The following is a 576716-nucleotide window of genomic DNA, read 5'->3' as shown; positions in this document are numbered from 1 at the left end:
TCAACAACTTTGCGGACTTTAATACAATTTTGATTGGTTCGTTAATCAAGTTGAGTGTCAACCACCAATTGTCATCATTGTGTTTCACAATGGTGATGTACCATATATTTCAGCCATTGTCTTATCCCTTTAGATCCCTGAGTAACATAGTGGTATAACTAATAATTGTCCTACTGTCATTTTTATGATCACACCCACTTAATTATTTTCCCCAAGGGTTCCTTTAATACAGCATAGAAAATTAATAAATTAGCACTGCACTTTAAGCCTTTAATTCTTAATAAAGCAGATTTAAGTGCCAATAAAAAATAACGTCATGCAATACAAATGACCAATCATATACATTTATATTGACCAATGGTAAAATGTATACTGGCCTATCTTTGGTAATTTGTATTGTAAGTCGTCATTTTTTTGGTGGCCCTTTGCGCTGTCTCAGGCTTGTGATTTTCTGTGTTTTAATTTTTTAATAAATATTTGTACTTCGTTACTTCTTATAAATATTGTAATCATTTTTTAATTAATAAATTCAAATTAGCACAGGCCCTAACTCCTAGCTTTTAAAATTAATTAAGTTGAAAGAAGCTCATAAAAAAAGGGAACAAATTTAAAATTTTTAATCTACTATGACGTCATTCAGTAATTTCGGACCAAAGTTTATGTATAAAGAGCTTCCAGTTGAAAAATACACTTTTTGGCTACATTTTATTATTTCAATTGTAGAATATAAATCAATTTTCCCCTACCCCATTTAAAAAGACAAAACACAGGCGTCTATTAACTCTAAGAAAAAGTGTGTATTTATTGTGTAAACTTTTCTTTCTTAAGAAATATAGCACAAATCGTTTTGTAAATTGACTAAAACATAGAAGACGTCGTAAATTTGTTGGTATACTTTAATTGTCAAAACTGTCTACGAATTTTGTCTGCTCGTCTGTCTGTTTCAACGTCCGTTAGTACTTTTAAGTTGAACAAAGTGGATTGTGCCTTTCAAGGAATATAATAAAACTACATAATATACTAAAAATTATGCTGTGTAACTGTAAAGTAGTTTTAAAAACAGTGTGGTTATCAAAAAGTGTATAATTCTTCCAGTGTTTAGAATTTTCGTTATTTTGTATGAACATACACTGTGCTAAAAAAAACTTCTATTGTTCACGGCATGAGCGAAGTCAACAAGTTAGGTTTGAAAAAGTTGTTTTTATAAAACCGCCAGAAAAAATTATAAGTTGAGACTCATCCTTGAAATGAAGTAATAGGATCTCTGTCTGTGTGTACCTAAAGATCTCGCTAACTACTGAACATATAGGGTTCTCCTTTACAGGGTAGCTTCTCATAGGGCCTGTAATTGTTTATAAGTATTTAGGGGGAGGGTGCAACCACCCTCCCCAGAGAAATCGCCCCAAGAAAAAAAATTACCCCCCACAAAATGTTTCTTTTTCTTTTTAGAAATAAATTTTAAAAAGGTGGACTTCTAGAGGCCTCTTGGGGCATAGCCGCTAGTTTTAAATACAATCAACAAACAAACGGACATAGTGATCAATAGAGTAGGTAATTAATTCTAATAGGGCTAATTACAAAAAAGTTTTAGTTAAACATCTCTAATGGCGGTTTCTAATAAAATAATAGTAATTAAATCTTACTATTTGAAATATCATACATAAAAGAAAGATCGAAAAATATTTGCTAAAAGTTAATTTTGGAATTTAGAAAATATATAGAAAACACCTTTTTGAGAAACTAATGTTACCTTTTCTTTACTGCTAATTATTTTTCTCTAGCGCCCTTTCTTTTCCAAACACCTTTGAGAACAACTTTATTTGAAAAGGTTTTAGAGTCATTCTATTTTATTCTATTACAGCACTATTTTAGCTTTGGATAGGCTGATCTTTTTAGGTGATTATAGTCAAGCAAATGACCTTTAAAACATCTTTAATCAATTGCTTTATTTGTGTGTTGGAGTTTGAGAAATGGTTAAATTAATTGAACTGTTTTTTCTAATTCAATTGTTAGATTAAAAACTAGAATAATAGCATTCCAAGAAGGGTAAATTTAAAAAAAATTCTTTAAGTAAAATCGCTAAGGGCCCTAGGCTCCAAGGGGCAGAAAAAAAGCCTAAAACCATCTGACTGAAGGACTAAAGTTGAAATGTGATGTAGATTAGAAACATCCCATGATCTATTTGAAGCTCTCCTGAAATGGAAAAGTTAATCTGTTCTAAATAACCTTACTATTTTATAAAGTATGATTTCTGCAGGTTTGATCATATTGCTTGACGGATAGTTCGTACCAAATAAATATGGTATGAAGCGCAGCAGCTCTATAATCGAATATATAAAGTCTGCAATTCAATGTTTAACCAATTTGATGCCAAAAACATAGAATTCTGACCATGTAGAAATATCCATATGAAATTATGTGTAATGATTCTTTGAAAGATTAGTCACAAGAGTACAAATATATGTTAATTTCAACCAACTATTTTTGGTGTCAACCTTAAAATACATCTATTCTATAGGTGATAATAATGTTCGTTTGTCCCTTTGTCGGGCTTTGTATGTTGTCATTCTTTTTATCGATACATCCATAGGTCAAATCCACATGTTTTTATTTATCTAAATATATATTATAGACATTGTATATATCTTTAGCAATAAGCATGTGTCAATTATATAAAAAATAATTTTTACACAATGATATGTATTATTAAAATAGCTCAATCCTCCATTTTATTAAGTCCCATTCTTTATTTGTAGTAACTGTTGCATTATAAAGGGCACGGTATCTTTGAGTTTTTTTTACAGGATTACGGGATAAGTAAATGAGAAAGAATAAAAAATGATCTCTTTTACTACTAGGCAAATTTGGTTTTGCTTTACAGGGTTTATCTTTATTGACGGTTTTAGGCTATTTTACATTAGGGACACCCATTCTTGGAAAAGAGGATTCTAGAAATGCTTTGTAAGGATAACGGACAGGTTTTAATCTATTTTTATCTAGAAAAATATTTTCTTATTCCAAAACTATAATCGAAATCAGAGTCAAAAATATTTAATGCTTTTTTCAACTGTCTACAAATCATTTTGTCTTTGTGCATGTTTCCTCTACGCCTGAAGCTTTTTAATAAAGTTTTTAAAAAGTCAATTTATCACTGGCCCATTTACAGAGTGCCACCTCATATCCGCTACAAGTCATTCTACTCAGGGAGGGAGGGGACATTGGGCTGTGTACACGATTCCCCAAAGTTTAAAAGGCCGTTTTCGTATTTGTTGGCTTAACAACTTTGGGGACTTTTGTTAAATTTTGATTGGTTAGTTCATTAAGCTGAGTGTCCAAACGTTTCAGCCACTGATTGTAATCTACAGAAGGAGTAATTTTGTGTATCATTATTGGGAGATATACATTAATTTATCTGCCATTGTCTTATCCCTTAAATCCCTGCATTCTCCTGCCTGTTCTGCTGGGAGCGTAGCTGCTCAGTTTTCTTGGTCTGTCGGTATGTAAGTCCGTAGCTAGTAAGTTTTCTTGGTCTGTCTGTCTGTTCAGGTACAAAAATTTACAGACAACATCTCTCATATCCGCTACAAGTCTTTTTGCTGTATTTCTTGTAGCGTAGCTACTCAGTTTTGTTGGTCTGTCTTTCTGCAAGTCCGTAGCATGGATACTCAGTTTTATTGGTCTGTCAGTCTGTAAGTATGTTCATGGAAAGACATATACAGAGTGCCACCTTATATTCGCTACAAGTCATTCTACAGTTCTGCTGGGAGCGTAGCTACTTAGTTTTGTGGGGATGTCAGTGTGTAAGTTCAGGGACAGAAATTTACAGAGTTGCCACCTCATATTCGCTACAAGTAATTCCGTTGTTGTGCTAGTAGAGTAGCTACTCAGTTTTGTTGGTCTGTCCGTCTGTAAGTTTTCTTGGTCTATCTGTCTGTAAGTCTGTTTAAGGACTGATATTTACAGAGCGCCAACTCATATCTGGTACAAATCATTCACCTGTCCTGTTGGTTGTCTGTCCGTAAGTATGTTCAGGGACAAAAATGTACAGAGTTGCCACCTTATGTTCGCTACAAGTCATTCCATTGTTGTGCTAGTAGAGTAGCTACTCAGTTTTGTTGGTCTGTCCGTCTGTCAGTCTGTTCAGGAACAGAAATTTATATGGTTGTCAACTCATATCCGCTACAAGTCATTCTCCTGTTCTGGTGTTAGCGTAGCTACTTAGTTTTGTCCGTCAGTAAGTCTGATTGGTACAGCGAATGGAGTCTTACAGGGATAAGACAATGAATAAATTGATGTACATCCACAATGAATTTACACAAAATTACCCCTTTTGTAGATTACAAAGAGTGATTGAAACATTTGGACACTCAAATTAATGAACTAAACAATCAAAATTCGATAAAAGTTAAAAGATAAAAGTAAGAAATAGTTATAATAAAACTTTGGGGACTAGTGCAATAAAATGCCCAATGTACCCTCCCTCCCTGGTAATTTTCAAATATATGTGTGTTGGGTATAAGATATCATAATAATAAAGCCCAATCAGCAAAACTCCCGTCAAAGTTCTCAAACTAAAGTTATATATTTTTGGTAGCTTTTAAAATAAAATGTAAAGGTTTTAGTCTATTTTTTAAAAGTGAATCTTCTCTCCAATTTCATTTGTTGGTCTGCAATGAATTTGTAATAAATATATTTGTTACATAATTTGACTCTGAATTCTTTAAAAAAACTAAATCTGTTGACATTATTGTGATATGTATTTTCAAAGGTTTATGTCGCCAATATATGCTTTCATGAAAAGTGGTCATAGCTGACCTAATATCGACACATCAATAGCTTAATTATAATATGACTTTATACCTACATTAATATAAAAACACATTATGTATGACGAGAAAGATTTTTTCTTTTTATGAATTGCTAGAATATAATCCTTATATGAAAGAAACAGGATCCTGTCTGTCCCTCTGTACCGAAGGATCTTGCTAACCACTAAACCGTTATAGTTCTCCTTTACAGGGTAGCCCCTCATAGGTCCTGGGAAGGTTTATAACTATTTTTGGGGAGGATACCCAAGAAAAATCGTCCCTAGATAAAATCACACCCCTCCAAAAAAAAATATTGTGTAGTTGAAATCAATCTCCCCCCCCCCCCTCAAGTGCCCCTAGAGAATGCTAATACTTTTACCCAAAATCTTTGATATTTTTATCACCACAGCATAAAATATAATTTAGTTAAAAAATCAGCAGGTACCCGCCATAAATATTTCAAAATTACAAAATTTAATTAAGGTTCACTGGAGGGGTGTTTTCAGTGCAAAAAAATTGGGGTGCATTCTCTTTTTACGTCAGTGGTTTATTTAACCCCCCCCCCCAAAAAAAAAAAAAAAAACTCTAAATTTGTACATTTTTGCTTTATATATAATGATTTGTTTTCTTTAACCCTTTAAATCAACGTGTTTTTACAGAGAATAAAACCAAAAAGTACCCATTTTTATTTATTTTGTTGTAATAAAATTGCTTACAGAGTTATTTTTCAAGAAGGTTTGACTAATCTTTTTTGTCGCATGTTTCAAAACAATAATGGTATAGAGGGGGTATTATTTTAATGCCCTAATCGTAAAATATAGGACTAAGATATAAAATGAGTTATGAGGTACGAAAAAAAGGGTAATAAAATTATTGTGTACTTTGATATCAACAGTTTTAACGGATGGTAAAATATTATGAAAAAAATGTGTTTTTACCCATAAGGTTTTGGATGTCTTAGTAGTTATTTATCGCATCGTATCTTCGACAACTTACCGCGGATATTAAAATAAAAAAAATATAATATTAAAACCAGTACTGATTTTTATTTAATATTCGTGGAAAAATATCTGTATACGATGCTATACATGATTTTTCAGTATGACTGAGAACCGATTCTAATCCAGTGGATATAAATCGGTTCTAAAGCAATACTGAAATAGTTTTAAATAGATTTATCGTAAAAAGGAAGAAGTACCAATTCTTCAATGTTTTAACAAAACATCCCTGCAACATGATTCCATTTGCTTGCAGTGAGGGAGGGGACAGTATTATTACACTAGTCCCCAAACTTTTATGTTAACCTTGTTTTATAGATTGGCTTAACAACTTTGGGGACTTTTGATTGGTTTATCAGTAAGTTGAGTTTACAAACGTTTCAACCACTAATTGTAATCTATAGAATGATTGATTTTCTGTATCCTCAATTTATAGGCAATTGTCTTATCCCTTTAGATCCCTGATTTGGTTGTTTCCTTTGGGCAAATAACATTAAACATATCTTGGGGATTTCTTCAAAACAGCTCATTCTACAAAATAAAGGTTTTAGCAGATGATTTTTATAACTTAGTCTTATTACCTAGTTTTTTAAAACATAGTATTTTAGACAGCTTTACCCGGATAGTAATATGGAAAAGCAAAAAGAATTTCAATATTACGATGCAATACATGATTTTTCAATATGCCTCTATGTTCTAAGGCTTAAAGTAACTCTAAATTTCTGTTGTTTTATGTAAACTTTTAATAAGATAAGTTTAATGAAATTATGTATCAACAAATTCATCTACAATATTCTACATGGATTAATTTCAATAACAATAGACAATTTGGCAATTTGATGTTGATATTTATTTACTTTATAAAGCACTAGCATCTACGCCCATAGAGGAATCTAGAGTGCCCTTGAGGGTGGAGAAGGGAGATTTTGACCCCCCATTGTCAATTGTAGATTTTAAAAGAACAAGGATGACAACATCCATAAAAGCTAAGCACTAAAACGGTAGGACAAACGGACATTAACACTTGTATAGTGTCTGAACTGAATAATCAGAATATAAAAGTATAAGAGTCGACGCAAAATTTTAAGTAAATTTGTTGAAAAACTGCTTGATGCAGGATAATATTTATGGACATACTTTGGGACAACAAAGAACATTATTATAAGCAAAGCAACTCTATAAATAAGTCCTAAAAATATGAGTTGCTTCGCTTATAATATTGTTCTTTGTTGTCCCAGGAATCAATATACCAAAAATCAGATCAAACGGATAATTAGATCACATAAAAATTTGTTGTTATAAAAGTAAAAAATCCACATGCTTAAAATGAACGTACGGACATTCTGGTAATGATTATATAGTTGCTACGCTTTTTAAATCGTACCTAACTACTACAGGAATCATCATGCAAAGTTTGAAATCGATAGGACAATTCTAACATGTCTAAATTAACGAATAAAAGCTATCTATCTCGGACGGACGTACGGACGGATAGACGGACGTACAGACCGACCCTAATTATAGAAAAGCTTCGCTTTTAAAAAGTAAAAATAAACACACAGACAGATAGGCACACATAGATCTTTTTACTTTATTATAAGTATTATTGGATCACGGCATAAGAAACCATTCTTATCTAAATGACTGTATGTCTTGAAGGTATCAAATTCTATCAAAATTTGACCAATCCTCTTTGTGGGGATTCCTAATTCTCTACTGATTTAATAATAATTACATTATTAATACACTTCATAATTAAACAAGCACAACAACATTAAAGAAAGCGCAGCAATAACAAGTTTGCAACATATTAGGTAAATTATGTAAACAGTAAATTTCGTGCAGTAAATGTAAAATTAGAGAAATTAGAGAATTCGCACATTCAAATAAAGATTTTTAGCAATTTTTGTTTTCTAATGTTTTAATTAATTGACAAACAAGGTATTTTTAGCCTGTTTCATTCACATTTTATCAATTATTTCCTTATATTTTAAGGAGCCCAGAAAAGGGGGAATTAAGTTTTTTAATTTTATATTTCTTAAGGGGTGGGGATGAAGACTCCAAACCTACCATATAGCCTTAAACCTATACTAAACATATCTGAAAACTGTTTAAAACCATTAAAAAAACGACGAATCGTCACTAAATAGCAAATGAATAACTAAGATTAAAATAAAATTAAAACTTAAAAACAAAATAAGAAAGTTTAGCTAATCCAGCGATATTAAGTAATGAACAATATACGCAGTACACATATTGGCAATACAGATTTAACAAAAATGAACAAAAAATATTTAGAAAATCAATGAAATGACATGAAAAAATGCTTTGATATTAAATAAAATTCCTAAAGTCGAGTAGTAACATTCAAATCAAATATGTATGATGTATAAGGTATGAATTTAATTGTTAAAATAATAAAATATACAATTACTTAAACTCAGAAACAGTTTAGAGGCTTAAACAAAATCTATAAAAATTACCTTTTTAACGCTTATACCAACAACACATTGTAGAATTGACGACCTCTACATCTGCCCCCCAAATATTATTTTAGATTTATTTCGATTGTTGGTTATACCTAATTCCTGCCTTTTTAAAGTGTACAAAACTGGCATCTTGGTTTCATGTTTACAGATATAATGTTTAAAAAGAAACTGGCATTTGTGTAATATTCTAGAGGATACGCCCCTAGCAACTAAGGGTTATGTATTCAAGGGAGTAAAAATTAGGGAGGCATAAAAAAGTCTAAACCATCCTGTGACCTATGTGAAGCTTCTTAATAATGAAACTCAAACAGTTCAATAGTAAATCTTCAGCTTTAGAAAAATCTTTCTAGAAAAAGATTACATTTCTACTTTGACAAAGATTGTTTCAACCCCCTAACTATTAAAGGCAAAGAGCATTGAAATATAAAGAAAATTTGTAAAACAATTACTCGGAGGGTTGAACAAAGTATTCTTACAAAATAGAGGGCTAAAATTTTTTGTGCAAGTCCCCTGTTTGATAATGAATTTTCGACCTTAAGTAAGTCAAAGTCAATTTTCGCTTTCTTCACCCTTTTATTTAACAACCTTTGTTTTTAGGTCCTTTTTTACTTAAAAATTTCAAACGGCTGTAATTTTTTTTTTTGAAGCTAGAAGAAAATATTTTTTACAGAAAATGTTTATCTTTATGTAAATTTTATATTAGAAATATCAAAATATAAATTTCAGCGGCCGCAGCTGTACTTAGCAGCTGCCAGCCGCCGCAGTCGGCGGGAAAACGGCGGCGGATCTTTATAAAATTTTAATACGTTATGTAGACATGCAAGAAAAGCTTAAGTTTAAAATTTGAAGTCTCTAAGTCAAAAATTGCGGCCACAGTAGCTTTTTAAAGATTTCTGGAGACCTGGAGGATTAGGACCTGCAGGATCATACCTGAAACCTGATATTGACTTGAACTTCTGTATTTAATATGAGGATGTACTACTAGAGGATATTTTAGTATTTTGGTAGATAAAATGCTTTGTTTAAGTCAAAAAAATATTTTTGCTCTTTACCTTGATGACCCTGCTAGGTTTGCTGGCATCCTGTGCCCGTTAAGATGGATATATTCAAAAAATTCCAACTCTCAGTTATGTGTCATACCCTTACTTAAAAAGTCACGCAGTTTGGGCTCTTTATCTTTCACACACAAAAATGAGATATAAAAAACCGGAGGGGGAGGGCTTTTAACAACCGTTAAGGGTTAATGTAACAACTATTATTAATTTTATGATTTTTATTTTAATATTTGTGATAAAATGTCTGTAATACGATTGTATCCATGATTTTTCAGTATGGCTTAGAACCGGTTCATATACACCGGATAGCAATCGGTTTTGAAGCCATACTGAAAAAAAATCATTTTACTGTTATCAAGAAACATAAATATTAGAAAATTGATACAATTGCATATTTAAGTGTATTTATTATTTCATTTTGCAACGATGGCTTCGCCACTATACTCTAGATGTTTTGTCCCATGCATGTGGGTCGCTTGTGTTGAGATTTACATATCTATAAAACAAAGTAGAACGATGTCTGTCTGTTTGTTTGTAGCGAAGGATCTCGCTAACCGCTGAACCGATCGGGTTCTTCTTTACAGGGTAGCTTGTCATAGGTCCCGGGAAGGTTTATAACTATTTTCTTGGGGGGTGGGACACCCCTAACCCCCCCAAAAAATGAAAAATACCCCCCCAAAAAATTTAATTTTCTTTCAAATCTAAAACACGAAAAATTAGTTTGATAAAACCTCTTGGGGCCTCTAGAAACTAGGGGCGAAGCCGCAAGTTCATGATAATTTGAAATCAATTTAATCAAAAAGTCATATGCTATACGACAATGGATATATAATATACGTGGATATTATGACAGGGAAAACTTGTGTCAATTAAGGTTGTTAACATGGACTAAACTTATTGGTTAGTTCTTTCATCCACTAGGAGGGGAGAGGATGGTTTAAATGGGGTCGGGGGTGGTTATTTTATTAATAAATAAATTTATTCAACAATAATTTATTAGACGCTTGCCGTTTTCCGTCTCTTTGTTCATTTCTAAAATTAGGGATGTAAATAAAGCAGTATCCAAGATGCAACTAAGATTCATGCAACAATGAGGCATAATATTAATAATAATTTCAATTCTTTGTCAATTATTTAAGCCATTTTAAAATTGTAAGTAAATTTGTTGAAAAACTGCTTAAATACAGGATAATGTTTAAGGACATTTTTACGTTTTTAGGACTTGGTTATAGAGATGCTTCGCTTATAACATTGTACTTTGTTTTCCTAGGAATCAGAATTCCGAAAATCAGATCAATCGGATTACTTTATCACATAAAAATTTGTTGGTAAAAAAGTCTAAAATCAATATGATTAAAATGGACGTATGGACATTCTGGCAACGATTATATACATAGTTGCTAGTTTCTAAATAGTACCTAACTACTACAGTAATCACCATGAACAGTTTGAAATCGTTAGGATAATTTTAACGAACGGACGGACGTACGAACCGAACCTAATCAAGGAAAAGCTTCGCTTTTAAAAGTATGTTGTATATAGAGAATAAGCTAATATTTAAGAGCCGGCAAGCCTCACAAAACAAGAAAAAAAATAGATTGATTGATAATATGTTCAAGCTTTTAACAGAAAAAAATAACATTGCATTTGTAATTATGATTTGAAATCGTAATTATCATAACAAAAATTAACAAAAATTAACAAAATTGAGACAATATATCCAACTTTTTCTTGCTATTTTATCAAAACAAGGATGACAACATGCAGGAGAACAATAATGATATTATTAAGCAATAACAAAGGCATAGTGCCTAATCTTTATAGGATTCCTTATCAATTAATTCATTAACAACAGTTTTACGTGAAACAGACTTTTCTAGATTGTATCTTATATTTTGTAAAACTTTTATTCCTGGTTTCAAATAGGTAGAACGAGTTTAACATTCCTAAATTTAAATAACATCTAATCGTTATAGACAGACAGACGTACTAACGAATTTCTCTTATGTAGAAAAGTTTGGTTCTTAATAATTGCCTTGAAAATGGCATTAACAAACAAGCTTTCAAATAATGCATTTAATATCTCTGCAAAAACTAATATAATCTATAAAAACGTGTAATTACTAGGCTTGAGTAAATACTTTGGACACAAAAAAAATATTCTTTCCCCCCCCCCCTTTCTTTTTTCAAAAGTAGCAAAGATACTCTACAGTTCACTGTCTGTGCGTCTGTTAGAAATAGCTTTAAACCAGACACCAACCATAGGTTTATGCATGTTGATGAAAACGTTATATCGATTTTAAACTTGCTTAAGGATTAATTGAACAATAGGAATAATTAATAGTTTTTTCTCGCATCGTATTATAAACGGCTTTCCGCGGATATATAAAGTACAATTATAAGATTAAAACTAGTTTTTTTAGCCCTGAGTTGCCGAAGGCACAGGCTAAAAAAACTTATTTTAATCTTTTGATTGTAAATTTTTATATTCGTAGAAAGCTGGATATAATACGATGCTAGACATGGTTTTTTCGTATGGATGAGAACCGGTTCCTATCCACCGGATTCGAATGAATACGAGAAAACTAATTAAAAATAATTGAAATTAAAGTCCATTTAATTTGATTGTGTTTTAAAAAAATGATTCTTTTTACTGTTAGGCAAACTTTATTGATCAATAAAGGTTTTGCTGGATTCCCCATCTTTAAATGTTGAGACGCTGACAATCTACATTGTTATTGTTCGTTTGTCCAACTGTCTGAAGATTATAAATGTTGTCATCCTTGTGTTTAAAAAAACACTAGACACTTTCCCTTCAATTGCAACAGTTGATATGATAACAAGTGGATACAGATTTTTAATTAAACAAAAGATTTGTAAAAAAAAATAAGAGATAAAACAACAAAAAGACTGATAGGAAAAGCAATACAGATGATGCTCATTAGCCAACGAAACCTTGCCAAAATATAGCCATATCTTTATAACTCTTATATCCTATATAACTAACAAAAAATCCCATTACCCATTTAGAACTTTGGGAGCATAACTTCAACTGTTTGTCTTAGATAGCACCAGAGTAATTAATGTTTTCTGCATAGCGTTATAGAGTAGTTTTGAAATATTTATAGTATGTCTGAAGCAAATACCTAATTTCATTTAACTGGTATTTTTAGAAAAGCTTCATGGGCTGATATCGTTATCATCAGTATTTGAGCAAAACACAATGTCCCCATCCAAAGAACCTTGTGCTGACTCTCAATTGGGTCTTTAGAAATCAACCAATTGTGTTAGGAATATTAACACAACCAAGTAGCAGAAAACAATTTGCTAGCAGACGAAAAAAGTCCTTAACAGAGGGATCCTGGTTATGCATCTAAACTATAAATTTATTTCATCAGTAATAAATCCTTCAATGTCCCGGACAAAGCCCCTAGATGCTGGTTGCGCACCCGCATGTAATGTATATAAAGTGAATTAACTGAACAGTTAAATTACCAAGTTCAGTACAATTAATAACAACATTTAAATTCACTAAGCATGGCAAGAAAATCAGGAAAATTTACCAGGGAGGGAGGGGACATTGGGCTGTTTATTACACTAGTCCCCAAAGTTTATAATGTATTTTTTATTAGTTAACTTAACAGCAACTTTGGGGACTTTTATTAAATTTTGATTTATTGGTTCATTAAGTTATGTGTTTCAACTTTTAACAACTAATTGTAATCTACAGAAGGGGTAATTTTGTGTATCATCATTGGGGATGTACATCAATTTATTGACTATTGGCTTATCCATTTAGATCCCTGAAGATTTACCGTCACAAAGCAAGGATGATAATATCAACGAAAACTCAGCTTACACACATTTAATTTAATCTCTAAGGGAAAGAAATCTACACTTTATTGAAATACTAGCGGCTTCGCCTCTAGCCTCTAGGGGCTTTGGCCCAAGAGGTGATAAAAAAAAATTAAGGTGAAATTCGTAAAAGTACCAAGGAAATCTCCTGCAAAAAAAATAAATAAAGGACCAAGGAAATCTTCTGCAATAATAAAAAAAAAAAAAAAATTGGGGGGATTTTTTTGTTTTTGAGGGGGTTTAGGGTATCCCACCCCCCAAGAAAATAGCCTAAAACCATCACAGGACCAGTAGGTATAATCCCTGAAAAGTAGAGCCCAATCGGTTCAGCAGTTACTGAGATCTTAAGCTTCAGACGGACAGACAGACAGACGGACAGACATCGTTCTACTTTGTATTATAGATTACAAAATAGCAGAAACAAAATACAAAAGACAATAGATATGATTTTTTACAACAACAAAAAAGCCATCATATAGGTTATAATTCAGTCTTCGTTCGGTTAATCTAGGTTAAACATTTAGTTTAAGTCCTACTTGGTTAGTGATGGTTACTTAAAATTTGTTTTTATTTAACTGTGGAAAAGTTTTGCTATTGCAAAAAAAAACCTGGCAAAATTGTGACAAAAATGCGCGGCAAAGATCGTTTAAAAGCAATTAATGTCATTGCAAGCAAATTGAAAAGCTGACTTTTTGCCGTTGTATGTAGTAATAATAGACATAGTAAATAATATTAGAGAAATTATTGGCGAATTTTATGTTAAAAGACTGATTTCAAAAGTTATCAGGGGGTTTCGGGTTCGAATCTCATCCAAACCGAAAACTTCTTCTGCTATGTCAGATGCTTGAATTTAAATAATGTGAGAAAAATGCAGGGCTTACCGAAAAGGGATGTGCAATTAATTGGTCTTAATCCATGACAAGGTCATACAAATGCCATTATTAGAATAGCATTCTCTTGAGTATTGTTACGTAAATCATAATGTCGAAAATATTGCTTATAATCAGGGAGGGAGGAGAAATTGGGCTGTTAATGACTCTAGTCCCTAAATTTTCATAATAACGTTTTCATATTCGTTGGCTTATCAACTTCGAGGACTTTTATTGAATTTTAATTGGTTGGTTCATTAAGTTAAAAGTCCAAACGTTTCTGTCGCTATTTGTAATCTACCTGAACGGTAATTTTGTGTGTAATCATTGGGGTTGTACTTCTATTTATCGGCCATTGTCTTATACCTGTAGATCCCTGGCTTTTAATGATTCAGTATTCTTCTATCATAAACTACTATATCTCTATTTATAGTAAAGTAAATTTTACTTGGTTATATAGGGGAGAAAGAGAGAGAGAGAAAGAGAGGGTAGGAAACTAGAGAAAAGAAGGAAATATAGAGAGAAACTAGGATAAAATTATAGCTTACAAGCTGATTGATTAAGCATAATTGAAACTTACCACTAGTCTATCATAATTTACACGCTAGGGCTAACATTTGTTAACAACAGCCTTTCTAAGCTGTTGGGGTAAAACAAAATATTTTTCCCCAAATAAAAATTTATCTAAATATAAGTCTATTTTTTTTATAACACTATTTGTTGATTTTTAATTATTTTTGTCAGATTAAGCAGTAAAAGATTAAACGTTGTAAAAAGTATGCTTTATGAAATTTAAAATCTATTTATCAATCACTTTTAGTGAAAATTTGATATAAATTATTCTAATATTACGCAGGGATCTAAAGGGATAAGACAATCACAACGGTCGATAAATTGATGTACATCCCCAATGATGATACACATAATTACCCCTTTTGAAGATTAAAATTAGTGATTGAAACGTTTGAACACTCAACTTAATAAACCAACTAATCATAATTTCGTAAAAGTCCCCAACGAATAAGAAAACATTATTATAAAGCTTTGGGGACTAGTGTAATAAACAGCCCATTGTCCCCTCTCTCTCTGAATATTATAAGGGTGAGGAGCCACTACTGCCTTAAGTAATTTACAACCCTTCTTTCCCCAAAATTTATCAGCAATTAAAGACAGAATTTCTTGTTTATTAAAGATTAATTTTCCGTCTATTGTCCACACCCTGAGTTTACTGATGGTATAGACTTGTTTATCAAAATCCTAATTTTAAAGTGGGATCAACCCCACCCCCATTCTCCCATGACACAAAATAAAAAATTGCTTTCATTGGCCTAGACAGAAGCTGCTTATAGTGCATAATAAAAAATGACGTCACAAAAAACAATGACTAATGATAGGCCAGTATACATTGGTGAAATGGTAAAATGTATACTGGCCTATCATTGGTCGTTTGAAGTATTTTTTTTAGGATGCTGTGAGTATTGGTGCAAAAAATATGACGTAACAAAAAAAATTAGCCAATGAGAGGCCGTTATTGACCAATGGTAAAATTTATAGTGGCCTCTCATTGGCTAATTTTTTTTGTTACGTCATATTTTTTGCACCAATACTCACAGCATCTTTTTTAGGCAATATAAGCTGCTTCCCTATATAAATTTTTCTAAAAAGTTTTTAGTTTACTTTAAAAGAAACACTCAGTATTGATGATATCTTTTGTTGAATGACGGCATGGCAAGGCAAGGGGGGGGGGGAGCCCATAGTGGTCCAATCTAATAAAAAAGGGATAATTCCTGTATACATTTTAACTTTTGAAGGAGGTATTCATAAAATTTTGTGGTAAAATATTAATTAATCATGCTACTATGCAAGATTTTTACATGAATATTAATTTTCTTTATATTCAATATTACATATTTTCTAATTTTCCTATATTTAGGAAATAAAGAATAATTCTTTTTCATAAAAGCAAGAATTAACCGATTGGTTAAATTTTAATTTCTTGCTGTTGGGTTCGAGGCGCATCATACTAAAGAAAAGAAAAATGGGTACCTACTGCTGCTAATGATAGTGAGAGTAAGATCATGCCTTGGCCAATAAAAAGGAACAAATCATAACAATGCACTACCGGATGAATAAACTGACCAATAAATGAAGTCCATGTTTGCTAAATTGACGACAAATTGGTCACTGTTGTCAATATATCCACGTAGATCCTATATTCATTGTAATAGGTAATGATTTAAACCAGGATTTATAGTAAAAGGTAATTTTTCTACTTTTTTTATTAAAAATCAACTAAGAAACTACTTTATGAATATTTATTTAAAATTTTATAAAAAGCTTTGCTTTTATGTTATTGTCGTTTTTCTAATAATTCTGACAAAAAAAAGAAATAGAATTTTGCATACATAAACATTTATGCATTCAAGTATCCAATATAAAATACTTATCTTTGGAAAAGAGAAATTTTATGTTTGTTTTCATGTAAAATCTCATAAATACATACAACAGTGTTCATTTAAAACTAGAAATTAACAGAGTAAGAAGGGACAATGAGCTGGTTATTACACAATCCCCAAAGTTTTATAAAAAAACGTTTTCTTATTCGTTGGCTTAACAACTTTAGTGACTTTAGTATATTTTGATAGGTTGGTTAATTAAGTTGAGTTTTCAAACGTTTCAACCACTAATTTTAATATACAGAAGGAGTAATTTTGTGTATCATCATTTGGGATGTACAGTACATCAATTTATCAGCCTGTGTTTATCCCTTTAGATCCCTGAGATATTAACCAAGAAAAGTTAACACTTTTTTAAAATCAAACCCTCTTCTCTTATTTCAAATATTTGAGGGAAAAAAACAACACATTTATTTTTCAAAGCAGTTCTTTATTGTAGTCATCACTTTTTTTGGGTGATTTGACTGCAGCCAGGTAGGTTTAACTAAGCATTTCAATTTTTGCAGATTAATTTTATAAAGCAGCTTACAGTGCCTTGTTTAAAATGGCGTCATACAATATAAACGACCAATGATAGGTCAGTATCATTTAACCATTGGTCAATTAAAATGTATACTAGCCTATCATTGGTCATTTGTTTTGTATGACATCATTTTTATATGGCACTATAAGCTGTTTCTGATGTAATGCAAAAAAATAGCCAAATTATAGTTGTATTGAGAAACATATTTAATATGGTTACATATAACTGCAGTATAAAATAAATATATTGTTAAAATTCAATTCTCGATCTGACCGCCTTTGATAAACAGTTTTGGAACATTTTATATAACACACTTTTTTAATTTTGATTTATTAGGAGGTTTTTTTGATCATCTAAAACTTATAAATTCATGTTACAAATAGAGAAAAGATGCATATTTTTTTTAAATGCTTTCAGAAGAAGCAAGTTAAACGTACTCTATTGTTACTTTTTTCTTGATAAAATTCAATGTTTTTTTTATTAAACAGTTTTCTTTTTAATTTTTAACTGCCTAAAATATCATTAACATGACTAGATCGATCAGATTATGATTTTCAAGGAAACTTTGTAATGTTCCTAGCGTTATAACTTTGATGAATTTATAATGTACATCCTCTATAATGATGAACAAATTACCATTTCTGTAGATTAAAATTAGTGTGGTTGAAACGTTCTGACGCTTAACTGAATAAACCAACCAATCCAAATTTGATAAATTAACCAAGTATGTTGAGCCAATGGATAAGAAAAAGACGTATTAAACTCCCTGGTTACAACTACCATTCTTAATAATATGCGCTTACCTGACCAAATAATAGCATTCGATAATTCCAAAAATATTTCAGAACAAAAAGTTGTAGGTAGAAAAATTTAGCATCATTGAAATATGATATATAGAATCATACACATATGGAGTATGTGTGTGTGTGTGTGTGTGTGTGTGTGTGTGTGTGTGTGTGTGTAAGTGTGTGTGTATGTGTGTTGTGGTTATGTGTTTGATTCCCCAAATCAAATTAAAATCAGAAAATGAAATACAAGAAATGTATCAAGGGACTTGCCAAAAGAATATTTTTCATATATATAATAATATTTTTTAGGGAATAAATAATCTTTATGTAATTTTTACAAAAGTTATTATGTAACAGAAAAGTTCTTTTGTTACTTATCCAAAACAAAAGATTTCCAAAAGTTGGTAAGATTGGGTGTTTAACAAGACTTCTTAATGGTCAATTGTTTGTATCGAGTAATTCTTAGGGGGTTGAACTCATTTCCAGAAAGAAAGCAGATCCTAAAGCTAAATAACACCCCATAGTAGAAAATATTACTTAAACAAATAGATACATTATTAGGGCTAGTTTACCTAAATCAAAAAGATTCCTAAAACCAAAAAACAAATTTGAAAAATCTACCCTCTTTGAAAAATTGAGTTTCTTACATATACTAGGGGAGACTATTTTCTCTCTCTACTTTTCATAGTGATGTTTTGTGTGTTAGTACAGCGTGGACAATTTTGTATGGTTGTTACATTTTAGACAATTTTTTGTGTACCTGGCCCTTACAATTTAACAACCTGCGAAGAACAACAAAGATCCGAAGCAGTTCACAGTGCGTATAAAAAATGACGTCATACAATACAAATGACCAATGATAGACCAGTATACATTGAAATTGACAAATGGTAAAATGTATTAATTTCGTTGTCGGTATAAGCTGACATTGACCTTAAGTCTAACCAATAACTAATTTCAAAAAGTGTCAAAATTGTAACAATTAACCTAACAGAGGTTGATAATTTGTCCACCGTCATTTTCCTAACTTTTATTTGATTTTAATTACAGTCATCAATATTGATATGCCAGAAAGCGAAGCTTTTTATCAACACGGGATTTTTGTGTCTCTTTTTGCCATTGAAAACTACTAAGCTTTTTAAATTAAGTACTTTGATTAAAATCAATGATAATTAAAGTCTACAAAACAAATTTGTTAGACAAAATATATAAATAAAGAAAAATTAACAAATTGTACTAAAGTTTTGCTGAACTAAATTATGTAAAGAAATCAGAGTTTGTCAGCTGCAGCCGCTTACCAAATTTGTTTACCCGAAGTACAGTCAATTATAGGATTAAAACCAGTTTTGTTAGCCCCCATGGGTGAAAGCCCGGACTAACAAAATTAGTAATAAATTTATTGTTTTTTTACTTCAATATTTGTAGGAAATTCTTTGTAATACGATGCTATACATGTTTTTTTTTTCAGTATGGCTGAGAACTACTTCTAATCCAGCGGATATTGATTGGTTTCAAAGCCATATTGGGGAAAAAATCTTTTCTTTTTGTCATAAAAGTGGAATATGAAAAAAAAAACCGTTATTATTATGTGATAATGATACTACTAAAGGAAAAGTTGTCGACACAGGCAAGATAATTATTTCTCCAATTGCTCTATCCCTGTATTTCAGCTTTGTAGAGTAGACTATAATTTTATAAAATGATATAAATTGCACATGAATTTTTTTGCATTATGATTTTCGAGGGGAAGGAATGATTGATTAAATATTTAAAAGTGTCTATTTTTACCACTAATAGATATTGTAGTGCATTCATTTAAAATGTTTTTGTTTAAATGATATTTTTTCTTTGTCTATCTATATTAGTAGATCTCGCTAATCGCCTGACCTATTTAGTTAAACTTTTTCGCAGGGATCGGAAGCCGCGCGTAAGCCGCGTGTAAGCCTCAGTGAAATCGTCATTTTATCAATATAAAATTTAGCTGGATGTATAAAACTGTCTCTTTAGTAGACAATCCTTCTTTAAAAAATTTCTTTTTCTGCTCACAAGCAGGTTTAAAACTGAGGCTTATGCGCGGCTGAGGCGCGGCTTCCGAACCCTGCTTTTTCAGAAATATGTTTATATAGGCCTGGGCCAATTTCCCAAAATAAACCTTCATAGGACCTATGGGAAGCTACCTTGTAAAGAAGAATTATATTGGTATAGACAGACAAACAGACAAGATAGAAAATGAAAGATCACTTTATTGGCTGCGCTACCTACACTGTAATAAAATATAGACCGACAAACGAACATTTTAAGTTTTAGAGAAATATACTTTGGTAATGTTATAAATTTTTGACAAAATATCGTAACCATACCAAAATTAACTGACAAAAAGACAGTATGAACTAAATTTTAGACTTCGAACTATTTAAACAGCATTTGAAAATAGCCTTTTCAAAAAGAACATTTGAAATATAGAGCAGTTTTATTACCAAAAATATGTTTTTAAAGTTTTGTAAATATATTTTTTTACAGTGCGTATATATAGACATTTTTTGGCCTAACTAGGTGCTCACTTAATAATTCTAAAAAACTAAACAGTTTAAACTTACTAGATAATAAGAAGTTAAAGATTTAATCCTTATAATAAAGTAACAGGGTGTCTATCTGTTTGTCTGTCTGTTTGATCTCGCTAACCGCTGAACCGACATGGTTCTTCTTTAAAGGTTAGCTTCTCATAGGTCCTGGGAAGGTTGTAACTATTTTAGGGAATGTACAAAAAATATTTGTTATCGAATTTAACCCTCCCCTCTAGGGGCGTAGCCGCTAGATATACATATATATATATATAGATAGATAGATTTTTCACGTTTTATTGAAATGTAATAGTAGCTTCGCTACTGAAAATATTACTCTAGGTCAAAAATAATCCTTCTAATTGCAATTATTTATGTATATTAAGAATAGAATGCTTGAAGAAAAAAAGAGCAAAACATTAAATAAAATTTAGCCATATCTTTTGTAGGTTTTTTATTTGTATTTAAAAAAAATTCTGATTTTCATTTTTGAACCACGTCACACTGAAGATGTTAAAAAATTTTATTGCTTGGACAAGTAAAAAGATGCTTCTCGGTCATTTTCATGCTTCCTGAAAAGGTCGTGTTATCAAGGAAAGTGTTGATTTTTTTGTGGCTACCGTCTTTGATTTTTGTTGTCTGAAATACTTTTGCCTATTAAAAACAGGCCAAACCATAAACTGACCAATACTTACGAGTTGTAGATTAGCTCTGCATCTCTAAATGTCGCATTATGCAGCTATGCAATGTCAGAGATCAAAGGGATAAGACATTGACAATCGCCGATAAATTGATGTAAATCCCCAATGTTGAAACAAAAAGTAATCCCTTCTGTAGATAACAATTAGTGGTTGAAACTTTGGACACTGAACTTAATGAACCAACCAATCAAAATTCAGTTAAAGTTCCCAAATTTGGCCAACGAGTAAGCAAACGTTATAATGACACTTTGGGGACTAATATAATAAATAGTTCCAATGTCCCCCCCTCCCTGATGCAATGTCAACAATAGAAATGAGAAATTATATAATTATTATGTTTTATCCAACAAAACTCAATGCAAACCCGGGATCTGAAGGGATTAGACAAATTAATTAATTATAAGTTATGTAGATCAAAAGTAATTAAAGTTTGGACATAGTTAAAAATAAAGTTTAAGTTTATTCCTGAAATAGGTTTTATGAAAAAATAACACAGAAATTAGTTAGGCCGATGTGTTCAAGTAAAATCACTAATTTAATCTGTCTTCAAGTATCAATTTATACAGATTTTTAAAAGCGAAGCTTTTCTTAGATTAGGGTATGTCCGTCCGTCCGTCGGACCATACGATCATCTGTCTGAAACGGTTAGCTCTTTTCGTTAATTTTGTCATGTTAGAGTTGTCCTATCGGTTTTAAACTTTGCATGATCATTACTGTGGTAGTTAGGTTCGATTTAGAAAGCTTTCTTAAGTTTTCAAAGTTTAAAAATACAATATGCTTTGATTTCAAGAATTTATCCTAAATCTGTTTTAATTTGATATTATATATTTGTTCAATTTTTTTTGATGTTACCGTCCTTGTTTTATGATTCTAAATTATCTTAAATAGTAGCTCCGCAAAAAGAGCATTTTTATCCAAAAAAAAGTAATTTGTAAGAATTATTTAGATTGATGGTAACAGATTATAATTTATATTTTCTTTAGAATAAATATTTTTAAATGTTTACTTAAACAATGACTACATCATCATTGAACTAAATATTTAGGAGCGAAGCTACTATTTAATTAGTTTTTCTTTTATCTATCTGCATATTAATTTATAGTGCTATGCATAAAAGAAAACTAGGGTATAATTCCTTTCGTGGCAACGCCCCTTAAGGGCCGTTTCTTTGTATTTTCACAGTAGCTTTTCTCCTATTTCTAGACCCTGCAGGTGGCTCTAACCCTGCGAGCCAATTGCCTAACCCTGCGGGGCAATCACCTAACCCAATATAACCTAACTTAACCTAAAATAAATCAAAAGCCTTTTTAAAAATACGACGAATCGCCCCTTAAGTGGCGTTGCCACGAAAGGTACTATACCTGAAAACTATCTTAGAATATCTTGCAAACCAATGGACTTTTTAATGACAAATCTGTTATAGGTATATCATGGTTTTTAGCTTTTTTCTCGAAAAAATAGCCCACACCTATCCTTTCAAATTTAATAAGATTTAATTATTGAAAACATTTTAAAACTACAATGTTTTTAACTGGCATATTTATTTATAAAATATGGCTATAGAGTTATACAGTTCCTTTAAACAATAGATAAGTTTTCAATGAATTGGATTGTTATATTTTTATTTACAAACTGACATATCCTACATGTAGAATAGATCCAAGAATAAATATTTAACTCTAACATTTTTATATAAAAGTAACAAGAGCTGTGTCTGTCTGTTTGTCTATCTGTCTGTGAGTCAAAGGATCTCGCAAACCACAAAACTGATATGGATCTCTTTTACAGTGCAGTGTAGCTCCTCATAGGAAAGATTTCTAACATTTTTGGGGAATGTACTAATACCCTCCCAAGAGAAATCGCCCATAGAATAAAATGACTTCCCCCCCCCAAAAAAAAATTTACATCTAAAAAAGTTAAATGAAAAAATGAGCAATGGCTCCCTCCCCCCTAAAGTGCCTCTAGGGGCGCAGCCTTTAGCCTAAAATGAAGTAATTTTCTTATCAATATTTGACCTCTTATTAAGATTAGACCATCAAAAGTGTAAAATAATTGTAAATTATCAAAAATTTTAGGTATAAAATTAGTTCTAATATATAATCTTACATAATAGACTTAACTTAGACTAGACAGCACTTTATCATGTTGCATTATATTGAATGCAAGTTATTATGCTTATCAAGTTCTTTAAAAGTGCAGGACAATATTAATTTTAGCTGCGTGAGGTACAGAGGTTTAAGAGGGTGTCAACATCCCCCTTAAAATTGAAATAAAAAAGGCATTTTTTAAGGTTTTGAATTGGACTAAAAAAAATTAATACTTTATTTTACACTTTAGCGATTTCTCTTGGGAGAGCACTGGTAACCTCCCCCAAAATAGTTATTAACCTTTCCATGATCTAAGAGAAGCTACCCTGTAAAGAAGAACCATATCGAGATCCTTCGGTACAGACAGAAACATACACACAGAGAGAGGCCCTTACTTTCTAAAAGGATTTTTTTTATACATGGTCTTTTAGATTAATGTAGGGGATATAAAACTGAAAGAAAAGAGGGTGGTTCTAGCAAGGTATTGATATAATTTATAAATTATTTGAAATTACGGTGCTAGGGCGTTCCACGGATAATTTATAGATTCCATTTATTGAAATATTTCTCAATTAATTAATATAGCTTTATTTATGGTCAGTGATTTAGATATATTTTCTAATAAATAAATGAATATAGAGTTAACAACCAATTTGGGGATTATATAAGAAGGAAAGAAGTAGTGTTATTTGCAGGGAGAGGGGGGGGGGGGCATTGGACCGATTATTACACAAGTCCCCAAAGTTTTATGATAATGTTTTCTTATTCGTTGGCTTAACAATTTTAGGGACTTAAATTTTGATTGATTCATTCCTTAAAATGAGTGTCCAAACGTTTCAACCATAGATTGTAATATTCATAAGAGGTAATCCTTATTGGGTATGTACATCCATTGTCTTATCCCTTTAGATACATGAAATGTATACTAAAAGTCTCCACAGAGAAGGCGTAAGTTTGTGTATCATCATTTGGGATGTACATCAATTTATCGGTCATTGTCTTATCCCTTTAGATCCCTGGGTTCTTTGACATTGTACTTTTAAAGTCTGGTTACATGATCGGTCTTCAAGGTGTCTGCCTTTGTTTGGTCACCAGGTACCTCGGAAGTTAACATAAAAATGTCTTTCTTCATATTTACAGCATGGTCCAAAACAGGACTTGTAAATTATTTGTTTACTTCGTTCTAAGATATTCTTAGAATGTTCAAACTTAATTTTTTTTTGATTTAAGAGGAGGTGTATAGAAAATTGTTTCATAGAGAGATATATAACTATAATACAAAGTAGAACGATGTTTGTTTGTCTGTCTGTCTGTTTGTTTGTAGCGAAGGATCTCGCTTTACAGGGTAGCTTCTCGTAGGTCCTGGGAAGGTTTATAACTATTTTCTTGGAGATGCGATCCTCAATTTTCAAATTCTTTGAACGTACATATGAGACTTTTACAGAAATGCTTCGCATCCACAACTATCTATCTATGCTTGATATAAAGTCAACACTTTATAGATCATATTATGAACCTTTGATTGACACGTGCCCTGCAATTAACTAGTAGCACTCAGGGGCAAGACACAATTACTTTAGCTAGGCCCAAGGCATTATTTGTATCAATTTATGCATTCATAGGCCTATCTTTACCTATATGACACCATATATGGGTAACGCTAGCCTATTCATGGTAATCTGTATGTGATTTGCTAATAGTATATGTTTATTAAAGATATTATGTTTATAGTTAATGTAATCATATAAACAACCAGTTCAAATATGTATGCCTACAACCATGCCTGATTTACGTCACATATTAACACACAGATATTTAATTGCACAGACAAACACTAAAATCCTGGTCCAGAGCTAATGTTATAGCATGTACCTCTTGAATTTATTCAGTTATTTATTAACTCTCCTACCATCAACTTCTCTTTCTGGCTTTAAAAGGTAATGACTTAGTTGTTTGGCATGCATTGTAGTTTAAATTTAGGCCCCTTAGTACTTAGCATGAATTGAGCTCAGGCCTTATGTTAGAACTCTAACACTTAGCACAATTCACTGCTTGGGACTTAGGGCACATTTCTGTCCTACTCTACTTATAATTTTAACACTTATCCTGTAAATATTTTCATACTTAACTTATGCACTTGTAATATAAATACACTTTATAAAAACATTTTCCTTCCTTAATATTTAATATGCTTATATAATTCTGATCGAATATCAAAACCAACCATTTATTCTTAGGTTAAAGCAACATAATACCTTGCGTGGGACTTTTGTTGAGCTTCCACCAGCTCAACCAAATTCGTATTATACTTGTGGGAATAGAGGGTTAAGCATTCTAAACGAACGAACCGACGATGAGAATGTCTATGTGTATTGCATTAAAATTAGGTTTTAGTAGTACTCATAGAAGAGCGGTCTCCATACCTAACTATGGACAAACGCCCCATTCGCACACACAATGGTGCAACTTACCGGTTGTATCTTAGAAAATTTTACTTCATAAATTTTTTTTTCTTTTTTTTCCTTACCGTACCCGAACCGCCTAAGGCAGGTATTTTTACCAAAATCGAATAATTGTAGTTATGGCAAAATCGGATTTACCAAAACCTGTGAAACTATTTGAGAGCAAGGTTAGGACTATGAGGCGTTTGAAGAGATAGGGACTGAAAGGCACGACACAAATGCAATTGAGAGCCTCGTGTACGAGCAGTTGCACTAGCTGACACTCTAGAGGCCCTAGAGAATGCTAGCATATTTGTGGCCATTGGTCGCCGCCCTATAAGGACACTCGCACTGGTTGACACTCTAGAGGCCCTAGAGAATACCAGCACACCGGCACCTCCATGTCCGCCTCTCTTTGGTAAAACACTTGATTTGGAATAATCTATGATTGAGCTATGTGCAAAATTTTGATTTCTGGACTTAGTCAGAATTTTGAAATTTAGGAGTTGTGCTAGGTGGCGGAGTATATATAAATCTTCAGACTTAGTATGATTTTTACTTATTCGAAAATTCTCTAAGTGTTGAAATACTTGAATCTTTGATACTTAAACCAGAACTTATTAAGAATCAAGCATGGAGTAACTTTTCATTTATAAGCTATCAAAATACTATTTGTAAAGGACCATTTTGAACTGTCTTATTAAATGAAAACTTAGGAGCAAATCCTATAGAACACGGGAAACGCTGTTAGTTGGGATACATATTGTCTTTGGAGCCATGTTTCTGAAACAATATGCCGAAAGCAGTTAGTACTCTTGAGTCGTAGTAAAGGGCCAAAAGATTATTACAAACTTGTAGCATTTATACTCAAGTTAAACTGTACTAATACTTTGGTGCCGTTAGAACCGATTTTCTGAGATTTGCACTTACTTATACATGCCTAGGACTTATATTCTTAATGCAATTCTGATTTATACGCGGATGTATCAAAATAACTATTGCCTCCAAAAATTTTGAGTTAAACAAAATATTTCAAAGTCTCAAAGATATTCTCAACATCGATCGGTTGGAATGATATAAGTGTAGACAAATTGCTGTATGCAATCAGAGAAATAACTCCAGAGACTTCCTGAGACTCTGAGCAAAATATTCCACTTTTGGACTTAGCACCGTTTCTATTTCTTTTGTTACACAGAGAATCTCGAATTTCTGGACTTATAGTAATTTTTATGAAATTGTGAACTTGGTTGGAAATTTACCAAAATTCGGACTTGTAATAATTACGATTTTTCCAACTAGATTAACAAATTTCATTTTCCACACTTAAAAGAAAATTTTGTCTTAGAGTATTTTTGTCTTAGCCAAAATATTCCAATTATGGACTTAGAGAGATTCTATTTCTTTTGGTGAAGGATAATTCTAACACTCTAATACTTTATAATTTTAACATCCTTAACTTAGCGAGATTTGCATTTAGTCAAAATATTCCAATAGTGGACTTAGAGTGATTCTATTTCTTTTGACTTATAGGCAATCTCTAAAGTAGCTTTGTGAATGAACTGTTAGGAAACTTCATCTCGGACAAAATATTCCACGTCTGGACTTAGAGTAATTCTATTTCTTTTGTCTCAAGAAAAATTCACTAATTTTTGTACTTAGCATAATTTCATTGAAAGGTTTTGGACTTAGTCAAAATTCACTAATTTTGTACTTAGCAAAATTTCATTGAAAGATTTTGGACTTAGTCAAAATTCACTAATTTTGTACTTAGTATAATTTCAATAAGAAAATTTTTTTTGACTTAGTCAAAATTTGCTAATTTTTGTACTTAAGATATTTTTAGATTTTTTTTTCCTAAGCCAAAATTTATTGATTTTGTACTTAGAATAATTTCATTAGAAACTTTTTGGACTTAGTCAAAATTTTCCAACTTTGGACTTAGAGTGATTCTATTTTATTTTGACTTAGAAAGTTTTTAATTCAATCTTAACTTAGAAAATCTTTTTTGTTTGTATGTTCCTTACAAACACATACATAAATACAATAAACAGTTCACTCAACAATAAGTAGGACATGAAAACTAAATTTTTACTTGCTTTGCTAATGCTAAAATTTCTATTTCATGTGCCGCCAGAATTCAACAGACAACTTGAGAAGAGTTATAAACCATCAATCATTAGTGATAGTGAATATTAGTGATTTAAAAGTATAGTCAACAACCTAAGCCCTATATGTAATTTAAAAGCACACTTATAAGAGACAAAGTTCTAGTAACCAAACGCAGCAAAAGGTTGCAGCAGCCTATCTTGGGAGTCTTGGGACGTCTCTAAAAGAAGTAGCAAGTAATATTGGAAGTACTCTACTGTCTTTATAAACATCCGGATTAAAACAAAGAAAGAACATTTTCTTTTTATACCATTGAGAAAATTTAATTTTACTTAGGATTATTAGCATAAAGTCTATAACCAAGTAAAATAAAGTGTGTACATATAGTTCATAATCTTTATAATCTAAAATTGTTACTTTTTTTAGAAAAAAAAGTGCACTAATTCAGCTAATTTGATTTTCAATAATATTTGACCAAGCAATAACACCAACCTTGTAGTCTACTTTAAAGAGTTTGATTGACAACTTCCAGCGTATAGATTGATCACCTTGCGTAGGATATCACACTTCAGTAAGACACATAGAATATTGTGTTCTCACTAATTAAGTGGAGCACATCCGGTCTATAATAACCTTGAAAACAAACTGATTATATTCATATATATAGGACAATCTAAATTGAGTCTCAATAATATAGTTATAAGGATTGAAATCACAAGTGAAGCCCCATAATAATTCGCGAATAATACTTAGTAGGATTGGTAGGCATACCCTAATACAACTATAAGTATTGGGTGCGAGATCTTTGATATTCAGGCAAAACCGTTGCAATACTATTAGAATATAGACGATCCTTTGGGAGTGAACCTTAGTAAGTTATATTCATAAAGCCTTACAGGAATAAGCAGATTGTAAGCTACATATCCTTAGAGTGAAGTAAGAATTCAACAAGGATTATAAATTGCTGTTTTTTTTTCTCAACAATAACATTTGCTAGGAAAAGTCGACGCCTAAGCAAATAACAGTTAATTTGTGATAGTATATTAGCATACCCAAATTAACTTCGCTGCAAACCTTAACATTCTATTTAACTTTATAGCTAATTTGTATAGCTAACCAACCCACATTAGCTTTATAAGCAAATATAGAATAAATCTAAGTAGAAGTGTTTCTACAGTTGAGCTTAATTAAGGATAAGAGTGCATTAGCGCACACTCCAGAATAAGATTCCAAGCTCACACGCAAGCATTCACGACGTAGAAACAACTGTAGGTGAAGTAGACAATACACACTCATCTATATTTAACAACTTTAAACGAAAAATTTGTTATTGTAAACAACTTTTGATTGTTTTAACGTTAGGCGCATTAGTCAGTTTCTTCTTGTACCTTTGCTATTTAAATCCTAAAATAGTACAACACCTCATAAGCTTCTTTAAAGAACTCATAGAAAGTTTAAAAGCTTTAAGCTAGCTGTAATGCCATTATTTAATAAAAGTAAGAAAGATGACAACGCTGAAAAGGCGAACACTCCACGTCGAGGACGCTCGACGACGCCTGGAAGAAGAACTCCATCAGCTGATGCATCTTCTGCAGGAGATGATACACGAAGAGAGGAACCAATGCCCAACCAGGAGGAACCAGAACAGAATGGTGAGAGAACCAAGACGCCAGAACCAGACACGGAATCTGTAAGATCCATACCCATGCGCGAGGACTCACCAGATGCACTGATCAGAGATCGATATGTTAGAGCAACACTATCAGATCCTCTGGGAAATTTCCTGTTCCCACAATTCCTGGATACAATAAGACTTTGTAACCCCAACCTACGTGTGGACTCAGAAATGATGAGGAACTTCTGTACCAACTACACACAGAGTATGAGGGAATACAAAGAGGAACAAAGACGTGAAGTTGAGTTAGAAGCCCAGCGTATTGTACAGGAGGAGAATGACAAACGCACTCAACGACACTTCAGTAACTTCACCAACCAAACTGGAATTAAACCACCAAGCAGCTATGCAAGCAAGAGCACCCTAAGCAACGATCAAAAGCTTAAGTTAGCCAATGGAACTTTCCCTCTCAAGCATTGCTTCAAAGGAGACAGCAAACCACCCTACATTACTGATTACCTATCAGAGATGAACACTGCTCAGGAGTTATGTAACCTCTCAAGATCAGAATTTGAGACCTTTATGCTTAGGACCACCACTGGCGAAGCATATACTACCATCCAGCAGAGTTTCAATCTTGGACTATCTATTGAAAGTGTCTACAATAGCTTACTGCTACAGTATGATATACTCATCAGCCCACAGGAAGCTCAAGCTAAGCTGATAGCCTTTAAGGGAACCAAAGCCATGTCATTCCCTAAGCTTGTCAGTACAATTCAGAATCTTGCCAGCAGAGCCGCTGTTCATTATACAGACAAGAAGGAAAGACAGAATGTATTCAACATAACTGCAGTGGAGGCACTCAAACGTAGCTTACCAACAAATAGCCGCAATATAGCATCTGAAAACCATCACAATCTCACACATGATCTTGGAAGATCCCCTACATATCATGAGTTGACCGCTTCCATGTATCCTAGAACTGAAGACCTAGATCTGGACCTACAGCAGAATGGTGTATCAGCCAGTTACAATGGAGATTTATCGCTTCATAAAAAGACAAACAACACCAACTACTCACATGACAGGGATACAAGACTGAATAGAGACAAACAGCCTGCTAAAGTTGCCGCTACGTCGAGCTATTATAAAAGGCCAACAGTTAGAGAAGTTACTGCTAAACCAGCCTATCCTAAAACCTACAACAGAGAAAACAGGGATAATAGAGATAGACAACCACAAAAGAACACCAAACAAGATTATCATATCTCCTATGGAACATCCAATAAGCGCTACTGCGGTGCATGTGGTCAAAATTCACACAAAATATCAGATGGATGCAGACTACTGTGCGATGACCAAGGACGACAATATCAAACAGCACTAACATCCGGATACTGCCCAAACTGTCACAAGAAGTATGGCAAAGACCTATACCACGCTCAACACCTATGCCCTGGACGACCAGCAATGATGGAACTGTACCATAGTGGTAAAGTAAGACCTGGTGGTGTGTTTAAACAGGCATATGAAGAATGGGTTGAGGCCAAAGCCAATGGACAATCCAAAGAGCGTGGCAGAACAAGTAGGGTTAACGCTATCACCGTTCGAATGGATCCAAATGACCCCAAGATTTTAGCGGTAGATAGTTCTGCAGCTATCATGGATGAAAATAGGAAAATGTACCTGAACTGTTCCGGCTGTATGTCAAATGGAAACTACGATGTATACATGACAGCTTTATTTGACTCAGCAGCAGACAGAAACATCATGTCAACCAGCTATTTTGGTATGTTATTTGGAGTACAACAAAATGAGGTTAAGAACCATCTGGAAAAGAGTGACATGGTTCTTGTCAGCTATTCTGGACACAAAATCCCAGTAGCTGGAGAAATAACTCTCATGATTCGTCTCACACAATTCTCAGGCATCTATAGACCAGTACCATTTATGATTGTACCTGAGGAACACAAGAATGTCACACCTATGATTATCGGAATGAATGGCATTAGAGATCTCCAATTAGGGTTGACTTTCGTTGCGGACAATCACCCGCCAGCACCATATCTATACTCTATGTTCCATCCTGGGAGAGTACTAGATAGCCTGTTCTGTTCTGATTATGAGTTACAACTCTGCACAGGGACAATAGACAAAATTGACCCTAATGAAACTCAGACTATAGAAATGAACATCAACCATTTCTTCAACTTAGCTCCTGGAACAAAAGTCATTCTCAGCGATGACCACATTGCCAATGATAGAAATGGAGGAATCAAAATTCAACCTGGACAAACGCAACTGACTGTCAACAACCGCGGACAACTTAGTGGAAGAGCAATGATAACAAATGTCACTGAACATGCAATCACTAACACTGTTATCACCGGATACTTGGAACCAAGCAACCAATTTGTAGTCAAGGAGATCACCACAGACTTTGATTTTACGCAATCATTCCTACACAATGTATCTGTGACTACTGAGCTAGATGAGATTGTACAAGCCCTGGAGCGACACGCAGAAAAAGCTACGGCTCCAGCCATCAATCAGATCTCACTAGACACCAGAAACCACTCAGTTCAACTCTTATAGCTACCAAAATACAGCGCCATCAATCTGGTAGAACGATCTTTTCCTTTAGCTGATGGATATATACCGAATCCTACAGCTATAAACAATGACACTCCAGTACCAGGAGTAGCCTTATCTGACTACCGTTCTAATATTGATGAAATCCTAACTACACCAGATCCTGAAAAGAATAAACTCTTTGAGAATAGTGATGACGTTATGGAACTTGGCTTAAAACATATAGCTGAATCTGATAACCTCATGGACTATGTAACAGAACCCACTGGCTATAGTGTGCCAAAGGACCAGTTTGTTAAACCAGAGGATCTTGTGGTGCTGTCAGACTATCCACCAGAGGTAAGACATTATATAGAAGACATATTCCTAAAATCTTACCCTGATATCATATCTACACATTCTACTGATAGAGGTAACATGAGTAAATATCTGGGCAATTATACAATTAGACTAAAACCTGGTCAAACTTTACCCCAGCATAAGAAATTATATTATTTATCACCCGTAGAGAAAATGCAAATGCAATCTATCTTAGAGTTTTTGTTAAAGAACGGCACCATTGAAAGAGCTAACTTGGATGGGGATTCCTATAACAACTATGCAAGCCCAGCTTATCTGATTCCAAAGTCGGATCAGGGGAGCTGTCCTCGTTTAATTGTAAATTTTCAACAATTGAATCCTTGTCTGCAGTCTGAACCTGCACTGCTACCCACAGCAGAAAATTTGATTCAGTCACTAAGGGATAAATTTGTGCATAGTAGTAGTGACATGGCTAACGCTTTTCATAGTATAACGCTAGAACCTTCTTGCAGAGACCTAACATTGTTTGCAACCCCATTAGGAGCTTTTAGACACGCATCCTTACCCACTGGCATTAAGACTTCACCTGAAAGTCTATCACGCTTTATGGAAAAGATATTACACTGGGAATTGGTTTATGATGATAATGGTAATGTTGTAATGGACGGTGATTTAGCCAAAATGGTATACTCACCTATCCCAGAAGTCCAACACATTTACGATGATTTCATTGTCTCAACTGAACTAGCTAAAACTAGATCAGAATCATTGAATATACATTTTAAGATTTTGAAGAAAGTTATGGGGAGAATACACACGCATAAAGGAAAGATTAGTTTAAAGAAATCACAACTTTTTAAAAGTAGGGTAAATTTCTTTGGGTTCTTCATTTCACATAATTATTGCTGTGTAGATCAAAGGCGAGTACAAAAACTTCTAAATATTCCCATGCCTACTGATATTACTATAATGAGATCTTTTATGGGAGTACTACAAAGTATGCATAAACATTTAAGATTTGATATTATGGCTCCTACACATACTCTAACTTCACTTACATCTACTAGAATAGGTAAAACTTTTGTCCCAACTCCAGAACAAAGACAAGCATTCGAGGACATTAAGAAAGCTTTAGCTTCAGGACCAATTTTTAGCAAATTAGTTAACTTATCGGCACCTAAGATTATCTTATCAGACGCAGCCGGCACCTCAACTGGCTCATATTCGGCAGTCTTAGCGCAAATAGTGACACCAGAATTACAGGCTAAAACCCTACCCCCTGGGCTAAACTTCGATGATCCTGTACACCATGTTATTTATGATAATAGGTTACCAATTTTACCCCTACCTTTGCAGAATGAAGGTGAAAACATTAAGGATTATGCTAAGCGTATGTCTGAAGATGGACCACCCGAGTTTGAATATTTGGCTAGTAAAACTTTGGGCTATCCTGAAGACACTGTACACAATAGTCTTGGGATATCTTTACAATTGCTTTTAGAACTAAATAAAGTTCAAACACCTTTGACCACCATCCTGCAAAGAGCATCAAAAATTATACGTTCTACGATGTTGAGACAAAAGTATATTCAATTTGTATTTAATAATGATAGGGATAAATTCTTAGAATTTATTCGCAAACTAGAGCATGGATATGTATATCTAGATCCGCAACAACTCATATTTGAAGCTCTTAGTGTAGCTATGTACCGTCCTGTGATAGTTATCACAAATATAGAGGGTGCCAAACCTGTCACTCAACACTGTTCAGACAAAACAAAACCCCCTTTTGTATTTTTACTATATGGACATAAAGAGCAACACATAGTAAGACCCGCAATGGTTTCATCAACCAATAGTTTTAATTTAAAATCTTTAGCATCTATGTTTGAAATTATCGCATATACCTCAAAGAAAATTACCGTTGCTGAGTCAAGATTACATATCATAGACATTGAAATCCTAGGAATTATTTATGCAGCAAACTCGTTTAGAACTCTAATAGGTCCAAGCTGTGAATGTACTTTGTTAACAGACGCAAAGTGTGCTTATTATCTCTTCAATCCTAAAGCATTAACAGCCATTAATAAGTTGAAAAGGTGGAATACCACTCTGTTAACTCTAATACCGAAGCTAACAATGTCTTTCTTGAGAGGAGAAGACAATTTGGCAGATTTCTTAACAAGGGCATATAACGATATAAAAGTTTTGCATATGATAAAACCTCTTGTACATATGTGTATTGATGTAAAATACTTATATTCTCATATATCTCTATGTAATTATTGAAAACGATAGGAAAATTAATCGCATAAATCATAGTTGAGATATCAAAAAGAACATAGCAAGAAATTTTGTTATTTATAAAAGTTATCATAAACCAAGTGAATGTAAGCTAGACTAAGCACCTTGTAACAATAAACTTTAATTATGTATCTAACTAAATTAAGGAACAGACTATAATACTTATAGAGTAGCTACGTAAACGGGAGTTGTACACAACAAATACTAAATCAGTAAATAACAGTGTATATGCTACTTAAAATTGCTATATTTATTTTAACAAAAGTAAATAATCTTTAGAAAGGTATAACATTTTTTTTGACAAATATTTTTTTTGGTGAAAACTTAAAATTAAATCAATTTTGAAAACAGAACATAAACTTTTATTTTTACAGTAATTGAAAAACATTATGATAGTAAGAAGTTTTCTGACAATTTAACATCTTAGTTAATATAATTTGGACATAAGCTGTATAATGGCACATAATAAAACTTCGAGATTGCTAATACGATTAATTGAACGCTAAATGTTGAATTTGTACATATAAAAAGCACATAGCCTAATGACAAGCCAACGGGAGCCAAAAATTTAACTCTACTTGTTGGAAATAAGACTTAGTTTTAAATCTAAAGGGACATAAGAACATTTTACCTTAAGACTTTAAACTTTATGACTATTGTATTGAAATTTAAAAGGGAAACGCTATTTATTCTAAGCCTTACTAATTAAATAAAGCTTCCTTAATGAGATCATCCAATCAATGATATTACTTTAATTACTTGAATCACAAACAGTCTTTACATGAGTTTTCTTAAAAATACTTGAATAAGCGTATGTAAATAACTTTGTCTAACGTCAGTCTTTCGGTCTACTTAGATATTGGTTACAAAAAAAAAATATATATGCTATTTACAAGTCCTCTCTATATCACAGCACAATTAAAATTCACGATTAATGCACAGGGATGGATATAAATGAAATTTAGAGAAAAGGTACTGAGGTGCGAGTTCGATTAAATATCTATATATACATGACCCTTACAAGCTAACAAGAATGAATAAACTGCGACATAAGGCTGTAATTACAGTTGTTAATATACTATTGAGAAAAGAAAAGGATTAGTTCGCTTACGAAAAAAGTAATTAAGAATTGAATGAAGTTTAAATTATGGGCATAAAGAAAATACAACCTTATAATCATTTCCTTACATACTAAATATCCTTACAGACTAAACAAGTATATACATAACATAATGGCAGAAGTGTAAATTAATGTTTGGCTTTGTACAGTATAAAAAGTCATAATGTCTAATAACAAAAGTCTACTTCATAGTGATTACTATTTTGACTAGTTACATAAAAAATTAGAAAATCTGTAAATTTAGTCACGTGTTGTCTAAAACTGGTCATTGTCTTAAAATTTGTATGTCATATTTCAACCAAGCTAACAGCGCCACTTTACGGCGTACGTTTAGGGAACGTGGGACCCCGACGTCGAGGGACTCCCTCAACGCCGGAATCCTCTGTTCTATTATTATCTGAGGAACGCGTAGCTGAATTGAAGCTACTCTCCGCCGATGTTATCTCTTCCAAGATGGCAGGAGTTGGAGTACGCATGGAACGGCGCAGACGTTCTAAACTGAGAACCCGCAGTGGTGTGGGGTACTCGATCTCATCAGTCACCGCATTAAATCTAATGGGCGGGAGATCGGCGTCCTCGATATCGTCAACCAGTGGGACTAAACTGGCCGCATCCTAAAATTAAGAAAAGGGACATTATTAGACAATCATTTTAATAAATGTTCACAAGAGAATGTATCAACGCTTATCCATATATGTTTGTGAGTCATTTTTTTTTATATACATCACTAATACTTTATCCAGAATCTTAATATTAACTATTAGGAAGGAGTTACACCATAGTTAAAGTAAAGTTATTGTCTAAACGCATAGCTATCTGAGCTAAACAGCCTAGTCTAAGTTACGTAATTTTTGCAACGGAGAAATATTATAAGAGCTTATCAAACTTACCACAGACAAATCAGCTGCAGATGGAGATTCAATGCGACTAAGGCACATAATAGAGCTCAAGGAAGAGCTGTCGCTGGATCCCTCAGCTGTCCTCTCAGAACTGACCCGATTACACCTCCCCATATTGGTGTAAAACTGCGTCAGGGGGATGGAGTTGGTCGCCTAAAATATAATAGATCTTATTAGTTTAATCGCAACGCCAACAAAGAATCTAGGAAAATCAGGAAATGAGAATGCCTAAAATCCTGTAAAGCTATATGATTAGGTAGCAATTCAACCCACTTTATACCAGAATTAAAATCTTAGATCGGTTCAAAAAAAAAAAATGCTTATGCAACCATACATTTTAAGATTAATATTCTACCAATAAAAGAATTTTAGTTGCAAATACCTCTAGATACGTGTACAAATGTACGGCCTCTTTCTGAAAATTAATAGAAAACTAAAGCATGGATACTTACATGTAGACGCTCTGTTTGATCAAAGATCAACGGACGGAAGCCAGGACTTCCCGTCGAGGTGTCCAATCCCGCAGGCACATTACTTCCAGTAACTCGATCCTCAGTAGCAGACAGACGGTGTACGGCAAACAGCCCAACTCTGGACCTTACTTCTGCTGGAGTCGATGGACTAGCAGAGGGAGCCTAAAACAAAAAGAAAACATTAAAGTTTTGATCTAACATTTAAACCCCCAATGAGAAACGTGCGGCACGAGCAAACTCTTAACCTTCCCAGAGGGAAATAATATTAGGTTGCTAATTAAGATTTTAGTAAAGGTTAACTGGTATCTCAATTTAATTGCGGTAACCGAGCGGATTTCTCTGGCGACATAAAACGACGATAAACGGTGAGCGATATATATGGAAGAGCCGAAAGTCAACGTTGAGGAAGTGAGAATAGGACAGAACAACCCTGCAACAACATGATGCTTTATTAGACAAAACGGGTGGCTAGAAAAAAAAAATTATACAAAACAGAAAAAAAATATACAACAGAAGAAAACTCACCTGTGTATCTGACAGAATATCATCCATCACAGAGGATGTGGCTTCATACATGGTACCCGACGGCTCCACAGTTGGCGACGTAACCTCAGATCTAGTCCTGTTGGTCCTGTTACCGCAGTGAATAAGCTCAATGGTCCTGACGCCTATGTTTCGGAGGCGCGTACATACATCTCTTATCCAGCGAGCCAGCGACCTGTCTGAGGTGTTGTCTAATCTTGTTAGAGTCTCAAGCCCTACAGCACCGAAGAAGACCACTATGAGAGCACATGAAAACAAGCCTAAACCCAACAACATGTTAATTAAGCCATCCATGTTGAATGTGTCCAGACTCGTCTTCTGGTCTCTCCTCGACTCGGCAGACCCAGAATCACCTCCGGCAACATCGTCGCCAATGTCACCGCAGGAGTTCTGCATCACCGAATTGAGGAGAGACCAGATGATTTGTATCGTTCTACTAAGCATCAGTGAGAGATGCTCGTTGCCAAACATCTCCCCTTGATCCCTTTCGGACTCTACAGTATCAAAAGTACTTGTACTCCCATAGTCATCGACATCAGCAAGGCTTGGCATCCCAGACTGGTCGCTGTACACTGAACTCGAGTCGTCTAAGGAGTTTTCAAGAAACGAGGAATTGGCAAGAGTGGCCGCAGCCGCTCTCATTGATTCCTCGAATCTTTCCTTAATATTCTGATGCGCGTCCAGGCTGTCAGGTATATACATTATGAGCAAATGTAAATTTAAAATAGAGGACTAGTGATTCTGAAAGGCAATATAGTAAAGTTAATTTTATGAAAAAGACTGTACACACGAATATTTTTTTTAGTATTCTAAGCAACTATGGTTGAACCTCCTAACCATTAAAACTTTGATTTATCATCTAAAAATAAAATTCTTTAAGTTAAAGAATATGTAATTAATCTTACATGATTCAACGCTTAAAAACAGCTATCGTTAAGCTATTCAAACATTAAAACTTTGTTTTATTAGATTCAATTAAGTTAAAGAATATGTAATTAATTTTACATGATTCAACGCTTAAGAATAGCTATCGCTGAGCTATCAAAAACATATTCATTATGATGTATCAAGCAATTAAAAACTTATGTACTAGCTAAATCTGAATATCTTCAATGATGTTTTAAAAACACTTTCGATAAAGCTAGCTAAATATAATTTTTGTAAGCGACCATTTTTAAATATGGTTGAGTTACTCGTAACGTAAATAACCTATCAATTAGCGTCATTATAATTGAATTAAGTAAAAAGAAAATCTTATTTTAAAACCTATAGTAAAATTGTTTTAGAAGATTTGAATCAGGACTCAATAAATTTTGATTATAAAAAGGGAACGCTGTAATCAAAAGTTAAAACGAATAGAATGATGGAACATATCTGTGTCAATATAAGTTTTGTTTACGATGAACGAATTTAACTTTTGCAGACGGAAAACGTAAACAAAACAAGGTACGTCAATTTACCTGATGACTCAGATATGTCCTATCAAAACTACAAATATTATATAAAACAAAATTGTCATATATTGAAGATGTACCCGTATTGCTTCTAACCCACTTTCGTTTAAAAATACAGTGATAAAGGCCTTATCGACGAAGAAAATAAGATTCTTGAGTCTTAAATAGCGGCTAACGAATGCAATAATGGGCATATCAACAATCTATAACATAAAAACATTCATATAAAACAAACGGGTTACTATATTTTATCACTTTTATATAAATTCTCTTGGAATTTAGCGGTAAAATTAAAACACTCGAACGCAAGCTCCGCTCGCAAAGACAATTATTATATAAATGAGCATAATTACTGGGCCGCCAGCTTTTTATAACCTCGCTCAAATCCAACCCCTATCACTTTTGACCGCCCAAACATAAACAAAGGGTTGACAACTTATTGTTACGTAAAATTTAATTACGGACGTCGAACGATATATTTTGTAGATATTAAGTCTAAAAGGTACACTTGACAGCGACGTAATGTAAGATATTAGTCTTTAAAATGATTAAAATTTATTCATGTTAAAAATAACATAAATACAGCTAATGCCAACAATGGTATAAACCATATGTACATATACAAAATATACAAACAAGGGTTACCAACTATTGTTAGTAAAATCTTATATTTTTACATACATACGAGTAATGTAACCAAAGAAAATAATACGATATGTAAATACTAATTGTACTTATACATTTTTATATAAAATATTGTTTATATTCAGGAAACAGTTATATTTAACAGAAATAGAGATAACTAACCAATCCATTATAGGTCTATCTGTAACGAAAGAATTTCTAGAATATCCCAGGGATAAAAGGATTAATAAAAGATTATTAAAACTTCTTTTGTTTAGATTACCATAGCCAGGATACCCCAAGGAACCGGTTGGAGCACGCGCACTAACTCTTTTTAGGATCTACCATGGACCAGCCTGGAGATAACCTAGATGATCATGGAGTATTGGAGCCCTACCACCACCCTACCTTGGACGGATTGCGGTTGTGTTCCTGTCAACACCTTGACACTATAGACGAGAACAACAACATTATCACCACACCAGAGTACGATGGATTCTCAGAGAACCTGTCCATCACCATCAGGAATTTCTTGTTAAATACAGCCCTGAATACCACAGAAGATAGTAGAGTGGAGACCGATAGTGACATTAGCTCCAGCAGCACACTATCCCTCTCTACAAATGACCTCAACCAACTCTACTATGACCTGGAAAATCACTCAATCACCTTGGACGAGAATGGAAACGAGGTAGCACAAGTGGACGCCCTTGGCTACATATCTACCTCACCCCCAACCTCAACCTACACTTCGAACGAGAGCACTTCACCACCTAGTTCATCATCAGAAGAAGCTGAACTATCCAGAACAACCAATGCGAAAACATTTATTGATGTGACAATGTTAGATAAAACTAAACCCCTCAAGAAAAGAATGTATTCTATTTGGGAGGTTTATCATCTTGTATACCCAGCTATGAAAATACGCAAAGCTTACTTTCTTAATGGAAAGCGTATTTAACTTAGCTTGGAATACATTTATAGTTTATTATATATGCCTATATACTGGGACTACTAAACTTTTTCTTTTTCTCTTTTTTCTTTGTTAACAACTTACCCCCATTGGAGATGCGATCCTCAATTTTCAAATTCTTTGAACGTACATATGAGACTTTTACAGAAATGCTTCGCATCCACAACTATCTATCTATGCTTGATATAAAGTCAACACTTTATAGATCATATTATGAACCTTTGATTGACACGTGCCCTGCAATTAACTAGTAGCACTCAGGGGCAAGACACAATTACTTTAGCTAGGCCCAAGGCATTATTTGTATCAATTTATGCATTCATAGGCCTATCTTTACCTATATGACACCATATATGGGTAACGCTAGCCTATTCATGGTAATCTGTATGTGATTTGCTAATAGTATATGTTTATTAAAGATATTATGTTTATAGTTAATGTAATCATATAAACAACCAGTTCAAATATGTATGCCTACAACCATGCCTGATTTACGTCACATATTAACACACAGATATTTAATTGCACAGACAAACACTAAAATCCTGGTCCAGAGCTAATGTTATAGCATGTACCTCTTGAATTTATTCAGTTATTTATTAACTCTCCTACCATCAACTTCTCTTTCTGGCTTTAAAAGGTAATGACTTAGTTGTTTGGCATGCATTGTAGTTTAAATTTAGGCCCCTTAGTACTTAGCATGAATTGAGCTCAGGCCTTATGTTAGAACTCTAACACTTAGCACAATTCACTGCTTGGGACTTAGGGCACATTTCTGTCCTACTCTACTTATAATTTTAACACTTATCCTGTAAATATTTTCATACTTAACTTATGCACTTGTAATATAAATACACTTTATAAAAACATTTTCCTTCCTTAATATTTAATATGCTTATATAATTCTGATCGAATATCAAAACCAACCATTTATTCTTAGGTTAAAGCAACATAATACCTCGCGTGGGACTTTTGTTGAGCTTCCACCAGCTCAACCAAATTCGTATTATACTTGTGGGAATAGAGGGTTAAGCATTCTAAACGAACGAACCGACGATGAGAATGTCTATGTGTATTGCATTAAAATTAGGTTTTAGTAGTACTCATAGAAGAGCGGTCTCCATACCTAACTATGGACAAACGCCCCATTCGCACACACATTCTTGTGGGGTCGGACACCCCCCCCCAAAAAAAAAAATTTAAATTTTTCGTTTAAATCTAAAATACGAAAAATTGGTTTGATCAAACCTCTTGGGGCAAAGCTCCTAGATGCTAGGGGCGAAGCCGCTAGTTAAATATAAAAGAAAAAGTAATTAAAGTTATTTATAGGAGAAAAAATGTATAGAAGACAAAAAAAACGTTATATTTAAAAATAAACGAACATGAACTTATAAAGTTTACTGTCCATAGAAAGCGAAGCAATAAAAACAAAACAAATGTTTATTTATGATAACATGGAGATCTATAAAAGCCATTTTCTAAGCGGAACCCTTAGAAGCTAAGGGCAAAGTAAACAAACAAGAATATGTCTCATGTTTGTTGTAATCCAAAAAGAATCTTAAAGTCTTTTTTGTCAACATACAAATAGAGACGGATTATATTATTATACATACATATCAATAAAAGTTGGAATATTAAAATTAAAAAAATTAAAACTGAAAGCTGTAAAAGTTTAAATATTTTTATTTCATTGGGGATTTTGTTATTTGAAAACATCCCTAATTGTGTTTAACACTTTTGTTAACCATTTTAAATGTTTCTTATTGACGTGTTATGACCCAAGGGATTCGAACTCGCGCTAGTAGCAGATGGTTATCCTATCATTACACAATCAGAGATGCTCAAATAATTTGTACAAGATGCACACAAAAATACAAGAATGAATTGTATACATTTATTCAATAGAAAAAAATTGAGCTCTTTTTAATGCCTATAAAAAAAGTAGATAAATAAAAAAAAAATTTGGCCAATGCATCCCGAATGAAGTCATATTAGAATGATGGACTATTCGAATATGACGTCATTCAGGAGACTTCGAAAAACAGTTTTAAAATTTATCCTTTTTTAGGCACTATACAGAGCTTTAAAAAAAAGCCCCAGATATTATGAGAAACGCATGAAGGGAGGAGACAATTGACTTTAAATAATGTCGTCCCCTAAGTGTTTAAAGCTCGTGACAGTGATCAAACTTTTACAACAATAATATAAATCCTCATTGGCGGTAATTTGTTAATTAAACCATCATACCTAACGAATTCCTATGATCCATAGGTAATCTTAAAAACGGCCGATATGTACTTTTTACATAATCGAATAAAGAAAGGAATCATCTTTTTTTCTGAAGAAATCCTAGAGTAGTTGCGCTACTCTAAAAATGTCCAAGTGAAAAGTGAATCAATTTCACGGCCTGTTCTTCCAAATTCCCTTATCAACCTTATACTACAACATAGACTAACTATAGTTTACAGATAGGATACAAATTCCCTTATCAACCTTATACTACAACATAGACTAACTATAGGTTACAGATAGGATACAAATTCCCTTGTCAACCTTATAATACAACATAGACTAACTATAGGTTACATATAGGATACAAATTCCCTTGTCAACCTTATACTACAACATAGACTAACTATAGGTTACAGATAGGATACAAATTCCCTTGTCAACCTTATACTACAACATAGACTAACTATAGGTTACAGATAGGATACAAATTCCCTTGTCAACCTTATACTACAACATAGACTAACTATAGGTTACAGATAGGATACAAATTCCCTTATCAACCTTATACTACAACATAGACTAACTATAGGTTACAGATAGGATACAAATATAATACAAAAGACAATATAAATTAAACACACCATTTACCACTGGTCAATTACAATGTATACGGCCTATTATTGGTCATTTTATTGCATGGCGTCATTTTTATTAGGCACTATAAGCTGCTTCTATTTCAACAAACCCATAACGTCACATCACAGGTAAAAATGAGGAGCTTAAATGCAACACATACTGTCCCATGATTAAAGTAAAACACTAGAGGGGGAAGGAATTAAATAACCATATTTCCCCATACCGAGGACACTGTGCCGACTCTCAATTGTGTCTTTGAAAATCAACCAATAGCATCGGGAATATTAACACAGCAAAGTTGCTACAAAAGTTCAGAAAGCAATTTTCTAGCAGACGAAAAAGGTCCTCAACAGGGGAATCCAGATAGTTGTCTGGTTATACATCAATACTATAAATCTATTGTCCTATGTATGGGATTTCTCGTCTATGACTATGATCTTGAGTTATGTTATCACAGCGAAGTGTGGGCATATTTTTTTACTAGGAACAGCCACTGTATTCGCATTTTCTTTTTCAGAAGGTCATCTAGTTTTGATTATAACTAGCAGTGTGTCATCAAGAATATTTAGACCAGGTTTTGTGTAGCATAATACAAACTGCCACTGCCATTGGTTTTAAGTTTAAGATGGGTATAAAATACCTTTTAGAGCCTGACATAGCATCACAGACGGGGGCTAGTTTTTATCACTTATTTTTTTTGTGGGGGGGGGGGGAACAAAACCCAACCCCCACTTCCTTATTTTCTTTTTAAAAACTACGGAAGGAAGGTTCAAAGCTCTACAAGTCACTATTTTTTGTGGGGAAGGGGGTATTGGTGAAATTTATACTTCCCCCCTTGCAAAGCCTTTCAAAATGGTCATGACGTTTTCTTTGAATGTATGTCCCTGTCTGATCTTCAGTCTTCAGCCCATCTGCTTTCTATTAAAGTTTACCCACCGGAATATTAAAACTCCATAGATTAATTTTCTTAGATTATTGGGAACTTCATAGATTATTTTAGGTACTTCATAGTAGAGATTGGATAGATTTTAAATATCTACATGTGGTAATTTAAATATTTTATTTAAAAACTACAAAGAATGGTCTAAATTGATTAATAAATATTAATTTAGTTTATTAAAGAACTGCATGGAATAGTAAAGAAACTCCATAGAATAATTCGGATACGTTATTAAAGAACTAGGTACATTGATTAATTTAAATATATAATTAAAAACTACACAGATTAATTTATATACTTTATTTAAGAATTATTATTAGAATAGTCTAGATACATAAATTATCAAAGAACTACATAGAATAATTTGAAAAAATCTATTAATCTATCAATTAACCTATCTATCAATCTGACATCTGTCAACAGAACGTATAGTATATTATGATACCCTTAAGATAAACAATATTACCCCTTCTGTCGATTAAAATCATTGGTGGAAAAGTTTAAACACTGCCAGTTTACACCAACCAACCAAGATGTAATATAATTCTCCAAAATTTTAAACCAATGAATATAATTTAAAGTCTTATGTCTTCTTCATTCCTACTTAATTCACAGGGAGGGAGAGGACATTGTGCTGTTTATTACACAAATCCCCAAAGTTTATAATAACGTTTCTTTTTCATTAACAACTTTGGAGACTTTTGAATTTTGATTGGTTGGTTCATTTAGTGCATACTTTTGTGCATCATCATTGGGGATGCTCATCAGTTCATCGGCCATTGTCTTATCCCTTTAGATCCCTGTATTGTTCCCCTTTAGTTTTATAAACAATTGTTATATGGTGGTATTTTATGATAGCTCTCTGATTGAAAGAAATTACATTCTTCATTGATTTTTTGAAGCTACTCTTGGATTTTATCTATTTTTTTATGGAAGTTTTTACTTTATTATATAACAGCAAAAGTTTCTAAGGGTACTTAAGAGGTAGTGGAAAAGTCGACCTCTTCCCCATTTTCAATTTGAGTTTTATAAGAAGAAGTAAAAAAAATTGGGGGGGTGGGGGGTTGGAGATAACCTCCCCCAAAATATTCAAAAACCTTCCCTGGACCTATAAAAAGCTTTACTGTAAAGGAGAACCATATCGGTTCAGCAGTCATCGAGATCCTTCGCTACAAATACTTTATACAATACTTCTACCTTTTTGAAATAGTATAATGTAAGGTGCAGCAGTTGTATCTTGGAGCACTGTAATCGAAGAGAAATAGCCTAAAACCATGCAAATCTTAATACTGACAATAAAATAGCCTAAAACCATCTCAGGACCTATGTTAAGCGTTCATGGAACGGAGAATCAAATCGGCACATTACTTTTCGTAATATAAAGCTAAAGACAAAAAAAACCTTATTACTTTATACAATAGGATATACAAATTATTAAAAGTAGTATGAGATATTATGTTGACTTAAATATTGGGTAAGTTTTTTTTACTTTGCCTACAATGTGTAAGTCTAATAATTTACTAATGTAACTAATATGCTTGTCTCTAGAAGATAGGGTTGTTGAGTTACTGTCCACTTTTTAAACATAGATTGCATTTTTTCTTTTTTGGATCATTTTCCTCCAATTTTTTGAGTGTGGAAGATTGATTTTTTTTGTATGACAGTCACATTCCCCAGGAAAATAGCCTAATAAAACCTCAGTATAATGAAAAAAAGAAACTCTAAAAAGTAGAAACCTATTTGTAAAATAGTATGCAATGTATTATGCTATATCAAGACAGACGGACACACAATTTAATGGGTTTTTTTTCAAGTAATTTAACTGTAAAAATTTAATAACATTTTTTTTCTAAATGAAATTTAAGGATGTGTATGATTGTACTTTTGTAATGAATATGATTGTTAGTATTGCAATAATATTGATTCTGAATCTATAGAGTTAACATCATAAATATTTGTTTCAAGATATCATTACATCAAATATTATCTTGTATAGTACATTTTTCGAACACGTCTTTGAATTCGCTTAATTTCCTTTCGATATAAAGGCTAAATCGTAATGAAAACACAAGCATCGTAAAACCTTATTCTTTAAAAATAGCCCAAAACCAGCTTGTTACAAATGAGAAGATTTCCTGAAAAGAACAAACTAATTGAAAATAATTTTTAGAAATCTTTTTATTATTTATATTATATTAGTGGTTGCGCTCCTAACATCTAGTGGCTCTGTGGTATTTGGCAGCTCTGGACCATGCAGAAACCAAGACATTATAGTGATGCTACGCACCTAGTTAAATCCTGTTATTCTACAATTATGAAGCCACCTGAAAAGATGTCAGATAACGGTACTGGTTTTATCCCTCAGTTGTCCTGCAAATGGAGGGAGGGGTGTTAACCCTCCCTCTCCCATCTTAAGCACCGGAACCTTCCCCTTCAACCACCAAGTTATCAGCACCACCTCAACCCTGAGGATAAGGGATCTAAACCTGCCCCCACACAGACTGTTGTTGTCACAAGTAATCATCAAACCTTCCCTCTTTAGTACCCAGACCTACCACTCAACCCCTCTATGCTTATCTACCTATTGTGCTGCTCCATGGGCTATCCTGCCTGCCCCAGACAGGGATAGCCATCTACCTAACCATTGCAATTATCTATGTTTTACTGTATGATTTATCTTTAACCATCTTTATTCCTAATCCATATGTATTTATATTATGGTTAACTGTATTCTTAATCCCCCCCACCCTTTCCAGGGATGGGGAATCATGATTGCCCAAACTGACTATTGTATATGTATTATAATGCTTTTATGTTATGATCATTTATTCCTATCCATGTAGTTATTGTTTGTTGTATATAACTTCAGTATCTTACAACCCTTCAATAAAGTGACAACTGAAATAGATGTTGATCATTATCTAGTGAAAGCTAGAGAAGCGTAGCTTCTCTATAGTAAGGTGTCCACGTCTGTCACACTGCCGTAGTCTTTATTTGAACTCTGGTGTCTGCCCTTTACCCTAGGCGGATACCACAATTTTGGTGACAGCTGTGTGAGATTACGGCGAACCACAAGTGTAGAGCAGACGCGCATCTGAGGCGAAGGTACTCCCAGCAGTGAATCTGGCAAAACTGACGCAAGCAACCTGAATTACCCACCCTGGATAGCAAAGTTTAACTCTGCATCCGGCAGTTGTGGAAGCAAGACAGCGAAATTTGATGAATAACCGCGAGCAGCGCTGATATCTAACGGAGAATTGAGCGCCAAAAGGGCTGAAACAGGCCTGCGGACCGGCTGAAACAAGCCAAAGAAGTGTAAACGGCTGAAAATAGGCCAATTTTACTGCAAGAAATAGCAGGATCCGAACCAGTGGCGCTAGTAGGACGGGACATTCCCTGCCGCCATCAGCTGGATTTGGATAAGCGGCGCTAGCAGGACGGGACATTCCCTGCCGCCGATAGGCTGAAACATGCCACATAGCTGCAAGCTGCGAGCCAACATACGAGTGTAGTGCACCAGAACAGAGAAAAACTACGTCAACTCTAAGTGTCCTGAGAGGCTACAACGCAGCCACCCATCTAGAAAAAACAGATATTATATTACAGTGCAAGGATTACCACCCTGGTGTTATGGCCAAACAATAGATTTATGAGCAAAGCTTGGCAAACAAATTGTTGTGTTGTGATAAATCTAAGAATAGAACAGGCTTGGATTATTGGGTATTGTGATAACAACTAAAAATAGGACAGAGTTGGTAAACAAATTTGTTATGCAATTGTGATAAGGACAATAATAAAAGCTAGATGCAATATAAACAAGGACCCTGATACACAATCAAAATATCTCAAGCCCACAGCACAATAACAATACACCCCTTATTCCAAGGGAAGGGGAGAAGCCCCTCTCCATTGAAGGCAAATACAATCAGGGTGATATAATAGATAAACCTAGGATTAAGAAGAAAAGGCAATATTACACCAGCCCACAGTTACCCCCCTCTCTCACAGGGGGAACGGACGGAGTTACCCCCGTCCCCTTACGCGCTTCCCCCTTCCTACCCACACTAGATTAAGTCCGTCTGTAGTGTGGGGCTAGCGATCGGACACACAGAGCGCCATTCACGGGTAGCGCAACAGAGTGCGGAAAATATCATAAATCCACCGGACGAAGCTGACCAATGAGAGAGCGAGTTGAGGGGTGAGAGCGCGTTTTCCCCGTGTGCGCGGATTTGACGGTGCGGACGCGCGTTGCAAGGACAGGAGATTTCACGCACACACACACACACACACACCCACACAGGAGAGGGGCCATTCTATAGCATACATCAGAGATATTTTTTTTAGGAGAAAAACTTGCAAGCTCCTCCCTCCCTGTCTACAGTGTGATAAGGAAAACTAAACCAGTTCCTTGAACCCGCTCAGACCCTCAACATCTCCTAGCTCTGCCAACCCTACTTCAAAGCTGAGTGGTTAGTGAAACAAATATATGTATATATAAATACCCAGGTGATAAATAATGTTGTTTTTTGTAGCATGGGTACAATCAAGTGAATACTAACCTCACCAAACAACACTGGAAACTGATATGGTAACTGAACGAAAGTACGCCCACCCTGTGGACATAGCCTGACTTGCTGCCCCACACTGGGCAGTGGTGGTGTGTACTTGGACCATCGACCTTCATAGTTGTGAACTATATACAGAGGAAGCGTGATTTTTTTGAAGCAAGGAGGAAAAGCTAGCTAGCTCTGGGGATATTCCTATACACGTATATATATATATATGGGCGTGTAGCCATGTATATATATAGGTAACCTACCTATCCATATATCCACTAGCGGATACGCTCCTAGAGACATCTGTGATACCTAACATATTCCCTGTTACCTTTAAGCTAAGATCCGCTGGTTACCACAGAAATCAAGAGCTATACTGGAAAGGAGAACAACTCAGGCTCAACAGTTAAACAAGAAGCTGGCACCAACAAACCAACCCCCTACTACTTGTCATGGGGGCGCGCCAGCCACAGCAACTCTTGAGCCAGGAGGACCGAGCCTACGGCTACATGGACTACCACCCTAATTACACAGCTATAGTATTTATACTAGGGGTGAGCCGGCTCGAACCTCCTTGCGGTGCGGCTACTCTACTCTGCTCCTATATCTACAAGATACTGCTTCTGTTATTACTTTGGCCTACTGTGTTGAGTACAGTGAACATCAAACACATGCCAGGTCACAGACCCCTGGTCCCTGAGATGCCCTTGTCTGGAAGGGCGACTGAATGTCCGCTGCACAGCTCCTGTTCAGTTGGTGCTCAACGTACGAGAAATAGCAATACTGGACTGGGGGTTGCTGAACCTGTAGGTGTCCTCCTGGGGGTGTTGAACGATGCAACTGAGCCTAATGAGAAGGTGACAAGCTTCAGAGACTTAGTGGCCAGCCCCAAGATGGACACTACTCCCAGAACTGAGATTTCAAAGGGGCCCAGCCCTAGGGCCAGTACCACCTGTTTCTGGGGTGGAAAGGTCCTCCCTGGCACTGGCCTCACCAATCTGGAGGATGGGGAGCTGTCCCAGGGGAATAGGCTCTTCACCCAGATGCCCGATGCGTACCTGGGGGTGGGGGAGCCGCCACCCAAGCCTCCCTGGGAGCCCCCAGGCATGGAACGACTGGGGACCGGCCTAAGGATGGGGACTGGTGACCTGCTGCAGTGGAAGACTTTATCCAGCACGGAGGGAGCAGGGTTGACCAGCAGCAGTGAGGCTGTTCCCCCACACTCCAAGACCAGATGCCGCTACTCTGTTGAACCACTGCACATGTCCCAGCCAAGTTCCCCCATGCTGCTGAAGATGGAGGCCCACCAGGATGCAGAGCTCCAACTAGGAAAGTCAATAAGAAGGCCACCCCTTGCCAAGACCAGAACCACCGCAGGGGCTCCCCACCAGCAGCTGACGGAGCCTGGCAGGGACGCAATACTAGCTGGCAACTCTGGCCAAACTCAGGTGGCTACCAACAGTCTGCTGACAGTCCGGAATACAGTTCAGGCTACCATCAGTATGGCATCTTCTGGGCCTTACTGGTCCACCTGTGGGTACCTGTCCACACACTGGTCACAGGTACCCCCCAGAGATCATAGCCCCCTTTCCGACTGGCACCATCAACAGCCTTTGCTACCAACCACCTGGCATACCCAGAGGCAGGATCCCTCATGTGGAGAAGCACCTGCAGAAGCTAAGGCCGAGGCTGGCCTCGCCACCCAGGGGAGGAGAGCCGCTGTTGGATGGAAGGAACCTGTGTGTATGGGGAGGAGGCTGAATGTAACCAAGGAGCCACCACAAGCAGCCCAGCACCGCCTGACCCCTAGTAGGGGAGACCCTGTTTGTCAGCTGGTGCCCCAACTGGAGGAGGAGAGACCTGGCAGGTTGATACACCCTGGGGAAGCCGGCCTGATGGGACCCAGCTGGACGAAGGGGCGCTGCCGCTTCAACGGCCACACAGCCGCCAAGTGTAGAACCGGTTGGGACCGGGCAATGAAGAAACACCAGGCCGCCCAACAACCTGCAGGCAACCAGTCTGCCACCCAGGTCCACCTGGAGGGAGATGCCCAGCCGTCACCCCAACTAGCTGCCGCCGCTGGGGCCGCGGCTACCCAGGAGTCTGTGTCTCAGATTGGGACCATGGTGGCCAGGATCAACGTGCTGGGAGGAGCGGCTGAACCCAACCGGGTTGGCCTGGACCTCAGCCGCAACCACAGGGGACCGGTGTCCGTAACCCCTGTCACCCCCAGCAAGAGCCGAGGGGCGCTACCCAGCGCCACCGGGACGGTGTACGGGGAGGCCCTGGCGGCCGCCGAGTGGGAGAGGCAAGAGGCGCTAGCCAGCGAGTCTGAGTCGATGTATGGGACGCCAACCGGCGTCGCCACCTGGAAGGAACGAGAGGTGCTTCCCTGCACCACCAAGCTGATGTCTGGGGCGACAACCGTCGCCGCCACCTGTGAAGACTGGGGGGTGCTATCCAGCGCCCCACGCTGGTGCCTGGGGCGACAACCGTCGCCGCCACCGAGAGACCTGGACCCCTGTGAAGACTGGGGGGTGCTATCCAGCGCCCCCACACTGGTGCCTGGGGCGACAACCGTCGCCGCCACCGAGATACCTGGACCCCGGAATGAACCCGCAGCCCCAGAGGAAGGGGTGACACCCGTCACCCCCAGCCAGCCAGAGCCCCCAGCCAGCAGGGAGAGTCCAGCTGTCCCTCACCCCCAACTGCATCCAGCTGTCTACCTCCCTCAACCAAGCCAGGGTAATTGTATTGCACTGGTGTACCAGGACGTTTGGGCTGGGCCAAACTTGCCTGCGCCCCCTGCATCTGCCCCAGGAGCCAGGGTATCACCCATTACCAGCCAACCTGAAGAAGCTTTGACCGCTGCCTGGGGAGTAACACAACTAGAGGCGCCAAGTGCCGAGCCTAACCATAGAAGTAGAGGATCCCCAACAATTATGTCTACCCAAGATGGAGACAATGTGCCTGGACCCCTTCAGGCTAGGGGAGGAAATCCGGAGCCTTGTGCCTCCAGTCCACTAGCAGTAGTGTCCGTGGATGGGCCTGTCTCCCAGCCAACTAGAGCGGAGCCACCCTTGCAGATCCAAGACAGCCTCTGGCATCAAGGGTGGACTGTTACCTTTCCCTACCCCGCAGGTCGGATTGCCATGCACCACCCTGCCAATGTCCAGAATGAGCCTGAAGGAGGCAACGCTCCTACAGTATGGCAACCACCACCTGCCCGCATTGACAGAGACCCTGGAAGCCAAATGAACCTGACCAGCCCCGAGGGCGAAGAAACTGCGCCTGCATCCAGTAGCCAGCCTGCCAGCAGCAAGGTGACCAACACGATGGAGACCACCAGCCCAGTGGAGAAACCTGCAGAGGTGTCTACCAGGCGGCTGTTGGTCCAAGCCCCCTCAGGTGCTGTGCCACCCCTGGAGGTTGCCAGGGTGGCCTCAGAGGTACACATCCAACGGCCAGAAGATCCAACAGGACCAGCTACTCCAGCAGATATAGCCGATTCCGTTAGACCTGGGGAGGGCTGGAGTCCACCACCGTCCAGCAACTGGTATCCTGGCGGACCCATTCCACAAGGACAACAAACTGAAGGCCGCAACCTCTGTCGGAAGTCTGGCGGTGCCGACAACCCCTCCAGCCTTCCGAGGGGAGAGTTGTGGTATTTGGCAGCTCTGGACCATGCAGAAACCAAGACATTATAGTGATGCTACGCACCTAGTTAAATCCTGTTATTCTACAATTATGAAGCCACCTGAAAAGATGTCAGATAACGGTACTGGTTTTATCCCTCAGTTGTCCTGCAAATGGAGGGAGGGGTGTTAACCCTCCCTCTCCCATCTTAAGCACCGGAACCTTCCCCTTCAACCACCAAGTTATCAGCACCACCTCAACCCTGAGGATAAGGGATCTAAACCTGCCCCCACACAGACTGTTGTTGTCACAAGTAATCATCAAACCTTCCCTCTTTAGTACCCAGACCTACCACTCAACCCCTCTATGCTTATCTACCTATTGTGCTGCTCCATGGGCTATCCTGCCTGCCCCAGACAGGGATAGCCATCTACCTAACCATTGCAATTATCTATGTTTTACTGTATGATTTATCTTTAACCATCTTTATTCCTAATCCATATGTATTTATATTATGGTTAACTGTATTCTTAATCCCCCCCACCCTTTCCAGGGATGGGGAATCATGATTGCCCAAACTGACTATTGTATATGTATTATAATGCTTTTATGTTATGATCATTTATTCCTATCCATGTAGTTATTGTTTGTTGTATATAACTTCAGTATCTTACAACCCTTCAATAAAGTGACAACTGAAATAGATGTTGATCATTATCTAGTGAAAGCTAGAGAAGCGTAGCTTCTCTATAGTAAGGTGTCCACGTCTGTCACACTGCCGTAGTCTTTATTCGAACTCTGGTGTCTGCCCTTTACCCTAGGCGGATACCACAGCTCTATATTCGAAAGAAATATGTATGAACAGAAAAATAGTCCTAAACCATACCAACACTTCATCATAAATTAAAAAGGACCTATAAAAAGCTTTACTGTAAAGGAGAATTATATCGGTTCAACGGTTAGCGAGATCTTTCAGTAAAAACAGATAGGCAGACAAGAGATTCTGTTACTTCTATTTAAGGAACTAGCGGCTTTGCCCCTAGCCTCTAGGGGCTTTGCCCCAAGAGGTTTGATCAAACCAATTTTTCGTATTTTAGATTTAAAAGAAAATTTTTTTAAAAAATTCTTTGGGGGGGAAGGAATTTTTTTTTGGGGGGGGGAAGTCGACCCCACTATCTTAATTTTAGTTTTAAAAAGAAAGATTTTTTTTTTTTGGGGGGGGTATTTTTCATTTTTTGGGGGGGTTGGGGGTGTCCCACCCCCTAAGAAAATCGTTATAAACCTTATGAGAAGCTACCCTGTAATCGCTACAAACAGACAGACAGACAGCATTCTACTTTGTATTATAGATAAAATCACCCACTAAATTTTATAAGGTAAGATTTCGTGATTTTTTAATCAAATCTTCTATCAATGTTACCTTATTCTATCTTAATGTTTGTTTTTATAAGTTGTTATTCTATTTTCTAATGAAGCTTTAATTTAGGTGTGTTTTTTTAAATGAAATAACAGAACGAAAAACCATCAGGTCTACAAGTTAAAGAAAGGAAAATATTGATGCTGGTTAAACCATAAGATGTTTTATGAATTGCTGTTCATATGGGGGAAACAAAAGAAAAAGCTAAAGTAAAACAGATACCCATGCCCCACTCCTTCATATGACCAGGCATCTAGAGGCTCAAAGCTGCCTTCAGTAAAACAATAATATAGTAAAGTTTAATTCTAATCATTTATCATTTTAAACTAAACCCTAAATCATTTAAAGTTCCCTACTAAAACCTAAAACAAGATACTAGACGAGAATCATTTTATAATAATCATTGAGCTAAACTTCTCTTAATAATATTAGCAAGATATAAGTAAAAACCGAATGGTTTTTACACCAAAAGTTAGCCCATAACAAGGGGTATAAACAAGTTAAAATTCCCTCTGTCTACAAATAAGTGTTTTCATAAAACAGTGAAAATGAAACAAAGAGTTTAGATAAAGATAGACAGGAAGGTGCCGAAAAGGGTTCTTATCAATATTCTTCGAGGCAATATGGGTTTTCTAAAACTTCTAATTTTGACCGCTTTTGTGAAGCAGCTTAGAGTGTCTAATAAAAATGACTTTATACAATACAAATGACCAACGACCAATGAAAGGCTTCGCTTTAAATCCTAGAATAAAGATTTGAAATATACTCTAAATATTGAGCAAATTCGAACCTTTAACACAGTTAGTGATAATAAGCAGCAAGTATTTTTACTTTTTTTTTAATGTGAAAAATAAAAGATTAGAATTCTTATATGAGCTACTTTGAGATGTAACTCATATATTACTAATCATTTTACCAACACTATAAACATAATATATTATTCAGTATATATTTTGGTAGCCGAATACTTTAAAAAAATATTGTTTAGTATGTATCTTAGTAGCCTAATACTTAAAGATATATCATTTAGTATATATCTTGGTAGCCTAATACTTAAAAATATATAATTCAGTATATATCTTGGTAGCCTAATACTTAAAGATATATTATTCAGTATATATCTTGGTAGCCTAATACTTAAAAATATATTATAAAGTATATATCTTGGTTGCCTCATTCTTAAAAATATATCATTCAGTAAATATCTTGTTAGCCTAATACTTAAAAATTCATTTTAGCATTTATCTTGGAAGCCTAATACTAAAAACATTTTATTCAGTACATATCTTGGTAATACTTGAAAATCTATTATTCAGTATATATCTTGATAGCCTAATACTTTTATTATATTATTTAGTGAAAAACTCTTTAACCAAATCTTCAAACTTTCAAAAACATGAAGTTTCGTGTTGACATTTTTTTTGTGAATCGAACTATATAGGTGTACAACATAGTAGGTCTGATCCTCAGAAAATCTGGTGTAGTGAATACCCAAGGGACAACTTCATAATGTTTGTGGTAGTTTATGCCACAGCTAATATACACCATCTGCTCAACCTTTGCCCGGTGTGAATAGCAATAAGCAAAAAATCCTTGATGAAATTGTCCTCTTTAATTAAAACGTTGTATTAAATAAAAAAGCTTTTCTTCCCTTAGATTGTATTTCCGTTGCGTTATGTATAGTTTTAAAAGTTAATCAAACTGCAGGGTATTCCCTTGACAATTAGACATGTTGATACCTGCGACTTTAAACAACTGTTATGAACTTTTAATTTTGCTAATGTAATTATTTGCTGAAACACAAAAACCTATATTTGACATTATACAATGTGATGATCGCAAAAACTTTTTTATTTGGTAATAAATGATTTATGTTAATTATTTTATAGGAAAAATATCTGGAAAAAAAATAATTGAACAGGATAGGCAATGTTTTAAAATATAAAGAATTAAAGATATTTACAGGGATATAGGGGAAAAATCAGAGAGAGAGGGGACAATGGGCTGTTAATTACACTAGTCCCCAAAGTTTTATAATAAAGTTTTCTGATTCATTGGCTTTATAATTTTGGGGACTTCAGTGAATTTTAATTGGTTGTTTCATTAAGTTGAGTGTTCAAACGTTTCAAACACTAATTTTGATCACTTGAAGGGATAATTTTTTGTATCATCATTTATCGCCCATGGTCTTATCCCTATAGATTCATGGGGAAAAAATTGCTTCTTTAGGGAAGGCAATTTATGACTTAGATATAAATACATAGCTAGGTTTTAAAATTAACTACTTTGCGTGATACCAAAAAAAGAGCTATAAAGTAGCTTCGCTCCAAGTCAATAAACTAATGAGAGTAAGGTATTGGCAGGATTCATAATGGAAAATATTTACATGCCCAATAAGGATAATCAAAATATTCTTCCTGTACATTAATCAATGATTGAAAAGTTTGACCAACCAATCAAGATTCCATAAAAGCACCCATAGTTTGCCTTCCAATGAATAAGATAATTTAAACTTTGGGAACCACTGTAATTTACAGTCAAATGTCCCTAACTCCCTAGATATGCAGATAGAGACAGGGGACAATGAGCTGTTCATTACACTAGTCCCCAAAGTATTTAAATGACGTTTTCTTATTGGTTTGAACTTAGAGAACTTCAGTGAATTTTGATTGGTTGGTCCATTAAGTTGAGTGTCCAAACTTTCAACTACTAATTGTAATCTACAGAAAGGGTAATTTTGTGTATCATCTATTTGAATGTATAAAAATTTATCAGCCATTGTCTTACCTTTAGATCCCTGGATTTAATGTCTTAATAACAATAACCTGACATATTGGTGTAATGGGTAGCTACTACCCATTAATTCATTTACATACAGTCAAGTGTAGAAATTGTTATATTTCCATTCCTATACAGGGATCTTAAGGGATAACACAATGGACGAATAATTTGTTACATCCCAACGATGATAAACAAAATTATACCTTATGTAGATTTTGATTATTAGTTAAAAGTTTAGACACATATAGAAATTCAACAAAAGTACCAAAATTTTTTGAGCTAACTAATTCTGATGCGGTTGTCATACCAAAACCCAAGAAAACAGCTAAATTGGCGTCTTAAAAAAGATTGATCATTATTTAGCATCTTTAAACGCTTAAACTTAAGCGGCTGTGGCTAAGGTTAGTTTAAATTTGTGGGGTATTGTGCAGGGGTCTGAAGGGATAAGACAATGACCGATAAATTGTTGTACATCCCCATAGGTGATATTAGAAAATAACCCCTTCTATAGATCACAATTGGTGGTTGAAACGTTTAGACACTTAACGTAATGAATCAACCAACCAAAAAACATTCCTCAAAGTTGTTAAGCTAACGAATTGGAAAATGTTATTTAAAACTTTGGGGACTAGTATAATAAACAGGCCATTGTCCCATCTCTCTCTGTTTTTTTTACTTTGTATATAGATCCACAAAATTTTTTTAATTTTTCCCTTTCAAAATTACAAGAAAAGAAAATTAATTTATTTTTACAGTTGCTTTAAAATTTCTAAGGATTTCTTGAATATCATTAAATCAATCAAGCCATTTATTATATTTCACGTTGGTATAGAATTGTACAAAAAGTATGAAATGAAAAGTGGACTATTTCTACAATATAAGTCTACAGAAGGGGTAATTTTATGTACTATTATTGGGGATGTACTGTACATCAATTTAATGGGCCATTATATTTTTCCTTTAGATCCCTAATTCTCGACCCATCTTTGAGGTAAATCTGTCATAATTTGATTAACATACATAACAATAATATTCATTATTACCTGGGGTCTTCAGGGATAGGGCAATGACATCAATGATGGTACACACAATTAACCCTTTTGTATATTACAATTAGTTGTTGAAACGTTTCGACACTCAACTTAATAAACCAACCAATTAAAATTCACTTCAAGTCAACAAAGTTGTTTAGCCAACGAATAAGAAAACGTTATTAAGAAACTTTGGGGACTAGTGAAATAAACAGCTAAATATCCCCTTCATATCTAATTATTACAGCTAGCACTACACTTTTATCTCTTTGCCTTTTATATGCAAAACTTATCTACTTAAGATCGAGGTATATATGTCCGTCATCAAGATTATCCTTGCATGGTGTTTTGTTGATGCTGCGAAAATGGCACAAAAAAAATGACGTCGTACAATGAAGTTGTCCAATGAGAGGCCAGTATACATTGTAATTGACCAATGGTAAAATATATACTCGCCTCTCATTGGTTATTTTATCATATGACGTCATTTTTTTTGTACCATTTTGCGCAGCATCTGTTTTGTTTCCTATAACAATGGGTCAAAATTGAAAAAAATACTCTAAGCTAAGGCGTCTTTGATTATAAGTACCAAATTAAAAACAAGAATGACAACATCCATTAGTAGCGAAGCACAAAAAAAAACATGGATAATAATACGGACAAGGTGATTTAAAAAGCATACTGGAAGCTTAGATAAAACAGAAATTAAATTTTGATACTGCAAAAAGCTATAGCTATGGGGGCAAATGTGAAAAATATAAAAATAGCCAAAAACCTACTACAAGGCTGTCCGACCGTCATGATACCAATGTTGACACGAAGTTTTAACCATCTATCATGAATAGGTACTGACATACATTTCGAATTACAGAGTAGCTTCGCTACTAATAATATGTACATACATTTAACTAAGTGTCAAATAGGAATTTTCATTCATTTTAATCATCAGAGTTAATTTAATTCAAAATGGTTGAACATTTAGAGTTGAATGAATTGCTACTGTGTTGTTTGTCAAAATACGCAGGTAGGGAGGAGACATTGGACTGTAAATAACCCAACGATTAATATCCACGTTACCTTATTCGTTGGCTTAAACATCTTGGGTATTTTCCCATATCATCCCACTCTACCCTTATTGACAATATCCAAACGTAACAAACAAGAAAAAACACACTGACAGTCAAAGTGAATTATAGAGCAGTGGTCTGCAAATCTGCAAATAGCTGTAAAAAAAAAAATTACGTTTTGTCCAATTTTATATGTAATTTTAATCAATTTCGTATGAGCAGTCGTGGCCGAGTGGTTAAGGCGTCTGACTCGAAATCAGATGGGGTCTCCCCGCGCAGGTTCGAATCCTGCCGGCTGCGAAAATATTTTTTTTTCTGAAATAGCCTATTTTTACTTTCTTGGAAAAATCTATAAACCATCTATTATATTTTCATCACGGTCATGAACCGTTTTTTTTCAACAAATACTAATCAGATTAGAATATAAAACTTACTAAGGTTTCGTGATTATTTCCAGTATTGGTACTTTTTATTCGTATCTAAGCAGGGATCTAAAGGGATAAGAAAAAGACCGATAAATTGATGTAAATCATCAATGATGTTACAAAAATTATCCCATCTGTAGATTAAAATTAGTGGTTGTCCCCAAAGTTGTTAAGCCAACATATAAGAAAACGTTGTATAAAACTTTGGGGACCAGTGTAATAAACAAACAGCCCATTGACCCCTCTCTCTCTGGTATGTAAGATGTATGGGGTGTGTAGATCCATACTCTGGATTTGGGGGAATGTCCCATTTGAGTAAGTTCTCAGAAGAAATTGGGACAATTGGTTAAAATTTCTTCAGGAACGTCTAATGTCCATGGCAAGTTTTGAGCTATTTTATAGCCTCTAGTTCAAATCAATAAAAAGTGTTAATCAATATATTAAAATCTTGCCGTTAATGAAAAGAGCATTGCCAATAAAAGCTTTATCAGATGAAATTAACCCATAATCATTTTGATAGCGAAACAAGGTTGAAAAAATTCGACAGCTAGACAAAACACCATAAAAAATTATTTAGTAATAAGCTTTATAATATGTGAAAAAAGGAAAGTATTTGAAGTCTGAAAAATTTTGTCCTTTAACTGTTAAAAACTGAAGTACTTCCTAAAAAAAATTATATATAAGATATAATTTTACCGTTTCAGGAATCACTATTTTTTTAACCTTCTTTACGATTATATGTATCCCATTAAACCAAAATATAGAAAAGCTTTGCTCCTAAAGTAACCATATCTAATCCAACCCTCTATCTCACATAACCAGAGAGAGAGGGGATAATGGGCTGTTTATTTCACTAAGTCCCCAAAGTTTTATCTTAACGTTTTCTCATTCTTTGGGTTAACAACATTGGGGGACTTTTAATCAGTTTTGAATGGTTTAGATTATTAAGTTTAGAGTCTAAATGTTTCAACCTATAATTGTAATATACTCAAGGGGTAATCTTGTGTATCATCATTGGGGATATAATCAATTTATTGGTCATTGTCTTATCCCTCTATATCCCTGCATATAACCCTTTTATCATCCCTCCTTTTTTTCTGTATGATAAAATTCCTAAAATATAATGTTTTAATTAAAGTTGATGTAATAGAATTGGTGTTGGGTGTAATTAGAGTTACGAGATATAAGTTACAGGTGTTCAAGCAAAAAATCACAAAATTTATTTTTACCAAAGTATTCAAAACCTCGAAACGACTAAGCCGAGCACAGAACCCCTACATCCTCCATATTTTTAAACAATTTTTTTTAAATGGGTGTATGTTATTTTTTTACAGTAATGTTATAATTTATACAGTGTAGCCAGTGTTGCAGGGTTTGTACTTGGTAAAAAAGGGTTTCGGACTCCCAAAGGGGTTTAGCATGGTAAAAATGCCCCCCCTCCTCTCTCTTATTTTTCATTTTAGCTCTACGTTATCAACCATACCCAGAAAAAAATCATTCAAAAATATCAGTAGTACTATAGTTTACTGTCTTTTATCTAAACTTGCTTAATTTTTATCTCCTCATCTCAAGCCAACATCGTTTTTATGTGTTCTTTGAGTTTATTGTTATAGTTCTGTATAGTTTATAGGAATATTTGTAGGAATATTAACAGTTTTATAAGACAACCTTTTTCTAAGTCAGATGGGAGGAAAGGAAGGGGAAATTAAGGTGTTAGTCCTCATAGAAAACATACATTTAGAATAGAACATAGGTTCTAATTCTATCAGAAATTAGCATAGCAATGATAAACTAATAATATTTTAGATAGAAAAAAGAAATAATTTTATTAATTTATTTAATGGGCGTTTTACTATAGTTAAACAAGTTTAAAGACTAGGTCTCTAATACTATCAGGAAATAGAATTAAATCAATAAGTTTGATTCTTATCGATATATAAACACTTATATTTTTGTGAGAACTCTATATTGGTAAAATACAGTATTTGTATTTACTAGTTTGTTTGATAAATTAAAAGAACGTGGGTCCAAAGTTCCAACTAACAAACAACTCTTTAATTGCACATCTTTGTCTTGAAGTCCTGTTTTCTCCTTATAATGAAAAACACCATGCGTAGGAGAAGGAGCCATTATAATTTTTGAGATTTGACATGGTTTTGGTTATACCGAGATTGACCCGCTTTGGTCAAAATAATGCTTATCTATAATAAAAAGTTGCTTGATGTCTGTCCGTCCGTCCGTCCGTCCGTCCCTTAAGATCTTGGTAACCACTGAACTGATTGGATTTTATTCTTCAGGGAATATACCTACTGGTCCTTTGGTGGTTTTAGGCTATTTTCTTGGGGGGTGAGACATCCCCAACCCCCTCCCCCCTAAACAAAAAAAAAAAATTCTCCACCATTTTATTAGATATTCAATTATTTAAAAGTAGTGGTTGCAGCTCCAGAAGTACTTATTTTTTTTTTATTTTAATTAAATTAATTAATTTAGAGGCAAGGGGCGAATCCGCTAGTATAAACTTACAGTAGTAAGATTTTTTTGTCTAAAGCTAAAGATCTCATTAACTACAGATCGGTTGAAGCTCTCCATTTTAATTGTAGTTTTATAATATTTTGTTACAACCGGTACCTAGTCCTATTGTATAAAGTAAAAATGCTTTTTTTGTCTCAATCTAAAGTTTTAAATAACCAGTGAACAGAATTGGTTCTCTTTTTTATCTAATCTGCACCCGCTGATAAAATAAAAAGAAATTATATTTTCATCAATAACTGATTCTACTTTAGTTATTCTATGGAAAAAGCCCTTTGAATCTATTTTGTCCAAACTAATCTCCCTCCTAATTTCAAATGTTTGACAGCCCTCCCCCTTTAAAAGCCCCCCCCCCCCTTCTAAAATAACATCGCGCGAAAATAACCACCTTGGTTTAATCAGGGCGGAGAGGGGGGGATACTGCACATAAAGATTTTTTGTATTCAATAAAAATGATTAAGTTTGCATGCAATAATTTTTATCAACACAGAAGCTTATTTTAGGCAAAACAGTTTTTGTTTAAATGCAATATCTCTATTCCTGGATTTTACATTAATTTTTTAATAAAGAGGTCATTTCCAAAAAAAATAATTTTGATATTTTATTTAACGTAAATTTTTGAGCAAATATAACTTAATTTACGGGTTGAATTATTTGGAGTGCGAAGCTGTTCTGTAATTATAGAAACATATTTAGTTTTACATTTTATAGTTGTACACAGATAGACAATCATGTTTTTAAGTAGAGCAGCTAATGCAATTTTTTTATTAAACAAAGTTGAATTAAAGTTATAGTGGGTATTTTCAAATAATCAAGTTTCATGAATCGGAATTCAACAGTTAGGGTGATTGATAAGGGAAAGTTGGAGGACCCCAAAGCGTTACTATAAAACTTTGGGGACTAGTATAATAAACAGTCCATTGTCCCCTCCCCCTCTGCCTACTTCCTCTTATTTTATGGACTAAATGAAAGGTTTACAAAATATAATTTTGATAATAAAGTCATAAACTTAATTTTGACAGTTTAAGCGGTTGTAAATTTAATTGAAAGGTAGGGCGACAAAAATTAATTGACAATAAGCTAATTAAAAGTAATAATTTAATAAGAATAATTAATTATTAACTATAAAGGAAATTAAAGAGAGGGGAGGGAGGATTAGACATTAGACTGAAGAGTCTTAGTTTTAGATTGATCACAATTAGGTTTGATATCAAAGCTACTCTACAAGTCAAATTATTGTTTTACCAGTATGTTAATTATAAGTAAAGAATCATTAAATAGTTATGAATACTTATTATATAACCAATAGGAGAATACGGAAATTATTTCATGATTAAAACAGTTCTATGTGTTATGTATTTTTGTAAATTGTAAGATTCTTTAAGAAAAGCCTAATTTTGACTTTAATATCTGAAAATTAACTCTTTAAGCTTTGGCCTCAATGTTGACATGTATATACTATGAATAATTTGAATGTTACCCCAATGATTTCAAACTCAATTTGGGGGTTATTGTATACATCATATTCCCCCACACTCTATTTAACACTCTATTGGTGGGTATTAGTTAGGTTATGTTTTTGTGGGCAGTCCACTTAATGAAATAATTAACTTTAAACAAGGTTGTTCAGTAAGGTATAACAACTCCATACTATAAAATATTAGTAGATAGAATCGTAATAGATTCTATTTATTTTTTGGAAATATAAATACCATTTTTGTACTATTTGTAGTTCAGGAAATATTTGTATGTTGGACTAATTTATGGATTTATAGTATATCTGTTATAAGTATACCTTAATATATATTCTTGATAGGAAATATTTGTATGTTGGACTGATTTATGGATGCATAGTTTGTCTGTAATAAGTATAATTTAATATATATCCTTGATAGGAAATATTTGTATGTTGGACTGATTTATGGATGCATAGTTAGTCTGTAATAAGTATAACTTAATATATATCCTTGATAGGAAATATTTGTATGTTGGACTGATTTATGGATTCATAGTTTGTCTGTAATAAGTATAACTTAATATATATTCTTGATAGGAAATATTTGTATGTTGGACTGATTTATGGATTCATAGTTTGTCTGTAATAAGTATAACTTAATATATATCCTTGATAGGAAATATTTGTATGTTGGACTGATTTATGGATTCATAGTTTGTCTGTAATAAGTATAACTTAATATATATCCTTGATAGAAAATATTTGTATGTTGGACTGATTTATGGATTCATGGTTTGTCGGTCTCACCTATAAAACACAGGAATGAAGAGGATTTGTAAATGAAGCAGCTAATGGTCAATATAAATGTAAACTGGCCTTTTATTGGTCATTTGTACTATATGACGTCATTTTTCATAAGGCACTAGAAGCTACTTCATAGAAAATTCAATAGCGCTGATAAGAAGCGCAGCAGTATCGAGTTAATAGCTTTTGCAATAAATAGTCATTATGTCTGGTATTGTACATAAATAAAAGTGACCTATGCTATTTATTTTTTTAAATTTTTGAAATGAACTATTTATAAAAACTGTAATAAAAGGTTTTGTACCCACAATCTAAAGAAAAAATTGGATTCTTTCTAACCTAGATGGTATTTTTTCAACGCTTTGTAAGTGAGTGTATGTGTGAGTGTGTATGTGTGTGTGTGTGTGTGAGTTTGTGAGTGTGTGTGTATACTTGAAGTTGATGGCTTCATTATCTCTGTGAAAATTAATTTCAAGTCGGCCGCAATTTTACTGAAACAATATATGGAAACGGCTAGAAGAGCAACTGAAATTATGCAGTTGTTGCAATTTTGACCATAGGCGTTCACACAGTAGAGAGAGTGCGCGAAGTGTGCATCAAGCTTTTACACCCCTCTCAAATATCAGATCAAAACGACGCAGAGAATATTATTACAAAGGGGTGCAAACACCTCCTTCTTCATACTTTGGCTTCTAGTTTTCCTAGTCATCAAATATTTAATTAGATTCATTAACAGCCATTTCGATGAATGTTTAACATTTGTATAATTGACAAAAGTACAACAACAAAAAATTCAACGGTTGTTGATATGATTAGCGGAACTAATTTGATTTACACCATCGTTACAATAGGGTTTTAGTTTAGACACTTCTGACCGTAGGCGCACATACACACACACACACACACACTTACACATTCAGATGTATTTTCTTGGTGTGCTTTGAAAATCGAATATTTTTAATTCTTAGGACAATTTGCTTCTTTCTAAAAGACTTTACCAATGCGGTTCCTATTACTGATATGTCAGGTGCGCGACATAAATAGTCTGAGTAGAGGGAGCGCCTTGGCAGGCAAATAAACAGGCGCAACTCATTACCATGCACAGTTAGGATTTCACAGACAAAGGTCGTGCAATCAAAGCGTTGGTTGTTTGTTGGATGTTACTTAACCTAATATCCTAATCCCGCCCTTACGAGGTAATAGGTAATGTAATTCTTTTTCTGTGAGTGTATTTGTACTGTTCTCTACAGGCACAAAGCGGGATTATCTGGGAATTTATCCTATTTATTCTTTTAAATGACGTAGTCATTTTTTTGTCTGAAGCTTATATATACAGAACTGATTGAGTTCTCCCGTTTAGGGAAGCTTTGCATAGTTACCAGGTAGGTTATTGTCTATTTATTTTTATATTTAAGCCTTGGGTTGGTTCTTGGCTATTTATCTCTTCCTCATTCTTACCCTTTTGAATACAGAGCCTCTAAATGCCAGGGGCTTAACCGCTAGTATTGTAAAAAGGACTGTTTGGTTGAAATAATTCAGATTGACTGACGAAGATGAAAAGACAAACCATATAACTATCAGACCGACATTGGCTTGGGGTATGGGCGGACCTCCACGTGGTCCAAGCCGGGAACATCCATCCGGATGGCTAAAGACTTCTTTGCCATATTTGCCATTTAAATGCAATTTGAACTATTTTTGGTTGGAATGCTGCCATTATTCTATAATTTTATTATTCTGTGATCAAAAAATATTAGAATGCAAAAAATGCCAGGTTTTAAACATACTACAACGCCGTACATTTCCTTTCTTTCTTTTTTTTGAACTACATGCTCCATTTACTTTTTTTATTTTTTTAAAAGAAATACAATTTTTTTCCCTTATGATATTTAACTTTCATCTCATTTTTATTTTATTGTATTATATTCTTAATAAGGCTTGATCTCTTTTTACCGCATGATCACAGTGTTATTGTTTAATAATCCACTTTATACTAAAAAAATTACACATTGTGTTTTGCGTTAGGTCCTGCCACTAGGCAACATATTTGATATTTCTTGTGTATTAAAATAAATAAAATAAAATAAAAATATATAAACAATATACCTATGTAAATATTCGTGTCATATAATTGTGTTTTAATATGTTGACTGAAATAAATATTTTGATTTTGATTTTGGATGCCAGAGGAGACAAAACTGTAATGTACAGGGTAACCTGGAACCTGCAGCCGTCTTTTTTGGCAACGGAGGGGGAGATCAGTAGCCGAGTTCTCTCTCTCCTTAAAAACATGTAGGCCAGACACTGTTAGTGCAAACGCACGAGCAGTAGACAGTGTACTATCGGTACAGAACGCCCTAGAAGAAGAAGAAGAAGAAGAAGAACAGACCGACATTTTGCCTGTTTTGGGTACTTTTTTGCTCTGTTAGCTGTTGTGTAGAAAGCCCATACAAGCCCATATATCTGACTAGCCATTGTAACAAATTGAAAATTATCCAAAAATTAAATTGCTTCATTAGTTATGAAAGAAATGTGAAATGAAAATCTGGAATATAGGCGCAGCTAGTGGTGGGGGGTGAGGCCATTGAAAAATAAAATGACAAAATAACAAGAAATTTTTTAAACAAACAAGCAGACGAATAGATATAGATATTTTAGGAGTAGATGCAGCTAAGTAAATCAAATTTTCTACATATGTAGATGGTAAATATTTATCATGGCATAACAGGAAAAAAATGACAGACAGGCAATTTAAGAGATAGAGTAGATGATCATTGATCGAGAGAATAATCACAAGAAAAGATAAAATCTACTTATTTGGTCTTGATTACAAAAGATCCGATAGAGTTCTCCATTTTAGTGAAGCTGAAATTGCTTCTTGGATGACTTTTTATGTGCTGGCCTTACAACTTTGGTGACTTTTATTGAATTTTGATTTGTTGGTCCAGTAAGTTGAATTTCAAACCGTTTCAACCGCAAATTAGAATCTACAGAAAAAGTAATTTTGTGCATCCTCATTGAGTATGTACATCAATTATCAGCCATTGTTATTCATATTGTAGCTTGTACATTGAGAGCTATCTTTCCTGATGCGTAGAATGACAGACGTACATACCAACTCTCTTTTGTAAGGAAAAGCTTCGCTTTGAAATGTAGGAAAGTAGGTTATGGAAAGAATAGAAAAAAGAAAGGGTAGATATTAATAAAAGTAATTACCAGAGGAGGGTTGTTTTATATAATAAGTTGCGTAGCTACTATTAAATTAAACTATTTTTTTTGAGATTTTTGTTACATGAAAGTTTTGATTACCCAAGGCTAGGGTTGGGCCGGATACTTTTTTGGCCGGATACAGGATACCGGATATCCTGTAGATTTCTAATGCCTGATATCCGGTTCCGACCGGATATCTGGTCAACGTTCGATATCCGGTAATTTACTGGATATCCGGCCGGATAACCGGATATCCGGCAACAAAAATCAGCCGGATATCATGTAACCGGATAGTTTTAATATCCGGTATCCGGCCGGATATCCGGCCCAACCCTACCCAAGGCATTCTCTTGTGATATTAAGTGGATGAAAAAACAGTTGTAGGTTATATGTTTACCATCTTTAATGTGTAGGAGATAGGAGGAAAATAATAGTAATTTATCGCATAGTATTATAAAAAGCTGTCTGTCTATGTATATTAAAAAGAAAAAAAAATTAAATCCAGATTTGTTAACTCCCCCCACCCCCCTGATGGGGCGTTGGAAAACTGATATTAATTTTATTATGTTTATTTAAATATTTGTGGAAAATTGTCTGTTATACGATGCTATACATGATTTTTCAGTATAGGTCAGAACCGATTCTAATCCAGCGGATATTAATCGGTTTCGAAGTCACACTAGAAAATTTATTCCAAACTTAGAAAAAATCATATTTTAAAATTATAACTCCTTGGAAAATAAGGCAAAATGTTGCAAGCAAGGTATCTCTTTTTCATGTTTCCTGTTAATTCTTATAAACAATATCTAGTACTAAAAGCACTGTCATATTTTGTTTTTATGATTTTTTATCTGACTTTCATTATTTGATTCTTTATTTGTCTTAACTATATACATAAAAAGTTAACATATGAATTATAAGAGTTATTATAACAATATTAAATAAGGACTAATCTAAGATATTCTCTTATAAAAAGTGTAAGTTCATTGTAAAGCAGAAGTAAGCAATACAAAGAAAGAAATTTTGCCGTTTAACATAAAAAGTGTACATTTAAATTAGGTCAATACTAATTCAACATAATATCTTCTCAAAATATGTCCAATTTATACAAAAAAAATAAAACTTCAGTAAGTTCCAGAAAGAAAAATAATCGTCATCGAGAAGTAAAATATAATATTCATGATAAAAATATTAGGTCAATAGGTACTAATCCTTAATATAAAAATGTGTATAATGGATATGTGGTAAGCCGAACGTTTCAGCTCACAGGGTTGCGAGTTCGAGTCCAACGAGCCTTAGCCTTGAATTATTCTACCAAAACAAACTAGCAGGATTTAGTCATACAGAAATTATATATTTAACTGAATAATATTTACAATGAATGTTTACTATATATATACAACAGATTATAACAATGGTTAGGTTTGAAGGGGGTGTGGGACGCAAGGGCTTAGCTCCCGGCGGTAGACAGGCTGTGGGGGCAGCTGTGGTAAAAGGGGAGGCAGCGCCTCTCGGTTGTATAATCGCGTGAGGGGCGCGTGATAGCTGCGTGTTTGAGCCCCTCCCCACATTTAGGCAGGCCAGTTTGACCGCTGGATAGCGGGGTCAACATCGGTCATGAGATGAATGGTGATATAATAAGATTAGTGCAGAGGGTTTGTTATGATAAGTCACAGCGTAGCAATTCTGTAAACTGCCTGTCCGTCTGGTTGCCGTATTACCACAGATACACAGCTGAACTTAAAATTGTTAAGGAGGGATAAATAAGTGTGGCCTGTTAAATGAAAACTGCAGAATGCTTTAATGGGCAGATCACCAAAAGCTCCACCTCAAGATTATTGTTAAGGTTGTATACTGACCCTGTATTGGATGAGGTAATTTTTCTTGAAGGTCTAAACGTCACCATATGAAAAACAGGCTTAAATTCATATGGTTAAAGTTAAGAATCACAAGAAATAATTATCCTCGGGATCATTCTTTTTTTACTACACTTTATTTATCAATACCCACCTGTAGATTTTACAGGTGAGATAAAGTTGAGGTGAAATACTTAAGTGTGTCTAAAGATTTTGTGTGTTTGTTGTAAGTGTAGAGTATAGTATATATATATTACATACGAATTTAAATAAACAAACACTTTTTTAAAAATGCCCTCATTTGCAGGTAGTTTTCTTTCTATACTCGAAACATGACATTTATCCCGGGTCAAATTGAAATGTTGTTAATTTTTCATATCCTAATTTATAATTTTTGTTTTTAAACAAAAATTTTCTTTGAAAGGAAATAAATTCAAGTAGATTTGAATTTTATGGAAGCTTTTTTTCAGTCTTGACTGAAAGATAAAAAATAACACAAGTGTAATTTCAATATTAACTACATTAATAATATTACTGGTGAGCGTTTTTGGGACTCCTACTAACAGCCAGCTTGAGTCGAAATTAAATTCCATATTCTGTAGAAATTCTGTGAAGTAGTTTATTGTAAAGTTTGTGGTGACGGGACAGTCCAGAAAAAAGTGTTGTGTTGTTTCTCTCGGTGCGGGTAGATTCCGGTCCAGCTTACAAAGTGTACATTCTGGAGATTCTAGCCTAAAATTTGAGATATTAGCGTTAAAATAGTTATAATTGTTTATGGACCTAAATGCGAATTCTCGGATATTTATTGGTAAGAAGGAAAAAGTCCATACTTTTTGCCATTTACGCTCTCTCTCTATGTCAAATTCTCTTATTTTCGCCCAGTTATACCTATTTAAGTAAGACTTACAATTTTCTATCCTCTGATCATCATTTGATAAGAAGTAACGAAAATGTTTTGACTTTACTTTTGGCTTTAAAAAAAGTGAACTGATTTTAGTTTGGGGTTTTGAAAGTTTACACCTATATAAAGCAATATTGTGCTGAACAAATCCTCGAAGTCTCAAAAATTCCATGTAATTGAAGTTGACCTTTGATTTGATGTTAAAGTTTCTATAATCTAGACATATATTATCAATATTTAACAGGTCTCCAAAACAAATTGACTTAATATCATTTTCATATCGTACCCATGTTGTTTCTGTAAAAATTGCCCTGCTTACAATTTGTTTTTCACTATTACAAAAGAAATTATTTTTAAAAATTCTCATATCTTTTATGTTATCATGGTTTAGCCAAAATGAATTTGAAAATATTATATATGATTCAATAATTCTAGATAAAATAGGATTAATATTCTTATCTAATTTTTCATTGAAATAAAATGGATCATCTGACTTTCTGTTTTTTGTTAAGCTTCACTTTTGTGGATGTTTTCATCCTTGTTTTTTAATTTAAATTATTATGGTTTAAAGTTAATTAGATAAAGTTATTACGACGGTAATTAATAATTTTACAAAGATTAAGCTTTAATCTAATTAAAGGGTATTAAATACTTTTAGAAATTTATATTTTTATACATGCTTTTTAATAAGCGAAGCTACTCTATAAGTTACTATATTGTCAGAATTTTTGTAAAATTCTCTTTTGAAATATTTTTCAAACCTAAATGAAATAGAACAAAACTTACTCACGGCCTAAGTGAACCTACCATAAAATGAAAAACTCTATAGGTTCTGTCGAATGATATAGAAATTTTAAGCTACAGATAAAAAACATATACTACTAGCAGCTGTGTCCCAGGGTTCCAGAATTTGAAGAAGTGATGTGCACAAAAAAAATCCATCCCAAGACTTAAATTAAATCTAAAAACTAAATAGCCTAATACTTTATATCATGGTATATTTGTATGAAATAAATGTATTAGTAGCTACGCAACTAAAGAGAATTCCATTTTCAGCAATATCGCGATAAAAATCAGAGGATAGAAAAGAAGGGACATGGTAGTCGAATTCTAAAAGTACTAAAACAATACCACAAAAATTCAAAAGAGCTACATATATATCTTTAAATTAATATTGATCAATATTTGTTTGTTGAAAATGTTTTGGCATAATTTCGAGCACGATTTAGAGTATTCAACAATATCAAAAGTAGATGTGCTAAACATGGATTGCCTATTTCTTCCCTAATTTCCAAAGTTGTACAGCAGATAACCCAATTATTGCAAACGCTATTTTCAGCTACCCCGGTCAAAGGGAAAAGCGATATAATGTATAAACGTTATATACATTATACATTCAAAATTTTAATTTTTTTTTAAGTTTGAAGCTTTTTTAGCTAGTAGCAAATATTGAGATAGGACGCGGAAGCTATGTACACTTTCGGAAACTAAAATTCAGTACATCCAAAAGTAGGTACAACCTGTAAACAGTAACCAGTTTGCTTTGAGTTGCTGAACTTATATCTTATGCATAAGTAGAGCTTTGCTTTTAAGTAGCTAATGATATACTCTATCTATCCTATTATATTTAGTACGTTTTTTTTGTCTGAATCTTAACCCTTGCAGATCGGGCCCCAATTCCCACCTTATAAGATCGGGAGGGGGGGGGGGGGGGCTTGAAGATCCCCCCCTCCCTCTATCTCGGCTCCTGTTACAGATAAAGGCGTAAGTTTTTTTCTGGTGGTTCATGTGTATTTTTAGAGAAAATTACTTTTTCTAGACATAGCGGTGAGACCGCTCCTTAGCCGTTTTTTAGCGGCCAGTAGCTAAATTTTAAAACAGCTTTAAAGCGACCAATTTTGTAGCTAGAATGACCAAATTTAAAGACGAACTTTTATTTTACATAAAAAAAATTTCTTTTTCTGAACATTGCCGAAAAACGGCAAATAATGGAAACCGCAATTTTCGGCGGCTACGGCGGTAAAACAGCGATTGTCAGCGCTAATTAATATTTTTATCTGTTTATTGTTGCTCAAGGATTTACCAAAAAAGTATAGGTCTCTAGCTGTAATAGAAGCCACGATATTCATAATAAATAGTAAAAGCCGGACAAAAATCAGTCATAAAGTCGGTCAGGGACCGGTCAAACTGTCATAACACCACTTTTTTCAGAAGGTCATTGATATCTAAGTATTTACCAAAAAATTTAAGTTTCTACCTACCTTATACACAAAAGTCATAGTGTAGAAATTAAGATTTATTTAGAATTTTTTCTAATTTTGGTGCTACCCAACCGACTTTGACCGGACACCACGACCGACACAGACCAGATATCCTTATAAAATCAACTCTTGCCAACATATAATTACTAAACTTAAAAAGTCATGAAGTCACAGCTCTCCATCTTACCTACAAAAAATGAGATTGAAAAAACTACAGAAAAAAATCTGTAAGGGTTAATATCTCAATGATTACTGGACCGATTAGGTTATCTAAATTTGGTCCCGTGATGATTTCATTTTCAGATTTTATTTTGGGATAGTTTCTGCTATTTTTAGTGCTATGAGTACAAGTTTCTAAATGCTTGTGGCAACATTTCACAAATTGTTCTTTTTGTGTGGATACTATTTTGGTTGGATGTCACACATATTCCTAAAATTAGCAAAAGATAGATAAAATCCCCTCTTTGTGAAATTTAAGAGCAACACACACGCCCCCTACACACACACACACTAACACACACAGCCACACACAAACACACTCCTCTTTCTGTCATCAATCTTGTCACCATTCACAATGGTCAAATTCCAGATTAGAATGGATAAAAGTACATAAGATTTGTTAGCAAATCAGTTAAGTACGCAACGTGTTTTTCAATAAATTGTCAAATCTTTTAAGTTTAATCTAATGGGTTAGGCAAAGAGGAAAACATCTAACCCCCTACCTTGTTTCCAATGTTTCTATTTTTATTGGGTCTTTGATTCAGCTCATAGCGTCGGAAATATAAAATTGCCAAGTGTCTGCAAATAAAAAGGGTCTCCACTACTAAGCCTGGTAGTTTTCTGGAATATACTTCTATATTTATTATTAGTTTATTTTTGCTGGTGTATTTATTATGATATTTGATTTTATATCAATATGCCAATTTTGTCCATTTAATGACAATTTTGCCTCATGGTGTGTATATTTAATTCAGAGCTCGCGCTAATATAACTTTTTAAATGTATATTACTCCGGGTTCTGCAGCCGCATTCATCAAGGCAGACCTCGTCATTTTTTAGATATGAAGCTTTTTTTATAATTAGGTCGGTCCGTCCGTCCGTTTGAAAAGTTTGTTTAGACTTTTGCATTAATATTCTGCCACTCTATAAGTGATAATGTTCCTTTGTCCTTCGTTTTAGAGTTTCGCTTTTACAGATGTTGTCATCCTTGTTTTACTTTTATAGCAGCCGCTGGTCTTGGTATGCAATTTGGAATATTCTCTCAAACACTCTCCCATATGTTTACAAAATTGGGGGAGGGGTGTTAATTTTTCTATTTGTTTCTTTAAAGCAGGTTAGGTTAGGTTATTGGAATTACTGTGTAGCATCGCATGTGTAAAAATACTTCTCCACCCATTTATTTTTAGTTTTTTATAAGATACTTGAGATATAAGAAGAATTTGCAAAATATTTTGGCCAAACAAAATATCAAACATTGAACTGTATGCAAAGACCAAGTGCAATAGTATTGAAGCAGAAGTGAAATATAAAAGACTAAGATGGCTAGGACATGTGCTCAGAATGGAACATAGCAGGATTCCAAAAAAGTGCTTAAAATGGAACCCTACCACTGGTAAACGTAAACAGGGATGACCAAAAATGACCTGGAGGCAGAGCACTGAAAAAGACCTCTTTAACTTAGAATTAACATGGGGAGAAGCTGAAAATCATGCCAAGGACAGGACATCATGGAGGAACAGGGTGGCCGTATTCTCTGGACTACAGAGTCCAAAAGAGAGACGCGCCTGATGATTTTGATAAGATAAGAGTGATTCAGTGCTCGATAGGCACTTTAAGGGAAAGCACCTGTAACTGGGCCGCAATATCAGAACTACAGGGAAAATCGGCCATCAATTATATCTGTAACTAGAGGCTACACCCCTAGAGGCCTCTAGTGGCATTTAAATGTTTTTTTTTTATTTTAAATATCTAATTTGAGAAATAATTTGTTTATGTTATCAGCTGTTAAATTCAGGTCTCTACGCAGCGCGACTACGCTAGCGACAATATGCGGCGGAAATATATTATTTTTTTTCGATTTTATTGTGATTTCTTTTGGGAGGGTGGTGGTACCCTCCCCCAAAATAGTTATAAACCTTCCCGGGACCTATGAGAAGCTACCCTGTTAAGGAGAAACCGATCGGTTCAGCGGTTAGCGAGATCCTTCGGTACAGACACACAGACAAACATCTTGTTACTTTAGTATAAGGATTAAGCAATTGGCCATTTTCTTTAAACAATCCGTAATCGCCAGCTGGATGACTATAAATTGTCCGGCTGCCGAGCCCTAATGCATTATAGTTACATTAGGGAATATAAAAGCGAATATTTATCGGGGGGGGGGGGGGGAGAAGGTGGCTTTTTCATTCATAGCCGGAAAATTCATTTAAATTCTGGTCCACCCATTTAATGTTTAATTTACAAAACTGTTGTTGAACATTAATTTATTATTTGAACAAGGATGACAACTTACATATATTAAACAGGATCGCCAAATACAATAATTTCAAAAACGCGTCATGACCCAGTCGTCAGTATGGTATGATATAGTCATTCTTAGGACGATAAAGCATATAATTTTGCATGTAATTTAAGAATTATAAATTCTAACATACAAACCAAATTTTGAATAAAATAGATAAAATAGAAAGATTTATTTTGTTTTTGATAAATTCTAGTCAAGTAAAACTAAAAAACATTATAGAGCTTGTCGGATAAGATATTAAGTTTGAAAGAAATTTGATTATATAAAAAAAAAACAATGTTCAATTCAGAGGCGTTCAAACGTGGGATATAGGGTGGTGTATTCACCCTCCTGGCAAAATTAAGTGGGGTGAATACATCCCATTAGGGTTTACACCCCCTAAATAAGCTAAGAAGAGAGGGGGTGTCGCAAGAGTGTGTCAAAAGATGACAAAACCAAGTACACGCTACAGTATATATAATTTTTAAGTTTAAAATCACGCAACCTTTTAGATTAAAAATCACTAAACCTTTCACATTAAATTTTTGTTAAAAATGGTTATGTTTGAAATCAAGACACAAAAAACTCATGAAAGTTTGATTTAATAATTATAAGTAAACCCGGGTTTTTAATAGATTCACTTTAGGCTTAGAATCTATTTTAAGAAAAATATTTTCTGGCAAATATTCATAATATTTTGACGTCACTTTTTTTTGCAATTTTTACAAAGTATTCAATGCACCTTGTTAAGTTAAATTAGGTAGCCGTCTGTCTATTTTTTAGTACATTGAACATAACAACTAAATACCTGCATACTTTTGACTGCGATAGGTTCGAATCTCGAATTAAAACCGCCTCATAACTAAATAAGTTTAAAAATGGGTGTTGTCTTAATACCCCGGGTGGGTGTGTGGGTAGAAAGGGAGAGCTAAGTTATCCTGGGTTGTTAGACCTGACGTTATAGTGTCATGGACAACAGTCTCACCCGTTTGAGGTAATTTATATGTAGGTAGGTCAGCAAGCAGCAGGTCAAGAAAAGGCGTGACACAATATAGGAATTCAAAGCACTGTTGATAAGTACACATCAACTTGACTTTGTCAAAGCATTTGATACATTATAATTATTAGTCGCATATTGCCTTAAACGATAAGACAATGTACGATTAATTATACTTCCTAAATTATGATAAACAAATTCTCCCTTCAGTTGCTAATAAGGTTAGATTATTGCTAGCTTAGAACCACCCAATCAGAATTCAATTTAAGTATCCAAAGTTTTATAGCCAAATAATAAGATAAAGATTTTAATAAACTTTTGATACCAGTGTAACTTACAGCCTCCAAATATCTCCCTCCCTGTATACTCCTTCCTCATAATTTTTTCAGATTTTATAATATGAATAATAAACACAACATAAATACATATATATCTTTATTAGAATAAAAATAAAAACAATGGCAACGGGATAATTTTAATAAACACATAAAAAATGTATACTTTTTTACACAATCAGATGAAAAGAAAAATGATATAATTCGTTATATTTGGTGCTCTAAATTTTTTTCTGGATGAAATAAGATTTTTACACATCAAAGCATCTAATAATTTTATACCGCAGAAAGCAAAAAATATCCTTAAATTTTAATTTCGTTTTGATTAACAATCAAACAGTGAATTTACGACTAAAATCCAATTAACGCTCGTCTTATAATAACAAACTATAGTAAGTTATACTCTAACTTAACAATAAAACTGCTAAATTGCGTATTTTTTGAAAACGATAGTGAAAAGCGTCTTTAAAGAATATGACATTTTTATTCGTACGCGACTTTTATTGAAATTAATTTTAAATTTATTTTCTTTTTGAAGGTGTGAGGGTTTGATCCAAATCAGCCATTTTATAAAGAATCATCTTTTTTAATTTCTAATGTATCGATTATACTTATTTTTCATAAACGCGCTAAAAAAAGAGAAATATACTTAATTTTTCATGGAATTCAAGTAACACATTTATAAGCACCAAAGTTAGTACGGCCATAAATATTATTAGACATCATTTTTAAAATATTATTTTTTTTAAATCTTCCTAAATTCTTAAAGTTTAGCCTTTATATTGAATCCATGAGGAAACATGCTTTATTTATGAAGCAAAATAATAAAAAAAATGTAAATTTGAATGACTTAGGTTTATTAAACTATTGACAAAAATAACAAGGAGCATTTATATAAATATTTTTTAAAAATTATTTCAGCTAACAAACCTTATAAATCAAAATATTAATGCATTGTATTTTTTTATTTATTTTGACAATAAAAATATACATAGAAAACGCTTTTTCTATGCTTTTAAATTTACATTAAGGAAAGGGATAATTTTAAACACCATATCCAGATATTAAGAAGTAGCTACTAAAATATATCTACTTATCACTTTATAATCTATCTATAGCCAAAAAGAACAAGACACATAAATTGACATGCAGTAAGATAAAAGGTATAAATTATATTTAACAAGAAATATTTTTTTTTTATTATTATCACAGTAAAGCTTGCTTAAAACACAAGAGGAATTAATTAAGGGTGCAGATAAAAATATACAGAATTAGGTCATCTTTAATGGTGGTACAAGTCACATATTTTATTTGGCCTAAAAGCCATTATGTGCCTTTTTTTTAAAGTTTATTTGAAGGTCATTTTTGACATTTTGTCATTTCGTCATGGATCAAAATTGGGGCTTTTGTGTGTGTAAATGTTGCAGTTCCTCCATCCCGCGCGCGCGCGCCCACACACGTTCGCATGCACATAGCATTCTCAAACATCAGATTTTAAGTCCTGTAAAAGATAAGAAAGGTTTAATGTTGCCCCCGCCCCCCTGGGCTTTGTCCCCAATGTTAAAAATATAAATAACAATTAATGGTTTAGTATCTGAAGATTTATAAGATATTTATTATTATCTTCAAATGCTTTTTACTAAAAAAACAAATATATCAAATCATGATTATATCATATAGATCTTTTGGTATGATTTAATTAGTTATTATTAAAGTACTTTTGTCCTCAATAACTTTATAGATCATATCATGAAGTCTTAAACCAGCTTATCAAACATATCTTCTTTCTTAATTACAATAGCTAAAATTTGAAAACCAAAAAGGTTTTCAATATAGAACATTTTTTAAACCCTATTCTTTAATTGAAATTTGAAAGTCGACTTGTTTGCCTTATTGGTTTTTCATCATTTTTCATTATTTTTTACTCTACCTTGTAAACGAAGCAAAAATTACTATTTCTCCTACTATAAAGGGAAATATCGCAAAAAGCTCAAACCCACAAAACACTGAAAAAAGAGAAAAATTGTTGAATTATTGAACCTGAAAATAACACTTATAAAGAAGAAAAAAATATTTAGTTAATTTAAATTTACAGGGGTGTAGAGTCTACTATATGCAATAACCTAAACTCATATTGTGTCCAAAGTAATTTCTAAATTTGAAATCTATACTTTACCCCCCCCCCCCCCAAAAAATGTTTTTTTTTATATGTAAACTTTACACTCCGTATATTTTTTTATCATTGCTATATTTAGGTATATCATATGCTTCAAGAATAATTTTTTTAATGCAAAACTTTTTATTTACGTAATGTTGCTTACTTTTAATAATGCAAAAGTTTTTGTGTATAAAAAAGTTTTTATTATCAAGGCATGAAAGATAAAAATACAATTTTAGTAACTTTTAGTATGACGCAATCTTAGCAGAGATTCGAACCTGATTCCTGCAATATTACAAAGCAGGAAAAATTAAGCAAAATTCTTAAATTCAAGTAAGGTTAAAGAGTTAAGCCAATTCCTTAATAATTAAAAATAACATGATTTTAAGCCAAGGTATAAATTTTTAGCCCTATCTTTATAATCAAACTGCTGTTAAAACTTCTCTATAACCTTTCAATGAAAATATATTTTGTAAATCTTAAAATTAAGATCTTTTCTACTATTTATACATACCGGGTAAAAATAAATCCGTTGAAGAGATATTAAGGAACCCAATGTTGAAAATGCTGATGTTAATTTTGTGTGTCATTAAGTTATTGCAACCTTTTTTAAACTCTTGCCCCCAGTTACAGCTTTAGTACCCCTTTTTGTTATTTAGTAAAAATACATTTGAAATATATATTGCCATGTATTGAAATAAAAGAGGATAACAAAAACTACCCTACCTAATTGAAACAAACATTCAGTAATGTATACCTTTTTAGAGAAAGACAAACAAGCAAAAAAATGCTTTGCAAGACTAGACTAGATTTTTTACAATTTCACCAGTAAGGTTAAAAAGTATACATTACTTGCAGATACAACACAACTAATCTATTCTAGAAAAATAATTTTTACATTTTTTATTTCCCCCATCTTTTTCCCAGGTTGCAAGGGTTTGCCTCACTTATTTTACCTATGTTATTAAACAAGGACAAATAAGTTATCAGCAGTTTAGGTGCTTTGTAATAAGGCCTAGATAACACACAAAAATTTTGATTTTGACTGGATCCAACGCTCACACCTTCAAATAAAAATAGAAAAAGGTATTTGCTCTTTTTTTAATAAAGCAATGTTAATCAGTTATAATAGATAGATAGCTTATATTTTAGATAGATATTCTGAATTTATTTTAATCTTTAGATTAAAAATCTTAAAGGTAGAAAAATAATATTGCTAGGAAAAATATATAAATCGAATAAAATTCTAATTTGCAAACAAAAAGTAATGATAAGAAAGCATGAATGTTGTTTTTAAAGAATAAAAATGATATTTTGATACTTATCGTAATAAATTTAATGATGGTGAAAAGCAGAGGAATGTTGCCTTAGCTTTGTGAGAGCACAAAGTCTGTGGCTAGGTATGCTAGAGACAAATTAGAAGTTGAAGAAATCCACAAGAAATTGTACTGAGGCCACGCGCGCGTACACACACACACAAACACGCGCGCTAGCCAATGCCTCGGATAAATCTTTTAGTTTTAAATCACTGTTGTCTCAATTTTTACTTGAAAGAACTTTGTATTAAAAAGTGTGTGTGTCTATATACTTATGTATATATATATGATATATATTAAAATGTATGTATATATTATTAGTGCTATAAAATTGCTGCGCGCGCATGACAGAGCAGAGACTAAATAAGCATGCAACCAACACAGGAAGAGTGAGATAAAACACACAAAGGGCTGAATCTCTAAATCTCTCATGAAAGAGATAAAATGACCAGCTATGTATATATCTCTGTATGAAAAGAGATATTTTTACAAACTGATCTCTCCATGCAAACTAAAGTTCTGACTCTACAGAAATACAAAATTGTGTGTGTGTGTCATGACTGAGGGTGGTGAGTAATGCGCGCGCGCTTTATACACAATAACAAGTTTTATAGCAGGTTCTTTAAACATAGCAAATAAACTTCAGCCGTCGGGGGACAACGGCCATCCAGCTTTCAGAATCATCAAGATGGCACTTCTACTGGTAATTTGTAGTCGCCAGGCGTCGTAGTTAAATGGCTTTCCAGCCCGATAAAAACAGCTTAAATATTTCAGAATATATTTAAAGTTGAGGATTTGTTGAGACAACCATGTTGTCCTCTGCTGTGTCCATGCTTGTGGATGTATTTGTTGTTGTCACAGTGGACTGTGTTTCTCCAGTGGATGTGGCAGGTGTCACACTTGAACTGCTGCTGCTTGATGAAGTTGGAACTGACTCTGAGGAATTTGAAGTGGAAGAAGAAGTTGATGGCGAAGAAGATGGTTCTTCTGTAGCTGCTGCTGAAGTTGACAGATTAACTGGAATATTATTTGAACTAGATGAAGAGTTAGCAGCAACTGCTGATGACTGAACCCCACTTGGTCCTGCCACTGGCCCTGAAGCGCTGCTAGTGCTTGCAGCAGCCGCCGTGGGAGCAGCAGCAGGGGTGCTGTTCGAGCCAGCAGCTACTACTGGGATAGCAGCACCGCTAGGTCCAGCCTGGGCTGGGTTGGCAGCTCCAGCTGCTGGCACTGGGGTAATGTTGGTTGGTGGAGGTCTAGTAGTGTTGGGCCGGTGTCTCGGCCGGCTACTGCTGGAATCTCTCTTCTTATGCTCTTTCTCCTGAAAATATTTAATCATAAGAATACATTTAAATAATAAATAAAGTAAAAAAAATGGGATGATTGTAGGTTTTTATAGTTAAATAATATCTCATATTATAATATGTGAACAATATATTATACAGTCAACATTACAACAACAATTTTTACCTTTAAAGACCTCATTGTAATAATGAAATTAAGTTGACCAAATTGATCTGTGTATTCTCTGGCTGTGTAGGTGGTGGCTACAAATACTTCGTCTTTGGATACCTGGAAAAAATATATTATTAGGTATTCCGCCAATTTTTTGCACATTCGAAATTTTAAAAAGGGATCTTAACATACAAAATCCAGGTACGGGGTTATTCCAAGCTCTTTCATTGAAGGGAGGGGGGGGGGATCTTAATAACAAATACCTATAAAAAAACGTCATCAAATGTATACTGAATTGCCATTGGTAATTTAGTCTGTGTATTAGCCTATCATTGGTCATTTTTTGTATGACGTCATCTTTTTTATTCACGATGAACATTCATCTATAGCTTTCCATCTTTTTACCTGACTTTCTAATGGTTTCATTGTTGAGCTGACAATTCCCTCAAACTTGGGACCATTTGTTCGTCTCTCAGCATCAAATAAGGAGATCTAAAACAAAAATTTGGTATCAAAAATATAAATTCTTAAGTTTTAAGTTCATCCTGTAAAATCTGGTAGACGTGAACTGCTTAATCCACATAGGTTCTTAGCAGGTTTGGGGCTATTTTTGCAAGTTAGGCTGCAGGTAATTTTTTTTTATAAAGTACCCCCCCCCCCCCACTCTTGGTTATAAACATAACACTTTAGCATATCACCTTTAATTAATAACAAATATCTTCAACAATAACCCATTAAATAGCGACACCCTCCTAACGACGACTAGCGGACAATCAAAGAACTAAAATGTGGACCTGGTAAGCATACTGAGCAGCCATACTGTCAGGACCAATGTATTGTACATGTGCAACAACCAGGTTACAATTGTCTGTGCGCCCCACGCTGCTCGCGTGGATGTGCTTTACTAGAAATCTAAAATTCAAAATAATGATAAAACAAAAAAATGTTATCTTTATGATTATTATACATCAGGGTTCTAAAGAAATAAGACAATAGCCGATAGATTAATGTACATCCACAATGTTAACGCAAAATCACCCCTTATGCAGATTAAACTTAGTAGTAAAAACGTTTGAACACTCAACTTATTTAATAAACCAACCAATAATAATTCAATAAAAGTCTCTTAAGTTGTTAAACCAACGAATAAGAAAACGTTATTGTAAAACTTTGGGAACTAGTGTAATAAACAGCCCATTGTCCCCTCTCTCTCTCTGATTATATAATATACTTTGAAAATATTTTTTTTATTCTACATAAAATAAAAACCTGAACATATTTTTATCCCATTGGTAGATGAATGCCCACAGGTTTCTCTTGGCGAACTGTTTAGCTCTGTAGAACAATGTCCCATTGGGTTGGACTGGGACAGGGGTGACTGCATGCTCAGATTTCAGGTGGGGGGTCACCATGTTCAGGGAGCCTACAAAGAAAATTATCAGTATTCATGGGAGTAGTGTAATGTAGATGACGCGGACAGATATATGTTTAGGGATAATTATAAATTTAAATACAAAAGGATGATGTCTTTTTAAATACCATGTAAAAAAACTCTAGCAATTAAAAAGACACTTTTAATAGAGATCAAGAAAACATAGTAAAAAAGATAGATATAAAGATAGCAATAAGATATCTATGTATCTGTCTATCTATGGAAAAAAACGATGGATAGAAAAATAGCAAGAAGACATCTAGGTACCTGAGAGAAAAAGCACTGCCCATAAAAAAAAGGTAGAAAGAATTCAAGAAGATAGAAAGATAGCTAGAAGGCATCTAGGTACCTGAGAAAAAGCACTTACCATGGAAAATAGATAGATAAATAGAAGGCATCTAGCTAGGTACCTGAGAAAGAGCACTGTCCATAGAAAGAAAGATAGATAGAAAGATAGCAAGAAGTCATCTAGGTACCTGAGAAAGAGCACTGTCCATGGAAAGGGCACTTGAGTTGAAGGTAGTCACAGTTACGTTCATGTTCAGCCTTCAAACTCAGGGGCGCAGAAATTTTACATCCCATCGGGTGGTATCTAAAAAATAAATAATTTGTTAAATACATAAACCTTGCATTAAAAAATCGTTTTTCTTTGGATTCAATATCTTAATTGTATAATGTAAATTACTTCATCCTATTTTTACTATTACAAAAAAAAGATAAGCTTTTAGCATTGAGAAATGGATTGTGCAATAATTTGATAGTGTCTGTTTTTAGTGTTTTTTTTTGCAAGAAAAACATCCATTTTTTCTCATTCCTAATTATAAGGAAAAAGACTATAAAAATACAGATGACAACATCCATAATAGCTAAGTTTACTAAAATAAATGGCCAGACAAAAAAAAATAGATTGACAGAGCTTATTACATTGAATAAACCAAATTTGATGCAAATCACGCAAAAACTGCTTAGAATTCTTTCCAATTCTATGCCTGATTGTTACAGAAATCTTTATACAAAGTTTTAAATTGATAGGACCATTCTAGAATTCCTAATATTTGCTACAATTATGACAAGGAGGCTTGTTATTTTACCTGCATGGAAATTGTAGTAGTCTAGAAACCTGCTCCATAGCAAGATTTCTTTCTGTGGACATGGTGGATCTAAATCATAACAAAGTTAAACATAAATATTTGTTGGATTACTATAAATTTGTTTACAATTTACTTTCAAACATTATTTTTTCTGAAATAAAATTCTTTTTATATTGCCTATTAAAAATGACGTCATACTGGCCTACAACTGGTCAATTAAAATGTGTACTGGCCTGTCATTGATAATTCAGTCTATTTATTGGCCTAACATTGGTTATGTGTATTGTATGACGTCGTTTTCTATAAGCACTATAAAGAACTTCCCTAAAATGGGTCATTAATGCCAAATCCAAGATGGCGTCTTAAAAATGTGTGTTACCTGCAAGTAGGACAGTGGGGAAGACGGGGGAAACAGTCTGTGCATACCAAGTGACCCTAAATAGATAGATAGATTGTATAAATTGACAGATACTATAAAAAGAAACTAAAAAGACAGATAGAAAGATTAATAAACAGATTGACTCCTAGTTACAACTTACTGAAAGATCAATAAATAGATGATTTCATTTTACAGATACAAAATTATCTCAACAGTTTCTTAACAGACTAACAGCAAAACACAGCAAGGTCAGTTTCCCTAGCATAAAACCCACTCCCCAGTCCATATTTTGATAAACATTGAAAATAAAAAGTAAAGTGGGGGGATTTCTTTGTTTGTTTACTATTACTTTAGGTCAGGTTAGGTTATATTGGGTGCATGTATGACTTTGTTGAACTGATTCTCTGAAGTTAGGATTCAACCCCCTTCCCTTATTTGAAAGATGGAAAGGGTAGCTTCAGTACATGATGGGCACTCTGCGGGAAAGCACCCAAAAATTGATATAAAAAAAAGATGTCAATACCTTGATGCATTGTTTGACAGGAGGTGTGATGTGATCTAGACAGACAGGGCACTCCAGAAGTTGCAGGAGTTCATTTGTATCCACGGCTCCCAGCTCTAACATGGCCTGCTCTTGCAGGACGCCCGCCGCCATTCTGAAATTAAACAGTATTGTCAATAAAGCGCTTTTTAAAAGTCTGTTGATCATAGTTATCTTTCGCATCATATTATAGACTGCTTTCCGCGGATATTGAAATGAAAATTAAAAGATTAAATCCTGTACTATTAGCCCGGAGGGCCCGAAGGCCAGGCTAATTAAACTAGCATTAATTTTATGATTTTTTTTATATTCGTGGAAAATTGTCTATAAAACGATGCTCTACATGATTCAGTATGGTTGAGAACCGGTTCTAATCCAGCGGATTATAATCGATTTCAAAGCCAAACTAAAAAAACATTATAAAAGATTCAGCGATCAGTTTATAAACTTCAAAAAGTTTATTTAACAATTTTCTTCAATATAATTTTTTTCAAAACTAGTAAGTTATTAGCTACCTATCTTAAATTATATAACATAAATAATCATAAAATTATTAAAATCAATACAATTATCAAATAAAGAAAGCTCTTTGTTTATTACAAAACAGAAAGAAAATCTACATTTTCTTCATAATTCTTCAAATTAATGCAAAATGTTATGGTTCATGGCATTTAAGAAAACACAACTAGCTTTATATCAGAAACTTTTTTGCTTGAATTATTTTGATTACTATTTTTATCCTAAATTATAGGGTAAGGGGGGGGAAATTTCGTTTTTTTTTCGGTTTTTTTGAAAAAAAAATGGGGTAAATATTAATATTTTCAAATTAAACCAAGACCAGTAGAAAGCTTACGGAAAGGACTATCAGGTCCTAAAAGGACAGTATCCTAGGACTTTTAGAAGTTGGCCGAAATTGACCGCAAAAAAGTTACCGATATTTCCCCACCACCGGGGGAAATATAGGTAATTTTTTTCAACCTAAAAAAAATCGATGAAAAACGGCCAAACGGCCAGTTGAACATAAATAATCATAATTAGTATAGGTTATAGGGATTATCCACAAAAAGTTTCATAATGATCGGACTATTCCTTCTATGTTAAAAATGAATTTTTTTGAAAGACGCGAATTTTCGATTTTTTTTTTGAAATTTTTTTTAAAAAAAACTTAAAATTAATATAAGAAAAAAACGTATTTTATTACTTTTTAGGCCTGATCCTAAAAAAGCTCACATTGAACTATAGATTTAGCCCAAAAAACATGAAAATTGATTAAAAATTGACCTCAAAAATTGAATTTGAAGCAAAAGTGTCATCTTTGCAAAAAATCTTGACTACATTTTAACCTTAAAAAAATCGATGAAAAAAGGCCAAACGACCAAACAAGCGTAAAAAATCATAATTAGTATAGGTGATTGGGATTAACCACAAAAAAATTCTTAAAGATCGGACTATTCCTCCTATGTCAAAAATATTTTTTTTTCAAAGGACCAGAAATTTTGATTTTTTCCTCGCAAAATTTTGATTCAAAAAATAAAATTAATTTTTTTTTGTTATTTATCTGTTCTATTCATTTTTAGGCCTAATTCTTAAAAAGTCCATATGGAATAATAGATTTGACAAAAGAAAACATGAAAACATGACCTTAAAAGTTGAATTTTAATTTCTTTTGAAATTACCGATTTTTCCCCCGGCGCCAACTTTGGTAATTTTTTAAAAAAATATTAACCCGATTTTAAAGCTCTCAACGGATTTGGAAAAAGCGGGCAATTTCTAGTTCAAAAAGTTTTTCAGATCAGCTCTAGGTCTTACCAATTTTTGTGTAGGTCGATCTTTACACACCTACTAAGAAATTTTTGGAAAAAAAAAATTTTTCGTCCGACTTTGAGACCCAATAAGTACCCTTAATATTCATCTCACAAAAAATTCATTTTATACTTTTTTGTAGGCAATTTAATAAGTAACAAATTTGCTTTTATGTTTTTTTCTGTCATTTGAAAGGAACATGGAGAAAAAGGTCATTTAATGAAGGTAGGTCGAAATTACCGAGAATAGCCCCTTACCAAAACTTCCCCCCCCCTTACCCTAAAGTTATAAGGTTTTTTTGCCTGTAGCTTGAGATTTATATGAAACTAATGAACCGATTGGGTTTTTACTTTTTAATTTTAGGGAAGCTTCACAAAGGTCCTGGGATGGTTTTAGACTATTTTGTATTTCAGATTCAAGTCTTGAATTGGTTTATAGCTATTTTTCTACACTTCCCTTCTATATGCTATATAGGCGAAACAGCTATGTTTACATAAAACGTATAATATGAAATGAGTTTAGTGAAAAAAAATATTTTGTTAGAATAAAACTAAAAGTGGTTTAACAGCTGTAAAAAAAAAACGATGACAAAAGAAAGTTTTACTACGAGAGGTAGACACAGAAGTAAACAAGCACAAAAGAAAAAGAAAGGGAGAAGGAGAGAGCTAAAGAGACAGCAGTTTTGTCTATCTATCAACGTTAATTTTTTCTGTCATAAATAAATAGTCAGCTTTAAAAATCTTACCAGAAAAAAACGTAGCATTTTTTCTAATAAAAGTTCAACTCTTTATGTATTCTTAATTTGTTTTGAATTTAGAAAGCTAGCTTTTGACTTTTTTATGTAAGAAAAAATTGCGCAGTAGGCCTATCCAAGCATATTACTTCTATAACTTGAGGCAACACTAAAATCTTATAGTTCCAAGGTCATTGCTAAACTCACTAGGCTTCGTCAGCTATCTGTCTATCATCATCTAGTTAAACAAGGAGTGGTTCACTTTTCAATTTTTACATTTTTTTTGTCTTCTTTTATGTAACAATTTATGTAATCATTTAAAAAAAAAAATTTAGGAAAACTACACAAAAAGTTGAGTTTGGCAAAATTTTAGCTATCTTATTTAATAGTAATATAAATTTCCTTCAATTGTTTCTGTCAATATTAAAAAATATATATTTTTGGATATTTTTTGTTGTTAATTAAGGGCAAACAATAAAAGTAAAGATTTAAATCTTTAGCATTTTTCTCACTTTATGTATATTCACGTTTGACAATTTTCTTTTGAGAGCATGGCATATGAAAAGTGTATGTATGGACAAAATAACGGGACACTTGGTTAATGCCCTCTTCTTTTATATACACACAAATATGTATATAGCTACCAATATGAACTTATAACAAAGATAAAAATACGTAGCCCGCGAACGTAAAATTCGCGCCAATTTTACGACAATAAAGTAACTTTATGGATAAATTTTTTTTAAAAATAGGCTAAAATCAAATAAAATATACCCTAAAAACTAATAATTTCTTCTTAATTTAGTTAGAAACTAAAGATTTAGATCTTGCAATAATTTCAAAGATTTTTCAGCACAGATTTCGAAGATTTTTAAGCAAGAAATTAAAACAATTTTTATTATTAAAAATATTATGTATTAAAAACTAAATCTTAAAACATCTGTTATGCTACTTGGTTTATATCATATTATATTGATTTTTATTAAATACATATTTTCTAAAGAAGTTATTTATCGCATTGTATCATTGACAGCTTTCCGCGGACTTAAAAATGAAAATTATAAGATTAAAACCCTTTTTTTAGCTCTTTGAAGCCGAAGGCCCTGGCTAGCAAAACATGTTATAATTTTATGATATTTAAATTAATACTCGTGGAAAACTGTCTGTAATACGATGCTATACATGATTTTTAAGTATGGCCAAGAACCGGTACTTATCCTGCAGATATTAATCGGTTTTTCATATTTTGAAATTAATCATTGTAATTGATCAATTTTAGTTTGAAAATAAATGAAGAAATAATTTCTATATTAGTGAAATTTCAGAAAGGTAGATTGATTAAAATTAAAAATATTTGCTTAAATGTAAATTTATTGATTTAATGATGTTGCAGATGGTATGCATAATATTGCTTTTAAGTTTTATAAACAAGTACAGGGTGTTTCAGAATAATCAGCTTTATTTTTTTATTAGCACAAAGAAAGTAGCTTTAAACCTTCCAATAACCCACCAAAATGTTCTGCTATTCAAAATCTTTTTGTAGTTACCAAATAAAATATTAGTTTACTGGATAAATCAAAAAATCAACATTTTATTGTACAAATTGCTATTTGATTTGTTACACCTGCATATATATTATGCATATGCTATTTCCGTTTGAGAATTCCTTATCAAGGCTTAATATATACACAGGTGAATAATACAACTACATATAGATATTGTTTCAAAGTTTTAATTGCATTAATATTTATTTATTGCCTTATATTTAATTTTTTTATTCGTTGGTTTAACAACTTTGGAGACTTTTAATTAATTTTGATTGGTTGGTTTATTAAATTGTACATAACGTTTCAACCACTAATTGTAATCTACAGAAGGGGTAATTTTATTTATTAGCAATGGGGATGTACATTTATTAGTCCGCCATTGTCTTATCCCTTTAGATCCCTTATATATTGTGAGATTCTTCAAGAATGTTTTAAATATATTTACATTGCAAATTTTTTCTCGCAGGCCACGCAAAAACATTTGCAAGACTTCCTTAGAAACAGAACATTTTATTTTTAGTTTCTTTGAATTTGAAATAACAAAATAGCTATCCACCGCATCGTATTATAAACAGTTTTTCGTGGATATAAAAATATACAATGATTGCCTGAGATGCCAAAGGTACGGGCTAACAAAACTTGTTTTAATCTTATAATTGTTCATTTTTATATTAGTAGGCAAGCGGATATTATACGATACGATACATGATTTTTCAGTGTGGCTGAGAACTAGTTCTACCGGATATTAATCATTTTCGCAGCCATACTAGAAAAAAATGTTTTTGAATAAATTTGAATCTATAAATCAACATTTTTCGTGTGTGTTATGTATATAAACATCAGATGTTTTTACTACAGATGTACAATGGATGTAGATTATATGTGGATATTATGACAGGAGACAAATTGATGTCAATTTAGGTTGCAATATCCACTTGCTTTTATGGGTCAGGTCGTTTGCCCAGTAAGAGGAGAGGGGATGGTAAACAATGCGGGTGAGGAGATCAATATATAAGCCAGCCTCAGAGTTCACTTTATTATAGAACATGAAAATCTGAAGTAATATCCAAGTACTAATAAATCCAATTTACAACTACACAATTCATATAGTAGAAAACATGAAAGTGCAACAAGTATAATAACATTCTTAGAAGCGGATCACAAATTCTCTAAAATAAGTATGGGGGGAAATATTTCACCTCATTATCCCCTATTCAGTATGTATGTGCGTGTGTGTGATAGTATGTCCTTTGATATCTCGTAAACGACTTGACCGAAATATAAATAAAATCTCATATAAAATAATATTGACCAACCGACGCACGAAGTTAGTTAAAGAGTCGAAACTTATTGGTCAGAGAAATATTAACAAAATATAAGCCATCTATTTTCAATAGCAATCTTCTACATTGCAATAAATAAATAGAAAGATTTAGAAACATGTGAGTTATAGAGTATATTTACTGCTATAATATAACTGATATAACAAATGACCTCTATAATCCTTTAACCCATACATAATATGCTCTTATTAGACAAATTATTGATATTGCTGCATTGTTATTGGCTGAACTAAACCCAGGTGTGCTCCTATTTGTCTGTCTGGCCTCGGAGCAAATATTACAAAAGAGGATGACTAAATGTTCCCTTCAATTATTTATATAGACTTTCTTTTTGTAAATATAAACTAAAAATTAAAATTACAAAACCCCTGACAAAAATACTTAAATAAATTTGAAGCTTGCTTATTATATTCAATGAAAAGAATTAATTTTCCTTCGCCTCTGTATGTTATGTGCATTTTTACCCTTGTTTTTTTACATCTGTAATTTATTGAAGTGGATACAATATCAGATTACCTACATCCTATATGAAATTGGAAAGTCGTTTCCTTTCCGTTTATAAATTATCTATAATAGCTTTATTTATATTATAAGAGCCAAATTTGTAATATTCTTTTTACAAAACTATTTTAAGATGCTATCTTGGACTTTTATGAACAATGAACAGTGGCTATCTTTCTGACAAATATGTAATAGTTCCTTAGAAAAAATGGGATTTTATTTTTTGTTAGATATTTTAGTTTTTTTTAGGTTTAGTTTTTTTAATTTTAATATCCACGGAAAGCTGTCTATAATACGATGCGATAAATGACTATTAAGCTATAAAAATTGGAAAGAATTTTAATGAATATAATAGATTTGAAATCTGCATCAAATCTTAAGGATTTTTTTTATAAAATTCGTTTTTTATATAATTCATTATTTAAAAGCGCAAATCCAATTTAAGTTAATAAATTTTGACCAATAGGATAAGTGGATTGGAAACTACCTGCGCTCTAATTGGTTGAATGATGTACGTCACTTAAGCTTCTCCAATCAGGGCACCGATAGTTTTCAATCCACCAATCACAGATGTCAAAATTATTTAACTTAATTTGTATTTGCGCTTATAGATAAAGAATAATACAAAAAACGAATTTTACAAAAATTCCTTAAAATTTTATGCAGATTTCAAATCTATTATATTCATTAAAATTCTTTCCAATTGTTATAGCTTAATGACTATTACAATTTACTCAATTAATTCGTCTGTGTAAAATATTTCTTTAGCTGTCTGTAAAAATAGAGTGTAATATGGTCCCTGGCAGAATAATTTAGCAATCATATCCCTTTGCCAGGGAGGGAGGGGATATTGGGCTATTTATTACAAAAGTCCTCAATCTCTGATTTGTTGGTTACACTTTTTCTTTTTTCTTTTGGGATGGTTCACTAAGTTCAGTGTCGAAACGTTTCAACCACTAATTGTTCTCTACAGAAGGATATTTTTGTAATTATCATTGGGGATCTACATAAACCTATCAGCCATTGTCTTATCCTTTTAGAAGCCCTGTCCCTTTACTCTCTGCAATCTGACCCCCTCTCCTTCCCTCTTCCCTACTATACCAACTAAGTGCACTCTGCGCATGCAAGGAAGAATAATTGCACAATGTGTTGATGTGCAAAAAAGAAAGTACAAATTCTAAAACAAGGCACATTTTATACTTTAAATGGATTAAAATACGTGAGCACTCTTCGAATTTATTGTACTGAAAAATTAAATTGAAGTTGTAAAAATAAAACACTTTTCAAAACTGTTGTAAAATTAATCTACAGATTGACTTTTTGAAAATATTTTTATATAAAACATTTTTGGATAATTAAGAAAAGTAAAAAAAAGATGGTGTCTTAAATACAAAGAATATAAGATTAGAGAAAAAATTGTTGAAAATTCTTTGTTTGACAGAATTCTTTGTTTTATACTATACCCACCTCCCCCCTGTAGTCACACCCCCACCTAGTCAGTCTCTCTGTTACATGATAATCAGCTGATCATAAAAACTACGCAATAACAAGCTGGATTTTTTTCTCACCAAAGCTAGCTTTCAAAAAATTGTATTTAATTTGAAACAAAATTTACATAGCATTGTGATACAATACTTGTTTCAAAACACATTTTTCATTTTCTTCAAAAATCACAAGCTAACTCCAAAACTTGAAAAAAAATTCAAGTGGATAAGAACTGCCAAGTGGACAAAGATAGTGCATGAAAATCATGCATTTATTTTCACTTAAAACAGTCCTTAAACTCAATAACTTGCCTACCTGAATCTTTAATTGAATTCTCTTGATTATAAACTTTCTTTTTAATGTTCATTTATGTCACAAAAGTTGATAAAACAGCAGATTTTTATGTTTTGCTGATGTATACTTATTCTTGCAATGGTGGTCTGGCGAAAACTGAAGTCTATGCGACAGCTTGAAACTATAAGGCCGCAGCTGCGTTTCTCTGTTTAAGCTGCTCTAAGATTCCCCCTCCCCCTGTTCTCTGCTTACTGAGCAGTGTATATCCTCCCTTTCACTGCCTTTTCAATTAATCCCCCGCAAAGACCTTTTATGGAGTCTCTCAGCCAAATTTCAGATTACTGTGTGTCTTGTGTGCGTGCGCCTTATAGAGTGTGTGTGTATGTGTGTGTGCGTCTTTTTGTGTGTTCGTGTGTGTGTGTGTGGGATATTAAAGTATTTAGTATACGGACTCATGGAGGGCTGGGATATAAAGAACAGGGCCTGGGTTTTAGTAAGAGCAGCTTATAAATTGAAACTAATAGAGTTAAAAAAAAGATCAATCAATGACAGAATTGAATCAAAATCGAATTTGTACCTTCAATAAATTATTCAAATTGCCAAAAATAAAAATTAATGTTTGAGCATTCTAAAATTATTAGGTCTATTTTGAGACAGCTTTTCTAAATAAAGTTGATAACAAATAAGAGAAAGAGTGTATATGTATAAAAATAACTGCGAAGATCACAGACTAAAAGTTCTTTTCCTAGCTTTTCCCACCACGTAAACAGTCTAGCTTGGGCAAAATATCTATGTAATTCTCTAATTTTTACGACTCTAGAATTCACGCTAAAAAGACGACGGAAAAAGGAGCGTATATAGCTTTTACTGCGACTTACTTAACCAACGCACAAAAAACTGAAGCACACAAAAAGTAAGAGTGGTATTGCCTATGGTTTTTGTATTGATACACAGGCTTGCCTGTAGCTTATATAGACAATAGACATAGAAGAAAAAAAAGAGTAAATTAAATTATTAGGACTAATGTTGTATTATAATATTGTTATAGCAAAAATTCGGACACAATTCAATTACTGGCTATACTACTAGCAGCTACGTCCCCAGAAGCCTCAAGGGGGGTGGAAAAGTTTTTTCTTAATTATAAAATGTTTACTTTTTGAGGTTTCATCTTTTATTTGGAGGGTGGAGATACCCTCCCCCCAAAATAGTTAAAAACCTTCCCTGAACCTATTTGAAGCTTCACTTCAAAGGAGAACCTTTGTTATAGAAAAAAAAACCTACTACTGCAATGTACATACATTATAGGATTGTATTCTTTTCGGATATCTTGAGATTGTTTTACAAACTCTTTATCAAAAACAGTGGTAGAATTTGTATTTGAATGAACGGGTTACGTCATCAAAACAATTGAAAAATTAGTTTTGGTTACCATATTATGGTTACAATTGCAAAATGTATCATTTCTTTCAACCCAATTTAAATAATACTTAAAAGCTTAAAACGTAAAGTATTGGAGTATAAACAATCTTAAAAGTGATTAATCAACAATGAAGACAACATTCATAAAAACAAGGCTCTAAAATAAGTAGAAAACACTTGAAGCGTGCCAGAAACTAATTAACAGAATATTAATGCATAAGTCTGATCAAAATTGTATATAAACTTGTTGAAAAATTGCTTAAATATTATTGTCCTAGAAATTGATAGTCAAAAATCAGAAAAATAGAATAACTATATCATACAATAAATTGTTGCCAAAACAGATAAAAATCAGCATGTTTTAAATCAAAGTAGGAAAATACTGATAAAGCATAACGACGATAGAGTTGCTACGTCTTCTAAATCGTACCTAACTGTGTTAGAAAACATATAAGGAAGTTTTAAATCGATAAGACAATTATAATTAGGGTTGGGCCGGATATCCAGCGATTTTCAATATCCGGTCGAATACCGGATACTGAAACTATACCTCCCTAGCTCTGAATATAATCAATTAGGAAATTAGGATTAAAAGTGATATAATGATTTGGGCTTAAACAACAATAAATATTAAAATTGTGATATATTTAACAATATTTAGTTAAATGGGTATATATAATATAGAAATATTAAGAAGGGAATAAATTTGGACCTAGTAATAGTGTCTAACTTTTTATCTTTGTGACGTAACAAAAATCCATCTCTTTTTTAGGGATTTCCTTTCCCACCTCCCCTCTCATCCTTCGATTTTTGTTACGTCACAAAGATAAAAAAGTTAGACACTATTACTAGGTTCAATAAATTTAAATCACAATATAATTCATAGAAACAATACATTACACTCAATAAAATTTAAAAATTATAACCCTAAATAGTTAGGTAAATCAAAATTTTTAATATCTTGCATATTGAAATCTCTCATAGTAATATTTAAGCTTTTCAAAGTTTTTGATTGAATTTCCAGAAATCTTTTAAGATCTTGGTTATCATGGAAAGTTCCTTCACTAAAAAGTTTAAAACTCTCCAACTTAGAATCTTCAAAAGCTTCAAAAATATCAAATCTATTACATCTAATAGTTAAATGCTTTAGTTTATGAAACTTTATATTGTCTAAAGGTCCAATGATCATTTGAGCAGTTTGATTGACTTCAAGACTAACAAGACTTGCGGAACATTTACTTAACAAAAGACAAAGATTTGAATTGCTTGTTGGATAGGTTCTTCTGTTTGTATGGTGCCAGGTTAAACTTTGAATACTTGTAGGCAGTAACAAATTTGATTCAATTTGTTGAGTTGTCATATAATCAGCATTAACTTGTAAATCTTTAAGGTTATTAGAACATAAAGACAAAAGTTTGGTAAAAAAAGCAACATCATTTACAGCAAGCTTCAGAGTTTGAACTTTGGACAGGTCAAAATTCAAGTTTTGAAGAGAGTCTACTCCAGTATTCTGTGAAATTTCCAGGTATTCCAGATTTCTGGAGGCGACTTGTAAGAGAGAACTCCAGTCAATCTCATTTCTGTTCATTTCCAGGTGGATTAGTTTTGGTAGAGGTTTTGACAACTCTTTGAAATTGTAATTAATTGTTTCTCCTTTAAATTTCAAAGTTTTCAGTGTTCCATGGCATGTTTCTAAAAAATAAATATTAGTTATTTTTATGATCTATTGTACTTTTGAAACAGCAATTGAAAATTTTTATAATATATATATAAAAAAAAAATCTCGCTAACTGCTCCAGTCAAAAAAAAATTTTTTTTTTTTTCATTTTAGAACAGGAATTAAAAAGGTGGAATATAGATTATAATCGACTATTGAAGTGTTTTAAAAAGATACAAAGACACTTTAAAAGCTTGGCAAATTTAATCCAATCACTTTAGAATGTAAGATTTTTTAATAAAGAATCTCGCTAACTATTATATAATTGAGTTTTCCATTTTAGGGAAGCTTCACATATGTAGTTCCTCGGATTTTTAGGCGTTTTCCTCTTAGAAATATTTTTTTCGATTTTTAAATTTTTTATAAACCCAACCCCCAAAACGGAACAACTATTTTAGGTTAGGTTAGTTTTTTGGCTAGGGAGCCGAGCGCTGCGGCTATGCAGGCAAGGGTGCCGAGCGCCGCGGCCAGAGTTCATAATTCTGTCGGGACGGGGAGGTGGGGGTTTAGTATAAAAATTTTCAAAATTGAAAAAAATATTTCTAAAAGGATATTACCGATGGTTTTAGACATTGAAAATCAACCAATGGTGTCGCTTATATTAACACAGCCAAGTAACAGAAAATATTTAGAAGCAGACAAAAGAGGTCTTTGAAAAAGGAAGGGAGGTAGTTGTCTGTTTATACATCTATACTATAGATCTGTTTTTTATAGTCTTGTGGTGGTTTTGAATATATTACCAACATTTCCCTCCCTAGATGCTAGGGCCGTGAAACCACTACTTATAATAAATTATCTAACAGAAGAATCAAACATTTCTCACTCATCTGACAAGCGTTAATCTCAATAACTTCAAGTTTGCTAAATTTATATTCATTATTTGATACAACAGTTTCTTCTAATGGGAAATTGTTTAAAATTATTTTGTTTATTGGTTGATTGATGCTGTTTAGGAGATTTGTTATGCCAGTTGCTACATCCCTAAAGCACATTAAATTTATGATATATAAAAAACACAAATTTTAATGCAAAGAGAATTTTTAAGGAGGCAATAATTCGAGGAACTGATTTCCAGAAAAACAGAACCTAATCAATCAGAAGGTTGCTATGAAATATTTAAAAGAGACATTTTGTTCTACTTTAAATATTTGGAACCAGCGTCTACGTTCTAGTGGAGGGGTATATTGTCCTCAAATTTTCATATTAGAAAAACAGAATTACCCCAAACGGGGGGATGAGGGAATGGTTCTCATTCGATTTAGCTGTTGTTTACTAAAAAAGGACAAAATGTTCAGGGTAGTTTTTCCTTCCCTATCGCAAAATAGCTCAAAACCATACCTTGACAACTATTTCTCTGACACCGAGAATAAAGTATCTGACGTGATAGTATACAAACAGACGGACAGACAGACACTATTTATACATTTTTAAAAGTAAGATTTAGATATTATCGTCCAACTAAGAAGCTGTTTATAGTGCCTATAAAAAATGACGTCGTACAATATAAATGACCAATGGCAGGCCAATACAGAGATTAAATTACAAATCGCAGGCTAGTTTAAATTTGAATTGACTAATGGTAGGCCAGTATCACTTTTATAGGCACTATAGAAAACTTCTCAAACTAAATGACAATTAAATTTGGTGTGCTTTTCCTGTATTTATAAGTTTGTAACTCCAACTCTTCTAGACAAGATAATTGTAATCCAGAATCTTTAAACTTTGAAACATCAAGAACACACAGACTGTAGACTTGTGGTGCTGTCATAATGAGAAGCTCCATTAAATCCTAAATAAAAATAATTATTATAGAAAATTTAGTGCTTTCCCTCAAAGTGCATGGGTATACAATACTAAACTCTCCCTAATATTTAAGTATATTAAAATTTAGGACAAGGGAGTTTTTTCCTATGCAATTGTCTAATCAATGAGGGCTATCCATGGCCTCCATGGGCAATTTAAAAAGGGTGAATCGACCAATGGCCTTATTTTTTTATTTTTCCCACGGAAGGGTGAATGTAACCTAAACCAAAATCAAAGAAAATTGTCCTGGGATTACAAGGAGTTCTACAGTAAGGGTTAGAAAGAAGATTATTCTATCATCCATTGTCCTATCTCATTATCCATACAATTACCTGATCATCAAAATAAGATTCTGGTAAAACAAACTTAAACTTGACCCAATCTTTGATCCTGTTAGTGAAGCAGCTTATAGAGCCTATTAAAAATGACGTCTTCAACACAAATGACCAATGATAAGCCAATACACAGACTAAATTACCAATAACAGGCCAGTATACATTTTAACTGACCAATGGTAGGTTAGTATGACGTCATTTTTTATAGGAACTGTAAAAAGCTTCCCTGTTTGTATTAATTAACTGAAGTAGATACTTGATGCATCCTTTAAAAATTGACATTAACAAAAGCCCAATTTACCAATTTAGAGGTATTTTAGGGAGGGAGGGGTCATTGGATTATTTATTGCAATAATCCCCAAAGATATTTAATTACGTTTTCTTATTCGTTGGCATAACAACTTTGGGGATTGGTTGGTTAAATAAGCTTAGTGTTCAATCGTTTCAAACACTAATTCTAATAAACAGAGAAGGGGTAATTTTGTGTATCATCATTGAGGATGTACACCAATTTGTCGGCCATTGTCTTATCCCTTTCGATCCTTGAGTATTTCAAACAAGAAAAGTATATGCAATGCTAATGTCAATGCCTATAGGTTTTCCGCTGTTTAAATCTATACATGATAATTCAGTTGACAGAAGATCTATGGATAAATAACGGAATCTCTTGTCCAATTTGGTCACTGATTCATTCAACCTTAAAAAAGACATAATCTTTTAAAATAGACAATTTAAGTTATAGCTAAATAGAAGACATAATTTTTATGATAGACGGCTGAAAAGTTTTTAAGATCCACTATATATATCAATGACTATTTAATGATTGCATATAATCTACTAGATCCGTTGGTCCGTTAGTCATGCTTCAGAATACAAAAATATTCTTTCATGCACAAAGATTTGTGATTTGATTTTTTTCTACCTTTCTTTTTTATGACCACTGAACATCTAATCTAAAACTCACTTTGTCCTTCCTTAACAAATTAATCTACAAATTATACTTAATATAATTAAAAATAAATACCTTTTACTTACAAATCTCAATTTCTTTCTTTCATTGATTGTGAGAAGTTGTAAAATAAGACCAAGACAATCTATTGGTATGTTTAATAACATTTTTCTGAAACAATTTATTTCAAAAGATCAAATTTCAACAATAGGAGGGGGGGAGGGGGGGGGGGTGCAGAGCTTCAAGCACCAATTATAGTTAACATATTAGATACCATATTTTACACCCCACATAACAACTGACTTCCAACCCCCTGACACATCATTACACCTCTCCTGTCGTCTGTATTATACCTCTCTTTACCACTCTCGATTTTAATTTGAAAGGGGTGTTTCAATTGCAAAAATCTGCTTGTGACATTGTTCCCGTTTACATTAGTGTAATTCTATCTATTGCATATAATCAAGTGTTACGTAGTAGATGGTTTCTAGTTAATAAGACAGTTAATAATTAAATATTTAAAATTGCATAGTTATTGATGTAAATATATACAATTTTATTTCAATGACAACAAATGATTTACAACAACAAAAACACTTGATAACTGCCTTAACTTCACATTATTGGCAAATAACAAATAATAATTGTCTGCTTGTGTGTGCTTTAAGAGATAAGAGAAAGCAATAACTGTGTATATGAAAGAAAGTTACTTGGAAAAGAGGAAGTTATCACACACACACACATACATTATAACATTAACACACACACACACACATCCAAACCAATTTAATCATTGAATGGTTTTCAGAAAAAGACGACTTTTGAATTACTCTATTTGTAATTTAGAATGTAAAGGGTCAAAATAAAAACAAGGATGAGAAAGGCCACATCATGTAAAGATGAATCACAAGTATAAATAGTAAACAATAGTATATTCTTTTAAAACCAATTTAATGCATTCGATGATTCGATTTTATGTTTACATATTTAAAGAGTTTAGTATGTTAAAATCGAAAAGATATAAATTAAAAAAAAAACAAGGAAAATTATGTTTATAAGCAGACAGCTTTGAAAAAATTGATAATTAAAAGACCATACATTTCATTGACAATATATATTCTTTTTCAATCTTTTTTTTTAAACATGAATAAAGGTTGATGATTTTTAAGTTACAAAATTCCAGAGTGAGAGTGAGACAATGGGCTGTTTATTTCAATAGTCCCGAAAGTTTTATAATTTCGTTTTCTTATTCTTTGAATTAAATTTTTTTTTTGGATTTTAGTGATTTTTTGTTGGATGGTTCATTAAGTTCAGTGTTCAAACGTTTCAACCACTAATCTTAATGTGCAAAAGTTATAATTTTGTATATTATCATTGAGGATGTCAGAAATTTATCGGCCATTGTCTTTTCCCTTTAGATCCCTGCAAAATTCCTTAATTTCCCTGTTTCCTGATTAGTGGTTGAAACGTTTGAACACTCAACTTAATGAATCAACCAATCAAAATTCAATTTTAGGGACTAGTGTAATAAACAGCTTAATGTCCCCTTCCTCCCTAGCCGGGTTTATAAAGATTGACCGCCCTGTGCTCTGCACTTCTCTTCATGAATTTAGGGATAGGTCAACAAGGAATAATCAAGTCTTTTCTCTAATTTAACAAATTTGATATAACACATGCATTTTTTATTCTGTATTTTACGAAAAATGTTTTTTATTATCCAAAGCAACTCAATAAGTTATCTTGTATGTCTTCCCTCCATTCTGTCTTTATGTCTGCCTGTTTACTTGCTCTCTATTCGGTCCTCTCTCCTGTAAAAAACAATCGGTGCTTTACCCACAAGTGATTTTTTTACCTATGCCTAACCCTTGTGGGGCTACCCTTTTATCAACATGACTTAACCTAAGATGATATTACGTAATAAACAAACAAACTAAAAACTACTCTACCCTTTATTTTAAATTTATTTCAAAATAAGGGATTCAGTGCCCAATAAGGTATTTTGTTGAAGTCTAATAATTCTTACCCTCATCTCATATCAAAATGTCTATTTCGCCCTCTATCTATCTATCAATCTTATTCTCACATTTGTACAGAATGAACGATTAGAATAACAAATTTAATCTACCTACCATTACCATATCCCTGCGTCCTCGAGACTGCTGATGAACTTGAAAAAGCTATTTAGTCTTATTAAAGCATTGAGGCGCGCAGTTAGGCCCAGGAACTATCAACACACACAGTGACCGGCGCGCTATGTCATTTCGCGCGCGATTTTGTATGTGAGTGTGTGTGTGTCAGTCAGGTTAAGTGAATGAGTGTCCTCACAACCAAACAAAAAATAAATAAAATTATATATAAAAATTATTATGTACAAAAAATCTTCCAAAATAATTGCAAAAATCCTTTAAATCTAAATTAATTCTCAACTTCAGTTTTATATTTACATCTGAAGAGTACAAACATGCAAGAAACAATTTGAAATGTCTAAACAGATAAATAAAATACATATTCTATTTGTGAATTAACAACTAATAAGACTGTTTTATTTATTTTAATATCAATTTATTAACCTATAATCTTTATATAAGAATAATAGGATATCTGTCTGCCTATTCGTAGCGAAAGATTTAATCAAGCACTAATCCGAGATGTTTCTCATTTACAGTGAAGCTTTCTACATGTCCATGAAATAAATGATTATAAAATTTAGCTGTTTTGAATGACTTTAAATGAGTGTTATGGCTGAGAAAGAAGTTACTGCGTTCTTTCTCATTTTACTATACAATATTAATGTGTACAGTGCTAAAAAACATTATATTTTGATTGCTGTGGACTTGTGATATTCTTGTTAGAAAATGTTTATTTAAGTAATGTTAGTTATTATACACTAGAAAAAGTTATAAAATATTCGCCTTTTATAAAAGTAACAGAATGTCAGTTTGTCTATCTGTCTGTAGCTAAGGACCGATTTGATTTTCCTTAACAGTGAAGCTTCTCATAGGTCTAGAGAAGTTCATATCTTTTTGGGAGGATACTTCAACCAACCTAAAAGATTGGCGTGGAAACTTTCCCCCCCAACCAAAAAAATTTTTACCTTTTTTCTTAAAGGAAAGATTTTTTCCCCTCCTGAGATTGTCCTGATTATAATGATTATCCTTTCAGAACTTCCTGGCTTTAGTTAGCTAAAATTGTAACTATTAATCTAAATTAAAGAAAAAACTACGTGCAAACGGAAATATCAGGAAAATCTTCATGGAAATCTGATATAAGACTAATTGTGTAAATATTTCAAATTATTTTAAGGTAGAATTTCTATCTTTTTACACATTTAAAATGTAGACATATGTGCGTTTTACAAGAAATTAAAGCAAAGACTGTTGAAGTAGCAAGGCTACGCATTTCGTGTGAATAAGGTTTACATCAAAATTTTACCTTCCTAATTTTTTTAGATTATTTTCTTGACAATTGAGATTCACTTACTTTGTCTTCCGTCTGTATATAATACTATATAGCAATTTACTTGGCTGATATCAAAGATAGATAGCCTAATATTTCCTCCAACAATTAACTTGACTTTTCTTTCAATGAACTATAGTTTTGTGTATTTTGACTTTATCAAAGTGTTTGATGTATGTATTACATTATCAAACATTTACAAGGTTTAACAGCAAAGATCTTTGTGATTGGATGGTATTTTTTAATACAAATGTCTTCTACCTTTCAAAAATTTTCATAAAGATACAGGGTTTTGCCTCATAATTTATTTTTCTTCTGAAAAGGTTTTATTTTACTAGGACAATTCTATAACCAAGTCAAATTTTCAATCAGAACTACAAGAGACAAACCTCAACTATTAATTTTAGGATGATTTTTTTGGGGGGGCGGGGGGGGGCGTCCAGGGATGATTTCCCTTGGGACTCCTAAAAAATATTTATAAATCTTCCCTCAACCTATAAGTTGCTTCAGTGATCCAGATCATAGATGTTAGCGAGATCTTAATTTACAGACAGGTGTACATGCTCATAGACATCCTTTTACTTTTATACATATAAGCTTTTAATTAAATGATGAATTTTAATCAATTTAACAAGAGCAATTATTTTCAGAGAGGCGGAGAAGAAATCTCCAAAAATGGGAAGTGGAGGAGGAGGGGGAGAGAGAGCCTTTGAAACAAGGTAAAACATTTTAAGTTTGTTTGTATAATATTGGTAAAATGCAAGAAAAATGGCAACCAATGAAGTAAATTTATGCCTATTGACTCAATTATTATTTTCCTCTCTAGATATTATTTCTAACTACGATTCAGTTTGCTTTACCCAGAGAAAAAAGACAAACAAGTAAAAATTTTCCCACAACACACTTCCTTCTTTGGGAGCTTTTTACCCACTCCCTTAAGTTACAGCACTAAACAAGTTTTTGGCCAATAAAATATCCAAATTTTCAGCAATTTCAAATAAAATTAATTTGCGAAATCACGGCCCCTGGCTTTGCCTTTTAAGAAAATTGCAGAATCACTGAATCAATGTTTGTTATTATGTTGATACAATTTAATATGTTTGCCTGTTTGCCATAAACATAAAATCCTATAATAAATTAATGATATAGATAAATAATAATCAAATTATTTAGACATCAATGCAAACATTAGTTTTACATAAAAATTCTATTTGACAAAAATATATTTCTTTAAACATAAAGCTAAAAATATTTTAGTTTAGTTGTGTAAAATTTGTTTTTATTTAAGTCTGTGTCTGTCTCGCCTGATTAATGATAAAAATGTTGAAACATTTTCTAAATGTAAAATTTTCTTTGACGTGTTTTTGATAAAAATTGACAGTTTGAAGTTTACTAAGCTTTGAATAGACTTTTAAGTTACATCATAGTGTTACTCATATAATTTTGTACCCTTATGTCAGCTTATGTCAATCTGTCTATCTTAGTATCCTATATCATCTATTATCAATTATCTATTTATTAGCGGCTACGACTCTCTAGGGGCAATTGAGGAGGGGGGAGGTGAATTTGATAACCCAATTTTTTATTGTAGATTTTAAAAGAAAAACTAAAAAAAACTGCTACTCTCTCCCAAATAATTATAAATCTTTCCAGGACCTTTGAGAAGCTACCCTGTTATGGAGAACCATATCGGTTCTGCGGTTAGCGAAATTCTTCGGTACAGAAAGACATACATACATACAGACCAAGATCCTTTTACTTCATTATTATAAGGATTGTTTAATCAATATACCTTATGATTTATATTTTTTCAACTGAACTAACAATTTCAGAGGTGGGTTTATGAAAACTTTTTTCTATCATTAAATCGTCTTCATTATAATTAATCAATAGAAACTATGACAAATTGCGCAATAATGCCGAGTAAACTTATATAGGTTTGTCTGGGATCATGGAGGCGAGGAAGTGTTCCTATGTATATTTAGAGATAAACAAAATCTTACACTTCCTATGCTTAAAAACTCAACAGGTAAAAATTTGTCTCTTATGATTATGTAAAGGAGAACCATAGTGGTTCAGCGGTTAGTGAGATCCTTCGGTACAGACAGATAGACAAACGAACATCCTCTTACTTTATTATAAGTATTGATATTGATTTACAGTTTACATTTATTTTAAATGATTAAATGATTCAAATTGTTAGACTATACCATGTTCTCTTTTATTCTTTCTTTGTGTTTTCTTTTTCTTTATTCTCTTACCTCTTCATTTTGGCCGTAAGTTAGCTTATTAACCATAGCTTTGTTAATATCAGACGTAAACGACCTTGTATTTGTTTAGGTTATTTTGAAGTGACAACTTTACTCGGCCAAGGGAGATTTGAGTATTGCTTTTCTGTAGATGGAAAGGTAAATATTAATCAAATATTACCAGAGAGGGAGGGGACATTGGGGACATTTATTAAATATAGATTAAGTTGAGTGTTCAAACGCTTCAACCAATAATTTTAATCAATAGATGGGGTAGTTTTGTGTATCATCATTGGGGATGTATTGTACATTAATTTATCGGTCATTATCGTATCCCTTTTATATCCCTGAATATTACCTTATTCTAAAAAGTTCTCATTTCTATGTAATTCTCCTTTTCCAGTATACTAGCCGACTTTAGGTCTTCACATATTACCTCCCCCACCCCCCTCACACACTTATTTTGTTTTATAAAATCTGCTAAAAACCTTTAAAAAAATGATTGAGAAAAAGTAATGAACATAGGGAAGTTGTTTGTCATAATTGGGTTAAAAAGTGAAAACATTAACAGTTGCACCTAATTTTTTAGTAAAGGGGTTGACACTCCCACACGCCCCTGTTGATATACTAAATTTTTGGTACCGACAGAAAGACATACATACGTTCTATTACTTTTATAAATGTTCATCTTTTTTATGTTTTTTTAATATCTTCTTTTAGTGGACCCATGATCCTGATTTACCCGCCCTTAAAAATGAATTTGGACATTACAGGTTAACAGATTTTTGTATATTCAAATATAAATATAAATTGTGTAATCACAAGAAAGATTTCAAAATTATGAGAAATTTGTTTATAGAAGGAAAAAAGAATCATATTTTCGACCGATATGTATGTATAGTAGTGTAGTAAGGTTTTGTTTGTACAAAAAGATCTCGCTAACTATTGAACTGATTAAGTTCTCCATTTTAGGAAAGCTTCACATAGTACCAAGAATTGTTTTATACTTTTAGATTTAGATAACTACCTGCCCCCCTTTTTCAAGGACCTTTTTCGTCTGCTAGCAAATTGTTTTCTGGTACTTGTCTGTGTTAAGATTCTTGACACTATTGGTTGATTTTCAAAGACCCAATTGAGAGTTGGCACAAGGTCCTTGGGATGGGGACATACAGTTATATAACCCATTCCCCCTTTAGTGTTTAATGGTTTTTTTTCGCACCTCTCTTCCACTTTGAATACAAATCCCCCCCCCCATGCTAGGAACATTCCCTAGTGAAAAAAAGATGTTGTTAATTAATTATTTTTTATTTTAGTAACATGATAAAAATCGTTGACCCGCAGAAGGTTATTGACAGTAAGGTGGCCAAAGCAACAAATCTTGCTAGAACAGCTTCATCTACTTACAGGAATTCATGCAATCTAATACAAATCAAGGCTCTGAATATTTTGGCAGTCTGACGGCTGAAATGATCGAAAAAACGGCAGCCGTATAATGGAGAAAAGTAAATATAGGGCTTGATTTATCGGTGGCGGCATCTAAATTTTTATCCACTAAATTTGATCAATTGTAATTTTTAAGCTTCCGATAACTGGAAGTTGAGTCATTCATGATTTTGGGGAAAAGGTTTGTTTGGGTATTTTCGGTTTCTTGACATCGCCTCTTGAGTGGCATTTCGTCATATTTTCACAGTAGATTATGATAGGTTAGGTTAGGTAAATGTTAATGACTGCCCCGCAGGGATATAGCCCTACGCAGAGGCTTGAAAGTGGAGAAAATCTACTGTCAAATTACGATGAAACGCCCCTTAAGATCTGATGTCACGAAATTGACAATACCCAAAGGTTTTAGCTAACATTATTGGCCTTTAAACTTAACTTAAGAATTGAATTTTTTATGAAATTAACAATAAAACCAAATATTACTAGGCACATGTTAAGAAAGCACAAACAAATTCTTGTTGCTATCCTATAGGTATAAACCTTTGCATAACACAATCAGAACAAAACTATAAATTCTTTATCACATAATAAACATTTTTAAACAAATAAAAAGCATATTTGAAAATTCTGATTGGGCAACTTTTACAATTCAATAACATAGATTAACAAATTACATTTAAGTTTTGCTTTTTAAATTTTATTTTCCTTAGTTTTTGTGTACAGTTTATATTCTTCTGAAATTTTTATTTGTTAATATGAACCTAAAATATCTTAATTAAAGCAATATTCTACACTACAGCCTTATCTAAAAGTTATTTGAATGAAAGCCACATTTAAAAATGTGGACTATTAAGATTTGTAAATATTTCAATCTTATTTTGCCATTGTTGTTTGGCCATTCACATTGCAGGAATTAAACAGATGACAAATTACAGCCTTTGCACTTCAAATTAAATTCAAATATTTAGTTTTTGTTTTTTTAATATTGAACTTTTTAGAATATATCTTTAATCAGCTTAGAATAGGTTGAAAAGGGCTGTTACAACGCTTTCTAAATAAGCTTTTTTTCTAATGAGAAACAGAAACACGGCTACTTTAGTTAGGCTAAAAATATTATTTTAATAAAATTGTAACTTTTTGCTTTGCCTCATACCTTACTCTTTGTAAAACATCGTCCTTGACGTAAAATATGTCTGAATATGTCTCATCTTTTAAATAAGAAAAATTTTACAGACATTCTTTCATTTAACTTAGAAAAATTCTTTTAAAAATATTTGCATTTTTCTTATATGAGGAAATAGGTATGCAAAAATGTTCTAATATTTTTTCTCATTAAAATTTTCATTTTTGAGATCATTGAAAAATTTGATGATTAATTGATAAACTCTGAAATATGCAAAGAATGCATGAATAAAATTATAGTTTGCCCTTGGAGAAATGTTTTTCTGGAGCAGATATGACAAGCAGCATGTTGTGCACAACTTTGAGTTTTACAGGTATTCAAATATTTATCAATTCAAGGTTTAATAGTTATTGTTTGTCAATCTTATTACATTATGTAAAAAAGGAAAGAATAATATTTTTAATTAAACTTCTAAGTTCTAAGACAAATTTTGGTTATTTATATTAAAAGGGGTAGTTTCAAGAAATGCATTCGAACTTAATTTAGTGAATTAATTGAATATATCAAGACTTGAAATCGTCTTTTTGTGACATATGCAATTTAAAAAGACGATTTTCAAGTCTTGATATTTTAAAAACTACGTGGTAGAAAATTGAAATTCTTTAAAATATATGCCATATAAATGTAGTTTAACCAATTAACCAGGAAAAAAATATGCTGTTCCTTAAATGCATTTCGTGAAACTACCCCTTTAGATAAAAAATACAATTAATTTTTATAGGTGAATTAAAATTTATATAAAAAAAAATTGCTTGTTTTAGAGAGCCTCGGCGAGTTAGGTGAATCAGGTAAATCAGTTTTTAAAATCTTATGTTCAAATTGTTCATCTTGGCTGATAAATTATCAAAATAATTATAAACTTTATACCCATCATTTAAACAAAATTAATCTAATAGGCAAAGAAATTATAAATCATACATTTTACTACTTCTCAGTTTGAACTTTTTGACACAAGGTTACTTATTGCTATTATTTGATGTTACAAACCCTTAAAGATGTTTTAAATGATAAAAGTAGAATTATTATTTATCTTATTGAAAAGCAATAAATTAACTACTTTTTTGGTAATTAATGATTAAATTATGATTTCTTCAAAATCATACTTGTATACATTCTAGATGAGGAAAGTGATGATACAGATGATGACAATGTTCCTGATCTTGATGAAGCTCTGGAAACTTCAACCCGATCAACATCTGCCTATGGATCTTCATATACTATCACACCTCTATCACCTATCTTGCCAGTTTCTTCACATCAAACCAATTCAAATTTTATAACACCTCCTGAAATAATCCACAGTTCTAAAATATCCATAAGGAAAGATGAAGTAAAAAGTATTGTTATTGATGATGGACTTGGAAAGAAGAAATCAATGTCTATTGTTGATAACATTCTAAAAGAACAAGCATTTTCTTCATTGGAAAGAAATAAAAAGCTTTCTGATAATTATGTTAAAGTTGATCAAGATAAAGATGAAGGTATTGTTAATGGCTCACTCACCTTAACTATGCCTAAAAGCAGTGAAAAGCAAAGTAATGGTTCAATTTCTGACAAAAAATCTGAAGTGAAAAAAACAAAAGAGGCTATTACAGCAGAAAAAGTAGAATCTAAAATTGTCACTGAAATAAAAGTTACAAATAAGGAAGCAAGTGCAAAATCTTCAGATATTCCTGATGGTCCAATCATGAAATCAATTTATCTAACTGAGCTGGAAGACAGTCCTGTCCCTGAAGATCCTGAGTATTATGAAAATATTGAAGTCAAGGATGTGCAAATAAAAATTGATACAAGTAATTTAGAGAAAAGAAAGTCTAAAGAGGTTGTAGAAGCAATTGAAAGCATTAGCAAGTCAACAGTTTCAGCAACTGAGACAAAGAAAATTAGTGATTTAAATACCAAGCAAATTGTTTCTTCTAAATCAAGTACAAAAGTGAATCTTGAAGAAGTTTATGATGAAGCAATTGTTGCTTTAAAATCTGTCGCTGAAGTTAAAGACGTTACAAAACCTATAACAGAAACAGTTCTACCAATTATCAAGGAGAACTCAGAAAGAAAGTTATCACATGATTCCAAAAATACCAATATTAGTAGTGAGGCAAATATCATTACAAAAAATGAAACTACTAATGCTGAAAAAGATACAGTTAAGCCAAAAATTGTTAATGATAATCAAATTTCTAAAGAAAAAGTAAAAACTACTGATGTAAAGAACAAAGCAGATACTAATAAATTTGATTTGAATGGAGAAATGGTGAGAGTTGTGATGGTAAATAAGGAAATTAAGCCTGCTGTGGAATCAAAGGCAAACTCTCCTGAGGATGTTAGCCAAAAAGCAGAAAAATCATCAAATATTAAACCTTTAAACAAGGATGATCTTACTTATTCTACAATTGACTTTAATGAGAAAACAGCAGCTGAGAGCAGAACAGTTACACATTTACAAGAAATGAAAAATCTAAAGAATGACAAGGAAATTCATAGTTTTAAAGCAGTTAAAGTCAGTCAAGTAACAGTAAATAATCCAGTAACACCAGATAATTTTTCAAGCCTGACAGAAACTTCAGTAAAGATAAGTAGTAAAGATGATAAAAATGTAAACAATAATAATGACCAATCAGAAGTAACCTACAAAGAAATCAGAAAGTCCCATCATATGTTAAATAGGGAAGTTAAAACTACGATTCAATCCACTGCTTTACCAAAGTCATTAAATGATGATATAAATCCAAAGCAAATTACTGACAAGGAAACTTTACTAAAGTTTCTTGAAACAGACAAATCACAAGATGTTATTAAAATTGATCATACTCAAAACAAAGATGAATACGCTGAAACCATTTCTGAAGTAGCTAAAACTGAATCTGTCAAAGATCTAGATGATAGTTTCTCTGATGGAAGTGATACTTTGAAGAGAAAAAAAGAATCTAAGGGTAAAACTTTCTTTAACATCTTATCAAAGAGCTTATCTAAAAGTAGTATATCAGCAAAGGAAAACAATACAATTCAGTCATCCATTCAAGACACTAAAGAAAATAATACAAGTAAGTCATCCATTAAGGCAAACATTGAAATTCCTGAAGTAAAATCCTCCACTAGTGCAAATATGGACATTCCTCAAAAAATACCTGGAGAAAAAATTCCAGAAAGTGAGCAACAATTAGTAATTCAGAAAAATGTGGACAAAAATAAAACTCTATGCCAAAAAGAAAATATTTTAATTGGTGAAAAAGATAAAACTGAAACTTCTAATGTTCAACCGATAAAAGTAATTGACCAGAAAAATGAAAATCAATTAGAAACAAGTTCAAGTTTGAAACATAATGATAAATCAAAAGTTGAAGAAGCTACTCCTGTAAATAATAGTGGTAAAAAAAATATTACAAATCCTATCAATGTTAGTGAAATAAAACCACTAGAAAATTTTGTCATAATGTGGTAATCTACACCCAAGTTTATGTATCCTTATCCCTGTTCACATTCTTATACTCTCTGGCTGAGTCAGACCTCCACTTGTAACCGCCACCATACTCCATCCTGCTGTGTTGAGGGCTAGTTGATTGTTGCAGGCCAAAGAGTGAATACGCTTCCTCCCGTCTGCACTTGGTTAGATACAAGCCTATAAGTCTAGGCTGGCGGTATCTATATTTCCCACGTGTTCAAGTACGTCGTTTCTTACCTAACTAAGAAACAGGACGTCTGAGCCTTTAATATATATATCATAATAAATATATCCTATAATAATAATAATCCCATTAATCTGCCTATTTCTAACCAGTTTTATATGTTTAATAAATGTGTATTTTTTAGAAATACTTTGTTAGATTATTGATTATTAAATTGTATCGGAGCTACTCTATACTCGTATTCGCAGTCTGTCTGTACGTCCCCTCATACGTCATTTTGGCGCAGTCTTGTCTACCACTCATTTTTTGAGGGGGGAAGGTTTGGATAATTAGCGTACAGACAAAATTAAATTGTAAAGTAGCTTCGATTGCAAAGTGAAATTAATATTTTCCTGATAACTAAGTTTATTCACGGAAACGGTTTACAGTAACAATTTGTTACAGAATATTCATAATAATTATTTCGTGGCAAACTGCCAAATAAAGATAAAAAGGAACCCGCCTTTTATTTTCACACTAGTATTTAATTTCACACATTTCCATATTTTCTCCTTAAAACAGGAAGAAAGGGATATTCCCAAGTTCTTAAAAAGTTTCGTGGTAGACAAATCAGTGTTAACGAACACTACACTCCAGCACCATGACCGATAAGAAAAATGATGATAAACAAAAACCGCCGCCTCCGCCGGCTCCGGCCGTCCAAGGTACCTCGCAGCAGCAGCAGCAGCAGCAGCAGGCTGACCCGCTTTCCCCTGAAAAAATCAAAGATCTCATATCGGAAGCGTTAAATGATAAGTTAAACGAATATTCGGCACATTATAGAGATTTAATAAAACAAGAATCCGAGATTATGCAGCTCGAATTAGAAACAAAATGGGCAGGGTTTAAAGACACAGAATCACATCGCAGATTATTAGCCGATACCGACATTTTAGATCTAAAACGCAGAGTATCAAAACTCCCAGCGGACGGAAATCTTGGCCCATTGTTTGCGGAAAAAACGCTAAACGAAAGTCTTAATATGACTCATTTTAACACCATAGGTGATGATTCAATTAATGCCACTTTTTATGACCGTATATCGGTCCAGCAAAAGATAAACGTGGTTGAATGGGTCGCCAAGGATAGGATGACAGCCCCAGGTTGTATGGCCTATTCAATTGTAGGCTTTATAGGTCCGGCGGATAATGATAATTGGATGAATGTAAGAGAAACTTCTCTAACCGAATATGAAAAAACCTTGCTAGAAAGGATTCCCTTTATCCCTGATAGGATTAAGTCGTTAGAACCCCTCCGTAAAACTACAAGGTCTGCACCCAGTGTAGCAAATAGACCCTCTACAAGAAATACGCCAAACACAGGCGCAGCCGCAACGGCAACAACTAGCGCCGCCGACGATGACTTTATTAAAGAATGCTTTATTAAGGGACAAAAATGGGATTCCGATTTTGCGAGGGATGCCCCTAGGTGGGACGGTAGGGCTGACTTTGATAACTTCTTTTCTAATATGTGGAGGGTTGCAAAGACATATAGAATCTGTGACCCAATCCTTTTTAAGGATATTTTATACCAGCGAATTTATGACTCTAGAGGTGAACGATTAGGAGACTTAATTACGCCTGAAAGAAATCAGGCCTTATCTGCTTTAAGTTATTACCTGATGATTAGGAGGCTGGTCACTCCTTTCTCGGATCCAGAAGTAGCCTCTCAGTACTTCTACAACCTAAAACAGGAGACTAATCAACCCCTTGACACCTATTTTGAAAACAAACTTAGGGTGTTCAAACTCATGAATCCTGGTCTCATACCTAAAAAGAAGTGGAAAGAATTCTATCTTAACGTTAGCAAAAATCTGCTGTATACCAACCTTGCCATAAACATGGCCGATTATGTTGAGAGCATGCAATTTTTGGACGATTACAACGCTTACTTAAATAAACTTATTAATCTCGGACAGAGATACGTTAACTGGGATGGGTCTGGACATATTAGCAAGGAAAACCTTTCTGCTTGCTATTCTCAAGCCATGGAAACGTTCCTACCTAAAAATTCTGCGGAAACGAAAAAACAACCCATAATAAGTATTATCGAAGATAATATCCCCACTAACACGGCAATGTATAAGGAAAACTTAACCGAAGAACCTGACGAGGTTCCTTCTTGGGTAGACCATGAGGATGATCCTATTGCTTGGGATCAAATCGAGGGCGTTATAGGAGCCTTTAATGCGAGGAGTAAAAATATTAAATGCTGGCATTGTAATATCCCTGGCCATGTAGTGCAAAATTGCAACAAAAAGAAAGCTGGGGAGCCCCCAAATCCTGAGTCCCGCTTTGGTAAAACACGAAGTAAATTCACGCCCAGAAAAGCTCCAAGTAATAGTAATAAAATACCTGAGCAGTATGCGCGTAAAACTATCAACCAAATGGATCAGGAAGCCAGCGAAGAATCTGAAATAGATAAATATGTTCAAGCGATTGTTAAAAATCACGTCCTCTAAATATAAAAATGGATTTATGCGATATTAATTGTCCCTATCCCAGAAAATAAAAATTTGCTGAATGAGTTTCATATTTTGATATGAAAGATAAACAAAATATCCCATGCCAAGCTAAGCTTGCAAATTCCTTAATATCAAATATCCCTTGCCAAGCAATGCTTTGGCGCGAAAAAATAAAACAAATTATTGTTATTAAGTCTGACTAAGCAACACAAAATAAACTCCTCCCCCACCTTTCCCTATCCAAATGTAGCTGATACAGGAAATTGGGGGAAATAGGGAAGTAACCTGAGGAGCATTTCACATGCACTTAATATTTCCATTTTTTAAATCTAATAGTCTTTATCAAGAAGCTAATAAGTGAATACCTATTTTCTATTTAGTAGTATTTATTTTTAATATCGCATGACTTATCTAATATGTAAATATCGTATATTTTGAATGTATATATAGTAGAATCTAAAACATTCTAGTTCAGTTTTAACCGCTAGGGGAACTTAAGCGAATTATCTGTATATAAACAATGATTTTTGAGTTGAACCCTCAGTATCAATTTTATCTGAGAGTTGCTCACTCTTAGCCTCTGATTTTTGTAGCTGAAATATCTCAGCAATTATGTATATTAACTTATCCATATGGATACATATTATTGCATTTTGTACAGTGACAATAATAGAACTATATTTAATTTATTATGTATCCGAAAGATGTCGCCTAGAATGCTACCGCGGTCCGTATAAGTAAATGATAAAGTTAAGTAGGGGGGGGGTCTATGGAAAATCTGTATAAATACAAGCAAATTTTCAAATCTAATTCAGTAGTCCTTCAGTTCTTTGTTGTTATCATTTACTCATTTTTGAGCTGCAATCAAGCAGCATTTAAAAATTAAAATCTTTAATCACTTGAGATGTGTTAAAACATTTTGATTAAATTATTTTCCGCTAGGATTACTAGCAGAATGAAATAAAGTTAGTTCTATTAGCTTCCGCTAGGATTACCAGTGGAATAAAAAGTCTATATAAAAGTGAATGCACATTATTAATCGAGGCCAGTTACTACTAAAGCAGTTACTACAAACCACATCCTATTTTTTTAAGCTGATTTCAGCATTAATTATACTCTAGTAATTATATAAGCTTGTTCTACCCCATAGGTGGAAAAATTAAGTATAAATACTAACAATATCAGAATAATAAACCAGTCATCATTGACCCTCTTTATTATATTAACCATATCTAATAATTTTTGAGCTATAATTTAGCGCTAACTTTAAATTATTTGTATCGTGAATCAGATACTGACTAATGACACTATATTTTGTATAAATACAGATGTAAGTCAAAAAATAAGTCAGTCTGTTTTTAATGTCTTGTTAGTTGCAAGCTGAACACTTATTTTTAAGCTACTTTGTAGCCCTTCAATCCTTTAAAACTTTTTAGTTCAGTTATATTCCGATAGGATTCTATCCTATATCCAAGTATATAAATAAGGACCCGTATAAAAATTAAGTAGTTTCTTTAGAACTATTAACATTCTCATGCTTATTGAGACATTTCTGGAGCTGAAAAGCGCTTGATAAAAAACTTAATGAAACCCAGAAAGCTATACAAAATTATTTTAACAATTAACCATATTGTTAAAACATTTTATTATTTAAAAAATTTCGACAGACAACTATACCTGGAACACAGGAAGTCTCTGTGTGAGGATTACCATCGCCTAACCGCTGAGGTGGGGATCTTGGAAAATATGCATCTTAGGCTTCGACTAAAAATATAATTTATTTTATAATGCCTATCTGTGCAAAACTAAAAGTTCTTAATCCCGTGGGGGGGGAATTCCTGCAAACCGCTTTAGTGGATACAGGAAATAACTTTAGGTCCCTTATTTCAAGAGAAATTTTAGATGATAATAAAATCACATTCACCCCCGCCAATCTTAGCGCTCTGTCTGTAGATTTAAAACCAGTAAATATCATAGGACATGTAAGTTTAAAATTCAGCTTTGATGGGTCAGATAAAATATTCGAAGAAACGTTTTACATCCCTGAAACGACGTCTAAAATTATAAATCTAGGATATGAATTTCTCAAAGTTAATCGAATTAATTTATTATTAGATAAGTTCTCCTTTGAGCTCCCCAATGGCGAGCAAATCCCCATAGAAAATTCAACAATTAATATAGTTGAAGAAAGTAAAAACATACCCCTAATTCCTACAAGTAATGTTCATACGGAACAAAACTCCCTTATCCCGGGAATAAATTGGAGTAACAAGGGGGGTACTGGGACATTAAAACAAAATAAAACATGCGTAAAATTAGCAAAGAAAACAACATTCTTGCCGGGGGGGAATACAACAATGATAACAATTCCTATTCATCAGAAAAATAGGAAGCTGTATATATCCCCAAATAATTCTAAAATGACAAGCCATAACGGCTTAATGCTTATGGAGGGTATTTATAATGTAAATGAGAAAGGAGAATGTTGGGTAAATTTTGTTAATTTAGCAGGAAAAAATATTACCTTATTGGATAACGTTAAAGTTGGATATTGCTTTGAATTCGAATCAGATCCCCCAAATTCCTGCAATAAAAGTATTAATCAAATAAATGAATTATCAGGAACTACACTTCTTAAAAGAATTAAATTCATTAAAGAAAAATTAGATTTAGAAAATAGTGATCTTATCAAAAACAACCCAGGGATGAAGGAAAAGGTAGTAAAATTATGCCTTGATCATTTTGATATATTTTCGGCTGATGATGCTGATATCGGTAACTGTGACCTCTTACAGTATAAAATAGACTTGATCCCCGGGGCTAAACCTATTAAGGCTAGAAACATTCAGTTAAACCCATTATACGAAGCCAAATTAAAAGAACAAATTGAAAATTGGCTAAGGGGGGGCGTCATTGAGGAGGGCTACAGCGAGTGGTCCTCCCCAATCTTTGCGGTAAAGAAAAAACCGACGGCTGGGGGGGAAGGCAAGCTTAGGTTCGTTATCGACTTTCGTGCGCTTAATAGTGTAACACGAAAAATTAATTGGCCCCTTCCCCTGATTTCTAGTAATTTAGAAAAATTAGGCACTGGTAATGTATTTACCACCCTCGATCTGACTAGCGCATTCCATGCGCTAGCCATTTCGAAGGAAAGTAAACACTTGACCGCGTTCACAGCCCTTAACAGGCAGTATCTTTTTAAGAAACTGCCGTTTGGACTGTGTAACGCGCCAAGTGTTTTCTGCCACTTGATGGACAAAGTCCTAACCCTTATCCCTGGCTTATATGAATTTATAATATCTTACCTTGATGATCTTATTATATTCTCAAAGAATGTTGAGGAACATCTGAAACATCTCAGAAAACTCTTCGGAGTCCTAAAAATAGCAAAACTTAAGTTAAATCTAGCCAAATGTAAATTTTTTACATCCGAATGTACATATTTAGGTCATATAGTCAGTTCCCAAGGACTTAAAATGAACCCCGAATATTTAGAACAAATTAAAAATTGGAGCAGGCCCAGGACAGGCAAGGAACTCCAGCGTTTCCTGGGCTTCTCCAATTATTATAGGGCCTATTTCCCATCCTATGCGAAAAATTCTTGTACCCTAGATGAACACAGAAATGATAAAATTATCGAATGGACCAATTCCCTATCAAAAGATTGGGAAAATTTCATAAATATGTTCTCAAATTCTATAAGTAAAGGCTACCCCCAGTGGGATAATCCTAACCCCTTTATAGTAGACGTAGATTTTTCTACGAGTTATTTCGCTGGAATTCTCAGCCAAAATCAGGGGGGGGTAGAAAGAATTATTGGAATATGTTCCAAAAAATGTAACGGGGCAGAGAAAAATTATCCAAGTTATAAAGGTGAATTAGCATGTCTAGTATTTGTTCTTAAAACCTTTCTTCATTATTTAAGATTCAGAAACTTTATTGTGCGTACAGATTCGATTTCCTTAGTTCATTACAAAAAATGGCAAAAAGGAACAATAAATGGTGTAACTGTAAGATGGATTTACTTCATCCAAAGTTTTGACTTTACAGTAATTCATCGAAAGGGTAGGGACCATTGTAATGCCGATAATTTATCTAGAGGGCAATTTTTATGCAAAGAACATAAGGAAACCGATTGTGAAAAATGTACTAGCTCGTTTACCTTGGATCCTTATGAACAGGATTGCCCATACCAAGACCAGATTTTTGAGTTACATTCGGCTTCTGAAGTCGGTGTGAACAATGTTTGGCAATCTGAAACACAAAAAGATCAAGTATTATCTGAAATTCGTAGGTGGATATTCGAAAAAAAGAAGTTGTCAAGCTTTGAAAAAGCTGAACTAACCGGCCGGAAAGAGGTCCTTTTTAAATTAATAGAACATTTATACGTTATGGAAGGACTTATAATATTTAGACAACCTCTTAGCAATGGAACATTCATTGAAAGACCCGTCGTACCCATTGGATTATATAATAAAGTTTTTGAATTGGCACATAATAATAGTATAGGTCACAAGGGGGTTAACGAAACAACACGCAAGATAAATGAAAGATTCTTCCTTGTGGGAATTAATAAATTTGTCGAATCACGCATTAAAAATTGTATTACCTGCCTAAGAAAAATAGGACAGGTACCTAAACACAAGCAACCTATCACCCATTCAGCCATTAGTCACGAGATTTTTGGCCAGGTGTCAGTAGACCTTATCGGTCCTTTAACCCCTAACTATTTTCAAGGACAACATGTCCGTTACATATTTATACTGGTTGATCTATTCTCTAGGTATATTATCGCCCACCCAATCAAGGACGCCACCGTGGAAAGCACGGTGAAGGTCATCCTTGAACAGGTGGTACCCATCTACGGCTTATTTCGGTCATTGAGAAGTGATAGGGGAACAAATTTTACTGGGGAAGTTTTCAAAAAGGTTATGGATGAACTAGGTATCGAAACTAAACTTATTCCCCCAAGAAACCCTAATAGTAACCCATGTGAAAGGCATAATCAAAGCATTTATGCAGGTCTAAGATCCGATGACCGATTTGAAAGTAAAGACTGGGCAAGAAAATTAGCCTTGACCACTTTTGTAATTAACTCTAGTACGTCTAGAAGAACGGGGTATACGCCTTATTACCTCATGTTCGGCAGGCAACCAACTCTCAATCTCGATTTCTTTTCTCCAATCTTGCAGAAGAGGCAGGACATTGACTGCAGATCTTACTTGAACTACCTAAAAAATTTGGAAGAAATTATTGCACAGGTTTCCAAAAAATCTAAGATTTATTTAGAGTTTCAAAATAAATCTAGGAAGGCTTCATCTCCCCTTTTCGTTAACGACGTGGTTTTTGCATTTTTTAACCTAGTCAAAATAGGGGTCAGTAAAAAATTGCAATCTTTCTATGGGGGTCCTTTTATTGTAACAAAAAAATTCTCAGAGGCCCTTTTTGAGCTCAGTCCCTTTGGATCAAATCCAATAAAAACGAACCAAGTTGTTAGTAGAGATAAAATACGGAAAATTGATTCTAAAGTAGAATTATTGGGGGAAACACTTTCCTTTAACGTCTTTCCTATTGAGGAAATCGTCCCGTCTGAGGAAATAACCTTAGGAATAGATAATACCGGGCAAACCGAATTAAACGATAATAAAGGTATGGAAAATGACGATTTTACCTACCTAGATAACGATGGTGACGATTTTATAGAAAGAAACCCTGAAACTAGTCAGGATTTACCCCAGGGGGAGGTGGATTGTGATGGGGGAGGGGATATAATGGAAAAAAACTCACCATTTGAGTCACAGCCCATAGACCAAGAACCCCCTGTCGCAGATCGGTCATCCGGTCCTCAAATTCACGTCGAAAATAGTTTCTTGGAAGAAACCGTCCCGTCCGAGGCTTCTTTCTTCGCACAAAGACCCAAACAATCCAGCCCTGAAAAGGTTATTAACGTTAACAAACAAAGCATAGTACCAAAGTATATATTAGAAGAAGAAAGAAAAACTAGGTCACAAGGGGGGGATAACCGCATACATGTCCAAATCGGACTGCATAACCCAATTAAAAGGAAAAAATAAAATGTATATAAATGTATTATATAAAACCAAGGTGGCAAATGTATATAGCTTAATTTACGTATGTATAATAACGAAAATAAACAAAAAAAAAAAAAAATATATGTTAAAACTAACTAATTAACATATTTCAGAGAAAAACAAGAAGCATAAAAATAAAATGCAGCATCATTTGGCAAAGGCACCAGGAGCTCGAGGTAAATTTATTTTGGGATTCTTGGGGCTTTTTATTATTTTGGCAAAATCAAATGCGTCCGAAATAATACAAATAGATGCGACTCAATGTGTAGCAAACGAAAATCCGCGTTTGAAAATCTCTGAATGCGCTGCGTTTCTTAATATTACTAATATTGAACAAAAACAATTTCACCTGCTGCAAAAGGTTGAAAGAAAAATTATACCTGGAATTCGTTGCCACCTCCGAACCAGTACTCATTACTGGTATTGTGGCAGATATAGCCACATACACCTCGCTGCTCCTGCACTCGTTGAGATACCGAACCTCGTAACTTATGAAGACTGTTACACCATGTCCAAAACTAAAATATTTAACTTTGAAGGAAAATCAGTCTCAGTGTATGAACACCAGATGTCATACACGCGTTTCCTGGTAAACGGGACACTTACTTACCCCAACAACATCCTTAACGGCATCGACCCCGCCTGCGAGGGGAACGGCGTAAACATTAACGGCATTTTTATCCCTGGGACATTTGAGGAAAAACAAATAGGGGTCCAGGCTGAGCCTGTTGAATTATTACAAACAAACGCGGGCTGTTACCTGGGCAGTCACTGGGTGGGAAACAATTGTTTAGATCACAATCTGAGATTAGGCTACGATAGAATCATCTCAGATGATAAAACTGATAGCGCACAAAAATTCACTTCTCCTTGGCGAACGGTAGACATTTTTAATATTTCATTGTTTACATTTGAAGGAGAACAGGGTACCCAAAAATATCTAGTGATCGATCCCCAAATTACTCTAGCACTAGAACTTAAAGATAAAAAACATTTTGAAAGTCTAATTCCCGAATTATTTTATTACAAAACTAATATTGATAACTTAATGGTATGGTTCACAAATGCTATAAAACCATATTTCCCACTCTTAAACTCTAAAGAAAAAGATGATATGCTACCACTAGAGATTTTCTATTCCTACCAACAATATAACAAATTAATTGTCCCCGAAACTCGCTGTTTACAGAACCATTTTCTGTCTAAAAGCAGTATTCAGACTCATCGTAAAAAACTAGTTAGGGCGCTCGGTGAGCTGGATTTAGTAATACAGTGCGACAGTCTTAAAATCAATGTTTCTTTGGGAGAAAATTTACCCTGTTTTGTGGATCATTTTTCGGTTTCATTCAATAATAAGACTATGGGAATATCCCCATTTTCACGCAGATTGGTTAATACCACCCATTTAACCCCGACTAAATGTGCCGAAAATCCAATTTTCTTACATTTGTACCAAGGAAAATTCCTTGGTAATCAAGGGCAGGGTATGCAAATACTAAATGTAAATCAATATCTTATGGATAAACCGATTAGCTTATTTCTATATCATTCTTGGCAAAGCCTAGAAAAAACTAATTTCTCAGAAAGTACCGAGGAATTATACCTCAGCCAACTTGCCGCAGACTCCAATAATTTTGAAGTAAAAATAACCGACTCCTGGTTTATTCAAACGTATCATAAGGTGGTTGATTTTCTATCCAGTACTTGGTATCATATAGTGCTTGTAGTAGCAGCCATCCTTACAGGAATAGGGTCGTTATTATGCGTCGCTTTTATTATCTACATATTAGCCTGCACCAAAATTCACGCGTACAAAGAAGGAGGTACGAGTGAAACGCACGAATTGCGGGATTTTACAAATAATGGGGAAAACTAATCCCCTCAAAAACGGACGACCTGTATCAAGCATATATACCTATAAAATTGTCGTCCCTAAAGGTCGTCTTTGTAAAAATATTTCCTTATTCGGTATAAGGAATTAATGACCCTTAATTTTAAGTTTATTATTTTTGTTTTAGGATATCCCAGGCGGAATTTTTCAAGGGGTTTTCACCACTCCCATGGGGCCGGTCACTCTTCATACCGTCGAGAATATGAAGAGGCACCCTTTTACAATGAAGAGGACTATTACTATGACAGCAATCATGGCTATCCCCAGGGCGGCCCTGAGGAAGCCTACTATGAACCTGATGAAAACAGGTACCAGCCGCGGGTAAAACCGCCGCGCAACCCTGAAAACCTCAGTGAATTGCAATGCGTCTCAAAGTCAATCCACGTTTACCGCCAAGCGAGAAAAGAGGTTCCAAAGGAACTCCTAGACCTGCAAGAAAAATTGCGGCAGGCTAAAAACTTAGAAGCCAACGAATATTCTGATAAAGCCAGGTCTAGAACCAGGCCTCTAATGGAACAAAATAGGGGAGGGGAACCGCAAAAAAATCGGGTGGAATCGCCGCCAAAACGTAATGCCTCACCTGAATTGGAGGTAGTCGCCGTAAAATCTGCCCCAAAAGCGGTAGAAAAACGTCCGCCAACACCAACAGGCAGCGGCGGGCCAGTAGCCAAAAAGGCTAAGGTGGAAATTCAACCGCCTCCGCTACCCCCTAAAAAGAAAGAAACATTAGCAGAAAACAAAAGTGAGCCTAAGGCTTTTTGGGTGACCGCTGAGGAATGGAAAAAAGTCCTATCCTCCACTGTAAAAGAAGCAATGGAGGAAGCTCTTCTCCCCTTCCAGAGAAGTCTGGAAACTAAAATTGCTAGCAATGCTTCATTTGTTGAGAAAGCATATATACAACATGGCAAGCGCCTTATTGAAATTTCCGCAGAATTACTGCGGAACCGCAGAACTTTGCGCGACAAAATTCGCACCGTCTCTGAGGACTCGACCGTTGAGTTAAAATCACGAATGACCACGGTTATTGAGGCCACTAGTCGACTGTTGGACCAAAACTCCGACAGGGTAATTAAATATATTAATACTCGTTGTAATGTAATGAATGTACCTGGGCAGAATGTGGCACCAATAGAGGCGTCTCTTCCCGCTGGGGACGTACCCCGGCCAGATGATGATGGAGTTGAGTTGATCTCCCATTATGGCGGTTCTGAGTGCTCTGACGAGTACAGGCCCACCGATAGAGAGGGCAATCCAGAGATCCTGGATCCTGCAGAGGAAAACAGCGACACAGAGCTCGATAATCAAATCAATGAGCTCTTTCCTTCTGGAATTGATCTGCCTGTTAATCCGCAGGCTGGCGCTGCCTCTGAAGATCCAGTAGCCACGGCTCCCTGCGAGGGCATGTTAGCCCTCCAAAATGCTGTTGTTCCAGAGCCTCCAGCAGCTCCAGAAAATCCTACTCCCGCTGAACCTAATCCTGTGGATATCGTAGAGAGGGCTATGGCTGCCATCGAAGAACCTGCGAGTACCACATCAACCCGCAGAAGCCGGCGTGCTGGTCAACTGTGAGGGAATATTTCATATTCCCTCAGAGGGGGCAAGTGTGGTAATCTACACCCAAGTTTATGTATCCTTATCCCTGTTCACATTCTTATACTCTCTGGCTGAGTCAGACCTCCACTTGTAACCGCCACCATACTCCATCCTGCTGTGTTGAGGGCTAGTTGATTGTTGCAGGCCAAAGAGTGAATACGCTTCCTCCCGTCTGCACTTGGTTAGATACAAGCCTATAAGTCTAGGCTGGCGGTATCTATATTTCCCACGTGTTCAAGTACGTCGTTTCTTACCTAACTAAGAAACAGGACGTCTGAGCCTTTAATATATATATCATAATAAATATATCCTATAATAATAATAATCCCATTAATCTGCCTATTTCTAACCAGTTTTATATGTTTAATAAATGTGTATTTTTTAGAAATACTTTGTTAGATTATTGATTATTAAATTGTATCGGAGCTACTCTATACTCGTATTCGCAGTCTGTCTGTACGTCCCCTCATACGTCAATAAAGAGAAATAGTACAGTTAGTGATATCAAACAAGCAATCAATAGAAATAGTTTGATCATGGATGACATTAATATAGACATAAATAAAGTAATTACAGTTGAAACAAATGACAAAATTAAAAATGTTGATAAAGGAAAAAGTTTAATTATTGAGGACAAAAATAAAATAAAAGATCCTTTCCCTATAGTTGTTGATAATATTCAAAAAACACAAGATATTGAAAACAGAAAGAGTAAAGACATTGATGAAACAATTATCCTAAGTGAAACTAAACCAAATGTATCACAAGTAAAGAAAAGTAGAAGTAGTGCTCTTATTGACAAACTCTTTAGAAGTGACAAACAAGATAAACATGAGGAGAAAAGAAACAGCATTGTCAGTGATGATGGAAATAATGCTGACAATTCAACCTTTAACACTGAAAATAATGCACACACAGAGAAAAGAAACAGTACAATCGAAAGGCCTAAAAGGGATGCTGAAGTCATTTCTGAAAGACTTCATTGAACTTTTCTTTTTACTTTTTCTTGGCTTTTTAATTATTAAATCTCAGGATTGGAGGGGACTTTGAACTATACTTACTAGTACTGGGGGACCTACATGCTTTTTTTTTATTGAGATGGGGGGAAGGTGGGTTAATTCAACTTTGTGGGAGAGTTAAAATGATGCTCGAAGCACGACAACATTTCTTTTTAATCCCCTTTAAATTCCCTAAATTGTAAATCAATTTATTGTTTAAGGTCTTATATATCAAGATCCCTGTTAATTACTTCACACTATTTAAAATATAATATATTTTAATTTTAATTGAAAAACAAAAATATGCAGCATCCTTAATTGACAGGATAAAAACAAACAGCATGAGTGACCCAGTCTCAGGAGCAGAGGTCAAAGAAAGCACAAGGAAATACATTTCAATGTTACTAAACAGAGTTCCCAAAATTTTCTTTGACATTTCCTAGAAATGAGTAACATTGCAAACTGCACATTTTTTTATAAATCTTTTAAAATTTTCAGTACAAAGCAGCAAGCTTTCACAAAAAAACTAAATTAACAATAAAATGTAATCATAAATTTGCTTTCCTGGGAGCTTTGTTAAAAGTTTTTTTTAATTCAAGGTCAATTTGTAAGCAGGAATGTAGTTTTATGAATGACATTTAAGAAAGGAATTTAAAAATTGAGCATTTTTACACATAAACAAAAGTAATTATTTCTGAAGAAAATACTAATTGTATATAATATACAGAATTTAAAAAGAAAATTTTAATGAAATAATTGTTTGAAATGTAAATAGAAGCAAGCTATCTAAGCCAGTTGAGACAGATTTAGACCAATTATCACATGATGCAATGAGCATAACAAGTGACAGTAGTCATGATGAAAGCAGTGCTGCTGCCAAGCATGGGGAAAAGAATGTTATCAAGAAACTAATGGGATATGGCAAGAAGATGTTTACACCTAAATTGTCCAAAAAGAGAAAATCTGACTCATTTGATGAAAGAATGTCAATAGATTCCGATATTGATGAAATTACATTCAGCAATAGAAATAGTAAAGATTTTGATTTGTTATTTAAATCTATTGATAAAGATGACCATCCCACTGAGCATATTTATGAAGATGTTTATGAAAAGATTTATGCAGAAGAATATATGACTAAGAAAGAACCAACTAAAGACAAATCTGATAGCAAAAGTGTTAAAACAACTATTAATGACATAAATGATGTCAAAGAAGAAAAAACTGTCAAGGCTAAAAGTTCTGAACCAGACACAGAGATTCTAGAATCAAAACCTTTAATGGAACAACACAAACCTCAAACTATAAACAATCCGGCAGCTGCAATTAAAAATATTCCAAAGGCAGACAAAGTACAGGAAAATAAATCTGAAAAAGAAAATATTGTTGAAGTAGAGAAAGAACTTCCTAAAGAATTTGAAACTCCTTCAGAATCAGGAACAAAACCTGATACTTTTAAGAAAGGTTTTATGAATGCTTTTAAATCATTGACAAAGAAAGCAGAAACTGAGAAAGAACCAAAGCCTGATAACAACAAAAGTAATGAAAAGGAAATAAAAGAAGAGGCCAAAGATGATTTTAAAAACACAATAACCTTAAAAGATGAGAAGAAAATTGATAATGAGAGTAAAGAAAAAGTGACAATGGATAAATCAGCCACCAAAACAAATATTCTAAATGATGTTCCAAAGGATGTTAAGATTAGTCAGGTAAAAGTTGAACCTCCACCTTCAATGACAACCAACACATCTGCAGATTCACCTGATAAAAACAAACCTACAGTAAAAAAGTCTCCATTGAATCCAAATACTACATCACAACAATCATCAACATTAAACACACTGAGTTTAGCACCTACAAAATCACTAGTAAAAGACTCAACACCTCCACCAAGTTTATCTGCAAAATCAGCTCATCCTTCAGTTAATGAGAAGCCTCCTTTACCTAAGACTGTATCAAATGCTTCATCAACCAAAGCAAATTCCTCAACACTAGTACCTCCTCAATCAAAATTAGCTGCACAAATGCGACCAGCTGAACAATCTGTTGCAGCAAATAAATTATCAATAAATTCTCCCACAGAAAAATCATTATCAGCCAACAATGCATCATTAAAATCACCTATAGAAAATCCATCCGTTGCAAGCAAGCCACCACTAAGTCCATCAGTTGAGAAATCATCATCAATGACCCGAGTAAGAGGTTCGTTTGTACTCTCAAGAGATATGTCAATGCCAGAGGTGACAGTAGCTGGTGAAAATGAGGATGAGGTCACTATTTTCAAGGTAGATACTAAACAATTCTATCTTGTTGTGGGGCTACTCTACAAGTCTTTAAACAAAGTCAGTAAGTCAGTCATGATTTACTATCTATAGTTATATGAGAAGTAATAAACAGAATAGATTAAATCATATTTATAATATTTATAACTTTTCTTGTTAGCCTTTTACATTTATAAAAGTTTAACGTCTATTATTTGTAAACAAAAGTTTAAGAGAAAGAGAAAATTGACAATATTTTCTACAAATTTGAAGCTCTTTTTAGCGCCTATAAAAAATGTTGGCCAATACACAGACTAAATTACCAATGGCAGGCCAGTATACATTTCAACTAACCAATGGTAGGCCAGAGGTGAATTCTTAAAAAAAAAAATTTTGCCTCACTAAAATTTTAGTGAGGCAAAATTATCCCCTCAAATTTTTAGCGAGCCTCACTGATTCCAGTGAGGCAAACTGATTTTAGTGAGGCAAATTTGTTTTAATGATTCACCTCAGTATGACGTCATAAAAAAAAGCTTTACAAATTTAGGCGGAAGAGGCCAATTTCAACAAAGGCGACCTGTTTTCTCAAGTAAAAACTTCTGTGGGATTCATTCAGAAATCTAAATCAAGAAGTGACATGCTGTAAGTAAAATTTTAGAATAGTGAATCCAGTCTTTAACTAAAGAATGTCAGTAAGTATATTCAACTGTCCGTCAGTTAATATTAAATTGTATGCCTTCTTTATTAACCAACTAACTGAAATAAAAAAATTTGATGCTGTGAGTATTGGTGCAAAAAATGGGGACATGATTCCAGTGACGTCATATTTTTCTTTCCCGAAAAAGGGAAGGGGGGAAGAAAATCTCTTTAAAAGAGATGGGGAAAACCCCCTTTTCTCCCATCTCTTTTTTTCTTCCCCCCTTCCCTTTTTCGGGAAAGAAAAATATGACGTCACTGGAATCATGTCCCCATTTTTTGACACACAGAAAACTGTCCCGAATTTGTATTAATTTTGAGGAACAAGACTCCAGTTACGTCATATTTTTCCTTCCCGAAAAAGGGAAAGGGGAAAGAAAAAAAAGGGAAGGGGGGAAGAAAAAAGAGATGGGAGAAAAGGGGGTTTTCCCCATCTCTTTTGAAGAGACTTTCTTCCCCCCTTCCCTTTTTCGGGAAAGAAAAATATGACGTCACTGGAATCATGTCCCCATTTTTTGCACCAATACTCACAGCATCAAATTTTTTTATTTCAGTTAGTTGGTTAATAAAGAAGTCAGAAACACTTGAAAGGTCTGGTTCAAAAGCAAAGCTTGATGACATTATAATGTTATTTGTTCAGGTTACTGAAGTCAGAAACACTTGAAAGGTCTGGTTCAAAAGCAAAGCTTGATGACATCAGCAAACAAGAGGTACAAGATATATAACAATTAAAGTTTTTTTTTCAATGCGTACATTGTTCTTGAAATAGGCCTACATCTATGTTTTTATGTAATTTTCCATTTAATCTTTATTTTGTGATACTATAATTTCTAGTTTTTACTATATTGTAAAAGCCTTAAAGAATTACACCTTAAAATAATTGATATCATATCTGTAGTCGACAAATAATCTATTTTTAGTTGTATTATACACAAATTGCAATAAAACTTATGAAATTAAATTTAATTCAGAGTAAGCCAAAAGAACAGAAAAGTGGTTATCCTCGGAGGACTTCACAAATTATACCAGGTACAATTAGTTTTGTTTAAAATACTGGAATCCTATAAATGTTCAACACTATACTGACGATTCTACTTTTGATAAAATAAATTTTTGGGGGATAATTTTTCTATCTGAAGGATTTATCTTTATCAAAAAAAAAAGAACCGAAACCGTTTAATGGTTAGCTCAGACACACACACAGACAACTTGTTACTTTTACATAAACTTGTAGCTGTGCCACCAGCATCTAGTAGTTCTGTATAAAAAATGAATAATGAAAAGTAGCCAAAATCATCTACATATAGCCTATGTTCCGCTAAAATGGAAAACTCAATTGTTTCAGAAGTTATCAAAATCTGAAGATACATAAAAATACTATTCATAAGATGATCAATAATATTACTTCAGAGAAAGAGGATGATTCGACACCCCCGGTATTGATCCAGAGCCCAGTGATGCAGAGAAAGAAGATGGAGGAGATGAGAGAGAAGCGGGGAATGATGAAGCTGGATGCCATATTTGCACCCATCAGGTAGACTATTGTAGCGGACAGAACTGAAGTGAAGGCTAGCTTCGCCCCGATTAATAATTATTTCCTTGTTAAAATTAGATTTAATTTAATGTTGTATAAAATTTGACTTCATATTCGCCCCCCTAAATGCAAAAGCGGAGGTATCTGCTATTATTATGTTTAACCTGCCCTAACAATGTAATTTACAATTGTAAGACAAGACATTCTCGTCCAACCGTTTAGTTTATACATTTTTGGAGATAATCGTAACCAGGAACATTCTACCGTTTTTTTAAGGTCTGATTCCGTGGACGATATGAAGACAGAGATAAAAATTCGTGGGATGGGAGATGTCAAATTGAAACCACAGGAAATAATTCTTTATTAAATTTACTATTACATGAGGCTGGGTACTTGAGAGAAGGAGCGGAAAAGTTTAATTTTCATCTCCTAAGGAGATTCTTATTCTTATATTTTATACAAGTTGTTTTAAAGTTTTATGTCCATTTTATCAATTGATTTGCTAAGGTCAGGTGATTTGTGCTTTTAATTAATCAATATTCAATATTAATCAATTTCAAACTTAAATTTTTCAATGATAAGATTTCTTATGATTTTCCGGTTGTCAGAAATGAAATCTACGCATCTTGTTTAACTAAATGACATTGGTCCAGTTAAGATTGGGAATTTAAGCTAAATTATTACAGTAAAAAACTATGCCTCTATTGTGTAGTGATTTATTGAAAAGAAATATTTGAATTCAGACTCAAAGAAAAACAGTCGTAGAAAGAAATAAGTTGGATGAAGAACATGAATTAAGAAGAGCAAATTTGAAAGCTATAAGGTAGATATAGTTATTGTTTACTAATAAACATTTGGTTTGTTTCTTAAATAAGTTCACAAAGTGTTAAGTTGTCCCTTTGTAAAAGAAGTAGTATGTCTAATATTGTTTTTCGTTTGAATAGTTTATATTGTTTAATATTAGTTTTAAAATTATGGTTTTCTTAGCCGTCTCACTTTTCATGAAAATTTGAAAGCTGTTTATAGTGCCTAAGGCGCCATACAATTGACCAATGATAGGCCAATACACAGACTAAATTACCATTGGCAGACCATTATACACTTTGATCGACCAATGGTAGGCCAGTAAGACGTCATTTTTATAGACACTAAAATAAGCTTCCAAAACCCTTAAAAAGTAATAATTGTTTACCTTTTTTTAACCTTAATAGTAAATTAGAACCATATCAGTTTAGTGGCTATCAAATTAGACAGACACACAAAGAGTAATCCTGTTTTTTTTATGTGAAAATGATAAATTTTACTTGTAGTATGCCAGATAAACCTGCAAAATTCAAGAAGCCAAAAAAGAAATCTCCTACACCCCCTCCCAAGGAGCCCACTCCGCCCCCTCCCAAGGAATCAACACCACCTCCGCCTAAAAAGCCGACACCTCCGCCAAAAACGCCGACCCCAGAACCGGATCTTATACAGTTTGAAGACCCAGAACCATTATTACCTCTAAGGTTAAACAACTTAAACTTTTCTCATATCAGTTGAAATATTTAGATAAAAATTAAAGCAACGACTGAAAAAGAGACGTCTATATATGCGTAGCATCTCCAAAAATATCCGATTCCGTCACTGACAGACTGACTGACTGCCTTCTTCCATCAGAAATGTTGTATACCGCTAAACCCTTAGAAGGCAATTAGAGTATTATAGTGTGTATTAACCCCTTTTATTTTCAATAATATCCTTTTTGAATTCTTTGAATCTTTAAGGAGGTTGAGGGCAATGTAAATTAAATCAATTTATAACCTTTTTTCTCTCCTTCTTTCTCTCTTCTTTTATAAATATGATATTTATGTTTTACATTCTGTGATAAGTCATAAAACCAACTACGACTCTATGACCGTTTTCGATTCGACTATAAGAAATTATAATTGCAGATATTCGCCTGTACCTGTTCACAAGCCGCGCATTGGCATTAACGGTATGGACAGATTGGGCAGACTGGTCCTTAGGGCAGCTGTAGAGGCTGGGCTTCAGGTCGTGGCAGGTATGTAAGATACTAGCGGCTACGCCTTTTGGGGCACTTGAGGAGGGGGGGGGGTTGAATCCCGAAACCCGTTTTTTCTATTTTTTTTTTTTTTTAATTTTGGGGGGAAGAATTTTTGGGGCTATTTCTCTAGGGAGGGTGGCGGTAGACACCCCCAAAATAGTTATAAGCCTTCCTGGGTCCTATGAGAATCTAGCCTGTTAAGGAGAACCCGATCGGTTTACTAGTTAGCGAGATCCATCGATACAAATAAACAAACAGACAGACATCGTTATTCTGAAACAACAACTGAAAAAAATCTAAAATAATATTTGAGGGGCAGATGTAAAGGTCGTCAATTCTACTATCCCCCCCCCCCCCTCCATGAAAGCTTAAAATCACGTATAGGTTGCGTGATTTTTTCTCGAGTTAATTTCGTTGTTGGTATAGGCTGGGTATATATAGATAAGTAGATAGTTAGGTTGGTACTGGCACAGTTAGAAAGATTCATTAGTCTTTGGGAGATGAATTTATAATTTTGAATAAGACAAATATCGATAAATAGAGTGTTAGTTTAGACACAACTAGTTCTGAGTCACCCAATAAAGATTTTATGAAAGTACCCAATGTTTTTTGACCAATAAATAATACATAATAATAAACTTTGGGTACAGTATAATTAACATTTCACTGTCTCCTCCCTCCCTGATATTTTCACACACTAATGAAAAATGGAAAAATTAAATTTTCTAAAAATATATACAATATGTCTTCGAAACCTATTAATATCCCTGGATTAAAACTGGTTCTCCGTCATACTGAAAAATCATGTATAGTATCGTATTACAGACAATTTTTCACGAATAGGAAAATAAAATGAATAAATCAATACCAGTTTTGTTAGTCTTAGCCTCCGGCCGCATGGGGCTAAAAAAACTTGTTTTAATCTTTTAATTTTTCATTTTAATATCCGCGGAAAACTGTCTATAATACGATGCGATGTATAACTATTAACAAATTTTTAGTAAATGATCCATTCGTGGCAGTGCATCAGATGGCCGCCTTGGCAAAATTTGAGGCCATAAAATCTCCCTGGCAACCCAAGAGGATTGACCTGAGGGTCACTGAAGGACCACAAGGACAGTTCTATGTAGATGGAAAGGTAAATTTTTCTTGAAGCTTTTTATAGGGCCTATAAAATATGACGTCATACTGGCCTACCATGGTAATTTAGTCTGTTTATTGGCTTATCTTGGTCTTCTGCATTGTATAATGTCATTTAATAGACATTATAAAGAGCTTTATGTTTGTTTTCAAGTGTTAATGAATCTTTTATCAATGATTTTACGGATTTGCCACTCTATATATATCATTATATCCAATGGTGTTGTTTAACTGCAACTTTTCCTATGATATATTTCTGGGAACCATCATTTTCTAGGCTATTAGGAAAGATAGAAGGCTGAAACTTCTTGTCAATATTACAAGTAATATGAAGCATAATTAAGAATTGAACAACCATGTCTAGGGGATTTGACCAAAAAGTAATTTTAGATTATAATAAGATTTTTTCCAAAAAGTATTCAAGTTACAAAAGAAGATATCTTCCTGTTGGTCTAATTATTTCGGTGATTTAAACACATACATATATACGTCTTATTTTTCTTATATATTTCCTAGGAAGTAATAGTGCTACAAAATCTGAATGCTGGTGAGATACCCTGGGAACTATATGGTGTCAACTACGTCGTAGAAACTAATGACAGCCTTAATACTTTTAATGACGGCAGAAACCATTTGAGAACCGTTGAAAAGGTAAAACACAGAGATCTAAATGTTAAGATAATGGCCAATAAATTGATGTACATACCCAATGATAATACACAAAATTACACCTTCTGTAGATTGCAGAAAGTGGTTGAAACGTTTGGATATTCAAGTTTTAAACCAACCAATCAAAATTCTGTAAAAGTTCCCAAAGTTCCTAAGTGAATATGAATAAGAAAACCATATTATAAAAAATTTCGCACTTCAATTTTCTGCTTCTGGGCTGAGTTAATATTCCCGACACCATTGGTTGATTTTCAAAGGCCCAAATGAGAGTCGGTACAAGGTCATTGGAATATGGAAATACGGTTATTTAACCCCTTCCCACTACAGTGTTGTACTTTAATTTATTTTAGAGAGAAGACGAAGATTCTTATGCTGGCGTCCAGGAAAATTCTTTTATATAAATTTTTCTCATGAATTCCAAGGACCTAGAGGGAATAGACATTGTCAGTTTATTCATCCCGTATGATGATTCACAAAATTAACCCTTCTGTAGATTACAATTAGTAGTTAAAACGTTTGGACACTCAACTAAATAAACCAATCAAAATCCAATAAAAAGTTTCCATAGTTTTTAGGCCAACGAATAAGAAAATGTTATCATAACATTGGCCCTTTTTCTTCCTGGATAAATTCACTGGAGTCCTTTTCTTCATAATTCATTTAGAAATATATTTGGGTGAACATGGCCCCTCTTAGGTCTTTTGTAGTTTAACTGAGTTGTATTTGGATCACTGTAAGAAATCTTTATAAAATACTTTTAAAAGATGACATTAAACTTTTAATAGTCATTTAAGCTAAATATTATGCAACTAAATGTAAACTATATAAAAATGTTTGTTGTTTTTTGCATGATGAAGATCAGGTTATGGTAATAATAAGATGATCCCCTCCCATGGGGCTAGAGGGACATGTAGATAAAAAAACAAGTGGTGTGAAGGGGATGGGGGCAGCCATTGGTCCACTCTTCGGTTCTAGGATTGATTTATATTTTGTTACTATACACTTAATGCTCATTTGATGTATCTCCAAATTGTGGCATATTGAATCACATTTGTATTTCATGTTTTTTTTTCAGTAATGCTTTAATGTTTACTTGTAGGGAAGTTTCTATCCTATCAAAGCCTAGTAAAATAAGCAGTAGTCATTTTTGTTGTCTTTATTATGACATAGTTATAAAAAAAAGTATTTCAAACAGAGAGTTATAGTGGCTGGACCTTCACCAGATATTAGATGTACCACTGTAGGTAAAAAAAAACTTTTAAGTAGCGCAGCCACTCTATAACTGTGGCAGACCTTAACAACCCTAAATTTCAGGATTTTAAGGGATAAGATAGTGGTAGATAAATTGATATATATCCCAAAAGATAAGAAAAAAACTGACCTTTCCTGAAGATTGAAATTTTTGGTCGAAAATTTTAGAAACTGCCATTTTGTACCAACCAATCAATATTTTATATAATTACCCTTTATTTTTAAATCCAATTAAAAAAGGAACGAGCATAAAAAATTTGGTTACCTTGTAAATATACTAGAATACTAACTATAAAAGTATTTTGTACACAGTATATATTTAATAGCTTATTTATAAACGCCAGTTTAAATGAAAGTTTGGAATGTTTTATCACAATTATAGAGATGCAACGCCTTTCCCTAATAATGTTTTTTTCTGTTTAGGTGTAGACACAGACAGATTTAGCAGAAAAATTTTCACACATTCTCCAGGTTTTTACACTCTTTTAATACGAGACTCGACAAAGTGGCTGAAAAAATTAGCCGTGTGACGTCAATAGATCCATCTCTTTTTAAAGGGTTTTCTTTCCCACTTCTCCTCTCATCTCTCCCTTTTATGACGTCACACGGCTAATTTTTTCTGCCACTTTGTCAAGTATCTTTTACTACATCCTTAAAATGAAATCTTTATAATAAAGTAACATGATGCCTATGTGTCTGGTACCGATGAACGTTAAGGTTCTCCTTTTTATGTAACTTCTTGTAGGTCCTTGTAGGTTTATAACTATTTTGGGAAAAGGTACCGCCACCCTTGAAATAAGTATGGTCTCAAGAAAAAATTCCCGCCTCCATAAAAATCTGGGAGGGTTGACTTCAACCAACCCACCTTAGGTCATCATAGAGGCCTCTTGGGGCATAGTCGTTTGTGTTTATTAATCTATAGCTTTTTGGTCTAAAAAACTAAAAAAAATTAAGAAAATTTCATGTAAAAGTATGAGTGTACAAATATTGCAACTTTGTTACTACTTATTTTAAGTTTTCTTTTGCAATTCAGTCACATTTTAGACATATTTCCTATGAACAATTAATCCAAAAGTGTAAACTCAACAAATTTACAGGTCATGTGTCTGCTCTTCTTGTAGTTTTAAAGGTAAATATTTTTTAGATCTTTGAAGCGAAGCTGCTCTACAAGTTATTGATATGAGTTTAAAGGTTTGCTCTTGTGTGGTTAAGAAAAGGACGTTCTTGGTTGTTTTTTGGTGGGATGGGGCCCGGGATGTGGAAGGAGTGAAATAAATCTATAAGTGTAGATGTATAATCCAAACAACTACCTGCCCCAATTTGCAGTGACCCTTTTTGTCTGTGGCACATTGCTTTTTGTTCTTTTGGTAATGTTTGTTTTTCCTTTGCTATAAGCTGATTTCAAAGAACCAATAAAAAATCGGGACAGAAGTCCTGCATTGAGGGAAAGTTATAAATAGATGATGCCCTCTTTATTCTTTTACTTTAATAAGAGAGGTGGTAGTTTTAAGGGAGGGGGAGGGGGTTACATTTATATGACACTCCAAAGACATACAATCATAAAACAGACTTTAAAACTTTCTTGATTTTCCCATTACTTTTCTTTGAAAGCTGCCTATGGATGATGTCATCCTTGGATAATACAATATTTTTTTAGTTGTTAGATGCAAAATTCGGAGTTCAAATGTGTTCCTATACGCTTCTTAAGGTGAGACTTTTCACATATTTACATTCTTTTGATTTTTAATTATAAAATAGCTAACAATTTTCCAGGGCTCGGCAGCCGCCTGTAAGTCTCAGGGTAGTCAACCTTGTGCTTTAATTTCAAATATCAAAGCCTGACCCAAATATGGCAAAAATTATAATAATAAAGCATCTTAAAGGGTTCAAATTTGAGGCTTAGTAACGGCTGACGCGGGGCTGCCAAGCCTTGCAAATTTAGTTAGTTATAGTAGATTTTATACAAAGTATGGCGTGGATAGGACTTTTCCCCAAAGGTTCACTTAGACCTTCGGCTTCTATAGGTCATTATATAAAGTAGGAAAACTTTTGTTTGTCTGTAGCGTAATATTTTGATAAATGCTGAACTAAGTGAATTCTTCATTTTATGGATGCTTTGCATTGTTCCTGGGGTTGTTTTAGGCTTTTTAAAAAATTGTAAGCAACAGTCTCAAAGTAATTTAATCAATTGTAATTGTTCTTTTTAGGCTGTGATGAATTCCTCTGGGGAAATAAAATGTCAAAGTTTGGGTCCTAAAACACACACAAGGTGAAATAATATAAATTTTGTTAGACACGAAAAATTTGATCGAATTTTTTACCCTTTATAATGGAATAGAATTATGTTTAAGATGTACATATATTTTGCAACAAATTTTAAAAATTCATGTAACTTTGACTTTAAGCAGGCGTTTAACAGAATGGATATTATATTTAAAAAAGGGGGGGGGGGCAGAGAGGAATTGTATTTAAACGTTAGTTATATTAAAATAAACTTAAAAAAAATAGTGAGTTGGTTTTAGGGCAATTCATTTCGATATGGAGGAGGTTTAGTGTAAAGTGTAGCTAAACCTGTCAGCTGTTAACGAGATCTTTTAGTTCAAAAAGACAGGCATACCAACAAACAGCCATGACATTCTAGTACAATGTTTATTTGCATTATTAATAGTTTGTATTTTAAAGTTATATTCTTTTACATAAAATTTATATTTAGAGTTGTGAAATGGGACTTTAAAGAGACATTAGTACCCGTAGACATGCCGGATTTAGAAGATGGCGTTTTTAGAGTCATGCCTGAAATGTAAGTTTACTAGAGGAAAGAGTCATCTAAAAAATTGTATCTTGTTTGACGCTTTTAATGGTGCCTATAAAAAAAATACGTCTTACTAGCCTACCACCACTGGACAATTAAAATGTATACTGGCCCGCTATTGGTAATTTCGTCTGTGTATTAACCTATGATTGGTCATTTGTATTGTATGACATAATTTTTGTACAGGCACTATAAACTGCTTCTCTTGCTTTGATTACTGCAGTTACTCCATAACTAGTTTATTCATCTAAATACATTCTTCCTATTTAGTTACAAATTAGGTATTATTTGGAAAATATTAACCATTAAAAATTGTTTATTTTATTATCCAGTTAAAAGTTTTTTTCCTATAGGGCTTTCTTTTGGAGTTTTTTTGCTTTTGCTTTCTAAAGTATAATAAATTCCAAAATGTAGATTAAAGTTAAACTTTTCTGTGTTATGGACTGTCTGTTAAAATTGTTCTAGCGATTTCAAACAATGTTATAAGCAAAGTTTAACTATAATCAAGCCTAAAAAAGTAGGTACATCCAAATTAGGCATCTTGCATTAAGACGATTTTGTTATAGACTTTTGAATATTGATAATAAGCAGGACCTTTTAGTATTTACTTCGCTTTTATTGATGATCCTTGTTTAGAGTAAAACACTAACAGGGGAAGGGATTAAATGACTGTACAAGGACCTTTTGCGGACTCTCAATGGGGTTTTTGAAAATAAATCAATAGCTTCGGAAATATAAACACAGCCAAGTAGCAGAAAACAATTTGCTAGCAGACGAAAAGGGACTTGGAAAAAGGGGGCAGGTAGTTATCTATATATACATCTGTATTATAGATCTGTTGTTTTTAGGAAGGGCAAACTGTCAGGCATAAGCATCTATGCTCCAGTACCTGAAGTATCTATGTTGGATCTTACCATCAGACTAAATCAAGATTCTCCAGATATCTATGAGTGAGTTCATAAATATATAATTCAAAGTAGAACGATGTCTGTCTGTCTGTTTGTTTGTCTGTCTGTTTGTTTGTCTGTCTGTTTGTCTGTCTGTTTGTCTGTCTGTATGTCTGTCTGTTTGTCTGTCTGTTTGTTTGTCTGTCTGTCTGTCTGTTTGTTTGTCTGTCTGTTTGTCTGTCTGTTTGTCTGTCTGTTTGTCTGTCTGTTTGTCTGTCTGTTTGTCTGTCTGTTTGTCTGTCTGTTTGTCTGTCTGTTTGTCTGTCTGTTTGTCTGTCTGTATGTCTGTCTGTTTGTCTGTCTGTTTGTTTGTCTGTCTGTCTGTCTGTCTGTTTGTTTGTCTGTCTGTTTGTCTGTCTGTTTGTCTGTCTGTTTGTCTGTCTGTTTGTCTGTCTGTATGTCTGTCTGTCTGTTTGTTTGTCTGTCTGTTTGTTTGTAGCAAAGGATCTGCTTTACAGGGTAGCTTCTCATAGGTTCCGGGAAGGTTTATAACTATTTTCTTGGGAGGGTGGAACACCCCCAACCCCCCCCCCTCAAAACAAATTTTTTCTTAATAAAATTAAAATTAAAATAGTCGACAATCCCCCCCCAAAAAAAAAAAAATATTTTTCTTTTAAATCTAAAATACGAAAAATTGGTTTGATTAAACCTCTTGGGGCAAAGCTCCTAGAGGCTGGGGGCGAAGCCGCTAGTTATATAAAAATAGCAGGATATCTGTGTATGTATCTTAGGATGGGTCGATTTTGGACATTTTTATCTAAGATCTAAGCGGAAATTGCACTTGATTTATATAAGTATAATACACATTTGGATGATTTAAAGTCTAAACACACGTACAATTGTATAGCTATTTGTGATTGGGAGTTAAAAATTTATTGAATCAGAACTATGGCTTTATGGTGCTCCCTGAAAAGGCCTTGAGGAGTAGAATTAGGAACATTTGTAATTTTAAAAATCTCGTTCCTAGCTTTAGAAATGACTAAAAAAACATTAGGGTTTATTAAGAATTGTCCAATTTGTAGAGGTTTTTTGAGATTTTGTCAGGCTAGGAACGAGATATTCTTAAAAATGACTTCTCTCTATCACCACACCAGAAGGGCCTCTAGAGACCTTAGGGACAGATAAATCATCTAATGGTTAGATATCCATTACCAAATTATAAAAAAAAGTTACAGCAATCCTTTTTACAACAACATGCTGAAATGATGCATTTAGATGTTTGACACATAGTGCCGGTTGAGAACTAACAACCCCACCCCAGTATTTCTTCAATTTTTTTTTCCTGACGTGTAACCCTTATGAGGGGCCCTACCAAGTACCCAACATAACCTAACCTAACCTGACCTTAAGTAATAGAAAAGTAAAAATTATTTCCCTTTTTTCAATTAGTTATGGTAAGGGTAAGGGGGATTAGTTATAAATTCTCAGTATTTTGTGTGATAGCACCAAACATTATTTTTAAATATTAATATATTTTGTAGGGAAGTATGTAGAGAGATGAGATATAGATCTGAGGGTTCACATAGAAATTATATCAAGTATATTCAAAAGCAGAAATGCGAAGCTAGGTAAATTACAATTTAATCCATATTGTTTGCAAAGATGTTTTATTTAATCATGTAAGTTCATTAGAAACAGTTGTTAACATTGATAAATAGTTGAAAATGTTATTCACATCAAAAACATTGCTAAAAATTCACATTGACAAAAAATCACGTATACTATCATATTAAAAAAATTTCAACAAACAACATAAAAAATATTTGAATTGATCACTGTTTTATTGGCTCTGGCTTTCGGCCCCTCAGGGCCAATTAAACACCACTTGATTTAGTATTTTTTAAGCCTTTGTAAATAAAAAAAAACTACGAAGTTTATTTTATTGGACCTAATAATAATTGTTTAGAAGCAAAGCTTACCTGCATTTATCTATATTATTAGTGCGAGTAGTATGTATGCCGGCAGCAACGAAATATTTGTATTTGATGCCAAATCTGGGAAACAGGTAACAATTTAACCAAAGAGGCAAAAGCTGATTTACTAGACAAAACAAGGAAGACATTTACTACATCCAATAGTAGCAAAGCACCTGCATGTAAAACTAAGACCGGTAAAGCAAATAAAGCAAAAACTCAGCATTGAAACTCTTTATAATGTCCAAAAAAAGTAAATCATTTTTTAATGGCCGAATTATCATGAATGACGTCATATTATAATAGCCCTTTATTCTAATATGACGTCATATGGGATACTCCAGCTATTTTTTTAAATTCACTCCTTCCTGAACTATTCGGAGATTTGTTATAATACAGATGCTCTATAATCATACGATTCTTCACACTAAATTCACAGGAGTTCATCTTTAATAAAAGCTGTAAAAGTCAAATATTACTTTTATGCATTTCAGATCAGTACCATTAGACTTTTGAACAAAAAGATTTTTAGAGTAGATGTGTAATAATCATATTTTTTTATAATAAATAGTAGAAAAGAAAGACAAATTATTCCCTCAGAAATTTGATTTCCCCTACAGGTTTACAAACAGACAGACAGACCAAGTAGTTTAAAGAGAAGGTGTGAGTTTTTCAATGGACACTTAACAAAACATCAGCCGTCTATCTATATAGTAACTAAGTATATAAAATTTTTCCTTAGAAATCGAAAAAGAATATCAGAGCTTTACCGACAGACAGACGGATTAAGTAAATTATAAAACTGGATGCTTATTGGAATATGAATTTTTACAAGAATAATCAGCCGTCTATCTTCAATAGCAGCAGAGATAATCACATTTCTTTTAAACGCAGCTAAAAGAATTATTGAATCATCATTTTTTCCTTCAAACTGTTTAATTGGTTTTAAAAATAATATTATTATAATTTTTATAAAATTTTCTTAAAAGTATGATGATTAAGATATATATAAGTTTTCCGGAATTTTAATGTTAGGGGGAGATTTGAAATCTGCATCAAATTTTAAGGATTTTTTATAAAATTCGTTTTTTGTATAATTTTTTATCTAAAAGCGGAAATCCATTTTAAGTTAATTAAATTTGACCAAAAGGATAGGAAGATTTTAAACTACCTGCGCTCTAATTGGTTGAATGATGTACGCCATCCAATCAGAGCGCAGATTTTTTAAATCCACCAATCACAGATGCCAGAATTAATTAACTTAAATTGCATTTCCGCTTTTAGATAAAGAATTATAGAAAAAACGAATTTTATAAAAAATCCTCTAAATTTGATGCAGATTTCAAATCTCCCCCTAACTTTAAAATTCCGGAAAACTTATATATCTTAATGATGATGAGTTGCTAACGTAAAACATTTAATTATTTTTGAATATTTTTAGCAAAATAATGGAATATTTTTTTTAAATCAATTGAAAACAATTACAGCAAAACTTTTATGAGAGTTAAAGGTTCGAGTCCACGCAAAAATAATTATAAATTCTTATTTGTGAGGCAAACTCGTTATTCGTGCGCTGAATTTTAACTTCAATTCACATTTCAAAGATAAATTTTTTTAAAATGGTAAAATTAATAGGAAAACTACTGAAAGGGAAATCTATTTTGTTTAAAAGATTTGATCATAGAATGAAAATTAGTTAGTAGGTTACGTCGTTATTTCACAGTATCTTTTCACCTATTCTAGCCCCTGCGGGACAATCATTAACATTTATCTAACCTAGAATAACCTATCAAAAGTTACCTTGAAAATACGACGAAACCCGCTATTTCATTTTCTTTAAAAAAAATAATGATTTAATTGTTATTAGGTGAACAAGAATACAGTAAAACTTATTATCTGGTTCGATCAAGTAAGTTTAAACAATTTTTTCACTTACTCATGGATAATTAATCATATCATAGTTTCATCCAAGGCTTATGGGTCCAGGGAAGGTTTATAACTATTTGGGAGGGGGGGGGGGGCTTCATCCTCTCTAGAGAAATCTCCTATAAAAAAAACCTCCCAAAGTTTTTTTTTACTTTAAAAGTAAAATAAAATTGAAAGTTGAGGGTTCACTAACCTACTCCCCTTACCTCAATTGCCCCGAGAGGCCTCTAGGAGCTTATCAGCTTGTAATAATATACTGGAAGCATTAAAAAATACCTATGCAAAGTTAATAATTAAAATTATTTCTTTTTCAGGAAGCAAGTTTTGCACGACGACAAGTTGACATTATCAAGGAATGCTATAAATATGATTTAAATGCTAATAAATAAATAACAAAATGAAATGTTAGGAACTTTTGCGACATTGCCTCATTTTTATGTTAAATACATGAATCTTAAAAAGTATTTTTAAACAAATTCTTAAAAATTTTCATTTTCAAAACCTCTTTTTCAAGTGTGGAAATTTACTGTATTTTAATTCGTGGAATTGTAATTTTTTAATTCTTGTGATTTTTTAATAGTTTAGATTTTATGTGAACGTTATAAATTTTAATAAATTGATGTAAATTTAGTTATTTTTTGGTAGTGCATCTACTCTTTAATTAGGAGCTAGCTACTACGCCCCCTAGAGGCCTCTAGGTGCACTTGAGGAGGGGGGAGTTTAATTCGATAACCCAATTTTTAGCCATAACGGTTTAGCGAGATCCTTTGTTACAACCACACAAAAACAAACATCATATTACTTTATTATGGCAAACTCAATGTATAACCTACAAATTAATATCATACAAGATTAGATCAAACAGCCATTAGGCTGTTTATTTCACTAGTCCCCAAAGTCAAAATAATGAAGTTTTCTTGTTTGTTGGCTCAAAAACTTTGTGCACTTTTATAGAATATTGATTGGTTGGTTCATTAAGTTAATTATCCAAACGTTTCAACCACAAATTGTGATATACAGAATGGGTAATTTTGTGTATTATCATTGGGTATGTAGTATGTACATCAATTTACCAGCCATTGTCTTATCCTTTTAGTTCCCCGATTAATAGAAAAAGAAAATTTTTTGAAATAGCATTTATTTAATTAATTTAATTTCTAATAATATTTGTAAGTTTTCTTTTCATATAAGCAATCATATCTTCATTGTTAATCATCCAATGAATTCCAGTGACAAGATAGGCTATCCTTATTACTATTTCCATTAGATATTCAGCAACATCACCTTTAATAAAAAAAGAAATGATGCATTATTCAAAATACGCCAAACATTATTTAGACTTATCACATCTAATGAACAATGCATATCTTATGCAGTGTCTGTAGCGACCTATGATATGATAATTATTTAACATCGAACTTGGAAGCTTTTTACAGTGCCTGTAAAAAATACAAATGAATTGAACAATGGCCAATAGATAGACTAAATTACCACTGGCAGGCCAGTAAACATTTAAATTGACCAATGGTAGGCCAGTATGACGTCATTTTTGTAGGCACTAAAAAAACTTCTTGGACTTTTAAGTAAGGAACACAGTAAAAGGGTCGGACTGATTATGACGTAAAAAAAATAGCCAATGAGAGGCCATTATTGACCAATGGTAAAATTTATAGTGGTCTCTCATTGGCTAATTTTGTTTTTTACGTCATAATCAGTCCGACACTTTTACTGTGTTCGTAAGTAATTTAAAAACGTAATAATCTTGATCTTAATGATCTAACGAATAGCAGTACGAGCTGATAAAGTTCTGAGAGCAGAATCATTTAAAGTCCAGTATCCCCCTTCTATCTATAACGTGGCATTTGTGCATTACTGAAAGACCAACATATCCAATGCCTAAAGTAACTTTGCTACTCAACATTATCAGAGAGAGAGAGGGGACAACAGATATATGTATAGTTTCTCCCTCTAGTGTATTACTCTATTGAGGGGACAATGGTCTGTTTACACTTGTTCCTAAAGTTTTATTGTAACGTTTTCTTATTCGTTTGTCTGACATATTTTGGGACTTTAAGTAAATTTTTATTGTTAGGTCATAGTTCAAACGTTTCATCTACTAATTTTAATCTGCAGAAGGGGTAATTCGTGTATCCTTATTGGGGATGTACATCAATTTATTGGCCATTGTCTTATCCCTTGAGATCCCTGTAATAATATAATAACCTGAAGAAGAAATTATAAGAGTGGAACAAACAATTACAAGAGAAATCACAACAATAAACAAAGTCATATTTAGGCTTACACCGATTTTGAAATCTTTAAACTTTTTGGATTTGGATTTGGATTTGATAGTAGGGTTTCTTGTAGTAGTTTCACTTGATTTCGTAATTGGAGATATTGTGTTAGATAAAAGTTGTTTTCTTGACTAAAATTTTACCCTAAGATTTATTGTCCAAATAATTTTAATATGCCTTAAACTTAAGTTAAAATATCAGTCAATATCAGTGCATTGTAATTTTTTGAGCCTGTTCATGGGCCAATGCATTCACCCTTTTCTAATTATTTATGTCGCACATCTGACAAAGCGGAAGTAGAACTATTATTAACATTTCTAGCAACACACAAAAATAAACTCTAATACAAAGAGAGCAAAAAACATTTTTAAAATTAGCTATAACTACCTATTTAATATAATTTTATTTAAAACTCAAATAAGGAGTAAAATTTTCCTGTACTAAAAATATATTTTGATTCTCAGCTTCAAAACCTCTTTTACTATTTTGTTCCTTTCCAATAACTTGATTCTTTGGCTGAATTTGGTTAAAATCAAGATAAACATTTGATTCAAAATCTTTTTCACTTGATCGTTCATCATCAGACACAGTTTCTATTTCATCATTAAAATCTGTGTTTAATGGTTTAACTTTCAATATAGTTCCTTTTTGTATATTTGTTTCATTTTCATTAATTAAATCAGAAGAATTTAGTAAATTTTTATTGTTGATTTCTTTATTTGTTTGTAGCTCAGAGTTTAGGATGATTTCAGGATCTATTTTGTTGTTCATTTTGAATTTTTTCACTTTTTTATCATTTAGATTATTTTGGTTATTGGTATAATTTTCATCTAGATGGCTAAAATAAGAACCACCCATCAAAACCTTTTTTTTTTTAATCCATTGTAATGATAAGAAATATTTAAATAAGTGAACACAAACAGACATACTGACAGAAAATTAAACATCATTATAAAACAAACAGCCTAAAACATACACAGAAAAAAAACAGATTATCTTACAGACAAACACTCTTGAAATCAGACTGACGAATTTCCTGGTAATCAGATGGATAGATTTACTGAAAATCAGACAGACAAATTGGCAATCAGCCAGACAGACTTGATTGCAATCATACAGACAGACTTACTGAAAATCAGACTGACAGACTAATTGGCAATCAGACAAACAAACTTACTGGGTAGTTAGAGAGATAGACTTCCTGGTAATTAAGTTACTAAAAACAGACAGACTTACAGACAAACTGGCAATCAGACAGACAGGTGGACTAACAATCAGACAAACATGTGGAATAACAATCATACAGACAAATTTCCTAGTAATCAGACAGACAGACAAACTGGCAATCAAACAGACAGACAAATAGGAAATCAGACAAACAGACTTGATTACAACCAGACAACTATACATACTGGCAATTAGAAAGACATACTTATTGGTTATCAGACAGACAGACAAACTGGCAATCAGACAGACAGACAGTACAACTGGCAATCAGACTAACAGACAAACTGGCAATCAGACAGACAGACTTACTGGTAATCAAACAGACAGAAGGACAAATTGGCAACCTGACCGACAGGTTTACTTTTTACTTTCAATCAGACTTACTGACAATCAGACAGGCAGACAAACATGGCAATCAGACAGACAGATTAACTGGTAAACAGATGGACAAACTAACTGGCAATCAGACAGACAAACTGACTGGCCTTCAGTTGGAAATGCTGACTGGCAATCAAACTGACAGACTGATTGACAATCGTACAGACAGATTTCCTGATAATCAGACAGACAGACTTACTGACACTCTTACAGACAGGCTTACTGGTAATCAGACGGACAGATTAACTGGCAATCAGACAGATAGACAGACTTAATCAAAATCAGACAGATAGACAGACTTACTCAAAATCAGACAGACAGACTTAAAAGCACTCAGACAGAGAGATTATCTAGTAAAAAGAAAGACATACTTACTTTCAATCAGACAGACAGACTTACTGGCATTCAGTGAGACTGACTGACTGACAATCAGTCAGGAACAAACAAACCTACTTCTTGCAATCAGACTAAGAGTCCAACTAGAAACCAGAAAGACAGACTTACTAGTAATCAGACAGACAGACTTACTCAAATTAACTAGTAAAAAGAGAGACACACTTACTTGCAATCAAACAGACAGATTTACTTGCAACCAGACAAATTTAAAAACAGGCAGTCAGGCATTTAGTTAGAAAGACAAACACATAGACCAAAATACAAAGGAAATGAATAGGTGATGAAAAATGAACTTTTGATTAGAATGAAAGAAGCCAAGGTTTACAGAACATGTGTAGCGTGTTAGAATCATTTTGGATTTTAAAAACCTTTTTGTTATGATCAGTTGGGGCGTAGATTTCATTATAAGGTTTCTTTTTTAAACATTTATAGAGGATAGATGCTATAAAAGGTACTATAAGTAAAATAGTATTGACAAATATACGTAATTTGGCATGGGTTTGAACCATTTTCTATATCAATGTCAACTCCATTGATTATTACAATTCTCTTTAACTTTAGAATTTTACAAAAAGTTCCATCATAACATAATGGTATAATAACTTCAATACCAGCCACCAATGACAATATTATATTAATTATTATAAATAGTTTTTCATGATTCAAGTTATGATAGTGAATCGGAAAAACCTTTAAAATTAAATTAAGACTAAATATTGGTATTAGGTATAATTCTAAAATTTGATTTAAGATTTCTGGCTGTAGTAGGGAACACATGATACTAGGGTGCTTCTGAAACCATGGCTGGACAAGTTCTAGAAATTATTTGTTCCTCCTTTATTTGAAGTTATTTTATAAATTATAATTATATGAAAAAGACTAGTTTCTTTTTGATTAAATTAAATATCTTTCAAATAATATCTCAAGATTATTCTTCATCCCAAGAAAGGATGATAAGAATGTCTGCAATACAAATTTGAACAATGATTATTAGTCCTACTGTCGTACGTCCCGTCGTTTTGCTGACCCGATTATTTTTTCTCTCTAGTCCTGGGATAAAAACATATTCTATTGAGAAGAAAAACTGCCCCAACCCTGGGTCCTGGAAAGGTTCATAACTCTTTTTGGAAAATGATCACTACCCTCCCCAGATAAACCACCCCAAAAAAACAAAAATGTGTTACTTTTTCTAATTAAAACTAAAATTGAAGGTTGGGATTGGTTGAGGGGGGTGGACGAACTAACCCCTACCTCCCACCTAAACTGCTAGTACAAAATAAAGGAGGAAGAAACCTGGAAACTGTAGAATTACTGATGATACAACATACCAAACTTGAACAAAAATACCAACAACTAAAAACTGCCTCATACAGAAGGTTAATATTGTTTGTTTGGCAGGTGGTAGGGACCTATTGTATTGTGGTGTCACATCAAATCCGCATAAAACCCATAAATCAAAATTTAAAATGCCGTCCAAATAACGTTAAATATTATCAGGACTGTCAAATTCCAAAATATAAATTATTACATAAACTAATTAACATAATATACCCACCGTTTTAATAATGCACTTTTTAAATTTAAAATGTTCTTTTATGTCCCTCAAAGCTCCTTAAATTAAATAGCACATAATCCGTCCTGTCGCCTCTTTATTTTCAAATAAATTGAATTCAGCATAGGCATTGTGTTATCTTCTTTCGTCGGTTTTATCATAGAGAGACGGGACAATTGAATGATTAATACACTAGTCCTCAAGGTTTTGTAATGACGTTTTCATATTCGTTAGCAAATAACTTAGCAAATAATAATTCGTTAGTAAATTTTGATTGATTGGTTAATTATGTTAAGTGTTTGAACATTTGTACTACTAATTTTAATCTACAAAAGAGGTAAATTTTGTGTATCACCATTGGGGGTGTACATCAATTTATCAACTATTGTCTTTTCTCTTTAAATACCAGCAGTTTTTATAAATGTACATTGTTGATTACGGTTGGGCCGGATACTTTTTTGGCCGGATATCCGGCCGGACAACCGGATAATGAAATAGCAAAAAAAATCTTTATAAAAATCGACTACCGTTTAGCCACCGACTGCCGGCTGTGGCGGCTGGCCGCCGCCAAAAATCATGTTTTTAGTTTTCTTATAAAAAAAAAATTCAAAGTAATAAAACATTTTCTAAAAAAATTTTCTTCTACCTTCAAAAATAAGAAAATTACAGCCTTTTATAATTTGATAAGTAGGGATTTCTGAAGTATAATATAAAAGATTGTATTGTCGAATATCATGCTGAATAGTTTCAATGTCCGTTATCCTTCCGAATATTTAAAATGGCCGGATATCCGGACAAATCGGATATCCAGCCCAACCCTAGTGTTGATGATTATGCAGAAATGTTGACACACCCGTAATATTTGTAGATACCAAAATTAGAGACCATAGACACGGCGGATATCAATACAAATATCAATAACCTGGAAATAATGTTTGTTATTTTTAGAGGAGATTCCCTATACAAATAAGCATCTAGTATGTGAATACATATGAAAGGCTTTGTGATTTTTCCAAGAAATTTATTCCTGATTACTGATAAATATGATAAAGATATCATACAAAAAAATGTTGTCAAAGGAGTTAAAAATCCGATGTTTGAAAAAGACATTTTGTAACGATTTTAGCTTTCTAAATCGTATTTAACAGCAATCATCATTTAGTGTTTGAAGTCGATAGGAAAATTCTAACATGCATACAGTAACAATGAGTCCTAACCGTTATGTTCGGACACATAGACGTCCAAGGGGGGGGGGGTAAAGTGGCAATTACCCCCCCCCCCAAACGAATCTGGGGGTGCATCATTTTACCTCCCCCCCCCCCATTTAAAATTTACCCCTACCCTGGGGGTGCCTTAGGCCCCCCCCCCCAAACCATTTAGGAGGGGGTAATTACCCCCCCTAAACAATTTGGGGGGGTAAATACTAGGGTTGGGCCGGATATCCGGTGAGGCCGGATATCCGGCCGGATACCGGATATTGAAACTATCCGGCCGGATATCCGGCAATATAATATTTTATATTTTACAACAAATATTTCTGCTTTTTTTCTTATAAATGGCTGTAATTTTATTGAAGCTATAAGAACAATTTTTTTGAATATGTTTATCTTTATGTAAATTATATATTAGAAATCTCAAAACATAAATTTTGGCGGGGGCAGCAGTTCTTGGCAGCTGCCAGCCTCAAACTGGAACAGCAACGGATTTTATGAAATTGTAATATGTCATGAAGACATATAAAAAGCCTAAATTTAAAATCTGAAGTGTCTAAGTCAAAAATTGCTGTCTCAGGAACCGTTCAAAGATTTCTTGAGACCTGGAGGTTCAGGACTTGCAGGACTATACCTGGAACCTGAAATCGACTTGAACACCTATATTTCTTATGAGGATGTACGACTTTAGAATATTTAAGTATTTGATAACATGAAATGCTTTGTTTAAGTAAAAAAATATGTTTTTACTTTTTACCTGAATGACCTTGCCAGGTTTGCTGGCATCCTGTGCTCGCCAGGAAGGAGGTATTCAAAAAATTCCAACTCTCAGTTATGTGTCATACCCATATTTCGAAAGTCATTTAGTTATAGCCCTCTACCTTTTATACAGAGAAAATGCACAGGGGGGGGGGCATGCGTTCAATGACACCTCCCCGCCCATCCCCCAACAGGGGTTAATATTACAGATTGAGGGTAGTAATAGTTTTTTAGATTAATTGCTTAGAAGAAAGATCATTTATTAGTTACATAAATTTTAATTTTTAACCTGAATCGTTATAATAAAGTAACAGGATGTCTATAAGTTTGTCTGTCTGTCTGTACTGAAGGATCTCGCTAACCGCTGAACCGATCACGTTCTCCTTTACAGGGTAACTTCTCATAGGCCCTGGGAAGGTTTATAACTATTTTGGGTGAGGGTACCACCACTCTCCCAAGAGAAATTGCCCCTAGAAAAAAATACTCCCCCCCAAAAAAAAAAAATATTTTTATTTAATTTTTCAACTAAATATAAAAATAAGTCAGCCCCCCCAAAATTCAACTCCCCTCCGCCCTCAAGTGCCCCTAGAGGCCTCTAAGGGCGTAGCCGCCAGTTTTATATAATAAGACGCCAGTAATTTGGCCGGTTATCCGGCCGGATACCGGATATCCGGCATTTGAAATCGGCCGGATATCCGGTATCCGGTATCTGGCCAAAAAACTATCCGGCCCAACCCTAGTAAATACCCCCCCGAAATAAAATATCTCTAACAAAATTTACCCCTGCCAACAGATTTCAGGGGGGGTAATTACCCCCCCCAAGCAAATTTTACCCCCAGGGTAAAAATTTTGGAGGGGTTAAAAACTTTTACCCCCCCCCCCCCCAAAAGCGAATTACCCCCCCTCCAAAAAAAAGCTTGGACGTCTATGTTCGGACAGTCAGACCTTAATTGTAGAAAAGCTTTGTTAATAAAAGTAATTTTACTTTGTTACAACAAACAAAAAACTATTTTTATGCTAATTTGATATTGACTAGAGTAATTACTAATTTCACTATAAAAGTTCACCATCAAAATAACAAATCTTTTCCTGATAGGTCTTGGAATGATATTTATACAGGTACAAATAATTAAACAAACTAATGTTATCAATATTGTATATTTCACTTTTCTTTCCATTGTTATACTGAAATATAACATATATAATACGCCCCCCTAGAAGCCTCTAGAGGCACTTAAAATGAGTGGGTGAAAAGTTGACCCCAAATTTTAGTTTAAAAGAAAAAGTTGAAAGAAATATTTTTTCAGGGGGGGGAGGGAGGGGTCGGGGAAGAGAGGAATTTTTTTAGAGTGGTGATACTCTTCCCCAAAATAGTTGAAACCTTCCCTTGACCCATAAGGAGCTTCACTGTAAAGGAAAACCATATCGGTTCAGTGGTTAGTGATATCCTTAGTCACAGACAAAAAAGGCTCGCTACATTATATAAAAAGATTATAACATAATATTTCTTTTATGAATAACTGGCAATAACTGACTTATATATGCTCTTAGAATTTAATTATCTTACACACCCCTCCTTAACCAAACTTTAGATTAAAAAAATTTTCCAAACATTTGGACAATTCGTTCAAATAGGACCTAGTGGTAGTTAGAATCAGTTGAGAACAAAATCCTAGCCGTTCCTTCTTGCCAGATATCGCCATTTTAAGATTTTAAGTAAAATTGCATTAAATATCCAAATAAAAACTTAAATCTTCTTTCAATTTTAGTAAAAATTTAGTGAGACAGCCCCAAAACAGAGTATTTTTGCTCCTGTGGCCAAACTGACTGCCTGGAGTCCCTAACAGAGAGTACCTTTATGTGTTAACACAAGTAGGGATTCGAACCCATTCCCAAAACTAACCAAGGTGGAATAGCTGTGTATTACAGCATGAGGTCAGAATTTTCACCACTGACAGATGGAAGGTAAGGCCTATCCTAATAAGAAACAGGATCATTTACCCACATGTACCAATGGAGCACCTTGGAGGTCTGCACCACATGTTTTCTGGGGTGTTGTTTACCTGCACCCATGGATTGGGCAGGTTGAGACCTAATGGTGCCCTCAGACTTCCATTAACCCTGCCATTTATGCCAAGCTTAGAATAATGTCACACACCTGGCCCCTGAAATGGGCTGTGAGATGTCCCTTGCCAATCACAGATCAGCACAGCTGCCATGAAAGGATAGCTGTAGGTGGTGGGCCGCATACCTTAACTCAAGATGCAAGTTAGCCCTATTCTGATCTTGATCCTCCAGGAGATCATGGTAGTGTGCATCTTGAACTATGTCCTGAGCCTGGGAGGGTTCTTTCTGAGGAAGTTGGGGACACCATAACTGTTTGACAAACTGTTTGTCATGGTCGCCCCCACTCACATTAAGCAAGTGGTCCCAGCAATGCCAACCCTTGGGAAGGCCCATGGCCCCTCCCACAACCAGCGGCTGAAGAAAAGAAGCCCTCTAGCTATAAAATCAACTGTCTGGCCTGGGCAGCTTTCATGGGGCCACAGCCCTTGTCCCCATTGACTTTCATGATGTCAAGGAGCACCTGTTTAGAGCTCACCATTGACCAGGATATGGGTAGCATGAAGTTCTTGGCCATTCCCATTAAGATAGGGGCCAGGGCCCCCCAGATGGTGAAACTGGACAGGGGCTATTCTTAGTTGTACACCCCCATGGTGTTCAATGTGCCTCAAGGAGGTGCAATTGCATCAAACGGCCCCCCCAGTAGAGAGATGGTGGTCAAGACCAGGCCTAACTTCCAGTGCAGGGGCCTGACTATGGGGACCCCAGGTAGAATTTTAACAAGGAGTAGAACCTGCTGATCACCAACAACAGCTAGAGGGTATCCAGAGGGGCATGCATTGCCTGAGCCCAATAATGTAATATACAGCTATTCCACCGGGTTCAGGGCATAGTTCAAAATGCACACCACCATGTCTCCTGGAGGATCAAGATCAGGGTAGTGCTAACTTGCATCTTAATCGAAGGTATGCGGCCTACCACCTACAGCTATCCTTCCATGGCAGCTGTGCTGATCTGTAATTGGCAGTGGAGCATCTTGGTCAGCTCTAAAATGACCTCATGAAATTTGATGGGGACTAGGGCCATGGCTTCATGAAAGCTGCCCTGGCCAAACAGTTAATTGTACGATTAGAGTGCTTCTTGTCTTCAGCCGCTGGTTGTAAGAGGGGCCCTGGGCCTTCCCCAGGGTTGGCAGGGCTAGGGCCACTTGCTTAATGTGAGTGGGGGCGACCATGGCTACTCTCCCTATTTATCCATACCATCAGCTCAGGTTTGTCAAACAGTTATGGTGTCCCCAACTCCCTCAGAAAGAACCCTCCCAGGCTCAGGGCATAGTTCAAGATGCACACTACCATGATCTCCTGTCCAGTTTCACCATCTGGGGGGCCCTGGCCCCTATCTTAATGGGAATGGCCAAGAACTTCATGCTACCCATATCCTGGTCAATGGTGAGCTCTAAACAGGTGCTCCTTGACATCATGAAAGTCAATGGGGACAAGGGCTGTGGCCCCATGAAAGCTGCCCAGGCCAGACAGTTGATTTTATAGCTAGAGGGCTTCTTTTCTTCAGCCGCTGGTTGTGGGAGGGGCCATGGGCCTTCCCAAGGGTTGGCATTGCTGGGACCACTTGCTTAATGTGAGTGGGGGCGACCATGACAAACAGTTTGTCAAACAGTTATGGTGTCCCCAACTTCCTCAGAAAGAACCCTCCCAGGCTCAGGACATAGTTCAAGATGCACACTACCATGATCTCCTGGAGGATCAAGATCAGAATAGGGCTAACTTGCATCTTGAGTTAAGGTATGCGGCCCACCACCTACAGCTATCCTTCTATGGTGGCTGTGCTGATCTGTGATTAGCAGGGGAGCATCTCATGGACAGGGCACATGCCAGGGCCCAAATGGCAGGGTTAATGGGAGCCTGAGGGCACCATTAGGTCTCAACCTGCCCAATCTTTGGGTGCAGGTGAACAACATCCCAGAAAACATGTAGTGCAGACCTCCAAGGTGCTCCACTGGGGCCTTTGGGTGAATGATGGGGTTTCTGGTTAGGATTGGCCTTGCCTTCCATCTGTCAGTGGTGAAAATTCTGACCTCATGCTGTAATACACAGCTATTCCACCTTGGTTAGTTTTGGGAATGGGTTCGAATCCCTACTTGTGTTAACACATAAAGGTACTCTCTGTTAGGGACTCCAGGCAGTCAATTTGGCCACATGAGCAAAGATACTCTGTTTTGGGGCTGTCTCACTAAAATTATACTAAAAGTTATAAGAAGATTTAAGTTTTTATTTGGATATTTAGTGTAATTTTACTTAAAATCTTAAAATGGCGATATCTGGCAAGAAGGAACGGCTAGGATTTTGTTCTCAACTGATTCTAACTACCACTAGGTCCTAATTGAACGCCCAATTGTCCAAATGTTTGGAAAATTTTTTTAATCTAAAGTTCGGTTAAGGAGGGGTGTGCTTATATTAACTCATAATTGTTTTATTGAACAAGGATGAAAACATGAATAAAAGCAAAGCCTAACAAATCAGAGAAAAGAACATTAACGTATATGCATAGTAACAACAACAAATTGAACCATAAGAGATCAATCCTTCGGTCAGACTTTTACAAATAAATGTAAATACAAGCCGACACAACCTACACCCCCCCCCCCCTAACTTGACTTTTAATAGAGAGAGGTCTAAAATTCTTCTTTTCTTTTGAAAGATTTTTTGATTTTAGGTCCTTGAAATGCGTCTAAGTTAAAAGTTGAAGTCTCCGGATCAAAAAACTGGATCACAGGGCCCGTTTAAAGTTTCTTAGAGGATCAGGATTTGTGGGATGGGATCTTACCTGAAACCAGCTAGCTGGAAAGCTGTTATTATTATATGATATTTTAGTAATTTTAACAAGTCCCCAAAAATTATTTCATCTGCACTGCATCTGGATAACCAAGCAATACCTTGGTTGTTGACGTAGTGTGCCTTCCAGGATGGTAATAATAAAATGAAGCTGTGCCTATTAAAATTGACGTCATACTGGCCTACCATTGGTCAATTAAAATGTATACGGCCTAAAATTGGTAATTTAGTCTGTGTATTGGCCTATCTTTGGTCATTTGTATTGTATGACGTCATTTTTAAAACATACTACTATTAAAATTTTCAATTTAAAAATTTATACGTTCATATTTCAACCATACCTCAAACTTTTAAGTACCTTAGGCGGGCACATGTTCGGATGAACAGACAATAAATTGGAAAACTTGTATTCAAAGTATGAACTATTAAGACAAGTATGACAACATCCATAAAAGCAAATCTCTATGATTAGAACTATATACAAACGATCATGGACACTTGTAAAGTGTCAGAACTTAGATATACATACTTTTTGGTGACGATTATAGAGTTTCTATGCTTCTTTAAATGTGTGTGTGTGTTGGTAGAACGGAATTTTTCAAAATCAATAATTTTTCATTTCTATTGATGATGCACAATAAAGTTATGAAAATTATTTTGTTAGAATAATAAAAAAAACATTATTTAACTTTAATTTACTAGCTCAACCAACTTATGATGAGTTGGGGGCCTTGCACTTATGGCTAATTAGTATGGTTTTTGATTCCCTGAGAGTGCTCTAGTTCAGCCTAATACCTGACCGGAGGAGCATTTATAAAGGTAGGTTAAAAGATAAAAATCTAGAAAATTACTTGTCAGAAAGAAATTGTACTTTTGTGGAAAGCTTTATACATATTTTAGGATGGTTTTAGGCTATTCTCTCGAAGCTAAGTGTTAAGCAACTAGTAAACGAAATAATATGCATTACTAATAATTCGATTTTTTATCCTTTTTTGAAATAATAAAGTGAATAAAGTTTTTTTTTAAATATTTATATTTTTTGTGGCTTGGCTACAATTCTTTTACATCTTTGCAGCCGCAAGCAGATAGATAATTTTCTATTGTTTGGCTGCCTAGATATGATTCTGATTGGATATGAAGAATGATGTGGTTAGGCAACTAGCTGGGTCCAGGGGGGGAGCAAACATTGGGCTGTTTATTATGATAGTCCCCAAAGTTGAATAATGTCATTGGCTTAACAACATTGGGGACTTTTATAGAATTTTTATTAGTTGGTTAATGAAGTTGAGTGTCTAAACGTTTTAATTACTAATTGTAATCTACTAAAGAGGTAACTTTATGTATCATCATTGTGGATGTACATCAATTTATCGGCCATTGTCTTATTTCTTTAGATCCATGTAAGTAAAGATTTCATGTTGGTTTGTCTGCTGCTACCGAGCCCTGCTTTTTTTTCTCCCACTATTTTGGTTGATTGATTCCTAATTAGATTGAAACATAACACAGGATGCTTTCCTTTATTTTCAAGAAAAGCATAGCTACTCTATAAATAACTGAATACTTTATAACAAGCTTTATTAAACAGTTTTTCTTACAAACACAATATAAAAAGAATTTTTTTATTATTTTTTTATAGAGATTCATGAATGAACCTGTTATAAAAACAGTATTAAAACAAGCGATTTGTTAATAATAAAAAAAATAAGGATCATTGAAAGAAAACTAAAGTAGCGGGTTTCGTAGTATTTTTAAAGTAGCTCCTGCTGGGGGAGGGGGGCGCTAACCCTCTGGTTCTATGTCTTGAATGACAGGCAAATTTTGTGACAGATTTTGTACAAATATTTTTTTTGTGAAATACTAAGAGAATGTTAAACTGAATAACATTACAATTATAAGCAATACCAGTACAATTTGATCTTACGTACATTTTAGGACTCATTATAGACAGTTTTAAAAGCGAAACTTTTCTATAATTAGGGTCGGTCCGTCTGTTCATACGTCCGAGATAGCTTTTACTCCTCCGAGATAGCTTTTTTTAGGGATGTTAGAATTGTCCTATCGATTTCAAACTTTGCATGATGATTTCTGTAGTAGTTAGGTACGATTTAGAAAGCGTAGCAACTCTATAATCATTACCAGAATGTCCGTACGTCCATTTTAAACATATTGATTTTTCTACTTTTTTAACAACAAATTTTTATGTGATCTAATTATCTGTTTGATCTGTTTTTTGGTATATTGATTCCTGGGACAGCAAAGAACAATATTAAAAGCAAAGCAACTCTATAATCAAGTCCTGAAAATGTAAGTATGTCCATAAACATTGTCCTGTATCAAGCAGTTTTTCAACAAATTTACTTACAATTTTGCTTTGACTCTTATACTTTTATATTCTGATTATTCAGTTCAGACACTATACAAGTGTTAATGTCCGTTTGTCCTACCGTTTCAGTGCTTCGCTTTTATGGATGTTGTCATCCTTGTTTTTTATATGGTTACTAATATTCTTGTTTTATAGAAATTTGAAGAGGGCCAAGTGAAGCAGAAAGAAAAAGTAATTATTATAGAGATATAAATTTTGAGATGATTCACGTAAATAAATGGATCAGTATCATTTAGTTTCATATTTGTATTTATAACAGATAATGATACACCTGCTGCCAAAAAATGTGCAATAGAAACTATAAATTTTCAGAAGAAAAAAATATTTCCCTTTCAAGATGAACGAATGTAAAATCCAAATACTTCTTCAAATGCCCCTAGAGGCCTATAGGGGGCGTAGACGCTAGATTAAGACAAACTTTTGATACTTTTTGTGAGGATACCCTGTAGCAAATAACGTCCAACAATTTACTTGGTCTGTTGGTCCATTTGTTATGCAACAATAGACATATCTAAATATATATATACAATACAGGGTGCGCCACATAAAACCGGACTTTTTTAAACGGCCATAGCGACAAAACTACTTGAGCGATTAGGATGTTTGACCCCACTATAAAAAGCTTAGGTAATAACCCTCTTAGCACATAAAAATCTTTGGACGATGGAGGACGTGTACTCTGAGCTGGCCGCGCATATGTTCAACAAGGCAGATTCAATATGCGCCCGTAGTTTACACTGGATTCTCGACTTGGGCCCACTAAATCTGACATCAGCCCATTTAAAAGGTGATATAAATTTATAAAAACGCTAAATATACTGTTGGATATATAATGAAGACACTAGAAAAGACTAGAGATCTTTATCCCAGCTGGCTTTGCCGTAATACTCCAGCAAAGTGAAACAAGGCAGATGTTAAGATGTCAAAAACGTCTAAAATCTTGAAAATTTCTCGGTCTTCGACTGCAGGGGCGCATATGGAACCTTGAAATTCGTTTTAGACTATGGATTGTGCTATTAACCAATGCTGAATCGTCATGCCATTTCCAAAAAAGTATAGAACATCGTTCTAGCTCAACTGTGGCCCAAATGAGAGCCGCCGTGTTGAAGGGCAGATTGACAGATGGGTGAATTTGGATCCTGCTGTTACTCACGACCCTAAGAAAATGTGGCCTCCCAGCAGCCCCGATCTTAATCCGATGGACTTTTGGGCCTTGACATGATGGCCAGGGCCTGCAGGTGGTTCAGCGGTCATGTAGAGGCGGTAAATGATCCTGGCGGCGATTTTATTAAATGATCTAATAGTCATATACCTAGTTTGCTTCCCAGTTTTTAAAATTTAATAAAATCTTTAAAATTAACGATTTTATATTTATTTGTTCACAAATTAGAAAAAGTCCGGTTTTATGTGGCGCACCCTGTATATCTTTTTATACCACTTTCAACAGTTGTAAATCTATCTCAACCCTAACTTGTAAATTAGTAACTGCTGTTGCTTCATAGCAAAACAACATAAATAAATGAAAAAAAAACATTAAGAATTCTACAAAAATAGTCAAATTTTTAAAAAATAAAATCAAAAAATAAAATCACAGCTATATAGGTACTGTATATATCCTTACTCTATGAAAACCAAATAAAAAAAAATGAGGAGAGAATGTCAAACTAGCTGTGTGACAAGGTTGAGAAAGGGACCACTGAAAATCTACTCTTACTTTGTCAATGTCCATCCAAGATTGCTTTTTTTGCTTCAATACGTTTCCTTTTTTTCTGAAAATCAAGTAATTATATTTCTCATATATCTTTCACAGCATGCAGTTAAACGACAATTTTAATCAAAAACAGAAAAAAAATATTATTGGATGCATTCTTTTTAATGGCGAAGCTTTTCTATAATTAGGGTCGGTCCGTCCGTAACGATTAGCTTATTAGCTCTTTTCATTAATTTAAAAAGGTTATAATTTTCCTATCGATTTCAAACTTTGTATGGTGATTCCTATAACAATTTTGTACAACTCAGAAAGCGCAACAACTCTATAATCGTTACAAGAAAGTCCCTACGTCCATTTAAAACATGCTGTTTTTTTACTTTTTTTTACAAAAAAAAATGTTTGTCTCTTAGAATTATTCGATCGATCGGATTTTTAGAATAATGATTCCTAGGACAACAAAGTAACAAATGGTATATTCAAGTACTAAAAATGTAAGTATGTCCTTAAATATTATCCTGTAATGTTAATGTTCGTTTGTCCTTCTATTTCAGAGCTTCGCTTTTATGGATGTTGTCATCCTTGTTGTAAAAAAGTTTGTTTTTCTAGAAAACAAGGATGATTATATCCAATAAAAGCGTTTTGAAATTACGGAAAAGTGGAAAATTTTAGAACATGAATAATAAATATACAGGAATAATGAAACTTTAGGTTAAACTTGAGGTTTTTATACTACAAACCATTTAAGTGCTGTGTACAGGGTTTTACTAGGGAAGTGGCGAAGTAAAGAATTTTTACACACCCCTTAAACCAAAAACAAGGAATTTTTTTAGGGACGTAATACAGTCAACAAGAAGAAAGATATTTTATTGTAATGGGGATGGAGACCATCTCATTTCATAATCAGTATACTCAAAAGTTGTATATACTAAATTGCCAATGGCAGGCCAGTATACATTTATTTGACCAATGGTAGGCCAGTATGGCTTTATTTTTATATGCACTATAAAAAGGTTCAGTGGATGTAATTTTAATTACCCTTGCTTCAAACAAAGATTTAGATAATTAGTTTGATTAATTAATTAATGTAAATTTTATTGGATTTAGAAATAACCAGAGCATAACTAAGGGAGGGATATGTTACAAGCAAACCCAACAAAGCGACTCTAAAAGTGCTATATATTTTTAGCGGGAGATGATCAATATCAAAATAGAGCCTTCAAGTAATTTGAAAATTAAATTTGGTTTTTCTGATGCTTTAAAGTTCAGACACTACTGAACAGATTGGGTCCTCATTTTAGAGAAGCTCCACATAAGTGATCTAAAGGGATAAGACAATGGCCGATAAATTGATGTACATCTCCATTGATAATTGAGAAATCCATGACTTTTGTAGAATATAATTAGTGGTTGAAAAGTTTGGACACTCATCTTTATAAAGCAACCAATCAAAATTTAATAAAAGTCTCTTAAGTTATTGAGCTAACGAATAAGAAAACTTAATGTAAAACTTTTGGGGATTTAGTGTAATAAATAGCCTAATGTCCCTTCCTCCCCACATGTAGAGAAGATGCGCTACATAAACTTTAAATTGTTCTTGTGTTAATATAATAAATTCATATTGTTAGAAATAAATTGTGCATAAGAAAGAGATTATATTATTAAAATATTAAATAAATCTGAAGAATCCATACAAGTTTGGATTTATTTGAAATCAAATAAGCATTAGCATCGTAAACATCAAGTTAATCCGATTATATAAATAATATTAATATTCATTATATTCAGGGATCTAAAGGGATAAGACAATTGATTTACATCCCAAATGATAAAACACATAATAATACCTTCAGTAGATTACACTTAGTGGTTGAAACGTTTGGACACTCAAGTTTATGACGTTGATCTAAAGGGATAAGACAACGACAGATAAATTGATGTACATCCCCAATGATGATACACAAAATTACTCCTTCAGTAATTAGTGGTTGAAACATATGACACTCAACTAAATAAACCAACCAATAAAAATTTAATAAAAGTTTCCAAGGTTGTTAAGCCAACAAATGAGAAAATGTTATTATAAAAGACTTTGCGGAATAGTGTAATAAACAGCCCAATGTCCCCTCTCTCCTTGGATTCTAGCGATCATACAAGAAGATAAACATACAATTGATTGCACTTTTGTTTCCTAATTTCCGAAGTTGTACGTCAGATAACCCAACTATTGCAAAAGCTATTTTTAGCTACTCCGGTCAAAGGGAAAGGCTGAAACTCCATTAATAAAACGTAAAAATATCTTATTTTGTGAAAAAAAAGCAATTTATACATTATACATAGTAAATATTGAGATAGGATGAGGGCGATACGTACAAAATCGGAAACTAAGATTCAGCTGATCTACAAGAAGGCATGAACAAACTTGTTCTTGTTTATAATCTTTAAAGTGAAGATAATTGCATAATTTTTATAACTGATTTAATTTAGTCAGATAAAGTTGTGTAAATTAGTTAAACGCACAAAATTGAACAGGCTCAATTTATGCCGTTTTTATTTTAAGTTATTTTCTAGGCCTTGTTTTGTCATTCAGTCGTTGGTTCTTATCAGCTCATACCAATAACGAAATTAATTCGGAAAGAAATCACGAAACCTATACGTGTTTTTCAGCTGTCGTTGGGGGGCAACACATCGTAAAATTGACGACCTCTCCATTTGCCCCCCAAATATTATTTTATGTTTATTTCCCTTGTTGGTTATACCTTATTCCTGGGTTCTTATTCTTTGAAAACCAAACTAATAGTTGTCATGTTTAATGCCTTTTGGTCAGAGAGGGAGGGGAAATTGGGCTGATTATTGCACTAGTCTACAACGTTTTATAAAAAAAACGTTTCTTAGTTGGATTAACAACTTTGGGAAGTTTTATTAAATTTTGATTGATTGGTTCATTAAGTTGAGTGTCCAAATGGTTCAACCACCAATATGAATCTACAAAATGGGTAATTTTGAGTATCATTGGGGATGTACTGTACATCAATTTATCAGCGATTGTCTTATCACTCTAGATCCCTGCTTTTGATACAAAATATATTCTCAATATTCTCAAAATGTGTTTATTTCATTACAAGAACTTTGTACCAGTTGTAAAATTAATGGGTTGTGTTAGAACTGTGCGCTACCCACAGAAAATTAACCCGTCGGGGATGAAATAAAATAAATCCTTTTGTATTTTTACCTACAGTGTTTTCAAATTTGAGTTTTATTATTTTCTAGCTTTCAATCCTATAAAACTATATTTTGCACAAAAATGTAAATTAATATAACAAATTCTAAAAGAATTATTTTTATGAATGTTTTTTTAGTCACGCCAGGCTGCAATTGAATCAAGACAAAAGTAAGTGCCGAGCTCTGGGACCTATGTATGGTTAAATTAGACATAAAACCATGATGATTCCAGGTAAAACCAAAATATTTTAGCGGGATCTTTTTGAGAAAATTAGATTTAAAAATTTCAGGTTCAATTTTTACCCCCTAGGAGTTGCCGTAAAATCATGATAAGAAAAGCAAAGATTATTTATTTAAAATTTTGAACAACTTTGCTTTTATGAAGTCTGTCATAAAACCTATCTACATATGATTTATTTAAGGCTGAATTTCCGTGACCTTAGCAAAGCAACTGATAAAAATGACCATTAATTAACTCCCTTCAGGAGTGGTTTTATGAAGAACTTTATAAAAGCAAACTTGTTCAAAATTTTAAATAAATAATCTTTGCTTTTCTTGTCATGATTATGCGCCAACTCCTAGGGGGTGAAAATTGAACTTGAAATTTTCAAATCTAATTTTCTCAAATAGATCTCGCTGAAATATTTTGGTTTTACCTGGAATCATCATGGTTTTATGTCTATTTTTACCATACATAGGTCCCAGAGCTCGGCACTTACTTCTATCTTGATTCAATTGTAGCTTGGCGTGTAGTAATTATATAAATATTTAAATGGCTAACAAACAAAAAACCACTTCATCCATCCTTAAGGGGTTTAATGAACCGGATGTTCGGTGCAAAAAAGGCGTCGCCCTTTTTTTGGAGAGCTAATAACTTCTAGAAAAAATGGTTCTTCTTTAGAGCAGGGATAAATAATAATATAAAAAAAGACAACAATTTTTGTACGATATAATTTTCCTTTTCATCTGAGTTTTAAAACAATAACTCCTAGGACAACAAGATACAATATTTTAAGTTAAGCTCGCTATAATTAAGTCCTAAAAATGTAAGTATATCACTAAACAGTATCCTGTATTAAGGCAATTTTGCAATAAATTTTTATACAATATTCTTTGGACTTAAATCAGTATTAAGTTTTGACACTCCGTCCCACCGTTCGATTTTAGAGCTTCGCTTTTATGGATACTGTCATAGATTATGTTTTATAATTTTCTGGAAAAATATTCCTCGTAATCATTCGAATCCGGTGGATAGGAACCGGTTCTCATCCATACGAAAAAACTATGTCTAGCATCGTATTATATCCAACTTTCTACGAATATAAGAATATACAATCATAAGATTAAAGCCAATTATTTTTAGCTCGTGCCTTTGGCACCTCGGGGCTAAAAAAACTGGTTTTAATCTTATAATTGTACATTCTATATCCGCGGAAAGCTGTTTATAATACGATGTGAGATATAACTATTCCTGTTTCTGTTTTGTTTTTATTGGTCTGCACTGCACCTCTCTTACAATCTTTTTTCTCTTGTGCGTCTTTTTAACTCTTGGTATATTTTTTAGGGCATGGCTATTCTTTAACTTAATACGTTTACTTTTGTAAGAACTTAACACATTGTTAAGCACCTTTTCCTTTGAATTTCATTTCCAGTATGGCCTCGAAACCGACCATTATCCGTTGGATTATAACCGGTTCTCAGCCATACTAAAATATTATGATTCGTAATCGTATCGTATTATAGATTCTACGAATATTAAAATGAAGAATCATAATATAAATATCATTTTTGTTAGCCCGGGCCTTCGGCGTCTCGGGTCTAACAAAACCGGAAATAATCTTATAATTTAGGGCAAGGCTGTTCTTTAATTCATTGGATTTACTATTGTAAACAGTGCACATTAAATTAGTAGGTTTTTATTGAAAAGAACAAAAGTATTGCTTTGTTTAACCCATTTACCATTGACAGAAGTTATTAATCAATATCTTATTTTCTAAATTGACGTGGGAAGTTTATAAGAAAAGAAAATATGATTATCAACTTTTGTCAATGGTAAGTGGGTTAAATAAAGCAAAACTTTTGTTCCTTTGGATAAAACACCCTTTATTTTGAAAATATTTATAAGAGCAGCTACTTCTATATGTTTTACTGCCTATACTACCAATTTGTCTATTTTAATTTAATATCATTGAATAAGGGTTGTCCTAGTACGAAAAGGTATAATTTTATAGCATAGCAATTGTACAATTACAAATCAGATAGTAAGTTCTTCCTTATAAAGCATCCTCAATTTTAAGCAAGTTTAACTTCTTTATTTAGTTTCAAAAAAAAGTTTTCTGTTCCATCCTAATATGTTTGAAGATTAATTACAAAACTGATTGAGTTCTCTCTTTAAGTGAAACTTCACATTTGTATCGGAATTGTTTTAGGCTATTTAATTTCTATATTCATATCTTGGGATGGTTTTAGGCAGTTTTCTGTCCTCATCTCACCCTTTGAAGACAGAATCCCTAAAATCTAGGAGCGCAGAGCCAATTGGGCTCAATAGTAGCTGAATATCCACGTGGATACTCAGATGCTATTGAGTCCAATTGCTTCTCTATAAATGGCAATCTTCGTTTGTCTGGTTTGTTTACTATTAATACTTTCATCCCTGTTTAATTTTAAATAAAAGCTAAGAAATGTGTAATTAGATATTTAAGATTCTTCTGGTAATGTCCATAGAAATTCAAAAGGTCAAGAAATGAAATTTACATCCTCATATTGTTAGCAGAACAGGACATTATGTAAAAGTATAGCCGCCAAATGATAAGATTAAATATTAAAGAACCATACCTAATCAGGGAGGGAGGGAACATCAGGCTATTTATTCCATAGTCCCCAAATAATAAATAACATTTTCAGCGTGAAATGGGTTAGACGTCACTTTCTGTAACTCCCCCGTTTTATTCTACTTTCTAGATATTCCAAACAATGAAAATTATATTCAAATGTTTTTTGTTCATACATTAAAGTGTTATAAACCCAAACGAAGTATTGGATAGGCAATGGGTTAAACTTTGCCCAATTTGGGGTATGCGATCTACGTGTGGCTGAATCTTTTCGGAGCTCTTGACTATAAAAATTGGTATTTTTATTGTACAAATGTCATTATTTAGAAGCATAATAACTGTATGCCCAAAATAACAGACGCCATTTAATATCGAAATTTCTATCATTAGTGCTGAAAAACTTTCAAAGTTTAAAATGCCTAATACTTTTTTTGTTATTAAAGCTGAATGGGTCAAATTTGGGGTATTAGGTCTACTAGTAGCAGTCTTTCAGCAGTTAGAGAGATGTATTTTTTGCAGGGTTCCTTTAAAGACAACCCTAACAATTATGTCAGCTATTATGGGGAGAGAATAATGGGTGCAGGGATAGAAATATAAATTCTGTGAATGTAAGCTGTAAAGGTGAAACCGAGATAATAACTTACAATGTAAGATACAAATCAAAAGGTCAAATTAAATGTTCTTTTGCCACAAAATGCTGCTACCTTAGAAAACTATTTAACAAGAAGGCAACATCCATAAATGTAAAGCTCAGTTGGACAAACAAACATTTACACTCAATTGAAGAAGCATAGTAATTTGCTAAATAGTATGTAAATATTTTGTTAAAAAAATCTCTTAAAATTCTTAAAATCAGAGGTCTTAAGATGCTTTTTAAAAAAATAGGAATCTAAGCTTTCTGTTTATGTTACATGTAACTATACAAGAATCAACAAATTTAAAATCGATAGGACATGCATTTATAAATTTTAATTAAAACATATTAGATTTTATGTTATTAAATAGGGTACCAATATCATTTTTTCACTTTTATAATTATAACAAAATCAATATTTGTTTAATTTTCTACGGATTTGTCCAATTTTATAGATTTTTTCAGGAAGTTACTATCAAATTATAGTAATAAGGGAAAAGACAATGAAAAAAAGAACAAAGTTGCCAAATTCAGGTATCTACGAGAATAAGACAATGACCGATAAACTAATGTACAATACATCCCCAATGATGATGCACTAAATACCCTTCTGTAGATTACAATTAGTAATTTGAAACGTTTGGACACTCAACTTAATGAAACAACCAATCACAATTCATCAAAGGCCTCAAGGTTGTTAGGCCAACCAATAAGAAAACATTATAAAAGACTTTCGGCACTAGCGTAATTAACAGCCCAGTGTCCCCTCCCCACCTGCTATAAATTACTATAAAATTGATTGTTTACAGTGATAATGTTTAACATCCTGTATCCAGAATTAATACAGATAGGGAACAAAACAACAAAATGTCATAAGAAATTAAATCCATAGAACAATAATAATTTTAAATAATATCATTTTATAATGATTTAGTGTATTTATTGGAATCTTTTTTTTGTGCCTATAAAAATGACGTCATACTGGCCTACCATAGGTCTATTAAAATATATACTGGCTTGCCATGGCTAATTAAATCTGTGTATTGGCCTATCATTGTTCATTTGTATTATATGACGTCATACTTTACAGCCACTACAAAGAGCTTCTATTTACTATAATTAATGTATGCTCTGTCATTAAAATTTTCTACAAATAAATAAACATTATACCTAATAATCCTAGAAATCTCTATTCCAAAATTAAGTGAACAGGATGATTGACAAGTTAATATAACAAATTGTTTCTTAAAAAGCCAAAAATCATCAAGCTTAGAATGGACTTTCAGTATAATGAATCAAGGTTGCCGCTATTTAAATTATACCTAAGTTATAGAAATTATAATGTAAGGTTTAAATCGATAGGACAATTCTATCATTACCAATAAGAGCTATCTGTTACGGACTGACGGACCGACAATGGATATATTATTACTTGGATCTTACACCAAGTTTTAATGTTCTCTAATAAATGAAACTCGCATCGGATTAAATAACCATACCACCCCGTTACACCATCCACTCCCCTCCTACTGAATGAACGAACTGTCCAAAAAAGAAATTCCATATTAGCAAACTAACAACAATTTTTACGTCATAATATCCACGTATATTCTGTATACATTTACCGATCTCAATAGTAGAAAAGCATAGATTTTACCATAAATTCGATATAATATTTTTCCAGTATGGCTTCGAAACCGATTGATGTCCGGTGAACCAGTTCTCAGCCATACTGAAAAATCATGTATAGCATCGTATTACAGATAATATTCTACGAATATTTTTAAAAATCTTAAAATTAAAACCAGTTTTGTTAGATTGGGCCATTGTCCCTTCCCCCCCCCCCACACGGCTAACAAAACTGGTTTTAATCTTATAATTTTACATTTTAATATCCGTGGAAAGCTGACTATTAAATGATGCAATAAATAACTAATGTTGCACATGACTCAATAGAAATAAATTATTTTGGTCCTTCTCATCTTGTCTGAGACAACGCCCACAATGGTAACTTTAACGTATGAGTAAAGAGAAAGCGGCTAAATTCTTATTACTAGCGGATGCGCCCTTATCATCTAGGGGCTTTGTATTGGATAAGAAGAAGAGAAATTAGCATAAAACCATCAAATAACCAATGTGAAGCTACCCTAAAAGGAGAAGTTAATCAGTTCAGTATTTATTGAAATCTTAAGTTACAGATAAAAAAAAAACTTACTACTTTATATTACAGGAAAACAGTGAACACCATTTGAAAGAAGAAAGTAGTTGCGATGCTTCTTTTGGTTCGTGATATGTTATTTTCAATTTCTCGGGATCCCTGTCATATTTAAGCGTCCTTTAAGGGCTAATAAAAAGTCTTAGTAAATAATTATATAATGAATAATAATTGTCAGGGATCTAAAGGGATAAGACAATGGACGATATATTGATGTAAATTCCCATTGATGATAAACAAGATTACGCCTTCAGTAGATTACAATTAGTGGTTGAACCGTTTGGACACTCAACTAAATGAACCAACCAACCAAAATTTATAAAAGAAAAACAAGGTTATTGTATTTGGAAAAGTTTGCAAAAAAAAACTAGGAAAGTAACTTGAACGAATAAATAGAGAGAAAGCTAAGTAGAATTATCCATGTCAAACAAACTAAAATATCTGAAAAATAACGATGATACACAAAATTACCCTTTCTGTAGATTACAATTAGTTATTTAAACGTTTGAACACTAAACTTAATGAAGCAAATTTGTTAAGCCAACGAATAGTAAATCGTTACTATAAAACTTTTGGGACTTTTGAAGATTTAAGGTTAGGTAAGGTAAGGTGAGATCACTAATAGGGCCCCACCTATATAGAGCACCCAGTAGAGGAGATTCAAATATTATAATATGAGGGAGGGGGGAGGGGGCGGGTGGATGGTCAAGAAATTGGTTTGAGTAAAAGCACCAATATTAGTAGACTTGGTAGCTTCCTTTTTATTTGTAACGTCATCCTTGTTGAAAGTTGATCGTCGATCCAATAAAATATGGACTTTAAAAAGATTTGTGGAAAAATTGGAGGGGGGAGGGGGGATATTATGAATCATAAAAAAAGTCATAATGATAAAGACACCAAAATTCCAATTTTTATTGATACTTTCATCATTGATAAATTACATAAAATTACTACAACAAACAAACGGATATAATTCAAACCAAAAACAAGAATGAGAATGTTTCACTGTAGCAAAGTTTTTAAAAAGATATTTGATTCTTAAATGTATCTTACAAGGATCGCAACATGCATAACAGAGAATCTCAGATGATAAGACAAACGAACAAATAAAAATTATAAATAGTAAATCATTTGATATTTAATATCGTTTTTAAATTCCGCAAATATCTATTCCAAAATAACTTGGGACAATGGACTGTTTACTACACTAGTCCCCCAAGTTTTATGATAACGTTTTCTTATTCGTTGACTTAAGAACTTTGGGGACTTCAGTGAGTTGTGATTGGTTCGGTCATACTGTTAAGGGTTCGATTTTTTAATCAACTACAATCAATCTACAGAAGGGGTAATTTTGTGTATCATAATTGGGGATGTTCATCAATTTATCTGTCTTTGCTTATCCCTGGTTGAAACAAATCATAATACTTGTAGAGCAGCTACGCTACTGAAAAAACAGACACACAAAGATTTAGTTTGATCTGAATTTTCTTTGTGCTTAGGCTGTGTAAGGCTTAGCAGGGATGAGACATTGGCCGATAAATTAATGTACATTCCCTATGATGATAAACAAAATCATCACTTCTGTAGATTACAACTAGTGGTTGAAACGTTTGGACACTCAACTTAATAATCCAACCAATTAAAATCAATAAAATTCTCCAAAGTTGTTAAGACAACGAATGAGAAAACGAATATGGGGACTTGTGTAATTATTATCCTATTGTCCCCTCCCTCCCTGGTGTGGCTGTGTGAATGATGCAATGGGTTACAATACAAAATAATACAAAGTTAGCATGTCAAACAGCGAATCCTTTCTTCAGCCGTTTATTTTGTGTAATTAAGATCAATTAGTACAAGCAAAATGAGTAATACTACAGCAGTTAAACCATTAGAATCTTGTTTCCATTATGGCATCGAAACCGATAAATATTTGTTAGATTAGAACCGGTTCTCAGCCATACTGAAATATAACATAGTATTACAGACAATTATCCATAACTAAAAGAATTAAATTCATAACAAAATCACCCATGGGACCAAGAAACTTGTTAATAAACATTTCATAATATATAAAAAAAATTACAATCTACGAAAATTAAATCGTTATGTAATTCAAAATTTATTAATTTTATCATTTTTGTATGGATACTATATTTAAGAATACAAGAGATAGCTGGAGCAGCGCATTATGAATATCCAATTATTGCGCGCAAAGCACCCCGCAGCTAAAATAGACCAAATTCCCCCATGCCCCCCTTTCATACAAGGGGGGGGTAAGAGGGGGCATAAGACACCCCCGCAAAAGACGACTGGCGCGCGCCTTTAAAGTAGCTCTAGTAAGTTAAGATCTGTCGGACAGAGAACAAGAAGTGGACAAATTTTTGTGTCAATTTTTTAGCGAGCTTTCTAATTAGGCAACCATTAGTTCATTTCATTTTAAGTGATATAATTTACAAATGTATCTAACTAAAATAATTATTGCTTGAATTTTTTTATGGTGTTGTGTTTTTCGCCGTAAATAACAGCCAATAACATGCCAAAATTATATCCTTTATTTGTCAAATTTCAATGGATTAAGCAATTAAGTTTGTTTACAATACTTAGCTTCCATTACCTCTATAAAAAAAAACAAGTAAAATAATATATATTCTTTAGAAAATCTTATTGGTTTTAGATTATATAGTCAGTCCCATTTCGTTAGTTTTTCAGATAATTTATTATTGAAAATAAGATTAGCTTCTTAAACAATCTTTTCTCTTTAATAAAGGATTTTATGTTTATCAATAATCTAGCCATTTCGGTAAACTTTACATGGGTCCAATGATAGTTTTAGACTATCATTATCTAATTTTGGATAGTTTTAGACTGTTTTCCTACCAATTCTTTCAAACTTCGAATACAGAGCTCTTAGATGCTTGGGGGCACAGTCACAAGTGGTAATCATCATTAGATAAAAACATTAAGAAATTGTAATTTTTTTATTCTTGTTAAATATGTTTTATGGGTATCTTATTGACTTTTAAAAATCTATTTTGTCTTAATTATTGTTAATATTCAATTATTAAAAATACATAGTCATAAAAATATCTATTTTTGTTTTAAAATTGATTTATATGTGTAAATATATTTCAATTAAATCTGTATTCATTAAATGTACTAAAATTTAATTAATATATTCAATTAACCTAATCCAAGGTTAAAGACCTAGATATTTCATGAAAAGCTTTTCTTTGTTGAGGCAATTCAATGATAAAATGAAATCATTTAAGAATTAATTCATCCATTTAGGGTGTGGTGATTTATTGATAACATTTTAAAAACATTTTTTCTTCTCATTAAATTGATTGATGGAAAGATAAAGAGATTTAAAAGGTCTTGAATGCGTACATCTTTTTTATATGTCTTTATAAAAAACTGTAATATTTAGCTTTTAGTTTTACAAAAAAAACATTGTTTCAAGCATTATATTTATATAGTCAATTATTCTTATATGACGTCATTCGGGATTTTTTGGCCAAAAGTTGAATTTACCTTTTTGTAGGTTCTCTAAAGAACTTGATTCATGTTTTTGTTTGTGAGGGTTAGAACTATTGTTATTACCACCAATACATAAACAGACGGAGAAAGGGAATCAGAGTTTCATGGAACGCACTTTGCGCGTTAAATTTTGACCACGTGCAAATATGGGATCAATGACATTTAAACCACAGGCAGGCATACATACACATTTTTATGTTCATATGTTTCAAATGCCATGCAGAATATTTTCCTTTTTAATTCATGTGTGTCTCTGAAAACCTTATGACATTTTCTTCATTTAGGGTGGGGCTTTACTTTGATTTCAAGGATCATATATAGAGCAACATCCACTATTAATGCTATGCAATCTCTAACGCTTCCTGTAGGATAATAGGCTGTTTAACATCCAACAGACAACAAACCCTTTGATTGCACAACATTTTGTGCATAGTAATTAGTTGCAACTGTTAACGGGTCAAAGAATCCCCCCTATTCTTACTATTTGTGCCAGTAGCGTCAAATAGCAGCAGCACTTTTAGGACACAAAATTTAAAAATAAAAAGGAGCTAATAATGATCATTTAATTTGATAGGATACTGTTCTAAAAGGTGTTTGACCTCTTTTTTAGAATTTCATGCTCGTGATTTGCTTATCTTAAAAACACAGGGATGTCAGGGTAGGTTGATAAGCTATTAATCTTTGTTTAGATTAAAAAGAAGCACAGAACAGAAAAATATCAATAAGATAAAACTGTAGAAGTATTCATAGCATATTCAATAAATTATTCTACAAATACTGAGAAACACAAAAGCTCTGTATGAGTCTATAAAATAATGACGTCATACAGTACAAATGATCAATGATAGGCCAATACACAGGCCGGTATACATTTTAATTAACCAATGGTAGGCCAGTATGATATCATTCTTTTCTATGCACTATTAAAAGCTTGAAAAACACATATTGTATAGTTCCAATAGAATGATTATTATTATTAGACTAATAACTTTTAGTTTTAGAGTAGATGTGCTTTAAAAGATTTCATGAGCTTTGTAAAAAAATGGATCATAGAAAGAAAACGAAGTAGTGGGTTTCCTCGTATTTTCACAGTAGCTTTCCTCCTTTTTCTGACCACTTAGGGGCCTATTTCCTAACACAGTGAGAAAATCAATAATATTTACCTGACCTAATCTAAAACTACCTATCAAAAGCCACTGTGAAATTACGACGAAACCTCCTACTTCGTTTTCTTTCCATGATACAAGACTTTCTATCTTATCCATTTGTACAATCCCTATATTCCTAATAAAAATAACATATTTATTCACACTTGACTTAACCAGTAGGCAATAGGCATAAATAATAGACATAGTATATCTAGATCATCCATCTTACCCCATTAAAAAGGATTTTAGCGGACAGAATATACAATGATTTTTATTGACGATATAATTTTTAGAAAGCTAACCTTTATTCAACTACCTATTTATAACTAACTTACTCTATGTTTTGTCATATACTTCACATTATACGAGGGAAGTAATTTTTACACAAATTAATTTCCCCAAGAAAATTTTTATGATAAGATTTATTTATAGTTTGTAGCTGACTCATAGGCGAACGAAATAAAAAAAAAGAGCCTTTACGTACCAAGATCTGAAAAATATTTCAACCAATGAGATACAGACGTTTCGATCGAAGACCAGATATTTAGTGGTAGATTATGCAAATATATTAATAGTAAACAATAAAACCTTCCTTTTACTTTTGTTAAATGTGTTTAGCTATAATATAGTCCCTATTGAATTTTTTTTAAATTACAGTATTTTTGCTAATCCAAACCCACACTTAAAATAGTGCGCATTTTAATACGGAGGGAGGTGACATTGAGTTTATTACACTAGTCCCCAAAGTTTTATAATGACGTTTTCTTGTTCGTTGACTTAACAACTTTGGTAACTTCAGTGAATTTTGATTGGTTGTTTCATTAAGATGAGTTTTCAAACGTTTAAATTGTAATCTACAGAAGAGGTAATTTTGTGTATCATCATTGGGGATGTACAACAATTAATTGGCCATTGTCTTATTCCTTTAGATCCCTGGCATGTTAAAGTGATTCAGATAATGGATGATACTAATCTTAAAACTTAATCAGTAATAAAGATATATAAAGTATCCAAGTTGTTAAAATTAAATTTATTTTATAATTTTTTTTAGAAAGAACATAAATGAGTGTAAATGTTAGTTTTATTTCTATTTTTAGGATTTTTCACCATGACTGTCCGTCTGTCCTATATAGTCACTTAAGTAAATTGTATGTCATAATTAATGACTTATTGTTCGTTATTGGCTTCTGGAATAATCACTAGGGGCCTTTGCCCAAAGTGGGAATAAAATTTAAAAAAAAACAAGATTTAATTTTAACGATAACCTAAAACCAGCAAAAGACAAATATGTATATACTATATTCTTTTAAAAGTACAACCTAAACTAATAACTTAATGAACAAACGAACAGACGGACTGACATACAACGCTCTACTTGGAGTTCTAAATGTTCTTTTTTTCTTATTACAGGCAGAATTATCTCTTTTGTTATTATTAAACCATCCTGTTTATCCCTCAATCCCTATTAAAAAAAATCTTACTTAAATAGTTAGACAAAAGAGGATCCGTGACTTAATAGGCTATTTATGATTAACTGGCTAGGAGGAGGTCTCACCACAAATGAAAGGCACAATTGCTTAACATTTTTATAGTACCTTTCTGAAATTTTTAAATTGTGTTCTAAAAATGTTCCTTATTATTTGTGTTTATTTTCACTAAACTAGATTGTTCCTAACTCGATGCTGTTGCGAAACTTGTATAAAATTGTACTTAAAATTATTAAAATTATTTTGCCTCCATATTTTCTGTCTGACAAAAATCACACTACTGTTTGATTATCTATAATACAAAGTAGAATGATGTGTGTCTGTCTGTCTGTCCGTCTGAAGCTTAAGATCTCAGTAACCGCTGAACCGAGGGGGGCTTCCCAAAACATCTTGGGACAAGTCTCTAGTTACATATAATTTAGACTTTACGGAGAGAAACAATATCTTTTCCTCAGATGACATATCTCTTTCTATTCAAGAGTTTTAAATGTGTCATTAATATGCAAGGCGTGGTTCTTAATCTTATCTTGGGCAATTAAAATTTAGATAATCAATAAATCAAACGCTCAAAAATGTTAGCATAAATAATATTAGCGAAAATAATACTTTCTTTTAAAATTGTTAATAAAAAACAAATAATACAGAAGAGTAAATCTATTGGTTTTTTTTCCTACGTAAGTATTGAATAGCTCTGGCAATTTAGAAATGTTAAAATAGTTCTAAAGATTTAAAACTATGCTTGAAGATTGCAGTAACAACATATGTTACTTGCAGATTTTTAAACATTCATATGTTTCGATACTTGTGACTGTTGTCTACCTTTATTTCATGGCTCGGCAGCCGCTCGTCTGCCGCCTGTAAGCTTTAGTGAAGTCAACACTTTACAAGTTTAAAAATCAGCTGAAGGTATAAACCTGACCCATATATGGCAATCCCTCATTGCCAAAAAAAATCAAAGCGTCCAAATGGGTTTAAATTTGAGTCTTATTCGCGGCTGCCGAGCCTTGCTTTATTTCTATTCAAGTTTCCTCCCTATGTCATCAAATTTAGAAAATATCATATTTCAAATATCTCAAATACAATTACATAAATGCACTGAAACTATTAAAAAATAATAAATTGAAAGTGATTTATTTTATGGTTTAAAATTGGTTAGAAATAGATTCAAATAGTTAAAACCACAAACCAAGAAAGTTTTATTACTTGCAACATTTTTTTTGCAAAACAGGATAAGGAAGAAATTTTTAAAGGAAAATGTTATATGATTTTTACGTATTTATTCAAACATAAAAATTAGTTTCAAGCATGTTTGCTCTCTTCAGACCTGGACCAAAAATACTGAGGTTTATTCTTAAAAAAAACTTTTTTGGCTCACTGCCTCACTAAAATCAGTGAGGCAAAATTATCCTCACCAAAATGTTCTCAGGTTCAGGAAAGGTTTATAACTTTTTGGGAGAAGTGTACTGTGATCCTCTCAAGAGAAATCACCCTTGAAAAATTAATCAACCCCCACCCCGACTATTTTTTTACTTTTTTGTAAAACTGAAATTAAGATGGGCAGGGGTCGACATTACCCCACCCCCCCATACACACATATCTTAAATTCCCCTAGTGTCCTCTAGATGGGGAAAAAAACCTTATACATCCGTTCAATTTATATCATTTTTTCGGAGAGTGAAGGGTTAGAGTGTATAACATCGAAAAGGACTGCCCACTGAGGCTGCAACCTCTGAGTAGGATTCTAAACTATTTTCTCGTATTCATTCGAATCCGGTGGATAGGAACCGGTTCTCATCCATACGAAAAAAAAACATGTCTAGCATCGTATTATATCCAGCTTTATACGAATATAAAAATGTACAATCATAAGATTAAAACCATTTTTTTTAGCCCGTGCCTTCGGCACCTCGGGGCTAAAAAACTGGTTTTAATCATATAATTGTACATTCTATATCCGCGGAAAGCCGTTTATAATACGATGAAAGAAATAACTATTACTAAATGATAATACAATAGGTCTTAATCCATTTCATGATTTAACAAGTACATTGGATCTATGCTTCTAGTAAGTAATTCATATAAATTTAATGTTTTTATTTACTCTATATTTTGATATTTTTTACTTATTGAAATTATAAATGAACTAATGGTGTGGGTATATTATATAGAAATGGCGCACACACACCTTCTTCTTGTTGCTGCTACAGGCCTGATACATAATTCACAAGCATTGACCACATGCCCAGGTAAATAATAGTTATTTATCGCATTGTATTCTAAACAGCTTTCCGCGGATATAAAAATGAACAGTTTTAAGATTAAAGATTAGGAATTGGGTCATCAAATACACCTCCTCAAGTGCCCCTAGAGGCCTCTAGTGGCGTACCTGCTACAAATTATTAAATTGTATAAAAGTACAATATAGAAAGTGCAAATTGTAAATTTAAAATTGCAAAAAAGTTAAGTGGGTGGTATTAAGTATTCAATTGCAGGGAGGGAGGAGACAATGGGCTGTTTATTACACTAGTCCCTAAAGTTTTATAATAATGTTTTTTCATTCATTGCTTAACAACTTTAGGGACTTTTCTTAAATTTTGATAGGTTGGTTCTTTAAGTTAAGTGTCCAAACGTTTCAACCACTAATTGCAATCTAAAGAAGGGGTAATTTTGTGTTCCATCATTGGGTATGTACATCAATTTATCGACAATTATCTTATCCCTTTGTTTCCCTGATACAATTGCATACCTAACTTTCCAATGATGCAATCTAAGATTTTTTCAAATGACAAAACTGATTTTTTTAGTCAATTGAGTTGTATAATTATACCTTTAGTACCAGGGATCCAAAGGGATAAGACAATGGCCGATAAATTAATGTATTTTACCAATAATGATACACAAAATCATCCCATCTCTAGATTATACGTTTAAGCACTAAACTTAATGAACAAACCAATCAAAATTCAAAAATCAAAACTCCTCAAAGTTGGTAAGCCAACAAATAAAAAAACATTATAATAAAACTTTTGTGACTAGTGTAATAAACAGCCCTATGTCCCCTCCAACCCTGCGTATTATATTTTTAGGATGCTATCATCCTTGTTTTTTGTGAAGCATAAAACTTTCATAATTTTTGAAAAATAGCAAGAGATTGCTTTTTTTATGTTTTTATGTATAATGATATAAAATTACAGTTATTTCTGAAGATTAAAAGTAAAAAATCTAACAAACAACAAAAGTAATAAGCACATTAAATCAAATTATAAAGAGTTAAACCCAGGAACAATGGAATTATAAATGATGTTAGAATAGTGGTCTTCATTTAATGGAATCTTCACATAGGTTCCCCACCTGGTTTTAGGCTATTATACTTAAGATTTAAGTCTTGGGAAGGTTTTAGGTCATTTTTTTCATTCTTCGAATGCAGAGACCCTAGATTTTAGGAGTGCAGCAATAAGTAAAATAAGCAGGAATACTTTTTTTGCTGGAGATCATAGATTTTAAGTTGTTTTTTCTTTATCCCTGTTTCAAAACTGGTGTATATCATTTCAGAACATTAATGCACATTTTCCCACCAATATACTTGGGATAATGATACAAGAAATTTACTAAAATATACTTTTTACAATTTAAACTTAGGAGATTTACGATTGTCCGTCCGTTTGTAAATCCTTATAAGTAAGTTTGCAATGATAAGTCATATGTTTAATTGTTATTTTTAGTGATTTGACAATAAATGAAAAAAATAACGATGCAGTTTTGCCCTATTTGTTTTGCGAACAGCTGAAATGTTTCATGTGTGATGTCATGAAAATACGTCTGAAAAGTAGGAATTAGAGGAGAAGTAAGAAGGGAAACCCCTTAAAAAGAGACGTATTTTTATGACGTCACACATAAAAGTTTCCAGCGCTTCGTGTTTTGTGTTACTATTATTTTTTTATTCCTAAATTTCCTCTAATTAATTTAAAATTCTTCCAAAATACAGTTCTTAAAAATTAAAAATGTTTTTAGATTGCTATTAGTGAACTATTAATAGTAGTATATTTCATTGTTAATAATATAAGTTTTGGTTAAGTCTAGATTTAGCAGCCATATTTTGTTAATGGATTTATTATTACTTGGATCTTACTCCAGATTTTCACGTTCTGTAATAAAGTAATCTCTGTAGCGGGCTAAAATAACGATCTCCCCCATCCCCCTTCTTTACCCCACCCCCTCTCCGCCACTGAAGAAACGGCCCGACCAATAAATGCGAGGGGATATTGCATCCTTAATTGACGACAATTTTTCTCCTGTCATAATATCCACGTATATTCTACATCTATTATTTTGTGTAAGCTCCAAAAGACCAGTCATGCAGTGAAAATTATATCTTTTAGCAAGTATCATAGCATCCATCACTTTTCCAACTACAACTTTTTTTTAAAAAAATCTATGAATATAGATGTATAACCTGACCCCTACCTGGATACCCTTTGGGGACCTTTTTGTCTGCTAGCATATTCATTTTTGCAGCGACTTGAATGTGTAAATATTCCCGACGCTATTGGTTGATTTTCAAGGACCCAATCGAATGTCGGCACAGGGTCCTCGGGAGAGGGAAATACAGATATTTAACCCATTCCCCCTCTATAGTTTTACTCTAATCTAACAAATGCAGTTGAATAATTAACATTTTAAAAAGCTTTAGCTGAAAAGCCATGTAGATTAGATGTGTTGGACTAATTTATTTTAGAAACACAATTATGCTAATTTAATCCCAAATTTCTATTATTTAATTATTTAGTTTCAGAGTAGCTTAATTAGATAAAATTGTGATATTTGACTCATGTAATCAAATAAAATAAAGAAGCTAACATGCAATATTTCTTTATATTTTTTATTGTAGAATTAAAAATTTTTTTAATTTAATAATAATGATTCTACAATTCCCCAATTTTCTTTTAAACTAATTGAAGCTGACATATTTTGGGAAAGGAAAGGGTGTATATTGTTTTAATTAACAATTGTCTTATCCCTATATCCCTGCTATTTCATTGCATTTTTTCATGTTGTGACCGTTTCGTTCTTGTTCATGTTGATGTTAACCAGAGAGAGAGGGGGCTTTTTATTACACTACACAAGTCCCCGAATTTTTATGATAACGTTTTTTTATTCGTTGCTCTATTAAGTTGAGTGTTCTAAGGTTTCAACCACTAATTTTATTCTACAGAAGAGTAATTTTGTACACATTAATTTATTGGTTATGTCTTATCCCTTCAGATCCCTTCGTTCTTGTTTATATTGATATTAACATATTTGTTGTTTAGGTTTTCCTGGTTATTGTTCCGAATCCTTTCCTGGACAGACCTGCAATGTTGTCTGCAGTTTTGGAAGAAATAATGTTCCTCTTTGTCAGGTAGGATCAACAATTAATCTATAAACATAGATATATAACAAGACAACTACCTTAATTCGCCTGTTGGGGACCTTTTTCGCTGGCTAACAAATTGCTTTCTGCTCTTTTGTAGCGACTCTTCTGTGTTAATATTCCCGACGCTATAACCTGATTTTCAAGGAGCCAATAGAAAGTCGGCACAGGGTCCTCGGGAAGGGGAAATAAAGTTATTTAACCCCTTCCCTCTCTATTGTATACTCTAATTAATCAACAAATAAAAGGCGATATCATTGGAGCAATTGCAACATTTCAATATATATAAATCTTGATATAGTAACAGGATACAAAGAGAGACGGTACAATGGGCTCTTAATTACACTAGTACCCAAAGTTTTATAATAACATTTACTTATTCTTTGGCTTAACAACTTTAGATATTGCAGTGCATCTCTGGGCTTACAAAACTGATTTTACTCTTATAATTGTACATTTTTATACCCGCGGAAAGCTGTCTATAATACAATGCTATAAATAACTATTGCTTGTAGGATGATGGAACTTGGACAGATATTCCCAGGTGTATAGAACATGAACCTGGAGTGGATGAACAAATTCCGGGCATGTGCCCAGGCATTTCAGGATACTGCTCAACGGTAAATAACATAATCCTGTAATAAAGTGACATGATGTCTGTCTGTGCCGTAGGATCTCGCTAACCCCCCAACCGATATGGTTCTTCTTTACAGTGTAGCTTCTCATAGGTACTGGGAAGAGAGGAGTCGTGCATAAGGTAGGGTGTGTATCAATCCATAGACAAATTTAAGGAGAATGGATACACCCCTCTAGGAGTCCTTTCCCCCACAAAACCCTGGACACCCCCCTGATACGCTTTTTAAAACAGCCAAGGGGCGTGTCAAGTAAAAAATCACACCTCTTAACATTTCCGAATTTCCGTTCACGCAAAGGATCTGAGGACTCTACGCTGATTTGCTTCTGCATTTACAAATAGTGTTATTGTTTATTATTTTATTTTTTGTTTTGTGTTCTAGGGATTTTTAAATCAGAGATGTACTTTTGACTGTGTCACAGGTAAAAATATATTATTTCAAAATGATTCGTTTTATAAACTTATGATAGATATAAATTTATTCTTCAATCAACTTTAATAGTTATTTATCGCATCGTATTATAAACAGCTTTCTGCAGAGATCAAAATGTGTAATTGTAAGATTAAAACCTAATAAAACATCGTTTAATATTATGTTTGTACCTTTTTTTATTCCTAGAAAACTGGACATAATACAATACGATACATAATTTTCCAGTATGGCATAGAACTGGTTCTAATCCAGTTGGGATTAATCGGTTTCGAGGCCATACTTATAATTTTATTCTTAGGAGCTGATATTGATTCTTTGTGTACAAGTGATGGTACCTGGGTCCCTTATCCTGTTTGTGATGGAGATCTTAGGTATACTTATAGATAGATAGATAGATGCATAGATATACCTTAAGATTATTCGATAGATAGATATACCTTAAGATTATTAGATAGATAGATATACCTTAAGATTATTAGATAGATAGATATACCTTAAGATTATTAGATAGATAGATATACCTTAAGATTATTGGATAGATAGATATACCTTAAGATTATTAGATAGGTAGATATACCTTAGGATTATTAGATAGATAGATATAACTTATCATTATTAGAAAGATAGATATACCTTAAGATTATTAGATAGATAGATATACCTTAAGATTATTAGATAGATAGATATACCTTAAGATTATTAGATAGATAGATATACCTCAAGATTATTAGATAGATAGATATACCTTAAGATTATTAGATAGATAGATATACCTCAAGATTATTAGATAGATAGATATACCTTAAGATTATTAGATAGATAGATATACCTCAAGATTATTAGATAGATAGATATACCTTAAGATTATTAGATGGATAGATATACCTTAAGATTATTAGATAGATAGATAGAACTTATCATTATTAGAAAGATAGATATACCTTAAGATTATTAGACAGATAGATATACCTTAAGATTATTAAATAGATAGATATACCTTAAGATTATTAGATAGGTAGATATACCTCAAGATTATTAGATAGATAGATATACCTTAAGATTATTAGATAGATAGATATACCTTAAGATTATTAGATAGATAGATATACCTCAAGATTATTAGATAGATACATATACCTTAAGATTATTAGATAGATAGATATACCTCAAGATTATTAGATAGATACATATACCTTAAGATTATTAGATAGATAGATATACCTCAAGATTATTAGATAGATAGATATACCTTAAGATTATTAGATAGATAGATATACCTCAAGATTATTAGATAGATAGATATACCTTAAGATTATTAGATAGATAGATATACCTCAAGATTATTAGATAGATAGATATACCTTAAGATTATTAGATAGATAGATATACCTCAAGATTATTAGATAGATAGATATACCTTATGATTATTAGATAGATAGATAAGCGAACTCATTACCATGCACAGTTAGGACAAAGGTCGTGCAATTAAACAAAGATATAGGACAGCTGGATAATTATTATATTGTAATTAGAGAGACTAGAGATGGTTGTGATGGTTGTCCTGGACCTGTGGGTAAACAAAGATATAGGACAGCTGGATAATTATTATATTGTAATTAGAGAGTCTAGAGATTGTTGTGATGGTTGTCCTGAACCTGTGGGTAAACAAAGATATAGGACAGCTGGATAATTATTATATTGTATATAGAGAGACCAGAGATGGTTGTGATGGTTGTCCTGGACCTGTGGGTAAACAAAGATATAGGACAGCTGGATAATTATTATATTGTATATAGAGAGACCAGAGATGGTTGTGATGGTTGTCCTGGACCTGTGGGTAAACAAAGAAACAGGACAGCTGAAGCTATTCTTGGAATTAATTCGCCAGACAGAGACAGGTAAACAAATTATCTGGGAGGGAGGGGACATTGGGCTGTTCATTATACTAGTCCCCCAAGTTTTATAATAACTTTTTTCTAATTCTTAGACTTAACAAATTTGGGCACTTTTTTTGAATTTTGATTGGTTGGTTCTTTAAGTTGGGTGTTCCAACGTTTCAACCACTACATATAATGTAAAGAAGAGTATTGTGTATCATGATTGGGTATAAATATAAATTTTTCGAGTTTTTTTTCCTTTACTAAATATTTTATCTGTCTATCTACAATAGCAGCCGAGAAAATCACACTTCGTGCATAGCTTTACTGACTGACGGACAGACAAAGATAATTACATAGTAGCTTCGCTACTAAATATCCTACTTTAGAGTTCCCCGTATTGGTTCCCAGGATGGTGGAAGAAAGAAAATCCCAACATTTGCCGGACAAACTAGCTTTGGAGTCAAGGTTAATATTTAATACTAGCGACAGCGCCCTTATCATCTAAGGTCTCTGTATTCTAAGGTAAAATGAGAGTAGAAAAGACTGAAGCTATCGTAGGGCTTAAAATCAAAAATAAAATAGACTAAAACCATCACAGACACTTTATAAAGTTTACTTTAAAAGGATAACTCAATTAGTTTAGTAGTAATTGAAATACCTTGAATTGAAAGACTATGTTTTATAGCTGAAAACATATTGGAACCTATTGAAAGCTTCCATATTATGGAGAAATGAATATACAGATCTTAACGGACAAACAAAATCTTGTCACTTTATATAAAGTAAATTTGTCCATGAATATTTACGTGTATGTAGCGCAACTGGCATAGTTGCAGTAGAAACCATTTTAAACTTCTTAAATAATGACGCGGTGTTGAGCCATGATTCGACACCATCACCTACCAGACAGTTAGGGGATCCAATTATGCTCAGTCGCGGGTTATAATCTTTCGGTATAGCAATTTCCTTTGGACAGTAGAACACTTGCCAGCATACCATAATTAGAAAGTTGCTGCGCTACTTATTGATATTTCGTTTAGGAATCCGCGGAAGAGCAATCCGGAGCAATCAACAACTTTATCCTTGGCTCTGACGGCAGGATTCAACAACGTCAGCCTGTCCAACAGCCTCAACAACCAGCCAGGAGGCCACCACAGGCTCAGTTCCCATTTGCCCAACCTAACCAGGTAAAAATCAAGTTAAAACTTACTTCATATTCTGTTTTAATTTACAAAAAAAAGTAATTTGAGGGTTAGATCACAGTAGAGTTTCTGTATTAGGTAGCCAAACCTATTACATAAAGAAGATTTTAATAACTACTGAACTATTAAGAGATACTTCACATAGATTCCGGAATGGGTTTAGGCTATATTATTCAAATTATTAAGTCTCAGATGGGTCTCCCTCTTCTTTCTAATGCAGGGCCTTTAGAAGCTCGGGGCGCAGCTGCTATTTATTACTAAAGTTGTTTATATTCAGGTGAGACCTGCTCAGCAGCAGCCAGCTGCCAGCAACTTCCAGACAGGATTTAGCAACCAGCAGCAGAACAACTTCAGACAACCTGCTGTCCCACCCCAACAACCTTCCAGAAGACCAGTCCAGGTATAAAATTAATAATTTAAGCTGGCAACGGATTTAAAATTAATAGTCACATGTACAGGTCTAGGTAAATAATTTTCTAGTATGGCTTCCAAACCGTGTGATATCCGTGGGATTAGAACCGGTTCTTAGCCATATTGAAAAAATCATGTATAGCATCGTACTACAGCGAATTTTCCTTTATTATTAAAATAAAAACTTTAAGATTAATACCAGTTTCGTTAGCACCGGCTTTCGTCCCCTAAGGTCTATCAAAACTAGTTTCAAATTTATAATTTTTCATTTTCATGTTCGCGAAATTGTGTCTATAATACGATGCGATAAATAACTATTATTGTGGGCTTCAAAAAATAATTAGCCAACCTCTATTCTCAACATTTTTATGTATAATTTACATGGGTTGTCTTGCTGTTTCATACAGTTAAAAATATTTTTATCATACTTTATGATGCACTTTATATTCCTCTTCTAAAATAATTGATGATTACACAAGTCTTGAACAATAAAAACCTGTTATCCTGTTTTCGTAAATTTAAAGAGGGGGGAGGTATTGAAAAGAAAAATACCATCTTCAAAGTTACGACTATCTTGAAAGCGTACAATTTATCATCTATATTCCATGGAAAATATAACATTCTCTTTATGTTTAACTTCTATTCTTTTGTTGTGTTATTGTTTAAGCACTTAAAAAGATACCGCCAAACTTTATTGATGTAATTATGATATAGATACAGCAAACCGCACAGCCCAGCGAGCCCTTGACCTCCACCCTATTCAACCAAATCAGAGACACAATCAACAGCGGCAACCAGCAACAGCCACAGCAGCCAACCTCTCTGCCGGTCCAGGGATTCTTCCCTGACAGCACAGGTTCAACTGCCGCCGGTCCATCCATCGGCAGTGATCAGACCTTCGGGCCATTTGAGGCTGTTAATTTTAATGGTCTGAATAGGGGTAGCTCTCAAAGGCAAAGACAGGCGCCTATACCCTCCCAGCAGCCCAGAATTACCAGGTACATATATCTTCCTTTTATAAAAGTAACAGGTTCCCTGTCTGTTTGTCTGTGTGCTTGTTTGTCTTTCTGTTTGTTCCGAAGTATCTGTATTGATATGGTTCTCCTTTATAGGGTAGCTTATCATAGGTCCTGGCTGATAACTATTTTTAGATAGGGTACCACTATATCTAATGCCTGTCTTTCAAAAACTTTTTAAAATATTTATCAAATTATAAAAACTTACATTATCATGGATAAGGAATATTTTTTATGTTAGTAGAGTTTACAAACATTGTTTATTAAATTTATTTATTTCAGACCAACCCAGAACTCCAATTTCTTTGGTGAATTCCTGGCAGTCAATCTTCAGGGACGCCAAAGACGTTAAACCAACAGTAATTAAATAGTAGCTACGCTACTAAAAATAAAAATTGAGATACAGGGATAAGTTACCTAATGATTTTCCAGTATGGCTTCAAAATCGATTAATATCCGGTGGATTAGAACCGGTTCTCAGCCATACTGAAAAATCATCAATAGCATCGAATTACAGACAATTTTTCACGAACAATGTAAAAAATCAAAAAATTGTTACCAGTTTTGTTACAAAACTGATTTTAATCTAATAATGCTTCATTTTAATATGCGCGGAAAGCTGTCTATATTACGATGCGATAAATAACTATTATCCCTTAATCTTGATGAAAGTATCCTTCTCTAAGCCATATAATTATGTATTTCAGAATTGTATAAATTTAGCTTAACAATGCATCTGAATTTTATAATCTAGAGATTTGTACAAATAAATACTAATTAATTTACTATGAAAAAGACTTTAAAATTTACTTTATTTATTTTTGTAGTCTAGTCAAAATAATGAACGAGAAAAAATAGTAAATTTTTAAAGAATTTATTTTTTATGAATCTTCTTTATAATGCTTTGTATTTGAATATATTACAAAATAAGTTGCTATGTTATATTAGTAGCTTTAATAAAAAATATAAAAATGATTTTGTTTATAGTTATTTTTTTCTGATTCATCGTTTTTATTTAATATAGAAGAAATGTTTAGGTATAAAATAGAAAAGAATGGCAGATCAAGTAAAAACAAGGAATACAACATCCATAAAAGCAAATCTCTGATATGAAAGGACAAACTAACATTAGCACTTGTAGAGTGTAAAAACTGATTAAGCAGAATATTAATGCATACAAACTTGTAAGTAAATTTGTTTCAATTCAAAACTGCTTAAATACATAATACTGTTTAAGGACATTCTTACATTTTTAGGACTTTTTTATAGAGATGCTGCGCTTATAAAATTGTACTTTGTTCTAATATAAATCATTATTCCAAAAGTCAGATGAATCGGATAATTTTAACATACAAAAACTTGTTGTCAGAAAAGTAAAAATCTGCTTGTTTTAAATAGTCCTACGGTATAGGGTTGCTTCGCTTTCTTAGTCGTACCAAACTATTATAGAAAAGCTTCGCTTTTATAATAACGCCCCAAAACGAACGGATTTAAACGTGTTCATCTTCTAAATGCGTATTACTTTTAAATGTATTTTTATTTCAAGTTTAAAAATATGGACTTTTGGCGTGGGTTGAAATAGAAATATATATTTTATCACTGACATCTTTATCTAATTCAGGGAAAAAGAGAATGTTTTATCTGATAGTTTTATTAGCGCATCTACTTGACAATTCGAAATGTCAAACTGTCCGTCTGTCTCACATAATCTGTTTAAGAGACACGATGACTACAAATTTAATGAAGAAATGGATGAAGAATATATATGGATATTATGACAGGGGAAAAATTATCGTCAATTTAGGTTGCTGTAGCTTATTGGTCAGTTCGTTCATCCAGTAGGATGGGAGGGGTTGGGGTAAAGGGGGGGACGACCGATTTTTAGCATGCTACAAGTTTCACTTTATTATAGTACATTATAATCGCTACTTATGAATTTTTTATCCTTGTTTTTATACTGTACATAAAGAGGTTTAATGTTTTTATTTGAAGCACATTCACTTTATAACTAAATAATTCTATGCATTGCATGCATTACTACTCTATAATTAGGTTTATTATTTGTTTGAGAATAAAATATTGCATAAATGTCAGATTTATCAAATTTACCGCCGTGGTACCGTTATTTAACGTTAAAATCGACGATAACTCGGACATAGACACGTCGAATTACTGTGATGTAAAGTACCTTTCTCCCTGCCTTGAGAGCATTGTATGTATTTTATATATTAACTTTTAGTTCTTGTGTCACCTTTCTCGGAGCAAGTCTTTGCTCTGCGATTCGGCACGAACCTAAAAGTGTTAACAGTGTAATATTATTAATATCTATTTGTATGTTTAATCTGTCTTTGAATTAATACACTTTATTAGAATATTTAGCTGTTTATTCCTATTATTACTACACGTCATTTTTGGCGCAGTAGTGTAGTACGAACCTACAGCTCAGATTTTCTTTTAATTGTATTATTTCTTTGCTTTATTTTTGTTCAGGAAATTTTTGGACGCGATGAAGGTGGACATTGCTCATCTCAGGAAGTTGTCCCCGGCGGAGAAGCTTGATTGTATATTCGAATTGCTGGTCTCGATGCAGGGTGATATTCATTCCAATGGGGATAAGCTGGATAACCTGATTAACCGAATGGCGCCGCTGGAGACGAAGGTTCAGGAGTTGACGGATAATGTTAATACTAACAGTTCTACGGTTACAGGATTAGTTAACAGTATGGACGATTTCGAAGCTCGAACTGCTAATGAAAAATTTTGTTTCCTTGAACAAGAAAGTTTGGTGGTGTTGCCAACACTTTCTATGGACGATTTCGAAGCTCAAATTGCTAGTGAAAAATTGTGTTCCCTTGAACAAGAAAGTTTGGTAGTGTTGCCAGCACTTTCAAAGTTAGGGGGGGGGAGAGTGTATAGGTGGAGAGGACCAGGTAACAGTCAAGGAGATGGTGAACCAGGTCGAACCTCTGGAGAAGGAGAGACATGTGAGGCTGGACCAGGTCGAATTCCTGGACCAGTTATGCTTGAAGAATGGAGAGATGGTGAACCAGGTCGAACCCCTGGAGGAGGAGAGATATGAGATGGTGAACCAGGTCGAACCCCTGGTGAAGGAGAGATATGTGATGGTTAAGAACACCATGTCACCATCCTGTCCATTGAAGGACACCACGACACTATCCTGTCTAGTGAAGGACAACATGTGGGTGGAGGACACCAACATAATGTTCAGGGAAAGATATGTGCCGCCCTGGACATGTACTATGTTGGTGGAGGACACCATGAAGGGGGAAAAGGTGCCGCCCTGGACATTGAAGGACACCACGACGTCATCCTGTCTAGTGAAGGACAACATGTGGGTGGAGGACACCAACATAATGTCCAGGGAAAGATATGTGCCGCCCTGGACATGTACTATGTTGGTGGAGGACACCATGAAAGGGGAAAAGGTGCCGCCCTGGACATGTATCAGCAGGGAGAGAAGGATAGACATGTGTAGTTAAAAATATATCCTTTTACAGTTTATTTCAGGGAGACGAGGACAGTCGAGTATTGTTAAATATGTATTCTCTCTACAGTTTATTTCAGGGAGACGAGGACAGTCGAGTATTGTTAAATATGTATTCTCTCTACAATTTATTTCAGGGAGACGAGGACAGTCGAGTATTGTTAAATATGTATTCTCTCTACAGTTTATTTCTTTCTACACTTTGCAGGGAAGCAAGGATTACATGTATCGTAAACAATGACAGACGTATATTGTTAGACATATATTTATTTCTATAGTTTATTCAGGACAGACGTGTATTGAGTAAACGAATATTTCTTTCTACAATTTGCAGGAAAGAAGGATTTTCTCTACAGATCTGGATTGTATCAGCAGGATATACATGTACTACGGCGATTTGACGGCGGTGTGGCGGTGATCGATTTTTGTAGTTTTGCAATTAAGATATCTATAATTGAATAAGTTTTGTATCTGATAGATTTAAAATGACGGCTTATAAAAATGTATAGAAGTTGTGCCTCTGTAAGTATTTTTATTCAGGATGAAAAACTCGGAGATGTTATGTTGACATACAAATCATATCAATTATTTGTGGAGCAACTTTTTCTAGAATGAAAGAAAATTTATCTACTATTGTTATATCCATGTATATTACTGATCTTACTCGATTTTTTGGGAATGAACGTCAATTTATTTGCCATTGTCGTATCCATTGCTAATCAATGTAGATCTCTGATATTATTCGAATTAGTGGGATAAATGTTAATTTATTTGCCATTGTTGTGTCCATGCATAAGGTTAGAAGTTATAACATGTATAATTTGAAAAGCGCTGACATTGTTTAAATAATAAGGAGAGAAACGAAGCAACTCTATAAAGTTTGTGATGGAAAATATTTTGATTTATGATAATTATTTGAATTCTCGAAATATAACATTTTGTTAACTGTTGAATACGAGTTTATGAGATTATGTTATTATGAAAATCAAAATATATGCATTTAGTTTTTGTTTTGTTACACTGGAATTGGATATTTGGATATATTTATTTTTGTTTCAGACTATTGTGGTGTCTAACAGAGATAAGAATATATAAAAAAAAAGTTAGAAGATGGTTCAATTTCAATGACAACAGGAATACGATTTTGTAAAATTGTTAGAAGATGGATTTATTAAATATTAATATTGCGATTTGATAAAGTAATTGGAGAATATTTGAAATTATATATTGAAAAAATGGAATTTTGATGAAAAGCTGTAAATTGTTTTAAGTTTGAGTCAGATATTATAGTTTTAAATATTTAGTTTTAAAAAAAACAATTATATTGCGGTTTATGTATAAATAAGAGTAGAGCTACTCTTAAGTTTATATGTATGGAAACAAAATATTTTGAATATGGAATACTATGAATAATAACGATAGTATTTGCGTAAATATAGATATGTGATTTTTGATCTGTGACATATTATTCATAGTACGAAATTTCTATTATAGATAGAACAGAAATTTTGTTTGTTTTATTTTTGAATTTACGTTGATTTGGATTGATACATACTTGTTATCATGATCAGTAGAATGTGATATTTGATTGGTGGGCGGAATTTTTGTGGATTTAACTAGATTTATTTTAAACAATTAAATGGCGATTTAAGATTGGAATGCATAACTCAGCAAAAATTTTTAATGAAGCAAATATTGTTATTCAGTATTTGATTATGATGTGAGAAAGAGAGAGAGAGAGAGAGAGAGAGAGGGAGAGAGAGAGAGAGAGAGAGAGAGAGAGAGGGAGAGATATGTGTGTAGAATTGGATTGTACAATGGACATATTATATGTGGATGAATTATGATATGTGTGCAGAATTGGATTGTATAATGGACATATTATATATATATGGATGAATTATGATATGTGTGCAGAATTGAAATGTATAATGGACATATTATATATATATGGATGAATTATGATATGTGTGCAGAATTGAAATGTATAATGGACATATTATATATATATGGATGAATTATTGGACATATATCTATGGTACGGAAATGAATGATTGGAAATACTTGTATGGAGAGAAGAGAACACTTGTTGATGTGTGTACAATGGATATATTATATATGGATGCTTGTTGAAAATAAAACTTTGTGCAAGTTTTGACAATAGATCTATTATATATAAACGATTGAGTAGGGAACTTGTTGATGTGTGTACAATGGATATATTATATATGGATGCTTGTTGAAAATAAAACTTTGTGCAAGTTTTGACAATAGATCTATTATGACTTCTATTGTATATGAAACGTTTTCGAATATGACGTATAAACCAAGGATGATAATATTCATAAAAATGGAGCATTAACACTCGTATAGTAAATGTTGATATATGATTTTTATTGTAATGAGAATATGATGTATAAAAACAAAGACAACATTAATAAAAGCGAAGTATTGAAATGGTAGGACAAACGAACATCAACACTTGTATAGTGTCAGAACTGAATAATCTTTGTAAAAAACAAGGAAGACAACATTAACAAAAGCGAAGCATTGAATGGTAGGACAAACGAACATCAACACTTGTATAGTGTCAAAACTGAATAATCAGAAAATAAGTGCATAAGAGTCGATGTAAAATTGTAAGTAAATTTGTTAAAAAAGAACTGATTGATACAGATTGATGTTTTACTTACATTTTATGAACTTGATTATAGAGTGGCTTCGCTTGTAAACCGCTTAACACGTAGCACATCTATTTGTCGTTGGGTAGGTGATAGGTTTGAATCTCGGTCTGACACTGAGTCATAACTAACAAAGTTAAAAATGGTTCCTACTGCTACTATGTGAAATGTGTGACGTAACAGTTAGAGTGGGGTAAATGTTTTGGACAAAACAGGTGAAACTCGTTACCATGCACAGACGTTGAAAATGGTTCTCACTGCTACTATGTCAGATACTCGAAGTAAATGAAGTAAATAGTTAGAAGTAAATAGTTAGAGTGGGGGAATGCCTTGGGCCAAAACAGGCGCAACTCAATACCATGCACAGTTAAGATTTCTCGAAAAAGGTTGTGCATCTCAGAGTGTTGGTTGTCTGAAGGGTGATTGGATGCTTGACACTGCAATCATAAAGTATTGTACTTTGTTGTCTCAGGAATCAATATACATCGAATCAATCGGATAATTAGATCATATAAAATTATTGGATAATTAGATATTTTAACTGTTTTGATTATAATGTTGAATTTTGTTGTTCCCGGAATTGGTATACAATCGGATAATTAGATCATATAGAAATTTGTGGTCAAAACAACATGTTTAAAAATGGAATACGGACGTCATAGAAATGATTATAGTGTTGCTACGTTTTCTAAATCGTACCTACCTGCTGCAGAAATCACCATGTAAAGTTCGAAATACAAAAAGTAGATAGATGTAAAGTGTGGAAGCGATAAGACAATGCTGACATGTATTAATTAACGAAAAAGCTAAAAGGATTGACGTATAGAGTGACGGAAGGACGAACGGTCGTATGGACGGGCGGACCGAACCTAAGTATAGAAAAAAACAAATATATCAATAACACAGGGTGGTAAATCAAAATTGCACGCAAACTTGAAATTGAAATATTATGTGTTGCGAAATTTTGGATGGATCAAAATAAAGTGAATAGATGTGGGCGGATTTCAATCTATTAAAAAACTTGGAATATAATGAATGTATTGCGAAAATTTTGGTGGATCGGAATAAAATGGAAGAATATTGAGGGGCGGATTGAAATCTACTAAAAATTGGAATTATAATGGATGTGTTAAGAAAAATGTTCAGAAACGTATTTTAAGTTTTTGTTTAAGCTTAAATTTTATTATTTTTATTAAGGACACTCGATATTGAATAGTATATATTGCGATTTAGTGATGTTGATTCAGCAAAATTATTTATGAAGCTTAGAATTTCATGAAGCAAAATTGTTATAATGCATTAGATATTTGTGTGGAGCTGTCTCTCTTCATTGAGAAGGGGGGTGGGCAAAAATTTGCAAGGAAAGTTGGCACTGTCTCTCGGAGTTGGTATGCGCAAGATGGGGTGGTGCAGAGAGGTAGCTGCAATGATGAGCAGGAGTTGAGCGTTGCATGCGCAAAAGTTGAGCTGCGCAAGAAGGTGCTCTCAGGTATAGAGAAGAATAGTTAGTTGTGCTTCAACTTTCAAGATTCTAATACATAAAAATAGTTGTGGATGATATAAGTTATTATTCTGATATTTCATAGAATAATTAGGTAAATTTTTTACTGTATTAGACTAATATATTGTATTAAGAATTATTTTTATGTTGCTCGATAACTGACAAACATTTGATTAATATTATATTTCTTAATACATTTTTAAGTAGACATGTTGAAATTTTATTTGTTAAGTGATAACATTTAAGTATGGCATCTAAAATAATTGTATTATGTTTTAGATTGGTCGAAAAGAGGAGTAGTTGTGGTGGTTGAGATACAGTATTACCTGTTGGTGAGTTTTAGTTTGTTAAGATTTTATTTTTATGATGTTCAATATTGATATACATTTGATTAATGTTATATATACTAATACATGTTAAAGAAATTATTTTATTTTGTTGAATAAAAATAAAATATGTATTAAATAAATTTTGGCATCTAAAATGTTTGTATTATGTTTTAGATCGGCCGCAAGAGAAGTAGTTGGTGGTGACTGTAATCTAGTTTTGAATTTGGCCATTGTTTTGTGTTGACATTGATATTATTTGTCGGTGAGTGATTTGTTTTGTTTTATGATATAGTTAAAGGAGCATTCTTTATGACTGGTTATTGGTGGAGAGAGAGTGGAGGCTGGTACATGATACACTTTGCTCTGACCGATTAAATGGTTGTTGGTGGAGGCTGGTACATGATACACTTTGCTCTGACCGATTACATGGTATATGGTATATTTATGATTGTTTAGTAATTGGATCTATTACTATTATTGCTATTGCTGTTGGTAAGAGAGAATCTGTTTATAGATTTAAATGTGAAGTCTGTTGAAGTTCGGAATGCTAAACAGGATGCTAAAACTGCTCTCAAGAATGCAGTCAAGAAGCTTGGAGTATCACCAGGAAGGCAGATATCAAGTTCAAGGTTCCTGTATTCTCTGGCAACTATAGGGAGATTGATTGTCAAGGAGATTTAGTGATTATGAAAAGTATCTGAAGCTAACAACTGAGTGCTTGCACAAAACTCCAAAGGAAGCCTGTGCTAGGTTGACAACATATTTGGAATGTATGGAGCTGCTGAAGTTTATGGATGTTTATGGAGTTACTGATATTCTGTCTATTGTGCAACAGAATATGTTTCCTCATGATGTACTAGAGCTGAAGAAGAGAGTTGAAAGTAAAAGGAGAGCTGATGATGTTACAGATTAAATATATATATAAATATATAAGAAGACTATTACTGATCTTGGCAAGAAGAGTCTTAAATCAACAAGTAGTGGCAAATCATATGCAGCTAATGATAGTACTGGTGATAGTGATGATCATAATCCTACTGAAGCAAGTCAATCTGTTGGTACTGTTGTTGCAACCCTTTCTCAACCTGTTACAAGTACTCCAATCAACAGTTGCCAAGGAGAAGAAAAGTAATTTAGATTGCTAGATTTATAATAACTGTTGAAAAGTTTTGAAGACTTGGAGGTGTTAAATTTAAGCAACAGTTGTGGATGTGTAAGACGTCGGAGAGTAGTTTTGAAGCTTAATTTGAAAATTGAGGATTCGTATGTCAAGGATAATGAAATAACATTGAGTTAAACGAAATATGTTGATATTGTAACATTTTGAACAGATGTGCACAGTGTGCCAGAATAACGTAAATAAATGCACAGTGAGTCAGGTAGATACAAAGAGCTAAACAAATTATGTTGATATTTATTTTGAACAGATGTGCACAGTGTGTCAGGATGATGCAAATAAATGCACAGTGAGTCAGGTAGCTACAAAGAGATGTATTTACAGTTGTCTAAATGAGAAGTATTTAGTTGATAGATAATGATATACAGAGATATACACCATGGGCTAGAAGCTATTGTGAAGTTGTGCAGAATTTTCAATAGCATGCATTGTATCTTAAATATATTTATGACTGATAAAACGGATATTTGTAAGTTGTTAATACAGTGGGCAGTTAAAGTAAAATGCTGGTTAGTGAAGTTTTAGCTGTTCTAAAGAAGGCGGGGCTTAAAGATGATGTGGCTGTTGTAGATTTGACTGCCAGGTTGGATATCTTACTTGTTAATAGTTGGTGTTTTTGTCGATAGTTAGTATTGAAAAAAGAAATGGATCAGATTTCGAATCAATCTATGGCGAAGGTTTTGGTTGCTTTTGTTCGGCTGCAGTTTTCTCTGTGTTGGTTGCTTCTGTTCATTGTTTTCAACGTTATCATTGGTTGGAGTGTCGACAGTAGCATCATTGATATCACGAAAATCATTGACAGTTTCTGTATTTTGAATGACATGTCGATTTTTGGATTCTAACAGAGATGTTATTAGTAGTTATTGTGGTTGTCATTATTAGGCTTAAGTCATGCCTGACTATGCAATAGATATAATCTCCTGGATGATAAATGTGAACAGCAGTTCTGATTTTGACCTGAGACCTCAAACATTTGGCAGGTGATTAACTTACTGGTTTGGCAGGGCTCTTTTTGCAGGATAAATGTTGGGGAGTTTACTAAGCTGTCGATGGTTGATAAGATGATTTTTATTTTTAATAGCAAGTAGATGAAATGAGAGCTGATGGTAACGCTAACATTGATTCTGTTGCAGGTTTGGCTACTAGAATGGTTGAGTTAAATGCTTGGTTGACTAACCTGCAGGATCAGCAACGTATTTTGAATCAGGAAAGGGTGAATTTTGGGAAGTAGCTAGAGTCGATGCTAGAAAGGATTCGATCCCAATTTTTTGAAGATGTTGGAGGCTTCTTGTGGTGGAGGTGAATGGCTGTTGTGTTGTTTGAGAAAATCACAGTTGCTAAGTGGAAATCAGTTTATAAATAAGTTTATAAATGGTGAATGGCTGTTGTGTTGTTTGAGAAAATCACAGTTGCTAAGTGGAAACCAGTTTATAACTAAGTTTATAACTAAGCTAAGGTCAACTGGCTGGTATGGTTATATCGTTTGTGGTGTTGTAGCATTGGTATGGTTATATCATTTGTGAGATGTTGATGGATTGATGGATAATGATGGATTGATGGATATGAATGATACTACTATGGTTGGTATGGTTATATCATTTGTGAGATGTTGATGGATTGATGGAAAATGATGGATTGATGGATATGAATGATACTACTATTATCAAGAAAAATCTGGCAAAAGAAAATGAATATTATGATCAAGAATAATTATAGTTTTAATGTGTGTTAATTCATAGTTTTATTTTTATGTATTAATGTTTTAAGTATTTGTCGAGGCAGTAGTAGTCTCTGAAGGTTATATGTTATCAATGTTTTCTTATATCAATGCATCTCTAATGATTATGTGTTAATCAATGCATTTCTGATGGTTATATGTTAACCAATGTTTTTTATATCAATGCATCTCTGATGATTATATGTTAATCAATGTTTTATAAAAAAATATATATAAAAGAGAAAAAAAACACATAAAGAGTAAAAAAAGGAACATAAAAAAAACATAAAAGAGTTTTAAAAAACCAAATAAAAAAAAAAAAATATATATGAAGTGTTAAAAGATCTGAAAAGAAAATTAAAAAAAAAAAAAAAAAAAATCTATGACAGGTGTCATAACAGATCAATCATTATTTAGTTGATAAGCATTTAATGCTACCTATACAATATTTGATAAAATAAAATGTAATAAACATATTGTTATATTCAACATGTAATGTTACAGTTTCGAAATTTATGTTCATATTAAAGCCGGGGAGAAATGTGATGTAAAGTACCTTTCTCCCTGCCTTGAGAGCATTGTATGTATTTTATATATTAACTTTTAGTTCTTGTGTCACCTTTCTCGGAGCAAGTCTTTGCTCTGCGATTCGGCACGAACCTAAAAGTGTTAACAGTGTAATATTATTAATATCTATTTGTATGTTTAATCTGTCTTTGAATTAATACACTTTATTAGAATATTTAGCTGTTTATTCCTATTATTACTACACGTCATTACTTTGACAAATAAGATAAATCATGTAAATATAAAAGTTATAAAATAGAAGGAGATTACAGAAATGAATAAAATTATGGTAACTTTATATTTCTATTGAATTATTATTCAATAATTATAGTTAAGCTAAGCTACTCTATAATCATATGTGTACTTATACAGAGTGATTCAGAATAAACTGAGTTTTCCGATTTTCTGATACAACCAATAGGAATATGGAAAAAAACAATTATAGGTTCTTGTTCTCTTTAAAAAATACATTAAACTTAGAAAAGGTGTTTTTAATATCTTTGAAAATAACGGTGCATTTTAGAGCATAAATATTTCAAAAGATGCATGTGATGCTTTTTCCTGTTAGAATTTTGTGCCTTAAGGTTGGTTTTAAAAAATTTATTCACTTGAAAACAATATCTTAACACGGCCAATAAAATTTTCTACCAATTACACTAGAAATTTTATCTAAAATTCCCTCATTGAAAACAAATATTCAGTTTTTTTTTTGTATACTTAATAAACATAACCTTAAAAAATGCTTATGTTCGTTCAACCCCACCCCTCATTTATTCCTATAATCCTTTAATTTGATTGACAGATTAAGATATAAACTCATAATTTATCCGTAATTTGTAATTAAATGCTTTTTTTTAAAGTTGAAACTTTAATAACTTTTTTGTCTTTAGAGATTTTTTTGTCAAATGAAAAGGATTTTTTTCTTTTAACTATTTAACCGACGTTATTAAAGAAGATTCTTTTACTGGAAATAAATCACAATCAAGAAATGTGAAAAAATGACAAATTGCATTTTCTTAAAAATGCTTTTGTGAGGAGCTAAAAAGCATTTCACCTTTAAAACTCATTAAGGTACTTTTCTTAGACCTTTTTTAAAACTAATATTGAAATTCTACAATTTTTTTATACATAATAGAAGAGTTTTTAATTTTTCTTGGACAACATATTTCACATAAAGCATTTTTGGAAACTATGTACCTATCATAGAGGCCGTATTTTTAGAGATAATGAAAAACACCTTTTATAAATTTGATGTACTTTTTTACAGAGAACAAGAACATATAATTGTTTTTTCTGTATTCCTTCTTGTTGTGTCAGAAAAACGAAAAACGCAGTTTTTTCTGAATCACCGTGTATATATTTTTTTGCATTTTTCATTCAATTAGTCATGTGAGAATCATTTTATCGATTTCAAACTTGGAATGGTGATTCCTGAAATAGTTAGGTACGCTTTTTATAGCGTAGTAACGCAATACCTGAATTTTTATAATATGCTGATTTTTATGTGATATAATTATCCTATAAGTCTCATTTTTGAAATACTGATTTCTTGGACAACAAAGTACAATGTTATAAGCGAGGCATCTCTATAATCAAGTCCAAACCTATATATATGCAGTTTTACAATAAATTTTTTTACAATTTATATAGACCTATACAGGTTATTCAGTTCTGACACTCTGCAATTGTTATTGTTCGTTTGTCTTTCTGTTCAGATTCGCTTTTAAGGATTTTGTTACCTTGTTTTAATGACGTTTATGAATAATTTTACTTCCGGGAGGAAGCCAAACATAAAAAAAAACAAGTATGAAATATCAAAATTATATATTAAAATGTACTTTTATATTCACTTACTTGGATGTTTTTTTCTTAAAACTTAAAAGTCGGGCCCCTTTAGCACCTTAATCGGTGAACGCCTCCCTCCTCTTCCCTCACCCCCCCCCCCCACCAGCTCCCATCAGAGCAAGGGGGCTAATAAACAATTTGCATGTCCCTTGTTTGATAATAAATTTCACTAGAACTAGAATTGAGTCAAAGTCAAATTTCGCTTCATTTACCCTTTTATTTAACAACCTTTGATTTTAGACCCTTTTTTACTTAAAATTTTTAAACGGCTTAAATTATTTCAGAAAATGTTTATCTTTATGTAAATTTTATATTAGAAATATCAAAACATAAATTTCGACGGCGGCAGCAGTACTTTGAAGCTTCCAACCACCGCAAACGTCGGTTGGCGTAAAAAACATTGCAGATTATTGGAAAAGCTTAAGTTTAAAATTTGAAGTCTTTAAGTCAAAATTTGCAGTCACAGAAGCCTTTTAAATTATTTGGAGACCTGGAGGATCAGGACCTACAGGAATATACCTGGAAACTAAAATTGACTAGAACATCTAAATTTCATAATTGGATGTACTAGTAAAGAATATTATTAGTACTTTGGTAACATTCAAACCACCCCACCCCACCTCCCCGACCGTTAAGGGTTAAAAGTTTGAAATTTGAGTATTGAAATCAACTACACGATAAATGTTCATATCCAAGGACATTCCAGCTTTTTATCTAGGAAATATCCATGTTGATAGCTCGCTTGAGGCAAACAGTTAAAGTTTAGAGGCAATTTCACTTTGGAAAATTAGGAAAACTCTTCCTGTGACCTTCCATGTCAAGAATAGTCATATATTCCAGCAGTGGGCGAGATCTTTCAAAGAAACATCCTGACACTTTGAAATAAGTATCATTTTTCCAACCTTTACCAAAATATCTTGATAAACTTGAAGCCTTATAATAGATTCTATGACAAAGACCAATTCTGATTTATTTGTTTATTAATTATTTTATCTTTAATAAGTAAAGCCTCTTTGCTTTTAGGGTGTGTATGTCCCTACCAAAAAAAGACATAAGATTCCTGTAAAAATAGGGTATTATAAATTATCAGATATAAGTGCGTACGTCCATTTTTAATGTATTTCATATGTGAGAAAGATATACATCCGATAAAACTTAAAGCATCCAAGAAAGCTGAAAAGTATACAAAAGATATATGTATCATATAAAAGAGGTTTCATGTATTTGTGTCATACAGACGAGTATGTCCTTGGTTCTAATGCAAAATTCAACAAGACACTAATTAATTAAAATTCTTGATTAAATTTACATTTGTCAAAATTATTTTATATATAAAGAAATGTCAAGTTCAATTTTGTCTATTCCAATACTGACTTTTGTAGCTTGGCCTTTACACAAATATTGATTAAAATTTCTTTTTAATAGTATTCTGCATATTTACACATTTTTAGGTCGAAGTGCCAAAAAAAATTTCAACTGAATTGTATTGAATTCAACTTATGTAAACAATTTATTTTTTTCATAGGTTTAGCGAACATTTTAATAATAGTAGTAAAAGACTATTTTTTTATGCATATTTCAACGTACTTTAATTATATCTTATGAGATAAAAAGAACACAAAAGATTTTTTGATAGGTTTTCATATCCTCCCCAAAGTAGATGCAAGAAAACTTCTCACGAAAAATATGGCGTTTTCCATTTTGTATATACAGATATAAAATGTGGCCGCCACCCCAAGGTCTATATCTGGATGAATGGTTCAACCTGTATTATCCTCCAGGTATAGATAAAAAAAATGACGTCATTCAATGATAGGCCAGTATACATTGTAATTGTTATAATTGATTTATTTATACTGGCCTCCTATTGGTTATTTTATTGTAGGAAGTCATTTTTTGGAGGCACTTTACGCTGTTTCGTTGTAAACCTTTCCAGGACCTTTAAGAAGCTACCCTGTAAAGTAGAACCAAATAGGTTCAGCGGTTCGCGAGATCCTTTGGTACTAACAAACTAATAGGCATCCTGTTACTTTATTATGAGGATATAAAAAATATGATTTCATCATTTTTAGTTATGAAAATTAAATTACATTTTATTTAAAGATCTTAAGAATTTAGAAAGTTAAATACCAGGAAACCTAAATACTTCTTTGTCATTCAAATAGATAGATAGATAGATATAGAGATTGTCACATAAAAACAAAAATACTTCTTTTCATAGGGGCGAAGCATGGTGATACTATGAAGGGAATGGATGATATAATTAATCCTCACTGGAAACAGTTTGAACCACAGGTATTGTTGTAAGGAGCGCAGCAATTCTATAGCTATTGAATTCCTAACATGCCTTAAACGCCAAAGAAATAGGGAAGGAAATAAGAATAAAATTCCATAGACAAATTGTTGGAAGAAATATAAAACATTGCTTAGAAGAATCCAGATTTCAAGTGATAAAGCACATCGCTCTCTGTAAATTACAATACAATATTATTTTGTACAAATATACACACATCTACAGACCAATGCATACACATACTCATATTTTTATGATATTTAAATTTTAAAATGAATTTAACTGACTAGCTAGCTTGTTTACTATTTTTTTACAGTTGGATTCTTTTTGCTGTGCTTCCAGTGGGCATGATTATCTTTGTCAATAATTAGTTGTCCTTTAACCTATTATAAAAAATTATAAATAATTTTCTCGTATTCATTCGAAACCGATTATTATCCTGTGGATAGGAACCGGTTCTCATCCATACGAAAAAACTGTATCTATCCTCGTATTATATCCAGTTTTCTACGAATATAAAAATATACAATCAAAAGATTAAAACCAGTTTTTTTTTGCCCGTGCCTTCGGCATCTCGGGGTTAAAATAACTGATTTTAATCTTATAATTGTACATTTCATATCCGCAGAAAGCTGTTTATAAATACGATGCGAGAAATAACTATTTAATCTTTTAGAATCCAACAATAAATTTATTGGTTGGGATAGCGTTCATATTTCTTCTAACTTTGAGTATCCTTGGCAATGGATGTGTTATCTATATTTTTAGTAAGGTAAACAAATTTTATCACAAATGCAGTAATCTTTATAATAATAAAGGTTTCGCCAGGTATCATTTTTTCAACATATTAGATGTAATTTCAACAACAACAAAAAACTTAATAAAAATATATTTAAAACGTCACTCTAGATTTTATGTTGGAATTATATAGCTTTATTTTCTGTCAAAGTCAAGACGGTCTGACAAAGTAAGTTATAAAGAAGCTTTTGTGACCAAAATGTTAATACATTTATCTATGCACCCCAAAACTTCGACAAGGATGAACAAATATAGATTGATTTATACCTCTTTCCCCCAGACAATATTTATATATGCAACCCGAAAAAATTTGAAAAATTAGGTAAATATCACAGGAAAATGTCAACAAAGACGGTAATTTTTTCGCTTATTTTTCAAAAAGTTGTGTAATAGCATTTAGTCAAATGCGCTTATTGAGTCAAACTGTTCTTAGTTTTGACCATTTCATATATATACATTTGGTAAAATCAACATCATTTTGACTTAATAAGCAATTTTGATAAACAGGAAATCACAACTTTACGTAAAATACGCGAAAAATGACCCCCTTTATCAATTATTGTCAAGTTTCAGAGAGATGATTGTAAATATATAATTTTTATTTAGACCCCAAAGCTGCAGACAAGCTCTAATGTATTTGTTATCAACTTGGCCTGTGCTGATTTATTCATGATGGTTACTCATGTAGGTCCTTTACTCATTAATTAAACTGTTTTTGAAACATTTTTGAAAAGGGTCTCAAAAATATATGTAGTATGACACCTGTATAATCACACTGCAGAGTATATCTTAATACCCCTTTAAATAAGGATAAAAAAAAACAATTTAAATTTACACCCCTTTATAAAAGTAACATTATCTGTGTCTGTATGTCTGTGTACAGAATGATCTCGCTACTTGCTGATTTGATATTGTTCTCCTTTACAGTGTTTTAAGAAAGGTTCATAAGTAATTAAGGGAGGGCACCGCCAACCTTCCAAGAGAAAGAACATCTAGAAAAAAATAAAGTGGGGGTATTCGACTTCCACACCCCTCTCTCCTCAAGAGCTCCTAGAGGATGTAATGTAATTAGTAGATGATAAAATAGTTACTATAACAAGTAATATATCCGCTATCGTGAATTTAAAACTTAACAGCAAACAGAAAAAATAAACAGACAAACTTATTTACCAGAGTGACTTTAATTGTTACTTGATGCAGAAATTACCTGGGAAGGAGGAGACATTGGACTGTAAAATACACTGATACCAAAGTTCTATGACCACGCTATCTTATTCGTTGGCCCAAAAACTTTGGGTACTTTTTTAAAATCTTGACTGGTAGGTTCCAAACTAGTAAATCTACAGAAGGGGTATTTTATTTGATTATGATTATATCGTAATTATGTCTCATACCTATATTTTTTTAGACAAAATGAATTGAAAATGATTGCTAAAATCGAAATATATCTTCATGTCTTAGAAAAGTGTATTTTTTTGAATAGGTTGAAAAACATACTAACTCTAAAATATATCGTAATTTGCAGTAAAAAAGGTATAGTCTTCGCTATTCTGTGTTTTAGGGCCTGCCAGTTGGAATTAACATTTTCCAGGATAGATTTTGGATGTGGGGACCCTTTGGTAAGTTTCATACTTGAATTAGAACCGGTTCTCAGCTAACTGAAAAATCATGTTTTGCTTCGTATTACCGCTAATTTTCCGCGAATATTAAAATTAAAATCATGAAATCCGTACCAGTTTTTTAGCTCCGATTTTCGGCCCCTTAGATCTGACAAAATTGGTTTTAATCTTATAATTTTTCATTTTAATATCCGCGGAGAGCTTTCTATAATATGACGCGATAAATATAAATTTAAATCTAATAAGCAAATTGATAAAAAGCACACAAACTTTTTTCAAATTCACCCCAAAAACATTTTATTACTTGTATGTCACTTTTATTTCAGCATGTAAAGTGTTTGCATTTTTTGGCGGGATTGCAGGAACCACTTGTATCATGACAATGGTTTTGATTGGGTATGACAGATGCAATGTTATCGTTGGGGGACTCGCGGCTAAAAGACTGTCCAAGAACAAGGTGATTTTTAACAAGACAAATTATACCCATAGAGAGCTTAGCATAACAAGATAACATCGTTTTTATGGGGTAGGATAGATGCATTGTAATAAAACATAAATTGACATTTGTTTAATTTAGTGATATTTATAGTAAGGTTTCAGTTTTTAAATTTTATGTCAGTGTTGGACTTCCATACGGTTGAACATACCCAATTTATAAAGTAGCTGCACTGCTTAAAATTCAATATCAAAACTAGAACTTGCGACTTCGCCCCCTAGAGGCATCTAGGGGCACTTAAGGTGGGGGGGAGGGTGAGTTATTTAATTAGTTTAAGTTTTAAAGAAAGAAAAAGTATAAAATAATGGTTGGGTGTTAACTTATTTCTAGGGGAGAATATCGGTTCACTGGTTAGCGAGATCCTTCGATACAGACAAAAAAAAGCCTACTATTTTATATAATAATAGGATAATAGGAAAGGAATCGCTGCGATACTTAATAGCCATACATAACTTTATAATACTTTAGGCTACACTGATGTGCTTAATACTATGGATCTATGCTACAGCCTCCAGTATTCCTCCATTTTTTGGCTGGGGTGCTTATGGACCTGAAGGACTTCTCATTACATGCAGTTATGATTATATTCTACCTGTAAGTCTATTTAATTTATCCTGATATATTATGTTAGTCTGTCTCTCAATTACCTTAAGTTTATTTTTACTTCAATCATGTGAAAAATCTGTAATGTAGTTTACTGTTCTTTTTTAGTCATACTCATTTAATCAGTTAATCTGGGCATGTTAGAATTGTCCTGTCGATTTTAATCTTTGGATGATCAATCCTGTAACATTTAGATGTGATTAAGATAGCATAGCATTTCCATAATCGTTACATTGTCCGTGCTGTCATTTGACTATTCTAATATTTACAACAATTTCAGTATGGTATAATTTTTTTATACAGCTGATTTTTGAAACAAGGGTTTATAGAACAACAAGGTACAATATTTGAAACAAAACATATAATTAAGTCCTGTAAATTTATGAATGTCCTTAAACAGAATCCTTTGGAATTTTGTAACAGGTTTATATACAATTGACCTTTGACTCTCTACAAGAGTAATATTTGTTCTATCGTTTTATTTCAGAGCTTCGCTTTCACTGATGTCGTTATTCTTGTTTGTATGTGTATAATTCAGGATTGGAATAGCAGAAGTTTTGTTCTCAGTACTTTGATTTCTCATTTCTGTTTTCCTCTGGTTCTCATCATTTGGTTCTATAGTAGGGTAGGTATAACCCAGCTCATCATACCAATAACGAAATTAATTCGGAAAAAATCACGAAACCTATACGCGTTTTTCAGCTGTCGTTGGGGGGCAACACATCGTAAAATTGACGACCTCTCCATTTGCCCCCCAAATATTATTTCGATTTATTTCGCTTGTTGTTTATACCTTATTCCTGGGTACAACCCGCGACCATGGCTCAACACGTAGCGCATCTTCTTGTTGTCGGGGATTTGACAGGTTCTAATCTCGGCCCAAACACCGAGTCAAGACTAAAGACTTTTGAAATAGTTTTTACTGTGGCTATGTCAGATGTCCGACATTAATAGTTAGAGTAGGGGGAATGCGTTGGCCCATAAACACTAAACAGGCACAAATTATTACCATGCAGAAGACGAAGTAGCTAAAACTAACTCAATCATTTAGAACCTGACCATCCTTTTGTGATATAAAGTAGATATTTATTAGATATATTCAAAGAAAAATCACATTTGGACGGACAGACAGACCAACAGACGTATATAAGAATTAAAACATAATTGGATTATGGGCATACAAAATAAATTATAAATGAGGATTACTTTAACAAAAGAAATACTGACGCACACATACACCTATAAAGTAGTTTCTCGTATTCATTCGAATCCGGTGGATAGGAACCGGTTCTCATCCATACGAAAAAAACTATGTCTAGCATCTTATTATATCCAGCTTTCTACGAATATAGAAATGTACAATCATAAGATTAAAACCAGTTTTTTTAGACGGTGCCTCCGGCACCCCGGGGCTAAAAAAACTAGTTTTAATCTTATAATTGTATATTCTATATCCGCGGAAAGCCGTTTATAATACGATACGAGAAATAACTATTCCAGTATGGCTACGAAACCGATTTCTATCTGCTAAAAAAGTCATGCTGAAAAATTATGTATAGCATTGAATTTCAGACAATTTTCCACGAATATTGAATAGAAACCATAAAAGTATTAAAAGTTTTGTTAGCCAGGGTCATCGGCTTCTTGATTCTATCAAAACAATCGTTTAAATCTTATAATTCTGCGGAATGCTGCCTATAAAATAAAATGCGATACATAACTGTTTAATAAGAAAATTTTGAATTGTTCTAGATTGTTCGAGCTGTAGTTAACCATGAGAAAGAGTTAAAATCTCAGGCGGCTAAAATGGGTGTAGAATCTCTTAAAACTTCCACTAATGATGAATCTACAGAAGTTAAAATAGCAAAGGTAATACATTTTTTAAGATATATAGGTTAATTTTTTATGACCATGTAATAAATCTATAAATAAAAATGTATAACCAGGCATCTACCTGAATCACCCTGATGTGAACTATTTTCGTCTGCTAGCAAATTGCTTTCTGCTTTTTGTGCCTACTTGGCTGTGTTAATTTTCCCGACGCTGTTGGTTGAATTTCAATGACCCAATTGAAAGGTGGCACAGTGTTCTCGGAGTAGAAACATTCAGATTATAAGCCCCCTTCCCCTCTATTTATTTTACTCTAACATCTAAGTAAAAACTATGAGGGGACGGTCAGTCATTTCAATCGCCCCCCTCCCCGCAAAAAAATAAGAATAAGCTTTGACCTGAAATCTATTAATTTCGTAAACTGTTTTTAACCACGTTAAGGACACTTGCAACCAGCCACAAAGAGTTCATTATTAAATTAGCGTTGTATAAACAAATCATAAGACCTAATTTTTAATGTTTAGGTTGCCATAACCCATGTATGCCTGTGGTTCTTTACCTGGGCACCTTATGCTTTTGTCGTATTTTTGGGACTTCTGAGAAAGTATCACCTATTGACTCCACTAGTCGCGGGACTTCCCTCTCTTTTGAGTAAGTACATATTCTTGGATGTGCTGAATTTTAATTCCCAAATGTGTACGCAGTTTCCGCGGTGTTTCCTCATACTATCTCAATATTTACTACTAGCTAAAAAAGCTTCAAACTTCAAAAAAAAAATATTTTGAAAATTAAAGTTTTAAATGTATATAAATCGTTTATACGTTAAAAATTTTGAAAGTTTGGAAGTTTGAAGCTTTTTTAGATAGTATTAAATATTGAGATAGGATGAGAAAACACCGCGGAAACTGCGTACATTTTGGAAATTAAAATTCAGCACATCTATTCTTGTTAGTTGTAAAGCTGCTCTATAATTCTATTAGCCAGTCTGTAATTTATGGTAATTAGGGATAATTTCTTCAGATTTCATTGAATATAGATATCTAATTATTCAGGCGAAGATTCCATTACTAATAGCTTTCTAAAGATATCTCTAACTAGATTATAAATAGCTTTTTCATTGGGTTTTAAATTTTTTATTTAAGTTAAGAATTTAAAATCAGGGTTCTAAAGGGATAAGACAATGGCTGATAAGTTAATGTACATAACCAATGATGATACACAAAGTCTGTAGATTACAATTAGTGTAATGACACTCAAATTAATAAACCAACCAATCAAAATTCAATTTAAGTCCCTAGAGTTTTAGAGCCAACGAATAAGAATGTTATATAAATTTGGGAACTAGTGTATTTAACAGCCCAATGTCACCTCCCTCCTTGATTAAAAATAGATTAATTACTACACAAAAAAAAGGTATTCAGCTTTATAATATTTTAGTTAAGACAACTAGCTCCATGAATCCTCTAGTGTTTGCAGCTTCACATCCCATGTACAGAGAGGCATTAGCTCAAACATTTCCTTGTCTAGGAATAGGTAAGCTAGAGGTCATGTTTTGGCAGGTACTAACAATAAAGTGTCATGTGAGACTTCATAAAAATACATCTAAATTCATCTCTTTTTTTAAAGGTTTCCTTTCACACTTCTCCTCTCATCCTTTCTTTTTAGATGTACTTTTTATGACGTCACACATGACAATGGATGTATCTCCACTTTTTTACTTAATTCATTCTAAAAAGTACTGTTATATTTACTAGTTTTATTGGTAAATGAGAGGAGACATAAGGATCTTTCCAGTATGGCTTCGAAACCGATTAATATCCGCTGGATTAGAACCGATTCTCTGCCATACTGAAAAATCATGTACATCATCATATTTCAGACAATTTTCCACAAATATTAAAATAAAAATCATAAAAATAATACAAGTTTTGTTAGCACGGGCATTCGGACACTCTGGTCTAACAAAACTGGTTCTAATCTTAAACTTTTTCATTTGACTATCCACGGAAAGTTGTCTACAATACGATTCGATAAATAACTATTCTAATCATAGAGTTAGTTGGCCAGAATTAACCAGATTAATCAGAAACGAGATAAAATAGTTTTAGTCAGCTTTGAGAATTTTTTATAGGTAAAAAAGAAGAAAAAAGTGCAGCAGATTCTAAAACAGAAGTTGCTCCTGCCTAATTAGTTACAATCACATGAATGTAAGGTATATCTATTTATAAAGATAGATATAGTTAAACGTTCTGAATATGTTCACCTGACCGCTAATGGATTTAAGATTTTGCTCTAATCAATTAAACATACAATTATAAGCACTTAAATAAATTGTACAATATAATATTTAAAAATGTACAAAATATTAAATGCTATTATTGACCATTGTATTGTAATTGTATTAAAAATTATAGTTTAAAAATATGTCTATGTTATGTATTATGTAGTACAAATAAATAATATGATTATATGAGCATTCAAATAATGTTTCTTGTATGAATTATCATCTCGCTAATTTTGAGTATGCCAGGTGCCCCTGATTAATTCTCCGTAAGAGGATCCTGGGATTAAGGGATGTATTGGTATTAAACACCTGATTATTAGACATCCAAACTATCTAACAATCTCCATTCTGCTGCAAATAGGAGGAGGTTGCGTGAATTGATAGGAGAATTAGAGACAACATGTTATTAAATCACACACTTTGGTTTGAACTCGAATTATCATATCCGTTACTTAGTGCATTACCACAGGGCTATAGTGCCCCCTACAGTTTTCTTTAATTTTATCTGTAATGCTATGGATTAAATGGGTTTTCTTTAGTGGACAATGGTTTTAACTAAAGGTTAGGCTTCTGTATTTCTTGTAGATAGAAAGATAAGTTAAAGGACCCCAACCTTATTTGGAAATAAATTTGTTATGTTATATTCCGTATTGCGTATCTACTGACGGTTAGGGCATCGTAGGTAAAGGCCTATTGAGAGTTAGACACAAGAAAAAGAATTACCCCATCCTCTTTTTAAATTTTTTTCGAAAATAAGGGGGAAGCGTTGAAACACAAAGTTAAAAATCCTGTACATAAAAAGAATCCCTTTCTCATCTATAGAAATTGCAAATGCGAATCTTACTTACGGACGCAAAGAGAATGTACAGTTATTCCTTTAATATGAGAAACCTTAGAAGAAGAAAAACTAAAACGAATACAGTGATATTGTTGTAGGCAATTTAATTATCATAAAATCAACCCATTTAATAAGGCTCATAAAGTGCTGGGAAAGTAAAGTTATCTCATAACCCGTGATCTTGGCTCAACACGTTGCGCATCCGCTCGTCGCCGGAGAGGTAATAGGTTCGAATCTCGGGCCGACAAAGCGTCATAACTAAAGACTTAATAGTGGATCCTACTGCTGCTATGTCAGGAGCAAGAAATAAATAGTAAGTATCGCATCCAATTATACGTGGATGATGCTCTGGATTCTCTAGATGATCACTTAAATCGAAGGAGAATCCCGCCCTTACGAGGTAATGGTAAAAAATATCTCATAGGGCGCGGCTGGGACATCCAAGGAGGGGTAAAAGTGTACCCCCCCCCCCCCCCTAATCAATTTGGTGTCGGCGTAGATTTAAAAAGCGTTTTTATAATCGTTACCAGAGTGCCCGTACGTCACTTTTTTAAACATGTTGAATTTTAACTGATTTTTTGAATACTGATTCCTATTACAATAAGGTACAATATTATAATCAAGTCCTAAAATTGTCAGTATGTCCTTAAACAGAGGTGAACTCGTAAAAAATTGCCTCACTAAAATCAGTGAGGCTCACTCAAAATTAGAGGGGATAATTTTGCCTCACTAAAATTTTAGTGAGGCAAATTGATTTTAGTGAGGCAAAAGTTTTTTTAAGAATTCACCTCGGTATTCTGTATTTAAGAATACTGTGGTTGAAACAAATTTTCTTATAATTTTGTCAAAACTTATATATCTATATTTTGTATATTCCGTTTGTCCTACTGTTTCAGAGCTTCGCTTTTATGGATGTTGTCATCCTTGTTTTGGAATATTTATTATCTAAACCTTGGAAGATCCTTTTAATGTACTGTATTTTATATAAAGATATTAATATTGCATTGGTAATTTATTATTCAGTTCCGGGAAATTCTAGGTCTTCTCTAAAAACATAAAAACAAGGATGACAACATCCATAGAAACGAAGATCTGAAATGGTAGGACAAACGTACATTAACACTTGTAGAGTGTCAAAGCTGAATTATCAGAATATAAATGTATAAGTAAAAACAATATTGTAAATAATTTTGTTTCTAAACTCCATACATAGATGATACTGTTTAAGGACATACTTACATTTTTAGGACTTGATTATAGTAATTTTTCGCTTATAACATTGTACCTTGTTGTATTAAGAATCAGTATTCAAAAAATCAGATAAATCGGATAAATTTAACATACAAAAATTTTTTATAAAAAAAAACTAAAAAATCAGCAAGTTTTAAATGGAAGTACGGACTTTTTGGTAACGATTATAGAGTTGCTAAATCGTACCTAACTGTTATATGAATCAACATGCTAAGTTTGAAATCGATAGGACAATTCTAACCTGTTTGAATTAACGAAAATAGCTAACCGTTATGGACGTATGGACCGAACCTAATTATAGGAAAGCTTCGCTTTTAAAAACATGTAGGTAAGTAATAATGCATTACATTTTAATAGATCAATAAAATCAAGTCATTTTGTAAATCGAACTATTATAAATAGATAGAAAGGTGGTTAAATAAACATTTAAAAGATATTTCATAAAATATAAAAATTTTAATTTTAATTAAGTGTAATCAAAAGGAAAAAAACACATCTCGTATTTATTTTGTAATGAGGAAGTTGAATGAAAAGAACATTGGACTGTAAATATTATTGGTACCCAAGATTTTATAATTACGATATCTTATTCACCAGTATTAACACTTCTAATACTTTTATTGAATTTTGTAGTAGGGCCCAAAGTTTCAATCGGTAAAGAAAATGGATAATTTTGTCCAGCATTATTGGGGATGTATATTAATTCATCATCCATTGAGATCCCTGAACAGTTGGATTAATCAATATTTTGCTAAAATTTTTACTTGATATTTGCTGGATTCTAAGGTAACCAGTTCAATTCATTGACTGGAAAAAGAGAAAGATCATCGAAAGAAAATTGAATCTTGTCCAACTTGACAAATTAAATTTTCTTGTAATATGTACTAAAGGTTGCACTCGAAGAGCTGGCAAGAGTCATGTGTGACGTCACAAAAATACGTCTAAAAAAGGAGGGATGAGAGGAGAAGTGGGAAAGGAAACCCCTAAAAAAGTTATGGAAAATAGATGTATTTTTATGACGTCACACTTTCTTTGCAAATATGTGCATATACAATTATATGGAAACTATTTTTCTGCATATGTAATTCATGATCATCATTGAGTTCAAATATATTACTTTTGCATTGAAAAATAAAATGCATAAGAACTACATTGCAGTTTAATCATGTGAGTTACTCAATCTACAAACCCGCGACCGTGGCTCAACACTTAGCATATTCGCTCGTCGTCAAGAGGTGATATGCTCGAATCTCGGCTTAAACCCGCGTCATAATTTAAGACGTTACAAATGGTTCCTACTGCTACTATGTCAGGTTCGTGACATAATAGTTAGAGTAGGGGGAATGCCTTGGCCCAAAACAGGCGCAACTCATGACCATGAACAGTTAAGACAACTCAGACAAAGATCGTGCAATCAAAGAGTTGGTTGTCTGGTTGGTGTTACTTAACCAAATACCTAGGGTGTTTGGACAGAAAAGAAGACATTTGGCTCCCCTTAGTTATCCTAGGTTGTTGGACCTTGCGTTTAAGTGCCGCGGACAGCATCACCGCCCGTTTGAGGTAATTCATGACGAACTCAATCTACAAAAATGTCTATGATATGTAAATTTGTTTAGGGTTAGAAATTATGTCTGTTTAACAGGTCTTGTTATGTTTTAAAGTTGTTTTATATTTCGTTAGCTTCGCTTCTTATTGATGTTGTCATCTTTGTTATATTTTATTTAAATGCCATTGTCCTATTCCTAAATCAATTTCAATATTAGATAATAATTATATAGCATCCCTAGTAAGTATATGTAATCCTATATCAAGATGAAACCTTTACATATAATTTAATGCATGTCTTTAGTATAAATTGATTGTATATTAGAATTATTGCTTTAGTTTATTCCGAGAGGCAGTACAAAATATTATCAGAAATAAGAATGACATCATCCATAAAAGCGAATGCTGAAAATGAATGACAAACGAACATTAACGCTTGTAGAATGTCAAAACTGAATAAGCAGAATATTAATGCATAAGTATGGACAAAATTGTAAGTAAATTTGTTGCAAAACTGCTTAAATACATGATACTGTTTAAGGACATACTTACATTTTTAGGGCTTTATTATAGAGACACTTAGCTTATAAAATTGTACCTTGTTGTAATAGAAATCAGTATACCAAAAATCAGATGATTCGAATAATTTTAACATACAAAAATTTGTTGTCAAAAATTTAAAAATCAACATATTTTAAATGGACGTACGGACTTTCTGGTAACGATTATAGATATGCTGCGCTTTCTAAGTTGTACCTAACTGTTATAGGAATCATCATGCAAAGTTTGAAATCGATAGGACAATTCTAACCTGTTTAATTTAACGAAAATCGCTAATTGTAACGGACGTACATCGGACGGACGGACCGACCCTAATTACAGTAAAGCTTCGCTTTAAAAACAAGAATGACAAATTCCATATGGGGTAAGAAAACAATAAAGCAGCAATTTTACAGTTAAAATTCTTTTGTTAGAAACCTAAACAACTTTCTGAAAAACATTAAAATGTTTGATTTTTTGTTGGTTTATTCAAATTTTCAAAAATGAATAACAAATTACGAATAAAATCTTATTTTTTGGGTTAAATGTGAAAATGACTGTACAATCATTCAATTAATGTTTTTTTTAACTTAACATAGCATTTGATACTTTTTTTAAAAACCAAGACAGAAATGATCCAATGATGATACACAAAATTACTCCTTTTATAGATTACAATTATTGGTTGAAAAAATTGGATACTCAACTAAATGAATTAAAATTCAACAAAAGTCCCCAAAGTTATTAAGCCAAGGAATAATAAACGTTACTATAAGACTTTGGGCACTAGTGTAATAAACAGCCCAATGTCCCCTCCCTCCCTGGTAAAATATTAAATGTAAAAAGTATTTGTTAATTAGAACTAAAATGTGGCCACCGCCGGCTGGAGCTTACCTGGACGAATATTTTAACCTTCACTATCCAGCAAGTAGGTTACAGTTAAACCAGCGACCGTGGCTCAACACGTAGCGCATCCGCTCTTCGTCCGGAAGGTGAAAGGTTCGAATCTCGGCCAGACACCGCGTCATAACTAAAGATAAAAATGATCTCTACTGCTGCTATATCAGGTGCGCGACATTAATTGTTATAGCAGGGGGAATGACTTGACATGGACAGCCAGGACTTCTCGCACATACGTCGTGCAATCAAAGGGTTGGATGTCTGTTGGATGTAACTTAACCTAATATCCTTGGGTGTCGCATCTCATTACAATGATGCTCTGGATTCTCTAAATGATCACTTAAAATTTGAATGAGAATCCCGCCCTCACAGGGAGGTAAGTTAAGAAAGCTATATTACATTTATTTCTTGTCCTTTACATTGGTACTAGTGGCTGCGCACCTAGAGGCTCTGTATTGGAAGATTGAGAAAATATCTTAAAACCATACCTAGACTTTAATCTTAAAAAAATGAAATAGCCTAAAACCACTCCTGGACCTATGCGAAGTTTTCCTGAACTGGAGAACTTAATCGATTCAGCAATTAATAAAACCTTAAGCTAGAGATAAAAAAACCTTACTACTTTATATAATAGGATGTAGGATGTTCAGGAATCTTTTTATAGAGCCTTTAAAAAATGACGTCATATAATACAAATTACCAATAGCATGCCAGTATATATTTTAATTGATCATTGGTAGGTTAGTTTGACGTACTTTTTTATAGGCATTTCAAAAAGCTTACAATTAGAAGGCTGGGGTGCTAAAAGTTTGGGATGAAGGAAAGAAACGAAGTAGCGGGGTTCCGTGGTATTTTCACAGTAGCTTTTCTCCTATTTTCAGCCCCTGTGGGTAGCTTTAACCCATCGGGGCAATTATTATCATTTACTTAACCTTAAATAAGCTACTTTGAAAATACGACAAAAGGCGCTTTATCGATCTTCCCATGATCCAAAGATTGTTTTATTAAGATGTAAGGCATGGCGACAGTCTAGAACCTGGATTGGATGAAATTTTAGATCCGCATTGGGTTCAATACCCACCCCAGGTTAGACATTTTTTATCTATCTATCAAGGAATCTGAAGGGATATGACAATAGAAAACAAAATTATTAGTTTTACCAATAATAATAAACAAAATACCCTGTCAGTAGATTAGAATTATTACTTGAAAAGTTGAAAAGTTAATACCCTGCTGCTTTGAAACATCCAATTAAAATTGTATTAAATTTAATCTTTTATTAATATTTTTCTATGGGAGATTTCTCTTGGGAGGGGGTTGGTATAATCCCCCAAAATAAAACTTTCCAAAACTTTGAGAAGCTACCCTATAAAGGAGAACCATATGGGTTTAGTGGTTAGCGATTCATAATACTTCCCAAGACCTTTGAGAAGCTACCCTGTAAAAGAGAACCATATGGGTAAAGTGGTTACCGGGATCCTTTTACTCGATTACAAAGATAATATACATATGTTTTTTTATTGATTAGAACCCGATTATAAATCTACTGGTTGGAGTTGCCATGATTTTACTGTTGTTTATGAGCATTCTTGGAAATGGATGTGTGTTGTACATTTTTCTTAAGGTAATCTTTTTATATTAAGTAGTAAGTTTTTTTTGTATGAAGCTTAAGATTTAATTAATTTTATTAATTACTTAACCAATTGTGATCTCCAGTCTAGGAAATCTTTATAAAAGTCCTGGGAAGGTTTTAGGCTATTTTATTATTAATTCTATTGAGAGTGATTTTATTCTATTTTTCTTTCCATCACTTTACCTTCGAATAAAGAGCACCTAGATGCTTTTTCTAGTTAAAATTGTTAAGATAATTTGCCATAATGCCTCCACGAATTTTATACAGACCAACATACCAAGAGAGTATTTAAATGAATTTTTCGGATACTAGTTGTAGTAAAGAACATTTTTTGCCTCCCCCTCAACTATAGTATTAGTTGATTTTCATTTTTTTAATATCAATTCTAGCTCATACATGAGACAAAATCTTAAAATGGTAATTTCTGCTCTTTTTTCGGAAAAACTTCGTCTTCTTTAAATGATTAAAATTTTCTCTAGCGAAATTCTCTACAAAGTGTTCGGAAAAAAAGCCGCTTGACATCATAAAACGGTAAAGATGAGAGGAGAGGTGGGAAAGGAAACCCCTTAAAAAGAGATGGATCTATTGACGTCACACGGCTCATTTTTTCGGACAATTTATGGATTTTCTTGTTGTTATGTTTAGACAGAAAAGTTGAGAACCTCATCCAATGTATTTGTAATCAATTTGGCTCTTTCTGATCTTATTATGATGTTAACTCATGTAAGTACATATTCTTTTATTTTCTAAGTGATCTCATAGTTATTTATCGCATCGTATCATAGACAGCTTTACGCAGATTTAAAATGAAAATTATAAGATTAAAACAAACTTTGTAAGACCTGAAGGTTGAAGGCCTGGGCTAACAAAACTAGTAATGATTTTCAAATTTTTATTTAGATATTCATGGGAAATTGTATGTTATTCGATGCTATACATGCTTTTTCAGTATGTCTGATAACAGGTTCTAATCCAGCAGATATAAAATGGTTTCAAAGTCATACTAGAAATGACAAGACTAAAAGATAAAAAAATATTAATTATGGTCTAGTATCGAATTTGATTTACTCTTTTAAAAATATAAATTACTTGCATTTTATACTAATATGCAATAATTTAGGGTCTGCCTGTTGGAATAAATATTTTCATCAAAAGATACTGGATGTGGGGTGTTCAAAGTAAGTTTTTTTTTATTTGGATACGATACTCCAACGCCTACTTTTTTATATTAGGTTAAGTAACATCTAACAGACAACCAACCATTTGATTTCATGACCTTTTTCTGAAAGACTGTGCCTGGTAATAAGTTGTACCTGTTTATGGTTCAAGCCATTCCCCCTAGCCTCACTGTTAGTGTCACGTGTCAAACATAGTGGCAGAAAAAAAAACATTGTTAATGTCTCTACTATGACGTGGTGTATATCAGACTCGAACCCGATTACTAAGTAAATGTTTGTTAAATGCAATCTTTTATTTTTAGATTGTAAGATCTTCGCCTTTCTTGGAGGTAAATATATTTGAATGCAATTATGATTTTTAAAAAATAAATTACACTTTTTAAGCTACTATCATTTTTAAAAGTACATGATTTAATCTTGCAAGAAAGTAAGGTTATACGAATATTTTTTGGGTTGTCCATCAATAATTTTTGAGCTTCGCTACTTATTAATGTAGACATCCTTGTTCTTGTTTAACTGTGTTTAAAATTTTCAGGAATAACCGGAACCGTATCAATAATGTCAATGGTATTAATTGGGTATGACCGCTGTAATGTTATTGTCGGTGGTTTGACCGCCAAGAGAATCAGCAAGAAGAAGGTGAGCAAGATTTAGTAGTTATACCCATGCTGTTTATTACGCTAGTCCCCAAAATTTTATGATTCCGTTTTCTTATTCGTTGGCTTAACAACTTTGGAGACCTCAGTGAATTTGATTTGTTGATTGATTAAGTTCAAATGTTTCAAGCAATAATCTTAATCTACAGAATGGGTAATTTTGTGTATCATCATTGGGGATGTACATTAATTTATCCGTAATTGTCTTGTCCATTTAGATCCCTGAAATATCCGGGATATAAAGGTAGCTTAAAACCATCCCTAGACATAAAAGTAAAGAATGAATTAGCCTAAAAACATCTCAGGACCTAATTAGGAGCCTCACTGTAAAGGAGAACCACATCGGTTCAGTGAATATCGAGATCCTTTGCTACAGACAAAAAAAAGATTACTACTTTAAAATTATAGGATATATTGAACTTTTATCTTATAAAACAGTGAAGACGTGAAGACAAAAAGATTGTGTTTAGGTGTATTAATCTATAGTTCTTTATGCCAGGCTGTCATGATGGTTCTGGCGTTATGGAGCTATGCCACCGTGTCTGCTATGGGACCTTTCTTTGGTTGGGGACATTATGGTCTCGAGGGTCTTCTCATTACATGCAGCTATGATTATATTAAAAAGGTCAGTTTATACTTAAAACAATAAAGTATCAATAAAAAATGTAAAAATTATTTTTAAATTAATTAACGTGTATTAATAGGTATTTTTATTTAAATTTGAAGATTTTAAGTCAAGGTATAAATAGAAAATGATATTCGAAATACATTTGATTACCCCCCTTCTCCCAACATCAAAAGGTTGGACGTCATCGAAAAAGAATATTAACACATGGATTTCTAAAAACATTTGCAAAAAGAAATTAGAAAATAACATTTTAATGCGGTAAATGTTTTCAATATTTACTTTAAATGTAATTACTAGCGGATGAGCCGTGTCCTACCAAATCCTTATGCTTTAGACAAAAATAAACCTTACTAATTAAAATCATAGGATAGCTTTATTGTGCATTTTTGAATTTAGGGTATAATTTTGTTTCAGGATTTTGTAAACCAGAGTTTTATCCTGTACACTCTGATAACACATTTCCTGATTCCAATGTGCTTTGTTATCTACTTCTATGCCAAGGTCAGGATATTCGTTTTTGCAACAGAGTTTGAAATCAATAGGACAATTCTAACATGTCTAAATATATAAAATGAGCTAATTGTTCTAGCAAACTGACGGATATACCCTTATTATGGAAAAGGTCAAATTCTTATAGTAAAGTATCAGAATGTCTATCTGTCTGTCTGTTTTTTGTTCCTACCGAATTATCACGCTAACCCCTGAACCGATGTGGTTCTCATTTACTGGGTAATTTCTTTTTAATAGGTCCTGAGAATGTTCATAACCACCTTATGAAGAGGAATCGCCCCCTTACCCCCCCCCCCCCCAAAAAAAAAATATTTTTAAACAAAAATTAGAAATGGGGGAGGGTTGATTGACCCCCCTACCCCCACCCTAAAAAGGTGTGTAGCTGCTAGGAAACCAATAATTGTTTATTTAGATAACCAGAGCTGTGGTAGTGCACGAAGCAGAGTTGCGGAGTCAGGCAAAGAAAATGGGAGTTGATTCTATTAAACAAGCAAATTCAAATGAAAATGCTGAATTTAAGATAGCTAAGGTAAAAATAAAATTATCTAGCGTTCATAGTCTAACAATTGTGATGGGTTATTTTCATTTTTTGGACTGCTGTGAATAGTTTTTTAGGCAAATAAGTTAGGGATGGTTTATTTAAGAATTGTTGCCTAAGTTAAAACGTCACCAATTTCTAATGAAATTGGCATATGCTGAAAAAGCTTGAGTGTTCTCTGTATATTTACTGTGCTACATTTAATTATTTTTTTACTAAAGTTGTTGTTAAGTTGTTTTCCATTGATGTCTTTTTTACAGGAAACAGCGTAAAGTGCTGCCAAAAAATGACGTCATACAATACAAGTGACCAATGAGAGGCCAGTATAAATCTTACCATTGGTCAATTACAATTCAAACTGGCCTATAATTGGTACTATGAATTGTATGACGTCATTTTTTGGAGGCACTTTGCTCTGTTTCTTTTTACAGCCATGAGTAATAATTCTTCTTTTTCATATAAACTACTAAAAAATATATTTTTTTAGGTTGCCATGACAAATGTTCTTCTCTGGATAGGAAAAATCATCATTTCAATAATTTGTTTTAAAAAGAAATCCTAATAATAAAGGAAAAGGATATTTGTGTGTCTGTCTGTTTGTACCGAAATATCTCGCTAACTACTGACCTGCTATGGTTCTCCATTATATACAGGCTAGCTTCTCATTTAATTTTATAGGAAAGGTTTATAAATATTTTGAGGAAGGGAACCTACACCCTCCCTAGGTAAATTGTAAAAGAAACCTAAACTTTATTAATTACCCCATATTTTTGGGTAAATAGCTGATCTCAACAATAAAGATTAAGAAGTAAACAAACATATTACGTGCCATTAAAGGCCTCTAGTGTCGTAACCGCTTAATGTTAAAATATAATATTAAACTATGTAGGATGCTCATTACTTAAGATCAACATACATAAGCCAACTCTCAATGTTGGATACTCCTTATTAGACAAAATAGGTCTTTTGTCAATACTTTAATTGGGTCAATATTTGAACACATGACCTTTCAAAAAACAAAAAGGTTGCTCTTATTTCCACAACAAATAGTAGATAAATAATAAGCAATCTAATTTAAAATAATGTCTCATTAAATTTACAAAGATATTTTACAAAATAATTTTTTTACATTAATAAATGGTATGCATAAAAATATTACATCAGAATATATAACTTTAAACCGTAGCATTAACATAAGTTTAGAATAAATTTAGTAAAATTTATCGCATAGTATTATAAACAGCTTTCAGCGGATATTAAAATTCTAACATAAAATGTATTAATTTTATGAGTCTTATTTTAATATCCGTGGAAAATTGTGTGTAATACGATGCTTTACATGATTTTTCAATATGGCTGAGAATCGGTTCTAATGCAGTGGATATTAATCGGTTTCGAAGCCATACTAGAAAATAAAAGTGGAAATCCTGCGGAAAGAAACCTCTTGTTATTCTATGCAACAAAAACTAAAAAAATTATGATTTCTGCTGCTTTGTCAGGCACTTGGTGTCCATACACCATAGTTGTGCTGATAGGACTTACTGGAAATTATGCAACTCTCACACCTTTAGTTGCTGGCATGCCGTCTTTACTAGGTAAGTTAAGATCTTGAATACCCATATCTTAATTATTCTGTATTCAATTTAATGAATATAATTTCAATAGTCAGAGAATATTATAATTTATTTATCAATGAAGCAGCTTATAGTGACTATGAAAAAATTACAACATAAAATACAAATGACCAATGATAGACCATTATACATTTTAACTGACCAATAGTAAAATGTATACTGGGCTGGCCTATCTTTGGTCATAAGAATTGTGTGACCTCATTTTTTATAAGCACTATCTATATGCTGCTCCTTTATTAATCACAATATTTATTTTAGAATATTTTGAATGTATAATTTTCTTTTTATTAGTGAAGACAACATCCTCTCTGAATCCTTTGGTATTCGCAGTGGCCCATCCAGGTTACAGGGAGGCAATGGCGGAGAATTTACCTTGTCTTGGAATTGGTAAATATTGAACCTAATAAATAATCCTTTAAAATCCTTGAGATAAAGTTAAAGGATCTCTGTCTGTGTGTGTGTGCACTGAAGGATCTCGCTAACCACTAAACCGATATAGTTCTCCTTTACAGGGTAGCTTCTCATGGGTCTTAGGAAGGTTTATAAGGGAAAAATAACCCATCCAATTTTTTTTCAATTACAATTGAAAGTAGGGGGGGGGGGGGTCTCCCCCTCTGAAGAAACATAAAAGAACAATTAAGTCCATAATATACATAGCTAACAATTCTGATAGCATTTATCTCTAAAATGTTTTTTTTTAAACACTAAAATTTGACATTGCAGACATATTTGATTTTAAAAATCTTTATTTACATCTATGTATAAAGATGGAATATATAATTATTACCATCTAATTTCACAACCCCCTGAATGTCAAAACGTAAAAATATTATAGAATTTTAATAGTTAATTAAAGTCACTGAAACATATTTTTAAAATCAAAGCTTTCCTATAATTAGGGTCCGTACGTCCGTCCGTAACGATTAACTCTTTTCGTTAATTTAGATATCTTAGAATTGTCCTATCAATTTCAAACTTTGCATGTTGATTCCTATAACAGTTAGATTTAATTTAGAAAGGTTAGCATATCTATAATCGTTACCAGTAAATCCAAACGTCCATTTAAAACATGTTGATTTTTAATTAATCTTTTTGACAACAATTTTTCATATAAAATATTTATCCTATTTATCTGATTTTGGAATACTAATTCCTATTACAACAAGATTCAATGTAATAAGAGAAGTATCTCTATAATAAAGTCTTAAAACTGTAAGTATGTCCTAAAACAGTATTCTGTATCTAAGCCATTTTTGAACAAATTTACTTACATTTTTGTTTCGACTCATTCATTTATATTCTGCTTTTTCAGTTCTGACACTTTACAAGTGTAAATATTCGTTTGTCTGCAAAATAAAAAAAAAACACTTCTAATATGATTTGAAATTTGGGGTATAGTCCTTTCCACGACATCCCTCCATAAGGAGCGATTCTTCGTATTTTTCACAGTAGCTTTTCTCCTATTTCTAGCCCCTGCAGGGGGCTCTAACCCTGCGGGGCCAATTACCTAACCCTGTGGGGCAATCATCTAACACAATATAACCTAACCTAAAATAACCTATAAAAAGCCATTTTAAAAATACGACTAATCGCTCCTTATGGATGGATGTCGTGGAAAAATACCCGAAATTTGTTTTGATATAGGTGTTAGAGATGTGAAGAAAGGACTAGCCAATGGAAGTCAAACAGTGGCTGCTTCCACTTAGAGAACAAGAAATCTGTCTTTCCTAGACATATTATTTCTGTTCTGAGCCATACTGAAAATATATATAAATCAGTATTATCGCATTTTAGACAGCTTTCCGTGGCCCCTCAAGGCTAACAAAACAGGTTAAAATTTTATGTATTTCAATCTAATATTCGTAGAAAATTGTGTGTAATGCGATGCTAAACATGATTTTTCAGTATGGCTGAGAACCAGTTCTTTTCCGCCATACTGGAAATATTTATATGATATTTTGTACTAGAATTAATTGAATAATTATCCAGTAAAAATTGTATATATCTTTTTCTACATATATGTGAAGTGATGTGAAGTGATGTGAATGTATTTTGATATGTAAATTGTATATGCTATGAATATTAAAATATCATTAATAAATATAAGCTCTTTAATATACAGATTTATGATTTATCTTTTTTATTAAAAAAATCAAAATGTAATTGTTTTATGACTTAAACAGAAAACAAGCTGAGCAAGACTTACTTTGCCTGAGCCAAAATTTTTTTTTAAAAACGTTATATACAAAAAAATAATATACTTTTTTTATGATCTGTTATACTCTGAGAGAGGAAGGATTGTAGAACAATTTAACCATAGTTGTCCTTCCCATAGAATAAGGAGGAATAGAAATGAAAACCCTAAATATTTCTGGGAAATTTGAAGGAATCTTTGACTTGCGCAGTAAAGACAATAATGATAAAGTACAAATCACAATGGATGGGAGACCAGTTACGTGCACGCCGTCCATCCTGCACCGTGCATCAATGATCCTAGGAGCTACACCAGAAGAGTCCTACTGTGCTGGAAAGGTCCTAGGGTAGATGCCAGACTGAATTCTGGTCACTTCCCCCAGTTCAGGGGGTTTGGGTGGGGCTAACAATCCCTCCCTAGAAAAAACCTGCTTATGTTCAACCCGCACAAAGTAATGACCAATTTAACTTTGGGCTCGGGAACGAAGTAGAGGTTGGAAACAACAATATGATGTTTGGCTGGGAAACCGCTAACGGACCAGTCAGGCGGATGATTCTGAATTCCCGCAGACCAGCAAAAATTTGCACCTGGAATGTTCGGACAATGTTTCAGTCAGGCCAGACAGAAAACATTTGCCGAGAAATGCTAAAAGCCAAGGTTGACATCCTGGCTATCACCGAATCAAGGTGGACAAACAATGGAGAGTTTAAACATCATTCTGGCTTGAAAATACTATACTCAGGTCATATGAATGAGGATCTAGGCCATAATCAAGGGGTGGCTCTTATGCTGACCAAGCAAGCAGAGCAGGCCATGACAAGTTGGCAACCCCATGGTCCTAGAATTATGGAGGCTTATTTCAAATCCTCAGTTAAAAACATCAAACTGAGAATTATAGTAGCATATGCTCCTACAGAACAAGCAAATACAGAGGTCAAAAACGAATTTTATGACCAGCTTGACTCTGTATTTAAAAATGGTCATAAAGAAAAGGATCTGACCATGCTCCTAGGAGATTTCAATGCTCAAGTGGGGAGTAATAATGAGAATTTAGAAGAAGTTATGGGCAGATATGGCCTAGGCTTAAGTAATGGCAAGGAAAATGACAATGGTGATAGACTTGTAAGTTTTTGTACTGAAAACAAACTTGTCATTGGTGGAACCATCTTTAAACACAAAAAGATTCATACTGCCACCTGGAGATCACCAGATCAAAGAACCTTTAACCAGATAGACCACATATGTATATCTAGACGCTTTAAAGGTTCTCTCCTTGATGTCAGGGTTGAAAGAGGACCTGATGTTAATTCAGACCATTATCTTCTATCTTCTAAAGTTCGGCTTAGATTTAAAAAGCAGGACACAAAGCCTAACCCCAGGAAGAAATATAATTTAACAACCCTCCAAAACTCTGAAAAGTTGCAAGAGTTTAAGCTCACTCTAAAGAATAGATTTGAGTTGCTGACTCTTCAAGAGGAAGATGGAGTGGAAGATATTTGGCAAGGTATCAAAAAAGTTTATAATGATACCAGCCAAGAAAAATTAGGTTTCAAAAAGGCTAACCAAAAGCCGTGGATCACTCAAAGATCCATTGATCTCATGGATCAAAGAAGAGAGGTAAGACAAAAGACACTCTCTAGAAACTCTCCAGAAGATAAAGACCTGTATAAGAGGCTCAGCAGGGAAATCCAAAAAAGTGTCAGAATTGACAAAAAAGAACACTTGGAAAACCTTGCCTTGCAAGCAGAAAATGCTGCTAATCAAAATAGAATGAAAGTTGTCTATGAGATTACTAAGAGCATTGCAGGCAAAGTACACAAATCAGGATCACACATCAGGGATAGGGATGGTTCACTCCTTAAAACTGATGAGGATATTCTAAATAGATGGGCAGAACATTTCACTGAACTGCTGAATCTTCCAGTTCCAGAGGAAGAAACTGAGATTCCACCCTCAGATGCACTTGACATTGACTGTCGAGCGCCAAATCTATTGGAAATCAAGGAGGCCATTAAAAGTTTGAAAAATAACAAGGCCGCAGGACCTGATAACATCCCAGCTGAGGTCATGAAAGCAGACCTAGACACATCTGCTGAGGCATTCCTACCTTTGATCACTAAGATATGGAATGATGAGTTATGCCCAGAGGACTGGAAAAATGGACATATCTCAATACTGGCCAAAAAAGGAGACTTGACCCAGTGTGGAAACTACAGAGGGATAATGCTTCTTTCAGTACCTGGCCGTATCCTTAGTAGGATTCTTCTTAATAGAATAAAGAAGAAGGTTAATGAAAAGCTAAGACCTAATCAGGCTGGATTTAGACCAAACCGTTCCACTATTGATCAGATAACCTCTCTAAGAATCATCATAGAGCAATCCAAGGAATGGAACTCTGAGCTTTTTATAAACTTTATTGACTACAAAAAAGCATTTGATTCTTTAGACAGGAAATCACTCTGGAAAATCTGCCGACACTATGGCATTCCAGAAAAGATAATCAATATCATTAAAGCTATCTATCATAAAGGAGGTGGAAATGTTATGTATAAAGGTAAACTATCAACCTTTTTTGAGATTGTAACAGGTGTCAGACAAGGATGCCTTCTCTCTCCCTTCCTTTTCCTCCTTGCCATTGACTGGATCATGAAGAACTGTGAAAGCAATGATGGCATTCGCTGGCAGTTATTTGGCAATCCCAAATATTTGGGAGATCTGGACTTTGCTGATGATATTGCTTTGTTAACAAGCAATAGAAGTCAAATGCAAAGAAGGACTAACATGATAGCTGAAACTTCCAAGAAAGTTGGACTTGAAATAAATGTTCCAAAAACTAAAATACTCAGATTAAATGCAAACTCCCAAGAACCAATAACTATTGGAAATCAAATTCTTGAGGATGTTAACTGCTTTGAGTATCTTGGAAGTAAAATTGATGAAGCTGGAGGCACTTTGACAGATGTTAAAGCTAGAATTAACAAATCTAGAACAGCCTTTGCCAGCTTGAATAAAATTTGGAATTCCAACAACATCTCCATAAAGACCAAGTTAAGACTTTTCAAGTCAAATGTTCTGTCTGTTTTGCTGTATGGGGCCGAAACTTGGTTCCTAAACACAGCAGTGGTCTCCAAGCTTCAGACATATGTCAACAAATGTCTTAGGAGAATCCACAAGATCTTTTGGCCAAACAAGATCACAAATGCTGAGCTTTTAGAGCGCAGTGATATGTCAGACATCAAACTGACAATAAAACAGAGAAAATGGAGATGGTTGGGGCACACTCTAAGGAAAGGGCATGATGATTTAACCTATCAAGCCTTGACTTGGGACCCCTTCACAGGAAAAAGGAAACCAGGTAGACCAAAAACAACCTGGAGGAGGGAATTCCTTGAAGAACTGAGTAAAAAGAATTTTTCATCTTTCAGTGAAGCCTCTACTGAGGCCCAATTCAAAGATAAATGGAGAACCATTGTGCGTGGCCTATGCTCTGGAAAGAAGAGATAAATGGCGATGATGAATGACAAATCACAATGACTAGTTGGACAAAACTAGAAAAGTTTAATTTGTATCAACATCTAATATAAGAAACATAAGAGCGCAACCTAGTTTTATAATATAAATTCTGAGACCAATATTTTTTGTAAATTTTCTTACATAATTATTTTTTTAAGGCTTAATATGCACATTAAATTCATTTTTAACCCATTGTGAATAGGGAAGAGGAAGCTGGATTCTTGGCTACATGGCTTTTAGTAAATCATTGGAAAAGAAATTTATTTTGAATATTTTTTCTGAATAATTACTGAAATCATGTTATTTACTAACAGCCTTGTAGCCGTTTTGGTCTTTCAAAAGTTCCAATTTTACTTCAGGCTAGCCAGGCAGAATCTTCTACCTGGATTCTATTCTATAATTTATCTTCTTTGGTCCTTCCCCACCCTGCTACAAAAAAAATATTCTATATTTAAGTGATTCTTAGATTAGTGAAAAAAATTCCTCCCTCCCCCACAGGTCTGTAGTAATTGATATAGAAAATACGTGGATATTATGACAGGGGGGAAATTGTCGTCAATTTAAGTTAAAATTTAATTTTTACAGTTCGTTTATACAGGAGAAGGGAAGGGGGCCGTTATTGTAGCCTGCTACAATTTTCATTTTATTAGAGAACATGATAATCTGGTGCAAGATCCAAATAAAACTAAATTTATTTTTTTAGTGAATACCTTTCTAAAAATAAAAGTCAAATAGTTATGAAATAACGAATATTAATTAATACATGTTATTGTTAGTTTGTTATTTTCCATTTTTACTCACATTGTTGTCCATTAAGAGATATAAGTTTTGTATAATTCTTTATCTAAAAGCGGAAATACAAATTAAGTTAATTAATTTTGGCATCCGTGATTGGTGGATTTAAAAAATCTGCGCTCTGATTGGATGTCGTACACCATTCAACCAATTAGAGCGCAAGTAGTTTAAAATCCACCTATCCTATTGGTCAAAATTAATTAACTTAAAATGTATTTCCGCTTTTAGATAAAGAATTGTACAAAAAACGAATTTTATAAAAAAAATCCTTAAAATTTGATGCAGATTTCAAATCTCCTCCCTACATTAAAATTCCGAAAAACTTATATCTCTTATTGTCCATGCGCCTTGTATTCTGTACAAGAATGGATAATTATTTTTTTTACCTATTTTTGTGCAATAGAAAATATATGGACAAGGGATATGGAAACAAAAAAACATCAAAAAAGTCAAAACCTCTATTCACAAGGAAGGGATGATTTTAAATCCAGCGTGGAAACTCTGCTCTGCCCATTGTTCCTTGAATTGTTCTCTTACAAAAAATTTTCAAATGTGAACAATTGTATACAATCAAACAAAGATGACAACATCCATTAGTAGCAAAACATAAAAAAAAAAAATATATCTTTGAAGCATTGCCGACAGACCAACAAACCAGGCAAATTAAAAGTCACACAGCCAGTTTGACCGCTTCTCCTTTATTTGTTGTTTGGTTGTGATCAAGTAAAGATCTAAACAGTAGCTGTGAATTTAAAATTTTATTTTTTATGATATATTTTAACATTTTGACTATTTTTGTATAATTCTTAATGCTTTTTTTCATTTATTTATGTTGTTGTTTTCTATTACAGATGCGATTGATAATGAAGATTTTTTTCTTTGAAATATATTTCGTTATGAAGCAGCAGTAGTTACTAATTTATAAATGTTATGGTTGAGATAGATTTATAACTGTTAAAAGTTTCTTAAATAGCACCCAAAAAATTTACATATTGTTACAAACAAATAAACCAAGGTTCTTTAACATAGTTTAAACTTAAGCTGTAGGTGGGAGTATGCAGCTGTAATCAACAACTGAATTAGTTTCAAAAAATATTTGGTAATTTTAGCAGATTTTAATTATAATTTTGGATACAAAAGCTTCTCCATAAAGACAATTTACATGTATTAAATATTATTTTGCTTGTTGGATATACCTTATTACTGAGGATTATGTACATAATGTAACAATTAATTAGTTCATTGTAATGTTTATGAATTGACTGTAATTTTCTGCTGTTATTTAAAAGGAAAACAAGGATGACAACATCCATAAAAGCGAAGCACTGAAACGGTAGGACAAACGGACAATAACACTTGTATAATGTCAGAACTGAATAATCAGAATATAAATGTATAAGAGTCAAAGCAAAAATGTAAGTAAATTTGTTGAAAAACTGCTTGAAACAGGATAATGTTTATGGACATACTTACATTTTTAGGACTTGATTATAGAGTTGCTTTGCTTATAATATTGTACTTTGTTGTTGCAGGAATCAGTAAACTAAAAATCAGATCTATCGGATTATTAGATCACATAAAAATTAGTTGTTAAAAAAGTAAAAAAAATCAACATGTTTAAAATTGACGTACGGACATTCTGGTAATGACTATAAAGTTGCTACGCTTTCTAAATCGTAACTAACTACTACAGGAATCACCATGCAAAGTTTGAAATCAATAGGAGAATTCTAACATGCCTAAATTAACGAAAAAAGCTATCCGTTACGGACGTACGGACGGTCCGACCCTAATTATAGAAAAGCTTCGCTTTTAATAACTTTCTCGACATTTTCTCAATGTTTCCAGCTGTAACACATTATTGTTATTACAGTTAGGGAGTTGAATCCATTATTATAAAAGCAGAAATATAATCTATGATTATGGTTTGGACCCTCTAAAACTGTAATCTACCTTTCCACTCTCCCCTCTCTTGGTGAAGATATCTTCAACGCCGATACGATTTTTGAAATTTAAGATTCCACTTTTGCCTCTCTTGGTGAAGATATCTTCAACGTCGATACGATTTTTGAAATGTAAGATTCCACTTTCCCCTCTCTTGGTGAAGATATCTTCAACGCCGATACAATTTTTGAAATTTAAGATTCCACTTTCGCCTCTCTTGGTGAAGATATCTTCAACAAGAGAGACAAAAGTGGAATCTTATATTTCAAAAATCGTATCGGCGTTGAAGATATCTTCACCAAGAGAGGGGAAAGTAGAAGGGTAGATTACAGTTTTAGAGGGTCCAAACCATAATCATAGATTATATTTCTGCTTCTATAAAAATGGATTCAACTCCCTAACTGTATTATGTTTTTACATTTAGTAAATATTTAACTTTGTGTTATTGTGTTTTAAATATTTAGAATATCCACTAAAATGAACATAAGTAGTTTTGTTAAAATTAGAATTATATTCAAAGTTTTAGCTTTTGGAATATTTGTATTCCAGATGCAAAATTCTATTTTTAAATACATTGAAAGGTGAGTAGATGAACATTTTTTTATCCAAACCCTTTTTATCTAATCCTGGAAAATATATCATAAACCACTTTCATTAGAATTGATAATTAAACGCATTTCTGTATTCTAAGTTTTTCATCTGTACTAAATAATCTTAAAAAACTATTTTAAAAATGTTGTCTAAAATGACTCCTATTTTATAGGCCTGTAGTTCAACAAACTTCTACTAAACACTATGATGATATAGTAAAGCCATACATTTATGTTTGCCAAGATGAACAGACCAACTATGATGCTGCTGTACAATTAGGTTATGAAACCTTTACAAAGTTTACATATGGTCTTATACCTGATAACAACACTATCACTTGGACTGGCAAGTATGGAAATCTTACTTATGAACAAGTCCAAAATTTGATGCTAGACGTTGATTATAGTGTCAATTCTTATTCAGCTAAAGATGATGATATTGCAAAAAATACTACGGTTCACACTGAAATGGTTTACATTGCTCCTTATGGATTTTGTGTAAAAGTAAAGTTTTTAACAAAAACAATAACTATAACAGTTAGGGAGTTGAATCCATTTTTATAGAAGCAGAAATATAATCTATGATTATGGTTTGGACCCTCTAAAACTGTAATCTACCTTTCCACTTTCCCCTCTCTTGGTGAAGATATCTTCAACGCCGATACGATTTTTGAAATGTAAGATTCTACTTTCCCCATTCTTGGTGAAGATATCTTCAACGCCGATACGATTTTTGAAATGTAAGATTCCACTTTCCCCTCTCTTGGTAAAGATATCTTCAACGCCGATACGATTTTTGAAATTTAAGATTCCACTTTTGCCTCTCTTGGTGAAGATATCTTTAACAAGAGAGATAAAAGTGGAATCATATATTTCAAAAATCGTATCGGCGTTGAAGATATCTTCACCAAGAGAGGGGAAAGTGGAAGGGTAGATTACAGTTTTAGAGGGTCCAAACTATAATCATAGATTATATTTCTGCTTCTATAAAAATGGATTCAACTCCCTAACTGTATAAAGTCAAAGAGAAAAACTTTCTATCTCTTTGTTGACCCAATGAGAGAAAACAGGCTAGTTCTAAATATTATGATAATTGGTGAAGGCGTATTTGGTCCCAACTGGAAAAACTTATATGAAGGACACAACTTTGAGGTTGAATATACTTTGTATGATCATAAGATTCACAAGGACATAACCTGCACTGATTATGAAGCTATTGGTTCCAGTTATGGAGAATGTGTTGAAACTGCAATGCAAGAAAGATTTCTAGCATGGTATAAATGTTTACCACCTTGGTTACCTGTCTTGAAAAATTTAACCTGTGACAAGGATGTGAAAGCCCAAATGCCAAGCAAACAAGATCTTGATGAAATAGCTTATGAAATTGGAAGATTTATCAAAGGATTTGATACTTCAATTTTTAGTGGCTGTTTGAGCCCATGTACTTCAATGAGTATGAAAATGATCAATGCCCTAAAAGTATCAAACAAAAAAGTCAGAGGATATTCTGTTTTAGATGCTAACCCAGAAGTCACTGTATATAAAGGAATTAACTGATAAATATTAATACTGAAAATTATCTTGTTAAAAATTATTTATATAAAACTTTTACTTATATAGTTAAGGGTTTTGAAATGAACTTCTAAGCCTAAATGGCCTTTTTCCAACATTTCTAAACTATGAAAAGCAGTTGCTTAACCTATCAAGAAATGCACCAATTATAAAGCAACAGCCAATCCTATACAAAGATTCTTTTTAAACATAGTTTATTTTAGTTAATGATTTTACAGATGTGTATGCCTATGACATGTTCAGCTTGGTGGTTGATTTGGGAAGTGCTCTTGGCCTATGGATGGGTTTGAGTGCTCTCTGCATCTTTGATCAGATTATACAAGTGTATAGAATTACATGAAAAAGGTTCACAGTTTTTGAATAGTTTGATATTAATCAATGACTTTTATTGAAACATAATTTCATATATAATTTCTTTTGATTTCTAAAGATATTAAGCAGAATGCCCAGGATTATCAGCATAAAATGTCTGATCTCAAAATAATAATTTTTAAATATGCAAAGTATGTTTCTAAAGCTTCGGTTCCCCAACACTACTATTAAACTACTATGCTGTGCAACTTTGCATTCTTTTTATATTAAATATCCATGGATTTATTAATGTATCTTAGAACTACTTAAGTTTTAAACATTTATAAATACATTCATTTATTAAATTATATCTTGTGATTTGAAGAGAAGCTTTGCACATGTCATTGAGGCACTGGTAAATATAAAGAGTGTCCTCGAAAAAGCTGCATTTTTTGGTTTTGGGAATCAACCAATATGTTGCAAAATGAATAACTTAATTAAATGTAATTATTATTTCAGATTTACAATAAGGCATTTTTCATCTACATGTACATTTCAGTACAAACACATTTTTAGAGATATCAATAACATATCAGGTAAATTTTATGTTTATTTTTTGTTCATGCTCCTAGTTGATTCCCAAACCGGCATAAGGCAGTTTTCGAACACTCTGTATATATAACTGACAATTAACATTTTCAATTATAATAATTTTATTTCATTTTGAATTTATTTGATCTATGGTACTGGTACATGTAAAATGGCATACAGATAATTAAATGTAATATGTAAGTAATAATAAATATCTATTCCTATTACTTTCTATATACTTATTAATTTACAATATCAATAAATATGTTTTTTTTACATATAGAAATATCTAAATCAAATTGAAGCTTTCTAATTGCACAAAGATTACTGTAATTCAATCATGTCAAAATCTCCTCTCATACATCAATTCCAAAATTATCATTTGATCACAGCATAACAGTAAACATAAACACTCAAAAAATATATAAAGAGTGTTTTTTAAAACCCAATCACACACAATTATCATCATAAACCCAACAATTTTGGTTCTTTCAATAAGAAAACAATATTGAATTGTAATCTTCTAACCTTTCTAGAGCACCATTTCTCGAGACCTATTACTAGGGAAGGATTTTGCTATACTAGGATAGTGCATATTTATTTCAAAGAAGTTGTATCAACTTTTTTTTTTATAGCTAGCCGGTCCTTTTAGTAAGTAGTAGATGTAAAAATTTTCATAGAATTCAGATATGCAATCGGTTTTTTTGTAGACCTCTTATTTTTTAAGTAATTTAAGTTTTAAAAAAAAAAATTAAGTCGATTTTAAGGTACTAAAATGCAACAAAAAAAAGAAAGAAAATGGCCATTATGAACAAAAATAGTAAGATCTTTAATTTGACACCTTACTTTTTCAATTCTGTCAGGTAATTATTGAAAAAATCGATTATTTTAAACCCACGAGAATAAAAACTTTGAACTCAATTTTATCATTTCACAAGTAAAAAAATATGGGTTCATATATACCTTTAGAATCAGAAAAATATTACGAATCCATTGTAAGCAAAATTGAAAAAAAAAGTTTACAATATAGTATATAAACTACAATAAAAGGAATTATATGAAAATATCATATTATATTGTACAGGCAACGTCTTAACTCTTCAATTGAGTATAAAAATGGGAAGGGGGTATAGAGGGGGTAAAGAGGGGGTAAAAAAGGGAAGACGATAGTGTTGCCAGAACAAAAAATACAATTGGCCATTTTTTTAATTTTTAATTTTTTTACTTTTTTTCATTTTTGCTTACATTGGATTCGTAATATTTTTCTGATTCTAAAGGTATATATGAACCCATGTTTTTTATGTCTGTTTGAGAAAATATTTAGGTCTAAAGTTTTTATTAAACCGAGGTTAAAAAAATAGATTTTTTCAATAATTACTCAACAGAATTTTAAAAGTAAGGTGTCAAATTAAAGATCTTACTATTTTTGTTCTTACTGGCCATTTTCTTCTTTTATTTTGTTGCGTTTTAGTACCTTAAAACCGACTTAATTATTTTTTTAAAAAACTTAAATTACTTAAAAAATAAGAGGTCTACAAAAAAACCGATTGCATATCTGAATTCTATGAAAAATTTTACATCTACTACTTACTAAAAGAACCGGCTAGCTATAAAAAAAAAAGTTGATACACCTTCTTTTAAAAAATCGAACTTTCTAAGTTACTTGAAATCTTTTAAAAGGACCCAATAATTTGTAATGCAAGGATTGGGTTAGAAATTTGGTTAAAGTCTATTGAAAGGTCGTTACATGCCCTATCAAAAGCCCCAAACATTATAGGGTCTATCTCCAAGATTTCAAGTAATTAAGACGGTTTAAATTGTGAGCGATTTGTTTTTTAAACACACTTTATAGGTTAAATTATTAATTGATTTATTTGCTATTGCCAATAATTTGTCATTTTAATTTAAATAAATTATTCATAGATTGAACTTCTTCTATTTTTGAATTTATTGATCTGTGTTGTATCAATGCTCAGAACTGGAAATAATTTTGCTTCTGCTCGGTCAGACGCTTTTACCTAAATAATATAGGAATTGAAGAGTTTTTAAATTATAAGCAGACTTACTGACATTAATTGTAACATGAACAGAAGTTCATTACCTAGGAAAAATAGAAAATAATAAATACTCTTTATGTTTATTATCTGTTTATTTTTATTTTTTTAATGATTCCCTATGAAAATTAATATAATTCCCTTATTTTGTTTTTTTTTGTGATCACTCCTATGAATGAACTGAACATACAGTACATTATTTACAGTAGATGTGTCGGTCATGCCACTAGAGACATATAGATATAATCATCTATAATACAAAGTAGCTTGATGTCTGTCTGTCCGTCCGTCCGTCTGAAGCTTAAGATCTCGGTAACAACTGAACCGATCGGATTCTACTCTTCAGGGTATATACCTATTGGCCCTGTGGTGGTTTTAAGCTATTTTTTTGGGGGGCGGGACACCCCCAATCCCCCCAAAAACAAAAATATCCCCCCCCCCTTTTTCCTTTTTTTGTTTTTTTTTTTTTTTGCTGAAGATTTCCTTGGTCCTTTATGTTTTGTAGAAGATTTCCTTGGTCCTTTATGTTTTGAAGAAGATTTCCTTGGTCTTTTAACGAATTTCGCCTTAATTTTTTTTATCACCTCTTGGGGCAAAGCCCCTAGAGGCTAGGGGCGAAGCCGCTAGTAACTTTACAAAGTGTCTCAAAAATCAGCCATGTGACGTCATAAAAATGAGGGAGACGAGAGGAAAAGTGGCAAAGAAAACCCCTAAGAAAGAGATGGATAATCCCTCATTTTTATTACGTCACATTACTGATTTTTAAGACACTTTGTAAAGTTAAGATATTATCCAAAAATAAAAGATGTGTCATTTTCAATTACCTATATTTTTTTATACCATTGAACAGCTGATCTTTGTCACTTAGTCTGTTTGTCTTTCAATATTTTTTCTTCGCAACTTAGGGATGTTATCGTCATTGTTTTTAGCAGCGAAGCTACTCTATAATTCACTTTTTCCGTCAGTTTGTCAGTCAGTCCGTCAGTCCTAAACACTATGGGGGAAACGTTATTTTCTAGGCTCCCATACAAGATAGACAGCTGAAATTTTTAGTGAAAATTCCTATGACATACGCCTATCTAATCTATACATTGTTTTGTCCATCTGTCGGTTATTTGGGGTGCTAGATCGATTCCTAGACTTTTCTTGATTTTCTTAATTCCTATTCAGGATTGACGGCTAAAATAATCAGGGATTGAATATGCTCAAATTATACATATTTCATATTTAAGTTTCATTAAGATTTGTCTATTAATTGGGGTGCTAGATCGATTCCTAGATTCTTAAGTTTTCGTGATTTTAAAGGTTGCGTGATTTTAAAGGTTTCCTGTTTTACCTATTTTATCATGTTAAATTTTTATTGACACTGCTCTATAGTAATTTTTTCCCAATATCCATTCATAATTTTTGAGCTTCGCTATTTTAGGATGTTATCCTCATTGTTTTTTTAACCTTATTACTCCACTCCTCTTGCATCATGGCTGTTCTCATTTTCTCGAACCTCCGCATGTTGGCCTCAAACCCAGTATTCAGACCAGCCTAGAATATTAATAACAATCGTATAGGTATGCCCAGATATTTTATATGTTTATCACATTAATAGTTTGCTAATATAATATAGTCCTTAGATATTGTTTTATACGTTCCTCCATTGTCATGTATGGTATGTGGTAAAGTAATAAGAGGGGGGGGGGGAGTACAATTATATCAGCCAGCTATGAGAAATATTTCATCAAGGTATTAAATAAAACTATTAACCTCAAATTTAGTTTTGGTAGTGCCCAGAGCTGGCAAGATTTGCTCTATCTCATCTTCAATACTCCATTTTCTTTCCTAAGAATACAGGGTAATTAATTTTCCAGTATTGCTTCAAAACCGATTAATATCCGCTGGATTAGAACCGGTTATCAGCCATTCTGAAAAATTATGTATAGTATCATATTGCAAACAATTCTCCACGATTATGAAAATAAATATCATAAAATGAATACCAGTTTTGTTAGGACTTTGGCCACTCGGGGTTACTAAAACTGGCTTTAATCCTTTAATATTTCGTTTTGATATCCGCGGAAAGCTGTCTATATTAAAATGCGATAAATAACTAATCATTCCACAAATTGAATAAGTCCAAAAATCAGATATCTTTTTATTAATTGAGAAATAGAGAACTTTGATAAAGCAAGGACGTCCAAGGGGGGGGGGGTTATTATTCCCACTCCCAAACGAATTTGATACCCCCAACCATTTAGGAAGGGGGAATCCTCACGCCATTTTACCCCCCCCCCCCCTCCCCCCCATACAAAATTTTTACACCCCACCCCCAGAAATTAAAAAGCTTGGACTTCCTTGTTTACAAGTTTTTATTTATTAGTCTGTTAACAAACGTACATATAAATGATCCAATAAATATGATTAAAGATAATACCTTGTTATCTGCAAATGCTCGCCGTTTTTCTGAATCTATCCTTTCCTAAAAAAAATAGATGTTTTTCTTAAATTCTTAACATTCAAAATTAAATGATAAAAAATTTGTAATTTTTACCTTGTCTTCAAGCTGTAATGTTTTCACTTCTTCCCATAACTTTTCCTTAAAATAAGATAGAACCTTACAAACCATGAAATCATAGTTTTTGATTCTTGTACATTTCTTAATTTTTTTCTGTAATTGAAAAGCTTATCTATTGATGGTGAACAATATTGTCCTTGTTTTTAGCAAAGCTACCCAATAACTTAACTCAGCCTATACTGCATTTATTCAAATTTTGTGATGATTCCACTGACCAATAAATATCTACTCAACTTTTTATGTATGTACTGTCCACTCAAGAATAAGAAATCTAATCTAATCTAATATAACAACATACTTAATTGTTCGCTATTCTTTCCATTCAACTTATATATCATTTTTTTTGTCCTATGCGTTGCTTATGAACATAATTTTATGGATAAAAAATCTACCTGGAGGAGCAATATTTCTTGGTGACTTGTGTTGCTTGCAATACTTTTCACAAATTTTATAAACTAAAATAAAACGATGTTGAAAATATAACTATATATATAAAAAGAAACTTTAGTATTTCTCTATCAAATTCATAAAAGACATAATGTATTTTTCTACGTTTTTTTTATAGACGCGGTTACGAAAATAAAACATAGGTGGTTGTAAACTATTTCTGTATACCAGGGCTCGGCAGCCGCGCATTAGCTTCAAATTTAAACCAGCTAGTGTGACATAAAAATTTTCTAATGGATGGATTATCTGATTAGAAACAGATTTAGCCTGTTCAATTTTAAAGTTTTAATATGACGATCACCCCAAGTGTTACACGCAGCTGCCGAGCCCTGCTATGAATACCATATCATATGTTTTTTAACATTTAAATCGTGATCTATAAAGTTTAGAATCCCTCACACTGTCTGTATATCCGTAATATGTAACCTTTTCACTCTCAATATTTAAATATTTCCTCCATAAACAATAAACCTATTGACAAAATCAACAAGCGTTAATAACGCATTACATGACATTCAGACATTGTTAGGGATCCAAAGCTTTATAGAGTCTTTAGTAATAAGCTTATTAATAATTATGGGAAAAGTTTGGTCCTTAAGGGGCGATTCGTCGTATTTTCAAAATGGCCTTTGTTAGGTTATTTTAGGTTAAGTTAATTTATATTGGGTTAGGTGATTGCCCCGCAGGGTAAGGTAAATGGCCCCGCAGGGGGTAGAAATAGGAGAAAAGCTTCTGTGAAAAAATATGAAGAAACGCCCTATAAGGGGCGTTGCCACGAAAGGGACTATACTAAAAGATAGTTATCGTACCTGGATTTGAGTGAGATCAAGCAGAATCTTGCACGGTATTTCTGGTATACTAAAATAATGATTTTAGGATATACAAGGAAAATCAGTCGTCAATTTAGGTTGCTATTGTGGTCCTAGTTTATTGGTCAGTTTGTTCATCCAGTAGGAGTCGCGGGAATTGGGTAAAGGGGGGTAGATGGAAGTATCGTTATTTTAGCCAGTTGCGAGTTTCACTTTATTAGAGGACATGAAAATCTAGTGCATTATTTAAGAAATGATGAAAATTACTATTATTATAAACATTGATTTATCTTGAATTTTCCAATAATTTTATTGAAAGATTTTTTTCTCAATGTAAACATTTTTGGTTTTCTATTGTCACTGGGCAGGTTTAAGGCTATTACATAAACCATCCTTTGAGTTTAAAATTCTAGATGCCTCCGGAAAAAATATTTAAACTGACTTGCTATACCTTTTTTCTGGTATATTTGAGTTGAGCTGAAACCATTGTTTGGTCAAATATCCATCCCAATCTACTGGCGATAGATTATTCTCATCCTAGATAGATAGATAGATAGATAGATAGATAGATAGATAGATAGATAGATAGATAGATAGATAGATAGATAGATAGATAGATAGATAGATAGATAGATAGATAGATAGATAGATAGATAGATAGATAGATAGATAGATAGATAGATAGATAGATAGATAGATAGATAGATAGATAGATAGATAGATAGATAGATAGATAGATAGATAGATAGATAGATAGATAGATAGATAGATAGATAGATAGATAGATAGATAGATAGATAGATAGATAGATAGATAGATAGATAGATAGATAGATAGATAGATAGATAGATAGATAGATAGATAGATAGTAGACTATAAAAGTTGGAAAGATTTTTAATCAATATAATAGATTTGAAATCTGCATAAAGTTTTAAGGATTTTTTATAAAATTCGTTTTTTATATAATTCTTTATTTAAAGGCGCAAATACGATTTAAGTTAATAAATTTTGACCAATAGGATAGCTGGATTGGAAACTACCTACGCTCTAATTGGTTGAATGATGTACGTCACTTAAGCTTCTCCAATCAGAGCGCAGATAGTTTTCAATCTACCAATCACAGATCTCAAAATTATTTAACTTAATTTGTATTTGCGCCTTTAAATAAAGTATTATATAAAAAACTAATTTTATAAAAAATCCTTAAAATTTTATGCAGATTTCAAATCTATTATATTGATTAAAAATCTTTCCAACTTTTATAGTCTAATAGATAGATAGATAGATAGATAGATAGATAGATAGATAGATAGATATATAGATACCTTAATAGTTGATGTCTTTCTTGCTTTGGCACTTGTTTTCAATGAGTTTACATAATCACACAAATCTAGAACATAATCCAATTCACATTTTAAACATTCTTGTTAAGTTTATTCAGTACCCCATTAAAAAAAACTAATAAATAATTCCACCTTGATTATGCGCCAGGCTAGACAGTGCAGAGTCAAGATTAGATATGACTGTCATGGATGTATGTCGTCCTGGTCCAAGCAGAAAACATTCTCGTAGCAGGCTGGTCAGTTTTGAGGCCTAGAAATTGGTTTTAAATATAATCTAAAACATTTTTTTATTTTTACTGCCTGTCTATTGCAAAAATTCAGTTTTACTACCTGTCAATTGAATTGCAAAAAAATGCAGATGAGACTTCGACACTATGTTAAAATGACTTAAGACTTGTTATAGACTTTATAACAAATTGTTTTTTTTTCTGAATTTGTAAACGTAAATATTGTAATAGTTATTTCTCGTATCGTATTATAAACGGCTTTCCGCGGTGCCTTCGGCACCACGGGGCTAAAAAAAATAGTTTTAATCTTGTGATTGTACATTTTTATATTCGTAGAAAACTGGATATAATACGATGCTAGACATAGTTTTTTCGTATGGATGAGAACCGGTTCCTATCCACCGGATTCGAATGAATACGAGAAAATACTATCTCTAATTTTTAATTGTTTTTTTTTAAATCAACTTTATAAGGATAACAACAACCATAAGTAGCACAAAAAGACAAAGTGAGTTATAAAGCATATGTTTAGTCACGAAACCTTTGTAATAAAATTAGTTATTATGTCTTTTGATGAATAATCGACAAACATATGATCATAAAAAATTATAGACTAGATGCACAAAGGCCATAAGAATCTTCACTGAAATTTTAGCTGTCTAACTTAAATTGAAGCAGAGAAAATTACATTTCCCCCATAGTGTTACGGACTGACTTACAGACAGACGAGTATCATAAAGTAGGCTTACAGAAAAGCGAATAATAGAGTAGTTTTGGTACTTATAATTTAAAGCTACAGGGTCATTCAAGAGAAATGATTTTTTTAAAAACTTAATTATGCATAGAAAATAAAACAATTATGTAAAATGCTTTATATATTTGGAAAACCTATTATGGGACATTTATGTTTCAAATATTTAAAAATGATTATTTCAACAAAATATGCCCTAAAACCGGTTTTTCCAGAGGCTTTATTTTAAGATTTATTGAATTAAAGGTTGTTAAAAAATGTGCAACTTTTAAAAAAATCATTTCTCTTGAATGACCCTGTATAATTAAAGAAAATGGCTAACCTGATATGGAATGTTTACGTATTTGTCTGGATCACTTGATATTCTAATAATCATTTAGACTTTCATATAAAGATTAAACAAGGATGACAACTTCCATAAGTAGCGAAGCACAAAATCTATTATGAAATAGACAAACGGACAAAGTGAGTTATAGAGCAGATTAACTGTTATCATAACTTGGAAAAGAAATAGAGATATATGCAAATAAATATGCAAAAACTTAAAATCACAAAACCTTAAAAAATTGTAAATTATACTGATTTAACATAGTTTGGGATGTACAAAATAATATTTTGAAAACTTTTCCACGACAAATATTTATCCACATAAGGGATTTAATCTTATTTACATTAATTGGTTTAATAATAATAATTATAACTTTTAATTATAATAATAATAATAATTGGGTGCACATTTACGCATCGTCCATTGTTACATCCATTAAGATCCCTAAACTATTTTTTTTATGAAAGTCTATTCCTGTTCATTGCTTTCATACATTCTCTTAATACCACATATGATTTCCTGAAATAATTAAAGATTTTTAAAGGCGAGCCTATCTATACATAGGGCCTGTAATTTAGGCATGTTAAAATTATCCTATCGATTTTAAACTTGACATAGTGATTCTTGTAGTAGTTTTAGAAAGCATAGCAACCCTATAATCGTTACCAGATAGTTCTTATGTCCATTTAAACCATGCTGATTTTTAACTTAGGATTCTGACTTTCTCTAGTAGAATGAAAAAACAATATAATAAAAAATGTCTTTTATAATAAACCTCTAAAATATGTATTGTTACAGCATGCAGTTACAAAATATGTATAATTAAATATGCCCGGGAAAAAAAACAATTGTATTAATTAAATTCCTTTTTTTGTACTTTCCCTCAAAGTGCTTGTCGAGCACTTAAACATCTCCTCATTCCCTAATTTTTAAAATAAATTAAAATTTTGTTTTATTTTGTTTGAATCCTAACCCTGCAGGGTTTAATACCTGCGGTGCCCTAATTTAACGAGGCTACTCAGTACCTGACCAGAAGTAATCAACTTCAGCAAAGCGATGGTCGGAATTTGTGTGCTCATTAAGGCGCTTTGATGTAAAACACCTTTTTATTGAAAGATAAGGAAATGCTCTGGCTTACCTGACAGGAGAACCAGTATCGAGATTAATCTCCGCCATATCCACAATATTGAACCATCCCTCAGACACCTCCAACTTCGTATGCTTCAGCCGCAGCTTACACAGAAAGTGAGATTTGCTGCCATATTTTCGCAGCTTTAATACCTAAATATTGAAAATAATAATAAACCTACGTATAATAGAAAAAACTAGTATAAATATAATGATTAATAAGGTCAATAGCTGTAAAAATAATAAAGATATTATGATAAGTAATGAATGGTACAATAATCGACTTATAATTACTTGAATGTTGCACAAGATTAGCATTTGCTCTAATGTAGTGAAACATGGAGCGGTCTAAAATAATGACTCTCCCCTTTCTTTACCCCATCCCCTTCTTGCTTACCATAGCTAGAGTATCCGCAGCTGTTTGCAGCGTATCCGCTTGGATTTCTGTAAAGGTTGATTTGCCAGTGCTGAGGCCGTACATTGATCCGTACATGCTGTGTCTGTGCCCATTCTGTCCACCTGTCTTTACAGCCTAAAAAATAAATATACAAGTAAAGATGTATAATCCAGACAACCTGATTCCAGTGCAGTGGTTGAGACCTTTTTCTCATTTGTAGCGACTTAGTTTTGTTAATATTTTCAACGCTATTGACTAATATTTAAAGATTTATTACCAGTTACTTAACCCAAGCCCCTTCTATTTTATATGCCTAGATTATATTTTTTTATTATTTTACTTCAGGTTAATGGATTTTGTCATCATTGTTTAATTTACGGAAAAGGTAAAGACCTTACGCCTTTTGTTATTAAGCCGCAAAGTTAATCCTATTTGATTATGTAATGGGTTGTATGTCTTTAAGATCCCATAAACTTCCCAAACATTAATTTCAAAATTTCAGTGATGCTCATTACTTAGCATTGATCAAAAGCAGGTTTTAAGCTATTAAGCGGGGGAATGGAGGTTCGTCACATTTCTGTAAATATTTGGCCCTAAGATAAACCTCCTAAAAAATATTTTTTTTCTTTAGATAACTTTAGGGTACATCCCCCCCCCCCTCCTCCACTTTAGTCATTAGTTGTAAGTCTGGTAAGCCGAGCGTTCTCGGCCCACAGGGTAACGAGTTCGGATTCAACGAGCCCTAGCCTTTAATTATTCTACCAAAATAAACAAGCAGGATTCAACATACAGAAATGATATATTTAAACTGAATAATATTTACAAGTTATGTTTACTATATATATACAACAGATTATAACAATGGTTAGGTTTGAAGGGGGTGTGGGGCGCTAGGGCTTAGCTCCCGACGGTAGACAGGCTGTGGGGGCAGCGGTGGTAAAAGGGGAGGCAACGCCTCCCGGTTATATAAGCGCGTGAGGGACGCGTGATAGTTGCATGTTTGAGTCCCGTCCCCACATTTAGGCAGGCCAGTTTGACCGCTGGGTGCGGGGTCAACAGCGGTCATGAGATAGATGGTGATATAATAGGATTAGTGCAGGGGGTTTGTTATCATAAGTCACAGCGAAGCAACTCTGTAAACGGCCTGTCCGTCTGGGTGTCGTATTACCACAACCTCCCCTTCAAGGGTTGCGTGGCTCCTGAGCCACCAGGCCTTGAACCTGGGGATACGACAGCCTATGCCTGCGCAGGACAGGCAGTTCTTGGGGCACAGCTCGATGGAGGACAGCTCTAGCTACACAGGCTCCCTGGGACACTCGTTGCTCGGTCTGACTGTGGTTGGTGATCAGCATTGTCAGCTCCTGGTTGGCTTCTAGGCGTGGGTTGGCGACGGCCAAGCCCCGCCGCTGGAAATTTTGCCTCGTCTGCAGGATTAGTTCTGTCTCGGCTGGTAGCTGGACACGGAGGCCTAGGCAGACTCTGATGGTTCCTAAGGGTGGAATGGCGATGGCAAAGGGTGCATAGAACTCCATGGGGGCGCCTGCTTGATTCAGGTTGCTTGGTCTCCTAGCTCCTACCCGGATGGGGATGGCTGTCATCAGCAGGGGGCACATGGCTTCAGCTTCATCTTCTGGGGCGGCCTCTTCCATCGCAGTGGCTGGTTCTTCTCCTACAGGCTCGCTGCTGGCTGGCAGGTTCTCCATGTCCGCGTCAGGGTTCCAGATGGCATCTCTGGGTGGCTCTGGAGCGGGCGGCGGCGGCGGTGGTTCGTTGGGCTGCTCCTGCAGGTTCTCCTCTACTGGGTCACGATCTTGGCCGCTAGGCTGTGGGGCGGCTGCGGCTGGCTGGTGCACTGGGAGCTGTCCTGGGTCGCTAGCTGCGGGCGCCGCCGCTCCAACTGGCAGCTCAGTGGCATCCTCGTCGCCGTCCATGTCAACTTGGATGTCTGCTGGGATCTGGTGGGCAGTCACATCTCCAGTGTATTTGCGCAGTCGGCCTACATGCGCGGTAACTTCTGAGATCCTGGCTACTGGAGAGGCAGGTTTAATGACATAATGGACTTCTGTAGCTTTCCTCACTACTTTCCAGGGGCCAGTCCATCTCATGGTGATCTTGGCTGCCTTCCCTGGCACCAGGCGGGGGGCCAGGTACCAGACCAAGTCTCCAACCTCATACTTGGCCGTGCCTTCGTAAGCTGCCGCGCTGGATGGCATCATACACTGCATAGTAGCGCTGCAAGAGAGCTTGGACGTTGGCTGGAACTGAAGCATATTCGGTCTCTGGCAGCCGTAGTACCATGTCCACCGGAAGTTTGGCCTCTCTCCCAAAGAAGGCCAGGAACGGGGTCACGCCAGTGGATCTGCAGGCCTTGGTGTTGTATGCGAAGGCGATGGCAGGCAGGTGGGGCTCCCAGTTGTTATCGTCTCTGTCTAGGAACAGGCGCATGCCTGTGTTGAGCGTCCTATGAAACCTCTCCACTCGGTTGGACTGCGGGTTGTAGGGTGGTGGATGTGTCAGGCCAATCTCAAGCCTGGAGGCCAGTTCCTGGAATACCTGGCCGGTAAATTCCATTCCATTGTCGGAATGGATCTTCAGGGGGCATCCGAACGTGGCCAGGTGGCGGTGCAACAGGGCTTCAGCCACCGTGAGGGTGCGCTTGTTGGGGATGGCGTAGAGGCTGACAAACCGGCTGAATCCATCTTGGCAGGTGAGGATGTAGCGGTTCCCAGCTGGGGTCTCTGGCAGTGGCCCCACCAGGTCGATGAATAGGACTTGCTGTGGATACCCCTGGCGGGAGGGCACGTGGATCCCCTGCTTCAGCCTCTCCTTGGTAACTTTCTGGACACACTCAGGGCAGGTTTGTACCATCAGACGGACGTCACGGGCCAGGTTGGGCCACCAGAAGTGCATGGCAACGCGGGCGATAGTTGCGTCCATCCCAAAGTGCCCAGCCATGGGGGTCCCATGGGCTAGAAAGAACGCGTCCTGCTGGAGGGCCGAAGGCAGCAGGTATCTTGTCCTCTCCCCTGTCAGAGTCTGGTCAGTGGTGGTGAGGCAGCCATGCTCGTCAAGCCCCAGGGCTGGGAAGCGGCTGGCGTACTGCTGCTCGTCTCGTTCCTTGCCACGCAGCTCAGCCTTGGTTGGGGCTTTGCCATCAGCCACCCATTGGCGGACACGGAGCAGGAGGGGGTCCTGTGTCTGGGCTTCCAATACTCTAGCTGGATCCAGTCGGGCGGCAGGAGGCCGGCTAGCTGCGGGCTCCCCTAGCTGGCAAAGGTTGTGGATATACTCAGCCTGCTCTGCTAATTCTTCGGCGCTAGCCGTTGGCATGTTGGCATCTTCCCGGCGGCTGAGGGCGTCGGCGTTGGTATTCTGGGTGCCAGGCCTGTGGCAGACGGTAAAGTCTAAGGCCGCTAGCTCCTCCTGCCAGCGGGCCACCATCCCTGTGGATGTGTTCAGTGATTTCATCTGTAGCAAGGCAGAGGAATCAGTGTTGATCTGGAAGCTGCGGTAGGACAAGATGCCGTGGAATTTTCGGATCCCATACATAATGGCGGCCATCTCTCCCTTCCAGGACGGGTAGCGCGTCTCAGGGTCGGTTGTCTTGCGCCCCACGGAGGCAATCAGCCTCTCCTTGCCATCCTGACATTGACTCAGTATGGCAGAGATGGCGCGGCTGCTGAAATCTGTGGTGAGCTGGAACACCGCTGGCAAATCAAACCTGGGCGGCGCTCGGATGGGGGCCTTGCGGAACTTGTCCTTGAGTTGCAGCAGCTGGGCTTCCATCTCAGGCGTCCAGGTTAGGGCCTTGGCCGTCTTCTGTTGATTCATCTCGTAGGTGAGGTCTGCATACTCTGGGATGAACAGGCGGTAGTATCCAAAGAACCCCAGCAGCGCCAGCAAATCCTTGGGGGTGCTAGGGGCTGGCCAGTCCAAGATACGGTCAATATAGTCCTCCTGCATGGCTATCCCCTCGCGGCTGAGGGTGTGGCCCAGATAATCCACCTTGGATCGGAACAGTTTGGTCTTGGCTGGCTTTAGGCGGATCCCTCCCCTGCGGTGGGCTTCCAAGACCTCTCGGAGCCTGGCCAGGTGGGCCCAGGTATCCTGGTGGAAGGTCAGGACGTCGTCAAGGTAGGACTGGAGGTTGGCTGTGCCTAGTGGGTTTAGGACCCCTGCAATAAACCTGGAATAGACAGACGGTGCCGTGGCCAGGCCAAAGGGCATCCTTTTCCATTGATACAAGCCCCTGGGGGTGGTGAAGGCGGTGCAGGGCCGGCTGTCCTCGGACACACGGATGGTGTAGTATGCGGCCACCGCGTCTAAAGCACTGTAGACACGGTGCCCGCCAGCTCGTTCCACCAACTGCTGGATCCTAGGCAGGGGGTAGCTGTCCAGCTCCAGACACTTGTTGAGGGCTCTGTAGTCGACGGCCCAGCGGGTGCTCCCGTCCTTCTTCTTGATGGGCACCAGGGGGCTGCTCCAGGCGGAGTCTGACGGCTCTATAACTCCCTCCTGTAGCCAGGTGTCCAGTTGTTTCTCCAGTTCAGCCTCTTGCCGCGGGTTCAGATCCCTAAATCTCTGGCGGATCGGCTGGGTCCCTGGCTTGAGGCGCAGCTGCAACTCAACCACATCTGTGCAGCCGGGGGTAGAATTGGAGAAGACGTCCCTGTATTCTGACAACATAGTCCAGACCTCCTTCTTGAGCAAGGGGTCCTTGCGTAGGAACTCATTGTCTTCCATCTCCAGGGCCTCCCACAACTCCTGCATTTCTATAGGCTCAGCAGGTTCTTGGAACGAGTGGAGACGCGGGGGAGGCGTATCAGAGACCTCTAGAATGTCAGGTTTGACCAGCTCCCCTGCCACTGGGAGGCCAGCATCCAGCAAGAGGGGCATCTCCCCTTCATTGACCACCAGTACTCTAAACACAGTGGCAGAGCCAGGCCTGTGGGCATACAGGCCCTCTGGAATAACAAGATCCTCCCCAAACCTCTGTTCTGGGGCAGCTAGTTGGATGGCATCCTTGGTGCGATGGCCTACTAGCTCAACAGGGACCGCCATAACCCCGCGGCCAGGCAGGACCACCCGCTTGGCTGTGCGGAGCTGGGGTGGCTGGCCATCAGTTGGGGTGACAGCGCTTAGCCTATACGTGGCTGGTGCGGGGTCAGCTTTGGCTCCGGGACCCACCGGCCGCGACTTGACGGGCTCGGCTTCTGGAGAGGCTGACGTGTCGGAGCCAGGTGTGGCTCCGAGGGCGTCCGGCCACGATTTGACGGGCTCGGCGCTGGGAGAGGCCAAAGTGCTGGGTCCAGCTTTGGCTCCGTGGGCGTCCGGCCGCGACTTGACGGGCACGGCGCCGGGAGAGGCTGAGGCCTGAGAGTTGAGTGTGGCTCCGGGTACATCAGACCGCGACTTGACGGGTCTGGACTCGGGCTTGGCTGGTGGACTGGCTGGAGGTCCCATGTAGAGGGGGCCAGGTGGACACGGCTGGCCGTTGATAAAGGTGTCGGCGGAGAAGATTGGTTCTGGAGGGCTGGCAATCTCAGGAAACGTTGTTGGCAGGCTCTCCCTCGGCACCTTGGGCACTGGGGGCAACCCCATGGCTAGCAGGTTAGCTCCCTTGTGTGCGTTGAGCTCAGCGTCCACCCAGTGTGTGCCTTTCTCAACCACACGCGGCTGCTCAGGCAGGGGGCCTGGCAGAGGCCCCTCATAACTTAGCTCTCTCTCGGCTGTCTCCCGGTCAATGGGGACGCCACGGAGTGGGATAAACTCCCCACGCACCCACAAGCAAGGTGGTTGCATGTCGAAACAGAGCCTAGTTCCGAACTCCTTGAGAAAATACCCTCCTAGGTTCAGAGGGTGTGAGAGGTTCCGGACCACAGTCACGTGGTATAGATGGAGTATAAGAGTGTGTGAGACTGCCATATATAACTCTTTTAACTTTCCTATTACCTGGAGGGGCTGGCCTTCCTCATTAGCAGTCAGGATTTGGGTGTTGTCCGGAATCAACATGCGTTGCACGCCCATCGCGTGCATGAGGTGCTCAGAAATTACAGCAGACCCTGGTACACGGTTGCCAGAATCAATCATGGCATCAACCTGTACATGCTGGGCAGGGTCAGGGGTAGGAAACCTCACCCTGACATGGCAGGGGAAGTGGAGGTCCTGCCCTTGAGACAAGGGGGCCTCTCGTTCGGCTGGGGTTGGCAGAAACTTTGGTGGTGGCCGAACCGCAGCTATGGTGGTATCGCTTACCATGGTGGCTTAGACTGTAGCTTCGAATCACTAGAGCTTATTAATTATCACTGGGTCAACAATTTTATATTTATTTTTATCACTTGGTTGACATTTATACACACTTATGTGTTGTTATCACTAGGAGCTCTAGGTGTGATTCTGGAAGCACTGGCAGCAGGGAATGTCCGTCCTGCAAGGTTCAGAGGGGTGACGGCGGTAGGGAATGACCCGTCCTACAGCGCCGCTGGTTCGAATCCCGAAAATGGCGGCAGGGAATGGCCCGTCCTGCAGCGCCTCGGGTTCGAATCCTGGGAGGCAGCGGCAGGGAATGTCCCGTCCTGCCGTGCCTGTGGCTCAAAATCTGCTATCCGTCGCAGTGGTAGGGCTTACTTGTGTGCTGAAGCTTCGCAGCCACACATTGCCTTCTTAGGGAGACCAGCACCCAGCTGTCTGTCTCGTAGGTTTGGCCTGGGTGTCCTGGGGCTTGTCCCAGCTACACTTGCCAATTTAGACTCAGTTCTGTAGCCGTCTGAGCTAAATTATCCGATTGCCGTGGCTGCGCACCTAGCGCTACTCCTACACGACACGGAAAAAGCGTCTTAACTGGCGCTTTTAGCAGGCTAAATCTGCTTGCCGTAGGCCAGAGGCCCACATATTGCGTTCAAAATGATGGAAATTCGACCTAAAAAGGCCGTCTCACGGGTCAGTTGGCGGCTGATTGTCCCCTTACTTGCCAAAGGGTCCAATCAGAGGTAGAATAGGCTAGTTTCTGTAAGGCTCGATTGAAACACGCTGACACCAAGTTCTGGTAAGCCGAGCGTTCTCGGCCCACAGGGTAACGAGTTCGGATTCAACGAGCCCTAGCCTTTAATTATTCTACCAAAATAAACAAGCAGGATTCAACATACAGAAATGATATATTTAAACTGAATAATATTTACAAGTTATGTTTACTATATATATACAACAGATTATAACAATGGTTAGGTTTGAAGGGGGTGTGGGGCGCTAGGGCTTAGCTCCCGACGGTAGACAGGCTGTGGGGGCAGCGGTGGTAAAAGGGGAGGCAACGCCTCCCGGTTATATAAGCGCGTGAGGGACGCGTGATAGTTGCATGTTTGAGTCCCCTCCCCACATTTAGGCAGGCCAGTTTGACCGCTGGGTGCGGGGTCAACAGCGGTCATGAGATAGATGGTGATATAATAGGATTAGTGCAGGGGGTTTGTTATCATAAGTCACAGCGAAGCAACTCTGTAAACGGCCTGTCCGTCTGGGTGTCGTATTACCACATAAGTACTAGAATTACAAAAATATGTGAGTGTTAACAATTAATTGTATTATATTTTAAACTGGATTTTCAATTTGTTAAAGGGTAACTTTTAGAACGTTGCTACGTGAAAAATGTTTCTAGCCAATTTTCAATGTTGTCTAGTAGCAAAGTTGCTCTATATGTGTTAGAATTCTTAGGATAGTAATCATTTAATTTCTTTTCTATTAAACTACTCTTACCGCATTTTTCTTTCTTTTTTCCTTCTTAAAGTTCATTATCTTTTTTTATATTTGTATCTATTTGGAGGTTTTACCTAAATCGCATATAGACAACAAACAATTTTTAACAAAAAAACTGCAATTTCTCAAATTAGGTTTAAGTTAGAGTTAGAAAACCTATGCAGGAGTACTCATTTTGATAGCATCCCGCAGGGTTAGGACATCTCACAAGGGGCTAGAAAGATAAAAGTCTCTATATGAAATTATGTTAAACAGATAATTTCAAACAGCTTCCCCCTAGCATAAGTATACAAAAAGTAAAAGGTATTTTTATTGATTTTTAAAAAAATATTTAGATCATTAAAATCTTGTTAGAAAATATCGCTAGAGAAATGCTGTAAAAAGCCTACTCAATTAAAAAAAAAAAGACGCTAATGATAGTTGTCAACGAATTGCAATATAACATTTTAGTATTCCTATTTCTTTATTCATGGTTATTAATAAAGGATATTATTTTAAGATTTTGACGTTAGAAATTTATTTGCTACCAGTCGCGTGCAGAGGGTTTTGTCAGGAAGATTTTGATACCCACCCTGATCCAAAATCGATGATGATATCATTTTTTTTATCGTTTTTGTATCTTTTTTCTGTTCATCTAATGGTTATTTTTTTGAAATTCAATACATAAATTGATATATTATTACTTGAATAGATATTACGTTCTGTAATAAAGTGAAACTTGCAGCAGGCTAACATGATTCTACACTTCTTACCCCTTTATCATATCACCTCCCTATCTACTCGATGAACGAACAGACGAATAAATGAGTTCCATGTTAGCAAGCTAAATTGGTGATGATTTTTCCCTGTGAAAATCTCCACGTATATTCTAAATACATTTATTCATACAACCAACAACCCTAATATGCAACCATGACATTAGAATGGACAGGATATAGGATATATTGACAGGGGAAAATTGTCGTCAATTTAGGTTGCTAATATGGAGCTTATTTATTGGTCAGTTCGTTCATTCAGTAGGAGAGGAGGAGATAGGGTATTGGAGTTGATTGGGTTATCTATTTTAGCCAGCTGTAAAAATTACTTTATGAGAGTACATGAAAATCTGGTGCAACATCCATGTAGTATTATATTCATTTAGAATGGTCTAATTGACAAAGTATTTGATTAGCAGCCAATTTTTTTAGCACAATCTTTAATCAGATTGGTCAGGCAACTATTTGCAAACATTATGCACAGCTACTCCAAAGATATCTATTCATATATATTTGTTTGTTCGTTCGGTTGTTCTTTAAAATCAGTAAGAATAATCAGGGATCTAAAGGGATAATACAATGGCCGATAAATTGATATACATCCCCAATGATGATGCACAAAATTATCCTTTCTGTAATTACAATTAGTGGTTGAAACATATTATCTATTTAATTCAGTTAATGGGAGGTACAGACTATTTGGAAAACCCTCTGCACGCCACTGGCTACAAGCAGTATAGCCCTTTATCTTTTAATATAGTTTCTACGAAGTTCATTAAAGTATAATGTTGCAGTTTCATCAGTTTATTTTATCGCATTGTATTATAGACAGCTTTTAGAGGATATTCGAGGAAAATTCTCTGTAATAAGATGCTATAAATGATTTTTCATACGGCTGAGAATTGTTTCTATTCTAGCGGATATTAATCGATTTCGAAAAATTATATTATCTATAATAAAAAGTATTTTTGAAAAATTCTTTTTTGAAGCCTACTATGATATAAAACAAAAAGCTTAATCTTATCTTTTATTTTATCTTTATGAATTTGAAATTTTTAGATAAAATATTGTAAAACAGTTATTTTGTTGTCATACACATTGCGTAAAGTAATAAACATAATAGTTTAAATTTATAGGTAAACCCCTATTTTTTCTAAAACTTAAATACATTAAATCTCTCAGAGGTTGTTTTAGAATTTTTTCGGCAATACATTGTTCATTAAATAGCAGTAACAAAACTTTAACAAGTTCGGATTTTGAAACAACGGTCATGCAAACAATGGGTTGGTTGTCTGATCATGCAAAATTGACAAAATCCTAAACCATTTTTTTACGATTTTTATTTTTCCTTTTCCCAGATTTTGTTATGGCTTAAAAAGTATACTTGATGATAAACTTGTTATCTTAAATGTTGATAATGTCGCCCACTGCTGCAGTCTGTTGCAATGAATGGTTTTTAAAGGCATCTGTTTAACAATTCAAATATTGATTTCTTTATAGGTTGCTGTCATAGACGTTCAAGGGTGGGGATAAAGGCTTGTATACCCCCCCTCAAACTTTGTAATCCCTCATTTTACCCCAATCAAAATAATAAGCTTGGACGTCCCTGGTCGATGTTCCAAATCCCCTCTCTTGCCCTCCCATCTATCAGTGACCAATACATTTTTACTGTCTAACAGTTTACTGTACTTTTTTCTTAACAATAGAATTATATTAGATTGTTTTTACTGCGCTGCAATTATGGAAATGATTGTTTTTGTTATTAAAACGACCCAGCCTTTGTAATGAAGAAACAATAAAGACATCAAGAACTGAAAATAATACATTACAAATTATTGATAGATGATTTTATCTACAGCTCTTATAGACAGATAGATAGATAGACAATAGACCGAAAGAAATTATATAGAAACATAGGCTGTTATCAAGTTTTTAAATAGATATTTATATGGATAGATGGATGGATGTATGGATAAATTGATGTATCAATGGATAGATAAATAGTAGCTAAATGAATAAATGGATTGATAGACAAATTAATGGATGGATAGTTAGATGGCTGGTTGGATAGATAAATAGATAAAAAAAAATGTATGGATGTATGAATAGATAGATAAGCATGAAAACTATTATGATTAATGATGTTATTGAATAATGTTAAGGAGTGTCTGGACTTAGATACTCAACATAGTTCCAGGATTCTTTAAAATATATGATAACAGTAAATTTACAGCTTATATTAGCCTTATTAAGTGATTTCATTTTGTTGTTTTGGGGACTATAAAATCGCCATTGAAACTATTACGGACTAATTCATATTAATTATGCATTGTATCTGGGCAAGAAAAAAGCCCGGCCATAAAAACAGTTTAAAAAATTGTTTGAGGTGTATATTAAAATTTTACCTTTTTTTCTTCAAAAGAAGGTGTATCAACTTTTTTTTTATGACTAGCCGGTTCTTTTAGTAAGTAGTAGATGTAAAATTTTTCATAGAATTCAGATATGCAATCGGTTTTTTTGTAGACCTCTTATTTTTTAAGTAATTTAAGTTTTTTAAAAAAATAATTAAGTCGGTTTTAAGGTACTAAAACGCAACAAAATAAAAGAAGAAAATGGCCAGTAAGAACAAAAATAGTAAGATCTTTAATTTGACACCTTACTTTTAAAATTCTGTTGAGTAATTATTGAAAAAATCTATTTTTTTAACCTCGGTTTAATAAAAACTTTAGACCTAAATATTTTCTCAAACAGACATAAAAAACATGGGTTCATATATACCTTTAGAATCAGAAAAATATTACGAATCCATTGTAAGCAAAATTGAAAAAAAGTAAAAAAATATAAAAATATAAAAATGGCCAATTGTATTTTTTGTTCTGGCAACACTATCGTCTTCCCTTTTTTACCCCCTCTTTACCCCCTCTATACCCCCTACCCATTTTTATACCCAATTCAAAAGTTAAGACGTTGCCTGTACAATATAATATGATATTTTCATATAATTCCTTTTATTGTAGTTTATATACTATATTGTAAACTTTTTTTTTCAATTTTGCTTACAATGGATTCGTAATATTTTTCTGATTCTAAAGGTATATAAGAACCCATATTTTTTTACTTGTGAAATGATAAAATTGAGTTCAAAGTTTTTATTCTCGTGGGTTTAAAAAAATCGATTTTTTCAATAATTACCTGACAGAATTGAAAAAGTAAGGTGTCAAATTAAAGATCTTACTATTTTTGTTCATAATGGCCATTTTCTTTCTTTTTTTTGTTGCATTTTAGTACCTTAAAATCGACTTAATTTTTTTTTTTAAACTTAAATTACTTAAAAAATAAGAGGTCTACAAAAAAAACGATTGCATATCTGAATTCTATGAAAAATTTTACATCTACTACTTACTAAAAGGACCGGCTAGCTATAAAAAAAAAAGTTGATACAACTTCTTTAAATAATTTAACAAAACAAGAATGTCTTTGTACATTTGTTTTAAAAGTAGAAAGTTGATCGCCCTTTCTAAATCAAAGGTTGAGAGTAATACTAGACGCTATATATTAAGAAAAGCTAATGATATACCCCTGTATTTATTTTTTAATTTATTTAAAGATTTCCTGTTCAGGACAAATATAAAGCTTTAAAAATCTATTACCTAGAACTTTTGATAAAAGGGATTAAAACCCAACCTGGTGCATGTCCAAGAGATCACAAACTTTGTTTCCATAAATTTCTAGGCAGGCGAGAGAAATATTCCAGTGTTGGTTACATGTCTGATATATCTCCTAGTTACATAAATATATTTGTTATATAATTGATATATTATTAAAATGAACATGGAAATAGATAGATAGATGGATAGATTCCCAGATGACCAATAGTTTCACTATTTGATTGATAGATTGACTAGATGGATTGATAGATTGATTATATAAAAATTGAAATAGATAGGTAAATGAAAATATTCCTAGAAGGCCAATAGATTCATTATTCGATTAATAGATTGATTAGTTGGATATTAATATTGATAGAAAGATAAGTATAATCTTAAGGCAATCTAGAGAAATACTTCAGTGTTGGTTTCATGTCTGTTATATCTCCTAGATAGATATTAGATTGTTATTGTAATGATACATGTTATAGATAGATTACCTTAGAAGTTCATATTTTACTAATTGATTGATTAGATGGACATTAAATCAATAGAAAAATGTGTATAAATTCTGGGCAAACTAGATCAACATTGAAATAGATGATAGACAGTTAGATATTTTTCTGAATAAATTGTATAATTAAAATAATATAAGGATACAATCAGAAATATTCCTACATGCTTGACATATCTCCTACACAGCTTGGATCTAAAGGGATAAGATAATGGCCGATAAATTTATGTATATCTCCAATGATACACAAAACTATCCCTTATGTAGATCACAATTAGAGGTTGAAACGTTTGGACACTAAACTTAATGAACCAACCAATCCAAATTCAATAAAAAAAATTTAGCCAACAAATATGAAAGAGTTATTTTAAAACATTGGGGACTAGTGTAATAACAGCAAAAAAATTAACTTAGGATTTAGGGTTTCCTAAGTTTTTCGTATTCCTTTACTACCATGTAAGGGCTTAGGAAACTCTTAGGATCTGACCCCATATTAATAAAACCATATAATAAATATAGAAAAGCCTTTACCTTTATAATTAACTGACACACTTGGTTAAAAACCTTGTTAGTTTCTGGACAGGTATTACCAAAGTTGACAACTGTTGAAATCACTCCTAAAAACATTAAAAAAATCAAAATACATCCTAACAATCCACAAATTCAAAATTTTAAGTGTTCATTAAGTTGACATAAAACTAGTATGACAACATCCATAAAAGCGAAGCTCTGATACGGTATGGCAAACGAACATTATCTCTTGTACAGTGTCAGAACTGAATATACAAAATAAGAATATATAAGTTTTGACAAAATTATACGTAAATTTGTTGCAAAATTTCTTAAGTACAGAATTTTGTTTAAGGACCTACTGACATTTTTAGGACTTGATCATAGAGATTCTTCGCTCATAATATTGTACTTTTTTGCAATTGGAATCAGTAATCCAAAAATCAGATCAATCGGATGATTTTATCACATAAAATATTGTTGTTAAAAAAGTTTTTAAAAAATGTTTTAAATGGATGTACTATGATTCTGGTAACGATTATAGAGTTGCTACGCTTTCTAAATAGTACCTAACTACTACAGGAATCATCATGCAAAGTTTGAAATCGATTGGACAATTCTAACATGTCTAAATTAACGAAAAAAGCTATCCGTAATTATAGAAAACCTATACCCTAATTATAGAAAAGCTTCGCTTTTAAACATGCAAGCCCTAACTAACAACTGAAATAATTTTTAGTTTTTTTTCTCTTTTTTAACACTTAGTCATATAGAAAATTTAAATTTTCCTTTAATTAAGAGTGTTTTTTGTAGTTTGCTCTTTACTATTCTATTTCCAGACAAAAATTATCTTTACTTTCTTGAATATTGATATCCATGTTTCCTTGTGGGTAAGTTTTTTAGTGAATCAAATTTTATTGATTTTCATGGTATCCTCCCAAAGAATTTGGAAGAAATCTAAATTGAATCAGCTAGTATAGTCGTGAGTTAGATATTATAATAGTTAGATTACAATCCATTTGTTGGATGCGAGGCATCTTTAAAAGTTTAATTTTTGTATAAAAGTACATATAAATTATTTGACTAAATAATCTGTAATTCTTTTATTTTATATTCCTAGAAATCTTAAGGAAAAGAACAATAAATAGTGAATTATTGCACATAAGAATAATGATAAACAAAATAACCCTTTATATAGATTCAATTTTTTATAAAAGAGTTTGGCCACTGCTAGAATTTACAACCCAATAAAAATTGAACAAAAGTACCTAAAGTAATCCAACAAATGAGAGAATATGAACGTTGGTAAAAGTTGGGATTAGATTAGTTTAAGGTTATTGTCCCCTCCCTACCTCTTTATGAATATCCTGATGTATAATTGAAAGATTTTACCTTTATTTGCTATTGAGCGACAAAAGGTTGATTCTAATAGTTTCGCTGCATTTGAACGATATTTATCTTGTCCTGTTCTATGTATATACAATAATCTTAAAGTATGACTAAAAGGTGGCAGGGATCTAAAGGGATAAAACAATGCCCGAAAGATTAATGTACATCCTCAATGATGATACACAAAATTAACCATTATGTACATTACAATATGTGGTTAAAACGTTTAAAGACTCAAACTAATGAACCAGCTAATCAAAATTGAATGAAATTTCCCAAATTGGTAAGCAAACAAATAAGAATATATTATTATAAAACTTCGGGGACTAGTGTATTAAACAGCCCAATGTCCTCACCCTGCTAAAAGGTGGTGTGGGCGGGCTAGAGTTACATTTATATGAAAAAGCGAGAAAATATTCGCCTGGAGCTAATTATAAATCTAGCACCATTCAAAGAGACAAGCATTCAGAAATATAACAATGATGACATCATCCATAAAAGGCGAAGAACAAAAAATCATGGATTATTTTTCAGTGTTCATAATTAAGAAAAAAGAGAGAGAATGTGTGTTTATTAAATTATATAAAATCACGAAACCCAATTATTGTCGTTTGTGCACGACCAACAGACTGACAAAGTAAATTGTTTACTGGATAATTTTTGGTAAAAATCGGCAATCTATCTTATATAGCAGCCGAGAAAATCATATTTTCCCTACAACGTTACGGACGGACACACAAGACATAATAAAATGTAAATCTAATGTACTTCCTCTAGATATTAAAATTTTAACAAAATAATATATGCCTATTTTTTATGCTAGAAGCCCTGCTCAGTCTATCCCTTGATTTATTCTAAAAGAACGTGTCCTAACTTTTGTGATTTTTTTAACCCATTCGTAACGAGCTCACAAAGTTCAAAGTTTTGATTCAACACGGTTTAACAATATAGATTATTCCAATAATTACTCAACAGAATTTAAAAAGTAAAGTGTCAAATTAAAGATCTTACTATTTTTGTTCATAATGGCAATTTTCTTCTTTTTTTTGTTGCGTTTTAGTACCTTAAAATCGACTTATTTTTTTTAAAACTTAAATTACTTCAAAAATAAGAAGTCTACTAAAAAAACGATTGTATATCTAAATTCTATGGATCATTTTACATCTAATATACTTACTAAAAACACGGACTAGCTATTTTTTTTAATCAAAAAAGTTAGGACACATGTTTTTGTAAGATTTAAGAAACTTCAACAAAATATTACAAAATTACGATGTATGTCTATCCACCCGTTAAAGCTTAACATCTCGCAGTCGCTGGACCGAATAGACTCAACCTTTTCAGTGGATATAACTGCTGGTATTTTTTGGTTTATTGGTTTCTTTTGTATTAAAAAACCTATCTTGTAGGAAAATCAAAAGTATAAAAAAAAAATTTAAAATTTGATAGAATTTGAAATTTATATAACAAAAGAAAATGTTAGTATCTTAGTTTTGAAATAAGGTTGCTATCTGAAAAAATCTCCAGAGAATCGTTAAAGTTGGTGACTTGTAGATTTTATGAGACATTATTTATAAAGACATCTTTTAAAATCAGACAAAAGGCATAAATGCCTGTTAGTTTTTCATTTTCTTAAGACATATAATGGACATTCAAAGAAAAAGGATATTACATGATTTCATTACCGAACAAGAACGATAATTTTTAAATATTGGTTTCTTTAGGAGATAGATAGAGAGCTATAATTTGGCCAAACCTTCGATCTTTTAGAAAGGGAAATTTAATTATTTCTTTCTCATTTGAAGCACTTCTGAATTGTATAAAGCTTTTGGGTTTTTGTACTGATTCACCAAAGACAATAAATGTTTAAATATAGATATGTATAATACAGACGACTACCCAGTCAAAGTGTTGGGAACCTTTTTCATCTGCCAGCTTCTAATACTCATGTAAAGTAGATGAGTTTAATAATTCCAATTATTTTAAAGATCTTAATTAATAATTAAAAATGTGGTGGATTGTAAACCTACCTTGTGATGCCTCTCTGGTGATATGCCTGATCCAAGGTGTACTAGTGGCGGCCACCTGTCCTGACTGACCAGAATCCAGGTAAAAATCACACCTATGCTTTTCCACACTCACTCTAGCTTTGTTCCTGATTAAAATATTTTCTCATTGTTTTTTTATCTCATAGGTAGATCGGTTACTCCATAATCAATGTAATTCTGTACATCCGTCCAAGTACATAATTCAAACTTTATCATTTACAGGGATGTCCAAGCTTTTTATTTTTAGGAGGTAAAATGAATGGGTTTAAAGGTTTAAACATCCACATTGGTCAAAATTTACGAACGTGTCATTCTTACTCATTTATATCAAATTTCATTTCTTTTTCATTAAAATCATATCGTTCTTTTATAGAAAGAATGAGAAATTTCCTGAAGTCAAAAGATGGCTCTACACAAAGAATATTGTTGTCCTTGTGATAAATTGTCTTCAAATCTTCCCCAGGTGACCTTAACATTAAATTCTAAACTCTAATAAGAGTTGCACTTAGAAAAAACTTTGTAATTCTGACTTGAGTATAAAAATAGTATGAAAATAGTATGAAAAGTCTTTCATATTATATAAAGCATCAAATTTTATTTTGTCAGTAGCTTAAGATTTTGATTACTTTTGAACCGATTGAGTTCTTAATTTTATGGTGGATTTTACTGAAAGATTTAAGTTTTCAGATGGTTCAAGGCTATTTTTCTGTTCTTCCTTACCCTCCAGATGCCATATATGGTAGGGGCGCAGCCGCTGATTAAAAAATGAAGAAATGTGAGAACTTCTTACATGACAAGAAAATCGTTATTTGTTTAAAGATGTAAGGTTAAAGAATTGATTTGAGGTAAAGCACCGGCTTATCCTTATACTAAAGTAACAGGATGTCTGTGTGTTTGTCTGTGTGTTTGTACTGAAGGATCTCGCTTACCGCTGAACCGATTGGGTTCTCCTTAACAGGGTAGTTTCTCATAAGTCCTGGGAATGTTTATAACTATTTTGGGGGAGGGTACCACCACCCTCTCAGGAGAAATCGTCCCTAGAAAAAAATTACCCCTCTCGAAAAAGAGACTTGAACGAAACATAAACCAATTATGTCTGTAATTAGATATTTTAAATAAAGAAAACATTCAAAGTGCCACTAGAGGCCTCTAGGGCGTAGCCGCTAGTGGGTTTCATATAGCATTAAATGGGGTTGCATTAGCTATATGTATGTAACTCTGTTCACTTGTTGGAGACCCTGTGCCGACTTGAATATAATTGGGTCTTTGAATATCATCCAATTGCGTCGGAAATTTTCACACAGCCAAGTCAATACAAGAGAGCAGAATGCAATTTGCTAGAAGACGAAAAGGTCCCAACCACTTGAGCCAGATAGTTGTCTGGGTTTTACTTGTACTTTTATTCATATATACTGCATAATAAATATTTACCTGTCATAAATGCTGGCAACAAGGCAGACTTTGGGTATTCCAGCTACACTCTTCTTAGAACCTTTTTTAGGATTATAGTTAATTTTTAAGTTTATGGGAATTTTTGTATATTTAGGGTTACAGCATAGAAGACAGTATAGAACTTTCGTAAATTAATGTATATTCATTATCAAAGCTTCTCTATAAGTGTGATAAAATGGGTTCTAAGACAAACACAGGAGTGCCTAAATTTTCAAATAAAACAGGTTGGGTTGGGTTAAGATATGAATATACAAATAAGTCCCACACAAGGTTTAGGCATTTAAACAACCTATAAGATGGTTTAGAATAGGTTAGGTTAGGTCAAGTGTCCATTCCGACGTTTGTCACTCCTGCGTTTATCCTAGGAACAAAAATATGTACAATCTGTAAAAAAGCACTTTATTTTCAAACTCTAATCCTTTCCTGCACCATTTTCAGTGTCACAACGCTCCAATTCACTTGTGATCAGGGCTTCAAATTCAGATTTGCTCTCGTGGATTTTTTTCACTTTTTCTGAACATTTTTCTGTCTTCTTGCCATTTTTGATTCCATTCAGCTTGGAGGAGGTGGAATTAGGTACTTGGGGCTTGGGGATTTTTGTTCTAGTTTTAATTTGGGATTAGATTAATGATTTACAATAAAATTGTAAATAAAACCGTACTCATATTTTACGATTTACTAGTAGAGATGCTACGCTTACTAACTTTGTGCCTAGTTGTGATGGTAATCATTATTTAAATAATTTAAAAATATAGAGATAATAAAAAATGATATACATTCCCAATAAAGTTTAACAAAGTTGCCCATTCTGGGTCATAAATCTTTGGGTAAGAGTGTAATTTATAGGAAAAATCGATAATAACTAAAATTATATACTGTAAAAGTTAAATGATAAACAAACTAACATATATTATATATGCAAAAGCTTCTCTTATTAAGAATACCTAGTAAAAACTAAATATAGAATCTATTTTTGCATATTCTTATGATAAAACTAAAAAAGTTAATAATATCTAATCCGTGTTCCGCGCGCCTCGGTAATGTGGTTGTTCCGTTCATCATTATTTTACAATTCTTCAAGTCTTTGAAATCACTGTATATTTTCACCCTTGTTCAGCCTATTAGTGTACTGTTATTTCGTTGACAGTAGAGGACTTTAGAAGCCAAATTTCGGTTATGATTTGACACCCACACTCGCTATTATTGGTTGTCATACATTTTAACCTGAAAAAAAATAGAATTCTGTTTAGCACATCTTGTAAAAACTTAATTCTTTTTATTAAAGTATGTTAAGAGTTTAAATAATGTATTTGGCACTAGCTGCTACGACCCAAGATCTTTACATGTCCACGTTAAAGAGGTGTGGGGTTATTTTTTATACGGGTGATATATGTATCTTATTCTTAAGATGGTATAGATATCCTTCAAAAATTAGTAAAATCAAAAAGCACACAACAGACAACGTTTTAATTCATTCTTTTTGAAGCAAAATAATCTAAAAATCTTCTCTCCATGTTAAAAGTCGTTTTTTAATACATTTTAATATCATTTTTCTGCTTGTTTGATGACATATCTATGTTGTGAAAATGTGTATAGGATTTACGTAGATATATTGACAGGGGAAAATTTGTCGACACATCAGCTTGCTAATATGGACCTTATAGAAGTGGAGGGGATTGGTAAAATGAGGTTGGTGGAGGATATCGCTTTCTTAGCCAGCTGCGAGCATCCCTATATCAGAATATATGAAAAGCTGGTGCAACATCCAACTGTAATATATCGATTGTTGTAAATAAATATGAAAGAATATAAAAATCATGGTTTAACATCACATCATCATTTTACATATGTTTAATCAAGTGTGTCCTAGGTTCCATTTAGCTGGAATACTATTTCCAGTATGGATTCGAAGAAGATTAATAAACGCTGGATACAAACAGGTTCTCAGCCATACTAAAAAATCATGTATAACCATAACTTTTTTTCCCTCGGGACTAACAAAATAACTTTATAATTTTTAATTCTAATATTCACGGAAAGCTGTCTATAATACAAGTGATAAATATATATTGACATATAGTAATATGGCATACAAACTAATAAGAGTTTAAAATGAATAAAAGGACCAAGGGCCATAATAACCAATTATAATATTACATTAGAGAGTGGGCTTTGGACTGTTAATTTTGTTTATTGTGTCGTAAAAGTATCCACCGATCATTGCCTTGTCCTTGAAGATATCCAAATACCTGAATCATAAAAAGTTTTTAGGTATAAAATTTTTACTTTATATTATAGGAATCGACATATTATTACTTAGATGTTGCAACTAATTTTCATGTACTCTAATAAACTGAAACTCGCAGTTGACTAAAATAACGATACCTCACCACCCACCCCCTTTAACACATCCCCTCCCCTACAACTGGATGGACGAACTACCAAATAAATAAGGGCCATTGTAGCAATTGACAACAAGTTTTCCCCTGCCAATATTATTATAGGAAATTGAACTTATTACACACTATGCACATATCCTGAATAATAAGATGGGCAAATTATGATCTCATGCTTATAAATCATCTACTTAACAGTTTTGTAGTCACAGATATGCAACGAGAGGACAATGAAAAATAAAATGATCTTTTTCCAATTATGCTTATATGAAAGTAACAGGATGTATGTCTGTCTGTCTGTGTTCACCCACGGATCTGGTTCTCCTTTATAGAGAAGCTTCTCATAGGTCCTGGGAAGGTTTATAAATATTTTGGGTAGGGTACCTCAAGTGCCCCTGGAGGCCTCTAGGAGCTATAGCCGCTAGCTATTTAATGAAACGATAAAGAATTGATGGAGAATATTGGGAGAAGAATGTGAGTTAAATTAATTTATATTTTACATTGCTCTCTCCTTCTTGTATAGATCACAGGTTTAAAAAATATAAAAAAAAAGAAACATAGAAAAGGATTAATATATAAGCTTATAAGTCAATAACAGGGAGATACTTAAACATTAAATACAAATAATATTAAAATTTAAAAGCATAGGTAGGTATAAACAACTGTTTAAAAAATATTTGGCTGTCATTTTATGTTAAACTAGCGGCTTCGCCCCTAGCCTCTAGGGGCTTCGCCCTATGAAGTAATGGGAAGTCAACCCTCCTATATAGAAATATTCAAAAAAATTATTCTTTGTTAAATTACTCTGTGGTAAAATTAAACCCCGGTTGTGCGTTTTGTGCACAAAAATTTCAATTCGTACAAATTAAACCCAGGTTGTTTGCTGGATACACAAAAATTTCAATTCGATAAATTAAACCTAGGTTGTTCGCATACACAAAAATTAAAATTTGTAAAAAAAAATATTTAAAATTTTTTTTTTTTTTGAGGAGGAGGGGGGGGTTCATGGGGGCTTCGCCCCATGGTGCAGTGGGGTTCCCCCAACCCAATTACTGGTTTTTGTTTACAAAAGTAAAAAAATAAAAATTTTGAAAGTTGGGATTTTTTTTGGGGGGGGGAGGGGGATGGGGTGTCCCACCCCCCAAGAAAATAGCTTAAAACCACCAAAGGACCAGTAGGTATATTCCCAGAAGGGTAGAGCCTAATTTGTTCAGCAGTTACTGAGATTTTACAAAAAATGTAAAAAACATTTTTTTGGGGAATGGGTTTTTTTAGCTTTTGGGGGGGTTGGGGGTGTCTCACCCCCCCCCCCCCCCCCAAAGAAAATAGCTTAAAACCACCACAGGACCAATAGGTATATACCCTGAAGAGTAGAATTACGATCGGTTCAGTGGTTACCGAGATCTTAAGGGACAGACGGACAGACAGACGGACAGACAGACGGACAGACAGACGGACAGACAGACGGACAGACAGACGGACAGACAGACGGACAGACAGACAGACAGAAGGACAGAAGGACAGAAGGACAGACATCAAGCTACTTTGTATTATAGATAGTATATTGATACTCCTTATCAATTAAAACAATATTCCCTATTTTAGTTATAATGAACAACCGCTTTCTTGTTGTTAAATTGTAAAACTGTTAACCAAATATAATTTTTTGTATGTTTGATGTTAACAGTTGCGACACTCTCATTTAACTGACAAAAGGAATTAAATGCAAAAGATTAAAGTGTCAAAAGAGAGTTCAAACACCCTAGCAAAAAAGTTGATATAGCTAGCAAACAAGGAAAACTAAATACATATTATCGGAGTGGGGACAAAACACCTAATTTAAAAATGCCTAACTAAAAATGCCTAACTAAAAACACCTAAGTTTAAAAATACCTAATGTTAAAAACACCTACGTTATAAACACCTAATTTATAAATGCCTAATTTATAAATGCCTAATTTAAAAACACCTAACTAAAAATGCCTAACTTAAAATACCTAATTTTAAAAATGTCTAATTTTAAAAACACCTAATTTAAAAATACCTAATTCTAAACTATCTAAACGCCTAATTCAACAATGCCTACCTAATTCTAAAATATCTATTTTTTCCACTAAAATACTTAAAATTTTGATAACATTAATCCAATTGGCTGATTGTTCTTGCTAAAGGATCTCGCTAGTCATTGAACCAATATGGTTCATCTTTACAATGAAGCTTCCCGAAGGTCATGGGAAGGTTTATAACGTTTTTGGGGAGGTTACCAACACCTTCCAATGAGAAATTGCCCTTTGAAAAAATCCCCTCCCCCCTCCCCTTGTTTTTTTTTTTATATTTCTTCAATCTTTCTTTATAAAACTAGAACTAAAATGGGGGATGGTCAACTATCACTCCCCAAGAAAGCGACGCTACGGCTACTTAGGTTAGGGAAGAAACCAATAAAAATTAAAATTCATTTTCTTTGTCCTTTAACCTTTGATTTTACTACAGTATGACCCTCGAAAAAGTATTTTTAAGCATCTGCAGCCCTTATTTCTCAATGAATTATTAAAAAATGCATATGTCCTTGTTCTCCATAGTATTCCACGTAAGTAGATATAAAAATATTTTTTTTACCTCCATTAACACCGGAGATTTTTAGTGCTAAAGTTTTGAAAAAGTGACTGAGGAAAAAGTAACTTTTAACATGAAACGACTTTTCTAGCAAAATTAAGCTAGAAATCCTTTTATTTTTGTTACTAGCAGAAACTTTATACAAAAATGAAATAAAAAATTTAGTTTTTGAGTAAAAAGCATTTTTTTACACATATTTTTTGAGTCTTTTTAGTTTAATGATATTTTGAAAAACTTACTTATTAGGCAAAATTGTTTAAGATTTAAAAACCAAATAAATCTCTATGAATATAGCAGGAAAATTGTTTTTGTTTCACAATCCTAACTTTAATAACAAAAAAGTTATAAAGAAAATAAAAATAAAACATAATGAGTTTTTAGTCTAAAAAGCTTAATTTACCCCCTATTAAATAATTGAGATGTCAGAAAAGTAGGCGGAGCAACTGTCATAATTAATCCTTTTCTATAAATAAGGGTTAATAAATAACCTAAAATTTGCAAATAATCAATTCATTCAGTAGTATTTTTTGCCATTAAAAATTTATATTTTTTGGTGGAATAAAAAAGAAATATTTAGTTAACTTGTTTTTCTTTGTGTCTCATTATTCAGTTGCCAGAAAAACATAATATAACTATCCAAAAAATAAGAGAAACAAAAAAAAATTCTTTTTCTCAGTCACTTTTTCAAAACTTTAGCTCTAAAAATCTCCGGTGATAATGGAGGTAAAAAAAAATATTTTTATATCTACTTACGTGGAATACTATGGAGAACAAGGACATATGCATTTTTTAATAATTCATTGAGAAATAAGGGCTACAGATGCTTAAAAATACTTTTTCGAGGGTCATACTGTAATTAATTTATTTCTCATGTGAGGTGCCACAAACTAATCATAAAATTTTATTTTTAAAAGCGAAGCTTTTCTATAAGGGGGGGGGGGCTAATGCAACCATCTCGTAATCAATGATTAAATGGCACTTAGAATTCGAACTTTGATCTGAAATTTTTCATGAGTAATCCTTGGAAGGTCTATTTTCCCTAAATCGAACAAAAAGTTGGAAAAGTAACGGCTGGCGGCTCAGCCGTTTTTTGCATATTTTCAGGGCAAATTCATCATTAATTACGTAGGAATCAACTTTTTAAAACATATTTTTGGTTTAATTTATGTTAAATGATAGCATTAACCATTTTTTATATTTCTAGTCCGTCAACTTATTGAATTCCCCTCCACACTGCAATCGACCCTAGAGGACCCTAGGGGGCCTAGCCGCCGGTGTAATATATTCAACAACAGTTTTAAGATTTACCCTTAATGTAGAAATTAATGTTAAAATTATTCAATTGAATCTTAAAATTTAAATTAAAAATCTTAACTTTAATCTAAACTGATCCTTTCATTTCTCTTTTGTTCTTTTCCTTTACTTTATTTTTCTTTATTCTTATCTTATAGTCACACAGCATGTCCATTGATCACAATTATAGCTGAGACGCCCACTAAAGCCTTGATTATCCTCTGCCCGACTAACCGCTAGCCGATCAATTCGTTGATCGGCCACGTATTAACATTGTTGTAAAGGTTGTTATGGAGAGTCACGGATGCGGAGGCGTAGCAGAAGCAGCGGAGAAGGCAAGCTTGCAGCAGATTTCAGGCAGTGGAACCACGCAGCGGATAACTTATTTAATCCGCCAATTGGCGGTACCGGCAGGCTAAAGTGGTACCAACACCAACCACAGTCCAGCCAGCAGCGGCTCTGCCCCACCTGGGCCGCCAAAGAGAAATCACTTAGTTTATCCAAATTAACCAGCAATGTTCACCCGTAATAATTAAAACTGTATAATTATTAGATAAATATGAATATATTGATTTATTAATATAATCGCCATGTCATAATGTAATAATTAAAATGTCTATGTGATTATCTCATAACAGGGTTGAAAGAGTTATTGAATAAAAGTTCTTATTATTATTATTATTAAGATATACTTGAAAATTAGGTTTTTTTAAATTAGGTATTTTAAAATTAGGTATTTTTAAACTTAGGTTTTTATAGTTAGGTGTTTCTAAAATTAGGCATTTTTAAAATTAGGTGTTTTGTCACATTAGGCATTTTTAAAATTAGGTATTTTTAAATTAGACATTTTTAAATTAGGTATTTATAAATTAGGTGTTTTGTCACATTAGACATTTATAAAATTAGGCATTTTTCAATTAGGTATTTTTAAATTAGGTGTTTTGTCCCCACTCCATATTATCGACTTTTAATGTATTTTCTCGTATTCATTCGAATCCGGTGGATAGGAACCGGTTCTCATCCATACGAAAAAACTATGTCTAGCATCGTATTATATCCAGTTTTCTACGAATATAGAAATGTACAATCATATGATTAAAACCAGTTTTTTTAGCCGGTGCCTCCGGCACCTCAGGGCTAAAAAAACTAGTTTTAATCTTATAATTGTACATTCTATATCCGCGGAAAGCCGTGTATAATACGATACGAGAAATAACTATTCCAGTATGGCCTTTGAAACTGATAATGTTTGCTGGATTAGAACCAGTTTCCAGTAAAAATCATGTAGAGCATCGTATTTACAGACAATTTTCCACGAATAATAAAACAAAAATTGTAAGAATAATACCAGTTTTTCATTTAGATAGACGCGGAAACCTGTCTAAATGCAATGCGATAAATAACTATACTATAGAATCAGTAAAAAACAGTTTTCTGTTACTTCAGGTATCTATGACGTCTAAAGTGACACATGCATCTAATAGTAGGGAAGGTTTGTAATAGTAGTAACTCTTTTCCAATTTAATTGAAATAACAGGAAAGTTAAGTATTGGTCCAGGCATGCTAAGATCTCTCGAAAACAACCCCCCCCCCCCCAAAAAAAAAAAAAAATATCTTTACAACAAAGATAAATTGATGTACATCTCTAATTATGAAACACAAAACTACACAATCTGTAGATTATAGTAAGTGGTTGAAACGTTTGAACACTCAACATAATAAACCAACCATCAAAAATCCCCAATGTTGTTGAGACAAACAATAAGGAATTATAATACTTTGGGGACGAAGAAATTATAATACTTTGGGGACGAGTATAATAAAAAGCCCAACGCCCCCCCCCCCCATCCCCCTTCCTGCGTAACTTTCCACTATAGTTGAATCTCCTTGAGTGTAGGGGAGATGCCAAAATATTGATTAAAAGAGCGGAGGGGGTCATTTTTTCATTGGAATTTGTAGGTGGGTGTACTTCTTCTGCAAATCAAAATCTAAGATAATTTATTGGGCTACAATGTATCGATTAGAAAATACTGCGTTTAATTTTCTACTCATTCAAACAATTCGATTTTTCAAATTAATTTTAATGAAAAGTTAATCAGTCTCAGTCCTTCTCTACAAATAATCAAAAATGCCAACGCAACCGTCTAAAAGAGGTAATTTTGTTTATCATCATAGGGTATGTCCATCAATTTATCGGCTGTTGTTTTATCTCTTTAGTTCCCTGATTTTTTACTAAAAATATTAAATGAACATTCTGATTCTAAATATGCATTCTTCTTTCATAGATTTTTAATGAAAATTTCAAAGATTTTTTTGTCGATATTTTTCAAATAATGCAAATTTGTATCAACGTCTTTTGCAATAATCTATTAAACTATTTCTATCAAGGTGTTCAAATCAATTTTGATTTATAGTTAATCTTCTTACTTTTTTTGGAGCAGAACTTTTCTTAAATTTACTTTGAAAATAAATAATTAAAATTTCTGAAAATACTTCAAATCTAATTTGTATTAATTTCTTGCTTAATATCTCAGAAACAGCAAATATATTAAGAATTTAGGGAATTTTACCCCCCTCAAACTTTAAAACCACCCATTTACCTCTCTCAAATCTTTGAAACTCCACATTTGAACCCGCCTTCCATTAGAATAAAAAGCTTGGACGTCACTGCATAAAAACTTCAGAAAAAAACATCTTGATTTAATACTAAGAAATAGTGGGATGATGATTTATTAAATTTCTTTTAGTTTTTATTGCCCTGCCAATTAAATGAAAACCATTTATTAACTTGAAAGCCTATAACACTTGAAAGAATAAGAAGTTAATTTTATTTAAAACATTAACTCCTTCCCAATATTGTTACCACTTAACTGAATTAAACATTAAACAGAATATTAGGGGGTTTTTAAATTTCTACAGATTATGAAGAAAATGCAAAAATAAAGTATTAATTTAAAAGATAGTTATTTATCGCATCGTATTACAGACAGCTTTTCGCAGATATTATATGATTAAAAGCAGCTTTGTTGGCCCCAAGGGGCCAAAATAATGGGGTAACAAAACTAGTATTAATTTTATAAATTTCATTTAAATATTCGTGGAAATTGTTGTCTGTAATATGATGCTATACATGATTTTTCAGTAGAGCTAAGAACTGATTCTAATCCAGCAGATATAAATCATCTTCGAAAAAATACTGGAAAGATATTTTCCACCCCCAAACTATTTAGATAATATAATATAATTAAATCTTAAAATCATATGTGACTTTACTTATAAATTTTGCAGTATTTATTTGCAGGACGATTGCATTGATAAATGTTGTCAAATATTCTATTTTGCACTATTTAGCTTTTACAAAATATTACCAAGTAAGCCCAAATAAACATTCTTGATTGTATAAAACCTAAATCCCCAATAGTATATATGGGTACTCGAAAATGTCATGTTTTTTGTGTCTTAATCGGACCTCGTTTAATAAGGTGCATTCTAATATTGTTTAATGTCCTAATAATTATATCATTATTACTTAAATCTTACACCAGATTTTTAGGTTCTCTAATACAGTGAAACACGTAGCGGGCTAAAATAACAAATACCTCCCTTCCAACTGGTTAAACGAATTGACCAATAAATGGCAGGGATATAGCAACCTAAATTATTGACAATTTTTCCCCTGTCTTAATATCCAAGTATATTATACATCCATTTATATCATACAATACAAACAATTAACAAATGAATTATTTAATTTTTATGTAAAGAAGGTGTATCAACTTTTTTTTTATAGCTAGCCGGTTCTTTTAGTAAGTAGTAGATGTAAAATTTTTCATAGAATTCAGATATGCAATCGGTTTTTTGTTGACCTCTTATTTTTAAAGTAATTTAAGTTTTTTAAAAAAATAATTAAGTCGGTTTTAAGGTACTAAAACGCAACAAAATAAAAGAAGAAAATGGCCAGTAAGAACAAAATAGTAAGATCTTTAATTTGACACCTTACTTTTAAAATTCTGTTGAGTAATTATTGAAAAAATCTATTTTTTTAACCTTGGTTTAATAAAAACTTTAGACCTAAAACATAAAAACATGGGTTCATATATATCTTTAGAATCAGAAAAATATTACGAATCCATTGTAAGCAAAATTGAAAAAAAGTAAAAAAATAAAAAATTAAACAAATGGCCAATTGTATTTTTTGTTCAGGCAACACTATCGTCTTCCCTTTTTTACCCCCTCTTTACCCCCTTCCCATTTTTATACTCAATTCAAGAATTAAGACGTTGCCTGTACAATATAATATGATATTTTCATATAATTCCTTTTATTGTAGTTTATATACTATATTGTAAACTTTTTTTTTCAATTTTGCTTACAATGAATTTGTAATATTTTTCTGATTCTAAAGGTATATATGAACCCATATTTTTTTATCTGTGAAATAATAAAATTAAGTTCAAAGTTTTTATTCTCGTGGGTTTAAAAAAATCGATTTTTTCAATAATTACCTGACAGAATTGAAAAAGTAAGGTGTCAAATTAAAGATCTTACTATTTTTGTTCATAATGGCCATTTTCTTTCTTTTTTTTGTTGCATTTTAGTACCTTAAAATCGACTTAATTTTTTTTTAAAAAACTTAAATTACTTAAAAAATAAGAGGTCTACAAAAAAAACCGATTGCATATCTGAATTCTATGAAAAATTTTACATCTATTACTTACTAAAAGAACCGGCTAGCTATAAAAAAAAAGTTGATACACCTTCTTTAAAAAGTACATGGTTATAACTATGGTCAGTTCTCTAGTTCTGACACAATTATGTTACAACACTTGTCATATAATCACTGCAGACCAGCAAGTAAAGCTTGTAGAATAACTTTGCAACAATGGATTTATTATTTCTTGGATCTTACACCATATTATCATATACTCTAGTAAAGTAAAACTCGCAGCTGGCTAAAATCTAACCCCTTTACCCCACTCCCTTTCCTCCTACTGAATAAACGAACTGACCAATGAATGATGTTCATTTAGCAACCTTAATCGACGACAATTTTTAACCTGTCATAATATCCACGTACATTCTATATCCATTTTTACAACTAAATATTTCATAGCTTTATTTTTGGAGGGTTGAAAGAATAATATTTTGCAGTAGTTATGAATTACCCAGTTACCCTAAACAAAAAACAACAACAAATGCAAATTAGATTTTTGATTTATTTTAAAGTATAGAGTGCGTTCAGCAGCAAACAAAAATATTCGTAGTAAGATTTAAAAGTTTATGTCAGATGCAATGATGCGCAAATAGCATTGTGTATGGAATGGATATATAGCATAGAGAAAATTATTGGTCATTTTAGGTTGATAATATAGGTCTTATTCATTAATCAGTTTGTTTAACCAGCAGAAGGGAAGGAGTGGCTGGGGTTACTAAGTGGTATTGTTATTTTAGCCAGCTGTTAGTAACACTTTATATATATCGATTTGGTAGGGGGTAAAGTTTGAAAATAATAATTGCAACGCATTCAAGGACTGGGCTCTGTAAGGGATGATTTAGAAACTTTTAAAGAATGGAATCGAATAGGTTAGTTTCCCAGCGATTAAGCCCGGTTCTAAACCATACCGAAAAACCATGTATTGTTTCGTATTACAGAAATTTTCAAATAAATCAAAAAATGTTCGATCCCAACAAAACAAAGTTTTATATTATAATTTTTTTGTCATTATTCAAACTACAAACATTTAACAGCTGAACACGATCTTTTAAATATTTCTCCGCCCACATAAGTGACTCTACTTATTATACAAATGCAGTTTATAAATACTTTTCTTTATGATGTAATAAACTACTTTTTAAATTAGTAAGGAATCTGAAATTTAATTTAAAGATTTAACAACTTAATACAAGAATTTAATAGGTTAAAGTTGTGATTTACAATTTATAATGTTTGAAACATCAAAGTTTTAATGTTTTTTTTTATTATCTGCCATCACCCAAAATTTGTAATTCTATGTGGTTAAATATCCTTACCCATCCCCCTCTCCTATCCTCTTTTTTTTGTAAACTTGGTACGTATAGAAGCACTAAAATTAGTATTTTTAAAAATCAAATTATCAATGTTATATTTAGGCAATTGTTTTATATTGAGTCAAAACATTTAAAACAAGGATATCAACATTCATAAGTAGCAAAGGGAAGAAAGAGAAAGAAGACTATGACACATCATCACGAAATTTACTTTACAAAAAAATATGTATTATTGTATTTTGTAGTTAAATTAGAGAATGTCGGACCAAGTAAGTTGTATACTGGATGCTCTTTGAAAAAGGGTATCTTCAAAAAACTGCATTCTGTCTTAAGAGGCAGCCGAGAAAACCCTACTTTGACGGACCTACGAACAGACATAGTGAATTATAGAGTTACTACTAAAAATAGGCAGAGAAGCTTAGCTTGTAAAATTTGCACCACATGTTTTATTGACCTATTACATGCTAAAGTATTCTGCACGATGTCTTATTCATTTCAACCCACTAACTAAACATGCATAAACAAGGCTGACAACAGCGAAGGTCTAAAACGGAAGGAAAAACGGACATTAACACTTGTATAGTGTCAGAACTGAATAATCAGAATATAATTTATAAGAGTCAAAGTAAATTTGTTGAAAAACTTCTTGATACAGGATAATGCTTTTTGGACATTTTTGGACAAACTTACATTTTTAGGACTTGATTATAGAGTTGCTCGGACGGACCGACCCTAATTATAGAAAAGCTTCGCTGTTATAAAAATATACATGCACTATACCCTTTTGAATGTTTAGAGGGGGGGAGTGAAAGTCGACCCTTCACTTTCAAATTTAGTTTAAAAAGGAAAAATTCTGTATGAGGTTTTTTTATAGGGGCGGTTTCTCTTTATAGGGTAGAAGTATCCTCCTCCAAAATAGTTAAGAACCTTACATGTAAAATCATGTCGGTCTTTACAATCAGAGACAGACAGAAAGAGGTATCCTGTTACTTTTATCAAGATGCTTTGTATTCGGAGTTAAACATTTGAAATTATGCTGTTCTGTAAAAACTGCGCCCGTGCAAAATAATTTTAAAAGTCCCCCCCAACACAAAACAGATGAAAAGAATTCGTGTCAAAAAAATTAAAATGAAAATTGAACAAAGAAAATATAAAAAACTGTCTTTACAATTTTACTTCAAAGTCCTTCAAAGTTTAAAAAAAAACAGTTAGACAATGGGAGCGATTAGCTACTTATCACATTGTATTATAGACAACTTTCCGTGGATATTAGAATAAAGTAATTTAAGATTGAGACCAGTTTTGTTAGTTTTGGGCTAGTATGATTTTTATTTAAATAATGTGGAAAATTGTCTGTAATATGATGCTATACATGATTTGTTGATATGGCTGAGAACCAGTCCTAATCCATCGGTTGTTAATCAGTTTCGAGGTCATACTGAAAACCTTTATATAAATCGCTTTTAACAAAAATCTGCAATAAAGCATTTCATTATTAAATAACTGTTTTCGCCCACAAAACTTTTTTGCAAGTAAATCTGAAAGAAAGGAAAACAAGGATAATGACTTCCATAAAAGCAAAACTAACCTGATTAATCAGAGAGCACACATGAAAAAAGCTATAACATTGCATCGTAGCTCAAGTTTTAAGGAAAAAAAATATCAAAAGTCAGAACAAAACTGGTTGTTCACATACTTTTATATTTTATAACATTGCAATAAAAATCCTACACTTACAATATTATGACATGTTACACTAAGAATCATTATCTTAAAACAGGGATCGGAAGCCGCGCCTCAGCCGCGCATAAGCCTCAGTGTTAAACCTGCTTGTGAGCATAAAAGGAAATTTCAGAAAGAAGGATTGTCTGCTAAAGAGCAGTTTTATACATCCAGCGCCACTAGAATATTATTGTACTATAATAATATTTTTTTGTTTTATTTCATGAATTTTGTTTCTATTTATGCAATTTTTTTCAATATGAAATTTTGCATGATAGATTACTACTTAACTTACTGGTGTTCCTTCGTTCTTGCAATAATATTTGTGGGCTTAAAATAATCCTGACATTTAGTAAAAAAATTCTTAAAAATTATAAAGTAGTAAGGTTTTTTGTCTGAAACATAATATTCAAATACCTACTGAACCGATTCACTTTATATTTAACGAGATGATTTTAAGTTATTTAATTTTTATTTCTTAAGTCTTGGTAAGGTTTAAGTCCCCTAACTATTCCTTAGGATACAGAGCCCCTATATGCTAGGGGCGTAGATGCTAGTATACTAATATATATTCTATTTAAGATAACCTGCCACTTAGTTATGGTAGGAACATAACTAATGGATAATTATTACTTGGATCATTCACCAGATTTTCATGTTCTCTAATGTTGTTGTTGTTGTAGCTCTTCCTTCTTAACCATTATCGTCGATTGGCAGTCCAAGAAATCTTGCTGCTTGTTTGGGTTTTTTCCATAAATCGTGAACTGTGAGCTGTGTGGGGTTTTGTGGGCATTCAAATAAGTGTTCAGTGGTGTGAATGGAGACATTACATTTATCACATTTATCACTGAGGGAAGGGTCAAGTCTTGCTTTATAACTATTTAGATGCTTGCTGAAACCAGAACGAAGCTGAGACAATGTAGATCTGGTGATTCTAGGTAGCTCCTTTTCTGTTTTACTAATCTTGGGGGGCCGTGAGTTGAGGACTCTGTTGTTGCCAAGGTTGTTGATGGAGTCTCTGACAGATCTGGTATGGATAGTCTTAAGCAGTCTCTTGTAAGTTGTTGGTGCCAAATTTGGTGAGGATATCCTGTTTATTTCCTCTCCAAAGCATGTTGTCAATGTTGGTTTGGTTACTCTGGGAGGTGGTGGTGCAGAGAGATCTGTGTAATTAGGATGGTTCTGGGTCTGAGTTGATAAAAGGAATTGCTTGCTTAGCATGTAGCAACGATCCTTAACAGGCATCATCTCAGTTTCTTGATGTACATGATCTGAGCTGGCAATCTTATGGCAACCTGTGGCAATCTTTAGAGCAGAATTTTGGGCAATCTGAAGTTGGTTCCAGGATGTCTTACTTAATGCTGGTGTCCAGATTGGGCAACAGTATGAAATTACTGATTGTCCGATTGCCTTATAGGTATTAGTGATTGTTTCTTTATCCTTGCCCCAATCAGAGCCAGTCAAGGCTTTAAGGATGTTATTACGCGTCTGGACTTTAGCTTTAAGATCTTAAGTCTGTTGTTTGAAAGATAAAAGATTGTCAAAAGTCACACCAAGAAATTTTGGCTTCTTGACAGTTGGTACCTGTTCGCCATTTATCTCTATGGGCAATTCTGTGTTGCATTCATTGGAAGCTGTTGTAAAGAGAGTGGCTGAAGATTTTGATGGGGATATGAACAGGTTTCTACTTCTCTAATAAAGTGTAATACAGACAGGGCTAAAATAGAGACCCCTTCTTTTCCAACTGGAAAAATAGACCTACCAATAAATGTCAAGGAAAATAGCAACCTAAAATAACGAAAAATTTTCCCATGTCATAATATCCACGTATATCCTACATCCATTATATAATTTGCCTTTGTATCCGACCACACCTTACTATCTAAAAAATGGACAGTTTTGTTCAAACTTTTGCTTAAATTATCAGGTTTAAGGATTATATAAGACCGTTGTCCGCGGAAAGAAAAAAAGTAGCATTTGATTTTTTCCAATGATGAAAAGATGATAATAAGAGGTCAACTAAGGTTATAGAATTTCTAATATTGATAAATTGTGATAATAAATTCTTATTGTTATTGTTTTAATGACATTTCACTGTAGTTTTCTCTTTATAAAATTTTCCCATTAGGAATTTTTAATTTAACCAGAAAAAACTAAGTAATGTCCTTTTATTAAAATCAAATTCTAATAAAATGAGCCTCTAATAATACAATACTTTAAATTAGCATCTAAGGCAAAAGTTGATAGGTTTTAATTTAGATAGTGAAGTCTATTAATTTGATATTAAATTCAAAAAAGGATGACACCATCCATAGGTAACTAGACACAAAAGTCATATAAGGAAAAACGGACAAATGGAGTTTTATGTTCAGTGGCCATACAAAATATGATTATGAAAGAATATGATTATATTAAAATCACGAAACATTAACATGATAATATATAAATATTTGAATTATAGAGTAGCTACGCAACTAAATAAATCTTTTTTACTTCAACAAAATTTTGGACTTGAAAAAATTAGGTTTACTCTTTCTTAAAGTTGTTTGGCCAATTTGGCAGATAATGTTACGCCTATCTTTTTAAATTTTTAAACATGATGGGTCAAATAAATTAGGGGAAAGAGAAAAGTTTAGTTGTTAGGGAATACATATTAATAGCACAGTTTAATAGGCAGATACGAGAATAAAAATACTTAGGTACACTAATTAATGTTTTTCCTCTACAAAGTAGTTGTGGTTTGCGGTGTAATTAATTGTTAACTTTTTTGTTACACATTTATGATGTATTTATTATTACTTGGATCTTACACCAGATTACCATGTACTGTACTCCGATAAAGAAAAACTTATAGCTATATAAAAAAACGATCTCCTAATCCGCCCCGTTTACACAATCCCCTTCCCTCCTACTGGATTAACGAACTGACCAAAAATGGATGGCCATGTTAGCAACTTAAATTGACGATAAAAAAATTTTTCCCTGTCATGATATCCACGTATATTCTATATCCATTACCTTGACCTTTGTCCGTTATACTTAATTAGATCATTTTCCCCATCATTTCATTTTACCCACCTATTGCAACCAGTGGCGTGCACAGTTTATTTACAGGGCGTTTTGCCCCCCCCCCCCTCCCCCTTCTGATTTTCACCCACACACCAAAATATTAAAATTATTGACTTTAAAGCATTCTCCTGGCCATGGAGGAACGTACTGACTAATACATAGACGTCCAAGGGGGGGGGGGCCGGGGTAATGGGGCGATTTTTTCATTTTACCCCCCCCCCTATTTAAAATTTACCCCTACCCTGGGGGTGCCTACGGCACCCCCAACCATTTAGGAGGGGGTATTTACCCCCAAAAAAAACGAATTACCCCTCCCCCTATAAATTTCCCCCCCCCAAAAAAAAATAAAAAGCTTGGACGCCCCTGGACTAATAGCTGTTGACTATTTTTTATCATTTATTATTAAATTTCTCTCCTAGGATATTTTTTTTCAATTAAGCGTTCAATCCAACCCTCCAAGGAGCCCAAAACTTGCCTTTATTTGCTTCAGGTGGTCCAAATGAGATTGTACGTAAAAATTAGCCAAGACGCCCTTATCATATGAATATAATAAAAAGTTCACACACCTGTTTTTGGCAGGGAGGGAGGGAACAATAACACTAGTCCCCGAAGTTTTATACAAATCTTTTGTTATCCGTTGGCTTAACAACTTCAGGGACTTTTTTATTTGTTGGTTCATCAAGTTGAATGTCCAAATTTCTCAACGACTAGTAGTTATCTAAGGAAGGAGCAATTTTGTATATCATCGTTAATTTATCGGCCATTGTCTTATCCCCTAAGATCCCTGGTTTTAGATCATATTCATGAATACATGTTATTATGCTTTGTATGTACTAGCCACTACACCCCTAGTTCAGCATCTAGATACTTGAAAGAAGATAAGGGGGAGGAAGTCGACCATTCACTTTCCATTTAAGTTTAATATAAGATCGGGTAAAATCCCTTTCGTGGCAACGCCTGTGAGAGGCTATAACCTTGCGGGGCCAATTGCCTAACCCTGCAGGGCAACCACCTAACCCAAATTAACCTATACTAAGAAGATGATTTAAGTCCCTCCACAGATTATGACCTCATACGAAAAATAACCAATGAGAGGCAAGCATAAATTTTACCATTGGTCAATTACAGTGTATACTGGCCTCTTATTGGCTATTCTATCGTATGACGTCATAGTCTGTGGAGGGACTTTAATCATCTTCCTAACCTAACATAAGATAAACTATCAAAGGCTACTGTGAAAATTCTTCTGTATTAGAAGGGTAAGGGGTTTATAAAATAGCCTAAAACCTTCCCAGGACCAAAAGCTTCCCTAAAATGAAGAATTCAATCGGTTCAGTAGTTATTGAAATCTTAAGCTTCAAACAAAAAAACCTCACTACTTTATATAATAGGATTATTCGCATAAACGTATAAACACTGATTTATATTTTATGTCTGATATAATAAAGATAAGAATAGTCTAGAAATTAGTCTGAACGTATTTTGCTATTAATCTATCCTATCATATAAAGTAGTAAGCGAAGTATCTCGCTAACCGCTGAACCGATATTATTGTCCTTTACAGGTTCTGGGAAGGTTTTAAACTATTTTTGGAGAGGATGTATTTACCCCCCTCCCCCAAAAAAATATTTTTTTTTTCTCTTTTGAAACTCAAATTTAGAATAGGATGAGGTCGACTTTTCCCCCTCCTACCAGTGCCCCTATAGGCTTCTAGGGGCGTAGTTGCTAGTATTACAAAATAGAACGATTGCTGTCTGTCTATCTGTTTGTCCGTCTCTGAAATAAAAAATACAAAACAGTAGGTTATCAACCCCCCCTCCCCCTAGAGTACCCCTAAATTTTTTTTCGATAATATAATAATTAATGGCTTTAAACCCGATTAATATCCGCTGGATGAGAACCGGTTCTCAGCCATATTGCAAAATCATGTATAGCGTCGTAACAAATGCAATTTTCCAAGAACATTTGGAATCTATAAACCTTTAATCTCTTGGGAAAGAATTGGGCTATTTTCCTGGCCTCTCCCGACCTCCCTTAGAGGCTAGGGACGAAAAGACCAAAAAAGGTTGTTTAATTTTATTAAATGCTTATGATCAAACTAAATTATAAAATTGAATAGGTCAAGAAAATGTTTTGCAATATACATCGGGCATTTCTTAAAACAGATGTGTACAATTATGTGGTAGACTCACGAAGGGAGTGGACACTAGGCTATTTATTATACTAGTACCCAAAGTTTTATAATAAAGTTTTCTTATTCGTTGACTTAACAACTTTAGGGACTTATATTGAATTTTGATTGGTTGGTTCATAAAGTGTTCAAACATTGTAAATACAGAAGTGTTACTTTATGTATTATGGTTGGGGATGTAATTGTACATTAATTCATCGACCTTTGTTTTATCCCTTTAGATCCCTGGGTAGACTGCAAGAAGATAATTTACAGCGAATGGTTTTGTTAAGCTACAAATCATTTTGAAACATTATAGATAAAAAGATCACCTAATAAAGTTTACGCCTTTTTAAAAGCGAAGCTTTTCTATAATTAGGGTCGGTTCGTACATCAGTCCGTACGTAACGGATAGCTTTTTTCGGTAATTTAGGCATGTTAGAATTGTTCTATCGAATTCAAACTTTGCTTGATGATTCCTGTAGTAAATAGGTACAAGTTAGAAAGCGTAGCAACTCTATAATCGTTACCAGAATGTCCGTACGTCCATTTTAAACATGTTGACTTTTTAACAACAATTTCTTATGTGATTTAATCATCCGATTGGTCTGATTTTTGGAGTACTGAATCCTATTACAATAAGGTACAATATCATAAGCGAAGCACCTCTATAATCAAGGCCTAAAAATGTCAGTATGTCCTTAAATAAAATTCTGTATTTAAGAAGTTTTTCAACAAATTTACGTATAATTTTGTCAAAACTTATACATTTAATTTTGTATATTCAGTTCTGACACTCTACAAGAGTTAATGTTCGTCTGTTATACTGTTTCAGAGCTTCGCTTTTATGGATGTTGTCATCTTTGTTCTTTTTCATTCTTTCTATCTTTTTATAATCTATCTATTTTTCACACTTTTTATGTCTGTATGTTTGTATGGTCCTAATTCATAATTCGCAGTTGATATTTAAGATTTTATGTTTAAATTCATCTTACTAATGCGCATATATTTCATAACTTATGTAGTCCATCCGTCTGTGTGAACTTATATCTAAAAAGGATATCCTTATAATAAAGTAATATGATGTCTGTCTGTCTGTTTGTACCGAAGGATCTTGCTAACCGCTGAACCGATCGGGATATCCTTAACAGGGTAGCTTCTCATAGGTCGTATGAAGGATTATAACTATTTATGGAGAGGGTACCACCACCCTCCCAAGAGAAATGACAAAAAAATCGAAATTTCTTTAATATTCTCGCTTTTACTTGAACGAGAAAAAAAAATTAAAGTGCCACTAGAGGCCTCTAGGGGCGTATCAGCTAGTATTTTTATATTTCAGTTTTGTCGGTTACAATTAAATAAAGATGGCTGATTTTAATAAAGCCAATCAGAATCTACTAGCCTGTTTTTCTGTTTTTCTTAGTAATGATGTTATTGTATTTTTCTTTTTTATTTTCATTAAAAATGTTAGAAATAAGAATAAATAAAGAAACAAAACAATCAATGAAATAACAGCTGTTTTTTACTAAAGTAATCTTTTATTATAAATACAAATTTGTTTAAACTCTAGAACTTGTTTGTCTCTTAGTTAACTTAAAGGTTTAGAAAAGAAACAGTATAGTAATATAGTAATAAGTAATTAGAAGAATATCCAATTTTTTATTTCATTTTTTATCGCATTTGGTGCTTTCGTCTAAACATATTTCTTAATCTCTGCACTCCCCTCCCCCGCCTTTATTTTTTTTTAGTAAAAACAATGTCTAGCTCCCGTTGGGGCCTATTCCAAAGAATACTATCTTTCTTTGGGCTTTTTTTTATATATCATTGACCTATCACTGAGAGCCTGAGCTAAGAACCCTCTATATTCCAAATAAGGATCTCTCTCTGGTTTCAAAAGAAATTATGTGGTAAAATTATTTTTTTTCTGTCGTCGTAAACAGGAACTTAAAACAGACAAATACAGTTCTTTAATTGATTGTTTAAAATGATTTGTTTATTTTTTATCAAACAAATCATTTAGTTGTCTTGATTATACATCTATACTTATACATTTATTATTTGAGCCAATATGGAAAGATGAAGAAAAAATAAATCACCTTAATTATGTTTCTCAAGGATAAGGAAACACCCAAAAAGTATTTTTAGTTATTGTTCGGATAGGGGCAAGTAATCACAAAAATATAATGTACAACAGGTTAAATAATTCATATAGAAGTATAAATTAATAATTAATAATCCAGACAACTGCCTGGCCTAAGTGTTTGAGACATTTTTTGTCTGCTTCTTAAATTGCATTCTTTTCTTTGGTAGGCGGCTGTGTTTATATTTCCAACGCTATTAGTTGATTTAAAATACAAAATCGGAATAGGGTCCCCGCCCTGTGGGCATAGTTACATATAGTTTATGTCCCCTCAATTCTTTTTTGTTTGGTCATTCAAATTAACTTTTATTAACAATTTTGGTTGTAATTTCCTCTATCTAATCTTTGTATGACACTTAACTTTAAACGATTTTTTTAGCCATGTGTTCATCTGGTTTGTCAAAATCGATGTATCATTACTTGGATTTTACACCAGATTTTCATCTATTCTAACAAAGTGATACTCACAGAAGGCTATAATAACGATTATAGACGTCCAAAGGGGGGGGGGGGGGTAATGGGACGATTATCCCATTATTATCCAATATTGGGGGTGCCTACGGCACCCCCAAAATTTTTTTCATTTCCCCCCCCCCCATTTTAAATTTACCCCTACCCTGGGGGTGCCGTAGACATCACCAACCATTTAGGAGGGGGTATTTACCCCCCCTTAAACAATTTTTAATACTAAACATTTAATAAAATTGAAATTACCACCCCCAAAAAAATTTACCCCGGGGGTAAATTTTGAGGGGGGGTAAACTAAATTTACCCCTGCCAACAGATTTCTGGGGGGTAAAAAAAATTTCGGCGCGCTTCGCTAGCCATTTTACCCCCCCCCCCAAATACGAATTACCCCCCCCCCCCCTTCAAATTTTTTACCCCCCTCTAAAAAAAAAGCTTAGACGTCTATGATAACGATACCCCCATTTACCCCATTCCCTCCCCTCCCCTCCTACTGGATGAACGAGCTGACTAATTAGCAACAGGTCCGAATTAGCAACCTAAATTGACGATACATTTTTCCATGTAAATTTATCCACGTATATTGTACATCCATTTTTGTCAAAAATTGAGCCAAAATAGAATGTATGTAAATGTCGTTTTACAAAGTTAACCTTACGTAAAATAAATTTGCTTTCCAGTAACAATTCGAAACCGATTAATATCCGCTGGATTAGAACCGGTTCTCAGACATATTGAAAAATGAGACATAGCATCTTATTACAGACAATTTTTCACGAATATTAATATAAAATTACAAGATCAATACTAGTTTTGTGAGCTAGGACATTGGCCCCTTAGTAATAACAAAACTGGAAGTTATCTTACAATTTTTCATTTGAATACCTGCAGTAAGCTGTCTATATTACGATGCGATTAATAACTATTTTTGCTTAAACTTTTTAATTTTGTATTAACTTTCTGCAATTTCTTTATATTTTATTTGTTTAAAATGACATTATTGTAAATGAAAATCATTACCATTGTTTTAATTGATTTATAATATTTTTATGTGATTTAAGTGTTGATAAAGTTATAAAGTAAAAGTTTGTTTTCACACAAAAATAAGGAAATTATAAAAGGTTATAATAAACATTAGGATTCTATTGTAAGATGTGTTCATAACTAAAACAAAAATTACTAATGATTTAGGCTGTGTCTGTCTGTGCTTCAGTAACGTATAGCTCTAACTTTAAATAAGAATGTAAAAATCTTCCAATCTTTAAAAATCTTTAAAACCCTGCGAAGAACAAATTGACAGCGAAGCATCTTAAAAAGATCATTCTACGTCTGTCGTCTATTTAAAAATCTAATTATTTTCAATATTTTTATCAGTAAATTTTGAAAATGACTTCTAGAACTTTGATTTTTACAATGGGGATTCTTATAACCATTAGGCTTATACGTAGTATTTCCTTGATATTATAACATAGCATTTGGGAAAATTCTTATTGTCTGATAGATTTGCAGGCATCGATTTCTGGATGTTGTCATCTTTGTTAATCATAATAAAACGACAATTTACAAAAAGCAATAGAATACATATAGAAAATTAATAAATAATCACAATGAAAAGAAATATTTTTAACTTAAAACGCATTACTGTTTTTTTTTCACCAGATGTACACGTTTGAAAAGCGCACCAAAAAATGAACTAAACAGCTTTTTGAGGCCCCGTGAAGTATTTTTCTTTACTAGAGTAGACGGACGGTTTTTTTGGTACATATTACCAACTCATCGCGCGCGCCCATACCATTTTAATTTTTTAGAAGCAACTTTTTAAACGCTACAAGAACATATTTTAAAAAATGTTTTATGCAATTTATTTATAAGAAATCTCAACAAAAAAATCTTCATTGGAGGTAGCTGTACTAGGCAGCTGCAAGCCGCCGCATTCAGGTGTCGGTGGAAAAAAGGCGGCATATTTTCATGAAATTAAGATGTGTCATGTTTAAAATTAAAAGTAAAAAATTGCGGTCACAGAAGCCATTTGAAAAGATACATGGAACCTGATATAGACTTGAATGCCTATATTTTACATTAGGATGTACTACAATAGGAAAAGGATATTTTAGTATTTTGGTAACATAGAATGCATATATTTTTGCTCTTTACCTGGATGACCCTGCCAGGCTTCAACTCCCAGTTATGTGTTATATTGATACTTAAAAGGTCACTTTTTTAGATCTCTATCTTTCATTCGCAGAAAATAGAAAACAGCCGCGCCTGCTTAGGGACTGTAAAATTAATGTGAAATAAAAGTTTTAGAATCTATATGCACTCTCAATCCCTCTGAAACATATGGTTGGCAACTTAAAAAGTAAAAGAACCACATATCTATTATACATATATTATATATATTTACTTTTCAAATGCTAAAAGATTGCGTTCATTTATTTAATGTTTTGTATCTCATAAAGTTATTGAAAGTCGACAAATGCAAGATTTATAATTACTTAAAACAACAAAATATTTGTTGTTTTAATATTTTTGAACGAAACAAAAAAATTCTATGTTTTCTATAAAGGTCCTGGGAAGGTCTATAACTATCACTGTGGTAGAATGTACTAGGACAGGTATAAGGCTATTTTAGGGGGAAATATTGTACCTAATCTGTGAAAATAATTACCGAAAAAAGGTGAAGTATTTTACAAAAAAAATTCTTTGAACGACCACATGAAAATTGATTTAAGAGAAGTAAAAACGTAAACATGCCCGTTTATGGTCATAACCAATTCACAACAATATGCTAACAAGCAAGGTTATATCCAAAGGTAGCAAAGCTTTATTTATCAAAAATTTGAACGAAATTTTGCTGAAAAAAGCTTTTCTATTATTAGGGCTTGACAGTACGCACGACCGTATTGGGAAGCTTCGATTGCAAGGACGTCCCAGGGGTAATTCCCCTCCCCCTCAAAAAAAAAAAAGGCTTGGACGCCCCTGTTCGATTGTCTTTGCTTATTACTAAAAAATACTTTCATCTAACTGAAACATAATAGTTTTATTTCTCGTATTCATTCGAATCCGGTGGATAGGAACCTGTTCTCATCCATACGAAAAAACTATGTCTAGCATCGTATTATATCCAGCTTTCTACGAATATAAAAATGTACAATCATACGATTAAAACCAGTTTTTTTAGCTGGTGCCTTCGGCACCTCGGGGCTAAAAAAATGGTTTTAATCATATAATTGTACATTCTATATCCGCGGAAATCTGTTTATAATACGATGCGAGAAATAACTATTCAATTGACTACATTTTTATGTGCAGATAAAATCATCCTTCATCTAACATTTGTTTCTGAAGTTTTGCAGATCAAAGTTCAAATAACATTTCAGTTTTTGTGTGTTTGATTCTTTCAAATTTCTTTTGTTTAAATAATTTGGATTTGAATCGAAAAGAAGAGGTCAAAACAACAACTGTATTTCTCAAAATATTTTTTTTTAATTGAATCTTTTCCTCATATAAGGGCAGTCTTTTATTGCTATTATCGTAAACTTATGCATGTCAGAATTGTCCTATCAATTAGAATCTTGGTATGATGATTCCTGTACAATCTAGATAGCTTAAAATGTAAGGATGTTCATATTAAATTGTTGTTAATGTTCTTTTGTCTGACTTTACAAATGAAAGAGCTTCTCTTATTTGATTATTGTCATTTTTGTTTTCATAATTTTTAGCACAAAAAGAAATTTCTCTAATCGGTGAGAACTATCTGTGAGTCCATGCGATGAATATATGTATACAGTAGGGACGTCCAAGCTTTTTATTTTCAGGATTTGAGGGGGGGGGGGGAAGTAAACTGTTTTTTTTTAATTGTGAGGGGATTAATAGAGTTAATATACGTATATGGATCATAATGCGAATTTTATTAAAGCTTGTGATCAAAATTGTACTTTTTTTAATACAAGGAAATGAAGTACATGAGCCTTAGATGTTAAATTAATAAAGTTCCCATTTGATATTTATGGATATACAAAGACGATTTGCGTAGGCAAAAGCCAAAATTAGGCGTCTCATATGAGCAGGGACTTTAAGGAATAATTCCAGTGGTGTGTACAGGGCTCTGTTAGAAGAGTGCGCGTAGCGCACTAAAAAACCTTTCTTCTCTTCCCCCTTAGCATTTTTAGGGATGTGTATTAGGAGTATTCAGACCCTTGTTAGGGGGGGGGGGTGTAGGAGCCTGAACATCTAGAGGTGTATCCATCCCATTGGTTTCGACAGGGGGGTTGATACACCCCCTTCTGCATGCATCTGTAATATAAGCCATTTCCAATAACGATAAACAAAATTTCCCTTCCTGTTTAAAACACCTAAAAGGGACCAAAAAGGTTTATACATACCTGCATAATTTGTAGACCAAAGTCCCCTCCCTCCCTGGGTAGACATTGCGGTCTGTTTTGACGGCTGACAACCAAACAAGGTTGATTACATCCCATGATAGCGAGGCATAGCAAGTATTTTGTATTAGGTCTTTTGACATGAGCTAATAGCGTCGGAAATATAAACACAGCCGAGTCCCTACTAAAGAACAGAAAGCAATTTGCTAGCAGACGATAGGGTCATCAATCAGAAACCGTGGCAAAAGCAATATAAATACACAAAATTCTCCACGACAGAACAATCAATAAAACTGTAGGTTAGTTTTGCTCTAAAAATCAGTTTTCTTCAATAAGAAAATACGAACGTTATACTGTAGCTGTGAGTCATCAATCGGTATATTATTATTTGGATGTTGCATCAGATTTTCATGTATTCTAATATGGTGATTCTTGCAGCCGGCTAAAATAAAGATACCCTCTTTACCCAATTCCATCCCCTCCAACTGGATGAACGAACTTACCAATTATCTAATCCATGTTAGCACGCTAAATTGATTACAAATTTTCCCCAGTCAATATATCCACGTATATTCTATGTCCATTGAGTCACCCTACGGAATATTTGCCTGAAAAAAGAAGAAAAAGAATTAAAAGAACATGAAGACAAAGATTTATTATATCATCAAATTATATCTATCTATCTGATGTATCTATCTATCTGATATATCTATCTATCTATATACATATATTCTAGACATCCTATGTTTTTTTGCTTTAATGTGTGGAGATGGGCGCAATAGTAGCATGACCTAAAGTTTTAAAATTTGAATTGATCTTAAAAAATTATGTGAAACCTTTAATAAACAAGGATGACAACATCCTCAAAAACGAAGCGTAAAAATCAACAAACGAACATTAGTACTTATAGACTGCCAGAACTTAATAAGCAGAAACGTAATAATAAGTTTGCAAAATTATTAAAAAATAGGATACTGTCAATAGGTTATTTACTTTTTGGACTTGATTATAGAAATGCTTAAGCCTTGTTATCATAGGGATCATTTTTAACACACTCCCCCCTCCCTTCGAAATAAATTTGCATTTTATTTGCATGACATTTCATTTAAATTAATTAAGAATCATGCTGTTTGTGTTTATAAGGTCTTCTTTTTCAAGGTAAATAGAAGGAAAACGAGAACATTTTTGGGGTTGTAAAATTGGACCAGCCTAATGTGGCTAGCAGCACATCTAGCAGGTCCTGGCTTACACCCACACACTCCACTGATGATTTCACCAAACAGAATTGTCTATACAATCCAACTAAAATTTTTAGTTAGCCGCGCAGTAAATAGTATAATTATTTCTATAGAATAACAAAACTAATAAAAAAATTATTGAAACTAAATATGGTATTTTTCAAACAATGGATGCAGAATATTCGTGGATATTATAACAGGGGGAAAATTGTCGTCAATTTAGTTTGCTTATATGGAAATCGTTGATTGGTCAGTTCCTTCATCCAGTAAGTTGGAAGAGAATGGGATAAAAGGGGGTTGGGGAGTGGGAAATTTTTTTTTTTTTTTTACTTCTGTAAGTTTCACTTTCTTAGTGAACATGAAAATATGGTGTAAGACCCAAATAATAATATATCAATTAGTCAGACATACCAACTAATTATAGAGTAGCTATGCTGTTTGGCAATTGTAAATAACCCAAGCTCTAAAAATATAATCTAAACTATCGAATGACCAGTGTGTTAATTCCCTGAAAAGAGGAACCTAACTTGAACAGTTTTAGTAATTCAATTGTTTTTGTATTTTACTAGCTTCTAGGGTTTCTATATTAATTTTTTTTTAAATAGCCTAATATTAACCCATAACTTAAATATCAAACTACAATAGCCTAAAACCATCCATAGAGTCATATGAAGCATCCCTAAAATGTAGTCAGTCGTTATCAAAAGCTTAAGCTTCACATTACTTTTTTTCTCTTTTAGTAATTTTGTATAAATACAAGAAACACACAGACAGACAAATGCACAACCAATTTATGCTTTACTCGTATTTAATTACTCTTGAAGTAAGCCAATGTAACTCTTATATTATTGAAGCTTTTCTATAATAAGGTTTTGTCCTTGTACGTCGTTTTTTAAGATTATTTTTGGCTTAAAATTCGTTAGCGGTTCCCTCAAATTATCAACAAATATTGAATAGAACTTTATCATAGAAAATTGTTTTCATGGATATTTATATCCTTGTTTTGTATGCGTAACAAGAATGACATCATCCACTTTATACATTTCATTCTAAATGTTGAGGAATTGAAAAAAAAACTTTTAAAAAACTAACTTTTAGAATGATAGAATTACTATATATTTGTTACTTATAACTAATTCATTGGGTTTTGAGCATCATTTTATAATTCAATTCCTCTTTAATTGACCTACAAACAGTTAATTTTCTTTGCAGTTATAAATGCTTCATATGAGGACAACCTACACTTGAGATGGGTTTTTAAATACCAATAAAACCAAAATTTGCAGGGCGTTTCAAAAAAAAATTTGGGAAACAACCATTAGGAGTACAAAAAAAATAATTATATGTCAATATTCTCTATAAAAATATGCATCGAAATTGTTACAGGTGTTTTTTAATATCTCTGAAAATAACGACGCATTTTAAAGCATAAATATTTCAAAAGATGCATATTATGCTTTTTTCTGGTAGAATTTTGTGCCTTCAGGTTGGTTTTCAAAAATTTATTTACTTGAAAACAACATCTTAATACGGCCAATACAATTTTCTACCAATTACACTAAAAATTTCATTTAAAATTCCCTCACTGAAAACAAATATTCAGTTTTTTTGTATACTTAAGAAACATGACCTTAAAAATTGCTCATGTTTGTAAATCCCCACCCCTCATTTATTCCAATAATTCTTTAATTTGATTGACAGGTTAAGATATAAACTCATAATTTATCCATAATTTTTAATTAAATGCTTTAATAAAAAAAATTCAAACTTCAATAACTTTTTTGTCTTTAGAGATTTTTTTGTCAAATAAAAAGGAGTTTTTTTTCTTTTTACTATAACCTACATTATTAAAGAAGATTCTTTTACTGCAAATGCATCACAATCAAGAAATGTGAAAAAATGACAAATTGCAGTTTCTTAAAAATGCTTTTGTGAGGAGCTAAAAAGCATTTCACCTTTAAAACTCATTAAGGTGCTTTTCTTATACCTTTTTCTAAATCAATATTGAAATTCTACGATTTTTTTTATACATAATAGAAGAGTTATTTTAATTTTTCTTGCACAACATTTTTCACATAAAGCATTTTTGGAAACTATGTACCTATCATAGAGGCCGTATTTTTAGAGATAATGAAAAACACCTGTTATAACTTTGATGTATTTTTTTACAGAGAATAAGGACATATAATCGTTTTTTTTCTGTATTCCTTCTGGTTGTGTCAGAAAAACGGAAAACGCAGTTTTTTCTGAAACACCGTGTATATGAAAAAAAAATCTTCTAATATTAAATAAAAGATTTTCAAAATATATACTAGCGGCTATTTTAAGCTAGGGACACTTAAGATGGGGAATGGGATAGGTGAAAGTGGAGACCCTCCCTCCCCCCCCCCAAAAAAAAAAAAGTTAGTTTTAATAACAAAAATTAAAAAAAAAATATTGGGGGTAGGTAACATTTTCTGGGAGGGTGATTTTTTATTGTAAATTTTATTATTCCTTATACAAATTATGAAGAGATACATTGTAAAGGTAATTCATATCGGTTCGGAACTTCAGCTGATCAGAGAGACAGACATTTAGACACAGATCCCGTTACTTTTATATAAGGATTAAAAATTAAATGAAAGTTAATTATACAAATTTATTTATCCTATTCTATTTATTTAAGAACCCAACTTTTTTTAATTGTCTAGGGGTCTAATTATATTTTTAGGCACGAGATTTGATTAATATCTTAGTAGGTAGGAGGCCTTAACCCTTACAGATCGGCCGGGGGACTTAATAAGGCCCCCCTTCCTCTAGTTTTTTCAATGTCATTTTTTTGTAGGTAAGATAGAGAGCTGTGACTTTTTGAATATTTTCCTCGTATATCAAAATGGAGAATTATAAGATTAAAACCAGTTTTATCAGACCAGAGGGGCCGATATCTATAATACGATGCAATAATAGTCATTTCTAGAATATTTAAATCTTTTATTGTCTATACTAAATGATTACATTTATACTTTTTGAACTTTGATCACAACGTATATAATCAATATTTTATAGAAATAAAATTGGAGTAAAAGACTCAAATTTTGAGTTGCCCAGCTTAAGATTGAAATTGTAGGTATGAAATAACAGTTGCTGGAACCTCGCTCTTCGGAATCCTTCTACAATTTTATATATTACATTTTAGCCGTAAATTTTCAGGGATCTGAAGGGATAAGGCACTGGCCGATAAATTGATGTACATATCCAATGATGAAACACAAAATTTCCACTTTTGTAGATTAAAATCAGAGGTTGAAACGTTTGGACACTCTACTTATTGATCCAACCAATCAAAATTCAACAAAAGTTGTAACAATGACTTAATTCTTTCAACAATAAAATTGCTCTGCAGAAGTTGTATAATTTTGTTTCTAGTGGCTTACCATTACCTACGGGCTTCACCCAACCAGGATATATGGGGTCAAATCCCCCCCCCCTCCCCTATTTGTTTAAATATGTAAGCAACGAAGCAAAAATGAACATTTTCAAAAATATTACCCACTTATCCTTATCTGTCTGTTTGTACCGACGGATCTCGCTAACGGCTGAACCGATATGGTTCTCCTTTACAGTGTAGCTTCGAGAGAAAAAATATTGTTGTTAAACAGCTGATTTAATCATAGACCGAAAAGAAAATATTTTACGTGCCCCAAGAGGCCTCTGGGGGCGTAGCCGCTAGTCTTATTATTATGTAATATAAAATTTCCTAAGGATTGTTCTAATACTCTCTCCTGGCCCGAGCTGAGATCTAAAAATAAGAATAGTTATTTATCGCATAGTAGTATAGACCGTACGAAACGGATAGCTTTTTTCGTTTATTTAGGCATATTGGAATTGTCCTATGTCCTATCTATTTCAAACTTTTGAAGATGATTCCTGCAGTAGTTAGGAACAACTTAGAAAGCGTAGCAACTCTATAAGCGTTACCAGAAAGTATGTCCTTTAACATTATCCTGTATTTGAGCAGTTTTCATCAAATTTACTCACACTTTCGCTTCGACTCTTATACATTTATATTCTGATTATTCAGTTCTGACACTCTACAAATATTAATGTTTGTTTGTCCCACCGTTTTAGAGCTTCGCTTTTATGGATGTTGTCATCCTTGTTAATCTCTAAGAAGAGTAAAGGCCATGTTTTTCCAATGTCTTTGGAGGCGGTATTTTAACAAGGCATTGAGTAGCTGTATCCTTATAAAATTTAGTATAGTTTCATTTATTGTAAACAAATTCTAGAATTCCGTCAACAATAAATTATTCTAGTATGGGACGTACAGACACAAATTATCATTTAAACTACGCTCCAAAAGAAAAAGTGAAGATAATTCTTTTAGACATAAATGTCTATTTATATGACAGATCCAATATATGATAATATCCAGGTAGAAGGGATAAGACAATGGAAGATAAATTTTTAAAAACATCTAATGAGAAGAAGCCAAATTACCCTCTTTATTAAAAGTTTGGACACTAACAGTACCAACTATTCAAAATATGATAAATGTACCAAATCTTTTGAGCCAACGAATCAGAAAACAGGGTTATAAAACTTTGGGTGTAATTTACAGTCCAATGTTCTCTTCCTTCCTGATAAAATGATAGGAATGGGAAAAATAGGAAATACAAAAGAATAAGAGTTTAGAAAGAATTTTTATATCAGAAAAAATGTTAATAATCCTTGTACCGAAGTATTTAAGATGTCAAACCGTCTAAAGCAATCCTATTTATAAAGTAGTAAAGTTTTTTGTCTGTAGCGAAGGATCTCACCAACCACTGAACCGATGTGGTTTTCCTTTACACTTATAGGATCAGGAAATGTTTATAAATATTTTGGGGAGGGATATCTTGTCCCTCCCAAAAGAAATCTCCCCCAGAAAAAAATGACCCCTTCCCAAGAATAAATTTTCTTTTTCTATTCAAATTATAAATGATAGTGCTCCAAAAGGGAGTATCCTCTTGTATATATTAGAGCACAAAATCAAGAAAGTATGGGTAATTCTTTTCAGAGAAACTCCATCGTGATCATATATCATGTTTTTGACTACCAGTTTTTGTTTCAAATAGTGGTTAAGCAATATCCATTTCAGAAAGGCCGGCAGATCGAAGTTAGACATGTGAAAATTGTACACTAGCTTCGCTATTTAAAAATCGATGACGGGTTAATATAAAGTCCAATTTTGCACAGAACGTGTTCTGTACACCTTTACTATAATTTTACAAATATTTTTTTTATAAAGACTTATTTACTAAAATGAATAAAGAAAATAGATTTTTAATTTCAACTATTATTTAATTAAATTTTGTGTACTAATGGTTATATGCTGTTGTACTTTATAAAAGTGAGTACATTCTAGGATAATAGAGTATCTTTCATATTTATTACCTTATAAAACTTCTTATTACAGTTCTACATTGAGCTCTAAAATAAAAAAAAATTTAAGTAGTTTTCTTTTTTGTTCTATACTTTAATATGTGAAAAAGAGAAAAAAAAGTACTTTTTATACAGAGGCCATATTCATTATCCTAGTACACTCATTAATAATAGTTATGTACTTGTCCTATTGATTTAAAACCTTGTGTATACAGTTTTTACTTACCTGAGAGTGTAAGGAGTTCTTCTGTCCAAGAGAGCATGAATTATCATTTGTCTATTCCTAAAAAGTTTTTCTTATTAAGTTCTTAAAAAACATTTAATAAATAACAATTTCTCAATAAAATTAAATTTCCTGTAGAGCATTACTGATAAACCAACACACAACTAAGAGACACCTTCACAAAATGTTTAGCTGTTTGGGGTAATAATGTTGGGGGGAAGGGGTCTTTTTTTCTTTTGTTAGTTTATTACTTTGGGTCAGGTTAGGTCAGGTTATAATATGTACTTGGGTAAACAAACTGGATTAAGGCACCGCAGGAATTTGCCGTGAAAAGTTAGGTTAAAAATAGGAAACAAATACCGCCCCCCCCCCCCCCCCCTTCTTTTACTTTATATGAATGGTAGGAGTAGATGGAGTTCAGCGCTCGACAGGCCATTAAAGGGAAAGCAAAGAAAGTAGTCGTTGCTGATCTATTTGTAGTATAAATGCCAATGTTACTTTTTTTATCATTGCCATAAACTTACAACTAATGTTCTTTAATACCTCAACTATATACCAATGGCATTCAGGAATCTAAAGGGATAAGACAATGGCCGATGAATTGATGTACATCCCAAATGATGATTTACAAAATTGCCAGATTACAATTAATGGTTGAAATGTTTGGACACTCAGCTATATGAACCAACCAATCAAAATTCAAGAAAATACCCCAAGGTTGTTAAACCAACGAATAAGAAAATGTTATAATAAAACTTTGGGGACTAGTGTAATAAACAGCCCAATGCCCTCTCCCTTCCTGAATGGCAATAGTCTGCATTAATACTTTGTAAAGAAAAAAGAATACAATAAAAGTACTTACTAACTATAAAGTGTTTCACTGTAAAAAAAAATATTTTTAAAATGGATAATTTTTTCTATATTTCAGTATCACATAAAACAGATAAAAACCTGTCCCCAGGAATAGCGGTACAGTCGCTATTCTCCTAATTAATCAGGGCATTTTATTTGATAGCTATTTATAGAATCGTATTATAGATAGCTTTCCGCGGATATTAAAATGTAAAATTAAAAGAGTAAGCCAGATTTGTTAGTTGAGAGGGGTCGTAGGCCCGGGATAAAAAAACTGGAATTAATTTAATGCTTTTCATTTTATTATTTATGGCAAATTTATGTAATACGAGGCAATGCATGATTTTTTAGTATGGCTGAAAACCTATTCTAATCCAGCGGATATTAATAAGTTTCAAAGCAATAATTAGAATTTAATTTTAATTGATATCATACAGTGTGGAGTCGAAAAGAATGAAACTACGACTGCCCCTAGCTGTCCCTAAACCAATGTTTAACTACAGAATGCTTTTTAAGAGTGTATGCAGCAAATTGTATATGATATATCTAAAATAATATTCACATAAAATAAAAGTTTTCCATACAAGTGCATTATACTGCATCAAGCAAGTAATGCATTGGTTTTTAAGAAATGTTATTAGTTTTAACAAGGACAATCATGTACATAACTAGAGCAGTAGAAAAAGGTACAGTCCACAAAGCTTTAAAAAGGAAAATAAACTGTTATATATAATACAAAGTAGAATGATGTCTGTCCGTCCGTCCGTCCGTCTGAAGCTTAAGATCTCGGTTACCACTGAACCAATTGGATTCTACTCTTCAGGGTATATAAATATTGGTCCTGTGGTGGTTTTAAGCTATTTTCTTTGGGGGTGGGACACCCCCAACCCCCCAAAAAATAAAAATCCCCTCTCTGATTATTTTTTTTTGCGGAGATGTTAGATTTTTTCTTATGGAGAGGTAGATTTTTTTCTTATGGAGAAGTAGTACTTAAAATTTTTTTTTCATTACCTCTTTGGTGATAAATTGCGCCTAAGCAGATGAAAGATTGACAGGTAGGTACAACCATTATAAAAATACTCTATAGAGAAGCTGCGAATTAAAAGATCTGTTTTATTGCCAATAAAACTCATAATAAAGAAGGTAATGGTGATTTAAATTAAAATAATTTCTTGAACACTACCATCTTAATATTATTTTCTTTAAATCTACCTCCTACTTGGGCAAGGAGGTCTAACCCAGATAAACCTAACTTCTGCAGGCAGGGGTCATCCAACCTGACTATTATTTTTGAATCAAAATAATTTTTTTTTCTCAAAAAGTTCATTTGTGGTTCAAATGTTATTTGAGGGAAACCGCCTTTATATTTGCATGTATGTAAGTAACTTATTCTAATAATTCCTGTTGAATATTACATATTATTTCTAGAGATGTTTCTAAATATTTTTTTCTTACCTTATCTTTTGGAACCTAAAACCATCCTTAAATAAACATACAAATTCTCTGCAAAGTACATCGTAATCGAACCCGCCATTTTTAAAATCTTTTATTTGAGACAAAAAAAACTACTTTTTATTTAAATTTACCTTTTAACTGCATGGTAAAGTCCATTTCTTCCACAATCATCCTAAAAAATAATTTTTTTTAAACGTTGACCAACTATTATAAAGAACAACAATATTACCTGGACAGTTGTATCACAACTATTATGAATCAACAACAATATTACCAGGACAGTTGTATCACAACTATTATGAACCAACAACAACAATATTACCTAAACAGTTGAATCATAACTATTATGAATCAACAACAACAATATTACCAGGACAGTTGTATCACAACTATTATGAATCAACAACAATATTACCTGGACAGTTGTATCACAACTATTATGAATCAACAACAATATTACCTGGACAGTTGTATCACAACTATTATGAATCAACAACAACACAATATTACCTGGACAGTTGTATCACAGCCATTATGAATCAACAACAACAATATTACCTGGACAGTTGTATCACAACTATTATGTATCAACAACAACAACAATATTACCTAGACAGTTGAATCACAACTATTATGAATCAACAACAACAACAATATTACCTGGACTGTTGTATCACAACTATTATGAATCAACAACAACAACAATATTACCTGGACAGATGTATCACAACTATTATGAATCAACAACAACAATTATTACCTGGACAGTTGTATCACAACTATTATGAATCAACAACAACAACAATAGTACCTAGACAGTTGTATCACAACTATTATGAATCAACAACAACAACAATATTACCTGGACTGTTGTATCACAACTATTATGAATCAACAACAACAACAATATTACCTGGACAGATGTATCAAAACTATTATGAATCAACAACAACAACAATATTACCTGGACAGTTGTATCACAACTATTATGAATCAACAACAACAACAATTTTACCTAGACAGTTGTATCACAACTATTATGAATCAACAACAACAACAATTTTACCTAGACAGTTGTATCACAACTATTATGAATCAACAACAACAATATTACCTGGACAGTTGTATCACAGCCATTATGAATCAACAACAACGCAATATCCTAAAAGAAAGTTTAATTATTTTGAAGAATGACAAAGTAGGTCCATCCTCATCCGATTTTAAACTAATTTTGTTATGTTTATTTTTGAGGAAACTTGTGTCCAGAGATAGTATTATTACAGGGTTGACAACATAAGCATACAAATTCGCAGAAGCTTGTTGGGAGTGTCAACAACCTTCTAAAAATTGCCTAATGTGTTGATTTTTCGTTGAGGATCGGGATATTGGTACGAGTCCTTTTTATGAATATACTCATAAAAATTGAAATTGGGAAGGTCAATTTTCTCCTATTTTTACCCCATCCATCGAAGGACATACCCTCATGATTAATCTCTGTGTATACCAATGAAAAATCATGTATAACATTCAGAGGATATTAAAATGAAAAATTTAAAGATTAAATAGTTTTATGATTTTTATTTTAATGTCCGAAGAAAATTAAATTGCTATTAAACACTTTTTCTGTTGAGAGAGGTAATGAGCTGTAAATGATAACCATACCAATAATGTAGCTTTGTTAATGCTGCTCTACTCATAATTGTCAATAGTAGGGGAGGGAGGGTATAGATGGGATGGATGGGGGGTATTATTTTTTTAGCCAGATGCGAGCATCACTTTATCAGAGTACATGAAAATCTGGTGCAACATCCATGTGATAGTATATTCATTATTGTCCAGCCTGGCTATAACTAACCTGAAACCCGTACTGACAAGCAATGATGAAGGGAGTTCTATCATGTAGGTCTACAATGTCTATATTACATCCACCTTCAATAAAATGTAAATGATATTTGCAAGAGCCTACTGAACCTATAAGCCATGTTTTTTAGCTGAATGCTTAACCCCTGAAGGGGACGCTAAACCCGCGAAGTCTGTACCCATATTCTAACCTGATCTAAAGTAAACACAAACACATGAAAACTAACCCCCTTACACTTTACCTGGTCTTTTCTTATAAAAAAAAACAAGTTTTCAATGTAATAGAATTTTAAAGGTTTTGAATAATACATAATACATATACAGTATACATTTCTTATTTTGCTGATTATCATACCTTTAAAGTCTAGGTACACAGGTATGATAAAATCAAAAGTGGGGGAAAGCAACTTTATAGAACACACTCTGCGTATTACACTGTACCTTGATAGATTAGAATTTCCACAATATCTCTTCTTTTATAAGCTACAGCCTCAAACAAAGCATTCTCTCCGTGTTTACTCTAAACAAACCAAAACAAATATTAAACAATGATGACAATATCCATGAATAATGTAGCACAGCATAGCTACTAAAAATACAGACAACTATATCACCCATAGTTTAATTAGCGTAAAAAAATGTTACAAAATGAATTAATAGTTATTGACTGCATCGTATTGTAGGAGCCTTCCGCGTTATCGTTTGTTTATTATATATAAAAAAAAGACTGGACATTTAACGATAGAAATTCAGAACCATTTAACGTTTGTTTTACTGTGACGCTTTCAGGTAAATCAACCGTATATACATACATATTCGGTTATAGAGAAGCCACGAGTCTACTAAGTGCTGGGGTAAGGGTATTCTGTAAAATTAGATAAAAGAAAAGGCATTTACTCTGGGTTTCAGGGGGGACATTTTACTGTAATCTATACTGGTACCCAAAGTTTTTTTTATTATCACGTTATATTATTCGCTAGGTACTTTAACTTTCACTGAGTTTTGATTGGTTACTAGTGTCCAAACGTTTCAACCAATAATTTTAATCTACAGAGGGGATAATCTTGTTTATCCTCATTTGGGTTGTATATCAATTAATCGTCAATTGTCTTATCCCTGAAGATCCCTGTCTGTGTTTACTCATGTTAAAGTAAAACAAATATATAAGTATTGACAAAATAAAGGTAATGGTTTTTAGATATAAGTAAATACACATCCTATTACATAAAGTAGTAATTGCTTTTCGTCTGTAGCTAAGGATCTCACTAACCAGTGAACCAATATGGTTCTGCTTTACAGTCAGGAATCTTGTATGTTAAAATTTTTGCTGGAACAATTTGGACCCTGTTGGTGTCAACCAATAATAACTATAATTTAAGCCCACAAAGATTATTGTATCCAACAAATAAGATAATGGTTAAATAAAACCTTGCGGACTTGTATATTCATTGCAGTCCAATATCCTTGCAAATACCTGAAAATCCACGTTTATTTTTGGATGTTGTATGAGAGCCTTCACTGCTTCCAAATTTCCATTTCTAAATATTAAAAAACAAATGATTATCTTATAGAAAAATAATAGGATGATTGTGTATCTATCAGTGTATTTGACTGTCTGTCTTTGAGTATGTCTGTGTGTTTGTACCAATATGTCTCTGCCTTTTAGTAAGCTTCTTACAGGTCATGGAAAGGCATTCAGCTATATCTATAAAAATCTTTTTTCTTTTTCTTCTTACAAGTATAATTTAAGGAGGTAGATATAATCCCCCCCCCCCCCCTCTAGAGGCCTCCAGGGACGAAGTCAGTATTAGTGAAGTATGTTTCTAAGAAATGCTTTGAATTTTAGTTGGATTAAATGTTTTCTTATATTTCTAATAAATATTTCTCGGCTATAGAATAGAGTTAAAAAACAGCCTAAAGTCTGAGTAGTTATAATCAAAACAGATGGTCGTTTGACTTTTTGTAGAAAATCTTCTATAAAATTTACCTTATAGCACAAGTTAAAGCTGTAGTTCCATAATACGTGGCTAAATTTACATCTGTATCAGGCCGTTTCAACAATAACTTTACTAAAATAAAACAAAAAGTTTGTAATTCTTAATTGGTGGATTTTCTTATTTCTTTTTATCTTTATTTTGTAAAGTTTTGGGGTTTCTAGGTCAAAATAGGGATTATGAATAAATCTTTGTTGGGAATTTTTTGTAATAAAATCAAAGTAAGAATTAAGTTTTTTGTCTTAATTATTATAGGTTTCTAGAAGTTTGACACTCAAAATTATCAAAATACTCTAGATAATAAGTATTGGTATGGGGTACAATTAACAAAATTATTTAACAAAAAAATCATCATTATATGTTAAACTAGCGGCTACGCCCACTAGAGGCCTCTAGTGGCACTTTAAATGTTTTTGTTTGTTAAAGTTTACGATAATTCTTTATGTTACGGATACCTCTTAATGTTACGTTGAAGTCTCCCAGATTTTAAGAACATTTTCAATTTTTTTGTCATTTCTTTTGGGAGGGTGCTAGTACCCTCCCCCAAAATAGTTAAAAACCTTCCCAGGACATATGAGAATCTACCCTGTTAAGGAGAACCCGATCGGTTCGGCGGTTAGCGAGATCCTTCGCTACAAACAAACAGACAAACAGACAAACAGACAGACAGACATCGTTCTACTTTGTATTATAGATAATGGCCAAAACAAATTAATTATATGTTTCCCATAGCTTTATGGAGTGACTGATGGAAAAATGAATTATAGTGTTGCCCTGAATAAAAACTTACCTATGTCAGGTCGCTCATAACATGCCTTGACTAAAGCAGAACACCCGTCCACCCCTCTCTGGTTTACCTACATGAAAACAATGTACATAAGTAGCGCAGTAATATAGGGAGGCAGAGGACATGTGACAGTGTATGAGACTAGTCCACAAAGTTTATAATAACGATTTCTAATTTTTTGGTCTAACAACTTTGGAGACTTTTATTGAATTTGATTTGTTGGTTCATTTAGTTGAGTGTCCAATAGTTTCAACCACTAATTTAATCTACAAAAGGGGTAATTTTGTATATTATCAATGAGGATGTACCTCAATTTATCGGCCATTGTCTTAATTAATATGTAAATTAAAACATAAAATATTTTAGAAAAGTAACCGCATTGATAGTCAATAAATTTCATTAAAATTCCTGTTATATATATTCAAATATTTTAAATCAATAAAACAGAAAATGTTCAATTCTGATTAACTAACTCTAATAGAATGAAATAAAACAGGCTTGACGTCCATACTATATCTTTGGATTAGTAGCCCTACTGATAATAAGTTAAGAAACTCTCAGTTATACAATTACCAATTTGACCATATTTGCTTCATTAATTTATCTGTTAATGAAAATATTTGTTGAAACGAATCAAGTAAAATAGTTATTCTTTAATTATAAATCCTGTTTTTACATTTTTTATTAAAATATTTGTAGTTACACTTACATGTATGTTGTTTTCCAATTTTAAAAGATTGCATGTCTTATAATGACATATTATATAGGAATTATAGAAAATTACTTTTTATCATTTTTTCTTGCAGACAAAAATCTTTTGGTTTTAGGAATACTTTAGGAAATCTTCATTTATGACATTATTGTATTTTAAACATAAAATAAGATTATAAGTCAATTAATTAGTGTGCAAAATCGCCCCTCAGTCTTATTTACCAACGACTAGTAGTTATAGAGTAGCCTTGCTACTTTAGGTAATAACTTTATGACCTTTAGGTGCAAGTTATATATTTTGAGTATAAGGTGCATATAAGGTTAAATGCATAGTAATTAATAAGAGATCTAACCTGATATTAGTTAGAGCTCTTATGTCCAACTGATAATGTGCACTTTGCTACAATTACCAGAAGACAAAACAGAACTAACTCATATCAGGCCATCAATCAGTATTTATACATAAAGACCAATTAATGTATGAACTGCTCTTTCCATCCATTCATTGTCACATGCACAACATACCGATGATGCAAGAATAACATAAACAAATAACATTATCAAAGCATTATCATAAATGAATTTACCACATTAGCATATATCTTCGAATTTTCTATGTGATTTCTTTATTAAATGGGATATTAAGAATTATTTTACCTTAATGTCAGGTCTGTCCAAAAGCAATTTCACTGAAATAAAAATGAATTTAATAAAGTTAAGCTTGGGTTTGATATCATATATGATAAAGTAGAAATTTAATGGTATCTTTTTGTTTTTTTAGTACCAAAAATAGTGTATTTCCTGAAAAAAATGGTAATGGGCGGGTCTACCCACAGATGAAACCAATAATAAAGAACAGGTTTAGCAAAACAAATAAAGAAAAAAAAAATATCTTAAGCCCTATAATAGGTAAGAAATTAGGCCAAAGCATGGTATTTTTGACATCTATATATTATTAATGATATTCCACTTCTCCCTTCGATCTTATGAGGAGAAAAAAAGAAGATAATTTTTACATTAGCATATAGCTGGAAGCACTAGATAGGTATTCATGTTAATATTGTTGGTAACAAAGCTTATCTATAGGTCTGTTTATTTGACCAAACTTTAATTTTCCACGAATATTAAAATAACTATAATAAGATTAATACTAACTAGTTTTATTAGCCGTGGCTAACAAATCTGGTTTACTCTTATAATTTTTCATTTTAATAGCCGTGGAAAGATGTCTATAATACAATGCTATAAATAACTGTCATTGCTTCTAAAATTATCAGAAATTATTGTTATCTAAAATCATTTGTTATATTTAACAATAATATCCTATATTTATGTGATTTTGTTACGGCGCTACTTGTGGAAAGAATCATCCTTGCTGTATTATTCAGGGAGGGAGGGGACATTGGACTAGTTTTATAATAACGTTTTCTTATTCGTCAGCTCAACAACTTTGGAGGCTTTTGTTGAATTTTGATTGGTGGGTTCATTAAGTATAGTGTCCAAATGTTTCAATCACCAATTGTAATCTACGTTAAGGAATTGTATATAATACTTTGGGATGTACATTAATTTATTGGCCATTGTCTTATCCTTTTTGATCCCTGGAATTATTATTGTTGATTTATTAGTTAATGTTTATTTGTTGATAGTAACTTGATTATCGCTCTCAGAGTACTATAAATATGAATATATTATTTTCCAGGAATTGAGATAATCTAGAGACATATTCTCTAAATCAGCCAATATATAGGAGAACAGTGAAGGTAAATTCCAGACATGTCATTGGTTAAAATTGCGACAAATTTTAGTAGGTAAGGGCACTTTTTTTGCTTCATTTTATTCGCATAATGAGTCAGCTATAAATAGTGCATTTCTTAAGATAAAACTTTTCTTGGGTAAATTATATCATGTAAAAATTTATTTCCTAGTATATTGTGAATCACAAGAAAAAACCTACAATAGGTTAACTGTGAATAGTTGAATTTCTAAGGATAAAGTAAGCTTTCTAGAAATTATATCCTAGAAAAATACCGTCGTTTGATTACTTTAGTGCAAAAAAATAAACAAAGGTGGTTGTCTGCTATAGGAATCCCTTTTTAGGTGAATGTCTACTTTGCCTTAACATTTAGATCTTTGCATCAATAAGCATGGTAGGGGGAATGTCTTGGTCATTTCTATGCCTAGTTAGAAGAACAGACAAAAGTCGTACAATCAAAGAGTTGGGTGTAAGTGTTACTTAACGCAATACCCCCCCGGGTGTTTGGACAGAAAAGGAGAGATTGAATCTTCTTAGTTTTCCTTATTTGGTTGTTTAAGATGTTATGTATATCAGCCTAAGATGTGATAAATTCGAATCACATCATAATTAAAGACGTTAAATGTTGTTCATATTTAGATCTTTGCCTGGTTTAGATAAAATGCTTCTATATTATTCTTATGTGTTTCTTTAGATAAAAAATTTTATTTTTCACCAATGTTTCTTTTCAATAATCAAACAATTTAAACATTAATACTTATGAAGAAAAAAATACTTAATAATTAATTTTTCTAAATTAAACATTAAAATTTAAATTTAAGATGTCTTACAGGGTTGGTTAATGTTTCTTGGAAAAAAATAAATATCCAAATAAAGTTTTCCTGAAGAGTAATAAAAGACAGGCACATAGATATTGACTGTCCTATCATTTAAAAGAAGCTTCACTTTAATCTGAACTATGTAGGGATATAAACAAAATAAATAAACTCCCTAGGACCTCTTTGAAGCTTCATTGAAAACATAATCATTGTATTAGAGAGCAGCATCTTAGCAGACAAGCATACATTCCTTATACCGATATATCTTAGGGCTTAACCCCATAGGTGGTTTTGGTTTTAATTTTTTGATCAACTGCAGTTCACGGTAAAATATTCCTGGTAACAGCAGCCTTTACAATTCATAGATTTTTGGAAATATTCGTTACCAGGAATATTTTACCAGGAACTGCAGTTGATCCCATTTTTTGTAATTTCTTGGATAGGGGGTGCTAATTGTCTCTTCAGGGTTAAGCTACTGTCTCATAAAAGATATAAATCTAAAGATTTCTTGAAAAGGAAAGTTAAATAGGTCCAATCACAGACAGTCAACCAGACATCATATCTCATTTATATTAATATTAACATACCTATATTTGTATGATTTTCCTGTATAGCCATGATGAGGGGAGTATTACCATTACTGTACGATACATTTGGATTTGTTCCAGGTTTAGATAACAGAATTACAGCCTAAACAATACATTACATCTCAGTATCTCTTAAACAGTCTGGACTTAAGTGTACTTAGGTGGCTAACTTAATGCATCAATTTTTAAAATTTATCTTAGCAGTAATTGAATATCTTAAAGATTTGATACTGATAACCCCTTTTTCTCTTCCCCACCACCTTATCTTAAAATAAATAAGACCACCATTTTCATATTTTTATAGATATGCTGCTTTAATACACAAACATTTACTTATAACCCATACTATTAAAAGTAGGACAACTAAGTTTTATCTTCTCTTGCAATCTCTTTTAATAGAGTTATGGGAAGAAAAAGAAAAAGAAACTAAATAAAGTTATCTAATAGGAGTCGGTAACCGCTTCAGTATTTGCGGCCGCATAATGCCGCATATTTTTATACAACCACAATAGTAAGCATATATTTCATTTTATTCGCAGCAACCAACTAAGAAATAAACCTTCCTTTTTTCGCCGATTTTCAACATCTCTTTTCTACAGGGGGGTGTGAAAACACTCCCCTCCAACACGCTACTGTATTTGTGGTATCCGCCGAGGATAAATGGCAGACACCGGAGTTCAATTAGATTACGGCAGTGTGACAGACGTGGACACCTTACTATAGAGAAGCTACGCTTCTCTAGCTTTCACTAGATAATGATCAACATCTATTTTCAGTTGTCACTTTATTGAAGGGTTAAGAGATACTGAAGCTATATACAACAAACAATAATTACATGGATAGGAATAAATAATCATAACATGAAAGCATAAATAATACATATACAATGGTCAGTTTGGGCAATAATGATTCCCCCATCCCTGGAAAGGGTGGGGGAGAATTAAGAATACAGTTAACCATAATAAACATGACAGATTCAAATCGTTAATTCTAAGCGTAGGGAGGGGGTCACTAGACCCCTTCCCCAGGACTCGGGGGAGGGCCATTGACCCTCCACCGAACCCCAGATCAGGGGTGCCATAGACATGGCTCACGGTTGCCGAATACCACAACTCTTCCCTCGGAAGGCTGGGAGGTGGTTTCCCTATCAGACTTCCGACAGTGGTTGAGGCCTTCGGCCCGCTCCTTAGGGCTAAAATATATACAAACGATAATGATTCAATGGAATCCTAGTGGTGAGTATCTTCTTAGGGTTGATGGGCTCCCAATGTGGGATAGAAGGCAGAGGCTGACTTGGGTTGGATACGTTGGTCAGCGCCGGCAGGTATCAGGTTTGCTGGTGGCACAGTTGTTGCTGGAACGGTCAGCAGTGGGGCCTGCGGGTTGTTGTTGGCAGCGGCTGGGGCACTGGCTGCCAGGTTGATTGTCTGAGCAGCGGCCTGTCCTCCTGAGGGGCCGCGGGGTCTGCCAGAGGGCGGTCCTGGCCTACCTGGGCGGTCATGCCCGCTGTCAGTTGATTTCATAGACACCATTTCCTCGGCTGCTTCCCTGCCGATGGGAATGGCATCCCAGTCCACTGAAAAGTCCCGGGACTTGGCATGGTTGAGCCTGGCTCTAGCCAGCGCTTTCCTATATAAAGCTGGATGGTACAGGAACACTTGTGATATCGCATTCAGGGCTGCCCGGACTCCTCCTTGTGCTGCTGCCAGAGAAATGATGGTTAGGTCCCCCAGCAGTTTGAGGATCAGCAACAGCAAGCACAGTATGGCGGCGCCATCTCCCCACTCGTGGATGGCTTGTCTAAATCCTGCCCAGACATCCAGGGCTGCCTCTCCTTCCTCCGCCAGTCGGTCAATGTTGTAGGACACTATCCCATGGTCTCCTGTGGCCGAACAGCTGCCTTGCTGAACGCAGGAGCCATAGGATAGGCCGGTCAGCATGGCACTCTTGTATGCTGGGAACGCCAGCAGTTGTTGCCAGTCGTTCAACTCAGCCTGCGAATACAAACCACCTGAACTGAAGTCATCTAAGGGTTCTGTCAACAACTGCTTAGGCGTATCCAGCGGGGGTGGCCTCTTCTTGGGAGCAGGGGTTAACTCTATCCAGCCTTCCTCCGCGTGCACAGTCAGGGGGTAGGTGGAGGAGCAGGGAATCTTGGTGGCGTGCTCACTGTATACCCGTGTCACAGCGTCTACAAAACCTGTGGGCTCCACTGGCACTTTGTCCCAACACTCCTTGTGTTCGCGGACAACATACTTGTGCCTTTGGCAGGTCAGCTGCAGCAGGATGTCTCCCCTCAGTACCGAGAACGTGCTCCCCTGGACACGCACCGGGTGGGCCGGATCTAGTTGCTGGAGCTTCCAGCAGTTGGCCGCTACTTCTTCCGCTGCAGTGCTTTTCATGCGCGTTTCCAGGGTAAACCCAATATAACCTGCATGGATCTGTGCTTGAAGGGGAACGTCAACATCCCTGGCCGACACTCTGGGCAGCGCAGCCGCGGCTGGGTCAGCTGCCACGAACAACGCTGGATGGTTGGTGGCATGGGCCTCGAAGTCGCAGTTCACAATTGAGGTGGGGTTGGTCATGTTGATGAAAAACTGGGCCTGATGGTCAACCAGATATGCATCCCTCACCAGGCTGGGCTGGAGGCTGCGGATCAGCCTCAAGGGGCAATCTCTTCCCAGGTGGTCCCACACGTAGGTTGCTTCCCCAGTGATACAGGACAGCTCAGAATGGGGACACTCGAGGGTCAGGTGGTCAGACTGGGACTCCACCCGTCCATCCTCCACCACATAGGTCTCCTCCTTGACCAGCAGCCGCCGCTCCTGGAGCACTAATTCATTGCGGTATAGCTGGCCCTCAAAGTGGACGTCCTCCCCCTCGCAACCCACCCCCTCGGGGCTGTTGACGAGGGCGCCCACCATGTCGATGGTGAAGAACAGGGGGTGGTTCAGCTGGAACGTCAGTGGCTGGGTCTTGCCTGGCAACGTGTATACTCGGTTCCTGGCCAGGTCTCGGCACGCTTCTGGGTCTATCTTGGTTGGCCTCATGAGGGTGGGGACCGAGGTCACCTTGAGGTGACCCCATACCCCACACCTGAATGTCCACTGGGACACGGTGAGCTGACAGCTGAACCCAGTGGTTTCCCTCACCTTGACTTGCTGCAGGACGTGTATTTCATGGCCCAGGGGCACCTCCTGGTGTAGGGGCTCCGTGTCACACATCTTTTCTTTATTGTAAGACGTGACATGGGTGGGGTTGGCACAGTCCCACCCCACCAGGACGTAGCTGGTTGTAGGCCACACGGCTGCCAGCAGGAGGCCCCACAGGACCATCCACCAATGGGAGAGGCTTCCAGGTAACCATCTTCCTCGTACACGCGGCTGGGGATCTCCGGCTTTGGTCACGGCTGCTTCTTGGGGCTGGACACGGCTGGGCTGCTCCTGGCTAGACACAAATTTCCATTGAGCGTTATCTGTATGCGGCCGAGGCACCCCGATACCCTCCCCAATGACAGACTGGCAAGGGACTGGCACTTGCCTGGGTGTCGGCTCCCCTAGCCCTAAGTGCTCCCTTCCCTGGTCCAAGGCATGCCCAGTGGCATGGGGCTGAAGTGCATGTGGCACAGGCTCGCCCTTACTCAATGCCCTCCCCTGCCCTAGGAACTCAGGTGCATGTGGCACAGGCAAGTCCTTATTTTCCCAAATTTCAATCTCCCCAGCCTCAGGTGCAGGGGGCACAGGCAAGGCTGGGTGTTTACAAGATTTTGGATGCAACACATTTAACAAATTCAACTTATCCTGATGGTGAGCAGCTGGGTTCCCTTGGCTGGTAGAGGGCTCTGGATGGCATGTAGCTGGACTCTCCCTGCAGGCTGGTGGCGCTGGCTGGCATGTAGCTGGGCTCTCCCTGCAGACTGGTGGCGCTGGCTGGCTGGGGGTGACGGGTGTCACCCCTTCCTCCGGGACCGCTGGCTCGTTCCAGGACTCAGGTCTCTCGGTGGCGGCGACGGTTGTCGCCCCAGACATCAGGTTGGAGGCTGGCTCGTTCCAGGATCCAGGTATCTCGGTGGCGGCGACGGTTGTCGCCCCAGGCACCAGGTGGGAGGCGCTGGATAGCACCCCCCCATCATCCCAGGTGGCGACGCCGGGTGGCGTCCCATACATCGATGCAGAGGTGCTGGCTAGCACCTCCTGCCTCTCTCGTTCAGCGGCTGCCAGGGCCTCCCCATACACCGTCTCAGGGACGCTGGGCAGCGCCCCTCCACTCTTGCTGGGTAGGCTCAGTCGGGCAGGTTCCATCATGTTGAGGCTGAAAGGCTGGGGCCTCAGCACCTCTGGCTCGGCTATGTTGTTGGGCTGTATCAGCTCTGGCCCCAGATGGTTAAGACTGAAGCCTAGGCCAACCCGGTTGGGTTCAGCCGCGCCGCCCAGTACTTTGATCCTAGCTGGGACAGTCCCGAACTGCGGCATCCCATCGGCTCGGTCCGCAGCTCTGGGGGCGGCTGCTTGCGGTGGTGGTGCTGGGGGCGCGCTCCCTTCCATATGGGCCACTCTGCTGGGCTTCCCTGGAGGGGCACCCTTGTCGGCGGTGCGCCTGCGGCTGGCTACCTGGGCCCAGTCAGCTCTACAATCGGCCGCCGTGTGACCGTCATAGTGGCAACGCTCACACTTGGCAGAACGGTCACGGCGTGGCTGGGTGCGCCTCTCCTCTAGGCTAACTTCCACAGGCGTTGGACAGTCTCGAGCTCGGTGGCCTCTCCCCTGGCAGCGGTAGCAGCGGCCTGGAACCTTGTCATCTGGAGCGACCTTCCCCATCTGGTGGAGACCCGGAGCCAAGGAGCCAATCTCCATTGGCTCCGACTCGTCATATTGGGGCAACTGGATGCAGGCAGATCCAGTCAGCCCGTCGGTCGAGTCCACTAAGCACACACCTTCCTTCAGCTGCTTAGTAACCATGGTCACGGTGAACATGGCCTTGCGAGTGTACTCAGGTACACTCGCAATTTCATGGTTCATCATGAGGCGTTTTACATTGGCGTTACGAATTCCACGATTTAATTCGTCCACCAACAACTCAAGATCCTCATGGTTGTAGGCGTCCCTATACAAGGCGCACTTAGTTGATATGTACGCTTGTATAGGTTCTGTCGAGTGTTGCTTGTAATCCCTAAACGCTTGTTTAAGCGTTTGGGATTCAAAAGCAGGGCGAAATAGCAATTCACACTCGGTCTTGACCTGTTCGTAGGTCAAGGCTTGGCCTGCCTCGCCAAACAGATGGGACGCCATTTCCGCCGCTTGCCCTACCAATGACAGTAGTAGGGCGTTGCGGCGGTTGAGGGAATCATGAGGTGGCACGCGGTAAGCCGCCCATGACATCTCAAGTCGGCGGATATGTGCCGACCAGGATTGCTTGGGCGGCCCTCTAAACTCCGGCAGATTGCTCAGCATCAGCTTGCGGTACTCGGCTGGGGCCGGCTGAGGGTCATCCTGGAGCCATCCTGGGGCTTGGTCACCTCCTGGGACTTGATGCTGGTCCATTGGGTCAACGGTGAAACGGCGGGCACAAAGTTATACAGTACTACAATGAATGGTTTGTCACTTGAGGCTTCCTAGCCTAACAGCCAACACTGTTTGTATCACTAGGTTGGGAGTTTAGTTGCAAAGATATAACTTAGCTGTACTTATCAATAGTTAGGTGTTGAGGTAGATAGATGTTGAGGGTCTGAACTGCTGTCAGGAACTGATTGGGTTTTCCCTTATCACACTAGAGCTAGGAGGAAAGAAACTTGCAATTCTTTATTTGCTAAAAATACCCCTGTTAAATGCTATGGAGTAGCTCCGCTCTGGTGTGAGAGTGTGTGTGTGTGTGTGTGCGTGGAATCTTCTGTCCTTGTAACGCGCGTTCGCGCCGTCAAATCCGCGCACACGGGGAAAACGCGCTCTCACCCCTCAGCTCGCTCTCTCATTGGTCCGCTTCGTCCGTTGGATTTATGATATTTTCCGCACTCTGTTGCGCTACCCGTGAATGGCGCTCTGTGTATCCGATCGCTAGCTCCACACTACAGACGGACTTAGTCTAGTGTGGGTAGGAAGGGGGAAGCGCGTGAGGGGACGGGGGTAACTCCGTCCGTTCCCCCTGTGAGGGAGGGGGGTAACTGTGTGCTGGTGTAATAGGGCCTTTTCTTCTTAATCTTAGGCTTATCTGTTATATCACCCTGATTGTATTTGCCTTCAATGGAGAGGGGCCCCTCCCCTTCCCTTGGAATAAGGGGTGTATTGTTGTTGTGCTGTGGGCTTGAGATTGTTTTGATTATATTACATCTAGCTTCTATTTTTGTTCTTATCACAATTGCATAACAGATTTGTTGACCAACTCTGTTCTATTTTTAGCTGTTATCACAATACACAGTAATCCAAGCCTGTTCTATTCTTAGATTTATCACAACACAACAATTTGTTTGCCAAGCTTTGCTCATAAATCTATTGTTTGGCCATCACACTAGGGTGGTAATCCCTGCAAATGTGATATAATATCTGTTTTCTAGATGGGTGGCTGCGTTGTAGCTTCTCAGGAGACTCGGGGTTGACGTAGTTTTTCTCTGTTCTGGTGCACTACACCCGTATGTTAGCTCGCAGCTTGCAGCTATGTGGCATGTTTCAGCCTATCGGCGGCAGGGAATGTCCCGTCCTGCTAGCGCCGCTGATCCAAATCCGGCTGATGGCGGCAGGGAATGTCCCGTCCTGCTAGCGCCACTGGTTCGGATCCTGCTATTTCTTGCAGTAAAGCTGGCCTATTTTCAGCCGTCTACACGTATTTGGCTTGTTTCAGCCTGTCCGCAGGCCTGTTTCAGCCCTTTTGGCGCTCAATTCTCCGTTAGATATCAGCGCTGCTCGCGGTTATTCGTCAGATTTTGCTGTTTCGCTTCCACAACTGCCGGATGCAGAGTTAAACTTTGCTGTCCAGGGTGGGTAATTCAGGTTGCTTGCGTCAGTTTTGCCAGATTCACTGCTGGGAGTACCTTAGCCTCAGATGCGCGTCTGCTCTACACTTGTGGTTCGCCGTAATCTCACACAGCTGTCACCAAAGTTGTGGTATCCGCCGAGGATAAATGGCAGACACCGGAGTTCAATTAGATTACGGCAGTGTGACAGACGTGGACACCTTACTATAGAGAAGCTACGCTTCTCTAGCTTTCACTAGATAATGATCAACATCTATTTTCAGTTGTCACTTTATTGAAGGGTTAAGAGATACTGAAGCTATATACAACAAACAATAATTACATGGATAGGAATAAATAATCATAACATGAAAGCATAAATAATACATATACAATGGTCAGTTTGGGCAATAATGATTCCCCCATCCCTGGAAAGGGTGGGGGAGAATTAAGAATACAGTTAACCATAATAAACATGACAGATTCAAATCGTTAATTCTAAGCGTAGGGAGGGGGTCACTAGACCCCTTCCCCAGGACTCGGGGGAGGGCCATTGACCCTCCACCGAACCCCAGATCAGGGGTGCCATAGACATGGCTCACGGTTGCCGAATACCACATATTGATTATAACAAAAGGTTTATTTTCATGTATGCTATGCAGTCATAGCATACACTTGAATGACAAGCATGTCACATGTATTCAAAGACTACATGACATTTTTTGGCTTTACTTTTATATACTATGTGTCTTTTTCATTAAGCATTGAGAAAATGATAATTTTTTAGTTAACTTGATTTTTTAAATAGTTATTTCTATAATGAAATTTTATATGAATACTATGAAGATACTTTTATTAAGCATTCTGTATTTTAATTAAATTTACAGGAGATGAAAAACTATTTTTTTAATAGAAAAATAAAAGTAGGTACTTGCAATAAAAATGACAAAGGGAAGGACATACCAAATAAATTAATGAATATCTGTGCTACTAAAATTATTACCTTACCTAATCTTACATTGAATGCAGCCACTAAGAATAACCGAAGTAACTGTTATTTTTTGTCCAAAGTGACAAACTGACGGACTTACCAAATGAAATAATAGAATAGCTGCACAAAAAGCTGCAAAATTAATACATTATCTATTCTTCCATTGAATGCAGACACTAGCAGTATCGGATTGACATACAAAATGAAATAATAGAATAGCTGTGCTAATAAAAATTAAAAAATACCTTATCTATTCTTCCATTGAAGGCAGCCACTAGCAAAGCTGAACTATCCGCTTCTTCCTCGGTCTAAAATTGTTAGTCGTCATAATACTTATATTTTCTAAATGACTTCTAAATCAACAATTTATAAAGGAGACAAATTTTTCACGAAATTAAATAAGACTAGATTGGAGAATTATCGTTAGTTTCAGGGTATGTGTGCAAAATAAAAGCACAGTTAAAAGTTTTTTTTTATAAAGTTTTTAAATTATTTTTTTTATATTCAAATCACTTAACCATAAAGGAAAATAAGTCGTGATTACAGACTGAATTAAATAGTATCTGCGCTTTAAAGGTGACCTGCTCAAAAGATCTACAGGATGTTGGTAGTGCCCAAGTTGCTCCTCCTCCTCCTTTACCATTATAGCTCATTATATACCTAGTTAAAAATTTATTTGTAATAAATCTTCATATGTACTTAAGTTTTATTTTTGATGACAGAAAACAAGAGTTTTTTAGAATAAGTTTCTGGGAGAGAAAAAAAATATATTACAAACCAAATATATTAATTTTGTACCAAAAGTTTTTTAATTAGCCCAAATAAGCTAAGTTGCTTTATTTCTACGTACAAGACACCCAATATTAATTGTAAAGATTGGGAATATAATAAGTGTTCCCTCCCAAACACCCCACAAAAAAACCTTTAATCTCAATAGCTTGGCTAAAAGAAAGGGACATCCAAGGGGATGGTGGTTATTCAACCCTTAACCCCCCCCCCCCAAAAAAAAAAAAAAATGGGGGGTTCTGTAGGCATTGAAAAATGAATTTAACACTTTAAGAAAATAGCTTTACTGAACTAATGAGGTAAAATCGTAAGTAATTGTTCTTTGAATGAGCTTTTCCTTTGTAGTGTGGAAGCAGGGGTGCATAGTGCCGGGCAGGACGACGGTCTTCCAGCTCTCGTTCCCATGACAAACAGGCAAATAATGGCGGAGGCTGAAATAAAGTAACGTTTCCAAAAAATTATCAAAGATTTTTGAAAATAGTGAAAACATTGACATTTTTAAAGACTATTAAGTTTTAAAAATTCCCATGAAAATTATGTTTCTAATGTTTGAAAATGCTCGCACAAAAAAAAGATAAAAGTCTTCGAATTGTTGAGAAAAAAAATTTGGAAGATTTTTTATCAAAAAGTAACAAAATATATAGTAAAGTTGTCTGATAAAAAAATTTAGAACTAAAATTAAATCCAATAATGGTAAAAAGGTAAATTATATCAATATTGGTTTACAGGATAATTTTTATTAAGGAACAGAAATTTTAAAAATATGGATGGGGTTAATATAAAGGAAAAAACTTTTTTTTAAATTAAAATTACGAGACAAAATACCGTTTTTTAGAGGAGCTTAACTTTTGTAATTATTTTATGTTCTTATTTTTTTACTAACGACTTAGCCCCTAGCCTCTAAAGAGATTATGAAAAAAGCATAAAACCAACCCAAGATATATCTGAAGCTTTCTTGAAAAGGACTTCCAATTAAGCAGCAATTTTTGAGATCTTTAGACAAAAAGAAACCTTACTACTTTGTATAATTACTTAATCAAATGAAGAGGATCTATTTTTTAAGCTATGTTTAGACACTTTAATAATTGAATAAAGTTATATAAAAAGAAGAGCATAAAAAGGTAAAATAAAACATTTGTGGTCAAAAGAATGGTAATTTTTCAAACTATTAATATTACAAGAATCATTAATAAACACCATTAAATACCCAAATTATAATTGTAATTTCAGTAATATGATAGGCAGGGCTCGGCAGCCACTCGTATCGGTTTAAATTTTTGGTTTATCTGCAGCTACCGAACTTAGATTATAATTATTGAAGATATTTCACCTTTTAAGTGCCAATTTTTGCAGGATGGCCAATAAATTAATGTACATACCCAATGATGACACACAAATTTACCCCTTATGTAGATTACAATCATTGGGTGAAACGATATAACACTGAACTTAATGAAGACAACAATCAGAATTCAAGAAGTCCACAAAGTTAATAAGCCAAAGAATAGATTTTTATAAACGTTTGGGACTAGCGTAATAAACAGACCAATGTCCCCTCCCTCCCTGCAATGTTTATGTTGTGTTTCAAATGTTTTGTTTTAGTCAAAACTACACAAATTACTAAAATGGTAAATTATAATCGTCGCACAGCTAGGGGCTGCAATTTAATAATTGTAATTTACTAGAAATTGTTAAAAACTGGTTTTAGTAAACAGGAACAAATATAGAATCTAATGTACGTCATTTATGACCAATGTCATAAAGTTGACATTTTAAGCTATTTTCTTGGGGCGTGGAACACCCCCAACCTCCCAAATCTCCAATTTTTTTAATTACCTCTTGAGGCAAAGCCCCTAGAGGCTAGGGGCGAAGCCACTAGTAGTATATATTCTAATAGTATTATATTTTTTTAGGTAATGTAAAAAGTAGTAAGGTTTTTTGTCAGTAGCTCAAGATCACGCTAACCATTAAAGTGATTTAGTTATCAATTTCACTCATACCGAAGGTGGTTTTTAAGTTATTTTAATTTTTTATTTAGATTTTAGAAAGGTTTTTGGATATTTTTCAGTTATTTTCCACCCTCTTACAATACAGAGCCCCTAGTAGTTAATAAAAAAAAATAAGAAGTGCTATAATGTGTCATGTGTAACGCCATAAAAATACGTCTAAATAAATCTTTTTCTTAGGGGTTTCCTTTCTTACTTCTCCTCGTAATTTATGACGTCAGCGCTTCAATAAATAATTCTACCTTGTGTGCTTCTTCGTCTGATGTGGAGAAAAAACAAAGGCCACTTAGTGATTGACCTAGTAAAATTATATTTATTTTCAATTTTTCAATCCGCGGAAAGCTGTCTATAAAACAAAGGCCACTTAGTGATTGACCTAATAAAACAATATTTATTATCTAGTATGGCTTCAAAACCGATAAATATCCACTGTAATATCCAAGTAACATTTTGGGGCAGAAAAAAATAGGTCGTCAATTCTATTAAGTGATACCCTCCAACGACAGCTGAAAATCATGCATAGGTTTCATGATTTTAAAAAATTAATTTCTTTGTTGGAATAAGCTGATTACAAGTGGTTCGGAGCATAACGGAAAATACTGAAATTAATCATACAATTTTTCATTTCACTATCCGCGTTTAGCTGTCTAAAGTGCGAAGCGATAAATAACTATCATGGTATGGTATAATAAGAGGACGTCCAAGCTTTGGATGGTGGTGGGGCGTTTTTAGAGCAGATTTTATGGAAAAGTTATTTGATTTTGTTACAGAAAATATATATCTAAGAAAACTAATTTGTCTAAATAATTTCCAGCATTAATAAACTTTTAACTATTATTAAGTTTTCCAAAAAACAATTATCTATTAAACGTGTAGCATATGAATTATTTTCACAGATGGACGGGCGTATCTTATTTGTAGAGCATACGCGTAACCAATCAGGTAATCAAATAAACATGTAAAAGAAGATTTACATAAAATTATCCGTTGCATAATTTGTAGATTTTCTAACGATCCAATGATATAAACATATGTATTAATACCAGTTGGTGGCATATGAATTTTTTTTATCAGGATATGCGTTTTTATCTCCAAGATAAATAACTTAAAACCGGAGAACGACCAAGGGGGATTGAAGGTAAAAGTATGTGCTGTCCCCTCCCCCTCCTTAAAAAAATTAACTCTTTAGAAATATATCAGATTTTACCCTTTCCTTCTCCATAACAAAATCACCCATGCCCAAACCTTTTTTTTAAGGGAGGAGGGGGGGGGGGGGGTATTACCAACTCTCCCTTAACTAAAAGCTTGCCGGCACAGTATTTTTTTATTTTAACTTTCCACCCTAATCTTTCCGGTAATAAATATTAATCAGAAAACTTTTTTGGCAACAAATATGTTTCGTCTTTAAAATTTTAAAATTCCAACAAGGATGACTATAAACAGCAGAACCCCCACTAAAGCAATTTTTACTTATTTTTAAAAATAATAGGCAAGCAAATATTATTTATGAAACACAGCATCATTTACAACTTTATTGCCAAAAACTAACATAACAAACTAACAGACATTATAACATCCTAATAGTTTTAAAATAACAATATTTTTTACCCATATTTAGGCGGTCACTCCATTATTTTCTTCTTCCCAAGCTATGCTTCGTATCCCACGTTTTAAAATGACATCGTTCTAACTTTATAATCATACTTATAACATAATGTAATGTTTCTGGATTGTTGTTTTGGTTAGTCAGCTGATTTGTGGGTTGATAGTTTGTCATAAATACAGATACTAAGTTAGTGTGTGCAACTATTTACTGTGTATTACAACAGTTTGGGAGTAGCAAATATATATATTTCATAGATGGTATCAATACAATCCTGCACAATTTATGCAAAATTATTTTTTGCAGATTTTTGGATTGTATATTAAAAACGTAGAGCATACCTTCATCATAGGGAAGAAAACCAGCAGGAATAAAACCGGTTCTAAGCAGTGCTGAAAAATCATTAATCGTATCGTATTATAGATAATTTTCAATGAGAAATAAAAGACAAAAATTATAGCATTAATCTCTGTTTTGTTGGTAAGCCTCTAGTCATTAGCCCTAAAAATTTTCATTTTACTATCCCCGGAAAACTATCAATAAAATGATACGATAGAAATAACTATTCTTGCATGTTTTATGAGCAAAAATGTAAAACAATCTGAAAGTTTAAAAATTTTGCTCAAAATGTTTGTTTTATAAAAACATATTTAAGAGGCCGTAGTTACTTTTACGGAGTAGGGTTGGGCTTCTGAGAGAGAGAGAGACAGAGAGAGAGCAAGAGAGAGAGAGAGAGAAACAGAGAGAGAAACAGAGAGAGAGATAGAGAGCAAGAGAGAGAGAGAGAGAGAGAGAGAGAGAGAGAGAGAGAGAGAGAGAGAGAGAGAGAGAGAGAGAGAGAGAGAGAGAGAGAGAGAGAAATGAGAAAGGGGAAAGAATATACTATCCTATCTGTGGGAAAGAGAATTTATGAAAGAATAAAAGAAAAAACAAAGCTAAAGTTTCAAAGCAAAAAGGAAATGAAATTTACAAAAAAAAGGCGCTTTAAAATACACATAGAGTTATAGATTATCTTTGCTACTGAAAAGAGAAAAGCTATACAGAATAGAATTAAAGAGAGGCTTTGTGCCTATGTAGAGGCCGACTTAGTAGGCCTGTTCTTACGAATAGCATAAATTCTGTTGAACAAAAATATTACAAACTGCTACTTTTTATTATGATTATTTGATCACTTCTATATAGCTTTTGTTCTTTAAGATCTCGTACACCGAATGTACACAATTTTCAGGTAAGCTTACTACTGGTAAAGTTCAGGTGAGGTAAGGATAGATCATTGCTAAAGTAGAAATGAAAAATTAACCTATTAATCTAACCTCTGGGATCGAAGACATCCTACCATAGAAAGATGTAATTTTTTACCTGTAGCTTAACCATTCAACCGATTGAGTTCTCCAATTAAGCGAAACATCACATAGGTCCTAGAATGGTTTCATTTTTATATTTAACCATTCGATACAAACCAGAAAAAAAGAAAACTGAAAGATAATTTTGAAATAAATTAAATAATTTTGGTGTAATTGTAGAAATACCTTCTGAATGTAAAGAAAAGAAAAGGGTCAAATCGGAAAGAGTTCTTATGATGATACAAAATAGCATATTTACTCGCGAGAGCTTAATTTATCCCAATTCTTTATTCTTTTATCTAAACCATAAAGAAATAGCAAAACTGTAAAATATCAACCAACCATATGCTAAGTAACAGGATGTATGCCTTTATGTCGGAAAAGATCTCACTAATCGCTTGAAAGATATGGTTCTCCTTTACAGTGAAGCTTCTTAAAGGTCCATGAAAGGTGTATAACTATTTTTTGAGAGGATGCCTTAATTCTCTTAAGAGATATTGCCAGTAGAAAAATCCAACCTCCCCCCTCAAAAAAATACAAAAATTAAAATTGGAGGGCAGTTTCAACCCACCATTTTCTTTTCAAGTGAATAGGGGCTTATCAGCTATAAATTGTCTTGATTTAAACCGAACTAATGCTTCTCTGAAAATAAAGAAAAGATACATAAAATGAAGAAACAGATATTTACAGCCGGATCTTTACAGTTTTGTGCAGTAACCATATCAGTCTGCGACTGTCGGAATAAGTTTTCTTTATGCCAAAATATCTGCCAATCCACTTGGGCTAAACAATAAACCATCTCAGAGATCAAAGGGATAAGACAATGGACGATAAATTGATTTATATATCCTCAATAGTACTGCACAAAATTACCCCTTTTTGTAGATTACAACTATTGGTTGAAACGTTTGCACACGAAGCTTATGAAACCAACAAATCAAAATTAAATATAAGTAGTCCCCACAGTTGTTAAGCTAACTAAAAAGAAAACGTTATTATTTGGGACTAGTGTAAAAAACAGGTCATTGTCCCATTCCTTCCTGAAACCATCTATTCTAGACAAAACAAGAAATAGTAAGGTAGGTTATTCACATCTTTTCAACAAAATAATAAGAAATTGTATGAATAAAATAGTAAAGTTTTAATTTGTCCGTTGTATATCACTAACCACTGAACAGGTTCAGTTCTCTATTCTAGTGAAATTTTACTGGTTTGGTTTAAGTCTATTTTCGTTTGCGGTGAATTCAGAAGCTTTTCAACCCCCCGGGCCCCCCCCCCCACATATTCGTATACAAGTTAAGAGGGCAACCACTGGTAAAAAATAATAATTTATATATTTTTCTTACACTTTGTTCTTCGCTTTAGGTATCTGCTGTTATACAGTTTAAAACTATCCATGGTAAAAAAAATAAAACAATCGTACGAATGGATATAATTTTTTATTACAGATGATACAATACATTTTGATTAAAACATGAAAAATTACAAATAAGTAAAAATGAAATTTAAAACAGTAACATACATAAATAAATAAGTACTTACAGTTAAAATTATGTTCATCAAATTTTTAATTCTCGTTTTTGCTTTACATTTTGTATGTGTAGAATAAAGAGAAGGTGTTTTTTCTATAATATTCTTTGTCTGTCTGTCTGTTGATTCGTCCGTCCGTCTTTCCATTCTTCAGTCAGTAACGCTACGGGGGAAATCTGATTATCTCGGCTGCTTCTTTCTCTAGTTTTGACTTCCTATCTTTTTGTCACTGAATATTTGGTATATAATTCACTTTGTCCGTGTTACAATTCATGATATTTTAAAGTTCGCTAATCATTCCTGTTGTCATCCTTGTTATTTTCTGGTTCTACTATTTCTATGTGGATCTTGAAGGGAGGCATAGTTGGGATTCTGTTGGCTCCAAAATTCTCTCCTAAAATAAAAATTTTGCATCAGGTTTCTTTTATACTAAAATATTTCTGAATACTACAAAAAACTACTTGCTTATAAGGTTGCTACAGCCCAAACGCTTGGAGGTATATATAGTATGTTCACAAGCAATTTTAATCAACAAAAGAAGGCCTACAGATGATCTGTAATAATTATTACTTAATAATGTACAGTTTTCTAGCAGTGCACATAAATGCGCGAAAAAACGTCATGCAAAAAATAACGAATAACATATAAGTAAAAGCTATTGTTTTTGTTGTGTGAAACATAATATAAAAAATATTTAAGCTTAAATTTTTAATACCTTTCAATAAGATAGTTTGCTGCCCCATTGATTTCTTTCATAATTTCTAAATATGATAAATTATTTTGTTAAAAATGGTTTTTATCGCATAATATTATAGACAGTTTAATTATCTCCAAGAGGCTAAAGGCCCGGGCTAATCAAGGACGTCAAAGCTTATTAAGGTTTAAGGGGGGTAATCTAATGTACTTTTTTAAAAATTAGGGGATAAAATGAGAGGTTACACAGGTTCTACCCCAAACGTAGGAATCCCAAACGTCGGAGTGGACAAACGCAGAAGTCCCAAACGCAGGAGTCCCAAACGTCGGAGTGGACAAACGTAGGAGTGGGACAAACGTCGGAGTGGACATTGCTTAAGTAAAACCTAGGAGTGTCCGCAGCGCTCGGCCCCCTGGCCTATAACCTAACCTAACCTAACTAAGAAAAATAACGGGACCGAAGGGGGGGGGGGTGGGGGTTTGTATAAAAAAATTCAAAATTGAAAGAAAATTCAAAATTGGAAAAAAAAATCAAAATTGGGAAAAAATTTAAAATTAAAAAAAAAATTGGGACTCCTGTGTTTGTCCACTCCGACGTTTGTCCCAAAAATCCTGCGTTTGTCCAATCCGACGTTTGTCCCACTCCTGCGTTTGTCCCACTCCGACGTTTGGGAGTCCTGCGTTTGTCCAATCCTGCGTTTGTCCCACTCTGACGTTTGGGACTCCTGCGTTTGACGTGGAACCGTTTCACAGTTTGAGGGGGTTAAACAGAAAACAATCCCTTAAACCTTCCTCCAAATAGACGTTCATGGCTGCTTTTTTTCTTTATACTTATTGAAATATAGAAATTCTATCTTACTTGTTCCAGCTTTGTTTTCGTCCATCTTTTCTGCTAATTCCTAGAAAAATATTATGTAATTAATATTGATATTTGCCATGTTATAACATTTTGAATTACAAAAAAATTTTCAGAACAAGGATGACATCATCCATAAAAGCGAATCTCTGAAACGGTAAGACAAACGAACATTAACACTTGTATTGTGTCAGAACTGAGTAATCAGAATATAATTTATAAGAGTCAAAGCAAAATTGTAAGTAAATTTGTTGAAAAACTTCTTGATACATCCATAAAAGCAAAGCTCTGAAACGGTAGGACAAACGGACATTAACACTTGTATAGTGTCAGAACTGAGTAATCAGAATATAATTTATAAGAGTCAAAGCAAAATTGTAAGTAAATTTGTTGAAAAACTTCTTGATACAGGATAATAGTCTTGAACATACTTACATTTTTGGGACTTGACAACGTTTGACATGGGGTAGGGGGGGAATATAGCCGAGAAAAAAAAAAACATTCTAATATGTTCAATTTAAGAAGAAGGCCATGACTGACACATTACCAACATGAAATTTACTTAGGACATCACTGACAATATTTACGTGGACTAGAAGTCATAGCTGAAATATTATCGACATTTAATAGTCATTTATCGCATCGTATTATAGTAAGGTTTCCGCGAATATTAAAATAAAAAAATTATAAGATATAATCAGTTTTGTTAGCCGAGAGCCCAGGCTATCAAAACTGGTATTAATCTTATGATTTTTCATTTTAATACTCGTCAAAAAAACAAGATACATTATTTTCAGGTTGGCTGAGAACCGGTTCTTATCCAACGGTTATCAATTGGTTTTGAATCCATACTGGAATAAAAATTACCTGGAGAAATTCTTTGTCTTTTGCCAACTCACTGAGAAACTTTTTATCTTTCTTGATGGCATCAGCCACTGTCTTGGGACTCTGAACAAAAAGACGATTATTTACTCATCGATATATTATTACTTGGATGTTACACCAGATTTTTATCTACTCTAATTTAGTGACACTCGCTGCTGGCTAAAATAACGACAAATTTGACTACCTTATAAACAACAGATTTTTTTCTTTCCATTTTCTTGGGAGGTTGGGAGCCTTTGGATTTTTCAGTTTTTACATTTTCTTTCTTGTTTTCTTCGATTTTCCTTAATGATTTTAATAAATCTTAGTTTCTTTATAAAGATAGCTATACGCGAATACGAAAATGAAAATGTTTTCTTTTACTTTCTTCTTCTAATGACATTTTTTTAGGACTTTAAAAACTTTAATAAAGAAAATTTTAGCTTAAAATTTTTCCCCTATGTAAAAAATCTGTATTAACCCATTAGTGCCGAACCGGACATTAAAACCCGGTTCCGAAAATGGAAAAAAAACCGGTTTCCGGCTCCATAATTGCATCATTCTCAGTATGAATCCCTCCTCTACTACCCTGGCTTTCATTTCCCCCTGGAGCAGGCAGTTTAGCTTACTTCCGTTTTATGGTATAGCTCAACAAAATTTGAAAATCATGAAATTCAAAATACCCCTTCTAACTTTTTTGTTTTTATAGTAAAGTCGCTGATTTTTTTCGTGAAATCTAATGTTTATTGACAAGTACATCTATATGTGAATTCGTTTTATTCAAATTATTATTTTTTATATGATTTTTTTATCGTTTTTTTACGCCCTATTATGACCCGGTTCGGCTTGGCCATACATACCCGAAAATTTTAAAACCCGGCTCGGTTTCGGTTTTTATTACCCGGTTTTAACTTTTCAACCAATAAAAATAGCAATTAACGTCATTAGTAAGGGTTTGAGCCACCATAATAACCCTAGTAATCTCTATAGGTGTCACCCAATAGTTTTATGATCGTTTTCTGATATGTAACACCCAAATTTTATATGTTCTTTTTTTGTAGTGTGTGTCTTTTAAAACTTCGAGCAACGGGTTTTTTTACCCGAAAACGGCGGCACCTATAGCCGAAACACTAAATTTGAAATAAATCGCTTCGTATTATACTTGTAGCTCTTTAGATTACATGAGGTTGTGTAGTTTTCAATTACGGATCGTATCAAAGTTCTAAAAAGTGTTCATCTCACTTTTGGCGTTCAAAAATAACATTTTTCGATTTTTGGTCAAAATAACCGGGTTTATACAGGTCAACCGGGTTTTAAAACTGGGGGAAAGCACCAAAAACGGGTGTTAATGCCTGGTTGGTATTTGTGGCCAAGCCGAACCGGGTTTTTTTGCAACTTTCCTGTGCACGCCACTAGAGCAAAACAAAAAAATACGAATTCCGTTTTGACCATTATAAAGCTTCCCTGAAACTTACAGCTCGATCGGCCCATAAAAGTGGCGCTCGGCACTAATGGGTTAATATAATTTTTATGGAGGATTGATTTGATGTTTTCTTCTGTTAGTGTTACCTGTCTGAAATAAAAACTTTGAGTTGAAACCATGGTATTCCAAGAACCCCTGTCGGTAGTTGGTCCAATACTAAAATATAAAAAATTATTCTTAAGTTTGATAAAATATCAATCGTTAAATAAAATGTTAAGGATGTCTGTCTGTGTATGTGTGTGTGTCTAGTAGGGTGGGTCGATTTTGGACATTTTTTTTCTGAGGCCAAAGCGGGGATCTGCAAATGATTTGTATGAGTATAATACACCTCTGGATGATTTAAAATTTATCTTAAAACCACTGACGACCAGACATTCAATTGTATAGCTATTTGTAAATGGGAGTCAAAAATTTATTGAATCAGAACTATGGCTTCATGGTGCTCCCAGGAAAGGCATTGAGGAGTAGAATCAGGAACTTTTGACCGTTTCAAAAATCTCGTTCCTAGCCTGAGAAAATCTAAAAAAAAACTCTACAAATTGGACAATTCTCAATAAACCTTTACAAATGTGTTTTTTTTAGTGATTTCTAAGGCCAGGAACGAGATATTTTGAAACGTACAAAAGTTCCTGATTCAGCTCCTCAAGGCCTTTCCAGGGAGCACCATGAAGCCATAGTTCTGATTCAAAAATTTTTTTTGAATGTCGTCTTTGCATATTAATAAGTAATCAAATATATTTTTTAGTGGTCGCGTTCTATAACTCAATTTTTTAAAATTCTTTTTCGGTCAGAAATGTTTTAAAGGTTAATTTTATCTGTTGCATATCCCCTCTTTGTCTAATTCCGATATGAACCCGCCCTAGTGTCTAGCGATATGGTCTTCTATAACAGTGAAGCTTCGCACAGGTCAAGTCAAGGTTTAGAACTATATTGAGGGAGGGTACCACCACCATCCAAATAGAAATTCTCTCTTTCAAAATTTATTAAAATTTTTAATCAAATTTTATTTTGAAATAGGTACCTGAATGTAAGTTCTGAAAGAACCTAAAAAAAATAAAATATTTATATCTAGGTGCTCTGTATCAAAAGGAATAATTAGGGGCAGTAAATAGCTCAAAACCATTCTAAGACTTAAATTCTTAATGAAATAGCCTAAATATGCTGGGACCTATGTAAAGCCTTCTAGTAAATAGCTCAAAACCGACCTAAGACTTAAGATACAAATATTTAAAAATAGCCAGGACGAAGATGATTAAAGTCCCTCCATATTTTATGACGTCATACGATAGAATATCAAATGAGAGCCCAGTATACACTGCACATTGGGGCAAATCAAGCAAAAAGGGGATTTAATTATTTAGTACCCTTAAAATTCATCCCACAAAAATTTCATTTTATACTTTTTTGTAGGCAACTTAACAACGAACAAATTTGCTTTCATGTTTTTTTCTGTCATTTGAAAGGAACATGGAGATAAAGGTCATTTAATGAAGGTAGATAGAAAATTACCGGAATAACACCCCACGAAAATAGCCCCCCTTTACCCTATCCATCTAGCTATTAATCTCTCTATCCATCCGTCTATCTATTCATCTATCTATCCATCTATCTATCCATCTATATATCCATCTATCTATCCATCTGTCTATCCATCTATCTATCCATCTATCTATCCATCTATCTATCTATCCATCTTTCTATCCATCTGTCTATCTATCTATCTATCCATCTATCGATCCATCTATCTATCCATCAACTATTTATCTATCTATCCATCTATCCATCCATCTATCTATCCATCTATCTATCCATCTATCTATCCATCTGTCTATCCATCTATCTATCCATCTGTCTATCCATTTACTCATCATCTATCTATCTATGAAGGTAGATAGAAAATTACCGGAATAACACCCCACAAAAATAGCCCCCCTTTACCCTATCCATCTAGCTATTAATCTCTCTATCCATCCGTCTATCTATTCATCTGTCTATCCATCTATCTATCCATCTATCTATCCATCTATCTATCCATCTGTCTATCCATCTATCTATCCATCTATCTATCCATCTATCTATCCATCTATCTATCCATCTATCTATCCTTCTATCTATCCATCTTTCTATCCATCTGTCTATCTAACTATCTATCCATCTATCGATCCATCTATCTATCCATCAACTATTTATCTATCTATCCATCTATCTATCCATCTATCTATCCATCTGTCTATCCATCTATCTATCCATCTGTCTATCCATTTACTCATCATCTATCTATCCATCTATCTATCCATCTGTCTATCCATCTATCTATCCATCTATCTATCCATCTATCTATCCATCTATCTATCTATCCATCTTTCTATCCATCTGTCTATCTATCTATCTATCCATCTATCGATCCATCTATCTATCCATCAACCATTTATCTATCTATCCATCAACTATCCATCTATCCATCCATCTATCTATCCATCTATCTATCCATCTATATATCCATCTGTCTATCCATCTATCTATCCATCTGTCTATCCATTTACTCATCCATCTATCTATCCATCTATCTATCCATCTATCTATCCATCTGTCTATCCATCTATCTATCCATCTATCTATCCATCTATCTATCCATTTATCTATCCATCTATCTATCCATCTATCTATCCATCTATCTATCTATCCATCTTTCTATCCATCTGTCTATCTATCTATCTATCCATCTATCGATCCATCTATCTATCCATCAACTATTTATCTATCTATCCATCAACTATCCATCTATCCATCCATCTATCTATCCATCTATCTATCCATCTATCTATCCATCTGTCTATCCATTTACTCATCCATCTATCTATCGATATATCTATTCATCTACCTATCAATCTAACTATCCATCAAAGTGTTCAAAGTGTCAAATTTGGGGTCATAGAATTCATTTCAGTAGAAGGGGAGAGGATGGTGTAAAGGGGGTGGATGGGGATTCTTATTTTAACAAGCTACAAGTTTCACTTAATAATAAATCCATTATAAATGTGGGCATTATTGACATAGATTTTTATTAGCTAATATCTATATTTATAATGATATTATGATTCTTGTTTACTGTTTATATGTATACTAGCGGCTTCGCCCCTAGCCTCTATGGGCTTTGCTCCAAGAGGTAATTAAACAAGGATGACAACATCCATAGAAGCGAATCTCTGAAATGGAAGGACAAACGAACATTAACACTTGTGAAGTGTAAGAACTGAATATTAATGCATGTCTATAAAAGATTGTAATTAAAACTGATTAAATACATGTTACTGTTTAAAGACATACTGACGTTTTTAGGGCTTGATTATAGAGATGCTTCGCTTATAACACTATACCTTAATGTACTAAGAATAAGTACTGAGTATTCAGTAAATCAGATGAATAGGATATTTTTAACATTCAAAACCATTATTTGTTGTCATAAAAGTAAAAAATCAGCTTGTTATAAAGGACCAGTAGATATATTCCCTGAAGAGTAGAATCTAATCGGATTTGTGGTTACCGAGATCTATTGGTACGAACGGACAGACAAACATACATCAAGCTACTTTGTATTATAGATTAACATCCAGGGATCTAAGGAACAAAACAATAACCGATTAATGTATGTACTTGTACATCCCCAATATAGATACATTAAATGATAAATTATTTTACAAAATTGATTGTCTGTAGATGACAATTAGTGGTTGAAAAGTTTTGATACTCATCTTAATGAACCAACCAATAAAAAATCAATCAAATTTCCTAAAGTTGTTATGCCAACGAATACAAAAACGTTATTATAAAACTTTGAAGTTTGGGGACTAGTGTAATGTCCCCTCCCTTTCTAAATAAAACTGAAGACGCTAAACATGAAGACCATGTAACTACAAAACTTAAAAACAAAGCATTACCAATAGACAGACAGATAGACTACTTGCTAATTCATATTTAAAATGATTATAAGAACACTACGTTATTTGAATGTTAGCTTTACCTTTCCACAGTGAGGGAGGGGACATTGGGCTGTTTATAACATTAGTCCCCAAAGTTTTACAGTTGTGTGTTTAAACATTTTAACTACTAACTTTGATCTACACAAGGGGTAATTTTGTGTATTATCATTGGGGATGTACATCAATTTATTGACCTTTGTCTTCTCCCTTTAGATCCTTGATATTTGTAATAATCCATAGAAACGCTTATTTAGTTACATTAAAACATCAAACATAAAGAGGTTTAGATTTAGGTTTAGCACCACCCCTTCCCTCCCCTCCCCATCATTTAGTCAATAGAACTTGAAAATATTCATTATCAACTTATATTCAAAGTCTGATCAAATAAATATTTCTCATAACTATGTTTTTGATCTTTTATTTATATGTATTACATCTTACATTTGACTTTAAAAGCGCATTTAAAAGCTTTTTCTTACAATCTTTTCTTGCACCCACCTTTAGAAAACGGGCTAAAAACCCCTACGGGGGCGCGGGGGGGTAAATGAAACCAGTACAGGCGATTAAAATATGTCTTTGGGCAATCAAATATCGTTTTTTTAGTCGGTGGCAACCAGTGAAAACATGTTTCCTGATACTGTCTACTTAAATGTTGATTTTAAAACAAACAAAAATAAACTAAAATCTTGACTTCAACAAGAATTATTTAGGACTAATTTCTTCAATTTGTGTTTTTTTCTTTTATACTGTCAAAATATATGTAATGCATGACTCATCAAAAGTTATTTTGTCTAATTACGTTAATTCTAAGAGATTTTATAATACTTTTAAAATTGTTGGTGAAACACAAAAAGTATGCCTTTTTCTGTAAGAAAATTTTTGCATTTCTTGACTTCCATGCATTAGAATGCTTACTTGAAAAGCGTATTTTTACGATTCCTTTGAAATCTGATGTACATTGGGTATGATAATACTCATAGAATGTTTAAAACTTGATTTGGGGGTGGTGAATTGATGCCCCTTGTTGCCCCTATGTGCACTGTAATTAATCAATGGTAAAATTTATGCTGGCTTTTCATTGGTTATTCTATCGTATGACGTCAAAATCTGTGGAGGGACTTTAATCATCTTCACAGTCATATAAAACTTTTCTAGTTCGGTTCAGTGGTTATGAGGTCTTAACGGACAAACAAGAAAGAACATACTACCCTATACAATATCAACAAAACATTTCAATTAAATTCATGACTAAAATAAGTTGAATCTATAACTACATAAAATATGTCTTACGTGTTAGCTTTTTCACCAATAGAATTGTGTATAGCTTCTTCAGCTTTGGCTATGCCTTCCTAAAAATATTTTTTTTTGAGCAACGGGAATAATTGGACTGTAAATTATACTGAGCTGGATTTTTAAATGTGTAGCCGTTGCCGTTGCCGCTGCCAGAGGTACAGCCACTAACCTAATAGTGATCTTTAAATCAAATTGGCTACGCGTGGCCACGGCTATATGCGATCTTTAAATGACAACCCCTTTTGGAATTTTAAGTAAAAATCTGGAAAAAATTAATAATAATACGTAAACACTTCAAACATTTAAAAATCCATGTTTTATTGACAGCACTGGCAGTGGCGACGGCTAAGCTACGGCTACGACTACGGCCACGACTACGGCCACGGGTACGGCTACGGCAACGGCTACACATTTAAAGATCCATCTTAAATTTATTTGCTCAATTTTTTTTATTGTTGTTAAATCATAATTAGTTGGTACAAACTAGAGTATCCAAACATTTGAACCAATCATCATGGTTGGGAGTGTTCACTGTACATGAATTTATCGTCAATTGTCTAGTCCATTAAAGTCCCTTCATTTTATTTTCTAATAGCGGAGCTACTTTATAATTAGAGCACATATATATTCGGTCCTACGACAAACGCAGGAGTCCCAAACGTCGGAGTGGACACCTAACCTAACCTATTTTAGACCATCTTATAGGTTTTTTTAATGCCTCACCCCTGCGGGGGGGGGCTTATTTGTTCATTCATATCTTAACCTAACCTAATCTATATAGAAATACTTAATAAAATTAATATTTTAACACTCCTGCGTTTGTCCACTCCGACGTTTTGGACTCCTGCGTTTGTCCTGGAACCATATATTCATCTATAGTAGGACTTTATACTGTCGATCCAAAGCAGTAAGATACAGTTATATTCTACACAGCGATATGCATTGGGCGCCAAATTATTAAATTTTTTACTGTTGTGTCTTCGATATCTGTTGCGCTACTTATATACAGTATTATCCTTGTTAATTGACCGACTTTGATATTTTTGTTAAGTTGGATAAGAATCAAGAGGGAATTTAAATTTTATATGACCTACTTCTAAACTCCCTTGCGAAAAAGAGTTTTAAATAATTTGAAATTTTAAAATTATATTTGTTTTTGTATTTAAACTTTATTACAATCAAAAAATTACTAACAAGAAATGATAGGTCTTTTGCTAAAATTATTATTCAAGAAAATATTAAAATTAAATCATAAAAATTACAGTCACCTTAAAGCGTAATGGACAGGCGGACGGACAAAGTAAGTTATGGAGTATAAAAATCTAGTAGAATTGTTAGTGTAATACAATAGAATTATTGTGGGGGGGGGGGGGGGGGTTAAATGCTTTGTTAAGTTCAAAGTGCTTAAAATTACCAAAAGCTCTTCTCTTTCGGACATTAGCAGTTCAGGATGTTTTAACCCCCTAAAATAATATAAAGTTAAATCATGTTCAAATAATCTTATTTATTGAAAATTTTGTATCATTCCTTCAATAGATCTTTTTCTTTGGTTTTTTTCTTGGTCCCGAAGGAATAACAAAACTGATATTAATCTTATTATTTTTATTTCATTATTAATAAAAACTTTCTTTAATACGATATGATACATTATTTTTCACTTTGGCCCATAATCAGTTCTATTAAAGCGGATATTCTTCGATTTGGAAGCCATACTATATCAACTGTGTCTTACCTATGAAAATGAACCAAAGCATGCTCAAAATTACCTAAAAATAATTTCTCTTGTTATTAACAATGTTTTGACATGAAAATATATAATTGACACAAATAATATTTCATGTAAGAATAAAAGATTATTTATGTCCAAAGGTAGTGCATAGTAAAATAATATTGTAAAACTCAGGGCTTGGCTTCAGCCGCGACTAAGCCTCAAATTTAAACTCATTTATATGCTTTAAAAAAATTGTTGAAATATTTGGGTCGGTTTAGACTTTCAGCTGTTTTTTTTAAATTAGAAAAGGTTGTATTAAAGACGGCTTACGCGCTGCTACCGAGCCCTGATAGAAATCACTGAAAATTGGTGAAATTTAATTTCAGGCAATTCAGGTTTTAGATTTTTAAATCTGTAAATAGAAAAGAGTTTAATTGGCCCAATTGACTTGATAACGTACAGACAAAGCCTAGTTTTAAATAGCTGTGCTACCAAAATTATTTATATCTATGTTTACATGCAGGGATTAATAAATATTCTTCTTGTAAACAGGACGATTGTTTACATTGTTGCAAAGCTTTTAAACGAATAAGTGAAACAATTTTTTAAAAAAGAGCTAGATGTACACACACAAACGGCTGTACCAATTGGTCAGCCATTTTCTGGTAAGCTTTGATTAAGGTCGTTCATGAAATATACTAAAAGAAAAGTTTACTCCCTCACTTTAGACACTTTTTAAAATACTAGAAGCCTTTAAATTCTAAACTTAATTCTAGTTTTAAAATGAAAGGGTAAAAAGTTTTTGTTCGATGGGTTCTTTTTTCTAAGGTCGATTTCTATTGGGGTATAAGGTTTTACCTTTCCCAAAATAGTTATAAACCTACCCTAGACATATGAAAAGCTACTTGATAACTGAAAACCATATCAGTTAAGAAGTTAGCGAGATCCTTTGCTACGAACACAGACATTCTTTTACTTTTATAATAATGATTAAAATATTTAATCAGAGACCTAACAAAATAAAAAAAATATAAAAGATTTAAAAATAATCTAGTTACCAAGTCCATAAAGAGCTTCTCCCATGACTATATGTGCTCCTGGGTGATCATGGCTTCTAAATAATTCATTGTCCAGTATGGTTTCGAAACCGATTAATATCCACTGGAATAGAACCGGCTCTGGGCCTCACGGAAAAATCAGTTATAGCATCGTATAAGAGACAATTTTACACAAATATACAATACCAGTTTTGTTAGCCCCGAGGAGCCGAAGGTTTTGATCATATAGATTTTCATTTTGATATTAACGTTGAGCTGTCTATAAATCGATGACATAAATTACTATTTCAGTTTTTCCTCCAAGATTTATTTGTGATATTTTAGCTGTAATCTAATTAAACGTTTTTGAAGAAAAGCTACTCTATAGTTCTAAAAAATCGGTCTGTATGAATGTATGTCTTTTTGAAGAAAAATGAATAACTCACGCGTCAGACATCACTTCTTTTGCATCATCCATAGCATCCTAGCAAAATTTCAATTAAAAACAAGGTTAATTATGTCCAAAAAAGCTTAACATGTCAGATAAATGAACATTATCAGGGCAACTGTGCTTTTGAAAAATAGGCCAAATCTGATGGTGTAAAATAGCTCTAAATATTTTATCGGACTTACAATTTAAGACTTTTTATGATTCACCGATTTAAAAATGAAAAATTACGTGATATGAAGTAAAAATTTTACTAAATAAAAAAATCTTTGACTGATGGAACTTCCTTTTTTCATTGAACGGATTATTGCGTTTGATTGTTACTTTAGTAATAATTCTTTTATTTAGTATTAGGACTGTGAAGGCAAAGAATGCTAAAAAATATGCCTCCTTACGAGGTAAATGAATGTAAACTTACCTGCCAAAATCCAGCTTGGATCCTTGCCCGTCCCCTCCAGATTCTCATTTCTACATCATCTGGATGTATGGCCAGGGCCCTGCAATAACCATTCATTCAGGGATAAGACAATGGAAAATGAATTACCTTATTTACCTTCCCTACAGTTAGGATAAATACAATCAATCCCTATAGAAATCAAAATTATAGGATAACACATCTAATCATGCCTTCCAAGGAACAAGGATTTTAAGTATTTTAATTTTTTCCTTTTTTGTGGACACCTTAAATATAAAACTAGACCCCTAGGAAAACTATTAGGGCATCTGAAGGAAGGGAGGGGGCAAATCCTCCAAATTAAATTTAAATCCTTAAAAAAAATTTTGGTTGCGAAATTTTTTCACCAAAAATATTTATAAACCTGCACTCCCGGATATAGATAAAGGACAACCATATCGGTTCAGCGGTTAGCAAGATCTTTCAGTATACACACAGACAGATAGGCATCCTTTTACTTTTATATAAGGATTATTACTTGTCTAAGTAGTTCATAGCCGTGGTAGGATTTCCAGCTTTCATCTCTCTCAAAGCTTGCTCCAGTAATAACAAGAAACCTGAAAAACAAAATTAGGATATAGTTCCTTTCGTGGCAACACCCCTTAAGGGGTGATTCGTCGTATTTTGAAAATGGCTATTGATTGGTTATTTAAGGTTAGGTTAGGTTGTATTGGGTTAGGTGATTGCCTCGCAATGTTAGGCAATTGGCCCTACTGGGTTAGAGCCCCCCGCAGGAGCTAGAAATAGGAGAAAAGCTACTGTGAAAATACGAAGAAACGTCCCTTGCCACGAAAGGGACTATACTAAATAAAATTAAAACAAGATAAATTTTTTAACTTGAGTTGGGGGGGGGGGATGCTTATTTATTCCTATCTAGTCCCTTATTCATTGAAAAGTAATGTGAATCATATGAAATTGTATTTTAAAAAGTATTTTGCATATCTTCGAATCTTTAAAGTCAAGGAACAAAATTTCTTTTTAATTTTTGTAATAAACTTTAAAATATAATTACACTTACACACTCAATAAACAATTCTTAAGATAAAACATGCATTAATAAAAAATTAATAAAAAAATGTAAAAAATAGTTACCACTATTATCAGCTTCATCAGCTAAGATTGAACTCTTCAATTTTGTCCTTAAAAAATTTAATTAGAATACATTGACGTTTAGGAATCAATAGCAGAAAAGGCTAAAAAAGAGCCAACACAACAGGATTTAAACTATATTTTTAAATCTTTTGAATTCCATATGATGAATTTAAAATAATAATTTTGTAACGTCATGATAGAAGACGAAGAAAATTCCCCAAAAAAACAGCATGTTACGTCATAATAACGAGGGATTATCCATCTCTTTTTAGGGGTTTTCTTTCCCACTCCTCCTCTCCTCATCCCTTATTTTTATAACGTTATTGAGGGACTTTCTTCGTCTTCTCCATAATATATTATAAAGTCTAGAAAAAAATCATACTGTATAAAATTATATCAATTAAATCCAATATGTTTGTGTGTACTTTAAAAAATGCATGAAGCACGACTTGTAAATGTTTCAACCAAGTCCGTTCATAACTTTGGACACAATTTTCTTTGTTTTCTAACTATTACTATTTTTGTCTGCTTGCAAATTACTTTTTTATGCAGGGACTTGGCTGTGTTCATATTATCGACGCTATGGGGTGATATCAAAGACCCAATACAAAATCTATTCATATACTTTAATCTATTACCTATGTTTTAATATCTCTCTTCTGATATCTTTGGCCCCCATAACAACTGGTAAATCTCGCTGTTTATCAACATATCTAAAACACATTAAACGATATTTCAACAATGGATTTGGATACAGAATATACGTGGATATTATGACAGGGGAAAATTGTCGTCAATTTAGGTTGCTAACATGGAAATCAATTACTGGTCAGTTCGTTCATCTAGTAGGGGGAAGGGGATGTGGTAAAGGGGGTGGATAGAAGGGATCGTTATTTTAGCCAGCTACAAGTTTTACTTTATTACAGTACATAATAATCTGGTGTAAGATCCAAGTAATACTAAATCCATTATTTCAACATCGATAAGTAGTGAAGCCTTGAAATAAAACAATTTTTAATATATATAATAATCTAAATTTCAACAAAGTAAGTTACTAAGATTATTTTTGATATCTATCTAAACCATCATATTATTTATGGGCTGACGATCAAAGCGAGTTAAAGAATAGTAGATGATCATTCGTTTGCATGCTTTGATTCTTGTGATCAATTACAAAATCTTCAAAACTTTGAAATTTCCTTAAATCCATTAAAACTTATATATGTATGATAAAAGTTAGTTTATTTGCAGAAAAGAAAACAACTAACTTATCATAACTAGCAGTTTAGCATGCAATATTCAAGGAAGGGGAGGTACGATATTAAGGCAAATCTAAAAAATATATAGTAAAGTTTTATAATTAGAATTTGTCCGGATTTATGTGCCGCACCCTGTATGTTAAACGGTATACGATGAGTAAATCTCGGTTACGAGTATAAAATAAGTATCTCTTGTGGCAAATAAAAATCTCGCAATGGGACAATTACACTATTCCCCAAAGTTTTATGATAATGTTTTCGTATTCGTTGGATTGAAAACTTTAGGATTGGTTTATTAAGTTGAGTGTTTAAACGTTTAAACCCCTAATTATAATATACAGAAGTGGTAATTTTGTGTATCATCATTTGGGTGTACATAAGCGCTAGCTCTTTTTTTTATCCTCTCTCTCTCTTCTCTTTCTATCTTACTCTTCCTTTCCCTTCTCCTCTCCTAATGTTTTGTCTATGGTTGCATGGTTGCATATTATTAGACATAATTGTCCTTGTTAGAAAATAAATCTTGGTCCTATTGCAATAATCAGTCAGGCAATAATAAACTTCATAATTTCACGTCAACATTTTTTCTAAAACATTCCCCTAACATTATACTGCTGTTATTATTTTACATAGACTATGCAGATTTAGACTAAAAAGCATACGGTAGAGAATTGTCAACATCCCCCTTAAAAAAAATTAAATTTAGGAGGCCTGCTTTCCCCACAGTGCGTTCGAAGGTGCTTTGACTTTTGTGGCCGTACCTAAATTGGGACATATTGCATTCCATTACCCTAGGTTAGGTAACTTCATTTCAATTTTCAATAAAATCTAAAATGCAGCCGTTTTTGAGAAAATTAGATTTGAAATTTTCAAGTTCAATTTTCATCCCCTAGGAGTTACCGCATACCTAATCATGACAAGAAATTTATTTAAAATTTTGAACAACTTTGCTTTTATGAAGTCTTTCATAACACTTCTCTATATATGATTTATTTAAGGCTGAATTTCCGTGACCTTAGCAAAGCAACTGATAAAAATGGCAATGAACCAACTCACTTCAGAAGTGGGTTTATGAAGAACTTTATAAAAGCAAAATTTTAAATAAATAATCTTTGATTTTCTTGTCATGATTATGCGGTAACTCCTAGGGGATGAAAATTGATTTTTTTGTGAAGATTCCCTATACTAGTGAACATACAGAATAAACTTATAGTACGTCGTATTTCAACTAGAATTTATATTAGGATATGCGATTTACTTAACTTTTATTAGAGATAGACAGACGAAAGTGTTAGAGAAGATGAAAATCTTTAAATCTTATATTTTGTTATACCTCTAATATGTATAGGGAAAAAGTCACTCAAAAATCAGCCACGTGTCGTCATAAACAAAGTGATTTATCTCTTTTTTGACGTCACATGACTTTCTCCACGTACCTCTAATATGATAATAATGTATATGTAAATAAATTATTACACTACAAGTACAACAATGACTATTTTAAGACCATTATAGCTTAGTGTTGCTCTAAGTGTCAGGGCTTGGCAGCCACTCATTTTTTGATGCGGCAGTAGTCTGATAAAAGTAGTAAAACTACCAAAAGTAGTCAAAATTTTGCGGCTGAGCCACAGATACATCAGCTGCAAAACGTCCCAATGCAATGGAAAAGAAGGCTAAATTAGGCTGCTACAGATGCCGAGCCCTCATAAATGCATACTTTTGTATGGATAAATTGATATACTTCATTTATGAAAGAAACAATTTTGAAGTAATAATTGCAGCAATCCATCAAAGTGTACATGCATTTTAAACAAGGATAATAACATTCTTTAGTACCGAAGCACAACAAATCATGAATTTACAAACGTACATAGTGAGTTAGAGAGCAGATCTAAGATGCGGTGAATGTGTTAGCATATTTGTTTGTGAATCCATAATATAAATATTAACAAACTGGATTATATCTTCTCTGGTTTCAAAATTAGAGTTTAAAGGAAATGTTAGAAAGCACATAATCATAATTATCTTGAATGGCTTTTGATACAATTTTACTTTTACCTCACTGATTCTCTTGGACCAAGCTTCTTACGCTGTCTCTCCCTGTCCTAAATGAATCACAGTCTTGATATTTTTGTGAAGAAATAAAAAAGATCCAGTTTTATCACTCTTAATTTTTGCGACGAAGTTACTCTACAATTGTACTAAATCCCAATGTAAAGTTACAGAAAGTGTGTTTTTACTGAAAGATCTCGCTCACTGATATAACTCTCCTATTCACCTATAGGTTCTCAAAAGGTTTGTATTTATTTTGGCGATGATACCTCCATCATCCAAACATAAATCGACTCCTAGAAACAAATAAGAGACTCCAATTCATGCCTTTGAAATTATATTACCCTCCCCTCCCTCTTTAAAGTGATCCTAAAGGCCCTCGGTCTGACGGTCAAGCTACAAAAGGCAAATATATTTTCTAAGGTTTCGTGATTTTCTACTATTCAACAATCACATTATCTCTCTTTTTCTTTTTATTGAACTTACTTTAACCGTTTGTCCATTCATGAATTTTTATGCATTGCTACTTATGGAAGTTGACATCATTGCTTAAAGGTATCTAGATTAGATTAGATTAGATATTTATTTTATGACACACATAACAAGTAAAAATAATAACAGTGTTATAATACAGGTATTAAATATTCATATACAAACAAAAAAAATTGAATATGAATAAAATATTAAGGACAGATCAAATAATAATTATGTACACTACAGTGTCAAAGGACTAAACAATCTCGTGAGAGGTAATATTGGATAGCCTTTGCAATAGATGATATACAAGTTTAAAGAAAATAAAATAGGAATATGAAACAACAACAGAAATTAACTTACTTAACTTACTTAATTTAAATTTCTCAAAAGACATGAGCGGCATAAAATTCTATTACATGTGGTTACAATTCTATTTAGTAGGCACTTTTTAAGCTTGCTTATAAATTGCTTTTTAGTCAAACTATTTCTTATGTTGTCAATATCATTAAAATTATTCCATAGAGTTGGTAAGGAAAAGTAAGGTAGTCTTTCAACTAGAGAAATGCGAGAAGCAGGTATAGTTAGATTATCATCATTTCTAAGATTATAATTGGCAATTAAATCACCCCTACGGGGCCACATGTTGTTAAAAGACCTAGGCAACAGATCGTTTTTGTATTCATACATAAGCTTAAGTTTAAAAAAGATACACAAAGAGTCAAAAGGTAGAATTTGAAGATTTTTAAAGATCGGACCAGAGTGACTATAATATGTTGCTTGTTTTATACATCTTACAGCCATTTTTTGCTTTATTTTGATGGCATTAAGAATTGAAGGCGATGCACAAGTATATATTTGAATTCCATAAACCAAATGGCAGTGAAAAATAGAAAAATACAAAGATTTCATAGCACTTTCTGTTAAAAGGCTTTGACATTTCCTTAAGCAAAAGAGAGATTTAGATAGTTTTTTGTTTAATTCTTTAATATGAAACTTAAAATTTAGGGCTGGATCTAGGTAAATGCCCAAAAACTTGATTGCAGGGATTTCACTTTCATAGTTTACAAAGTCAATTTTATGTTTAAGTAATGGATTTGGATTCAGTGTATTGGGATCATTTTCATCAAAGTAAAGGTTAATTTCATTTTAAGGTATAAGGGATGGGGAAAATATTGTAAATTTGGTTTTGTTGGGATGTAAACACATCTGATTGGCTCTGAACCATTGAGAAATATTTTGAAGTTCAGTGTTAACAAACGAAATAAGATCATTAAGGTTTTTTACCGAGGCTAAGATTGTTGTGTCATCACAAAAAAGGAGAAGTTTAAGTAATGTTGACTTTGGAAGATCATTAAAAAATATCAAGAACAAGATTGGTCCTAAAATGCTACCTTGAGGCACACCACTATCTACTTCTAATGGTTCAGAGTCAAATAGCCCAAGCCTTACAAATTGAGTTCGATTGGAAAGATAGGACTCAAACCAACTAAGCATATTACCATGAATACCAAATTTACGAAGTTTCATTAAAAGTGTCTGTTTAGGCACGCAATCAAATGCTTTTCTAATGTCACAAAAGATGCCAATTGTGTATTCTTTTTTATTCATAGCTTTACTCACATGATTTAGTAAGTGTATCATAGTATCTAAAGCACATCATGGAAAAAAAACTTACCTTAATATCCATTTGAATTCGTCGAAACATCTTATTTCTTGTCTTGCTTCTTCCATCAACTATTTGAAATCAAATATTTTTGTCAATATATTGTTAAGCCTGTATTCAAAACTGCTTTTCAGTATAAATATTAGCATGTTGCCGTTAAAATAAGATAAAGATGTCTATCCTATACTGCTGCCAGGTAAATCACATTCTTGTTTTGGCCAGATAAACGGACCAAAAAAGTATGTACAACAACCCTCCATAGAGAAATCGCCCCCAGAAAAAAATGACCCTTCTCAAAATTATATTTTAAATTTATTTTTAAAAATTAAAAGTGGTGACCCCTCCCCCCTAATGCTGGTGCAATTAAAATGTAGTTAAATTGTCAATTTCATCTCAATCATGACCATGCATATAAATGGAATGTCAACAGTTTTGACAAGGAAAATAAAACTTATAATAACACTGCAGTCTAAAATAACGATTCCCCCCTGACCCCTTTTTTACCTCATCCCCTCCCCTACTAATGAATTAATTAAATGTATACCTGAGGACGCAATGGAGCCAGATCTGGAGGGCGAAACCGGAATCTGTAGCCCAAAATTGCTGCTACGACGGGACATTCGCATCTTGTATAATTTATTAATACTCTATAATCAAACCTCTCTCTTAAATGTTATTAGCATCTCTACTTTATAGCTTGGACATGTCAGTTTGTCACTCAAGTTAAGTGATTGTAGAGTCTACCCTAATTATTCCATTTAAAGGCGTGCGTGATGGGGGTGTCAAAACAAGGCTTCACACCCCACTAGTAAATCCCTGTGACAGTCTATTAGATAATAACTATAGTATTTACACAGTCTAGACTCTACAGTCTTTATGTATAATATCTACAGTATCTACAGAGTTAAGACTCTACAATCTTTAAGTCTAGAATCTACACAGTCGAAACTCTACAGTCTTTGAGTCTAGTATCTACACAGTCTAGACTCTACAGTCTATATATCTCATATCTATAGTATCTAAACAGCCAAGACTCAAAAGTCTCTAAGTAAAATATCTACAGTATCTACACAGTCTAGACTCTACAGTCTCTTTATAAAATATCTACAGTATCTACACAGTTAAGACTCTACAGTCTTTAAGTCTAGTATCTACACAGTCTAAACTCTACAGTCTTTAATTCTAGTATCTACACAGTCTAAACTCTACAGTCTTTGAGTCTAGTATCTACACAGTCTAGACTCTACAGTCTATATATCTCATATCTACAGTATCTACACAGTCTAGACTCTACAGTATCTACACAGTCAAGACTCTAGAGTCTATAAGGTATCTCAACAGTCTAGACTCTACAGTCTTTATGTATAATATCTACAGTATCTACACAGTCAAGACTCTACAGTCCCTTTATCCAATATCTACAGTATCTACACATTCTAGACTCTACAGTCTCTAAGCTAATGTCTACAGTATCTACACAGTCAAGACTCCAGAGTCTATAAGGTATCTCCACAGTCTAGACTATACAGTCTTTATGTATAATATCTACAGTATCTACACAGTCTAGACTCTACAGTCTACAGTATCTACACAGTCTAGACTCTACAGTCTACAGTATCTACACAGTCAAGACTCTAGAGTCTATAAGGTATCTCAACAGTCTAGACTCTACAGTCTTTATGTATAATATTTACAGTATCTACACAGTCTAGACTCTACAGTCTTTATGTCAAATATCTACAGTATCTTCATAGTTGAGACTCTACAGTCTCTTAGCCTACAGTATCTACACATACAAGACTAAACAGTCTCTAAGTAAAATATCTACAGTATCAACACAGTCAAGACTTGACAAAAAGCTTATATCTAATTCTACAGTATTTAAGCCCGTCATTCTACAAGTTATTTTTAATAACAAATCCCCCAGATGATTTTCCCTAACTAGTATGGTTGTTAGGCCGTAAGGCAGTTATTAGATACTAAATCAAAATTATTCCACAATTTTCCCCTTCTTGAAAAAAAACATTAAAAGGAACTTTTATATTTTGTTTCATATTGTTATAGGTTGATCATTTCATTTCCAGTAGGGTTTCGAAACCGATTAATATCCGTTGGATTAGAACCGGTTCTAAGCCATAATGAAAAATCATGTATATCTGTTATATCCGGTTTTCAGTAAGCTAATAATAAAGTTAGTTTTTTTAGCCCATGCCTTCGGCCTCTCAGGGATAACAAAACTGGTTTTAATCTTATAATTGTACATTCAGGGCGACCACCCCAAAACAAAAAAAATATAGTATTTTTATAGTATATTTTTTTAATCCATATAGTATATATAGTATATTTTAAAAAACTTATATAGTATGATATAGTATCGGACTTAGAATTATTAAGAAATACATAGTATATACATCATCAATAATAACTCAAAGCATAGCTGTTATCAAAGCAATTTCACATATAAGGGGCTTACTCTGTGATTATTAGGCTAGGTATTAATGTGAGACTATAGGTTATTTAGGATAAAAGTTTACTTTTGGTTAGTATTTCACATATATTTAATCATTTTTTTGATAGGTCTCAGGTTCAGGTGCTGCAGGCTATCTAGAAGGTGGTTTCTGGACAAGTAAAAAAAAAGAGTTAGAGATCAACTTATAAAACAAAATATGCATCTTTTTTGATGTTATGCACATAAATGAAGAAAAAAATTATAATAGGCCTCCCAAGTTCTGGTCTTGCAGGCCTACAGGTCCACTCTAGACAGATTAGATATTTTTTTTATTTGAAGAGTTAGAGGCCAACTAATAAAACAGAATATGCATCTTTGAATATCTGAAGAAAAAATTTAAATCGGCCTCCAAGTTCTGGTCCTATAGGCCTCCATGTCCACTCTGGACAGGTAAAAAATTCAAATTTCTTATTTGAAGAGTTAGAGGTCAACTTACAAAAAAGAATATGCATCTTTTTGGATTAACATAACATAACTGAAGAAAAAAATTAAAATCGATCTCTAAGTTCTGGTCCTGCAGACTCTGGACAGGTAAAAATCAAATTTCCCTCAATTGAACAGTTAATGGTATATTTGTTAAACAAAATGAGCTTATATTTGGATGTTCTTTATATATTTGAAAGAAAAAAATAAAGTTGGCCTTCAGGTTTAAGAGCTGCAGGCCTCCAGATGGACTCTGTAAGCGAACAAAATAAAAATTTTAAATTTAAGGAGTTAGGAGGTTTATTAAACAACATAAGCATCTTTATAGATGCTTTTTATATGTTTAAAGAAAAAATGACAACCAACCTCCAGGTTTTGATGCTGCAGGCCTCCATGTTGACTCTGGACAGGTAAAAAACAAAATTTCTTATTTATGTAGTTAAGCATCTTTTTAGATGTTATTTACATATCTAAAGAAAAAATACAATTGACCTCCAGGTCCAGGTGCTGCAGGCTTCCATGTAGACTCTGTCCAGAGAAAACCTGGAGGCCTGAACTTGAACTCTTCAAATAAGAAATTTGAATGAACCTGAACTTGGAACCCGATATGTTAATATTATCCAAGTAAATGCATATTCTGTTATATAAATAGACCTCTAACTCTTCATATAAGAAATTTGATTGTTTACCTGTTCAGAGTGGACCTAAAGGCCTGCAGGACCTAAACTTAGAGGCCGATTTATATATTTAATAACATCCAAAAAAAATGCATATTCTGTTTTATAGGTTGACCTCTAACTCTTCAAACAAAAAATTTGAATTTTTACCAGTCCAGAGTGGACCTGGTGACCTGCAGGACCAGACATTGGAGGTCAATTTAATTTTTTTCTTCAGACATGTTAATAACATCCTGAAAGATGCATATTCTGTTTAATAAGTTGATCTCTAAATCTTACAATTTTTTTACCTGTCCAGAAACCACCTTTTAGCCTGCAGCACCTGAACCTGGAAACTTATCCAAAAAAATTATTAAATACAAGTGAACTACTATCCAAAAGTAAACTTTTATCCCAAATAACCTATAGTTTCACATTGATACCTAGCCTTATAATCACGGAGTAAGTGAAAGTGGTAAAACTTCCCCCTCACCCATAAGTTAATTCTATGAAAAATAACTGATATTTAAATCATAATCACAAACAAAAATATATTTCAAAGGATTTTCTTCATCTCTTTTTTACTGTACCTAAAGCTTTATGCATTTTTGTCGTATCACAGTATCTTTTGAGCCCCCCGCAGGGGCTAGAAATAGGAAAACGCTCCTTAAGAGGCATTCTTACAAAACTGACAATATTTGTTTTTTGTTATATAAATGTAATATTATATAGTATATATAGTAAATTTTGTTCAAGTAAAGGTAATAATATATAGTAAATTTTGGTCATATAGTATGATATAGTATCCAAATTCATCCTATATAGTATAAATAGTATATATAGTATGCAGTGGTCGCCCTGTACATTTTTATATCCGCGAGAAGCTGTTTATAATACGATGCGATAAATAACTATTACTTTTCGACATTTTTGGTTGACAAAATTCTTTGGCTACTTAAAATAAAGAAAATGATTAAAGTACCTCCACAGATTATGACGTCATACGATAAAATAGCCAATGAGAGGCCAGTATACACTGTAATTGACCATTAGTAAAATTTATGCTGGCCTCTCATTGGTTATTCTTTCGTATGACGTCATAGTCTGTGGAGGGACTTTAATAATCTAAAATAAATTGTATACATGTTTTATACATCATCAAACGCCATTATTAAGTCAAATTAACCTAAAATAAAAACCTAACTAAAAAAATGTCACTATCATTAAAGGCAAAGCTCACGGATAGTTATTTATCGCATTGTTTTATAGACAGCTTTCCGCAGATATTAAAAGGAAAAAGAATAAAACCAGTTTTATTAGCCCCGATTATCTTTAATATTCTTGGAAAATTGTTCGTAATACGATGCTATACATGACTTTTCAGTATGACTGGCAACTGGTTCTTTGAGCAGATATTAGAAGGAAAAAGAATAAAACCTGTTTTGTTTTTATTATAATATTCGTGGAAAATTTTCTGTAATACGAAGCTATACATGATTTTTCAGTATGACTGAGAATCGGTCTTCTGCAGCGGATATTAATCGATTTGGAAGCCATAATGGAAATCTTTTTAAAATCTGACAAGTGGACTTAAATTTGCTTGAATTGACTTAGGAATTACCAGCACTTTTAAAACATGACAATTAAGATGTTTCTCTTATAACATAGGGACTTATCGTCCAAGCATTTAAAGATATAAAACCATTACAAATACAAAAATCTGCAAAATCTAAACCAATGACGTGGAGTGTCTCTTTAAGCCATGTATTCCCCTACTCCATAACACACTATTCTTACTGCACGCATGTACTATATATACATTATTATAATAGACATATTTGCACTTTATGCTCTATTTACACTTATTTGCGACTTATATAACTTATTGCTAGATCTAGCATTATTTCAATAATCGTAGAAACCAGAAAAGGACCATTATCAGCATCATTTTATCGTAAACTGCACCATGACCCGAATTTTTGTCAACGTAGAACATTTGGAATTTTTACATTGCCATATATTTTGACATGTAGTTAAAAAGTTCCGAAATTGCCTGATATTTTGCATCTTTAGTTTTAATCAACCTTAGACAATAGCAGTTGATATAATGACAGCAACAAATATTAAATTAGTAAAAAAGAGTTAGACGTTACACATTATATATCACTAGCGGCTTCGCCCCTAGCCTCTAGGGGCTTTGCCCAAGGAGGTAATTTAAAAAAAATAAGTATTTCTGGTGCTGCCATCTATTTAGAAGTAACTGCCTAAATACCAATAGGTATAATCCCTGAAGAGTAGAGCCCATTTGGTTCAGCGGTTCCGAGATCTTAAGCTTCAGACGGACAGACAGACATCAAACTACATTGTATTATAGATAATTTAGTCAAAAATTAATCTTTTTATATCCACATTTAAATTTTAAAATACATAACATCATACGCCTCTATTATAAATATTTAATAATAAAACTCTCCCTATTATTAGTATGGAATACCGGCTAATCAAAATAAATAGAAAAGGTTTAGCATTATATTTTACTTATATGAATGGGATTTTTTGATAAAAATGTTACCTCAGGGGAAAAAATGACTACCTCGGGGAAATAAATGACTACTTTAAAACTTTGCATGGTGATTCCTGTAGTAGTTAGGTTCGATTTAGAAAGCGTAGCAACTCTATAATCGTCACCAAAATGTCCGCATGTCCATTTTAATCATGTTGATTTGTAACTTTTTTGACAACAAATTTGAATTATGAAATTGTCCGATTGATCTGATTTTTAGAATACAGATTCCTAGGACAACAAAGTACAATGTTATAAGCGAAGCATCTCTATTATCAAGTCCTAAACACGTAAGTATGTAATTAAACATTATCCTGTATCTAAGCAGTTTTTCAACAGATTTACTTACAATTTTGATTCGACATTTATGGATGTTGTCATCCTTGTTTTCTTATATCTGAGGATAGAGGAATTGTACTCGACACTAAATAGTTCGGCTATAAAAATTGTGGAACAATGGAAACTACAACCATTTACGAGATCTCTCTTGACTAAGGCCAGTCCGTTTATCTAAATTATTTGAGTATGAATTTAGTAAATAAACTAAATTTGTGTTATCATGTAATTGCTGCGGTATTTATAGACTTAATAGTTCTCATTTCTTCAATTACTAAACAGGGATCTAATGGGATAAGACAATGACCGATAAATCGATGTGTATCTCCATTAATGATACACAAAATTACCTCTTCTATAGATTTCAATTAGTGGATGACACGTTTGAACACTTAATGAACCTACCAATCAAAATTCAATAAAAGGCCCCTTAGTTGTTAAGCCAATGAATAAGAAAACGTTATTATAAAACTTTGGGGACTAGTGTAATAAACAGCTTCATGACTGCTAAACCTTGTAGATGTACAATGATGAAGCTAATATTTTATTCCCTTGTTTTGTGAAGAATTACTATTGTAGAGGTGTGTATTCACTGAACCACTTGTATCAAGTGGTTAAACTTCAAAATCGCAGGTGCTTTCACACAAAGTGTTGGTTGAGCACTAAAACCACTCCCCATCTTATTTTGTGTAAAAAATATATGGGTATGCCTAAATCCTGAGGGGCATATCTCTTCGGTGCCCTAACCCTTCGGGTCTACCCGATATAACCTATCCTAAAGTTATAAACAAACAACCAAAAACTACACGACCCCCTTAATTTTCGACTTATTTCAAATAAGGGAGGAGGGTGGGTATAGTTATCAGCAGGGAACCAATGCAAATTTTTACACTATAAAATCTTATTATTTGGTTAATCTATTTCCTGTTTTGACGCTTTGCGAAAGTGGTTGCACACCCCGAGGTAGAATATTAATATTTTGTTGTGAATGAAGCAACAGGAGGGCGGGGGAGGAAAAAGGTTGGCAGTAAAGACCATGTTCATATAGACCGAAAATTACAGGGAGGAAGGGGACATGGGACTTGAAAGTATACTGGTACTCTATGTTTTAAAAAAAACAGACATCTTATTCGTTGGCTCTTGAACTTAGGGGTACTCTTATTTATTGTGATTGGTTAGTTCCAAACTAGAAGTGTCCAAACTGTTTTTTATTTTAATTTTTTGTGTGTGTTAAGGTCTAAAATCTTTTTATTCATGGAGTTTTGTGTAAAGTACTACTACTCGCTACTAAAATGTTACGAATGCAAGAAAAAAAGCATATGTTGAAGAGCCACCTAGGAATTTAGAAGGACAGATAAACAATTAAGAAACAGCTTCGCTATTAAAATTTAGACAGCATGGAATAATCTTTAAAACAGCCAAAATAAAGAAATATATCCGCGGAAAGCTGTTTATTATACGATGCGAGAAATAACTATTAAAGCATTGAAAAAAGAAATATATCTACTCTTCAATAACTCTGTTTACTATGTACTACAAATCTAAAGTTCAATAAAATAATTCATTAAACAGAAATTCTAAGAAATTAACTAAAAAAGTTTTTAGTAACCTTTATAGATAAATGACTTAATTAAAGTAAAGTCATCAGCATGAGTACATAAAATAGAAAAATACATACTTTTCGACATTATTCTATGTAAAATAAAGTTTATATGCAGAGGGAGGGATGCGGCATTAGACATTAAATTAAACTGGTTTACAAAGTTCTTTTATTCGTTGTTTTAAGCATTATATCAATGGGAAATCTCTTCCAGCATGGCCCTTAAGCCCATTAATATCCGCTAGATTAGAAACTTGTTTTAAGCCGTACTGAAAAATCATGTATAACATCGTATTACAGAAATTTTCCACGAATATTAAAATAAAAACCATAAAGTTGAAACCATTTTTGTTACTTTTGTTATTTTTAAAGTTGAAATCATTTTTGTTACTTTTGTTATTTTTCATTTTAATATACGCGAAAAGATGTCTACAATACTATACGATAAATAACCATGCTGTATATATTAGAAAAATTGTGCGAGCAGAATAATACCAAAGATGTTAAAAAGGTAAGTATCCTCCGTGTAACGTAAACTGTTAAACCTAGTCATGCCCGATAGTAAAATTGTAATCGAAACAAAATATGAATTAAAAAGGTATTCCCCCCCCCCCCTATATTCTTCAATCAAAACAATATAACAGCACTTCAAGACTAGATTAAAACTGGAATCATTTAAAAAATCTTTACAATATAATAATCTTTTATTATATAAATCTTTCATTTTCATTTAATCGGAAATTTTATATAATTCTTTACTTTTTATAGTTTTAGTACATTTTATATTACCATCTAAATATCAATAATTTCTTTTTTGACTACAATATTATGATTTAAGTTACTGTGACTTTGATTATCATTTTCATTCGGTTCTTTCTTTACTTTAATTGAGGTATTTTCTACGGAATCCATGATTTTAGGTTGTATTTCCCTATCTTCTTCAACTTCTAGGTTACATTCAACATCAAATATTAAACCTTCATGTTCCTCACTTTCTTGGTTTGATGTTTTAGTGTCTTTATTGATTAATTGGCCAAAAAGAGCGAGCACATTTTTACTTTCCAGCACCTTTTTATGGGCGGCCGTTTTGACATGACTTAGAATGTGTGACTTTAATGTGAATGATTTCTGACATATTTCACAGGAGTAAGGTCGCTCTCCGGTATGAATTCTCTTGTGTTCAGTGAGAGCACTGCCCCGTGTAAAGGATTTATTGCATGTGTCACAGGAGTATGGTTTTTCACCGCTGTGTATTCTCATGTGCTCTATCAAAGTATTGCTTTGAGTGAATGTTTTTTGGCATAGCTCACAGCTGTAGGGTTTTTCTCCTGAATTATTATATGGTAAGTAAATTAAAATAGATACTCTTATATATCTTTTTAAAAATTACAAATGAACAAAAAATATATAGTTTTACACAGTGTCATAAGATTTTATCTCTAATCTCACTGCACAAGTTATATTATAATCCTTATCTAGGATATTAAAGTTTTTTTGTCTCTCTGTTGAGAACTTGCTGACCTCTGAACCGTTTTAGTTTTTTTAAATATTCTATATAGGATGATTTTAGGTTATTTTATGCAAGTCTAGAAAGGCATCATAAATAATTTAGAATATCGAAATATTATTAAACAAAGTATTAAATTAACTTATCCATATAGGTAATCCTTGCCTGTATGACTTCTTTTGTGTCTATCTAAATGTCCTTTTTGAACAAAGTTTTTACCACATAAATCACAGCCATAGGGTTTCTCACCCGTGTGAGTTCTTAAAATTAGATATTTTTATAAAGGTTGGGAGGGAAAATTGGAATAAAACTCACAATGGTATCCAAAGCTTTATAACCAAATACCTAATCTTCGTTGACTAAAAACTAGAACTAGGACCTTTCCAAACAATTAGTTTTTAAACTTTTCAATCAATAATTATAATATTTAAAAGGAGTAATTTTGTTTTAAATTATTGGGGGAATGTTTGTTGATTTATAGCCCAGCGTCCATTATTAAAGTTTTTAAGTTTGTCTATTAACTAACCGCTGAAACACTGAATGCCCTAAATTAAAATTAGGACAAAAATGTTTTAAGAAAGATGACTGAAAGAAGTTTACTAAATATTTTTACATGGATGGAACACAAATTAAAAGAAAAGAACATTAGTACTGGATGTTTAAAAATGTCTCATTGTTAATATCATTTTTCCTGATGTGTTTAGTGAGGTCACCAATTTGTGCAAAAGATTTGTCACACATGGTACACGACACAGGTTTCTCCCCAGTGTGGGTTCTCCTGTGCACGGTCAAGGATGCAGCTGCTCTAAAAGTCTTCTCGCACAAATCACATGGATAAGGCTTTTCGCCTGTGTGGGTACGGAAATGTCTTATTAGATGATTGGGCCTGGAAAACACTTTGTTACAGACTTTGCAAATATGATTCATTTTACTATTATTATTAATACGATGAAGCTCGTCGTTCTGGGAATCCTCAATTGTTTCTTGTGTTATTTCTGGTTTGACTAGAGTTGTGTTGGATTGTTGCTCCTGGGTTAAAAAAAACAAACAATTTAATTGGATTGTTGCTTCTGGGTTAAAAAAATACACAATTTAAATAACTAAAATTTATATTCAAAACTGTCATGTTTTATTAAAATTTTTAGTTACTTAAATTAAATTTTTATTGGTTGGTTCAAACTAGCATTGTCTAAACTATACAACCCATTATTGTACTCTAAATGTTTTTTTTTGGGATCTAATTCTACATCTTTTTATCGTCTCTTGTATCATCCCTCAAGAAACCTAGGTTTTAGTTTTTTTTTATTTATTCTGATAAAAATTGTGGTGGGTGATGTTATAAGGTTTTCAATCCTATTTCTTTTCCTTGTTAATAAGTAAGGAAGGTTCAGGTTCTAAAATCTTTATACTTGCTTTTTATTGCTATCACAGGATTGTTCTTTAGATGTAGGGAAATCAGGATTATCTGAAATTAAATATGTGTTAGTACAAAACAAATAAGGGGAGGGGTTTGGGTGTCTTTGGTAAACCATCTTTGATTTTGAGGAAAATTTGGACAGAAAAACAGACAGACAAACATTTAACCTTTTTTATATAAGAATACCTGTATTGGAGATATTGTCTGCTTGTAGATAGGATTGTTGAATAGATTTATTGCCGTTGCTGTCTTCTTTTTCCATATTGTATTTTGATTATCCTGCAAAGTTTAGGGTTGATAGCGTTATGAAGCTTTTCTACGTTTTTAAGAGCAAAACCTTTCTACATTTAGGGTCGTTCCACCCATACTTCTGTGACCGGAAGCTCGTTGATTTGAATTGTAAAATCGATTTATAGACTTTAAAATGTGCAGAATGTTAAGAACAATATAGGAAAATCTGTAAGAGCATACCTAAACATTTTGACATTCTAGAAAACATAAGGGGACTCGGCGGCTCAATTTAACCGACAAAATTTGCTATTTCCAACAGAATTTAAAAAAAAATACATTTTTTTGCCTAGGGTAAAGCGGGGCGATCTCGGTTTTGAGGTGAAGTCGGTATTTTTTTGACCACCTTCATTAAATGACATTTTTCTCCATGTTCTAATCGACTGACAGGAAAAAAACATAAAATCAAATTTGTTCCTTATTAAATTGCCTACAAAAAAGTATAAAATGAAATTTTTGTGAGATGAATTTTTAGGGTACTTATTGGGTCTTAAAGTCGGACGACAAAAAATTTTTTTTCGATTTTTTTGCTTCGGTCGGAAAAACGGTAAGTTGGACAAAAACTGGTAAGAGCTAGAGCTTAGACGTCTTCAGGGGACTTATTAAGAATCTAATAGGCTATCCATTTCCGTTTAAAACTTTAAAAAAGCTTGTATAGTTTTTTCTTAAATCGACTAAAAGTGAAGCGGGGCGAATTCGGTTTTTTCACTTTTTATACTAACTTTTTCAATTTTATATAAAAAAGTGAAATTTTCGAGAAAAAAAGTCAAATTTCTCGTACTTTGAAAATTTTTTTTTTTTTTGTAGAAAAAATTGTCCGATCTTCATAATTTTTTTTGTGAATGCTCTTTATTACATTTAGCAACTTTAACCTTTAGGGCATGCTGTAATTAAATCAATATGTCATAGGTTTTTTGAAGCTGGAAAATCGACCACAGATTTGCCAAACTTTTCTCTTATTTTCAACTTGATTTTTTTAGGAAATTTTGCTAATAGAACTAATTTTTTTTGGCCAAATCTATTCAAAATTGCCTGAATTTTAAGGATCAGGCCTTTAAAGTAATAAAAAGTTATTTTTTCTAGTAGTATTTTTATGTTTTTTATCAAAAAAATTTTCGAAAAAAAAGTCAAATTTCGCGTACTTCGGAAAAATTATTTTTTTTGGTAGAAAAAATTGACCTATCTTAATAAAATTCTTTGTGCATACTCTTTATTACATTTAGCAACTTTTACCTTTTGGGCATGCTGTAATAAAATCAATACGTCATCGATTTTTCGAAGCTTGAAAATGCCCTACCGACTTCGCCTCAAGGCGGGGCGAAGTCGGTGCCGTTTTAGAGATCAATTTTGACAAACTTCCCAAAGTCCTAGGTTTACGTCCTTTTAGGACCTGATCGACTTTTCCGAGATCTTTCTACTGGTCTTGGTCCCATTTAAAAAAAATAATTTTTACGATTTGCAGGTTCAAAAAACCGAAAAAAACACCGAGTTTGCCCCGCTTTACCCTAGGGGCAATTTATTTTTAAGGAATGAGATAACCTCCCCAAAAAAAGGACCAATGAGATACTACATTGTAAAGGAGAACCATATCGGTTTAGCAGTTAACGAGATCCCTTAGTACACAGACAGACAGACAGACAGACATCTAGTTACTTTTTTATAAGGATATAAATTAATTATTGAAGATTTAGAATACCTATTATAGATTAGTCATGGTAGAAACTCTTGAAAATAAATCATTTTTACTATACTATACATATCTGAAATAAAGAGTATATAGATTATATTTATAAAAATATTTTAAATTCGTATAATTTTGCTTCTTAATAGACAGAATGAAGATAAAACAAGTAGTATAAAACAAGAAATGTTTCAAGCATTCAAAGTTAGCGAAGTATGTTGAAGTGAATAACTGCATAAAGATTTTGTGTCAGTATTACTATTACTATTGACATATGTTGAGAGATCCTGCGTCGAAACTGTAGTAGAAAGTAACGTTATAATTGGTTGACGTACGTACTCTAATTATATATTTAGCTCCACTATTTCTAGCTAATCTTATCTCTTAATTGATACAAAGCAAACATGTATCGACCTATTTATTTGAATTGTATAATAAACAAGGATGACAACATTCATCGAAGCAAGGCAATGGATGTATGATTACTAGGATCTTACAGATTTTTATGTTCTCTGATAAAGTGAAACACCCAGCAGGATGAAATATCGATCCACCCAGCTTCTATTGGATAACGAATTGACCAATATATGACATTGGAAATTGCAACCTAAATCTACGACAATCTTCCTCTGTCATTAATATTATATCTACTTATATTCTACATCCATTATCAAAGCTCAACAAATCAGAGAGTCTGAAAAAAGAACATCAACAAATATAGAGATAAATAAAACAAGCTTTAACATTTAACAAAATTTAATTACAGGTTGATCAAATATGGACATATAAATAAAACAAGCTTTAACATTTAACAAAATTTAATTACAGGTTGATCAAATATGGACATACTAACATTTAAAGAATTGATTATAGAAATATTCACTTACAACACATTCGTCTATGGAGAATAATATACTTTATACCTCACAAATATGAAGGAAAAAAACTTCAAAAAAGCTTAAATATCATCATCTTAAAAATAAACAGACTTTACTGTGACGTTTGAAAACGATAAGAGGCTCATGACATGCAGAAATTAATATTAAGAGATATTTCTTACGGGCGTACAGACCGAACCTTAATGCAGAATAGCTTCGATTCTTTGACATTTTTATGTTCCTAGCTTTATTTTTATCTCTCCCATTGAAGTCTGGTTGGCCAAAAAAACTTGTTTACAAAGTACAAAGGCCGCGTTGCGGAACTTTATTTGAAATGTCGCCCTCTACAGAGAAATATTCAATTTTTAATTACTTCAAATTGATACTTTTGACTGAGCCCCCAGCTGCGAAAGAGACTGTATTCAAACAATTAGTGCAGTAAAATAGCCTTAATCCATCCCAAGACTTGCATTTAAAGTAGAATAGCCTAAAACCCATCTGGGACTTTTCTGAAGCTTTCTAAATCAGTTCCGTAAGCGAGATCTAAAAACTAACAAAACCTTACTGGATAAGAAGCTTCAATATAAAAAGCAGTTGAATCAGGGAACATTGGGCTGTTTCTTACACCAGTTTCCAAAGTTTTATAATAACGTTTTCTTATTCGTTGGCTTTACAACTTTTGGGACTTCATTGAATTTTGATATCATTTGTTGGAATGAACATCAATTTATCGGCAATTGTCTTTTTATTTGAATTGTAATTTCTTTATGAAAAAGTTTACTATTATGCTTATAAAAATGCTAAAATTTTTATAAAAAATTTAGGCTCATTTAACCCATGAAAATTTATTAAAAACCAAATAGGACTACAGATTATAAGACACTACAAAACACAAAAAAAATATACAATGGAATATTATAACAATACTAAATAATATAAATATTAATTACAGTATAACAAATACAAACAGTAAAAAAACTAATAAACAAAAGTACAAAAAATATAAATACTGAAATAATAATTAAAGCATATTAGTAAGCTACACTAAATCATGTTAAAAGCTACATTTGTTAGCATAAATTTATTTAAAATTAAAGTAAAAGAAAAGAGATGGCATAACTCTCCCCAAAGTATGGGGAGTGGACCCTGTTCAAATTTTGTATTGGGTAATTGAAATCGGCTAATAAACAAAGCAAAGTCCCTACAAAAGAACAGAAAGCAGTTTGCTAACATATGAAAAGGGTCTCCACCACTTGGGCCAGGTAGTTATCTGGATAATAGATCTATACTTATACATAAATTGATTCAAATATTACTAAAAATAACATTATAATTTTATAAAAGTCATACAAAATTCAATTAACAAATCTGACAAAAAGTTTCATTATCAAAAACATTAGATCATATTTTTTGTTTAAAAATATAAAAAGAAGTTAAGAGTCGTGTTCTAAATATTAAAATGTCTTAAATTAATACTATCTTATTATAAAAATACAAGTAATTACCTAAATATACATATACAAAACATACAAAAATAATACAAAACTATAGGTGCATAAGTACAAAAACATGTAAAACTGTCAATTTTTATTAACACATATTGAGTTTTTGAATAACAATTAAAATATATTAAACCAGTGGCGTGCAGTAGGGGGGTGTAATGTCAACACCCTCTTAGAAAGGTCTGTATTACCCTTTTTTTTTCCATTCAATAGAGTTTTCTAACACCCCCAGGGGAATATTTGTGCATGCACGCCACTGTATCAAATCATAATAGATACACTGTACTAGAAAACAAATAAGTTGAAGGACTATCTTGTAGACTTTGAGATAATAGTCCACTGTCTATAAAATCCAAAGTAATTCTAATATCTAGAAATCTAAACTTTGTAAAATTTCTGAATCAATTTTTGTGGTAAACTGTAAAAAATTAAGAAATTTTTATAAAATTATCATTGTTATCTCCAAAAAAGTTAGGAATTATTATTTGATTTTTAATGGCAGTAGCAACACTAAATACCCAATTTATTTTGTGTTTTCCTATTCTTCAACTTATTCTATTTTCAAGCACAGTTACATACGAGTAACAAAAAAAATAGCTGAGATTACAGAATTTTGTTGAGTCTTATTGCATTAATAAGTCAAAAATATTTAGCAGCATAGGTAGTAAACGTAAGTTTTGTTTATGATTCAAGTTATTTATGGCTGATATTGTTACCATTTACATAAAAAATACTCTATCTTTGCAGATCTCTTCTTATTGTACTTGTAAAAATTGGGAAAAGATTAGAATTTTAAGAAGCTTGAATTTGGGTATATACTCCATAATTTCTAACTTTTAATAAGTCATTATTATCATTCATATTAATACTTAAATACAACTTACAAATGATCTATGTCCTTTAATGTATTAAATAACAACTAATAGGAATATCATATATGTATACTGTATAGAGATTATTTTTCTTTTTTGCATCTTATATTTTCTTTTTTCTCTCTAAAGGATTCTTGTAGATTTTCTAATTTTCTTCTTCCTCGATTTTCTTATCTGTTGCCTATAAATAGAAGAAAATAAATTGATCAGATTTTAGATTGTTATTCTTAACTTGTTAATGTTTAATAAACTTTATTTTTATCTGAAAGAAACACATTTTCCAATCTTTCGAATCGACGAGAATACCTTACTTATCTGACCAACAATTAACATAATACGAGAATCTCTAACAATATCCACGTATTATATATCCATTGGCGCACTACAATATACAGTTGTTTTGTTTACCTAATGGATTTATTTTTACTTGGATCTTACACCAGATTATGGTGAAGTCCAATAAAGAGCAACTTGAAGCTGGATAAAATAAGACCCCCCCAACATCCCATTCCTTTCTATAGGATGAACGAACTGACCAATAATTGATGTCTATATTTTCAACCTTAATTGACGATATCCACATATATTGTATATCCATTGTTTACCTCAATGATAACAGATTCATGATGTTCCAGAAAAGTTTCCATGTCCAAATCTCTTTCTTGTGACAGTTTGCTAAATGAAAACAAATTATAGAGCACCAACACTCCAAGGATCTAAAGGGATTAGACAATGGTCAATAAAATGATTTACATCCCAATAATGAATAAACAAATTTACCTCTTCTCTAGATTACAATTAATTGTTGAAAAGTTTGGACATTCAACTTAAAGAACCAACCAATCAAAATTCAATACAAGTCCCTAAAGTTGTTATAAAACCTTGGGGACTAGTGTAATAAATATCCCAATGTCATCTACCTCCCTGATATATAAGACATTTTATCCTTTGTTCGTTTAGTATTATGTTCGACATACAGGTCAGTCAGACTAACATCTTTAAATAATAAAGTAGCCAAGACAATTCTCAACAAACCTGTTAATGAAATGTATCATGAGTTTGTTGTTGAGCTCCATCACGGTGGCATGGTCAGTTTCGGAATGCATTCCTAAATAGTTTCATACCAGTTTCAAGATTTTTAGACATGTTTTTCTATATTGATGCGAAGTAAGAAAGAGTCTTTAGAACTGTTTACTTTTTTTTCATGTATGGCAAAAAATCTCTTAAATGATATTGATAAGTACATAAACCTATTAATAGTAAACTGACGTTAATGGTTCAAATCCAAGCAAAATGATTAGTTATAACCTTAAGTTTATGACAAGAACAATGATATTCAACAGAATAGAAGCTTTTGAAGTGTTAGGATAGACATAAAGGCATATTATGTATCTAAAGATACAGACAGTGTAAAAACGAAACAGCAAAAGTTTTTTTTGTTTTAGATAGGTAGACAGAAGTTGTCGCTTATAATAGTAGCTTTAAGAAGACGTCGAAAAAATGTAGTAGGCATTGTTTTTAAATAAGCTTTATTTTGTGATATTTTTGAGATGTCTGAAAATGAATTCCTATACCTGTAATTTTCTTGATGGTGACAGATTTAAAAATAAATGGCGTGTCCAAATGGTTATGGTGTACAGAACCCTGAAGCAAAAAATGAAAATCAAATCTTGTTGAGGATTATATAACTTTTTTATGTGGATAATTTTCGTAAGGTGGAGGTTATGATATGGCCCACCCCCCTTAAAATCCCCAAAACTAACCCTACGTTATTACAATGCATAAGATATACTCTTTTCTAGACTGAAATGCGCGAATATTTGAGAGATATTATTGGACACAAACTTATAACAATTTAGAACAGAGGATTAAGTGATCTTAACTTACAACTGAAAAATGAAATCTATTTACCTTAATGAAGACCATTCTTCTATTTTCCGGGTGTGTTAGGAACTCTCGCATCTTGGATATGTTGTTTCTGTTCAGAAAACTTTCTGAACATTGAAAACACAATTACATGTAGAAATAATATTAATCTATTATAAATAATAACAGTTACGCCCCTAGAGGGAAGCGGGGAAGGAAGACGATCCTCCACTAAAAGTAAATACTCTTGGAATGGTTTGTTCCTAACCTTCCCAGGACCTACAAGAAGATGAACTGCAAAGAAGTTCCACATCGGTTCAGAGGTTAGCGAGATATAAGGCAAAAGGGAAGCGGGGAAGGAAGACGATCCTCCACTAAAAGTAAATACTCTTGGAATGGTTTGTTCCTAACCTTCCCAGGACCTACAAGAAGATGAACTGCAAAGAAGTTCCACATCGGTTCAGAGGTTAGCGAGATATAAGGCAAAATACAGGTGCACAGATAAAGCTACTTACATACCCGGATTCCCTCAAACATGTTAAACTGCATACTATTTCCCCTTTGCTTAACAAATATTCGTAAAAGATCCTGATAAACCAAAAAAGGATTTGAATGCAAAGTTCAAATAATAAACCTGTATTGATAAAAATGATGGGTTGCTCAGGTTCTAAAGCTTCATCCTTAAGGGAATATAACCAGGCATCCAACACCAATCCAACTTTAAATCTAAAATAATTTTGGTATAAAAGAATTGAATTAAGTATCAAACTCTTAAAAGTTCTTTAGATTTTATTCCTTCTGTACACACAAAAATATGCTTTCTATGTAAGGATGGTTCTAGGCGTAGTATCTCTTAAATTGTTCTAATTCATAAGTGTACCTTTTCTCATGTTGCAAGGCCAGCAGGGTGGTAGCACCGCCGAAAGAGTGACCAGCGGCCACAGGATTTGTCATGTCTGCTTGATCTTTAAACATTGCCAGATTCTCTGCACAGTTGGAGTCCAACTCGTTCTGTACTTTATTTCCTAGAAAAAAACGATATATAGGTATATCAACAATCAAATGAATATAAAAAAAAACAATAAATAAAAACTATAAAAATAAAAATCTTAGGCATCAAAACTTAATTATTACTTGTTTTACAGCTCCTTAGACATCGAATATTGTGAAATTACAAAATAGTGTGAGAGAGGGGTAGATAGACAGACAAGAAGGTTACTTAGGTATAGAGTAGCTACTCTATCAAAAATTAATAGAATTACCAGCATTTAAATCTGTGATGAGCTCTAGGCATCTCAACATTTCTTGTGCTCTGTGCTTCACTTGTTCATTTCTAATCTCATATTCCTGAAATCATAAAGGAATTTAGGAATTACATTTTTTGTATAGGAGCACAAAAGCCCGTTACTTTTTTGTCAGAGATCTTAAAGGGATGATACAGTGGACGATACATTTCAAATGATTATAAACAACTGACCACGTCGTCTGTAAATTAAAAGTATTGGTTGATAGATTATAAATTAACTAGCGGCTTCGCCCCTAGCCTCTAGGGGCTTTGTCCCAAGAGGTTTGATCAACCTAATTTTTCGTATTTTAGATTTAAAAAGAAAAAGTAAAAAAAAAATATTTTTTTTTTTTGGGGGGGGGGGGTTCATTTTTTGGGGGGGTTGGGGGTGTCCCACCCCCCAAGAAAATAGCTTAAAACCATCACAGGACCAATAGGTATATTTCCTGAAGAGTAAAGCCCAATCGGTTCAGTGGTTACTGAGATCTTAAGCTTCAGACGGACAGACAGACGGACAGACAGACAGACAGACAGACATCGTTCTACTTTGTATTATAGATGACCCCGTCCATGGATTAAAAGTATTGGTTGTAAAGCTTTGATACTGCTTATTTGTTTTAAAAAGTAACAGATTGTGTGTCTGTATTATTGTGTATGTATTAAAAAATCCACTAAACTGATAAACAGTAAGGCTTTCTTTAGGTCCCGGAAAGTTTTTTTCAAAGCAAATTATAACCCTTATTACTTTTAAGTCCTAAAATTCAAGGTATAAGGTCGACATCCCCCCTCACCCCCTCCTCGTGGCATAGTAATTACAATCTACCTTTTCAAATTCTTGCAATCTTCTATGATGAATGAATTGTTTCTGTCCTCCCTCGTTGTGGTGATAACTAACACAAGATGATCCTTCCCTAAAAATATACACCAGATAACAAATACGGTTTTTGCATTAAATGTTTATAAATGAACAAATTTTTTCCCTCTGTCTATCTTACCTTTATCAGACTTAAAGTCTGTTTTTCCTTTATCTTTTCGTCTGATATATCTATCCACTTGTACTCAAAGGCAATGAATATTGAAGCATGACTAGTTAGACAAAGACTGGGGCGTCGTAGCTCAGTGGTAACGCACTGAGTTACGGTGGTGAAAGTTCGAGTTCATGGCTACACCCACACACACATTAGCTAGATCATCAAATACTCTATTTTTTTCAATCAGTCCGTCTGTCTCTATATGTACCCAGGTACTGTAAAACCATGACTATATATGTAGATTGTCTGTCTACAAATGCTTGGTAATGACTATAAATCTTCCTGTTTTCTTGAATCATAACTTTAAACCCACGAATAGCCAGATCTGTGCATATTCTACTATATAATATCTATCTACCCATCTATCTATCTATCTACCCATGTATCTATCTATCTACCTGTGTTCTGGAGCAATGACTTTAAATCCATGACTAGCTAACTCTGTGCATATTCTACATATAATATCTATCTATCTAACAATATATCTACCTGTGTTCTGGATCAATGACTATAAATCCAGGAATTGCTAGATCTGTGCATATTCTACATATAATATCTATCTATCTATCAATAATATATATCTACCTGTGTTCTGGAGCAATGACTATAAATCCATGACTAGCTAGATCTGTGCATATTCTACTGTAAGCAAATCTAAAAAAAAGACATTTGTCAAAGTAAGGAAAGGATTATCTACTTAAACATCTGAAAATAAATTAGGAAATCATTGTTAATGCTTCTAATGAATGAAAATTAAAAGCATTTTTTATAATAAAAAAATATATCAAAATATAATTACATGGACAAAAGTTAAAAGAATTAAATTACCTGGAACATCCCAAACCATGACTGAAAACTATCACTGGCCACCTAAACAAAAAAAAATAATTAAAAATTATAACTCAAAGGGAGATTAGGAAAGAGCAGTAAATTGCCTGAAGCAATTCTGATGCTTACATCTTAGAATAAAATACTGTCAAACCATTATGGGACATATGCAAAGCTTCCCTATAAAGAAAAAATTCAATAAGTTCAGAAATTATTGAAATCTTAAGCTTCAGAAAAAAATAAGCTTATTACTTTATAAAAAGGATAAGCAGCAGGAATTTTAATGTTTCAAAAAGAATCTTTATTGTTTTATTTTATAAAATTGTAATAATAAAAGTACATCTGCATTTAAAACTTACTTTTTCTCTTTAGAAATCTGAGCATTTTTCAATATTGGACAGTAAACTGTACCATTTAGGAACTTCCAAACCTGTAAAATAATTAATACTTTATTTTAATAGTTTAGGGATAGCTAGTACAATTTTTAAGTTAGGTGATTAGCAGGATCTTAACGGACAAACATGGAAACCTTACATCATTATATAATAGGATATTGTTGTATCTATAGACAGGACAATGAAATGCGCTTAATTTAATCCACAACCTTTCCTTCCCCATAAAAATTATCAGTTAAAATTAAATACCTGGGTGCAACCAATATGTAGGAGCGGAGCTATAACTGAGATCTGGTCTATATACATATATTCTCCCCGGGGCACCCAGCTTGGCCATCTAGCCAAGGCAGCCTAAATTAGAAATATATCCTAATTAATATCATATATATCTAGACATATCATATGTATATGAAGGTAATAACAATAAGGTGCCATTATACACTTATATGCAATGATCATGATATCAAATGATCATCAATGACACATGTCGATTTGTAGGAATATGTTTTACATGCATAACCCCAACGTGAGATCCTAATACTGCAAGTAATGTAAAATAACGTCAGGCAAAACACTAACTCTATTTCCCCATATCCAACATCTTCAAATTAAGAGGGGAGGGGTTTTAGTGAGGGAAACCGTCCATATCTTTCTTCAGCACTTGAAAATGTTAATACTAGAAGTCTTTTTGTTAATGCAAGCAGTACAAATAAGAGGAATGAATATAACATATAAAATAAAATATTTGACCTGCATAAACTTAACAAATCCAACAAGATATTCATCATCGGCCCAAACAGGCCACATCTCTGTCTAAAAGAAATAAAAAATATCTTTCTGAATTAAGATAAGAATTTGAGAACACCAGGGAGAAAGGGGATATTGATCTGTAATTTAAACTGGTAGCCAAACATTTTTCACCACGTTATCTTATTCGTTGTCTAAATCTTTCATTGTTTTGTTCAAATGTAGAAATGTTCAAACTTTTCAACAAATTTTAATCTAAAGAAGGGGTAACATTGTTTGTTATTCATCATTAGGGGTGTATATCAAGATCAATTTTTTCTAATGTTAAAATGACTTATTATCTTTTCATAGGAAAATATTTATTATGTTTTTAAGCTCACTCATTGAGTACCTACGAAGATAAATTATATCAACCTAACCAAAAAAAATCTTAAGATACATACCACCTACATATTATAAACAGAATCGCAAAAAATTAGATACATATACCAATTGAAGTAAAATTATAAATAATTTATCTACCTTATTAATTGTTTCATTGACGGGATAAATGGATGGATAGTAAATTCTTGTGAAAATTCCTTTCTCTGGACCTCCAGGTGTCATTACATCCTAAAATATTGCTAATTAATACATTACAAGTAAAATTACAAGACTGAGAACGATCATAGATGCGTAGTTGTATTTATGACTTATCATATAATGAATAACATAATTTATAAAGATGGAGAGAGGGACAAAAAGATATGAAGTGGTTATATAGATTTTATTTTCATTGTCTACTCCCTCTTAAAAGTAAATATAAAATGGAAATACTCTAATAGCATTTATTCTAATGGGACCCTGATAGCAAATATAGCGACATACAACTTTTCTGTTGAAAGAAGTCAGTCAGTAAAGGAAGCAAATCCAAATAAGAGTTTCTGGCAGAAAAAGAACTTTACCTGGAATCCTACAGCATGTGGACCAGTAGGCAAAGGAATATGGCGAGGAATCTGGGCATCTCCACTCCCGAAAAACGGCATTTTTAACAGATTTTAAAATACTAATTTACAAAAATATAATACTGTAACGTCCAATTTAAATACAAAATGTCATTGTTTAAAAAAAATTGTAAATTTCTGAAAATAACAATATTGTTGTTTTATCATGCAACAGAAAATATGTGTTGTGGTGATACAAAGAGTTCAACAGTTTGTTTCTGATGATACAAAGAGTACATCAGTTTGTTTCTGATGATAAAAAGAGTACATCAATTTGTTTCTGATGTTTCAAAGAGTACATCAGTTTGTTTCTGATGTTACAAAGAGTACATCAGTTTGTTTATGATGTTACAAAGAGTACATCAGTTTGTACTGATGATACAAAGAGAACACCACATGGTATATGTGAAGTGATAATACAATGAGTACACCAGTTAGTTTAATTTGTGTTAATTATCGCTATACAATACATCATTAACAGATATTAGGTGAAGCCATTTAGATTGGTACTAAGCTTTATTATTTTGATTCAGAAACTAAAATATTTTTGTTTTCTTTTTACGAGTTTTATCTCCAAATAATGATAGTAAAAACTTATGAAACTATTCTCATTGTCCAGGACCTCAAAGATTCATTTTGGTGGAAAGGGGCAAAAAAATTTTCTAACCTAAAACTTTATCATGGGAGCACTGTTTTTATGAGGGGTAGTGGGGATTAATTGAGGGGTTTGTAAATATTATGTTTTTCTTTGTGTTAATTTACTATAATGTTCAGTAATTCATGTTATCAAAGCTTGATATAATATCTATAATACAAAGTAGAATGATGTCTGTCTGTCCGTCTGTCTGTCCCTTAAGATCTCGGTAACCACTGAACCGATCAGATTCTACTCTTCAAGGTATCTACCTATTGGTCCTGTGGTGGTTTTAAGCTATTTTCTTGGAGGGTGGGACACCCACAACCCCCCCAAATACCAAAAAAAAACCCCCCCATTTTTTTTTTTTTTTTTTTGCTGAAGATTTCCTTTGTCCGTTATTTTTTTTTTTGTAGAAGATTTCCTTGGTCCTTTTTTTTGAAGGAGATTTCCATGGTCCTTTACGATTTTTGCCTTAATTTTTTGTATCACCTCTTGGGGCAAAGCCCCTAGAGGCTAGGGGCGAAACCGCTAGTTTAATTTTAAAGTAGCTAAAACTTGGAAAAGTTAAAGTTTAAATTGCACTTCTTTAGACGCCCCTCCCCTCTTCCCTCCTTACGGTTTCACTATTACAGCTTATTGTATTTTTATATTTCTAAATTAAATGTACCAACCAAAAAGCTTCATAGTCGTAGTATAATACATAAAAAATAAGACAAAATATAAAATCAATATTAAACATAAAACAATTTTAAATATTACATATGTTTCCAATAAAACATCACTTATTTTAAATAAGTAAAAAGTGGCATTTAAAATAATGAATTTGTTGGATATTTTTGTTGTTGAAAGAAAATACTGAAAAATCAAAATAAAATGCAATAAATTGAAATAAAAAAGAGATCCATTTCTTTAAATATTAAAAACAAATAAAATATGTGTATTGTCTAATTTGATAAAAATAATACTGAATCATTATGTTATGTTATTAGATTCAAATTACTAATTCAGCAAATTCATTAAAATTTTCATGAATCCATATTTACTTCTAAATCAAACTATTTCAATAGGCAATATTTTAGGCTTTAATGAGATTTTTTGAAGATTCGATAATGATTAAGAGAATTAAAGAAAGGCAAAAATACCCATATTTCATAAAGAGGTAAAATCGTGTTACTTTTTTTGTGACTAAACAATTTTTAAGACTGAGATTCGTTCCTAAGACACCAACATTAACAGAGACAGGAATATGGAACTTCAAAGAAAACTATTTTGCCTCCAACATTGCCGCTAGACAAAAGATAAAATTTCTCTCATAAAATCTATCATCAATTCCTGTTGGAAAAATTATGGATTTTAAGGGATAGGACAATATTCGATAAATGGAGGTACTTTACTTAAATCCCCAAAAGATATTTGAGAAAATTGCCACTTATTAATTTAAAGTTATTGGTGTAAAAGTTTGGACACTGCTAGTTTACAAAAACCAATCAAGATTTAAGAAAAGTTCCAAATTTGTTAAGACTACGAATAGGATAAATGTGTTCATAAAACTTTGGGTACCAGAACAAATAACAGTTCAATGTCCCCTCACTCCTTGGAAAACATTGAGGAAAAATTATTTTTTTTAAAGTGCCATATACCTATCCTCGAACAATAAACATTTACTAAATATCCTAACATTGAAATAAGACTTATATTAACAATCACCAGTTTATAGTTTAAAACTAACAATGAAATGCTACTAACTTATAACCAATACATAGGTATTTTGATAAGAAAATTGTTATCGCATTTAATGATAAATTAACCTTTATTTCAAAAGAATATCTATCAATTAAATAAATAATAAACCACTTTTTAAAAAGAAGACTTCTGTAAAAGACATTACTTTATTATGGTTTTATTTTTGCTTGTTTCTACTTTTTAATTGTACTACAGTTTTACGTGTGCTTACTACAATAATGTCGATGTTGTAATTAAAAAAAAATTGGACTATATTTTACAAATTCTAATTTTAATTGTATCTAAGGGTTTAAACTATTTCTTTTAATCATGTCAGATATACGAAAACGTGTAATTTTTCAGCACTTTGATGGCTCCTTATGGCCAAAAAGCTGACCGACCAGTCAAAATCTTGCAGATAAACTAAACTGTTCTAAAAGGCCTTGTGAATAGCAATAACTTAATAAAAGCTCATGGGGCGTATGCACTCATAATAAGACAAGCAGCCTTTAAAATTGCTGAAAAAATACCCTTCTTTGTAAATCTGTTTCTAATCCTATTATTTTCTAAAAATTAAATATTCTGACAAGAAATTGATCACGGCAAGAGTATTTATTGACTAGTGTGTTAATTATTGTAAGCTTTTAGATTTCGTGGATTTTTAAAATAAGCTTCATTTTCTGTGGTGAGACGGTAGAGTGGATGTAAAAAAAAACTTAATACTAGTTAAAACAGACAAAAATTAATAATTTTCATTTTTTGTTGTTGTAAATAATAGTTTTATTTTTGTAACTTGAATTAGCTTTCATCTATTTTGTATTTTATGTTAGCTCAGCTCTGTTCTTTGGTTAGTAATAAAAGCTCTAGTAAGCTTAAAGTTTCTAAAAGGGTTTCAAAAATACTTTGAATTAAAGGAAACCCTGTCTAAAATAAGCAATTCTTCTTTGGTTAATTTATAGTATTAGTTAGACTATAATCACAGCTTAAAAAGCATATTATTTCCATACAGTATTATTAATAGGTATATTTTGTTTACAACTTGTTTTACCCTGAATTGTAGAATTTTTGTGTTACATAATATGACATGATTCATAAGTAGCGAAGCAATACAAACCCAATCATAATTCAATTAATTTTAGTAGAAATACTCAACTTCAAAAAGATTATTAAATGACAAGTTTACATATCTTTAAGGGGTAAGGGACCAGGATTCTGACAAATAATTCTGAGTAAATTTCTCCACAACCCACTTCCTTTTTCCCCATCCCCTTCTTACCTACTTGTTTTTAGTTACAGCACAAAACAAGTTTTACACCAATATAACACAAAAAAAAATATTCAAACTTTCAAATGTAATTAATTGGCTGAATCACGTCTCCCGATGTCTTAAAAAGATTCTTGGCTGTCATATTTCACTTTTTAAAAATACGCTGCACTGAAAACAACATTCAGTATGTGCATCGTGAAATACTTACCAGCTTAACAATATTATCAACAATAACACTTCCTTTTAAATACTAGATTACTTTAAAGCCAATTTTCTTCAATTTCTCTCTTTTTTTTGTGATTCTTCTTAGAGGTGGAGCTCAAACGATTTGAAGTTGTTGTCATTTTTATCCTGATAATAATGCAAAATTCAAATAAAAGAAAATAATCAGTTGCTATTTTTTTAACAAAAATGATTTTGGCGGATATTTTTAAACTTCATGATCTTCATGAAAATAATTTTATTAATTTTTAATGTAAATTTTGCATTCCTGAAGTTGATTGGTGGCTGAAGATTTTCCCTGATTTGTCCAATCAGCATTGGAACCAGATTGAACCGTCCAATCAGGATTGGAGCTGGAAAAGTCGGCATTATTGAAGCTTTTCACAGTCCAGTCATCACAGGAACCAGTTTTAAAAGCCTTCTCTGCAGTCCAGTCAGCATTAGAACCGGTTTTCAGAGCTCTGTCTGCCCAGTCTGAGTCAAAAGGATCTCGTAGAAAGCCACTGCTTGAATCCGATTCACCTGGTTCAACAATCAACAACTTCAGTGAATATCTAGCCACGATTATAAGCTAAATTGAACGGAATAGGTGATATGTTTATCAGAAGTTAGCGAAATCTTATCAAGCAGACAAATTAAGGCAAGAAAATTAACGGAGGAAACACCTTGAATTGTAATCTACAGAAGGAGTAGGTAATTTGTGTCACATCTTTGGGGATGGACATCAATTTATGTCACATCTTTGGGGATGGACATCAATTTATCGGCCATTGTCTTATCCCTTCAAATCCCGTATGATGATTCATATCTATATTTGACACATCTTATTTTACCTGGCATGGTAAAGAGATTATTGTAGCTCAGATCATCATTATAATGATTAGTAGTATCAATAGATGCTTCTAGGCTGTATCCTCTTTCCATGGTGGGTGTGGGTTGTCCCGCTGCTTTGCTCATACTTTCTTGTTCTATCATTGATACAGGCCGTCCACTTTTCACTGTCATACCCCCACTAGTTCTAAAATTATATTATCAAAGTAGAAGGTAGTCTCATTTTAAAAAGAGGGTAATTTTTCCCCGTAATTCCGTAAAGTTGGGTGAAAGCTTCGAGTCAAACAGATCTTAATTAAGAAGCTTAGTCTTAATTATGACTTTTTTTGTATTATGTAAAAGTAAATTATGAAGAAAAAGAGTAAAAATAATGTTTCAATTATCTAAACAACTAGTAGAGTTAAGTATACGGTCATGTACGCTAATGCATGTACACTTTCAGGTTACCAGAGAAGAACAACGGGTTGCCTGCGGCTCACTGCAGCAGACATTGTAATTTCGCGGTTGATTGATTGATTGATTAGCCATAGTCTCTTAGGGTTTGGACCTAAGTAGTCATGGAGTAGGCTGAGACACTTTTGTATAGCCACTAGGGCTATCAAGCTCCACGTTCAAGCACATTATGACTTGACCCGCTATCTCATGAGAGCTACTCATTATTACCTCACCCTCGCCGAGTATAGCAGGTGTCCCAAATTAAGTCACCGTAATGAATGACGCTCTCCGCGGAGGAGCTTGGGATAAGGGTAGTACTGATATTATGTACTTGACTATTAAGTATCCAAACTTACTCAATAATCCCCTTCTTACACAACCAGGGGAAGTTGCGTGAATGTATTCAACTGAGAAATTCGAGTTTCCACATGGGGACTAGAACTCGAATTCTCATCACCGTAACTCAGTGCGTTACCACTGAGCTACGACGCTGCCGGCTCTTTAGAGAACTAAGCTGGCCAGATTTAATCAGCAGGTAGCTTACTTCTCTAGTAATATTGTATTTAACAACTCTCCTTTTCAAACTAACCCTTAATGTATTGGGGGGAGAATAGGGCCTAGATAAGCTGGGTGTAGCTTAGGTTTCAACCTAATGAATATTGTTAATATCTACTTATTAAGGTAAACAACATTAAATTTTCCAGAAGATATCCATTACAGACTTAAACCAATGCCCGACTGCCCCTAGCCTCGGAAACCCATTCTACACTCCTTGTACGGCGGCCATCCGCCTTCTGGATATCTGTGGAAACCTTGATCCCACCCATCTGATACAGCAACAGGTAGATTATCTTTGCTACAGCTGCTCTATAACTATCCTGTCTGTATGTCCTAACCACCTCAAGGGAGATATAGCTTCATTCCCGCACATATACGTTGTCGTTGATGGAATATAAATATATCAAATAAAGATTTAAAATTATCCTTTACTTAGTTCAGCTTTATAAATATTAAAGGGGGTGCTATTGAATACATTTAACATTCTCTTTCCTATATCCCTGTGAATGAATATTACCTAATAATAGGTTGATCAGGAACGTTGTCCCAGGGATTGAATCCCTCCATGACAAGTCCAGAACCCTGAGAACCTCCGGAGGACAGGGCAGCTGGAGCTAGACTCTGAGAGCCTCCAGAGGACAGGACGGCTGGAGCTAAACTCTGGCTTTGTCTCAGTATTACACTTTCGCCACCTAAAGTATAAGTTAACAATTTGTCAGGAATCTAGTGCAGGGATAAGACTATGGCCGATAAATCGATGATACACAAAATTACCCCTTCTTTAGATTACAATTAGTGGTTGAAACGTTTTGGCACTAAACCAAATATCAAATTTCAATAAAGATTCTCAAAGTTGTTATGCCAACGAGTATGAAAACTTAATTTTAAGACTATGGGGTTTAGTGTAATAAACAGCCCAATGTCTCCTCCTCCCTCCCTTTCATTTTGTACTTTTACTTTTCGTGCCTATATTTTTATATTAAAGTAATAGGATGTCAAACAGTCTAACAGCATAAGATTTTGCTAACCGCTGCAGGACTGAAATGGTTCTCCTTTAAAGTAAAGGTTTTTATGTCTTAAGAAGGTTATTTTCCAAAGAGAAATCACCCTAATAAAGTATTACTCGTCCAGCCAAAAATAATTCCACTTAAAAAGGCGAAAGTGAATTAAATCTAAAACTCGCCTTGTTTAGAACATCTGCCATTGACGGAGTCGAGACTTTTCTGACTTGAACTTCCACCTCCTATACAAATAATATTAAATCAACAAATCTGATGGAAGTTTAAAACTTTAATTTAGTAGATTTTCAAAAAAGTAGTTTGGAAGATTTTAGATATTCTAAAATTGTTCTGGAAAAATCATACCTCCACTCAAAGGCGACATACACGATGAAGTAGAAGGATTACTAAGGCGGTTAGGCAGGGGTGGCGGGTTCGAGCTTCTGGGAGGCAGGGGCGGGACAGGCCCAGGTCCATTGGAGTTGCTAGATCCAATCCGATTTATGTCTGGTAATATAAAAAGAATTTAAGTTAAACAAAGAAAGCCAGCTATGTTTTAGAATCATCTTATCAATAAGCAAATGATTTTCGTAAGCAACTACAGCATTTAACTGGGTTAAGCTTCGGATAGAAGGAATACAGGTCTAATAACTAAACATTAAGCAATATAACCGTAGGACTTGATATTCAAATAAAAAACACCTACTAGCGTTACATAGTTTGCTTGATATCTCTATTAATGAGAACGTTATAGTCAGCAATAACAAATTATTAATATATATCTACCAATTAATGAGAAGACTATAGTCAACACAACAATAACAAAAAATAAATCTACCTATTGGTAGAGATGTGAAAGGATCTGGTGATGTAAATGGGTTGAATGCTTTTGTTTCTTCGTTGTTATTTGTAGAATTAAAACATATGGATTCGTTTCCACCTAAATAATTTAAAGTTTTTTTTTAATAGGTATGGTCCGTTGATTACCTATCCTTTTCAAAACAATATTTTTCATAAGTAGATCATTCCCCCCCCAAAATACCTATATTTTTCAAAACTAGCTACCTAGGCAATTAAATGCCAACTATTTATGATGGCTTTTTAACATTATAATTTAAGGATAAAAATTATGAACAAGATTGGCCAGTTTTTAAACTACTTTTTTCATCGCTGGAAAGGATCAAGAACGTCCAAGGGGGTTAAAACGTTTTATTTTCCACAAAATCAAAAAAGTTAGAGCATAAAAATTAAAGTACCTAGATTAAGAGTATCAAATACTGGTAGGATATCACTTTGTGAAGAGGTCGAAGGTTTAGACCAAACATTTTTACTAGTTGTAGAATTATTGCTTTTTTGCTGAGGTGATAGGGTAGTGGTACCTGAATAAACAAATATCTATTATTTTTTTGGTATTTTCATCCTATTATATGAAGTAAGGTTTATATTGTCTGTAGCTTATTTTTTCTTTAAACCTTTAAACCGAATCAGTTCTTCATTTTATGCAAGCTTCGCAGGATGGTTTTAGGGTTTTTAATTCCTAGATTTAAATTTTTGGATGTTTTTAGGTTGTTATTAGTTTTTGTTCATTCTGTTAGGAATGCGTAACTATTATCTGATTTTATCAAGTGAAAAAAAACATATAAATTCATTTTTCTCTGCAAATTACATTTTCTATGTTAATATCGATTACCTAAGCATTTTAGGCCCACTTAGGGAGCAAAACATTAAATTTCTTTTACAGTTATGGCTACTTTTAATTGGCGGAAAATTAGTTAAAATTATTTAAGCTTATGTCAAGATGCTGTACTTCAGATTCTGCAATGAAAGATAGGTAAACAAAAATAGCAATAGATATTAGAAAAATAAATACTATTACCTAGGGTAGGGGATAGTATAGGAGGTGGTAGTTCCATTGGTATATCATCTGTTAAAACTGAAATTGGAGTAACCGTACTTCCTATAATAAATGCTGATGTTTTAAAAAAAAAGGTTTTATGTATTAAATACATTGGGCAAATTATGTAAGAATCTTCAATATTTAGCTTTCATAAGTTGATAATTTAGAACATGAAGATTTTACTTTAATTGTAGGTAGACCATAATAACTTAAAAGTGCTTATTTTTGGTAAGGAAAGGTGATCCATGTTGGGCTACAGTTTCCTATAAAGTATTAATTTTTTTAAAAAAAAGTTGGAAAGTGTTTTTTTTGGTCCACATGTCAGTTTGAGGTACTTCTCCTATTATCAGGAAGGAAGGGGAAGGTTTATTAGTTTGAGTGTCCAAACGTTTCAACCACTAATTGTAATATACTAAAGGAGAAGTTTAGAGTATCATTATTATGGAAGTACATCAATTTATCATCTTATAACTTTATACCCCTGCCATTATTCTAACTAACAATGAATTATATTTGTTGATTATTCTTTATGAAAAATCGACTAAATATAACACCATGCATTCCTGAGAGGTTGACTGGTAAAGAAACAGGACCAGAGCTTGTACACAGCAGGTTAGTCTCAGCAGCAGTGGTATTCCTTGACGAGTTTAGACATCAAAATCACTTCCAGAAAAATATTTTTTAAAGCTACAGAAAGTAAAACTTAAATAAATAAACATCCAATTATATAAAATAGTAAGATTTTTTCTCTGCATTTAAGATCTTGTTAACCGAAGAGACAATGGAATTCTTCAGTAAAAAAAGATTCATAAAGTTCCTGGAATGGTTTTAGACTATTTTGATGCACCCTCACTTAGCTTCGTAAACAATGTCCCTAGCATGATATATCCTAATAAACTAAAAGAAAAATCCCATTCGTCCATCCATATCGTCTGTAAAAAATGCATTTCAGCTTCCAATGGATGGTTTCAAATTATTTTAAATTTTTAATTCAAGTTATATAGTTTTAGTTTGCCAATTCAACATTAATTAATTGTCCATAAATGCTAGTGATGCAGGTGTTTAGTTTAATTAATGGATAATGATGTTAAAACATCCCTATTGACAATAGCAGCTCCACTTGTGGGTATCTGAAAAGGACCAATCCTGACATCACCATCCAGGACAGGAGGCGCTGTCAAAGGAGCTATTTGTAGACTAGGTGTGGCTGGTGTAGCATCAACCATTACTCCTTTTACCATTGGAGTTGAAGTGATCATATTTGTGGATATGGGTGGCAGCGAGGAAAAGTCTTTGGTTGGACTCAAACTGTCTTCCTGCAAATAAGAGTAATTTTTATAATACTGCGGCTACTTCCCTAGAGTTTTCTAGTTAAACTTGAGTAAGGGGGAGGGATTTCTGAAAATCAAAGAACTATTAAGTATATACCTGCCTATACCTACTAGGTATTGTAAAAACAAATAGGTAACATTTAAGGCCTTTATTTTTTGCATGTATTAAGCATTTCCTATTCGTTTTATAGTGCAACAACGTTTTTTTTAGGGTTGGCAATCCGTATCCGAATCCGCCCAATTTTTGTTCAATTTTGGAATCCGAATCCGGAATCCGTTTTTTTAATAGCGGATTCGGATTCTTAATTGGTAGGCTAAAATTAGCGTCTTGATTTTTTTCTTTCAACTCCACCTTTTTGAAGGCAAAGATTATCATCATTATATTTAAAATCTTTTAAAATCTGGTTCTATTCTCGGAAGTGAATTATAGAGAACACCAAGAACATTAATTTTGAGGAAATATTGCTAGATTCCGGTATCCGAATCCGGAATCCATTTTTTGGACGGATTCTTGTAAGAATCCGTATCCAATCCAAAAATTTGACGGATTGCCATCCCTAGTTTTTTTACTTAATGTATTTGAACCATTAAAATGTTCAATACCTGAATTGTAGTACAAGTGTTTCCACCAGATGTCTCTGTTTCATTGTTATAAACAGATTTTTGTCTGCTCAGCGTTGAAGGCAACTCTTCTAATCTAAATTATTTTTAGTTCTCAATTAACAAACAAAATTTTATTAGTTTAAACGTGATCTAATTCTAATTTTAGGATTTTGTAAAATGTCACAATAGGTATTACGAGAGCAGTCGTGCATTTATTTAGTTTAAGTCCTTAATTAACTGTTTGTTAATTGAGTTTCAAGAATTTTTTAACATTCACTAATTTCTATATTTTTTTTAAATACTACTTTTTTTCCATGTTTTGAAACAGAATTTCTAAAATGTTTGCTTTGCTTACCTTAAAGAGTATTGACGTTTGAAAAGCGAATTAGCAGCACCCGGTATTCTTCCACCTCTCATTGAAGCCTAAAAAAATTTTATTATTAGGTTTAGATTTTTCTCTGATGCTTTTGTGTCATCGATATAATAAGTCAGTAGTATCCCTAAAAATCTGAAGCCCTTGGATTAAATGATAGTAATTTATCGCAAAGTATTAGAGACAGCTTTCCGCGGATTACTCGATCTAACAAAACTAGTATTATTATTAAGCTATACTGGAAATTATCTTACCTGTCTCAGGTACATGTCTGAAGGCCTGGGCCTTGGAACGGCATTAGGATTATCTACAGGTTCCTAAATATATTCTTATTAGGTATTATATAAAGTTTTAAACAAATAAAAAAATTAATAAAAAATATTTTTATGAATAAAAAAACAACAAAGATAACTACACAAAATATCATGCCGTTAGAAAATAAATTCTACTACTTTCATACATTCATCCAGCACCCAAAGACATTTATAAAGCTTTCAGGAAAAGTATAACCAATTCGACCCAGCCTTATGTGAGATATTAAGCTTCAGACAAAATAACATTCCACTGTATATTATAGGATCCAAGTATCTATAGACAAAATGTCTGTATAACCGAACAAGAATAAATATTAAAGTATAATACTTACAACAGGTTTGGGTGGTTCTAGTCCCGGCTTAAATTCCTGCGGATCCTTCAGTCTGTCATGAATAGAACCCTGTTGAAATGATCCAAATCTAGGCACCAGGCAACAATCAATTTTCATCTGACAACGCGTCATAGTCAAAGGCTTATTTTGATTATAAGAATCGATATATTTTTACTTGCACTAGATTTTCATGTACTTTGATAAAGTGATGCTAGCAGCTTTAAAAAATGAGGATACCCACCATCAATCTCCTTTACTCCATCCTTATCCCCTCCTTGTGGGGTTCGAACTAACCAATAAATGAGTTCCATATTAGTAAGCTAATTTGACGAAAAAATTTCCCATATATCCGTGTATATTCTATATCCATTATTATAAGAAAAGCAGCTATTCTATTAACGATAAAAAACAATATTTCACCGACATTCTAAAATCATGTAGTAGTTGGTTTGATTCTTCTATAGCATCTAGGGTGGGGAGGGCAGTAAAATAGCGTAAAACCATCCCAGCAGCTATCTGAAGCTTATCAGTGGTAAGCAAAATCTTAACGGACGTACATAAAAATCTTATTTCTTTATACATAAGGATTATCATGGTACTATTCTTTATCTAAGATTCAAAAATTGTCCCTAAACAATGCATTTAATAAAAGTAACATAATAACGTTTTTCTTCTTCATATATTCCTGTGCTACTTGTCTATGAATATAAGTGTCCTTGTAATATTTTTTATGGTAAAATTGAAAAATATTCTCATGAACAATTTGACCCTTGCATGCATCGCTGCTTATGTAATCTTTTATTACACTTTGGCATTTCTAATTATACTCGGATTTACAAACTTTTCAAAAGTTGTTCAATATCCCAGTTAGAATATTTTTGCCCTTTTTAATCCACCTCTAAAAAAATAAAATCTATATTATCAGGAAGGGAGGGGATATTAGACTATAAATCATGATGGTACCCAACGTTTTAGGAAAGTTCTCTTATTAGTTTCATCAAATCTTAATTGGTTGGTACAAACAACAGTGTTCAAACTTTTCCACCAACAACTCTTTAGTGGAGGGCCAATAATTGAAGTATAAATATTTAATTTAGGATGCAATGTTTAAATATTATATTCTTTCTTTCCAACCCTTTAATATTTTTGTAGGTTTGCGAAATTAGGATTCATTATGACTTCATGGGATAATAAAACTTAATAACAAATACTTGGTAAAAGTTTAGTAAAGGTAGAAACGTGACTTCAAAGCTAAAAGTTAGGGTGTTCCAACTTTACTGATAATTATTCACACAAAAGTTTACATAATTTACGATTTTAAAATCCGCTAAAAAAGAGTAATTTTTTTCTATATGTAGAGCAGCGATACGTAGGTAATAGATTAACATACAATAAAACTATAAAAAAAAGTACTGAAGGTAATTGAACATGGATTAATCCTGTAATAATTTTACCCAATATTAGCTGAAATGCATAAACACACAGCTTTGCATTTACTTTATCTGGGTTTAATGGTTTTGGGAAAAATAATAAATATAAACATTACATATTTGGATTATGATGTACTAGTAGATCCTTTTATTTTATATAGATATTTAATTTATTATTAGAGGCCAACGTTTTCCACCATAACATATTGTCCGTCTCACTGTTAAGAGTGGCTATAATAGACATGTTAGAATTTTCTTAAAGGTTTTAAACTTTATATCTTCCAAAGTGGATTCCTAAAACAATAAAAATCTTAAAAACGTAGCATGCCTTATTTTATTAATAGAAGACCCTTTTACAACATTTTTGTTCAGGCCCTTGAATAACAAAAAAAGGAATGAAATAATAAATTCATTTCGTCTCTGTTATCACTACATTAGAGTTACCAACATCATTATATATCTAATTCTTAATGGTGAAATTATGTCTTTGGTAACTGTTAAATATTTGGGAAAGAAAGTGTTGTAGATTGTCCTCTATTTCACTAAACTTTTGGTCTTTGATTAACATTTTCAAGAGATCTATAGATATATTAAAGGCGAAGGAGTATAAAAAAAATCCGGGAACAACAAAATTTTGTTCTTTACATGTTTAATATCAGTCTGAAATGTAATTGTCTTATTGTTTTGCACTGTGTTAATGATAAACAACATGCAAAGTATTTGAGAATAAATTTGAATATTTTATACTTTGTCACCTTATCATGAGATGACTTAAGAATGTTCATGTTCAATATTACAATTTTTTTGCAATTTTTATACAACTCAATTTTACACAGAAGGAAAACATGATTCAAATAATTTTCACTTAAAACACGCGGCATTGGTTTGTCATTCTTAAAACTTTAAAAGGGCTTTCCAATCCCCTTTTAAAGAAAGTCTTTTAGATCCCCCCCCCCCCCCAAAAAAAAAATGTAATAGACATCGGAAAATAGAACGGACTTTGATAAAAATTGATAATTGCCTAGTGAAAACATTGTCTTTTTTGTTGTAATGGTATTGAACTGACTCCTACAAAAATGAAAGTTTCATTAGTATCTTAAAATCTTATATAATTTCTTTAAAGAATAGTAGGTATGTAGGTTGTTTAAAACTTCACATTTTTAATTTCATTTTTAACAGAAAAAGAAAAATGTGGGGGAAGGTCAATTTTTAGGCGATTTTTTTTCTTGGGAAAGTGGATATACCCTCCCCATAAACAGCTATGTAATTCTTACTGGGCCTCTAAGTAGTGTTACTAAAATGGAGAACCATATCGGTTAAGCGGTTATAGTTAGTGAGATCCTTTGTTAAACTCGCATTCAGACAGAAGATAAACATCCTGTTACTTTTATACCTATAAAGATAAATTGGAAGATTTTCTACCTTTTCCCGCATTTGTTTTCTTTCAAGGCAAATAGCAAAGGCGCAGCCAACAGCATGACTCAACCTTTCTCCAGAATCACCCACGGCTAGAAATCCATGACACATCCATCTGCAAAAAAAAGGTGGTTAAATCAACAAAATAGAAAAAAACCTTTATCTAGGTACTTTTTTTAACTTATGGCTATATCTATGGCAGATTAAATACACGTAAAAGACATCCTAATAATTTTGAAACTTAAATAATATTTTATGAAAACATAAAACTATCATGACTAATCTTTTTATGATTATTGAACTTAAAAAACAAGAATAAAATTAGGCCATAAAAATAAAAAAAACACTATGAAAAGTAAATAAAGAAAGCAAACGACAAATACCTATGAATAATCCTCAATCTAGGTATAGAATGATAATCATACATAGATGTGTTATATATTTTGCAAGATTTCAAATCATTAACGTATAGATAAAATTTTTTTGTAATTGATTTTTAGATAACTTATTGATGAAACTACACAGTATTCCGCCAATAAGCAACACGATACATATTGTAGATCTTTGCATACATACAGAAAGACAGACAGGGGAGGGATCCTATGATTTATAGAACACGCTTTTCATGTAACAATCAATTTACCTTCTCGTTGTACCGTCTCTACAAATATAACTGAATCCTTTCTCATAACTTCGATCAGGGGCACAAAAGGAAACCTAAAAATTTCATGTTGTAAAAATTTTATTAGAATTATAGTAATCCTTTAAAATACAAATCTAAGTTATCCTGTATGTCAGTACTGAAGGATCTCGCTAACCGCTGAACCGATATGGTTCTATCTTACAGGGAAGCTTTTCATAAGTTCAGGGAAGGTTCATATCTATTTGGGGTAGGGTACCGCAACCCTTCCAACTGAAATCGCCTCCCCGGAAAAAATATCCACCCTGTCAAATATTTCTAACCTTTTCTTTATAAAACTATACGACTGAAATTTTCAATTAAGAAAAAAAAAGTTTACCTTTTCAATAGTTTGATCAAGAACAAGGCCTTTGGTGTCCTTATCAACAACCCTAAGTCCGTCACCACTAACATGCAGCGTTCCTCTGATTTTAATCCAAACATTAAAAATATAAGCGTAAGAGGAACATTTTATTACAATAGCGATAAACTGCGGTAATAAAATTCCATTTCTATTCTAACTGAACATATTAAAGTCTGATTATAAAATGTTATAAATGTATTGTAAGCTTTCAAGGATAATAATTAGTAATACAATTAATTTACTAAACAAAATTAAAACCAGTTTTGTTGAACCGGGCTTTCGGACCCTTGGGAGCACCAATTACTGGAATTAATCATTTTACTATCAGCGAAAAGCTACCCGTAAATTATACGATGTGATAAAAAAACATTTTCAAATTCAATGTGTGTTTATATAGTTTTGGATTGCCTGATATATCTTCGTTTTGAGTTTTTTAATAGTTTCAACGCTTCTTCACATACTTGCATTCCACGAGATTCAAACACCTTCATAAAAATATGTTCTACAATTTAAACAGTAAGAAAAATGTATTTTGGGGGTATAAAAGAGAGGTTTTTAAACATTTAAGTATTTTAAACCATTAAGGATTTATTCCTTATGAAAACTTAAATTTTGATTGAAACTACAGAATACAGCTATAAAACGTTTATACGGTGAAAATTAAAGAAAAACTTTAAATACCTAATTAGTATATTAAGAGATTAAGTGAGGGGAGGGAGGGGGTAATTTGCCATATAAATTTTGAAACCCAATCTTAAACACACAGGAACTCAACCAAAGAGAGTTTAAACAATGCGCTGATGCTTTAATGAAGTAAAATGCTCCAAACAGATACTTATAGAGTAGAGCTGCTCTATTAATAAAATAACTACCTCGACTGAGCCAAGGTATTTGACATCAAAAGAACAAGTATTTGTTTTAACAGCCGCTTCATCTTTAGGCCAAGTCACAGTTCTAAACATAAACATACAAAATAAGACCCGCGGCATAACCGTACTGGTAACGTGTCTGCTTGATATCGGGTAGGTGTCGGGTCTGGTATACAACGCGTCATACTAGAGACGTTAAAAATGGTACCTACTGCTGCTATGTCTTGTATGTGACACCAATTTTGAGAATAGGGGCAACCAATCATACACAGTATGGTCTTCAGGACAATGGTCGTGCACTTAAAGGGTTGTCTGTAACAAATTCGACATTTCTAAGCAAAACTCAAAATAAACACTTATTATTTCGATTAGGTATCTAAATTGCAAACCTATAATCATCATGTTCAATAAAAAATACTTAAAGGATCGCTACTCAAATAACCTAAACTAGTAAAACACACTTTATGGAAATATCCTTTAATTAATTTACCTATTATCAATATCTTCTTGATGCGACTTCTTTCGAAAACTTGACCTAAAACTTTTTCTTAATTTGTCCATTTTATTAGACTATCGTTTATTCTTTTTGGAAAAATGCAATTTCAAATGTTTTCATTCTTAAATATTACAAGATTTTGTTTTGTTATAAGCTCTGAAATAAAATCACAATAAGTATGTTTTTTCTCCTACAAACAAGACTGGCAAATTATATGAATAGGGGATGTTATTTTTTGAAGTAAGAGGCATACTTTTTTTCTCACCGTTGCGGTTTTTCCTCTCTTGCGACTTGGGGGTGGGCAATATTTCCTAATTTAAAAAAAATGTATTACTTTTAGACATTTTTAAGACCTTTCCAGGAAATATTTAAGATTTCATGTACCTCAAATTTTTAAGCAATATCTCTTCTGCAACCGGCCCTGCGTTGAGTAAAAACAAGATTTTTAGTCAAAATTTTGAGTATTTTGGTAAAATAACAGTAAGTTGATAAAATAAATAATTTTTTAAAACTTTCTAATTAAAATACATGTAATCCCAGGTAAAAATTAAGTCAAAACTCCTAAAAATAAAAAAGTTTTGACAGTTTCAACACTGATAGGGTCAAGATTTAATTGAATTCCAACTAAAAGATACTCCATGGGCCACTGTGCCCCCAAAATTTACAGAAATGTCTATTAATTGTGTAGATTTCTCGTAAAATAAGGACATGCACCTTAACTTTAATTAATCATATTACTAAGCACTATTTTAATAAACAGCAGTTGTGCCCCTAACATCTAGGAAAGGAAGGACCTTATATATAAAGAAAATTTATTTTATTATATCAAAATAGCCCAAACCAGAACCTATCTTAAGCTTTGCTAAATCAGAGAACTCAATAGATTTAGTAGTTAATAAGATCTTAATGGACAAAAAGACTTTACATTAATATGATAGAATATGATCATTAAATGCTTCAAAGTGAAATTTTTGTAACTAATGAAAGTGAAGAAAGTTTGGGAGAGAGCGGAATTTTAATAACAAAGCGCTGAATGCCGTTACAAGATTTTTAGGTGGTTTCTTTAGATATTATTTTATGGTAATTACAACATATTTTAGAAGCTCATTTATTTGATACTTTGTTGTTATTGTTACAAATTTTTTTCTCTAGTATTAAAAAAGGTATAAAAATTTGGACAAATACTTGCAACTAACTATATCCCCATGGAAGTCAATATTTTTTTATTGATCACAAAAATCTTTGCCTAAAATATGTCTATATTCTCATAACTAATAATCACATTTAATTTTAATTAATCCTTTTGATTACCAAAAAAGTAATATTAACGTAAAAAAGTCTTACATACACAGAAACATAGTTTTTTCTGAATAAAATTTCCCGTTTAATATAGCAAGTATATCGTACTAATTAAATCAAAAATTACTAAACTTTTAATTTGTTGCTTAGGGCTTCACCTCTAGACTTTAGGCTTGCTCCAATAGATCACAAGAAGGTTTGTTTTCCTCAAGACCAAGAAATATTACTAAAAAACTAAAGAAAAAGAAGTAGCTTTTGAAAGGTTATTTTAGGTTAGGTAAGTGTTAATGATTGATCCGCAGGGTTAGAGCCCCCCGAAGGAGCTAGAAATAGGAGAAAAGGTACTGTAAAAATGCGACGAAACCCTAAACTTCGTTTTCTTTCCATGATTCAAAAAATCTATTTTTTCGCTAAGTATAATGAACCGATTGAGTTGTTAATCTAGTGGAATTATCGCTTAGATCCTTGGATTTTTAAGACTTTATTTTCGTATTATCTGTCCCTGCAGAGCCACTAGATGCTTGTGGCGCAATAGCTTGTATATTTTTAGCCATTACGCCAAAAACCGTAAGACGACTTTTTATGCGCAGAATGCCGCAACTTTTATATTGACCTTCAGGTCAAGAAATAAGGCAGTAACTTTTAGGGCTTGAATTGCATTAAGTTAAGCTCTCTAAAATGTTTTTTTGACATTAATAAGGTTATATATCAATCAATGGCCAAGTTATTGATGGTGATACGTGATTTGCATTGTTAAAGATTTAAATTTTTCGTTCAGGTTTTTAATCTATTATATATTCTAGTCAAATGTTTAATTGTGTTTTGTTGTCATTTGTATAATTTTGTCTTCACATTGAGAAAATTGACTGTCAAGTATACTTGCACCTAGAGTATTAGAATACATTTCTCATTCGTTCAACACAAAAAAATTGGGGAATTTTACTACATTTGATTTAATTCGATTTCGATTGGGGTTGTACAATATATATCAGTAGTGTCTGCACTGCACACATTTCCATTAATTATTAATTGTGAACTATATATAGAATGAGGGTTATTTATTAATTGTATATCTTGTGGGTATAAATGTAATTTATTTTACTTTAGTACATGTTAATTTCAAGTTTTAAAGTAAAACAAATTACCTAATTTATTCCTTAGTTCTAAAACTGAATATATCAAGACTTGAAATTTATCTTCGTGTAATTGATGTTGCACTGGTAATATGTGATTTGTTGTGTGTTATCCTTGAAAATGATGGTAATATGGCAAATTACATGGTAAATAGTAAATTGCCAATCACTATACACAGTACGTGTGTACACACCCCTTTTGTGAATAAACACTAGCTCTCTACACATTTATCATGTTAATCTTCAAAAATTTAAAGATTGAACCAAAGATAAAATTTATTTGTTTCAGATAAAGTAAGATAAGTGCCTTAGGATTATAATGATAGAAACCAAGAAAGAAATCGTCATAGATGAATCTAAATATTATTTTATTATTACCAAAGACGAAACGAAAGTTGAATTTGCGTTGCACAACGCTGAACTATTGTTCATAGAAACGTTGACAAGTGATGAATTCCAAAATAAAATTGTTGAATACAACACAGAAATTGAGGATATTGATTCAGGTTAGATGATACAAATTGTAAAAAGCGGTTTTGCCTCTAGAGGCCTCTAGTGGGCAATTGAAGATCTTCTGTAAAGGAGAAACAAATTGATTCATTGTTTAGCGAGATGCTTCACTACAGACAAAAAGCTTAATACTTAATATAATAATAAGAGTTAAAAAAGAGTTTTCTTTATGTTTTTAGAAAGCTTTCTTGAAGAAGTCAGCAAAACATTTTGTGGATCTATTGACTCGAAAATAAACATAGAAAATAGATCAGGTAGGTATCATTTTTTACATTAATTTTAGTTCTAAGGGGTTTTTGCTTGTATAGAAGAAAGAGCAAGTAGATTTATTATTGACATATCTAAGCCATATCTTTGATGTTTTTTTATCAAATTGTCATAATTTTAGCCAGTCTTTGTTGAATCATGATAATATTTTGGCGATGAATTTCTAGATTTTACTTGTTTTTTTGCTATATTTATTTTTGTTTTCATTAGTTTATATTCTTTGTTTTTATGTTTCAGATGAAGAATTTATTTTCAAATTTAATTTTAAAACTGAAGGAATACCTTTGGCGTACAAATTCAAACTAAGGAATGTTCATTATTTTTTGCATTTGCTCAATCAAACTATTTTTAAAGGTTTGTTGTTATATAAGTTAGAAATGTCATTAAAAATAATGAACAAAATTATAGGAAAGGAACGCCTAGAGAATTTTGTAGATATGTGACATCTCCATTGTTAAATGTGATAGGTAAGATTGCATTCAGAAATCTTCTAATATACACTTCCTTAATATAGTTTGTAGAGGAGTCTTTACAAATTTTTTTATTAATATTGAAATTAATATTTGTTTAGAACTTTTAATGCAAAGAGAAAAAGCACATATTAAAATCATTCACGACAAGGTAACAGAATTTTTTAATTTATTAACAAGAAAAAAAAACCAATCCAATAATCATATATATAATGATTTAATGATTGCGGGTTTTTGGAAACTGCTTTTTAAAAGCATTCTATATCGTGCTGCATAGAATCTTTGGTTTTTATTTGGCGCATGCAATATTTATATACATGTAAGATGTATATTATATAATTTCTATAATGACCTTTTAATTTATTTAATTATTGTTGTTTATCAATATTGATGCATATTTACTTATACAGGACCTAGAATTAGCTGAGTATAAGAAGAGTGGCCTTAAATTAAGCCGTAGAGACCTGGCTACAAATGAGTTTGTCCCAGATAAACACAAGATCAATTACGCACCAAGCTTTAGGAGTCCACAAGAAATGCTCATGAGAAGTGATGTCCAGAATTTTGTTAGTGTAGTTGAGAAAACAAAGGTGATTTTTCCCCTCATAGAGTCTGAAAGATTATTAGAATCATAATATTTAAACTTGTTAATTATAAAATCTTTTTATGTAGGTACAAAAACAAGATTCAAACTCAAACAACATGAAAGCTGGACAAACTAATGCCGTAAAAAGCAAGAAAGCTAGACATTATGAGCAAAGAAGGGCAATTCAAGCCAACCTTATTGCCCCTAGCACGGTTGTTGATCCTAGTCACCAAAACAAAAAGGTAATACAAAGTAAAGTTAAAGACAATAAAGACAAATTTCTGACAAAAGTTGGCAATTCCATCCTTAAATCCGCGAAACTTAGTATCAAAATAACCAGTCGATATGATCGAAATCCTAATATGAATTTGTTCAAAGTGTCCGAGATAGCTATGCATGCATAGCTAAGATATTTTTCTCTTATATTTTTCATTTTAATATTCACGGAAAGTTGTCTATAATACGATGCTTTAAATAACTATTATTTATTTTTAGGCATTGAAACGAGACCTTTCACCAGGAGCAAAAAGAAAAGCTGCAGTAGCTAAAAAGTTACAAAATCTGTGATTGCAGGGAGGGAGGAGACATTGGACTAGAAATTTACTGGTTCCAAAAGTTTTTATTCATCAGTTTTTTATTTTATTCTAAAATCTTTTATAGAATACTTATCCATGTGTTATAAATCCATTTCTCAAGGCACTTATTTATTAGCAATTTTTAGAATTAATGGTACTAACAAAATTTTCTGTGATATTTCATAATACTGACCAAAGGGCATTTTTTTAATGATTGACTATTTATTTTTTTGGCATATTTTATTATTTAATATTTTAACTGTTTGATTTTTAAATTGTTTGATGTTTGACGTTTTCTTGATAAATTAATTTCAGACTTCAAATATGAGTGACAAACGGCCGCGGTCAGTGCCAGTACCGAGGTTGTATAAAGTAGCTGCAAATGTTTACAGGGTAAGTGAAATATTTCCATATTTCTCTCATTTTTATCCAGACCTCATAAAAACTTTTTGATAATAATGCATTTTTGATGAACATTACAGTCCAAAAGGGGAAAAATTCAATTAAGGTACCTCTGGGCTAACAAAACTGATTTAAATCTAATATTTTTTGTTTATATATCCTTTGAAAGCTGTCCATAATACGATATATATATAATCATTCTAATATTAATTTAGGAATTTAATGAAGGAAAAGACAGTGTCAAGAATCTAGTGTATGAAGCAAGGTAGGTTCAACTTGGTTTGTCATTGTTTTTGTATTTTATCAGAAACTAGGATGACAACATCCACAATTAGCTAAGCAAAACATAACAATGATATAATCGTCTATGAATTAGTACTAACAGACAAACGGACCAAGTAAATTATATATAAGAACCTCAATGGTTTAGGGAATTTTCACTTAAAAGAATCAGCCATCTATCTCTAATAATAAGAGCTTATGATATCAGTTTTATTCATACAGGCATACAGACGGACATTTAGAATTACAGAATAGCACATATGTGGGTTAAAGCTGAAACAAATGTACTAACCTCATATTTTGTGTAGGAAGAAGCATCCAAATATCAAAGCAATTAATGCTCTAGTTCTTGAAACTTTAAACCACAAAATTCTTCTTGATGCAGCCCTTGAAAAGGTAATGCTTTATATTAGAAGTTGAATCCCTCCCCACTTCCCCTTCTGATGATTGTTTGGTTTAATTTGTTCGATTGGTGTTATACGTCCATATGAAGATATGTGACAGGGCACTAGACAAAGAAGCAACTTCTTAAAAATCTCATTCTTATTTTTAATTTTTAGACTGAATTCTTCACAAAAGAGCCAAGGTTTCAGAAAGATTTGGCATATATTCTTTTTACAGGTAACTTCATTACATCAAAATCATGTTTATGTATACACTCCTTATACAAAAGTGATAGGATCTGTGTCTACTGACTGTCTGAGTGTACCGATATGGGTCTCCTTTATAATGAAGTTTGGCATAGGTCCTGAGAGGGTTTTTAACTACTGGGAGCATTTTTTTACTTTTTCTTTTAAAAAGATAGTTTTGAATATCTTATCTGAGGATGTTGATCTATTTGTATCAGGTTAAACTTAATAAAACTACCTACCTAATTTTTTTTTTTAGAATTATTCTTTGGGAAGAAAATCCTACCTGGCGATAGTGTTCCTATCAATACAGCCCTCTTGTATCAGAATAAAATTAAAAAGCATTTAGAAGGTAATTTTATTTTATTGCGGTGCATCTTTTTGAATGTTATTAACATATATAATAGGGTGGGTCGATTTTGGACATTTTTTTTCTAAGGCCAAAGCGGGGATCTGCAATTGATTTGTATCAGTATAATACACCTCTGTATGATTTAAAATTTATCCTAAGTCTTAAAACCGCTGACGACCAGACATTCAATTGTATAGCTATTTGTAAATGGGAGTCAAAAATTTATTGAATCAGAACTATGGCTTCATGGTGCTCCCAGGAAAGGCATTGAGGAGTAGAATCAGGAACTTTTGACTGTTTCAAAAAATCTCGTTCCTAGCCTGAGAAAATCTAAAAAAAAACTCTACAAATTGGACAATTCTCAATAAACCTTTAAAAAATATGTTTTTAGTTATTTCTAAGGCTAGGAACGAGATATTTTGAAACGGACAAAAGTTCCTGATTCAGCTCATCAAAGCCTTTCCAGGGAGCACCATGAAGCCATAGTTCTGATTCAAAAAATTTTTTAATGTCGTCTTTGCATATTAATAAGTAATCAAATATATTTTTTAGTGGTCGCGTTCTAAAACTCAATTTTTAAAAATTCTTTTTCGGTCAGAAATGTTTTAAAGGTTAATTTTATCTGTTGCATATCCCCTCTTTGTCTAATTCCGATATGAACCCGCCCTAATATATAAGATAAAATATGCATATTTTGTTTTTTTAAGTTTAATTCTAACTCTTAATTTTTTTTTTTTTTTTAAATATCTTAAACATTTTTTTTAGGGGAAGTGAATTTAGATAAAGAGAGAGATAATTATAAGTATCCCAAATACACCAGAGTTAACACTCTTTGTAACAGCCTCGTAAGGTTAGTATATAGCAGCCTCTACCAATAACGAAATTAATTCGGGAAAAAATCACGAAACCTATACGTGTTTTTCAGCTGTCGTTGGGGGGCAACATATCGTAAAATTGACGACCTCTCCATTTGCCCCCCAAATATTATTTTAGATTTTTTTCGCTTGTTGGTTATACTTATTCCTGATATAATAGTGGCAATGATTTATTATTACTTGGATGTTACACAAGATTTCCATGTTCTCTAAAAAAGTGAAACTCGTAGTGGGCTAAAATAACAATACCTCAACCCACCCAATTTACCCCCTCCTCCACTCCTACTGGATGAACGAACTGACCAATAAATGATATCAACCTAAATTGACGACAATTTTCCCCCTGTTATAATATGAAGGTATACCTATTACCTATTCTATATTCATTTTAGTAGCACTTATACTTTATACCTATGATCTGTCCATTCGTACTAGCCAATTAAACAAAAATGATATTTTCTCAGTCTGATTTATGTGTTTTTATAAATCGATTTTCATGACTAAGGATTATGTTAAAACATTTGATAAGATGCATACTGCATAGACGTTCAATGGTACGGTGGGGGTAAAGGGGGTGTTTACCCCTCTGAAACTTTGAAACTAGGGTTGGGATATCCGGTCATTTTTAATACCCGCCCGGATATTTAAACTATCCGGATCCAGATATCCGGTTAAAAAAGTATCCGGCCCAACCCTATTTGAAACCATTCATTTTTTGTTTTTATGTGGTAACCCTCAAATCGCATATGGACAACTTTATATTAATAATTTAGGTTAGTTTAAGCTAAGCAAAGGCACTTTTTAATATGTTTAGGGTGTCCCGTGCCTTGCGTGAAGATGGTTGGCTTGAAGTTATGTATGACAAGGAGACTGTGTCTTATAAAGAGTAAGTTTTAGGTATTTCTTTTATAGAACTAAAGAAAAATGAATAACCTGAATAATAATGCAGTTGCTTCCCCTATTAGGGCTTTTTATATCATTCAAATGTGTGTGTGTTGGGGGGGGGGGGGGTTCAAACCCAAATAATATAGCCCAAAACCTTTGTAAAACCTATCCCCAGGAAGATTCCTAGGAAAGCAAAGTATTATCTAAGTAAACATTGACTTTGAATAAAAGAAAATTATCTTTACTGCAATTTGTACCTACTTATCCCCCAAATTTTTTGAAAATGAATGAGTTAAAATCAGATAAAATGCGTTAGCTAAATAGGTATTAAAAGAAAAATTTTATGTATCTCTTTTTTATAGGTTTCTGACAATGATAAAGAATTTGAAAGAGAACGAGTTTCTGGTTGATTATCATATTCCAAATCTAATTGTTTTCCCACCAAAAGCACAACTCTATGATCATCATTTAATTCAGGTCAGGAATAAATTTTGAAAGACTAGATCACTAATTTATGACCTTTAGGGGGATATGGGGGGGGGGGGCGGCTTGGTGATATATCGCTTCATGTTCTAGATCTCACCACGTACGCACCTTGTAATATACTCAGCGTTTTATAATTGCAGTGTAACTGTAAAGCGTCCATTCGCCCGAGAGACAACCAACCCTTTGATTGCACAACCTTTGTCTGGAAGTTCCTAACTGTGCACGTTAATGAGTTGCGACTGTTTATGGGCCAAGGCCAGGATCGGAATTTCCCCCTACTCTTAATATTGGTGTCAAGCGCCTGACATAGGAGCAGTAGGTATTATTTTAAACGTCTCTAGTATGACGCGATGTGGACCAGACTCGAACCCGAAAACTCCCCAACAGCAATATCGCGGGTTTAACTAGATTACTTAATTGGACCAATAGGAACACAGCGTAGAAACAATCATAGTGCATAGACAGACGTCAAAGGTTGGGGATAAAGGGGTATTTATCCCCCTCAAACATTTAAACCCCTTATTTTACCCTTCAAGATTTAAATATACATAAAAAATACATTACACCCCAATTAAATCTTTCAATTCGCTCAATTTACACCTCCTTAAAATAAAGATTGGACTTCTCTAAAGGAGTGCACATATTTTGGTACGAGAGGGTAGTTACTTTAAATTTCTAATGGACTAACAGACAAAACGTATTATAGAGTTGCTTAGACACTTAACAATAAACCATATTTAGGATGGATCTTTGTTAATGCAAGATAAAGCAAGTTGTATGCCAATCACAGCTCTTTCTCCACCTCCAGGTTTCTAATTTAAACATATCTCTACTATGGTACTTTATAATCAGGATAACGTACCTTAATTTAGATTAAAGTTAGTTGCAATTTTTCTCTTTACATAAGAAATCCTGTTTTTAACTTACTTTTTTAAAAAAATGGGTAGGTAATTTTATTTTTGGGGGCACCATCCCCCAAAGTAGTTAAAAACCTTCTTAGGACCTATAAAAATCTTATAAAGGAGAACACTACCGTTTAGCAAGATCCTTTGGTAAAGATAGACCGACAGACATTCTGTTACTTTTATATCAGGATTTTTAACCTATGGATGATTTATAGGAAGTTGTGTAATGGATGCCTGCGCGGCCCCTGGAATGAAAACTAGTCAGGTGAAAATATTAAACTCCAAGGGTTACGTCTGACATACAAACGTCTGCCTGTCTTGACACTGAAAGATCATTAAGATTTTTTCCTTTGGTTTTCTAACTTATGTTTAAAGTTAGCTCCCTGAAACTACCGGTTCTCCAGTAATCTCACTCCAATCGATAAATTATTGATAAGTGATGCTCGCATCAGGCTAAAATAACAATACACCTCAATCATTCTCCTTCTACTAGATTAACTAACTTACCGACCAATAAATGAGGTCCATATTTTTAAGACGATGATTTTTCCCCTGTCATAATATCCACGTATATCCAATATCCATTCTACCTACCTGCAAAAATTACTAAACAGCACATAAATCACTCTTTATTCTTGTAATTATGCTTTTTGTTCATCGTTGTTATTTTCCTATAGATATTTGCTATTAAAAAAAGATTTTTTTCCCACTAGGTAGGTAGGTATTTGATATTTATTGTACATTTTTCTAGTTGGCAAGTATGGTGTGTGGTAACTGGGTTGCTGTTCTTGGAGGAAATCCTCCTCCAGGCGCTAAGGTAAACTTATTTTAGTAATAGCCGCTTAGAAAGCGTACTTTAATTGTTCACAGAAAAAAAACGCATTTTTAAGTTCATTTTCGTCTAGGTTAGGGTAATTAAATGTTAGAGATTGACTCTTTGTGAGAATTCCATGCTAAAGCTATTAAGTGAAATTCTGCCCTTAGGAAGTTAGGATACCTCTAAATAAAAATATATGAATTTTTTTTTCAGGTGTATGCAGTAGAAAGAAATACAAGAAGATGTCAAATCCTTAATGATATTCTTGTAAAGTAAGCATAAAGTATTATAAATAGTTTATGGGCGTTATATGGGGGTTATTTATCTTCCAGCGAAAGGACAGTTATCATTAAGAATCGAAGCTACTATATAATTCGAAATTTCCGCTACTCCGTTTGATACGCTTATTTCTTATTCAAATTAGGCAAATGTCATTTTCTAGGCTCCAATTCAAGATAGGCTGATATTTCCTATTGACGTTTCCAATCTTATGGAGCATGTTATTGATTAGTTATAAAGCATTTAAACATTTACGTTTTTTAGAAACTAATAATTAAAAAGTTATGTTTTTGTATTTAGAAGTAAAGCTGACAAAGTAACGACTGTTATAAACCAAAACTTCCTGGATATTAACCCAGAGGAGTACAGGTAGATCTATGCATTCATTATTTCCTGGATTTTCATACTCTAATGAAGTGAAACTTGCAGCGGGCTATACTACCGATAACCAACATCCACCCACTTTACCCCATCCCCTCGTTTTTACAGGATCGTATAATACTATATACTATACCTACTATACTATATACTAGATCTATGAAAAAAAAAATTGCGGGGAAGTGGATGAGACACGTTTTTTTAACCAAACCTACAACACTGAAAAACTCAATCCAAAAAAAATAGCACTGAAATCAAAATTTGACAGTTGCTTTGATGAGGGACATTTTGGAACTACCGTCTTTTTTCGCGAAATTTCTTTTACATTTTAAAACTAAACAATTGATTTTATTGTTTAGCTTTGCGTGTCAATGCTTTATGCTTTTATGTTTTTTTTTATTTCTAGTGATGTTGAGTATGTAATTGTGGACCCGTCCTGTAGCGGTGATGGTATGGTTAACAGGTAAGCCAATACAGTGGTTTTCTTCATACACATTAGCCTTAAATTTACTTCTTTTTAAAAGAAATACGTAATTTCGAAACTTTTTGAAAAATAGACATAATTTTTACTTCTTTCACCAATTCAAAATTTTTTTTGTACAACTAGGTTAGGTTGGGGTAAGCAAAAGTTAGATTTTATTTTTATTTTAATTTATAGTACCTACTAAGTAGGTAGATAAAAAATGTCTGTCTTTCCGTTTGAAGCTTAAGATCTCAGTAACCGCGGAACTGATTGGGGTATTGTTTGCAGGGAATATAGCAACTGGTCGTGCGGTGGTTTTGAATTGTTTTTGGTGGTTGGAACGACCCCCCCCCCAAAAAAAAAAAAGAATTAATCCCCAAATGAAATAGCATAATTTTTTTATGAAAACTAACTATCTTTAAACGTAAGTTATAGCATTATTTTTTTTTAGAAATTCAATGGTTGGCCCAGTATCTGAAGAAAAATTGCAACAACTTGTATTCTTTCAGGTAGATTTATTTTTATGATAAAACAAGGATGATGACAACAACTTCAAGCCAAATAAACATTAATACTTGAATTGTGCCAAAACATAACAAGCAGAATATTGATTCAAAAGTATAGACAAAATTGTGTATAAATGGAAATACTTCATTATTATGCCTTGATTATAGAGATACTACGGTTAAAAAATTGCACATTGGGGCATTATGAATCAATAATGTTTTTTTTTTAGAAAAAGATATTGAGTCATGCCCTGACCTTCCCGAGTGCGAAGAAAGTTGTTTATTCTACCTGTACTCTAACACAGTAAGGATTTTTATTTTTTATTGTTACAATTTAGATTTGGGATGGCAATCCGTCAATTTTTTGGACCGGATTCAGATTCGGATTCTTACAAGAATCCGTCCAAATAATGGCGGCTTCTCGCGGATTCCGGATTCTTTTTTTTTTTGGCGGATTCCGGTTTCGGATTTTGGATTCTAGCAATATTTTAAAAGGCTGTTTTAAAAAATTAAAAAAATGTAGTGCTACATATGTTCTAAAAATTAATGTTCTTGGTGAATCGAACCAGATTTTAAAAGATATTACCTATATATAATGATGATAATCTTTGCCTTCAAAAAGGGGGAGTTGAAAGAAAAAACTCAAGACGCTAACTTTAGCCTACCAATTAAGAATCCTAATCCGCTATTAAAAAACGGATTCTGGATTCGGATTCCAAAATTGGCCAAAAATTGGGCGGATTCCGGATCCCGAATTCGGATACGGATTGCCAACCCTTATTAAGATACATTTTCACATGCTTCGCTAGTTATTTTTTTATATAGGTCTGTCCGTAATGCTCTTGTAGTGTGAAAGTGTAATAAGAAAAAGTAAAGTGATGATATAAAGGCAATACGTTCATAACAGATGAGTTACAAACTGATAGTCCCATACACACAAGTTTATAAGAGGGTATAAAACTAATGGAGGCACTTCAATATTTTATTGTTAACTTTGTTTCAACTGTACGTAATTGTCCTTGTTTTTTTATAGAGAAGAAGATGAAGGTGTTATAGAAGATGTTTTGGCGAATAATTATCATTGGAAACTAACCAGAGCTCTAGACAGGTCAATTTTATTTAATTTCATATTTGTCTCAGTATCATTTATCATGTATCAAAACCAATAAATTTAGAAATATAATAAAATGTACAAATAAACAAAGATGACAACATCCATAAAAGTAAAGCACTGAAACGGTAGGACAAACGGACATTAACACATGTATAGTGTCATAACTGAATAATCATAATATAAATGTATAAGAGTCAAAGCAAAATTGTAAGTAAATTTGTTGAAAAACTGCTTGATTCAGGATAATGTTTATGGACATACTTACATTTTTAGGACTTGATTATAGAGTTGCTTCGCTTATTAAACTATACTTTGTTGTCCCAGAAATTAATATACCAAAAATCAGATCAATCGGATGATTAGATCACATAAAAAGAGGGAAGTCATTTTCTAGTAAATCCCGTAAAGGTGTGTGTTATAAGGCCTAAAAATAGTAGTAGAACGATAAGGTGCTCTATATAGTGGTATTCCCTATTGAATAGAACAATAGGGAAATTTTTTTTTTTTTTGATAACCGTACCTGGAATATCTATCATAAGAAATTTCTATCAAACGCTTTGTTTGGCTCAAACTGACAAAATTAAAAAAATATATAATTATAATAATAATGTTTTCTATAGGTACAAGGTAAAGGTTAAGAACAATCTATACCATTAAATAAAGGAAGAAGCCATTCTTTACAGGTTGTACGAGCAGTGAACATTTAAATGAAACTTTAACAAATCATTAATACAATGACTTAGTGAAACAAACCAACACAACAAGTTACATACAGACAATTTTGAAAACATTCAGATATACAATCTATATAAGAAGGTAAGAGATTCAAAGTGGAGGTTGCATGTCATATTCTTTCTTTGCTTGTTGTGTAGTATGTCATTTTTAGTTTCAAATCCTATTTTAAAGCCAGAATATTTTTTTTTATTATGAAGATTGACCAAAATATAGTTGAAAAACAAGTTAGTTTTTTGATAATGAACGTTTAATTTACAGAAAAAAATGTTCTAAAATGTAGTTGTTCGCTGTAGTGAAATTGAAATGAAACAATGCACATTGAAACCTTCTACTTCAAAGCAAACAAACATGAAATTCCACAAACATAAAACTAATTTTTGTCACCTTGGATAAATCAACCTGTAAAGAATGGCTTCTTCCTTTGTTTAATGGTATAGATTGTTCTTAACCTTTACCTTGTACCTAAAGAAAACATTATTATTATAATTATATTTTTTTTTAATTTTAGTCAGTTTGAGCCAAACAAAGCGTTTGCTAGAAATTTCTTATTTTTTAAAGATATTCCAGGTATGGTTATCAAAAAAAAAAAAAAAATTTCCCTATTGTTCAATTCAATAGGGAATACAAATATATAGAGCACCTTATCGTTCTACTACTATTTTTAGGCCTTATAACACACACCTTTACGGGATTTACTAGAAAATGACTTCCCTTTTTGTTGTTAAAAAAGTAAAAAAATCAACATGTTTAAAATGGACGTACGGACATTTTGGTGATGATTATAGAGTTGCTACGCTTTCTAAATCGTACCTAACTACTAAAGGAATCACCATGCAAAATTTGAAATCGATAGGACAATTCTAACATGCCAAAATTAACGAAAAAAGCTATCCGTTACGGACGGACCAACCCTAATTATAGAAAAGCTTAAAAAACAGGAAAATAATAAAAATTAGTTTGATTGTAGATTTGTCCTGTGTTGTATTATAATTTTTTATTTTAGTTGGGAAGGCCGAGGTATAGGAGAGGACTACTCTAACTGTGTGAGAACAGATCCCCAACAAGATCTCTGTAACGGATTTTTTGTGTCGGTTCTTGAACGCTGTAGCGATGAGGAATGAAATCAATATTATTAGATAAAATCCTTTTAAGAAAACACTAAAGTTGTCTAAAAATTGCGCAACAACTAGAGTACAATGCTTTATTTATAGGAATTTTTTGGCACCTTCGTCCACAAGTTTAATCGTTGCCTTTTTTATTTGAGATGCTGGAAATATTGGACAGTAAATTATACTGAATCCAAAATTTGTAAACACTTCTCTTATTTGAGGGATTAAAAACTAGGTTCCTATTTGATTAGTCTTATAAAAATTAATGTCCAAACTTTTCAACCATTAAATTTATTCTACACTAGGGTTGATATTTCATCCATTGTCTTATACATGTCTATAATATTGAATTCACTTAAAGGAGCTTAAACTAAAGAATCCAGAAAGGAAAATAAAAAGAGATAAAAATAATGTTACAGCAAGTGAATCTATCACTGAAAATGGTAGTGATGACACTGTAAGTAAATCCAAAAAGAAAAAGAAAAAGGATAAGATTAAAGAAAGTGAATCTATCACTGAAAATGGCACTGATGAAACTGAAAGTAAACCCAAATATGGAAGGATGCCAAAGGAGGAAAGAAAAGAAAAGTATAAAGACGAATACTGTACTACAGCCTAGTCATATTATTTAAATGGTAGGGATCGTGGGTATTCAAATTTATTTTTTATATTTTTTCAGAAATGCTAATAAAAAGATGACAATGATAGAATGATATGTGATCGGAGATCGCCAGTTAAATTATTAAAGTAAGTTAACAAAACAATATTTCTTTAAAAAATTATTTTGCCTCTGTGCCCCTAGCATCTAATAGCTCTATAAGTGAATAATAGGGAAAGAAGAAAAATAGCCTTTAACCTGCCAAAGACTTAAAATCAAATTGAAATAGCATTAAAGCACAACGGGACTTATTTTATGCTTCCTTAAAAAAGAAAACTAAATAGATAAACAATTTTTTTAAAACCTATATTAGAAATGTCCACCTATAGGCATATAGGGGCGAAGCTACTAGTAAGTTATGAAGAGTGCAAGCACGATAGTGTTCATTATTTTTTCTTTACAAAGTAAATATAATCAAATACGCTTAATACGACAAGTGATTTTGCACATTTTCTTTGTTTGAATAACAAGAAGTAAAACATGAGAAAAAGGTCCATGATTAGCGAATCCTTATAAATTAAAAAACCTATATTTTACAAAGCAGCCGAGGTGTGTGGCCCATTTGAAAAGGGAAGGAGAGGTCAATTGAATTTAAATTACACTCTAAAAGGTTTACTAACTTTACCTATTTTTACCTACTTTTATTGAATTTTGATTGTTTGGTTATAAACCATTAGTGTTCAAACCTTTCAACCAAGAATTTTGATATACAGACTAGAAGGGTAATATTGTTTATTTTCATTGGTGGGGATGTAAATAAAGTTATCGCTCATTGTCTTATACCTTAAAATTCCTGCATTATTAACATGTTGCTCTATTTATGAACTAAAACAGACGGGCAGACATAGTAAGTTATGAGATAAATGGTTGTTAAGTTATTGTACAGTAACTCTTGTACTAGTCAAATAAATCCCATTCCTCTATAGATGGATGGAGATACAGACCGACGGACAAAGTGAGTTATAGATTATTCACGCTACTAAGAAGGATGATATGCAGTAAGGCCTCAGTTTTGTGTTGAGCATCAAACTTTTAGCAAGGGACATTTTATTTGTTTTTTCAACCATTTTTTTCCAGAGATGAGGGATAAGACAATGGAGATTAATTTAATCTTCCATCTAACATTTTGTGTGTGAAATTCTGTTTTTGATAGCTACTTATTATATTTTTTTTGGAGGAATGAAGAGTTTTAATTGAATTTAATTGACATTGTCCCCTCCCTCCCTGTTTTTTTTTGTTTTCTCACTGCATGTGCATTGTAAATTGTGTAGTTTAAATTTTTTAAACCCGTTTCTAAAGTTAAAGCCAGAGGTATTTCCAGAGCCATTTTATCATATAATGAATGATTTACCTAGGTAGTCATCTCAGATCATGCTTGTATTTCATTAGATTAGACGTATAAGGATCATTTATATAACAAAAAATTAAACAGTGATAGCTGACAAGTATTTTTAAGAATGTTTACATACACCCCCCCCCCCCCCACAAAACAAATCATGAATTAATACATTGTCTTATCCCCGACAAACGTACGCCAATTATGCTTATCTCTTCCAAATAAAAGAAAAATGTGAGAGGTAGTCATTTCATTTCTTTTTAATAGTGAATACGTGTAAAGTTTTACGTTATTTTGTGATAAGATAACAATGTAAATTAGCGTAATGGATATAGTAAACGTTGATATATTGACGGGAAAATTTGTCATCAATATAAGTTTCCAATATGTACCTCAGTTGATTTATTGGCCAGTTCGTTCTTTCAGTAGGAGGGGAGGGGATTGATGAGTGGTATTGTTCTTTTAGCCAGCTGCACTTTATTAGAGTAGTACATGGATATTTGGTTCGACATCGATTACAACAATGTAAATTAACTAGTGATGGCAATCCGTCGAATTTTTGGGCCGGATTCGGATTCCGGATTCTTAAAAGAATCCGTCAAAAAAGTGACGGATTCCTTGCGGATTCCGGATTCTTATTTTTGGCGGATTCGGATTCCGGATTCTAGCAATATTTTAAAAGACTTTTAAATTAAAAAAATTAAGTGCTACATCACCGGTGTCCTGGATAGAAAACAGGTTTTTTTTGACATACGTCTCACAAGACCTATGTAGTCACGACCGGGAGACAATGACGGTTCAGTACATGACTTTCGTTAAATCACAGCTGATCATTTTTGTGGATTTTTTTGAAAATTACTTTTTTATCCAAAATTTCATAGTTTTTCCCCAAAAAATCTCAATTTTCTCACATTTGCTGCTTAGTTAGCCTAAATTTACGCAAGAAAAGTATAATAAGTAACAGCTGTACTGAAGATTGTGCTATCACCTATAACAAGATCTTTCAGAATCAATGGAATAAGATTTGTAGTCTAGAAATTGAGTAAGAATTAAGGGGGGGGGGGGAAGATTTGACACATTTGCGTAAACAGGGAGCATAGGCTTTATCTTTGGACTGAGAGAATAGGTTATTAGGGATAAAATCATTCTTATATGATGAATTTTCCCAAGTTTTAAGATTTTTTGGATAGGCCTCCAGGTTCCGGAGCTCCAGGCCTCCAGGTCCTCTCTGTACAGGTAAAAATTAAAAAAATAAATTTTTTTTTAAGAGTTAGAAGTCAACCTATGAAACAAAATATGCCTATTTTTGAATGTTATTCACATATTTAAAGAAAAAAATGCAAATTTTGTTTCATAAGTTGACTTCTAACTCTTCAAAAAAAAATTTTTTTTTTCATTTTTACCTACCTGTACAGAGAGGACCTGGAGGCCTGGAGCTCCGGAACCTGGAGGCCTATCCAAAAAATCTTAAAACTTGGGAAAATTCATCATATAAGAATGATTTTATCCCTAATAACCTATCCTCTCAGTCCAAAGATAAAGCCTATGCTCCCTGTTTACGCAAATGTGTCAAAACTTCCCCCCCCCCTTATTTTGAATTAATGTTCAACAATAAATTTGCACGTCAGAACTGCTTCTAGCCTCCATAGGCTTTCACCTGGCTTTAACATGATTCAATCTATCTGACTTTGCCTTTGACTCCACAACATAAAGTTAATGCCCTCAAATTTCTTTCACTAAAACATTATCTCCTATCAATCCACATGTTAAACTTCTTGTTTAAAGACGTTAAAGTTACCGTCCCTGTCCTTCAACTTTAACAAGTATGCCTCATAATACTTTCCACTAAACAGGGTACCTCTCTCCACCTTGGTATAGCCAGACCTCTATTCTAGCCGGCTGACATGTTTCACCCAGCCTATAAATCTTGATGGAAGTCAGTTTAGAATTCTGACCTTGTTTGTTAATCAACAATTTCACACACTTTTGACTCTTTCTTTATGGCACTTGTTTGCTATTGAACTTATGGCTTGACTTTTGCCATATAAAGGGATAACCTCAAGATTCAGAATAAACTTTCAAGTATTCTTACTTTTTACTTCCTTTGGTTTCCTATGAACCAACAACTGTCATGAGAGATCTTTCCATGAATGAAAGCCAAGACTGCCATGCATCAAGCTACATGGTCTTTAAGATTCCCTTGCCTTAGTTACTTCAGCTAAGAGCTCATATCCTCTCATTCTCTATTACTCAGAAATTCACCATGGTTTCTGCCTACTCTGCTGATTGAAAGTCAGGTGGGTCTATGATTCCAAATTTAACACCACTTGATAGACAAACTGCTCTTTATTTTTGCTTTGCTAATCCTACATTTTGGTCTCTTAGATTATTCAAGATTCTTAAAGATTTTGTTATTAATGATAACGCAGTTTTTTAGTTCAGCTGTATTTATTATACTTTTCTTGTGTAAATTTAAGTTAACTAAGCTGCAAATGTGAGAAAATTGTGATTTTTGAAGGAAAAACTATGAAAATTTAGGTATAAAAGTAATTTTCAAAAAAAACCACAAAAAGATCAGCTGTGATTTAACGAAAGTCATGTACTGAACCGTCATTGTTTCCCGGTCATGACTACATAGGTCTTGTGAGACGTATGTCAAAAAAACCTGTTTCCTATCCAGGACACCGGTGACATATGTCCGAAAAATTAATGGTTTTTTTCCCCATAATTCACTTCCGAGAATTGAACCAGATTTTAAAAGTTATTATATATAATGATGATAATCTTTGCCCTCAAAAAGGGGAAGTTGAAAGAAAAAACTCAAGACGCTAATTTTAGCCTACCAATTAAGAATCTGGAATCCGCTATTAAAAAACGGATTCCGGATTCAGATTCCAAACTTCGCCCAAAAATTGGGTGGATTCCGGATTCGGATTCCGGATTGCCAACCCTAAAGTTAACGAAGCTTTTCTATAATTAGGGTCGGACGTCAGTCCGTCCGCAACGGATAGCTTTTTTCGTTAATTTAGGCATGTTATAATTATCTTATCGATTTAAAATTTTGCATGATGATTCCTGTAGTAGTTGGGTACGATTTAGAAAGCGTAGCAACTTCAAAATCGTTACAAGAATGTCAGTACCTCCATTTTAAACATGTTGATTTTTTTTACTTTTTTAACAACAATTTTTTATGTGATAAAATCATCCAATTGATCTGATTTTTAGATGACTGATTCCTATTACAATAAGATACAATATTTTGAGCAAAGCATCTCTAAAATCAAGTCCTAAAAATGTCAGTATATACTTAAACATAATTCTTTATTTAAGAAGTTTTGCAACAAATTTCCGTATAATTTTGTCAAAACTTATATATTCATATTTTGTATATTCAGTTCTGACACTCTATAAGAGGTAATGTTAGTCTGTCATACCGTTTCAGAGCTTCGCTTTTATGGATGTTGTCATCCTTGTTGAATTATAAAATTAGTAAGTATGCAGTGAATCAAATCATTTCATTTCATAAATGTTAATATTTTAGGAATCAATTTATTATTACTTTGATCTTACATTAGATTATCATGTACTCTTAAAAGTGAAACTTGTAGCTGGCTTAAATAACTTATAAAACTTAAGAGACTAGTGTAATTAGCCACATTTCTCCTCACTCCCTTACCTTGACTACTCATTTCTTATGAAATTAACTCATACTGAAAAGCAACACTTGTTATTAACAAAGAAAAAACAGTTGGTAAAAACAAACAATACATTTATTTTAGTTTAATAGATTTGTTTTGGATTCAACTAATAGTTATTTGCCATGTTAACTATTCGGTAATATTAATCTGTCAAAGATTTCTATGAAAGCCCTTCCTGATTTGTCTGATTAAGTATACTGTGATATATAACTAATTTACAAATAAATAAAGCAAAACAATTTCAATATCCGGTAGGTAGATATATATTTTGAGAAGAAAAATAAAATATTCACGCAACCTAGGTGAGAAAAAAAAAATTTATGTACCTACTATACCGTAGTATTTCGATATCCGCAAAACCGATGTGGTTCTTCTTTACAGGGTAGCTTCTCATAGGTCCTTGAAAAGTTTAGATTTTTTTTTATCACCACCCTTCCAAGAGAAATCGCACCTAGAACCCCCCCCCCCCCCCAAAAAAAAAAGTAGCACAAAAATATAAAGGGGGGGGGGGGCTGGGACACTTGTTGTAACCAAAAGTAAAACGCGCATGAACTTAGCCCATAAAAGAGTTACAGCTTTAAAATTCGGCACAGCAGTTGTTTATGTGGAGAACAATATGGAACTGTGAAGAAACGGCGGTGGAACCGCCGCTTTCGCCGAAAACCGCCATTCCCCGCTAAATTTTTTTTTGCCTTTTCTCGCCATAATAGGGTAAAGCGGGGCAAACTTTTTGTCGAGGCGAAGTCGGTAATTTTCAATACACTTTCATTAAATGACATTCAAATCATAAAACAAGTTGTTTGTTATTAAATTGCCTACAAAAAGTATAAAATGAAATTTTTTTGAGATGAATTTTTAGGGTACTTAGTAAGAGATATAAGTTTTCCGGAATTTTAATGTAGGGAGTAGATTTGAAATCTGCATCAAATTTTAAGGATTTTTTATAAAATTCGTTTTTTGTAAAATTCTTTATCTAAAAGCGGAAATACATTTTAAGTTAATTAATTTTGACCAATAGGATAGGTGGATTTTAAACTACCTGCGCTCTAATTGGTTGAATGATGTACGACATCCAATCAGAGCGCAGATTTTTTAAATCCACCAATCACAGATGCCAAAATTAATTAACTTAATTTGTATTTCCGCTTTTAGATAAAGAATTGTACAAAAAATTAATTTTATAAAAAATCCTTAAAATTTGATGCAGATTTCAAATCTACTCCCTACATTACAATTCCGGAAAACTTATATCTCTTAGTACTTAGGTATTATTAAGTCGGACCAAAAAAAATATTTTTTCAATTTTTTTTTGAAGGTAGGCGAAAGATTGGGTTTTACAAAAACTTCTCTTTTTTTCAACTAAAATTTTTCAGGAGAACTGTCTAATTTGGTGAAAAAAAAGCAAAAAAATAATTTGGTGGGAGCGGTTCCGCCGCCGTTTCTTCACAGTTCCATATTGTTCTCCACAAAAGCAATTGCTGTGCCGGATTTTAGAGCTGTAACTCTTTTATGGGCTGAGATCAAGCGCGTTTTACTTTTGGTTTAAAAAAGTGGCACATCCGCCCCCCCCCCTTTTTTAAAAAATAAAATTAAAAATAGTTGGGGGAGGGTGTTCTACCCCCCCCCCCCCCCCCCCCCGAGGCCTCAAAGGCGCGTAGCCGCTAATTAGTGTATACTGAAACAGGCCCAACTGTTCTTTTCTGGAAAGCTAGACCATCAATACGCGGGGGAGATATAGAAAAAGGTGTTTATCAAAATCAAGTTTTGAAGAAAAAATAAACCGTTACTCTTATAAATATTTTCTGGAGTAGAATAAAGATCTTAGGTAATCCACATAAAAAACCTCTGAAAATATTCTTCCAAATAACACAATTAACTTTCAAAATTGTTTAACTTTAGTTTCAAACCATAAAGATAGCAACCTTACAAAAGTGTCGACATTTGTTTAAAGAATAAAATGATTATTTAATAATTTTGGCACATTTTTTCTTATGTATCAATTAAACAAATAACTAGTGGTTGTTGTCAAGCTATATCGGATTAGGTCAGGGAGGAAAGATACATTGGAGTATAAATTACACTTGTACCAAAAGTTTTATAATTAATTTATATTATTTGTTGGCCCAAAACCTTTGGGTATTTTAACAGAATTTTGAGTTGTTTCCATGCTAGTAGTGTTCATTCTTTGCACTTCAATCGTAGATTCTCCTACCCCTTAAGATGACTGAATACAGTTGAAAAAATACACGCGCTCATTCACAAAACGAAAATGCCTAGGGCAATTCATTTATAAAACACAGTGGATTTTTTAAAGAAAATTATACTTTTTTTGTTTGACTAGAAGCTTCACCTTTAGCATCTAGGGACTCTATATTAGTTGAAGAGATGTGGGGGGGACTATCCCAAGACTTTTATTATAACCTTAAACCCTTTCGGTTTACTGCTTTTAAAATACAAGCGGTTACGCCAATAGAGGCCTCTAGGGGCATTTGAGGAAGGAAAGTCGAATTTGATAACCCAAGTTATTATTTTAGATTTTAAAAGAAAAAGTTAAAAAAAAAAAATTTTGGGGGGGGGGGATTTTTTTCTAGGGGCGATTTCTCTTGGGAGGGTGGTAGTACCCTACCTCAAAATAGTTACAAACCTTCTCGGGACCTATGAGAAGCTACCCTGTTAAGGAGAACCCGATCGGTTCAGCGGTTAGCGAGAACCTTCAGTACAAACAAACACACAGACACAAACATCCTGTTACTTTAGTAGAAGGATAAAACATGAAAAATTTTAAATATTTTCAATATTTATATTAAAGTAAGATTGGTTGAGGTTACCTTAGAAAAAAACGCGTTATATTCCCTAAAAGGTTAGGTTTGTAGAGTTTTAATGTACCTACTCAAAAAATTAATTTAAAAATTCCATAAACTATCCATTGTTATGTACTATGCATCTTCCTAATTTTGGAAAGGTTTTATCCCGTGGGGTTGGGCAATCATAAAAGAACGGAATGCATACGTGCCGATAAAAATAGGGGGGAGGGGGAGGGTGAAAAAAGCTTATAAATACGGACCAAACCTGTATTTACAAAAATTGGGTGGGGGTAACAGTGGAACATAAAAGAAAGGGAAAAGGCTGAGAAGCAAAATAATTTGGTCAGTAGGCCCCAAAATTTTGATTGAATTTATCATTGGTTTTTAAATTTTGTAGTTTTGGCCTGAGTTTTATATTATTATTCACGTTTAAGTTTTCAATTTATGCATTATTCGGCCGTTTGAAAGATCTTATGTCGCATGCAGACATAAAATCACAAAAGAAAACTTTCAAAATAAAATGAAGTACTGACAGACGAACGAGCAGAACCTAATTATACAGAAACTACGCTATTCAAATCATTTTAATACGTTTGGCTCTATTTTTTAGAAAGCATTGCTAAACATATCCTTTTATTCTTGGGGTTTGCAATGTTGCTTCATTTACAAGGGCATGGTCAGACGTATTAGGTCACCCCTAGGCCCCACAGGGTCGGGCTAATCTAACATAAGAACCCGCAATGTAACCAAAATGTATTAATAGCAAAAACAATAATATAAATTTTAAATGTATGTCAGTCTGAATGAACTCAGCAGATAATTTCAAAACTTTCTTTGAAGTGTTACATATGAGCTGGGATAAACGTTGTATATTGAAGGGGGTAGGGGGAGTTTGGTGGGGGTTGCAAACCCTTTTTTTGGTGAAAGCCCCTCCCTCCTCCAAAATTTATTATAATTATTTACTTTATTCAAAAAACGTTAAAAGCGTGAGGAGCGTAGTTGAGTGTCTGTAACAGTAAACCCAAATTAAGGAGAACGAAAAAAGGGACAGTACGCTTTTGCGTAGTACCCAAGGTACCCTAAGATGAGATTACTACGGGTGAGTAGGGGGAATGACGTAAAAAGGCCTAGGGGAAGGAAAAATACGAAAAGCGTGTTTGGTAGATTTTGTACTATTAGGGTCGGTCTGTCATTCATCGGTTAGCTCTTTTCGTTAATTTAGGCATGTTAGAATTGACCTATCGATTTCAAACTTTGCTTGGTGATTCCTGTAATAGTTAGGTACGATTTAGAAAGCGTTGCAACTCTATAATCGTTTCAGAATGTTCGTATGTCCATTTTAAACATGTGTTGATTTTTTAGCTTTTTAACAACAAATTTTTAAGTTATATAATTATCCTATTTTTTGTATATTGATTCCTAGGACAACTAGGTACAATGTTATAAGCGAAGCATCTCTATAATCAAGTCCTAAATATGTAAGTAAGTCTAAAATCATTATTCTGTATTTAAGCAGTTTTACAACAAATTTACTTACAATTTTGTTTCGACCTTCATACCTTTATATTCTTATTCCTATTCAGTTCTGACACTCTAAAAGTGTTAATGTTCGTTTGTCCTACAGTTTCAGAGCCTTGCTTCTATGTTTGTTGCCATCCTTGTTTACAGAAACAACAAGGATTACGTTATGCATAAAAACAAAGCTGAAATATTCAGAGGAAACAAATTTAATTTAGAAAGTTACAATTGGAAATTAGAAAAAAATGCATGTCAAACCATTGCATACGCGATTAAAACTTGATATTTGAAATCATGTATAGACTTTATAATGAAAATGCTTTCTTTTGTATGTTAGTGCCTAATCTTCCCGGAAGTCCCCAAACTCAAAATAACATAAACAATCATTATTGCCCTAAAATATGCGTCCATACTTTTTAAAACTTCTAATTGAGATGCTGCGCTTACTAAATTACGCATGACTATATATATACTATGTACAGACGAACCGATCCTATTATTGTAAAAGCTTCGCTCGTAAAAATCCACTTTATGTGCGAAGGAAGAATAGATAGATAGATATAAATATGTTCGTGGATGGGGTTTTTTTGAAGAGAGGGGGGGGGGTAACAGGGGTGGAGTACATTTTTGTACATTTCCAATTTTTAGTGTCTTTTTTAGTTTAATATAATATAACCAACAATAAAAACATATATAGATTTTAAAAAATAATATTACAAATTAGGGACACCTCAGAAAACAAAACAGTATTTTTAACCCCCTTGGTATGATTTAAGATTTCATGGGGAGTTATCCAAATTTCTTGGTTATACATCAAAGGGTATATTAGTGAAAATAGTTAGAATAGTATTATCTTTAAATTGAAAAATAAAAAAAAACCTCAAGCTTAAATGAATTTCTTTAGTATAAAGTAAAGTGATGTAATCATATTATAAACCCTAATTTTAACATATGATTCTCATGACAATTAGTCACTTTGTAACAAGCAATGCTTGTTTATAATCAAGGTAAAACTGTCGTTTCTTGGTTATACATCAAATGTTAAAATGTTATAGGGTCAAGCGGGGCATTAACCGGTAAGGGGCATTACCGGTAATTTTTTACCCACCTTCAGAAAATGACATTTTTCTCCATGTTTTAATCGACTGACAGAAAAAAACATTAAACCAAATTTGTTCCTTATTAAATTGCCTACAAAAAAGTATAAAATTAAATTTTTGTGAGATGAATTTTAAGGGTACTTTTTGGGTGTCAAAGTCGGACGAAAATTTTTTTTGTCCAAAAATTTTTTCACCTAGGTGTATAAAGATCGACCTACACAAAAATTGGTAAGACCTAGAACTGATCGGTAAAAACCTTTTGAACTAAGAATTGCCCGCTCTTTCCAAATCCGTTGAGAGCTTAAATGTAGAGTTAATATTTTTTTCAAAAATGACCAAAGTTCGCGCGGGGTATTTTTCGGTAACGTCGAAAAAAAATTCAAATTCGATTTTTATGATCAACTTTCAGGTTTTCTTTGGTAAAATCTAAAATTCAATATGGGCTTTTTAAGAATTAGGCCAAAAAGTGAATAGAACAGGATTTTTTTATATAAAAAAATTTAAAATTTATTTTTTAAGAAAATTTCTGTGAAAAAAAATCAAAATTTCTCGTCTTTTAAAAAAAATGATTTTTGACATAGAAGGAATAGTCCGATCTTTAGGAAAATTTTTGTGGATAATCCCTATAACCTATACTAATTATGATTATTTATGTTTGACTGGCCGTTTGGCCGTTTTTCATCGATTTTTTTTAGGTTGAAAAGACGTTACCCACAATGCCCCACCGTGGGGCATTTATCGGTAATTTCTTTGAGTCCAATTATGACAAACTTCTAAAAGTCCTAGGATAACGTCCTAATAGGACCTGATAGTCCTTTCCGTAAGCTTTCTAATGGTCTTGGTCCCATTTAAAAATATTAATATTTACCCTATTTTTTTTTTTAAAAACCGAAAAAATTACCGGTAATGCCCCGCCCCACCCTAAGTTAAAATAGAATTTTTTATTTTCACAGTAAACTGGATATAAATCGATGCTAGACATAAGTTTTCAGTATGACTGAGAACCGGTTCAAATCCACCGGATATTAATCAGCTTCAAAGCGATAAGGGAATAGTTATTTATCGCATCGTATTATAGACAGCTTTCTGTCAATATAAAAATGTACAATTATAAGATTAAAACCAGTTTTGTTAACCCCGAAATCTCGAAGTCACGGGCTAACCAAAATGATTTTAATATTATGATTGTACATTTTTATATTCGTAAAAAAGTGGATACACGATACTATATAAATACATGATTTTCAGTGTGGTTGAGAACAGGTTCTTATCCAAACAAGGATGACAACATCCATAAAAGCGAAGCTCTGAAACGATATAACAGACGAACATTAACTTTTGTTGAGTGTCAGAACTGAATATACAAAATATGAAAATATAAGGTTTGACAAAATTATACGTAAATTTGTTGCAAAACTTCTTAAATACAGAATTCTGTTTAAGGACATACTGACATTTTAATACTTGATTATAGAGATGCTTCGCTCATAATATTGTACCTTATTGTAATAGGAATAGGAAAATCAACGTACGTTAAAATGGACGTACGGACATTCTGGTAACGATTATAGAGTTGCTACGCTTTCTAAATCGTACCTAACTACTACAGGAATCACCATGCAAAGTTTGAAATCGATAGGACAATTCTAACATGCCTAAATTAAAGAATATAAGCTAACTATCTCGAACGGACGGACGGACCGACCCTAATTATAGAAAAGCTTCGCTTTTAAAAACTATCTTAAACACAATAACAATTTGTGTTTTGTAGGGAAATGAAAATGAAGCACGTGACATTGATACTGGGTGTTATCGCCCTCACCTGTTTTGGTCTCATCGTTCATAAACTTAATCTAGATATTGAAGCAAGGTAATTTCTTTTTTCTTGTTTATTGTCTAATTTTTATTTATTTAATGATATTGCTCCTTTAACATTGAGGTATGTCCGTATGTAGTACAAGTGAATAAGAAATTAAAAAGGATAACAACATCCATAAGTAGCGAAGCGCAAAATCTATTATGAAATAGAGAAACGGTCAAAGTGAGTTAAAAAGCAGATTATGTGTAATCATAACAAAGAAAAGAGAGAGAATATGCAGAAACTTAATATCACAAAACCTTACAAAAATAGTTTATGCCTGGGAAAGTTGTAAAAAGGAAAGCAGCTAAAAAGCTGCTTGAAAGCAGTGCGAATGCTATAGATGTTTTATGCTCAATTAAATTATGCTCCATATTGATGGGAATGTTGACAAGAGCTGGCTCACCACTAAAATGATTTAAAGAATCAGCTAAGAAGTTTCAGCTTTCTATCTTTTACAGGAGTTGAGAAAATCAGTTGTGAAAAATAAAAGCTGCTTAAAAGCAGTCCGACCACTATGTTTTATACTTAATCATGCTCCATATTGATGGGAATGTTGACAAAAAGTTTCAGCCTTCTATCTTTTATAGGAGCTGAGAAAATCACGTTTTCCCCAAAACGTTTCAGACATTCATACAAACAGACGGATATTTCAAATTATAGAGTAGCTTCGCTCCCAAAAGTAAAAAATGAATTCTTTTTACGTATTTGTCCGGTTTTTTTCAATACCCAAATGTACATAATTGTTGTTCTTCGCATCGAATTATATTATATTATTTAAATGAAAAATTATAAGATAAAAACCAGTTTTGTTAGCCCCGATTTTATAATTTTATGAAATACATTTAACTTATTATTGTTTTACTACTTATCGAATAACTATTCCTGTTAGGTACTAGCGAAGCAACACTATAAATAGTGTGTTTTTCTACGCGATATTTTCATAAAATATTAAGTATATAATGTACATTGTTTTTTTATTGAATTCAATAACTAGGTTAACTAGGTAACTAATAAATTATTTTCATTTAGTAAACAAGTGATAACAATGCGAGATGCAGAAATATATTCACTCAGAGAAAAATTAAACAGAGTTCAGGGATATATATTACATATTAAATCATCTTTTTTTACGGTTATAGTTAGTTTCTAGAGCTATAGTTTTATTTTGATTTTATGGGGGGGAAGGGAAGGCATTAGTATTTAAAGCTCCTTTCTACCTAATGCTTCTATTTTAAGATCAGTTTATTGTAGTTTTAGAGATTTTTAACAATATATACTACCTTATATAAAGTTATTAATGGATTAGGTTATTGATGTGACACTTCTAACTTAAAAATGGAAATCTGGACCCTTAAGAATTCTATTTTAAAATAGAAAAGCTCGACCATTAAGAATCCTATATTTGAATAGAAAAATCTTGACCCTTAAACAGTGACAGAAGTGGGATAAGTCTGAAATTGTTAACAAATCTAAGAGCAGTAGATTTCATTTTGACATAGTTTTGTCAAAACCTATCTATCTTAAAACTTAGACACGTAAACCATCCCTACGAAAACAGGCAAAGTAATATATATTAATGCGTTTAGTATACAACTCCCCAATCAGATATACCACAAATATTTGTAATTACACCAACCTATACTCGCCCGGTTCAGAGAGGTAAGCTACTTTTACATTATGATAGCGATGACGCCCTTAAAGGCCTGTAGGGGCACTCGAGGGAAAACCACCCAACCAGGCCCCCTCCCTTCTATTACTTTACATTTTAGATTAAACAAGGATGACAACATCCATAAAAGCGAAGCACTGAAACGGTAGGAGAAACGGACATTAACACCTGTATAGTGTCTAAACTGAATTATCAGAATATAAAAGTATAAGAGTCGAAGCAAAATTGTAAGTAAATTTGTTGAAAAACTTCTTGATACAGGATAATGTTTATTGAGTTCATGGACATACTTACATTTTTTTGATTTGATTATAGAGTTGCTTCGCTTAAGATATTGTTCTTTGTTGTCCCAGGAATCAATATACCAAAAATCAGATCAAACGGATAATTAGATCACATAAAAATTTACTGTTAAAAAATTTGAAAAATCAACATGTTTAAAATGGACGTACGGACATTCTGGTAATGATTATAGAGTTGCTACGCTTTCTAAATCGTACCTAACTACTACAGGAATCATCATGCAAAGTTTGAAATCGATAGGACAATTCTAACATGCCTAAATTAACGAATAAAAGCTATCTATCTCGGACGGACGGACGGACGTACGGACGGACCAACCCTAATTATAGAAAAGCTTCGTTTTTCTATAAAAGTAAGAAGTTTTAGTGATTAGTGAGATCCTTTGGTACACACAGATCCTGTTACTTTTATATTTAAGGATTAATAAACTAAAGTGTGTTCTGAATTTATTGGCTTAGTGTGTGAGGGGGGGGGGGGGGTTGTAAGCCAACAACTATTAAAAATATAAAAATTGCTTATGCTCTTTAAATTACATTTTTTAACATTCTGACAAAACCCTGATCACGTCACAGCTCGTTTGCTTTCTAAAAAAAATATTTTTAGCAAAGCTATTAATCACATCTGTTGTTTGGTCTGTTCGGAATGTATGGCATTTTATCCCAAATACTCACATGGTTCATAAATAAATAGATACCTAAAAGATAAAAGTAAATTTATGGGTCAGATATTTAAGTTTGCAAATGATTATTTTAAAAGAAAGGGCCAATAAAGGTAAATATGAATTTCCAGAACAGTAACTTCGATAAGCATTTTTTTAGTAACATCTCACAATGATTATTTCTACCTAACCGTTTTTATTTCAGCTGAATTGGTGAGATTATTAAATGTGTTCCGCCAGGTTCCAAATTTACACTGGATCATTGTAGAAGATTCTAGGCAATTATTATTATTATCTTACGACGATTAGTGACATAGTTTTCGTGTTTTATCTAAAGAAGATTTATTTATTACTATGGACACCAGAGATAAGTTACCAGGATTACCAGTTTTATAATTATTCCATTCCACTTTCTTTTTTGGTCCACTTTATACCCACTTCTCTTCAGTTACATTACAAAAGCTTAATCAGGATACAAAGTAATAAAGTATATTGCTGTATTCCCTTTTTGCCAAGAGCTACATTGGATTTTGTTTTGCACAAATAAAGTGCATATTTAATGTAAAGTCAAACCTTGTTGAATATTTGAACAATTTCCTATTTTATTCACCGAGCGAAGCCGCTTTACAATTATAACTCCAATTACCTACCTCCAACCTATTTACATTAATAAGGCAAAAACGGAAAATATATAGCAGTAATCTTGAAATAATGATAATTGATCGTGTTTAGTAATAAAACCAAGTTAGTTACATCAATATTACAAGATTTCCATCAGAACTCAACCCATCTCAATGTTCTCACACCTGATCACATGAAAATTCAACCTAAAGTAAGTTTATCTTATTAACATTTCAATTTCTTGATAAATGGGATTGTATCTTTAAATGCATATAAAAATCAAAGGTACTTAAAATATTTTAAAGTGATAATATATGTACCTAATTAAAATTGTGATCGTTGAGTTCTGGCTCTTTAAGATATAAAAAATGTTTTCATAAATTACAAGAAAATCATGTAGTTTATATGATTTTCAAAGTTTGATATTTTAATAAAAATATGAGAAAATAAGTATATGGTTATTCGGGGAAAAAATTAGGACATTTCGAACACGTCAAGGGTAATTTCGGACAGTTATAAATAATGAATTGATCCTACACTTAAAACATTTTTTAATGATATTAATAAACAGGTTTCAAGTGAAGGCTTAAATTCATTATTATAACTGCCTGACTTATTTATCTGCATCTTAAGGAACCTGGGAGCTTTATTGTTAGCTATTAAGTTTAAACCAAACATTGATAGATTTTTTTTCTAAGGAAACGTGGTGGAAAAAGCCTCGTGGTGTTTATCAGCGTAATTTAGCTCTTAGGTAGGTTATTTTTTTTGACCATTATATTACTTTTGTATAGATATTAATCTTAAAAATCCTTACTAATTTAAATAACCTTAACATGCGGGGTATTAAAGTAATGTTAAGTTAGTAACGTCTCGGCTTGTTTTCTTGGCGACGAGGTTGGGTCTAAATTACATCGCTGAATACCTGGGTGTTTGTAGTGATAAATTGGACAAAATTTTCATAAAAAACACGGTACCTTAAATGTTTTTATATGAGATTTGATTGATTGTTTTTTAGTAGGTACTTAATTTTGTATTTATTTTAGCTGGTTACGAGAAAATACAGATGGTACGAAAGGAGTGTTCTATTTTGCCGATGATGATAATACATATACAGGTTAAATATCATTTTTATGAAGGAATCTTAAGGGATAATGGTGGATGGATTGGTGTAAAAACCTCCTAATACGATAATTTAGATTTGTTGAAAGCCATCCTAACCGCCATTTTTTTTTACTTCTAGTTGATCTATTTGAGGAAATTCGACCTACCAAACAAGTTTCAATTCTTCCAGTTGGGTTAGTTGGTGGAGTTTTAGCGGAGAAACCTCAAATTAAAGGTCAGTAAAATTGTATTTTTTCTGCCATTACACACTGTGTAACAAGCGTAGTAATTCAGTATTTGCTACTTCACTTTGATATGGATCTAATTTCCTTCATTACAAATGTTTACGGGTTGTATTATTTTGCATGGGATCAGTTTCTAAGGGGGAATATTTGGGAGGGGGTAAATGAAAACGTAAAGGGTTCTAAAAACATTATTTATCCGTGTATTATTTTCTCTTTCTGGGAAAAAACTCGAAAAATATGTGGGAGGTGTAAAAAAAATGATAAAATAAAAGGAACTAATTTTTTTTCACCCTCCTTAGGGTAGAAACTACGGGGGATAAATGAAATATTTTTAGGCCTTTGGGAAAAATATTATTTTTTTGCAGAATTCAACCACACTGATGCATTACAAATACTTCTTTAAAAATCTGCCAAATAAAATTGTAAAAAATCTGTAAATATTTGACTATTACAAATATTATTTAATTTAGATGGACGAGTTGTTGGGTTTGAGGTAGGCTGGGGTGCAGACAGAAAGTTTGCCACAGACATGGCAGGATTTGCTGTCAATCTTGATTATTTTAAAGATCATAAAGGTATAAATGTATTCTATGACGTATTACAACTAAATTTTGGGTTAGTAACTTAATACTCCTTCCTTATTTGAATATTCCGGAACTCTGTCTGTCTGTAAAGATCTCACAATCGGTTTGACCGATTTGATTCTACTTAAATAAATGTTTTTCTTAATGTAGGTCTCACCAATGCTTTCATATTTTATTGGGGATGGTAAAATATTATTTAATCTATTGAGGACTATATAGGGGCGCAACTGCTATCAGTATCTATAGTGACAATGTAATTTTCTGATTTTAGAAGTTCAATTTCCATTGAAAGTACGAATTGGATGGTTGGAGTCTGATTTTCTGAGTGGCCTTATTGAAGTTGAGGATCTTGAACCTGTCTCGATGGGAAGGTAAAGAATAATAATTTCCAGTATGGCTTTGAATTCGATTGAAACTGGTTATCAGCCATACTGAAAAATCATGTATGACATCGTTTTACAGAAAATTTTCCACGAATACTAAAATGAAAATATAATATTAATGCTAGTTTTTTAAGCCCGAGCCTTCGGCCACTCGGGCTCCCAAAACTAGATTTAATCTTATATTTTTCATTATAATATCTGCGAAAAGCTGTATATAATGTGTTTCACAAAATAGATTGGACTGCAAATAATTATGGTTACCAAAGTTTTATGATTATCTTTTCTTATTTGTAAAACTTTAAAATTTTCCACATGTTTTCTAATCTGACAGAAGGGGTAATTTTGTTTATAGCATTAGAGGATGTACCTAATAAATGTACGGTGCCTTGCCTATCCTTTAAGATACCTGGTTATTGCTGATTTATTTATTTTTATTTTAGAATCTTAGTATGGCATACAAGAACTGAAAAGCCTAATCTCAACAGGGAGGACTACTTCCAAAGAAAATTTGGGCGGCCTTCAAACCATGGATTAGAGCTTTAGATGAAGCAAAGCTAATTATTTGAAACCTGTTTGCTGTATTGAATTAGCAGATATTTGAATTTTTAATGTAAAGGTGCTAATATTTACTGTTAGAAATACCTTAGCTATTTAAATTTTTATAAATCATAAGTTCACAATCTTAGATAATATTAATTTTTAGAATATTACCTACTTAGATTTGCCATGAATATTCTATATTTATTATATACCTAGTTACTTTTTATTACTGTACCTAGTAATATTTGATATTTCAAAATACTCATGTAAGTATCCTTCAAAAGATTTTGTTCAAAAATTAAAACATTCCAATAGCATTTTTTGGGCCCAAAATTTTTATTTGTTAAAATTGTATTTTGAGTAGGGTTCTCTTTATCTTTATTAATACTTATTGTCTATTATCTGAAAGACTTATCTTCCATATTTATACGTAAATAAATGACCTAGTGTATTAATTAGTCAGTAATCCCTGTTTAAAATATTGTGATTACCTATTTATAATATAAAATATGTATTAAAATGTCATTAGATTTTGGCCTTAGATTAGTACTTTGCCTATTTCGATGCCCAGTTAATATAAATCTTCCACTAGAATAGTATTTCCTCGTTTAGTTCAGAGGTTAAATGCAATAGTTATTTCTGCTACCTCGTTTATTTCCGAGTTTTACCTCAAAAGTTGACATTTTCAGCATCAAACGTAATTCATGCATTGTGTTTATCAGTTAATATGATGTTGTTGTATTGAATATATCTTACCTATGTGCAGTGCAGTGGGATGCTTTCAGGGTGACCGAACGCTAAAGCCAGGCTTTGACTTTGCCGAGTCACAAGGGGAGCTGCATTAGACCAATCTTTGATGTGAAGGTGTCTAGATTGGCATAACAAAGAAAAAACTCAGAACTCAGTGACCATCTCTCACTCAGCTCTCACCAGAGGGGCAAAAGTGACATCGGTACGAGAAAAATCAGTCTCCTTGAAAGCATTACACTGAATAGGATGTTAGAAATAGTCTTTTAATGAACCTTACTTACTCATTATCATGTAACCTTGTCTTAAGTTTGGCATGTGTCCTTCTTTAATTCTCCAGGGAAATAAGTCAGTGGGCATTCACTGGGTAGAACCATCTACTCCCTGGACTATTTTCACTTTGATTTCAAGGCAACACAACTACTAGATCAAATTACAAAATTCACTGTGATATCTTGAAAGATGAAGGTATAAATTAATTACAAAATATTATTTGTCAATAGCTAAAAGAAAAAGTTTAATTGTAATTGCTTTTTATCTATACAATTTATACATAGTGTGTTTTTAATAACAAAGAAGTTCTAGGTATACTTTCTTCAAGAATAAAATTTATTAAATTTAAGTGCAATTGAAGTTTATTTGGAAAGTTTGGGTATTTAAGATGCTGCGCTTTTGATCAGTAACAATGTTATCATCCTTGTTTAATGTTGTAACTAGAAGTTAGTAATAATGTATTTTCTATATGATAATGGTATAGGGGAGGGTAAATGTTATAAATCTCGTAATCTGAGAGCAAAGAACACACTTGATTAAAGCTTTAATGATATTTTGAATTTTCAGCGTCATTGGCTACATGATAACGAGATTCCTCCAAAAGATTGATCCCCTTTAATATCATGTTGTTACATAAAAAGAGAGGGGTAGGTTTCTGGTAGAATCCGTGAAGGTGAGTGTTTTAAGGCTTAAAAATAGTAGTAGAACGATAATATTCACTAAATATGTGTATTTCTTATTGAAAAGAACTATAGACAAGAATTTCTTGTTATAAAGTCAACATAAATTTTTATCGTTTTACTACTGTTTTTAACTTATGACACATAACCTTTACGGATTTTACCAGAAACCTACCCCTCTCTTTGTATCTGGTGCAGTTCACGGTTAAATGTTCTTCTTAGAATCGAATATCTACAAAAAATCTTTTAAGTTTTAATGCTGCTAGCTACCAAGCGACTTAAAAAGCTGGTTATGCCCGCACATCGTTAAGAGCTGAATAAGAAGGCTTATAAATAATCTGGAGTAGCCTAAATCCATTAATGATGCACAGGGAAGTATTTTTTGCACATTTATGATAACTGCGAGATAACTATGCATTATTGAGTAATAGTTATTCCAGACTATTTGTAGGCCTTCCTTTGTCATTTAGAATTATGTGCGAATTTAATGTAGGTATACAATCAGCCGTTTGGCCCCTAGCAACTTCTACAGTTCATAGATTTTTGAAGATAATTGATTCCAGGAACATTTTACCTTTAACTACACCTCATCCCAAAATTTAGTAGACTAGTGGTAGTTAGCAAACAAATAATCCAATTTCTGAATTTAGTCTTTTTAAAAGCCACTCTGGCTTTATGTTACAATACTTCCCAATACTGAAGTACAAAATGATTTCTATAATAACTAAAAAATAAAGGACTCCCAAATCAGAGGATGGGTTAGCACCAATTTTGCTTGGCCTTACACGCAATTAGGGAAATTATGATAGCTCACTTGGAGATCGATTAATCTTCCTTCCAATTTATAAAGAATTATAATAAGTTCGAATTAATAGATTTATCTTTCATTGAACTATCCCTGTTTCCCTTATAGCATCCCGTTAAAGTGGAGTTTAGTCTAGATATTGTATTTGTAGTAATAAGATTATAATAGATAGAAATTGTAAAAGACAATTTATTTTTCTATTATTTGCTTGTGCCATTAAAAAAAATAATTGCCAATGTTGTACTTAAATTATTCTGCCTTATTATTAAGTTATTTTTACTTATTTATGGTATTATTTTAGTTTCATTTAATAATTTTTTACTAGATTTTAAGTTACAGAGATTCATTTATATTTTTCAAATTCTATTTTAGTTTTATGTACCTACCTATGTATTTAAATTTGTTTTAAAAAATCAGAAAGTAGTAACATATTTGAAGATACTTTAACGTTAGAAGGATATATAACTTTAGCCAAAATTAGATTTTCAAAGACGTTTTATAAAGCTTAACTAAAGCTATATTAGAAGAGCCCCACAGTTACTTTTAGTGCTCCGAGGGGTTAGAATCAAGGGGGAGAGGGGGAGTCAGTTGTCAGCTAGTCGGTTCAAGGAATTAAACCTCATATGATATTAAGTCTGTTATCTATTTTATTTTTGATTTTATCTTATTTTTATGTTTCGTTATTGCAGATGAAAAGTTTTAAAACTGTTTATTAAAATGGGAGATACTAGTGGTGGCAGTGGCAGAGAATGGGATGCAGGTAAGTAAAGTTTAACCCGCGACATTGGCGTATTTTAAGATAGGCTTTCGGAGAAGTTTCGGGTTCGACGCCGCCGCATTAAACTAGATATGTTAAGAATAATACCTATTGCTGCTATATCAGGCGTGGGATGACAAAAGTAAGAGTATGAGGGAATGCCTTCCCCAGCAAACAGATTTTAAGCAAACAAATGATAGAATGTATTTATTTAGCTTTCGGGACCAGAATAATTGGAATGTCTCCACTGTTAAATTTACCTTAAGTAGAAGCGCAGCTATGGAGGCACTAAACACTAGCACATAAAATGACATGTTTACATTAGTCTAAAACATGTAACAGGATTTAATCAATTTGGATACCCACATATACAAAATATTTAAATTTTAGTAATCTGCAATGAACAAAAGCCAAATTAATAGAATGTATTTATTTAGCTTTCGGGACCAGAATAATTGGAATGTCTCCACTGTTAAATTTACCTTAAGTAGAAGCGCAGCTATGGAGGCACTAAACACTAGCACATAAAATGACATGTTTACATTAGTCTAAAACATGTAACAGGATTTAATCAATTTGGATACCCACATATACAAAATATTTAAATTTTAGTAATCTGCAATGAACAAAAGCCAAATTAATAGAATCTTATTTACATGAAACATAACATGAGAATATATTTAATTCAAGCAACATAATTAACTTGTTATCATTATCAACTATGCTTGGTAGGAAAGAGTCCTCATAGTCACGTCGTCCTCTTGCCTACAGACTGGTTTGTTAGAGATCTTGCTTGTTATCAAAACCTATAAATAATCATTAAATTATTTATCACAACATCCATCATAGTATAATACACATATCTAAGTATTGATATCAGTTTTTCAGTCTGCTTCGTATGTTAAATATATCAAAATTTGACCAAATCATTATTTAAGTTAAGTTGATAATATCTGGCTTTTATTTTATATGAAAACAAGCTTCAGTTATAAGTTTTTAAAACAAAAATGAGAACACAGTGGTGCGTTGATCAAAATATTTCTTCCTAAATATAAACAAGCTAGGGATCATTGGCAGAATTTTACACAATTTTATAAGGCTGTTTTATCGTCAAGCACGAGAAAGTATAACTAGTAGGTGTTTTGAATATAGTGTGCTTTTTTTTCTTTTAAAATTCACGTTTATGCTGGTGTAGGGGATATTAGACCAAAATATATTACACCACTGGTAACAAAAGTTTTATGACGACCTCGGTTTTTTATACATTGAACCTAAAGAAAAAAAAATTAATTTCTTTTGAATTTAAATGGTGAGTTTTAAACTTGTAGTGTCCTAACTTTTTAACCAATAATTTTATTTATCATTGGGTATGTACATAGAAGATACAATATACACTATATCAATTGTTTATTGTCTAAAGATATCTTCGTTTGGTTAAATGGTATCTAACCCTACTCATAATATAAAAATAAATTTAGATTCTTTGTTGATTTATCTGACTTTTAGGTAACTCAAGAGACTGGGAACAAGGAGGCCGAGGTCCTCCCGACCGCGGAGAGTGGGGTGACCGTGGGCCGGTACAATCTGACCGCTCTGACTGGGAAAATGCGCGTGCCGAGCGGGCAGAATGGGCTGACCAACGTGGTGGAGGGGAGTGGGATGGTGGGGATAGGGATAGAGGAGGTAGGGGCGGAGGTGACTGGGATAGTGGTGATAGAGATCGGGGAGGAGGAAGAGGTGGTGGGGAGTGGAGTGATAGAGAGATAATGCTGTCAGATAATCAAGATGCCGTCTACTCTTCTGCTCCCATGTCTCCTATGAGGTTAGTTTTAATATTTTTTGTTACCACCCTGTATTTAGATGCTAATATTACATTCATTGTAACTGGCACATCCGGTATTTCGTTATTTTAACGAGCGACTGTCAAATTTAATTGAAGGTGATGGGTTCGATTCATGGACCAACACCCTGGTCTTAATTAGAGATGCTAAAAAGGGTTTCTACTTAGATGCTCGACATAAATAGTAGTAGGTGGGGGAAATACCTTGGCCTAAAACAGGCACAACTCACTACCCTGTATAGTGATAACTTCCAGACAAAGGTCGTGTATTCAAAGAGTTGGTTGTTGTAGAAAAGATTCAAACTGCAGAACTACAATCAAATAAGTCCTTTATAGGAGATATTGAATATACTCACTACGCTGAGTGTACATTGTAAAATACACCGTACATACGGATATACAGTGATTATAACGTAGCTGGATCATCAATTTTAAAATTTTTTATTCATTTTAAAATTGTGTTTGTTTCACTAAATTAAATGTATTTCCCTTTCCAAAAGAGTAACATGTTTTTTTTTTACTCAGACAGAAGCATTTTTATGAGCTGTTAGATGAGATTAAATTGTTATTTTACAACACTCTATATGTTGTGTTTTCTCACTTTTCAATAAAAATACACGTTGAAGAATATAAAGACTGATTTCAGTATCTCAAAATATGTTAATATTAGAATTAATGTAGAGCGCTCAAGTTTTTTTTTCGTGGACTATTTCTTTAGGTGGCAGCCAAATAGCCAATATAAAATTTCTTTAAAACTGTAATAATATCGCTTAATTAGATAATAGCAGCTATGCCCTTAGGAGGCCTCTAGGTGCACTTGAGGTAGGGGAGGGAAGTCGACCCCCACCTATTTTTCAATTTTACTTTTAAAAGAAAAAGAAAAAAAGTTGGACGGGGAGTATTTTTTTCCAGGGACAATTTCTTTTAAAAGAGTGATGGTATCATGGTAACCTTCCCCTTAAACCCCCACTCTACAACCACAAGTTCATTAAAAGCCTCTAGGTGCGTGGTTTCTAGTAACGGTTATAGGGATGGAAAAATGAGTGTAAGTTTTATGTTTTCATGTATCTTATTTGTATAGAAGTGACGAGTTTGACTATCAACAGAGCAACCTGACTCTTTTAAAGGCTCAACTAAAGGTATCTATTTATTCATTGATATAAAAAATGTTTATATTAAGAAAGAAATATCTTATAGGTATATTGCATTAGTGTTGCATTTTAATTCTTAAGAATGTTTTTAATTAAAGAGAGGGGTAGGTTTCTGGTAAAATCCGTAAAGGTTATGTATTTTAAGTTAAAAAACAGTAGTAGAACGATATAAAATGTTAACTTTAAAAAAAAAATTTGTCTAGGTATAGTTCTTTTCAATAAGAAATACATATGATATATTTAGTGAATATTATTGTTCTACTACTATATTTAAGCCTTAAAACAAACACCTTAACGGATTCTACCAGAAACCTACCTCTTATATATACCTAATAGATCAAATTTTATCATTAAAACTCGTGTCAATAAAATAGATGCAATAGAATTCATCGCTCTTAGCCACGAAACACAAATTAGCCCAACGTTTTTTTTTATAATTTGCAGAAAACTGTCTATAATACGATGCGATAAATAACTAGGTAGGTAACAATTTAAGAGATGTAATATAAACTCTATTTTTAGCTTGTAACCCACGAACGAGATATGCTGAAGAAGGATATGCGACGAATATCACAGGTAAAAGGAAGGAAATTTCAATACCATCATAGTCTGTTTCTAATAATTGAAATGATAACTTAAAATCGTATTTGAATGCTTTATGTCTTTGTGTGCATGATAAAGACTCTAATCACACAACAAATGCTTTACCAACAAACCTTCTACAAAATAACTTGTGTACTTGCAGCAGCATATATAGGGGGGGAGGGAAGGTATTAGACTTAACCCAAAGATTTATTATAACGTTCTCTCATTTGTTGGCTTACTAATGAAACCCTGATTTTTTTTGTTCAACCTATTATCTAAACTTCTAAAGAGGAGTATGCACGAAGAAGAGCAAGTGATTCCAAGCACCTTCCAGCAGTGATTCTAAATGTTTTTTGGTGAATATACTATGATTTTATGTTTAATATCGTTATATAAATTTTAAAAAAATACTTTCAACTTTATAAAAGAAAACCTTGAAATGTTAGGCATTTCCTCGCTATATATCATCAACTGTTTTGTTGAGTTCAACATGCTGTGACATAAAAGTAAACTTTTTCTATGAAAAATGTTATTTTAGAAAAGGGACGGTAACTTATATTATTGTAAACAGTTTATTAGTGTATTTTCGTAATTTACAGCTAATTTTTATGTTTTTGCGTGTTATTTTTTTGAACCGTTGAACTCAACAAAACATTTGTTGATATTTCATAAAAAAAGGGGGAGGTCATTTTCTAGTAAATTCCGTAAAAGTGTGTAAAGGTGTGTGTGTTATAAGGCCTAAAAATAGTAGTAGAACGATAAGGTGCTCCCTATTGTTCTATTCAATAGGGAATACAAATATATAGAGCACCTTATCGTTCTACTACTATTTTTAGGCCTTATAACACACACACCTTTACGGAATTTACTAGAAAATGACCTCCCCCTTTCAAAGTTTTTTTTCATGAAAACCATGATGAAACCCAATTTTTTTGGTTATTTATCAAACATAACCCTAGTATATTCACAAAAAAATATTTAGAATCACTGCTTGAAGATGCTTAGAATCTCTTGCTCTCGTTCGTGCATAGTCCCTTTTACAGAGGGGAAATTTTAGGGATTACATTGTACAATATACATTAATATATCCCCCATTTTCTCCCCCCTGATTTCATGGTGTCCCATATGATATTAATTGATAAATAATTTGTTTAGGAAAGAGACGGAGCATATCGTCACTTGACTTTGTCCGCCTCTCCTCAAGCCTCCATAGATACCTCATCTCATCATAGAACTAATTCGGACACTGTCCCTGTTTTGGCTAAAACAGGTAGGAATAGATATTTATCCTATTTTATCCAGCTTTCCGCGGATATTAAAATGAAAAGTAATAAAATTAAAACCAGTTATGTTACCCCGAGAGGCCGACGGCCTAAGCCAACAACACTGCTATTAATTTTATAAGTTTTGTTTAAATATTTGTAGAAAGTTGTCTGTCATATGATGTTATACATGATTTTTCAGTGTGGCAGAAAACCGGCTCTAAACCAGCGGATATAACCGGTTTCGAAGCCATAATAGAAATTATTTTATAAAATTATTATTGATTGACTTACGGATATTAAGACCATAATATTATATAATATAATATGATGATCAGCCAGCGCCACTTGGACGCCTAATTGGTTCATGTTTTAGCGAGATATAAAGATCTATACGGATGGACGGACTGACCTCGCTTTTCTTTTTTCTAGCTTTTTTTTATTTGTTAGGGATATTTTGGCTTCGTTCTAGCCCCTAGGAACTTCGCCGTAAAAATGAGTGCAGAGCCAAATCGGTTCTATAGTTAGGGAGCTTCATCCGGACGGACAGGCACGTTCGACCGACGGACGAGCGGACACATTGTTTTTTTTAAAGACGATATTTTGATACTTAGATAGTAGGGTTAGTAGGCTAATACACTGACGGATGAATGGACGGACAAACATTTACAGTTGATGAGAATACCCGCACCCGTTTCTAATTATGACATGTCAAAAGTTGCCAAATTTAGTTGTAACTGTAAAGCGTACAGTATCTGACGGAAAATGTCGACCTAGGAGGAAAAAAGGTTTCTAATACAATAATAAAGTATAAATATAAACATGTAGATTATAAACAATTGCTGTGTATACTGTTTTCTGTCTCTTGTCGAGTTGTATATTAGATAGGAATAAGGATTACCTACACAGTAAAGAATATTGATAGAAGACAATGAAAGAAAAGGGGGGGGGGGGTTAATGCAACTATCTCGTAATCAGTGAGCAAAACGGCTGAGCCGCCAGCCGTTGGCCGTAACTTTTCCAACTTTTTGTTCGATTTAGGGATAATAGACCTACCAAGGATTACTCATGTAAGATTTCAGATGGAAATTCGCATTCTAAGTGCCATTTGCTCAATAATTACGAGATGGTTGCATTAAACCCCCACCCCACCCCCTTTGGTTCCCTTTCATTCTTGATTCTTTATATTTGAGAATATACTGATTTTTTCTTGCGGGTTTTATTAGATTATGAGCTGATATTTTCTTTTGCAATCCTTATTCCTATCCCTTATTTTACATAATGATATATTTAGATAATGTATTTATATAACTATAGAGACTTGGACAATTAAGACAGTCCTTAATCTCTTTTTTTTCAGGAAATAAAATAAATTGATGGAAAAAGAACATATAACACTTATTACTATAAACCATTGAATAGAAATCTTAAGACAAATTAAACATTAGCTTTCAATCATTTAAAAGTATTAATTAAGTGTATTTACAGAATAAACTTTTATAATTTTAAGTTTGAAATAACAATATTTTTGTTAAACATAGTTTTTTAAGCATATAAATTTACTGCTAATTTTATTTTAAACACAACACACATACCTACATAAAGTAGAATTAGAAATAGAAATGTAAACAGTAACAGTAACAAGCCGTTTTCACTCCACAGGGGGAGCTTAGGCCACTGACAATTTGTCAGTGTTTCTGCTATCAGAGATAAAATATTTTACTGACTATTAAGAATCTTCTCTTTAACTCATAATCTCTATCTATCCTCTTATAACGCCGTGAAAGAGATGGGAGGGGGGAGGGAGTTTTTGTGGGAGAAATTGAATTTTCATGGCTATGTGAGATAGGATTTAAAGATTTCTTGTGAAGATTAGTTTTTCTGTTCTTCCAGGACGCTGTAGAAGTAAGAGACTTAATATAGTTCATGCGTTTGATTGTCTATGGATGTTTTCATCCTTGTTTTTTTTTGGTTTGCTAACATATTCTCATAAGTATATAACTGTAGATGAATTAGTAGATTTAGTATCTAAAGCAGTGAAGGATTAAAAGCCATTAATCTAAATCTCCAAATTATTTTGCATTTGTCAGCCTTAATTACTATTAATTGCAAAGCTAATGTCTTAGATTAATTTTAGTATTTTTTTTAAAGATTGGAAGTAAATGAAAGTTATTATAGAAATTGATTTATTATTATTTGGATCTGGCCAAAATTACGACCCCTCTAATCCACCCCACTTACCCCATCCCCTACTTTCCTACTGGATGATTGAACTAACCAATAAGTAATGTCCATGTTAGCAACCTAAATTGACTAAATTGTCATAATATCAATGTATGTTTTATATCCATTATTATAAGTCCCTCAGATTTTAGCTTTGGTGTCCATTCATTTCTGCACAAGTCATATGATTGAATTATTACAAGTGCATAATATAATAGCACAAACTGCTCTCTCAACTGTGCTTAACTTTCATCATTAATAAACTTCCCTTCAAAATTTTTTGCTAGTGTGATTTTTTGTGAATATGTACCACCACGCAGATGTGATGATATACGGAATTTAATGCACATGTTAAGCTATACCTTATATTATTTTATTTCAACGCAAAAGAATGTCATAATCAAGAATGATAGGTCAAAAGCATTAATTTAATTTTTGTACCAAACAAAAAAATGTTTTTGTTTTGTGAAAGGACATGATTATTTTTCTTCTCTTTGCCTCCAATGAAACATATAAAGCTTATATTATAAAGTAATTTCAGTATTATTTTCTGTTATTATTAACCCCTTAAACTACTGCAGGTGCCAGTTCAACCTTGTCCCGCAGTCACAGTATAGCTGCTTCTGGTGATAAAACATTGGTCCTCTCTACCTCTTCTTCAAATAGGTAACAAGTTTTACACCCTAGAGGGGGTTGGGGCTGGTTGTTAGTGGGTGGGTGTTAGAATTAGACATTTTTGAAAGTTACATATAACTTAACAGGAACAAATCTTACTTTATTTACCAAAAAAATAGCACTAACTCTTGTAACTCTTTATTTCTAAGTGTCACTGTTATAAATATAACACCTTCCTTTTTTTAATCTCTTACCAAATAACCCCCACGACAGAAGCAGTTTGAGTTGTTTATTAGAATAATCTAAACTTAATCTTAAAACGTTTTTTTAGTTCATTGTTTATAATTGAATTTTTTAAGGTCTGGAGATATAGATAAAAGTCCAGAGAAGTTAATACAACAGCTACAAATGGCCAGAAAGTAAGTTTTTCATTTTACTATGATAACTTCGTCAATTACCTGATACGAGCGAGGTTGCTGTCTATGACCCAATTTCCTTATGCATCTAAAGCCTAACTTTAGAGAATTTGGGCTACAAACAATAACATGACATTTTAAAGTCAGGTCAAACTACCCAGAATAACCAAAGGGAGCCAATCACCACTTTCTGCCTAACTAAAGCAGAAGCAAAGATTTTTACGTCGTTAGTTATGAGGTTTGAACTTATCACCTTCCTGCAGGGGTGTATATTCTGCACAAGATTTTTTTTTTTCCCCGGCTAAAAATTTTTTAATTTTTTTTCCCCCCCTAGTTTTTTCTCACCAAGAAGGGGGGAAAATGGAAAAGTAGTTTAACAACTCTATATTTTATTTATTTTATCCCTCCTACCACACATTTTTTTAGTTTTTTTCACCAAGGAGGGGGAGGAAATGGAAAAAATGTTTTCAGTTTTCTTAATTTTTACATTTTTTTCCCCTCCAACCACTTATTTTTTATTTTTTTTCCCCCCCCTGAGCCGGGGATCCCATGTAGAATATACACCCCTGCCTTCCTGACGACGAGCGGATGCGCTACATGTATGGCTACGTTTGCTGGTAGAGAAAATGAAAAACATTATTAACTAATATTTTTTCACCTTTCATATATTTTTAAAACTACTTTAGGCAACAGAATGATAGCCTTAAGAAAGTGGACCAAGCCTTAAAAGATGTAGAATATTACAGAAAGGTAAGTTAACTATTTTCTATTATAATATTTTCTTATTCGTTGGACTAACAACTCTAGATACTGAATTTTGAAGGGGTGATTCATTAATTTGAGTGTCCAAACGTTTCAACCACTAATTATAATCTACAGAAGGGCTAATTTTGTTTATATTTATCATTGTGGATGTACATCAATTTATCGGATATAGCTTATCCCTCTGGATCCCTGGTTTTATCGGCTATTATTATATGGTAAAGTGAAGTTTTTTCATAAGATAATTCATTACTATAATAATAACAACAAGATCACGAAGTTGTAATATTTTAGGAAGCTGAAACCTTAAGAACACGTTACAATGAAGGAGTTCTAGAAAATCAAAGATTGGACCAAGAAGTCAAAAGCCTTAGAAGGTAATATTTGATATAATTTTTTTAATTTTAATACTTAAAAGTAGAAATTAGGTATAGCCAACAAGCAAATTAAACCTAAAATGATATTTGGGGAGAGACAAAAAAATCGTCAATTCTATTAAGTGCAGCCCCCAAACGACAGCTGAAATTTATGTATAGGTTTCGTGATTTTCCCCCGAATTGATTTCGTTGTTGGTATAAGCTGATAAATGAAAAGTTTTAGGAGAAAATCAGATTTTCTGAAATATGTCTTTTTACATCTTACCCAAAGTTTGACATTAAAAAACCCTCAAAAAAATACCATAAGAAATAGGTTTTCAGTAATTTTTCAATTGTAGATGGAAGATTTATTTTATTTTATTCTAGTATCTAAATTTTTTTCTATTTTAGATATCTTGAAGAGGATAGAAAAGAGATGTCAGAGCTGCGACGGGAACAACAAGAACTACTATCACGTGACTCAGGACCAGGGGAAAGCTTGTCTATAATGTACAGTACTCTACTGCGCAAGTATGAGTCTGTTAAAGAGGAATATGCTATGGTTAACAGAAGGTAAAATTTCACAAATAAGTTTTTGTTCATCTTTCTAATAAGGATTTTTACTAGGTAGCGAAGTTAATTTATAACTACTCCTATCTGTATAACGATGCTAAACAATGCACAGATAAATAGGCAAAGAAATTATTGAAATATTATACAATGCGTGATAAAATAAAATCTTTCTTTCATTGTCTTAATTAACTTTAATTTTTTTTCTTTCTCTTAATACTATCTAGTTCGTAGATATTTAAATGCTTGTCTTATTTCGAATTCTTTCTTTTCTCATAAAACTATTTTTTTGTATTTAATTAAAAGAGAAGTATTGCAATGAAAATATTATTACTTGGATCTTTCGCCAGATTTTCTTGTTCTCTAAAAAGTGAAACACGCAGCGGGCTAAAATATCGATTTCCCCCTTCCACCCCCTTAACCCCATCACCTCCACTTACTGGATGAACGAACTGACCAATTGATAAGTTCCATGTTACCTAAAAATTGTAAAAATCTACCAAACACTTTTTGTAAAATCCACGAAATTCTACTAAACCATTTAAGTATTAACAGTTGAGGCTATTTTTCTTGAGTAAATGTCCTGTGGCTATTATGTTCTAAGGCTATTTGTCCGAGGCTATTTTGTCCAAGATCCTATTACATCCATAAGCATTGCCTAAAACAAAGTTGTTATAAGTATCAAAGTAAAATGTTGAAACTAAATATTTGAAATATTAAGGTATGATGAATTAATGGGATCCCACTCAGCTGCCCTTGGAAAACTGGAACATTGCCAGGTAGGATTCTTCATTAACTTTGGGTGCTATTTATTAAATTTGGGTACCATTAATTTGTATTGAGTTATGAATTATGATATTTATAAAAAATTACTCTCTTTTTTTCTTGTTTAATTTTAAATAAGGTTCTTTTTTCTACCGAAGCTACTATATTATTCTCCTTGTCTGTCTATGATACTCTATTATTCGCCTTGTCTGTCCATCCAACCGTCCGCCAGTCAGTCAGTTTGTAACACTTTTGAGAAATTTAATTCTTTTATTTTTATTCTATTAAAGATTGTAAGCTATGATGTGTTGTATTTTTTTTTGATGTTTCGTACTTTGACATGCAAAATTACAAAATGTAAATAAATTAGATATATATACTGACAATATTAGGGGACAAAGTAATATTTTCTTCGTGTTCCATATCCCCTTCATCAAATTTTTGCTTTGGATGTAATATTATCACTTTACATAATGGAAAAGTTACGATGACCATAAATTAGTATATGACTTAATGTTAGTTTGACTTTGGCAGAACATTTGATTTAGTATGCTAACCAGGTTGATTTAAAACAAGGATAAATTTATCCATTAACAGTGCAGTTATTAAAAAAGAATATTTTGTAAAACTAAAATATAATCAACTCGGTATTTTAATCCTGTATTACTTAATCAAGCAACTAGTTTCATATAATATAAGTATTAAGGGTTTTTTTGTCTGGAGCTAAATATCTCAAAAAAGGGGGGGGTTTTTAATGCAACCATCTCGTAATCAATGTATAAATGGCACTTAGAATTCGAATTTCGATCTCAAATTTTGCATGAGTAATCCTTGGTAGGTCTATTTTCCCTAAATCGAACAAAAAGTTGGAAAAGTAACGGCTGGCAGCTGGCGGCTCAGCCGTTTAGCCGTTTTTTGCTTATTTTCAGGGCAAATTCATCATTAATTACGTAGGAATCAACTTTTAAAAACAGATTTTTGGTTTAATTCATGTTAAATGATAGCAATAACCATTTTTAAAATTTCTAGTACCAGCTGCTAAACGGCTAGAACCGGCTGAAAACGGCTGGGAGCCGCCAAGAGTATGAAGAGTTTATAGGGCATGTGACATGTCTAGGGGTAGGTTTTTATGGTTGCTGAGCTCAAAAATGCTAACAAAAATAGTGACAGCCCATCCATATGGCAGCTGGGTAACAGCTGCAGCTCAGCTGGTAGCGGCCAAGAGTAGAATGAGTAGATAGGGCTTGTAACGTGTCTAATGGTAGGTTTTTATGGGTGCTGAGCTCAAAAACACTACCAAAAATAGTGGCAGCTCAATCATATGGCAGCTGGGTAACGGCCGCTGCTGAGCTGGGAGCTGCCAAGAGTTGAATGTGTAGATAGGGCTTGTGACGTGTCTAGGGGTAGGTTTTTAGGGGTGCTAAGCTCAAAAATACTACCAAAAATAGTGGCCGACCATCCATATGGCAGCTGGGTAACAGCTGCAGCTCACCTTGGAGCGGCCAAGAGTAGAATGAGTACATAGGGCTTGTGACATGTCTAGGGGTAGGTTTTTAGGGGTGCTAAACTCAAAAATGCTACCAAAAGTAGTGGCAGCCCATCCATATGGCAGCTGTGTAACAGCTGCAGCTCAGCTGGGAGCGGACAAGATTAGAATGAGTAGATAGGGCTTGTGACGTGTCAAGGGGTAGGTTTTTATGGGTGCTGAGCTCAATACTACTACCAAAAATAGTGGCCACCCATCCATATGGCAGCTGGGTAATGGCCGCAGCTCACCTTGGAGCGGCCAAGAGTAGAATAAGTTGATAAGGCTTGTGACGTGTCAAGGGGTAGGTTTGTATGGTTGCTTAGCTCAAAAATACTACCAAAAATAGTGGCCGCCCATCCATATGGCAGCTGGGTAACAGCTGCAGCTCAGCTGGGAGCGGCCAAAAGTAGATGAGTAGATAGGGCTTCTGATGTGTCTAGGGGTAGGTTTTAATGGACGCTGAGCACATAAATTAGTGCCGTTCCTTCTATATGGCAGCTGGGTAATGGCCACAGCTCATCTGTTTTTTGAGGCTTAAAAAATTTATTATTTCAGTGGAATTAAACTTCTCCCTATTAACATTTTAGGGTAGTGCGGGGTAATTCCGGTCAATTTTTTGCTTCAACTTAAAAAAAACATACTTCCCAAAAACTTTTCCCGGTTTTTAAGAGTGCAAATGAACGATATGGCAATAACGAAGAAGCCTGTCTTGGTCCCATTAAGATCTCGCAACTAGAAGTCGGTCAAAAATCGGTTTAAAGGGCGGCGGTTGGCCTATACCGGAATAACCCCACCGGTGGGGCTATTTCGGTCAGTTGACTTTGGGGGGGTAGAACACCCCCTTAAAATATTTTTTTTTAACATTTTAAACTATGAGTAGAAAGCTGAGGTCATTAGCTTTCTAACAGTACTAGTCGCATGCAGATCAGACAATTTTTTGACCACATTTTCCCCATTATAAAAAAGTCGGTAAAATCGCAAAAAAAACATCAATTTTTTTCATGCAAACTTTTAAAAAAAAATCATACTTTTTATTTTATGATTAGGTTTTTTTAAGCTTTATACATAAATTAGAGGCAATTTCTGATTCGCATGTCTTGGAATTTCTTGAAAAAAGTGATTTTTTCTCAAAAAATTTTTAATTTTAAAAATCCTGCCAGTTTTGACAGCAGTTTTTGATACATTTTATCTTGTCTCAAATTGGCTAGGATTGACCTACAAGGGTGGTTAAGGTGTCTAAAGATGCAAAATTACATGCCTGACAATTAACTTGAAATGATATGGGGTCTAACTCTAATATTTCAACACATTTTATGCAACAGGAATTTTGAAAATGCAAAATCTTGAATATGTACTCTAAATCTTGGAGATAGAACCCATATCCTGGGGAGTTTTTGTTAGGACATGCAAAGGTCTTTCTATAGACAACTTAAACACCTTTCTAGCTTAATCCTAGCCGATTTGACATAAAAAATCCAAACCGCGCAAAAATCTCGAACACCTTCTTATACGAAAAAGATGCAAGGGTTTCATATGGAATTTTAAATCTTCTAGCAGTCTTTCTAATAGACATACCCCTTCTTACATGAGCCAATGCAGCTGATACATCTTCAGGAAAATATTTAAGGCGTTCCTTTGGGTGATATACTCTTCCTATTACTATAAAAATGTGTCTGAAAAAATTTTAATGTCTTTACAAATTGAAAAGCTTAGGCAACAAAACATGACATAATACAAGCAGTAAAATGACTAGTAATTTACATCACACAACAGGCAAGGCAATGATTAAAGCTTAGGTCATGCATTTAGGTTGTTTATGCTTCCAGATCACCTAAATAAAACATTAAGGTATTATACAGTTATAAATACAGTAATAAAAAAAAGTTAAAAAAGTGACCGGAATAGACCATTTTTTTTAGACGAAAAAAAATTATGAAAAAATCAAGTTAGAACAACGCCTCCAATTGCAAACGATAAATGAATGTCATATCTTTCATTTTACAAAAACACGGGGGTCGATAGGACTTACCATTTTTTTCACAATTTTAGATTGAACATGGCCTATTTTGAAAAAATTTTTTTGCAAATTTTTTGCAACTTTTTGAGGGCAAAAAAATCATAGGAGTGATCTGACAAAAATTTGCTAAAGTAAGAAATGAAAGTATAGGCAATAAACTGCAACTTTGCTTTTCTGAAGATCTCTCGCAAACGTTTAGAACACCGTTAAAAAACGGTTTTAAAAAAGTTGGTCGTTTGACCGGAATTGACCCGATGACTGCATTAACCCCGCACTACCCTACCTTTTTTCATGGATATATTACTAATAACTCTTTTTAATTACTAGATTTCACTGTTTCAAGAGCTGAAAACTACCAAAAAACGGCTGAGAAAAGCTAACAATAGCCAAAAGTACATAGCATGTGACGTGTCTAGGGGTAGGTTTTTATGGGTGTTGAGCTCTAAAATACTACCAATAAAAGTTCGGGCCTGTCCATATGGCAGCTGGGTAACAGCTACAGCTGAGCAGCAGCCCTTACCATGCTGCCATTTGGATGGGCTTTTTTATTTTTGGGAGTATTAATGAGCTTGGCACCTATAAAAACTTACACCTCTTTGACACATCACAAGCTATGTCTTTACTTGTTTACTTTTATCTGTTGGTAACTGTTCTCAGCCAATTTCAGCCGTTTTACAACTAAATCAATATTGATAAGGTGTTGTTATTAATAATATAAAATGACAATAGTGTATTTATACTGAAATATTCAATATTTGGTTATCCTTCAATAGTCCCAATAGTCAATGAGTCTTAAATAACGGCTTACTGCTAAGCTTAGCTGTTACCCAGCTGCAATATGGATGGGCGGCCACTTTTTTTAGTAGTATTTTTGAGCTCAGCACCCATGAAAACCTACCCCTAAACACGTCACAAGCCCTATGAACTCATTCTACTCTTGGCCGCTCCCAGCTGAGCTGTAGCTTTTACCCAGCTGCCATGTGAATGGGCCGCCACTATTTTTGATAGCATTTTTGAGCTCAGCACCCATAAAAACCTACCCCTAGACATGTCACAAGCCCTATCTACCCATTCTACTCTTGGCCGCTACCAGCTGAGCTGCAGCTGTTACCCAGCTGCCATATTGATAGGCGGCCACTATTTTTGGTAGTATTTTTGAGCTCAGCACCCAATAAAACCTATCCCTAGACACCTCACAGGCGCTATGTACTCATTCTACTCTTGGCCGCTCCCAGCTGAGCTGTAGCTTTTACCCAGCTGCCATGTGGATGGGCCGCCACTATTTTTGATAGTATTTATGAGCTCAGCACCCCTAAAAACCTACCCCTAGACACGTCAAAAGCCCTATCTACTCATTCTACTCTTGGCTGCTCCCAGCTGAGCAGCGGCCGTTACCCAGCTGCCATATGGATGAGCTGCCACTATTTTTGATAGCATTTTTGAGCTCAGCACCCATAAAAACCTACCCCTAGACATGTCACAAGCCCTATCTACCCATTCTACTCTTGGCCGCTACCAGCTGAGCTGCAGCTGTTACCCAGCTGCCATATTGATGGGCTGCCACTATTTTTGGTAGCATTTTTGAGCTCAGCAACCATAAAAACCTACCCCTAGACATGTCACAAGCCCTATCTACACATTCAACTTTTGGCAGCTCCCAGCTCAGCAGCGGCCGTTACCCAGCTGCCATATGATTTAGCTGCCACTATTTTTGGTAGTATTTTTGAGCTCAGCAACCATAAAAACCTACCCCTAGACATGTCATATGCCCTATCAACTATTCATACTCTTGGCAGCTCCCAGCCGTTTTCAGCCGGTTCTAGCCGTTTAGCAGCTGGTACAAGAAATTTTAAAAATGGTTATTGCTATCATTTAACATGAATTAAACCAAAAATATGTTTTAAAAAATTGATTCCTACGTAATTAATGATGAATTTGCCCTGAAATTAGGCAAAAAACGGCTAAACGGCTGAGCCGCCAGCTGCCAGCCGTTACTTTTCCAACTTTTTGTTCGATTTAGGGAAAATAGACCTACCAAGGATTACTCATGCAAAATTTGAGGTCGAAATTCGAATTCTAAGTGCCATTTATACATTGATTACGAGATGGTTGCATTAAAAACCCCCCCCTTTATTTAAGAATTAGTTAGGTAAATTTTTTAATGAAGCTTTATTTATATCTTGAATGGTTTTAGGCTATCTTCCTGACCTCCTCTTTTCCTCTAGAGGCTAGGGGCGACGCAATTAGTAAATTACGATTAAGGAGTAGCTGCGCTAATATTAAAAGTTGAAAATCCCCAAAAGTTGAATGTTTGAAATTCTATTGAATGCTGTCGTTGAGTTGATAAAGTTGAACAAGGAATAATTTTATACAATTCTCGCTAAAATTTCAAATAACCACTCTCCATAAAATAAATGATCCATAGAGGATAGCTCTTACATTAATTTAGGCATGGTAGTATTATCCTATCAAACTTGGCACCGGTGTCCTGGAAAGTAAACAGGTTTTTTTGACATACGTCTCACAAGACCTATATAGTCATGACCAGGAGACAATGACGGTTCAGTTCATGACTTTCGTTAAATCACAGCTGATCATTTTTGTGGCTTTTTTTGAAAATTACTTTTATACCCAAATTTTCATAGTTTTCCTTCAAAAATCACAATTTTCTCACATTTGCAGCTTAGTTAACTTAAATTTACACAAGAAAAGTATAATAAATACAGCTGAACTAAGGACTGTGTTATCATTAATAACAAAATCTTTAAGAATCTTGAATAATCTAAGATTTGTAGTCTAGAAATGAAATAAGAGTTATTTGAAGTAAATATTTGAATTGATGTCTAAACAACTCTTGTAATTAATATTTAAAAAAATATTTCATGTCCCTGTTGCATGCCTCATGACATTATATTTTTAAAACAAGTTTCTTTGAAATATTAACAAGTTATCATGCTCAATATTGGTTCCTGGCTGATTTGATGTCTCAACATCAAAACAATATCTGCTTGGAGTATAACATATATATCCACAACCACAGTTGCCATGTTTAAAGTCCTATATTACCATATTTACCAGGCTACAATTAAATATACAACCAGTCCTTGGTTCAAAAGAGCTTAGTAGAAGGTTAATATTTTTAACAAGTGGGATTATCACTTGTAAGTGTTTGACATGAACTTGGAATCCGTGTAAAGACCAGTCTATAGCTGGTCTTGATTGAGTCTCTGCCTTTTGTACACACTGCTTGTCTTTACTACTGATTAAATGTCATAGTGAGAACCATGGAAGGTTTTACATAGGTGAACCTACAGAATGATTATAGATACTAGTGATGGGAATCCAAATCCGGAATCCGAATCCGGAATCCGCCCAATTTTCGGCCAATTTTGGAATCCGAATCCGGATCCCCGGAATCCGTTTTTTATAGCGGATTCCGGATTCTAAATTGGTAGGCTAAAATTACCGTCTTTTTTCTTACAACTTTCTCTGTTTGAAGGCAAAGATCAAAAAAAAAAATTTCTACATAACAAATTTTAATAATTACTAATGTGATGTAAATGTTTTAGTTATGCTGGAAGTCAACACTTTAAACAAATCAAGGCTTCAACCAAGTAACATAGTGATAAATTAACGAAAAAAGCTATCCCTCTGTGACGGACGGCCTTTTAAAATACTGCTAGAATCCGGAATCCGAATCCGGAATCCGCCAAAAATAAGAATCCGGAATCCGCAAGAATCCGTCACTTTTTTTGACGGATTCCTTCAGAATCCGGAATCCGAATCCGGCCCAAAAATTCGACGGATTCCCATCCCTAAATTAGATACATATTGGATTCTAAGCTGGATGAATAATTTGCAAGATAGTGTATTCAAGATAGTGTAAGAGCAGCTAACTGACAGGAAAACACTTGGCTCATAGCTTGAAGAAAATAATAGTAGCTTATTACTAGAGTGAATGTGAATGCTGGTTACATGATCATAACTGGATTTTATTCAAGTGTGATTTCCAATGGCGACTTTAAAATCCAATTTGAAAATAAACACAGGCAAGTTCTTTGTCCTAAGCAGATCAATACTACCCTTTCTAAAAGCTATCAGTAGTAAAGGGACCTAGGAAGGCGTTGAACAGGAAGACCAACATGTAGGATTAGCAAAGCAAAAATAAAGGGCAGTTTGTCTATCAAGTGGTGTTAAATTTGGAATCATAGACCCACCTGACTTTCAATCAGCAGAGTAGGCGGAAACCATGGTGAATTTCTGAGTAATAGAGAATGAGAGGATATGAGCTCTTAGCTGAAGTAACTAAGGCAAGGGAGTCTTAATGACCATGTAGCTAGATGCATGGCTAGATGTCTTGGCTTTCATTCATGGAAAGATCTCTCATGACAGTAGTTGGTTCATAGGAAACCAAAGGAAGTAAAAAGAAAGAATACTTGAAAGTTTATTCTAAATCTTGAGGTTATCCCTTTATATGGCAAAAGTCAAGCCACAAGTTCAATAGCAAACAAGTGCCATAAAGAAAGAGTCAAAAGTGTGTGGAATTTTGATTAACAAACAAGGTCAGAATTCTAAACTGACTTCCATCAAGATTTATAGGCTGGGTGAAACATGTCAGCCGGCTAGAATAGAGGTCTGGCTATACCAGGGTGGAGAGAGGTACCCTGTTTAGTGGAAAGTATTATGAGGCATACTTGTTAAAGTTGAAGGACAGGGACGGTAACTTTAACATCTTTAAACAAGAAGTTTAACATGTGGATTGATAGGAGATAATGTTTTAGTGAAATTTGAGGGCAATAACTTTATGTTGTGGAGTCAAAGGCAAAGTCAGATAGATTGAATCATGTTAAAGCCAGGTGAAAGCCTATGGAGGCTAGAAGCAGTTCTGACGTGCAAATTTATTGTTGAACATTAATTCAAAATAATTAACTCTTACTCAATTTCTAGACTACAAATCTTATTTCATTGATTCTGAAAGATCTTGTTATAGGTGATAGCACAATCTTCAGTACAGCTGTTACTTATTATACTTTTCTTGCGTAAATTTAGGCTAACTAAGCAGCAAATGTGAGAAAATTGAGATTTTTTTGGGAAAAACTATGAAAATTTGGATAAAAAAGTAATTTTCAAAAAAATCTACAAAAATGATCAGCTGTGATTTAACGAAAGTCATGTACTGAACCGTCATTGTCTCCCGGTCATGACTACATAGGTCTTGTGAGACGTATGTCAAAAAAAACCTGTTTTCTATCCAGGACACCGGTGTTGGGATGATTCCTGTACAATTTAGAAAGCGTAGCCATTTTATATTCAGAAAAACTACATGAGAGTTTTGTCATTTAACAAAATATAAATATTATGCCGCCTGTATTTCAGTAGTTTTAAGATAATTTTATTATGTAGTTGAAGCTTCTAAAAATGTTAGATATTAGATGCGTTGTTTTTTATCAAAGTTCATTAGTCAGACTTTCTGGTTATTAAGCTACACTTTTATAGATGTTGTAATCCTTGTTGTACAAATTACCCATGTTGGAAATTGCTTAATTCTGAATTGAATATTCTCTTCTCACCTTGAAATCCTTGCTAAGTATGAAACAGGGGATAGAAAGATGGATATTTACAGTTAGAGCCACTAAAGCATATTTTCATCATGTACCATTCTTTTTCTATATTTCTGGGTATATAAAAATGTCTCCGCCTACTCCATGACTACTTAGGTCCAAAAACTAGGAAACAATGGCTACACAACACACACACTCACTAAAACCATTCTTTTCAATGTAAAACCCTCGTTTTGTAAAACTATTGTAAGTAGATATAATTTAACTCATTGAATCTTCCATGCTTCAAAAATTAAACACCTTGTTTCTTAGTAAAGGCTGCCAAAAAAGAAATATAAGTTTTGATACTTTTGATTTTTAAAGTATTTTTGACATAGCACATAAGCAATATTGCATCTTGAATTTAGCTGTATGTAATATGTATATAGATAGGTAGACATTAGGGCAAAATTTCCTTTACATTACACCTAGGAATTGGAACAAAGAATAGTTAATTTAGTAATTTCTACCAATAGACCTTTAAAATAAATAAACTACTGATATGAGCATACACTTTAGTAATAATGCATTAGATTGTAGGCCTAAAGAGATTAGAAAAAAAAACTAAATTTTTATTCTTAAAACAAAGCAAGAGATCTGTGTATGTGTGTCTGTCTGTCTGAACCGATTTGTTCTCCTTTACAATGTAGCTACTCATAGGTCCTATTTTGGGGGATAGTACCACCACCCTTCCAAAAGAAATCGCCCCTAGAAAAGAAATACCAAAATAGTTCTGCTAGAGATCGCTACTGATTTACTTACTGGGCTTGGCCGCTAAGTAAGAAAATAGAGATGGGTTAAAGGATTACCAAACTTCTTTCACTCGAAACTTTTTTTAAAATTTAATTTTCATTAGATGACATATATTATTATTTTTCCATTTTTGTCAAAGTCTTTAATAAATATACCTAGGTACAAATTGTTTTGCTAATAATTTTCATTTATTAAACTACATGATTCACCATTAAAACAGTGATACATCCCATTTTTCGTACATTTTTACCCCAATAAAAACATAAATAATAACACCTAAGTAAGTTTTTTTTCTGGAAAAAAAGTAAAAGTAATTTGGCATATAATATAAAACTAAGTGTTTGTTTCCCCCTTGGTGCCAAGATATGTGGCAGTAATGAGACAAAAAATAAATCATATACTTTAGAGCGAGTCAAAATTCGTATTATTATACTTAAATGTGCAGTAGATACAAATATGAATGGTTTCACTCTTATGATATGGCATCTGGATCAGAAACCTATAAATAAAACATATTTGATGCTTTAAAGTTAGGGTGGGTCAGGTTAGGTTAAGTAATGGTTAATAGATCCCAGCAGAAATATGTTTAATAGATGACGGGGGTCCAGTAGTCAATAAATAAAATAGTTTAGAGTTAAAGCACCTTAATATGACCTTATGAATTAATGTTATATGAAATGTTAGATTTGTAAATGTTTGTAGGAGACTTATTGAAATTGAATTCTCAGCTGAACAAAATTTATTTTATAAATTTTTGCTAAGTGACTACAAGTTGTGAATTTTTTTAACTACTATAAAATAACTTTTGAAACACTAGCGGCAGTGCCCCTAGCATCTAGGGGCTTATATTCGGAGGGCACAAAAATAGCTTAAAACCATACCCAGACTTATTTGAAAAAAAATTAAATAGCCTAAAACCCTCTCAGAGCCTATAAGAGGCTTCACTGTAAAGAAGAACCATGTGGGTTTAGCAGTTAGCGAGATCCTTCGCTACAGACAAAAAAAGCTTATTACTTTATATTAAAGGATATTAATTTTTAGTTACTTGATCTAATCAATTTGATGTATTTTATACAATAATAAAGGGAGGGGGCGGAAGTGACACTTTTTGAAACCAAAACTGAAAGTCAAAGGAACTCAACTAAATAAAGAGTTACAGCTTTGAGATTTCACATGGTAGTTGCTATATAGAGGTACAATATGGAACTGTTAAGAAACGGCAGTGGAACCGCCGCTCCCACCGAAATTTATTTTTATCTTTTCTCGCTATATTAGATAATTTTTTAATAAAAATTTCCCTTATTTTTTCATATAAAAAGTGTCAAGTGCAAATATATTGAACGGCATCATACTTCTAGTAAACCACACTTCTCTTTTACTGCATTTTCAGCCTTCCACTTTCCTGTCGTTCCTTATATTTGGAGAGAAAAGGCGAAAAAAAATCGACGAAAACAGCGGTTTTCGGCAGGAGTAGCGGTTCCGCCGCCGTTTCTTCACAGTTCCATATTATACCTCTTAAAAGCAACTGCCACGTCAAATCTCAGAGCTGTAACTCTCTATTTAGTTGAGTACCTTTGACTTTTAGTTTTGGTTTCAAAAAGTGTCACTTCCGCCTCCCCCCTTATTTCTAAAATTCCACAAGATTGAAACACTCTAATCTACATACATAATGCACCTACTGATTACATTAACAATTTCATTATTCTGGTGGCTACACATAATTATACAGGGTGTTCACTAGTTATCAACTAATCATAATAATGGGTGTATACCAGTATAGATGCACTATTTATAAATTCATTATTCTGTTGGCTACTCACAATACAGGGTGTCCAACTGTGTAATTGCACTATTCTTATTTTTTTCATTTTGATGGCTGTAGACAACACAGGGTGTCCGATAGTAAAGATGCTCTATAAAATTAAACAATATACTTATCTTGGTCTTCTTATAATTTGGGGTGTACCACAGTATTAATTAATGCATAATTTAAACTATGATGGTGTAATTTTTATCCTATGCCAGTGGTAAAACAAACATAGTTCTCTTTGCTTACCAATTTTATGACCAATCCTTTTTTTTTTAAATCTACAGCCTTTGCCTCTACAAGCATTTTATTTTTATTTGAAAGGCAAAAGAATAGAAGACTGTCAAAAACATTTTAATAAGTAAATAAATGTTTCAGTTTATTTTTGATTATTAAAGATACTGTCTGAGCAATAGCATAAATATCATCATATGATTATTACAATTTGTCATCATATGTCTTTCTATCTATCTATCTTTAAACCAACAAAGAAATTGAGATACAATATTCTACTAGGGGTAAGGAAAGGTATTATAGGTATATTGGAGAAGCTTACTGGGAGAGAAATTAGGTAGCATAGGATTAAGATTGAAAGAGGAGAGTATCAATTGTAAGAGTTATTCATTCAAAACATTACACCTTTTTAGTACCTATTGATGAATTTTTTTTTTCTTGGTTAGATATTTGCTAGATTTTTGGATATAAAACATATGTACTTTTTATATGACAATTTTTGCTGTAGGGTATTTGATAGCTGTTTTATGTGAACACTTTGTTAGGAAGTGCAAACCCTTTGGATCTTATATTGCTTGCAAGGTTTCAGCTGTTTTTACACATGAACTTAAAAATCTTTTCAGCTTTGAAATAATATTTTTGATATGATATAAAAAGTTGATTGTTATAGGTATTATTTGATTAAATTTAGTTATTGCTCCTACTTTTTAAAGGTTTTTATATTAAATTCTTCTTTAATTAAAAGCTTTGCTTTATTGTAGTTTAACCAAACCAAGGTTTCATACCTTTTCTCTCTAACAAGCTTTAGAGGTGTGTAGATATGTTGCAAAAACATTTTTTTCTAATAATATTTGAGAGCCTTTTATTTGATTTTAAAATAAATTTCACTCCAACAATCTATCCAAAATTATAATTGTATCCAGCTGACTCAATTATTTGACAACAGGCTAGTTAAAATATATCCAACCTATACTTCTTCCTGGTTGTAACAATTCTAACTCCCTTCCCCTTTCATCTTTCCTTCTTTTCATATTCACAATCTTGTGTTTGGTTGTGAGTGTGATGTCATGTATGTATTTGTTTGTATGTGAGTGTCATATTTATTATATTTTCTGTCAACCTCCTTCAGAAGAGGATACCATCTTATATTAACAATTTTGATACATCCAAATCTTCTGAATCAAGTTGATGATATTTGTGATTTATTTTTAAAAATTGAAGTAGTGTATGCCTTTCATATTGTGACTGTCTCCTGCTTGGCAAAAATGACAAGGCCTACTCTGTGTCTCTAATCTAGATTCTTGTGTCTCCATTTTCTCTTGTCCAATGTTTTCCTCTTGTCTCACCTACCCTCCCAAGTTTTACCTCAAAATATATGTGTTGTTGTTGCTCTCACAAAACTACAAAAAATTTTCCCAATTATGAATAGTAACATTACTGTAGATTTACCTGACAACATTTCTTGATGGTGATAAGATTTTCTTATTATAAAATAATATTTTTTCTTTGATTTTATAGTGTTTGTTGTGACTCAATTCAATAATGATTTTGGTCTGTAAGCAATAAAGTCTATAACAAATTAATTTTCCTTGAGATTGAATATCTTTGTTGTATATATTACATGCCATTTTGCAGTTCACTTCTTAAACCTGTTAATTTTGTTGTTTTTATGCCTTTATTTGTATTATTTAAGTTTTAAGTTGGTTATAAGCTGTTGGCTCTAGTGTAGTAAACCTGTTAGGTTTTTTCTCACATCTTTTATCAATTTTATTAGATGTTTATTACATTGTAGGAACATCTGTTGTGTGATGTTCTTACCTTTTGACAAGGTTATTATATGTTTGGTTACACTGTGTGAACATATTTTGTGTTGTTCCTCCCTTCTTTTGACAGAGTTATTAGATGACCCCAGGTGTGGGCATAGCACCTCTCCTCGCACAGTGAGATACAGATTATTAAACTAGATCTTTTGAAAAAAGTTTTGCACCTCAATCCACATGATTTATTAAGCAATATGCAATGTGTCTAATCATTATATATTAAAAAATAGTCTTAAAGAAGTGTCTTGTTTTTGGCCTTCAAGTTTAAAATATGACAAATATAAACCATATTTTATGGACATTTTGTTAAAGCTTTTGGCAAATGAAAAAATACAAATTATGAAACATTTGTTTTTAAATTTCTTAGTTAAAAACTAAATATTTATAATATTGAATCAAAATATTTTTTATTTTATACAAATTCTGAATATATTTCACTGTGCCCGTCTCCCTTGTAATGTGAATGCCTGGGGGGTGTTCTCTTCAGATGGTCTCTGGTCTTCTGCTTCTCTGTCAGAGGGTTATATCTGGTTCCTCTTATAAGAGGGTAGTCACTCTCACTCATCAGAGGGTGGTCTCTGCATTTCTGAGAGGCTGGTAACTGGGAACCTCCCTTACCCATAATATCTCCCCCCTCTTCACAGATATTAGATGGAGGGTTACCCCCTTTTCACTTCCTCCATACATTGTGGGGTGTGGGATGAGCTCCTTCCCCCACCCCCCTTCCCCTTTTACAGATACACTGTGCACACCATTTACAACAGTTTATCTCTGGAGATTCAGATGGTTCATACATATGAGCCATACACTCTTGAGAGAGGCTATTTCTAGGCCTTATTGCGTGCTACATATATTTACATTGATATTAATTATCCTTCCTTATATGTTGTATCATTAACCAACTGAAAGAGGATAATACTAAAGCAATGCTTGTCATGACAGCGTAGTTGAAGTAAAAGTTAAATTTCACCTGATTTTTATAAATTTCGTAGCTTTGAATTATTTAATTTAATCTGATTTGAATTGTATGCTTTCATACTCTTTCAACTAATTTAAAATATTAGAAAATGTTATTAAAAAAAACATACTATACTTTATCTAAATAATCTTTTTATGTTTTTATACTAAGTTTTTTCTTCTTTTTCATAATTTACAAAATCTTAGTTAAGCAGTGCCCATCCGTTTCCTTTCATTTAATAGCAACATTAATTTACTTATGTTAACATAATGCAAATTTTAAAGTGATATAAGTTAACGTTATATTTTATTATCAATTTTATTAATATTGATTTTTAAACAATCAAGGATGACAACATCCATAAGTTAATGAAAATTAAAGAATTTACCCAAGTAACCCATCAGACACATTCACAAAAAATGAGTAAATGCTTTTTAGTCTAAAAATTTGGACACAAAGTTTCATACATCTATCTTTAAATCAGTTTAACATCACAATTTGTTTTAGTTTATAGATACCATGCTGTTATAGACAAAGTTTGTAATTGGAAGCTTTGGAAGAAAAATAAACGAACATTTCAATTATAGAGCAGTTATGATACACATAAAGTTTTACCATAGAGGGAGGGAACATTGGACTGTAAATTAAGTTGGCACCCAAAGATTTATTCGTTTGCACAAAAAACTTGGGATGCTTTTATTGAATGTTGATTGGTTGCTTGCAAACTTGGTGTCTAAACTTTTTCACCCATAAGTTTGATCTAAATTTTGGAATAATTGTAAATATTTATCTCCATTGTCTTATCCCTTTAGATACCTTAGTTTTACTTACATTTATGGAATAAATTCCATTAAGTAACTTGTATATCAAGATTTGTATCTACCTAACAACTTTATGTGAAAATAATATTTTGTTCTCTGATCAAAACAAGGAAACATCTATTTGTGTTAATTGACAGATAACAAGCATTACCAGATTATATTCGGATCTATGGATGTTCTTATCTCTGGATACTTGTATCTTGTGTATGTATGCAGGGAGGAAGGGGACATTGGGCTGTTTATTACTCTAGGCCCCAAAGTTTTAAAATAATGCTTTCTTATCTGTTAGCTTAACAACTTTGAGGTCTTTTATTGAATTTTGATTTGTTCATTAAATTGAATGTCAAACTGTTTCAATTACTAATTTCAATCTACAGGAGAGGTAATATTGTGTATTATCTGGGGATGTAAATGAATTTATCGGCCATTGTCTTATCCTTTTAGCTCCCTAGTAGGAATGGAATTTTTTCTTCTTATTTATGCTTTGCTTTTTTTGTGAAATGCTTTTAAAAAGTAAATAATAATATTAATCCTAAATTTATCTACTTACATGTAGGTAATATTTTTAAAGATTTCTTTGCTTATTAGAAAAATGATGATCAAACTATCATTTTGTTACAAGTAGTTTGTCAGAAAATAATTGAATGTCGGATAATTTACCTATATCAATTACACTGATTTATTGCAACCTAAAATTTGCTTCAAATTATAGATACTGCAATCTACTTACAATTCTTTTATTCTTCAATTTTTACTTTAGTGACTCTATGTTGAGCTTGTATAATTCAATATTTGTAGTATCACAGCTACTCTATAACTAAGGATATCCGTCCTAATAACTGTTATTTATCATAACTTTATCCTATTATTTGTCTCTAGTTAAGATTTTAATAACTACCGAATCGATTTAGGTCCTGGTGTGGCTTTAGGCTATTTCCTTATTCCTACTATAGAGCTCCTGGATGCTAGGGGCGCACAAAAAAGGAAAAAAAGATAAATTTTATAGGAGCTTTCCTAAGAAATATTTCTAAAAGCATGCATAAATTATTGTAGGTGTTACTTAATTACAGTTGATTGTTCGGATCTACTGCAGTTCACGGTAAAATATTGCTGGTAGAGTACATAATAAGTTAGATATTACCTAGGAAGTATGGAAGGCTTCATTCTAAAATCCTCTTTTTAAAGCAAAGTTGCATATACTTAAAACTTTTATTTAGCCTTTATCTTTACTTTTGGACTAAAGTGTTCTACACACACAAGCACTATGCACACTAAACACACACAGACACACACACACTCACAAAAGTTGTCTAATACATAGAACTTCTTAGAATTAATCAAGAAAATTAACTTTGTAAAGTATTTCTATTTTCCGTGTAACTTGTGGCAGAACACTTGGAAGGTTTACTTAGCTATCTATTGAAACTTGTTGAAAGTCGTTCAAAAAATAATTTAGAACAAATGTGTGTTTCTTTGTATTAGCTGGATTCCAATTTATTTTTGCTCAAGTGTCATTGATTGCAAATTTTTACTAATACAATGTTTGACTGATTTATTTTTTATGGGTTTAATATATTGATTTTCTTTCTAGATGATGGCACTTTTAATCTATTGGATACCTTATTGAAGTCTAGAATGTATATTTATAATCTTCATAAATATTAAGACAATCATTTTTATTTAATCTATTAAATACCCTATTGAAGTCTAGAATGTACATTTCTAATCTTCATAAATATTAAGACAATCATTTTTATTTAATCTATTAAATACCTTATTGAAGTCTAGAATGTACATTTCTAATCTTAATGAATATTAAGACAATCATTTTTAAACATTACTGATAAATTAGGCTTCAACTGCGGAGATGATTATGATTTAATCAAATATCCTAGAGAGCAGCTAGAAATATTAGAGACACACTGTTTTCTTTTAAGTAATAAAGAGTATTTTCATAAGAACATTAAATAAATCTCCATTTACTAACCATTTTTACCATCAAATTATTTGTTGCAGTCAAAGAATTTAAAAAGTGAGTGTTTCATTTGTTTATGTCTGTTTATCTCTTGCCTGTCTGTATCTACCTAATTCCAAGGTCAGATTCTGGCACCTTTTACAAGTTATGAATCTTGGTTGATGCTCTAGACAGTTTATCAGATTACTGAACTGGCTTTTGGCCTAACTCCAATTAGATATTCACTATTAATATCAAATATTTCTCTCCAGGTCCTTCCAGTGTAGATTACTTTAGGGACAAGGGAGCATTGAATTGAGAAATAAAATAAGATATTGATTAATTTCCCTTTTTACAAAATATACAATTTTAATGATGACATAAATTACATTTTTTAAAGGAGAAACTTTCAAACTATTTCTACCTTGCTTCGCCCATAGCCTCTAGGTGAGGTCTGGATAATAGCTTAAAACCATGCTAAGATATTTAAAAAGCCACCCTGAAAAGTACAACAAGAACAGCAATATTCGAGATCTCTATCTTCAGACGAAAAAATCATACCGCTATATATTAACAGATAATTGAATTTAAATTTAAGATTTTATATTTTATCCATTGTTCTTTTCATCATTTAAATAATGGTTTCCATTTCATCAGCTATCCATTTCCCTGATTTCCAGGTAGTTGGGGGACATTGGACTGTTTATTATACTAGACCCCAAGTTTTAGAATGATGTTTTATTATTCGTTGGTTTAACAACTTTGTGGACTTTTTTTAATACTAATTGGTTTGTTCAATGAGTTGAGTGTCCAAACGTTTCAACGACTAATTGTAACCTACAGAAGGGGTAGAGGGCTAATTTTTTGAATCATTATTGGGGATGTACATCAATTTATCTGCCATTGTCTTATCCCTTTAGATCCCTGCTGATAAAAGTCCCTGCCTACTATACTCATTATATTTGATGATTTGACAAGGTGAATGTTGATGTCACTCTAAAGTGGTGAATTATTACCCACTAGCCTTGCAGGGTCTGCCAAGTATTCAGTGCAGGGAGAGGTACTAAAAGATAATTCTATTTTAGCCTTTGAGCCAGTTGGAAATTAAAGTGCAGACGGATTTTATTCATAACATTTTTTTGTTAATTGATAAATGGGATTGTTTGCAGGGATCTAAAGGGATAAGACAATTGCTGATAAAATAATGTACATCCCCAATGATGAATTATTGGTTGAAACAAACCAACCAGGTGCTTGCTTACATGTGAAGACCGGAGCACCGAAAACCCCCCCCCCCCCGCTTAGTTTTGACAAAAATCAAAAATAAGGGGGGGGGTAGTTTTTTAACCCCCCGCTTAGTTTTGACAAAAATCAAAAATAAGGGGGGGGTAGTTTTTAACCCCCCCCCCTTAATTTTGAAGAAAAATCAAAAATAAGGGGGGGGTAGTTTTTTCACTGTACAACACGCCAGAAAGTTGAGTGAGGTAAATCAAGTAAATCCAGTATACCAGAGGGGAAACCTTATTACAGGGATATTCATGTTTTGTGGCATAATTTCCTTATTTATTGACTTTGGCCAGTAAAAGGTTTTAATTTTGCGCAAAATTAAAACCTTTTACTGGCCAAAGTCAATAAATAAGGAAATTATGCCACAAAACATGAATATCCCTGTAATAAGGTTTCCCCTCTGGTATACTGGATTTACTTGATTTACCTCACTCAACTTTCTGGCGTGTTGTACAGTGAAAAAACTACCCCCCCCTTATTTTTGATTTTCTTCAAAATTAAGGGGGGGGGGGTTAAGTCTTTGCCTTGCTGAGCTTTTTTCCTCCTTGCCGTTTTCCAGACATTAAAAAACTACCCCCCCCTTATTTTTGATTTTCTTCAAAATTAAGGGGGGGGGGGGTTAAGTCTTTGCCTTGCTGAGCTTTTTTCCTCCTTGCCGTTTTCCAGACATTAAAAAACTACACCCCCCTTATTTTTGATTTTTGTCAAAACTAAGCGGGGGGGGGGGTTTTCGGTGCTCCAGTCTACCACATGTAAGCAAGTACCACCAACCACTTAAAAATTTACTTAGTCCCCAAAGTTGTTAAGCCAACGAATAAGAAACCGTTTTATAGGACTTTGGGGACTAGTGTAATAAACAGTCCATTGTCCCCTCTCTTTCTGGATTGTTTGTAAGATAGCGTAGTTTTTCTTCAGTTATCATGCCCCTGTCAATATTGCTAAGTAACCTGGATAGTGTGCATTCACTTCCCCACTTGTATAACAATATCATATCACAGAACTCCAAATGGCTACAACAGCACAAACTGCCCCTTCCTTTTATCTTCATTCATTCAAACATCCTTTTTTATTTATTAGCTATTATGCTTTTTTTTGCCAGGAAGGCAGGGGATATTGGACTGTAAAATACACTGGAACCCAAAGTTTTAGGACCAAGTAATCTTTTTAATTAGCTCAAAAACTTTGGCAGAATTTTGATTGGATGGTTCCAAATTAATAGTGTCCAAAATCAAAACCACTAATCATAATGCATAGAAGGGTTAATTTTGTTTATAATCATTTTGTAAATGATTATATGCAGAAGTTACTGCACACTTGGGGCATGTAAATAGATGGATATTTAAATATTATGCAACTTTTTTGTTTCTCATCTTGTTTTTTTTTATCATCTTGTTGTTGACAGTATAAATTAAACTATTTTTGTACATATAATTACATTAATTTTACAAAAGATTTTGAGGTTTAAAATTATTAAAGTTAGAAGGAAAGAATTTTTAGCATTTACTTTTGTAATTAAAACAAGCATTACATTTTTAATATATTTTTTCAATATTAGAATCATTCTTGATGTGTAGCATTATTAGGCACATTGTCAAAATAACATCATAAATTGTAAGTAATTCTTTATGAACATAATAGTTGTTTCGCCCCTCTAGCCTCTGGGGAAGAGCGGGGAAGTCAGGAAAAGAGTCTAAAACCAACTTAAGGCATTTATAAAGCTTCCCTGAAAAGTACAACTAATTTCAAAGATCTTAAGCTTCAGACACAAAATCTTAATCCTATTATATAAAGTATTAAGCTTTTTTGTCTGTAGCAAAGTATCTTGCTAACCGCTGACTCGATATGGTTCTTCTTTTCAGTGAAACTTCTTATGTATCCTTGGATGGTTTTAGGCTATTTTATTTTGATAAAAAAATGTCTGGGTATGGTTCCAGGCTATTTTTCTGCACTTTTATGTCCCTTCGAATATAGGGCCCCCTAGATGCTAGGGGCGCTGCCGCTAGTCCTTATAATAAAGTAACAGGATGTTTATGTGTTTGTCTTAGTGTTTGTGTGTGTGTTTGTATGTTTGTACCGAAGGATCTCGCTAACTGCTGAACCGATAGGGTTCTCCTTAACAGGGTAGCTTCTCAGGTCCCGGGAAGGTTTATAACTTTTCTTGGGGGGTGGGACACCCCCAACCCTCCCAAAAAAATTTTGCTCCCCCCCAAAAATTAATTTTTTTCTGTTAAATCTAAAATAAAAAATTTAATTATTAAATTCGACTTTCTCCTCCTCAAGTGCCCCTAGAGTCCTCTAGGGGCGTAGCCGCTAGTACTTTATATAATAGGATACATAAAGCATCCTGGATTTTAAGCAATATCACAAGAAATAAAATTATTTTTAGATTTCTGTTTCTTTAATATTAAAATATCATTTTGTAAGGCGTTTCTTTTATGGATGTTGTTATTCTTGTTCTTCCTCTATAAATCCTATAGCAACAAACATTTTATTTTGCACCAAGAGAAAAACAGAATATATAGTCATACTTGCCTAGATAGATACACTTTGGTAAAAAATTGTTGTTCCAAATCACAGCAAGCAGAAAAAGTCATAAAAAGCTTTATGTTTATATTTATTTCTAACTTGTGTACATCTCACTGTGTGTTGCCGTGTGTGTGTGTTTATTTGTGTGTTTGTTTGTTTGAGTGTGTTTGTAATAAAATATAGAAGTAGTTTTAATCAGGAAGGGAGCGGACATTAAATTGTAAATTACACTGGTACCCAAAGTTTATAACTTTAACTACTTTGGCTAAACAACTTTGAATACTTGAATTTTGATTTGTTTGTTCCAAAGTAGTAGTGTTTGAACTTTTAAACAAATAATTTAATCTACAGAAAGGACAATTTTGTCTATCATTATTGGGGATGTATATAAATTTATCATCCGTTGTCTTATCCCTTAATAACCCTGGGAATTATTGTAGGCCTGAGATAGGGTCAGATATCCAGATATCATAATCATTCATGAGTTTTATGTAAAGTCTGTATGTGTTTTACAAGCGAAGCTTTTCTTTAATTATGGTCGGCCCGTGCGTCCGTCCGTAACGGTTAGCTCTTTTCGTTAATTGAGACATGTAAGAATTGTCCTATTGATTTCAAACTTTGCATGATGATTCATATAACAGTTAGGTAATATTGAGAAAGCGTAGCAACCCTATAATAAATACCAGAAAGTCGGTATGTCAAATGAAAACATATATTTAACTTTTTTGACATCAACTTATATGGATGTTGTCATCCTTGCTAACTTAAATTTTATTATATTTTTTAAAGCATGTACCAAATATGGTTACCTTGATTAATATCGTATTTTCTAAAGATCTGTCCCTTTCTTTTTCCTTCAGACATTTTATTCCCTCCACTCGTTTTTTCATTTTCTTCATTCATTCATTCACAATTTCGGATCTATTACAATTCACGTGTAAAATGTTCCTGGTAACGATTACCTCCCAAAATCTATAAACTTTAAAGGCTGCTAACTGCCAAACGGCTGAACTTATATGTCATGCCCGTACACCGTGTCAAGCAGTATAAGAAGGCCTATAGATCTGGAATAACCAAGATCAAATAATGCACAGGGAAAGCTTCACTTAAGGAAAATATCGGTAAATAGGTATTTTTTTCGCGCTTTTTTGTGCAGTGCGAGATAACTGTGCATTATTGAATAATGATTATTCCAGATTATTTGTTGGCTTTCTTTTTATTCAGAATTTCTTCATCATAATGAAATGTAATACAGATACAGCAGCCCCTTGAGAATTGCATAATAACTTTAGTTTTTAAATTAGAAATTGAAACTTTGAAGTCACTTTTCTTAAAGTGGTAAAAACCAACATAAATAAAATTCATATTTTAATGAGAAATGCAAGATTACAATTTTAATACCAAACATACTAGTTGCTTCGCCCCTAGTTTCTAGGGGTGGTTTGGATGTCAGGAAAATAGCCTAAAACAACTCTAAGACATGCATAAAGCTTCACTGGAAAGTAAAAATCATTTGTATTAGGAATTTTTGAGATCTTTATCTTTAGACTAAAACCTTAGACATTTATATTATAGGATTCGTTGTTTGTATTAATTCACAATTGAATTAAGTTTGCTTATTCAGACTTAATGACTAATTTTTTTAGTGCTTATGATCTAATTTGTTTTGTTAAAGTGAACTTAAAATGTTTCTATTAGTTTGTTTTCTGTTTAGACTAGGTAATTAAAAAGAAGTTTAATTAAGTTTCGCTTAAGGGATGAATTTATTTAGGACTTTTCGCCGAAAATAATGATTTTACTTTAAAAATCTAAATCACTTTACTAAATATTAAATTGATTTTAAAAGTATTTGGTAGAACATTTTTGTAATTGTTTTCCTAGTTTATATCAACAAGATTCCAATGATAACCCAGTGGCGTTCGATAGGGGGTGTCTTGTTGAACACCCCCCCTCCAAGAAATTTTTTTTGTATGGCCACCAAAAAAGTGTTATATGATTTGTGACTCTCGTTTCTTCATTCTTTTCATAAATGCTGTTATTTTTTGGTGTGCAAATATATAGAGTACAAGGATATGGTTTTTTTTTGATAATAGATAAAGTAATCAAAAAAATTTTTTTTTTTATGTCCCTTATATTTATTTGTTGGGAGGATAAAATTGTGAAATATTGTTTATACCCCCCCCCCCTCTCTCTCACTTGTCTATAGCGTGTTGGCTGAAATTGTATTATATTAGGTCTTTACACAAAACAGAAACATAAATACACTATGTACCATCCTAGAAGCTGGAGAATTACTTAAACCCTTTGGAAAGAGTACTTTATCAAATTCTTGACTGACAACATCGTTATCTATTACCATTTTCTATTATTTATACTTTTTTGTGATACCCATCATACCTTTATTTACATTATCTACAACTAGCTGCACCTCTAGCAACTAGCTGCTATATATTTGAAGGGAAGGGCAGAAAAACTATCCCGAGAGTAAGACTTAAATATGAAATCCCGGGACCTACATGTAGATCACCTAGAATGGAGAACTCAATCGGTTCAGTAGTTAGAGAAATCTTAAGCTTGAGACAAAAAAATCTTGCTACTTTCCTTTTGAAAATAGAAATATGCTTTTATGAACGATTTTCCTAGTTTGCTGAATTGTGCAACCACCCTGATATTGTATTTTGTCATCTAGACTGAAAACAGTCAATATTTTCTATATTTTTTCTACCCAGATATATTGATTCCGCAACATAAACCCAATATAGATATGGATACAGGAACAGGTCAATTTGTAATAAAAGCATTTTCTACACATTTTAAAGTATTTTTTCTTATATTTAAAATTAGTTAATTGGACCCTTGCCTCTAGGGAGTATAGTGGCGGGGAGGGTCAGGAAAATAGCCTTAAATCACCCCAAGATCTATAAAGCTTTCTTGAAAATTACAACTAATTCGGAGCAGTATTTTCCGAGACCTTTAGCTTCAGACAAAAAAAAACTACTTATTAAAGGGTGTTAAAAAAAAGACCAATCGCTTCACTTTTTTCAATATAAACCTTACAGATTTAATCCAAAACTAATAAAAAAAATAATACAATTCATGCCCAAGCAATGCCAATGAGAAAACAATATTGAATTTTGAATCTACTCACCCTTACAGCTCCCTAGAGTTTAAGACCTAGCCCTTGCAGAGAAATTTGTCCTACGCCGAAAGTGCATATTTTATTACAAATTTGTCTTTTTAAAAGCAATCGCTCACAATTTGAACCACCATAAGTACTTAAAATCTTAGATAGACCCCATAAAGTTTGGAGTTTTTGATGGGGCATGTAACGACCTTTCTTTAGACTCCTTAACAAGGTTTCTAACACAATCTTAGCCAATTTGGCATCAAAAAGAAAGACCTGGCAATCATAAAGAACTGGGAATAGACAAATCCGCCATGCCTCAAAGTTGGATAAGAATGTCTTTTTTTTACGTCAAATTGGCATAGATTGAGTTAGAAACCTTGTTAAGGTGTCTAAAGAAAGGTCTTTACATGCCCATTAAAAACTCTAAACATTATGGGGTCTATCTCCAAGATTTGAAGTACTTTTGGTGGTTTAAATTGTGAGCGATCGGTTATTTTTTTAACACCCTTTACATTAGCCTATGGCAAAATGAATTACATCAACAATTAGAGCAACATTATAAAGTCAGTTAACAAATTGCGACAAATAGCTGTATTTTATCCTTTTCAAATGAGCTTCAAAAACTGTATAGGAAGCTTTATATGAATTTTTATCTTTCTAGGGTGTTTCTATAATGTAGAAATGCTGGGTTTACGTAGGGATCTTGAGGGATAAGACAATGTACGATTAATTAATAAACAACCACAATGATGAAAAACAAAATTTTCTTTTGTATAGATTAGATTTTTTAATTTAAATGTTTGAACACTTCAATTTTATAACCAAAAAATGTAATTATATTAAGCCAACGAATAAGATAACTCATTTATAAACTTTTGGTGCCAGTCTAATAAATAGTCCATTGTCCCCTCCCTTGCTAGTTTTATAGAATCTCGAAATCAATTCATTTGCATATTACTTTATCTCTGAACAAACTTAATAATTTAGACATTCAGTAGTGGGTTCAGATCCAATACATCATTTCATAAACACATAGTTCACTATATAGATAGGGCTCAGAGAGCTAATCATGGATAGGTCAACCTTAACAAAATATGTCAATTTTGCTACAATGGATATGTTTAATGTAAAGAAAAAATTCCATAAGTTTCTTAGGATAGCTTCTGTTTTTACATCTAATTTTCTGACCTTTTTGATGGGTCACAATATTTTTTTACTGACTCATAATGCTGTCATTTTTTATTCGTTATAAAGCAAAGCTTTTCAACAATTAGGTTGTCTGTTCGTCTAACCATATATCCGTCAGGGTCATGTTAGAATTGTCCTATCGGTGGGTTAATGTTTGCTTCGCTTTTATGGATGTTTTCATCCTTGTTATATTTAATTTAAAAAGTACTAAATGCTAAGCCAGGTAACTTGAAATGACATTTAAATATCCCCAAAAACACTTTCTGTACTGTAAAATGTATGTATAGGGAAAATTGGGCGAAGTACTCTTTTGTAAAAGTTTTGGTGAGGTATTAACAAAGGAATACCAACCAGAGGCTTTAATTGATAATGCAATTTCATAGGTTCACATACATTACTGCTAAATAAAATTGCCATACCTATTTAATTGTTGTCGTGTATATTTATCAAATGATATAAAGTAGTATTGTTTTTTAAGATCTTGCTAACTATTCATCCAATTAAGGTATTTATTTTAGGAAAGATTTCATAGATCCTGGGATGATTTTAGTAATATTTAATTAGATCTTGGTATTTATATAAACTATTTAAATACTTGTTGTTATGAGAGCAGCCAATAGTTTTGAATAGAATTTTTAGCATTTTTCTATAAACACTAATTGCTAAACTTAGTAAAGTTCCTTTGGACTTTGCTTTACCTATTTGCAGTGCCAACCAAATAAAACAAAATTTCCATTTCAGCTCATTTAACGTTTTTGGTTTATATATTGCTGTGTTTTTAAAGGAAGAAACATAATGAAACATTCAAACATGTTATATAATTCAAACCTTAAATTAAAAGAAAAATAACTGACTGTTTTAAAGAAACATAATCTGCTTTGCAAAATAAATCTTTTTATATTTTAAATATAAAATTTTCTCAGAATTATGATTAATAAAATTTTCCTGGATTTTAAAATCATCATTGTATAACATTTTAAAACAGAAATTATATCTTTTGTTCATTAACCTACATATTCTATGAATAGCAAAATTAAATCAGATCATTATTTCTCAAAACTACACATTTTTTTAAATCAGGTAAATTTGAATACAATGTCACTACATTCTTCAGTATTTTCCTAAAAATTATTATTGAATTACTGTTTTCATTTTAGTTACATTACTAATTGTTGTTGCGCTAATTTTAGCCTTTTTTTATCAAGTGATTATTAAAATGTATTTGAATCTCAGATATGAAAATGATTTACATACAAATTGATTCTGGTTAAAGGCTCGCAGACTAACAATTATTAATAACAAGATGGAGGTAAAATTAATATGATAAGAGTATAACAGAGCGATTGAATATTGTTGCAGTTTTTAAAGCTAAACTATTCTAAATTTAGGGTTTGTCCACACGTTCATTGCGGATAGCTCTAATTCTAATTTTATGCTTGTCAGAATGTTCAATCAATTGCATACGATGTGTTGAGATTAAAGTGACAGTACATTTTAGTTACTAATGCGAACATTCATTTATAAAGATTATGTTTTTGATACTACTTTTAAATATTGATTAATAAGACAATTAGACACAATATAATAAGCGGAGCAACTCTTTAATCATTTCTTTAAATGTAAGTATTTTTATGTAAATCATACTTGAATTAGAAATATCGCTTTTCTTCGATCTAAGTCGAGATATATAAGCTTCGCTGTTATGGATTTTGTCATCCTTGTATTTATTCTATTTTCTTATTTCTTATGTACGATGTGTCCTTCTTCTAAAAAGATATATAGGATATGGAAAGAATATTTTGAAAAGATAAATTGTTACAATGTGTTGATTGGATGAATGGACCATGACGTTCTAATAAAACATAAAATATTCTTTAAAATCCGCTAATTTTATTTGAAGAAATTCTCTAAAATTAACTTAAGAAACTATTTTGACTGAACTTATTCATATTCTTCATTTTCTTTTTACTTTTTCACCAGACAACTAATCCTTTTGATTGAATGACATTTGTATGAGAGTACTAATAATGAGTTGTTTCCATCTTATTTGATAAAGTAGTAAGGATTTCTTTGTCTACATCTTAAGATTTAAATAACTACTGAACCGATCGAGCTTTCTAGGTAAGCTTCACATAGATCCTGTAATGGTTTTAGTCTAATCTATTTTGAAGTTAAGTCATTGGATGGTTTTAAGCTTTTTTTCTAGTCTCTTCGATTACAGAGTCGAGTCTCTAGATGCTGGGGGCGTATCTTCTAGTTCAATATATTACAACAAATGAATAAACGGGATTTAGAATGATGTAATTGATTCAAGGGGAAGAGGAGGTTAGTTTGTAATGTTGTAATAACATTAGCCCCTAGAGGCCTCTAGGGAGAATTTTATTTTTGGAAGGGTGGTGTTATTCTCTACCAAAATAATTAAAAATCTTTCCAGGATTTATGCGAAGTTACTCTGTAAAGGAGAATTATATCTGTTCAGCGGATAGTAAGATCCTTCTCTACAAACAAACAGACATCTTGTTACTTTATTATGAGGATACAGTTTTGATGATTTCATATGCGGTAGTGAATAGACACCTGAGTGTGGGGATATTGTGACAATGCCTATCAGTAGAAGATAATAGAATAGAAATATTCCGGTCTAGACGTACTTTTAACATGGATATTATTTTTTAAAGTGTTTTAAAGCCTTTTCTGTCAGTCGAAAACCAAGGTCCTGACCATTATGATATTTTACATTGTGATTAAAAATTACAGCTCAATATTTGATGCAAATTCATAATTTTGATCAAATTACGGACTAAAATTTAAAATTCGATTTCAAAATCCTTGTAAATTATTATTTTTTGTTGTTGAAAATTTCACAAGTTTTGAGATTATCTTTCACCTCCGATATTGTAAAAAGTACATTGGAATGCCATCCTTGATTAGGAGTGTCCTTATCCATGATTATTATATCCATTATTTTTGTGGTTTTATGGACTTGACATTGATCATCCATTATCACTTTCACATACAATATCTAATTTTGGGTCATATTGTACTCACTTACACAATGAATAATGTCATGTTAAGTCAAAAGATACAATGGTACATATGTGATAATGTCATAATACTATTTAGTAAAGATATTATTTTTTTTCAGCTCAAGGTTATTTTACTTACAATAAACTAGCTACTTTACCCCTCGTACCTATAGAAAATTGTCAGAAAATAGCCCAAAACTACCCCAAGGCATTTGTTGTAATACGTAGAAAAAATAAAAACTTTATCAGACAAGCCGTATGCGAGATCTTCGGGCATAAAAGCCTTACTTCTTCATATAATAGAATGGTCATTATATTCTTGAAATAAGGTTTATTATCATCAAACTCCTTTATTAAGTCTAAACAACACAAATTTAAAATAGAATTAGAATGTGAAGTAATGATTGTAATCCTAATCCGTTTTGGATTGATCCTAAATTTTTGACCAATTATCAGAATCCAAATTTAAAATCAAAATAGGACGGAAATTATTGAATATCCCTCAGATTTTTAAAAGATACTTAAAATACCCCAAAATTAATTTTAATTTTTAATTTATTAATTTTTTTTAGGAGGAGGTTGTGAGATATAAGAAGCAGTACGAAGATGTTCTCACAGAGAGAAACAAATTTAAACAACAATGTACTCAGGTAATGTAACTCCCCTTCCCCTTATCCCTACTATAAGAAATATGAGAAAAAAGCTTCCCTGCCAAGGACACTTTTTATGTTTTTTTTTGGTTAGGTGTTATTCAACTTTTTGGTATAAAATAGCTCACTTTCTTTTTCTTCCTCCACCCCTACATTTTTTTCCTATTATCAAAACTAAAAAACTAAAATTCAGTTTTCTTGGAAAGAGACGGGGGGCAACACCACTATACTAGTTTTAATTTACTCTTCTTTGTAAATTATCTTTTATCCAAAGTTAAATTATTATTCGAGTATGTATTACAACACAGGCCTAAAACATTCAAAGCCTTGGCCTATATATAATATATCCCAGTTTAATGTGAGGTTATGAATTCACTAACGCACATGTATCTCATTATCAAATTAACAAATGTAAAGTATAGATGTATAATCTAGACAACTACCTTTCCAAAGTGGCGGAGACCATTTTCGACTGCTAATAAATTGGTTTCTGATCTTTTGTAGGGACTTGACTGTGTTTATGTATTCGCCCCTATTAGCTAATTTTAAAGACCCAATACAAAATCGGTATAGGGTCTCCTCACTATGGGTAAAGTTGCAAATAGCTCATGCCCCCTTCATTCTTATACTTAAATATCAAATCATCAGAACCGCAACTTATTACAACGGCAGAAACTGTCCCGTCTCATTACTTCCTCTTATCAAAACAAATCCCTTTTATACATTTGCTAATTAATCTTTTTGCAAATATGATATATCATGCAAATGAAATATAATACGGACATGAATGCACACCTAATGAGAGTGTAATTTTTTTCAGCTTTGAGTTTGAAACTGTAATTATGCAGAAACAGGGGGGGGGGGGGGCTAGCTTTAAGTTTATACCTACAGCACAGTTTTATCAGCTAAAGGGTTGATATTGTTGTAAAAATGTATAATAAGATATATAAGTTTTCCGGAATTTTAATGTTAGGGGTAGATTTGAAATCTGCATCAAATTTTAAGGATTTTTTTTATAAAATTCGTTTTTTGTATAATTCTTTATTTAAAAGCGGAAATGCATTTTAAGTTAATTAATTTTGACCAATAGGATAAGTGGATTTTAAACTACTTGCGCACTAATTGGTTGAATGATGTACGCCATCCAATCAGAGCGCAGATTTTTTAAATCCACCAATCACAGATGCCAAAATTAATTAACTTAAATTGCATTTCCGCTTTTAGATAAAGAATTATAGAAAAAACGAATTTTATAAAAAATCCTCAAAATTTGATGCAGATTTCAAATCTCCCCCTAACTTTAAAATTCCGGAAAACTTATATATCTTAAAGTATAAGTAAAGTTTTTCTAACTATATATGTCCATTTTACATTAACAGAAGAATACATCCGAAGGTATAGTGGTAATTCATTGTATTATAAGTAAGAAAAATGCTTAGATTTTAAGATTTAGACATACAGACGAATAAACATCGTTATACTTACTATGTAGGAAAATGAGCTACAACAGATAAAAGACAACCTATAACCTTTTGATATCCTTTAGGCTATCCGTCAGTGGGACCAAGCACTGCGTGAGAGGAACGAGTACAAGGACGCGCTTACCAAGGTGCAACGGCAACATGAAGAGGCGGTCAAGGAGATCAACCAGGCCATGGCCATCAGAATCAAGGTCAGATCAAAATAATTTTTCCCGTAGCGCTTCGAAACCGATTAATATCCGGTGATTAGACCCGGTTCTCAGATATACTGAAAAATTATGTCTATCATCGTATTACATCCAGTTTTGTGCAAATATAAGAATGAACAATCATATGATTAAAACCAGTTTATTTTAGCCCGTGCCTTCAGCATCTCGAGGCTAAAAAATGGTTTTAATCTTATGATTGTATGAGTGTACACTAAAATATATAAGTTTTCCGGAATTTTAAACTTAGGGGGAGATTTGAAATCTGCATCAAATTTTAAGGATTTTTTATAAAATTCGTTTTTTGTATAATTCAATATCTAAAAGCAGAAATGAAATTTATGTTAATTAATTTTGACATCTGTGATTGGTGGATTGAAAACTATCTGCGCTCTGATTGGAGATGCTTAAGTGTCGTACATCATTCAACCAATTAGAGCGCAGGTAGTTTAAAATCCAACTATCCTATTAGTCAAAATTAAATAACTTAAAATGTATTTCCGCTTTTAGATAAAGAATTATACAAAAAACGAATTATATAAAAAATCCTTAAAATTTGAAGCAGATTTCAAATCTCCCCCTAACATTAAAATTCCGGAAAACTTATATATCTTAGTGTACACTTTATATCCGCGGAAAGCTGTTTATTATATGATACGAGAAATAACTATTACAGTATCAGGGGAGGGAGTAGATAAAGGCATTTTTTTCAGGAATACAAATTCTAGATTTTTCACATTTTATTATCGTTAGTTTCAACAATTGTGGATTTCTTTGTTTTAGACTCTTATTGGTCTTTTTTTTGCATTTTATTGGACAATTTAAAACAATATTCGAGACATTGATTTTCCTGACGATTAAAAGGACTTAGGTACTTTTTATTCCCGTATAGAAAAAGTATTGGTTGACTTTAAGTTTAATTTTCAGTTAGATTAAAGTCATAAAAGACAAAAAAGATTTTTTATAGTCTTATATTTTTATTTCGATTTATTTAATTTGTATTACCTACTCAATAATATAAGGAAATTATTAAAAAAAAACCTAAATATTTTTAAAGATTCTATACTGAGTAGAATACGTAGTATGTATGATGACTATCAATAATTAAAGGCATAGAATCTTTTTTTCCTATCGCTAATGACATTAAAAGTCTCCATTTTTTGGCAGGACTGGTAAATGATTAGTTAGGAGGAATAAAGATATCTTATTTATTCATTGAATAGGTACAATTAATGGCCATTTTCATATAATTTGAATTATTTTTCCATCATGGCTTCGAAATTGATTGATATCCGCTAGATCATAACCGGTTTATAGCAACACAGAAAAATCATGTATAGCATTTAATTTTGTTAATTTTCCACAGATAATAAAATAAAAAATTTTAAAATTAATATAAATATTTTAGCCCGGTCCTTTGTCCCCTCGGGTTTAACAAAACTTTTTTATCATAAAATAATAAGCAGTCTATAATACGATGCAGTAAATAACTATTCTGTATTTTTCTCATATACTGATAATTAGTTTTATTTACTTGTAGAAACTTTGCACTGTAAAACCAAATTCAAACAGAGTAGTCATTATGTTTCAATGAAATACTTAATGTCAGGTGACTTAATAAGAAAAATGATATATCTTCAATTTTACTATTTGCCCTCTTACTTTTCAGCCAGTGAAAAAAATATCACAAATGCATTGGTTTCGTTATATAATGCTGAAATTGATACAAAAAAAATTATGTCTTTTTTTTGCAGGAAATTTATTTTATACTGATCGAAAATAATCTTGGATAGTACCTAAATAAAAAACATTTTTGATAATTCTAATATTTCTTTGTCTAATGGTCACCAGTAAGGGAGGGGATTTGGACTGAAAATTATACTTGCACCATAAGTTTTGTAAACACATTCTCTCATATGTTGGCTTAAAACTTGAAGCAAATTTTGATTGGTACACAAAAGTAATGTAGATAATTTTATACGAATAATAATTAAATTCTCTATAAAGGTTAATTTTGCTTATCATAATTGGGAGTGTTCATCGGTTATCGTCAATTGTTTTATCCCTTAAAATCCCTGAATGCTCATACAAACTAGATACCTACGGTGTGTCATTACTTTCGCATATTGTCATATTCTCAAACATACATTCAGTACTATTTAGCCCTTAAGTTGCAATAGGTGGCCCCTCTCCTCCTTTTTAGGGGCTGGCCCCTTCTTGTGAGGAGGATGGCCCTTCCTTTTTATAGGATTGCATTTCATATGGAGGACAAAAGTTAGGTTTCACTTAGGTTGCGAAAACCCAACTAATGCATTGAGAATCTCAAATCATATGCGTATAAATACCTTCCAGAAGATAAATTACTGAATAGTGGGTTGATGGTGTTTTCCCTTAAAGGGTACTGACCCACCCTGTAAGTTTTGAAAGAAATTGTAAATAAGGAGGTTTATTTATTTATTTTTCCTATTCTTAACCTCTGCGAGGCACCTAACCTTTACCAGCGGTGATTTACTGCTTGGCTACCAAGTACCCAATTTAACCTAACCTAAAGTAATAAAACAACAACCAAATTCTTATCTCCCCTCTATATTTTCAATTTATTTTTTTAATAAAGAGGGAGTTGTTTTTTATGTGCTCGACTAGGCACTTTCGGGTCGAGGAATTTGAAGTTTGTTCTTGTTGTAATAATATATGATTCTGTTGATACTATGATGCATTCGGCGAAGGTAATGGCACACCACTTCATACATACAGCTGGGAAATGAATCTAGGATATGAAATTGCCTTTGGGTATTGAAATGACGCTCTCTTCAAATAGAATATATTTTACATATCTACATTTCATAAGTGGACTAGAATGGGTGTTAGGAAAAGCAATTAGCATGATATTATAGCAACAAAAACTTAAATTTTACAGTTTTATAGGTAACAAGTGGCTTCGCCGCTATAGATGAAGAAGAATTCCCCCTGTATATTTTTATTTTGAATAAGAATTTCTTAAAAGAATCACTAATGAAAAAGTTTCAGCCGGACATACAAACAGACAACGTACTACTTTGTATTATAGATAACACTAGTTGCTTCGCCCCTTACCACTAGGGGATGGTTTAAAAGGTCTAAAACCACGCCAAGAAATTTATAAAGCTTCCATTTAAGAAACAACCAATTATCACCAGTATTTTATGATTATAGTTTTTCTTAGTTCTTTGTTGTATCATATAACTTGTAGGTTATGCAAACAAAATAAGATACAACAGCCTTGTAATTTTTTCTATTATTTTTGACTCAATGAATAAAATAATAGAACAATTTTCTCCATTATTAGCGCAGCAATATTTAGTAACAGTATACTTACTTACTTGGGTATACTTGTGTTCTTTATCTTCTAGCTCCTCATCTAAAGGAATGTAGTAATATTATTAAAGTTAGAAAATACTTAAAAATTTAAGATTGCGCAAAAACTGTAGAATGATTCTAGAATCTGCAATCATTTTAGAGTACAAATAGCTGTTTTTCTATAGAATGTTTAACTTCGTACCCTAATCATAGAGTAAATACGCTACTAAAATTCGAAAAGCATTTTAGAACACATTTCAATTTGTTTACTATAAATCTAAACTTCATAAACTAGTTTCGGCCTTTGGTAGCTCAAAATTGCAGGAGGAAATGTTATAAAAGGACAAAAGAACATAAAAAGGCTATTCCCAATTTTTTTTTTGGGAAAGATTAATTTATTGTTGATTGTCCTATCCCTGTATCTGTGAGAGACGGGCACTGGGCAGGAATTTTAAAAAGAGATTGGAAATATATTATTGAAGAATTGATGAAAGCGGAATCTATATTTCAGTTCCTGCTTCTTATTGGTGTTTCTATATTAAACTAAAAATTATAGAATTTCAATATTTTGTAAATCTTATATAAGAGTAACATAATATCTTTCTGTGTGTCTGTTTGTACCGAAGGATCTCGCTAACCACTGGACCGATTTGGTTCTCCTTCACAGTGAAGCTACTCAGAGTTTCTGTAAATATTTATAACCATTTTGTAAATTGCCACAAACCTTCCCTACCTCTCAATTTTTTTTCTTTTTAACAACTAAAATTGAAAGTCTTATTAGCAATCAGGTTTAGGGTACCGTCTTGATATATTTTTAAAGTAATGATGCTACTTTTAGTTTATTACCTAGCAATTTTTTATTGGTCGACCTTTGTTGGTTTTACTTTTAAAGTTTCTCAAGGTTAGGCGTTGTAGCCTTTTTAATATAATTTACATGACTCCAAAAAAACTAGGTATAGTTTTGATAACTTTATGTATGGCTGTTTTTAGAAATAAGCTTCGAATCATTAGGTACTCATCCAACGAGCTTTTTTTTAACTTGATTATTTTTATAAATTTCGAGGATTTATGCTCAACCAAATCGTTCGCAATTTGGTTATTTTGAATGGGCACAGCTTCCCTCCATTATGGATGAATACAGATTACACAGAATTTTCTACATGTAATTCATACAAAATAGATACATTCAACTTCTGGATAAATAGCTATTATATGATATTATTTGAATCAATAAAGATGAATACTTTTTTACTAATAAAATCAAACTAAATACTGATACTGGCAAAATATTAAGTCATAAAAAGAAATTTATTCTTACCATATACTGTTTTAAAAACTTCTTTAAAAATTGTATTTTTAAAGGATTAATCGAATGCTTTGTTGACACCAATGTGCCAATATTCTTAAGATATTTTTGCATCTTCAGGTGTTGGTATGATTTAAGGCTAGAATTTGTATGGAAGTTAATAATTCGGTTTTGCAATAAGAAATATTTGGCCCCTAACCTAGAGCGGGACAAAAAAATTGGTTGGTTTCACACATTTTTGTGTTCTTCAGCTTAAAGTAAAAATATTGCTAAGATTACAGATTTATTGTTAGCTGTTTTGTAAACCACACTTCTCAATGGATCAAAACTGATTTCTTTTCATAGAAACAAACTTATCTAAAAACCTTGTGATCTTCGTGCATAGGGAAATAGAAATGTTTGGAGTATTGTTAATACAAAATACAAGGACAATCATCTAATAAGCGCGCAGTACAAACAAACTTCCAACATTTTTTAATGAAAAATAATAGTAAAATGTTAAGATGTCACTAATACAGCATTCAAATTTTTGAAAATATTTATCCACGCATGATTCAATACAATAATAAAGCGACGATAAATTAAAAAAAAACTGCACTTTAGTACAAAAATATGTACACTTTCTATCTAATAATGAGGTCAGATTGTTCTTGAACTCTTTTATATTTATTTGTTAAACATACTTTTTTTTCAGGCTACAAAGGATATAAAGCGGCTGACAGAGGAAAGAAATGCGGCGATGCAGGTAAAACATTTTCCAGTAGGGCCTCAAAACCGATTTATATCCGCTGGATGAGAAACTGTTATCAGCCATACTGAAAATTAATGTATAGCATTGCATTACAGACAAATTTCCACGAATATTAAAATAAAAATCATATAATTAAAAGCAGATTTGTTATATAAATTAAGTTATATCTTATATTTTTTTTCATTTTAATACCCACGGAAAATTTTGGATGCGTATGAAAAAGTATCCTTTGAGCTGAATGTCTAAACTTCTTTCGAATATGGTAATCCATCTGTTCAGTAAAAGTTTTTAAGCCCAGAAATTGATTTTAATTTGATTTTAATCTCAAATGGACTTGGTCATAAATATGATCACAGTTAAATTTGCTAAGCCAAAACACAGAACAAATTTCGCAAAGAATTGATTTAATTTCATTTGTAGAGAATATAATCTGCAATTTAGTGCAGAAAATTGTATTTTCAGTGTAATAATAATTTTGTGTGGGGGATGTTGGTGCAATTTTGCATTAAAAAATCTTCTAAAGTTAAACATTTAGTTTATATATGAGATTTAGCCTTATCATGTTTATGTTTGTCTGTTAAGATCTCCCTAACCACCTGAATCTATTGAGTTCTGCATTTTAGGGATGCTTCACATGCCTGGGTGGTTTGAGGCTATTAAATTTTTAAGCTAGTTCCTAAAATATGTAAACTTACAGACAGATTAAGAAAAACAAATGCACTGTAAAAGCTCAGCTATCCATCCATCTAACAATTAGACAAAAATTTAGGCCTCAAAAAAGAATGTGTTAGAATCGGCCCCCTACATTTAAAACCGTTATATTTTATAGATAAGAGTTTACAAAAAGCAAAAGTAACGGCCCATTTTTTGTTTTAACTTTGTTGCTTTCTTCTAACATGTATAACATAACAAGGACATAATCATTCAGTGAAACTTTTTCTTACATAAAGAAAAAACTGATCATTAATCACTTAATTTATACGTACGTTGTACTATGCTGTCAATACATGTTTTAAGTATTGATGTATAATCCAGATACTACCTGGATCCAGTGTTGGGGATATTTTTCGTCTGCTAACAAATTGCTCTCTGCTCTTTTGTAGCGACTTTGGTGTATAAATATTTCGTATGCTATAGGCTTATATTCAAAGACCTAATTGAAAGTCGGCATGAAATTGGGGACATACGTTTATTTAACCACTAGTTATGTATGTAAACTATTTATATGATAACTTGTCGAAATACCTTTAGAGGTCCCCAAATACACATGTTCATTATTTGGACTAAATATGTTGGACAAAGAGTGGACTGACAGACAGACCTAGTCTACATTTATAGTAGTAGCTTTGCTTCTAAAACTAGAATATTTGCAGGAAGCCATGCAAATTTATAACAACATAGATTTAATCAGATCCTCTTTTTGTTCCTATATATTGTAAAACTTATTTATAATGGCTTAAAACTTAGCTTAAAAATTCATATCATAAGTTTGACAAATAATTCTATTCCCTCAATTTCATAATATAATCGAATTTTCTGCAAAATGTTAATCCCATTTTAATTAAAAAACAAAATGATTTTGCAAAAATTAATGATTTTTAAATAGAAAACTTATGTAACTGATTCAAAATTTATTGTGTCAAAAATTAACAAGAGAAGCCAAGGACATACGGGGTTGTCATATTATATTGGCGCCTATTTTTTTTCAAGCCAATACAAAAAATCATCTAGATTTCTAGACTACTAATGCTTTCTCTCTTGGATTAAGTATCTTAATTTTGTTTAAAATTTAAGATGTTGTGTGTTCTAAGAGACAAGATAGCCTTACAAATTTTCCTATACAATGTTTTTTAAGTGGTGTCAAAGACTCAAAACACCCCAAAACTTCTAATTCTTCTAAGTAATGTTTTTTTTTATTATTTAGTGCAATTTAAATTCCAAAGTCACGCCAATTTGATGTGAAGACCCTGTATAAATGTACACAAAATTGAACAAATATATAATAACAAAGGTTAATATTATGGACAATGGTTTTTAAAAGACAGAGATATGAAAAAGTAGAAAAAAATTTGCCTTCCATCATTTTCTAAAGTTTAATGTTCGTATTTTCTTTTTGATAACATCTTCAATCTTCTATTAAACATTAAAATTAAGAATAACAGTATATTTTATCTTAAAAAGATAATTTTGACAAAAAGAGGTATTAGACATATTACAATATTTACTTAAACTTTTTACCAAATTAGACCTAAAATTTTTTTAGTTCTTTAAAATACATGTCTCTTTCACTGGAAATGTACTTATAACCTTTTTCTGGTGTGGTTAGGTTAAAGATAAAGTTGGATCAAGTTTGTGTAATTTTTTATACCTGAAGTGGGACATTTTGATGGATTTAGTGAATCAAATGATACCTCCTTTAAATGCACTTTCTAGATTGATAGGCTTTACCTTTCTGTCTCTCTTTAAATCACAATTGGATTTAAATGGAAAGCGGAAACAATTTTTTAATTCTTTTTTGGAGCTACTTTTCTTTTTACTTTACAGGTGGGAAAAGCGGGAGGCAATCCTTCCTAATAACTTCTGCACGCTACTGTCTAACCCTTAACAGTCGGGCTCCCTTCCAGTCGCTAACCAGTCGGGGTTGGGGGACGTTCAACACCCCCCCCCCCCCCTCCACTTTTTCTATATTCATTTTTATGGCCCTCTATCTTTTTCACAAAGAAAATCAAATGATATAGAGAAAAGCTTTCAAATTTATTACTAAATCATCTTGAAAGCCACTGTGCCAATTCATTCTCTTTCAATCTTATATGCTCAAACTCTCTTTTTAACCATCTTTATGCTCTTTTTGGTTAGGAAAGACTAGTTTGCCTAGGGATACAGGGATATTTTAATGTGAGATAATTCAACCAAAATATTTTCTGTGCAAAATATTTTTTTAGTTTTCTATAGATATATTTATATGTTTCCAAGAGATTCTCGAAAAAAATCAATGGTCATGCTGATTAAAAAATCCTTAAAAATTAATTAGCCTTCTAGGAAGAAATTTCTTTATCTTTCATTGCTATATCCCTGTATTGATATAGACTGCATGTGGTTTTATCCCTTTATCTAGCAGAATAAGATTATGTAAATTTTTGGCATAATTTGTTTTGCACCTTTCTATTTTCTCTCTCTCTCTCTCCCCCCTATCTATAACTCTCTCACTCCCCTATCTCTCTCTCTCTTACTTCTATCTCCTTCCCTCCTTCTATCTAGCTTTACTTTTAAGTAAATTCCTTTAAAAAAAATAATAAAGTACCTATATCACAAAATTTCAGATTTTTTAGATGAAGTTAGAAAATTTTTACAAAAAAATATTCTACTATTCTCCGTAGACTTTATTTACTTCATAGTTATGCAACTGTCTTAGTTTGTAGATTAGGATTAAAAACAGTCATAGAATACAAATTTGGTTTGGAATAAGCGTAATTGCCCCCAATTTAAAAAATTGCATCAATGCATATTTTAGCCTTTCTTAAATGATTATCATTAATGAATTGGAATCAGATACATGGTGTAACCAAAAAGCGAAATAAATCCAAAATAATGTTTGGGGGGCAGATAAAAAGGTCGTCAATTCTACAATGTGTTGCCCCCCCAACGACAGCTTAAAACACGTAATAGGTTTCTTTTTATTTTTAAAATTATGTATATTTATATGTTGTTGTAAGCTGATTTGAAACTAAAACTAATGAAATAAAATATTGAGTCTTATAATGCAGAGTATTTTCACCTAGCCTTTTTGCTTTTTAAAGATGAAAGCTAAACCAATATTTCATAAAAATATGACTAAGATTCGAACCCTTTACCTACCATACAAAAGAATATAAATGAACTATTTTTGCCTAGGAATACACGATGATAATGTCAGAACGGGACAGTGTACATAAAGAGATAGAAAAGCTGCAAGAAGAGGTAAGTTTGTTAATTGATGTAGGTTTGACTTTAACAAAGCCTTTGATTTCATTAAAACAAATGATACTTCAAATAAGGCACTGCACTGATTTGATACATAATAGGTATATAACATGAAGAAAGCAACAACATGAATTAATTGCCCAATTTAGTTGCCACAATTGTTCTACAGTAGCGCAGCTACTTTATAACTAGAATGTGTATGCGTTCATTTGATAGAGCATAATACATGTAACTTCCTGTTGGAAGTTTAAAAATCAAAATCAACTGCGTTTTTTTTATAAAATTTTTGCTACTGCTTACTTATTTACCTAAGTCTTTACCATTATTATTTATTTAGTATAATAAACAAAAAACATTTTCATTTAGGTACAAAACGCCAACACCCGTTTGAAAACCTCCGAGAACAAGTGCAAGGGTCAGGAGGAGGACCGGCGGAAGCTGGTGTGCCAGATAGAGCTGCTCCGCAGGGAGATAGACGCGGCCATGACAGACAGGGACGTCGCCCTGAAGGAGGGCCACGAGCTCAGGGAGAAGCTGGGCGAGAGGGATAAGTCGGGTGGTGGCAAGTTTACACTCGACTTTGATTCAAGGTAATGGATTTTACACTATCATGTAATGATAATCTAATGCAATAAAACTGAACAATAAATGACAAGGGAAATAGCAATCTTAACTGACGACAATTTCCCTCCCCTCATAATATCTTTTCCTTCTGTCATAATTAGCACGTATATTCTACATCCATTTTCAATGTACAGTTCTTTTTTTGTGTCATAGCTTCACTATAACCAATGTCCGTATGTTCTATGGTACCTTTTTTGCTTACTAGGGGCAACTCCCTTAGGAACTAGTGGCTCTGTGTTTGAGATAGGGAAAGAAATATAGCCTAGAACCATCCGGCGATCTATGGGATGCTTTCCTATAATGTATCGATAAAAACTACTTTAAGTAATGGGATATGCAAATTTAATAATTATAAACATTATCACTTAATACTTAAGAAATCTTAAACAATTACCCCTCTCATCTTCAAAATATTTCTACAACCATCTACAAACAAAGATTATTTTTGAGAACTTAATATCATGCTTATTGTTTGTAGTTTCATCAGTGCTTGACATTTTATTTTTGTGATATGCAAATTATATTCTAAGATGATAAAATATTTTAATATTTTACTCCAGTTTTCCTTTTATGTTTGATGGTGTGTATTCACTAACGCATATAACAATACACAATCCTGATGATAAATTTACAGGATGAATGTCTCTGTCTGTCTGTACCGAAGGATCTCGCTAACCGCCAAACCGATATGGTTCTCCTTTACAGTGTAGCTTCTTAAATTTCTTGGGAAGGTTGATAGCTATTTTGGGTGAGGGGACCTCCACCCTCCCAAGAGAAATTGCAAAAAAACATCTAGTAGAAAATAAATTAGAGTGCAATAATACATTTAATTCTAATAACCAAAGAAAAATATGAGTAGAATGAAAAGTTGCGCCTAAAAGTTAATAAAAACTTTTTTTAAGATGAAAAACCATAACTATCACATTTGCCTTTTTTAATTTGCCAATAAATCATCATAGTTGTTAACATATCTTTTTAATATAAGTTAAAGAACTTGATAAAAACAAAATTTGAAAATATTTGTAAATATGAAAATATGAACCTTCTTGAAATTGAAGCTTTTGCTGCCTCCTCTTCAAATCGAGGATTTTATACTTTGCGGATAAAGGGATTATTAAATAAAATTATTATTTATTTGTCTAGTTAAAAGAGAATAAAAAAGAACTCGGAATTAAGTGGATTATTCAATTATTTAGTCATTTATCGCCTTGCAATTAAATACGCTTATTAACTAAACTAAATGCTAAATGCTTTATCTCAATCCACATAGTCATATGTTTAAAACGATTAAAAACTATAATTTTCATCTGTTTTCTTTTTAAAATTTAAATAATATCTTCTCTATAGAGAAAGGGGTTATTTATATTTTTTGTGTAATTTGCTGGATACCCAATTCTTGAATATTTTGGTTGGTCCCCCCCCCCCCCCTGGTTGTTGGTTGGAAACTATTATTGAAAATAGATTCCAAGTTTACAAATAGAAATGCATAAGCTAGAGCTCAGATCCCAGGGATTAAGGGAAGTGATATGAGAAGAAAAATATTAATCTACTAAATATTGGTCTACTAATTAGGAGCTTGATATAAATTGTATTTGTAAAGGCAATCGATATATTTATTACTTGGATGTTGCACCAGATTTTTATATACTTTGATAAAAATATGCTCGTAGCTGGTTAAATAACTATACCCCCCTTCCATCCACTTTATCTCATCCCCATACCTTATACTATATGAACTAACTGACCAATAAATGTGGTCAATATTAGCAAGCTAATTACGACAAATTTTCCCCCGTCAATATATCCAATTATATTCTATATCCATTATAAAGGCTTACCTAAGAATGTATTGATTAGTCAATGGAAGAAAAAAATATTTTTTTCCATATTTAAAATCTTTAAAAACCTCATTAGTTTTTCTTTGTATTATAAAACATCCCTGTGTTACTTATTAGGCTGATTACAAAAAGAATTTGCAAGAATTTTTTTTGACCAAATTAGGCAAAATTTACTTTTAATTAAGTCTGCAAGATTCTGCTTAAATTTTTTTTTCAAAGTTTTCTATTTTATCTTCCCTGTAGACTAAAAATTATCAATTTATCTTACACTATGGGCTATGCCCCTAGAGGCCTTCATTGGATACGTAAAATGACAAACAGACAGAGATCCTGTTACTTTGTTATAATTTATACATCTCTATTTTGAGCAGAATAACATAATTGCTGGTTGGTAGAAACATAAACAGTATGTTTACAATATGAAGCGCCAAATATTCAAAGCTTTTTTTTTGCACAAAGTTGATTTATTCGTAATTTTGCAACTATGTTTTGCAATACAAAGAATTAAGTGCTAATAACCGCATATTTATAGGTCATATTATTATGGGTTGCTGTGTTAACTAAACATTGGTTATGTTTTTTTTTTGAAAAACTAGCAGCTACGCCCGTGCCATCTAGCGACTCTGTTTTTGAAGGGGCAGATTGTGATTAGAAAAATGGCTTGAAACCAACCATAGACTTAAATTATAACAAGAAAATTTAAAGATCACAGGATATATCAATGTGAAGCTTACCTAAAAGAGAATACCTAATCGGATCATTAGTTATTAAGATCTTAAGCTTCGGACAAAAGCCTTTACTACTTTATATAACATCAAAGCATATACAACAACTCGTATAAAAATACTTCAATCAAATAACTGAAGCGTTAAATCTAATGCCCAATCGTGTAATGCTCATGACATTAAAAGAAGAAGTGACCCCAACTGTTTAATTAGGAGCTTGACATTACATTGGGTAGCCACGCAGGGGTATGTTTCCCTGTAGGGATAAATGGTTAGTCATTGTAAACAAAATGAACCAAACTCCTCATCATTTTAAATTCATTTTAAAATTTAAGGGGAGGTGGGTTTAAGTGCTCGACAGGCACTTTTATGAAGAGTCCCTAGAGACCTTTTCAGTATTTATTATATACGCCCCTCCATCGCCCCTTCATCGCTCCTACATCGCCCCTACATCGCTCCTTCATCTCTCCTTCTTGAAATTTATATTACATTGTACTTTGATGACCCCTACATCGCTCCTCCATCGCCCCTACATCGCTCCTACATCGCCCCTACATCGCTCCTTCATCTCTCCTTCTTGAAATTTATATTACATTGTACTTACTTTGATGGCCCCTACATCGCTCCTCCATCGCCCCTTCATCGCTCCTACATCGCCCCTACATCGCTCCTCCATCGCCCCTTCATCGCTCCTACATCGCCCCTACATCGCTCCTCCATCGCCCCTTCATCGCTCCTACATCGCCCCTACATCGCTCCTTCATCTCTCCTTCTTGAAATTTATATTACATTGTACTTACTTTGATGGCCCCTACATCGCTCCTCCATCGCCCCTACATCGCTCCTACATCGCCCCTACATCGCTCCTTCATCTCTCCTTCTTGAAATTTATATTACATTGTACTTTGATGGCCCCTACATCGCTCCTCCATCGCCCCTTCATCGCTCCTACATCGCCCCTACATCGCTCCTTCATCTCTCCTTCTTGAAATTTATATTACATTGTACTTTGATGGCCCCTACATCGCTCCTCCATCGCCCCTTCATCGCTCCTCCATCGCCCCTACATCGCTCCTTCATCTCTCCTTCTTGAAATTTATATTACATTGTACTTTGATGACCCCTACATCGCTCCTCCATCGCCCCTACATCGCTCCTACATCGCTCCTCCATCGCCCCTTCATCGCTCCTTCTCCAAATTTATATTACATTGTACTTTTATGGCCCCTACATCCCCTACATCGCTCCTCCATCACCCCTTCATTGCTCCTCCATCGCCCCTTCATCGCTCCTACATCGCCCCTTCATCGCTCCTACATCGCCCCTACATCGCTCCTTCATCTCTCCTTCTTGAAATTTATATTACATTGTACTTACTTTGATGGCCCCTACATCGCTCCTCCATCGCCCCTACATCGCTCCTACATCGCCCCTACATCGCCCCTACATCGCTCCTTCATCTCTCCTTCTTGAAATTTATATTACATTGTACTTTGATGGCCCCTACATCGCTCCTCCATCGCCCCTTCATCGCTCCTACATCGCCCCTACATCGCTCCTTCATCTCTCCTTCTTGAAATTTATATTACATTGTACTTACTTTGATGGCCCCTACATCGCTCCTCCATCGCCCCTTCATCGCTCCTACATCGCCCCTACATCGCTCCTCCATCGCCCCTTCATCGCTCCTACATCGCCCCTACATCGCTCCTCCATCGCCCCTACATCGCTCCTCCATCGCCCCTACAATGTAATACTAATTTGGAGAAGGAGCGATGTAGGGGCCATCAAAGTACAAAGTAATATAAATTTGGAAAAGGATCGATGTAGGAGCCATCAAAGTAGAATGTAATATAAATTTGGAAAAGGAGCGATGTATGGGCCAGCAAAGTAAGTACAATGTAATATAAATTTCAAGAAGGAGAGATTTAGGGGCGATGAAGGAGCGATGTAGGGGCCATCAAAGTACAATGTAATATAAATTTCAAGAAGGAGAGATGAAGGAAAAATGTAGGAGCGATGAAGGGGCGATGGAGGAGCGATGTAGGGGCCATCAAAGTACAATGTAATATAAATTTCAAGAAGGAGAGATGAAGGAGCGATGTAGGGGCGATGGAGGAGCGATGTAGGGGCCATCAAAGTATGTACAATGTAATATAAATTTCAAGAAGGAGAGATGAAGGAGCGATGGAGGAGCGATGTAGGGGCCATCAAAGTACAATGTAATATAAATTTCAAGAAGGAGAGATGAAGGAGCGATGTAGGAGCGATGTAGGGGCGATGGAGGAGCGATGTAGGGGCCATCAAAGTAAGTACAATGTAATATAAATTTCAAGAAGGAGAGATGAAGGAGCGATGGAGGAGCGATGTAGGGGCCATCAAAGTAAGTACAATGTAATATAAATTTCAAGAAGGAGAGATGAAGGAGCGATGTAGGGGCGATGTAGGAGCGATATAGGGGCGATGGAGGAGCGATGTAGGGGCGATGGAGGAGCGATGTAGGGGCGATGGAGGAGCGATGTAGGGGCGATGGAGGAGCGATGTAGGGGCCATCAAAGTAAGTACAATGTAATATAAATTTCAAGAAGGAGAGATGAAGGAGCGATGTAGGGGCGATGGAGGAGCGATGTAGGGGCCATCAAAGTAAGTACAATGTAATATAAATTTCAAGAAGGAGAGATGAAGGAGCGATGTAGGGGCGATGTAGGAGCGATATAGGGGCGATGGAGGAGCGATGTAGGGGCAATGGAGGAGCGATGTAGGGGCAATGGAGGAGCGATGTAGGGGCGATGGAGGAGCGATGTAGGGGCCATCAAAGTAAGTACAATGTAATATAAATTTCAAGAAGGAGAGATGAAGGAGCGATGTAGGGGCGATATAGGAGCGATATAGGGGCGATGTAGGGGCGTTGTAGGAGCGATGAAGGGGCGATGGAGGAGCGATGTAGGGGCCATCAAAGTACAATGTAATATAAATTTCAAGAAGGAGAGATGAAGGAGCGATGTAGGGGCGATGGAGGAGCGATGGAGGAGCGATGTAGGGGCGATGGAGGAGCAATGAAGGGGCGATGGAGGAGCGATGTAGGGGCCATCAAAGTAAGTACAATGTAATATAAATTTCAAGAAGGAAAGATGAAGGAGCGATGTAGGAGCGATATAGGGGCAATGGAGGAGCGATGTAGGGGCCATCAAAGTAAGTACAATGTAATATAAATTTCAAGAAGGAGAGATGAAGGAGCGATGTAGGGGCGATGTAGGAGCGATATAGGAGCGATGTAGGGGCGATGGAGGAGCGATGTAAGGGGATGGAGGAGCGATGTAGGGGCCATGGAGGAGCGATGTAGGGGCGATGGAGGAGCGATGTAGGGGCGATGGAGGAGCGATGAAGGGGCGATGGAGGAGCGATGTAAGGGCCATCAAAGTAAGTACAATGTAATATAAATTTCAAGAAGGAGAGATGAAGGAGCGATGTAGGGGCCATGGAGGAGCGATGTAGGGGCGATGGAGGAGCGATGTAGGGGCCATCAAAGTACAATGTAATATAAATATCAAGAAGGAGAGATGAAGGAGCGATGTAAGGGGATGGAGGAGCGATGTAGGGGCCATGGAGGAGCGATGTAGGGGCGATGGAGGAGCGATGTAGGGGCGATGGAGGAGCGATGCAGGGGCGATGGAGGAGCGATGTAAGGGCCATCAAAGTAAGTACAATGTAATATAAATTTCAAGAAGGAGAGATGAAGGAGCGATGTAGGGGCCATGGAGGAGCGATGTAGGGGCGATGGAGGAGCGATGTAGGGGCCATCAAAGTACAATGTAATATAAATATCAAGAAGGAGAGATGAAGGAGCGATGTAGGGGCGATGTAGGAGCGATGAAGGGGCGATGGAGGAGCGATGTAGGGGCCATCAAAGTACAATGTAATATAAATTTCAAGAAGGAGAGATGAAGGAGCGATGTAGGGGCGATGTAGGAGCGATGAAGGGGCCATGGAGGAGCGATGTAGGGGCCATCAAAGTACAATGTAATATAAATTTCAAGAAGGAGAGATGAAGGAGCGATGTAGGGGCGATGGAGGAGCGATGAAGGGGCGATGGAGGAGCGATGTAGGGGCCATCAAAGTACAATGTAATATAAATTTCAAGAAGGAGAGATGAAGGAGCGATGTAGGGGCGATGTATGAGCGATGTAGGGGCGATGGAGGAGCGATGTAGGGGCCATCAAAGTACAATGTAATATAAAATTCAAGAATTAGAGATGAAGGAGCGATGTAGGGGCGATGTAGGGGCGATGTAGGGGCCATCAAAGTACAATTTAATATAAATTTCAAGAAGGAGAGATGAAGGAGCGATGTAGGGGCGATGAAGGAGCGATGAAGGGGCACTGGAGGTAAAGGACTATGGAGGGGCGATGGAGAGGCTATGAAGGAGCCATCATGGGGCTATAGTATAGCCTCTTATCATAAGAGGCGATATTAACGCCCCTTCAAAGGAGCTATTAAGAGGCCATGAAGGAGCTATAGCATAGCCTCTTATCATAAGAGGCGATATGAACGCTCCTTAAAAGGGGCTATCACATCGCTCCATATGATAAGAGGCTATGCTATAGCTCCTTGAAGGAGCTATAGAAAATCATCGCCCCATATGGAGCGATGTCATGGAAAGGACTATACCCGAAACGTTTTGTACATAAATTTAAAATAAATGATATTTTGCGTGCGTTAATGTGCAAATGACCAATTTTTCAATTATATAATAGTATTATTTGCGCAAAATATTAACTTTTTCAACTTCTAATAATAGATGATGTCGGTGTGTATTCATTTCTGCATATTGTTACATATTTATCACATAGTATTATCAGGAATAAATTGGTGTACAGTACTTCCCCAATGATGACCTTCAAAATTACTCCTATAGATTACAAATACTGGTTGAAATATTTTGACATTCAATTTAAAGAACCAGCCAATCAGAATTCAATAAATGTCCCCAATGTTGTTAAGCCAACGAATAATAAACTTTATTATAAAAGTCTGAGTACTTGTGTGATACGCAGCCCAAAGTCTCCCTCCCAACGTCTTTATAGTGTTCATATTTGCCCAATTTCCAGACTTAATAGCTCAATGATAAGATATACGTGAATATATTAAAGGGGGTAAAATTGTCGTCACTTTACCTTGCAAACATGGATATTAATTATAGGTCACCTCGTTCATCCAGTAGGGGGCGATAACTAAGGATAAAGGGGGTGGATAGGGAGAATCGTTATTATATCAAGCTGCAAGTATCACTTTATTAGAGTACGTGAAATATAACGATTCATGCACCCAACAATTGCACATTTGAAAATCTTACAACTTGTATTATTTCAGGAGGGAGTATATGTCCCGACTTGAGCTGGATAAGAAAATGATGAGAGACAGCGCCTCACAGGAGACTGTGCATCCTCATATTAGCAAGGAGGAAAGGTGTAGCAAGGTAAGGAATTATGATAGATAGTGCCTCACAGGAGAATGTACATCCCCATATTAGCAAGGAGGAGAGGTGTAGCAAGGTAAGGAATTATGAGAGATAGTGCCTCACAGAAGACTGTACATCCTCATATTAGCAAGGAGGAGAGGTGTAGCAAGGTAAGGAATTATGAGAGACAGTGCCTCACAGGAGACTGTACATCCTCATATTAGCAAGGAGGAGAGGTGTAGCAAGGTAAGGAATTATGAGAGACAGTGCCTCACAGGAGACTGTACAATTACATCCTCATATTAGCAAGGAGGAGAGGTGTAGCAAGGTAAGGAATAATGAGAGACAGTGCCTCAAAGGAGACTGTACATCCTCATATTAGCAAGGAGGAGAGGTGTAGCAAGGTAAGGAATTATGAGAGACAGTGCCTCACAGGAGACTGTACATCCTCATATTAGCAAGGAGGAGAGGTGTAGCAAGGTAAGGAATTATGAGAGACAGTGCCTCACAGGAGACTGTACATCCTAATATTAGCAAGGAGGAGAGGTGTAGCAAGGTAAGGAATTATGAGAGACAGTGCATCACAGGAGACTGTACATCCTCATATTAGCAAGGAGGAGAGGTGTAGCAAGGTAAGGAATTATGAGAGACAGTGCCTCACAGGAGACTGTACATCCTAATATTAGCAAGGAGGAGAGGTGTAGCAAGGTAAGGAATTATGAGAGACAGTGCCTCACAGGAGACTGTACATCCTCATATTAGCAAGGAGGAGAGGTGTAGCAAGGTAAGGAATTATGAGAGACAGTGCCTCACAGGAGACTGTACAATTACATCCTCATATTAGCAAGGAGGAGAGGTGTAGCAAGGTAAGGAATAATGAGAGACAGTGCCTCAAAGGAGACTGTACATCCTCATATTAGCAAGGAGGAGAGGTGTAGCAAGGTAAGGAATTATGAGAGACAGTGCCTCACAGGAGACTGTACATCCTCATATTAGCAAGGAGGAGAGGTGTAGCAAGGTAAGGAATTATGAGAGACAGTGCCTCACAGGAGACTGTACATCCTAATATTAGCAAGGAGGAGAGGTGTAGCAAGGTAAGGAATTATGAGAGACAGTGCATCACAGGAGACTGTACATCCTCATATTAGCAAGGAGGAGAGGTGTAGCAAGGTAAGGAATTATGAGAGACAGTGCCTCACAGGAGACTGTACATCCTCATATTAGCAAGGAAGAGAGGTGTAGCAAGGAGAAAAGGTGTAGCAATGTAGGAAGAAATTTTCAATCAATGCTCTATCCTTGTATGGATGTCTTCGTAATTGATTTTGATAGGTTTAGGTCACCTAAAGAGCAAAAAAACACAAAGTTATTTTGTGTTTCACTTAAATTCAATTTAGTTAGTTTTATTTTAATAAATAATTTCATACCTAATAAAATAGGAATATCAATCGGTTAAAAATTGACACCTAAATATTTATGTTAGCGATGGTTCTTTATATAAAGAACTATAGTTACCAATAAAAAAATAAAACATTAGTTATTAATTGTTATACCTAAATAATTCTTCATTTTTTCTCTTTAGCCGTAGGCCTATTGACTATTTGGTGTTAATAGAAAACAACATAGAGAGGGAAAGGATTGCTTTCCTAAATTTCTAGAAACTTTGATATTTTTTTAACTTAGGTATAATTTTTAATGATACAAAAATATCAACTATCTCTATTTGCAATATTTTGCTAGGCTTAATGCAACATCTAATGGTTCTGGTATTTTTACACCTTTACTTTACTTTATACTAGCGAGTGCGCCCCTAGCATTTATATGCTTTGTATTCGAAGAGGTAGGAAAAGTAGAAAACCCTCCAGAGACCTATGAGAAACTACCTTTAAAATGAAAACTAATCAGTTATGTCGTTAGTGGAATCTAAAATTTAACTAGAATTGTTTAAGCCATCTTTATTTTAACAAAAAGCTGTGAAAGGAAAAAATGTCATTACTGACCTCAAAAACAGAAATTCAAATAACTATTCTTTTGTAGTACTACATAAATTTTTTTTAGAGATAGTGTTCATATGAAACAGAATAAAATAATCTCAGTCTGGATTTTTCAGAGATCCAAATTATAATATACAAAATTACCCCTGCTTTAGATTAGAAAGATTGTCTAAAACTCAACCAACCAATCAAAATTAAATAAAAGTACCAACAGTTTTAAGCCAACGAATAGAAAAAAAAATAATAAAACTATTAATGTAAAGAGTATTACAAAAATATCCTTCAAGATAATTAAAGTTCAATCTTGTTTATTGTCTGATTATAAGATGATGGATGTAGATGACTGTCAACTATTTGTTTTACTGTAAAAACATCTCTTTCTTGGCATGTTATTGCCGCGCTACTAATGTGAATATATTACTTATTTCTTTTTTATAATGTTTATTACAAAATCTATTCTATAAGTTTTTGTATCTGTCTGTCAGTCCTTCTGTTTGTCTGGCAGTAATATTTTTTTTTGTTGTTGAAAAAAATCTTCAAATGAATGTATGGTTTGGAGGGACACTAACTGTTGAAAATATACGGCCATTAAGATGAAAATGTGTCTGCTGGGGTGTACTTTCACTTTTGCACTTGTATCAAATTATCAAATATTATTACAGCATTTCTGACACTTAATATTTGCTTAATAAATGTAAAAGTATAGATGTATAATTCAGACATTTATCTGACTCAAGTGGTGGAGACCCTATTCGTCTGCTTTCTGTTCTTTTGCAGGGACTCGGCTGTTTATATTTCCGACGCTATTAGCTGATTTCAAAGTTCGAATAGAAAGTCGTGACAGGGTCATCGCCCTGTGGGCAGAGTTAAATATAGCTCAAGCCCCCTCTATTCTTTTACTTTAATTTTTGGTCGACTCTAGTCTTTATTTATTTCCTATAGTTTCTTTTCAGCGAATATGAAACGGCAGATGTGATCGCACATCCTGCTTTAAACAGAAAAGAATTTGCATTTGTGGAAACTAAAATATCCTTACAACGCAATTTTTTTGGTTTCTAACAATTTTAATGGGATTTTGTAATTTATGGTGTGTTATACTTGCCACATATCGTCATTTTATTCGCAAAACAACTATAAAACAAAATGTTCAGGCCATTTTTAAATTAACACTAAAAATTTTCCATCGATGTTTGTCCTAAATGATTAATTTATCCATGGCGTTTGATGTAAATAAATGGATAATAGTTATGTATCGCTTCGTATTATAGACAGCTACCCACGGATATTAAAATGAAAAATTAAAAGATTAAAACCAGTCTAACAAAACTTGTATATTAGTTTCAGTAGGACGCTATAATATATATCATTTTTAGTTTTCTAGAATTTTTCTAAATATACGTACCAAACAAGATCTTTGAAAAGTGTTTTCTTCTACCTCTTGCCATTCTAGCTTGAAATAGAATATTGTTTTGTACTATTCCTAAAAAGAATACCTAGTACGCATAAATGACAAGCATTATTTATTTCCCTTTCTGTAAATTAATTCCTTCCTAGTCTTTTATTGACAACTACATTTATATTATGGTACCAAGGGATTTAGTCATGTTGGAGTAAAGAAAACAGACTACGATTTGTAGCTTTATGCCATTCAGGGCTTGTCTAGTGTTTTTTTAGCATAAGGTATTTTCAGAAACAAAAATAAAATGGCCATTTAAAGTTTAAGATTTTTCATCAATTGTTATTGCCTTGTTTACCTAGTCGAAGCAAAAGATTTTGCTCGAGGTATAATTCCTAATTTTAAGAATAGAAAATAAATTAGAAGGATTTTTAAAATTTTGTTAGTTTTTTGGAGATTGAACCTAGTGCTCCATTAGTACCTTTTTAATTTTATTAGCTATGGAGGGATTGAAAGGACATTGGGCTGTAAATTAAACTGGTGCCAACAAAATGTATTATGACCGCTTGATCTTATTCGTTGGTTCAAAAACTTTGGGTACTTTTATTGAATTTTGATTGGTTGATGCCAAACTTGTATTGTCAACACTTCAACCATTAATTAGAACCTACAAAATGGGTAACTCTGTATATAATCATTGGATAATCAATTTATCAACCATTTTCTTATCCCTTAAGATCCCTGTTATGTAGTAGAGTATTTGGATAAATATATGTTTGTAATATTGTCTATCACATGTGTGTATCTATTATCGATATAGAAACAAAATACCTCTACATTCCAGGGATCTAAAGGGATAAGACAATAGCTGATAAATTTATGTATATCCCATTCCCCAATAATGAAATAAAAAATTACTCTTAGATTACAATTGTAGGTTTATACGTTTGGACACTCAAGTTAATGAAACAACAAATCAAATTTCAATTAAAGTTCCCAAAGTTGTTTAGCCTACGAATAGGAAAACTGTATAATAAAACTTTGGGGACATGTGGGATAAACAGCCCATTGTCCCCTCCCTCCCTGTCTACATTCTCTTTTTAAATTGGCGTACTATTTTATTATTTAGTCAGGTAAAAGGAGGAGAAATCAGGAAGGAAGGGACATTGGTCTGTTCATAAAACTAGTTCCCAAAGTTTCATAATAAAGTTTTTGTTGTTTGTTTGCTTAACAACTTTGGGGACTTTTATTGAATTTGATTAGGTTGGTTCATTAAGTTGAGTGTTCTAGTGTTTCAACCACTAATTATAATTTACAAAACGGGTAATTTAGTGTATCATTATTGGGGATGCGCATCAATTTATCGGCCATTATCTTGTCCCTTTAGATTCCTGGGTAGAAATTGTATAAGAATATCTAAAGAATTTACATTATTGTCTTTTAATTGTTTATTTAAGTCATTTTGTATGCATTTTTTTACTTGAATGTTAATAGAGAAAAATAAATCTTGATTTATGCCAATTTATAATCCAATCTTTGCACCTAAAGATCTTGGAAAATGATGGTACGACGAATTGGTTTTACTTAATATTCAGGGAAGCTTTGTAATAATGTATATAAAAAGGTATCATAAATATGTTCAGTCTGAATCCCCAAATCATGCATGATAAACAAAATAACCCCTTCTGAAGTTTGTACCTATTATTTTCAAAAAATTAGAAAATAATTAAATACAATTTGACTTAATAAGAGCATTTGACTAAACCGTTACTTACAACTTTACTGTAACTACGTGAAAAATTTACTACCTTTTTATAGTATGAGATTTTGTAAAACTTTGGGGACTTACTACATATTTACAGTCTAATGTTCCTCCCTTAAAAGAAACCCTTTCTTTAATTTTTTCTGCATAGGAGTAAGAATATAAATCATAAAATTGAAATTAATGTGCAAATATAAAGAAATAAATCTGTATATTAAATGAATAACAGTAGCATCTATATATTTCATATTCCCAAAAGTATTTTAGAATTTACTGCAATATGTTATTTTCTAAAAATACAAAAATTGGTGTACCTCCACTTACGCATTTTATCTCATCAGCATTTTGTTTTATATTTACAAAATGCTTATTGTATTAAGTATTGTATTTTTTTTGCTTCTAAGTTAAGAACTCATGAACCGCTTCAGCTCTTTATTTGGAATAGCTTCTCAAAGATCCCGGGATAGTTTCAGGCTATTTTATTTTTAACTTTGATGATGCTAGTCTTTTTTTTTCTGACCTCCATTCCCTGGATGATAGAATCACAGCTACTTGTAGATACAAATAACAAACTGTTTTTAATTATGGGGATAATGAAAAAGCTGTTGTAATAATATGCAGCTCTGATTTAATAATATTGGGTATAATCGATATATTATTGCTTGGATGTTGCACCATATTTTCGTGTACTCTGATAAAGTGATGCTTGCAGCTGGCTAAAATAACGATAACTCCCATCCACCCCCTTTACCCCATCCCCTTCCCGCCTACAGGACAAACGAACTGACCAATAAATGAGGTTCATATCAGCAAGCTAAATTGACAACAAATTTCCCTTGTCAATATATCCACGTAAATCCTTTATCCATTGAAGACATATGCGGAAATGAATACCCACCAACAATAATAACAAAGTAGTAGACACGCAAATTGAATATGGCTCACTGAGTTGCCTCGCTAGATAAATGGATAGACTATTGTATTTTGTAAGATGTATTTTACCATCGAATCCTTATACTCTTATTAATAATATTTGAGATGCTATATTTGGATTTTATTCTTAAAATCGCAGCAATTTTCTATTTTGTAGTTCGAAATCTTAAATATTTGAAAAACTCTTAGTAATAGCGCACTTTTGGAATGATAAATTTTGATTTAATTTTTAAAAATCATATCTACTTGGGGTTTAGGTCTTTTTCTGGAAGAACATTAATCACATGTATTAAATTCAAACAAAAAAATCTATGAATAATTGTTGGTAAACTGTTCCTATACAGTATAGTTCATTTGTGTTAGTACCTGTTGTAGTTATGTATTGAACATTATTATGGAGAAAGTAATATTTTCAATTTTACAGTCTATGTGTTAGACCAATCATCTTTAGTATTTTTTAATGATATTTCAAGATTAAGACAAATACAAAATAAATACCTACAAATAACCTTTTTTTTTATAACGTAATTTTTTTTTTGTAAAAGATTATGTATCTAGGTATTCGTTTGTTCGTTTAAATGCCGCTAAAACGTTTTCCAAAGCAGCAGTGTTCCGGAGCCGGGAGCAGCAACATTTTTGGTGGAGCCGGAGCCGGATCCGGAGCCGTATTTTTCGTTAAAAACGGCTCCGGCTCCGAATTAGCTAAAAATGATTTTTTAAAGTAATATTATAATTTGGCAACGGTCTATTTCCATATAATAAACTGAAAAACTATTGTTACTTAACAAATAGACACACATCCTTCTACTTTTATATAGCTTTAATCAAATAAAAGCAAAATATTTTATATTATTTATTTTATTTTATCAAATTCAATAATGAAAAAAAATTGATATATTAATATTAAGGTAGGAGCCGGAGCCGCATCAAAATTATACGGCTCCGACACCCTGCAAAGCAGGAAAGATTCAAATAGGTAAAAGATATAGTATATCTAGATAGTCCAACTGACCCCATTTATCGTCAAAATAAAAAAAAGGAAATTTTTGCAGACAGAAACTTTTTTTTCACATTTTGTTACATACCTACTAGATACGGACGACGAAATTTTTATAGAATTTATTCGACGATATTATTTTAAGAAAGCTAACTTTAATAAAAGAATTTCATTACTGACTTAATATGTGTTTGTCATATGCTTCACATTATACAAGGGAAGAATTTTTAAACAAATTATTTACCCAGATAAGCCTAATCCTAAAATATGCGACAATTTATAGCTGACTTAAAATACGAACGAAATGAAAAAAATTAAGCCCTAACGTATTAGTATTCTCCTATTGGTGGAATCAGACAATGTGTCTCTTGAGTAACTCTAATAAATAGGTATAGGAGAGGTTTGTATCCCTAAAGCACAGCTGCTGGTAAAAGTCCTATGAAAGGCGCATGTTGTATATTACAAAAAATTCACTTTTAGGTATCATAAATATACAGAATAAATATGATATGACTGAGTTCTATGTTAATTTCTTATGTGATTTATTTATTTTAGATTGAAAGTTTGGAGCAAGCCTTGCTGGAAATTGACAGACTCGAGAAACACATAGAAAAACTCAACAGTGATCTTCAAGGTCAGTTTTTTAATTGCATGGAAATCTTATTTCAGTATAGCTTTGAAACCGATTAATATCCGCTAGATTAAAACCGGTTCTCAGCCATACTGAAAAATCATGTATAGCATCGTATTACAGTAAATGATCCACGAATATCAAAATAAAAATTATAAATTAATAGGTTCCAAATTTGTTAGCACGGACATTTGGCCCCTCGAATCTGCTATCAAAACTGGTTTTAATTATTCAATTTTTTAATATCCGAGGAAAGCTGTCTATAATAAAGTAAAATTCGTACGTTTATCTGACTGAGTTACTCAGTACCTGAACAATGCATGTTTATGATCCACTCTTTATCCTAGATTTTGTTATGAATGCTGAAATACCTATCAATTGACACTAAAGTTAATGGTTTACAATCTTTTTAAATATAATTAACATTTTTTCCTTTTTTAATGCATCCAGGACCCGATCGAAGTAAGTAATTTTCATTCTTTTATCTTAGATTATTAAGAAGTTAATGAAATATAGTGCCCAGAAAAACGTTAGCTAATTAAGTATCACTCAAAATTTGTTCAGAAAGAAAGGATTTTGGCTCATCTCATAAGAATATTATTTAACATTAGTATTTATATAAACTAGCGGCTACGCCCCCTAGAAGCCGCTAGGGGAATTTTAGGTGGGGAGTATCTTTTATTGGGGGGTGCAGATGCTCTCCCCAAAAATAGTCTAAAACCTAAAGATTTTGAATTCAATGAGATACCGTGGGTATAAAACTTTGGGTAGCAGTGTATTACTGTTCTTTCTAGATTTTTAAATAGTTTAATGAATTTCATCTCTTAATGACACTTAATTTAAAAAACTCTATTACAGAATAAATACCCTTATCATATAAAAGCCTATCCTAGACTTGGAATGAATTTAATGCTATCTCTTAATGACACTTAATTTAAACAACTCTATTACATAATAAATGTTCATATCCTAGTCCATCCCAGACTAACCAAATAGTTTGCATAAATGAAAGCTAAATACTGAATGGGAAACAACTTAACTCGCTTTCAATTCAGATTTTCATTGTTACAAACGGCTTGTCAGAATTATACAACACTCTAAAAACTTAAATCGTATTCCAGAATAGCATCGAAACCGATTAATATCTGCTGGATTAGATCCGGTTCTGAGTCATACTGAAAAATCATGTATCGTGTTTTTATTAAAGACAATAATTCACGAAAAAATAGATAAATATAATAAAACTGGAATTAATCTTAATTTTTGGAGAGATAACTTCCCACCCCAAAGAGAAGTCGATCCTGCAAAAAATTTCTCCCCCACCTCCAAAAAAACTGTTTCACTTTTAAATCTCAAATGAAATGAAGAGGGTCTAGGGGCGAAACCGCTAGTTGTGTATATTTCAACTACTTCCCTTTCTCCGCTTCAATTTGCCTTAGAATTAAATTATATATGCTTAGATTGCTCTCAAATTCCATCATTGCCCACCCATGAGACTTATGGGTAGTTAGACCCATCAAATATAGGTTTTTTCTCTGAAAATTGTATTGCAGCAGTATGTCAAGAAACAAAACCTGATCTGGCTTTGTATTATATAAAAAAAAAATTAAAGTAATAATAGAGGGGGCATGAGGTAGATGTAACCCTGTCCCGATTTTGTATTGGGTCTTTGAAATCAGCTATTAGCGTGGGAAATATTAACACAGACGATACAAAAGAACAACAAACAATTAGCTTTGCTAGCAAACGAAAAGGGTCTCCATTACTTGGGCCAAGTAGTGGTTTGGATTATACATCTATACTTGTAACTATATTGAACCAAATATCAATTTCCTAGCCCGCTGCGGCCTGCGAAACTAAGCCTTAATCCTGTCTTTGACCCCATGTGCATTAGTTAAAATCTTAAAATAAAACACACAGTCTAGGTATAATGACTCTAATATGAAAGCTCGCATCCCCTCGTGTTCTCTATTCTAATTAAATTCAGACTGGCCAGAGTGTACGTTTTGTACGTTTTGTACGTTACGCATAGAATCTGTGTACGTTCTGGACGTTATTTTGATATGTGTACGTAACGTATTTTGAAATTTGTATTTTTGTACGTTTTACGTTTTTTTAAAAATAATAAGAATCAAATATTAGCAGAAAAGTAATTTGTATGTTTTGTACGAAAATTTTAGGTGTATTATTTAAATAAATTCAATAGGTAATATCTTCAATTTTCATAGAACAAAAATATGTATGTAAATTATGCATATATGTTATTAGAACTTACAGTTTAAATTTATGGATTTGAAATATATGTCCTATAGATATAGTTTAAACTATTGAACAGAAAGAGATATGCAGTTGACTAAATTCAAGTTTAAATGCATTTCATGCTACTACCCCTTTAATAGATTTTACAATAATTTTTTTTCAAATTCTTTATATACTTGGGTAAATTTTCCGAGATATCATATGGTGCACAGTGTAGGATTAAGAAGTCTTATTTTTTGGTATCTTCAGTTTTTAAAGAATAAGAATCAAATATAAGTATAAAAGTATTTGTATATTTATTTGTATTTGTACAAAAAGTATTACAAAAATAGTATATTATCTATAATGCAAAGTAGAATGATGTCTGTCCGTCTGCTTGTCCGTCTGTATATCAGAAGCTTAATATCTCAGTAACCACTGAACCTATTGTGCTCTACTCTTCATGGAATATACCTAATAGTCCTGTGATGGTTTTTGCTATTTTCTTTGGGGGAGGGACACTTAAAGCTTTTTACTTTCTACTATGATTAGAGGCTTCGTATCCCTCTTTTATAGAATCGTTAGTTGGAAATTTGTCCAAAAAAAATATAAAAAAAGATTGTGATTATTTTTTTCATTTAGGCTTCGCCCCAGGGTGCGGTGGGGGTTCCCCCACCCCGCTGATTTGCATTAGTTTACAAAAATAAATTGAGGGGTGGTTGATTTTTTTTTTTGGGGGGGGGGGTGGTGGGTTTCTCACACTCTAAGAAAATAGCCTAAAACTACCACAGGAATAGTAGATATATTCCCTGAAGATTAGAATTTAGAACCCAATCTGTTCAGCGGTTACCAAGATCTTAAGCTTTAGACAGACAGGCATTGATTTACTTTGTATTAAAGACTAGTATTTTCTGAGATCTTTAGCAATAGACAAAATAACCCTATATCCTATTATATGTTTATCCTATAAATCCTTTTTTCCTGTAACAAAGAATCTCGCTAACTGCTGAACCGACATGATCTTTGTGAGGTTGTAGGCTATTTTCTCTGTCCTTCCATATCCCTTCAAGAACCTGTATTCAAAATGGTAGAAAAATAGCCTAAAACCATCTCGGTAACTGTGTGAAGTAGTTATGAAAATCTTAAGCATCAGACAAAAAACTTACTACTTTATTTAATAGAATATACTTAGTACGTAATAACAGGATGTATGTCTCTCTGTCAGTTTATTTGTACCGAAGGTTCTCGCTAACCGCTAAACCGATATGGTTCTCTTTTACAGGGTAGCTTCTCATAGGTCCTGGGAGAGGGTACAACCACCCTCCCAAGAGAAACTACTCTTAGAAAAAAATCACAACCCTTCCCCTATTTTTTCTTTCTTTTTAAAATTGAAATCAGAAATGGGGGTGGTCTACTCCCCCTTCCCTCACTAAAAAAATTATTAGCGAAGCTACTCTATAATCACTTTGTCAGTCCGTTATGCTATCGGAGAAACGTGATTTTCTCGGCTCCTGTTTTTTGATTGAATAAGTTCACATTCTACATATTTTCATTGAGATTTGCCTTTTGGTTGGGTGCTAGATCTATTCCTAGATTTTCTTTTTTTCATGGTTTTCTCGACTTCTATTCAAGATAGACGGCTGAAATTTTCAGGGAATAAATAAATTCACATTCTACATATTTTCAAAAAGTTTCTTTAAGGTTTGTCTATTTGTTGCAGTGCTAGATCGATTCCTAGATGTATAGGTTTTTGTGATTTTCACAACTCATATTCCTGATAGACGGGAGTAATTTTCAGGGATTGTATTAGTTTTCATTCTTAATACTTCCACTAAATTTCATTGAGATTTGCTTATTGGTTGGGGGGCTAAATTTATTCCTAGATTTTCACGTTATTATATATTTTGAAAAGGTTTTGTGATTTATTTAAATAAGTTAAATGCTTATTTTTTACGACACTACTCTATAGTTTATATAGTTCCCAGATTTCCATCCATAACTTTTGAGCTTCGCTACTTAAGGATGTTGTCATCCTTGTTTTTTACTTTTTATTTTTAAATAAAAAAATGGGTTTTTGAATTCAACTCCCCACCCCCCTAATCAAGTTCCTCTAGAGGCCTCTAATGGCGTAGTCGCTGGTCCTTATAATAGGATATACTTTGTACATAATAACAGAATGTCTGTTTGTTTGAATCAAAGAATCTCGCTAACCACGGAACCGATATGGTTCTCCTTAACAGGATAGCTTCTCATAGGTTTTTGGAAGTTTTATAACTATTTTGGGGAAGAGTATCACCATCCACCCTCCCAAGAGAAATTGACTTTAGAAAAAAAACTACCTCCTCCCCCCAAAAATGAATTTTAATTGCGATTTTAAGTTAATTTTTTTCCAGATGTCTATAAATAACTTTTGAGCTTCGCTACTTATGTATGTTGTCATCCATGTTTTTTTTTATTAAATTCAACTCTCCCCTCCTCAAGTGCCCCTAGAGGCCTTTAGGAGCGTAGACGCTAGTTCTTTTGAATAGAGTAATAGGATATCTTGTGTCTGTCAGTTCGCTATGGTTCTCCTTTACAGGTAGCTGCTAGTAGACTTAAATGTATTGATAATAGGTAACTAGGAAATTATTTAACTTTTTTTTATTAGGAATGTACGTTTTTGTACGTTTTTTACTTTTTTTATGTACGTAACGTATTTTTTTGTGTACGTTATGTACGTTTTTTATTTTCAAAATTGGCTGGCCAGTCTGTAAATTTGCTTGCTTTGTAATGAATAATAAGCAAATTTCAATTATAACTGTCTATGTTGTGTTGGGCTATATTATATTATTTTAAGTACCAGTTTAACCTAAAGTAGAAAAAATACAATACAATTATGCCCGTAAAAGGTCAATCCTTATATAAAAGTATCAGGATCTGTGTGTGTCTGTCTGTACCAAAGGATATCACTAACCACTTCTCATAGGTCATGGGAAGGTTTTTAAACTATTTCAGGGGGGTGCGGTACAACCTCCCTCGCCCTCGAGAAATCGCCCCTAAAAGAAAATCCCTCCAATTTCTTCTCTTTTAAAAATAAAATTTAAAAATCCGACCCACCTTCCTATATTTTTTTAACTTTATAAAATAAAAATAAAGGGGGGGGGGTCGAACTAGAGGTCTCTAGAGGAGTAGCCGCTAGTCTATACGACAGAAACTACACTAGGTACTTATGAAAAGTTTTATGACAAAATAGAAAGTAAAATATTCTTTTATTGTTTTAATATTCAAGGAAGATTCAATCATGTTAGCTTATCTTATTTTGAAATATAAACTAGTAGTTCAGTTTAAATGGATCTATAAAAATGTTTTGGACATTTAATTTTTAGTTTAATCAAAATAATCCATCTCATAATTGGACCGAAATGAATGGTTTATCTGTCCAGCATTCATTTATTCCCTAGCTGCCTTTTCCCAGGGAGGGAGAGGACATTAGGTTGTTTATTACACTTGTCCCCAAAGTTTTATAATACCAAACGTTTTCTTATTCGCTGGATTAACAATTTTTTCGACTTGTTGCGTTTGGATTGGTTGGTTTATTAAGTCGAGTGTCCTAACGTTTCAACCACTTATTGTAATTTACAGAATAGGTATTTGTGTATCATCAATTGGCCAAGTACATCTATTTATTGACCATTGTCTTATCCCTTTAAATCCCTGGGCTGTTCCCCTATGATTTATTTCAATTATCTTTAAATCTTCTTGTGTCGCTTTCATAAACAAATTGTTCTTTCCTTCCTTCTTATTTTGTCTTATGCTTTTCTAGTGGCTCCCCCCCCCCCCTGGAGGCCTTTAGGGGCATTAAAGGTGGTGGGGGAGGAAGTCGTCCCCTCCCCTACTTTGAAATTTAGTTTTAAAAAGAAAAAGCAAAAAAGTATTTAGGGGGAAATTTTTTTTATTTTTGCGACTTTTTTTGGGTTGTAGGTTGTAACTTCCCACAAATTAAATATTCATATACAAACCTTCCCAGGACCTTTGACATTGTAAAAAAAGAACCATATCGGTTCAGTGGTCAGCAAGATCCTTTAATACAAACAGAAAAAGATCCTGTTACTTTTATATATGAATGTGCAAAGCTACTCTACAATGTCGTTTGTTTTTGTTTGCATATCTTTAATAATAACTACATAATGTACCTATTAGAAACTGCATTTAATAAACAGTATTATAGTCTTTGTCAATTTTACTCACAATTGTTACAAACACGTTCGCTCATTCGTTGGTTTTTACATCTTGGGGACTTTTATTAGATCTTTATAGTACAAACTGGCACTGTCAAACTTTTTCACCAATAATTATAATCTACGAATGTGGTATTTTTGCCCTGGTTTAATTTAGAAAATAACTTATATCATCTACATTTAACTTTATTGATATTTTGATTTGATTATAATGAAAGGTTGATTGATGGATATAGAATTAAAGGTTTAAAAGTACACACACACACACACACACACAGACCATTCTCCCTTGAGATGCAGGGATAATAAGGGATAAGACAATGGAGGATAAATTGATGTACATACCCAAGGATTATATACAAAATTATCCTTTCTGTAAATTAAATTTATTGGATGAAAAGTTTGGGCACTTAGTTTAGAACTAACTGGTTTCATGAAAATACTCAAAGTTTTTTGGCCAACATACAAGAAAACGGGATTATGAAACTTTAGGTACCAGTGTAATTTACAGTCCAATATTCCCTCCCAACCTGATAAAGTGGTCAGTTATCAAACATTTAATTTAACTTATCCAAACTGGTGTGCATTCACTCACGCATATCATGCATACATAGTGTTGCTGTTCGCTAAAAGGCAAAAAAATAATTAGAGTGAATGTTTATTACTAAAAGTGAGCAAAGGTTAAGGTACATTTGGTACTTCCTCTGAAAGTCCAAATCGAGCACTGAAACATCCCTCCCTTTTGAAATAAAATAATCGAAAATCAGGGAGTTGTTGTTTTCTATGCATAACACCTGCGGGGTGCCCTTCCCTTTTGGAGCCTATACCTAAGCTGATTTAACCATGCCGGGCTATCCAGTACAAGTACTCAATAATACCTAACCTAACTTAACGTGAAGTAATAAACAAACAAATTAAGAACTATCCCTTTCTTATTTTCAATTTATTTAAAAATAGGGGGAGGTTTTTTGTGCTCGACAATGCAGTGTTAGGGGAAACCGCTCAAAAGTTTCTTATATACACATGCGGATGTGAATACATACCATACTAACTTTGTATTTATACAATTAAGGTTAAATTGTTACGTAAGGTATTAAAATTAAGATAGCAGTTAATCCCATTTTATACTTTCTTTGCAGTTCGATTGTGTAATAAAAAAATGAGAGTTCTAAACAACGGTATTGTTTTGTAAACTACGTCATAACTTAAGACTTTAAGAATAAGCCTTTTAACGAGTGAAAATTGGGCTGTAATTACACCAGTATAGTCAAGTCTTTTTATTCGCTTGACATTGGAAATTTAGGTACTATAAACTTTGATCAGTTGGATCATTAAGTTAAGTGTCTAGCCGTTTCAACCAATTGATTAAAACTACAAAAGAAGTAATTTTATTCATCGTCCATTGTCTTATCCCTTAAGGTCCCTAGAAGAACCAGACATAATGGCGGAAAATGGCCCTTCCCGTACGAGGATATTACTCTTTGAATAAAACAATATTTAATCTTGATTATGTTTGTATTATTATGTTTAGACGCTGGATTAGAAGCAGATGTTGCCAAAGGACGAAGGGACTGGGCCTTCTCTGAGCGCGATAAGGAAATCAACCATTTACTTGTTATTTTTTTTTAATTAGGAGGGCGAGGGGGGGTTAAATCTTATATTTTTATATGACGGCCCATTGGGGATATTAGTCTTGTTTTTTTAAAGGAAAAGGTAGGTTGCGGGTAAAATCCGTAAAGGTGTGTGTTTTAAGGCTTTAAAATAGTAGTAGAACGATAATATTCACTAAATATGTGTATTTGTTATCGAAAAGAACTATAGACAAAATTTAAAAAAAAAATTAACATAATTTTTTATCATTCTGCTACTGTTTTTAACTTAAAACACACAACCTTTACGGATTTTACCCGCAACCTACTTTTCCCTTTATTGTTAAAATTAATGATAGTTTGATATTACCAAAGCATTTGACTCAATTTCTAAAATGAAAAATATTTCATGAATGGTTGTTTTTGTGAAGGTGGTACTTGAGCGGGAATCAATCCGAACCCTCTGTGATAAATTACGACGTGAAAGAGACAGGAAAACATCATATTATTGTGTTAGCACAGCTACTCTACATCTAGGGTCTAATTGTCCGTTATGACTCTTCTTTGATATTTTTCTGAGCAGCTATAATAGATAGAGTTTTGTTAACTCAGCTACTCTACAACTAGGGTCATTCGTCTGTAATTACGAACTTCTTTAATAGTTTTCTTGGCAGCTATTTAAGATAATGGTTCATGATTTTTTGTGTAGATTACACTAAGTATAGTGCATATTTTAATTTAAGCATTTATGCACAATAACATTGGCGGTCATATATTTTTCCTGACTGCTTTTTAGGCGCTATTATTTTTATTAAAACAATTTAATAGCTTTTTTTAAATTCTACTAATCAATGGAAGTTAAAATCTTTTTTTTTTAGAGATGGAGTTGTATCTAAATAATTTAAAAATAACAACCTATTAAAACTAAACTTCACAAAATTGAAGTTGATAAAAAAGAATAATATGATTTTGATACAGGGCAGTGTCAGAGTTAGCTGAAGCTCTTAGAGATTTAGATGAATCTAAAAAATCAAGGAATGAGGTAATTTTATTTAGCACATCTTTGTTTACTTTTAGTCAAAATATTAAAAAGTTAGTTATAAGAGGGGTGGGTAAGTAACTATCAATATTGTAAAGATGTCAATTTATTTTGTATTAAATATATGTAACCTTAAATTGTCAAATGATAGCAGCAATTTTGGGTATTGTTGCATTATGTGCTATCAATCTACTAAGTTTGTAGTCATTGACAATATTTTTATTTAAAATTGTTAATTTCTTAATTAGCAAAGCATTATGAAATCTCTGTAATCGTCCATTTCTAAATATAGAAGTGTGATGTAATGTTTTTACTTTAATAATATTTTCTACTTATTGACATTTCATTTCTTTTAATTTTCTTTCTAATTGGATTATCTTTGAGGAAGTTGGAAAATATTTTTTTTGTCAACTTTTATTTTCCTTGCCTTTTTGTGTATTTTTTTATGACCACTGAACATATGGTCTATAAGTCACTTTGTTATTTAAGTATGTATTCATCTGACTATGTAGGTATCTATCTTTAGTTAAAGACTGTGTATTTTTACTGTTCAATTTATCTATCTATCTTATTTTTAGATAAAGAAAGAGAACAAAGAGCTACGAGAACGGGTGGACACATTGGAGAAGGAGGGACGGATACGGCTGCTGCAGCGGTCAATCGGCCAAAATCATAGCCGAGACTCGGCCATTGATACAGACCTACAGGTTAGATTTTTTGTTTTGTATGTAGAGTAGCTACGTTTTAGTCGATTATAATTCATTTTACTAAATATTTAAGTAACAATAAACTACTTAACGACTTTTCAAAGTAATTTTTGTCTGATTTTGCCAATAAATTACTAGGAATGCAATTTAATGTCAGCAATTTATGTTCATATTATAAAAATTAGTAACTAAATGTAACTGTATTTATAATATAAAGTAGTAAGGTTTTCTTTTATCTTTTAAGATCTCGCTAACCATTAAAAACTTAGTTCTTTTTCTGGAGTAGGATTTCATTTACAAAAAAGTGTCTTTCTCTAACAGAACAACTAGACTTACTTACCTAATTATTTTAATTGAATTTCACTTTGATGGTGTTTAGGAATGGGAAACGGAGACGTTAGACATTGATTTCGGCCGACGGCGGCTGAGCAGCGATGACGATCTCGGGCTGGACCTTGCGGGCGGCCGGGATGATCCTATTTGCCAGGGAGAGGGACCCATCTACATTGCCAGCATCAATAAGGTAAGACCCCACACTTTCAATTGTAGTATTATAAAGAAAAAGCTTCGGCAGCCGAAGGGAAGTCCAGTAAGTCTAGCGGCACTTTATAATATTGGCACACAAACACAAACATAGATCCTGTTACTTAAAAAATTTATTGACATCCTATCCCATTTACGTTCTGATATTTCTGTGAATTGTAAATTGAAATTACCTAAATAGAATTATAAGATTGGTAAATGTTGATGCCAAATGTTTGAAATCAAATACCACAGGGCTAATTGGTCTATTTCTAGCTTTCAATTAGACAAATTGACAAGTTTGACACTTTCCATAACTCCAACTGTAAAAACATTAGAACAAAAAAAACATTTCAACTTTGATCGTGTTATGGATATGGTAATTTTTATGCTTAATTAAAAAGGGTGATGTAGAGCAAAAAATAGCCTAAAACCACTCCGTACCAATGTGAAGCTTCCCTCTAAATAAGAGCTCAATCTGTTTAGTAGTTTTTGAAGTCTTAAGCTATAAAAAAAAACTATATATATTATTAGACTAGAGCTCTCCATACAATGTTTGTTTGTGTATATCAGTTGGTTTATAAATTAAAGACATTTTAAGTTTTAAATATACAAAATAAGCAATGGTTTTTTCCGTCCCATAGGAGAGGAAAAGTTTAAAGTAAAATGTCATTGAAGTGTGTGTTTTGTTGAGTCCTTGAAATAAATCCAAATAAGTTTAGGTTTTATCTTTGTATCTTTGCCAAGGTCTGTTTTAGTGTTGAAGCAAAACTGCGAATAAAAATTTGTTTTGTAATAGCAATTCTTGGAAGCTTTATATTACTTTTTAGCTCCCATTTACTCTTCTTTCTCAATAGTTTCTTTATTAGTTATAGTTTAATAACTAGTTTTAAAACATAGGAGGATTATATACATACTTTAAAAGATTTTTAAAATTTGATTTGTTACATTGTATGGACTTTGAGGAACATAGCAAAGTTTTCTACAAAAAAAAGTTGACAGAAAGACTAAGAGTTAAAGAAGTACATAGAAATATATAATTTTAGTAAATGTAAAAATTTGGTCTAATATTAATTTCAAAATGGGAGATTACAATGTATAATAGTTGTTAGTTGCATGAATTCATATAATAAAAATCATTTTGTGTGAAATTATTTCAATAAATGTGGCTCCATGGCGGATTCTAATCGGATTTATTTCTACTTGATACAAACTGGTTTGGAACCGTAGAAACGGCTTAGAAAAATGGAACAATTTCCGTTTCCGGGGACAACTGTATATGAATCATATTAAGAATATTTTTTTTCTTTTCTGTCGATTTGCAGAATACTTTAACATGTCCACGTAAAAATATATCTTTTCTTTACCCCTTGGGGAATTTTATCCAAGAGAAAAGATAAACAGTGAAACTTTGAAAACTTTTTAATCCTATGAAAATGGGTTGATTATAGTTATGGAGAATTTGGTTATGTATTACAAAACAACACAAAATAAACAATAACTTTAAAAAGAGGGTATTTTTTTGCGTAATACTGTAAAGTTGTCTGTTTGAGAACAACCCAACACCCAACTTTACGGAATGACGCAAAAAAAATTACTCTGTTACATTAAATAAGGCTCTTGTAGTCAAAGGCGTTTGGGATGGCTCTGAATTGATTTAAAGGTAAAAACTTAGACTAAGGATAAATACAATATTTACCCTGTTATTTTTAACCATTATTATAAAACAGCACAAAGAATTAGTCATCCTTCTATTTTCTTTTTCAATATTTCAAGTTATCAGACAGAATTTTATGTCTTAGTCTTGTTAGGATGATAATCTTTTCCAGTATAGCTTCGAAACCGAGTAATATCCGTTGGATGAGAACCAGCTCTAAGCCATACTGAAAAATTATGTATAGCATTGTATTATATCCAGTTTTCTACGAATATAAAAATGTACAATCATTAGATTAAAACTATTTTTTATCCGCGGAAAGTTGTTTTTCATACGATTCGAAAAATATCTATTCTTTAATTTAATTAATATCAGTACATCCAATTAAACACGTTGGTAAAGTCGAATAAACATTAACTGGCAAATAAATGGGTGAATTTTTTGTGTTTTCTGTAAAGTAAACGAATACACACAACTTTAAGAAAAAATACGCGAATAAAATGAACCCCTTTAAATTTTGAATAGGTAGACAAATTGTCAATACCATATGAACACCATATTTGGTGGCCTTCAACAAAAACTTATTATAAAACCATATCTTTCCTTCTTTATACACACTTTTATTTCATAATAAGGTTTACAGTTTTTCTTTTTTCAATAATCTTCGAATAATAATAGTTGATCATACATTTTAAGGTTCATTTTTGAGTTTTTACACAAAAAAGTCAATTACTGCTTATGATAACGTTACCTATGTACTTATTATGGATCTTGTTCTAGAAGTCATGATCATATCTTTAATTATTGGGTACCAATTCTTTGATTTCTCTTATAGTGCGAAGCGAGCACAGAAATACTCCTCTCTTCTTTTTTGCAAAATAAAAAAAAATAAGTGGAGTATTTTTTCTTTTCTTGAAATACCACTGCGGGACCCTTACTTGCATAGTTCTAACCCTTCTTACATTGATTGATTAAAAGTTGCCTCTGTTTGTGAGCCAAGGCATTATGTGGCAGAAGTAATTAAATTACTTTTTAAAAACGTGGTTTGGTTCACTAATAGAATCTAATAAGTTCCCCAATACATAAATATTTTTATGAATTCATAAATACACAGACATATATAAATTGTATTAATGATGAAGCTGTGTTACCAGCCATGACTGAATACGTTTTAGAATCTATTAACAATGACGTCATAACCCCCCCCCCCCCCCCCACCTCTATTTTCCTAATGCCCAGGGACAGGGATATAGAATCTCAAGAAAAACATTTTATGTCTAAATATTTATCCCAGATAACATTTCTTAAAATGATTGTTTTATTTCATTTGTAATTTAAAGAGTAGGTATCCTATAGAATAATACATTTTGTCTAAATAAATCAGTTGCTACTTGTTTTTCTTCAAAGTTCCATATCCCGTCCCCCTGACCATCATGCCTCGTTTCCTAACTTCAAAGTGTATGTTAAATGAACGATATTCTTACAAAATTGTTAAAAAAAAATAACAGAAATAATATAGTTGGAAGTCCATTAATTGATAAATACAGGATATTAAGGTTAAGTGCAATATTTCAACAACAAAAAATCAATTAAAAAAGCGAAGTAATAACAAGCGGTAACATGTTGGCGAAAAGAATGGCAGATATTGTAAAAAAATCTTTTAACATGGCGTTTTCTTCAAATTGATTTATTAGATACTAGTGGCTGTGCACCTAGCATATAGGGGCTCCGTATTCAAAGGGACAGAAATATGGCCTAAAACCATTCCAAGATTAAAATCCAAAAACAAAAACATCATGAAACCTGTCAAGGGCCATTATAAATCTTCTCTTAAATCTAAAACTCATTCGGTTCAGCAGTTATCGAAATCTAATGACAAAAAAAATTTTGCTTCTTAATATAAGATGATTTAGGGGGGTAATAGGCATGAAACCATTTTGCTTTGTTGGATTCTCGCTTATAAAATAGCTGCACTTTGAAATAAATAAAAAAAATATGATACAATTTTAAGGAACTCGACAGGCATGCATGCCATCATACAGACAAACCAACACAATTATTTGTTTTAGAGTAGCTTCAATATTAAACATTAAAATGTTGGTTAACTTGTTAGAACATTGAAAAGGTACATTTTAGAATGTGGATACTTGGTAGGTACAATGTAGGGATAAAGGGATTTGACAATGGGCGATAAACTAATTTACACGCTCAATAGTTTTAAAATCTGACTTACAAAAGTTTGAAAAGACAATTTAGTAAAATTTCATCAATCAGAATTTATCAAGTGCATTAGAAATAAATTGATATTGATCAGCAATTAATTGAATAAGAATATATCTTTAAAACTTGTACAATAATTTATCTTTTTACCTGCTGATTATTTTGATTAAGTCTGGCCTGCTAGAAAAATAAATATCTAGCGGTTCTACTGGTTTTCAAAAAATAACAGTTATATTTATTGCACTGTCACTGTGTCCCTGATGATAGAATGTATAAGTATGCCTACCTTTCCAAAACACAATTCTACATACTTACATACTTTTATATTTCATATTATTAACAAGGATGACAACGTCCGTAAAAGCGAAGCTCTGAAACGGAAGGACAAACGAACATTAACACTTGTAGAGTGTCAGAACTAAATAATCAAAATATACATATAAAGTTTGAAATCGATAGGACAATTCAAACATGCCTAGATTAACGAAAAGAGCTATCCGTTACGGACCAACCCTACTAATTATAGAAAAGCTTCGCTTTTAAAATTGAAAATAAGCATATCTATCCTAGTATTGTAAATTCTTAATTTGAATTAATTATGTATTTTCCTTGGTTTTATGTTTAGTAATATTTTGAAATGTCCTGAGTAGATGCTTACAGCAGAAATATTATTAGTTTGATGAAATAAAAGAATTGAATTTCTCGTATTCATTCGAATCCGGTGGATAGGAACCGGTTCTCATCCATACGAATAAACTATGTCTAGCACCGTATTATATCCAGCTTTCTACGAATATAAAAATGTACAATCATAAGATTAAAATCAGTTGTTTTTAATCTTATTATTGTACATTCTATATCCGCGGAAAGCCGTTTATAATACGATGAAAGAAATAACTATTATTTAATCAAACATAAAACACTTAGATTAGGTACTAACTGGAGGCTCTGTAATGAAAAAGGCAAAAAAGGGCTAGAAAAAATTATCTTAGAACCATCCCAAGACATGAAAATAAAAAGAATAAAACTATCAAAGGATCTACTTGAAGCTTCCTCAAAGAAGAAAGTGCAATTATTTTAGTAGTTATTGAGATCTTAAGCCTCAAACAAATAACATAACTACTTCATTTAAGAGGATAAAAAAATGTTAATATGCAATAGCATAAAACCATACCAGTGCTTTCCACTGAAGCAAACTCAAGTAGGTCCAATACAGTTATTCTATACTGAAGACAAACATCCTACTACTAAAATTATCCAACATACTAAATACCTAACCTATGTTAGTAATGTAAAGTATTTGTTGTTTTTCTCTCCATCAGAAAATTGCATTTATTTATCAGTAAATACCATTCAATATATCCACCAAAACAGCGGAATTTTTTTATTACGAAAATAGCAACTAAATACGTATTCTTTAAAAACTCAGTAAATATTAACCTATGACCTTACAATTATATATTTTCATATTTTTTGGCTTCGGCAGTAGCTTTATTTTTTGACCCGACCCTAATGAGAAGTTGTTAAACCCAACTTTGTAAGGACGGAAGATAACCCCCTTTATCTAGCATTTGTAACATTAAGCTGTTATTTAATGTGTGTACTATTCCATTGGGGCTCTTATAACCTTACCTAACCCAACCTAACACAAGAACCAAAATTAAGTTTGTTGTTGTGATGTAGTATAAGGGAAACTGCATTTTCCACGAAACCGGTGGATTAGAACATACTGAAAAATTGTGTATTGCATCGTATTATATCCAGTTTTCTACTAGTATAAAAATGTACAATCATAAGTTTAAAACTAGGTTTTTAGCCCGTGCCAACGTCATCTCTGGGCAAAAAAAACTGGTTGTAATCTTATAATTGTACATTTTATATCCATGGAACGCTGTTTATGATACGATGCGATAAGTAACTATCCTGATATTGCGTATATTTATTTCGTTATTGTATGCACATCTCAGCTGATGCTAAATGTTTGTATAATTGTATAATATATTCTATTTATCAATATCATATATTGAAAAGTAGTTAGAATATATATAAAAAAGATTCGCTAATATTATGACTAATACTTTAATCTACTCCTTTCTTATATAGTGTAATGGGTATTATTTAATGAAAATTCGATAAACACGATTTTAACTGATTTACCGAAATAGTTTACTAATAAGCATTTACCTAATCAATTGAAAAATAGCATAAGAACTAGTATAATGCTTAGCTTACTCACTCATTTCCCATGATATAAAAATTATACCGCAGAATTTAGTATTTTTGTTGTTTTTAGGGGACACTTCATGTAACTTATTTCCAGAACATCTTTGCTAATGATTAACTAGGGCCAGTGCATGCATATATAGATATTGCAGTTAACTACAACATACAAACAAGGATGTTATATGCAGTTGCAGCGCAGCAAAGTACATTTTTTATAGGAGAACTAGGTGCTTTCCATCAAAGTGCCTATCGAGCACTAATCACCCCCCTTTTTTTAATAATGGGAAATAAGGGGGGAGTTAGTTTTTTTGAATGGCTAATACTTGTGGAGGGCTTTAACCCGATGGGGCCTATACCTGCAGTGTCCTAGCCCTAATATTATTTCTCAAAATAACCTAACCTAAACTGACCTAACTAAAATAAACAAACAAACTAAAAATCAGCCCCCCTTATTTCATAATAAGGGGTGCTCTTTTATAATGTTTGATAGGTTAATTTAACTTGTTGATTGTTAATTATGGAACTATGTTGGTTTAGTTTTTGTGGTTATTCTTCTACAACGATAATCTTATGATTGATTATGTACCTATGTAGTAAGTTGTAGAGCAGCTTCTCAACTAGAAATAAGTTAACCGTTTCTAGTCTTAGATGTAATGGAAGTTAATTAGGATATGGTAATCCTTGCATGCTAATGTAAATAATACATACATCAAAATAGTATATTTGTTTTTAGTTATACTTCTTGTAAGTTATTTACAGTAACATGCATTTTATCCTTACATTAAAGTAATAGGATGTTTGTCTGTATGTATGTAGCGAAGGATCTCGCTAACCTCTTGAACAATATAGTTCTCCTTTAAAGTGAAGCTTCTCCATGTCCAGTGAAGTTTAATAAGTTTTTTTGGGGAGTATACCTCCACCCTTCTAAGAGAAATCGCCCCTAGAAATATTTATTGTATTGTTTACTAAATTAGGATTTATTATTAGTTTACTTATTTATTACATTTTAGCTAAATACTTATAAACTTTTTCAAGAACCCTAATGATTTTTGTAAGTGTACAAATAACTAAATAAAAAAATGGTTAGTGTATGTTTAAGATGTTTTATCTCAGAGACAAATCAATCACCCAAAAAAAACTTTAGACTTATTTATATTGTCCATTGTCCATATTCTGTACTTAAGTCAAGTACTTAAGTCAAGTGAAATTTTAGAAGAATTCTTATACATTTTTTCTCTTTTTAGGGTTCTGTGGCAGAGGGAAAGCTAAAGATAAATGACCATATCTTGTTTGTCAACAATCTGGATTGCAGGGACGCAAATAGATCCACTGTCCTCAGCACCCTGCGTCAGGCTGGCAGCACTGTTTCTCTGGTTGTCAGGTATACTTCATAGATAGATAGAAAGATAGATCCACTTTGTCCTTAGCAACCTGTGTCAGACTGGCAGCACTGTTTCACTGGTTGTCAGGTATACTTCATAGATAGAAAGATCCACTCTGTCCTCAGCACCCTGCGCCAGGATGGCAGCACTGTTTCACTGGTTGTCAGGTATACTTCATAGATAGATAGATCCACTCTGTCCTTAGCACCGTGTGTTAGGCTAGCAGCACTGTTTCACTGGTTGTCAGGTATACTTCATAGATAGATAGATCCACTGTCCTCAGCACCCTGCGCCAGGCTGGCAGCACTGTTTCACTGGTTGTCAGGTATACTTCATAGATAGATAGATCCACTTTGTCCTTTGCACCGTGTGTCAGGCTGGCATCGCTGTTTCACTGGTGGTCAGGTATACTTCAAAGATAGATATATAGATCCACTCTGTCCTCAGCACCTCAAAAGTTGGATTTAATTACATGAAATAATTCAAACGCCAGTTTTTTTTCCTTTTACAAAATGAACCCCTAGATATTGTTGCCATTCGACCAATATTTATATGGATGTTCAGATAAAATGTTTGAAGAAAAGTGGACACACATACACAATATAGATTTATTTACACATCTAATTGACATATCTAATATCATCAGAGCCTTGTTTATCTTTCCAGCTTTGATTTCTCTCTGTTTGTCCTATTATATCACACACTTCTTTAATACAATCAAGACAAGTCGTAGAATTTTTTTGAAAAATTATCATATACTTTCTTAAAGTAGGTAAGCCTTCTAAAATAGGTATTATTTCAAAATTGATAACAATGAAAATTGTACAAAACTGACAATTTAAAACTCTGGATTAAGAATAAGAAATTACTTGAATCTTCAGGTTTAGTTTGTTTGTTGATATGTTGGATTATCTTGATTGAAATAAGTGACTTTGTGATACATATAGTACATAGAGAGTAAGAAGCAATACACATACACATATTTGAATATCAACATCACCATATTTATATTTAGTGACAATGCCAATAGATGCCTCTAGGGGCACTTAAGTGAGAGGGAGGAGTTAAGTCGACTTCCTCCCATTTTCAATTTTAGTGAACTCTTCCCCCCCAACTCTCTGTTTATTTTCTCAAACTAGTTAGAAATAAGTGAAGGATATTTTTTTCTCTATGCTTAACCCATGTTTGGAGGGGGGTATTTGTCCTAAACAAGACAACTTGAGAAAAATTGCGATTGAGATTTTAATTTGTTAATATTTTAGAAGACGGAAAACCGGACGGCGGTATCAGGCCAGTTTCCAGCTGACTCGACGAGGAGACCATGGACTCAGCCTGGACACTGGAGTTTATATTTCTAGGATAATACCTGGAAGTATTGCAGCTAGGTAACATATTTGGATATCTTTCTTTCCTTCTATATAGAGCTATCTTTCTATCTTATATATTATTTTGATATTTACTTTTGTCTAGTAATCTTTCTGTCTAGCTAGGTAATTTTCTTTAAATATAACTAGCTTTTTAAAATCTAGTTATCTTTCTTTCTAGCTAGCTATCTTTCATTCTTTCTCTTTAGCTATCTTTTTTTCCATCAAACCATTTTTTACTCGTTCTCTTTCTATCTAGCTGTTTTTTCTACCTATTACTCTGTCTATCTATCTTTGTTTCTGTTCTGTATATCTTTATATAAAGCTATCTTATTCAATCTAGTCATTGTTCTAGTCACCTTTCTTTGTATTGTTTAGATATTTTTTTAATTACTCACAACTTGTATTTCGCTTGGGGGGGGGGGGGTAGTCTAATTCTACTTATTTTTGTTAAACACCTTACTTACGTCTAAAATACACGTATCAAACATATTAAATTCCGTTTTTTTGGTTGACTACATGTTTTGCTTTTTTGTCTTTCTTCTTTTTATTAGGCTGTAAAAAAATCAATCTTTCAATATTTGGCGTTTACACTTGAAAATTAAAGATTTTTGTTCTGAAATGCACAAAAAAAGAGTTTACACACTTAATAAAAATAAAATTGTTTGGCAACTTTTGTTGAATCTTACATTTTACACTCCCCTGCCTTTTACTATCAAGCCATCCATCTTTGTTGAACAAAAATTAGCAGTATAATTTTTACAACATGTAGGAACTATCAGGGAACTAGGGATAGGCCAATAGAGTTTATGCACTTCTTTTATGGGTTAAGTATTAACAACAGATCTATAATATAGATGTATATACAGTTAACTACCTCGCCCCTTTTCCAATGACCTTTTTCGTCTGCTAACATATTGTTTTCTGCTACTTGGCTGTGTTAGTATTGCCGACACCATTGGTTGATTTTCAAAGATCCAATTGAGAGTCGACTTAAATTTTCAAAATTGAAAAAAAAATTCTAAGAGCATATTACCCAGATTTTTTATAAGTAAAAAAAAATTGGGGGAGCGGATTTTTTATTTTTCCCGAGACCTATGAGATGCTACCCTGTTAAAGAGAACCCGATCGGTTCAGCGGTTAGCGAGATCCTTCGGTGCAGATACACAGACAGACAAACACACATCCTGTTACTTTATTATAAGGATATGAACTCTGGTGTAAGATCAAAGTAATATTATATCCATTACCAATTTTTATCTTTTTTAGGGAAAGTATGGTTGCTGTTGGAGATAGAGTGCTGGCTATCAATGATTCTACTCTGGATAATGTTAAATCAGCGCAGGTTAGATTTTATTTCAAGTACTGGAATAATGCAAATAAATGGAGGTATATGTACCTAGATATTATGAAAAGGTAAAAAGTTGTCGTAAATTTTATTGCTAACATGGAACTCGCTTATTGTTCAGTCTGTTCATCCAGTTGGAGAGGAAGGGATGGGGTTAACTTTATTGTAGCCCGCTGCGTGTTTCCCTTTTTTAGAGAACATGATAATCTGTTGTAAGATCCAAGTAATGATGCACTTAAAAATATTAACAAAGTTTTGTTTCATTTTTGAAAAAAAATTGTCTTGCCAAATTGTTTTACTTAGATCTTTGTTAAGAATACGTGTCCTGATGTTCTTAAATTCATATATTTGAAATAGCAGGAACTTTGTTTAAATTGGAATTAAAAGCAGGCTTTGAAGCCAACTGATTTTAATTCTATTACACCGTATGTAATATCTATCTAATAATGGATATAGAATACGTGGATATATTGACAGGGGAAAATTAGTCATCAATCTAGGTTAGTCAGATTGTTCATAAAGTAGGAGGAGAGGGGAGGGGGTAAAGGATGATGGGGGTTAACGTTATTTTAGCTGTAAATATCACTTTATTAGAGTCTATGAAAATCAGGTGAAACATCTAAGTTTTTGTATATCGATTTATCTAATGTATATTATATTACATTATGTGTTTATTCTTTCATACAAGGCAGATATTAAGGATTATTAGAGGAATAATTTTCTACTATCTAATCAGTTAGGTATTTAAAAAATAGGGTAGTAGGGGGGATGGGGGGATGTCCTTTGAAATTTATTTTTGTACAGCGGTTATCGAGATAATTTGCTAAAGACAGATAGACATCCTGTCACTTTTATATAAAAAAGTTCTTTAAATCCCACTCATGGAATCATAACTTAATCTTAAAAGGAAAATTATAACTTCTGTCTGATTATATTTTAATTTTGTTAGTTTGTATATTTTGCTGTTTTTAAAAAGAGCAATCTTTCTCGCTTCAAATGTTTGCACAGACTGATTTTAATTTGCAAATGAATTTGAGGAAAAGGTTGTCTGTTAAAACAGACAAATTTTTGCTCTTTCAAATTAGCTAAACTATATTGAAACTGTACAATTTTTTCCACAAACAATTTTACCCTAATTTTGTTTATCTCAATTGGTGTTTGCTTCAATTATCGTCCATTAAGCTTAGATGCCTGGGACAATTTTGACCACATATATAAATCTGTATCCTAAAATTTTCTGTAATGTTCAAACACTGTGTCCCAGTTTGATATTTTTCAGAAAATGTTAATAATTTTTCATTTCATCTACATATACACTCTACTCCTCTTTAATATTTTATCAAACTATTTCCTTATTAACTTGAAAAGCGGATATATGATTTTGTTCTAGGAATTGTTATTTGATTTTTAGTTAAATACTAGGTAAACCGATTGATATATTACAGTGGATGTTCGTCAGTTCTAATCTGTATTCTGTATTCTATGCACTATTCAAATCGATGTAAAATATACCTGGATATTTGTTTAGTTTAGTTCGTTTATCCAGTAGTAGGGGAGGGGATGGGGTAAAGGGGCTTGTTATTTTAGCCCGCTTTAAGTTTTTCTCTAATAAAGAATATGATTATTAAGATCCAAGTAATAATAAATCCATAACTATTCAACCTAGTATAACAGACATCATACTGATTGATTTTAATAACCTTTGTTTGAAAGTCTGCTCATTGTAATAAATTGTGCCTGTTTATGGGCCGAGGCATTCTATATAATCCTACTTATAGCATACCTAACGTATCTCATTTAGTATCATTATATTTACCTATTTTGGTGGAAGATATTTGAACCCTTAACTTAGATATTAATAACTTTTTCCTGACACTTTTCTTATTTTAGGCTGCTATGGCAATGTTGAACAGCTGCGGGGATATGGTGACCCTGACCCTGCAGAAAAGCATGTCTAGCCCTTCATGTGGTCCTCTGTCTAGCTCTTCCTCAGGTATAGCTAGTTTTTATTATTGTCGGGAAATCAATGATCTTTTAGTTATAACGTGAGTATCAGCCAATATTTTTAGAGACAGAAAAAGTCAGCCATTTTACGAGTTATTGCGGAAAAATCATGTGCATTATAATTTTGGCGGGAAAAACATGTGCGTTGACAATTTTGGCGGGAATATCTGGGAAAATATTGAACAGTTTGGCGGGAAATTCAGCTGATTAATGAAGTTTGGCGCCAATAAATTGCTTTGTATACGGAACTTAGTACCTAACTAACTTAATTTTTTACAATTTACTAATTTTGTAGTATTTGATAAGTAAAATAAAGTGATAGTTAATAATTGAAAATAACTTATTTTTCTTGTGTTTAGGTCATATAGTTTGGGAGGACAAGTTGAACAGTCCAAAGACTCAAAGCACTGCCACAAGTCCTATCAAGGTAAAACTTTTTCTTAATTTTTATGTAGAGATAGTCCAATTGACTTTCAAAGTGCCTTGTGCTTACCTCGTTATTTTGAAAATAGAATGAAAATATTACAGGGGTTGGAGCTTTTTCGTGTTTTGAACTTTAGGTCAGGTTGATTAAGGTTATATTGGGTAAAGAAAAGCTGGAAATAGTCCCATTTTTAAAATGGCTTTTTATAGGTTATTCTAGGTTATGATAGTTTATATTAGGTTAGGTGATTTCCCCACAGGGTTAGGTAATTGGCCCCGCAGGGTTAGAGCCCCCCGCAGAGGCTTAGAAATAGGTGAAAAATTACTGTGAAAAATACGAAGAATCGCCCCATAAGGTGCGATGTTACGATAGGGACTATAGCCGAAAAGCCCCGCAGGATTACACTTTGAGTGAAAGCACCAACATTATTGAGACAAAATGTATTTTCATTTGCATCTAGTTGTCTCTTATTTATTTCTCATCGAATATTGAAGTTATAAGTACGAATTTTTGTTATGTAAAAAGTCCCAAAGAGAAATTATGCATTTTATTTTATTTGTTTGGTTACCTTGCATTTCAGATAATATTCCATAAATAAATAGGATAGAATCATATAAAGATACATAAAAGAATTTTAGGATCATGGAGAGATAACGAAGTGGGGTTCGTCGTATTTTCACAGTAGCAGTTTTCCTATTTCTAGCCCATGCTAAGTCTAACCCTGCGGGATAATCATACACATTTACCTAACCTAACCTATGAAAACTACTGTGTAAAATTGACGAAACCCGCTACTTTGTTTTCTTTCCATGATCCAAATTTTAACTTGGTGAAATTGAAGGTTTAAACCTAATACCTACTCATTATAATAGGGTTGAAAAACTCATCCCTTAAATTTTAAATGGGACTTGTAAATAATGGGGGGGGGGGGAAGGTTTGTAGGTTAAATTAATCTTAATTGTCCTATCTCTGCCTGTTTTGAAAATTTTGAAATAAAGTTTGCCTTCAACTATACTTACTTTTTTATACAAAATGGTTCTCTATTTTATGAGTTTTATATTTTTGATGAAATGTAAAAACTTTACTTACATTTGTTGCACTTCTCCAGTTTTTGTTCTTTTACTTGAAGTAGATACATTTATTTCAATGTTATTCACTTTTTTTTATTAGTCCTTTGCATTTTATTGAAAACTTGTTTGTTTTGTATATTCATACAAATAAACAAGTTATTTTAGTATAATTGGGAAAATTAAATAGGCAACGCTATGATATTTAAAATCTATTTTTTTATATTTTTAATCTCAAATCTTTGTGTGTAGTCTGTTTTCTATCATATTATTATCAATATCTAATTCTAGCCTATTAATTAACATTTCTCTATACATCCAGCTATTTGTAACTCTGTAACTAATATATGTATGGTATATATTTTTCTTTTCCTATTTATAATAGAAAAGTAAAACGATGTCTGTAATTTGTCTGTCCATATATTCGGATTAAGCTTGAGATCTCGCTAACCACTGTTCCAGCCCTCCTTTTCAACAAATCAGAGTTGTGGATCCGGATCCGCAAAAAAATGCGGATCCGGATCCTTGGACTCAAAAAAATGCGGAAAAAATGGAAAAATCTACCTAAATTTATATAAAATAGTCACTTACAAAGACATTCTCGTGATGAGAGCCAATCTTTAAGGTTTAGGTTCAGACTTAAAAATTAAAAGTATTTTTGACTTCGAGATTAGGGAACAAATATTTTTTGAAAAATTTGGTGATTTTATTTTTATTGTCAAGGATCCGGAGTCGGATCCGGTAGGATCCGGATCCGCACTGACTAAATTTGGAGGATCCGGATCCGCATACAATCAATGCGGATCCACAACTCTGCAATAAATATTAGATATCTTCTGGCCACCTCAACATTTACTTCTCATTCTTTTAGGAAAACCTAAGGTATGGCTCACGAGAGCTGGCAAAGAAATTGGTTTCCAGAGATGCTCAAACTGACAAGTATATCAGCAGCAGTAGCAGTCCCAGTGAAAGGGTAAGATTTATAATAGTCCCAGTGAAAGGGTAAGATTTATAATAGTCCAAGTGAAAGGGTAAGATTTATAATAAAATGGATAATGATATAGAATACGTGAATAATGCGACAGGGAAATTTTTGTCGTCAGTTTAGGTTAATATTATAGTCCTCAGATATTGGTAAGACTTTTAATTCGATTGGGAAGGTTAGGGGTATCTTTATATTGGCCAGCTAGGAGAAACATTTTATAACAGTATTATACGAGAATCTCTCACAATATCCACGTATTCTTTATCCATTAGTAGATATTTAGCATTAACGCTTATATTTACTATAAAGAATAATTCAAAAGAACTTAGGACCTTATATTGTAAATCATAGATTACAAAAAAAAATATTATTACATAATATTTGTAATTAGAAATGTGTTGGTAGAGAAATTCAGAGAGGAATAGAACAATTACTAATCATCTAACATTTTTCAGTATGGCGTTCAAACCGATAAATATCTTCTGGATCATAACACTTCTCAGCCATATTGGAAAAACATATATAGCATCGTACTACACACAGTTTTCTACGGATAATATAATAAAGATCATAAAATTAATACCGGTTTTCTTGGCCGGGACCTTGGGCACCTCTTTGCTCAAAACTAGTTTTAATATTATAATTTTTTTTAAATTTTCGCAGAAATCTGTCTATAATACAATGCGTTAATAGTTATTTCTCGCATCGTATTATAAACGGCTTTCCGCGGATATAGAAAGTACAATTATGAGATTAAAACTAGTTTTTTTTAGCCCTGAAGTGCCGTAGTCACCGGCTAAAAAAACTGGTTTTAATCTTATGATTGTACATTTCTATATTCGTGGAAAGCTGGATATAATACGATGCTAGACATAGTTTTTTCGTATGGATGAGAACCGGTTCCTATCCACCGGATTCGAATGAATACGAGAAATAACTATTCTCCAATCCCTTTTGTATTACAAGCTTACTCATAGCTTAATGCAACATAAATATATTTAAAGAGGAAATATTAATTTATCATCCATTTTCCTATCCATAAATCCTTGCATATTAGGAATAAAATTAGATGAATGACCGCATAATTACTTGTCTAATATCTACACATTATGCTTATTTTCCAATATAAAGGAAAATATTACAATTTTCCACCTCTCATTATTAATATTTATATTTTGTTTGATTTTCTATGTTCAAAAAAGAACCCAAAACATCTAGTCAGTCAAAATGAAAACAAAAAAAATTAAGTATCATAGAAACATAAAGACAGAATAAAATACTGTCATGTGTCAAAATTCTTCAAGGAATTTTATAAATCTATTAAGAAAATTTGAATAAATCTTCTTTATAATGGGTTATGGGCGGATTGACAGACAAAGGTATTTAAAGAATAGAAGCAAATTTCTATCTTTTTAGTCTTTATGTTTATTTTTTAGCGTTATGAACTAGTGATCTAAAGGAATAAGACAATGGCCAATGTATTCCCCAATATTTATTCAATAAATTAACCCTTCTGTAGATTACAATTAGTGGTTGAAACGTTTAGACACTCAACTAATGGAACCAACCAATCAAAATTCAAGAAAAGTTTTTAAGGTTGTTTTTTAAGTCAATGAATAAGAAAATGTTATTTTAACACTTTGGGACTAGCGTAATAAACAGCCCAATATCCCCTACCTTTCTGGTTATGGACAGATATAAGAGTAACTTTGCTCCAAAAAATGTTTTAAACCCACAAATGATCATATAATAGACAGTCATGTATGGTTTAAACTAATGTAAAGAAATATTACCACATTATGTGTATAATCATATTGTTAATCTTATTCTCAGAGATGGATTGGGGGATTATTTTCTTTTTATCTAGATATAATGTTCTTTTTCCACATTAGATTCAAGGTTAGGTTAATTAGGGGCATTCTGTACGCGTGGAGTTACTTCCGAGTGTCTAGCGGCTTTAGTTAGGGGGATTGGGATGCCTTTACTAGTTTGGGGTGAAGTTAATTGTATTACAAATAGAAGTATATCATTTTAATTTGCGGTGGGGGGAATGGGTTATATAGCTGTACGTTCACAGTTTGGGAACCCTGTGCTGACCTACAATTTGGTCTTTGAATAGCGTCGGATGTATCAACACACCCAAGTCTCTACAAAAGAGCAGAAAGCAATTTGCTAGCAGACGAAAAAGGTCTCCGCCACTTGGGCCAGGTAGTTGCCTTGGTCATACAGTTATACTCAAATATTTATTTGTTTAGGTATCCGGAGGCGTTAGCAAGTCCGGTAGCCGTGAAAGTCGTATTCCATGGGGCCACATTGCTGATACTGTCAAAGAAAAGTTGGTGGATACTGTGCGTGGACGTAGGCACAGCAAGGATGCGGACAGGTACGAATTTGTGGGTAGAATCGCTGTCACGTTTTTTTTACTGTCTTGGTAACATCAAGGATTACAACATCCATAAGTAACGAAGCACAAAAACGGTCATGAAGGGTCAAACGGAAAAAGTGAGTTATAAAGCAGATATTTAGTAAATATTCTAAAACCAATCCTAACCCAAACAAATAAGGATAATGGGTATTTTTGTTAATGCACAACACTTGCTTACTCAATATAACATATGGTCGTCGTACAATAAAGCCAATAAATGCTTCTTTAATAGAAAATGTTTCTTCATCCATATATAAAAGTAAAAGGCTTTGTATTATATATGTGTGTCTGTTTGTATTGAAGGATTTCGCTACCACGCTGAACCGATATAATTCTCCTTTACAGTGTAGCTTCTTATAAGTACTGGGAAGGTTTATAACTAGAGGCCTCTAGGGGTATAGCCGTTAGTTTTTAAAAGCTTGTATCTGGAGGATTTTCATAAGTTGTCCTTAAAAGGTCTTATGGACATTGTAGGTATAAAAAAGTTTATTTTTATTCTCATGGTTTATAGATGCAATACCTATAACTTTTAAGGGTATCTTTATTAAACTATTAATTTCTATTTTTATCAGAAAGCAATTTTTTTACATTATAGAAACACTTTGCCATATACAGCTCTGATGTTGTATTGTAATAATCTCCTTTGTTATTCCATTCAGAGCAATTACAAATTAGGTTTCTATTTAAACCAACAAAATGCTATTTTTGGCACTTCCAAACTTAAGAAAACAGCGAAATGTCTTTATAAAATCTAAAAAACTCTTATATTGGAAGATTTAATTGGATGAAAAAAATCACTTTAAAAGCCTAATCCTGAACTTGACTAATACAAAAGTTCTCTGAGAATTGTGGATAAATTGTTTACGAGATCTTACTATAAATATTTAGTCAGATGGACATCCTGTTATTTTAGTCCAAAGAATATAGAAAAGTTTAGCATGTTTGTGGGATCACTCTAAACAATACAGGAAGCTGTATGCATACCTTTTATGTCCAGATTTTTATTGAAAGCTTATTTCTATACGTATGTATAAAACAATCAATGCTATAACACAATATTCATATAAACCTATTGTTGGGAGATAAAAAGAAAAATAATACGGATGAGACAACATCCTATTATATTATGCTTTTAAACAATTATTATTCAGTAGAAAAGCTACTCTGCAATTCTTGTTTGTTGGTATGTCTGTTTAATTTAAAAGACACTTTAAATTGAACGAACAAATCGAGATTTAATAAAAGTACCCAAAGTTTTTATCTCAACAAATGAGAAAGCATATGATGTCTATCAAACATTAGTATTGACCAATTAGTATAATAATGGATGTAGAATATACGTGGATATTATGACAGTGGAAAAATTGTCGTCAATTTAGCTTGCTAACTTCGAACTCGTTTATTGGTCAGTTCGTTTATCCAGTAAGAGGGGAGTTGATTGTGAAGAAGAAAAAAATTAGTCCACTGCGTGTTTCACTTTATTAGAGAACATGAAAATGTACTGAAAAATCTAAGTAATCATATATCCATAAGTACAATCTTCCTTCCAATGTCCCCTTCCTCTCTACATATTACGCTCATAAAAAGTAAAAAGGTGAAGGAAATAAATATTGATATTGAATTATCATTATTTGATTAAAATGTTTTATTTTTAGGGAAAGACAGGACGCATCTGATAATTCATTGAACAGGAGAAAGGAGAGTTCCGAGGGGAAATATATTGATCAGGTTAGTCAAATTAATATTCATTTCAATCTGGTAGGTGTCAGCTATCTAAAAGGATAAGACACTGGCCGATATATTGATGTTCATAAATAATGATACACAACATTAACCATTCTGTAAATTAAAATTAGAGGTTAAAACGTTTGGACACTTATCTAAATGAACCAACCAATCAAAATTCAAGTCCCTAAACTTGTAAACTTACAAAATTTAAAATGTTCAGAATTTTTATTTAAAAAAACAAGATTTTTAAGCAATTTTAAAAAATGTACTATATATTTTATGAAAATTTTCAAAATATCAAATATGAGTTTTATATTTAGAATTTGCACTATTCTCAAAATCTGTGTAAAAGTCAGGGAGGGAGAGGTCATTGGGCTGTTTATTACAATAGTCCCAAAAGTTGTATAATAACGTTTTTTTATTCGTTGAAATAACAACTTTGGGGACTTTCATTAAATCTTGATTCACGGTTAATTAAGTCGAGTGTACAAGCGTTTCAACCAATAACTGTAATCTAAAGAACTGATAATTTTGTGTATCATCATTGGGGATGTATATCAATTTGTCGGCTATTGTCTTATTCCTTAAGACCCCTGGTAAAAGTACACATCAAAAACAACATTTTGAATTTATTATTTATAGTTCCCCTCAAAAGTCTCTAGTTGAGCACAAAAACCCCTCAAATTATAATAACTTGTAAACAAGGGCGGGGGGGGGGGGGTTGAAAAATTTTGGCCATTTGTTTTTCTTCCCTTAGAAGTACAGAATGATTCTACAGGGGTCCCGCAGAAAAAAACCTACCCCTTATTTTAAGTTTTTAAGAAGCTAATGGGGGTATGGATTTATTTTAAGGGTAATCAACAAAATAAGCTGAACTTGAACATTATAAACAAAATGTAGTTTTATGTGCTTGGGATTATTTGCAAAAAAATAGATGGTATTATTATATTTTTAACAATTTTTTAGAGACGGACGCACTAATTCCATTGTCTAAAATGCTTTTCAAATGATATATAATTGTTGCTGAATTTGTAATACATTTCTGCATTAATATCAACAAAGCTGGGTAATTTGAAGCTAAATGTGATAACATCCCGAAATGACCAGCCTAAAAGTTATGAGGCCACTGCAACCTCTCTACCTGGAGCACCTAGTAGCCTCTCTACTGTGCTCTGCATATCTGGACAGTAAAGGCTTACCATTAGATATAAGATACATGGATAAGTTATGATACTACTGCAACCTCTCTACCTGGAGCACCTAGTAGCCTCTCTACTGTGCTCTGCATATCTGGACAGTAAAGGCTTACCATTAGATATAAGATACATGGATAAGTTATGATACTACTGCAACCTCTCTACCTGGAGCACCTAGTAGCCTCACTACTGTGCTCTGCATATATGGACAGTAAAGGCTTACCATTAGATATAAGATATATGGATAAGTTATGATACTACTGCAACCTCTCTAACTGGAGCAGCTAGTAGCCTCACTACTGTGCTCTGCATATCTGGACAGTAAAGGCTTACCATTAGATATAAAATACATGGATAAGTTATGATACTACTGCAACCTCTCTAACTGGAGCAGCTAGTAGCCTCACTACTGTGCTCTGCATATCTGGACAGTAAAGGCTTACCATTAGATATAAAATACATGGATAAGTTATGATACTACTGCAACCTCTCTACCTGGAGCACCTAGTAGACTCACTACTGTGCTCTGCATATATGGACAGTAAAGGCTTACCATTAGATATAAGATATATGGATAAGTTATGATACTACTGCAACCTCTCTAACTGGAGCAGCTAGTAGCCTCACTACTGTGCTCTGCATATCTGGACAGTAAAGGCTTACCATTAGATATAAGATATATGGATAAGTTATGATACTACTGCAACCTCTCTACCTGGAGCAGCTAGTAGCCTCACTATTGTGCTCTGCATATTTGGACAGTAAGGGCTTACCATTAGATATAAGATATATGGATAAGTTGCAAGGCATTCAAAAGTCATGGATATAGTACAATAAGATTATTATAACCACCAAATATAGAAAAATTTGGATACCATACCAGTGTAATCTACAATCCCAATATCCTTTGTCTTCCAGAGAATTTAAGACACTATCTCCATAATTATTAGAATTGTAGGTTTGTAGCAACAAATATATGTTTGTGATCATTCAATTTGGATAATACCTTAGGTTTATCCAAACTGAAAGATTTTTTGTTGTCTTTGAATTGCAAAAAGTACTAGTAGTTTTTGGCATTTAGGATTTCTAAAAGTATCTTTAAAACCCTGTAACAATTTAAAATCAATTTCCCTCCCTTTTGTATCTTTGTTTTGCTGAAAAATATTAGGACAAGTTTGATAAATATTCTATTAACTTAAAATGAATTATGGGACACACATACATAAATATATTAATGATAAAGTTAGCTAAAGATCAATTTAGCCTGGAAATTTGCAACCATTACCTCATTTTACCCCCTTCACCCTAACATCCAAGCATACATATAATATAACCAATATTACTAGATACCTATGAGTTAGAGGATTTTTTTTCTCTAAAATTGGAAGATTATTTTTACAAAACCCGAGACTTTTTTATGCCTAAAGACGTTAAAAAATGTATCTTTTACTACTATGTAAGATGCGTTTATTAATTGCTGCAGTTAGAGAAATGTTTTGGCTAAATATAATTATGCATAACTTATTACCATAAAGATTAGGAACTTCCAGATAAAGGTCGTGGAATTGATGGGTTGATTGTCGGCTATTGTTGGTGTGTCAGTGAGTTGGGACCTGCTAGAATTGTCTTACTCAACATAGTTTTTATTTGACAATACTACAAATTCCTTTAATTTTAATAATGCTTTTTTCACTATGGAAGGAAATATGGTTTCCATAAAAGGAAATAATAACGTCTGATTCTTCTTTTCAGGGAAGCATCGAAGCTTTGGCAGAGTTGGAACGCTTGGACAATGTGCTAAATCAATATCAGGTTAGATTTCAAAAGCCTTTAATTAGCAAGGACGTGCAGGCCCTAAGTTTAGAATAATCATTTTTTTGTGTATTTTTCGTAAAGTTGTGTGTTAGCGTTTCGTCAAATGCATTTATTAAGTCAAACTGTTTTTATTTTGACCAAAAGTATATATATGAAATGTTCATAATTAATAACTGTTAGACCTAATAAGTGCATTTGACTAAATGCTAAGACACAACTTTTTGGAAATTACACAAAAAACGACCCTCTTTTTAGAATGATTTGTACAGTTAATTAAAGGAACCTATTATAAATCAACAATATAGCAACTCAAAAACTTTATTTTAAAGAAAAATCTAAAACATTTTAAATTGCATAGGTATGTAATTTGAATATTTTTGATAACTGCATATCTAAGATTATAACTGCTTCCAGATAACTCATAAATTGTTGGTAAAAAATGTATATTCTTCTACAGTTAAGGTTATAAAAATCCATGATTTATTGTACATAAGAGTTCACTTTATTTTCTGTAGCGTAGCTACTCAATAAGTTGGTTTGTTTATAATAATTTATGTAGATTAAAAATACTTGCATTATGAGACCAATGGTCTTTTTTTTTATTGTATTATTTTATTTTTAAATACAAACAAACATTTATGAAATAGTTACCTAAAAATTAAGCAGTTTCCATCAATGTACTTAGTCGGGCACAGAGTCCCCTTCCTCCCTACGTTATGAATTTAATTGAAAATAAAGGGGTGGTATGTTTTTCGTGTTAGATTTCTACTTAAGGTTATGTTATATTAGGTACAGGGTATTCCGCAGTGGTAAGGCACCGCAGCTTAGGTAGTAGAAAATAAAGTTTCCAATCAAAACAAAAAAAATAAAAAGCTCTTGTGCTTATTTCAAAAAATAGATTAGGTATTCCTTAATCTTCTTTCATGCATATATTTGTTCTCGTTTTTCTGAGAATAGAGAAATAATTTTGAAAGAGGTTACAACAAGTAACAATCATAATTTAATTATAAAACTATAAAAGTAAAGTACATCCTAAAGAAATGGCCTAAAAAGGTTCAGTCATTTTTAAAGTAACAAACATCCAAATTTATTAATATTAAAGATATAGGTATAATTTTAGTGAGAAAAAATTAGTTGAATAAAGAATAAAAATTGTACTTTCTGTGCATTTTATAAATTTTAAAGGCGAAGCTTTTCTATGTTTAGGGTCGGTCCGTCCTGAACGTTTAGTTCTTGTAGTTTATTTAGACATATTATAATTGTCACATCGATTTCAACATTGCAAGATAATTCCTGTAATAAAAAAATTTTGTATGTTATAATTATCTTATTCATCTGTGTCTCAACCATGACACTTTGGTTGAGTGTGACTTCCGAATTAGCGGGAAGTTCTAGAGATCTTGTTTGACGTACACACAAACCCCCAATACCAGGAACCATCAAGTTTCAACAGCAGGTTTGATTATAGATTTATTGAGGCAAACTATTTCAAAGTCCTGAAATTACAAAATCAATTAATACAAAATTCCAGTTTTTATAACCACGTAATCTTATTTGCTTTTTAAAATCTTTTTTTTCTACGGTTAAGAATCTTTGGTTACTTTGGCTTTAAAGGAAAATTATTTGGTTTAATAAATCATTGTTAAATGCAAAAATAAGGGCACATAAAAATTACTAAAACATAATAATTGAATCATAATAAAGTTTCATGTTTAGCTGGCTAAAGCCTTTTAAACTTAATAAATCGTCCTATACGCCATTCAATTTAAATAAAATGAACAAATTCTACCTGAAGTTCTTATGGTTTAAAGCCCCTGGTATACTAGGGTTGTTCACGCACTATGAGACCAATGATAGGCCCAACTTTGTTCTCCGAAATCTTCACCCACTCACATATCATTCAAAAGTAAAGAACGTGGACGCATCAAAACATAAACAACACCATGCCGCGTCTCTTTAGAAAAGGAAAGTCAAACAAAGACGACATTTGCGCTTAATTTGGGATAATGAATAAGGAATTAATTTCGATCTTGATAAACACAAAGCTTCCTCGAAAAGAGGTTAAGACAATCTGATTACTGATTCCTATTACCACAAGGTAAAATATCATAGGCGAATTCAAGAAGTTTTGCAAAGTTATTTAATATTTTGTTTAGGTTTATGCATTAATATTCTGCTTATTTAGTTCTGACACTCTAAAAGTGTAAATGTTCGTTTGTCCATCCATTTCAGAGCTCTTCTTTTATGGATGTTGTCATCCTTGTTTTTTATGAAAACCACCAGAATTTATTTTGAGATGAGTAATGATGAAATATTTTTGTACCATAATATAAATCTTTCATGAGAGTCTAGGTTTTCAGTGTTTAAACACTTCTGCAAAAGCTATAATAACTGCAATATTTACAGCAGCAATTTGCCCAGGGAGGGAAGGGACATTGGGCTGTTTATTACACCAGTATCCATAGTTTTATATTAACGTGTTCAACTTTACTTCGGGAACTTTAATTGTAGTTTGATTAGTTGGTACAATAAGTAATTTGTCAAAACGTTTCAACCACTAATTGTAATCTACATAATGAGTAATTTTGTGTCTCATTATTAGGGATATATACATTAATGTATTGGCCATTATCTTAACCCTTTAGATCTCTGAATTTCCCTCTCCTATACTATACTAAAACCACTAAAAAGGTCCTCAAATGCTTAATGTTGTTTGTAAACCCTTGTGTATCTTAGCTGTTTTTTTTATTTATGTGATACATGTCAACTTCCAGTCGTTTTTAAGAGGGTTATCATTTTAAAAAGCGAAGCTTTTCTATAATTAGGGTCGGTCCGTCCGTAACGGATAGCTTTTTTTGTTAATTTAAGCATGTTAGAATTGTCCTATCGATTTCAAACTTTGCATGGTGATTCCTATAGAAGTTAGGTACAAGTTAGAAAGCAACTCTATAATCATTACCAGAATGTCCGTACGTCCATTTTAAACATGTTGATTTTTTAAACAACAAATTTTTATGTGATCTAATTATCCGATTGTTCTGATTTTTGGTATACTGATTCCTGGTACAACAAAGGGCAATATTATAAGCAAAGCAACTCTATAATCAAATCCTAAAAATGTAAGTATGTCCATAAACATTATCCTGTATCAAGCAGTTTTTCAACAAATTTACTCACAATTTCGCTTTGATTCTTATACATTTATATTCTGATTATTCAGTTGTGACACTATACAAATTGTTAATGTCCGTTTGTCCTATCGTTTTAGAGCTTCGCTTTTATGAATGAATGTCATCCTTGTTTTCATTAAAATTTAGTTCAAGTGCTTTTGGTAGATAAGAAATATACTTAGATTATGTGATATTTACGGAATATAAAACTTTCACGGGCGAGATTGAACTCCTTAAGTTGATTCTTGAAAAGATAAATTGCGGGGATATTGATTCTGTATTATTGCTAGAGATTCGGGGTGGGGACAATAGACGGCAAATTAATACGTCCCACCCCCTTTTGCTGGCGAATTTTATTTTCTCTAACACTTTAATATTATATTGTCCTTTTAAAATACCTATTTAATAAAAATAAGATACTGGGGGGGGGGGGGTGTGGATGTGATACTTTTTAAAGACCATTACAAAGGAACTTAATCTAAAAAAGAGTTGTACAACACTGGGATTTTCAAAAAGTTGCACAACCGGCCTCCCCCATAGACGTTCTAGGGAGGGTTTAAAGGGGTGATTACCCTTAAAAAAAATTTAGAAATTCATAACATTGAGGGGAGCTAAAATTAAAACGCTTGGATGTCCCTGGCCTTCCCCCTTTCTATTTAAAACTGAAATTTAATCTTATTCTTGATGATCAAATTTTAATAGATTTTGCATAAGGATGAAAAATAATTTATTCCTACTTTGCTTTATAGCATGATTATCATAAAAAATTTATAAAATATTCTTTTATGCACGGTGCGGCCGCCGCGTTTAGCGGCAATTTTTTAAAGAAAGTCGTTGACACAGTCACCCATCCACTATGTGCCCAGAATTCCAATATAAAACAAAAACTCATAATTCTGTTAATTTTGCTTCAAATTGGGTAAAATCTTTTGGGTTGGGTCACTAATTACTCCAAGTTTTGGTATCTTTAAAAAAAAACGGCGGCGGGATCGCCGCTCCCAAAGTTAACCACCATTTTCCGCCTTTTTCCGCCATTTTCCGCCGTCAAAAAAACAACATTATCTCAAATGATTCAAAATTGCCTAATTCGGCGAGAAATTCAAAAAAAAAATTTGTGGCGGCGGCTGAAAACGGCGGGAGCTGCGGACCCGCCGCCGTTTTTTTCAAAGATACCAAAAATTGGGATGATTAGTGACACCCTAAAACAAATTGGGTCCAATATCTTAAAATCACAGTAGAAGCACTGAATTTAAGACATACCTTGATAATTGAGAATTTGAACATGAAGTCCCCCCCCACAGGGTTGGTTATAAGAAAAAAAATTTTGAAAAAAATAACATGGTCTCAAATGATTCCAAATTACCTAATTCAGCAAGAAATGCAATAAAAAAAATTTTGGTGGTGGTGGAAAACGGCCATGAACGGCGGTTCTGCCGCAGTTTTTTTTTTAAAGATACCAAAACTTGGGGTGACTGGTGACACAACCCAAAACATTTTACCCAATTATCTCTAAAACTAAGGGAGTTGCGCAAAATAAAATTGCTAGTATGTCGTGTTTTAAGTCACCACATTTTACCCCCCCCCCCCCCTTAATAAATTATCAATGAAATACTTATATATCAATTGATTTGTTTAAGGGAGGGAGGGAACATTGGGCTGTTTATTACACTAGTCCCCAAAGCTTTATAATAACTTTTTATTATCCATTGTTTAGCAACTTTAGGGGCTTTTACTGAATTTTAATTGTTTTTTTTCAAATGTTGAGTGTCCAAATGTTTAAACACTAATTGTAATCTACAGAAAGGGTAATTTTGTGTATCATCGTTGGATAAGTTCATCAATTTATCAGCCATTAACTTACCCCTTTAGATCCCTGGATTTGTTGACATTAATAACTATAAACAAGGAAACATGTTAATAACATTTTGTAAAATAATTTTCTATTTTCCTATAACCCATTTTACTGTACTTTCTCATTAACAAATTTACCTGTTATTGCTGCGCTACTTATAGACAAAACAATCCTTGTTTTAAAGATAAAAGCAAATATATCTCAAATCACCCCAAAAGCACTAAAAACTTTAATTCAAAAGCCTTGAAATCAAAGGATTGATTGTCTGCAATAGGGCCTTTATCACTCTAGTCCCCAAAGTTTTATAATAACATTTTCTTGTTTGTTTAGTAAGTTTAGTGTCATAACTTTTCAACCAATAATTGTAATCTACAGAAGGGTAAGTTTGTGTATCATTATTAGTAATGTACATCAATTTATCTGCCATTCTCTGATCCCTTTAGATCCCTAGGCCTTCATACATTTATTAACAAATTTGCTTAAATCTTTTATTTTCTTTACAAGTTTGCTTAACTCTTTAAATTCTCTAGGGCGGGTATATGGGGTGGAATAGGTTTTAGTTTTATTAAATTGAAACATTTAAGATATTATTCATTTGATTTAAAAAGAATGGTAATTGATTAGAAGCAACAGGTTCGATTACATAGCTTAAATAAATATTCCTAGGCGTGTGCATGGGGGACCTCCCCTCACACCCCGGGGGGGGGGGGCGAGGATATCCTTTAAAGACTTTAAGCAATGAGAATAAGGGATTGTATCAAAAATTGCATCGAGAACTATAAATATCACGATAAAATGATTTGTAAATAAAAAGTTATTTTAATTTGTCTTTGTTTGTGTTAAAATTGCTACAAAATGGGTCCGACCACTCCTACAAAAATGCGAAAGAAAAATTTCAGCTAACGATGCCGCCATTGAAACCAACGGGATTCATTCACTGAGTGCCTTGGTTAAACATGTGTAAAGGTCTGATATGCGGCATCGTTAGCTGAATAAAGATCAAACTATTTGAAGTTGAGAGTATCATTACAAAATATAATAATTCCTGAATCTTTAAGGGGGAATGCTTTGACATCAATTTTTTGCATTTTTTGGAATCTTGGGGTTTTTGCATTGGCTGGGCACATAGTGCCATCTCTTCAAATTACAGTCTAAGTAATTTTAGACAAACTTGCAGCCGCTGAAAATGGTAAAAATTTAATCCCATTCGACATTAAATCAATGAACAATGATAGAACTACCTTTTAACATCAGTTTCCACACGACAACAGACCACGAACAATCCGCAGTCATGTTTCTGTAGTAATGTGCGGACGCTGAGCCCTGCCTTTGTGTTCTCATAAATTTACTTTTTGAACTTGTGAATATTCACTGAAAAGCTGCTTTGATTGAAATATGATAGTAAATTAACTTTAACGTGAGCCTTGAGGATTTTCTGATGCTAACGCAGCCACTTTATAACAAGCATGTTTTTTAAGTAATCAAGCCTAAGATTTCGGAATCTCTACCTGTATATCTTTATATTTAAGGGACTTCTTATATATGATTTTAAGCTCTTATACATATATATTTTTAATGATTCTAAAAAGTATTGGAATAATTTTAATTATCTTTAAATATTTTGTTGATAGAAAAGTTATAAAGAATAAAACGAAAAAAACTAGGCATCTGAGGGGATAAGACAATGGCCGGTAAATTGATATACATCCCCAATGATTATTTAAAAATTACCCGTGCTGTAGAATTCAATAAGTGGTTGAAACTTTTGGTAACCCAACTTATTGAACCAACAACTGAAAATTCAATAAAATCCCCAAAGTTGTTTAGTTAATGAATACGAAACGTTTTTTTTAAAACAATGGGGACTAGTGTAATATACAGCCTAATGTCCTCTTCCCTCCTGTTAAAAATAACTGACATTTTATTATTACTTTTCTTGTGTGTATTTATGATGTAAGGCCAAGTAATTATAAATCCAACCCGAATATATTATTATTTTCATACATTCCTCTATTTATAATATTAGTCAGGGATCTTAAGGGATAAGACAATGGCCGATAAATTGATGTATGTCCTTCATGATGATAAACAAAATTACCTCTTTAGTTGATAAAAATTATTGGTTGAAACGTTTGAACACTCAAATTAATGAACCAACCAATTAATATTCAATATAAGTCCCCAAAAGTTGTTAAGCCAATGAATGATAAAACGTTATCATAAAACTTTTGGGACTACCTAGTATCATATGATTAATAGCCCAATGTCCCCTCCCCCCCCCCCTGAGTATTAGTATAGTTACTTCGTAAAATGTAACAAATATGTATAGCTTATAAATTAGTGATATTACAACTAGAAAAAAAAACAATTTTGCTTTTCTGTAAGAGGCAAATGTTTCAACTATAAAACTATTTTATCAATTAGTATTAGAGCAGTAACAAGCTTTTAATGCTTATTTTATGATAAGAATAGATAGACAGAGATTTTGTCTATTTAATATATAAAGTCAATTTATGTATTTTAATACTTAATATCAATCAACAAAAAGGTATATGTAATGGTCTGGCGTACTGGCCTGTCCTAGTTATAGATTCGATGTGATTCTTAAAACCAAATAAATATTTCAAAAAATTTTACCTAAGCCTTTTGAAGAATAAAAAATATTGTTTTTACTTTTTACACCAAATTAATTTTTATGCTCTCTATTTGAAATTTTGAATAGTCCCAAAAATATCTAAATCAATGGTCCCTTAAAAGTTTTTTCTTATGACAAAAAACAATTCTATGTGAAAATTTCCCCTCCATTCCCCCTTTTTACCCATTTCCCTATAGTTTTACTCCCAACATTACGCCACAAAAAAAATCAAAATTTTCAGCAATTTTAATTGGAATTAACTTAGTGAAACACAGCCCCTTGTCATTTCTATAAGATTTGTACTGAACTTGCTCCTCTTACTTTTTCTTAGTCAGTATTTTGGTTGAAATATAAAGCAGCCACTCAATAAAAGTTTGGGTCATTGGGTTTGTGCTTGCTCATTATGCACTCCTAGTGTATTAGATTATCTTATACGGGTCTTTAATTTTATATGCATAATTAAACATTATACACAGCTATTAATAATATTATGTATACTTTTTTTAGAGGAAAATGAGTATAGTTATTTTTCGCATCGTATTATACACAGCTTTCCGCGGATATAGAATGTACAATTATAAGATTGAAACAATTTTTTTAGCCCCGAGATGCCGAAAGCATAGGGGCATCTAATATATTTTTGTTTCATTATATTATTTTATTATTTATTTAACTTTTATCTTATTTTATCAAGTATTATCTGTTTTTAAAAAGCGGAAGAAATGTAGATAAGACTAGATAGAAATAGAAGAAAATAAATAAAAAAGAAGGTTTTTATTGGGGGGGGGGGGGGGTATTTTCGGGGGGTAGGATGTTTGATTAGGGTGTGTCTTAAAATAACCTAAACACATCAAAATTGGGAGGAATAAAACTTTCCTTACGGTAACATAATTTGGGACACCTGCTGTACTCGGCGAGAGGGTGAGGTGAGGGTGTCAAGTCAAGTCATAATGTACTTGAACTTGGAGCTTGAGTTGTCCCTAGTGGCTATACAAACTGTCGCGTCTTCCTCCATGACTTTTAAGGTCCAAACACCTAGAAACTGGCTAGACACACACACAATAGTACAGAAAAGAATGATAAAAATAGATCAACTATTTAATGTTAGAAAGATACATTTAATTCTGTAAATATGTATTTATTTTCTCATTTTCACACAAAATCAGGAATATAAGCCAAGTTTTTTTGGAAAATTTAAAATAAATGTTTGGTTGATAATGCATCGATTAATCCCTGTTTAATTTTTAAACTTTAAATAATTTTAGGGGATTTTTTTTTCTTACTGCATACCTACTTTTTATCCTAGAACTCTTTGAGCACAAAATTACACACCCTAATCACTTCTAGTCGTTAAGGTTTTGAGTGTGCAATCACTTCTGCACATTAATCACATTTTCAATTAAATAATAGTTATTTCTCGCATCGTATTATAAACGGCTTTCCGCGGATATAGAATGTACAATTAAAAGATTAAAACTAGTTTTTTAGCCCCGTTGTGCCGAAGGCACCGGCTAAAAAACTGGTTTTAATCTTTTGATAAATATGAATTACTATATGGATGTTTTTGTGTCTGCTTGCTGTCGATGTTGGAGTCTGAACCCCATGGCATCATACTCAAGACGTTTAGATGGTACCTAGTGCTGCCATGTATAGCGCGTGACACTAATAGTAAGACCAGGGGGAATGCCTTTTCACATAAACAGGTGTAACTAATTTTAATACACAGTTTAGTCTTACAGACAAAGGTCGTGCAATCAAATGGTTGGTTTTCTTTTGGATGTTACTTAACTTAATATCCTATGATGGGTATTACAAATGAATGATATAAATGCCCTTGGGTTCTTTAGATGATGTTTCAAATCGAAGGGATTAAGCCCCGAACGAGGTAATTAACTAGGTATGTGGAAGACAATGCACACAGTACAGTCATTTTTATAATAGTACAAAAAATATAGAAATACAGAATTGTAATGAAACCGTCGTAGATTAATCATATTTAAATAAATGGATGACACGCATATGTACATATAAACAAAATTGCAAAGGGGGTGATGGAAGGACAAATGAAAAAGAGAGTGCGATTTTTAAAAAAGGGGGAAATGAAAATAATAAGTGGTTACTACAATTTTTGCTTCCTATTAAATAAAATTTGAAAAATTAGTACACTACTTCTAAGGGAATCAGAGAGTCTAGTCTATCAGGGAAGAAGACACTTTTAAAGATGATATGCTTTAAAAGTTTGCTAATTGTTGTTGAAAATTGACATTGGTTTTATATTATAGTTTCCGTTTGAGACCTTTTAGATTCAAGAACATTATCAATTTAATTAATAGACTGAATTTTTTACTTATGAAACGTGTGGAAGGTTGATATGTTTGCCAATGACCTTTCTCTGCATTAAACACTCAAATGAAAATTAACAAATTAAATGGGCATAATACAAGTCCTATATATAGTTATTTATAGGCCATGGTAATTCTCACATCTCATATTATTAACTTGGCTCAGTCTCGAACCTGTTACCTCTAATACACCGATTTTAAACAATAGACATGACACCATGAACATTTTAGAAAATATTTGCTTTAATAGAAATCAAAATAACTGGAAAATGAATGGGGAGGAGGGAAAGTGCATTGTGAATAGATTTGCAATTGACGTCTTTTTAACTTGTTAACAATTTATGGAGGTTTGAACTCAACAAAGCATTTAATTTAATGAATTTAGTGGATTTTTGCGGTCTCGGCATTTTTTTCTAAATCATCCAGTTGCCATAAAAATCTACCTAGTTATTTTTGACCAAAAATAAAATGAGAAAACATTTACTATGCTTAAAAGTCATGTACAGCTTTCTATAAAATAGGTATTATTTAGTTCAATTAAAATTAAAACAAAATTACCTATTGTTTCTTTGTCGAAATTGTCATTTGTTTACTTCTCAAAGCCTTTTGATGAAAAATATATGGATTAAAATGATAATAATTGCGATAATTAGCGGTATGTCAAAAAAATATTTTCATATTATTCCAATTGAGCTTCTTAATACCTGTATAATTAAATTAATTAATATAATAATTTAATTTTCCATTTACATATCACTGAATCAACATTTGTTAATGTCCCGGTTTCAATTTGGATACATTTTTGAGGTGTACTTTGTATTCAGAAAGTGCTGTTAGTGCTAGTGGTTGCAAATCTATTTGTAATATTACTTTGTCCAGGAATATGGAACTGCTATTGAAAAAGTTTATTATTATAGAGAAATATGTGAAAAAGTATTCATACTTGTCTTTGAAATCATTTTGTGAGATGTGATTTGGTTTTTATCTTTTTTTTTAATTCACAAAATGTATATTTTTTGTATCTATTGTTTTATTTGTAAATACAGTGTTTACATTGACCTTTTAATGATTAATTGAATGATCTTTGTTTTTCAAGTCATGTCATGTACCTGACATAACGGCTGTAGTCACCTTTCTTAGCGGTTCTAGTATGACGAGGCGTGGACCAGGCGCCTCCCTGACAGCAATCAAGCATGCTATCATTTATGCTAATGCTGCGGGTTAAATTTTCAATTCTTTTTTACTGGTTATCTGAAACGGGGCTTCTGTAACCTCGCTCGTTGTCCCTTGTTCCTGAAATTGTATATTTGCATCTGGTTATTTCCAACATAAACATGTTTGCATTACCTTATCATACAGGAGGGAGGAGGTGGCAAATGGAAGATAAATTAATTCAGTCAACATTTAGATTGAAGTTATATAACATTGAAGTATGTACCTAGTTTAATGTTCCCAATTTCCTAACCAATTTTTTTTTAAATACGTATCTTTATAGATAATTTGCAATGACCGGTACGTTAACAAATGGGCTGGAATATAAAAATATATTATTTAAAGAATAAGGGAGGTATCAGTGATCAACAGGCACTTTGTGTGAAAGCACACAGTGATCTATCTCTGTTCCATTATATATATATATGAAAAAATAATTTTAGCACTTGTCTGGTTTTAGGATATCTGCTCCTTAAATTAAAAATTCTAGAAACATAAATAATAACAAACTACATTATTTTTTTTTTAAATTGAAAATATTAGTAACCCTTTATATTAAATTATTAATTCATTCCAATTGTCCTCGCCTTAAATTAACTTGTCCAAAAACTTGTGTCCCAATAATGACATGAATGCATATATTTATGTTGATACAAAACAAATAAAAACTGTATTTCTATGATTTTAATAAAATAAATGCTATAACAAATGAATAGGCATAAAAAAGTAAAAAGCTTTTATTTTAACAACAAAAGTATAAAATCTTAATTCCAGTATGGTTTCCATAACGATTAATGCCAGTTTGGAACAGTTGCTCAGCACACTGAAAAGATCTATTGTTACTCTTATAAAGTTTCATATTAATACCCGCGAAAAGTTGTCTATATTACGATGCAATTAATATAATAGTGAAACATTCTTTTAAAGATAATCTAACTACACAAGAAAGAGAAGAGAAAATAGCCATAAAATATTAAAAGAAATAGATAATTGGATAAGAAAGGATTTATACTAAAGACAGGCGCGTAGAGGTCAAAGTGGTTGACTTATAGAATAGTGTTGCAATAAAAATGCAGTTTTAACAAAAATTCTATGGACTCTCTCCAGAGATGAAGGGAGGGGACATTGGACTGTAAATAACACTAATGCCATAAGTTTTAAAAACACGTTGACTCAAAACTGAGTACAAATGAATTTTGATTGGTTGGTTAAAAACTAGTTGTCTCCAATCTTTTCAACCAGTAATTTTGATCTGCTGAAGAGTTATTTTGTTAAGCTTTATCGCCATCTCGTCTTATCCCTTGAGATCCCTGAACTCTCTCTCTCTCTCCCTCTCTCTCTCTCTTTCTACCTCTCTCTTTCTACCTCTCTCTTTCTACCTCTCTCTCTCTACCTTTCTCTCTCTCTCTACCTCTCTCTCTCTCTCTGTCCTATGCAACACCACCTGGAGTTGTAAATAAATTATTTTCCTGACAGATCATTATTGAATCATCTTGCACATTAGGCCAGGCATCTAATGGGATAAAACAATGGCAAATAAATTGTACATCCCCAACGATGAAACACAAAATTACCCCCTTTGTAGATTACGTTACGTTTGGACACCCAACTAAATTGGCCAACCAGTCATAATTTAATAAAAGTACCCAAAGTTGTTAAGCTTATGAAAAAGAAAACGATATTATAAAACTTTAAGGACTAGTGTAAAAAATAGCTCAACGTCCCCTCTCTCCCTGTCATTAGACAGTGCTCAGAGAAAGGTCAATAGAATATAAATTATCCTTCCACCATATATATCAGGTTTCCAAATGCCAAATCAGGGATAAGGGTTAATTTCAAATCCGTCCAAAAAATTATTTTTTGTCTTTGGTATCTTTTTTATATTCTTAACAAACATTCATTTATCTTTGTAAAATTTTGAACGCTCATTATAAGCTTCAGATTGACCTATAAACATACCAAATAGCCTTTAATCTGCAAAAAAAAAACTAGCTTTTTTATTCAACAATGATTATGATTCTTTCTTAAACTAAATAACTCCAAAGCCATTAAATGAGTTCACTAATCATACCTAAAAGACTACTCTCTTGAAAAGATTTGAGGATATATTCTCACAAAATATCTACATTTTTGATTTATGCAGTTTCATATATTGCAATTTTATTGCTTTAATATTGAGTTAGGAATCTAGACATATAAATCTCATGTTTAGACATTACATATTGAGTATTTTATATTGGTTTTTAGATATCATATAATTCATTTTGTTTATGAGGAAACCATGAGACGTGGGGTAGGGTAAAGGCGGGTTTAACACCCCCCCAAAAACAAAAAATTTGAAGCCCCACATTAACCTCCTCAAATTTATTAAAATCATCAGATTATCCCCTAAAATCTTTTAAACCCCTTATTTTACCCCCTCAAAATAAAAAGCTTTGACGTCCCTGGTGTCAGCTGCTGAAAAACTAAAAACTTAGTTGGTTTTAAAAAAGGAAGCTCTAAACTCAGACTGTAGGACAAACGAATATAAAGCCTTTTCAGAATCTAATAAGCAAACTATAAATTATAAGACTGAATAAAACTGTATGTAAAGATTCCTGATTCTTAGGTGAATTCTTAAAAAAAAACTTTTTGGCTTACTGTCTCACTATTTTGCCTTACTATGTTAGTAAGGCAGTGAGCTAAAAAAGCTTTTTATGAATTTACCTCTGTTTTGGGCATACTTACTTTTTTCGAACTTAACAAAGAATGAGGTTCATATAAGCTCTGTCAATATATTTACATATTATATATCCACTAGCGGCTGCACCCCTAGCATCTAGGGGCTCTACATTCGAAGGGATAAAGAAGGGCAGTAAAATAGCTTAAAACCATACCCAGACTTATTTATGAAAAAAAATAGCCTAAAACCATCTCAGGGCCTATACAAAGCTCCCCTGTAAAGGAGAACCACATCGGTTCAGTGGTTAGCGAGATCATTCGCTGCTACAAACAAAAAAGCGTAGTACTTTATATAATTAAAAGAAAATAGCTTAAAACCATCACAGGACCAGTAGGTATATTCCCTGAAGAGTAGAGCTCAACCGGTTCAGTGGTTATTGAAATCTTAAGCTTCAGACAGACATACAGACAGACAGACAGACAGACTTCGTACTACTTTGTATTATAGATATATCCATTAATAAGATGTATTTTTCTTTCAGCGTCCAAGCAAGACATCAGGAACTAGTGGAAGCGGGGCTACGGGTTCTTCATCCAGTAAAAAGAAACGGAAGGACAGGTAAAATAACTTCTATTTTTGAACTCATTTGTTCGTTATCGTATATAAGTTTGACCCATTGAAGTAATTTCTCGCTTATGGGAAGGCATTTCAATTATCCATTGAAAGTTTCTAATTGAACAGAAAATACACTCCATCCCTGTAGTATTATTTAGGACTATTTAACAGACATCCTTCTACTTTAGATTATAGATATTCTTTTTAGAGTAGCCGAACTGATGCTCTATTGTGTTTTTTTAATGCCATACAAAGAAACAAAAAAAGACGCGTGATTGAAAAAAATAAGTAAAAAAAACTCCTAAATTATGAATCTACAAAATAATTTCTTACAGGGAAAGTTTCAAGAATGGTGGTACATGGCCCCGGACCCGAGGTGGACCTGTTATTACACATCCTACTGGCACTATACTGCATCCTCATAAATATAAGGTAATATAAGGGGGTAAGGCTACTGTGAAAGTATAAACAAAATAGGGGCGAATATTCAATGAAAAGAATATAGAGAGCATGAGCTATATGTAACCCGCTTTTGTATTGGGTCTTTAAAAAGTTTGCATATTAAAATCATGCAGCTGCATCCAATTCAATCAAATGTAATTTAAATTCAATAACATAATAATCTAAGATGGAGGGGAGGGAAGGTTATATTGCAAGTTTAATGAAATTTAGAAAATGTATATCTTCTAGTAACCCAACAGAATTTTCTAAATTTAGGGTCAATTGTGATTTTCAATTACTGACCTTAATAGAAAAGACAATGGACGGTAAATGAAATACATCCCCAATCATGATTTTAAAAATTACACCTTTTGAAGTTAAAAATTACTAGTAAAAAAGTTTAAACACTTCTACTACAAATCAAAATTCAAAACAAGTACCCAAAGTTTTCAAGCATACTAACAACATTTAGTTAATTAATACTTTGGGTACCAATGGAATTTGCAGTCTTAAGTCCCTTCCCTCCCTGAATAGAAATTTATATGTTAAATACTATTATTTATTTCTCAGGAACGCTTGCCGCTGAGTGAATTAATCTCAAACGTGCCTCAGTATCCATCAACCGTGTCGGCTGCCAACGAATCAGACCACGGTGTCAAGTCGGATTCCGGTATTCGGCCGGAGCCTGATCAGAGATATAATAGGTAGAAGAATATTCATTTATATTGCATCGTATTGTAGACAACTTTCCGCGGATACTAAAATGAAAAAATATTCAGGATTAAACCCTATGCTAAAAAAACTGATGTTAATTTATGATTTGCATTTTAGTATTCGTCGAAAATTTTGTAATACGATGCTATACATGATTTTTCAGTATAGCTTGTAATATAGTGTCTGAAATTAAATTTCTTTGTGTTAAACAATTTTGTATAATCTATAGTGACAAAGGAATATAATGAGGTCTTTCAAAAAGTAATTCTTATAGATATTGGGTCTCAAACTCAGGGATAGGTAAATGGAAGTAATAGCTAGTATATTAATTATCTACAAACAGGTAGTCTTAAGAAGATTTTTATCGCATCGTATTTTAGACAGATTTCCGCGGATATTAACTTGAAAAATTACAGGAGAACCGGTTTTGATCCAGCGGATATTATTCGGTTTCAAAACCATATTTTAAAAAAATATTACTAATTTAAATAATAGAAATTATAATACCTAATCAAATGTTAAATGCATCTTATTTTGAAGAAAAAAGGAATGATTATGTTTTTGATAAACTTGTTAAATACAAAACTAACCCTATTGTTAAGCTAGCAATTATTGTGAGTTGTTCTAATTACCTATTCCAATATCCCTGGTGTGAACCTTAGTGTAAATTTACTTGTTCCGGCTGCTGTCATACACACATCATTTCAAACTTATTTCAGTCAGGAATATGAATGGACACTGTGTTTTGGGAGATATTTTTGTTTTGTTTTGTTTTGAGAAAAAAACAAATCTTGTCTTTTACTATGGTAAGGGGGGGGGGGAAATTTCGGTATTTTTTCGTTTTTTTTGAAAAAAAAATGGGGTAAATATTAATATTTTCAAATAAAACCAAGACCGTTAGAAAGCTTATGGAAAGGACTATCAGGTCCTAAAAGGACGTTATCCTAGGACTTTTAGAAGTTTGCCGAAATTGACCGCAAAAAAGTTACCGAAAATTCCCCACCAGCGGGGGAATTTTCGGTAATTTTTTTCAACCTAAAAAAAATCGATGAAAAACGGCCAAACGGCCAGTCAAACATAAATAATCATAATTAGTATAGGTTATAGGGATTATCCACAAAAAATTTCATAATGATCGGACTATTCCTTCTATGTTAAAAATGAATTTTTTTGAAAGACGCGAATTTTCGATTTTTTTTTTCGAAAATTTTTTTTTAAATAACTTAAAATTAATATAAGAAAAAAACGTATTTTATTACTTTTTAGGCCTGATCCTAAAAAAGCTCACATTGAACTATAGATTTAGACCAAAAAACATGAAAATTGATTAAAAATTGAACTCAATAATCAAATTTGAAGCAAAAGTGTCATCTTTGCAAAAAATCTTGACTACATTTTAACCTTAAAAAAATCGATGAAAAAAGGCCAAACGACCAAACAAGCGTAATAAATCATAATTAGTATAGGTTATTGGGATTAACCACAAAAAAATTCATAAAGATCGGACTTTTCCTCCTATGTCAAAAATATTTTTTTTCAAAGGACCAGAAATTTTGATTTTTTCCTCGCAAAAATTTGCTTCAAAAAATAAAATTAATATTTTTTTGTTTTTTATCTGTTCTATTCATTTTTAGGCCTAATTCTTAAAAAGTCCATATGGAATAATAGATTTGACAAAAGAAAACATGAAAACATGACCTTAAAAGTTGAATTTTAATTTCTTTTGAAATTACCGTAATTTCCCCCGGCGCCAACTTTGGTCATTTTTGAAAAAAATATTACCCCGATTTTAAAGCTCTCAACAGATTTGGAAAGAGCGGGCAATTCTTAGTTCAAAAGGTTTTTACGGATCAGCTCTAGGTCTTACAAATTTTTGTGTACGTCGATCTTTACACACCTACTAAAAAATTTTTGAAAAAAAAAAATTTTCGTCCGACTTTGAGACCCAATAAGTACCCTTAATATTCATCTCACAAAAAATTCATTTCATACTTTTTTGTAGACAATTTAATAAGGAACAAATTTGCTTTTATGTTTTTTTCTGTCATTTGAAAGGAACATGGAGAAAAAGGTCATTTAATGAAGGTAGGTCGAAATTACCGAAAATAGCCCCTTACCGAAACTTCCCCCGCCTTACCCTATACTGTACTGAAAATGTAGGATTACTGTTTTTACGTTAGTCCTGCTGTCTGATTTTCTATTTTTGTGTACTTAAGGATCTCCTAAACGGCTGTGCCTAACTTTTTACAATTTTCAGAGAGGTTTGGAATTGGCTCAAGGTATTTTGACCCCCCCCCCCCCTCAATAAGAGATATAAGTTTTCCGGAATTTTAATCTAGGGAGTAGATTTGAAATCTGCATCAAATTTTAAGGATTTTTTATAAAATTCGTTTTTTGTAAAATTCTTTATCTAAAAGCGAAAATACATTTTAAGTTAATTAATTTTGACCAATAGGATAGGTGGATTTTAAATTACCTGCGCTCTAATTGGTTGAATGCTGTACGACATCCAATCAGAGCGCAGATTTTTTAAATCCATCAATCACAGATGCCAAAATTAATTAACTTAATTTGTATTTCCGCTTTTAGATAAAGAATTATACAAAAAACGAATTTTATAAAAAATCCTTAAAATTTGATGCAGATTTCAAATCTACTCCCTACATTACAATTCCGGAAAACTTATATCTCTTACCCCTCAACCCTTCAGGAGTTATGGCCTCAAGAAACAAAAAGAAACCTCACGTGCTTTTTTGTCTTAGTTTGATACTCCATATATGTTTATCATAACCGATAACTATGGATGATTGAATTATTATAGCTATCCTAGAACCAGCGTTGCGGAGCCGTGGAGCCGCCATATTTTGCTGGAGCCGGAACCGTAATTTTCGTTTTGTCATGTGCAAATGCCCTCTATAAGTTTTTCAAGTTCATTTTTATCAAAAATTGAACTTTTAAAACCTTCAAAAGTAAAAAATAAAAATATTTTTTTTTATGGGGAAAAAAATATGTCGAGTTTTTCTTGATTTTAGGTCGGAGCAGGAGCCGGATCTGAAGCCGGAGCCGTAGTTTTAGATACGGCTCCGCGGAGCCGGAGACGCACCAAAATCAAACGGCTCCGCCACGCTGCCCAGAACATATAAATCTATTCATGTCCCTAGCCATATTTAGGAAGGAAATTATTTCATTTTCTTACATAACTCTTCAAGATATTGGTAGTGAAGTATTTTGATTGAAACTTTAGTTTGGGGTTTACACTACTTTTTTTATATAACTAGTTACTTTATCCCTCTATAATCCGCTCATTAAAAGTGTAGTTTTAAGGGGGGGGGGGGGGCAGTTTATTCTATAAATAATATAAAGACTTCTGGAAATTGTTGATAAAAAGATCCAGTGGTTTCCAAAACTTAATTTGACACACACATTCATACATCCAACTACTTTAAACTACAGAATTATTATGTAGAAACTTAATAAGGCCGTTAAAATTATCTATTTAAAGAAATATATCAAATATTTACTTTTTAAAAGTCAAACAATTTTATGTAAAATTCCTTTATACTTAAAAGTCTGACAATTTAAATTCATTCTAAATGCAGTCTCTATTTGTTTTTCTTATTTCTTTTTCATCAAACATAATATTTGGAAATCTATTTAAAATTTTGAATAATTTTAAAAAGTGAAACTACGTTATAAGTGAGTCCACCCGAGTATTTATTAAAAACATAATTACTTAGCTGCTGTAAAAGATAGTTGTGACTTGTATATTAACAACATAGACAGTTTCAAAACTTTTCCTTCCCTCCTACTTAAGAACGAACTGAACAATGAATGATATCCATGTTAGCAATCTAAATTGACGACAATTTTCCCCCTGTAAAAATATCCACGTATATTCAATATATTTTTCAGGTCTTATGATGCCAAATACAGGATGGTTGAGTCACCCTCCAGAGAATCGAGTCTTGATTCCAGGATTAGATCCAGAGAATCAAGCTATGAAACAAGGTACAGTGTTTTTTAATACCGCATATACATACTGCATCGTATTATAGTCTGCTTTCTGCGGATTCTGTGGATAATTAATTGAAAAAATTAGGGCCAAATCTTACGATTTTCATTTTAGAATTCGTGATAAATAGTCTGTAATACGATTTGAATCATGATTTTTCAGTTTGGCTTAGAACCGGTTGTAATCCAACGGATATTGATTGGATTCGAAGCCATACTAGAAATATCCTTAAAACATGCTAGTGCACAGATGTATGAATAAATGCCATATTTTTCTGAAGTTAGGAATCAGATGATGGGAGTTTTAATACCTTCTGCCGCTCCTCCCCCTCCCCCCCCTCCTATCGAAGAATAGCTTAAAATCGACTAAAATATTAAATAATTTAAGCATGTTTTTTTTTAGGGGAAGAGTTGGCGTGGATGATGGTGGCAAAGGTGTTGGTGGCTACCACAGAGACATGCTCCCGCAGGATCCTCTGGTCAACCTGACTCCATCTGACACCAGCATTGATGATTCTGTCAAGTCTGGCAAGATTGGAGGGAAGGAGGCCTTGATTAAATATCTTACTAAGAAGCCACACAGGTATTATAACAATATAACTGTGTCTGTCCGTCAGTCTGTAACTCTAGGGGATATGCGACTTCCTCAGCTGCTATTAAAGATAGACAGCTGAATTTTTTGTTAAAATTCCCTACATCAATATACATCCAGTATGTAATTTACTTTGTCCGTCAGTCTGTCTGTCATTTTTACAAAATATGAATAATAAAATATAGAAATATGTGTGTAAGGTTTCGTGATTGTTATTTTTAGCTTAACTTTTCAATAAGATTCGCTATTCTTAGAAAATGAATATCTTGAAGATTAAATTGAACATCGTTGTTTTTTTTAAATGAAATAATTAACTTTCTTATTAGATATCTTCTTTTAAAGAATGGTTGTAAAATGTTAAAAGTATGTACACAAAAAACTGATGGTACACTAAATGTATGTAGACCAAGATTATATTAAAACATGAATCTAGACATAGAGACACAAAATTAAGTATCCTTGTAAAACAGCAAAAAAAATATTTTGCTTACGTATTATTTTAAAGAATGTAATATTATATGAAAGTAATATGATTTTTTTCTATATGCGTGTATGTTGGTGTATTTCAATTTTGCATTAAATTTACATACAATATTGTCAAGAGTGACCTTCTGCTTATTCTGATTTACAAGTGTTTATGTCTGGTTTTAGAGCTTCGCTTTTATAGATGTTGTCATCCTTGTTGTTATATTACGTCTGTTTGTACATGTACTATACACTGTTTTGTATGTGTACCCTGAACCCTGGAATTAGCAATTCATTGTAGTTTTGTACTTGAACGTTGTACATTCACTTCCCCACATGTTTTACATTTTACCCAAACTACAAACTATTATTACAGCAGCACAAATTTCACTATATCTCATAGTGATGACAATCCGTCGATTTTTTTGGCCAAATCCAGATTCGGATTCTTAAAAGAATCCGTCAAAAAAGGTGGCGGATTTCGGATTCGGATTCCGGATACAGATTCCGGATTCTAGCAGTATTTTGATGTCATGTGACCACTGTACAGCCAATTAGAGGGCTTAGTTGACAGTGAGTGGATTACAAGCTCATCACGTGATCGTTGGCTGTCCAATCTGAGCTCTTGGATTCAACAGCTCATCGCGTGATCGTTGGCTGGACAATGAGAGCTCTGCGTTACCAGCTGATCTCTCAACTTCGTGGTTTATGTGGGAAGAGATGGGGGGTGGGGGGGGGGTTGTGTGTCGGGGGGTGATCTTGCCTTCAAAAAGAGGGAGTTGAAAGAAAAAACTCAAGACGCTAATTTTAGCCTACCAATTAAGAATCCGGAAGCTGCTATTGATAAATGGATTCCGGATTCGGATTCCAAAAATGGGTAATTTTTAGGTTAATATTTTCCATATGCAAGTTACCAGAGAGAGAGGAGACAATGGTATGTTTATTACACTAGTCCTTAAAGTTTTATAATAACGTTATCTTATTCGTTGGCTTAACAACTTTGGGGACATAAGTGAATTTTGATTGGTTTGGTAATTAAGTTAAGTGTTAATACGTTTTAACTATTTATTTTATTCTACAGAAGGGGTAATTTTGTGTATTATCATCGGAATTGTACATCAATTTATCGGCCATTGTCTAATCCCTTTAGATCCCTGAGTTATACGCAAATTTATGAAGGTTTTAAACAATGTAAAAAATTATTTTTGTCATTTTTGTTAGTTTGCTTTGTAAATTATATCTGCTTTAATGTAGCACTATTTATATTGAGAAATAAAATGAAAATCAGCAGGTATGACTATTATCTTAAGGCCTAGAGTGTTTTTTTAATACAAAAGAGTTTCTTCATTTATGGTTTATTCATTTGGTTGCAAATTCGTTCTTAATAGAAAGCTTCAACCCTAAATTAGGGCATTTAAGAATCTTCTATTTCATTTTAAACATTCTTTGTTCTATCGATCCAATGCTAAATTTTGTTTTAGTAAATAACTCATTTGCTCTGGTGTTCGTTAAGGGTTTGTTATAAATAAATTGCTTCGAAACCGATTAATATCCGTTGAATTAGAACCGGTTATCAGCAATACTGAAGAATCACGTAACATTGTATTACAGACAATTGTCCACGAATATTAAAATAAACATGATATAATTGAAACAAAATTTGTTAGCACGGGCCTTTAAATATTATATTTTTTAAATTTTAATACCCGTGGAAAGTTGTCTATAATACATAATAAGTTGTGCAAGTAGTTGTCTGTAGTGTATGCGACTGCGTATTACTTATAGACTTATCTCAACTAATAATTTAAAATAACTGTGTGGTACTTATTCCCACCCGATTCTTTCCAATTAATTGAAATTTAAACATTTTAGGGCCGTTGCTAGTGACAGCGAGTACATGTCTCCCGTCGATCCTATCTCTCCTTCCTACCATCAGACATTCAAGAAATCAGGTAGATATATGTTTTCAGTAGTATTGATAAACTCTAGTAGAGAATAGGTCCATCTTAAGGACTAGGCGTGGTTAGGATTTAGATCAAGAAAATAGCAACGTGTAAATTTATTATTTTTCTACAAAAAAATTTTGTCCATTGAGTTTAAAGTTAATGTAATCGTTAAAAAAAAACTTTTTAAAAATCAGGAATTCACAGGGAGGTAGGGAACTTGGACTGTAAATTACACTAGTATCCAAAGTTTTAAAAATCACATTAACTTATGGGCCTAAAAACTTTGGGTACTTTGATAGAATTGGATTGCTTGGTTCCAAACTTTTTAATCAATAATTTTAATACACAGAAGGTTAATTTTGCTCATTAACATTGGGGATGTGTATCAATTTATCGTCTATTGTCTTATCCCTTTAAATCCCTGGGAATTATATTTAATACTGAAAAACTAAATATTCTGCGATAAAATAGTTCAAATTGATATGTGGTAGTTTAGTGAAATGACTGAAATATTTCAATTTGATTCAAATTCAATATTTGAATATCTTTAAATCACCAGAGACAGTTCAAAACATGGGTGCCAGTTGCGAAAACATATAAAAACGACTTTAAATGTTAGAGTATTGGAAGCGGCTGATATGTTTAAATACAGCGGTTATTCGGCATCCAGCCAACATTTGCGGCTGTTTTGGTAGATTTGTTTTAAAAATCGTTTCTAGTAAAACAACTTGTAAAGTAAATGTTTTATATTTATCAAAACTTATTTTTGTTGTTTAGGAGCTGATTACTACCCACTGCCATCCTCTGCCTCTATGCCCTCTCCTGCGGGATTCTATCAAGGTAAACAAGTATTACCTAACCAATTTAAAGATAAAGGGGGTTCTTTTTTCCGTAGAGTTGTGTAACCTTTTATGTAGTCAAATAATCTTATTAAGAACAGTTTGACTTAATACTTTACATAATTACGAGAAAAATGGCTTCTTTTTTATTAAATTGAAAGAAGCTGCTAACGAAAATATTGCAAGACATCGTTTTATTCTCTGATGGATCTTTGTCCTTGTGGGGCACTCATATCCCTTATACAACCTAACCTAAACTAGAATAGGTATAGAAAAGTTATTGTTTTTATTATTATTTTAGTTAAATTGCTAATTAGCACTTTTCTATACTTTTTTCTTGGATATTTAAGATCTTAGAAATAGCTTTGTTTCTCTTGTATGGGTTCCTATTCTAAAGAATATTCGAGTATTTCTTCGAAACGTATTAATATCCGCTGGATAAGAATCGGTTCTCGGCCAAACCGAAAAACCATATACCGTATCGTATTTTAAACAACTTTCCACGAATAGTAAAATAAAAATCATAAAATTAATACCAGTTTTGTTAGTTCTAGCCTTCTCCAAGCCCCCCACCCCCCTCAGTCAGGGCTAACAAAGCTGGAATTAATCTTATAATTTTACTTTTACTATCCTGTCTATAATATGATGCGATTAAAAACTATTTTTTTATATATATTTTAATTGCAGGTGGTCACCCCCAGTCTCCCCAACACATGATATCCTCCCCCCGCTACTCCTCACCCCCACCCCTGCTACCCCCCTCCGCCTCCGGGGACACCATGGGCTCCCTGGGCTCTCCGTTGCAACGCGGGGGCGATGAAATGCGCGGCTTCTACCCGCCCCTTGATCCGCCGCAGTCTCTCTCGCCCACAATGTTTCACTCACCCTCGCCTTCCTTAGAAATGATGAGGTATGTAAAAATGGTTATAGAGTATGTGGATATATTGACAGGGTAAAATTTGTGTCTAATATCGACCTCCTTTATTGGTCAGTTCGTTTATCCAGTGGGTGCATCATCTAAGTAATTATTTATCGGTTGTTTTTGCTAACAAGCCAATTAATTTTAAAATAATATTAATGTCAAATGGTTGATAACGACTGTTTTTTTTTGTTTTAAAAGAAAGGGACAAAACATCCCAACACCCTACCATTTACATTACCCGAACAAAATTTACCTAAAACCAGATGGATTCATCTTTATAGGCCCCTTAAATCTTATTTCTTAAAATCTTATATTCAAGAACTTCTAAGCTTTTTTATTGGGGGTAGGGGGGAGGGATTAAATTTTCTTAACCACCATCCAAATGGGCACCTTAATTTTTTCTATAGGGTAAGGGGGGGGGGTCTTCAAACCTATTCAATTAAACATCTTTATCTTAAATATTGGATAAGCTTCGTCAAAAAGGGATAGTTATACTTGCTTATATTTTTAGATTACTGCCTGCTCCTCCCATGGGTGGTGGTAGCGGGTACTCCATCCACCACACCCACTTACCCTACTATTATCATACCTGTTTATATTTTCAGATTACTGCCTGCTCCTCCCATGGGTGGTGGTAGCGGGTACTCCACACACTCCCCATACTATTATCATACCTGTTTATATTTTCAGATTACTGCCTGCTCCTCCCATGGGTGGTGGTACTCCATCCACCACACCCACTTACCTACTATTATATTTATCATACCTGTTTATATTTTTAGATTACTGCCTGCTCCTCCCATGGGTGGTGGTAGCGGTTACTCCACCCACCACACCCACTTACCCTACTATAATCATACCTGTTTATATTTTTAGATTACTGCCTGCTCCTCCCATGGGTGGTGGTAGCGGTTACTCCACCCACCACACCCACTTACCCTACTATAATCATACCTGTTTATATTTTTAGATTACTGCCTGCTCCTCCCATGGGTGGTGGTAGCGGGTACTCCACCCACCACACCCACTTACCCTACTATAATCATACCTGTTTATATTTTTAGATTACTGCCTGCTCCTCCCATGGGTGGTGGTAGCGGGTACTCCACCCACCACACCCACTTACCCTACTATAATCATACCTGTTTATATTTTTAGATTACTGCCTGCTCCTCCCATGGGTGGTGGTAGCGGGTACTCCACCCACCACACCCACTTACCCTACTATAATCATACCTGTTTATATTTTTAGATTACTGCCTGCTCCTCCCATGGGTGGTGGTAGCGGGTACTCCACCCACCACACCCACTTACCCTACTATAATCATACCTGTTTATATTTTTAGATTACTGCCTGCTCCTCCCATGGGTGGTGGTAGCGGGTACTCCACCCACCACACCCACTTACCCTACTATTATCATACCTGTTTATATTTTCAGATTACTGCCTGCTCCTCCCATGGGTGGTGGTAGCGGGTACTCCACCCACCACACCCACTTACCCTACTATTATCATACCTGTTTATATTTTCAGATTACTGCCTGCTCCTCCCATGGGTGGTGGTAGCGGATACTCCACCCACCACACCCACTCACCCTACTATTATCAATCAGCCACGCCCTCTTCTCTATATCCTTACTCTTATAAACCTCAGGTAAACTATCTAATCATTTTAGAATTGTCCTAGCCATTTAAAATCTTGCAAGTAACATTATTATTTTGGGGGAGGGTACCACCACCCTCCCAAGAGAAATCGCCTCTATAAAAAAATTATCCCCTCAAAAGAAAATTTTTTTTTTTTTCAAACTAAAATAAAAAACGAAGGTTTGAATGCATCCCCCTCCCACCTCAAGTGTCCCTGGAGGCATCTAGGGGCGTAGCCGCTAGTACTTTAAAAAGGATGACTTGAAACAAAATTGGTGTTTTTTATGTACTTTATGTGTCATACATATTTTAAAGTGCTCTTATAAAACACTTCCTTAATAATAAAAAGTTCTTAAACTAATTTCTTAATATAACAAGTGCAATAAAACTCATCAATAGCATGCAAAGCTTATTTGAAGTGAAAATGTTTGTTTTGTTGAATATGATTTTTTTGCTGGGATTTTAACAATGATTGCATGAATACAAAAACAAGAGTCATAAAAGATTATTATTAAAGATATGGTACATTAATGTAATTGTAGCTGCCCTACCACTCAAAAAAAACAAGTATTTTTTCTGCACTGAACCAACAAAAACTGAATAAAAAAGTTTGAATGAATTGTGGTGCACACAGATTTGCAGCACAAACCCACCAGGAATTAAGGGATATATATTATAAAACCTAGATTGTGATAGTTCAATTGTTGTCAGGGATCTTAAGAGATAAGACACTGGGAGATAAATTGACATACATTCCATATGATGATAAACAAGATTTCACTTCTGTAGATTAAACTAATGGTTTAAAGTTTGTACACTGCCTTTCTGACCTAACCAATCTAAATTAAAAAAAAAGTACTTAAAATTCTTTGAGTTAATGAATAAGATAACGTATGCCTAAAACTTTGGGTACCAGTGTATTGTTTCTAGAAATAGGATCCTTCATCTAGAAAAATAAGGCAGCAGTTACAGCTGCAAATTTACATTATGTACAAACATCCTAATAACCCAACTCTTTGTTCCTGATATTTACCATTGACAGTGACGAAATTCTAAACAAGCAAGACTGATGAAAAAAATAAGAACCCACCTCAGAGATATGCTACGTATATAGAGTCAGATTTTTTCGCTACATATTTTGCACATAGAGTATTTTACAGTTATGTATTTTTAAGTGCACAAAACAAAGATATTCTTTAAAGTGCTGATTTGCTACTGTACTCTCCTGCTGGGTGTCCTGTCATATGCTTTTAGATAAATATTAAAGAAATCATTATCCCTATCCCTATAGCTAAAGTAATAAAATGTTTTATTACCAGGATGACATGAATGATATGACTGGTGGTAGTAAGAGATATCCAGAATCCGCTAGAGTGCCCAGAATAAGGTAAGAACAATTAATGTATGTACAGTACATGATGTACGAATATTACACAGTGTACGAACAGCACATGATGTACGAACATTAACTGATTTAATTACGAACAGTACCTGATGTACAAACATTAACTGATGTACAAACAGTACTTAATGTACGAATAATACGTGTATGAACAGTAGCTCATGTACAGACTGTACATCATATACTGTATGTTTTTCATCATGCATGTAAGTACACCACGTACAATCTGAAAAGATATGTATAGTAAGATATATAAGTTTTCCGGAATTTTAAAGTTAGGGGGAGATTTGAAATCTGCATAAAATTTTAAGGATTTTTTATAAAATTCGTTTTTTCTATAATTCTTTATATAAAAGCGGAAATGCATTTTAAGTTAATTAATTTTGGCATCTGTGATTGGTGGATTTAAAAAATCTGCGCTCTGATTGGATGTCGTACATCATTCAACCAATTAGAGCGCAGGTAGTTTAAAATCCACCTATCCTATTGGTCAAAATTAATTAACTTAAAATGCATTTCCGCTTTTAGATAAAGAATTATAGAAAAAACGAATTTTATAAAAAAATCCTTAAAATTTGATGCAGATTTCAAATCTCCCCCTAACTTTAAAATTCCGGAAAACTTATATATCTTAATGTATAGGCATTTTTTTTCAATTTAGTTAAAATCCACTATCTGAATGAGACCCTTAAAAATAAATGACAGAAAACAGTAAATTTCATCTGATTATTTTTATTGATTAAAAAAGTTGGCAGAATTGTTTTTCTCCAGATGAAAATACCCTTTCTGGTGCAATTAGTTTGATTGAAGATGCCTACTACTTCTTTCTATTCCCTAGTACAATTAAAGTACATTAATTATACTCAATGTACTCTCAATAGTGAGATTTGATACAATTACAAAGTCTTAAGTTAAGTTTCTGTATTTTGAAACCATTTTAAATTCAAAATTGTGTTAAATCTTACAAGGCCACTTAAATTATAAAAAATATAGAATATTCTGTAAGTCTGTTTTGCTATTTATATTAATAATAATTTGTGCATGTTGATTTAATAACTTTTTTTTAACTAATACTAACCAAAAAAGTCCACTAATTTTAACAATAATAACTGGTGTTGGGAGATTTCTTTTTGTAAAAATAGTGACCATAAATTTACAATTTTACAAGGTGTAAAATTAATGCACCAAGTTTTATTATTTATGCACTGTGCGTTTTAATATGCAGTACATGGGATAGAGATTAATATTACGAAAAATAATTGGAACGACAGAGATTTGTCTAAATATCCAAAGAAAATCTTATAAAATTCGTAATTTTTTTCATCTTTTCATTTTGATAATATTAAAATAAATTTTCCTTTATTTAGTCATCCAATTACTTTTATCTTTTGTTATTCCTTTTTAAAAGCGAAGCTTTTCTATAATTAGGGTCGGTCCGTCCGTCCGTCCGTCCGTCCGTCCGTCCGTCCGTCCGTCCGTCCGAGATAGTTAGCTTTTATTCGTTAATTTAAGCATGTTAGAATTGTCCTATCGATTTCAAACTTTGCATGGTGATTTCTGTAGTAGTTAGGTACGATTTAGAAAGCGTAGCAACTCTATAATCATTACCCAAATGTCCGTACGTCCATTTTAAACATGTTGATTTTTTTACTTTTTTAAATTGCTTTTATTCGTTAATTTAAGCATGTTAGAATTGTCCTATCGATTTCAAATTTTGCATGGTAATTCCTGTAATAGTTAGGTACGATTTAGAAAGCGTAGCAACTCTATAATCATTACCAGAATGTCCGTACGTCCATTTTAAACATGTTGATTTTTCTACTTTTTTAACAACGAATTTTTATATGATCTAATTATCCGTTTGATCTGATATTTGGTATACTGATTCCTGGGACAACAAAGAACAATATTTTAAGCGAAGCAACTCTATAATCAAGCCCTAAAGATGTAAGTATGTCCATAAACATTATCCTGTATCAAGCAGTTTTTCAACAAATTTACTTACAATTTTGCTTCGAATCTTATACTTTTATATTCTGATTATTCAGTTCAGACACTATACAAGTATTAATGTCCGTTTGTCCTACCGTTTCAGTGCTTCGCTTTTATGGATGTTGTCATCCTTGTTTCCTTTAAATTTACAATTATAGCTCTAAGATAAAAAGTAAAACAGCCCTTTTGTGGCTTTATGTAAATGTAGCAAATGTTCTAAAAAATACAAAAAAATCTTCCAATTTAATTATCTTAAATCACTAACAGCTTAATCTACCGCACGCAGCAATGAGGAGCAGGACAGTAAGTATAAAACTTTGCCGTACTCTGTTTCACCGAGCAAAGAGAAAACGTCAACTCTCAGGCGGTCCAAAAAATCAACTTTTGGCACCTTCCCCCGAAAGAAAAAAGAACGCGATGTTGTACGAATCAGGTATTTGAATCAAATCATTTTTCAATGCTTAAATTTTATGTTTTATTGTTTGAAAAAATTAATTTTTATAAATAGAATTTCATTTAAACAAAGTAAAGATTATGAAAAATGATTCAGAACCTTTTTCCCTACTAGCCCCCAAGGAGGTACACTACCTAGCAAAAAATCACGCGACAAATCCGCCAAACAACAACAACAACGCGGAGACTCAAACAGCAGTGGCGGTGGGAACGTCGGTGAAAAGGGAGGTGGCGGTAATAATGCAAACTCAGGAGGTGGTGGCAGCCAGTCGCGAAAAAGCGGCAGCAGCGGTCGGATGGTCCGCAAGCCGTCGCGGGAATTGCTCAAAGTACAAAATCTGACGGACAGCTCGGATGAGGAGAACGCCAAGTTTTCAACGTCTAAGCGGAGCCAGGCCAGCAAGCGGTCACGGCTGTCAGAGCTGAAGGGCTGCCCCCAAGATCAGGGACAGGTGGGTTAATATAATTTCATAGTTGATTTAAAAATTTTAAAAGCAATTTTGATTATCCTTCTTTTTTATTTTTCTTTCGTTTGAAATACTTTTGTCAACTGGTATCAGTTTATTATTTTAACTTTTGAGATAGCTGCTCTATAATCGATTCAGTCCCTTTGACTGTAATGCAATTTTATCTTTTTCTTAATAAGTCTCTATCTCTCATCCTATCTCCCCTTTTTCTCTCCCCTCCCACCTTCCTCTTTCTGTCTCTCTCTCTCTCTCCCTCTTTCCCGAATTTGTGTTATCTTATTATCAGAAGAAGAAAAAAAATTTGGTTGCAATTCTTTTAAAAACATACTACCAATATTACCTTTTTAATATTTTACTAGATTATAATTTTCTTGTAATCAGGCTGATTCTCAAGAGACCGGGAATGATGATCAATGTGGATTTAGTTCAACCTCTAAAGAACAAAGCCCAAGCACACGGTCAAGATCTATCAAAGGAATATTTGAGTTTTTATTGTTATGTGATATCAATTTATCACTCCCCTGATTTTACTCTGTCTTAAATCATTATAAGCCAGAGCTGGATCTTTAAATCATTTTAGTGGTGAGCCCTAAAGGCTTCTAAGGTCATTGGAAGTTTCCAAAAGTAAAAATACAATCTCCCGAATATCCCTAAAAAAATAGTTTAAAATCTTCCCAGGACCTATGAGAAAATACATTGTAAGGCCGAACCATAACAGTTCAGCGATTTGCGAGATCCTGTTTCCTTTATATAATGATTAATAATACAAATAACTCAAATGATTGCACAGGAGTTCCCCCGCAAGGCACCTGTATAAACCGGAGCCCCCGGGAAAGTAAGAAGATGTCAAGCAGCAGTGGTGGGGGGTGCAACACAACCAAGAGAAACTCGTCAACTCACACCTGTACACGGAGTCTAAATCATCAGATAAAAGAGTTTGTCAAGTCTCCATCTAAATCCATGAAGTTGGCCACATTTGATGCTTTTAATCATACAAGGAATGGGATATTTATTAAACTATCGGCTGCGCCCCTAGCATCGAGGGGCTCTGTGTTTAAAATTGTAAGAAGGGGGTAAAAAATAGCAAAAAAACATCCTATCACATAAATCTAAAAGTAAAATAACACAAAACCATCCTTGTATCCTTGTAAAGCGTCTCTAAAAAAGGAGAACTAGATATGTTATTCGGCAAAAAAGTTTCCTTTTGGAATGTAGTTTCACTATATTTTTAAAAAATTGTAATTGGCATTTTTGTCAATTTAGGTTGCTAACGCGGTACTTGTTTATTGGTCAGTTCTTTCATCCGTATCTTTTATGCGTAAACTGGGAGTATTAGCTTTGTCATGGGAGTGAGAGGATAGGTTATTCGGCAAAAAAGTTCCCTTTTGGAATGTAGTTTCACTATATTTAAAAAAATTGTAATTGGCATTTTTGTCAATTTAGGTTGCTAACATGGAACTTGTTTGTTGGTCATTTCTTTAATCCAGTAGAAGGGGAGTGGAAAGGGGAGATCGTTATTTCCTTGTTTCACTTTATAAGAAAACATGAAAATCTGGTGTAAGACCCAAGTAATAATATATCCATTAAAATATCACAATTTTTGTTAAAGTTCATCAAAATTGAGCCATGCTAACTCCACAAGTACAGATAAAAGTAAACATGAAGATTATTATGAATACTACCCCCCTCATCAACACAGGTTAAATATTTGTTTTAATGGCATGTCTTCTCTATAACCAAAACTATGGCATTTTTTTCGTCATAGTACATAATTGTATTGGCTGATTTTATCTTTCGTGTTTATAGATTTCTTTGAAAATTCTAATTTGCTTGTGACAGCATTTGCTTACTAAAAATTTAAAAAATTCGGGGGGAGGGGGTTCAAACCGAAATTTTGCCCATCCTTATAATTTAAATTGGTAAAAGATAGCTTTCCGTGGATATTAAAATAACATAAAGAACTACGTTTAATTTTGATTAAGATAGATACATATCCGGTTTGTTTTAAACTCACAATATTTCAATTTAAGGTCGCCAAGAGAACTGGTTGAATTCAGAAAATCTCAGAAAGATTTGACAAAAGTTGACGACGAAGCTAATTGCAATAAAAGACATTCAAAGGTAATTTCTATTTAAAACCCCTGCTGCTAAAGCTTATCCGCTCGTCCTTGGTAGGTAGTAAGTTCTTATTTCGACCCAATTATATATGTAGACGTTAAAAGCTGTGTCAGATTCCGACAATAATAGTAAGAGTAGGGAATGCCTTAGCCAAAAAACTAGTGCAATTCATTACCTCACAGTTAAGACTTCAAGACAAAGGTCGTGCATCTAAATATTGGTTGTCAATGCCTTGGAAACTTGTTATTCCTGCATTACTTTATTTACTAGTTGTTTATGCGAAATTTTAAGAAAGGAAGTACAATTAGAAAACATTCATTAAGTTTTAAATGTGTCTTTTAACCACTAATGATATTTTTTTTATTTTAGAAACGCACTTTATCATTTGTAAGCTAAATAATAAATATATTTGTAAACTGCAGGTAGAGGATTCTGGAACAAGTATGGAAGTTCAGACTGGCGAAGAAAACTCTCCAAGGAAAATTACATTTTAAATTATTTTTAGTAGCGCAGCTTCTTTATAATACATAATAGGTCCGTCCGGATACATTTAGCTGTTTATTAAGTTAGTCCCCAAAGTTTTATTCGTTGGCTTAACAATTTCCGGGGCTTTGATTGGTTGGTTCATTAAGTTGAGTGTGTTAAAGTTTCAACCACTTATTTTAATCTACAGAAAAGGTAATTTTGTTTGTCATCATGTGGGATGTAATCAGTTTATCAGCTATTGTCTTATTCTTTTAGATCCCCGATTCCTCTAATACCCAAAAGTTTTTAACTTTGTCCACAAATTCGTAAACAAATTAATGCTATCTCGTCATGTGTAAGACTCCAAGGTCCTTTAAAACAATGGTCTCTAAAAGGTTTGTCTGTATGGCCCCCTTTTACGTCGAATATTTTTATTTTTGAGAATTACAAACAAGCATTCGAGACGTCATAAATTTTTAGTATGATGAAAACTATTCTTTTCTTTTTTTAATTGTAACTGGTTTGCTTTTGTACTGTCCACGATTTTGTAAATAGTTATTCTTGTTTATCCAATTACACTTTGTTCTTTTTTTTCTGTTGTCTAAAGTGATATTCTTTTTCTTACCAAAAAAAGTTTTGCAATTTTGAGTGTGTAAAAAGAGAAAAAGTTTCAAAATTGTGGCTTATTACCTAGGCCATAGACTCAATATTTTATAGATTTCTGATCAGTTTAAAAATGAATAATAATATGAAATATTTTATTTTAGGAAAAGTTATTTAACAACAAACTTTTCTTCCTGTTAAATTCTAATTGAGTATGTAAAACATTAGTAATCTAAAGTAATGAGACAATGGCTGATAAATTGATGTACATCTCTAGTAATTATACACAAAATCACCCCTCTGTAGATTACATTACGTGGTTAAAACTTTTGGAACACTCAACTTAATGAACCAACCAATCGAAATTTATTAAAAGTCCCCAAACTTGTTGAGGCAACGAATAAGAAAATATAATTTGAAAATTTATGGGACAACAGCCTTCTGCCCACTCTCCTCCCTGGTTAAACATACATGTTGTATTTCTACTCCTAGCAAGCCATGTTTTACATGTATTTATCTATATTTGTAATTTATCTATGGAATATCTTATCCTAACTTTGTAGTGTCCACAGCTAGAGCTATCTTTTCATTACTTTTCACAGAGTCCGCGCAAAACAGTCAGAAATACATTACATAAACAAGGATGATAACATCCAAAAGTAGCGAACCATAAAAGCAATCATGTAATGGAAAAACGGACAAAGTAAGTTATATAGCAAGTTTTCAGTTGTCAAAACAATGAAATAAATGAAAGGGGTTTTTCAAAAACTCGAGTAAAATAACGAAACCTAACAAAAATAAGGTTTATGCGTTTTAAAGCATGGTCGACAAACAGACGAACACTTAAATGTATAGAGTAGATGAGCACCATATGTTATAGAAATATTCACATCAGCGTTACGGACTTATTTAAGGACTGACGAACAGACAGATAGACAAAAGGATTCTAGAATTCGGGATTAAAAATTATGATAAAAATCAAGGAACGGGTATTTTTTCCAGGGGAGATTTCTCTTGGGAGGGTGAATAGTTATAAACCTTTACTGGTCCTATGAGGAACTTCACTGTAGAGGCTTTCCATCGGTAAGCGAGATCCTTCGGTACACACGGACATGCAGACATCATGTAACTAATAATTAAAGATTTACTGTTGTTTATTTGCTGTTTTACAAGACAAATCATTTCTGTAACACCTTCTCTTTTTTTATGTGCTAAGGTATTTTATTATGCTTTTCTCTCTTCTGCGGAAAACTTGTTTCATTTTATATAAAAAAAGAAGAAACCTTTTCTAGTATAGATTTTGAAGGACTTACTTAGAGTTTTATTAAGATTGTGTGTATTTGTCCAATAAGATCTTGTAAACGGCTGGATTGAAAAGCTCGTTATTGTTTCAGATAAGGTTTAAGTTTCCAGAAGGAAGTTTATGTCCTGAAGTTTTTGCTTCTACATGGCGAAATTGTCTTTTTTTGATACCTACAATTAAAAAATTTCAAAGGCCCAACTTTTATCTCAATAAAATTTCTGCATTTTACGTTAAGACATACCTAGTTATAATATATTTTATAAAAGTGGTTAAATTACAGTTTCTTACCTAATTAGATATTTCATATGAGTAGAGACAGACAGAAAAACAGATAAATATACGATTATCTAACTATAATATTTATATTTTACAGTATACATAAGTCAATTGTGGTTAAGCTTCGCTGATAAAAAGAATTAGGTTTTATTTTATCCTGAATTCTATGTAACACATATCTGTTAAGGAAATATGTAAATACTTCTTTGAACTAAATTGAATTAATTTTTAGTTACTTTCAGCTATTTACTTTACCGGAAAATACGTATTTTAAACATTACATCTGAAAATAAATTGTATAATTGTATATTTCTTCTGATATAAATCGAGGATAAGCATTAAAAAAATAGTTTGTTATAATTTATGGAAAATGGACATGACTACCTGGCTAAAGGAATCTCGGATCCTCCTTGTATTTTTAACAGATTGATTTATATTTCACAAAATAAAATTTTAATAGGTACATTTACATACAAAATGAATTATAAATGTAATGATTGATTATCAGTATCTGGAAAGAGAAGGATCATGTACAGTGTATGTGTGTGGCTAGTCCTAGTCCTAGGAAGGATGATAATAGGTAAGATAAGAAGGATCATGTCTAGTGTATGTGTGTGGCTAGTCCTAGTCCTAGGAAGGATGATAATAGGTAAGATAAGAAGGATCATGTACAGTGTATGTGTGTGGCTAGTCCTAGTCCTAGGAAGGATGATAATAGGTAAGATAAGAAGGATCATGTCTAGTGTATGTGTGTGGCTAGTCCTAGTCCTAGGAAGGATGATAGTAGGTAAGATAAGAAGGATCATGTACAGTGTATGTGTGTGTGGCTAGTCCTAGTCCTAGGAAGGATGATAGTAGGTAAGATAAGAAGGATCATGTACAGTGTATGTGTGTGTGGCTAGTCCTAGCCCTAGGAAGGATGATAATAGGTAAGATAAGAAGGATCATGTTTATTGTATGTGTGTGGCTAGTCCTAGTCCTAGGAAGGATGATAATAGGTAAAATAAGAAGGATCATGTACAGTAAAGATTCTTATGGGTCCATGGAAGGTTTTTTAACTATTTTGGGGGAGGGTTCCTCCATCAATGTTATATAACATAGCTCCTCTAAAAGCTTTTAAAAACGTATTTCTAGCCGATTTTGGGCCCTTTCCGTGTAGAATTCTTATATTTTTTTAACCTAACAAATTCATCAAAAATACTTTTTGGTCTTAGAATTATTTCTGGTTCACATGCAATATGAGTGAAACTGCCGATCTATTATTAAAAGAACGTTTTCATAATAATATAAATGAAACTGAGTAAGCTATTTTAACTTTTAGTTGATCATAATGTAAAATTCTTGATTTTAGGGAGGTGTTTGATTTTACAACTAAGAAGGCGTGTCATACTCAAACAAGTACTTCTGATCGTACTGTGGCCACTTCTTGTGGTACTAATACACATAATAACTCAGGTATATACATTATTTATTTTTATATCTGTCTATTTAACTATCTATTTATCTATCTGATCGCACATTGGCCACTTCTTGTGGTACTAATACACATAATAACTCAGGTATATACATCATCTATCTATGTTTATATCTGTCTATATAACTATCTATGTGTCTATCTATCTATCTGATCGTACAGTGGCCACTTCTTGTGGTACTAACACACATAATAACTCAGGTATATACATTATCTATCTGTCTATTTAACTATCTATGTATCCATCTATCTAACTATCTATGTATCTATATATCTATCTGATCGTACAGTGGCCACTTCTTGTGGTACTAATACACATAATAACTCAGGTATAAACATATCTATCTATCTATTTGATCGTACAGTGGCCACTTCATGTGGTACTAATACACATAATAACTAATATTTTAACAGAATTATTCCACATACTTCTTAAAATTAGGTTCAATTTGATTTTGTTTGTTTGTCTTTAGGAATGAGAACTTTAAAGAAGAAGCCGCGGGAGCCGAAACCGCCCCCACCAAACTCCATAGTCCCACCAAGTGCTGGCGACCCTAACTGGAAGCCCATAGAATCACAAAAATCGCCGCGTCGCATTGAAGACCATCAAAAGCCTGTTTTTGATTTTGGCGGCGGCGGCGGTCCGCCGGGGATGAAAAAGGATTCCAGCACTGATACGGGGAGTCATTTTACTAGATCGGCTACCTATTCTTCAAGGCATTTTTTCTTCTATGTGTATATAATTAAAAAAGGAATTCAAGCCTTTAAAGTATATTTTATGATGTATCTCCGTCCCATGGAATCTCAAAATTAGCTTATTTATCCTTAAATTTCTATGATAATTCAATATGTTGTGCAAACACATTTTTCTTTGTTTATAGTAGCGAAGCTACTCTATAATTCCTATTAATTTTTCGTCCGTCAGTCAGTCCGTGACGCTATGAGGGAAATGTAATTTTCTCTTCTGTTATTTAAGATAGACGGCTGATTTTTTGTAAAGATTCCCTATAGCAATAAGTATCTAGTAGGTAATTTACTTTGTATGTCGGTCTGTCAGTTATGCTGATGCAATTAATAATTATAAATTATTCTTTTCCCTTAAGTTTGAACCTTGTAGCTAATACCCTTGCGCGCCTTTTTTAACTTTTTTTTGTCAAGTAAATAATCATTAAAAATACATACCTAGGTATATATACAATATACATTCAGAAGGAAAACTTTATTTCCAGAGAGTTATTGGAATTTTCTAGCGGGGCAGACAGAAGAAATGAATACAATAATTCCACCAGGTTCACAGTCAAGTCAAATATTGGATTTAACAACATTTTTACAAAACACGCTGCAAGAAAAAAGTGGTATTTTTTAAATTGAAAGGAAAATAGGCAAAAAAAATGAAATTTTAGACTTAACAATACTTTTTATATAAAACTAGCTTATCGCCCCTGACCCCACTTAAGGGAGGGTGGGGAGGTCAATCATAAGTCTAAAGTCGACTCAAGAATTTGCCTTGCTGAGATATATAGCTTCAGGCAAAATTAATACTTTAAAAATAACAAAAAAAAGTTTAAATAAAAGAAAATTTTGGTAGCCAACTCTGCTTTAATTTACAGCATTTAAAAAATTCAGTGATCATGTTCCATTTTTTAATAATTCCACTTTTTTTCCTTACAGTGTGTAGTAGACGAATAAAGTTGTACACAGATAGAATTGGGACTTTTACATCTTAAATATAACTTTATATTTCTCTTTTTATTCTGAGATAGTTTGAACAGAATGGATTTTTTCTGAGGATAAAATAAGTCTTGGAAAATCTCTGTTTTTATATATTTTCCAGTTTGGCTTCAGAATATCCGTTGAATTAAAACCGGTTCTTAGCCATACTGAAAAATCATGTATATTTTTTTAAATCAAAAGTCATAAGATTATTGCCAGTTATATTATCCTTGGCATTCGGCCCTCAGGGGCTAACCAAACTGGTTTTAATCTTGTAATCTTTCTTTTTAATATCAAGTGAAAGCTGTCCATATATAAGTGGCAGTTGTCCATTGAAACACTTACCTATTAGAATTTAATTGGCAGGGATAAATTAAAGGGATTAGTTTTGTATTTACGTTTCTGCAGACATTCAGCCAAAAAAATAAGGACTAGTAAGCAGTGTTGCGGATCCGCATTGATTGTATGCGGATCCGGATCCTCCAAATTTGGTCAGTGCGGATCCGGAGCCAGATCCGGATCCTTGACAATAAAAATAAAATCACCGACCTGGGGTATACGAAAAGGGAAGGGGAGATTATATACAATGTGAGAGAGAAGAGTGTGGGAGTGAATCAGCTGATCTTAACAAGATTACCAGATATTTCAAAATTTGTAAGTGACTATTTTATGTAAATTTAAGTAGATTTTTCCATAAATTTATACCTACCCCAGGATCCGGAACCGGATCCACATTTTTTTTTCAGATCAGGATCCAGTTCCTTGGACTCAAAATAATGCGGATCCTTGCGGATCCGGATCCGCAACACTGCTAGTAAGTTTTTAAAGAAAAGGTTCAATATAAAAATCATTCTGTTTAAAATATCTAATTTAATAGCAACAAACAATAAAGTCTTGGTAGCAAACATTTTAAGGTTTTTTAATATTAGAAAGATTGTTGAAAGTGGGTTCGGTAGTGGGAGTCACTGATAATGAATTTATTTTAAAAATTTGCTTTTTGTGCTCATTTCTTTTTTCTTATTCAATAACCTATCCACAAGTCCCTGCTATCTTTATCTATTCTGTATAAAGTCATGTGAGCCCATGACTTTTCAAATGCTAATAATTCAGAGATTTGGTTGACTTTTCTTCCACCACTAGATTAGGAGCTAAAGGAATGTTCAATCTCAATATCATTAACTTTATTCTAACTTATATAGTATATTTTAAAAAAACTAAAACAATATTGCAACGGACAAAACTGTTTCGCCTCTAATTTTTAAGCCTTTATGTATCTTTGATACATGTTATTGTATAGTAAGATGTAGATAATGTAGATACTTTTCAAGTGCCATATTACTCTCCCTTTTTTATTTTTACAATTTGTTTCTAAGGAACAAGGATAAAATGACTCTATGTAGTGCAGCAAAGTTATTGTAGCAAAATACTGTGAAGAATTATTCTTTTTAAAGTCTTAAAAGTAGGTATATGATTAAGTTACTATTTTTAAAGATCATATTTTCGTGACAAAATTTGTTCTTCAATTTATTTTCACCTTGAAAAAACATAATCCTCATTTTAAACACTACAATTAATTCTGCAAATTTGCTAAACCTTTAGAGTTAATATCATGAAACTACCCCTTTTAATTCTAATATACACAGTGGACAAAAGTATCCTGACGCTTTGTCTTATAATAATAAAAGCAATAAAAGATTTGTGTATATTATAATAAAAATATTAATATATTGAGATGAAAACATGTTATTATTGAATAAGAATGCTGAATAAGTAAGCAAAAATATGTTGGGGTGCGCATTTACTTTCACAACTATAAAAAAATTATTGCTTAATTTGACCTTTATGAAAATATTTAATGGTTTACAACAAATTATGCCAAACTAAGTAATTGAATTTAAAATATAAATGGAACAATGAAATGAAAACAGCACAGCCTAATTCCGCACACCAATAGAACCATTATTCCTCCAAACTATTCCTCCCTCAGCCAATGAAGATAATAAGCTCTTAAAGATTAATTTCTGTCAAGGGTAAGTGGGTTATATTAAGCAATATTTTTCCAATTCAATGCACTAGGCGAATGTGATTGCACACATAATGTTGAGTAATTAGGTTTATTTTTACATTTTTCCTTATGTTACAAATATTTTTTTTTTAATAATCCCTTTGTCTAATATTTGGATTATTATTATTATGATTACAATTAATAAAAGAAAAGGATATTCTTCTTTAATCTTAAAAAAAAATTTCCCCAAAAAATTATTTAATTGAAAGTTATAGCAAATAATACAAGGATAGATCAATTAAAGATAAATTATTTTAAGAACTGCAATAAATATGTAATATGTATATAGGCTGATAAAAAAATAAGACAAATATTATTAATGCTATTGACAAAGCAACATCAGGTGTGCGGGACTCGCGCCTGATGTCCTCCACAGCCCCCAGCATCATCTCCTCCACCTCGCCGAGCATAATCAACCTGGACGCGTCCTGCACCAATGTCATGGCCATCAATCAGGTCTCCATATAATTCCAAAAAGAGAAAAATTATGGTCATTTTTGTTTTATAATTAGAAATCAAAATTAAACTATTTTGATAGTGATTCCAATCTTTAATTTATTGTGTCTGTCTGTCCTTCAGTCTGCCAATCTGTAATCTTGCTTTCTGTTTGGTAAAACATACACGAATTTATTTTAACCCTCCTACTTTTTACCTTTTTTTTAAATTGATGCAGTGATCTAAAGAGATAAGACAATGGCCGATAAATTTATGTACATCTCCAATGATGATACACAAAATTACTCCTTCAGTAGATAACAATTAATAGTTCAAATGTTTGGACGCATAACTGTATGAACAAACCAATCAGAATAAAATAAAAATCCCAAAAGTTATTAAGCCAACAAAGAAGAAAACGTTATAAAAACTTTGTGGACCGGTGTAAGAAATACCCCAATGTCACCTCCCTCCCTGAATTGATGTCTTATGTTGGGCTTGTAATTTCAAACATCGTCGCTTCTAATTTACGTAATCGTCCTTGTTTTGCATAAAATTTTGGAATTGTATTAAAACCTCTAAAAACAACAAGGACGTGGCTAAGCAGGAGAACCACAACGACAACCATGCGGCCACTATGACCAGCAAGCAGGACACCAATATCCAAGTATTTAATCTGAACCCCACTGTACCCAAGTTCAGGGAGAAGACATCAAGCTTTTCCAAGAGAATTGGCGGCAGCTCGGCGTTGGAATGCAAAGAGCTGCAGCAGTTTAATGAGGCTACAAATGCTGCGGCTGCAATTGCTGCCGCCGCTGGAAAAGACAGTCCAAGGTAATTAAAATTAATTCATTTTAATGTGAAAAAGTGTCTTAATATTGATTTTGTGAAGGATGCAAGCGAAGCTACTTTGCAAATATACAGATTAAAATACAATTGAAGTATGATTAGGGAAAAGAACTTTGTATCTGCTGGAAGGGATGCGAAATTTGAACTGTAAATTACACTGGTTATAAAATTACCAATATTTTTTTCTGCAGAAGGGGTAATTTTGTTCATCAACATTGGGGATGTACTAATGTATCGTGTATCGTCGTATCCCTGAAGATTCATTGGTCTAAACCAAAAACTTGTTGTGTAGACTAATCTTTTTTTCTTCCGTAATCCTATAGTTTGTATATTCTTTAATTGTTTCAATGAGACAACCGCAGCCACATATGGTTTATATTTAGATTATGTGAGGATGCAACTACAGACACAAATACTGGCCAACAGGAGTACTGTAGGTCCAGCAATAGGGACAGTGATTACAGGGTCAGGGAGACTATTGACCCACCCCATCTATTCACTAATAGATCAGGTACCATTATAGATAGAAAGATAGATTAGGTAGGTAACAGAGGGTCAGTGATTATAGAGTCAGAGAGACTATTGACCCACCCAATCTATTCACTAATAGATCAGGTACTGTTATAGATAGATAGGTTAGGTAATAGGGACAGTGGTAACAGAGTCAGAGAGACTATTGACCCACCTAATCTATTCACTATTAGATCAGGTACTATTATAGATAGATAGATAGGTAGGTTAGGTAATAGGGACAGTGGTAACAGAGTCAGAGAGACTATTGACCCACCTAATCTATTCACTATTAGATCAGGTACTATTATAGATAGATAGATAGGTAGGTTAGGTAATAGGGACAGTGGTAACAGAGTCAGAGAGACTATTGACCCACCCAATCTATTCACTAATTAGATTAGGTACTGTTATAGATAGAAAGGTTAGGTAATAGGGACAGTGATTATAGGGTCAGGGAGACTATTGACCCACCCCATCTATTCACTAATAGATCAGGTATCATTATAGATAGATAGGTAGATTAGGTAGGTAACAGAGGGTCAGTGATTATAGAGTCAGAGAGACTATTGACCCACCCAATCTATTCACTATTAGATCAGGTACTATGATAGATAGATGGATATGTTAGGTAATAGGGACAATTTATTAATTATGAGATTCAAATAGATGAACAATAAAGATGTAATTTTTTAAATTTAGGTCATCCTGACGACCACATGAATCAATCCATGCCCAACAGCAGCTCAATCAACAACAACCGACTTCTCTCAGAGGATCAACAGCCCCCACCGCAACAACGACCAACGAGCATAACCAGCAAGTCAAGCAACAGCACTAGCAAATACAAACCATACGGCAACAGCCAAACAATGTACAGAAAACACAAGAGCAATCAATCCACTTCGCGGTCCAAACGGCTGCGGAATCGTTCCCTCGAAATGGTTTTGGACGACACGGGTTCGGCGGACAGCTCGACGGGGGGCGGCAGCAACAAGAGTGATTATCACTCGCGCAGCGGCCAGGGGGGTGGGTCGGCGGCCGCCAATGCGCGGCTCTATTCGCGCAGCCTGGAGAGGCCGAAGCCACGACGGTCCGACAGGTACTGACACACATACATATATGAGGATTTTTTTATACCTTAGTATGTTTCATACAAATTGAAAAAAAATTGACCAAGGAATTTTATAACCGTAGTAGCAAAGAAACATATTTGTTATACAAATGTCTCAAGGTTTTTAATTATTTTTGACTGTCCTGTCGGTTATTATCAAACTAAATTTTGTTCCTGGTAGTCTAATATATTTCTTAAAATGTAAAATTAACTTTTAAGAACAACTTTGTATGTAGAGTAACTAAATATTAAGATAAATTTATATTTTAAAAAAATAATACACCAAATTTGATGAAAGGCAAATATTTGATTAAGTTCTAACTGCTGAATATGTGTACAATATAATTTCTAGAAATTGTTCAGGGATAACCACTAGAATGTTCTGAAAATAAAATTTTTTAGTCTTCTGCTCTTGTACTACAAACCAATTTAAAGTTAAGTATAACACACTTAACATATATATTTTTAAGTAGATCACTTTTTTTGTTTTAGAAGATTTTTATTTTAAAGGTTGAATAGATTTTTTATTTGTCTAAAATTGACTTTAGGACGAAACGTATTGTCTATTTTTTTCTGTTTCGTTTTTTAGCTGAGCATTTTGTTGTTATATTATGCATATTCAAATTTTATTTAAGGACATCTAAAATGTTAAGGATATCAAATTCTTATGAAAACCTGAAATTTATTTTAGAAAAAAATCCATGATTTTGAGGATGTTGATAAGTTAAGGAGTAAACCAATAGGCAATTTGTCAAATCTGTCAGTTACAACAAACCATATTTCTTAAACTTTTATACTACGTTTATACATAATGGCAGAGGATAACATGAAAATGGTTATCCAATTTAATACAAGAAAACTCAATTATTACGCTTTTTAAAAGTGCTACTATTTAAATATGTGCTTTCGATTAATTAATACTTAAACTATCAAATCTTAAATATAAAATAATTTTTGTGATAAAATGTTTTTATGATAAATTTTCTAAATTACATGAACACTATTTCTTCCTCCTAGTTTTATGAAAGTTTGGGTAACCTTGTGCAGTTTACATCATTCATTTTTACAAGTATTCTTATAATAACAAAATGTGCAAAGTCTACTTTTTTAATGTGGTCAAAAAATGATAAAATTAGGTTTAAATCTGAAAGTAATATTTTAAAAAAATACTATATATAAGGAAGGATAAAAATTTTCATGAAAGACTAAAGTTTAGATGAAGAGCTTTTCAAAATAAATATCTGAGAAGTCACTTGGTTATATTTAATTACATAACTTAAATATAGATACCTAGTAAATCAAAATCAATAAGTTAAAGATAAAATGAAAATTTTACAAGATTATGATTGGGTATTGCAGGTGAATTTATTGTAGGGATGAGTCCCCTGTTCTACCTGCCCCCCTAACTTCATCTGAAGCATTGTGTGTTCTCTCTTAAATTCTTTTTAAAAAGTAAATATTCACAGTTATTTTCTCTTTGTTTTAAATTTTTTGAAAGGATAAGGTGCCAATTTTCATTTTTGGGTCAGCTGATTATTTATATTTTGATGTAGTTCTGCTACACTATAAAACCAGTTTTTTAGCCCTGAAGTGGCAAAGGCCCAGGCTAACAAAACTTACATTGATTTTATTAATATTCTTGGAATATGATGCTATACATGATTTTTCAGTAAGGCTGAGAGCTGGTTCTTATCCCATGGATATTTATTAGTTTCGAAGCCATACTGGAAATCTAATTGAATTAAAACTGCTATATAAAATCTTTCATTAGGTAATTGATTTAGCTGTTCCACCTATGGGCGCAATTGAGCATTCTATGTAAAAAAAATTGTGATCTTAAGTTTGAAGGAATTTCAATGGCACCTTTTCCTGTATTGTTATCTTACCTTCCCTGAAAATATTACAACACATCACTCACTCCCTCCCTCACTCCCTGGCATTTTTTTCAACAAAATGTTCGTTGCACAGCTTCTGTCACAAAAAAAACAATGTAAATGTATTTTATTTATTTATTTTGCATGTCTTGTCTTTGCATGACTATTGTATGGTATTATTGATTTTACTAACAAACTAATGTATTAACTGCATTTTTATTTGCTTGTTTTTTTTATGTTATTTTTATTTTAAGTCAAATATTAGAATGATTCTATACTTTTTAATAAAATCATTATCATATTTGACTTATGTATTGTAAACCTAACTAAAGGAAAGTTAAGGGTAATAGGTTATAAAAAACTTATACTTGAACTTCAAGAGGCATTTTAGATTTTTATACTGTTTAATAACCAATTGCCAATTTCTTTCTCTTTATTATGTATGACTTTAAATATGTATTTTAAATAAAATATTGATATGTGTACCTTTATTACAGTAAGCTGATCAAATTGAATGATTGCTTAAAGCATAAATACTTGGAAATTTTTTTTTAACCATCATTTTTATTTTAATACTACATAACAAGTTGTTTATAATGTTGGTTTAGAAAAAAATATTATTATCAAATAGTTCACTATATATATTTGATATACCTACATATGATGCAAAATGCCTTGTATTAAAAGCTAATTTGCATAAAAATCTTCCAGTAAACAACCAGCTGAACATGACTTTGTTTCTGATTCTGTCGTCAAATTACATTTCTTGAAAGTTATTTTCTACGTTGCTTGTTCTCTGGAATTAACGCTGTTGTGAATGGGTCAATATTAGTGTGAAATAATAGTTATCTATCACATGTATTATAGACAACTTTCTGCGGATAATGAAATGAAAAATTAATTGATTAAACCTAGTTTTGTTAGTCCTGAGGGGCTGATGGCAAAGGCCAAAAATACCAATATTATTTTTATGATTTTTATTTCAATATTTGTGAAAAATTGTCTGTAATACAATGTTATACATGATTTTTTAGTATGGCTTAGAACCGGTTCTAATCTAGCTGATAATAATTGGTTTCAAGCAACACTGGAAAAAAATATGTTAGTTTAAAAATACAAAAAAAAATTTGTAAATGCAAGCAATTAATGAGCTTTGCATATTTTAAGATTTCCACCTATAAACCTGCACAAATATATTGACCTTAATCCATACAACAGCGTAACCAGCACTTTCATAATTGATCCTTATTTTGCTTGTGATTAGGATTCCTTCGAACGCCAGTGTCGCCAGACCAAGTCTGGCCCCTCGTGGCTCATTTGGTAAATTATCAACAGGGAAATATCAAACCGGATCTTAATTTCTTTGGAAAATCAGTAATTCTTATTTACTGTTTATTTTATAGTAACTAAGCTACTCTATAATTCACTTTCTCATTATGCTAGTCTAACCGTAACTCTATGGGTCAAATGAGATTTTCTCGACTGCTATTAAAGATAGACTAATAATTTTCAGAGAATATTCCTATGTCATGCATACTTACTCAATAGATTGTTCTGTCTGTCGTGTCTATCTGCAATGTCCAAAAACAAAAATACTAATTTTTGTAAAGGTTTCGTGTTTTTTTTTAGTTTTTGCATGTTCTCTTATCTTTGTTATAAAAACTGGATTACTGTCAATGAAAAGTTAAAATTTCATTGTCCTATCCATGATTGGAATTATATACCAATTATGCTTAATTTTTTTCACATAAATTGAGGAGGTTTGATATTATTTTTGCGTACAGGAAGTATAGACCGACCTTATCCTTATTCTGACCGTTCATCCCCCCTTCCCACCTATACTGTAGAAATTTTATCTCCGGGCAGAGGCCAGACTAACAGGAACTCTGTAATAGGTAACTTTTGGTATTTTCATCTGTTAATCAATTTAGAAAATCGTATTTTTCATTTTTTAAACCTATCTCTTATAAAAGTGTACTTTTTTTATTATGCTTTTGCAATATAGAAAAATATATGTGATGAATTTCTGCTCAAAAGAAAATGGTTCCATACTGAAAAGCATGGATCGTGTCATATTATTACCAATTTTCCACGAAAAAAAAATAATTGAGAATTAATCTCTGCTTTAGTGTCCCGGGCCTTCGGCGCCAATAAAACAGATTGGCCCTCTAATTTTTCATTTTCTACCCGCTGAAAACTGTCTGTAATGTAATGTTTTTTTTTTAAACTTTTCTGTAATTGAATTAAATTTAAATATTTTAGGATTTCCTGGTGAGCATAAGCCTTGTCCTGGAGAAATTAGACAAATTCATATTGAGAAATCTTGTGAACAGCTGGGTATCAAGATTGAGGAGGGGGGCATGGGCAGTAGGGGGGTATTTGTTTCTTCAGTTTCTTCTAATAGGTAAGTAACTTATAAATACATTTGTAACATGTTTTTTGTTTGTTTGTTTATAAACTATTTGTTGGAATTTAAGCATTTCTGAAAGACTTAAGAAATTGGTTTTAATTTTGCTACGCCAGACCTGTAAGTCTATAGTAAAATTGTAAGGGTAATGTCATGGCCAATAAACAGGTATCATTAAAGTAAGAGCTCAAATTATTATTGGTCTATAAAACATATAAATATGTACCTATTAACATAAAATAATGCATTTTTAAAGTAATAATGAAATACCTATACCTTGTCGTATCCAAATCCTCTTAAGAAATGAAAGTTACTTTTGGTAACACATAAACAATTTTAAGTCCACAATGTTTTTTTAGTTTGGCAAGTTATGCAGGTCTCCAGATCGGAGACCAGTTGCTGGAAGTGTGTGGTATCAACCTGCGGATGGCCAATTATGATCAGGCTGCTCAGGTTCTACACAGAGTCGGCAATTCAATAGATATTAAGGTAAGACATTAGGTACCCATCCTCATTTTTCTAGAAATTTAGTTTATTATCCAGTTCTAGGTATATAAGTGTATTTTATGTTAAATAAATCCAAATATATATCTGTTTGACTCTCAAGTCAATTAAAAAATTTATCATATTTATTATAGACAGATGATGCTAAATACTTTACTTTTTAACATTTTAAAAATGTACTCTTGTGCCTAAAACTATAAATGTTTAGGTTCAATATAATCAAGAGAAGTTCCTGATGTACTCTATTGAGTCTTATGTTAGGTCTACACAGATTGTACCAAGTGTTTAACTTATTTATCTGTACCAAAAACTTTAAATGTTCAGGTTCAATATTATCCAGAGAAGTTCTTGTTAGACTTTTTAACATTTTATCATTCATATGTGCCCAATCCCCAATTTTTTAAGGTTTAATACAAATCATTGAAGTGCTGGTTAGAACATATGGAGCACATTTATACACATATTAGGACACAACCATGGGAACTTAACATTAAATGTTCAGGTTCAATATAATCCAGAGAAGTTCTTGTAAGACTCAATTGTTTCTTACTCATGTTTTTCGTACACAGATTTGCTAGGTGTTTCACCTATTCATCTTTGCCAAAACTATAAATTTTTAGGTTCAATATAATCCAGAGAAGTTCTTGTTGGACTCAAGTGAGTCAGGTCAAGATGAGTCAAGCGAGGAAGAGGATGATGAACATGAATCAGGAATTTATCCTTATAATAAATCCTTAAGTTTCAAAATATAAATGTATAACCTAGCCCAAGTGGTGGGGACCTTTTTCATCTGCTAACATATTGCTTTCTGCTTTTTTGTAGCAACTTGGCTGTGTTTATATTTCCAACTATTTTGGCGGATATTCAAAGACCCAATTGAAAGTTGGCACAGGGTTACATATAGCACGTTTTCCCTTATTCTATTACTTTAATTTACAGTCACTAAAAAATTCCTTTCCTGTAAAATTATATTTTATATTTTTGAAATGTATTTTTAAGTTGACTACATACTAAAAATCATGGTTGTTGGTTATGTTTTCTTTATTTGACCTTTTCTAGTAATTTATTTTGTTTACTGAATTTATTATGAGGATCAATATCAGACGAGGAACAAGACATCCCAAGTAAATCCTCCCCTCGCTCCGAGTCTCCCACCCCAAAGAATTCACCAAAAATTTCCCGAAATCAATCTACGACGTCAACCCTGCGGGGAGGCCTCCCAAATATTTCCAATCATTCTACACTTACTAGACATCAGGTGAGCAAGTAAAAATGTAATTTATCTCATGTATCTCAAATTTTGGATCTAAGTATCCGCCTTTGAAATGCAAAACTATTGAGAACTATCCTTATCCAAGAAGGGATTATTCTGGTCCTCAAAGTTTTTAAAGACTTAAAGTTTTGCTTAAAAAATTTCCTTAAATAATTATATTGATTGGTTGGTACAAACCATTTATTTTAGGGGTTATTTTGTTTATCATGATTGCCTGGCGTGGCGTATAAATGCACATTTAATTCAATAATATTTTTTATTGTTGTTTTTGTCTTCAGGTTGAAGCGATGGTAGCGCAGCTAGGTAAAAATACTCCAGAAAACAAAGGAGGAGTTCATCATTCACGTCAACACAGAGATTTACCTCAGGTCTGTATTATTTTTAGCAGCGTAGCTGCTCTATAATTCAAAATGTCCGTTCGTTCCCTAGCAACGTTTTATAGAAAAGTGATTTTCTCAGCGAACCTAGTAAAAGTGGCTGACTCAGATTATGACGTAAAAAAATTAACCAATAAGAGGCCAGTATACACTGTAATTGACCAATGGTAAAAGTTATAGTGGCCTCTCATCGGTTAATTTTTTTTACTCATAATCTGAGTCACCCACTTTTACTAGGTTCTTCTCAGCTTGTACAAAAGTTAGACTGCTACTTTTTTTTGTGTAGATTCTGCAAACTGAATGTTAATCTAGTATATGATTTATTTGGTTCTTTGGTCTGTCGATCATTATTCAAAAGATATATATGACATATTTATTTATTTCCAATTCCAAAGAAGGACATTTGCCTTTGTTGTTCTTCTAGTTGTTCATTTAACTAATATATGTATAAAATAGAAATAATTTCATGTGTTTTTAAACAATATGATTTTTAGGACCGTTATTCACAATCCCCAGGCAACACTGGCCTTTCCATCATCCATCCGGGCTCGATCCGTACACCTCCAGGCGGTCATCCCAGCGTTGGGGGCTCCATGCGTGCTCCCGCCCACCTGGAAAGCCTGTGTTCCGGCTCCCATATGGATAGCATGCGCGGTATTATGGTCCCGCGGCCAGACAATATACGCACGCCGCCAGGCACTATGCACCCGGACAATTCGCGGTCGCCAGGCGGCGGCAGTCATAGTTCGCCACTGCGGTCACCTGGTAGTGGTCACTCTGACTCCATGCGGTCACAACAGCAGGGTGGAGGTGGATCCCACACAGATTCCATCAGGACTCCTCCAGGTTCTACAGCAGGTAAAATAACTCGCAATGACCCCAGCTACGTTATACTAAGGATATGTCTGTATATTAAATCCCTAAATATCTGAATATCAAAAAATGGTGAAATTTTGTTTAGTGGGGTAACAATGAACATATTTGTACTTATAGATTTATTATTGCTTGTATCTTACACCAGATTATCTAAAGTAAAACTTGTAGTTGGCTAAAATGACGATAACCTCAATATACCCTCTCCCCTCCTATTAGATTAACGAAGTGACCAATAAATTATGACCATAATAGGAACCTGAATTGACTACAATTTCTTCTGTCAACATATCCACATATTCTACTTCCATTTTAGGTGGGTACAGAGACCGGATGTCACCGCAGTACTCAGAACCCCGCCTTGTCTACCCCGTCATGAAAAAATCCGGGGACCTGGGAGTCCGACTGGTCGGGGGCAACGCTGTGGGGATATTTATCCACTCCGTGGATATAGACTCCCCGGCCTATAATGTTGGGCTACGCAGCGCGGATCAAATTTTGGAGTATAACGGCACTGATTTGAGGAATGTGTTTATACTAATGAGATAATTTCCAGTGTGGCTTCGAAACCGATTAATATCCGCTGGATTCGAACTTGTTCTCATCCATACTGAAAAATCATGTATAGCAGAGTATTACAGTTAATTTTCTAAGAATAATAAAATAAAAATAAAATACCAGTCGAAGGACCGGACTATTAAAACTGGTTTTAATCTTATAATTTTGATATCCGCGGAAAGCTGTTTATAATACGATGTGATAAATAACTATAAGAATATTTTTTTATTAACTTGTATAAACACTGAACGTTCCACCAGACATGCAACTGCTGAACAAGCCGCGTACGAGCTGGCCAAACCTGCGGACAAAGTGATAATTCTGGCACAATACTGTCCAGAACAGTATGAAACTGTAAAGGTAAGATTCAGATAATTTTGTTGATTGCTTTCAGATAAGGATGGGAAACAGGACTGTAAATTGCACTGTTACCCAAACTAAGCTATTTTATTCGTTTCCTCGAAAACTTTGGATTTCAAACTGGCTGTGTGCAAACTTTTCAACAAATAATTTTAATCTACAGAAAGGGTGATCTTATTTATCATCATTGGTCATTCACACCAATTTACCATCCTTATTCTTATGCCTTAGGATTTCTGGTTGCTTTAGATAGAATTAGTTAGGATATAAAATTAAAAATGTTTATTAGAAACCAATGAAAAAACTTACTTTGCAAGAAAAGTTATTTTTGTTTATTTCTCATAAAAAATAAAAAATACTCATCAACAATTATTCCTAGAAGTCAAATCTACATTTTGCAAATTTGCAATTTTTTGGTGTTGCAACAATAATGTTTAGTTTTGTGGCATTACAAAGGGCAAGAATTTAGATCTTAAGGTACAATAGTTAGAAATTAGTTGGTAAAGTTTGGGGTTAAGATTTATATATAGTCCATTGTCTCCTCTATCTAATACTGACGGAGGGACGCACTGACAAAATACAAATATTATAGAGTAGTTTCACAGCTAGAAATTTAAGATTTAATTCCAGTATGGCCTGGAAACTGATTAATAACTACGTTTTACAGACAACTTTCTATGAATGTTAAAATAAAAATTATAGAATTAAAACTATTATTCTTGGCCTGAGCCTTCGGTCCCTTGGTTCTAACAAAACTGGCTTAAATCTTATGATTTTTCATTTTAATATCCGCGGGAAATTGTCTATAATACGATGTGATATATACCTATTCTACAGTTTTTTTTTTTTTATGAGCACTTTTTTGAAAGCAATTTTACCCCACTTATAGTTATCAGAATTTAATGATTAATGGCTTATTTTCTTCGTTTTTTAAGGGAAATTATGAAACAACAAAAAAAATTACAGTTTTTGTTGAAAAAGTACAGTAAAGTTGAAAATTAAAAACTTAGGTGTCAACATATAAAAATGGTTTTAGCGCATTTTTCTTAAAAAAATGGATTTTCTGTAGTCGACTTTGGGGGGCCAGTACTCCCTCCCTGGTTGAGATATGACCTTCAAACTTTGATATGTTCTAGTACATGTCCCTAATAGTATCTGTATACATTTTTAGCTCTATATCTCAACTTTGAAGTGTTTAGCAGCCATTCTTGCAAAAGGTTGATTATTTGAGCATAAGAAAAATGCGCTAAAACCATTTTTAGATGTTGACACCTAAGTTTTTAATTTTCAACTTTACTGTACTTTTTCAACAAAAACTGTAATTTTTTTTGTTGTTTCATAATTTCCCTTAAAAAACGAAGAAAATAAGCCATTAATCATTAAATTCTGATAACTATAAGTGGGGTAAAATTGCTTTCAAAAAAGTGCTCATAAAAAAAAACACTGTAGTTTTGTATAAACATTTTAATTCTCAGTTCTTGTTAACTTTTATGATAAAAGTTTTGATGTAAAATTAAACAAAAGGATTACATTTGTTTCTTGGATAACTGCGGTTGTCTTAATAGATATGTATTTACTTGGATGTTGCACCAGATTTTAATGTACTCTGATAAAGTGATTCTCGCAGCAGGCTAAAATAACAATACCCCCCATCCAAACCCTTTATCCCCTCCCCACCTCTTATAATGGATGAACGAACTGACAACTTTCTGAGGTCTATAAAGGGCCTATATTGATAACAAATTTTCCCCTGTCAATATATCCACGTATATCCTACATCCATTGTTGTCAAATATCGCTTAGGTAATATTATAAAGTAATTTTAAAACAAATTGTTGAGTGGTGCACAGGGTTTTACTGTAGACCCCCCCCCCCAATTTTATTTTGCAATTGGGTGTAAAGGTGGTTGATACACTACCCTTCTGCACGCTTCTTGTTATTTGAAAGAAAAAAGGTTTGGATGAAACACCTGCATTATGATTAAAATTCTTTCTAATTTAATGTAGTGCTTTAGATATTTCATTTAGATTTAGGTGTAGAAAATATTTTAGATTAGGTAACAATTATATGTTTTCGTTCCCTCCCTCTTGTGCAATTGTTTTCATTTTATAAAATTTAATATTTTGCAGGATCAGCCGGGTGACAGTTTCTATGTGCGAGCAATATTTGATAGAATTCCAGATTCCAACCAACCCTATCTTCTCAGCTTTAAGAAGGATGATATACTATATGTAGAGAATACTATGTATAGTGGGGTTCCAGGTATGTTACAACTTTTCTAAATAATAGATTTTAGTTCAGAAAAGATAGATAGGTCACACTTATTACTTAGTTACTTAACTATCTCAAAATTGCTTTGCCTATAAATTTTCTGTCTGTCAGAAAAAAAGTGTAAATATATGTTTACTTGTATTTGATTGTAAAATAGCTGCAAAATTGGTAATTGTTACCTATCAAGGATTAATGATCTTCACATATAAAAAAATTAGACAACATTATAAATTTTGTATAACTTGTAGATTCTTGATCCTAAATAATTTTATTGCTATATAGAAGTAACATATGAATTCTCATAATTCTACACATAATTTATTTATTATCACGTGATAAAATGATCTACAACAGAAAAAATCCTGTTCAGGTCAATGGTCTGCCTGGTGGTTAAGTCCTGATGGAGAAAAGCAGAGCTGGGGAATTATTCCTAGCAAATATAAAGTTGAGGAGGAGCTTCTGCTCAAAAGAAATCTTAGGTAAACATTTTTTGGCAGAGTTGGAACCTACAGACAAAGGTCATCCAATCAAAACAGGATTGGTTGTCTGTTAGATATTTGGCCGCATAATATTAATTATGGACTTCATTAGCACGATGTTGTTCAGTAATACTCCAAAAAATCCCTTAAAAAAAAATAATTTTTATCCCTAAAAGATGATAATTTTTATAATTTTTCCTTTAATTCCTAAATTTAAAAAAATCTGCTTTACAAAAAATCTTAATATATCCTAAGATACTACATATTAATAGGCTACAAGCTCCGAGAACTTCATGCAAAATATATATAATCCTCTTTTTCAGTGACATAGACAGCGACGGAGGACGTCGAATGTCAACATCAACACGACGGTCCTTCTTCAAGCGGAGGAAAGGGGGCAGATCCTCGAGCAGGGACAGCAAGGAGCTGGCCAGCTATTCAGACGTCGCAAGCTTCTATTCGGACACGGAGACTGGACCTTTAGTGGTAAGTTTTCCTTTATATGTAGCTAAATATCTCAAAAATTGCTGTTTCGGATGGGTCTTACTTTTTAGAGAAGTCATATATTTTTGTGACCTGTCCCGTCCGGCCCTCCAGATGCTAGGATCGAAGCAGCTATCCTATTTTATAAAGTAACTAGCAGCTTGGGGAAAATGAATACCTAAGCAAGAAAAGAAAAAAAATTAAGGGGGGATTTTTTATTTTCGGGGGGGTTGAGGGTGTACCACCCCCCAAGAAAGTAGCCTAAAACCACCACAGGACCAGAAGTATATTCCCTGAAGAGTAGAATCCGATCGGTTCAATGGTTACCGAGATCTTAAGGGGCAGACGGACGGACAGACAGTCAGACAGACATCGTTCTATTTTGTATTATAGATAAGCTTTGTTTGTCTGAAGCTTAAAATTTCAATAGCTACTAAACAGATTGGGTTCTCTATTTTAGATAAGCTTCACTTCGGTTCCTGGATGGCTTGAGGCTATTCTTATATCAAAGTTTGGTTTTAGGCTATTTTCCTACTTTCCTTACTCATTTGAATACATAGATCCTAGACGTGGGAGCGCATCCACTAGTACAAGAAAAAATAATAAGTTTTCAAGTAAACTAATCTTGTTTCTCGTATTAATTCGAATCCGGTGGATAGGAACCGGTTCTCATCCTTCGGCATCTCGGGGCTAAAAAGACTGGTTTTAATCTTATAATTGTACATTCTATATCCGCGGAAAGCCGTTTATAATACGATGCGAGAAATAACTATTATTTTATTTTAAGGAAAATCAGATATCCAGCTACATCCGTGTGGAGAAATTCGACTACGTGCAGACCCGCCCCGTACTGATAGTTGGTCCCCTGGCGGACGCAGTGGCCAACAAACTAATATCAGATCAGCCTCACAAGTTTGTCCGATGCCAACCTGATTTTCTGGAAGGTTAGTTACATTCTTTCTTGACCCATCCTTTTTAATTAAGTACTAGGTAGTATAAGAGCTTACGTTTCCCTATGATATTGATTGTAATGTATAAGCAATGCAAATTAGTTTCAAACATTATTTTTCTTCTAAAGACAATTTCTTATACTCATCTTAGAGAAGGGTTACAAATACAGGTAAATAGCGGATTTTTTCAAGATTAAGAATTTAAATACCTACAGACTTTATTGGTATTCTAGGATCTTTTTCCTTTCTCGAATGATTTAAGGGTTCCTTAAACTTGACTACGGCATATCTACAATAAATACCCGTTCTTTTTTTGTTTGTGATATCTATATGATTATTTGTATTACCTAGGTACCTATTGAGAAAAAATGTCTCAAGATTTGTTTGCTTTTCTTTATCTTAATTTTGTTCTGTTGAAAGTAAATAGAGCGAAAATTATCAGTGGCTGAGATCTTTAGTGTTTTCTTTTCTTTACAATAGATTTATTATTACTTGGATCTTACATCAGATTATCGAGTACTCTAATAAAATAAAAAATAACCAGTGTACAGGGATCTTATAGGATAAGATATTGTACGATAAATTAATAAAACACCGAATAAAATGTTACACATAATTATCCCATCTGTAGTGAAAAATAATTGTTGGAAAAGTTTGGACACTCAAGTCAGTTTTAAGTTTTAAAAGTTTTTAAGCCAACGAGCATTGGAGCCATTACAATTTACATCCCAATTTCCCTCTATCTTCATGAAAGTGAACTCAAAAACACACATTAATATTTACTTAACCCAACCTAACTATTCCAGGTAATATGGCAGCTCTGGAGGCTGGCATGATTGAAAATACTTTTGTGGATTTTCGGCGGCGCGGAAATCATTATGAGTGCACTTCATTCAATGCTATCAGAGACATCAGTAATCAGGTACAGGCTTAGAAATTTTGGGATGGGGTGGTGGTTTCCCTTACAAGTGACAAGTCGAGCACATTGTCATTGCTGCGCTATTTAATGATAAAGGGTGACAACATCCATAAGTAGCGAAGCATAAAAAATCATGGAATGGACAAATGGATAGTGTGTGTTATAGATGTTCAGTTGTCATAGAAAAGAGAGAGAATAATTTAAAAACAAGGCTTAGGATTTAAATAAGGATTTGATGCGCGTATGTCATAGGAATCTTTACTGAAAAATTCAGCCTTTTATCTTCTATAGCAGGCGAGAAAATCAAACTTTTCTAATTGCGTTACGGACGGACAGACAAAGTGAATTATAAAGTCAAGTAAAAATGTTATGTTTAATTTTTAGAATCAGCATTGTATACTGGACGTGCATATTGGTAGTGTGGAAAGGTTACACCAGAATAATATTTTCCCAATTGTTCTACTCATCAAATTCAAGAGCTTTAAACAAATTAAGGTAAGTTTGTGGATCTTAGGGAATATGACAATTGACGTTGTCATGTACAACCCTAATCATGATTAACAAAATTACCGCTTCTACAGATTGAAATCATTTATGTAAAAGATTGGCACTTCTAGTACAGACAATTCAAGATATAATAAAAGTTTGTAAGTTCTAAGAAGCTTTACTTAAAAGGACAACCATTTCGATTCAGCTGTTATCGAAATCTTAAGCTACAGGCAGATATATTGACAGAGAAACATATCTGTTAATTCTTAAATATTGTTTGTATTATATATAGTTCTAAAAATCACCGCTAGATGACTCAAATTAATTTTTCATTTGTTTTTAAAACAGTTCTGATATTATTATATTTAGCATAATTTGTTATAATTTAAGTTAGTTTTTATTAAAGTATGACAGGCTTTTATAATTATTTGTATATTTTTGTCACTTTAAGATGAGTAGAAAATAAATTGTATTATTTTGAAATTGTGTAGAAATGAATCATTAACCCATTACACTTACTTACTTACTTGTATACTTGTGGGATTAATTTTCATTATTCCTCCATGAATTCCTTTCTATTTTCTGTCAGCCGAATCAAGGCTCTGAGTACTTTTAGCCAGGGAGGGAGGAGATATTGGGATGTTTATAACACTAGTCCCCAAAGTTTTATGATAATGTTTTCTCATTCGTGGAGGTTTGACTTACCTCACCCTTTTCATCAAGTACGTCTAGAGGTTTTAATGTTATTATTATCATTCTGTAATTTTAAATGCTTTCTTTTATTTTACAGGAGGTAAAAGATCCTCGGTATAATGCAGAGAAAATGAATCAAAAGGACGCTAAGAATATATTTGAGCTGACGAACAAGCTGGAAACTGAATACACTCATGTCATCTCTGATGTTATACAGGTATTGTTGCTGTTTTTTATCCAGTGTACCTGGATCCTGTGGCGCGACACGTAGCGCATCCGCTGCGCTCGTTGTCGGGAAGGTAATAGAATACCGGCGTCATAACCAAAGACATTAAAATTGGTTCCTACTGCTGCTATGTCAGGTGCGCAACATAAATAGTTAGAGTAGGGGGAATGCCTTGGCCAAAAACAGGCACATCTCAGTACCATGCACAGTTAGGACTTCCAGACAAAGGTCGTGCATTCGAAGGGTTGATTGTTTGAAGGGCATGCGACCATATAATCATGTTCTTTAATAAAGGAAAACTTGCAGCGGGCTAAAATAACGATCCCCTCCCCTCGTACTGGACGACCAATAAATGGGTTCGATGTTAGCAAACTAAATTGACAAAAAAACACCCATTTCCATCCATTATTTAAACGCTTTCATATAATATAATTTTTCAGGCAAGCGCTAATTTCATGTTGATGTGTACACAAATTGTGACCAAAATTGAACAAGAACAAAATAAAACATTGTGGGTGCCCACAGGAACTATCTGGTAGGATATATTAATTATATGACAATCTTTCTTTTTGGGGAATCAATAAATTCTCGAATATCATTTCTGACGATACCTTTGAGGCATAAAAAATCAAGGATCTAAAGGGATAAGGCATTGGTCGATAAATGATGTACATCCCCAATGATGACACACAAAATTATCCATTCTGTAGATAACATTGAGTGGTTGAAACCGTTGGACACTCAACTTAATGAATCAACCAATCATAATTTGATAAAAGTTCATAAAGTTGATTGGTCAACGAATAAGAAAACGTTATTTAAAACTTTGGGGACTATTGTAATAAACAGCCCAATGTCACCTCCCTCCCAGATAATAAATGTTAAAGATGATTTTAAATGGGCGGTTTTGAACTATTTCAACTATTTAGCACAATTTCTTAAAACTACATAGTATAAAATGTTGTTTTTTAGAACATAGAGAGAGGTGGTAAAAGCTATTAATTAGTACCCAAAGTTTTATAATAACGTTTTATTATTTTGGCTTAACAACATTGGGGGAATACATTAATTTATCGGCCATTGTCTTATCCCTTTAGATCCCTGATTTTTAAATGTTGAAAAAATATTGCTACCCTTGAACTGAAACTTGTCATATGAATTTACTTTAAGAAATTCTATGAAATTTATAATCTTGACTCAAAAATTATAAAATTATTGGATGTAATAAATGAATTTAATGTATATATGATCTTGGAAAGAAAAAAATATATCAAATTTAGCTGCATGACTAGTAATAATGACTAAAAATATGCCAATGGAAAAGATTTTAAATTAATTTTACGTTTAAGATTTTAAATAATGTCTTAATTTTATCATTTGAATAATTGATATTGTAAAAATAAGAATTTATTGTCTTCCAGTTATTTCAATGTTTATGCAAATTTAGAAACCAGTTTTATCATTATTTTTTAATGTTTTTGTGTAATATCATGTAGCATTTTATTATTTCTTTTAGTTTTCACTTTGTCTATTATATTAAAAAAAGTCCTTCTATAAAAGTAACATGATGCCTCTGTTTCTGTCCATAACGAAGAATCTTAACCGATATGGTTCTTCTATTCAATAAAACTCTAATTCAGGGAATGTTTTTAACTATTTTAGGTGAACGTACCATAAACCCTCCCATGAGAAATTGCCTCTGGAAGAAAAAAAATGTTTTTTTTACTTTCTCTTTTAAAAGCCTAAAATTTAATGTATGGGTGGGATATCCCTAGTCCCCATCCCCCAAGTGTCCCTAGAGGCCTCTAGTAGCGGAGCCTTTAGTATATTAAATAAAACAGTTTAAAAAATTGTCAATTAAAAAGTTCTGATATATGAAAAAAGAAATTCTTAACATATTTTTTTTTAAACTCTTATTTTAAATTTGTGGAAAAAAAACTAATAAATATTTAAATTATATGCATTGTTGTAGTCAGAGTGTGTCTTTTATAAATATAATTTTGACATAGGAAACGCAGAATAAATTTAGGAAAGTCTATTTATAGTTGCAATTTAGGCAAACATAAAATTAATTTCAGGTTTTGAAACTTTTTTTGTCTCTTTTTTTTATAAAAAATAAGATGGCTTTAAAATGCCAAAATATTTTTTACAGACACACAGTCGATAAAATTGTATGGCTTCGAAATCGATTGATATCCGCTGGATTAAAACCGTTTCTCAGCCATACTAAAAATCATGTTAAGAATCACATTACAGACAATTTTCCACGAATATTAAAATAAAAATAATTAAATAATACCAGTTGTTGTTAGACCGGGCCTTCGGCCCCTCGGACTAATAAATGTTTATTTATTATTTTTTTTAATATACGCGGAAAGCTGTTTATAATACGATGCGATAAAAATATATTTTGTCTCTCTCTCTCTCTTCCTGTTGATAATTGAAATTAATGAAATCTATGATAAACAAAAATAATAATTATATATTATAAATAATAATAAAAGTGATTTCTTCTTCCAAAAACTTGTCAAATTTAAATTTGAAAGATTACTGTAAATAAAAAATGTACACAATACTGTGCAGCTATCTTAATCAAATGTGCAAAAATATACAAAAAAAAATCATTAACATATGAAAATAATTTTAGGATTAGATTTTTGAATTGTTTAAATTTATATGTTATTTGTCATTAGATCATTATATAGAATCTTTAAAGGGAGGTGATACTTTTGTAAAGAACTTGTAAGCACGGTATGAAGGATTAATATTTTTTCAGTATGGCTTCGAAACCGATTAATATCCGTTGGACTAGAACCGGTTCTCAGTTAAACTGAAAAATCATGTATGGCATCATATTACAGGCAATTTTCCACGAATGATAAATAAATATAAAGTTTGTTAGCCCCCGGGGCTTGCGGCCCCTCATGGCGAACAAAACTGATTTTACATTTTAATATCAGCGGAAAGTTGTCTATAATACAATCCGATAAATAACTATTACAGGACGTTATATGTGAACTTTACTAAGTGTCCCTCATACTCTGATTACGAGATTTTTATGATAATCACCCCTCCCTTTATCATCATAGGAATTTAATACCAAAAAATGAACTGATCATAATTTTAGGTAGCCCGGTAGATTAAAGAAATATATAATAATTAGAATTTATTTACATTTAGTGTTTTTTGACTATAGTTTATAAAACTTAAATTAATGTATTATTATAATTTGTTTATAACTGTAATATTGAAAAGGGATCAATTTTGTATGATGATGTTATTATAATAATTATTATATGGATATATTAAATGTATTTTATAGATGATAGAAAATAGAGTTATCATTTAAAAATAAACATTGTTGCCTAGTAAATTGAATTTTTTAGTAGCGTAGCTACTCTATTAACAAAAATAACCGTTTGTACGTCTGTTTTATGGGAAACGTGATTTTCTCAGCTTTTACCCTTACATGAATGATAAAAGCAACAGGATCTATGTGGGTATCTGTATAGAAGGACAGATATGGTTTCCCCTGAAAGTAAAGCTTCTATCGGTCCCAGTGAAGATTTTTTATATATTTAGGAGAAGGGTACCAACACCTTTCCAAGATAAACCGTAACGTGAATCTCCGCTAATTTAATTTAGTTTTTCTTTTTAAAACTATAATGTAAAATATAGGATCTCACCTGCCCTTCCCTCTAGAGGCCTCCTATAGGATCGTAGTTGCAAGTGTGCATAGAAAACCAATCATAATTATAATTCTGCAAATATTGCTGCTCTTAAACAAACAAAACTGATAAAGTACTTAATGTTTATCAATAAAGCAAGGATACGCTTTGAAAACGAATATAATTTTTCATGTGAATGCTATTTACAGAAATAAATCTGGCAAAAATCATATTAAAGTTAGGAATCTTTACTATATTAAGCTGATCAATTATGACATTTTCATATTATTTGCTAGCTAAAATTAATTTTGCTAGATTGTATGATATGAAAGCAATAGCCATTCTTTACTCATTCTTCTTTATAGATAGAAAGCATGTAAGTAAAGTGTTGTGTGTGCAATTATTTCCGCATATGTATTTCATTTTATATTACAACATTTATAATAACTCTTATTAAAAGGATGTTTGTCTGTCTGCCTGCCTATCCTTTTCATCTAGGGGAGGCAGATTTTTGTCTTAACATAAGTTTTCAAATTTTAAATTTTTTTGTGGGTGGTCATTTATTTTTAGGGTGATTTCTGTTGGGAGATTGGTAGTACACTCTCCCAATCCTTCAAGAATATAAAAGAAGCTATATTCTAAGGGAGAACCATATCGGTTTAGCGGTTAGACAGATACAAACACACACAGAGACATCCTCTTACTTTTATATCTGGATATTGGCTAAATTCTATAAAAGGGAGAAGTAGGTTGTGCTAAAATTCCGTAAATGTGTGCGTTTTAAGAATTAAAAATAGAAGAGAATATTTGGCATGGCAGTTGCTTTAATGGGGTATAACGTGGATATGTACTATATTAGAGCAACTGCCATACAAAATTTTAGAGTTCTACTTCTATTTTAAAGTCTTAAAACTTACACCTTTGCGGAATTTCTTTCTAAGGTTTGCCAAATTCTTGCATAAACATAGTCTTTATATCTATGCAAAGCTAAGGTAGTCCTAACACTTAGGCTAGCCTAAGAAATTTTATAGGATTTGGACCAGTGACTTTTGGTGAAATTAAAAACTATACGACAGTGATGGCACACAATTGAGTGTAGCCATAGCGAAAAATTTGAATATAAAAAAAATACTTAGCCATAGCTTTCTACCAATTAAAACCATTTTTTTAGTGCATACACTTTACATTAGTTATTGATTGCTTTTCAGAAACTACGTTTTTATTCATATTTAAAAAATATATTTCATAATGTGAAA

The 576716-nt window shown here is 33.1% G+C and overlaps 20 protein-coding genes and 1 non-coding gene across 36 annotated transcripts; 11 read left to right on the top strand and 10 right to left on the bottom strand.

Annotated features, from left to right (window-relative positions):
* Positions 1–35929: 35929 nt before the first annotated feature.
* On the bottom strand, positions 35930–36875 carry LOC145327748 (uncharacterized). The gene is made up of 2 exons (XM_080171304.1): positions 36559–36875; positions 35930–36282 (listed from the first exon to the last, which is right to left on the bottom strand). The coding sequence occupies exons 1-2, from the start codon at positions 36679–36681 to the stop codon at positions 35986–35988; spliced, it is 420 nt and encodes a 139-aa protein (XP_080027430.1). The 5' UTR covers positions 36682–36875; the 3' UTR covers positions 35930–35985.
* Positions 36876–59148: 22273 nt separating this feature from the next.
* On the top strand, positions 59149–59230 carry TRNAS-CGA (transfer RNA serine (anticodon CGA)). Its single transcript has one exon. It is a non-coding gene; the product is annotated as a tRNA-Ser (tRNA).
* A 17064-nt stretch (positions 59231–76294) lies between these two features.
* Positions 76295–93172, bottom strand: LOC145328388 (E3 ubiquitin-protein ligase SIAH1A-like). The gene is made up of 12 exons (XM_080172026.1): positions 92307–93172; positions 84562–84694; positions 84039–84094; positions 83660–83728; positions 83045–83160; positions 82406–82559; positions 81931–82048; positions 81542–81628; positions 81152–81253; positions 78880–81002; positions 78138–78213; positions 76295–77708 (listed from the first exon to the last, which is right to left on the bottom strand). The coding sequence occupies exons 2-10, from the start codon at positions 84691–84693 to the stop codon at positions 80463–80465; spliced, it is 1374 nt and encodes a 457-aa protein (XP_080028152.1). The 5' UTR covers position 84694; positions 92307–93172; the 3' UTR covers positions 76295–77708; positions 78138–78213; positions 78880–80462.
* Positions 93173–102618: 9446 nt separating this feature from the next.
* LOC145328387 (uncharacterized) lies at positions 102619–110576 on the top strand. The gene is made up of 8 exons (XM_080172025.1): positions 102619–102683; positions 103902–103993; positions 104305–104372; positions 104934–104986; positions 105527–105619; positions 107076–107149; positions 107598–107624; positions 107955–110576. The coding sequence occupies exons 1-8, from the start codon at positions 102640–102642 to the stop codon at positions 110276–110278; spliced, it is 2775 nt and encodes a 924-aa protein (XP_080028151.1). The 5' UTR covers positions 102619–102639; the 3' UTR covers positions 110279–110576.
* Positions 110577–110849: 273 nt separating this feature from the next.
* LOC145328385 (uncharacterized) lies at positions 110850–121653 on the bottom strand. Of its 5 annotated transcripts, XM_080172023.1 has the most exons (9): positions 118753–120771; positions 118101–118196; positions 117128–117219; positions 116271–116342; positions 115490–115549; positions 114643–114729; positions 112856–112912; positions 112120–112185; positions 110850–111214 (listed from the first exon to the last, which is right to left on the bottom strand). In XM_080172023.1, exons 1-5 carry the CDS (start codon positions 118801–118803, stop codon positions 115504–115506), a joined length of 357 nt encoding a protein of 118 aa, XP_080028149.1. In that variant the 5' UTR covers positions 118804–120771; the 3' UTR covers positions 110850–111214; positions 112120–112185; positions 112856–112912; positions 114643–114729; positions 115490–115503. The 5 variants fall into 5 exon arrangements, with proteins under 5 accessions (XP_080028149.1, XP_080028148.1, XP_080028147.1 ...); XM_080172022.1 differs by adding an exon at positions 121529–121653 and having other exon boundaries at positions 110850–112912; positions 118753–119575; XM_080172021.1 differs by having other exon boundaries at positions 110850–112185.
* A 2637-nt stretch (positions 121654–124290) lies between these two features.
* Positions 124291–141362, top strand: LOC145328384 (uncharacterized). Of its 2 annotated transcripts, none has more exons than XM_080172019.1 (23): positions 124291–125824; positions 126348–126442; positions 127137–127206; positions 127468–127525; positions 127907–128030; positions 128307–128375; positions 128770–128853; positions 129341–129535; positions 129962–130071; positions 131076–131212; positions 131731–131865; positions 132234–132266; positions 133079–133127; positions 133558–133605; positions 134232–134263; positions 134792–134842; positions 135342–135403; positions 135848–135934; positions 136795–136896; positions 138375–138461; positions 138835–138898; positions 140674–140715; positions 141047–141362. In XM_080172019.1, the coding sequence occupies exons 1-23, from the start codon at positions 124370–124372 to the stop codon at positions 141119–141121; spliced, it is 3264 nt and encodes a 1087-aa protein (XP_080028145.1). In that variant the 5' UTR covers positions 124291–124369; the 3' UTR covers positions 141122–141362. The 2 variants fall into 2 exon arrangements, with proteins under 2 accessions (XP_080028145.1, XP_080028144.1); XM_080172018.1 differs by having other exon boundaries at positions 124292–125824; positions 128307–128379; positions 128774–128853.
* A 27373-nt stretch (positions 141363–168735) lies between these two features.
* Positions 168736–184600, top strand: LOC145328382 (uncharacterized). Its single transcript, XM_080172016.1, has 12 exons — positions 168736–168869; positions 174796–174873; positions 177937–178025; positions 178553–178657; positions 179054–179093; positions 179403–179475; positions 180901–181002; positions 181371–181449; positions 182025–182171; positions 182464–182586; positions 183312–183595; positions 183896–184600. Exons 2-12 carry the CDS (start codon positions 174798–174800, stop codon positions 183963–183965), a joined length of 1188 nt encoding a protein of 395 aa, XP_080028142.1. The 5' UTR covers positions 168736–168869; positions 174796–174797; the 3' UTR covers positions 183966–184600.
* A 14017-nt stretch (positions 184601–198617) lies between these two features.
* On the top strand, positions 198618–207059 carry LOC145328380 (compound eye opsin BCRH2-like). Its single transcript, XM_080172013.1, has 12 exons — positions 198618–198716; positions 199157–199230; positions 199905–200000; positions 200633–200710; positions 201588–201645; positions 201972–202102; positions 202610–202735; positions 203283–203369; positions 204497–204613; positions 205099–205225; positions 206012–206107; positions 206706–207059. The coding sequence occupies exons 1-12, from the start codon at positions 198656–198658 to the stop codon at positions 206759–206761; spliced, it is 1107 nt and encodes a 368-aa protein (XP_080028139.1). The 5' UTR covers positions 198618–198655; the 3' UTR covers positions 206762–207059.
* A 4837-nt stretch (positions 207060–211896) lies between these two features.
* Positions 211897–220826, top strand: LOC145328379 (compound eye opsin BCRH2-like). Its single transcript, XM_080172012.1, has 14 exons — positions 211897–211960; positions 212942–213018; positions 213461–213556; positions 214211–214288; positions 214686–214743; positions 215046–215072; positions 215279–215382; positions 215899–216024; positions 216442–216528; positions 216950–217066; positions 217563–217594; positions 218576–218670; positions 219001–219096; positions 220354–220826. The coding sequence occupies exons 1-14, from the start codon at positions 211900–211902 to the stop codon at positions 220413–220415; spliced, it is 1116 nt and encodes a 371-aa protein (XP_080028138.1). The 5' UTR covers positions 211897–211899; the 3' UTR covers positions 220416–220826.
* A 9477-nt stretch (positions 220827–230303) lies between these two features.
* Positions 230304–258908, bottom strand: LOC145328376 (uncharacterized). Its single transcript, XM_080172010.1, has 20 exons — positions 258736–258908; positions 258290–258352; positions 257253–257326; positions 256841–256969; positions 253443–253528; positions 252435–252530; positions 240250–240384; positions 239863–240005; positions 239201–239243; positions 238719–238763; positions 237551–237668; positions 237401–237465; positions 236527–236612; positions 236076–236124; positions 235212–235274; positions 234796–234840; positions 234679–234723; positions 234012–234086; positions 233706–233792; positions 230304–232217 (listed from the first exon to the last, which is right to left on the bottom strand). Exons 6-20 carry the CDS (start codon positions 252441–252443, stop codon positions 232113–232115), a joined length of 1113 nt encoding a protein of 370 aa, XP_080028136.1. The 5' UTR covers positions 252444–252530; positions 253443–253528; positions 256841–256969; positions 257253–257326; positions 258290–258352; positions 258736–258908; the 3' UTR covers positions 230304–232112.
* Positions 258909–288774: 29866 nt separating this feature from the next.
* LOC145327747 (uncharacterized) lies at positions 288775–314803 on the bottom strand. Its single transcript, XM_080171303.1, has 18 exons — positions 314603–314803; positions 313237–313292; positions 311330–311419; positions 310784–310840; positions 310448–310510; positions 302269–302371; positions 299765–299796; positions 298400–298466; positions 297603–297684; positions 297090–297153; positions 296057–296135; positions 295611–295684; positions 294870–294917; positions 293887–293927; positions 291452–291508; positions 291238–291273; positions 289565–289603; positions 288775–288977 (listed from the first exon to the last, which is right to left on the bottom strand). Exons 1-18 carry the CDS (start codon positions 314604–314606, stop codon positions 288914–288916), a joined length of 1056 nt encoding a protein of 351 aa, XP_080027429.1. The 5' UTR covers positions 314607–314803; the 3' UTR covers positions 288775–288913.
* Positions 314804–317380: 2577 nt separating this feature from the next.
* On the bottom strand, positions 317381–338536 carry LOC145327746 (outer dynein arm-docking complex subunit 4-like). Its single transcript, XM_080171302.1, has 19 exons — positions 337374–338536; positions 336842–336900; positions 334696–334742; positions 332020–332094; positions 331382–331428; positions 330768–330846; positions 330254–330332; positions 329834–329871; positions 329409–329464; positions 328372–328405; positions 328054–328102; positions 326637–326695; positions 322388–322410; positions 321453–321522; positions 320089–320188; positions 319887–319967; positions 319023–319062; positions 318186–318231; positions 317381–317864 (listed from the first exon to the last, which is right to left on the bottom strand). Exons 1-19 carry the CDS (start codon positions 337453–337455, stop codon positions 317786–317788), a joined length of 1143 nt encoding a protein of 380 aa, XP_080027428.1. The 5' UTR covers positions 337456–338536; the 3' UTR covers positions 317381–317785.
* A 7139-nt stretch (positions 338537–345675) lies between these two features.
* LOC145328373 (uncharacterized) lies at positions 345676–349928 on the bottom strand. The gene is made up of 6 exons (XM_080172008.1): positions 349825–349928; positions 348027–348119; positions 347837–347888; positions 347117–347452; positions 346589–346685; positions 345676–346244 (listed from the first exon to the last, which is right to left on the bottom strand). The coding sequence occupies exons 4-6, from the start codon at positions 347348–347350 to the stop codon at positions 345709–345711; spliced, it is 867 nt and encodes a 288-aa protein (XP_080028134.1). The 5' UTR covers positions 347351–347452; positions 347837–347888; positions 348027–348119; positions 349825–349928; the 3' UTR covers positions 345676–345708.
* A 1588-nt stretch (positions 349929–351516) lies between these two features.
* On the bottom strand, positions 351517–364173 carry LOC145328372 (platelet-activating factor acetylhydrolase-like). 6 transcript variants are annotated; one of them, XM_080172002.1, is made up of 18 exons: positions 362474–364173; positions 361505–362085; positions 360158–360732; positions 359736–359825; positions 359217–359279; positions 358716–358817; positions 358431–358501; positions 358072–358113; positions 357829–357897; positions 357036–357123; positions 356190–356274; positions 355808–355952; positions 355562–355653; positions 354973–355055; positions 354636–354705; positions 354097–354169; positions 353667–353736; positions 351517–353242 (listed from the first exon to the last, which is right to left on the bottom strand). In XM_080172002.1, the coding sequence occupies exons 3-18, from the start codon at positions 360236–360238 to the stop codon at positions 353207–353209; spliced, it is 1260 nt and encodes a 419-aa protein (XP_080028128.1). In that variant the 5' UTR covers positions 360239–360732; positions 361505–362085; positions 362474–364173; the 3' UTR covers positions 351517–353206. The 6 variants fall into 6 exon arrangements, 5 of the variants coding, with proteins under 5 accessions (XP_080028128.1, XP_080028129.1, XP_080028131.1 ...); XM_080172003.1 differs by having other exon boundaries at positions 360158–360710; XM_080172005.1 differs by having other exon boundaries at positions 360158–360705.
* A 112-nt stretch (positions 364174–364285) lies between these two features.
* On the bottom strand, positions 364286–368819 carry LOC145327419 (uncharacterized). Its single transcript, XM_080170970.1, has 8 exons — positions 368743–368819; positions 368123–368245; positions 367705–367806; positions 367233–367373; positions 367052–367111; positions 366386–366560; positions 364878–365062; positions 364286–364566 (listed from the first exon to the last, which is right to left on the bottom strand). Exons 1-8 carry the CDS (start codon positions 368777–368779, stop codon positions 364286–364288), a joined length of 1104 nt encoding a protein of 367 aa, XP_080027096.1. The 5' UTR covers positions 368780–368819.
* Positions 368820–369270: 451 nt separating this feature from the next.
* On the bottom strand, positions 369271–377131 carry LOC145327418 (protein numb-like). The gene is made up of 13 exons (XM_080170969.1): positions 376965–377131; positions 376478–376559; positions 376014–376090; positions 375582–375666; positions 375206–375279; positions 374569–374677; positions 374146–374214; positions 371717–371833; positions 371325–371387; positions 371053–371120; positions 370698–370791; positions 369864–370079; positions 369271–369402 (listed from the first exon to the last, which is right to left on the bottom strand). The coding sequence occupies exons 1-13, from the start codon at positions 377033–377035 to the stop codon at positions 369271–369273; spliced, it is 1257 nt and encodes a 418-aa protein (XP_080027095.1). The 5' UTR covers positions 377036–377131.
* A 2540-nt stretch (positions 377132–379671) lies between these two features.
* On the top strand, positions 379672–382126 carry LOC145328369 (non-homologous end-joining factor 1-like). Its single transcript, XM_080172000.1, has 8 exons — positions 379672–379908; positions 380092–380166; positions 380417–380489; positions 380591–380646; positions 380751–380800; positions 381060–381239; positions 381322–381477; positions 381731–382126. Exons 1-8 carry the CDS (start codon positions 379722–379724, stop codon positions 381800–381802), a joined length of 849 nt encoding a protein of 282 aa, XP_080028126.1. The 5' UTR covers positions 379672–379721; the 3' UTR covers positions 381803–382126.
* Positions 382127–382128: 2 nt separating this feature from the next.
* On the top strand, positions 382129–392709 carry Nsun5 (Nop2/Sun-like domain containing protein 5). The gene is made up of 19 exons (XM_080171998.1): positions 382129–382203; positions 382428–382477; positions 382803–382890; positions 383055–383115; positions 383383–383475; positions 384241–384325; positions 385165–385236; positions 385598–385712; positions 386463–386529; positions 386842–386891; positions 387378–387443; positions 387657–387715; positions 388023–388091; positions 388507–388563; positions 389015–389072; positions 389300–389373; positions 390103–390177; positions 391922–392035; positions 392391–392709. The coding sequence occupies exons 1-19, from the start codon at positions 382135–382137 to the stop codon at positions 392644–392646; spliced, it is 1578 nt and encodes a 525-aa protein (XP_080028124.1). The 5' UTR covers positions 382129–382134; the 3' UTR covers positions 392647–392709.
* Positions 392685–412281, top strand: GlcAT-I (Glucuronyltransferase I). Of its 2 annotated transcripts, XR_013882427.1 has the most exons (13): positions 392685–392774; positions 404913–405011; positions 406032–406098; positions 406589–406661; positions 407838–407910; positions 408365–408464; positions 408952–409004; positions 409297–409367; positions 409494–409589; positions 410070–410174; positions 410455–410554; positions 411007–411372; positions 411516–412281. XR_013882427.1 is itself a non-coding variant. In XM_080171999.1 (12 exons), the coding sequence occupies exons 1-12, from the start codon at positions 392737–392739 to the stop codon at positions 411107–411109; spliced, it is 978 nt and encodes a 325-aa protein (XP_080028125.1). In that variant the 5' UTR covers positions 392685–392736; the 3' UTR covers positions 411110–412281. The 2 variants fall into 2 exon arrangements, 1 of the variants encoding a protein (XP_080028125.1); XM_080171999.1 differs by having other exon boundaries at positions 411007–412281.
* A 701-nt stretch (positions 412282–412982) lies between these two features.
* Positions 412983–564940, top strand: LOC145328366 (uncharacterized). Of its 5 annotated transcripts, XM_080171993.1 has the most exons (61): positions 412983–414371; positions 415875–416190; positions 417290–417347; positions 417882–417935; positions 419100–419214; positions 419938–419994; positions 422011–422095; positions 422404–422463; positions 423147–423210; positions 423517–423599; positions 423990–424151; positions 424870–424927; positions 454132–454209; positions 455756–455881; positions 461233–461283; positions 465181–465246; positions 465616–465839; positions 473807–473912; positions 481529–481607; positions 482055–482066; positions 489591–489656; positions 490081–490142; positions 490628–490690; positions 491266–491394; positions 491774–491917; positions 499261–499397; positions 500661–500783; positions 502032–502107; positions 504001–504103; positions 504474–504541; positions 506477–506578; positions 508846–508973; positions 510671–510743; positions 513692–513751; positions 528169–528245; positions 528578–528674; positions 529254–529387; positions 533310–533405; positions 533812–533991; positions 536338–536417; positions 537189–537251; positions 537938–538160; positions 539707–539827; positions 541137–541204; positions 543498–543644; positions 543780–544116; positions 544513–544608; positions 544924–545129; positions 545741–545830; positions 546162–546252; positions 546672–546727; positions 549405–549476; positions 550248–550351; positions 550844–551087; positions 551600–551659; positions 553194–553238; positions 554493–554604; positions 555176–555417; positions 555816–555943; positions 556645–557044; positions 558431–558608. In XM_080171993.1, the coding sequence occupies exons 1-61, from the start codon at positions 414329–414331 to the stop codon at positions 558492–558494; spliced, it is 6864 nt and encodes a 2287-aa protein (XP_080028119.1). In that variant the 5' UTR covers positions 412983–414328; the 3' UTR covers positions 558495–558608. The 5 variants fall into 5 exon arrangements, with proteins under 5 accessions (XP_080028119.1, XP_080028120.1, XP_080028123.1 ...); XM_080171994.1 differs by lacking the exon at positions 419938–419994 and having other exon boundaries at positions 412984–414371; positions 543762–544116; XM_080171995.1 differs by lacking the exons at positions 543498–543644; positions 543780–544116; positions 544513–544608; ... (12 more) ...; positions 556645–557044; positions 558431–558608 and adding exons at positions 560195–560266; positions 560716–560825; positions 561193–561334; ... (4 more) ...; positions 563986–564349; positions 564681–564940 and having other exon boundaries at positions 413000–414371.
* Positions 564941–565160: 220 nt separating this feature from the next.
* Positions 565161–575165, top strand: LOC145328365 (disks large homolog 5-like). Its single transcript, XM_080171991.1, has 10 exons — positions 565161–565282; positions 567412–567544; positions 567924–568032; positions 568356–568518; positions 569303–569459; positions 570272–570387; positions 570769–570879; positions 571664–571783; positions 572233–572327; positions 574920–575165. Exons 2-10 carry the CDS (start codon positions 567526–567528, stop codon positions 574921–574923), a joined length of 894 nt encoding a protein of 297 aa, XP_080028117.1. The 5' UTR covers positions 565161–565282; positions 567412–567525; the 3' UTR covers positions 574924–575165.
* The last annotated feature ends 1551 nt before the right edge of the window (positions 575166–576716 follow it).

Source organism: Acartia tonsa, chromosome 9 (assembly GCF_053477335.1).
Source record: "Acartia tonsa isolate MP-2025a chromosome 9, ASM5347733v1, whole genome shotgun sequence".
NCBI classification, from domain to species: Eukaryota; Metazoa; Arthropoda; class Copepoda; order Calanoida; family Acartiidae; genus Acartia; species Acartia tonsa.
Note: the sequence above shows the minus strand (reverse complement) of the source record. Positions and strands in the feature narration are given on the sequence as shown.

Bases quoted from the DNA above. Each gene is read 5' to 3' on its own strand.
- LOC145327748 (XM_080171304.1), bottom strand. From the start codon at position 36,681: ATGGGGAGGTGTAATCGGGTCAGTTCTGAGAGGACAGCTGAGGGATCC. The intron at 36,283-36,558 runs GTAAGTTTGATA...TCTTAATTTTAG, and splicing joins CTGCAGCTGATTTGTCTGTG to GATGCGGCCAGTTTAGTCCC.
- LOC145328388 (XM_080172026.1), bottom strand. From the start codon at position 84,693: ATGGCGGCGGGCGTCCTGCAAGAGCAGGCCATGTTAGAGCTGGGAGCC. The intron at 81,629-81,930 runs GTCCACATTTTA...TTTTTGTTTTAG, and splicing joins CTGCTCAGTATGCTTACCAG to ATCTCCTTATTTGATGCTGA. The intron at 81,003-81,151 runs GTAAAAATTGTT...AAATATTTTCAG, and splicing joins TTACAATGAGGTCTTTAAAG to GAGAAAGAGCATAAGAAGAG.
- LOC145328387 (XM_080172025.1), top strand. From the start codon at position 102,640: ATGGGAAGTGGAGGAGGAGGGGGAGAGAGAGCCTTTGAAACAAG. The intron at 105,620-107,075 runs GAATTCATGCAA...ATAAAATTATAG, and splicing joins ACAGCTTCATCTACTTACAG to TTTGCCCTTGGAGAAATGTT. The intron at 107,625-107,954 runs GTAAATCAGTTT...TATACATTCTAG, and splicing joins CGGCGAGTTAGGTGAATCAG to ATGAGGAAAGTGATGATACA.
- LOC145328385 (XM_080172022.1), bottom strand. From the start codon at position 118,803: ATGACCGATCTGCGACAGGGGGTTCTTGGTCTATGGGCTGTGACTCAA. The intron at 118,197-118,752 runs GTGAGTTTTTTT...CAAATTTTTTAG, and splicing joins TATGGGCTGTGACTCAAATG to GTAGTTCAAGTAAGATCTGC. The intron at 117,220-118,100 runs GTAATAAGGCGT...TTTGTGTTTCAG, and splicing joins GGTTGCCTGCCGAACATGAG to ATTGCCAAACATTGTTCACA.
- LOC145328384 (XM_080172019.1), top strand. From the start codon at position 124,370: ATGAGCATAACAAGTGACAGTAGTCATGATGAAAGCAGTGCTGCTGCC. The intron at 126,443-127,136 runs GTAAGTAAAATT...TTATTTGTTCAG, and splicing joins AAATCAAGAAGTGACATGCT to GTTACTGAAGTCAGAAACAC. The intron at 129,536-129,961 runs GTTAAACAACTT...TTATAATTGCAG, and splicing joins GAACCATTATTACCTCTAAG to ATATTCGCCTGTACCTGTTC.
- LOC145328382 (XM_080172016.1), top strand. From the start codon at position 174,798: ATGGCGCACACACACCTTCTTCTTGTTGCTGCTACAGGCCTGATACAT. The intron at 174,874-177,936 runs GTAAATAATAGT...TTTGTTGTTTAG, and splicing joins AGCATTGACCACATGCCCAG to GTTTTCCTGGTTATTGTTCC. The intron at 179,476-180,900 runs GTATACTTATAG...TATTGTATATAG, and splicing joins GTTTGTGATGGAGATCTTAG to AGAGACCAGAGATGGTTGTG.
- LOC145328380 (XM_080172013.1), top strand. From the start codon at position 198,656: ATGTGGCCGCCACCCCAAGGTCTATATCTGGATGAATGGTTCAACCTG. The intron at 200,001-200,632 runs GTAAACAAATTT...ATTTTTATTTAG, and splicing joins TTATCTATATTTTTAGTAAG to ACCCCAAAGCTGCAGACAAG. The intron at 205,226-206,011 runs GTAAGTACATAT...ATAATATTTTAG, and splicing joins GGGACTTCCCTCTCTTTTGA to TTAAGACAACTAGCTCCATG.
- LOC145328379 (XM_080172012.1), top strand. From the start codon at position 211,900: ATGTGGCCACCGCCGGCTGGAGCTTACCTGGACGAATATTTTAACCTT. The intron at 214,289-214,685 runs GTAAGTACATAT...GCAATAATTTAG, and splicing joins TTATTATGATGTTAACTCAT to GGTCTGCCTGTTGGAATAAA. The intron at 215,383-215,898 runs GTGAGCAAGATT...TCTTTATGCCAG, and splicing joins AGAGAATCAGCAAGAAGAAG to GCTGTCATGATGGTTCTGGC.
- LOC145328376 (XM_080172010.1), bottom strand. The intron at 234,841-235,211 runs GTAGATTTTTTA...TCTTATTTTAAG, and splicing joins AAGAAATATTGCTCCTCCAG to GAAAAGTTATGGGAAGAAGT. The intron at 232,218-233,705 runs GTTAAAAAAACA...TATATTATTTAG, and splicing joins AAGAGGAGTGGAGTAATAAG to GTAAAAGCGTCTGACCGAGC.
- LOC145327747 (XM_080171303.1), bottom strand. The intron at 299,797-302,268 runs GTATGTTAATAT...TTTTTATTTCAG, and splicing joins GGAAAATCATACAAATATAG to TGAAATTGCTTTTGGACAGA. The intron at 297,685-298,399 runs GTAAGTTTTTAT...GTTTTATTTTAG, and splicing joins TTATGAGCGACCTGACATAG to TAAAGTTATTGTTGAAACGG.
- LOC145327746 (XM_080171302.1), bottom strand. From the start codon at position 337,455: ATGCGAATGTCCCGTCGTAGCAGCAATTTTGGGCTACAGATTCCGGTT. The intron at 332,095-334,695 runs GTAAAAGTAAAA...AATGTGTTTTAG, and splicing joins GGTCCAAGAGAATCAGTGAG to ATATGTTGATAAACAGCGAG. The intron at 328,406-329,408 runs GTAACTAGATTA...AATTATTTTTAG, and splicing joins AGAAGCTCTTTATGGACTTG to GTAATTTTGAGCATGCTTTG.
- LOC145328373 (XM_080172008.1), bottom strand. From the start codon at position 347,350: ATGAATCATATTTGCAAAGTCTGTAACAAAGTGTTTTCCAGGCCCAAT. The intron at 346,686-347,116 runs AGGAAAAATGAT...TATCTAATTTTA, and splicing joins GTGACCTCACTAAACACATC to AGAACTCACACGGGTGAGAA. The intron at 346,245-346,588 runs GCAAGGATTACC...ATAATAATTCAG, and splicing joins ACACAAAAGAAGTCATACAG to GAGAAAAACCCTACAGCTGT.
- LOC145328372 (XM_080172002.1), bottom strand. From the start codon at position 360,238: ATGCCGTTTTTCGGGAGTGGAGATGCCCAGATTCCTCGCCATATTCCT. The intron at 357,898-358,071 runs GTAATTTAATTC...TCTTTTTTTTAG, and splicing joins CATGGTTTGGGATGTTCCAG to ATTTGCTTACAGTAGAATAT. The intron at 357,124-357,828 runs GTAGATATATAT...GTATATTTTTAG, and splicing joins GTCATTGCTCCAGAACACAG to GGAAGGATCATCTTGTGTTA.
- LOC145327419 (XM_080170970.1), bottom strand. From the start codon at position 368,779: ATGGAACTACCACCTCCTATACTATCCCCTACCCTAG. The intron at 367,807-368,122 runs GTACTTTAATTT...TAAATTATTTAG, and splicing joins ATTTGATACTCTTAATCTAG to GTGGAAACGAATCCATATGT. The intron at 367,112-367,232 runs GTATGATTTTTC...TTATTTGTATAG, and splicing joins TATGTCGCCTTTGAGTGGAG to GAGGTGGAAGTTCAAGTCAG.
- LOC145327418 (XM_080170969.1), bottom strand. From the start codon at position 377,035: ATGGACAAATTAAGAAAAAGTTTTAGGTCAAGTTTTCGAAAGAAGTCG. The intron at 376,091-376,477 runs GTAGTTATTTTA...ATTTTTATGAAG, and splicing joins AATACCTTGGCTCAGTCGAG to GTGTTTGAATCTCGTGGAAT. The intron at 374,215-374,568 runs GTAGAAAATCTT...TCATTTTTGTAG, and splicing joins GAAAACAAATGCGGGAAAAG to GAGTCAGTTCAATACCATTA.
- LOC145328369 (XM_080172000.1), top strand. From the start codon at position 379,722: ATGATAGAAACCAAGAAAGAAATCGTCATAGATGAATCTAAATATTAT. The intron at 380,801-381,059 runs GTAACAGAATTT...TTACTTATACAG, and splicing joins TTAAAATCATTCACGACAAG to GACCTAGAATTAGCTGAGTA. The intron at 381,478-381,730 runs GTAATACAAAGT...ATTTATTTTTAG, and splicing joins CTAGTCACCAAAACAAAAAG to GCATTGAAACGAGACCTTTC.
- Nsun5 (XM_080171998.1), top strand. From the start codon at position 382,135: ATGAGTGACAAACGGCCGCGGTCAGTGCCAGTACCGAGGTTGTATAAA. The intron at 388,564-389,014 runs GTAAGCCAATAC...ATTTTTTTTTAG, and splicing joins GGTGATGGTATGGTTAACAG to AAATTCAATGGTTGGCCCAG. The intron at 389,374-390,102 runs GTAAGGATTTTT...GTTTTTTTATAG, and splicing joins TCTACCTGTACTCTAACACA to AGAAGAAGATGAAGGTGTTA.
- GlcAT-I (XM_080171999.1), top strand. From the start codon at position 392,737: ATGATATGTGATCGGAGATCGCCAGTTAAATTATTAAA. The intron at 408,465-408,951 runs GTAAGTTTATCT...TTTTTTTCTAAG, and splicing joins ACATGAAAATTCAACCTAAA to GAAACGTGGTGGAAAAAGCC. The intron at 409,590-410,069 runs GTCAGTAAAATT...TATTTAATTTAG, and splicing joins GGAGAAACCTCAAATTAAAG to ATGGACGAGTTGTTGGGTTT.
- LOC145328366 (XM_080171993.1), top strand. From the start codon at position 414,329: ATGGGAGATACTAGTGGTGGCAGTGGCAGAGAATGGGATGCAG. The intron at 454,210-455,755 runs GTAATGTAACTC...GATATCCTTTAG, and splicing joins TTAAACAACAATGTACTCAG to GCTATCCGTCAGTGGGACCA. The intron at 465,247-465,615 runs GTAAGTTTGTTA...ATTTTCATTTAG, and splicing joins TAGAAAAGCTGCAAGAAGAG to GTACAAAACGCCAACACCCG.
- LOC145328365 (XM_080171991.1), top strand. The intron at 568,033-568,355 runs GTAAACATTTTT...CCTCTTTTTCAG, and splicing joins CTGCTCAAAAGAAATCTTAG to TGACATAGACAGCGACGGAG. The intron at 569,460-570,271 runs GTTAGTTACATT...TAACTATTCCAG, and splicing joins CCAACCTGATTTTCTGGAAG to GTAATATGGCAGCTCTGGAG.